General features: G+C 39.8%; 8 protein-coding genes, 2 non-coding genes and 1 pseudogene across 20 annotated transcripts; 4 read left to right on the top strand and 7 right to left on the bottom strand.

Moving 5' to 3' along the window:
• Window positions 1-156,564: 156,564 nt before the first annotated feature.
• Window positions 156,565-158,682, bottom strand: CARTPT (CART prepropeptide). Its single transcript, XM_065875249.1, has 3 exons — window positions 158,511-158,682; window positions 157,999-158,082; window positions 156,565-157,128 (listed from the first exon to the last, which is right to left on the bottom strand). Exons 1-3 carry the CDS (start codon window positions 158,667-158,669, stop codon window positions 157,021-157,023), a joined length of 351 nt encoding a protein of 116 aa, XP_065731321.1. The 5' UTR covers window positions 158,670-158,682; the 3' UTR covers window positions 156,565-157,020.
• A 43,888-nt stretch (window positions 158,683-202,570) lies between these two features.
• On the bottom strand, window positions 202,571-264,100 carry MCCC2 (methylcrotonyl-CoA carboxylase subunit 2). 3 transcript variants are annotated; one of them, XM_065874263.1, is made up of 17 exons: window positions 263,819-264,100; window positions 260,392-260,458; window positions 252,886-252,970; window positions 250,772-250,873; window positions 248,461-248,588; window positions 245,395-245,507; window positions 233,775-233,888; window positions 227,059-227,123; window positions 222,089-222,188; window positions 221,883-221,978; window positions 218,168-218,240; window positions 215,133-215,209; window positions 212,250-212,316; window positions 208,674-208,830; window positions 207,677-207,791; window positions 205,738-205,823; window positions 202,571-203,036 (listed from the first exon to the last, which is right to left on the bottom strand). In XM_065874263.1, exons 1-17 carry the CDS (start codon window positions 263,945-263,947, stop codon window positions 202,919-202,921), a joined length of 1,692 nt encoding a protein of 563 aa, XP_065730335.1. In that variant the 5' UTR covers window positions 263,948-264,100; the 3' UTR covers window positions 202,571-202,918. The 3 variants fall into 3 exon arrangements, with proteins under 3 accessions (XP_065730335.1, XP_065730336.1, XP_065730337.1); XM_065874264.1 differs by having other exon boundaries at window positions 202,919-203,036; window positions 212,250-212,312; window positions 215,129-215,209; window positions 263,819-263,947; XM_065874265.1 differs by lacking the exon at window positions 233,775-233,888 and having other exon boundaries at window positions 202,919-203,036; window positions 212,250-212,312; window positions 215,129-215,209; window positions 263,819-263,947.
• TRNAY-GUA (transfer RNA tyrosine (anticodon GUA)) lies at window positions 252,690-252,762 on the top strand. Its single transcript has one exon. It is a non-coding gene; the product is annotated as a tRNA-Tyr (tRNA).
• A 10,746-nt stretch (window positions 264,101-274,846) lies between the features above and the next one.
• Window positions 274,847-361,047, bottom strand: BDP1 (B double prime 1, subunit of RNA polymerase III transcription initiation factor IIIB). The gene is made up of 40 exons (XM_065873651.1): window positions 360,632-361,047; window positions 357,898-358,174; window positions 356,199-356,308; window positions 354,925-354,984; window positions 352,874-353,002; window positions 351,010-351,143; window positions 349,931-350,025; window positions 341,198-341,252; window positions 338,124-338,267; window positions 335,461-335,739; window positions 334,212-334,359; window positions 330,430-330,588; window positions 327,408-327,567; window positions 325,665-325,756; window positions 323,450-323,645; window positions 322,394-322,527; window positions 319,247-320,291; window positions 318,356-318,543; window positions 317,679-317,901; window positions 315,283-315,461; window positions 314,360-314,564; window positions 312,917-313,053; window positions 310,674-310,875; window positions 310,228-310,418; window positions 309,009-309,396; window positions 304,480-304,605; window positions 299,837-299,873; window positions 299,259-299,351; window positions 299,146-299,148; window positions 297,721-297,943; window positions 297,214-297,365; window positions 291,422-291,572; window positions 291,033-291,213; window positions 288,842-288,896; window positions 288,278-288,464; window positions 287,321-287,525; window positions 282,324-282,363; window positions 280,594-280,858; window positions 278,605-278,848; window positions 274,847-274,978 (listed from the first exon to the last, which is right to left on the bottom strand). The coding sequence occupies exons 1-40, from the start codon at window positions 360,841-360,843 to the stop codon at window positions 274,847-274,849; spliced, it is 7,236 nt and encodes a 2,411-aa protein (XP_065729723.1). The 5' UTR covers window positions 360,844-361,047.
• A 4,354-nt stretch (window positions 361,048-365,401) lies between these two features.
• On the top strand, window positions 365,402-368,960 carry LOC136121437 (small EDRK-rich factor 1). The gene is made up of 3 exons (XM_065875326.1): window positions 365,402-365,532; window positions 366,328-366,436; window positions 368,696-368,960. Exons 1-3 carry the CDS (start codon window positions 365,526-365,528, stop codon window positions 368,766-368,768), a joined length of 189 nt encoding a protein of 62 aa, XP_065731398.1. The 5' UTR covers window positions 365,402-365,525; the 3' UTR covers window positions 368,769-368,960.
• Window positions 368,961-382,604: 13,644 nt separating this feature from the next.
• Window positions 382,605-383,021, bottom strand: LOC136120565 (high mobility group protein B2 pseudogene; annotated as a pseudogene).
• Window positions 383,022-389,550: 6,529 nt separating this feature from the next.
• LOC136119914 (survival motor neuron protein) lies at window positions 389,551-435,441 on the top strand. 2 transcript variants are annotated; one of them, XM_065873246.1, is made up of 10 exons: window positions 389,551-389,670; window positions 403,914-403,985; window positions 405,686-405,805; window positions 406,660-406,860; window positions 407,010-407,165; window positions 408,648-408,725; window positions 409,818-409,928; window positions 421,694-421,744; window positions 429,534-429,559; window positions 435,087-435,441. In XM_065873246.1, exons 1-8 carry the CDS (start codon window positions 389,584-389,586, stop codon window positions 421,739-421,741), a joined length of 873 nt encoding a protein of 290 aa, XP_065729318.1. In that variant the 5' UTR covers window positions 389,551-389,583; the 3' UTR covers window positions 421,742-421,744; window positions 429,534-429,559; window positions 435,087-435,441. The 2 variants fall into 2 exon arrangements, with proteins under 2 accessions (XP_065729318.1, XP_065729319.1); XM_065873247.1 differs by lacking the exons at window positions 429,534-429,559; window positions 435,087-435,441 and having other exon boundaries at window positions 389,560-389,670; window positions 421,694-421,853.
• Window positions 435,442-440,730: 5,289 nt separating this feature from the next.
• Window positions 440,731-474,953, bottom strand: NAIP (NLR family apoptosis inhibitory protein). The gene is made up of 15 exons (XM_065874331.1): window positions 474,823-474,953; window positions 471,795-472,368; window positions 469,962-470,061; window positions 465,538-465,619; window positions 464,382-464,433; window positions 462,489-462,608; window positions 460,536-460,635; window positions 454,607-454,688; window positions 453,353-453,407; window positions 451,135-453,243; window positions 446,521-446,688; window positions 445,225-445,377; window positions 444,790-444,876; window positions 443,157-443,321; window positions 440,731-441,201 (listed from the first exon to the last, which is right to left on the bottom strand). The coding sequence occupies exons 2-15, from the start codon at window positions 472,363-472,365 to the stop codon at window positions 440,837-440,839; spliced, it is 4,209 nt and encodes a 1,402-aa protein (XP_065730403.1). The 5' UTR covers window positions 472,366-472,368; window positions 474,823-474,953; the 3' UTR covers window positions 440,731-440,836.
• Window positions 474,954-484,868: 9,915 nt separating this feature from the next.
• On the bottom strand, window positions 484,869-502,129 carry LOC136119935 (general transcription factor IIH subunit 2). 7 transcript variants are annotated; one of them, XM_065873283.1, is made up of 15 exons: window positions 502,074-502,129; window positions 501,363-501,440; window positions 501,006-501,042; window positions 500,711-500,797; window positions 499,623-499,673; window positions 499,251-499,305; window positions 495,535-495,640; window positions 494,214-494,304; window positions 493,961-494,048; window positions 493,350-493,457; window positions 491,514-491,577; window positions 489,718-489,821; window positions 489,047-489,149; window positions 486,823-486,862; window positions 484,882-485,001 (listed from the first exon to the last, which is right to left on the bottom strand). In XM_065873283.1, exons 1-15 carry the CDS (start codon window positions 502,127-502,129, stop codon window positions 484,882-484,884), a joined length of 1,188 nt encoding a protein of 395 aa, XP_065729355.1. The 7 variants fall into 7 exon arrangements, with proteins under 7 accessions (XP_065729357.1, XP_065729355.1, XP_065729356.1 ...); XM_065873284.1 differs by having other exon boundaries at window positions 493,964-494,048; XM_065873285.1 differs by lacking the exon at window positions 486,823-486,862 and having other exon boundaries at window positions 484,869-485,001.
• A 7,186-nt stretch (window positions 502,130-509,315) lies between these two features.
• On the bottom strand, window positions 509,316-554,506 carry OCLN (occludin). 2 transcript variants are annotated; one of them, XM_065873307.1, is made up of 9 exons: window positions 554,339-554,506; window positions 547,862-547,978; window positions 542,875-543,547; window positions 538,834-538,995; window positions 521,833-521,978; window positions 516,449-516,664; window positions 514,163-514,334; window positions 511,524-511,565; window positions 509,316-509,906 (listed from the first exon to the last, which is right to left on the bottom strand). In XM_065873307.1, the coding sequence occupies exons 2-9, from the start codon at window positions 547,909-547,911 to the stop codon at window positions 509,805-509,807; spliced, it is 1,563 nt and encodes a 520-aa protein (XP_065729379.1). In that variant the 5' UTR covers window positions 547,912-547,978; window positions 554,339-554,506; the 3' UTR covers window positions 509,316-509,804. The 2 variants fall into 2 exon arrangements, with proteins under 2 accessions (XP_065729379.1, XP_065729380.1); XM_065873308.1 differs by lacking the exons at window positions 538,834-538,995; window positions 554,339-554,506 and having other exon boundaries at window positions 509,805-509,906; window positions 547,862-547,911.
• On the top strand, window positions 525,455-525,566 carry LOC136121725 (U6 spliceosomal RNA). Its single transcript, XR_010655748.1, has one exon. It is a non-coding gene; the product is annotated as a U6 spliceosomal RNA (small nuclear RNA).
• Window positions 554,507-576,716: the final 22,210 nt, after the last annotated feature.

The following is a 576,716-nucleotide window of genomic DNA, read 5'->3' as shown; positions in this document are numbered from 1 at the left end:
AATTAAAGAACAAACAAACAGAGATGAACAATACAATAACTGAAATGAAAACTACACTAGAAGGAATCAATAGCAGAATAACTGAGGCAGAAGAACGGATAAGTGACCTGGAAGATAAAATAGTGGAAATAACTACTGCAGAGCAGAATAAAGAAAAAAGAATGAAAAGAACTGAGGACACTCTCAGAGACCTCTGGGACAACATTAAACGCACCAACATTCTAATTATAGGGGTTCCAGAAGAAGAAGAGAAAAAGAAAGGGACTGAGAAAATATTTGAAGAGATTATAGTTGAAAACTTCCCTAATATGGGAAAGGAAATAGTTAATCAAGTGCAGGAAGCACAGACAGTCCCATACAGGATAAACCCAAGGAGAAACATGCCAAGACACATAGTAATCAAACTGGCAAAAAATTAAAGACAAAGAAAAATTACTGAAAGCAGCAAGGAAAAAATGACAAATACATACAAGAGAACTCCCATAAGGTCAACAGCTGATTTCACAGCAGAAACTCTACAAGCCAGAAGGGAGTGGCATGATATACTTAAAGTGATGAAAGGGAAGAACCTACAACCAAGATTACTCTACCTGGCATGTATCTCATCCAGATTCTTTGGAGAAATCAAAAGCTTTACAAACAAGCAAAAGATAAGAGAATTCAGCACCACCAAACCAGCTCTACAACAAATGCTAAAGGAACGTCTCTAAGTGGGAAACACAAGAGAAGAAAAGGACCTACAAAAACAAACTCTAAACAATTAAGAAAATGGTCATAGGAACATACATATCAATAATTACCTTTAACGTGAATGGATTAAATGCTCCAACCAAAAGACACAGGCTTGCTGAATGGATACAGAAACAAGACCCATATATATGTTGTCTACAAGTGACCCACTTCAGACCTAGGGACATTTTCAGACTGAAAGTGAGGGCATGGAAAAAGATATTCTACACAAATGAAAATCAAAAGAAAGCTGGAGTAGCAATACTCATTATCAGATAAATTAAACATTAAAATAAAAAATGTTACAAGAGACAAGGAAGGACACTACATTATGATCAAGGGATCAATTCAAGAAGAAGATATAACAATTATAAATATATATGCACCCAACATAGGAGCACCTCAATACATAAGGCAACTGCTAACAGCTATAAAAGAGGAAATCAACAGTAACACAATAATAGTAGGCGACTTTAACACCTCACTTACACCAATGTAAGTGTAAGATCATCCAAAATGAAAATAAATAAGGAAAACAGAAGCTTTAAATGACACAATAGACCAGATAGAATTAAATGATAGTTATAGGACATTCCATCCCAAAACAGCAGATTACACTTTCTTCCCAAGTGCGCATGGAACATTCTCTAGGATAGATCACATCTTGGGTCACAAATCAAGCTTCACTAAATTTAAGAAAATTGAAATCAGAGCAAGCATCTTTTCTGAGCACAATGCTATGAGATTAGAAATGAATTACAGGGGAAAAAATGTAAAAAACACAAACACATGGAGGCTAAACAATAAGTTACTAAACAACAAAGAGATCACTGAAGAAATCAGAGAGGAAATCAAAAAATACCTAGAGACAAATGACAATGAAAACACGACAATCCAAAACCTATGGGATGCAGCAAAAGCAGTTCTAAGAGGGAAGTTTATAGCTATACAAGCCAACGTCAAGGAACAAGAAAGGGCTTCCCTGGTGGCGCAGTGGTTGAGAGTCCGCCTGCTGATGCAGGGGACACGGGTTCGTGCCCTGGTCTGGGAAGATCCCACATGCCGCGGAGCGGCTGAGTCCATGAGCCATGGCCACTGAGCCTCCGCGTCCGGAGCCTGTGCTCTGCAACAGAAGAGGCCACAAAGTTAGAGGCCCGCATACCACAAAAAAATTAATAAATAAATAAAACAAGAAAAATCTCAAATAAACGATCTAACCTTACACCTAAAGGAAGTAGACAAAGAAGAACAAACAAAACCCAAAGTTAGCAGAAGGAAAGACATCATAAAGATCAGAGCTGAAATAAATGTAATAGAAACAAAGAAAACAGTAGCAAAGATCAATAAAAGTAAAAGCTGGTTCTTTGCGAAGATAAACAAAATTGTTAAACCATTAACCAGACTCATCAAGAAAAAGAGGGAAAGGACTCAAATAAATAAAACTAGAAATAAAAAAGGAAAGTTACGACAGACACCGCAGAAATACAAAGCATCCTAAGAGACGACGAAAAGCAACTCTATGCCAATAAAATGGACAACCTGGAAGAAATGGACAAATTCTTAGAAAGGTATAACCTCCCAAGACTGCACAGGAAGACACAGAAAATATGAACAGACCAATCACATGTAATGAAATTGAAACTGTGATTAAAAATCTTCCAACAAACAAAACTCCAGGACCAGATGGCTTCACAGGTGAATTCTATCAAATATTTGGAGAAAAGGTAACACCCATCCTTCTCAAACTCTTTCAAAAAACTGCCGAGGAAGGAACACTCCCAAACTCATTCTCTGAGGCCACCATCACCCTGATACCAAAACCAGACAAAGCTACTACAAAAAAAAGAAAATTACAGACCAATATCACTCATGAATATAGATGCAAAAATCCTCAACAAAATACTAGCAAACAGAATCCAACAACACATTAAAAGGAACGTACACCATGATCAGGTGGGATTTATCCCAGGGATGCAAGGATTCTTCAGTATATGCAAATCAATCAATGTGATACACCATATTAACAAATGGAAGAAGAAAAACCATATGATCATCTCAACAGATGCAGAAAAGGCTTTTGACAAAATTCAACACCCATTTATGATAAAAACTCTCCAGAACGTGGGCATACCAGGAACCTACCTCAACATAATAAAGGCCATATATGACAAACCCACAGCAAACATCATTCTCAATGGTGAAAAACTGAAAGCATTTCCTCTAAGATCAGGAACAATACAAGGATGTCCACTCTCACCACTATTATTCAACATAGTTTTGGAAGTCCTAGCCACAGCAATCAGAGAAGAAAAAGAAAGAAAATGAATACAAATTGGAAAAGAAGAAGTAAAACTGTCACTGTTTGCAGATGACATGACACTATACATAGAGAATCCTAAAGATGCCACCAGAAAACTACTAGAGCTAATCAATGAATTTGGTAAAGTTGCAGGATACAAAATTCATGCACAGAAATCTCTTGCATTCCTATACACTAATGATGAAATATCTGAAAGAGAAATTAAGGAAACACTCCCATTTACCACTGCAATAAAAAGAATAAAATACCTAGGAACAAACCCACCTAGGGAGACAAAAGACCTGTATGCAGAAAACTATGACACTGATGAAAGAAATTAAAGATGGTACCAACAGATGGAGAGATATACCATGTTCTTGGATTGGAAGAATCAATATTGTGAAAATGACTATACTACCCAAAGCAATCTGCAGATTCAATGCAATCTCTATCAAATTACCAGTGGCATTTTTTACGGATGTAGAACAAAAAATCTTAAAATTTGTATGGAGACACAAACGACCCCGAATAGCCAAAGCATACTTGAGGGAAAAAAATGGAACTGGAGGAATCAGACTCCCTGACTTCCGACTATACTACAAAACTACAGTAATCAAGACAATATGGTACTGGCACAAAAATAGAAACATAAATCAATGGAACAAGAGAGAAAGCCCAGAGATATACCCACGCACCTATGGTCAACTAATCTATGACAAAGGAGGCAAGGATATACAATGAAGAAAAGACAGTCTCTTCAATAAGTGATGCTGGAGAAACTGGACAGCTACATATAAAAGAATGAAATTAGAACACTCCCTATCACCATACTCAAAAATAAATTCAAAATGGATTAGAGACCCAAATATAAGACCAGACACTATAGAACTCTTAGAGGAAAACATAGAAAGAACACTCTTTGACATAAGTCACAGCAAGATCTTTTTTGATCCACCTCCTAGAGTAATGGAAATAAAAACAAAAATAAATAAATGGCACCTAATGAAACTTCAAAGCTTTTGCACAGCAAAGGAAACCATAAACAAGACGAAAATACAACCCTCAGAATGGGAGAAAATATTTGCAAACGAATCAATGGACAAAGGATTAATCTCCAAAATATATAAACAGCTCATGCAGCTCAATATTAAAAAAACAAACAACCCAATCCAAAAATGGGCAGAAGATCTAAACAGACATTTCTCCAAAGAAGACATACAGGTGGCCAAGAAGCACATGAAAAGCTGCTCAACATCCCTAATTATTAGAGAAATGCAAATCAAAAGTACAATGAGGTATCACCTCACACCAGTTAGAATGGGCATCATCAGAAAATCTACAAACAACAAATGCTGGAGAGGGTGTGAAGAAAAGGGAACCCTCTTGCACTGCTGGTGGGAATGTAAATTGATACAGCTGCTATGGAGAACAGTACGGAGGTTCCTTAAAAAACTAAAAATAGAATTACCTTATTATGATCCAGCAATCCCACTATTGAGCACATACCCAGAGAAAACCATAATGCAAAAGAACACATGCACCCTAATGGTCACTGCAGCACTATTTACAATAGCCAGGTCATGGAAGCAACCTAAATGCCCACTGACAGATGAATGGATAAAGAAGATGTGGTACATATATAGAATGGAATATTACTCAGCCCTAAAAAGGAACAAAATTGGGTCATTTGTTGAGATGTGGATGGATCTAGAGAGTGTCATACAGAGTGAAGTAAGTCAGAAATAGAAAAACAAATATCATATATTAACACATACATGTGGAACCTAGAAAAATGGTACAGATGAAGCAGTTTGCAGGGCAGAAATTGAGACACAGATGTAGACAACAAACGTATGGACACCAAGTGGGGAAAGCAGCGGGGGTGGTGGTGGTGGTGGTGTGATGAATTGGGAGGTTGGGATTGACATGTATACACTGATGTGTATAAAACTGATGACTAATAACCTGCTGTATATAAAAATTAATTAAATTCAAAAAAAGGAAAATAATCATATACTCCTTGTGCTAAAAATGATATGGCTTTAGTCCCTAAGTGCCTCAATTTCCTCATCTTCAACTTGGAGCCAATAATGTAGAGCACATATACAGGTTGTTACAAACTCATTAACAGCCAACTTATGAAAATAAATGTATACAGGTGACCACTTCTGCCATAAAGTTTTTAGAGAGTCTGTGGTTCAGAAATGGAAAAAAGAGAAGAAACTGAAGAGTGACCAAGGCAGATTCCAAGAAGTGTCCCAGGCAAGACTAGCTTGTCTATATGGTTGTTTTCTGGGTTTTTTTTTTTAACATCTTTATTAGAGTATAATTGCTTTACAAACATGTGTTAGTTCCTGCTGTATAACAAAGCGAATCAACTATGCATATACATATATCCCCATATCTCTTCCCTCTTGTGTCTCCCTCCCACCCTCCCTATACCACCCCTATAGGTGAACACAAAGCACCAAGCTGATCTCCCAGTGCTATGTGGCTCCTTCCCACTAGCTATCTATTTTACATTTGGTAGTGTATATATGTCCATGTCACTCTCTCACTTCATCCCAGCTCAACCTTCCCCCTCCCCGTGTCCTCAAGTCCATTCTCTATTTCTGAGTCTTTATTCCTGTCCTGCCCCTAGGTTCTTCAGAACCTTTTTTTTTTTTAGATTCCGTATATATGGGTTAGTAACGGTATTTGCTTTTCTCTTTCTGACTTACTTCACCCTGTATGACAGACTCTAGGTCCATCCACCTTACTACAAAGAACTCAATTTCATTTATTTTTATGGCTGAGTAATATTCCATTGTATATATGTGCCACATCATCTTTATCCATTCATCGGTCGATGGACACTTAGGTTGCTTCCATGTCCTGCCTATTGTAAACAGAGTTGCAATGAACATCGTGGTACATGACTCTTTTTGAATTGTGATTTTCTCAGGGTATATGCCCAGTAGGTCTATAGGGTTTTGCTCTGATCAAAGATCTCAATCCCTAATTCCAAAAGGTCAGAACATCCCACTTTCCCTTTCTATGGTGATCACAGTTCTACCAATTAGAGATTCCTCTGCTTCTACTTTAGCTATTCAAACAACTCTTAACAGATACAAGGTTATTAGTCATTCCTATCTTACAGATAGTTTGATCAGATGGCTTTCCTCTTAACACTTAGGTGAGATCAACAGTGAATTCAAGATCATTCAGGAAATTGGTAATTTGGGGGCATAAAGCGCCTCCTGCAGGTGAGGGCAGCTGGGTATGGTACCTCCTTGGGAATCTCAGAGCAACCTGGAAGCACTGGGGAGTCTGGGATGGGACATGAGGATATGGAAGGGGTGCAGAAATACAGAGGAAGCTACCAGGGAAATGCTGGAGAGTGCAGTCCTGTGGTAGAAAAGGCACAATGGCACACTTTTTCATTCTTCACCTCCTCACTGATTTTCCTTTTGTACTTCTCCTGTTTCCTCTTCTACCTCCTCTTCTTTCCCTTTCCTCTTCCTCCTCCATCTCCTTCATCCTTCCTCCCTTTCTCCTTTCCTCTCTCCGTCTTCCCTGTCTCTGCTTTCCCTACTCAGCTCCACTAACAGCCTCTGCTCCCAGTGAACAGGAATTTGCAGCAATGTATGTCTCAGCTATGTACCTAGTTAAATTTCCTTTTTTGGACTATCCTGGGAACTGACCACTGCATATAGTATTATTTTTGTAAGAAAATGAGTTCCTAATTCCAAGCAACTCTTTGCTTAGCTGGTTATTCCCTGTATATAGATTCTGGTATGCAGTGCCTTGCCCATAGTAAATCTCAATAAATATTGGTTTATTAGAAATAAACAAAGATGCTGACGTTCTTGGGTGTAAGAATATTCCTTCACAAAGAAACAAGCCAAGCACATTCTGCTATGTTAGTGGCCAGGTTTAGAACAGACTGGGATTAAAACATTCATCCATCAACTCAGAAGCCACCTTTTGTTATAACAACAAAAATCTTCCAATAGCTGGAGGACGTATGTTAAATAAATGTGAGGAAATATTTTCATCAGTAAATGTCAGCTTCTTACGTCTAAAGCCGTCAGAATGATGAGTTCTCAAACTTAACCTAAATTCAGTTTCATATTTATAAATGGAAGGTTATTTTTGTTTCCAACACATGCAAATAAGCAAATGTCACATTCAAATTTGACTGAATTCCCTGGTTAAATTTTCAAGTTAAATGAAATTAAAATTTAGTTAAGAAATGTCTGCATGTAATTTGTATTAAATGTCAGTTTAGTGTTTCTTTTCTTTTGTCTGAATACACATACAATGAAGATCATTCTGTTTTGGGGGGTGGGGGGGAAGTGCTTTGGTTTGTTTTTACTGTTATCATTCATTACATAAAAGAAACATTATAACAATATTATAAGAAAAGAAAAATTTGCTTATAATTTCACCACCTCTGCAAATCAAAATGTTTTTATTTCTTTAACTTTATAACTGAAACTTCCATCTGGATATCGGCAAGACTGTCAAACATATTGATGTCATTAACAAATTAATTATGCAAACAAATCTTCCTCAAATACTAACATGTGTAATACCGTCCTTATAGCTTTATAGCTGAGAAAATAAGTAATATAGTCAGTGTGGAGCCAGAGCATGATCCTCCATGAGTTCACACTTGACCCTGCCTCCCACCCATTCAAGCATACTGGGGTCAAAGCAAGCTTTCCTCTAGTTCCTTACAAACTGCCGCTTGCATGTGGCAGAGTCAGATACCTGGATCAAGGAGAGTCACTCTAGCTTTGGAGCAGGGGCCTCCTGGTCATCAGGAGTGCAATTATCTTTGGAAATTTAGGTGTGGCTCAGAAAGCTGTCATGGACTGAGAAGTACTAAAGTAGCCTTTGCCAACCAAAGTGATTGAACCTCTGGCCTCAGCCTGACTGGCCTGACTTTCCCCTCTCAGGATGGACTCACAGAGCCTGGCTGTCACTTGAGCCAATTAGTAAAAACAGTCTCCCTCCACAGGGGTGATGCTAAGAAAGGATGAAAGGAAGAGAGGACACAGTTCCCAACACAATCTTACAAACAAGTATTAGGTGCTTAACAAATATTCACTTGTTGATTTACATGTCGAAAAGTACATGATTAATAAGCTCAGTAAATTATCCCAAAGTAAAGACATCCAAGTAGCCACAATTCAGATCAAGAAATACAACATTATCAGCAACCCAGAAGCCTCCCCAGAGCCCCTGCAGTCACTAACCCGTTTTCTCCCCAAAGGTAAACACTATCCTAATTTGTAACACCACAGTTGATTCAGTTTTACAGCCATGGCACTTCACACAGGGAAGACAATAAATGTTCATTCTAATACCATAATTTAGATGCCTGTTTTTAACTTTCTATAAATGTGATGATACAGTATGTATGTTTGTGAAATTCATCCATGTTGAGGCATTTTGTTGTAACTGAATCAATTTTTTACCCCTGTATTCAATTGCACGCATGTATCTTGATACATATATGTACCTTTGCTACTGTTGAAAGACATCTGGGTTCTTTCCAGCTTTGGGCTATTACAAATAATGCAACACTGAACATTCTCGTCCACCTTTCAGTGTTCATATGTATGCATTTCTTTTTTTTTCCTTTTAGGATTGACAGGGGTGCAAGATTTGGAATGTAATTTTATTTTTTTTTTTATACAGCAGGTTCTTATGAGTCAATCATTTTATACACATCAGTGTACACATGTCAATCCCAATCTCCCAATTCATCACACCCCCACCCCCACCTCCTGCTGCTTTCCCCCCTTGGTGTCCATACGTTTGTTGCTCTACATGTGTGTCTCAATTTCTGCCCTGCAAACTGGTTCATCTGTACCATTTTTCTAGGTTCCACATATATGCGTTAATATACAATATTTATTTTTCTCTTTCTGACTTATTTCACTCTGTATGACACCCTCTAGATCCATCCACATCTCAACAAATGATGCAATTTTGTTCCTTTTTAGGGCTGAGTAATATTCCATTCTATATATGTACCACATCTTTTTTAAGGAACCTCCATACTGTTCTCCATAGCAGCTGTATCAATTTACATTCCCACCAACAGTGCAAGAGGGTTCCCTTTTCTTCACACCCTCTCCAGCATTTGTAGTTTGTAGATTTTCTGATGACGCCCATTCTAACTGGTGTGAGGCGATACCTCATTGTAGTTTGGATTTGCATTTCTCTAATAATTAGTGGTGTTGAGCAGCTTTTCATGTGCTTCTTGGCCATCTGTATGTCTTCTTTGAAGAAATGTCTATTTAGGTCTTCTGCCCATTTTTGGATTGGGTTGTTTGTTTTTTTAATATTGAGCTGCATGAGCTGTTTATATATTTTGGAGATTAATCCTTTGTCCATTGATTCGTTTGCAAATATTTTCTTCCATACTGAGGGTTGTCTTTTCGCCTTGTTTATGGTTTCCTTTGCTGTGCAAAATCTTTGAAGTTTCATTAGGTGCCATTTATTTATTTTTGTTTTTATTTCCATTACTCTAGGAGGTGGATCAAAAAAGATCTTGCTGTGATTTGTGTCAAAGAGTGCTCTTCCTAGGTTTTCTCCCAAGAGTTTTATAGCGTCTGGTCTTACATTTAGGTCTCTAATCCATTTTGAGTTTATTTTTGTGTATGGTGTCACGGAGTGTTCTGATTTCATTCTTTGACATGTAGCTGTCCACTTTTCCCAGAACAACTTATTGAAGAGACTGTCTTTTCTCCATTGTATATCCCTGCCTCCTTTCTCATAGACTATTTGACCATAGATGCGTGGGTTTATCTCTGGGGTTTCTATCCTGTTCCATTGATCTCTGTTTCTGTTTTTGTGCCAGTACCATATTGTCTGGATTACTGTAGCTTTATAATATAGTGTGAAGTCAGCGAGTCTGATTTCTCCAGTTCTGTTTTTTCCCTCAAGACTGCTTTGGCTATTTGGGGTCTTTTGTGTCTCCATACAAATTTTAAGATTTTTGTTCTAGTTCTGTAAAAAATGCCACTGGTAAATTGATAGGGATTGCATTGAATCTGTAGATTGCTTTGTGTAGTACACACATTTTCACAGTATTGATTCTTCCAATCCAAGAACATGGTATATCTCTCCAACTGTTGGTATCATCTTTAATTTCTTTCATCAGTGTCTTATAGTTTTCTGCATACAGATCTTTATTCTCCCTAGGTAGGTTTATTCCTAGGTATTTTATTCTTTTTGTTGCAATGGTAAATGGGAGTGTTTCCTTAATTTCTCTTTCAGGTATTTCATTACTAGGGTATAGGAATGCAAGAGATTCCTGTGCATGAATTTTGTATCCTGCAGCTTTACCAAATTCATTGATTAGCTCTAGTAGTTTTCTGGTGGCACCTATAGGATTCTCTATGTATAATATCATGTCATCTGCAAACAGTGACAGTTTTACTTCTTCTTTTCCAATTTGTATTTCTTTTCTTTCTTTTTCTTCTCTGATTGCCGTGACTAGGACTTCCAAAACTATGTTGAATAATAGTGGTGGGAGTGGACATCCTTGTCTTGTTCCTGATCTTAGAGGAAATGCTTTCAGTTTTTCACCATTGAGAATGATATTTGCTGTGGGTTTCTCGTATATGGCTTTTATTCTGTTGAGGTAGGTTCCCTGCATGCCCACTTTCTGGAGAGTTTTTACCATAAATGGGTGTTGAATTTTGTCAAAAGCTTTTTCTGCATCTATTGAGATGATCAAATGGTTTTTCTTCTTCAATTTGTTAATATGGTGTATCACATTGATTGATTTGCATATATTGAAGAATCCTTGCCTCCCTGGGATAAATCCCACTTGATCATGGTGTATGATCCTTTTAATGTGTTGTTGAATTCTGTTTGCTAGTATTTTGTTAAGGATTTTTGCATCTATATTCATCAGTGATATTGGTCTGTAATTTGCTTTTTTTGTAGTATCTTTGTCTGGTTTTGGTTGCCTCATAGAATGAGTCTGGGAGTGTTCCTTCCTCTGCAATTTTTTGGAAGAGTTTGAGAAGAATGCGTGTTACCTCTTCCCCAAATATTTGATAGAATTCACCTGTGAAGTGATCTGGTCCTGGACTTTTGTTTGTTGGAAGATTTTTAATCACAGTCTCAATTTCATTACTTGTGATTGGTCTGTTCATATTTTCGATTTCTTCCTGGTTCAGTCTTGGAAGGTTATACCTTTCTAAGAATTTGTCCATTTCTTCCAGGTTGTCCATTTTATTGGCATAGAATTGCTTGTAGCAGTCTCTTAGGATGCTTTCTGTTTCTGCGGTGTCTGTTGTAACTTCTCCTTTTTCATTTCTAATTTTATTGATTTGAGTCCTCTCGCTCATTTTCTTGATGAGTCTCACTAATGATTTAACAATGTTGTTTATCTTCTCAAAGAAGCAGCTTTTAGTTTTATTGATCTTTGCTATTGTTTTCTTTGTTTCTATTTATTTCCGGTCTGATCTTTAGGATTTCTTTCCTTCTGCTAACTTTCAGTTTTGTTTGTTCTTGTTTCTCTACTTCCTTTACGTGTAGGTTAGATTGTTTATTTGAGATTATTCTTGTTTCTTGAGGTAGACTTGTATAGCTATAGACTTCCCTCTTAGAACTGCTTTTGCTGCATCTATAGGTTTTGGATCGTCGTGTTTTCATTGTCATTTGTCTCTACGTATTTTTTGATTTCCTCTTTGATTCCTTCAGTGATTGCTTGGTTATTTAGTAACGTATTGTTTAGCCTCCATTTGCTTGTGTTTTTTACGTTTTTTTCCCTGTAATTCATTTCTAATCTCAGAAAAGATGCTTGATATGATTTCAGTTTTCTTAAATTTACTGAGGTTTGATTTGTGACCCAAGATGTGATCTATCCTGGAGAATGTTCTGTGCGCACTTGGGAAGAAAGTGTAATCTGCTGTTTTTGGATGGAATGTCCTATAAATATCAGTTAAATCTATCTGGTCTATTGTGTCATTTAAAGCTTGTGTTTCCTTATTAATTTTCTGTTTGGATGATCTGTCCATTGGTGTAAGTGAGGTGTTAAAGTGCCCCACTGTTATTGTGTCACTGTCAATTTCCTCTTTTATAGCTGTTAGCAGTTGCCTTATGTATTGAGGTGCTCCTACGTTGGGTGCATATATATTTATAATTGTTATATATTTTTCTTGGATTTATCCCTTGATCATTATGTAGTGTCCTTCCTTGTCTCTTGTAACATCCTTTATTTTAAAGTCTGTTTTATCTTATATGAATATTGCTATTCTAGCTTTCTTTGATTTCCATTTGCATGGAATTATCTCTTTCCATGCCCTCACTTTCAGTCTGAATGTGTCCCTAGGTCTGTAGGGGGTCTCTTGTAGACAGCATATATATGGGTCTTGTTTTTGTAGCCATTCAGCAAGCCTTTGTCTTTTGGTTGGAGCATTTAATCCATTCATGTTTAAGGTAATTATCAATATGTATGTTCCTATGACCATTTTCTTAATTGCTTTGGGTTTGTTTCTGTAGGTCCTTTTCTTCTCTTGTGTTTCCCACTTAGAGAAGTTCCTCTACCGTTTGTTGTAGAGCTGGTTTCATGGTGCTGAATTCTCTTAGCTTTTGTTTGTCTGTAAAGCTTTTGATTTCTCCATTGAATCTGAATGAGATACGTGCCGGGTAGAGCAATCTTGGTTGTAGGTTTTTCCCTTTCATCACTTTAAGTATATTAAGCCACTCCCTTCTGGCTTGTAGAGTTTCTGCTGAAAAATCAGCTGTTAACATTATGGGTGTTCTCTTATACGTATTTGTCATTTTTCCCTTGCTGCTTTTAATAATTTTTCTTTGTCTTTAATTTTTGCCAATTTGATTACTATGTGTCTCAGCGTTTCTCTCCTTGGGTTTATCCTGTATGGGGCTCTCTGCACTTTCTGGACTTCGGTGGCTATTTCCTTTCCCCTGTTAGGGAAGTTTTTGACTATAATCCCTTCAAATATTTTCTCGGGTCCTTTCTTTCTCTTCGCCTTCTGGGACCCCTATAATGCGAATGTTCTTGCGTTTAATGTTGTCCCAGAGGTCTCTTAGGATGTCTACATTTCTTTTCATTCTTTTTTCTTTATACTGTTCCACAGCAGTGAATTCCACCATTCTGTCTTCCAGGTCACTTATCCGTTCTTCTGCTTCAGTTGTTCTGCTATTGATTCCTTCTAGTGTGGTTTTCATTTCAATTATTGTACTGTTACTGTCTGTTTGATTGTTATTTAATTCTTCTGGGTCTTTGTTAAACATTTCTTGCATCTTCTCGATCTTTGCCTCCATTCTTTTTCCGACGTCCTGGATCATCTTCACTATCATTATTCTGAATTCTTTTTCTGGAAGGTTGCCTATATCCACTTCATTTAGTTGTTTTTCTGGCGTTTTATCTTGTTCCTTCATCTGGTACATAGCCCTCTGCCTTTTCATCTTGTCTATCTTTCTGTGAATGTGGTTTTTGTTCCACAGGCTGCAGGATTGTAGTTCTTCTTGCTTCTGCTGTCTGCCCTCTGGTGGATGAGGCTATCTAAGAGGCTTGTGCAAGTTTCCTGATGGGAGGGACTGGTGGTGGGTAGAGCTGGCTGTTGCTCTGGTGGGCAGAGCTCAGTAAAACTTGTCTGCTGATGGGTGGGGCTGTGTTCGCCCCCTGTTGGGTGTTTGGCCAGAGGGTACCCAAGACTGGAGCCTACCCGGGCTCTTTGGTGGGGCTAATGGTGTACTCTGGGAGGGCTCACGCCAAGGAGTACTTCCCAGAATTTCTGCTGTCAGTGTCCTTGCCCTCACGGTGAGACACACTCACCCCCGCCTCTTCAGGAGACCCCCCAACACTAGCAGGTAGGTCTGGTTCAGCCTCTATGGGGTCATTGCTCCTTCCCTTGTGTCCCGAAGTGCACACTACTTTGTGTGTGCCCTCCAAGAGTGGAGTCTCTGTTTCCCCCAGTCCTGCTGAAGACCTGCAATCAAATCCCGCTAGCCTTCAAAGTCTGATTCTCTAGGAATTCCTCCTCCCATTGCCGGACCCCCAGGTTGGGAAGCCTGACGTGGGGCTCAGAACCTTCACTCCAGTGGGTGGACTTCTGTGGTATAAGTATTCTCAAGTTTGTGGGTCACACACCCAGCAGTTACGGGATTTGATTTTATTGTGATTGCGCCCCTCCTACCGTCTCATTGTGGCTTCTCCTCGTCTTTGGATGTGGGGTATCTTTTTTGGTGGGTTCCAGTGTCTTCCTGTCGATGATTGTTCAGCAGTTACTTGTGATTCTGGTGTTCTTGCGAGAGGGAGTGACAGCACGTCCTTCTCTTCTGCCATTTGAACCAATATGTATGCATTTCTCTTGGGTGTGATCTGGGAGTGAATTGCTAGGTCCTAGAGTATATGTAAATTTAACTTTGTTAGGAGGTGCCGAACTTTTCCAAAGTGGTTGTATCAATTTGCACACCCACCAGGAGTATATGAGAGTTCCAGTGGTTCCACGTCTTTAACAACACTTGTATTTTCAGTCTTTTTTAGCATAAGTCATTCTGGCAAGGGTGACGGGGTATTTCGTGGTTTTCAATTTAAACATCCCAGACCAGTACAATGACTGAGCAGCTTTTCATATGTTTAGTGGACATTAAATATCCTCATTTGCAAAGTTCCTTGTCAGGTCTTTTGCCCAGTTTTTAAAATTAGATTGTCTGTCTTTTTCTTACTGATATGAAGATACCTTTTCATATTCTGCAAATGACCCCTCTGGTATATGTACTGCGAATATCTTCTCTCACTCGGTGACTTGTTTTTACAATTCTTAATGGTGTCTTTGGATGAGCAAAAGATCCTAATATTAATACAGTCCAACATGTGAATCTTTTTTTTCTGAGTAGTGTTTTTTGTGTTCAGTTTATCTTTGTCCTCCCAAGGTCATGGGGAAACTCTCATATGTAACCTTCCAGAAGATTATTTTTTATTTTTCACATTCAAATTACAATCTGCCTGAAATATATTTATTTTATGTGGCAGAGGCTAAGATTTATTTTTTCCAAAAGAATATCTAATTGGTCCCATACCATTTATTTAAAACATCATCTTTTTTCTATTGCTCTAGAATTCCACCTTTGTCATAAATCACATGTTCATACACATGTAGGTGTATTTCTGAACTCTATTCTATTCCATTTGCTTTTTTAAGAGGGGGGATGGTTATCTCTGCACAAATACACTGCCTTTTAAATTACTGCAACTTTAAAATAAGACTTGATATTCATTAAAGTAGGTCCTCCAGCTTACTTCTTCTTCAAGATTGTGTTGGTTATTCTTCGCCCTTTGCAATTTCATATAAATTTTAGAGTCAGCTTGTCAATTTCCTTCAGAACAGCTGTTGAGATATTGAATGGGACTCATTGAATTGATAGGTCAATTTGCAAAGAACTGATATCTTTATTAAGGTGAGTTATTTCGTCCATAAATATAGTCCATCCCTCCATTTAATTAGGTTCTAATTAATTTCTCTCAAAAATTTTTTTTAGTTTTCATTATGGAGGTATTACACACATCTTTTTATTAGATTACTAGGTATTTGATACATTTTGATGTTATTATAAATGACATAATTTTAAAAATTATTTTCTAACTTTTTGTTCCGGAAATAGAGAAATATATTTTATTTTTACATATTGACCTTTATCCAGTGATCTTGCTAAATTCACTTATTAATGTCAATAGTTTATCTGTTTATTCTTTTGTGTTTTCTATATGCACAATGACGTCATCTGTAAATAATGATACTTCCAATTCAATTACCCTTTCAAAAAATTGTATTGCCTATTGCACTGTCTAGAACTTCCAACACAAGGTTGAATAGAAGTTGTAATAACAAGCACACTTGTCCCATTTCCAATTCCTGAAAGATAACATTCAATATTTCACCATTAAGTGTGATGTTTGCTATAGGTTTTTGTACATACCTTTTCTCTGGCTAAAAATATTTTCTTCTGTAATAGGGAAGAAGCTTTGTATTCTATTACAAGTTAATCGCTAAAGGGATGTTGCTTATAAGGTTAAACTATACATAATGGCCCATCTCTGGGAACCCTGCCTCCCAGGTAATGAGCCATAAGCTAAAGTACTTTTGTTTAGCTCACAGGAAACATCCTTACCAGGCCCAACTGTGAACGACTGCAGGAAGGAAGAAATTAACACATCCCCTCTGGGGGCTGATAGGAACCAGGAAATGTTTGGCTTTACTCTCTCCCCTTTTAGTACAAAAGAAGCCTGAATTCTAACAAAGGCAAGATGGTTCTTTGGGACACAAGTCCACCATCTTCTCCGTCAGCCAGCTTTTAAAGTCACTATTCCTTGCCCCAACAACTTGTCTCTCGATTTATTGGCCTGTCATGCAGTGAGCAGTATGAGCTTGGACTTGGTAACACTTCCATTCTTAGTTTTTTAAGAAGTTACTATTATTATTATAAATGGATATTGAATTATATCAGGTAGTTTTTTGCCTATTGAGATAATTGTATAATTTTTCTCCCTTATTTTGTTAATGACATGAATTACATTGATTGACTTTTGAATGCAAAAATCAACATCACATTAATAGAATAAAGCCTAGTCATGATATGTTATCCTTCTTATACATCATCACTGAATTTAATTTGCTAATATATTGTTTAGGATTTTTGCATTTCTGTTCATGAGAGAGATTGCTTTCTAATTTTTTTTTTTTTTGTAAAGAACTGTCAGGTTTGGGCATCTTAAAATGAGTTGGAAAGTTTTCTTCCTATTCTCTAGAAGAGTTTATCTAAGAGCAGTGTTAATTTTATTCTTTTACAGTAATTTTGAACTCTGATGAAACCATATGGGCCTGGAGTTTATCTTGTGAGAAGTTTTTCTTTATGAATTCAATTTCTTTGAGACCAATCAGACTATTCAGACATTTTATTTCTTCTGTGTCACTTATGGTATGTTGTTTTTTTTCTGAAAATTTATCAATTTCAACTAAGTTACCTAACTTATTAGAATAAAGTAGTTCATCATATCATTTTATTATTTTTTGAATGTCTGTAATATTTGTAGTTTTGTCCTCTTTTTTATTCCTAAAGTTATTACATTATGCCTTCTTTCTTTGTGATTGCTCTTGCCAAGAGTTTACCAACTTTATCAGTCTTTTTACAGAACTAACTTTTGGCTTTTCTTTTTGTATAGAAACAAACAAACAAAAAAACCCCAAATACCCAAGACAATCTTAAGAAAGAAGAAAAAAACTGAAGGTATCATATGTCCTGATTTCAAACTATACTACAAAGCTACAGTAAGTTAAACAGTATGGTACCGGCACAAAAACAAGACATAGATCAATGGAACAGAATAGAGAGCTCAGAAATAAAACCATGTTTATATGGTCAATTAATATATAAGAAAGGAGGCAAGAATATACAATGCAGAAAAGACAGCCTCTTCAATAAATGGTGTTGGGAAAACTCAATAGCTTCATGCAAAAGAATCAAAATGGACTATTTTATCACACCATCTACCAAAAAAACACACAAAACCTTGAAATGGATTAAAGACTGGGACTTCTCTGGTGGCGCAGTGGTTGAATCTGCCTGCCAATGCAGGGGACACAGGTTCGAGCCCTGGTCCGGGAAGATACCCCATGCCACGGAGCAACTAAGCCCGTGTGCCACAACTACTGAGCCTACGCTCTAGAGCCCACAAGCCACAACTACTGAAGCCCACTTGCCTAGACCCTGTGTTCCGCAACAAGAGAAGCCACCACAATGAGAAGCCTCGCACTGCAATGAAGAGTAGCCCTTGCTCGCTGCAACTAGAGAAAGCCTGCATGCAGCAACGAAGACCCAATGCAGTCAAAATCAAACAAATAAATAAATAAATTTATTTTTTTAAATGGATTAAAGACTTAAATTTAAAACTCCTAGAAGAAAACATAGGCAGTATACTGTTTGACACTAGTTTTAGCAATTTTTTCTTTTGGATATGTCTCCTCAGGCAAGGAAAACAAGAACGAAAATAAATAAATGGTACTACATCAAACCATAAAGCTTTTGCAAAGCAAAAGTAACTATCAACACAATGAAAAGGCACCCTACTGAACAGGAGAAGATATTTGCAAATGATATATCTGAAAAGGGGTTAATATCCAAAATATACAAAGAACTCATACAATTCAACATTAAAAAAACCCAACAACAACCTGATAAAAAGTGGGCAGAGGACCTGAATAGACATTTTTCCAAAGAAAGCATACAGATGGCCAATAGACACATGAAAATATGCTCAACATCACTAATCATCAGGGAAATGTAAATCAAAACCACAGTGAGATACCACCTCACACATCAGAATGGCTATCATCAAAAAGACAACAAATAACAAGTGTTGGCTAGGATGTGGAGAAAAGGGAAACTCCATGTACTTTGGTAGGAATGTAAATTGGTGCAGCCACTATAGGAAACAGTATGGAGGTCCCTCAAAAGAATTAAAAATAGAAGTACCATATCCAGCAATTCTACTTCTGGGTATTTACCCAAAGAAAACAAAAACACTGATTCGAAAAGATATAGCCACTCCAGTGTTCATTGCAGCATTATTAACAATAGCAAAGACATGAAAACAACCTAAGTGTCCACTGATAGATGAATGGATAAAGAGGATGTGATATACATACACAATGGAACATTAGCCATAAAAAAAAGAAATCTTCCTATTTGCGGCAACATGTATGGACCTAGAGAGTACTATTCTATGAGAAATAAGTCTGACAGAGAAAGACAAATACCACATGATCTCACTTATATATGGAATCTAAGAAACAAAACAAACAAACAAGGCAAAATGAAACAGACTCAAAAATATAGAGAACAAATGGATGGTTACCAGAAGGAAGCAGGTAGCAGGATGGGCAAAATAGGTGAAGGGGACTAAGAGGTCCCCTTCTCTTAGGAGACCTCTTAGATACAAACCTCCCATTGTATAAAAGTCACAGAGATGTAATATATAGCATAAAAAAATATGGTCAATAATATGGCAATAACTGTATGCGGACAGATGGTTACTAAACTTATCCTGGTGATCATTTCATAATGTATGCAAATATGAAATGATTATGTTGTACACCTGAAACTAATATAATATTGTATGTCAATTATATTTCAATTAAAAATTTTTTAAGTCAAAATTTAGAAGCTAGAAAACTATAACAGAGAAAAAGATTTCATTTACATTAGCAATAACTACAATAACAAGAAACATAAATTTCTTAGGAATAAATTCAATAATAAACACATTATTTTAAAAATTCACCAAAAAGCTTCCAGAGGACACAGCAGAACATATAAACAAATGGGAAAGAATATATTTTTAGACAAGATGACTCAAGGTCATTTTCCTTTTTTGTACCAAGAGTATGCTGATCTTTCTAATTTGATTTTTAAATTCAGCATAACCTCATTAAACATGTAAAGAGGCCTGTTTTTTATTTTTTTTTTCAGTAGACAAAGGAATTCTACAGTTCATACTGGGAAATAAGCAAACAAAATTTGCAAGGGAAACTTTGATTAAAAAAATCAAAGAGGGATTACCAGATATAAAAATATTCTCCAAAGCTCAGTAATTAAAGCAACAAAGTACTGGCTCATGAATAGGTGAACCAATAGAATTGAAAGAAATGTCTAGAAAAAGAACACAAATACCAAGTAGGTGGGAAAAATTGAACTATTGAGTAATGGTGGAAAAACTAGATAGCGATATGGGAAATGTTAATGTTGTACTCATATCTCTCTCTGTGTTCAAGATATGTTCCAAAGGGAACAAATCTTTAAATATTAAAAAAAAAAATCAGTAAACGTACTAAATGAATAGATGGGACATTTTTTCTTAATCAGGAGGGATTTTAACGATGACCCCAAATCCAGAAATAATGAAGAAAACATCAATCCATTCAACTATATAAAAACAAATTTTTTAAATCTTGGCCTAACAAAAGTAAACCACATCATCAAAAAAAAAAAGACAGATTGGTTCAAGATGGCAGATTAGAAGGACGTGCTCTCACTTCCTCTTACAAGAACACCAGAATCTAAACTAACTGCTGAACAACCATCGGCAGGAAGACACTGGAACTCACCAAAAAAGATACCCCACACCCAAAGACAAGGAGAAGGCACAATGAGACGACAGGAGGGGCACAATCACAATAAAATTAAATCCCATCACTGCTGGGTGGGTGACTCACAAACTAGAGAACACTTATACCACAGAAGTCCACCCACTGGAGTGAAGGTTCTGAGCCCCACGTCAGGCTTCCCAACCTGGGGGTCCGGCAATGGGAGGAGGAATTCCTAGAGACAGACTTTCAAGGCTAGCAGTATTTGATTCAGGTCTTCAACAGGACTGGGGGAAACAGAGACTCCACTCTTGGAGGGCACACACAAAGTAGTGTGTTCATCGGGACCCAGGAAAAGGAGCAGTGACCCCATAGGAGACTGAACCAGACCTACCTGCTAGTGTTGGAGGGTCTCCTGAAGAGGCGGGGGGTGGCTGTGTCTCACCATGAGGACAAGGACACTGGCAGCAGAAGTTCTGGGAAGTACTCCTTGGTGTGAGCCCTCCCAGAGTCTGCCATTAGCCCCACCAAAGAGTCCAGGTAGGCTCCAGTGTTTGGTCACCTCAGACCAAAAACCAACAGGGAGAGAACCCAGCCCAACCCATCAGCAGATAAGTGGATTGAAGTTTTACTGAGCTCTGCCCACCAGAGCAACAGTCAGCTCTACCAACCACCAGTCCCTCCCATCAGGAAACTTGCACAAGCCTCTTAGACAGCCTCATCCACCAGAGGGCAGACAGCAGAAGCAAGAAGAACTACAATCCTGCAGCCAGAGGAACAAAAACCACATTCACAGAAAGATAAACGAGATGAAAAGGCAGAGGGCTATGTACCAGATGAAGGAACAAGATAAAACCCCAGAAAAATAACTACTAAATGAAGTGGAGATAGGCAACCTTCCAGAAAAAGAATTCAGAATAACGATAGTGAAGATGATCCAGGACGTCGGAAAAAGAATGGAGGCAAAGATCGAGAAGATGCAAGAAATGTTTAACAAAGACCTAGAAGAATTAAAGAACAAACAAACAGAGATGAACAATACAATAACTGAAATGAAAACTACACTAGAAGGAATCAATAGCAGAACAACTGAGGCAGAAGAACGGATAAGTGACCTGGAAGACAGAATGGTGGAATTCACTGCTTAGGAACACGATAAAGACAAAAGAATGAAAAGAAATGAAGACAGCCTAAGAGACCTCTGGGACAACATTAAACGCAACAACATTCGCATTAAAGGGGTCCCAGAAGGAGAAGAGAGAGAGAAAGAACCCGAGAAAATATTTGAAGAGGTTATAGTCAAAAACTTCCCTAACACGGGAAAGGAAATAGCTACCCAAGTCCAGAAAGCACAGAGTGTCCCATACAGGATAAACCAAAGGAGAGACACACCGAGACAAATAGTAATCAAATTGGCAAAAATTTAAGACAAAGAAAAATTATTGAAAGCAGCAAGGGAAAAACAACAAATAACTTACAAGGGAACTCCCAAAAGGTTAACAGCTGATTTCCCAGCAGAAACTCTACAAGCCAGAAGAGAGGGGCATGATATAGTTAAAGTGATGAAAGGGAAGACCCTACAACCAAGATTTCTCTACCTGCCAAGGATCTCATTAAGATTCGATGGAGAAATCAAAAGCTTTACAGACAAGCAAAAACTAAGAGAATTCAGCACCACCAAACCAGCTCTACAACAAATGCTAAAGGAACTTCTCTAAGTGGGAAACACAAGAGAAGAAAAGGACCTACAAAAACAAACCCAAATGAATTAAGAAAATGGTAATAGTAACATACATATTGATAATTACTTTAAACATGAATGGATTGAATACTCCAAGACTCAGACTCATCAAGGAAAAGAAGGAGAGGACTCAAATCAACAAAATTAGAACTGAAATGAAAAAGGAGAAATCACAACTGACACTGCAGAAATACAAAGGATTACAACAGATGACTACGAACAACTCTATGCCAATAAAATGGACAACCTGGAAGAAATGGACAAATTCTTAGAAAGGTATAACCGCCCAAGACTGAACCAGGAAGAAATAGAAAATATGAACAGACCGATCACAAGTAATGAAATTGAAACCGTGATTAAAAATCTTCCAACAAACAAAAGTCCAGGACCAGATCGTTTCACAGGTGAATTCTATCAAACATTTGGAGGAGAGGTAACACCCATTCTTCTCAAACTCTTCCAAAAAATTGCAGAGGAAGGAACACTCCCAAACTCATTCTATGAGGCAACCATCACCCTGATGCCAAAACCAGACAAAGATACTACAAAAAAAGAAAATTAGAGACCAATATCACTCATGAATGTAGATGCAAAAATCCTCAACAAAATACTAGCAAACGGAATTCAGCAACACATTAAAAGGATCATACATCATGATCAAGTGGGATTTATCCCAGGGATGCAAGGATTCTTCAATATATGCAAATCAATCAATGTGATACACCATATTAACAAATTGAAGAAGAAAAACCATATGATCATCTCAATAGATGCAGAAAATCTTCTGACAAAATTCAACACCCATTTATGATAAAAAACTATCCAGAACGTGGGCATACAGGGAGCCTACCTCAACAGAATAAAAGCCATATACGAGAAACCCACAGCAAACATCATTCTCAATGGTGAAAAACTGAAAGCATTTCCTCTAAGATCAGGAACAAGACAAGGATGTCCACTCCCACCACTATTATTCAACATAGTTTTGGAAGTCCTAGTCACGGCAATCAGAGAAGAAAAAGAAAGAAAAGAAATACAAATTGGAAAAGAAGAAGTAAAACTGTCACTGTTTGCAGATGACATGACTGTTTTCAGATGACATGACATGACATACATAAAGAATTCTAAAGATGCCACCAGAAAACTACTAGAGCTAATCAATGAATTTGGTAAAGGTGCAGGATACAAAATTCATGCACAGAAATCTCTTGCATTCCTATACACTAATGATGAAATATCTGAAAGAGAAATTAAGGAAACACTCCCATTTACCACTGCAACAAAAAGAATAAAATACCTAGGAACAAACCTACCTAGGGAGAATAAAGATCTGTATGCAGAAAACTATAAGACACTGATGAAAGAAATTAAAAATGATACCACCAGATGTAGAGACATTCCATGTTCTTGAATTGGAAGAATCAATATTGTGAAAATGACTATATTACCCAAAGCAGTCTACAGATTCAATGCAATCCTTATCAAATTACCAATGGCACTTTTTACAGAATTAGAACAAAAAACCTTAAAATTTGTATGGAGACACAAAAGACCCTGAATAGCCAAAGCAGTCTTGAGGGAAAAAAACGGAGCTGGAGGAATTAGACTCCCTGACTTCAGACTATACCACAAAGCTGCAGTAATCAAGACAATATGGTACTGGCACAAAAACAGAAATATAGATCAATGGAACAGGATAGAAAGCCCAGAGATAAACCCACGCACCTATGGTCAACTAATCTATGACAAAGGAGGCAGGGATATACAATGGAGAAAAGACAGTCTCTTCAATAAGCTGTTCTGGGAAAACTGGACAGCTACATGTAAAAGAATGAAATTAGAACACTCCCTAACACCATACACAAAAATAAACTCAAAATGGATTAGAGACCTAAATGTAAGACTGGACACTATAAAACTCTTAGAGGAAAACCTAGGAAGAGCACTCTTTGACATAAATCACAGCAAGATCCTTTTTGATCCACCTCCTAGAGTAATGGAAATAAAAACTAAAATAAACAAATGGGACGTAATGAAACTTAAAAGCTTTTGCACAGCAAAGGAAACTACAAGATGAAAAGACAACCGTCAGAATGGGAAAAAATATTTGCAAACGAATCAACGGATAAAGGATTAATCTCCAAAATATATAAACAGCTCATGCAGCTCAATATTAAAAGAACAAACAACCCAATCCAAAAATGGGCAGAAGACCTAAATAGACTTTTCTGAAAAGAAGACATGCACATGAAAAGCTGCTCAACATCACTAATTATTAGAGAAATGCAAATCAAAACTACAATGAGGTATCACCTCACAGCAGTTAGAATGGGCATCATCAGAAAATCTACAAACAACAAATGCTGGAGAGGGTGTGGAGATAAGGGAACCCTCTTGCACTGTTGGTGGGAATGTAAATTGATACAGCCACTATGGAGAACAGTATGGAGGTTCCTTAAAAAACTAAAAATAGAATTACCATATGACCCAGTAATCCCACTACCGGGCATATACCCAGAGAAAATCATAATGCAAAAGGACACATGCACCCCAATGTTCACTGCAGCACTATTTACTATAGCCTGGTTGTGGAAGCAACCTAAATGCCCATTGACAGACGAATGGATAAAGAAGTTGTGGTACATATACAGAATGGAATATTACTCAGCCATAAAAAGGAACAAAATTGGGTCATTTGTTTACATGTGGATGGATCTAGAGAGTGTCATACAGAGTGAAGTAAGTCAGAAAGAGAAAAACAAATATCGTATATTAATGCATATATGTGGAACCTAGAAAAATGGTACAGATGAACCGGTTTGCAGGGCAGAAATTGAGACACAGATGTAGACAACAAACGTATGGACACCAAGTGGGGAAAGCGGCGGGGTGGGGGGGGGATGGTGGTGTGATGAATTGGGAGACTGGGATTGACATGTATACACTGAGGTGTATGAAATAGATGACTAATAAGAACCTGCTGTATAAAAAACTTAATTAAATTAAATTCAAAATAACAAAAAGACAAATTGGGAAACACAATTAAACTCATCACAGACACAGAATAATCTTCCCAGTATATAAAAAGCTTGAGATTGATAAGAAAAAAGGCCAATAACCTATTAGAAAAATGGACAATTATTATAAACAGACAATTCAAAGAACATGTAAATTATTCCAAAAAATATTTTTAAATGCTCAATTTTACTCATAGTAAGAAATGTGCAAATTAAAACTTCCCTAAGATATCATTTTTCACCATAAATTTAGCCCAAATCCAAAATTTGATAGCATGTTCTGTCGCCAGGGCTTTTGGAAAGTGGTACTGTCATAAGCTGCTGGTGGGAGTGTAAATTTGCACAGCCCAGATGGATGGCAATTTAGCAATAGCTATCAAAATTCCAAATGAATGTGCTCTTGGATCCAGTTGCCCCACTCTGGGGAGTTTACCCTAGAGATCTATTTGCGTATCTACAGAGTGGCATACATACATCTTACTAACTGCGGCACTACAGTCTACAGGGAAAGATTGGAGAGAATCTGGATACTCTTCGGTGGGGAACTTTTTAAATAAATTCAATGAAGCGTTCTGTAGCTATAAAAAAAAATAAGAAAAATTTATGTATTGATATGGAAAACTCAGACATATTAATTGAAAAAAGCAAGGTACCGAATGATGTGTATAGCATACTAACATCTATATTACAAAGGAGGAAAATGACATATTTGTTTTATTTATGTTTATTTTCAGAATCTCCGGAAGGGTAAATAAAACAGTGGTTATGTGGCCAGTGGGACCTAAGAATTGAGAACATAAATGACCCATGTGGGAGGGAGGTTTTTTTATGGTAAGCCTTTTCATACTTTTTGATGTTTTTACCATGTGAGTGTATTACTATTAAAATTTTCTTAACAATTTAAAGCAAAGAACTATCCTAACAATACTGTCACATACATTTAACTTCACACATGGCTTAAATGCAGCAACTCTAACAAGTTACAGCTGTAATTCTAGCAAGGCCCTCTGTGCCATTACTAGGTACATCAGTTAGGATGTTTTGGACTGTAAGTGTTGAAAAAGCCTTAAACAACAAGACAATTTATTATCCCAAATAACAAAACATCCAAGGGCAGATGGTCCCATGGCTGGAATTGCCTCTGCAATTTCAGGCATCACATAGAGACCTGCCCATGAGCAGACAAAAGGGACAATACCATGACCTCCCATGCATTGCCCAGAAGTCCCCAGGAGGCTCCCTCACAGGTCCACTTGGCCAGTAATGTGTATGTAATATGTCCACACCCAAGCTTCAGGAGAGACTGGGACATAACAGCAATAATACTAACAATAATCACTAACATTTATTGAGTACGTCTTATATGCCAGCTACTGTCATAATCACTTTATGTGCATTAACTCACTTCCTCTTCAAAGCCACCTGTTAGGGATGTAGTATTATTATACCTATTTTACAGATGAGAAACCGAGGCACAGAGAAGTTAAATAAGGTTGCAGTGAGTAAGTAGTGGAACTGAGATTCACACTTTGGCCATCTGGCTCCAAAATCATTGATCCCAACTGCCATGTGTATTACCTGAGAATGAATCTTCAACGTCTTCAATACAGGAGGTTGATTCCACGAGCAAGCAAGAAGGGAGAAGAATGGCTACTGGATATACGACCAGCAGTGTTTCTTCCTAGGAACAAATTGCCCAAACTGCAGCCCCTGACTGGCAGACTCCAAGCCCTCAGTGACAGACACTGGCCATTTTGTTAACACTTTCCATGTTCTCTAGAATTGTGTGTCGAGTTAACGGGCAGGAGAAAACCCTGGGATCTTTCTGGAAGGAATAGTAGCAGCAGCTCCGCCTACAGAAATCTGCAAACCAGTAGTCACCATGCCTACCAGGGGACACTGGAATGAGCTCTGGGGAACAGACACGCTTCTTCTCACACGCAGGACGGCAACAGCAGGCTGGGGACACCCATGGAAGGCTCTGGGGTGCTCTCTTCGGCTGCCACATACCCATAGGTCACCTGCAGCCCAAGTTTCCATGCTGCCAGCCCTGCATCTTACTTGTACCAGCAGAGATGCATCCTGGGCCTCTAACGGAGTTCTTGGTTTGTGAGGAGGCCAGCCATGTGTGGGCTTCACAGACAAATCCCCCAGCCAGTCTGCTCTGCTGTTAATAAGATCATCACGGGCTATTTCCCCACTGCAGAGTCTTCACCCCTCTCTGTGCCTCACTTGCCACTCAAGAGCCCCCACTGCTAAATATGACTAAAACACTGAAGGTGAAGAGCTCTTTTTTCAAATAAAACTTCTATCTTCTAGGACTTTACAGCAAGTAACTCTGCCCTCGTGTGCTAAAAATAGCAATTTTTTCCCTGTCATTAATCCAGTAGTTTTTTCATATATTTGTCTTTTCACAGAGTCAGAGATGCAATGAGTCAGTTTCCTCACCTCCCAGGCATATCGCCAGGGAAGGGGGTGGGTATATTCTTAGCCGAGAGCACTTTGCTCTGCTTTATGTAAACCCCCGGGAGCTAGATCTCTCTAGACTCAGATAAAAAGGAGCCCAGGGTGAGCAGAGGCAACAAGAGAATGAAGCTCCTGAACAATGAGCCCATCTCTCTACCAAACCACTTGCCACCTGCAGATCTGAAATAGAGCTGCCGGCCTGAGGGACACCACCTACTCTCCAAGAGCAGTAAACAGGAGGAATTCCACTCCATGTTTCTTCCCCCGGGGGTGTCAGAACAGTTCACACAGTGGGCCCCATGTCTCCTCATTGGCCTGAGAGCTGGTGCCTATGTCAAGGAGGGACAATGAAGTCTGGCCACCAGGGCACCCAGGACCCCTAAGCAGAAATTGTTAGAACTGTAAGAATAAGACGGAGTATGTTTCGCTCGCCATCGTGACCAAGCATCCTCAGGCTGCAGAGAGGCCACAGTCACGTTCACGTATGCCGCAGCCATCATGTTATTGATTTGAGCTTTCTAGAGCCAAGAAAGCCACAGTCACTTTTCTCTTCAAGGCTGTGCAGTCTGTTTGAACCACCTGTCTCAGAAGCTTACGGGCAAAAAGGCCAAAGATCTGAGAGACACGTTTAAATTCCGAACATGTCAGGCTTTATCACAGCTGCTTTCAGAACTCTTTGGCTTTGGTGTAGCCACGGCCTTGGCCAAGTCCTGTCGCCTCTCTGGGCCTCCATGGCCCCATCTTGTGGGGGGCAGGCAGGTTCTGATCTCCACCAGTCTCTCCAGCTCAGAGGTTCTGAGCTTCACAAGTGGACTTTACTTCACTTTTAAGGGTGGAAGCGCCCTGTGTCTGGCTTTAGGTCCCTTCACTCTCTCTATTCAGCCCTGCCCAGCATCTAGTGGAAATGCTGGGCAGACACCCTGGCAAAGGTTGCAACAGCTACTCACCCGTGGGCAGCCAAGATAATTAATGAATTATTTATAGAGTGTCGTAGGCCAGATAATGCTCCCCACCCAGATGTTCACACCCTAATCTCTGGAACCTGTGAATATGTTATTAATTACAAAAAGGACTTTGGGGCTTCCCTGGTGGCACAGTGGTTGAGAGTCCCCCTGCCGATGCAGGGGACACGGGTTCATGCCCCGTTCCGGGAAGATCCCACATGCCGCGGAGCGGCTGGGCCCGTGAGCCATGGCTGCTGAGCCTGCGTGTCCGGAGCCTGTGCTCCACAACGGGAGAGGCCGCAACAGTGAGAGGCCCGCGTACCACAAAAAAAAAAAAAAGACTTTGAAACTGGAACAAAGGTTATTAATCAAGGAACCCTAAAACTGGGAGACTATCCTGGATTGTCCAGGTAAATTCAATCTAATCATATAAGCCTTAACTTGAAAGCAGAGAATTTTCTCTGGCTGGAAGTCGGAGTGATGCTGCAAAAAGGAAAAATCAGAGAGATTCAAAGCATGAGAGATGGGCCACATGGAAAGCATGAGATGGAAAATGGGCAGGCAGCCTTTAAGAGCAAAAGACCAGCCCCCCCACTGGCAGCCACCAAGGAAATCTCAGTCCAACAACCACAAGGAACCAAATTCAACCAACCACCTGAATGAGCATGGCAACAGACTCATTCCCTGAGCTTCCAAAAAGAAACACAGTTCTGCCAACACCTGCGAGAATCTAAGCAGAGGATCTTCGAAGCCATCCTGTATCCAGACTTATGACTACAGAACTGTGAGCAAACAGATGGGCGTTGTTTTAAGGCACAGCATTTGTGGTAATTTGTTACAGCTCCAGTAGAAAACGAATACATAGGATGTCCCTGACAACTGCAATATCTTAACATGGAAAGCTTGTCCACACAGGACACCTCCTTCTGCCTCTGAAGGCAGGATGGCAAAGCCTGGCCAGGCCACTGGGCTCTGTCTTGCTTCTGTCTGCAGAGAACATCTCGTGAGCAGCCCTTTGGCTGTGAAAAGGCAAATGACCCAGGCTGGCCGCCAAGTGTCACCTGGGAGGCCCAGCTGACACAGGAGTTAGGGCCGAGCTCTGTTCTCCACTCTCCCTCCCACAGGGCCAAGGTGATGGAACATTCAGAGCAAGTCACACCGAGCCTGCCCAGGGATACTCACCAGGGAGTGAGGCAGGGCGCTCCACGCCCCACCCCCTGTGGCTCTGGGGCTGACCCCACCTCTGCAAGTGAGCTCTCTGTCTCTGTCTCTCTCACTCTCACTCTCTCCTTCCCCCTTGCCTTCCTTTCAAGTTCCAAAGTAACAAGTGAAAATTAACCCTGCCCTCTCCAGCTCTCCTTCCTCCTGTATCTTCTCAAATTTATGTAGTGAGATTGTATCATTAATTTCTACTCCTCATAAACAGGGAAAGGATAAAAGGACAAAATTTAAGAGGTCTTTCGAAGATCATCTTTCTCTAGCTCTAGGAAGTCACCCCATCCCTACACAGACCGTGCGCTTCCACACACACTCACCCTGTACCTCTGACCGCCTCCTAGCAAACCCCTGTTGCCCAAGCTGTAGGGAAGCAGACAGCTAGGGGAGCAGAGGAAGGGTGACAACAGATAATCTACCACAGGGAAAAAACATTTTGAGATCATCAACAGCATTTAGACCCTGAGAGACTCTGAGAGTTCTTCCTATCCAGTAAAATAATTACAATGACTAAAGTCATTCCTCAAATGGCCTCAACACCCAGTGGGGATGTGTGCTCCATTTTAAAGGTCACAAAGATTGGGGATAAAAATCCATGACCTAAGTCAATGTTTCCTGAACTTCCAGTGGATGATTTGTTTACAAACTTCACACAGAGGAAAGAGAAACATGGTAAGAACTGGGGAAGGAGAAGACTCCCTTCCCTGGATGCGCCCCTGGGCAGATAAACACCACTTCACCCACTTGTCCTTCCAACCACTCCCATCACCCTAGATGCACAGGTGTGCATTCGCAGGCATGCATGCACACACACATGTGCACACGCGCGTCAGCCCCTTTCTTTATTCTTCCACGCCCAAACCCCATTTCAACACCAACTCCAGCCTACTTGGGAATGACAGATGAAATGCAACTGGGTCTGAAGGGTGCCCCTTCTCATACAAGAGTCAGCTTGGAAAGGGAGAAAGTTGCCAACCTCAAAGACACAAGCACCCGCCTGGAAGCAGAGCAACTGCCACCCAGCCCCATGGAACCCGGGGGCCCAAACTTCTAATGTGATTTTACTCATGAGACTCGAGGGAAAGATCTGTCCCAGCATTTGGAAAAAAAATGTCCCCTGATTTGCTCGTTGCTCTTTCTCCAATACCATCTGTTGATGGCTATTACTCCGCTGAAACACAAGCTGTGACAGTACTCATTTCTCTTTCTCACCTGCTCCCCATCCTCACGATACATACAAATAATTCTCCAAAAAGAGACTTTCAGCATTTGAGTTCCTGTCCTCTGAAAAACAACATAACACAGAGCCATTATCAAGTGCTAAGTGCCATTCGAAGCACTCTCCATAAATTAATTCATTTAATCCTCACAACAGACCTGTGAGGTAGATTCTATTATTAGCCCCATCTTATAGTCAAGGACACTGAGGCAAGGGAAGTGAAGTGGGTTGCCTGCAGTCAGAGAGTTAGTAAATAGCAAATCCGGGATTCAAATCCAGAGAGCATAGCTCCAGAGTCCACAGCCTTACATCTTAACCACTGTGTTTTCAAGATTCCCAAACACTGTATCTAAGGACCTGCCCAGCCCCTGGGAGGAAGACAGTGAGGAAACAATGCAGACCAACAGCACCTTGTCTATAAGAGAAAAGAAATGTGTCCTTGGCAAACACATTCCCACATTCCCTCTCTCTCTCTCTCTCTCTCTCTCTCTCTCACACACACACACACACACACACACACACACACACTCACATTTACCCATACATTCCTGTCATGCAATAGGATTTAGCCTTGACTTAGAGTTATCTGGGCTGCATGGACACAAACACAGACTCTTTTCCTTACCTTATTACCTTATGCTCTTGGGTACTGTGACATAATTTTACACGTCAACTTGGCTGTGCCACAGTGTCCAGATATTTGGTCAAATATTAGTATTTTTATATCTACGACTGAATAACAGAGGCACTGACAGCCCTGAGAGGCCGCACTGACAGCCCTGAGAGGCCACACTTTCCTTTCAAACCAAAACTTGCTTCAAATGCAGAAAGAAGGCAATGGCATTCTGAGGAACACAAACCACCAAGGAATTCTATCACATTCTTTGTCACTCTGGTTGCTTCCTTGTTTATCTGACCACTTACTCCAAAACTGATAGCAAGTAAGGGGGGAGGGGCACAGAATAAGCCAATAAATCCATCATTCCTTTTCCTTTCAGACCTTCCTTACTCACCAATAAGCCAAAAGTAGAGAGTGTTGGTAGAACATGCACGTATCAAGTGAAATGAACATAGTTGAGTTCGTTTTGTGTAGCATTTCCACTCTTCTGGTAAGAATACAATAGATATGCATGTACCAGCTACGAATACGAAATACAAGTTGTGTGGTTTCAGTCACTCTGCCTGTGAGTTAAATTCTCTTATATTTGCATTTAAAACTAGGATTGCACCATCTAAAGATGAACTGTGAAATTCACACTGACAATTTAAATTTTTAATCTTTCTTTGCTTAGAATAAAATTAAATAGCAAATTTAAAAAAACACTATGACTAGACAAGAGAGAGACTTGGGAGAAAGGAAAAGATTTTATATTTTAGTATTTACCTTTAACAACACTGTTTTCCTGTTTTTTGAACAAAGGACCCCATGTTTTTATTTTGTACTAGGACCCTCAAATTATGTAGCTGGCCTTGAGTAATGAAGACTATTCTGCTATGATGTAAGAACTGCAATAATTATAATTCTTTTCTAAAAATCACACATAATCAAAAAATTTATTATAAAAATGTTTGCTTCAGAGCCCCTTCCATTATGTGAGGACATGGCTAGAAGACGCTGGCTGTGAAATAGGAAGGGGCTCTCACCAGAAGGTGACCATGCTGGCACCTTGGCCTTGGATTTCCCAGCCTCCAGAACTGTGAGCTGTTTATTTTTTTAAAAATTCGTCGCTTCATTAAAAATAAGAGGTTATATACTAGAGAATTTCAGACTCATCAAAGACACTTTCCTGTTTTCTAATGTTTACTAATAGAGGGAGGTTTTATAACTCTAAGTGTATGGCTACAATATCTAAACAACACCTAGCAAATCCAGCATATGAATATGTCTACCTTTTGCTCGAGAGTAATAGCCTTTCTTTTTCCATTACCACCAGCATTATCAGCAGTAAGAGCTTCTTTCCTGTTCTCAACAGCTTTTTCATCCACTGTCATGTTAAAAACAAAGCAAGAAGTTCAAACAAAGCTACTGTGTCTCCTCCGCCGCTTGTTTCCTTTCTCTGTGGGTGCTTCTTCCTTGTTGCTATTCATTCCCTCTCATGAGAACTTTCTCGTCTGTCTCTGTAATGCAAACCATGTTCCCGAAATAACACACAACTTATATCCAATTCTTATCATGACACGCTCAGGAAAAATGTCTATAATCAGGATGCTTCAAAATCTTGACAGGGTGAAAAGTAAGAAAACGTCAAAAGTTGAGAACCTAGAAATCAAGGTGCTACCTAGAAAACAGCAATCCAAAATCTCAAAGAAAACTGGTTCCTTCATGTTACATCTGGAAGGTGGCTTAACAAATCAAGTCAATTCCTCTCATATTATAGCTGTGGAACTTGAAGCCAGGTATTAAACAACTCTTATAAGATCTTGCACTTGATGGCAGAGTTACCATACACATACAAGTATCTTGACTCCTGATTGAGAACCCCTCTATCCCACCCCAGTAAAAGTTTGCAGAAAGAATTCCTTGAGTTAAACCACAACACGGGCACATATATTCAACCGTTTGAATGGAAAATTGCTATTTTCTGTGAGTCAAGTCAATAATGATCATTTGCAGTCTGGCTAGCCATGTGTCAAACACTATCCAAGCTAAGATTACACACTGACAGATGAAAGAGAAGACCGCGTCCTGGTGTTCATAACCAGGAAAAGAAAATAGGTACTCAAACAGCTAAGCATGATATAATGGGGTGAGAGCCACACCTTCTCCATAAGTTGGGTGCTGTAAAACCACAGATGAGGAAGTCTTGATTCTGCCTGAGGGCTCCAGGAAAGCTTGAGGGATATTTGTAATTTACAGGTGTGCAACGATGAGGGGGAAAAAAAGGTTTATCAGTTACCTTTTTAACTGTGAATATTCCTTATACTCCTTGGAGGTGTGAAAATTAATAAACAGAAACCTCATTTAAAATGGAATTAGGAAGCCAGAAGGGGAAGCTCTCATACCCTATCACTTGACGTCAATTGCAGACCCAACAGAAAGAGATGTACCTTGCGTCTCCAACAGGATGAAGGTTACTGTTTAACTATCCAGCAGGAGGAAGGAAGAATTTCTCCTTACCAGGCAACAGCCCAACAAATGAAAGGCTGTCACAACTCAACCAATGAAAAGTAACTACACTTCAAACTTCTAGTTTCTTCAGATAGACTCTGTTTATAACAGCCCCTCCCAACTCTCCCATCTCCTTTATAAAAGAATGTTCTCCTCCTTCATATTCATGTTTATTTTACTATAAAATTTCCCCAAACTTCCAGCAAATGTGGAAGAGCATTCATCTCTAAATTCCATGCTTATTCCTTATATTCAATTATCCTCTAAAACACTGCTGACATTCCCCAGGATCACTAGCCAGAATCTGAAAGCCAGATGTCCATACCTGGGGGTTAAACAGCAGAGGTTTTCAATGCAGTCCATGGCTGTGGAGTAAAGCACAACAAACTGGACAGCAGAGATGACAAGCTGCAGACTTCATCCAGCACCACAATCCAATCCAATTAACTCAGTAATTCGCCCTGAGTCAGCTTAGCCTGTAGCCTAAGGACTGAAGTTTCCTTTCCACAGATCTTCCCATGAAAAGACTTCTTTCTATTTGCCCTCCTCGTTCTCAGGAAGTCTCAAAGACTTTAACCCAAACCTCCTTTATTTGAGTTTTAAGGATATGTACTATTCAACACTTAGCATTTCCATAAACCTGGAACTAAATATGCTAATAACTCTCAGGCATAATCCTACATTTCTGAGACTGGTCAGTGACAATCATTCCATTAAAGGTATTGTTGACCTTTTCTGAGCACAAAAATATATTGAGTTGGATTATTTACAGAGATTGAGAAAAGAAGAATGCAAAAAAAAAAAAGTTCCCCTCCTTTGTTCTCTGGTCTTGCCTGTGGTTTGCCAATGACTGCATGATTCGAACTGTAATTCTTTGCTGTTCCCACATAAATCCATTTTCCTGGTGAAATAGCTGGCTGTTTTATTGTTTTATGTCAACAGAGAAATAATAGCTTGCTATTTACTTAGTTTATTTATTTATCCTCTAAACAGCTCAGTATCATCTCTCTCACAAAGGCTCTCTCTTTGACCAAACTTTAGTCTGGGTCCCCTGAGTCCTCTTCGCAACTAAGCTTCAATCTTGGCCCCCATCCTTGCTGGATCTGCATAGCCTCATCTTAGCAAAGATCCTGTTAAGTCAGTTTAGCAGAAATGCCCTTACTCTTTTTTTTTTTTGTATTTAAATTTTTTATACAGCAGGTTCTAATTAGTTATCTATTTTATACCTATTAGTGTATATATGTCAATCCCAATCTCCCAATTCATCCCACCACCACCACCCCCCAAGGAATGCCCTTACTCTTGATGTCTCTTATTAGTAACTCTCCATCCACTGACCCCCTCACTCTGCTTTTGGGCTGTAAGTCCCCAGCTGTCCTGGATGTATGTGGAGTTGAGCCCAATCTCTCTCCACTGTTGCAACAGTCTTAACACTTATTGCAATAGTCATGAATAAAGCCTTCCTTACTGTTTTGACAAGTGTCAGAATAATTTTTTCTTTAACACTATTTTCAAAATCATCAACTCCTGGGTATTTTTTAATCTTTTACCAGAATTTAGAGCAGGGGGTTTTCAACCAGAATAACACAACGCACTATCTTAATCAGTTATGAAATGAGAATCAAATAAAAAACGTAGAGTCACAAGAAAATATTAGCTCCTAATATGATTTCCTGAACAGCCCTTGTCATCAACAGTCTCCCCTGCCTCCCATTAAGGGGCCTATATGACTTAGATAAGACCCCCGGAGGGCTTCATAAAACCCACTCTTTTGGTACTGACCTCTGACCCTAGTCTGGGAACCCCAAAGCACTCCACATATGGACCCTAACATAGGCATATGCCTCAGGTCCTATCTCTCTGTCTGTACTCTGCCTTGACCTTCCCATGTGGCCCCTTGAAGCATGCCTCGTATTTCCTCCAGGACCTGTGAGTAATAAACTCAATTTCTCTGTAGTCTGTTGTTGAATTGCAGCTCACCATCTGGCACTCTGTGTTCCACATAACAAATGTTAATTTAACAAAGTCATAACAGACACATAAGACAAGCCCACAGATAGTATCATACTCAACAGTGAAAAGCTGAAAGTTTTTCTTCTATGATCAGAAACAAGACAAGGATGCCTACTCTCACTATTTCTATTCAACGTAGTCCTGGAAGTCCTAGCCAGAGCAATTAGGCAATAAATAAATAAATAATAGGCATCCAAATCAGAAAGGAAGAAGTAAAGTAGTCTCTGTTTGCAGATGACATCATATTATATGTAGAAAACCTTAAAGACTCCACCAAAAAACTGTTAGAACTAATAAATGAATTCAGCAAGTTTGCAGGATATGAAATTGATATACAAAAATCAGTCAACTGTAGTGACTCTACACTAACAGTCAACTGTCAGAAAGAGAAACTAAGAAAACAATCTCATATACAATAGCATCAAAAAAGAATAAAATACTTAAGAATAGGGAATTCCCTGGTGGTCCAATGATTAGAACTCTGCACTTCCACTGCTGGGGGCCTGGGTTTGATCCCTGGTCAAGGAACTAAGATCCCACAAGCCACACGGCATGGCCAAAAAAATGAAATAAAATAAAATACTTAGGACTAAATTAAACCAAGGAGGGGAAAGATCTGTATGCTGAAAACTATAAAACACTGATGAGAGCGATTGAAAAGATAAAAAATAAATGGAAAGACATTCCATATTCATGGATTGGAAGAATTAATATTGTTAAAATGTCCATAGTATCCAAAGTGACCCACAGAGTCAATGCAATCCCTGTCAATTTCCAATGGCATTTTTTACAGAAATAGAAAAAAAAAAAAGTACTACAATTTGTATGGAAACACAAAAGACCCTCAATAGCCAAGCAATCTTAAGAAAGAAGAACAAAGCTGGAGGTATCACACTTCCAACTTTAAACTCTATTACAAAGCTACAGTATTCAAAGTAGTTTGGTATTGGCATAAAAACAAACACATAGGGCTTCCCTGGTGGTGCAGTGGTTGAGAGTCCGCCTGCTGATGCAGGGGACACGGGTTCGTGCCCTGGTCCAGGAGGATCCCACGTGCCGCGGAGCGACTGGGCCCATGAGCCATGACCGCTGAGCCTGCGCGTCCGGAGCCTGTGCTCCGCAATGAGAGAGGCCACAACAGTGAGAGGCCCGAGTACCGCAAACAAACAAACAAACAAACACATAGGTCAATGGAACATAATAGAGAGCCCAGAAATAATCCTATGCATATATGTCAACTGGTTTTTGACAAAAGAGCCAAGAATATACAATGGGGAAAGGATAGTCTCTTCAATAAATGGTCTTGGAAAAAACTGAATATTCACACGCAAAATAATGAAACTGGGCCTTTATCTTACACCATACACAAAAATCAACTCAAAATGAATTAAAGATTTGGTGTAATACCTGAAACCATAAAACTCCTAGAAGAAAACATAGGGGTACTTTTATTGACATCAGACTCGGCAGTGACTTTTTGAATTTGACACCAAAAGCAAAGGCGACAAATATAAAAGTAAACAAAATGGGCTGCATCAAACTAAAAAGCTACTGCACAGCAAAGGAAACCATCAGCAAAAAGAAAGGGCAACTTTTAGAATGGGAGGAAATATTTGCAAACCACAGATCTGATAGGGGGTTAATGTCCAAAACACTGGCATACCTCGTTTTATTGAGCTTCACTTTATTATGCTTCAATTACTGTGATTCACAGATATGGCATTTTTTACAAATTGAAGGTTTGTGGCAACATTCTTGTTAGATAATGGTTAACGTTTTTTAGCAATGAAGTACTCTTTAATTAAGGTTGTCTTTAACATTGTCTTTTTAGGCATACTGCTCTTGTACACTTAATAGACTACAGTATAGTGTAAACACAACTTTTACATACACCAAAAAATTTGTGTGACTCACTTTACTGTGATATTCACTTTATTGCAATGGTCTGGAACCAAACCTGAAATATCTCCAAGATATGCATGTATACAAGGAACTCATGCAACTCAATAGCAAAAACCAAATAATACAATTTTAAAATGGGCAAAGGGCCTGAATAGGCATTTTTTCAAATAAGACAAAGGGCCAACAGGTACATAAAAAGGCGCTAGACATCACTAATCACTTGGAAATGCAAATAAAAAACACCATGAGATACCACCTCACACCTGTTAGGACATCTATTACCAAAAAGACAAGAGATAACAAATGTTGGTAAGGATATGGAGAAAAGGAAACATATGAGCACCCTTGTTAGGAATATATTAACTTGTACAGCCTCTATGAAAAGCAGTAGGGAGTTTCCTCAAGAAATTAAAAACAGAACTACCATATTATCCAGCACTTCTGGGTACATATCCAAAGAAAATGAAACTCCTATCTCAAAGAGATATCTTCACTCCCATGTTCATTGCAGCATTCTTCACAATAGCCAAAGCATGGAAACAACCCAGTGTCCATAGGCAGATGAATGGATATAGAGAATGTGGTGTATATATTCACAATGGAATATTACTCAGCCTTTAAAAAGCAGGAAATTCTGCCATTTGTGATAACATGGATGAACCTGGAGGGCACTGTGCTAAGTGAAATAAACCAGACAGGGAAACACAAATACTGCATGGTATCACTTATATGTAGAATCTAAAAGAAAAAAGTTGAACTCATAGAAAGAAGGAATAGAATGGTGGTAGCAGGGGCTATGGGTGGTGGGTGAAGTTGTATCTAGAGAGAAGCTGGTGAAAGGGTATAGACTTTCAGTTACCTGAATACGGTCCTAGGATCTAATGCATAACATTGCGACTACAGTTGAAAATACTGTATCGCATAATTGAAATTTGTTAAGAGAGTAGAACATAAGCATTCTCACCAAAAAAAACAAAAACAAAAAAGGGTAAATATCTGAGGTGACTCTTGTTAACTCAGTGGTGGGAATCTTTTCACAATGTATACACATGTCAAATCATCACATTGTACAATTTTATCTGTCAATTATACCTCAATAAAATTGAGAGAAAAAATAGAAAATAACAAGTGTTGACTGAAGGGAAGTAACAGGTTCAAAAATTCCAAATAACTTATCCAAGGTCCCAAAGTTCACAGATGGAGACAGAGCTGGGAACACAAGCTTGTCTCAGGCCAAACCCCAAACTTTGGGTCACCCCTGCCACAAGGCAGAGGCATTAAGCCTTAGAGTATAATAAACGGGACATGAGAAAAGAACACAAAGCCACAGATAGTAAGACCTCACATAATTGCTAGGAGGAGTAGATGAGGACTTGGTAAAAGACCGCTGTAGGGACATTGCAGGTGTATGTCAACCACCCCTCCATTCTGCCCAGCAAGATTCCAGCCCGACAACTTAATGGGAATCTGTTTAAATTGCTGACCTTCCCAGGAGTATCTGCATTTTAAGTAAAAGACATAGAATTTCGGGCACCCAGTCAGTTGGAAGATAATTTGGGACTCAGGGCTCAGATCACAGGAGGAAGCCCTATTCTACTCTTCCTACCCAGAAATACGGCCAAACTCAGCACTACCGTCCTCCTTGAGCTTCTCCTCCAGGTTTCCCTGAGGGAAGAAAGGAATTCTTTGCTCCTGTATCTGGGGAACAATGGCAGACTAGCACTGGTTTCAGGGCTAACTAATGCCTCTTAATAAGCCCCTCGCTGGGGGAGGCCTGGGCCTACATCTGCTCTGAGATCTGCTTCCGCAAGCCCACTCAGGGAGTGTCATTTAAAATCTGTCCATCTCCAAAGAGAGCATCTCATCACACGACAGCCAAGCCTGGGGAAGCAGGATGTTACAGACAGAAGTGTCCTTTCTAATGACGCATGCAGGACAGCAGAAGAGCTTGCCGGGGGAGAGGCCACGGAAGGGAACAGTGAATAACACAGCTGCCTGGAGAGCACAGGCTTGGAGACCATGTTGCTCTGAGAAATATCGTCCGATGGGCGTTTAAGAGGAGCTGCAGATGACAACTTAACTGCGTTGACTCAGACCTTGTTTCCCAGGGGTTTATTCTGCAATTTGTTCAAACTTTTGTCATAAGTCATTCAGCACTCAGGAAGCACTATCGATCCTGGCTAATCTGATCTATAAGGAGCCATTTAAACAGACAGGTTGCCATGGTAACGTTTCTATTTTATTTATAGTAACAAGTTCAAGGTATGGGATGTGAGAGGCAGCGCATCTCACTGCTGTGATTTTCGAGCTGTGTTCGGAGGAGGGGTAGTTTAGGGAAAGACGTTAAACGCTGTGAGATCCGGTGGGAGCTCTGGTTCCCACCTCCATTACACCCAGAGCAGCCTCACTTTGATGTGTTTTACATTTTAGGATTGCACAGTCTAAAAAAATTGAAAAGAAAACCAGAGAACTGTTGTAAAGAGCACTGGATCCGGATTTAGAAGGCTAGGTCCTTGTCCCCTTGCACCCCCAACAGGCAGACCCAGTGGCCACGGTGTTTTCTGGCCCTAATAGACATCCCTGTTGCCCTCATGCTTTTGGCCAGAACTTCCACCCTCCTAAGAGCACCCTTACCTTCAGGGGTTGGTCACAGAGGTGTTCCTGGGTCTCACCCTTGTGCTCCCCTTCCTCCCGCACCTCTCTCACTCCCCAGAGGTGGCAGGTGGGCAGCCGGTCCTTCTTCAAGTCTGGCAGAGCCTCTCTCATGCCGTATTCTCCTCCTTCCTGTGGTGGCCTTCACCTCCTCCTTTCCCAGGGCCAAAATGGCAGATAGGATGCAGAGAGAGAAACAACAAAGGGAAGAACCCAAACTATTAGCCCTACAACACACATAGGCCTGAGGGTGCATGTATCAAATTGGAGTCTAGGTACAGAGGGCTGTGATGACAGCCTCGGCTCTTCTATCAGCCTTAGCTGCTGAGGCTTTCTTCTCTCCACTCCCACCCCTCTGTCTTCTCCTCTTCCTCTTCTCCTTTGCTATCAAGGACACCCTATTCACCTGCATAAACAGTTGAAAGGAAGCAAATTTTGTAACAGCTCACCCTGCAGTCTCAAGATTCTCCTTCATAAACAGAGATGGCAGGGTCTGTGCAAAAACAAGTGAATTTGACCTTGTTGGTGTTGGGCTGTGCACGTGTGTCCTACCACTGGGGGAGAACAAGAGATAGGGTTGGGGCAGAAACAAGGCCCAGAGGCAAACAAAGCATGGTGACTCTGAAGAGCCTAGAACAGAGGTTAGTTAACAGCTAGGCCCGTGTGCCATGGCCGCTGAGCCTGCGCATCCGGAGCCTGTGCTCCGCAACGGGAGAGGCCACAACAGTGAGAGGCCTGCGTACGGGAAAAAAAAAAAAGCCTGAAGAACAGAGGTTAAGAATGGTGCACAGGCCTCTGCCTAAGCCTGCATGAGAGCAACAGGGTAAGGGACCCTGACTTGTGGTGTTCACCAATTTCTGTGGTGTAAATATCCTGCCATGATCAATTTCAAGTTACCAATGTGATGGCATCAAATGTGATGTGATGGAGTTGGGAAGAAATGTGCAAATAGCACATCATTATATAGTATTTCTATCACATAGATAGAGTAGATAGAAATAACTCCAGGGGCAGAGACAACAGTAAAAATAGTAAAACAATTAGGAAGCAGTGTTTTCTATATTCATTATCTTTGTTTTAATATGTTATTTAATTGTAAGTTTATATAATTTAATTTCTAAAAACAGCAAGATTCCTAAAAATTTAACAGTTGTCTCTGATGAGCTGGTGTGAGCCTGCTCCAGCATAGCACGGCACCCATCCTACCCCTATTGCCTACTCCCGTTGAAGGGTGAAATTTGTGAGGAAAACTCTCTATCTCAATGATTTTTTAAGATTTGTAATACAAAGCTACAGGTTCTTTCCAAATCTAAAGAGGTAGTCTATTAATTTCTGACCCACTATGTATCTTCCTGAGTTTTGCCTGCGTTTTGGCCTAAGCATCTCAGTTAGGTCTCTTCTCATATTACCTTAGACCTGGGCAACAGACCCCTGCCCTAGAGCCTACACTTTGGAAGGCCCTGCTCAGCCCTCCTTCATCTTTGCCTCTGCTCACTGGATGAGGAGTTCAGGGGGCTAAGGGGATGTGCCCACAAGGACCTCATGCCTCCCCTTCTAGTCCATAGCCCAGGTGCGCAGGATCCCAGAATTCCCTGTCCCGTGGGCCATGAGCCTGCTTCCAGAACTCTGTGGGCCCCTTCCTTGGATTTATGCTCCTAAGGGCAAACTCCACTGCGACTCATGTAAATACACATAGGCCTGAGTGGTGACCAAGGAGAGGCTCTTTATGGCAGGGGCTGTGGATGGAGGTTGGACGTTCAGGCTAGGATGTCCTCAGCTACGTGTGCAATGTTCCTCGTAGTACTAGCTGGATCTGGGGATGGCACGAGAAGGGGGTCTCTATTTGCAGTCTAGCTCAGGGTCCCCACAGGCAAGCATGGGCTCCTTCCTTGAGCCCACAGCTCCACAGAACCCGTCTTTCTTTCCTTGCCCCTCTCATGACTACAAGGGCATGCTCCACAAATATCAGGGAAGGAGACTCAGCCAAAAGCTAAACTTGATCATTTCTTTGGTATGAGAGTCTGTCTCAACGTTAGCAGAGCTAACACGATTGTCCTTGAAGAAGAGATGATGACAAGTCTTACCAATGCTATGACAAGCTGTCATAACCAGGTCTGCAATACTCATGAACCTGAGAAACTTCCCTAAAGGCCCGAGGTCCTCTAGCAGAGTGAGAAATCTAAATACCTATTCACTTCAAACAGCATTTGCTGAGTACTTATTATGGGCAAGGCACTTTTATCACTGGCTTTATGCCTAATCATGCGAGGAAGACATTAGGCTCTGCTGTCAGGGAATATATCATCTAATATAGTGGAGAAGGTAGGGGCTGATGAGACTTTCATGTAAAAAAACTATAATAGCAGGTAAAATATTTTCAGTATGATAGAAGTTTAAGAAGTACATGAGAAATTGCCAAAAACCAAGATGTCCGTCCATGGATGAATGGATAAACAAACCATGATGTGTCCATAAAATATCACATTATTCAGCAATAAAAAAAAAATGAGTTATCAAGTCATCAAAAAAACATGGAAGGGGGCTTCCCTGGTGGCGCAGTGGTTGACAGTCCGCCTGCCGATGCAGGGGACACAGGTTTGTGCCCCGGTCCAGGAAGATCCCACATGCCGCGGAGCGGCTGGGCCCGTGAGCCATGGCCGCTGAGCCTGCGTGTCCGGAGCCTGTGCTCCGCAACGGGAGAGGCCACAACAGTGAGAGGCCCGCATACCACAAAAAAAAAAAAAACGTGGAAGAAACTTGAATTGCTAAGTGCAAGAAGCCAATCTAAAAAGGCTTTATACTGTGTGATCCCAACTATAGGACATTCTGGACAAGGAAAAATTATAGAGACAATAAAAAAGATCAGTGGTTGCCAGTGTTTCAGGGGAAGGGGGATGAATAGGTGTAACACGGAATTTCTAGAGCTGTGAAATTATTCTGTACCATACTGTATATGGTGGATGCATGACATTATGCATTTGCCAAAACCCATCACAAAGAGTGAAACTTTATGTGAACTATGGACTTTAGTTAGTAATAATGTATCAATATTTGTTCATTAATTGCAACAAATGTACCACAGTAATGCAAGATGTTAATAATAGGGGAAACAGAAAATAACAAGCATTGGTTAGGAGGTGGAGAAATTAGAGCACCGTGCAATGCTGATAGGAATGTAAATTGTGTAGTCACTGTGGAAAACAGTATGGCTGTTCCTTGAAAAATTCAACATAGAATTATCATATTATCCAACAATCCTAATTCTGGGTATATGACTAAAAGAACTGCAAACAGAGACTTGAACAGATATTTGTACACCCAGGTTCACTGCAGCATTATTCACAATAGCCAAGAGGCGGAAACAATCCAAATGTCCACCAATGTATACACGGATAAACAAAAATGTTATATCTACATATAGTGGAATATTCTTCGGCCTTTAAAAGGGATGATATTCTGACACATGCTACAACACGTATGAACCTTGAGGACACTATGCTAAGTAAAATAAGCCACACACAAAAGAACAAATGTTGTTTGATTCCACTTACATGTTATCTAGAATAGGCAAATTCACAGCAACAGAAAGTAGAATAGAGGTTGCCAGGAACTTAGGGAAGGGGGAATGGGAAGTTACTGTTTAATGGGTACAGAATTTCAGTTTGAGAAGATGAAAAAGCTCTGAAGATGGATGGTGGTGATGGATAGACAACAATGTGAATGTACTCAAATGCTACAGAAATCTACACTTAAAAAATTATTAAAATGGTAAATTTTATGTTATGTATATTTTACCACAATAAATAATGATAATAGGGGAAATATGCAGGGAGAGGTGAATATATAGGAAGTCTTTGTACTATCTGCTTAATTTTCTGTAAACCTAAAACTGTTCTAAAAAGTAATCTTTTAAGTACATGAGAGTACACTTAAAATTAATGTGTTGTGGGCTTCCTTGGTGGCGCAGTGGTTGAGAGTCCGCCTGCCGATGCAGGGGACACGGGTTCATGCCCCGGTCCGGGAAGATCCCACATGCCGCGGAGCGGCTGGGCTCGTGAGCCATGGCTGCTGAGCCTGCGCGTCTGGAGTCTGTGCTCCGCAACGGGAGAGACCACAACAGTGAGAGGCCCGCGTACCCCAAAAAAAAAAAATTAATGTGTTGTATGTCAGTTATATCTCAGTTTTTTTTTTAAGCGCATGAGAGATTAAAGCAAGGAGAGATCCCATCCAGTTAAGGGTACAGGCCAGGAAAGACTTCATGGAGCAGACAGTTTTTGAGACAAGTCTTAAAAGATGCTAGGATTTCAACAAAGGAAGAGGCAAGAGAGGGAAACCATTACAGAGAGAAGCAACAATATGAGCAAATGTAGAGCAAAAATAAAGGATAGACGATTGGGATGGATGACCAGACTGACTGCAGTCTATAAGGATGCAGGTAAACAATGACAAAAATATTTAGAAACGTAAGTACATTCATTTATTAAACAATAATTATTAAAAATTTGCTATGTGCCAGACAGTTACAGGTGAGGGTGGAACAGTGAAAGTCCTTGTCTATAGAGGTTTTGAATATCAGGTCAGTGTTTGTACTTAATTCATCAGTCAATGGGGAGCCACAGAAGGGTTTTGAGCAGAAAAACTAATATATATTCTCTTCTGGGCGGTTTCCATAGTAATCTAAAAGCAGTGGGGTTAGAGATTATTTATTTTACTGTAATTTAACCTCATGAAGTATACTGATCCCTCAAGACTGTGACCTACTCCAAGGAAATCTCATCCTTAATCTCATTAAGCAGGTTATGAAAGTCCAAAGTCATTATACATGGAATTCTCAACTGCTGGTGAGGGGCAAGGTGTTTCTCCCCACTCCTCAGGAAGCTGAGGGAGAATTTCAGATGGATTGAATTTAAAACTATGTATGCCTTTAGGGGTTCTGAGACATCTCTTGAGAAGAGCATGACACCCATAACACACACACTCTATAAAACAGGATTTGGTCAGCAAAACAGGAACCATTCAAGGTATTTCAAGGAAGGGATTTAATTTAAGGAACTGGAGGCTCAAAAAACTGTTGTGAAGGCTGAAGAAGCAAAGTCAGGGAAAGATGTCATTAGCTTCCAAGAAATCTGGAATTACAGGAATTTCAGAAAACTACCACTGATGATCTCAGCTTACTACAACACCAAAGGAGACAATTTGCAGGAAGACACCCAGAAGTTACTGCAGAATCTCACATCTGGCATCTATCAGTGCCTGTATCTTTACCTGCTGCTACTACAGGAGCAATAACAATTTCATTGCACAAACAACTCTTATTGGCACAAAATAAAGCAGAAGTCTGATACCCAGAGATTCTGAAGAATATAGTTCTCAGGCTTCGGGACTCTGCAATACAGGAGGACATATAGATGGAACTAGGACTGAATTCTGGTTTCCAAAAAATACCCCCTGTTGTGGATTGACCTGTGTCCTCCAAAACGATATGTTCAAGTCTTAACCCTGGAACTTGATTTAATTTGGAAGTAGGGGTTTATAGACGTAATCAAGTTTAAATGAGGTCATACTGAATTAGGGTGGATCGTAATCCAGTGATAAATGTTCTCATAAGAAGAAGGAAATTCACACACAGAGACAGAGGACAATGCCAAGTGAAGATGGAGACAGAGATTGGAGTGACGTTATCTACACACCAAGGAATGTCAAGGACTGCCACCAACCACCAAAAGAATCAAGGAAGAATCCTCCCACAGAGCTTTCAAAGGGAACGTGACCCTGTTGACACCTTGGTTTCAGACTTCTAGCCTCCAGAACTGTGAAACAATAAATTTCTGCTATTTTAAACTATCAGTTTGTGGAAATTTGTTACAGCAGTCCTAGGAAACTAATATACTACCCGCCTCCCACCCCGCCACCCATATAAACGCACACATTATATACAGCCCAGCGCCCTAGTGAGCTGTTATTACAGATAGGAGTGTGTTTGGGAGCAGAGGTTGGGAGATGAACAACTACTACTGTGTTGGGTGGGGTGCCCCTACACTTACAGGACAGGTATCATTGAAGGAAGCAGGAAGATAACAACCACGCCCCAAAGCCATAGCCCAAACAGGAGAGAAGTACCTAAAAGATGATCCTGGTTTCACCAGATAAGGACAGTTGGTTACTTCCTTACCCCTGATTATTGTTGAAGGAGCTATGTATCTTGGCACAAATTGGCACACAAAGTATTTTTCATTGATTTACTTGGTGTATAGCTATACTGATTTTAAAGCAGCTAGAAAATCTATTTCTAAAATTGGAGGGCTATCTTGTAAAAGCATATCTAGTTACCAAGTTCATGATGTTCTTGGACCAGTGGTTCAGGGCGGAAGAAGAGCCTGCCTCTATTTTTCCATCTTTCCCTCAAGCCATAGATCCATGAGTCCTTCTGGCCAACTCCTCACACAACTCCTACCCAGGACATTTCAGCTTATTATTGGCTTCAAGGCTCATCCTCTTCTTAGGCAAATTTCCCAGAATTAAATGAAAAATCCTGGGAGTGGGCAGGTTGGAAGAATGAAGAGAGAAGGCCTATTTGGCTGTGTCACATGGGTGGAGGTAAGAAATAAGACGATGCCACAAACCTACAAATACTGTGAGATTTTTAAACTGTAGTTCTTAAGAAACTCATTTTTTTGGACTGGTATCAAAGAGACTCTTTTCTCTGCATTTTCCTGGGTAGTATTTCTCCAACAGAGTAAATCTCAGAAATTACAAAATACAGATAAGTAGCAACTACAGTACTATGTCTTGGGAAGTCTAAACTCAGCACCTGCTTTTATTTGGCTATCAGGGAAGGTGACTAAGGAATAGAATTGAATTTTGTATATTTGGCCTAGTCTGAAAGCAGACCCGCCTAGAGGTAGGAGAATGAAGCTACTGACCCCTGGGGTAACTTTCCAGGAGACTGTGATGTGTGTTGGATAATACTAGTGGCTTCTTCTTCGTCTTTAGCAACCTAGAAGCTTATTGGTTTGCTAGGACCACCTCCTAAGTCACATGGTTAATCATGTTCAGAGGTGTTCCATGGGCAGAAAATCTTACTGCCTTTTCCAATTACATAAAGCTTCATGTCAAAAAAACCTGTCAGAGGCGGGGCTTTTAGTGGCAGAATTTTCCTACTAAAACCTGGCAAGGCCAAACACATGCTTGTTTTGCCATTCTGACCTGTTTCTGGAGGGCTGGCAGGAAAAAGCAGCCCAGCAATGAGTTCCATGACACTGACGTGCTCTGCCCTAAGCTACATGCTCAGATACTATATCTCCAGGGCCCATCTTTGAATGACATTTATCCAGGTTTTTAAGTCTTGAGTCCCCTCTTTGACACCAGCCCAGGAAAACGTAGAGGCAATAACCAGGCGGTTGACTGCACATTTGCAGGTTTTGCCCAAAGGTGATTTCTTTTCCTTCATCAGAATTCATTATCATCAAGACGGTAGGTTATCTCATTAATAACTATGACGGTGACCAGCCCTCCTCATTTATCAACTTATTGCTCATCCAGAAATGTCAAGTGATCTAATCTGATTAGGTAGCTGTATGCAAGTGTCTCCTATCTCAGTCCCCTTCTGGACAATCTAGGAAACAACCTTTGCCTCTGCATAAAACTAAATAATCATTAAAGAGTCTACACAAGACTCTGGAATCATAGGGCTCAAAGAAATCCCAAGATGTTAGTCAATTTATTCTTTCTGTGTTTAGACAGAAGTGCATGCAAGCCATTTAAGACAGTAGTCATATCTCGCCCATACCTCAAACTATGGAGAACACGTTACCAATAAATAAATAAATAAATATATATATATATATATATATATATATATATATATAAAAGAAAGGGGCCTCATACTATATTAAGTACTTTACATGCATTATAGCTACTCTATGAGGTATTAATTTTATTACCAGTTCATAAAAGTGTAAATAAAGGTTGAGAAAAATTAAATAACTCATCCAAATCAATGGCAGAGATGAGATTTAAATACAGGCACCATTACTATCCCAGAGGGTCCTTGTGACTAAAAAAATTGTATTCTTACTGCTGCGGTTGCTCTTTTCACATGAATCCAAAGGGGAAGGGAAAAATTTTTTCCTCTATCCCCTAGGTTTAGTGCCTGGGGCCCTGCAAATTAGATTGACAAAAGGCAGGAGAAAGGTTTATTATGTATGCATATGGAGAACTTCATAGAGAAGTGAAAACTCAAAAAAACAGATGGGCCTGGGAGTTGATATACCTTTTTAACAAAGAATGATAAATGGTGCAGTCATGACAAGACAAAGGAAAAACGGGTTTGGGCTGGAGTGGCAAATTGTTAGAAAGTGCCTAGGAAATATATGGGAGAAACTGGAAGAGAAAGGTTATTTTAGTAATGTTTGTTTGCAGACCAATTTCAGTGCCAAATTTCTGCCTTCTTCCTGGCTATAAAACTACTCTGGGAGAGGGGATTTATGGCAGTCCCCATTTCTCAGGAATTTCTGCTTTTAGTCAGATAAGGGAAGATCTAAGAATGTTTCTTTCTGCATCTGTTGATTCTCATTTGCCTCCAGCTCAAAATAATCATGCCAGAGTGGCATATTTGGGGGAGGAATATTCTGATCCCCTTCAAATCCATGCCATCTTTCTTTGAATACAACTTAGCAAATATTTTGAATGTCTACAAGATGCACATTCTTTTCTCATTTTTTAAATCAACTGGATACTACAACCCTTTGATGCTTCCCAACCCCCCTATGAGGAAGTTCTTCATAAAGTTTAATTTTCATGCTTCCCATTGCAATACAAGCCCACTCTCCATTATTGAGTCTTGAGGGAAAGCAGAACAGATGCTTCTTTTTTTTTTTTTAACATGGTTGAATATTGTTGACTTTGTGTGTGTGTGTGTGTGTGTGTGTGTGTGTGAGAGAGAGAGAGAGAGAGAGAGAGAGGTGAGAGAGACAGAGAGAGAGAGAGAGAGAGAGAGAGAGAGAGAGATTTCTAACTACAGAGAGGAATGATTTTTCTATCAGTAATTAGGAAAGGACCTGCCCTTTGGCAGATAATCTCCAGCTTCTTTACATATTCAGACTGTTGCACTTGCATTGTTAACTGTCACAGTCAAAATGGAAGATTTAGTGTGACATTTATACCATTACTACCACCCTAGTAATCCTCTTCTGAGATTTATAAAGTGCCAACAACACTCTTGACTTATGAATAAACAGTTTCTACTCCTCATGGTCTGCAACCACGGCCCAACTGATCAAGCGAAAAAACTTAATGCGGCATCCAAGCGCTGAGTAATGAAGACTTAAAGGAGCCTCAGAGAAACCATTTGTCTCTGAAAAAAATCTTCCAGGAATCAGCAGAATTAACTTTATCAGAAGCAGCAGCAAGCCTGGCTTTGAGGGCAGATACATTATTTTAAAACAGGATGAATTTCTGAAGTCTTTAAAGTTAGAGACATTTAGGCCAATAGGCACACGAAAAGATCCTCAGCATCACTAATTATTAGAGAAATGCAAATCAAAACTACAATGAGTTACCACCTCACACAGGTCAGAATGGCCATCATTAAAAACTCTACAAATAACAAATGCTGGGGGGACTTCCCTGGTGATGCAGTGGTTAAGAATCCACCTGCCAGTGCAGGGGATGTGGGTTCAGTCCCTGGTCTGGGAAGATGCCACATGCCACAGAGCAACTAAGCCCATGCGCCACAACTACTGAGCCTGCTCTCTACAGCCCGCGAGCCACAACTACTGAGCCCGTGAGCCACAACTACTGAAGCCCACGTGCCTAGAGCCCATGCTCTGCAACAAGAGAAGCCACTGCAATGAGAAGCCCGCGCACTGCAACGAAGAGTAGCGCCTGCTCATCACAACTAGAGAAAGCCTGCATGCAGCAATGAAGACCCAATGAAGCCAAAAATAAATAAATAATAATTAATTAATTAAAAAAAAACAAAAAACAAATGCTGGAGAGGGTGTGGAGAAAAGGGAACCTTCCTATGCTGTTGGTGGGAATGTAAACTGGTGCGGCCATTATGGAAAACAGTATGGAGTTTCCTCAGAAAACTAAAAATAGAATTACCATATGATCCAGCAATCCCACTCCTGGGCGTATATCCAGACGAAGCCATAATTCAAAAAGATACATGCACCCCCATGTTCATAGCAGTACTATTCACAATAGCCAAGACAGGGAAGCAACCTAAATGTCCATCAACAGATGAATGGATAAAGAAGATGTGGTGAATATATACAATGGAATACTACTCAGCCATAAAAAAGAATGAAATAATGCCATTTGCAGAAACATGGATGCAACTAGAGATGATCATACTAAGTGAAGTAAGTCAGAAAGAGAAAGACAAATATGATATGATATCACTTATATGTGGAATCTAAAATAGGACACAAATGAACCTATCTATGAAACAGAAACAGACTCACAGACATAGAGAACAGACTGGTGGTTGCCGGGGAGGTGAGGGGGATGGAGTAGGAGGTTCGGGTTAGCAGATGCAAGCTGTCATATAGAGAATGGATAAACAACAAGGTCCTACTGTATAGCACAGGGAACTATATTCAATATCGATGATAAATCATAATGGAAAAGAATATTAAAAACAGAATGTATATATATGTATACTGAATCACTTTGCTGTGCAGAAGTTAACACACATTGTGAATCGACTATACTTCAAATGTTTAAGAAGTTGACTAAAGTTAGAGATATTTAAAAAGGGGAAAAATTGGGGCTTCCTTGGTGGCGCAGTGGTTGAGAGTCTGCCTGCCGATGCAGGGGACACGGGTTTGTGCCCCGGTTGGGGAGGATCCCACATGCCGCGGAGCGGCTGGGCCCGTGAGCCATGGCCACTGAGCCTGTGTGTCCGGAGCCTGTGCTCTGCAACGGGAGAGGCCACAGCAGTGAGAGGCCCGCATACTGCAAAAAAAAAAAAAAAAGGGGGGGGGGGAATTGTCTTTAACAACTGATTTTTTAATTGTTTAAATTGCTTCATTATCTATTTCTATAGAAGCCTCTTGGAAGGCTAGCTAAATAAACATTATGATTTCTAACAGCTCTGCACCATTTGCAGTAGCTATTCCCTAGAGACCATTACCAGTTCCATTTCTCCTTCACAGTGCTAGCATATCATGGAGGAGCTAAGAACGCGTTCATTTCAAACACCCAAATGTAAGCCAGGATGGGGTTTTTCAGGTGTCAGGGCACTAAAGTAGACCCTTTGGAACACACGGAAGCAGAACCACAGCTATTCTCTAAGCCAGGAGACCAGTGCTATAGGTCAATATTTACCTTCAGGGAACCAGATGAACTAAATTGTGTTCAGCCAGGTTTTAACTTTTTCAATCCCATCACAATGAGGACTCTGACCATTGCATACTATGATATTGTTCTCAAACTGAGTTAACATCAGCATTACCTGAAAAACTACTAATGCATCCCAAGTTGTTAGCCTAGGAGTTTGCTTTTTTTTTTTTTTTTGACGTTCCTCCAGTAATTCTGATGATCATCCAGGTTTAGGAACCATTGGTCAGTGGTGCTCTACACCTGGACTTACCTAAACAGAATTGAGACCTGGGCGAAGGGAGGTATGGGTACAAGCGAGATTGTCTCAAGGACTTGGGAAGAACTAGAAAACAAAGAATGAGAGAAGTGGGCAGGTGGAGGAAAGAGAGGGCTGAAAAAAAAGGGTAGAAAGCCAACCTTGGCCCAGGTCTCAACCCAGCTTAGGAACTGCTCAGCCTAGGAGCAGGCTTGGTGGTTGAGGGATGACTCCACCCACATGGATTCATGGCTTATGGCCCAGTGCGGTGGGGGAAAGCACACACTCTGCAGTCAGACGGCCTGGCTGTGAACCCAGCTCTGCCACTTGTAAGCTGTGGGACCTTGTGCAAATTACATAACCTCTCTAGGTCTCAGTCTCCTCATTTCTAGAAGGGGGATAATGTAGTAGCTACCATAGGAACGTTGAAAGGATTAAAAGAGCTTCAGGTGCTTAGCACAGCGCCTGGTTGCTAGTACACAGAAGCTGCTGTTATCTCTCCCCATTGTGACCAAGGCACCCAGCTGTTAATATTAAGGCCAGATATATGTGTATATCAACTACATTTAAAGACTAACATTGTGTTGATGGTCACATCCATGGCCTGGACCTCAAGAACACCTCCCACTAACTGGGCCACCCAGTGGCCAATATACAAAGGAGGTAGATCAAAGTTTGAAAATTGCAGTGGTCTAGAGGAGCTTAGCACAATTTCTCAGTAAACTCTTTGGAAAGTATATCACATATAGTGAAGGAGACCAGTAATATAAGTTGAGGGAGATCTAAAGCTGCTTATCATCGACAGATCACTGTTCTATCATCTAGCAGGACAGCTTGAATGAGTCAGATCACTGGACATTGCCCTTCTCAGAGCTGCACTTCCCTCATCCATAACATAGGCATCGTAATACCTTCTGCAGAGGACAGTGAGGGTTAAATAAAACTGTGACAGCAGACAGTAAAACTGTGAAAAGTACGTGGTCATTATAACAGTTTCCTCACAATATTATTTTACCCACACAGCCATTCAGATATTCCTGAAACATGAATTTAACGTTACCAATAAGTAGGCTGCATATCTCCAGTACTTAGTAACCAATGCCAGAAAGTAACCAGGAAAGCTTTGTTTTACTTATTTTTGTGTTTGAGGATTTTGTGTTTTGTTTTTTAGGGAGAGAAGGAGGGAGGGAGGGAGGGAGGGAAGGAGGAGAGATGAACTACTTATTGACAGACAATAGGCTTTTCCTGAGAAAGTGATCATGACAAGGGAGTCAGCAAGGTAAATGCCCAGACTCCTTTTCTGCCTCATTCCTCTGGGTCTTAGTCCCCTGGTAGGAGCTTAGGCCTTGGGCCAACCTGAGCTACAAGCCAGGCTCACTCAGGACTATTTATAGTGCTGGGCTGTTGGGCAGATCTCTTCTGAAGTGGATATTTCCAGCTCTTTCTAATTCACAACAGCTCTTGACAGCTCTGGGTCATAACAGTGTATGTTTAAGTGCTTTTACATATCAATATCTTGGGTCTCACCGGATGCATAGATTAAAACAATATTAATCATCCTGGTTTACTCCGTGGAATGAAATAACCAGTACTAGCCATGCACTGTTCTCCTTTGTATTGTAGGAGAAAGGACTAGCACCTGTTGTCACTGACTTAGTCTTTTCTATGCCTTGGAAAGATAAAACCCAACTGAAACAATGGCTTCAGCTGTACTTGTTTTAAGCATGTTTATTCCTCCTCCCTCTAATAAGGATTCTGAGATTACAATGTGTCCTCTCTTGAATTTAGATGTCCTCGCTATGAATTGTGGATACACCATCCACTGTGAGGCCCACCAGTCACTGATATTGAACAGTAGTGATGAATACTACAACCAGCTTAAGTTGTTCTCCAGAGATTCAGACTACTGATAAAAAGCTCCAACTGCCAAAGCCAGCTCATGGTAAGGAATGCATCTTTATTTGGTGAAAAAGTTTGAGTAGCCTTGGATTATCATCAAAATTGATGAAGGAATTGGAGATAGAAAGCAAATGGGATCAAGAATGGGAGGACTTTAAATCCTATTTCTTGGGGTTTATTTTGCACTAGAATGAATTGGGGGGAGGTGGGCATAGAATGGCAGTTGTCCTTACTTTTTTCCCGGCAAGCCACATAATATAAAAATATGCATTAATATTAACTTTGGTGGGTAACTAGTCATCCAATTGACAGCAAAATGAATTTCTTAATAGTAACAAAATGTTATATATAAAAACCACCTTTCAAAAGAGTGGCATAGAATCTCATGGGGCTTTAAACTCTTTCTTCTTATAGTATAAGACGTTGCCACTATATTGGGCTACACTACATACTTGCTATTTTGTCTGGTTTTTCTAGAACTTCTGTGTAAACTTGAAACCCAGAACCTGAGAGTAGAGGTCAGCTGAGTCATGGAGCCGTTAGATTTCCTTCATTTTTTTCCTCATTTCTTTTCCTTTTCTAATTATAAAACTAATATATGTTCAATGCATAAAATTTGGAAAACATAAAAAGAAGAAAAAAACTACCCATTATTCCATTCCCAGAGGTAACTGTTGTTCACATCTTTCTAGTCTTTTTTCTTTGCACATACGTACATATATGTGCATATTTTTTACAAAACTGATGACATACTACAAATTTATTTTATACATTACTTTTGTCACTTAGCAAGTTATTATAAACATTCTTCTGATATGGTAAATTTGATCTTTAATGGCTGTATAGTATCCTAGCACACGGATGTACCATGACTTAATAAATCCACTATATTTTTGTATTAGGTTGTTTCACTTTTGTAAAAATTCTACAGGGAGCATTTTTTTTTCATATATATTTTGCTATAACACTGCTGATTTCTTTAGGATGGAGGCCATAGGCATACCTTTTTTTTTTTTTTTTTTTTTTTGCGGTACACAGGCCTCTCACTGTTGTGGCCTCTCCCGTTGCGGAGCACAGGCTCCGAACGCGCAGGCCCAGCGGCCATGGCTCACAGGCCCAGCCGCTCCACGGCATGTGGGATCTTCCCAGACAGGGGCACGAACCTGTGTCCCCTGCATCGGCAGGCAGACTCTCAACCACTGTGCCACCAGGGAAGCCCAAAAAAATCTTTTTAAGAATTTACTTTAGGGTAAATAATGAGTTAGGGAAGGTAACTTGATTGTTTCCCAGGTGATTAGACAGTTGCTGAAAAGTCATCTATGACATTGGCTACCTTTTCCTAACTTGAAATGGAAAGCTTTGTTACATACTAATTTTTAAATATATATGTAAGACCTATTTATAGGCTTTCAAAGCTTTTCTATCTTTTTCTTTTTGTTTATTTATATACCAGTTAAAATGCTTGAATTATTTGACTTTATAAATGTGTTTTGACATTTGGTGGCGATAGATACCCCATTATTCTTATTTTAACACGTGTTATTATTGTTCTCATTGTTTATTCTCCCAGGTAAACTGGAGACTCATTCTTAAGTTAAAAAATAATGTTTGTGACATATACATACTACCAAATGTAAACTAGATAGCTAGGGGGAAGTAGCGCATAGCACAGGGAGATCAGCTCGCTGCTTTGTGTCCCCCTAGAGGGGTGGGATAGGGAGGGTGGGAGGGAGATGCAAGAGGGAGGGGATATGGGGATATATGTATACGTATAGCTGATTCACTTTGTTATAAAGCAGAAACTAACACACCATTGTAAAGCAATTATACTCCAATAAAGATGTTAAAAAAATAACAATGTTTGGAAGTTTATTGGAGTTGTGTAATTAATTTTGGGAGAATTGATATCTCTACAATAGTGAGAATTATCATCCAGAAAACAGTTCCCCCATTTGTCTAGCTGCTTTTATTTTATTTTATTTTATTTTTTATTGAAGTATAGTTGATTTACAATGTTGTGTTAGTTTCGGGTATACAGCAAAGTGATTAAGATATACAGATATATATATTCTTTTTCAGATTCTTTTCCCATATAGGTTATTACAGAATATTGAGTATAGTTCCCAGTGCTATACAGTAGGTCCTTGTTGGTTATCTATTTTATATATTGTCTAGCTGCTTTTAAAGTTTCACAGTTTTCTTTATATAAGTACTGTGACCTTTAATAAGGATTTACCCCCTCATTATTTTATATTTTGGATGGCTATTTTTAAGGTAAAAAAACAAAACAAAACAAAAAAAATCCTACTGATTTTACTGTATTCTCTCATTAATTCTGAAGAGTTTGTCATTGATATTCTTGGATTTTTCCAGGTGGTCATTTTATAATCCATAAATAATAATAATTTTATCTCTTCTTCCCCAATATTTGACCCCACTTAATTTTTATGTCCAATTGCTTTTTATCATTTCCAGAATGATGTTGAACAAAAATGGTTAGCATTCTCATGAATTTTTTTACTTTAATAAGATTTTTTGTACTTTAATAATAGCTAATATTCTGTAAAGCCTTATATGTAAGGCACTGTTCTAAGCAATTTACATGTTAACCCATTGAATCCAACCAATGGTCCAAAGGTAAGTACTTTTACTCCCATTTCACAGGGAAAGAAACTGATATACTGAGTAACTTGCCAAAGGGCATACTACAAGTTAACTAGCAGAACCAAGATTTGAACCCAGGCATTATGATGAGTGGGGTGGTGATAACATACAATGTCATCAATTAATAGACCCTCTCGGGGACTTCCCTGGTGGTGCAGTGGTTAAGAACCCACCTGCCAATGCAGAGGACACAGGTTCAATCCCTGGTCCGGGAAGATCCCACATGCCATGGAGCAACTAAGCCCATGTGCCACAACTACTGAGCCTGTGCTCTAGAGCCCGGGAGCCACAACTACTGAGCAGGTGTGCTGCAACTACTGAAGCGTGCACACCTAGAGCCCATGCTCCGCAACAAGAGAAGCCACCGCAAATGAGAAACCCGAGCACCACAACAAAGTGTAGCCCCCGCTCACCGCAACTAGAGAAAGCCTATGCCCAGCAACAAAGACCCAACGCAGCCCAAAAAAAACAAAATTGAATTGACTCTCTTGTCATGAACTGGGATAGGATATAGGTTGAAGGGGCTCAGCATTATCTCTAGCATCTCATACTGTCAATGCTAGCCTAAACAGGAAAGCCACCACTGGACCTCCTAGTACCAGTGGGGATGATGAGATTCCAGAAGAACAGAGGCCAGGCAGTAGAACTTAGCCATCAGATGAAATGGTGGGTCATAATTATCATTATGGAGACAAGGTCACAATGGCACCTGGGGCTGCCATGGTGTTCCTGAGGACAAGATAGATGGCCAGACAACAACTGTATTGCTTGTCAGCTACCCCAGTGGAAAATTATAATCATTCACTCAGTTTCCAGACCTGAGCCAATTCTCAGGAGATCCAGAACCAATCATTTGAAGGAGTGGCTGGGTCCTCTTGTGGAGAACTCGGCAATGCCACAGCTAGTGTCCACAGGAGTGATTCTACCAGTCCCTTCCAAAGCAACAGAGCCGTTCACCTGAGTAATTGTTCACCAGAGAAAGAAGAATATCCATCATTTTTCAAGAGCTACTGGGTACAGGATATGGGTTGACACTAACACTTAGGCACTCAGAATACCATCAGGGCCCCCATGTTATAGACGGGGCGTTCAAGGCCAGGTGATAAGTGCGGTCTGGGGTCAAGCCTACCTTATAGTTCCAGTGTGTTGGCAGACCTTCCCTGTGGTCATTTCCCTGTTCTTGAGTGCATAAGCTAGATGAATATTCACTGGTAGACTCTCATACTGGTGGCCTGACCTGTGGAATAAGAGCCCTCTGCTAGTTCTTAAGCTGTTGTCTCTCAACTTTAACCCCACCCCCCTTCCTATGTCCTCCTCTGTGAAGCTGGGACTGGGCCTCTGCAAACCACCTTTCTGCTTTGCCAGTCAGCTCTACATTCAGCTCTGCCGGTAGGAGATACTAGCAGGATAAGGAGACTTGTGCTTCCTATTTGCTTCATGTTCCTGTCAGCAACACCTTAGTCTCATTCCTCACCCTGGCGTTGGCAGTTTGTTGCAGTCACAGCCATTGAATCCAGTTTGCAGTTTTTCCAACACGTGCAGGAAGAGTCTCATAGTGGCCCTCAGAAACCCCAGTACCAGCTTGGCCAGGGCTTCCTCAGAGTTCTTGACATAGGCCATGGGCCCTTCCTTTCAACTCAGAGCCATCAGCACAAGATGAGAAGTGGCCCCTCTCAAAGATCTGAGTTTCAGCTCCTAGTCCAAGCTTCTAAGTGACAAATTCCAACTTCTTTCCGTTCCCCCAGCCATAAGAATTGTAGCTGCTATCTGCAGTTTCTGGGATACCTTAGTGTTCTCTCTTTGCCTTTCTAATTTTTCAATAACAACTTAATAATCCTTTATGTTAAATTCTCTTTGTTAAAATAACTTGTGTAGAATTTGTCTCCTGACTAGATACCGAATGATACATTGCAGGAAAAGCAGATGAAAACCTTGAAATTGCCCCCGTCAACCACTGACAAGAAAATCAGAAGCAGTGTTCCATGATAGGCAGAATGGCAGAGATTAGGGCCACCCTCCAAGACCCTCAAAGACTTCAGGAGGCTAGGATGGTAGGCATCATATTCCCATTTAGTTCACCAGTCTGTCCCCTAGAAAAAGCCAATTGGATCATGTTGCTGGTAGTAGATTACCATAAACTTAACCAAGCACTAATACCAACCACAGCTGCTGTTTCAGATGCAGTATCCTTATTTACTACAACAGATCAACATGGCCTCTGGCACTTGGTATAAGGCTGTTGAATTGGAAAATGTGTTCTTTTCAACCCCCATGAGAAAGGAGGATCAAAGCAGTTGCTGTCACTTGGAACAGACAGAAATATACATTCACCGCCATATCCTCAGGGCTATGTTAACCTCCCTGCTCTATGTCACAACAGAATTTAACAGGATCTTGATCGTCTGAGTATTCTGTTCAAGGTCTGGGTGTTTCACTGTACCGATGACATCATTTGATCATGCCTGGGGAGCAGGAAGTGCTAAGTACTCTGGATGCAAGAATCAGGCACACATGTATTAGAGAGATGACAAGAACCTCACAAACAGTCAAGGGCTTTGCCCTGATCAGTAAAGTTTTCAGGGGCCCAGTAGTAGTGGGCTGGGACCTTCCAGGTCACTTCAAGGAGAAGCAAATTAGTGTACTTTGTACCTCTACCACTAAGAAAGTGGCACACTACTCGGTAGAATTTTTCAAATTTTGAAGATTGCATCCATCACACTTGAATGCTCCTCCAATCCATTTATTACTGAGTCAGAAGGCTGTCAGTTTTGAGTGGGTGTTATGGGCTGCCTTGTGTCCCCCTGAACTGGTATACTGAAGCCCTAACTTCCAGTACCTCAGAATGCAACTATATTTGGAGATAGGGCCTTTAAAGAGGTGATTGAGTTAGAGTGAGATGACTAGGGTGGGTCCTGACTGATACCCTTATAAGAAGAGGAAATTTGGACATACAAAGAGACACCAGGGGCACACACACAGGAGCAAGTCTATGTGAGAACACAGCAAGGAAGCAGCCATCGGCAATCCTAGGAGAGAGACCTGAGAAGAAACCAAACCTGCCGACACCTTGATCTAGACCTGTTGTCTCCAGAACTGTGAGATAATAAATTTCTATTGTTTAAGCCACACAGTCTGTGGTATTTGGTTATAGCAGCCCAAGCAAATGTATACAGTGGGCCTGGAGCAAGAGAGAACTCTGCAGCTGGCCCAGGTGTGGTACAAGCAATCCTAGTGCTTAGGCTCTATGACCAGAGGATCCTATGGTGCTCAAGTCTGTAGGGTCTTTGACAACCCTCAACAGGAGAATCACAATCACCTCCCCTTGAGGTCTGGAGCTAGCCCATGGTATCTGCAGCAGAAGGCTCTTCACTGTGCAGAAAGCAGCTCCTCAATGCTTCTGGGCCCATGGGATGGCTGAGCACCTGAGCATAGGACATCAAGGGACCGTGCAACCAGCACTGCCTTTTGTGAGTCAGATATTATCAGACCCACCAGGTCACAAGGGTTGCACAGAAGAAATCTATCATATCCTGGGACCTAGACCTCTCTCAAAGATAAAACTCTGGGTTACTCCATCAGGCAAGCCACCTGAACCTGCAGAAATGCTGGCCAAGGAGGAGGAGCCTCTACAAAGAATGGAAAAGAAAGGAGATGGTGGATGAACATCTTAGGACAAACTGCAGCAGCAGACTGTGAGAACTTGGCCCACCAGTCTCCCTGTTGTAGGTTCTTTTGCTCTCTCTTTGTGACTTTGAAGAATCAATGACCGGGTAGAGTAACCTAACACAGGGCAAAGGGGTTGTGAGTAGTGCAAAGTCTGGACTGTAGTAGATGCTGTCAGTGGCCTGCCCGGACTCCCTCATCCTTAGTACTTCTGAGCACATCAGCTGTCTACCTGTCAGCACCTAGATTTATTTGCCTAGGGGTTTTCTCTGGCCTACAGAACAACTCTACTCCTATGCACAGCACCCAGATGTACCAGGGAAATGACACCATGCCCTCAGGAGCCACTTTTAACTAATAACTGATATGAATGTGAGCATAAATATTCAGCTCCTTCATCTCTTTAGGTGGGCTGTGACTCCAGTCACCCACAGTGCTGACTTGCATGATAAGAACCTTTATTTACTGCCCTCTCTTCCTGTGTCACTAACTCCCCTACCACACTTTCCTGTGATCACTTCCAAAGTAAATAATTTGCTTTATTGTCTCAATGTCTGCTTCTAGAGGACCCCAAACTACAATAAGACAATGCACCTATCAAAATATAGACAACCTCTAATCAACAGCATATTCCTCATTCCTTCTCATTGTTGTCCAGGATTGCTTTCTATTATGCATGCAGAAAAATGAGGTAGTGGGCTGGGGAAGTAATGGGAAAAAGTAATTTGGTCACTTAACGGGTCAACACCTGGAAGGTCAGGCAACTACCCTATTTTCTGGTGGGTACAATCCCTGGGTCTCTGTCTAAGGAGAGTAGAGAGCATATTATCTCCTTACATTTTTCAGTTGTCTTGCATGATCTGAAACCTGGGTGTACCATAAGGCATTCCTTAAATCTACTCCATTTGCCTTTTATGTAATGAGGAGGGACTCCTCCAAGATTCTGGCATTTGTTGTCCATCAGTATTCCTTTTAGTCATCATTGTAAATTTCCACATTTTCCATGTCTTTGTTTCCTGTGCTGTCATAGGTATTTTAATGAAAGTTGAATAAGACTGCATGGCTTAGGCTGCTGGCCATATGATATCTTGATCTGAATGTCTGCAGTACTCTATCTCAAGAAGCGGTGAAGTGATAAAATGGAAGATGGAATTCCAAAGGTTCATGGGGGCCATCTTCCTGGAATAAGGCCATCTTTCCATATAGAACTGCATTAGAGATATACTGTCACAAGTAATAATCAGCATTAGGTACAGAACTGGAAGTTTAAGTCCTCATTAGCATGGTTCCTCAAATGATTCCTAAGAAAATTATTCATGAGCTTGGGGTGCACGTGAGAGAGAGAGAGAAAGAGAGAGAGAGAGAGAGAGAGAGAGAGAGAGAGAGAGGGAGGGAGGGAGGGAGGGAGGGAGGGAGGGAGGGAGGGAGAGAGGGAGAGAGGGAGGGAGGGAGGGAGGGAGGGAGAGGGAGAGAGGTGGGTCTACATTTCAAAGAGGTCTTAAGTCATGATTATTTCTCCAGAGACCTAAACTGGTCATTCGACAATACTCAGAATATTTTGAGAAGAATTAAAAAACTATTTCATATTGAAGTCAGCATCCTCAATTATTTCATCCTGCAAGTGACATTTTAATGGCCAAATAATCACAGTGCTGCAATAAATTCTGGAAGTGTAAAGTTTATTTTCCTTTTGGGCTAGGTCATGATTTAAGTGATTTTTTATTGGTTAAGTTCCATTATTATCTGGGTGACATTTCTTGTAATACTAACCTTGCTTTGTTCCCCACCTTGTCATATTTATCTTTCTTGACCAGCTGCCATTCACACTCTGACCCTGTGATAGCAGCTAGTCTGCCCTGACCTTTGCAGCTATCTAATCCAAGGGTGCTAATAAGCTACCAACCCACACCAACCCTAATTAGCTATTTCCAACAGCTGTAAGAAAGGGGCAGTTCTTAATGATATTTCCATCATAAAAGTTTAAAGATAACCTAAGCTGGAAATGAAAAACAAAAAGGAAAGCACCTTGTAAAATCCAAGAAGCTTCTCAGCCAGACTGAAATCCCATTTTAGCAATTCCAAAGCCCTCCAGTATGACTCTGAACACTTACTCTGGAGATGATGATATTGGTTTAAAGATTCAAACAAGTATTCTGTATGATACACCCAGAAGGTGCTACAAGGTGAAGAATCATGAGACCATATAAATGAGCTGGCCTAGCAAATAAGATGCATTACACATTTCAAAATAAAACATTTGGGTCACCTAGATATCTTATCTTCCTGAATCCTCCATTTAAAATTGTCTGGGAGTATACTTTGAAATCATGTCATAATTATATTTTTTAATCAGCAATGAGACAGATTGGAACCAAGATGGCGGAGTAGAAAGATGAGCTCTCACTCCCTCTTGCGAGAGCACCAGGATCACAACTAGCTGCTGGACAATCATCAACAGGAGGATACTAGAACACACCAAAAAAGATACCCCACGTCCAAGGACAAAGGAGAAGCCACAGTGAGACAGCAGGAGGGGCGCAATCAGAGTAAAATCAAGTCCCATAACTGCTGGGTGGGTGACTCACAGACTGGAGAACACTTATACCACAGAAGTCCACCCACTGGAGTGAAGGTTCTGAGCCCCATGTCAGGCTTCCCAACCTGGGGGACCGGCAACTGGAGGAGGAATTCCTAGAGAATCAAGACTTTGAAGTCTACTGGGATTTGATGCAGGACTTCGACAGGAATGGGGGAATCAGAGACTCCACTTTTGGAGGGCACACACAAAGTGGTGTTCGCGTCAGGACCCAGGGGAAGGAGAAGTGACCCCAGGGGAGACTGAACAAGACCTACCAGCTAGTGTTGGAGGGTCTCCTGCGGAGGCAGGGTATGGCTGTGGCTCACCATGCGGACAAGGACACTGGTAGCAGAAGTTCTGGGAAGTACTCCTTGGCGTGAGCCCTCCCAGAGTCCACCATTAGCTCCACCAAAGAGCCCAGGTAGGCTCCAGTGTTCGGTTGCCTAAGGCCAAACAACCAACAGGGAGGGAACCCATCAGCAGTCAAGCGGATTAAGGTTTTACTGAGCTCTGCCCACCACAGCAACAGTCAGCTCTCCCACCACCAGTCCCTCCCATCAGTAAACTTGCATAAGCCTCTTAGATAGCCTCATCCACCAGAGAGCAGACAGCAGAAGCAAGAAGAACTACAATCCTGCAGCCTGTGGAACAAAAACCACAAACACAGAAAGACAGACAACATGAAAAGGCAGAGGGCTATGTACCAGATGAAGGAACAAAATAAAACCCCAGAAAAACAACTAAATGAAGTGGAGATAGGCAACCTTCCAGAAAAAGAATTCAGAATAATGATAGTGAAGATGATCCAGGACGTTGGAAAAAGAAGGGAGGCAAAGATCGAGAAGATGCAAGAAATGTTTAATAAAGATCTAGAAGAATTAAAGAACAAACAAACACAGATGAACAATACAATAACTGAAATGAAAACATATTAGAAGGAATCAATAGCAGAATAACTGAGGCAGAAGAACGGATAAGTGACCTGGAAGACAGAATGGTGGAATTCAGAATAAAGACAAAAGAATGAAAAGAAGACAGCCCAAGAGACCTCTGGGACAACATTAAGTGCAAACAACATTCGCATTATAGGGGTCCCAGAAGAAGAAGAGAAAGAAAGGACCCAAGAAAATATTTGAAGGGATTATAGTCAAAAACTTCCCTAACATGGGAAAGGAAATAGCCACCCAAGTCCAGGAAGTGCAGAGAGTCACATAGAGGATAAACCCGAGGAGAAACAAGCCGAGACACATAGTAATCCAACTAGCAAAAGTTAATGACAAAGAAAAATTATTAAAAGCAGCAAGGGAAAACCGACAAATAACATACAAGGGAACTCCCATAAGGTTAACAGCTGATTTCTCAGCACAAACTCTACAAGCCAGAAGGGAGTGACATGATATACTTAAAGTGATGAAAGGGAAGAACCTACGACCAACATTAATCTACCCAGCAAGGGTCTCATCTGGATTCTATGGAGAAATCAAAAGCTTTACAGACAAGCAAAAGTTAAGAGACTTCACCAAACCAGCTCTACAACAAATGCTAAAGGAACTTCTCTAAGTGGGAAACACAAGAGAAGAAAAGGGCCTACAAAAACAAACCCAAAACAATTAAGAAAATGGTCATAGGCACACACATATCAATAATTACCCTAAGCGTGAATGGATTAAATGCTCCAACCAACAGACACAGGCTTGCTGAATGGATACAAAAACAAGACCCATATATATGCTGTCTACAAGAGACCCACTTCAGACCTAGGAAGACATTCAGACTGAAAGTGAGGAGATGGAAAAAGATATTCCATGCAAATGTAAATAAAAGAAAGCTGGAGTAGCAATACTCATATCAGATAAAATAGACTTTAAAGAATGTTACAAGAGGCAAGGAAGGACACCACATAATGATCAGGGGATCAATCCAAGAAGAAGATATAACAATTATAAATATATATGCAGCCAACATAGGAGCACCTCAATATATAAGGCACCTGCTAACAGCTCTAAAAGAGGAAATCGACAGTAACACAGTAATACTGGGGGACTTTAACACCTCATTACACCAATGGACAGATCATCCAAAATGAAAATAAATATGGAAACAGAAGCTCTAAATGACACAATAGACCAGATAGATTTAATTGATATTTATAGGACATTCCATCCAAAAACAGCAGATTACACTTTCTTCCCAAGTGTGCACAGAACATTCTCCAGGATAGATCATATCTTGGGTCACAAATCAAGTCTCAGTAAATTTAAGAAAATTGAAATCATAGCAAGCATCTTTTCTGACCACAACACTATGAGATTAGAAATGAATTACAGGGAAAAAAACGTAAAAAACAAAAACACATGGAGGCGAAACAATACATTACTAGATAACCAAGAGATCACTGAAGAAATCAAAGAGGAAATGAAAAAAATACCTAGAGACAAATGACAATGAAAACACAACAATCCAAAACCTATGGGATGCAGCAAAAGCAGGTCTAAGAGTGAAGTTTATAGGTCTACAAGCCTACCTCAAGAAACAAGAATAATCTCAAATAAACAATCTAACCTTACACCTAAAGGAAGTAGAGAAAGAAGAACAAACAAAACCCAAAGTTACCAGAAGGAAAGAAATCATAAAGATCAGAGCAGAAATAAATGAAAAAGAAACAAAGAAAACAAGGCAGAGATCAATAAAAGTAAAAGATGGTTGTTTGAGAAGATAAACAAATTTGATAAACCATTAGCCAGACTCATCAAGAAAAAGAGGGATAGGACTCAAATCAATAAAATTAGAAATGAAAAAGGAGAAGTTATAGCAGACACCGCAGAAATACAAAGCATCCTAAGAGATTACTACAAGCAACTGTATGCCAATAAAATGGACAACCTAGAAAAAATGGACAAATTCTTAGAAAGGTATAACTGCCCAAGACTGAACCAGGAAGAAATAGAAAATATGAACAGACCAATCACAAGTAATGAAATTGAAACTGTGATGAAAAACTTTCCAACAAAGTCCAGGACCATATGGCTTCACAGGTGAATTCTATCAAATATTTAGAGAAGAGCTAACACCCATCCTACTCAAACTCTTCCAAAAACTGCAGAGGAAGGAACACTCCCAAACTCATTCTCTGAGGCCACCATCACCCTGATACCAAAACCAGACAAAGGTACTACAAAAAAAGAAAATTACAGACCAATATCACTCATTAATATAGATGCAAAAATCCTCAACAAAATACTAGCAAACAGAACCCAACAACACAATAAAAGGATCATACACCACGACCAAGTGGGATTTATTCCAGGGAGACAAGGATTCTTCAGTATACGCAAATCAATCAATGTGATACACCATATTAACAAATGGAAGAAGAAAAACCATATGATCATCTCAATAGATGCAGAAAAAGCTTTTGACAAAATTCAACACCCATTTATGATAAAAACACTCCAGAAAGTGGGCATACCGGGAACCTACCTCAACAGAATAAAAGCCATATATGACAAACCCACAGCAAACATCATTCTCAATGGTGAAAGCATTTCCTCTAAGATCAGGAACAAGACAAGGATGTCCAGTCTCGCCACTATTATTCAACATAGTTTTGGAAGTCCTAGCCATGGCAATCAGAGAAAAAAAAGAACTAAAATGAATACAAATTGGAAAAGAAGAAGTAAAACTGCCACTGTTTGGCATGATACTATACATAGAGAATCCTAAAGATGCCACAAGAAAACTACTAGAGCTAATCAATGAATTTGGTAAAGTTGCAGGATACAAAATTAATGTACAGAAATCTCTTGCATTCCTATACATTAATGATAAAAGATCTGAAAGAGAAATTAAGGAAACACTCCCATTTACCATTGCAACAAAAAGAATAAAATACCTGGGAATAAACCTACCTAGGGAGACAAAAGACCTGAATGCAGAAAACTATAAGACACTGATGAAAGAAATTAAAGATGATACCAACAGATGGAGAGATATACCATGTTCTTGGATTGGAAGAATCAATGTTGTGAAAATGACTACACTACCCAAAGCAATCTACAGATTCAATGCAATCTCTATCAAATTACCAATGGCATTTTTTACGGAAGTAGAACAAAAAATCTTAAGATTTGTATGGAGACACAAACGACCCCAAATAGCCAAAGCAGTCTTGAGGGAAAAAAATGGAGCTGGAGGAGTCAGACTCCCTGACTTCAGACTATATTATAAAGCTACAGTAATCAAGACAATATGGTACTGGCACAAAAATAGAAACATAGATCAATGGAACAGGATAGAAAGCCCAGAGATAAACCCACACACCTATGGTCAACTAATCTATGACAAAGGAGGCAGGGATATACAATGGAGAAAAGACAGTCTCTTCAATAAGTGGTGTTGAGAAAACTGGACAGCTACATATAAACGAATGAAATTAGAACACTCTCTAACACCACATACAAAAATAAACTCAAAATGGATTAGAGACTTCAATGTAAGATCGGACACTATAAAGCTCTTAGAGGAAAACATAGGTAGAACACTCTTTGACATAAATCACAGCAAGATCTTTTTTGATCCACCTCCTAGAGTAATGGAAATAAAAACAAAAATAAACAAATGGCACCTAATGAAACTTAAAAGCTTTTGCACAGCAAAGGAAACCATAAACAAGACGAAAAGACAACCCTCAGAATGGGAGAAAATATTTGCCAATGAATAAACGGACAAAGGATTAATCTCCAAAATATATAAACAGCTCATCCAGCTCTATATTATAAAAACAAACAACCCAATCCAAAAATGGGCAGAAGACCTAGACATTTCTCCAAAGAAGACATACAGATGGCCAAGAAGCACATGAAAAGCTGCTCAACATCACTAATTATTAGAGAAATGCAAATCAAAACTACAATGAGGTATCACCTCACAGCAGTTAGAATGGGCATCATCAGAAAATCTACAAACAACCAATGCTGGAGAGGGTCTGGAGAAAAGGGAACCCTCTTGCACTGCTGGTGGGAATGTAAATTGATACCACCACTATGGAGAACAGTACAGAGGTTCCTTAAAAAACTAAAAATAGAATTACCTTATGATCCAGCAATCCCACTACTGAGCATATACCTAGAGAAAACCATAATGCAAAAGGACACATACACCCCAATGTTCATTGCAGCACTATTTACAATAGCCAGGTCATGGAAGCAACCTAAATGCCCATCGACAGATGAATGGATAAAGAAGATGTGTTACATATATACAATGGAATACTACTCAGCCATAAAAAGGAACGAAATTGGGTCATTTGTTGAGACGTGGATGGATCTAGAGAGTGTCATACAGAGTGAAGTAAGTCAGAAAGAGAAAAACAAATATCGTATATTAATGCATATATGTGGAACCTAGAAAAAGGGTACAGATGAACCGGTTTGCAGGGCAGAAATTGAGACACAGATGTAGAGACCAAACGTATGGACACCAAGGGGGGAAAGCGGCGGGGGGGGGGGTGGGGGTTGTGGTGTGATGAATTGGGAGATTGGGACTGACATGTATACACTGATGTGTGTAAAATGGATGACTAATAAGGACCTGCTGTATAAAAAAAAAAAATCAGCATTGAACAACCCATATAACAATGTTTATTTTTGAACTTTAATGTGCATTATAAGTCTACCTGGAAAGGTCATTTCAAGCCTCCGATGGTCTGGGATAGAACCTGAGAATCTGTATTTTAAATAAATATGGATGAAGCTTATTCTGAATTCTGCTTTTAAAAGTTCCAATGAATAAATATCATAACAGAGGGCTTCCCTGGTGGTGCAGTGGTTGAGAGTCCACCTGCCGATGCAGGGGACGCGGGTTCATGTCCTGGTCCGGGAGGATCCCACATGCCACGGAGCGGCTGGGCCCGTGAGCCATGGCCCATGAGCCTGCGCGTTCTGAGCCTGTGCTCTGCAACGGGAGAGGCCACAACAGTGAGAGGCCCGTGTAGCAAAAAAAAAAAAAATCATAACAGAATTTGTGGTAAAACCCAAACCTTCACCATGATTTAATATCTTCACCAGTAGGAAAGAGATATGCAAACAGAGCACCGGAGATGTCAGAATGAGTCAGATGACTCCAGCCCATAAGCCCCATGGCTGTTGAAATTTGCATCACATTTTTCAACTGGCCCTTTTATATCCAAACTGCTCTCAAAATAAAAATTATCCCCAGGACAAAAAAATGCAGACTTACTCATTGAGCACCTAATTTGTCTAGAATTGTTCTAGTTATTACAGGCAAGTGAGAAGTAAAAGAAGACATGATCCCTGTCCTTGAGGAATCAAGAGATTATTACATCACCCCACTAAAACCAGAAAAGAACAATGAAATTCTAAATCGGTCCCTGACCTTAAGAATAAAGAAATCCATGCCGGGGGGGGGGGGGGGGGGGGGGGAAGTTACACTGGAACTAGTCTTGGGAAAAAACCTGGATTGGATTGGAAAAAAGAAGAAAGAGCAGAAAAGATTATTCGATATTTGGCATGAATATGCATGTCAGAAGTCTAAGCCAAATAAGTACCTCAGGTGCCTCCAGCTGATTGGATTTAACTCTGGGTCCCAGGTCTCACATAGCTTTAGAAGAGAAGAACTCACAGGAGATTTGAGTTGAGCCCAAATTACAACCTTCAGAGTGATTTGGGGGAGAAAGAAATGGCTGAGATGAACAACTGAACTGGGCTAGCCCTGGGCCCCTTGCCTGGGTCTGCAACTGCCTGCTGGGTCACCTGGATCTTACATCCCACCTCTCTGTGGACTGGTCTCCCTTCTCCCTGTTCCTCCAATGTGGGGTCAACACTGCTTCTCTTATAAGGATCTCCTTAAGTTCTGAATAAATGCGAGGCACCTGCAAAGGGCTGAGAAGTAGCTCATAAAAAGGAAGTTTGAGAATTTACAAAAACAAAAACAAAGAGAGTAACCAGTAACCAGAGGGAAGAGCTCCCTTAGCTGACAGAGCCTGGGGCAGCCTAAGGGTTGGGATCAGAAAAGAAAGTCAAGTGCCCTACTCCCTGGGATCAGCTACCTGAGCGGAAGGAGACCCCTCTAAGAACCAGAGTCACAAGCCCCAGATGTGAGCAGGAGAGTACAAAAGCAAAACTTTGTAAACATCTTAAGAAGAGGCCTCATGACAACCTTACAGTCAAACAGAGAAAAGGCAGGACGTGTCTGATAGCCGATGGTTAAAGGGGACTTCAGCGTTTGCTGCCAGCCTCCAGCCACCAATGGAGAGATCTTTCCTCCTCCCCTTATGCACATATCATTCCCATCAAGGCCAAATCAGACCTAATCCCACCCACACTCTACTCCTACATGGGAAAACAGATCCAAAGGTATTTAAGTAACTAGGACAAAACAGATCAGACAAATGTCTTTAGAAGAGAAAAGCTTTGTCTCCCAATATAAATCTCAAAGAGGATGTTTCAGGGTAGAAGCTCTCAGATTTTTCTTTTTAATCTTAAACCCATAACACTTTTAATGCTATTTTTCAGAAACAAAACTAAAGAAGAAAGTTACAGGCAGTGACACAGTGACATCTGCCATCATTTTAGAGGTTGTTTATGTCCTTTGAATTGTTATACTTGCGACTGGGTATTTAACCAGGTAAGTGGTGGTGCCTGGGTTAATTATACCTTATGGGCAGAGAAGAACTCAGCCTGTATAGGCACTAAGTACCCCATCCATCCTTGTAAATCTTATCTACAATGAGCCCATCAGCAATGGCTTGACAGCCTCTTGCAGCGAGTGGACCCCACCTGTCTATACATTTCTGAATGGAGCCAAAGACTGTGTGCTTCTATCTGATCTGCCCACAGATTGTCAGTTGACTAGCTGATGAGCCCAGGCTCAGACCACATGGGGTTTAGGGCCTTTGCCCAACATTGTCAAGCTGCCTTCTAACCTCAGAGCCAACAGGGGATGCCCCATACTGAAGACTGGTGTTGGGTGCATCATTGATTTGCTCACTGAGCATTTGTGGGTATGTGCTATTATGCTAGGTACAGGAGACACCATGGTGGGCAAGCTGTATTAATAAAGATTGTGTTTTATCCTGAGGACAAAGGGAAATCACTGAAGGATTTCAGGCTGGGGAGTACATTTCTTAGGTCTACATTTGAGAATTTCATCTGACTACAGTGTGAGCAATGGATGGTGAGAGAGGGCTGTCATCTCCTTCCATACTTGAAGAACACATGGGCAATACTGGAAGCCTTTGGAAGGTGGGCAGGGGGAGGAAATACCTCCTTCACACAGGTGAGGCTAACCTCCCTGATGTGTCAGGCAGTTTCCAGACACAAAGATACCTTCCTGTTCTCCTCAGTGTCCCCACGTTACACACAGCATCTAAAGCCACTAAAGTGGCAGAAGACAAGCAACCTAATTATTAAAGTTTGGTTACTCAAATCAGTTCTGTTAAAGACTGAATTTTGTCCTCCCAAAATTCATATGTGGAAGCCCTAACCCCAATGGGACTATTTGGAGATGGTGAAACTGAGTCCCCCTCAAACTGAGTTCTCTTACCAAGTTTATGATTAATCTCTCCATCCAAAACTTTATTCCCTTTCTTGTCCCCTCTGACCTCAATCCTGTGCTAACTGAGCACTAATCAACCAGAGTCAGATGACTAAAATTGCTGTTGCAGATATCATCATTAAGGTACAAACGTAGATGGTTTCTCCAGGGCACGATGAGCTAACAGGGCCCCCAAGCCGTGGACCACCTGGCCAGAGAATTGTAAACTGAAGACATCCTGACTGCCGAAACTATGATTAAGAAATGTCACAGACATAGAAAACAGATTTATGGCCTCCAAAGGGGAAAGGGGTGGGGAGGGATAAATTAGGAGTTTGGGATTAGCAGATACAAACCACTATATATAAAATAAACAATAAGGTCCCACTATATAGCACAGGGAAGTATATTCAATATCTTGTAATATAATGAAAAATCTGAAATACAAATATATATACGTATAACGGAATCAGTTTGCTGTACACCAGAAATTAACACGTTATAAATCGACTATACTTCAATAAAAAGAAATGTCACAGAAATGTCACAAGACAATGATTAATTTCAGCTTCTTTGTTCTTCCCCTTTAAAAACACCCCAAACTCAAAGACCAAGTTGGAGTGGATCTGAGGCTTGTCTCCCACTCCCTTGATTGACACCCTGCAATAAGCCCTTACTTTGCTGTAAACACCCACTGCCAGCGTTCAGCTTTCTGTGCTAAGGGCACATGAGCCCTTGCTTGGTTACAACTGGGCCTATCAGGAAGTAATAAAAATTAAATGAGGTCCTGAGGGTGGAGCCTCATCTGATAGGGCTGGTGTCCTTGTAAGAAGGAGAGACACCAGAGATCTCTCGCTCCACACGAGCACAGAGAAAAAGCCATGTGAGGACATAGCAAGAAGGCAGCATCTACAAGCCTCACCAGACAACCAAACATGACAGCACCTTGATCTTGGACTTATGGCCTTCAGAACTGTGAGAAAATATATTTCTACAGTTTAAGCCACCCAGTTGGTGGTATCTTGATATGGCAACCCTTGCAGACTAATACAGTTTTAAGCTGAGAAAATTGTAATAGCTTTCTATTTCCATTTTCTGTGATCATAAATACTTTCCCCCAAGTTTCCCTTGTGATGAAAGGAAGTGGAAGGGCTGGAGAACAATTTGTTTTTCAAAAGCAGTGGGGCTTCTTCTAAACTAGTGAGGAAAGAAGGCAGGCGGGATTGTAGTGATTACACTGCTTGATGCGGTGGTTTCAATCATCAAAATCTCTTTAATGAGATTACCCATGACCCCACAGAAGCTAAATCCTCTGACAGGAGGGCTTCAGGTATTTGTCACAACCAGAGTTAGGAAAATTCAGCCATTGACACAAAATTAAGCAGACGTGTCTGAAATATACTCTGAAATACATTCCCTTTTCTTCCTTTTTTGTTTTAAAGCAAGGCCTAGCAGTAGAATATTTACTACCCTCCACTTAGTTCCTGAAAATCCTTCAGTGGAATCAGCAGTGAGCAGTCAGGAACTGGTTATGAGGTATCCTACCTTTCAGCTGAAGAATTCCTAGGTATGAAAAAGAGTGGGTGCCACAGGGCCAGGAAAGTAGTACAAGTAATGTTAGCAAGTAAACAGATTGCTGTGTCAGTCAGAATAGGCTAGATTCTGCTGCAGTAACAAAAATCTCAGTGGCTTAACCCAACCAAGGTTCATTTCTCACAAAGTCCTCTCTGAGTGTCTGTCAGCTCTCAAGGGCAGCTCCCCTCCAAGGCATGACTTGGGGTTCCAGGCAGATAGAATCCCCACTATTTTGTAGCTGGAACGTGAGGCCTCCACACTCACTACGGTAGAGGAAGAGAAGCTACAGTATCATAAAGGAGTTTTTCCCTATCTCAGCCAGGCAATGACATGTCACATTTCATTGGCCTCAACTAGTCACGAGGCCCCCTCTAAACATCAAGGGGTTGGGAAGCATAATTTCCCATGTGCCCAGAGGAGGCACATGAAAATGGATTTGATGAACACATAGCTTTTTCTCTGCCACCGTTGCCAAACAGTGAAAACTACCAGGTGGAAAGAAGCATTCCTGATTATCAGATGCCAAACTGAGTACTGAGTGGAACAGTTCTTAAATGTATGGTTATAGAGCTGAAACTCAAGATGCCACTCACCCTCCTCCCCTCTGGGGACTTGGCAGATGAGTTGTCTACACAAACACCACTAGACACATAAAAATCAAATACTCAGCCATCGATGACCAGGCAGGCTATAATAACCCAGCAAAAAACTTGGTCATAGCTGCATAGAGAACACATCTTAGGCTAGAAGCTGAAATGGGCTTCCTTTTTCCTGATCCTTGCCCCTTGAACGTAAATCTTGGGAGAGAGAGAAAATGACCCATCCCAACCAGTAGCACGGACAATGGCAACAGGCCCGGCTCCCCCAGCCAGCCACAAGCAAAAGTACATTTATAATATTACTTAATTCTCAAAACAAGATAATTGCCACTATCCCCATTTTACAGATGAGGAAACAGTTAAAGCAGTAACTTGTCTAAGTCCCTACAGCCAGTCAGGGTGAAGCTAAGATTTGAATGCCCACATGACTCCAGAGCTCACTCTGAGCCACACCGCTAACGGAAGGAAAGATTTCCTGTTCAAGATATTCTTACATGGTAGTACTCTAAGTACAAGGTAGAAATCAGTTCCCACAGTTCCATAAGTCAGAGGGAGATGCCCACAAATTTGTGATGGTGAGCCCATGCCGAGTGACAATACTGATACAGCCTCTGGGCTTAGTTTAGCATAAACCTAATCCAGCACCCAGACCACTCCAAAAATCAGCCTGAGCTACGGCAACCCACAGAAGGGTGGTTTCTCATTTCCCAATCTAGCCATCAAGGAAAATTATTTTTAAAGCCCCAAATCTTTATAGTCAACTGAACTATATATTATCTGATAGAAACTAGAAGGCAAACATTGTTAGGAAAAATAAACAAAAACATACCTTGTGCTATTACCCTGGGTTAATGGCTGCTTCTGGGTTCAAAAGAACCATGGTTTTATCTCCCTTCACATCTGTGATTAGCCTGTTTCCTGCCCTTGACTCACTTAGCCAAAAGCTCCCGGAGTTCATTGGCTGGGAGGCTGAGGTGCAGAGATTGAAGTAGCCGTGGCCCATATCTCTGCTTGCTTACAGGGACGAGCACACACTCGTGGGCGAGGGATCTCTCCCTCCAGTGGGCAGGGAGGGCCGGCTCAGAGCTGCATTTCAGGAGGGTAATTTAACCCAGATGGGGAGTAACTGTTTCCAGCTGAGGGAGCTGGCGGCCTTGCCTGATTACTCCCACAGCAGAATCAGGGTGATACTGACATCACCCGGGGCCACCCCCATGGGCCCTGCTGGCCCCCATCACAGACAGAAAGGTGAGCCTCTACCAACTGAATTCAGCCCTTTTTCCACCCTAGAGGCTCCTCCTTGGTGAAACGCACACCTGTTTTCATTCGCATCGGGGCTCATTTCCGCGACTTACTCACCTGGACCCAAATCAACCAGGCCCTCGACTGTGTGTGATAATCTGCAGTTCGCAGGAGGAGAGCCTCAGTCACCTCCTGGATGCATGCACACAGGCTGGCCTCTGACCTGCCTTCCAAATGGTCTCCTGGCAAAATCCAATTAGCCCAATATACATCACTCATCTGGCTAGAAATGTCTATTCAGATAAATCTCAGCATAAAAAAAAAGAAAAACAGAAAAAAAAAAACTGCTCCTTTTTAAACAAGGTAATAGAGGTGAATTGTTTTGGTTTCCTGAGCAATTATCTTTTAAAGAGCAAAATCCTCATCTGTATGTTAAAGTATAATGGGCTTAACCAGTGTGGGCCTGGTGATGACTCGACCCATCTGGTCAGATGGGAGACCAGCAGATGAAGCTCACAATTCAGCTTTAGAGGAAATGAGTTCTGAACTGCAGAAAAATTCAATTGTGATTTCATCACAAACCAAAACGTCATTAGAGAACTTTCATTACCTACTTGCATGCCTAAAGCTGAGGAGAATGCCAAGTTATTAATTTTTTTTTCCCCTTTGGATGTAGGTTTGGCAGGGTTTATACCATTACAGCACCTTTCACTTTAGAACTCAAATGGCTGCTCGCTTTTTCATTAATGATGGGAGAGTTGCTGTTTATCATGATAGGGAGCCAGTATCAGAACCTTCATTTTTCAAATAAAAAACCTAAAACACAATCAAATTCAGCAGCACAGCCAAAGTCACAGACAAAGACTTGCTCTCTGGAAACACTGGTCTTCAAATTTCTCAAATTCCTTTTTGTCTGGAATGTTCTTTTCACCCTCCCTCCCCACCTCCCAGCAATTTTCACCTGGTTAATTCCTAGCCATTCTTCAGATCTCAGTTTAAACATCTCTTTCCTTATTATATGCTTTCATACAACTATGCGCCTATTTTTCATGGCATTTACTATAATTTGAAACCATACATTTATTTTTTTTCAAAAACCATACATGTATTTTTGTGTTTATTTGAATAACATCTGTCTCCCCCACTGAATGTAAGCCTGTCGAAGGCTGGGACTGGGTCTATGCTTGCCCATCACCACATCCCAAATGCCCAGCACATATGCAATGTAATCCGCTCACTGAGTACACGTTGAATGGATGGAGGGAGGGAGGCACAGACGGATGGATTCACTCCCTGTGTAGCACACAATTTTGCAGGCAGAACTACATATTTAAATACTATTGTGATACTACTCAAAAGCTATGGAGCTTCCCTGGTGGCGCAGTGGTTGGGAGTCTGCCTGCCGATGCAGGGGACACGGGTTCGTGCCCCAGTCCGGGAAGATCCCACATGCCGCGGAGCGGCTGGGCCCGTGAGCCATAGCCACTGAGCCTGCGCGTCTGGAGCCTGTGCTCTACAACGGGAGAGGCCACAACATTGAGAGGCCCGCGTACCGCAAAAAAAAAAATTAAAAAAAAATAAGTTATGCACTGTTTTCTAGCCTTGATGTAAAAATGAAAATAATGATTTCAAAATAAAAGCCAAGGTAGTCTTTCCTCAAACAACACCTACTGATTGCTTGCCACTTTGTCACCACTGCCATGAGAGAGCCTTTTGTTAAAGGGAAAAGATCATTCTTTCTCCAAACATGAACACATGGTGTTTATACACATGGAATAACACTGTAATATCAAATCGTAGAAAATAATTGGCTGAGTTTTCCATACCTCAGAGATAGCTACAATCCTAATCCTTAGTTACAGCGTAGGTGAGATGCACCAAGATGTGACAAAATCACCCACATGATTTCTCAAATAAGTGAGCATCTCTAAGATTGCACTGTGCCTCAAGAATATTAAGTGTGGGACTTCCCTGGTGGCGCAGTGGCTAAGAATCTGCCTGCCAATGCAGGGGACACAGGTTCAAGCCCTGGTCCAGGAAGATCCCACATGCCACGGAGCAACTAAGCCCGTGCACCACAACTACTGAGCCCATGTGCCACAACTACTGAAGCCTGTGCTCCACAACAAGAGAAGCCACCGCAATGAGAAGCCCGTGCACCGCAACTAAGTATAGCCCCTGCTCACCACAACTAGAGAAAGCCCCCGTGCAGCAATGAAAACCGAACGCTGCCAAAAATAAATAAATAAAATAAATTAGTTAATTTTTTCTAAAAAAGAATATTAAGTGTGTCTGTCCTGAGTTGCAGTTCTTAATTACTTCAATATTCAAAGATCTCTAATGACAATACCAGTCAGCCAAGTAAACAAGGTCTCTGTAGGAAACCTCAATGAACAACAGAAGCAGCAATGTGAAAGTGTGTATTAAGCTTTTGCCTCCCTCCTCCCGGTTTTTTCTTGGCCACACAGCTTGTGGGATCTTAGTTCCCTGACCAGGGATTCAAACCCAGGTCCTCGTCAGTGAAAGCACCGAGTCCTAACCACTGGACGGCCAGGGAATTCCCTGCCTTCCCCTTTTGATGCAGACGTCCCTATGCCAAATACAGAGCAGGCTTAGTCCCTGACAATATTAGGAAGCAGGTGAAATCTGCCTTAGATCCTGGCCCGCCCCTTTCCAGCAACCCTCCCACCTCACCTTTTCCTGTTCTCTGTACACTCTGTTCCTCTCCCAGCACAAGGCTCAGACCCCACGCCATGGTTCAGAACCCTCTGCCCAGCCCCTTCACCGTCCCACCTAACCCATACTCCAGCCACTAACTAGGGCTTGCTCTCTCCATCACTGTCCATGTGCCAGGTCTCATCCTCTGTATTGCACCACCCAGCTGGGTCCTAGGAAACTAAGCCTTGACCAAATGTCGATAATTGACAACAGCTTATGTGGTACCCATGGCTGTATTTTAATTAGGAGCCATATCACCCCCAAAAAGTGCTTCTGCTAATGGTGGGATATCAGCCATCAGTTTTGAGATAGTCGTATATCCCAAAATTAAAATACACGGAGACCTAATTTTTCTATACATAAGACAACTTCATCCATCCCAGAGAAGATTCTCTCTGGTGTAGCAAAGAACCCAAGAAGCCAGAATTATATCATTGTTTTACTTCTGAAATTTCCAAGATTCTTTGTAGCTGTAAGATACCCTGAAAAGACCTATCCCCCAAAAAACAAAAAACCTGCCTGTGTCCTCTGCAACTCCCTCCATTCCCCCTGACCCTGGTATTTATCAGTTCAAACTATTTAACAGAAAAGTGAGGGCTGTTCATTTTTATCACCTTAATATACCTTTGAGCTGAAAGGGTACAACACAACAAAACACATGTAGTCAATAAGTCACTTTGGAATGAGAGTTTGCAGTCAGCATTATGCCCTCTGGAAAAAACAGAAGTTCCTCCTGCTATTTTGCCTGATTTATCTGCTTCTGACATCTTTGAAGGTGAAGTCCATTTCAGACAACAGAGAACAGAGATCATGCAAGGTCAGATGAACGGTTCCTCTCTGAGCCTGCCAGCAGTAGCAGGACAGGCCGTCCTAACTGTCTCAGTGAGAGAGGCATCCAGAGAGTCCTCACTCGACTCCCCCTCTCTTCTGCTCCCATCTGCAGCAGCCTCTTAGCCCCAGGCCCCGCCACCAAGCTGGGGACTCTCCCATCAATCCTCCTCACTCATCACCGGTGTAATCTACCTAAACACAGCAAATGGGCTGGCACAGTAGAAGGTCTACTCGTTGGCGGAGTGAATAACGTGAATGGATAAAATCTTGCACCAAACTCTCAGACCTTTCTTAATCTGGGGAACAATTTAGTTTCATTTTTCACATTTCTGTTGAGCTGCTAGGAGAAAGAGCTGGCACTGTGAACTAACAGATATTCCTAACAACTGTACTCTGTTTTTAATCACCAAAGTTGTATGCAAAACAGATTTCCCTCCAGTAAAGGGCAAAGTTCAGAGAAGCTATTCAGGCTGGAATAGCATTAGGCACGAGGTAGCGGGTCTGAGATGGGGTGAAGTTATCTGTTGTGTATATCACATGGACATTTCTTTAACTTAAATAGGCAATGCATTCTTATGGTTCAAAGATTTTTTAAAAACCTTTAAAGGTCCACAGTTAAAAGTCTTCTCACCACTCCTGACTTCTTTTCCTATCAGTTGCCTGTTTCCTATCATCCAGGCAACTGCTATTGTTTTGTTGTGAATTCCTAGAGTTTCTTTATGCATATGCCGTGGATAAATATTATGCACCCTCAACCTTTTTAAACAAAATGCAGCATACTATGTACAGTGTTCTGCTCATTCTTTTTTATAGTTGTAAAGTATTTCATTGTATGGATATATTATGATTAACTAATTCTCTGTTGATGAACATTTGTGCTGCTTCTAATATTCTGTTATTATAAATGGGGCTGCAATGAATAACCTTGTACAAAATTCATCTGGCATCTGTGCAAGTATATCTGCAGAAAGAATTCACAGAAGTGGAATTGCTCTGTCCTTTTTCCATCTGCTTTTAGTGGGTCAAAACAGCCCTGGGTCAAGATGTCTGCAACAAAATAACCACAGCAGCACTGACACAAGATGGGAAGACCATTTTTTAACAGCACTAACCAATGTTGGAAAAGAAGTTGGTCTTTTCTTCCTTAGAAAGCTGAAGAACTTTCAGCTTCTATCAATGCCTTTCTTAAAAGTTGTGGGCATGTGTTGTTTTTTTTTTTTTGGACACTCAATCAAAATCCTTAAAAATGGCCTGGTACCAAACATTCAATAGTGCATCTCCTGTTTACATCTCCCAGAAATAGGAACAACCTTAGGCAAAAATTTACACGGAATCACAGCAAGTGCTTAATGGTTCCTTTAGATAGTCAGAGACCTGGCAGGAACAAGATAAGAGAAGTGGTGAAAAAGAAGAAGGATGTTTGGACGAAAACTACACAGATGAACACTTCAGACCTAGGCCCAGAGAATGAGACTATTTGTGCCCCATGTGCACACATGCTCACCAACAGGCATTGGTGTGGAAGCAGTCTTTAATAACGAGGTTGTTCTATATATAAATAAAAATCAAGACAAGCATATAAAAGAAATCTTCAATAAATGAAGAGACAAATGTTGTTATTAGATAAAAAGGATTCGGTATTGTAACCAGTAACTCAGCTCAGCCTCACTCCTGAACTCAGATCCATATTCCCAACGGCCTACTTAACATCTTCGTTTCAATGTCTCAAACTTAACACATCCCAAACTGAACTATCGATGTGCCCCTCAAAACTCTGCTCCACGTACAGTCTTTCCCATCACAGCTGAAGGCGGATCCATTCTTCCGACTGCTTGAGCCAAAAAACCTGGAGTCACTTTTGACTCTTCTCTTTCATATATATCCCCACATCTAGTCCATGAGAACTCATGTTGGCTCTAACTCCAAGAACATTCAGAATCCCAGCAATTCTCACCATCTCTACTGCTACCAGCCTGGTGCAGACCACCATCCTCTCTAACCTGGATTATCATATGAGCCTCCTATGTGGTCTCCCTGATTTTACCCTTGCCCCCCACAGTCTATTCCTTACACAGCTGCTAGAGTAAACCTTTTAAAATATAGAGTCAGGTTATCTTATGTCTCTGATCAAAATCTTCCAGTGGCCTCTCATTTCACTCATGACCTGGTCCCTATCACTGCTCTAATCTCACATTTTCTACTCTCTCCCTTACCCACTCTCTCCTTGGCACTGGGGACTTTTGCACTGGACATTGCCTCTGCCTGAAGCAGTGTCTCACTGATGTCTACCCCAACCATCCTTTCAAATGAGAACTCTACCCCTTGCCCTGCCCCCAACTCTCCTCCTTTCCCTGTTCTGATTTTTTCCATAGCACTTATCAACTTCGAACACAATAGCTGTGCCCTTTACTTAATCGTTACATTTACTATCTGCCTCCACTGCTGGAATGTGAGCTCCTCAAAGACAGGTAGCTTTGTCTGTTTTGCTCACTGCTGTATCCCAAGTGCCTCAACTATCCCCAGAAAAGAGCAGATACTTTAAAAAAAATGTCTGTAGAGTAAAGGAAGGAATTTTTTTTGCAGTGGTTTTTTGACATATACCACTTTAATAATTAAAACATTTGGGCAGATGTATGATTAAGTATTTTCCTCACCAATCAACTCTTTCCAATGACTGATTGACTCAGAGGGGATTCTCTCCTTGAACTTGAATAGAATTAAATCCGTGAATCTCCAAATTTGATGTAACCCCCTGAAAGCTTATCTGCCATTCCAGGTCCACTAGCTATCCTGATAACAAAAGCTGTTTAGCTGATTACTTTTTTTAGCCGTTGGTGATTTCTCTCAAGTACTAGCCACAAATATTCTCTTCACTCTAAAATTTTTGAAGCAATGACAGAGGCAACTTTAATTGGCCTTTTGATTGCCCCTGAACAAAGTACCTGCATGGTACCCTCAAAATACCTTGTCTTACTAGGAACTCATTCTCCCACTTTCCCCTACCACCAGGTTCCCTGCCAGCTAGCTTCTACCTCTTTGGTGGACAGCGCCCGTGCTATTAGCTCATTTCTAGGCGATAGGATTTAGTCACGTAGCTCTTCTCCTTGTTTTCATCACCAACAGCTCCCACAGATCCTCAGTTTACCAGCAGAATTGCTTTGGATTCATCCTGTTTTCAGCTACAGACAAAGCTTTCCAGGGTAAGTACCTGCATCTCAAAATCTTCATACAAGTGGCCTGGGTAGAAAAACTTTCTGATGCCCATAATCTCCATCAGCCACCCCAAACAAGTGTATCATCTAAGTGATAGACAGATACGCTTGCAACTGAAAGGCAGGGGGTATAGTGGCCAGGCACACAGGTTATGGAGTAAGCCTACACTAACTTGAGTCCTTTCTTTACCACTTGTCTATGACCTGGGGCAAGCTACAGTGTCCCAAATGGAAATTAGAACAGTAGGATTGACAATAGAATATCTGCCATAGGATTGTTTTGAGAATTAAATGAATCACACCTGCTACAAAGTAAGTTTCCATCAAATGACAGTTTAAATTATTAGGCAAGCTCTACTGCAGAACAGCTCCCCAGCTGCGCCACTTAGAACCAGATCAGTACCCTAAGCTCCTTTCATTTAGAAAGTTTAGGGGAACTCCTGACTTAGACAGGATTTGCCAAGCATTTCCTAGTTTTCCATGGTCACTACTCTACCAGCTCTTAAAAGGAGATGTCTATTTGCCCATGTTGTAAGGTTGCCTGCGTGGAAACACCCTCCACCTAATACCTGAACTCAGTAAGCCTTCAGTAAGCCTTCAGGAGAATCAGATAACCAGAAGAGCACAGGCCATTGAAGAAATACCTATTCTCTGGTCTGGGAGCAATGGTAAGGTTGGCATTTTCAGATGAAATCTGTTACTGAGCAGAAATCATCCATCCTAGAGTCTATATTTCCACAACCACCCCAATCCCACATTTCTGCAACCCCAACTATTGTTCTTCACTGTGCTGCTTGATAAGACTCACCAATCAAAGTGTACAAATGCCATTAAGACTTGAGGCATACCCCATTTTCCATTTTAGTCAAAGATATCAATGCCAAGCAAATTCTTAAAAAGGTAGAGCTTTCAGGGATTCCCTGGTGGCGCAGTGGTTGAGAGTCCGCCTGCCGCTGCAGGGAACATGGGTTCGTGCCCCGGTCCAGGAGGATCTCACATGCCGCGGAGCGGCTGGGCCCGTGAGCCGTGGCCGCTGAGCCTGCGCGTCCGGAGCCTGTGCTCCGCAACGGGAGAGGCCACAGCAGTGAGAGGCCCGCGTACCGCAAAAAAAAAAAAAAAAAAAGTTAGAGTTTTCAGAACTCTGTGCCCAAATTTTAGACCAAGAGCTGGAATTGATGGAAACCCCACGTAATCCTAACCCCACACAACCTGCTCAGGTTTCTAACATTTTATCTAAGTGATCTGATCTGGATGAAAAGAAAGTTTTATTTATTGCAGAATTGGATTATGTTCTAAATAGATTAAGATAATTTGTTGTATTTGCCTTGCCCTCCAAGAAGTCATCTCAGGAAGAGAGAGTGGATTGTGAGGCTGACGTTTTGAGCGCTCTGCCCAATTCCAAGAGACAGGGAGGGGACCTGCAGGCACAAGGAAGCAATTCTACTCAGAATTGTCACACTGCAGGTTGCCAGTTAAAAACCTTTGTTGAGATGCAGTCAGGCATGGAAGATGTCTTGTGTTGTAAGAAGATTTAGAGGCACCTGTGCCACTGGTGGTGAATTGCTCTCACTGGCTTTGGCATAGGGTGGTATCTGGGCACCACCCCCATAAAGTGAGGGAGGGCACTCCTGCCAATAACTCTGGGACTCAAAGAAAGTGTGTCCAGGGAATGCAGAACAGCAGTCTGAAACTCAGATTATTCTCCTACTACTAATTATATGATGAAACTATCCATTCTCTGGGCCTCAGTTTATCTTCTGCATAGTGAGGGTTTTGAGCTGGAGGCTCTCCAAGGTCTCTGACTCCAGCTTCAGGAAATGGAAGACTGCTTCCTTTCACAAAGGCCCTTTGTTGTGGAATTCCTTGATGCTGACCCTCCAGACCCCATGCAAGCACAATCTTTAGAAATTATCATTTTATGGACTTTGACATGTGCTGTCACTGACGCTTTTGTTTTATGTGTTTTAATTAAATGTTATTATTTGCCACTGTGTCCCGAGGCCATGTGTTGGGAATGGGCGAGATTTCATAAATCAGGCCTGGACTTCTATGTTGGGAGTTCATTGATTCTTCTTGTGATGTCACTGTAATTATTTCCCTTCGATCGACAGAGAAGCTTTGATGTTCTCTTTATAGCTGAAAGAAGGCTTCTTTCCATTTATCTCCCACCTTGTTGAAAATGCACAAAGCCCTTCTCCAAAACTCACCCTCCTCTGATATTAAAATGAGCATCTTGTTTTGTTTTCAGTGTGGTTGCTATTATTAGATGCTACTATCCCTTTTAGAGCCACGGCCACTTGGGACCTGTGAACCCGTTTTACTCTGTGGTATGAAGTCCATACCTGCGACTATGGCTTCTGTCTGTCCCTCTCTCTGCCCCCACATTGGTGCCCCCTTTGTTCCCCACAAACCGCACTGCAGGCTCTGGACCAACTTTAATTTGAAACTCCTTCTAGATGCTCAGGTTGTCAGGGGTGTCATTTTTATTACCTTCTCTACGCCCTGCATGCCTGCCTTGCACGAAGTTAGTGCTTAATGCACACTGGTTGAATTTAATTGAGGGGAGAGAGTGAGGAATTTGCATTTCTCTCAAGTAGAGTCCTTCTAGAGCCAGCTGAGATAAACCCCAGAGCCTGCATCTCAACTGGGACAGGAAAGACCTTGTCTAGAGGGGGAAGAGACTGTGGGTTTGTTTTTCTTTTTAAAGCATCACTGTGTGTGATAAATCCAAACAATATTATTGCTCTCCTCCCCAAATCCCATTATACATAGTGAATTCCTAGAATATTTGAAGGAATGGAGGATGGACGGTGGGAGAGATTGTTTACTGACCACTTTTTGCTCGTGCTCAACAAATATTTCTTGAGTAAATATCTACGTAGAAATTAGGGACCAGAGCAAATGCAAGCATCCCTTCAGGCTCCCCTGTCTCCCTTGATCCAAATCCAGCCTCCTACAAGAAGCAGGGCCTTCCCTCACACTAGCAGTGTATTTTCCCGAACTTCAAAAGCCACAGGTTTTTATTTGATTATATTTTTATTTATTTAACAAATACTTGTAGAGCACTGTGTGCCAGGCACCATTCTAAGCACACCACATATATTAACTCATTTAATCCTCGTAACACTCCCATGAGGTATTATTATTATTAATAATAGTATTATTAATCTTCAAGATACTGATGAGGAAAATGAGGCACAAAAGAATGAAATAATTTGGCCAAGGTCACACAGCTAGCGGGTACCAGAGTCAGGATTTAAACCCAGACAGTTAAGCCCCAGGCTCTATTTTTTTAACCACTCTTCCAGGCTGCCTCCAGATTTGCCATGCATTGACCATTGGTTGTTTTGTGTCAGCCGGGACTCTCTAGTTGTACTGCCAGCTTCCTGACAAGTGGGACCACAACTCCTACTGCCTTTGTCACATCCTCCCACTATGTTCATTCAATAAATATTTTTTAAGCACCTCCTCTGTATCTGGAACACTCTAGATTCTAGGAATACAGCAATGAACAGACTGTCAGGACTCCTGCCTCACAGAGCTTACCTTCTGATGAGGGGAAACACGCTACACCAGGTAAACCAACCAACCAACCAGTTGAGAAGATTATTAGGAATCATCACAAGTGCAATGAAGGGAATGAAAGAAAGTCATGGACGAGGGGGACCTGGGGCAAAGAAACCTCATTAGATGAAGTCGTGAGAGTCTCTCAGAGGAGGTCACATCTGTGCTGATTCCTGAGGAAAAACAACAAGCCCCGTGAGGATTTGAAGGAAGAGAGCTCCAGTCAGAGGGTCAGCAGGTGCAAAGGCCCTGAGGTAGAAATGGGCTGGGCAAATTCCACAAAGAGAAAGGTGCCTGGAGAAAGGTGCCTCCCATCTCTCCAAGAGGGAGAGACGGGAGGGAAGCAGAGCTCAGATGGTGAGGTCTCAGAATGTGGGGTCTCTGTGCTATATTGCAAGAAGCCACGGGACATGGCACAGGGCTAAGTCCCCGGAGAACTTTAAGCAACTCCCACATCTCTGAGTCTGTGTACCCTCAGCATGGTGAGCTACCTGGGACCGCTGAGCACTGCCTTCAGGGCATCCAGTTATTGCCCACAGCCACCAACCGTCTCAGTAGGTGCAGGGAACAACAACACGGACCCCGAGTCTGATTTCCTGCGTTTCAGTCCCTGCTCTCTTATTCACTAGTTGAATGACTTTGGGCAAATTTTTGAACCTAAGCTTCAGTGTTCTGGCCTGGAAAATGGGATCATAGAGTACATATCCCAGAAGATCACTGAGAAAAGTAAATGCGATGATGGGTGTCACATGCTTAGCACAGCGCTGGGATGTAGGAAGCAAGCACTGAAGGCAGTTTTTATGTTGTGGTGTTTATTTTTATATTAATCTTAGTAGGAAATCAGCCCTGAAGTGTAAACACTGCCTGGTAGAAAGTGCTGGAATCTCGGGCATCAGCTCTATTGGTTTCTAGGCTGACTGCAGCAGATCAGTGAAGAGGGTCTGAAAAGAAAAAACCTAGCATAATCCAAAACATCTACTACTTTCTCAAATAACATGATCTCTACTATTTTTTTTCCATGCACATACTGGAACGTTCCAACCTTGTTCATTCAAAATCGCTCTCCAGGCTGCATTCTGTTTCATGTTAGTGTGGGTACCGAGACAATATCAGAAGCAAGGTGACCCTCTAATGGAGAATCGCTAAGTGATAATGTAGGGCACCATGATACGAAACTCAATTCTTAGTCGGATGAAAAGAGAAGAGAATTTAACCCGAGGAACGCCAAGGCCACGTTTTCTGTTCAGATTTCCGGAGAAATAGTTCCACCCAAGAGCAAAGACTGGAGCTACACTAAGCATTTTCCTTTCCTGGGTGCGCCCAGGGTCCATTCAGAACCAAGCCCTGGCGCCATCTCCTGGCTGTCTCCAAACCCCTCCACAACCTTGACAGAAATTAAGTTTGGGAAAAAACTGGTAATTTCATAGTAACTTCTGTGTTTTCAACCTCCTGTTAAATATTTGAATCGAGAAGAGCAGATGGTAACAGTCTTAGCCATTTACAGTCCCACAAGGGACAGTCCCTGCTATGCCACCACTCCCTTTGTTTCTGTAAGAGCTTGTCACCCAACAGAGGTACCCAGAGATCAGAGACAGCATATTTATTTTCAATGGGCCAGTGCCCATTGACCCCACTCCTGCCAACGCACCCAATCTTACAAGAGGAAAGTCCTCGCTGCCCAAATTTACATCCCTGAATACTTCCACTTACAGAAGATACTTTACACAAAGAAATCATGCACAGAATCTGCCTTCAAAGAGTTGCGCTCCCAGCTCACTACACAACTGCAAGCCTAAATTCCCAGAATCTCATGATAAGGATCAGTTTAGGGTCTGCTCTCCCTAAGGTAAGAAAAGAGGGCCACCTTTGTTATCATGGCCACTTTCATTTTCCAAGGCTTTGGTGAGAGCCAGTGGCTTGCTGCCTGGGTAGCTTCAGCCGCTTGTATGTAGCTCCATACTCACCTTCAAGCCTGGTAACTTGGCCTCGGTAGGCATACAGCCTGAAATGGCTAGGGAAAATAAATCTACAGGCTTGCTAGCCAAGGAGTGAGCCAACATCCCAAAGAATTCTGGCTCGTTCCTCCAAGGGGATAAGCAGGACAGTTTTGAAGACAAAGTCATTGGCTGGGCTGGTTCCTCCCTTCTTTACTCAAGAATATATATTTACTTATTTAAAATGCATTGAGCCTTTTCTGCTTGTCAGATAAGCACTTTACCTACAGCTCCTCACTTAATCTCAACAACAATCCGTGCACTTGGTACCATTTTTGTTTCCACCTAACAGATAAGAAAACAGGCTTAGAGAGAGCTTCAATAACTTGCCCATGTACAGCAGAAATTAAACACAACATTGTAAATCAACTACACTTCAATTAATTTTTTAAAATATATATTTTATATATATATATATTTTTTTTTAATTTTAAAAAGAAAAAGAGAGCTCAGAGCTCTCTCTCCAAAAAATAAATAAATAAATAACTTGCCCAGAATCTTAGAGCAAGTAAATAGTAGGTGCAGGATTCAAACTCATACATCCTCATTCCTCTTAATCACCCAAAGTGTCTCTCAGAGACCCAGGACTTAGGATTTTCACAGGCACTGCTGAAAACACAGCCACTCCTTATATTTGCAGGAAGAATGAAATGGGATAATTCTCCATAGATAAAGAAGATGCTCTCCAAAGCACTGCGGATGTGTGTGGTGGGGAGAGGAGGTGGGTTAGCACCAGGCACCACCTAATCCTACTTCTTCTTGAATAGCACATAGCCAGTATAAACCCTTCCCCTTCATCTTCGTACATTCGATGCAGTTACTGAACCGTAGTCCTCATCCCCAGCCAGTTTCCTAGGACCCTGACAGTAATTTTCTCACACCATCCATGCCTGACGATTGATTTCTCATGGTTATTTGCAAAAGCACAAATACAAATGTTATTAACTGGTAATAAAACTAGTCAGCCATTTCTAAAACCCAGTGCTGGCAACAGCTCTGTGGTCTTTGGGGACCCTTCATTTGCCAAATCCTGCTAAAGCAAACATTTCTTTCTGATAAGAAAATGCCAAGGGAGGCAACCTTGTCTTTGCTCTTTCCAAAATTTACAGAACGATGAAGTCTGTAGGTCAGGAATAGGGAGACAGTCTTTTAAAAGTCATAGAAAGCCTTCAGGATTCCTGATTCCAGAAACCACCCACCAGCTTCAATATAAAGATTTCATATTTCTTTCCAAATAATATTGGTTTTTTTTTCATTTTTTTTTGCGGTACGCGGGCCTCTCACTGTTGTGGTCTCTCCCGTTGCGGAGCACAGACTCCAGACGCGCAGGCTCAGCGGCCATGGCTCACAGGCCCAGTCGCTCCGCGGCATGTGGGATCTTCCCAGACCGGGGCATGAACCCGTGTCCCCTACATCGGCAGGCGGACTCTCAACCACTGCACCACCAGGGAAGCCCAATACTGCTTTTTTTAAAAAAAAGTAGGAATTTAATAAGCATTCATTAACAATCTGTTGGGTTCCTGGCACTGTGCTAGGCACTGTAGATACCAAAGAAAGGTACCATACCTGCCCTCCAGGTAATTATAATATAGTTATAGAGACATGACCCACACATGAAGCAACTCAAGAATAAGACAAGGCAGGTCTCAGTCAGGTATGAGATGGCAAGGTACAGATAATAGGGACTGCCATGCTCAGATATGAAAATGGTCAGCCTGGTGGGAGCAGTCAAGGGGTGAAGGTCCCGGTTCTGCTACTCACTAGCCCCTGACCTCAGGCCCCTAATCAGACCTTGCTTATGGGATCTGTAAAATGACAGCGCTCAGCCATTCATACAACCAATTTGTCTGAGCACTGACCATAAACCAGGCACTATCGTGGTTCTGGTGATGCGGTGTTGAACAACACAATGAAGTGCCCTATAGTCTGGCAGCGGGAAAGGGTAAGGCAGACAATAAATAGATGAACTGATGACTATATTACATGGCAGTAGTGACAAGTAAATCAAAGTAAGGGGATAGAGAGTGGCACAGGGCTGTGTCAGGAAGGGTGACTAGGGGGAACCTCACCAATCAAAGAATACTCGAGGGCTTCCCTGGTGGCGCAGTGGTTGAGAGTCTGCCTGCCGATGCAGGGGACACGGGTTCGTGCCCCGGTCCGGGAGGATCCCACATGCCGCGGAGCGGCTGGGCCCGTGCGCCATGGCCGCTGAGCCTGCGCGTCCGGAGCCTGTGCTCCACAACGGGAGAGGCCACAACAGTGAGAGGACCGCGCACCGCAAAAAAAAAAAAAGAATATTCGAGTGTGGATGTGGATGATGTGAGCAAGAGATCCAAACTGATGTCTATGGGATGAGCGTTCCTGGAAGAAGAAAAGCAAGGCAAAGGCCCTGAGATAGGAATGGTTCGCGATGTTTGAGGAACGGTGAGGATGCTGGTGGGGCTGGATCACCATGAGTGTCTGGGGACTGGTGGGAAACGAAGAGCAGCCAGAAGCCAGATCATGAAGGGTCCAGAGAACCAAGGTGAGGAGTTCAGATGGGAAGCCAGGAAGGCTTCAGAATATGCACCAGAGTATCCAAACCATCTCCGATGCCAAGAGGTGGGGCTTGAGCATTCTGTCCTAATGAGTGGGATCTAGAATGGAGGAGTCTAGATGCTAAGTACCTACATGTAAGACGGTCTGGGCTCTTTGCAGTTGGCAGTAACTTAATTAGAGAAGTAACCAAATTAAGGGGGGTAAAAAAATCAGGGGTATAATCCTAGAGACTAAGGAGAGTCACAGGTATTTCATGAGCAGATTGAGATGGTGCCTTTGACACTCTTTAGGCAGCCAGTGCCCTGATGCCATCCTTCTTCTGTCCAAAGACTCCCCACGTGGTACCCGATTAGAACCACGCAAGATCCCATCCCCCTAGACAACAACCTGCCATTTGAAGCTCACTCCTCAGTGTTTCACGGCCACAGTTATCTCTAAAATAGGTAGCAGGTGAGTGCTATGTTGAATAAATTCAAGCTAATCGGTTAGCACTTCTCAAATTTTCTGCTCTCGATTTACTATTCCTTCCTCAGATAGAAGACAGAAAGTACATGGCCCCAGAATGTCTGGAAGTTGTGCAGTGAAACAGTCCATTGCAAGCAGGAAATTAATTGAAGATGAATGTTTCAACTTAAGACTTATGTGAATGTTGTATTTTATTTCAGATCTACTTGTAAGAACTTAACAGCCATGTTTTATAGTACTCAAGGAGCAAATCTGGCCCTCCCAGAAGATATGCCACATTTATCCTGTGCTTTGCCACACATCTGGCACACTAGAGCAAGTCCCTAGGGCTAGACAAACTCAACCGGAAGTGGATAACTAAATTTAACCTAATTAAAACACTCTTCTCTTCAGAAGAACCCTAAGTAGTTGCTGATATTTGGGATTTCGAGGACCATGAACTACTACCGGGGGCAATGTACCAGCAGCGGGCTCCTGAAGCACACCTGGGTGTTTTCTTAAATGAAGTCCCTAACGCTAGGCCTGATTCCACAACTGTTTACTTATGAAAGCACAAGTCATCTCAAATGTGACTTGTGTTACCAGCACAAGTTGGAAATATTCTGCACCTTAACCATCCCCGAGCATCAGCAGGCATAATGTGAATAGCACATGCAATCTGTCAGCTCCACGGCCATTACATAAATCTCAGTAAGTTCTCTCAGTATCACGTGCTCTTAGGAAGTGATGCTGTTGCCATGAGTAAGACAGCGTTCTCAAAGAAACTGACACTTCTTCTGTTTCCTGAATGGTAGTTTACAGCATCTCTGAGGGGCTGTGTTGCTCATACTGTGTTTGTTTAATATGTGACAGTATCTTGACTCATACCATAGTGGATCTGAGATAAAATGATTACTTGTAATGCACAGTTGCCCACACAGATGGGAGAATGTTTATTTGGGAAAGAAAAAGAAATTAGAAGGAAAAAACCCTCCACGATGCAGGCATCAATACTACTATGATTACACAATACTATATTAGCAATATTTTGAGGGACTTACTCTAAATTACCGTCCTTCCTTCCAACTCAGCATCCACATAATTACAGCTTTCTAGCTAGTAGGAAACGAAAGGATGCCATGTTGAACGCTGCCCACGCTAGTGGGTTGAGCAGGCTGCTGCTGCCACACCGTGGGGACTGTTGAGATGGCAACCACAGGAAGCTTTGCCTGCTTCCAGCCAGAGAAAATATAAAATGTTTACTTTCTATACAATTCCTATTTTCAATTCTCTCATATTAACAGCAATTATAATAAATAAACACAGGATGCTTTATGTAATTCCAGCTGCATTGTGCAGCACAAGATGTACTGAATGTATAAACATTTATGTATGAAATATATATTTAATATACATTAAATACATAAACATACATTTAAATATAAACATACTTCATTTTGTCATTTTACCTTATTCCCTAAATATCTAGCTTATGTTTTAATTGTTATACAGATTACTTTTTTAAATTGAGGTCTGATATATGGTTTTTATGCTTAATAAAAAGTGAATATCCCAAATCCAAAACATCATCATTTTTGCTTTAGGGTGCAAAAATATCTCAGTCTCTGATGACAATTTTTGCTCTTCCTTTTTGATTACGCTGTTGATTTTACATAGAATCCCCCTACCTAAAGATTCTAAGAACTCTTATAAATTAAATGGAAGCCTTTGTTTAACACAGAAATTAATTTTTAAACTGGATATGAAAACAATATTCTAATGATGAATTTCACAAACTGGTAGAGGCAGATGCAGGGGTGGGTTAGCTGGGCAGCTCTCCAGAAAAGCAATCAACAGGGAGCACTGAAACATGAAGGAAACTGTAATGAAATGGGAAAACACTGAATTTATGAAATCTCTTAGATATTCAGATTTGGGAGAAAGACCCTCAAGTAGAATGATAAAACTGCCTTTAAGAAGACAGTTTAGGGACTTCCCTGGTGGTGCAGTGGTTAAAACTGCACGCTCCCAATGCAGGGGATCCAAGTTTGATCCCTGGTCCCCTGACTAGATCCCACGTGCATGAAGCAACTAAGAGTTCACACGCCAAGACTAAGGAGCCTGTGTGCTGCAACTAAAACCCAGCACAACCAAATAAGTAAATAAATAAATAAATATTTTTTTAAAAAAAAATAAATATTTTTTTTAAAAAAATATTTTTTTAAAAAAATATTTTTTTAAAAAAGTTTAAAATACCTAGTAAACTGGGATGAGGGGGTTACTTTCTTAATTTGATTAAGGGCCAAATTTGTATTGTATTGTTTCCATCAATCAAAGAATGGACCAATAACCTGTGGTGTTATTTTACAACAGAATACTAAACAACAGTTAAAATTCATTAGCCATGTGTATCTATATCAATAGTGCTTGAAAATACAACATTTCGTGAAAACAGCCTGTTTCACACTGTTGAGTGCAGCATACTACCATTCACATAAATTTAAAATACACACAGCATCATTATATATTGTTCATAGTTTCATACAAGTATAAACATATGGGCTAGATTTGCAACCAAACCCATGACAGCATCGCCTCTGGGGAGACTGGAAAATATATAGGATTTCACCTTTATGTGTAATATTTTATTCCATTTTTTTTCCAAAAAGAGAGGGAGAAGAAAATATGACGAAAGATAAACATTTTTTTACTTAGTATGGTGGTTACATAAGCATTTGCCTATTAACCTTTCCTTATTCCATTAAAAAGAAAAGAGGCTGATCTAGTTCATTGCAAGATCTTTGTTATACTGAGTGTGATGTGCAAGTCCAGGGCCAGAGCTAAACAGACAAGGCATCCCAAGTGCCCTCCTTCCTCCACATAGTGATCAGCCTTCCCTCTAAATAATTTCAGATCATATATTTCAAGAACACTGGTTTGAAGATACATCAGATCATTATTCTGCCCACAGTGGCCTCATGTCCCCTCCAGCCCTTACATTAAAACACTAAGTCTCAAAACTTCAGGGAGACATAACCATCAGCTTTTTAGGTCCAGAGTAGCCCTGCTGATATCCTGATACTCCTGGATTAACAGCTGAAAAAAATTCCAATGATAAATTTTCAGAGAAAAAATAAAGAATAAAATAGAAGGGCAAATGTTTTAAACTAACCTATGTACTATACATACACACACACACGTATGTATATTTATATATAATCATCCTATGTTAAGTAAAAAAGATACCATGAGAATTGGAGGGAAAAAAAAAACTTGTTACTTTATCTTCCGTATGCATATAACCATTGTCTGAAATTCATTAACTTCGTAAACTCTCACTCTGCCCTCGATGTCTGGTCATAGGAAAAATAACTAGGAAAAATCACTGAAAACCTTAAGAACAGCAAGAGAATAGAGGAAGATGGGATCCCGTCGATTTTTATTTTTATTTGAATTATCAGTTTAGCAAATAGGAAAATTCCTAATTTGTGCTTTTGTTCTAACTCAATAGAGATGCAACAAAAACAATTTTATAGACTCCTATGACTCCCAAACACAGCAGATTTATTTGGAACAGGAAATTGGCAGACACTGATACAGGAAATTTTAATTTAATTCACTACCATAAATTGCAGAAATGTGTCCATGCATTAGAAGCTCCCTGGAGGTTCTTTATTTCTTCGGAAATAAAAAGAAAATGGGATTTGGAAGAAGCGTATTTTAGGTTATTATTTCTCTGTGTAAGGAAGCTAAATCTTGCCCCAAAATAAACTGTGTCATTTAGACTACAGTCTAGAGGGAAATGAGGCTGTAATCTACTCATTCTTCTTGCTTTCAGAATAGAACAAATCACAGTTGTGATGAGAATCATCTCAAATTATAAGGCATAAAAACTGGCGTTGCCTCACATGTTATTAGTCTATTTGCAAATGGCACCACAATTTACAACCCAGTCGTATTACAAGAAATGCTGATTCCACAAATACTCTGCTTGTGAGCAGGAATAAAACGCTCAGAAATCACAGCAGTGCCATACTCTGTTCAAGCTTTCCAAAATTTACATTATGGCAGTTCTTGAAACTTATAGGAAATACCTCTATCATCTTCAAGCCACTGCAAATATTTTTGGACCAAATATGGATATAAACCAATAAATATCTTTGTGGCTCTCTAATTTGATCACGAACAATTACACATAATTATATCATAAAGTGGGAATTTAAAAGGATCTAATATGTTGAACAATTAGCAAACACAGCCAACAGAATTTTAGTTAATTAAGGTTCATCTAGCATAAAATAAAAAATATGGAGTATAGAGCTGCCAAATCCAAAACCAGGCAATTTTACTGACAACAGCAAAAAGGCAGATACTAAACAATTCATGTTAAATAAAGACCAAGAATTTCAATTCTTAGGTCTTTTTTCTGACGACTTACATTTATGAGCTGCCCTAAGTCTACAGGTTTTAATGTAAAAGCCAAAGTAACCAGCCAAATTAACCAGTCTACTCCTTATATGTATATTTAAAATTTGGACAGATGGAAATCCAAATTACCCTCACAAAGCTGTCATTTTTGATTCAACAAACAGCCACAGAGGACCTGCTCTTTGTATAATGCTCTGTGGTAAGAAATATATCTAGATAAATCTTACCACAATTTCATCACCTCCTCCAGGAAGCCTTTGCAGCTGTATTCTTCCATTTTTGTCTGATTTTTTTTAAATTAGCTTTATGTTATCATTATTACATAATATATGCTCATCACGAGACACTTAGAAAATACAGAGAAATAGAATAAGGGAGGAAAGCCATCCTTGGTCCCACGAGGTAGAAGTAATTATTAAAATCTTTATGGATTCCCTCAATATTTTGTTGAGAATTTTTATCTAATTTCAATTATGTAATATATCCAAGATTGTGCAAGTTAACTTTACAAAGTAATACATAACATCATAAAACAACTAGACCAGTGTGGAGAAAAGGGAACCCTCCTACAGTGTTGGTGGGAATGTAAATTGGTGCAGTCACTATGGAGAGCAGTATGGAGGTTCCTTAAAAAACTAAAACCAGAGCTACCATATGACCCAGTAATCCCACTCCTGGGCATATATCTGGAGAAAACCATAATTCAAAAAGATACATGCACCCCAGTATTCACTGCAGCACAGTTTACAATAGCCAGGACATGGAAGCAACCTAAATGTCCATCAACAGAGAAATGGATAAAGAATATGTGGTACATATATACAATGGAATATTACTCAGCCATAAAAAAGAATGAAATAATGCCATTTGAAGCAACATGGATGGACCTACAGATTATCATACTGACTGAAGTAAGTCAGTCAGAGAAAGGCAAACATATGATAGCTCTTATATGTGGAATCTAAAAAAATGGTACAAATGAACTTATTTACAAAACAGAAATAGAGTCACAAATATAGAAAACAAACTTATGGTTACCTGGGGGGAAGGGGGGATAAATTGGGAGATTGGGATTGACATATACACACTACTACATATAAAATAGATAACTAATAACCTACTGTATAGCACAGGGAACTCTACTCAATACTCTGTAATGACCTATATGGGAAAATAATCTGAAAAAGAATGGATATATGTATCTGTATAACTGATTCACTTTGCTGTACAGCAGAAACTAACACAGCATTGTAAATCAACTATACTCCAATAAAGATTTTTAAAAATAAATAGATAAAACAACTAGACCTAACAGAACACTTTATCCAACAACAGCAAATATATAATCTTCTAAAGCACACATGGAACATTCTCGAGAATACACCATATAATAGCCATAAAATGAGCCTGAATAATTTTACAAGATTGAAAATAGACAGAATATGCTCTCCAACCACAATGGAATAAAATTAGAAGTCAACGACAGAAGAAAATTTGGGGAATTCACAAGTGTGGAGATTAATCACACCCTTAAAGAATCAAGAAGTCAAAGAAAAAATAACTACAAAGGAAATTAGAAAATATTTTAATATGACTGAGAATTAAAACACAGCTTATTAAAACTTATGGAATGGAGCTAAATCAGTGCTTAGAGGCAAATTTATAGCAGTATATTCCTATATTAAATTTTTTTTTAAATCTTGAATCAATAACAACCTTCCATCTTAAGAAACTAAAAAAGAAGGGAAAATCAAACCTAAAGGAAGAAGAAAGAAGGAGATAATAATATTAAAGCAGAAAATATATTAAATAAAAAATAGAAAGACAATAAATAAAAACAACAAAACCAAAAGTTGCTTCTTTGAAAAGGTCAACAAAATTGACAAACATTTAGCTAGACTGACCAAGAAAAAAAACAGAAAGAAGCTCAAATTACTAAAATCAGGAATGAAATAGAAGACATAAATACTGACCTTACAAAAATGAAATGATTATAAACAAACACAATTAACAATGTTTGGAACAAATTACATAACTTAGATGAAATGGACAAATTCCTAGAAAGATACAGACTACCAAAACTGACTTAAGAAGGAACAGACCTGTGACAAGTAAAGAAACTGAATTAGTAATCCAAAAACTACCCCACAAGTAAAGCCCAGGACCAGATGGCTTCAATGGTAACTATTTGAAGAAGAATTAGCAACACTTTTCACAAACTCTTCCAAAAGTTTGCAAAGGAAAGAATGCTCCCCACTTCATTTTATGGGGCCAGTTTTACCCTGATACCAAAACTAGTCAAAGATCACAAGAGAACACCAAAAACCAATACCTCTTATAAATTTAGACACAAAAAAATCTTTAGCAAAATACTAGCAAACTGAATCCAGCAACATATAAAAAGGATGATGACCAAGTGGGACTTAACCTAAGAGTGAAAGGTTGGTTTAACACCTAATAAGCAATCCATATTATACATCATATTAAAAGAATAAAGGAATAAAACTACATGGTTATCTCAACAGATGAAAAAAAAAATTTGACAGTGGAAATAATGGGTACGTTTATGGTATAGATTGTGGTAACGGTTTCACTCGTGTACATCTCCAAGTTCATCAAGTTGTGTACATTAAATATGTACAGCTTTTTGTATGTCCCATCATACCTAAATACAGTGGCTTTTTTTGTTGTTGTTAATCTTAAAAATCCAATACCCTTTCACAATTAAAAAAAAAACACTCAACAAACTAGGAATAAAAGGGGGCTTCCTCAATAAAGAATTTAAAATAAAGAGCATCTTTAAAAAGCCCCTCAATAACATCATAGTTAATAGTGAAAGACTGAATGCCTTCGCCCTACAATTTTTTTTAATAGATCTTTATTGGGGTATAATTGCTTCACTGTATTAGTTTCTTTTGTACACCAAAGTGAATCAGCCATATGCATACATGTCCCCATATCCCTTCCGTCTTGAGCCTCGCTCTCATCCTCCCTATCCCACCACTCTAGGTCATCGCAAAGCACAAAGCTGATCTCCTTGTGTTGTGCTGCTGCTTCCCACTAACTAACTATTTTACATTCGGTAGTGTATATATGTCGATGCTACTCTCAGTTCACCCCAGATTCCCCCTCCCACCATGTGTCTCCAAATCCATTCTCTATGTCTACATCTTTATTCCTGCCCTGCAACTAGGTTCATCAGTACCATTTTTTTATTTTTCAGATTCCACATATATGTGTTAGGATACGGTATTCGGGGTTTTTTTCTGACTCACTCCACTCTGTATGACAGACTCTACATCCATCCACCTCTCTACAAATAACTCAATTTTGTTTCTTTTGATGGCTGGGTAATATTCCATTGTATATATGTGCCACATCTTCTTTATCCATTCATCTGTCGATGGATATTTAAGTTGGTTCCATGTCCTGGCTATTGTAAATAGTCCTGCAGTGAACATTGTGGTACATGTCCCCTTTTGAATTATAGTTTTCTCTGGGTATATGCCCAATAGTGGGATTGCTGGGTCACATGGTAGTTCTATTTTTAGTTTCTTAAGGAATTTCTATACTGTTTTCCATAGTGGTTTTATCAATTTATATTCCCACCAACACTGCACGAGGGTTCCCTTTACTCCACACCCTCTCCAGCATTTGTTGTTTGTAGATTTTCTGATGATGCCAATTCTAAGCAGTGTGAGGTGATAGCTATTAATAGCTATGATTTTGATTTGGTAGTTTTGATTTGCATTTCTCTAATAATTAGTGATGTTGAGCATCTGTTCATGTGCCTCTTGGCCATCTGTATGTCTTCCTTGGTGAAATGTCTATTTAGGTCTTCCACCCATTTTTTAATTGGATTGTTTGTTTTTTTTCATATTGAGCTCCATGAGCTGTTCGTATATTTTGAAGATTAATCCTTTGTCTATTGTTTCATTTGCAAATATTTTCTCCCATTCTGAGGGTTGACTTTTCATCTTGTTTATGGTTTCCTTTGCTGTGCAAAAGCTTTTAATTAAAAGCTTTGTTTATTTTTGTTTTTATTTCCATTACTCTAGGAAGTGGGTCAAAAAAGATCTTGCTGAGGTTTATGTCAAAGAGTGATTTTCCTATGTTTTCTTTTAACAGTTTTATAGTGTCTGGTCTTACATTTAGGTCTTTAATCCATTTGAAGTTTATTTTTGTGTAGGGTGTTAGGTAGTGTTCTAATTTCATTCTTTTACATGTAGCTGTCCAGTTCTCCAGGCATCACTCATTGAAGAGGCTGTCTTTTCTGCATTGTACGTTCTTGCCTCCTTTGTCGTAAATTAGGTGACCATATGTGCATGGGTTTATCTCTGGGCATTCTATCCTGTACCATTGATCTATATTTCTGTTTTTGTGCCAGTACCATACTGTCTTGATTACTGTAGCGCTGTGGTATAGTCTGAAGTCAGGGAGTCTGATTCCTCCAGCTCCGCTTTTCTTTCTCAAGATTGCTTTGGCTATTCGGGGTCTTTTGTGTTTACATACAAATTGTAAATTTTTTTGTTCTAATTCTGTGAAGAATGCCTTTGGTGGTTTGATAGGAATTGCACTGAATCTGTAGATTGCTTTGGATAGTATAGTGATTTTCAAAATATTGATTCTTCCAATCCAACAACATGGTATATTTCTCCATCTGTTTATGTTATCTTTGATTTCTTTCTTCAGTGTTTTATAGTTTTTTGAGTACAAGTTGTTTGCCTTCTTAGACAGGTTTATTCCTAGGTATTTTATTCTTTTTGTTGCAGTGGTAAATGGGAGTGTTTCCTTAATTTCTCTTTCTGATTTTTCATCATTAGTATATAGGAATGCAAGAGATTTCTGTGCATTGATTTTGTATCCTGCAACCTTACCAAATTCATTGATTAGCTCTAGTAGTTTTCTGGTGGCATCTTTAGGATTCTCTATGTATAGTAACATGTCACCTGCAAACAGTGACAGTTTTACTTCGTTTTACTTCTTCTTTTCCAATTTGTATTTCTTTTATTTCTTTTTCTTCTCTGATTGCCATGGCTAGGACTTCCAAAACTATGTTGAATAAGAGTGGCAAGAGGGGACATCCTTGTCTTGTTCCTGATCTTAGAGAAAATGCTTTCAGTTTTTCACCATTCTGATGTTTGCTGTGGGTTTGTCACATATGCCCTTTATTATGTTGAGGTAGGTTCCCTCTATGCCCATTTTCTGGAGAGTTTTTATCATAAATGGGTGTTGAATTTTGTCAAAAGCTTTTTCTGCATCTATTGAGAAGATCATACGGTTTTTATTCCTTAATTTGTTAATGTGGTGTACCACATTGATTCATTTGCATATATTGAAGAATCCTTGCATTCCTGGGATAAATCCCACTTGATCATGGTGTATGATACTTTTAATGTGTTGTTGGATTCTGTTTGCTAGTATTTTGTTCAGGATTTTTGCATCTGTGTTCATCAATGATATTGCTCTGTAATTTTCTTTTATTGTGATATCTTTTTCTGGTTTTGGTATCAGGGTGAGGGTGGCTTCACAGAATAAATTTGGGAGTGTTTCTCCCTCTGCAATTTTTTGGAAGAGTGTGAGAAGGATCAATGTTAGCTTTTCTCTAAATGTTTGATAGAATTCGCCTGTGAAGCCATCTGGTCCTGGACTTTTGTTTGCTGGAAGATTTTTAATTACAGTTTCAATTTCATTACTTGTGATAGGTCTGTTTATATTTTCTAATTCTTCCTGGTTCAGTCTTGGAAAATTGTACCTTTCTAAGAATTTGTCCATTTCTTCGTGGTTGTCCAGTTTATTGGCATATAGTTGTTTGTCATAGTCTCTTATAATCCTTGTATTTATGTGATGTCAGTTGTGATTTCTCCTATTTCTAATTTTATGGATTTACACCCTCTCCCTTTTTTCTTGATGAGTCTGGCTAAGGGTTTATCAATTTTGTTTATCTTCTCAAAGAACCAGCTTTTAGTTTTATTGATCTTTTTGATTTTTGCTATTGTTTTCTTCATTTCTTTTTCATTTATTTCTGCTCTGATGTTTCTGATATCTTTCCTTCTACTGACTTTGGGTTTTCTTTGTTCTTCTTTCTCCAGTTGTTTTAAGTGTAGGATTAGACTGTTTATTTGAGATTTTCCTTGTTTCTTGAGTTGAGATTGAATTGCTATAAACTTCCCTCATAGAACTGCTTTTGCTGCATCCCATAGGCTTTGGGTCATCGTGTTTTCGCCGTCATTTATTTCTATATATTTTTTAAACTCTTCTTTGATTTCTACAGCGATTTCTTGGTTATTTAGTAGTGCACTGTTTAGTCTCCATGAATTTGTGTTTTTTACAGTTTTTTTCCTGTAATTCATGTCCTATCTCATAACGTTGTGGCCAGAAAAGATGCTTGATATGATTTCAGTTTTCTTAAATTTTATGAGGCTTGATTTGTGACCCAAGATGTGATCTATCCCATAGAATGTTCCATGTGCCCTTGAGAATAAAGTGTATTCTGCCACTTTTGGGTGGAATGTTCTATAAATTTCAACTAAATCTATCTGGTCAATTGTGTCATTTAAAGTTTCTGCTTCCTTATTTAATTTCTGTTTGGATGATCTGTCCATTGGTGTAAGTGGGGTGTTAAAGTCTCCTACTATTATGTTGTTACTGTCAATTTCTCCTTTCATGGTTGTTAGCATTTGCCTTCGGTATTGAGGTGCTCCTATATTGGGTGCATAAACATTTATAATTGTTTTATCTTCTTCTTGGATTGATCCCTTGATCATTATGTAGTGTCCCTTCTTATCTCTTGTAATAGTCTTTATTTTAAAGGATATTTTATCTGATACGAGTATTGCTATTCCAACTTAGTTTTGATTTCCATTTGCAAGGAATATATTTTTCGATCCCTTCACTTTCAGTCTTTATGTGTCCTTAGGTCTGAAGTAGGTCTCTTGTAGACAGCATATATATGGGTCTTGTTTTTGTATCCATTCAGCCAGTCTGTGTCTTTTGGTTGGGGCATTTAATCCATTTACATGCAAGGTTGTTATCGATATGTATGTTCCTATTACCATTTTCTTAATTGTTCTGGGTTTGTTTTTGTGGGTGTTTTTCTTCTCTTGTGTTTCCTGCCTAAAGAAGTTCCTTTAGCATTTGTTGTAAAACTGGTTTAGTGGTGCTGAATTCTCTTAGCTTTTGCTTGTCTGAAAATCTTTTGATTTCTCCATTGAATCTTAATGAGATCCTTGCCGGGTAGAGTAATCTTGGCTGCAGATTCTTCCCTTTCATCACTTTAAATATGTCATGCCACTCCCTTCTGGCTGTAGAGTTTCTGCTGAGAAATCAGCTCTTAACCTTATGGGAGTTCCCTTGTATGTTATTTGTCATTTTTCCCTTGCTGTTTTCAATAATTTTTCTTTGTTTTTCATTTTTGCCATTCGATGACTATGTGTCTTGGCATGTTTCTCCTTGGGTTTATCCTGTAGGGAACTCTCTGCACTTCCTGGATTTGGACGGCTATTTCTTTTCCCATGTTAGGGAAGTTTTCAACTAAAATCTCTTCAAATATTTTCTCAGACCCTTTCTTTTTCTCTTCTTCTTGGGGGACTCCTGTAATTCGAATGTTGGTGTGGTCAGTGTTGTCCAAGAGGTCTCTGAGATTGTCTTCAATTCTTTTCATTCTTTCTTCTTTATTCTGCTCCTTGGCAGTTATTTCCACCATTTTGTCTTCCAGCTCACTTATTCATTCTTCTGCCTCAGTTATTCTGTTATTGATTCCTTCTAGTGTATTCCTCTTTTCAGTTATTGTGTTTTTCATCTCCGTCTGTTTGTTCTTTAGTTCTAGATCTTTGTTAAACATTTCTTATATTTTCTCAGTCCATGCCTCCATTCTATTTCTGAGATTCTGGATCATCTTAACTATCATTACTCTGAATTCGTTTTCAGGTAGATTGCCTATTTACTCTTCATTTATTTGGTCTGGTAGGTTTTTACCTTGCTCCTTCATCTGTGACATATCTTTTTGCCATCTCTTATTTTTTTTCTTTTTCTGAGTGGGATTGTGTTTCTATCCTACTGGTTGTTTGGCCAGAGGCTTCCAACACTAGGGTTTGTAGGCTGTTGTGTAGAGTTGGGTCTCGGTGCTGAGATGAGGACCTCTGTGAGACCTCACTCTGCTGAATATTCTCTGGGGTCTGAGGTTCTCTGTTAGTCCAGTGGTTCAGACTCGGAGCTCCCACTACAGAAGCTTCAGCCCGACCCCAGACACATGAACCAAGATCCCACAAGCTGCGTGGGGTGAAAAAAAAAAAAGAACAATAACAAAGTAAAGAGTAAAATTAAAGGAGATTGGTTCAAGATGGTGGAGTAGAAGTATGTGCTCTCACTCTTTCCTGTGAGAGCACTGGAATCACAACTAACTGCTGAACAGATCAAAGGGAAGACACTGGAACTCACAAAAAAAGATACCCCACAACCAAAGACAAAGAGGAAGCCACAATGAGATGGTAAGAGGGGTGCAATCACAATAAAATCAACTGGCATAACTGCTGGGTGGGTGACTCACAAACAGGAGAACACTTATACCACAGAAGTCCACCCACTGGAGTGAAGGTCCTGAGCCCCACTTCAGGCTTCCCAACCTGGGGATGCAGCAATGGGAGGAAGAATTCCTAGAGAATCAGACTTTGAAGGCTAGCAGGAGTTGATTACTTGCACAAGCCTCTTAGATAGCCTCATCCACCAGAGGGCAGACAGCAGAAGCAAGAAGGACTACAATCCTGCAGCCTGTGGGGAAAAAACACATTCACAGAAAGATAGACAAGATGAAAAGGCAGAGGGCTATGTACCAGATGAAGGAAAAAGGTAAAACCCCAGAAAAACAGCTAAATGAAGTGGAGATAGGCAACCTTCCAGAAAAAGAATTCAGAATAATGATAGTGAAGATGATCCAAGACCTCGGAAAAAGAATGGAGGCAAAGATAAAGAAGATACAAGAAATGTTTCACAAAGACCTAGAAGAATTAAAGAACAAACAAACAGAGATAAACAATACAATAACAGAAATGAAAACTACACTAGAAGGAATCAATAGCAGAATAACTGAGGCAGAAGAACGGATAAGTGACCTGGAAGACAGAATGGTGGAATTCACTGCTGTGGAACAGAATAAAGAAAAAAGAAGGAAAAGAAATGAAGGCAGCCTAAGAGACCTCTGGGACAACATTAAACGCAACTACATTTGCATTATAGGGGTCCAAGAAGGGGAAGAGAGAGAGAAAGGACCCGAGAAAATATTTGAAGAGATTATAGTCGAAAACTTCCCTAACATGGGAAAGGAAATAGCCACCCAAGTCCAGGAAGCGCAGAGAGTCCCTTATAGGATAAACCCAAGGAGAAACATGCCGAGACACATAGTCATTGAATGGCAAAAATTAAAGACAAAGAAAAATTATTGAAAGCAGCAAGGGAAAAATGACAAATAACATATAAGGGAACTCTCATAAGGTTAAGAGTAGATTTCTCAGCAGAAACTCTACAAGCCAGAAGGGAATGGCATGACATACTTAAAGTGATGAAAGGGAAGAAACTACAACCAAGATTACGCTACCCAGCAAGGATCTCATTCAGATTCGATGGAGAAATCAAAAACTTTACAGACAAGAAAAAGCTAAGAGAATTCAGCACCACCAAACCAGCTGTACAACAAATGCTAAAGGAACATCTCTAAGCAGGAAACACAAGAGAAGAAAAGGACCCACAAAAACAAACCCAAAACAATTGAGAAAATGGTTATAGGAACATACATATCGATACTTACCTTAAACATGAATGGATTAAATGCTCCAGCCAAAAGACACAGGCTCACTGAATGGACACAAAAATATGACCCATATATATGCTGTCTACAAGAAACCCACTTCAGACCTAGGGACACATACAGACTGAAAGTGAGGGGATGGAAAAAGATATTCCATGCAAATGGAAATTTTAAAAAAGCTGGAGTAGCAATACTCATATCAGATAAAATAGACTTCAAAATAAAGAATGTTACAAGAGACAAGGAGGGACACTACATAATGATCAAGGGATCAATCCAAGAAGAAGATATAACAATTATAAATATATATGCACCCAACATAGGAGCACCTCAATACATAAGGAAACTGCTAACAGCTCTAAAAGAGGAAATCGACAGTAACACAATAATAGTGGGGGACTTTAACACCTCACTTACACCAATGGACTGATCATCCAAAATGAAAATTAATAAGGAAACACAAGCTTTAAATGACACAATAGACCAGGTAGATTTAATTGATATTTATAGGACATTCCATCCAAAAATGGCAGATTACACTTTCTTCTCAAGTGCGCACGGAACATTCTCCAGGATTGATCACATCTTGGGTAACAAATCAAGCCTCAGTAAATTTAAGAAAACTGAAATCATATCAAGCATCTTTTCTGACCGTAACGCTATGAGATTAGAAATGAATTACATGGAAAAAAACGTAAAAAACACAAACACATGGAGGCTAAACAATACATTACTAAATAACCAAGAGATCACTGAAGAAATCAAAGAGGATATCAAAAACTACCTAGAGACAAATGACAATGAAAACACGACGACCCAAAACCTATGGGTGCAGCAAAAGTAGTTCTAAGAGAGAAGTTTATAGCAATACAAGCATACCTCAGGAAACAACAAACAACTCAAATAAACAATCTAACCTTACATCTAAAAGAACTAGAGAAAGAAGAGCAAACAAAACCCAAAGTTAGTAGAAGGAAAGAAATCATAAAGATCAGAGCAGAAATAAATGAAATAGAAACAAAGAAAACAATAGCAAGATCAATAAAAGTAAAAGCTGGTTCTTTGAGAAGATAAACAAAATTGATAAACCATTAGCCAGACTCATCAAGAAAAAGAGGGAGAGGATGTAAATCCATAAAATTAGAAATGAAAAGAAGTTACAACAGACACCACAGAAATACAAAGCATCCTAAGAGTCTACTACAAGCAACTCTATGCTTGGAAAGCATAAAATGGACAACCTGGAAGAAATGGACAAATTCTTAGAAAGGTATAACCTTCCAAGACTGAACCAGGAAGAAACAGAAAATACGAACAGACCAATCACAAGTAATGAAATTGAAACTGTGATTAAGTATCTTCCAACAAATGAAAGTCCAGGACCAGATGGCTTCACAGGTGAATTCAATCAAATATTTAGAGAAGAGCTAACACCCATCCTTGTCAAACTCTTATAAAACATTGCAGAGGGAGGAACACTTTCAAACCCATTCTAAGTGGCCACCATCACCCTGATACCAAAACCAGACAAAGATACTACAAAAGAAGAAAATTACAGACCAATATCACTGATGAATATAGATGCAAAAATTCTCAACAAAATACTAGCAAACAGAACCCAACAACACAATAAAAGGATCATACACCACGACCAAGTGGGATTTATCCCAGGGAGACAAGGATTCTTCAATATATGCAAATCAATCAATGTGATACACCATATTAACAAATTGAAGAAGAAAAACCATATGATCATCTCAATAGATGCAGAAAAAGCTTTTGACAAAATTCAATACCCATTTATGATAAAAACTCTCCAGAAACTGGGCATAGAGGGAACCACCCTCAACATAATAAAGGCCATAAATGACAAACCCACATGGTGAAAAACTGAAAGCATTTCCTCTAAGATCAGGAATAAGACAAGGATGTCCACTCTCACCATTATTATTCAACATAGTTTTGGAAGTCCTAGCCACGGCAATCAGAGAAGAAAAAGAAAGAAAAGAAACACAAATTGGAAAAGAAGAAGTAAAATGGTCACTGTTTGCAGATGACATGATACTATACATAGAGAATCCTAAAGATGCCACAAGAAAACTACTAGAGCTAATCAATGAATTTGGTAAAGTTGCAGGATACAAAATTAATGCACAGAAATCCCTTGCATTCCTATACACTAATGATGAAACATCTGAAAGAGAAATTAAGGAAACACTCCCATTTACCATTGCAACAAGAAAAAAAAAATACCTAGGAATAAACCTACCTAGGGAGACAAAAGACCTGTATGCAGAAAACTATAAGACACTGATGAAAGAAATTAAGGATGATACCAACAGATGCAGAGATATACCATGTTCTTGGATTGGAAGAATCAATACTGTTAAAATGTCTATACTACCCAAAGCAATCTACAGATTCAATGCAATCCCTATCAAATTACCAATGGCATTTTTTACGGAAGTAGAACAAAAAATCTTAAAATTTGTATGGAGACACAAAAGACCCCAAATAGCCAAAGAAGTCTTGAGGGAAAAAAATGGAGCTGGAGGAATCAGGCTCCTGGACTTCAGACTACACTACAAAGCTATAGTAATGAAAACAATATGGTACTGGCACAAAAACAGAAATATAGATCATTGGAACAGGATAGAAAGCCCAGAGATAAACCCACGCACCTATGGTCAACTAATCTATGACAAAGGAGGCAAGGATATACAATGGAGAAAAGACAGTCTCTTCAATAAGTGGTGCTGGGAAAACTGGACAGCTACATATAAAAGAATGAAATTAGAACACTCCCTAAAACCATACACAAAAATAAACTCAAAATGGATTAGAGACCTAAATGTAAGACCAGACACTATAAAACTCTTAGAGGAAAACATAGGAAGAACACTTTTGAACATAAATCACAGCCAGATCTTTTTTGATCCACCTCCTAGATTAATGGAAATAAAAACAAAAATAAACAAATGGAACCTAATGAAACTTCAAAGCTTTTGCACAGCAAGGGAAACTACAAACAAGACGAAAAGACAACCCTCAGAATGGGAGAAAATATTTGCCAACGAATAAACGGACAAAGGATTAATCTCCAAAATATATAAACAGCTCATGAAGCTCAATATTAAAAAAACAAACAACCCAATCCAAAAATGGGCAGAAGACCTAAATAGACATTTCTCCAAAGAAGACATACAGATGACCAAGAATCACATGAAAAGCTGCTCAACATCACTAATTATTAGAGAAATGCAAATCAAAACTGCAATGAGGTATCACCTCACAGCAGTTAGAATGGGCATCATCAGAAAATCTACAAACAGTTAATGCTGGAGACACTGTGGAGAAAAGGGAACCCTCTTGCATTGTTGGTGGGAAAGTAAGTTGATACAGCCACTACGGAAAACAGTATGGAGGTTCCTTAAAAAACTAAAAATAGAATTATCATATGATCCAGCAATCCCACTACTGGGCATATGCCCAGAGAAAATTATAATTCAAAAAGACAAATGCACCCCAATGTTCATTGCAGCACTATTTACAACAGCCAGGTCATGGAAGCAACCTAAATGCCCATCAACAGATGATCGGATAAAGAAGATGTGGTACATATATACAATGGAATATTACTCAGCCATAAAAAGGAATGAAATTGGGTCATAGGTAGAGGCGTGGATGGATCTAGAGACTGTCATACAGAGTGAAGTCAGAAAGAGAAAAACAAATATCGTATATTAACACATAATGTGGTACCTAGATAAACAGTACAGATGAACCGGTTTACAGGGCAGAAATTGAGACACAGATGCAGATGCAGAGAACAAACGTATGGACACCAAGGGGGGATAGTGGTGGTGGGGGGCTGGTGGTGTGATGAATTGGGAGATTGGGATTGACATGTATACACCAATGTGTATAAAATGGACAACTAATAAGAACCAGCTGTATAAAAAAATAAATTAAATTAAATTAAAAAGATAAAATTAGACTAGGAAACTAACAAATATGTTAGAAAGAATATAAAAATAAAAATATAGATGAGGGCTTCCCTGGTGGCGCAGTGGTTTACAATCCACCTGCCAACGCAGGGGACATGGGTTCGAGCCCTAGTCCGGGAAGATCCCACATGCCGCGGAGCAACTAAGCCCGTGCACTACAACTACTGAGCCTGCGCTCTAGAGCCTGTGAGCCACAACTACTGAAGCCCGCGTGCCTAGAGCCTGTGCTCCACAACAAAGAGAAGCCACTGCAATGAGAAGCCCATGCACCACAACGAAGAGTAGCCCCCACTTGCCACAATTAGTGAAAGCCTGCACAGCAACAAAGACCCAGTGCAACCAAAAATAAATAAATAAATAAATTTAGTTTAAAAAGAGAGAGAGAGAGAAAACCCCAGGAAAGGTGGGGAAAGAAGGAGGGAAGGGAGTGTAGATCATCTCTGAAAAAAAAAAAATATATATATAGATGAAACAACAACTGGAAGGTATAACAGTACCACAATAGTAAAGAAGAGGAGGGGGGGGCTTCCCTGGTGGCGCAGTGGTTGAGAGTCCGCCTGCCGATGCAGGGGACGCCGGCTCGTGCTCGGTCCGGGAGGATCCCACGTGCGGCGGAGCGGCTGGGCCCATGAGCTATGGCCGCTGAGCCTGCGTGTCCAGAGCCTGTGCTCCGCAACGGGAGAGGCCACAATAGTGAGAGGCCCACGTACCACAAAAAAAAAAAGAAGAGGAGGGGGGAAAAGAAAAAAACAATTCCTTGTCTGTGGTGGGCAGGGCCTAAGCAAGGGCAAGGTTTGGGTGGTGGGCGAGGCCTATGCTTAGGACCCACAGGGCTGGAAAAGGCCCTGGGGTCTGTGGTGGGTGGGGCTTAGGCTCAATGGAACAGAAGCAGCCCAGGTGTGCCCCCCACCCCTGATCTCAGAGCGTGGAGTACCTCACCTGGGAGCCCAGCAGGCTTCCTGGGCCCGAGTGGGTGGGGCAAACTCCCTCCTCTCCTCTCCTTCTCCTCCAGTCCCTGAGGGTCCCTCCCACCTGCCTCTCCTGTTCTCCCCACCCCCTGTAATTAAAAGCAGGACAGATGTCCGCACTCATCACATCTATTCAATGTTGTACTAGATGCAAATAAGCCTGGGCAAAAGAAATAAATGGCATCAAGACTGAGGAAGAAGTAGAACTATCTGTATTCAGAGATGACATGATCTCAAATATAGAAAGTCTTAAGGAATACCAAAAAAATAAAAGCTACTAGAATTAAAGCATTCAGCAAGGTTCAGAATACAAGATCAGTATACAAAAAACAGTTGTAGGGGCTTCCCTGGTGGCGCAGTGGTTAAGAGTCCGCCTGCTGATGCAGGGGACGCGGGTTTGTGCCCTGGTCTGGGAAGATCGCACATGCCGCGGTGCAGCTGGGCCCGTGAGCCATGGCCGCTGAGCCTGCGCATCCGGAGCCTGTGCTCCGCAACGGGAGAGGCCGCAGCAGTGAGAGGCCCGCGTACGCCAAAAAAAAAAAAAGCAGTTTTATTTCTATACACTAGCAATGAACAATCTGAAAATGAAATTAAGAAAGCAATTATAATCATAAAAGCATCAAAAACAATAAAATACTTTAGAAGTAATTTATCAGAAAAGTATAAGACTCTGAAAACTATAAAAAAAAATCATTGAAAGAAATTTAAGAAGATCTAAATAAATAGAGAGACATCTCATGTTCCTGGATTGGAAGACTTATTGTTAAAATGACCAAACTGCCCAAACTAATCTGCAGATTCAATGCAATCCCTATCAGAATCCACCGGGTTTCTTTGTAGAAGTTGACAAGCTGATTCTCAATTCATATAGAGATGCAAGGGACCCAGAATAGCCAAATAATCTTGAAAAAGAAAGTTGGAGGACTCACACTTCCCAATTGCAAAACTTATTTCTAAGCTACATTAATCAAGAAAGTGTAATATTGGCATAAGGAAAGATATATAGATCAATGGTATCTAATTGAGAGTCCAGAAATAAGCTCATATGTCTATGATAAACTGATTTTTGACAAGGGTGTCAAAACAACTGAATGGGAAAGAATAGTCTTTTCAACAATGCTGCTGGGACAACAGGATATACACATGCAAAAACAAAAGCAAAACAAAAAACAAACTCATGTCTGACCCCAACCTCACACCATATATAAAAAAATAACTCAAAATGAATCACTGTCCGCCTGCTGATGCAGGGGACACGGGTTCGTGCCCTGGTTGGGAAGATCCCACATGCCGCGGAGCGGCTGGACCCGTGAGCCATGGCCGCTGAGCCTGCGCGTCCAGAGCCTGTGCTCCGCAACGGGAGAGGCCACAACAGTGAGAGGCCCGCGTACCGCAAAAAAAAAAAAAAAAAGAAAAAATGAATCACTGACCTAAATGCAAGAGCTACAATAGAACTATAAAACTTTTAAAAGAAATATAGGAATAAATCTTTACGACCTTGGATTAGCTGATGGTTTCTTAAATACAATTCAAAAAGCACAAACACCAGGGACTTCCCTGGCAGTCCAATGGTTAAGACTCTATGCTCCCAAAGCAGGGGGCATGGGTTTGACCCCTGGTCAGGGAACTAAGATCCTGCATGCTGCATGGCACAGCCTAAGAAAAAAGAAAAGCACAAACATAAATAAGAAAAAATAAATTAGATTACATCAAAATTAAAAACTTTCAAGTGATACTATCAAGAAAATGATGACAATGCACAGAATCAGAGAAAATATCTGCAAATCTCATTATCTGCTAAGAGACATCTATCTAGAATGTACAAAGAGCTCTTACATTCCAACAATTAAAAGACAACCCAATTTTTTTTAATGAGCAAAGGATTTGAAAAGACATTTATTCAAAAAAGAAATAACATCATTAGGAAAAAGTAAATCAAAACCATTTCATACACACCAGGATGGCTAAAATAAACAACAGAAAATAAGAAGTGGTGGCAAGGGTGTGAAGAAAGTAGAATTCTCCTGCATTCCTTGTGATGTAAAATGGCATAACTGCTTTGGCAGTGTCCAAAAATGTTAAACATTGAGTTACCATATGACTCAGCAATTCTACCCTAAGTATATACCAAAAAGAATTGAAAACTATGTCTACACAAAAACTTGTCCACGAATGTTCAAAGCAGCGTTATTCAAGAAATAGACACAAAGTAGAAACAATGCAAATGTCAATCAAATCATGAATGGATAAACAAAAGTGATATGTCCATGTAATGAAATACTATTTGTCCATAAAAGGAATTAAATACTGACACATGACACAACATGAAAAAAACTTGACATTACACTATTTGCAAGAAGCCAGACACAAAAATTGTATGAGCATTTATATGAAGTCCCATAAAAGGTAAATCCACAGAGACAAGCGATAGATTAGTAGCTGCCAGGAGCTGGGAGAAGGGAGAATGGAGAACTGACTGCCAGTGGGTATGGCATTTCTTTTTGGAGTAATGAAAATGGTCTGTAATTGGGTAGTAGTAAAGGTTGTGCAACTCCAAATACTTTAAAAACCACCAAACTGCAGGCTTTTTTTTTTTTTTTTTTTTTTTTTGCTGCATTGGGTCATCGTTTCTGTGAGCAGGCTTTCTCTAGTTGTGGTGAGCAGGGGCTACTCTTCATTACGGTGCCCAGGCTTCTCATTGCAGTGGCTTCTCTTGTTGCGGAGCACGGGCTCTAGGGGTGCGAGCTTCAGGAGTTGTGGCACGTGGGCTCAGTAGTTGTGGCTCGGGGGCTCTAGAGCACAGGCTCAGTAGTTGTGGCGCACAGGCTTAGTTGCTCTGTGGCATGTGGGATCTTCCCAGACCAGGGATCGAACCCATGTCTCCTATATTAGCAGGCAGATTCTTAACCACTGTGCCACCAGGGAAGCCCAAACTGCAGGCTTTTAAAGGATGAATGTTAGGGTATGTGAATTATTAAGTTGACAACTTTCAACATATAGTAATTTTTAAGAAGTTAGCACTGGAACAGTCATAGATCATACACAAAAATGATATGCAAAGGGATTTGACACCATATTTGTCCCTGGATGAGATATTCATCCTTCCCAATTAAAAAAAAAATACTGAAGTCATTCTGGATGAGTTATCTTTAATATTTACTTTATTGGATTTTTCTTTCAAACTAAAAAGCAATACATACTTTTATTGTTTTTTTATTACAAGTCCCCCCAAATCCTAAAAGTATCAAAGAAAAACCCAACATTTGCCTTCCCTATGACCCTCACTCCCACCACCACCTCACCCTGAAGAGGATAAATGTTAACAGCTTAATGTCCACACTCTTCTCTATGTTCATAGCAATGCACCCAAATGAAATCTTCACACCAATAAAAGGTTTTTCTCTGATTTTACAAAAATAGGTCATGCCACACACATTTCTCTTCAACTTGCTTTCTTGTGGCTTTTCCCACAGGTCAATACATGTAAATCACACTCCTCCTTTTGAATAGTTACATAATATGGGCATGTTACATAATAGGGGCATGTCACAGCTTATTCAACCACTCTCTTGATAGCATTCAAGATGTTTCCTTTTTTTCCACCTAATGTATATCTTTGTATATTTACTTACAAGCCAATTCTTTTATTTCTGTAGGATAAAACTGTTTGATCCAAGTTTAAAAGATGCAGAAAATCATTACTTTTCATGACAGTTAGAAAGGTCTTTATGTTGCAGTAAGCATCCTGCTGGGTGCAAATGGGAAATCTATTTCTGAGCTCTGAGTCATAGTCCTGTGGATAGATTAGGCTTTGTCTGCAAATATATAAACAAAATACAAATCACAAGTACTCACCAAACAAGGTATTATGAGGGGGCAAAGGATGTGTCAAGGATAGACACATTTCCTGGTACAGGAAAATGAGCAGCCAAGGAAGGAAGCAGCTTAGGGAAGCACACTGCACCAAGCTTCCCTCTTTGACTGCAAAATTCCCCTGACAACAAAGAATCCAACGGGGCTCCCAAGTTCAGAGTTAGGGTTAGGTTTAGGTCTAGGCTTAGGTTGGAACCAGAATTTCTTTCAGACCATGGGTCCCCTTATTTAGCTCTCTACTTCGCTTCTTCTCTTGGTCGGCTGGAGCGGCGTTTTCAAGAAGGGAATGTGGATCCCTGTGCCCTTACATATCTAAGGATTGCTTTCTATTGTGGTCATACACAAAAGACAACATGGCTTATTTTAGATACTTGGGTCACAGCCTTTACTTCCTCCAAATTCCACCGATACTGTACGTTTAAAAGGCTTCTCGCTTGCAGTGATTCTGAAGACAACCCAATTTTGGCTTCTCAGCTGGTAACCTGTGTGTGTGCATGTGTACAGAATATAAATGTAGTAAACTGTAAATGCACTCTCTGTCGTTAACATGGCCAACAGCTAAAGTGTCTGCTCTGATATATTCTCAGCTTATCCAAAATGATAAGACAAGGAAGGAACTCCACATGAACTATGTCTGTGGCAATATGTCCATTATATCAGTAATTGTGAGTCCTGAAGCCCCCAAATGGTCAGGCCACAGCAAATTAGCCCGAGGCAATAATTTAGAGATTTGATTTTACCCTTCTCTTGCTTCAGGTTATCCAATGCCATCAGAAGCAGCCATCCAACGCCACTGTTCCAGAACGCTTCTTTTACTTTGGGGCATCAGCTATGAATTTAGGCATAGCACCACCCTCTGTTGTACCTAGGGACACCGGAATGCGTAGCTTTGCTGGGATATACAGTGGGCTGTTGGGACCTGACTTATGAAGGGGAATGTAACGGCTTTCTTCCTCATTCTGGCCAGTTCTTCAACCCCCCAAAATCTGCCTCTTTTTTATTATTTATTTATTTGTTTGTTTGTTTGATTTATTTATGTATTTCGGCTGTGCTGGGTCTTAGTTGCAGCAGGCTGGCTCTTAGTTGCGGCAGGCGGGCTTCTTAGTTACAGCGTGCGGACTCTTAGTTGCTTAGGGTCTCTTGCCAACTGGAGCAAAGGTGGAATTTATGGAAACAATATAGGGAAATATCCTCAAAATCTAAAAGAAGGGTCAACAGGCTTTAAAAGACAGAAACAGAGCTTCTGGAATTTCAGTTGAAGAAACTGACAATGGATATCATGACACTGCAACGAGGGTGAATGATCAGAAGCAACTATCTTCTGTCTTTTTGCTAACTCTGTTAAAGTTCCAGTTCCACAGAGACTGTTCTATTGGTCTCAGGTCACATTCCCACTTCGTGGCAGGAAAGGATAAAGTATCTGACAGTTCCATTGTACTGACTCAAGTGGGAAAGAGGCAATTCCCCAAAACAGTATCAGAATGCTTTTAGCAAAAAAGAAAAAAAAAATGCTCAATTTATCCTTCCAATTTATAGATAAACTGCCTCTCCAAGTGGATATTTGCAGGATTTTTTTAAACTCATGTAATACAAAATGTTTTATTTGGGTATATCTAGATGTGGGTCCCTTCTGGTTTTGTCTGGAATGTACTGAGCCCCTTCAGCCTGTGTACTTAGGTTTTGTTTCATCCTTTATTATTGTTTCTATTTCGTATGTTATGCTATCTTCCCTAGGAACACCTTTGCTCTGGCTTTCATTTTCTGTTTCCTTCTGCTTGTGCTTTTCTTCTGCATCCTGGAAAAGTTTTCCAAATCTGTTCTCCACATAACTGATGCTGATTTACATGCAACCCGTCATGTACCAATTATGTTATTACACTTTGATCTTACTTGAAAGTCTTCCATATCTCAACCTGTTGTCCTTTCTTTTCAGCCTGTTTTCTCTTCGGGGCATTATGTTCCTGTTTCACAACATTCAGCGTCTCATTGAATCTTATTACTGTAGAATCTAAACAATATCCTACAGTTTTCTTCTGGACCCTTTAGGCTCTTCAGAGCTAGGAAATTTCTTTGAGGTTCCAGGATACTGTCCCCTACCCTTTGTTCTGCAGTATTTTCAGTTGGACTCATATGTTCTTTTGTTTATGTTTACTCATTCTCAAACAAGGCAGGATTTATTCAGACTCACTGATAGCTAACAGGTAGGCATTTGCCCCTGACCCCACTCTCTGTCTACTTAGATATGAGTCAAATAATCTACCTAAGCCTACAACTAAAGGGTAGATCAGTGTGCCCAGCTCAAAGCTTATTATCCAGATAGTCATCTTGAGCAACAACCTGCTGGTGAGGTAGCCTCTTCCCCTAGCCCCACAGTCCAGTTCTCTGATAAGCCTCACTGTGATATAAAATCATACTTCTCAGCAATACCACCTAGTACCTGGGCCCTGTGTTTCAGAGAACCCACTCTGGCCATTTTTTGGTTATGCGAACCCCACCAAGAGAAGAATCTGCAAGACCAAAAGGATGTGCCCACCTATGAGCCCTTCTAGACCACATTGTGGTCAGGACCCTGGAATTCTCTGCGCAAATAGCCCAAGCCTGTTTGCAGAGTCTACACAGGCCGTGTCCACAGGTCCACCCTCCTGAGGGTAACCCATGCCACAACCGTGTGCACGCCCAGGCCCAACGAATGGCCAAGGGCAGCTATTTGCAGAGGCTCTGGATACTCCGGTTGGGGTACCACTCACACGTGCTAAGGCTGCTTGCAATTCAGGAGACAGTGATGGGGAGAGAAGATGACCAAGCTGGGGGTTAATGAACTTGAGGCCAGCATTCTCCAATCACCAATATTCCAGCATGGAACTCCAAGGAACTGGAAATTCTAAATTTGAACCTGGCTTTCCAGATTATTTTAAAGGAATATTTGTTAAGGTAAAATGATAGAATTTATTTTCTTTTATCTTGACTTATAATTTTTAATAATTTAGACAGAGGGTGCACGAGCCTGCATTTCTACTCCTTGCCCCGGGGTCCTACAAATATTAGGGGAGTCTAATAAACAGCTCCCAAGGCTTTTCCTTCCTCCCTTCCTGCCTCCCTGTCACCCACACAAAAGCAGCTCTGTTTAGGAATAGGTTAGTTCCAGAAGCTCTTCATTAGCCCGTCAGAAAGTAAAAAATAACCAAGAAAGAAACTGCAAGATTGCAGCCCCTGGATGGATTGCCATTAAACTACTGTGTGAGTTGGCCCTTGGAAGCTTTGTACCCTTCTTACTTTACCCAAATCCTATCAGACATCTTGTTCTAAAATTGAACTGTTGCATCTACATCAAAAATCTCTTTAGGCAAATGTCATCCCTCTCCTCCCAACTCCCTCGCTCCCTTGATGGTCTCCAACAGTATTCTAAGGAATTTTCAGCAACCATGGTTTGGTGCTCCAACCAGAACTCCTTGGATCTCTTTTACCAATTCTGTCTACTCCTCCAGCTTCTGTGTGCTTTTGCCTCTAGCAGCCTGTACCTATGACACTTTCAGGAGACTGTCATCAAGCTACAAAAGCCCCACTTTGCCCCAGTACGCAGAGAGCTGGAAACACTTGAGAATTTACATCTCTCCAGAGTGACCCTTAGCCAATGACCACCTTGTATCAAAATATAAAGTCCAGCTCCCTGGCCTGAATCTGGAAAAATTCTATAGGTCACTTTCACTCCAGAGTTCCCCCGATAAATCCAGGTGAAGCTACCCTCCATGAGGCCTTACCTGAAACCACATGCTTCCCCTCGTACTTACATGTAGAACTTGTCATTTTCTCACAATTTTGAATTCGTAAAATTATCTTGATTTTCACTTTCATCACAATCATATGCCTCTTCTTATCAGCAAATTTAACACGTTCTTTGCTTTTGCACTTTCAGACATGATTGAATTAAATATTTTATAAAATATCTCCACAATCAGCAAACATGGCCCATATGACATTGTAGTTACATGCAATATAATACAGAAGGGTGGAAACCAAAATGCTTGCTCACCACTTCCTTCTTCTGTTGGGGACTCACAAAACTAACATGGTTTTCCTTGCATCTATAAAAATTTGTGATATAGCAGAGTAGCAGTTAATTCACAGTGCAACTTGGGTTTAATGTAAAAAAACTAAATTCTTTATTTTTGTCTATAATTAATCTGGTCTTCCTACTATAATTTCCCACCACTGGTTAGCAGAGGAAAATTAACTAAGTGTCCGATACAATTTAAAGTTTACTTCAATCCAGTAATTTATGTTGTCTCTTTAGATAGTGTCAACCTCTTAAATAAAACAAACACTTGGCCTCTCAGATGGCTTCCTCCGTCCTTGGTTCTCCCTAAGCTGTCATCCAGATATACAGAGAAAGGGATGGTGGCTTAGAGGTCCCCTAAAGTTGGGACAAGCAGGGCTCCCACTCGTACTGGTCCTTGCATGTGCCCTGTCCAATGTCGGGGGCTCTTGGGCGGTGCTGCTGCCCACCTGAAAGCTGCCACCCTCCCACCCTTTGATGCTGCTGATCTAGACCGTTCTTTTGATTCAGACATTCTCCAAGGGAAACTGGCCACCTCCCCTTTGCTGACTCTCCCTTGGCCTCTTGTGAGCCACGTGCCCCTGGGTTTCTGCTTCATCCTCCATCTGCCACCTCCACTCCTACCCCAAGTCTGGCTCCTAGATCACCTCACCTCATTGCAACAGGCTCCATAGCAGGCCCACCAAAAGTCTGGCAAGCGGAACTTAGAGGACTCCCTCTGCCAAACCACACTGTGCCACCAAGTTTATTTTTATGTGACTCTACTCAAAATGAAAGACAGCCCCTCATGGGGTCCAAACAGGTACAGTCAAGAGGCTCCTACCCTCAGACTTCCTCTCAATTTATGCAACATACCTGCTCGTCTGTGGGTCAAAACCCCATGAGGCCATTTCTGAAAACAAAAATCTCACAGCTTTGTTCTCTGGCCTCACTCAACCTGATCCCTTCACACACGGAAGGAACCTGCTTTGTGTAAAACTCTATGGTCACACCAAGCACCAAGCGTGGGCCTTCTACAAAGAAAATGAAGCAACCCCTTCTCAAGACAAATAGCTTGCAAGGCAGTTAACCTTGCTGGAAATTCATACATTTAATGTCAAGAAATAAATTTTACCCTGAGTTTCTTTCTGTATTCTTCCTGCAATATTTCTCATCTTCACCTAGGCTTATGGATGCCTTGGGCAATGAGGGTGAAGGTGTGTACTCCACAAGGTAAGGAGAAGCAGATTGTTTTCAAAACACTATCTGTTGAAATTTCTGAAGTGGGGGAGCTCTGCGTTGCTTCATTCATGAGGACTATACCTTGGAAAGGAAATTTACCAATTCTACCTCCCCATCTCCATCCCCTTCCTGTAGTGTGTGTGTGTGTGTGCGTGTGTGTGTGTGTGTGTGTGTGTGTGTGTGTGGTTTGTGTTGCTGTCTCTGAGAATGAGCTGTGGAGGGGGAGGGAAAGGAAAGGACTGCCTCAGAAATCAGTACTATGTAGCAGAGAGATGCGTGCTTTATTGTGACAGGCTCTGAGTACTGATTTGCTGCCAAAAAGTGAGGGAGACATCAAGTATCTTTCTCCTTCTGAGAGTGGTTCCTGTTATAATACTTAGTGGCAATTCTCAGATTCTGGTATTAAGTTTTCCCTTTTAGGTTTCAGTGTTGTTAGACCTTTCTGCTTTTTCTGTGTCTTCATAGGGGTTTTAAATTTATAGCATCTACTCAGGAGGCAGCTACAAAATGCCAGTTTCAACCAGAAGTCCTAGATCCCTCGCCCATCCTCGGACACATCTGCATCGGACGCCTCTTCTCTCTGCTCCCTTAATACTCTCTACATTCCTCTTTCATTGCAGTTACAGGTACCAGGTGTGCCTCTAGGTATAGGTACAGGTGTATATTATACAGCTAGTTATTTACGTTTCAGTCTTCTCAGAAAAACTGTAATGCCCTTTAAAAGAATTGCCATGCCTTACTTCATTTTGACTCACCAGCAACTAATACAGTGCCTGACATATAGCGCATATGAAGACAGACACTCATAATCTAGGGGCTTTCACGTTCCTTATACAGAATTGTTTCCAACCAGTCCCAAATTCATAATCTTCATAATGAATTCATTAGCCTCACAAAAGAGAAATGATGCAAAGCTCAACGGGAAAGTAACAAAAGGGAAAAAGAGAAGGAATGATTTTATGCCTTACACTGCTTACTTGCTTGCTTGGAATTTAGACACTTCTTTTTAGTTAATCAAATTTTGCAATAAGCCACAAAAAAAATCCCTTTTGGAATTTGAAAGATTTGTGTTTGAACACCCAATAGGCATTGTGCCAGAGCTGTACAAACACCTCCAGCTGATAATAAAAATCATAGAAGACATTTAACCTAGGCACCTCCGTCTAATTTACATCCCAATGATGTAAAACTTTTTGCCTTTAAATGTTTCCTGCCACCTTTCTTACCTCTCAGTTTGTGGTTCTGGCACTGCAAATCTTGGCCTTTAGATTGTAAATACTTCCATTGTTACAGTAATAAAAACCCATGATGATATACAAGGTATCATGATGTCAGACCAGCAGCGTTGGTGACACCTCTTCCCAATTTCCCATAAAATATCTAACAAAAAGAAAAGGACTATATCAGTCATAGTATAATAAGTAATGATAAGAAAAGATGCACAAAAGTCCAGCTGCATCATCAATAGGGAAGGATTGAGGAATAAAATGCTGGGCTTCAGCAGACTGACACAGTCTCTCCCAGAAAGCAAAAAGAGGCTCTGGCTCTCTCTCACTGTCCCACATAGAAAGACTCCATTGACCGAGAAATAACAGTCATTCCACCACTGCACACAAACTGTCTTTTGAACTGGCGGGTGCCAGGTCCTTCCACTCCCCCTTCAGCCATTTACACTATTATACCTGTTGACCAGCTGTAGCCACTATCAAGATATAAGGAAGGTAGTGATTGTACCTATGCTAAGTCACGTCAGGTGATCAGCAGTCCACATCACCGAACACATCATATACCCCATATGCACTCAGATGGTCCTGAAATACCTTCCCATGTGCATAGTCAGGGATGAAGAAGATGGAAAATAACAGCAGAGATTCAGCTGTCATGGGCATGGTACTTATTCTTTAGGAGTCTTTAATGAAGTGATTGTCTTAGTTCGGTCTGCTACAACAAATTACCATAGAGTGGGTGGCTTATAAACAACAGAAATTTCTCACAGTTCTGGAGGCTGGAAGTCTGAGATCAGGGTGGCAGCCATCTTCCAGGTTGCAGACCGCCAACTTCTAGCTGTGTCCCCACACGGCAAAAGGGGCAAAAGAGCTTGCCAGAGCCTTTTTTATAAGGGCACTAATCCCATTCAGGAGGGCTCTGCCCTCATGACCTAATTACCTCCCAAAGGCCCCATGTCCTAATACCATCACATTGAGATTAGGGTTTCAACATATGAATTTTGAGGGGCCCATTCAGTCCACTGCAACAATCATGAATTATATACAAAATAAATTAGAATACTAGAACTAGAGAAAGTAATTTCCAATAACAAAAATCACCAGATGAAATATCTGTATGAAAAGTTAAAAACCACCAAAGCCGCTTGACTTTGGTAGATTCTGTTCCTCAGAACACAGCTGTTGCCTCTTGAAAAGATAAGCCCCCGGACAACTTGCAGTGTCTTCGTTCTGCTGCAGAGGGCAGTGGAGGACCAGTCTCTTCAGCGCCAAGTACAGGATTTTAAGAGAATAGGACTACTCAAACCATGCCACTATTTCAAGGCCATGGTCCAAAGTGATGAGCAGGTTAACGGTGAGGTTAAAGACTCCTATGACCCCAAAGAGTGGGCTTGTTTTCCGGTCCTTCCTGTGTGAGTCAGACTTTACAGAGCCAGAGCTGGTGAAATAAAGATCATCAAGCCCTGCTAAACTCTCTAATTCTGGAAGTGGCAAATATGAAGGCTCTTGGGGATAGGGGTTGTGAGGATAAATCTGAGAGGAAGTTTTCTTGCCTCCTGTCCATGGCACAGCAACCTTCTTCATATTTGAGAGTGATGACTTTATTTCTCTCACCACACACAAGATTTTAACTGTAGTCTTTTTCCTTCGAGTACCTCTGAAGGGGTTCAGAATATGCCACCCCAAAATATGCCACTATGGTAAAAGGATTATTTTAAGCTGAAGGCAATTGAGAAGAAGCAGACACAAGAAAAATTCTCAGCCCTCCCCCTCTCTGCCAGGAAGGGCAAGACAATTCTTAATCACCTGAGACAATTCCAGACTCACCCCAGAGACTACACCACTGGCATCTACATAACAAACCTCACTAAAACATGCTAACACATATATATGGAATTTAAGAAAAAAAATGTCATGAAGAACCTAGGGGTAAGAAGGAATAAAGACACAGACCTACTGGAGAACGGACTTGAGGATATGGGGAGGGGGAAGGGTAAGCTGTGACAAAGCGCGAGAGAGGCATGGACATATATACACTACCAAACATAAGGTAGATAGCTAGTGGGAAGCAGCCACATAGCACAGGGATATCAGCTCGGTGCTTTGTGACCGCCTGGAGGGGTGGGATAGGGAGGGTGGGAGGGAGGGAGACGCAAGAGGGAAGAGATATGGGAACATATGTATATGTATAACTGATTCACTTTGTTATAAAGCAGAAACTAACACACAATTGTAAAGCAATTATACCCCAATAAAGATGTTTAAAAATATATAAATAAATAAAACAACCCTTATCTTCCATTAGTTTCTCCTATATACTTACCTTTCTACAATTTGCTGCGCCTAGAAGCACAAAGTCCCTTTCCTTTGTCACTTCTCTACAAAGGTATTGTTCTTTAGTTAAGATGCTATATAAGCCCAAGTTCTAACCCCCAATTTGAGTTGCTCATCACTGACTTTTCCCGCGTGTACTCAGATGCACACATTAACAAACTTCTGTTTTTCTCCTGTTAATCTGTCTTTTGACAGTCTAATTTGCAGAGCCCCAACCAACAAACCCAGGTTTGAGGAAAAGGTTTCTTCCTTCCCTGCGTCTCCCTCCCATCCTTCGTATCCTTCAGGCTAAACAAAGTCAATTATTATCATCGTCTCTCTTAACTTTCCAGCCAAGAACTGGCTGCCCAGCAACCAGGGCAGGCACGTGGCTCCTGAACAGGCCTGGATAATGTGAGTGGAGGGTGCTGGGGCAGCCTGGGTGATCTATGTATATGGGGCTGTCTGCACATGTGGAGTCCAGAGTGGAGTCCACACAACTGCCAATTTCTCAAGGTTGGATTTTTTTTAATCCATAGGTTTCATTTTATTCATTTTCCTTTTAAAAGCTATTATTCACTTTTAATTACACAAATAAACACAAGTACATTCCCATAGTAAAAATATTAAATGTTACTTATGGCTAACTATTTCCCAGAACCTCCAAATCCCAGTCTCTCCACAGAGAAAACCATCATTGCCAGTTTGGCTTGAATACTTCTAGGCATGTTTCTACGCTTGGATTACATATAGTTACACTTATCAAAACAAATAGTTTCATTTTTTTGTCATTGCTAATTGTTACTTTACACAAATGACATCAAATTATACCTGCCGATCTGGGACTTTCCTTTTGTTCACTCAACAACAGACTTCTTATAATGTTCATGCCACTTTATAGACCTACAGATCTAATCACATACTCAGCATCTGCTATGTAGCATTCCCTATATGTTCACATTGTTCATTTAAGCACCCCCATAATGATGGGTATTTAAATTATTTCTAATTTTTATTATAAATAAATAATACAGTGAATAGCTATATATTTGTAAAGGTTTTATTACAATAAATTCTAGGAAGTTAAATTGCTGGGCAAAAGATACACGCAGTGATATATCTTAACATGGTTTTAAACCTCTCTCAGTCTGACCTTGAGAATGATGAGCAAGGGGCAGCAGAAGTGGGGAAAAGTCCAAGGAGCCCAGATGGACAGAGCTAAGACAACTCAGACTGCCATGGTAGGCAGAGCCTTTTCCCCTGAGGGCGTCTGAAATGGGCTATACAATAGATCTTTGAAAACCCTCAGTGGGCAAAGGCTACTCAAGCTGATTTGAGAGAGCTAGGCATGGCCATGGAGCTCATTAGTAAAGCAGCTGCTAGTCACTGGCAGCAAAAAACTCACCACCACTCTGGGATCCATTCTGGTCCCACAACACAGCTCCTTCTTTGAATGATAAAGGCAATCCTGAGGAAGTAGATGTGGACCTCACTTAAGTCCTGCAGAAAAGGAAACAAGGATTTTCTCAGTCTTTCCTTCAAGAAGTAGCTGACTGATGGACAACATGCAATGATCTAAGCTCAGTGAATACAAGCTGCTAAACTCCTTGACCTCATGTACACAGCTTGATGCAGCCATCCAACCAACGTCCAGTGCTTGGCTGAATTATTACAGGTGATGAGACATGCCATTGTAAAAGTAATTAAATTATCAAGATGATGCATAAGAGATCAGCTGCACACAATGAATTGTAGTTGGTCCCTGATTATGACTCAAATGTAGACATTTTGAACCAGGATGGAAAGGGCTCCTCACCTGTAACTATTTCTTCCAAATACATGCTTTCCACAACTACTGCTGTGTTCCACCCATGGAAGTATGACAGCAAGCAAGCATAATCCAGTAAACGAAAAAATTGTGGAATGCAATCCTATTCACACAAAAGTGTATAATTTGGACAAAAGGCAAGATTTTATGTAGGTCCAACAATAGCCTCTATCAGAGGTCAATGAGATGGGGGATGTGGAAATTTAACCATACCTGGAAATCCACAGTTAAGGTAAAGAGCATCCTGGGCCATATCTGCCTTTTGGTGTTAACTGGTCATACAATAAAGATTATAGATTGGACTCAGCAATGTCCTCCAAGTCACCAGCAAGAAGGACATAACACACAAAACAAAAGCCTCTTGGCTCTCCATACCTACTTGGCATACCATTATACTGTTTTTGAATTATTGCAAATGATACGTGAAAGGATTTCAGCTTTACCGATTGACCACATATAAACTCAATGAGCTTAACATTAGTCCCATGAAGATCTTCCTACCATTCCTTCCTGTTTAATTGCCTCATGTGAAAGACTGCTCAAAGTTCAGAAATAGCTCTGAAGAAGAATAGTTCTGACTTTGGTTTGAATTCCTCAGGTAAAACCTTAAAGCTTGCATTCCACCACTTTTCAGAATATTATTATTAAGGAGAGGGACAGCATCTTCAGTACCCTGGTTATGGTCTGCTGAGCTTCATGTAAATGTAAATCCTCAGTATATATATTAGAACCTGGAGCCCACCACTAGACAGAATAATCAGCTTGCTTTCTTGGTTGCCCTAAGAAAATGTTTAAAGGAAACCTATTGTAGCAGTTTGAGTAAGACAACCTCTCTAAGCTTGCTCAGGACACAGAAGCTGCCCAAGTTATTGAAAATAATGGAGCTATAACTCTTTTGACAGAATTCCTTCACTCTAAAAGTAAGGATATAGCAACATGAAACTACAGGGATTTTTTTCCAAATGTGTGAGAATGAACCACCTTTCAGTTGAGTTGACTAGCTCTCTCTCTTTCTTCAGAACTGAGACAGTGGCTTAGAACGAGCCCATTGGTCTTGGACTTTATTGGCCATTTTCAGAATGATCCAGACTGTGGATAGAATGTCCAAGGTATGGACCCATGTTGAAACATGAGACCATGACCACCATCCAGATGCTGACCAGCTAGATGCTTGGCTGCCAGATCTGGGACATTATGGATGGACTGCCCTAGGTCACCACCATCAGCTGTCCTAGTTTGATACTGATACTATAAATTATGAATAAGAGTGACAATACAAATGGATTTGGGGACTAACTCCAGGAAAAGAATGCACAAGAATGGATCATAAGATAGACTTTTTAAAACCCTAGCCTTTATTTAACAAAATAATAAATTTTAAATATTTGTAATAGAACTGCCTTTGCTTGCTTTGAAGTAGCTCTTTAATTTTTTGTTTTGAATAATGGTTAGTTTTTTAAGTTATAGTAAATAGTGTTACAGCAATTTCTAATTTTTAAGAAACAAGTAATAATGTAGAACAAAGGTTGGCAAACTAAGGCCTGCAGGCCAAATCCAGCCTCCTGCCTGTTTTTGTATAGTCCCCAAGATTATAATGGTTTTTACTTTTTTTAATGCTTGCGGGTAGAAATCAAAAGAATAATACATAATGATATGTGCAACTTATAAGAAACACAATCTTTAGTGTCCCTAAATAAAGGTTTCCTGGAACACCACTTCACTCATTAGCCTACAGTTTTTCTAACCTGCTCTTATAAGATGCTTCAGGAGAAAATGAAATTACAAAAACAGTCCTGAATCAAAATAAGTTTTTAAATTGACAAAAATTTTAACATATACTGACAAAACTTTTAATATATACTGATAAATTGTCCTCCAGAATACAGTGAAATTTACAATCCCACCTGCAGTATATCATATGTCCTTGTATATCTATTTTCCATATCCTTGCCAACACAGTAATTTTTACCAATCTGATTAGTGAGAAATGATGTCTTTACATTTGTAGTTTCCTGCTTACTAGTGACAAAGAGCACCTTTTTATGTTTCTTGATCAGTGTACATTTCTTATTCTGTTAATTGTCTATGATTACCTTTGGCTTGTTGAAAAAAAATCTTACTGTCTTTTAACTATTTCCCTGATTATTAGAGCAGTTGTGTTCTTTAACGTTTATTGGTCATTTTTTTCTTCCTATTCTGTGAATTGCCTGTTTATACCTTTGCCAATTTTTCTACTGTGTTGCTTGTCTTTTCTTATTAATATTGAATTCTTAAGAATTACTATTGTTTAGGGGGTCTCAAAGTACAGTCAGTTTTCAGAAAGCAAACATAATCTGACACAATAACCTAAATTAAACTCTTGTCCAAGCCAGTCCTGGGGTTAGCATATTGCCCCTTGTCTGTGTTGTACACCTACAGCAAAGCACAGAAAGCTGTGAGATAACAAATTAGTTCTCTCCTCCAGTGAATGCCACACACCTCTTCTTTCCTTTTCTAATAAGCCGTTCAAAGAAAGAAGGGAATTGATCATTAAAAATAGCTGCTGGGGACAGGAATAAAGATGTAGACATAGGGAATGGGCTTGAGGACACGTGGAGGGGGAAAGGTAAACTGGGACGAAGTGAGAGAGTGGCATGGACATATATACACTACCAAACGTAAAATAGCTAGTGGGAAGCAGCCACATAGCACAGGGAGATCAGCTTGGTGCTTTGTAACCACATAGAGGGATGGGACAGGGAGGATGGGAGGGAGACGCAAGAGGGAGGAGATATGGGAACATATGTATAGGTATAGCTGATTCACTTTGTCATACAGCAGAAACTAACACACCATTGTAAAGCAATTATACTCCAATAAAGATGTTTTTTAAAAAATAGCTGCTGGTTTTATCAGTAGCACTCAGTAATAATCAAAATCAGCTTTGGGCTCAGACAACAACAGCATGTATTGAACATCCTCTGTGTGTGCTGGTGATTCATTAAGAAGCTAGCAAAGGACCCTCTAGACCCCCTGGTGGTGGAGGGATGGGGGCAGGTGGTGCTAAGCGAGACCAGACCAGCCCACCAGGGGATAAGATACTAGAAGGGGTCCAGGTTGAAGCCCTTAGAGACTGCCATGGTCAATCCAGGAAACAGGGATGAGCTGACAAGTCCAGAGGGCAGGAACGGGGCCAAAGGTAGGAAACAAGATTTAGGACATGGATGGACCTGGAAAGAAAAGGGAAGAGGGAGTGAAGCAAGGCAAGCCCTGGAAGCTGTTCAAGGTCCCCAACCTGTTGCTGTAACAGCCACAAGACATCTTACATGAGTCCTCACGTGCAGTGGCTTAAAGCAAGTTCTCCACTCTCACTGAGCAACCCATAGAGTCCTTGACCCCTCCCCAGACAGATGGATTCATCGGTCTGGGGTGGAGCCCAGGCATCCGTATTTTTTAAAACATGAAGCTAGGGTTGAGAACTCCAAGCTTAAAGAGTCAATCAGCTGACATAGAAGGAAGAGACATGGCCACAGTCTTGTATATGTTACAGTTGTCCCTTGGTATCCAAGGGAGATTGTTCCCAGTAACTCCACAGATACCAAAAGCCAAGGATGCTCAAGTCCCTTGTATTAAGTACCATAATATTTGCATCCCCCCACATCCTCCCATAGACTTTAAATCATCTCTAGATTACTTATAATACCTAATGCAATCTAAATGCTAGGTAAAAAGTCATAAATACCATGTAAATTTATGTAAATAGTTGCCTGTGCATGGCAAGTTCAAGTTTTGCTCTTTGGAACTTTCTGGAATTTTTCTTCTGCCTACTCTCAACCTCTGGTTGGTCGAATCCACAGACGTGGAACCTGTGGATTTAGGGGGCCAACTGTAATAACTGCCTATTTTCTGCCTATTTTCAATCTCTGCCTATTTTCTTTCTTTTTTTTTTTTTTTTTTTTTTGCGGTACGCGGGCCTCTCACTGTTGTGGCCTCTCCTGCTGCTGAGTACAGGCTCCGGACGCACAGGCTCAGCGGCCACGGCTCACAGGCCTAGCCGCTCCGCGGCATGTGGGATCTTCCCGGACCGGGGCACGAACCCGTGTCCCCTGCATCGGCAGGCGGACTCTCAACCACTGCGCCAGCAGGGAAGCCCTCTGCCTATTTTCAATCTCTGGTTTGTCGAATCCACAGATGTGGAACCTGTGGATATAGGGGGCCAATTGTAATAACTGCTGTGCTCAGAAGCCCAGCCCTGGGTGGACTGCTGCTCTGGACCACCCAAAGTCAGGTCTGAGAGGGAAATCAAACCCAAGTGCCACAAGGGAGGAGTTGATGCCTAGAAGAACTGCGGTGCCACTAGTTAATCTAGGAAACATTGAACAGAAGATAATGTGTTCTGTGACACCCCCATGAGTCCATGAGTTAACTACATCAATTTGTTTCAGTTAGAAATATAAATGGATTGCTCAGCAGAGAATTCTGGGCTAAGAATGTGCACTAGGAAATCACCAAGAGCTGCTATTGTGCCCACCTATATTCATATGTTGAAGCCTTAGCCCTCATTGTGATGGGATTTGGAGATGGGGCCTTTGGGAGATAATTAGGTTTAGATGAAGTAAAAAGGCTGGGTCCCTTGTGATGGGATTAGTGCCCTTATAAGAAGAGACACCAGAGAGCTTGCACTCTTTCTCTCTCCTCCATGTGAGGACACAGCAAGAAGGCAGCCATCTACAAGCCAGGAAGAGAATCTTCACCAGAAAATGACTATGCTGGCACCTTGATCTTGGACTTGTAGCCTCCAGAAGTGTGAGAACATACATTTCTACTGTTTAAACCGAATATTTTGTTATGGTAATTTGTTATGGCAGCCCCAGCTGACTAATACAAGAGCCATGGGAATGGACCAGATTACACAAAGAGAGATCAGAGAGTGAGATGAGAAATATATCAAGAATAGAAACTTGGGGAGTCTGACATTTAAGGTAGGGCAGAGTAAAGAGATCCAGGGAAGGGCAAGCAAGCCACCAGAGAGACAGAAAGAAAATGAGGAATGTGCCGAGAGAGAGGAGATTTGAAGAAGGCAGGAATGCTGGACAGAGTCACTGGAGAGAAGGACGCAGTGTGAGGAAAGGAGACAGGCCTTTCAAACCTTCTGCAGTGAAGTCATTGCTAACCTCAGAGAGACAATTTCAGGCAAAGGAGAGAGGCTTTTCTCTTCTTCCCCTTGTAGGGCTGGCTGCCTGGCCCTGCTCAGCACAGTTATGGGTTCTGAGGCTTGTGGACTGGAAAGTACATTAGGAGCTCCTTCTATACCAGCTGGTCCATCAGGATGCTGTGCTGCCTGTGTCTGGAGTCCACAGAAGAAGCAAATGGTGCCTAGCTCATCCCCAGACTGTCAGACTACCTGGTAGGCCTTATGCTCACGTCCCAAGTTACTAGATGGAACCCCACTGAGGCTGGAGCCCAGCCCCTGCCCCATCCTAATGAAATGGAGACCTCGACTCCCTCAGCTATCTCCTGCCAGCTCCTTTCCTTGGGGCTGGTTCTTTCTTCCCTATATTAGCTTAGGTAAACCTCTGATTTATAATTTGGACACTTAGATGCAACCAAGAGCCACAGCCATCTCCTGGAAGTCCTGATTTCGTGCTTCCTCAGGCACAGCTGAGGGCAAGATCAGACACTTCAGCATGCGCCCTTGCACTGGGGATTTGGTACCAACATCCCATTGGTCCTCGTTGGTCCCCTTCCTCATCGCACCACTGCCTCATGCCAGTTTAGTCTTTTCACTGCCCCCTTTTCCTCTGTCCTGGGAGCCCCAATCATGCTATGGGGTAGGGGCCACAGCACTGGTAAGCATGTACTCACACTTTTCTCCAAGGTGCTGTCCTAACTGGCCTTTCCGAGTGCCTCAATGCCTCTGACAATGTGGGAGCTCTTTCATCACTTTTCTTTTTTAATAATGTTAACAGACATATCAACACATTTGTCAAAATCACAAGTCAACAGAAAAAAGTCAAACACTTAACAGAATAAATATGAGAGCTGTCTCCAGGCTGCAATAATCTTGCTGGAACGCAGGCAGACACAACAAACCTCCTCTCATTTCCCTCCCACTACATCCTTTACACCAAGGCCATCGCCTGTCCTTCCTGGACCCTGATGATCTCTCCAGTGAATAAACAATTAGGCTTGACTCAAGTTTCCGGACCAAGCTGAGCCCATGCTGCCGGCAGCCTGATCTGTGATGAATGATCAGGGATCTTGGAAAATGTTGTGCTCCATATTTCACCCAGGGAATAATTTCTTGGTGTTAACTTTTTAAAAAGTGATTTCTAAGAGGGCTTAGAAAAAAGCCTACAAGACATCACCACAGTCATTCGGTTTTGTAGAATCCTTTGATATGCTCAGATAAAAGAGACAGTTCTGTGTAATTAACCTAAGCCTGTGGACGATCACCTAAGGTCTAATGGGTGTTGGACCAAGCCTGATGGATGCAGGGGAGGCAGCACTGGGTATCCCAGCCCTGTTTGTTGCCAGCCCCAAGGGTAGTTAGATGAGCCCTGTGTCTCTTGTCACCTCTCTCTCATAAACAGGACAGAAATGAAATCCAAACCAGGGCCTCTGCTGATAACCTGAAGACACAGAAAGGATATATTTATGTCCAGCCCTGGTAAAACTGCTAAACTGCCTCAGTTTCTCCACTGGGAATGAGGGTGGATGCAGCTTGGAGCAGATGCAGTGTTTGTCTATCCCAATCCTATGCTATGCAGATGTGCACCTTTGCTCCACCCCAGCCCCTCCCTCCTGCCCTTAGCCACTCTATTCCAGGAGAAGGGGCAGAATGATCAGCCCATCAATCCAAATATCAATATCTCCAAGAAATGATATTGGACCTCCTTCCTCAAAATCTGGATGTTGCTAAGTACCTCCAGTGGTCAGATTCTATCTGCTTCTTTAGGTCTTGGATATTGATCTGTGATTGCTATGTCTATTTTTCTTGGCTTATCCCATAATCCTTGGGTGGGTGAAGGATACAATATTATACAGAAATACAGATAACACAGCCTGGGCAGTCTGCCTTGCTAAACCATATGATCCTGTACACACAAACATCTATCCTGACCATCTCAATGAGTCCAGCATCGGGACCAAAGACATGCCAATTACTTTCCGAGTTGCCTGGGCCATAGGCTCATTAGTGGAGAAAGTGATGTGAGCAATGGCAGAGAATGTGCTGCCCACTGCTCACAGGTAGCAGCTGCCAGGAGTCAGAACGGGCCAGCAGGAAGCAGTGGGAACATCACGCCCCAGTCCTGGTTTTATCTCAGGGTCACTCTAGGACTTTGTTCTCTCTCTGTCTCACCTCCCTCCTCTGTGGCAGGAAAACACCGTCTGTCACCCAGGGAGGGCCAGGTTGAGAAGTCCCTAATGAGGGACCGGCAGGAGTTGACAGCTGTCCTGTGTGGAACAGCACGTCCTTGTTAGGCCACATCCCTCGTCTCGCCTCAGGGATATCAGCAGCTGGCGGCAGGCAACTGCGAGAAGACAGACACCCATAGACCTGTCAGCTCCGGGAGCCGCCTCCCTGCCCCACAGTGATCTGGGGGCCACTCATTGGATTGTTGCTGCTCATAACAATATAATGCCTGGGCTTCTACTTCCTCCAGTGATAACTCATTTACTTAGGAGACTTAATAAAAGCCAAACATCATCACCTCATTGCCAGCTCACCAGTGGTGTTCATTCCACAAATACTGCTGAGGTGTTGTGTGGAGTTTGTTTTTGATCCAGGACGCTACAGAGAGGCTCACGGCCAATGCGAGGGGGTGGAGTGACTCATCGGGGAAGACTTTTGCCTGCCCAAGTGGTGGGAAAAGTTCAGCTCTAGGCCAATCTTTTAACTTGCTCCTCTCCACTTGCCATCTTGTTTAGTGTCACTTAAAATAAACTGTCCCTTTCTTGGGTGAAACTGGACCTTGGATCACAAGGAGGTAACCTGTGGAAGCTGCATCAGGCATTCAGTAATGGATGGCATTCTGATCGCCAGAGCCTCGCCTCTGGCAGCTCACCATCTCTCTCCTCCTTCCCCTCCTCGTTCCTTCTCCCTCAGGAGCAGCAGTGGTGACCACTCAGAGCTGGAAACCATCAATGCATGATGAGTTCTTACCTCAGAATGATTATTAGGAGGAAGGGTGAGGTTGTTTTCACTCTATTCATGGTCATATGGTCAGAGACCCAGGAATGACAAATTCTGCCCTGCAATCACATCTACTGCCCACAGCAAGATTCTAGGAAGGTATATGCAAGGTTCAGTGGCAGAATGAACATATTAAAACAATTTATGAACAGCTGTCAAGTGCCTGACATTCCAAAAAGAGCTCTGTGAAAAATGCAGAGTAGATTCTGCTTGAGACCTTCACTGAACTTACTTCTTCCCCATGCACTTGAATCTAGGAACTTACAAGTTCCTATGGAGGGGAATAAAGAGATGGATGACCCTCAGGGCCCCCCAGGATCCAATTATCCAACTCCTTGGACGCAACATGAAAGAGGAAGAAGTGACAGTTTACCAATTCTACAGAATAAGGAGAATGACAAAGAACAAGAGAGAGGCGGGGGACCCAAAGATGGCACCTTTCAAGGCACAATGCCCTCACACACAAGTAATTGTCTGGGACTCTGTTCCATCATCAGATTAGCAAGTCTTCAGCCCTTGAAGAGGTGGACAGAGGTCAGTGCTCTTGAGTGGGAGGAAGAGGGAGCAGTGTTCCCTCTCTTACAACTGACATCATCATTGTTGTTATCATCACGCCTAGACAAATACCTCCATGTCTATGCAGCCATTCTGGTGAGCTTCTGTTTATTTACCATGCTTCTCCTATGGACCAGGCATGATACATGGCACTCTACAACCTGAATAGAGCTCTCTTCAGTGATTATAGCTAAGATAGCACTATTAACTCAGGTATTACATTTCAGGATGCAACTGGGATTGAAAGGGTACATTGAAACTGGCTAGAGAAGCCCCAAAGACAGACCTAGAGGTTAGAAATGGAGCTCCTCATCTGGTAGAGCAGGCTCTCAGCTTCAGTTCATGGGGGAAACTCTACCTAAGAAATTAATTCTGGTTCTTAGAGAGTGAGTAGCCTGAAGTCCAGCCAAAAGTAACAGGGGTGTCCTGTCAAGCAGACAGGCATGCAAAGCCCACGAGGGTTGAAAGGAGGCAGTGAAAAGGGAGGGAAGAAGGCAAAAAAGGTGAGAAAACATTTAAGGTAAAATCTGAAGGTAACTAGCAGTCATTTTTTCCCAAGTTGTGGATGGGTGGGGAGTTGACCAGGGAAAGATTGACTCAGGCAGATGGAACAGTGTGTGTAAAAGATGCGAGTTGGCCAGTTGTACATACCAGTTAAGTAGTGGAAACTAGGGAAAGAAACAGACATCTGGAAAAAAAAGAGAAATTTATTTCTCTCTTAAGTAAGGGTCCAAAAGTGGACATTTCTGAGTTGATGTATCAACCCAACAGAGTCTTCCCTGACCTGGACTCCTATCTTGCTATTCCACATATTACCATTGGATTGTTGCCTCACAATCCAAGACAGCTACTTGAGCTCCATGCTTAGCATCTGCATTAAGGAGACTGATGTGATCAGATTTGCCATCTTGGACAATTGCTATACCTGCAACATAAAGAATGATTTGAAGGAGACAGCGTAATGTAAGTAGGCCATTGAAAGAATTCAGGCAATAGACAACTGTGATCTGAGCTATGCCAAGCTGCCACTAGTACAGCTGTTGCCAGAATTACTTCAACAGAGGACAATACTGATGACATAGTGACAACATGGAATATAAAACTAAATGAAGAAGCACGTAGGGCTGAGTCCAGGAAAAGTGCCAAATGTGGAGCTTCCGCGGTCCTCTCCCCATGGAATCATGGACATATTAATGTATGACGATACACACTAAGTATTGCCATGCAGGGAAGCTCACCTGAGCCTTTGGTGTCTAGAGTTTTTATTTGGGCTCAATCATATTGTGAAAATTAATGAAGGGAAACCTCACTAAAATGGAGTCCAGAAGAAGGATGGAGCTTTCACATGCATACCACTCAGCACCAGTAAAGATCCCAATAGAAAGAGACATACCTTACACCTCCAGCAGGAAAAGACACTACTTTACTATGTCAGCAGGAGGAAGAAAGATTTTCTCTTTGCCTGACAACAGTTCAGTCAGTAAGAGACTGTTACCACTCAGACAATGAAAAGCCACTATACTCTGAACTCCCAGTTTCCTCCAGTGGACTTTTTGTTTATAACAGCCTCTCCCAATTTTCCCTTCTCCTCTATAAAAAAAACTTACTCTCCTTTGCTTTACTAAACTTGAATATGGCTTGCCATAGTTGCATGTCCCAAATTGCAATTCTTCACTATTCCCATATAAACCCATTTTTCTGGTAAAATAACTGGCTGTTTTAGGTTAGCAACATATATCCTATGTGGCTGACCTTTAGTCTCCAGCCCTCTCAGAGTTCAGGCTGATACCTATAATCTCCAACCCCTTTGAGAGGCAAAACTGATAGTAGTGATAATGGGCCCAACGCCCCCAGTATAAATCACACTGTTGACTCTCTAGTGGCCAAAGTCCCCAGGCAAACAGACACAGTCCCATCAGACATAGTATTCCAAAGGCCTGGAGATCACCCTCCAGTAGCTGAGGGAAAAGGCCAGATTTCTCTTCAGGTAGGGTTAATTCTTCACTCCTCAAGAAGGTAGAGTAGTGCCATGTCAATAGCACCTCATACCCTCCAAGCACCTTCAGTTCAGGCCAGCAGAATTAAGGTCAGGCAATAAACTCACAAAGTTAACCAAGCCCTTGAGAAATTAAGCCATCATGTGGGACAGCCAACGGAAACAAACAATAGATTTAGACCCCTGGAGGCTGATAGTATTGGAACTCTCAGACTCAAAATATACACTAGATATACAGAAAATATTTAAATAAATAAATAATGGAATTTGAAAGATGAAAAAAAGCAAGATACTGTAAGGAACAGCAGACACATTTGAAAAAGAAAAACTAATGGAACTTGTAAGAATAAAAAGGGAATTAGTAAACTGGAAAACAGAGGTGATATGATTATCCAGACTGCGGCACAGAGAGGTGAGTATATGGAAAAAACAAAGGGAAGAAAAGAGATAGGCAGGATAGGTTGAGAAGGTCTAAGTGTTTGAGGATGTGTCTGGGATTTGTTTTAATCAGGTGTGGTAAGAAATGCAAACACAAGAATGACTGTGATGAAGAAAAAGTTGTTATATCCACAGAGCCCTAGAAACAGAAGGCACAAGGTGCCACACAGGACTACACAGGGAAGCCCTGGGTTGGTTAGAAGGCAGAGGGAACAAGGGGAAAACATGGGCAAGAGCTTTTACTGTGGTTTCCATGGGAAGGAATGGTTGAGGCAGGGTAAGCAGGCTTAGGGTTGGCTACTTTGAATAATTTCAGTGGGCTGTCTCTACTTGTCTGGTACCTGGCCTTGGGGTGATTAGGACAGGGGGATACTGGCCCCGTATGACAGCTCAACAGAGGAGGTGGTGGGGGTTGTGGGCTTTGGATTGGTTAGTTTGCATGTGAAAGGCACGTTCCCAGGTGACTCATCTACTATCTCTAGGAATTGGCTATCCCTAGCGGGGCAATCTCTCCTGGGTCAGCAGGTCCCCAAGATATCAAAGCACTAGGAAATATATAAAATAAAAAACCATGATTAATGCATTAACATATATCTAACATGAGTCTGAGGGAATAAAGAACACCAAAGATGGAAAAGAGAGTATTTGAAGAGATAATGACCGGAAATTTTCCAGAACTAGTGATGATCATGAATCCACAACTCTAGAAAACGCAACATATCTCAAAAAGGGAAGAGAAAAAAGAAACCCATGCCTAGGTATGTTGTAGTGAGCAGAATCAGAAAGACAAGAGAAGATACTGGAAAGTAGTCAGAGAGAACTGACAGGTTACATTCAAAGTAATGGCAGTTTAACTGAGAGCAAATCTCTCAACAGCAACAATGAGTAGTTAGAAGAGAAATAAAAATAACTATCAACTTAGAGCTATAATCCCAACAAAACCATCATCAAAATGACAATGGGGTCCTGGTTCTGGACAAGATGGCGTAAACACGTTTGTATCTGTCTCTCATTGAATACAACTACAAACCATGGCCAGAATGTGTGGGACACCTATCTGAGGCATCTCAAAGATTGATAACAGATTGTGGAAGGAGGCCAAAATTTTACAAACTAAACTGACATCGAGTTTCTGATTTTTTTTCCTTTCCAGTATTACCCAGCCTAGACTCAAAAAGCAGCTCAAAAGTTGGGTGAGGAAAGAAAGAACGCCAGGAGAAGCCCTCTCTTTCTGGTCTGAAGGGGAATTCTAAAGGTCAGAGAGAGTACGGGGAAAACCATGTTCTTTCTTCCCCATTCTCTCTCAACCCAGACTCCAGGGACCACACAACAGCAGCATGATGGCATCAGTGGCCAGACAGGCACTTACAACTCCCAGGGCAAGGAATTCTTCTCTCTGACCAGAGGAAAGGAGAATGGGATAAATACCTGTTGCTTTTCTTCCTCTCTCTCTCTCTCTCCTCTCTCCCCTCTCCTCCACCTTTGCCTTGGGTGGAGGTGCAGTAAAGGAAAAGACACAGAAGAAGGAGGAAACTAAGACCCCAGGTTTTGGGTCAGAAGACTAGGAATGGGTACTCGAATCAACTGGAAATTGTTAGATCATGGAGGAAAAACAGCTCGAGAGAGATTTCACAAAGTTGTGTATGAAACTCTGGACTCAACTCCAAGCTGTGCATACATGGATCTGACTCTGAAGAGTAGATTAAAAGCTTTGAGAACTCTACTAGAAGGTAGACCACTGCCAGGGTCCTGGACTGGCCGGGGCACATGCATGACAGATCCAAGTAGAAGTGCAAACTGACTGACATTGGAAACATAGTCCATAGTGAAGAGGCCTGAACCTAACCAGGTTCTGTCTGCTTTAAAACACATCAACATTCTCCTTAGGATTTAAATAAGAAGTCTCATAATGGAGAAATTTTACCACAAACAAATCTTCACTTAAAAAAAAAAAAACTCTAAAGAAAAAACCTCAGCAAAAATGAAAATTTTCCATAAAAATAGACTAGGATGCAAGAAGGAAAGATGAAAAAATAAAATGGCAAAATACTTGTAAATCTTTTTTTTTAATTGCATGATGAAGTGAAAGTACTTAATGGAAACATAGCTATGAAGTCTCCATGAATATGTCATGTTTCTGCAGAGTCTGGGTCCTCTGAGAGAAGTCATTTATAGTTAATGCTTATATAAGGGAGACATTCCAGGATAGTAAAGCTTAGAGACATCTCTCTCCCCAGAGGCAACCCTGGGTAATAAAGATAAAGACCTCTTCTTCCCTGCATGGCAGATTTGCTTACATTCCGGGATAAGAGCAATCTCTCTCTGAAGGGAGGGTGGGCAGATCCCCGCAGCTCTTTATAAGTCAGTTTCCTAATTCAGGGTTCTCCTGAAATGCTCTCCATTGCATGTACATGTACTATCAGATTCTCAGCATTTCACCCCATGGGGATTTGGACTTAAGAAAACAGTGCCATGAAGCTACTCTGGCTGCTGCAATTTTTTTTTTTTTTTTTTTTTTGCGGTACGCGGGCCTCTCACTGTTGTGGCCTCTCCGGTTGTGGAGCACAGCTTCGGACGCTTAGGCTCAGCGGCCATGGCTCACGGACCCAGCCGCTCTGCGGCATGTGGGGTCTTCCCGGACCAGGGCATGAACCCGTGTCCCCTGCATTGGCAGGCGGACTCTCAACCACTGCGCCACCAGGGAAACCCTAAAATGAGCTCTTTGAAAAAAATTAGTAACAAACCTCCTGAGAAATTAATCTAAAATAAGATTAAGACTCAATATTAACAATGAAGAGGTAAACATAACTGCATATATAGCAGAGGTTAAAAAAATAATACTCTTGTCAACTGAAAAAAAAATGCACAACCTAAAAGGTGAGAGTTATGCTTTATTCAGCAGACATTCTTAGGACTTTAGCTGGGGCCAGTATCCTTTGTTTTCTCATCCTGACTCTCTTCAGGGTGCACCGTTGCGGGTGGCTGCAGTCTGACGTCTGCTAGCTGATGGGCATTCCTTGTTTCCTTCCTGAGTTCCCTCAGGGCTCACTTCTGGGGGTAGCTACAACATACTTTATTTACTGATATGGCAGGCTGCTTTCCTAGTCCGCACTATGAGTAACTTTTTGATGATATATTTGAAATTTTAGATGAATAAAAAACTCATAAAAATTAAAAGTTACTAAGATTGAATCAACAGAAAATGTAAACCCTGAGAATTTCCATAAATATTAAAGCTTTTAAATCAGTAATTTAAATTATTACCACAAAGAAATCACCAAATCCAGATAATTTATAGAAAAATCCTATCAAACTTCCAAGAAACATATCATTGTAATATTTTACAAACTCTTCCAAATACTAAAAAAAGAGAGAATACTCCTCAATTTAAGTTGGCTGGTATAATCATGATATCAAAACCAGACAAGAACAGTACAAGAAAGGAAAATTATAAGCCAATTACATACATGAACATGAGTGCAAAGACAACAATCAAAATATTAGCAAATTTAAGCTAGAATTTAAAGAGAGATAATACATCAAACTTAAGTTGAACATATGCCAAGAATGCAAGAATGTATTACTCATGTTAATAGATTAAATTAGAAATCATCTCAGCAGGTTCAAGAAAAACATTTGTCAAAATTCTACATGTATTTACAGTCTTTAAAAACCTCCCAACAAACTAGGAATGAAAGAGAATGTTTTAATCTGCTAAAGGATATCTTCATAAAATCCATTGCAAGCATCATTTTTAATAGGGAAATATAGGAAGCATTACCTTCATGAAAAGGAACAAGACAAGCATGCCCATTTTTATCATTTTAATTCAGCATAGCGTGGGAGGTTCTAACCAGCACAGTTAGATAATAACAACAAATTAAAGGCAGAGTACTGAAAAGAAAAAATGAAAACCATTATTACTTAAGGTAATATAATTATATCTACATAAAAAACTCAGAGACATTACAGAAAAATTATTAGATATAATAAGATAATTTAGCAAGGAGCGTGGCTAAAAGATCAACATACAAAAAGTAATTACATTTGTATACACCAGAAATCATTAACTAGAAAACATAACATTTAAAAAGATTCTATTGCAGACTCACAGACATAGAAAACAAACTTATGGTTACCAAAGGGGAAAGGTGTGGGGGGAGAGATAAATTAGGAGGTTGGGATTAACATATACACACTACTTTACATAAAATATATAATCAACAAGGGCCTACTGTATAGCACAGGGAACTCTACTCAGTACTCTGTAATAACATATATGGGAAAAGAATCTGAAAAAGAATAGATATATGTATATTTATAACTGAATCACTTTGCTGTACACCTGAAACTAACACAACATTATAAATCAAATATACTACAATATAAAATAAAAATTAAAAAAAGACTTACTAAGGTACAAACTTTTGCTATAAAATAAATAACCTATGGGATGCAAAAATAAATAAAAAAGATTCTATCTACAAGAGTTATAAAAACAGAAGATACTCAGAAATAAATCTGAAAGCAATATATGAGACCCATATGGAGAAAAATTCTAAATTTCATTGGAAGGCATTAAAGAAAATCTAAATAATCAGTAAGACATTCTATGTTTAATAAGACAACTTAATGTCATAAAGATATCAGTATAGTCCAAACTGATTTATAGATTCAATATAATTAATCAAAATCTCAACAGATTTTTTTTTTTCAGAGAACTTAGAAAGCCAATTCTAAGATGTATATGGAAGAACAAAGGGTCAAGAATAACCAAGACACTCCTGAAGACAGGTTGAGGAGACTGTCCTAGCAGATACCAAGATTTATTATGAAACTTTAGTTATTAAAACAGTGTGATATCAGTACAGAAATGGATAAGTTGACCAATGAAACAAAACAGAGACCTGAGAACCAGGTCCATGCACAAGTGGAATCTTGAATTTACTACAAAGGTGGCATTGTAGATCATGAGAAATAGCCTCCCTTTGTCTAAAAGGAAGTGAAACAGTTGTGATAGGGACAGAGTAAAGGGACAAAGTAGGTAATTAAATAGTTAACGCCACTAGAGGACTGTAAGTAAAGAAAAAAGTAGGGAAGACCCCTGTAAATTAATGATCACTCAAGAAAGTAGGTTTATTTAACCACAAAACCAAGCAGGCTTGCTTAGCCAGAAAACCATACAACAGAAGCATGAGACATGACCCAAAACAATAAAACAATGGTGGCATGAGACCCACATCCCGCCCAGTAAGACCAATAAGTTAATGATTCTTAGGACACACTCCTTTGCGTGCACTAAAAAAAAATATTAGGAAAAGGTGACATTATACTAAAACCTGAGATGATTTACCATTTTTAGCATATGTTACCGCCTTTCTGTTTATTTTCATGGCACCATGACAGTCCCTGCTTGACAATGTAGGGACAAGAAAACTCCCCCACCCAACATGGGGGAGGAAGTGATGATGGAAGCATGACGTCTACTCAAAAATGAGGAAGAAAATGGTCTTTTCCCCCTCCCTACTTTTCCTTTGATTTTAAAACAGCAGCCGACTAAGTTCCCAGGGCACGGCACCCTCTCACCCACCCACTTCTAAGCTTCACAAGCATCCTATTCTAATAAATCACTTCTTATCTATCACTTTGCCTCTCACTGAATTCTTTCTGTACTGAGACATAAAGAACCAGAACTCCTCGGAGCCCCCCGAAATGCTACCTACTGGTTTCAGTTGGTTAGTCATGGAGGACAAAATGGAATAGGATTCCTACCTCTGGAATCTAGCAATTCTACATAGGTTAAGGACTCAAATCTGAAAGACCAAACTTCAAAACTATTAGAAGAAAATGCAGGTAGGTATATATCTTTCTGATCTTGAGGTATGGAAAATTTTCTCAAACGATATTTTGTATAAAAAGGGAATTCCATGGCGGTCCAGTGGTTAAGACTCCAAGCTTCCACTGCCAGGGGCCCGGGTTCAATCCTGGTCAAGGAACTAAGATCCCACAAGCCGCATGGCACAGCCAAAAAAAAAAAAACGTAAAAAGCAGTAACAAAAGAAAGAGTGATAAATTTGGCTACATTAAAATTAAGAGCTCACTAGCTACACGTGGCTACACTAGTGAACAACCATAGTCTATACAGTTAAACATTCGTGTACCCTTTCACCCAGTAAGTCCACACCTAAACAAATTCCCTACAGCAGTGGTTCTCAAACTTCAAGCACCGGAATACTTGAAGGGCTGGTTAAAACATGGATTGCTGGGCCCATCCTAGAGTTTTTGATTCAATAGGTCTTGGATGAAGTTCAAGAATTTGCATTTCTAACCATTTTTCAGGCAACAACTGACACTGCCCTATATGACATGTACACAAAAGTTCATTGCAGCCCTGTAATAGCAAAAAACTAGAAACAACATACATATCCATCATCAGAAGAATGGATTTTTGTAAAGTATGGTATAAGCACACAATACAATACTATACAAAACTGAAAATGATTTGTTGTCAAATACAGCAAGATGGATCAAGCTATATCCATTTATGGAAATAGAATGTTGATTTTTAAAATCAATTTCAAGAAGATTACAGACAATATGATGCTTTTCTTTATAAAACTCAAAAACAAATAATACATCACTTGGACATAGATGAAACAATTTTTATTTTAAAAGCAAGTGAATGAAAAACACAAAATTTGGGATAGTCATTACCTCAGGGGGCGGAGAGGAGGAATAAAGATTAGAGTATATTCATAGGTGTTCATTATATTATTATACTTTGTAAGTTACATATATGTCATATTATTTTGACATATATAAAACATAATAAATAAAATATAAAAATTAAAATAATACTACATAGCACAAAATCTTAAATATCTTTAAAAATACACGTATTTATAGATGCAAAGAAAAAAATCTGGAAGAAAAAATATCAGAATGTTAAGAGTGGTTATTTCTGGATTGTGGAGTTTGGATATATTTTTTCTTTTTGTATAATTGTATGTTTTCTACATAAATATGCAATGCTTTATAATTAGACAAGTTTGTTTCTTTTTATCTTCAACACATATGGGATTTAACTTGCTGTACTCAGTTAATCCCCAAACCCTCTGTTCATTTCTGCACTGCCTCAGTACAAACCTTTAAAAGGATCCATTTCTATTCTCTAGAATATATGTCTCAGATGTCTTTTCATATGTTCATCAATGATAACAGTAACAGTGATAGCTGACATTTATTAAGCACCTACTATGTGTTCTTGTGTTCTAAGTATTTAGTGAATAAGTCTGGTTAATCTTTACAAAAACCTAAGAGCTAGGTACAATTATTTTTCTCACTGTACAAATGTAGAAAAAGAGGTACAGTGTCTACTTAAGTAGCCTGGATAAACTGCTTGCCCAAGGCCACACAGCTAAGAAGGTAGTTTCCCATGAAGAGCAGTAAAGAGGAAAGCAACAGTTTGCATTTCAGGTTAAGTCCTGTTTTAGGGCCCATTTTCTCAGAAATAACTTGGTGAGATTATTCCAAATACCAGCAAAAAGTGGGGAAAGGACTCATGGAAAATTTATTAGATTTCCTGATCTAATAAATCTAAAAAGCAATTGTAATTACTACTGACGACAGAACTTCCAGGCCAAAATCAATATCTGTCTAATGAGCAGTGTTTGGCTATTCTCAATCTAATCAAGACAAGCAGAAACCTGGATGACATCAGCAGTGGTCAGAGTCCAAGAGCCCTCAGCTTCATCAGGCCCTGGGGACTCCTGCAGTTTGGTTCACCTTCCAAAGAGAAGAGCCCAAAATTCACGAGCTGTGCTGTTGACTGCTAGAGAAAGTTTCAGCGGTGATTTCCTTCACTGTCCACGTGCGTATACATTTCATCTTTCATGGGGAGATGGTCAATCATCTTACTTGCCAGGTACAATGGAAAATAGATGTTATTGGGTTTTTCTGGCATCATGCTGGGATACTGAGGCCATATCCATCCACAGGTGTTGCCTTTTCACCAAAAGTGGCCTGAGTCGTCAATCACCAAGCAGCTTATTTAATTTTATTCTAATAAAATCCCCCAATACATCACTCACTCTACCCAAGCCTAGTACCAAGGCTCTTGGGAGCTTCATGTTTCTGTGTTCTTTTCTCTATTTTCACCTTCCTTATACCTCAGTGACAACTTAGAGTCATTGAAAGCCCCAATTTCTGTCCTTTTAAAAAATGGCTATTTAGTTTCAATTTTAAGAAAGTAAGAATGCTGTTAGAAAACCCAAGATCTCAAATCTATGATGGTACAAAACATGGGGGTCAGGCTGAGCACCCTGAGTTTGGGTCTGACCAGGCCAAGAGTGTCTGTGGAGGTCAATGGCTTGGGTCAGCTGGCAGGAAGGGCCTGAGAACAGAGGATAGTCTAGGCAGAGAAAACAACACCCAGTGAGCCCAAAGTATTTGCAGGGGTCCTTAAAAGTAGAAGAGAACATTAGAAGAGGGAACCAGAGAGATGGCAGCGTGAGATGGACTCTGCCTGATGTTGTTGGCTTTAAAGCCAAGGATAGTGGGCAGCCTCTAAAAGCTGGAAATGGTAGGAAAATATATCTTCTGAATTGATTGTTAGGCTCTACTTACAAATATAATCCACATCCTCTTGTGAGCCATGCACACAGCCCCACCTACTCCCACAATTCTATTTCCTGTAATTTTCTTCGTTTCTTTATTTCTCCAAATAGAGCAGAGCACAAAGGCCTTGGTGCAGCTGTTGGCACAGGCCACACCTACCCCTCAAGGACCCTGGAAACATAACATATCCTTGGCCATGTTCTTAACTCCAAAACCCAAGGATTCCTCAACTATTTTGTTTCTCTGACTTTGAAGAACCTTAAGCCATTTAAAAACATTCTCTCCTACAAGTATTCATTGCACTTCTATCATGTTCTAGGCATTATGCTTATCTCTGGCAATCCAGTGGTAAGCAAGATAAACACTGTCCTTGTCCTTGGGAAGCTACTGAGGGGAAAAAATTGTAAACGGTTAACCACATTTTTTTAGAAAAGCCAACACTTAAATAGACACAAATAGGTACTTAACACACATTAACATTTTATCTTCCCAGCAATCCTAAAGGTTGTTATTATTTATGTCCCCATTTTACAGATGAGAAAAATGAATTTCAGAGGGGTTAAGTAACTTGGCCAAGGTTATCTATCTAAATAGTAATGGAGCTAGGATTCAAACCCAGGCCATCAGGGCCCAGATTCTATGTTCTCAGTCTTTTCAATACATTATCTCTTTGTGACTCTGTGAATACAAATATTCCTTCTACTACCCATTTTCATTCTGCAACAGGATCTACTTTATCTAGAGTGACAGACCAGAAATAAGATTGCTGAAAAGCAGGGCAAAGAAAAATATGATCATGGTTAAATGCCTGACACCAAGCTCAGAAGCCCAGTCTAGCTTTGGAGGCACTTGTTGTGGTCCAAGAAATGATGCCAGTGTTAGATCTCGCTAACCAGACAGCAGAACTCTTTACTATTCACAACGTCCTTGCCCCAGAGAAGTATGACTATGCTGTAGACAACAGTTCTGGATAAGCCTGCTCTGGCCCCAAAATAGATCCCTGACTTTATCAAAACCAGATTCCATCTATTACATTCTCTCCTAGTGCAACAGCCTGGATCTCTGCCTGAGACTTCGCCTACAAGGAAATGCAACTGCATTACCTATATACAATCACAAAGAAACCTGCCCTCAGCCAAAAACCTCTTCCCCTCCTTGCAAAATTCAAACATGACCAGCTCCATGGTAGGTATTGCCCAGCAGCATCCAGCAGCAAGTGAGATTTGAAGTGTCACTGTAAGAGGTCTCTCAGTGAAGGAGGAGCCCCATTCTTTGTGTAGGACCTTTCCCCTGAGGATATACCCAGCTCAGTCTGCAGAATACCCCAATGTGTGTCTAAGAGGAAAAAGGGAATGAGACCCCTAAACTCTCCAGCACCTGCCTCCTTAGGTCAAAGAGACCCTAGCTAGATCCCTGTAAAAGATATGAACATACGGGATAAAGCCAAAATATTTAGTATTACCAGATACAGCTTTGCTCCCCACCTTCTCTGAGGAAAACTGGATGAATAGACTGGACCATATTTCAGAGGGTCTTGCTTTGGCTGGTCTAGATTGATTGATTGAGCAGCCTGATTCAGAAACCATTTGAGTGGCTTCCTTGTTCCACTGTCTCTAGGTCTGTACTATTCAAAGGTGAAAAGAGACAGGGAAAGATAAATCTATGGGAAAACACACCCCAAAGAGGGAAGTCTTTCCCTAAAGGTCCCCGGTATTGGCCTAAAGCTACCTACCTAGGAGAGAGAGGAGGAGGAAGCCTCCCAAGGGGCAGAAGTCTCCAGATCCTCTCACTGCATTAACAGAGGGAGCATTCCAAAGGAGACAGCTCCAGCTAGAACACACACGGCGGAGAACAGGCGTCAGTCTCATGGGGAAGATTCAGGAAGGAACACACACACACCCAAAAGTCTTGAACAATAAACAGGAGTGATGACTTTCTTCTTATTTTCTATTTTACTTAATTGTTATGAAAAATAGTAATAAAGTTAGAAACAAAAAACTTTTTAAAAAAATTTAGCACCTAGGACAGTGCTTATTATTCAAATATTTGTTGGGTGAATGCATACTCCCTTCTCCCAACCTAGAAAAAATCGCCAGACTTCCAAAACAGGTTCAGTATCCTATATACACACTGGATCCAAAAGGCTGGTAAAATTTTGGCACATTTAGTCTCAAGCTTCCCTGCCTGTTTTGATATGGGACAGCCCATTTGGGAGTATACCTCCAGACACCTCCAGATGCCTCCTTCTTGCTAAGAGGGCAGGAGTGACCTGACAGTTCCTCAGATGCAATAGTGAAACTCCTCCATTATGTCCCACAGTGTCTGAAACAAATCCTATAGAAGCCAGCCACAAATTCAGAGCATAGGAAATGATGCAGACTTTCCTTTATTCTTTGGAGTATTGAATATTTATTGCGTTCAGGTACTGTTCATACATGTAAACTCACTTAGTCCTCCTTGGGTCAACAAGGTCGGATCAAATGGGGGGAAAAAAACTGCCTTCTTAGAGAGCAGGTGTTATCATCTTAACAGGGCATCAGTGGCTTTATAAGACTGTCTCATTTTAAGAGCGCTGTGTCCAGTTCCTGGTGTCACATTTTTAAGAAAGTCTCCACCTGTACTGAGAAGACGTCTCAGTAGAGGTGACCCCAACTCCTAGGTGAGAGAACAGACAGACTAAATGACAGCACATCGACATTGATATTCAAACAGTGATCTTCACCTGCTTCACTTTATCTTATTACGCCTACTTTCACCTCCTCTCTCTCTGTGAAGGAAGAGTTCAAAGGAACTCAAGGCAAATGCCCACGTATTTATGAAATATGAACTGTCTGCACTGAGCCTGGAGGGGGAATTACTTTTCCCTTTTCCTGAGGGACATCATTAGCAGAGTGATAATTAATGAAAGGCAGCAGCCAGAGTTTGGTAAATTATTAATGGTTTCAATCATCCAGACGGCAGACAGCCCCTGTGTGCAGTTGTCCTTGGCGACAGTGTGGAAGTGCTCTGGGGAAACAGGGATGGTGGACACAGAACCAGAGCCGTGTGTGTAGCTCTGCTTTCCAGAGTCTGTACACACAGATTCAGCCTCTCTCAACCAAGCAGGCTGGGTTTTCACACAGAAGTGTTCAAGGATTACGGCTGGGAGCAGGTCCCTCTGGCAGACGGTGGATACTATCAGATTCTCTCTATAAAATGGCTACATGGGAATTAGGCCTGTTCCCAGGGACCTGTGAGAACACTGTGGGGAGGGAGTAGTGGGTCTTTTACAGCAACCACAGATATTGGGGGCCAGGGGGTAAAATTGAGAACTGCATTAGGAAATCAGTGTCAAGGTGTAGCTGAAGAGTGTTTCATAGAGGGTTATCAGAGCCAACGGGTTGGAAACAAATGTCAGGAGGTGAGATACACAGACAAAAGGAATTACAGGCAACCTGGGAAAATGACAGGGAAGAGAACCATGTAGGAACAGGTAAAAGAAAGATTATCAGGACAAATTCCCAGGGGAGAAGGATTCAGTGCCATAGCAGGAATCTTTCTCCCTCCCTACGTCCACCTGCATGGGTCCCACTTAAACAGGGCCTTCTATTACATAAAAGCATAAGCTCCTTGAGGGTGGCAACTTGACTGTTTTCTTCTCTGCTCTATCCTGTAGCCTATCACAGTGCCTGACACAGAGTAGGTGCTCAAAAATGTCTCTTGAGGGGCTTCCCTGGTGGCGCAGTGGTTGAGAGTCTGCCTGCCGATGCAGGGGACACGGGTTCGTGCCCCGGTCCGGGAAGATCCCACATGCCGTGGAGCGGCTGGGCCCGTGAGCCATGGCCGCTGAGACTGCGCGTCCGGAGCCTGTGCTCCACAACGGGAGAGGCCACAACAGTGAGAGGCCCGCGTACCGCAAAAAAAAAAAAAAATATCAAAAATGTTTGTTGAAACAGACTCACAGATATAGAGAACTAGGGGTTCCCAGGAGGGAGAGGAAAGCGGGGAGGGGCAAGACAGGGGTAGGGATTAAGAAATACAAACTACTATGTATAAAATAAATAAGCAACAAGGATATATTGTACAGCACAGGGAAATATAGCCAATATTTTGCAGTAACTTTAAATGGAGTATAATCTATAAAATATTGAATGACTATGCTGTATACCTGAAACTAACATAATATTGTAAATCAACTATGCTATAATTAAAACATGTTTGTTGAATGAGTAAAGGGATGAATGAATGGATATAGCTATCTTACCATGCTAGCTATTGGCTAAAGGAAAGAAATATTGATAAGCATTTTTTTTCAATGAAACCACATCAATTGTTACTTTGAGAAACAAAGAATTTACTGAAGAATTCATTGGAGAGCAGGAAGAAAGGTTTCTAATAAACATACAGCAAATAACTAGATAAATGTTCATTAGACATATATTTATGTTCTTCCCATAGATTCCTCTTCCAAATGACTTCTTCTTCAACCTTTCCCCAACACAGCACACAAGCGTTCTCACTCTCTGTCTCTCCCTCTCTCTCCCCCAACCCTTACTAAGTGCAAAATAAAAACAAAAAGTTCTTTCCATATTACATGTGGTTAAGAAAACCACTCCTCCAATCATGATGAAGAATGAGAGGTGCCACTCCCACATGCCATCTTGGAGCCCTTGGTACTCTTTTTCCCTTTGGGGTGTGTGCTGAGCCTTTGAGATCTCCAGCCAGGCTTTAGCAAAGTGTGAAGCAGATAAAGCTAGCCCCAGTGTCTCCCTGTGGGGCCCTGATACCTCAGTGTTTCTGCTGTCACCAAAAAAGAGGCTGTGGAAAACGCATCCTAACATAAGCATGAGTAAATCAGTGGTCTGCGTCTTTCAGGAGTATTTGCTTTTTACATCAGAATCGCAAAAAAAGGGAGTTTGGGGAAATTTCCTTTGTGGGGACTGATCTAGTGAACAGAAGATGAGTTACTGAATAAAACCAAATTATGGGGCTTCCCTGGTGGTGCAGTGGTTAAAAATCTGCCTGCCAATGCAGGGGACACAGGTTCGAGCCCTGGTCTGGGAAGATCCCACATGCCGTGGAGCAACTAAGTCCGTGCGCCACAACTACTGAGCCTGTACTCTAGAGCCCATGAGCCACAATTACTGAGCCCGCATGCTGCAACTACTGAAGCCTGCACGCCTAGAGCCCATGCTCCGCAAAAAGAGAAGTCACCGCAATGAGAAGCCTGCGCACCGCAACGAAGAGTAGCCCCCACTCGCCACAGCTAGACAAAACCCACGCGCAGCAACGAAGACCCAAATTATGAATTAGAGAACCACCTCAAAAATTTTCCCCTGGACTCAGAGGGAAAAGATCAAGGTAAAAAGGAGAAAAGATATAGTGCACACAAACATAGATATAAGAGATTCTATATTTATGTAAAAGAATCGCAGAAAGAGAACTAAACATACAGCAGATATAAGAGATTCTATATTTATATAAAAGAATCCCAGAAAGAGAACTAAACATACAGCAGAGAAACAATAATCAAAGAAATGAGAAAAATATCTTTCACTTAACCAAAGAAAATCTAGAATCTTTCCGTTGAAGGGGCTCAACAAGATTCAGGCGAGATTATGGAGACAGACCTACCCCAAGATACCCTGAGTGACATTTCTGAAGTACAAGTATAGGAAATAATCTCTACTCAGATATTGAGGGAGAGACAACACTCCAACAACAAAAAAAATGACAATTACAGTGAAAGATTTCCCTTACCCCAATGCCAGAAAACGATAGACCAACAGCATGACAGGACACTACTGCATCAATTACTAAAAACTGTTTTTTGAAAAAGCAAAATAAACACAAATTCAAGTATGCGAGGATTCAGAAACACAATACCCAAGTACCCAGTCCCCAGAAAGGCACTCGAAGAAAGATTCCCATGAATTGGAATAAAGAACTCAAAAATTGAGACAATGTTAAGAAGAGTCGATAATGAGCAATACCAATAAAACTTAGAATTAAGTCAAGAAGTGTTGCTATTGGTTGGGTATTTTAATGCAAATGTTAACATATTACTCCTAAGGTAAAAATATAGAAAAATTTAAATGTTAAAAACCTGGATACAAAATACTAGATTAGTTTAAAAGAGACTGGAAGGTACCAGTTATGAGTTTAAGATTCTACTACACAACCCAATAGAGCTGCCGTGAGGAGTCAGGAAAAGGAGTAGTTGTAGGAGTAGCAGTGATAGGAGAGGAAAACCTGGAGATGGAGGTAAACTGAAAGAAGAAAAGCTATCAATAAATTAGAAAATCTATCAATAAATTCACCATGTCAAGCAGACAAGGTGAAGGACTGGCAGCAAAAACAGCAAGTCTAGAAAAGCATTGTTGGGAGAAATTTGTGATGGGGACAAGAGCAGAAGCAGGTATGTGGTTCTCCACTGCCTGCCCAGGGTATAGAAGAATCAGATTGTAGCCTCTCAGAAAGGGATCCAGGCCTTCAGGCTGTGAGAAGTATTAGCTGCTCACCTGGTAGGATCAAGGGCTATGGCTGTAGGACACGGCAGAATCTTAGAGTCCAATACTGACCTTTCCACCTTAGAACTCCACCAAGATTGATTGCTCAACCACGAGCATGTATCCATGGAGTCTGCTAGAGGCTGACTACTTCTCTAGGATGTAGATTAAGTCAGATTATTAAAAGGTCAAGTAAAATATTAATAGATTAAGATAAAATGATTATTTCAATAAATGCAGAAAAAATTCTTTGAAACTCAATACTCATTTATTTTTGAAAAAGAAAAAAACTTATCAAACCAGGAATAAAAGTAAAATTCCTCAGTCTAAGAAAGGGTATATATATATTTTAATACACACACACACATTTCCTGTTAAACTTAAGAAACACTGTCACTGAAATCAAGCATAAATAAGAATGCCTGCTGTCATCTTTATACCATTGACATTACACTGACAGACCCAGTCAATGTAATAAAACAGTAAGAAAAGGATAAGAGTTAGAAAGGAAGTGAAAACTATCTTTATTTTCAGATAACGTGATTGTCTACATAGAAAATTCAAGAGAATATATAAAAAGTATTTAAAACTAACTAATGGGAAAGTTCAGAAACATTACAGGATCTCATGTTTATACATGATATGTAACATTCCCATATATCAATAAACCAGTTATAAAACATGATAGAATTAAAAAACATACATACTTGCAACAAAAAGACACCAAATAATCTAAAACTTGAAAAAATTCTAAAACCTAATAAGTCCAAAACCTATACGAAGAAAATTATTAGTTATTTTAAAATCCAAACTTAAATTGAGGTGATTTTAGGTTTAATCTTTCTTGTTAAAGCCTGTAGTTCAAGTAAAGTCAAAACCAATTTGGACTGAGGCATATTTGCTTTATTTCCCAGTTGCTCAAACATAGAATATTAGATATGATCAAATAAAGTAGAATTCAGTCTCCAAATACCTCACCTAGAAGGGGAATCTTAGATGTCAGCCTGTCCGAATCCCTGCAAGGCTACACAGGTAACGAGTGGCAGAGCCATGACTAGAAACCAGGCTTCCTGCTTCCACTGCAGTGCTGCCCTGCCCTTACCTCCATTCTGGTGAAACCACACCTGAACTGGAACCTAGAGCAAATCTAGAGAAGCTCCAGGCTCCTTAGAGATTCAAAACCTCAGTCCTCTCCCTGCTACAAGCATCTCTCCCCATGTCTCCTTTCTCTGGCATCTACCATCCTCCCAGCCTTTCAGATTCCTCATTTCACAAGTCTCCAGGAGTTCAATGGCTTCCAGATTTCCAGATTTCCAGATTTTCTAGACCAGTCAAATTTCCCCCCAAATTCTGGCATCTGAAAATAGAGATCCCAAATTTTGTTTTGTTAATGGAAACATTAGGAAAGCAACCATCTATTTCCACTATCATTTCATGAAAGAAAGAACACTTTATAGAGAATGTACATTTCAAAAGGATGAATTTTATTGTATATAAATTATACCTAAATAAACCTGACTTTTTAAATGCTAAACTTTGAATTAAAACAGTTAGAAATAGGATATATCTAGCTTTGGTATCCCAACTTCCACACCACTTTACCACAGAAGATGAAATAAAACACCATCACAAACAGAAGAGTTTTGGGAAACTACCGCTTCAGACTTTTCCTGAATGATGTCTTCTTTGTCACTCTTGTCCATCCTTACTGCTCTTATCCATCCAGGCCCTCATCACTTTTTTTCTGGACTACTGCAATATCCTCCCACCTGCCCTTTCTGTGCCCATGTCTCCCTCTCTGGTCCCTCCATTAGTGTGCTATCAGAGAGCTTCCTAAAACACAGCCCTGATCATATCATTCTGCTACCAGGAATAAAGCCTTGGCCCCTTACCCCACAATCTGAGCCAAACTTGTCTCCTTCATCATTTTACACCACATGGACCCAGTGCTCAAGTTATTTCTAACTGCATTCTCTTTTCCCTGTGTACTTTCATTCACACTACTTCCCACACCTTCAACAAGTTTTCCCAATCTTCACCCTTTGAAATATTACACACTCTGGGCTTCCCTGGTGGCGCAGTGGTTGAGAGTCCACCTGCCGATGCATGGGACACGGGTTCGTGCCCTGGTCCGGGAAGATCCCACATACCGCGGAGTGGCTGGGCCCGTGAGCCATGGCCGCTGAGCCTGCGCATCCGGAGCCTGTGCTCCACTGTGCGAGAGGCCACAACAGTGAGAGGCCTTCTAAATTGATTTTTCTCTCTGTCTAGTATTAGATGTATCATGTCTCATGGTGAAACTCTCACTTTATGGCAGAGACCTGGCTATCATCAATTTCTTTTTTTTTTTTGAATTTTATTTTATTTTTTTTAATACAGCAGGTTCTTATTAGTTATCCATTTTATACATACTAGTGTATACATGTCAATCCCAATCTCCCAATTCATCACACACACACCCTGCTTGCCCCCCTTGGTGTCCATACATTTGTTCTCTACATCTGTGTCTCAATTTCTACCCTGCAAACCGGTTCATCTATACCATTTTTCTAGGTTCCACACTGGCTACCATCAGTTTCTATATTGTGTATATATAATTATTGAATGGACAATTTGCTTCTTCTCCTCCTCAGCAGATGACTTTATATCCTACTTCCCTCAGAAAACAGAAGCCATAAATAACCACCCCAACTTCCTGCCAACACACCTACAAATTCACCTGCATCTGTGCACAACATGTTCTCCCACCTTCCCACTCCTCCTTCAAACTAATCTTTTTCTTGGCTCTGAATCCCATCCCCTCATCCCTGACAAGAGCCTTGCTTCATCAATTATCTCCTCTTTCTTCTAAATTTGTAACCTCTTCCTTTCTTCTGATTCCTCTTCTCAATAGTGCAGGGAACACCAGCTAGAAATATTTACATAAACTACTTTCAAGCCAAAAGAATTTTGCTGATAGACCCTCAGGACTAGATACCCTGAAAAAAGCACACCCACACTTAGGAAGGTAAAGGAAATAAACCACAAACACACATTAGCCAGGCAAGAGAGAATTATATTCATCCATCACTGAGACAAAGAAGATTAAAAGTTGATGTCAGGACAACCACCCTCCTTATTCTCAGTCCTACTTTCTCGAGAGAAATTTCTAACCTATGAACATCTGTTAATTTCACCTGGCACCTGATTAAGGCAACTGTGTACACCCCACGGGGCCCAAAGAACTATCCACAGGGGTAGCCACTTGTGCCTCTCCTCATGGGGCATTCATCTGCTAAGAGTCCTTGGTCTTCTTTCAGTTCCTCAAGCAGGTCGACATCTATCCTGCCTTTGAACATGTCAAACCCTCTGCCTGAAGCCCTTGTGGCAGAGTACTCCAACCACTCTGTTTTTGACATAACTGGCTCCTTATCCTTTAACTCTCAGCTCATATATCACCTTTCCTGGTCACTCATTTGATACCACAATGTCCTTCATAGAATTTCTCATGGCTTGTAATTTTTATTTGTTTGTTTCTTATTAATTTTTCTCACCACTAGACTATCAAGCAGTAGACTATAAATTGTGTCTATCTTACTTACCATTATGTTCTCAGTACCTAGCACACGGAAGGTACTCAAAAACGTGTGGAATGAATGAGTTATATTAAAAGCTAGCTCAGCACTGCAGTGGTTCTAGAACAGGAAGCTTAGCAGAACCACCTGAGGATCTTATTTAAACTAAACAATCCTAAATCCCCTTCCCTAACTAACTTCAAACTGTCAAAGAAAAACTATAGCTAGACAGTAGTTAAAGCCATAAAAACAGATTTTATTCAGGACTGTTGCAATAATGGAAAAGAGACCTCAGTATAGAACAGGGCTCAATTCCAAATACAGCATGGACAAGTAGTAATTTATGGCCAAGGGACAGGGTTGGGGGGTCTATGAATGGAAAGTTATTAAGAGGTAAAAGGGGAGATCCTGGCTAAACTGATCTAACAGGATCTTTGCTGAAGGTGGGCCAGGGTGATCAGACATCACTTCGGGGGTGGTGGGGGGTAAGGAACTTGATCATATTTGGAGAGCGATCAGATGTCCAGGGTGGGGAGTTCTTGATAAACTGACTTAGCAGGGTTCTTGCTAATACTATATTTTACAAGGAAGCACACAGATGGGTCTAGGACAAGGTTCAGGAAGCTGACTAAAGTTTGGTCAAGCAAAGAATCTTTGTCAATACCTAGAGTCAGATGTGCCATTTTCAGGATCGGGAGAGGGTACAGGTACACAGGTAGACTATGTATCCCTCATAGCCCTCCAGATTCTGGCATAGAGTGAGGGGTATAAGATCAGTAATCACCATGGGAAGGGGAATGTTTGTATGCAACTGAGAAAAGTCCTCCAGTAACTTTCACACATCATCTCCAGGTCCCTGGGAGAAACACTGCTCCATTCCTATGCCTTGTAATATTATTCCCCAGATCTTTAGATCGAGCACCTTGTCAACTTTCAGACCCCTGATCTTTCAGCCAATCTCAAAAGGTCTCTAAGGCACACACATGGAAGCCTCCATATGGCCGACAACTTTTCTCATTTAAACTTTCTTGATCTTTAATGTTCTTGTCCTCTACCAAAGGGACCTTCAATCATTAAACATACTAAGACATTCTATTAGAAGAGGAGCTTTAATACTGATAAAGTGAAAAGGCAACGTTACTTCCAACAAGCCACTTAAGATTAAATGTTGCCATCGTTAATGTAAAATGTTACTAGCACTATGAACTTAAAATCTGGGCACCCACACAAAATTTTTGGAAAAAGCCTTTTCATACCAAGCCCACAGATTCTCCATCATCAATCCCCCATAAGTCCATATCCATATTAAACAAGAAAGGAGGGATGATATAGTAGGGGTAGGGGTGAGGGGGCAAGTTAAAGGGGTTTAGAGCAATATTCTTATTCTTCTCTTTGAACTACAAATTCCTCCAACACTTCTTGCTTTTGGCTGAAACATTCCAGGGTAAAATAGGAAGCAGTTCTAAGTGTTATCCCTGAGGGTCCTATCTGTGCACTAACCAATGATTAAAGCAATTTCTACATCTTATTTATGTAGGACTGACACAAATGGGAAGAGTTAAGGTACTCAAGAAAAATAGAATTTCAACTGAAATGCTTTCTGGAAAAGCAGTGGGCTATGAAACTATTGAATAACTCTTTTCAGTTTTTAAAGATTAAAATGCAACACATTTCAATCACAACTAAAGCCTGGAATTCAAATTGAAGTGTGACCCCCCCCCCCAAAATACATTGGCATCCCAATGAGCTAATTTCTACTAAAGAAAGAAGAGCTTCTGGGGAATTTGGGAGTCCATACAGCCTGTTCTGGAGGGACATGGAGAGAAAAGATAAATCTTTGGAGTCAGAGAAATTAGAGCTGAGATCATGATTTGGGATTGGGTAACTTGAGCTAGTTCTGTCTCCTCTCTTGGTGTCTGTTTTCTCCTCTGCAGTGGGGGCAGAGGAGTGATAACAGTATCTTGCAAGATTATTAGGAAGACCAGCCATGATAACAGTAACAATAAGAACACTGCAAAAGGTAGTTGTGTATGAAAATATTTTTTAACAGCATACTCTAGGTCCCCAAGAATCAGTGGAGGGACTTTCGTTTTAAATTCTACTACTACGCAGGTGCCTCCTGAGTTTGCATTAGGAAAAAGCACCTGCTCCTCTCATGATGCTTCCACCTAAACGTTACTTAGTTTGGTTTAAACCCCCAGAAATGTGACCTCGGGTAAGCACTCAGAAACATTTTAAGACTCTTAAACTTTACATTTAAGATTTTTGTATTTCTTGAGTTGAAGCTGCCCCCATTAATTTTCACTTGTTCCCCTCAAAACTATTTACTGAAATGACTGTTATTCCTTTGAAGTGAGAATATTTCCGGGATGGTGTAGTAAATAGTGCGAATGGTTGTGTCTCACGTGCTTAGGGTACCTGAAATAGCTATTTACCTTCCTTTGGACAAACAACAACTCCCAAAGAGCCCACTGTTTTTTTTTTTTTTAACCAATGCCTATCTTCTAATAAAGAGGTGTCAAAACAAAAGTCCTAATTTTTCAAATTGCTTTTAATGTGGCTAAAGTATGGGACAATTTCTCTTGTATTGGTCTCCCTGTTAAAATTAAGTATTCTAGCTAAAGCGTTTAATAAACAAAATATATCAACTCAACTCCAACCATCTTCACTTTATTTCATCTTTCTCTCTCTCTCTCTCTCTCTCTCTCTCACACACACACACACACACACACCCCACACTACTGCAATCAAAGAAAAATTGTGTACAAAAGCTTGTGTGGCAAACTCCTAATTAATGATGAAAACTCCTTGGAGCCCTGGTGCCGTTTTCCCAATAGACTGCTATTTTTAAAATATTTCTCCTTGAAAACAACAGCATGATTAATGCCACCATTCCTGTTGAAATTACTTATGCAGAAACAACAAAGCACTATGAGCAATTATGAAAAACACTTTATTATGTATAATTTGTACATGCTTCAATTTGTGATGCTTGGGGTGATTTATTTTCCAGGTTGTGATGTCATCTACCAGATTTACCTGATCTAATTTTCATCCTGTCATGCCACCTACAAAAATACAATTTTCAAAGTGAAGTTCTCTTTCTTTATTTAAATAAAAAGTAAAAGCTTTTTATTTGAAAAAGCTTTGAAAAGCTTGTCAGACAGATAAAATAAGAATAGAATACTTTGCACACGTATCAACACCATACAAGGCATTACCCTTCACACAGTAACACCTAATGTGTTCTTTTATTTGGAAACAGCAGGAAAAGAGCCCCCTTTTCCTTAGAGGCAGATGCAAACTTTGCTGCTAAAGCCAAACTCCGGGGATGAAGGTGTGGTCCTCTGGGGAAAGTGGGGGCAGGGGGACTTATGGAGAAGGGTGGACGCCTCATAAGCACTTCAGGAGGAAGGAATTGCAGGAGGTTCCTCGGGGACAGTCGCACAGCTTCCCGATCCTAGCTCCTTTTCGCACGGCGCACTGCTCTCCCGCGTCACACTGCGAACAATACAATGTGTAGTCACCCTGCACACGCATGTCCATGCTCCCAACAGGCACGTCTCCCCATCAACACAAAGTCTGCCTCATGGGAGAGACAGATGAACCCTACCACCATCACCATGGGTCTAAGTACAGTCAGGCCTGAAACGAGGAGAGCCTTGTGCTTATAATTTCAGCGAGAGAACATAAAAAGAAAGAAATTTAAATTATTGAACCCGTCTTACTTTCTTCTACCTTTTGTGGGGAAGTTACATTTCCTGGCTCCTTTAATTGCTCATCCAAAAGAAAAAAAAATCAACAAGACCTTTTTATCTAAGAGATAAACAATAGACAGACATTCTCACACCCCCTGCTCCGGGTACCCTCCTCACTCCAAGAAGATCAAAATGTGTGTGTGTATGTGTGTGTGTGTGTGTGTGTGTGCGCGCGTGCTTTTCAAGGAAGGTGACCAGACCTGAATCAAGATTTTTGACCCTAGAACTTAGATTTTTAAAAACCTGGCAGTGGTCCGGAAGGCAGGAAGAAAATTAGAGGAACAAGCACTGACTGGATTTAAGGGCTCTTCCAACTCAGAGAATTCTTTGTGAGGTGAAAAGAACACATTTTTAGGAAATACTGCTTTCCACAGAAACCCAAGGGCTGATTCCTGGCACAAACTGTTCAATCCTCCGAAATGGTCGATCTACTCTTTAACCTTAGAGACCAAGGGGCAAGGGCTGACGGTGGAAACAAAGGGGAGCCCACAGAATTCTGCAAACCCATTATCTGAATTATTTGCCACATCCTGGAGAGAAGGTTGTGTAAAAGACTCCAGGTGGTGTATTTCCTCTTGGAAAAGCATGGGGAGGGGCGACCCCAAAGCCTTACCATGGGGACTTGGCCATACTTCTTCTCATAAATCGGAATACGTTTACTCTTGAGCTTCTTCAGAACTTCCTGCAGTGCTTCGATCTGCAACACACCGCCCGCAGAGCCCCAAGTTGCCGCCTTGGCTGTGCGCCCAGCCCCGGTGCTCTCTTCCAGCCCTAGTTATAAGGAACCCCAGAGCCACACACACTCCTCCCCTGGACTCCACAAAGAGGGATGTTCAAGGGGTGGAAACTTAGCGAACGCTGTCCCACGAACTGACCGCAGGTCCAGGAGCCTCGGAGACTCCTGTTGCTCCGAGGAGCCGGGATCAGGGATTCGCTCTACAGACTGTCTGGAGCCCGTGGGCTCAAGACGTTCTTCGGGTAACAGCGGGAGCCGGGAATCTGCGCCCACCTCCCCGGGCCCTGACTTAGGAATGGGGGTGGGGAGGCAGGGAGAGAGGAAGGACGCGCACAAAGGAAGGAACCTTGCGGCAGCCCAGGGGAGTCTGGGGCGGGGGAGATACAGACCAGCTCCTTCTCATGGGAGGCATCCTCCACGGCGGAGTAGATGTCCAGGGCTCGCGGCTGGAGCTCGGCGCCCTCCTGGGCTAGGGTGCCTAGCAGAGGTAGCAGCAATAGCAGGGCGGCACCCAGGAGGGGCAGCAGCCGCAGGCGGGGGCTCTCCATGGTGCTGAAATCCGGCGCTACGGGGGCAACCCGCGCTCCCGCCTTTTATAGCGAGCCTGAGCCTGGGCTCAGGGAAGAAGGAGGGGGCGATGAAGGAAGGGGGTGTGGAGGAGGGTCCGGGTCAACCGTCTGTAGGCAGCGCTTCGCCGCCGCTTGACGTCAATGCCCGCTGGGCTCCAGGCGCCCCGGAACAAGGCTCTGCGTACAGATGGGCAAGAGCGCGGAAAACAGGGACCCCGCGCCCCCAAGTGCTGTCAGACCCGTAGCAAGGGACGCTCCCCGAGGGGCCTGAGCTGAAGTCGAGGGGCAAGAGGTGAGGGATGGAGAGCGGGAGGGGACTAGGAAATGGAAAATGCCTTCGAGTCAAGGCACAGACAGAAGAGTCCTTCCCCATCACCTAGCAGCCACAGCGGCACGATCCACCTCCCAGCACCACCGTGCTTCTTATCACAGCCCCATCGGTGGCAGCAAGAAGACAGTGTTGCCTCCAGGCAGGCGCGTTTGCTGAGCACCTTACGAGGTACTCTGTGGTGGAGAGGAGGCAAATATAGTACGTAAAAGAAAGAGAAAGCATGGCCTTTCTCATGCTGGGTTCTTTGGTGGACTCTGTGTGGTAATGAGAAAAGAAGGAAAGCAGAATAACCCCAGTTCAGCGGCGGTGTGGAGAGTGTAGAAAGCCAGATTCTGGTTTCAGCCCTGGCTCTACCACTTACAAGCTGGGTGACTTTGGACAACATAAAGAACATATCTGAGCCTCACCCTTTTCTTTTGTAAAACTGGAATTTTAAAATGTACTTCACAATGTTTTCAGGAGAATGGAATGACAAATTAGGTATGTAAAACCCCTGGCCCTTAGCACAATGAACACCAAGGCTCTCCTTTGAACTCTGAGGCTGACCAGACAAGTGGCTGTGTGTGCAGTATCTTGGCTTTTCCTCAGGGCAAATTCAACCATCCTCAGAACCCCTCCTACCAGACTGCCCACCCCTGATATCTAAGAAGCCTAACTAGAAAGAAAGAAAGAAAAAAGGGGTGGAAAAAAATGCAACTTCCTGATTATGGAAATATCTCCAAAGATTAAAAGTCAGTGGTGAGCCAGCTCCTCAGTGACTTGTGAAGACTGTTTTTTCAGAGGTTGGAGTCCCTACAGCCTGAACGCAAATGAAAGTTCCTGTAGGGGAGACAATGTTTTCCTACTTAGACCTAGAGGCTTATCCCACCTGCCTGCCCTCCTGGCTTCTTCTCTCACAACACCCTCTTTTTCTCAACTGCTCCTGAATCCATCCACTCTCGTCCATCCCCATTACTACCACCCCAGTCCTGGACAGCTGCCCCCACCTACTTCTTGCCTACCCTCAACTCCCACCTCATCTTCTCTTGCTTTCCTCTAATCCATAAGTCACCCCCAGCCAGAATGTTTTTCCCCTTAAAATACACTAATGGCTTCCCATTACTTCCCATACTAAGCAATGAATCTAAATTCCTTATCCTGACTTACCAAGTACTACATGATCTGTACCCCTGTCCAACCTCATGTCCTACCATTCTGCCCTCTCCACTCCAACCTCAGTAGCCTTCTTTTTGGTCCCTTAACAGGCCAAGCTCATTCCCACTTTGAGGCCTTTACACTTACCTTACCTAGAATGGTATTCCTTCATCTCCAAATGATTGACTATTTCCTGTCATTGAAATCTCAGTTTAAATGTCCTTGACCACCCCATCTAAAGTATCCACTAATTTATTCTCCCACAGATTTATTGTTTACCAGATGCTTTGGGTCATTGGGATAGTTAATGCATAATATGTGTCTAGTTATTACATTTATCAAGTATTTAACTGTTACTCAAGTGCACACTGGGAAGCAATTCAACAAGTAATATCTCAAAAGAAAAAAAGAAGTAATATCTCCTCTAATAACTGGCACGCATATTAACAGCATCAAAACATTTTCCTCTGGGACAAATGCAACTTGAAAATTAATCTAGCATCTCCCGTACCTCTCTGCCTTTCACACACACCTTGCCATTCTATACAATAAAACTTCAGTAGCAGCACATATTGCCACTCAAACTTTACAGACACATGTTGGCACTTGTTGCAAAACCCATCTCCAGTGATAAAAGTATATTCTAAGCTTTAGAAGAAAAACAGTCCCAAACAAGATTTTAGCCCATCCTTCTGCAAAGATGGGGATATTCCCAATGTAATACTTCCTCTCAAACTGTGATCTATCCAGACACAAACAATAGCTTTTCCTTTCTGCCACTCCTACTGGAAAAACAGCTCAAAGTTCAAGTCCTGCTGACGTTTGGTTGGTGCTATCCTCTTCATGGAAGGAGGACACCACATTTAGTTGAGGGGTTGGGAAAGGGACCCTTGGACAATCCTATGAAGCAAGCCACAGGTATCTTGGTCATTTACACACTGCAATGCTTTTTTCATCTATGAACAGAATGACTTGATAACCTATCTTTAGGGATCATATGGTATAATAAGATTTAGACCATTTTATTCCCAAAGATAACTTATGTAAGTTATAACAAAGGAGGGCACAAAAGCATGAGATGTTCTGCAGTCTGTATACCATGCCCTGGCAGGAGAATTTATGTATTCTTGCTACTTTCTAATGACTCCATTAGAAAGAAAAAAAAAAACCCACCTTTGATACCCCCAAGCAAGTAAAGTCATAAGTGGATTTAATCACTACTTCTCATCTCAGATATAGAAATGGGAGTCAAGTCACCTCTCAAAAGAGAAGCAGTGACCAGGATGTGTCTACGGAGATTTACTGTAAACAAATCTCTCAATCACTCCTCCTAAGATAGAGCAGGTCTCCCATTCTGCTCTTTGAAATAGCTCAAGAAGAGAAATCTCATCAGCAGAGAGCTGAGAAACTAGTGCCAGTAAGATCTACTTATAATGTACTGCTATCCGAATTTTAAAGATTGGAAGAAACTCTTCTGACCGTTGTCTATCTCTTGGAGTTCTAAAATTTTCACTATAAAAAATTAATTAATTAACCCATTAATTGATTTGTGACTTGGCAAGAGAAGAGAGTCTGGCTCTGGTCTAAAAGCCCTAAAAATACAGGGGCTGGTCAGTATTACTAAATGATAACTCTGGAGCTCTAAAGTGGTAAATAATGAGAAGACTATGGAGAAGCAGACACCAAAATGACATTCCAAATTCCAGTACTTCCCTCTCCCTCCTTCTTTCAAATTTTGAATCATTTCTTTTCCTATATGGCCCACAATAGCACCACCTTTTGAATTGTCATATTGCTCAAATGTCAGAATACTTTATTGTCCATTAACGCCCTCTCTACCCCCCACAGCCAAGTCTTGCTCAACAGTAAAACTTCCTCAGCTTCATTAACTTTTTTTTTAATTAATTAATTTATTTATTTGCTGCATTGGGTCTTTGTTGCTGTGCACGGGCTTTCTCTAGTTGCGGTTGAGTGGGAGCTACTCTTCATTGTGGTGCTCGGGCTTCTCACTGCGGTGGCTTCTCTTGTTGCAGAGCACGGGCTCTAGGCGTGCTGGCTTCAGTAGTTGCAGCACACAGGCTCAGTAGTTGTGGCTCGCGGGCTCTAGAGTGCAGGCTCAGTAGTTGTGGTGCACGGGCTCAGTTGCTCCGCGGCATGTGGGATCTTCCCGGACCAGGGCTCGAACCCATGTCTCCTGCATTGACAGGCGGATTCTTAACCACTGGACCACCAGGGAAGTCCCTTAAATCCTTAAATATTTGCATTTAAGATTGTTTCTCTTTACCTGTGTTTGCTGCACTTTCCCCCCAAGTTAAACATCATTCTGTCTCTTTTGGTACACATTTATAATCTCTCAGGTGGCACACTTTCATTTCTACATTGTCTGCTCTCCACCCTCCCTGCCTCTGGAAGAGAGATTACTTTCCATTGGCATTCATCTTCTGTTTACTGACTTTCAGTCCAGAGCCTTCCTTCCAAAGGAACTGATGTTCACTCTGTTCTGACTAAACATCTTTATCACTATGTGAAAGAAAATAATCTTTCAGGGAAGGACATTTGGTGTTGGTGCTAAATTGGGAGGTGTTGGAGATGTAGTAGGGAAGAATATGTGCTTTACAGGCAGCCTCCGAAGGAATAAAGCAGGGGAAATTAGACAAAGCTTTTCATTAATGTTTTTATGCTTTCAGTTAAAAGGCTTTCAATTTCAAGGTTCTCAATTTTTAAAAATATGAATGCCAATATGTTCACAACACTGCTAAGTACTAGGAGGACTGCTAAGATAATCAAGACAAATTCTTGCCCTTGATCTTTGGATCTGGTCATGCCCACCAATACCCATAATATAACAACTCAGTGAACTTAGGGTCCTAATAGAGAAGGAGAAGCCCAGAAAATTCAGAGATTAATTCCCTCTAAAGATAGGAAGCTTCACAAAAAAATGGCATGTGAGTGGGTCCTAGAGGGTGGGTAGAATTTCAGTGATACCAAACATCCCACTCTGGGGCCTCGGGTACCAGCAGGCTATGTAAATGAAGTCACAGAGGCAAGGACATCTCAGGGAACACTGACCGATCTGGTTTGCTGATGAGTAGGCTACGTGGAGAATCTGAGAGGTGGCAATGTGTAATGGGAAACATGACTAAAAAAGGAACTGTAGAGCAGAAAAAGAACATCCAAAGCAGCAATAAATAGTTCCAATTTTGGATCCAATGAACAGGAAACACAAGAATAGATGAACCCAAATAATTCCATTTTTAAAATACTAACACTGAAAGTAAGCTTCTTGACCTGAAAGGTCTAGCCTAAGAAAAGTAGGATATAAGGAGAAATCACTAATGAAGAGATACTTGTCCGAGGACAAAGCAAGCAATCTTTCTCTGGTTTCTTCTGCACAGCACACCTGGAACACAGCAGATGGAGTGCCACACCTAGCCTACACTCCCTGTGCCACATCTATCCCGTTTTCTCCTCTAACTCTTCTGGATCCAGATCTCCTAAGCTTACAGGAAGTATAGGGTTAGCACTAAAGCAGTAGACTAGGATGCCCCAAGAGATGAACTCTGTGACTTAATAGTGAGCAATTTGAATCCTTCAATGGCTGCTCGTTGCCTACAGATTCTAGTTAACTTCACAACAATGGTGTCGAAGTTTCTCATAATTTGGTCCTGGCCCATATTTCCAATCTCATTTTTCTCCATTCCCAACAAGTCCCATCAGATATCTTGTATCTTATTTTGCAGGCACACCATACTTATTTAATTTTGCACTGAATTAGAGAAATAGACTAGGTTATGCTAAGTAACAAGCAATCAAAAATCTCAGTGACTTGAAAAAAGCAGGTATATTTCTTACTCATGTCACATGTACATCAAGGGTTGATGGAATGCTGTGTTCATCATGGTCAGTCAAGGACCCAGAATGACAGAAGATTCACCATGTCTGATGTTCCTGGTTGTGTTCCAAAGGGAAAAAAGAGCTCTGGACAGTCTTAAACAAGCTATTAAAAGTTTTGGCCCAGAAGTGATATTTCACTTTTGTTTCCAACTCACTATCCTGAACTAGTCACATGGCTCCACCAAGGTAAAAGGGACAAAATAAGAAGTACAGTGTTAAGAGGAACCTAGAATGCATTAATGACTAGCACATGTTCTCTGCATGTTTGTACCTCTGCGTCTGTCCATGTCCTTCCCTATGAACCACACCTTGAACATCCAAAAAGCTCACGCTTCAAGATACATCTTACCTGAAGCCTTCCTCATCCACTGCTCCATCACACCACCAGGTTTGCTTTGCCTTTGTTTCCATAGAGCTTTGTACATATACTTATTAAAACACCTAGCCTGCATTACATCGTATTATCCTATGTCTATCTCATTTTCTAGACAAGATCTTTGAGGGCAGAGAATATATCTAGTCACCTATGTATTCTCAGTATGTAGCATGGCACCTGACACAGATAAGGAGGGGACCATTAGTTGCTATGAAATGAAAGATTACCTTTAGACACTAACAAGATGACCATCCAATAAGGTATACATCTATTACAGAATAGCTTCATCCAAGCAGCTTAAAAGTACTACAAATTTACTATCCAGAAACACCACTGTCACCCTTGTGTGACGGGAAAAAATGTGCCAGAAGGGGTAAAATTGTTTCACAGTAGTCAATTTCAGAAGTAGGATTTCTGAGGTTCAGACTATGGCCTCTCTCAACATTTCCTCCAATAACTCAGGGCATTTCAGTTGCAAAATGGAAACATTTTCTCAAATGCAAAACTTGCTTTGTCACTAGGAAGAAGGATATTGTCTCCATGCTCTTCTTATAGATGTCTACTTCATTGCTTTCCCCTCACACTCACCATCGTGCAATATGGAAAGAAAACTGGAATAGGATCAATCCTAAAAAAATTCTTATGAAGTTTAAAACCTGTCCCTGATCACCAATCTCCAAATCATGGAGACATGAAGAAATGACTTCTGTGCTAGAGAGGGGTTTGGCTTAGATGGCATCTAAGGTCACTTTAAAAATGACTAGTCTGGGACTCTTCTATGCCTCCTTCAGAACTCATCAAAGTGAAGTCTATTTCTTTTGACATAAACTGTAACCTCAGGAGAAACAGAATACCATCTGGCATGATCCAAAGAGGCAGGGCCTGAGGGCAAAAGTATATTTTATACGAAGAAAGATTTTCAACAAGTTTCTCCTCTACTTTTTAGAAGCTCTCTGGCCCTGACATTTCTCCACTGCACATCAACAGAAGTTTAATCTGGTTCTGGTTTTAACAGTACATTCATCACATTGGCTTGGCTTACCAGCTAAGTCAGACCCCACTTCTCCTGTTCTGCAAGCTAGATTTATTGACATTCAGGTCTCTGTTCTACCCATCAAACTGCCTCTCTAAAGCCAGACTGGCAGCCTCTGAGATGGATGGGCTAGCAAGCATTCCTTAAGCTCCTCCAACATTTGCAGGACATCCACAGGGACTGCGCTTATTACTCAGGAAGGGGAGATTAGAGTGGGCTTTGGGAAGACTGCAATCCAGAGAACACCAAGCTTGCCCAAGGTAACATGTCAACATTTTCCTCTCCTATAAATGATTGCTGGAAGACAGTTGTTTGAAAACCCAGTTTAACTTTATGAACAGTATTATAGACAAGGAAGGTTCTCATATTTCTATACAAAAGAAGCTTAGAGACTTTAGGGAAGGCAATCCAGCTAGAAAAGTGGGGACAGAGAGGCGTGCCTTAAAGCTGCACTTGCCAGAGAGTTGACTGTTTTAGGGGGATGTTAGAGAGGTGACAATGGAGATTATGGACATGCTTAAAAACTTCTCAGCTTTCTTCAGTGCCCCATATTCCCTTAATTTCCCACCCTTCTCTGGAAAAGAGAGCTCTTTTTTTTTTTTTTTTTTTTTTTTGCGTTACGCAGGCCTCTCACTGTTGTGGCCTCTCCCATTGCGGAGCACAGGCTCTGGATGCGCAGGCTCAGCGGCCATGGCTCACAGGCCCAGCCACTCCGCGGCATGTGGGATCTTCCCGGACCGGGGCACGAACCCGTGTCCCCTGCATCAGCAGGCGGACTCTCAACCACTGCGCCACCAGGGAAGCCCGAGAGCTCTTTAACAGTACTCTCCTCTCTGAGGCTCTGGGGCCTCTACTCCCATTCATCTGAGGATGTGAGCTATTCCTTCTCTTTTCTGTATATCATGGCAGTCTGTGTCTACCCCTCTGTCTGATGGTACATTAGACATTGTGTTCCTGTTCATGATTATTTAGTGCTCCACCCTGAGGTAGGATTATACTTTGGGTCCTGTTCAACTCATACGTGACCACATGACTTGCTTTGGCCAGTGAAATACTAAGCAGATGTATGATGTGTTGTTTTCATGGGGAAGGTTTAAAAGTCAGTACATACTTGGCCCTGCTCTTTTTCCTCTTCCATGACGATTGGCAATGTTCCAAAAAGGAGCGGCTCTGTCAGCCTGGGTTATGGAGAGTTTTGGAGGCAGGAAAATATTGAGCACAGCTACAACCAACATTCAGTGGACATAGAGTGTGATCAAGCAATAAACTTTTGTAGACATGAGCCACTGAGCTTGGGGGGTTATTTGTTACTGCAGCATAATTTAGCTTAATCTGACCCGTTCAGGTAGACAGACTACCATATCCATCAACACATCTCATAGATAATATTAGTTATCTATTGCTACATAACAAATTACCTCAAAACTTAGTGGCTTAAAACAATCTATGTTCATTATCTCACCATTTCTGTGAGTCAGGAATGCAGGTGTGGCTCAGCAATGCAGGTGTGTCTTAGCTAGTTCCTTCAGGGTTTGTTATACGGCTACAATCAAGGTGTCAGCCCAGGGTCTCTCAGAAGGCTGCGATCAGAAGAAGTTGGGTCATCTCAAGGCTCAACTAGAGTAGGATTCACCTCCAAGATAACTCAGTAGATGTTGGTAAGGTTCACTTCCTCAAAGGCTACTTTACTGTGGCCTCAGTTACTTGCTGACTCTTGACTAGAGGCCACCCTCAACTCTTTCCAGGTAGCCCTCTCCATCAGAGCAAGCATGCGAGAAGAGCCTGAAAGAGAATGCCAACAAAAGGCCAGGCCCAGTCTCTCCTATCCTAATCACAGAAGTGACATCCCATCATTTTTGCCAAATTCTATTCACTGGGTCCTGCCCACACTCAAGGGCAGGGGATTACATAAAGGTGTGACTATCAAGAGGCAAGGATCATTGGGAACCATGTTAGAAACTATCTACCACAATGACTCTGTCAAAAAAGAAAAAAAAATTGATTAACGTGAATTGTGCAAGAACCTAGGCTTGACTGGTGAGGTAACGAAGAGAACTGCAGAATTTAACAACTGGGCTCTGAAACCCAAGAAGTCTAAATATCTTGCCTAAGATATACAGTTAGAAGTCAAGCCAGAACTAAAATTCAGATCTGTATTATTTCCACTAGACAGAGATAAGTGAAATATTAAACAGCAAGACAAATTGCACTCAACTGAAACAGAAGCTAGCCATCAATTGCTAATTGATTGTCAAATAAATCATCTAGACAATGAGTGAATAAGAAGTGCATGGAAGACAAGCTCTTTAGGCTGGAGCAATTCGAAAGGTAGGTCAAGGAAGGATGGAATGTTTGAGCAGAGAAGAGGGGAAAGTGTTCTTGGCAAGGGATTGGTCAAACTGAGGGTTCTTCAGGGAATGCTAGTGTCATTGGAAAAAGTTGCCCCAAGTGATTCTGATAAAACCTGAATGATATAACCCCCTGGTTGAAGAGCACTGCTCAGGGGATTTTTGCATCATCTAGTGAGGTGTCAGGAAGCACGCTTTGCCCTACAAACATCTCCAAGGCCAAATCTTTTCAAGATTCCAATACAAAACATGAACAGCGGGGCTTCCCTGGTGGCGCAGTGGTTGAGAGTCCGCCTGCCGATGCAGGGGACGTGGGTTCGTGCCCCATTCGGGAGGATCCCACATGCCGCGGAGCGGCTGGGCCCGTGAGCCATGGCCGCTGAGCCTGCGCGTCCGGAGCCTGTGCTCCGCAACGGGAGAGGCCACAACAGTGAGAGGCCCGCGTACCGCAAAAAAAAAAAAAAAAAAAAAAACATGAACAGCTCAATAGCTATATAGACTCTACCCAGTAATAGATGGGTAGAGTCAAGTCACTGCCAGTTCAGCAAAGACTTCCATGGCCTCCTGATCTAATGGGTCATGAACACATCTCAAGGGGCTTTCCAAGAGCTCCTAGCATGCAGAGATAAGCCCCCAAAATATAATAAGTAATTAAACCTTGAAGAAAGACTTATTTATATTCACCTTGAGCAGATACTGTGTTCCCAACTCTGTAGGCAATAAAATTGATAATTTAAGTAACTAGGTCCAGGTCCCCAGACAAGTGGGAAGGAAGTTGGACCCAAATCCTCTGAAAAACTAGTGTTTTCTTATTTATACCTTCCTTCCATTTTATTTTATCAACTTGGTCATTTTTGTAAGGGGGTTAAAAAAAAAGAGGGAGCAAAAGAGAAGGAGAAAGTAAAACTTGAATTCTAAAATAATTTTTAAATACAGTATAAGATAGTGCCTAATGGTCAAGATTCTCCGTTGCTCCCTGAAAAACCAAGTCATTTTCCATTGGAAGCAGAAAAAACAGCAGGTTAAGTCTCCAAGTGCAAGCTTTGACTTTCGAAATGTGAACTGGGACTGGCCATGTTATGACAGAGACCTTAATGTCAAGTACACGAGAGGCCTTAGGGCCTTTTAGCCGTTGGAAGAGCAAAGATCTCAGCCTATGAGGACACAAAACCCCACATGCCTGACTGATGAGGAGGGGGCCCTGCGGAGCCACAGTGACAAGCATTTGTGATCCTTTGTACCCAGATGCAAATGTCATTTTCTGCCATTTGCACTCTTGGCCAGGATAGCCCTGGATGAAGACATCGCTGATGGACATGGCCTTTGCCCAGTGCCCTGCAGTGAGGGTTGGAATGGACGAAAGCTGGAGCTTTGCCCACAGCAGCCACCAGGTAACCACAGAGACCAATGTCCTCCAGTGTTTGCTAATGAAATTTCTCCTTAGCAGATGAAAAGGACTTCAAAGAAACCTGTTCAGGGGCTTCCCTGGTGGCGCAGTGGTTGAGAGTCCGCCTGCCGATGCAGGGGATGCAGGTTCGTGCCCCAGTCCAGGAAGATCCCACATGCCGTGGAGCAGCTGAGCCCGTGAGCCATGGCAGCTAAGCCTGCGCGTCCGGAGCCTGTGCTCCGCAACGGGAGAGGCCACAACAGTGAGAGGCCCGCATACCACGAAAAAAAAAAAAAAGAAACCTGTCCAGTTTATTGTATTTTTTTATTATTATGTTTTATTTCTGAAGCAAGGGTGAACATAAAAAAGCAAGTAGCTTCTAAATGTTTCCTCTTTCCTAGGAATCTTAATATTTGCCATAAGATACTCTTGATATTTGAGCATTTCAAAGGAAGACTTAGAAATAATTCTTTGTTCCTTTCTCATCTTCTCTCTTTCTCCAGAATTCTATAAAACCTTAGCACTGGAGGTGCAAACATAAAAGTCAAAAGAGCCCAATTACACGTGAGTAAATCAGGATGAGGTGAATGGGGCCACCCCGGAGGTGCTGGGAAACAGGTAAAAACAGCAACTTTGATGCAAGACTTCATAAGCCCATTTCTCTGACATAGAGACCTGAGGCTGGAGTGCTACTTATGGGCAAGCCTTACTTATTTTTCCTAACTTGGCTGCAGATTAGAACCACCCTGGGAGCTTTTCTAGTAATACCTATCTAGCCTCAGACTCTGATTCAATCAGCCTGAGGTAGTGCCCAGGCAAGCGCCATTTAAAAGCTCCCCATTCATCTGTCAGTGGACACTTCGGTTGTTTCCATGTCTTGGCTGTTGTGAATAGTGCTGCTATGAACAGAGGGGTGCATGTATCTTTTTGAATTATAGTTCTGTCTAGATATATGCCCAGGGATGGGATCACTGGGTCATACGGTAATTCAATTTCTAGTTTTCTGAGGAACCTCCATACTGTTTTCCATAGTGGCCGCACCAACTTACATTCCCACCAACAGTGTAGGAGGGTTCCCTTTTCTCCACACCCCCTCCGACATTTGTTATTCGCATAATTTTTTTTTTTTAGTTTGCAAACTTGTGTTTCCAATTTTTTTTTTTTGCAAGATATTTATTGAAGTAAGAGATTTGGGGGTTTTTTGTACATGTTTTAATGCTGGCCATTCTGACTTGTGTGAGGTGGGTACCTCATTGTAGTCTTGATTTACATTTCTCTAGTAATTAGCGATGTTGAGCGTCTTTTCATGTACCTATTGGGCATCTGTATATACAGATGGATAAACAACAAAGTCCTACTGTATAGCACAGAGAACTACATTCAATATCCTATGAAAAACCATAATAGAAAACAATATTTTAAAAGTAGATATATATATATGTATAATTGAATCAGTTTGCCCTACAGCAGTAATGAACACAACACTCTAAATCAACTATACTTCAGTTTAAATAAATAAATAAATACTCCCCAGGTGGAAGCCAGACATATCTCACTCTTTCAATGATCAGATGGCTTTCTTGGTGCATACACTGAACTAGTCTTTAGGTCAATTAGCTTTGTTCTAGCCTTGGGGCTGCAAACTCAGATATCTAAGAGGGCCAGTAAGGTAAGGCATGAAGAGGGCCATATACAAGGCAATAGAGAGTGGTAGAACTTCTGGTTTTTCAATAGATGGAAATTTGGATTTTCACATGAAACTTCCTGATTTTAAAATGTTGACAACTGATTTAACATGAAACTCTTTTAAGGTACACAAGGCAATAGCCTTGGTTCCCCTTCACAACAGTTCCTACAATGGGTCCTCAGATGATCTGGTTATCTCTTTCTTTCCAGGATAAACTAACAAAATTAAGGAAAGAGAGGGCAGGTCTACAGAGCTTGATTGCACGACCTGGTAAACACTGGCCCCCATCAATACGGGGAAGAGAGGTGGGTTCTTATTTATACCCTTGTACCTTTAGTTGACATTTAATAAGACTGGTTACAGAGAAAGCACAGGAATATCCCCATAGCCAAGAGGGGTACCTCTGAGCCCGAGGCTAACCCTTAGGGTAACCCTAAGCCCAGGCCTTAGACAAGGACGTGCCAGTGGGTCCAGGACTTCAGAAGAAACTCAACAAAAATAAGATGGGGAATAACTGAACCCCAAAAAGATCACTGTTGAGCCTTTCTGTTAGGATCACCAATAAGAGAGTGTGAGGTATAGGAAAAAGCACAGGCACTGAAGCCAGACACTTACCCACTGTACGGCACTAGACAAACCAAACCATCTACCAGACTCCATATCCACAAAATGGGCATAAAAATACCTCCCCCATAGAGCTGTAATGATGACATAAAATGAATGTAGAGCACTCAGCACAGTGCCTGGCACATAGAAGGCACTCCATAAACTCCCAGTCAGAAAAGGCAACGATTTTCATCCCTTTGTAATCGAATTAAAGCATCTCAGAACACTTACAGTTGGAGAGCTCTTCCAAACACCCAATTTAATTCTAAATTCCTTTTGTTTATCTGCAACAGCTGGCAAACACATGTTCCTTCCACATATGGAACACAGGTAACAAATGTCCTCTCCCTTCACAGCTCTTTTCTCCTTCCAGCATTTTCCCAAGCCTCTAGTGATTCCTGTTGCCCTCTGAATTCTGCCTTCCTTCCCACATACCTCAGGTACGTCACGTATTACTATGTCTACTACAGCACCTGCCAATCAGTTCACCATATGTGAAAATGCCGCACTTAAGCCGTCTGCATACAGTCTCCCAACAGAATTAACCTTAGGGGTGAGACTGTGTGCTGTTTACCTTTTCATCCTCTTCAGATACAGAAACATCACCCAGGAGACCAAAAACGTCACCCAGGGCACCTTCTCCCAGCCTCTTTCTGCAAAGCCCTATCTTGCCTCCAGCACCCACAGCCAGCTCTGAAATTACATTTTCCATCTTGGTGGGCTTTGCATTCCACAAAGCAGCTACATTCATGGTTCACAACCTTCCATGAAATCTGTTTACGTACAGTTTAATTTACAAACATGTAGTGACTTCTATCTCCAACCACTCTACTAAGGCCTTGAGGAGGACAAGCTGAACAATACAGAGTCCTTTACCTGAGCTCCCACATTATAGAACAAGTTTTCTTGAGGAGATGACATCCCATCAGTGGTTAGGCAGCTTTTTATTAATACTTCTCTGCTCTGCATCTCTTTACCAAGATATCCACCTCTGATTCCCTGGCCCAGAAGTGGAGTGGGTATGACTATTAACTAATATAACTGATTTTTTGTTGATTTATTTTTATGAAGGTGACATTGGTTTGCAACATTATATAAGTTTCATGCATACAATGTTATATTTCTATTTCTGTATACACTACAGCATGTTCACCATCAAAAATTTAGTTTCCATCCATCACCATACACTTGAAACCCGTTAGCTATTTTGCCTTCCCCACCCTCCAACTTTTCCCCTCTGGTAACCACTACTCTGTTCTCCATATCTACATGGTTTTTTTTGTTTGGTTTGGCTTATTCATTTATTTTATTTTCTTTATATTCCACACGAGTGAAACCTTACAGTATTTGTCTTTCTTTGTCTGACTTATTTCACTTAGCAAAATACCCTCAAGGTCCATCCATGCTGTGGAAGATGGAAGAGTTCAGCCTTTTCTATGGCTGAGTAATATTCTTTCTATATATACCACATCTTCTTTATCCATTCATCCATTGATGGGCACTTAGGTTGTTCCCACATCTTGACTATCGTAAATAATGCTGCTATGAACACTGACGTGCATATATCTTTTTGAATTAGCTGTAACTGATTATTTAAAATTAAGAGTTTTCATGTGCAAATAGATCTGGAAGGAGGTCAGGGTATGCTACCCCACAATATGCCACTTTAGCATAAGGATTATTTTGATAAGAATTTGAGCTGAAGGCAATTGAGAATCAATAAACACAAAAGAGTTCTCTGCCCTTCCCTTACCTGCCTATAAGCAGAAAATAATTTTTTCTTTGTGAAGGCATCCCCCTCTCCTGTACCAGAAGACGAGAGCGACCCTTATCACCGAAGATAGACAGCAACAAGTTTTGCAGAAACAAAGCTTACTAAAATAGTCCTCCTCTTCCATTAGTTCCCCCCATGTATTTCCTAGTCAATTCCTTGCAATTTATTGTCCCTTGAAGCTCAAACCCTCTTTCCTTTGTTAAGAAGCATATATAAGCTCCCAAGTCTAACTGCTTCTTTGAGTTTTCAGTTTTTTTCTGTGAAGTCCCATGCATGTAAATATTAATAAAAATTGTGTGTTTTTAATCCTGTTCATCTAGCTAATGTCAGTCAGATTTGCAGGTCCCCAATCACTGAATCTAAGCGGCTGGAGGAAAAGATTTTCCTCCCTAACAATTTCCTTCAAAGCAGACATTCTTGGAGACAGTATACTTACACTCCAAACCTAAACACCTGCACCCCCTTCTTGGAAGATTCATTGTAGTTTATTTAATAAGCAAACAACTGTTGAGCCCTTATGCATTCAGGGCTGATGGTGGAGAATTATAAACACTTAATGCCGCTTAAGCCATGGGTAAGCTACTGGAGGTGGGATGAGGGGACATCAAACAATTCCAGTACAGTGTGAGATGAGCTATAAAAGAGAAAAGCACAGAACGCTCCAAACTGGAACTCGAAAGCTGTGCTTCTCGCTCCTTCAAATCCCATGTTCCATCATAGCAGCCATAGTGATCTTTTTTAAACATAAACTGAGTCTTGTTCTTCCCCTGCTTAGATCCCTTGAAGGCTTACTTTGCACTTTGAATTCCTAACTCTTTTCATGGCCTACAAGACGCAGAGTTATCTGGTCCTTGCTGCCCTCTCCACCCACATTCACCAGTTCTTTGAGCATCTACTAGGCTGTAGGCCTCCACTCACCTCATTTCAGGCCACTCCCCTCGACCCTCACCTACTCCTGAGTGGTTTCTTCTCATCCTCTAGGTCTTTTGCTCTAATGTCACCTTGACAGCCACTTAAAATAGCTGCCCTTTGTTATTCTTAATTACAGAACTCCCATTTCCTTCAGAGCACTTATCACTATCTGAAATGGATTAATTTGTTTCCTTGCCAAAGGTTTATTTTCCTCCATAGATTGCAAACTCAGGGAGGACCAGGCTCTGGTCTGAGTGAACCAGCACCAGGCACAGAGCGTCTCAGGAATGAACAGTTCTTTTTCTTTTCTATAAATTTATTTATTTATTTATTTTTGGCTGCGTTGGGTCTTTGTTGCTGCGCGCGGGCTTTCTCTAGTTGCAGCGAGCGGGGGCTACTCTTCCTTGCAGTGCGCGGGCTTCTCCTTGTGGTGACTTCTCTTGTTGCAGAGCACGGGCTCTAGAGCATAGCCTCAGTAGTTGTGACGCACGGGCTTAGTTGCCCCGCGGCATGTGGGATCTTCCCAGACCAGGGCTAGAACCCATGTCCCCTGCGTTGGCAAGCGGATTCTTAATCACTGAGCCACCAGGGAAGCCCCGGAACGAACAGTTCTGAATGAGGAAACAAGCGGAAGGTCAGCCTTCTGGGCAGCCCCACGCCACCCCCTCCCCTGCCATGTGGAGCTCATGCTATCTGCAGTCAGCCATCCTTCACCTGCCCACGGCCAAACTGGTGCGAATGCTCCCACACACCTGGCACGTCCAGCAATATCTCGGGGCCCCTTTGCAGCTGTGTTCCTGGTTTCCTTCCCCCTCCCCACCCCCGCCCCCAGGAAAGCCTTTGGAAAGCAGACTGGATGGAAATAGAAGCCTGTACCTCCCCCTCCCTCTTCATCACACCTCCCATGCAGGCACTGTCACTCACACATACACACACACACACACCCAGAGAAGCATGGCTAGGCGTCTACAGAGGGAGACACAAACTGCACAACTGGTACAATTCTGGCTTTATTCTGAGACCTTAAACTCCTGGCCCCTCACTCTCAACTTTCTTCCCAAAGGGAGTCTATGCTGGGTCTTTGCTCTGGGGCTCCTGCTGAAACCCACCACAGGTCAGCCTCAGGGAAGGCTTTGCCGCTGCTGCCCAGGACATCCGGCATGACCAGAGTTTGGGATGGTGCCAGTCAGTGACTGTGGGCACTGGGTGACATCACACATGACCTGGCACTGGACTTCCAATGCTGCAGAGCACGAACTTCATCATAAGAATGGGAAAATACCAATTTGATGCCTCCAGAAGAAATGGCTAGGATCTCTTTTCCTAGGGATCAGACAGATCAAGCTGAAATGGCTGTTGGTAATACCCACTGATTGCATCTCAAGGGCCATTTCCCTGAACTAAGCCTGGGTCTTGTCGTCAGACAGCTTATTCCTCTATAGCTGCATCTACTGGGAAAATTTTAGTTCTAAAATACATTGCACTAGAGAAATGGAGAAAACCTTTTACAATTTTGTAGTGAAGAGGAGCGGGGCATAACAACCTAATTAATTTTTAGGATAGCATAGAGCTTATTGAAAAGCAGCTCTGAAGACAAGATGTATTAGTGTCTTAGGGGATACACTCAATAGATTTTGACATCAGAACCCCGCCGTGTATGCTAATGGAGCCCTTACTCTGGGCCAGGCACCGAGCAAAGCACCTGATAGGTATTTCTCATTTAAACTGAGGATCAGGAATTATTCTCCCATTTCCACATGAGGAAACTCAGGCTCAGAGAGGTTAAGTAGTCACACAGCTTGTGAGTGGTGAGTCTGCCATTTGCCACATGGCTCCATCAGTTCTTCCTGCCACCACCTCTGTGCTTTTGAACTCAAGGGTCAGTGAGAAAGCCAGGGGAGGTAACCAGCTTAAAATCCACCATCCACTGCCACAGTGTCCACTTCCTGTCCCCCTCTGGTGGCCTCATCACCAGCCGCCTTAGGCAGACGGCTCTCAAGGCTGCTGCTTGGAAATTGGACCTGCGGGAGCAGTGAGGAGAACAAAGGGCCGGAGGGCAAAAGCCTTGAGATCCTCTCCTGCCACCTACTCACACAGCCCCCAGTCACCCACATCCAGCTCCCACACCACACAGGATACTGATCACATGGCTTTCAAACAGTAACAGTGCTCAGCGTGAGTCACCACATTTCTGCTGAACCTGAAAACAATGTGCTTTCAATAAGCTGCTCTTTCAGAGCTCTAAGACAGAGCTGAATCTAGTGGGTGCCCTTTAAATATAATCCAGCATATATTTCTTTCCTGATAATTACTATTAGCATAGAATTATGATTATAGAATTATTATCATAGAATTATATAATAATAGTAATAAATGGCTACTGTTTACTGAATATCTACTATGTGTCAGATGAATTACATAGATATTTCTCTTAAATAGCTGTATCATGAATAACGTACACTGTACTAAAATTTTAAGTTATTAATAGTATCTTAATAGTATGAATTTACTATTAAAGTATTTCATTTATCCATTTCAAATCATTTGCAAAGTTAATAATTTCATTCTTTCAGACTTTTATAGCAATTACAGTTTAGAATAGGGCAGGCCCTATAAAGATTAATTTATTTAGTTCTTCTTAACAACACTATATATTCTCCCATTTTTTTGCAGATGAGGAAAACTGAGGCCCAAAGAGAGTAAGTAATTTGCCCAAGGTCACACAGCAAGTAGGTAGCAGAGTTGAGATTTGAACCCTAGCAGTCTGATTTCAGAGTCCAAGCTTATGGCCTCTACTGTTTGCTGCTACAAATGAGCCCAATGGCTAAACTCTTGAGAGAGTAAATGATAACTACATAAAACTAATAATTGTAAAAAAAAAAAAAAAAAAAGGATTAGCAGATTCAGACGAGTTCATCCTATGACAGAGTCAGAATCACATACATTTCATAGAAACAATTTTACACACTCAGTTGAGATCACAATAAACAGTAAGTGCTTAATGTTACATACTATAGAGATTCTAATTTTTTAAGATTAAGTACATAAAGACTTAGAAATGCTTACAACACTTATCAGCATTCCTAACTGTAATTTGTTAGTGTCACCATCTATAACTCAACAGGAACATTGTATAATGTGTACATTGGATATTCATGCCATCAGTGGATGCTCAGCTAAAACCCACATGCAGGTGAATCTTGGGGAAACATACTTAATTACTTGTGTGTGTGTGTGTATAACATACAGTAGCCTGAAAGATTTATTGGTGGGAAACAGGACACTCAGGTAGAATATGTAATGTGTCCACCGTCACACAGCTGGATGAGTGGTGGAGCCAGGGTTTGAAGCAGATCTGATGCAAAGCCCACATCCCTTCTACTCACTACACTGCCTTTCTGAAAAAATAGGATGAGAAGGGATTTCAGCTATGTTTTCCTATAAAACCTTGAAAATATGTTAAAAGCTATTCATCAAGAGGAGATAAACAGACCTAACTCTCATAAAGTACAATTTATCTGCCATTCTTTGATCTATTTATTTTCTATCCTCCATAGATTCTGTATCCCCAGGGTCTTTCATAAGTCATACTGGTTGTCATTGAAAAGATTATCTATTTAATTGATTGCTTTCAGTTTAAAATTCTGTAAAGTAAGTTTGCTATAAGCTGGGAATTCATGTTTTACAGTATTTCTTTTTAGTGTACCATAGACTAATTGTTCCTTTCTTCCTTTTTTCTAAATGACTTATTTTAACCCAAAATAATAGCAATGGAAACCAAGGAATTTTGTGGGAAACATATCTGTGGATACTGTTATTATTTTAGTGTCTATTATTACTCATTGAAATCATGATCCTTATCACAATGGTGAGAGACAGGATAATTCTGGATAACATTATACATTGTCTACAAAGAGGGTGAGAGAAAAAGGGAAGAAATGAGAAAAATGGTTAGACCTCATCACAGCTGGGTCACGCACACAGAAGAAAATGCCTGTAAGCTGTTTCTTCCTTAAACTGCTTTATTAAAAAGCACAGTTTGCTTTTTTTGCCTTTAACTTCATCTTTGAGGCAAGTTTCTACCCTTTGCTTTACTTCAACTAGTTAGCTAACCCTAAGGTCATTCAAGATAACTTCCCAAATGTCAGGCACACACAGAAAAGGATAAGGGCTGTAAGGTTTAAGATACAGGCTGCTCCTGACCAGGACCGACCTGCCTGGAGTGGTGGTGGGGGGGGGTCCAGCTGCCGCAGCCCCCCACCAACTCAAAGAAGTAAGGGGTCCACTTAAGGCCTGTCTTCTGTGAGTGTCTCTCAAACTACTTGAGAGACCAGGGATAAGATTAGGGTTGCGGATGGGCATGAGCGAAAGCAAAGCCCTGAATTTTCACAGGCTGAGGCTACTCCCTCTTCCTCTGCAATCACACTGAAGTGCTCTTCTTGTGTCCTGAGGAATCATAATGGCAGAGCCCTTTCTCGACACCGTGCTGAGTCTTACCCACATTACACAGCAACCCTATGGAGTGAGTGCTATCATTTGCATCCTTGCCCAGAAGAGGAAAAGGAGGTGCAGGCTGGGACTACAAAACCCGGTGAGCCAGCTGCAGAGCCCACTGCCAAGGACCACAATTCTACCAGCTGGGCATCCCCGCACCTCTGCAGGTGTCTTGATGCATTAGGTAGAAAAATGGGGAGTAGGAAGGCCAGGGACTCGGGAAGAGAAGGGGAAGCCCAGAGCAGGGGACTGAGGATCGAGGGAAAGGCTCAACACCTGCACCATGTCCTCCACTCCCTGGGCCCAGAGAGGCGAGCATAAGCTTCCAGACCCACCTTCAGGGCTGCCATCACGGTCCTCAGAGGCCTGAAGGAGAGGAAATGGGGCTAAACCTGAATTTTCAGATTTCTTTTTCAGCCTGCTAAAAGCTAAGAAAAGTCTGCTTGAGGGAGATTGTAGAGTCTGTCCCTCGAAATGGAGTTTACAAGAGAGAATGGACAGTCCTAGCTGCTGTGTACTGAACGTCCTCCCATCAAACCAGGATGTTCTGCTACTGCCCCATCCCCACCCCAGTGAAGTCCTCTTTCTCGTCTTCTCTCTGCCCCTTTCTTTCTCCTTTTCCTCCAGTCTTCACTAATTTGACATTTTGAAATACTCCACCTCTTAGCCACAGCATCTAATAATTTCTTGACCTCCTTGATATATGAACAACTAAATAGTTTTTGGCTCAGTAATAAGACTTATTATGTCAGACTGAAAAAGAAATAACGTCTACACAGGGAGATCAGCTTGGCGCTTGTGACCACCTAGAGGGGTGGGATAGGGAGGGTGGGAGGGAGACGCAAGAGGGAGGAGATATGGGGATATACGTATACACATAGCTGATTCACTTTGTTATGTAGCAGAAACAAACACACCATTGTAAAGCAATTATAAAGATGTTAAAAAAAAAGAAAGAAAGAACGTCTAAAACATCTTGTCCCCACAAATCACCACTCTTTCAAGTCTATAGCAAATATCTACAATTAAGTATCAAGTGAATAAATAAAATTAAAATTTTGTTTGCTAACAAACCCTGATTCTTGGATCAATAAAAACGTTTGTATGATAATATCGCTGTAGATCTATTTTTTTTTTCTGTTGGTCTCACGTGTTCACATTCAGCTAAATGTTCAACGTGGATTCATTTATGGAGCGAGGAGATTTTTGATGTCTCCCTGACCAAAGACCCCTCTGGACGACTGCTGTCATTGCCTCTCCGGGACAATGTTCTCCTCTGGGGGATTTTTCCATTGGTCGTGGGTCATCACCATTCTCAGAATGTATTGTTTGTCTCTACCTAGGACCCTGTAAGTGAGAGAATCATAACTGAGGGCTTTGGCATTAAACAGGTCTGGGTTCAGTCCCAACCCAGCAATTCTATTCTCTCCCATGTGCACAACCCCCCATGGTCGTGGATGAATATTGCAGCACTGTGTTTAGTAGAGAAACAAAGGAGACAACCTAAATGCCCACCCCAAGGAAATGTACTGCTCTGCTGGAATACTACACAACAGTTAAAAGAAGTGATCTAGATGTTTACAAGACTGTACATTTATCAAGTGCTTACCATGGAATAACTGGAAAAATTTCTGTTCTATGGCTAATGATTTCAAATCCACCCCCCATGCAGTAATGTTGGTAATGCTTGCTTGAGAACACAAGAGGGATTCTGTGGAAATCTGTATCAGTGATAGAAATAAATAATTCAGCATCTTTGTCTTAGTGATGGACAGCCAGGGGCATCTTTCACAACAGCAGCAACAACAAATGGCAGTTACTGAGCTCTTTCTGTATCAGGCACTGTTTTACACGCTTTACACGTTTAACTCAATTTCTCCTCCAGCAGCGCAATAAAGTAAAGACTACGAGAACATGCGTGTCACAGATAAAGAAATTAAAGCACAAAGAAAATAGGGAATTTGCCCTAGGTCACACACTAGTGATGGTAGGACTGGAATCCAACTCAGACAGGCTGACTTCAGATCCTGTGGCCCTAACCACATCGCTGCCTGTATTTCTATTGGAATCAAAATGGATAGATGTCAAAATAAAATGTGAATGGGGAAAAAAGGATGCAGAATTTTATGTAAGATATTATTTATGGAAACTTTAAGAGTATATATATATTATAATAACACCAAGTACTAGCTACTAGCATATAAATGTATTATGTAAAAGTATTTTTATGTGGATTGGAAGAAGCTACACCTAGCTGCTGAGAGCAGTTCATTAGGGAAAGAGGGGAAAACAAGGCCTCAGGAGGGGGAGGGGAGAAAAGAAATTGAACAGAACTGTATTCCTAATATTTTATCTAATATTTTATCTCTTTAAAAAGTTTTCTTCAACTTTGATTAGTATGTGAAGTCAATGCACTGCCCTTTTAGTTTTCCCAGTACTCTTACAAAATGTCTCATTTTTTCCTGTCATTCATATTTGCAAAGCCCAGAATCCATGAACATGCTTTAAATTTAATCCTACCCATTAACATTTGTATTATTATTTATTATTGCATTTTAATAGTATGAAAAGATTTGAAGGCAAAACCAAATAGGTTAAACAAATAAACTTTACTTCCCAATGATAAAAGTGAGGGAGGTTCATTTTAGAAATTTTAGAAAATTCAGAAAATTCCAACATGCAAAAGGACACTTCACTGAAATACCACTGTTTACAGTCCCATGTATATTGTTCCAGGGTTATTCTGTGATTAAATACATACATAATTTTATATAAAATGACATTATACTGTATATCTATCTCCATAAACTGCTATTTTCCACTTAATACACAGCAAATGTCTTTAAATACATTTCTGCATTAAACAGTTACATATGTTTGATTCTGTGGATGTATATATTTAACCAACTGTTATTCCCCCCTCCAAGAAAAAGAAGTTTAAATAAAAACATTTTTGTAAAAATGAAAGCTGAAAGAACTTGTTGCTAGCAGACCTACACTACAAACAAGTATAAAAAGAAGTTCCTATGGCTGAATGAAAATTATTCCAGATGGAAATTCAGGAATCTCTTCAAAGGAATGAAGAGCATCAGAGGTAAATAAGTGAGTAAATAACTTTTTGCATATATTTTTTTACATTTCTATAAAAGATAATTTAAAATTTAAAGCAAAAAGGAATAACAGTGTATTGTAGGTTTTATAACAGAAGTAAAATTAAAAGATATGACAGTAATAACACAAAAGATGGCAGGAGAAAATGGAAGCAAACTCTGGTAATGTTCTTATATTATTCAGGAAGTTGTACAATATTATTTGAAGCAAAATGTGATAGGAGGCACATTGTAGACCTAAGAGCAACTACTAAATAATTAAAACAAAAAATATGAAACAAGACAGTAATTATATGATTCAAAGTAATAATGATATTTAAAGAAAGAGAGAACTTACTTAAACTTAAAAGCTTTTACACAGCAAAGGAAACCACTGACAAAACGAAAAGACAACTTACTGAATGGGAGAAAGTACTTACAAATGATATGACCAATAATGGATTAACAGTAAACATATATAAACAGCTCATACAGCTCAACATCAAAAAATCAAACTACCTGATTAAAAAATAGGTAGAAAAATAGACATTTTCCCAAGGAAGACATGCAGGTGGCCAACAGGCACATGAGAAGATGCTCAACATCGCTAATCATCAGAGAAATACAAATCAAAACCACAATGAGATATCACTGCACCTGTCAAAATGGTTATTTTCAAAAAGAACACAAATAACAAATGTTGACAAGGATGTAGAGAAAAGGAAACCCTCGTACACTTGATGGGAATGTGAATTGGTGCAGCCACCGTGGTAAACAATATGGAGGTTTCTCAAAAAAACTAAAAATAGAACTACCATATGACCCAGCAATTCCACTCCTGGGTATATATCTGAAAAAAACAAAAACACTAATTCAAGAAGATATATGCACCCCAATGTTCACAGCAGCATTATTCATAATTGCCAAGATATGGAAGCAACCTGAGTGTCCATGAGCAGATGAATGGATAAAGAAGATGTGGTATACACATACACTCACACACACACAATGGAATACTACTCAGCCATAAAAAAGAACAAAATTTTGCCATTTGCAGCAACATGGTTGGACTTGGAGGGCATTATGCTAAGTGAAATAAGTCAGACAGAGAAAGACACACACTGTATCTTACCACATATGTGGAATCTAAAAAATACAACAAACTAGTGAATATAACAAAAAAAGAAGCAGACTCATAGACACAGAGAACAAAATAGTGGTTACCAGTGCAGAGAGGGGGAAGAGAGGCAACATAGAGGCTGGGGAGTGGACATACAAACTACTGGGAGTAAGATAGGCTACAAAGATGTATTGTACAACGCAGGGAATATTACAATATTTTGTAATAACTATAAATGGAGTGAAACCTTTAAAAATTGTATACAAAATTTTTTTTTAATTTAAATAAATAAATAATAAAAAATAAAGAAAGGAAGGACTCATCATTGAGAGATGCAGGCCGACTTCACCATTTTCACCTGCTGCTCTTCCAGGACTAAAAATATCCTCTAACATTTTGACTCTGGTCTACTTCCTTAGTCTCACCTTTCAACTCAAAATATGGAGGCTGGGACTTCCCTGGTGGTAAAGTGGTTAAGAATCCGCCTGCCAATGCAGGGGACATAGGTTTGAGCCCTGGTCCAGGAAGATCCCACATGCCATGGAGCAACTAAGTCCGTGCGCCACAACTACTGAGCCCTCGTGCCACAACTACTGAAGCCCGCCTGCCTAGAGCCTGTGCTCTGCAACAAAGAGAGGCTACCGCAATGAGAAGCCCGCACACTGCAGCGAAGAGTAGCCCCTGCTCACCGTAACTAGAGAAAGCACACACACAGCAATGAAGAGCCAACACAGCCAAAAATAAAATAAATAAATTTTTAAAAATATATATGGAGGCAACCAAACCCACCTGAGCAAACTTTTAAGAAAACAGACATAGGGGTCCATAGAGAGAATTGAACTAGATGAGAGCCAGGTGTCCTCATCATGAGCCTGTGACTTAACCAGAGAAGCTTGGGTCCTGAAGCTTTGACATTAATCACTTATTTCAATTTTAACAATGTTTATTACCACTGAAGAAATTTTAGATTCACTTTTTAATACAGTTTAATGTCTGATAACCAAAGTGGAAGTCTGCTGGCACTTTCAATACCAAGGGATAAATTTTTCTAAGACTCAGTTCCTTTTTGCATCCATGTCCACAGAGACAAAACACAGTGACTTGGGCTTGAATGAGCCCTTCAGGAACAACCAGCTGTTGATGCCAAATACATCTGCGCTTGGGTGATAGAAATCAAACAGACTTTATGAATCATCCCATTTTGTTGCCTGGATCCAGGCACAGCTCTGCATATCCCTCTGACAAGTCCTCTTGTTCAGTGAGGTGCAGCCAGTGGCTGCAGGCCTCTGGCAGCTGGGACTCTTTTTAATGGTTCATCAATCTCAAAGTATTGAGGTCAAAGTCACTCTAGACCCATCCCAGGCTTCCTTTGTGGCTATGGGCGAACCACCTGACCTCCTAGAATCTTGCATTAGTCACTGGTAATTATTATATTAATAAAACATAATACTTAGGCCTTAATATGTGCCCTGAATGGGCTCTAAGTGACTATATAATACATATGTATAATAAATAATACATACATATATATAATAATATAATAAATAGTACACATTCACTTAATCCTCACAATAGATAATGAAACTGAGACAGAGAGAATTTGAGTACCCTCCCCTCAAATACAAAATGAAGAAGTGACAGAGCTGAAGCTTCAAACCCAAGACTCAGCTCCAGCTCTTCACCTTGGTACCACACGGCCTCTGGTAAAGGAATGGTGAGAGACTGAGCCATCGCAAAGTCAACTCATTTTTAGCACCAATTTCAAGATGACAATAGACAAACACTGGGACAGAACACAATAACCTCACTTCTTACTCATGTCCCTACCACTAATCCACTGTCCCCACAGCCTCCCTTTGACTGGCCCAAATATTCGTCTTGGAAACACTTCCCCCAAAGAGTTAGAGACAGCTCCCCTGCAGTCACTCTGGAGGGTCCACCTGTGTACCAGATCTCGCTCTAGTGCTGACATGTCAAGCCAAGTTGGCTTTCTTACCCTTAACGAATGAATTCATTTGTTCATTAAACAAATATTTATCAAGCACCTGTTATGTGCCAGCCCAGGCACTGTGCCAGGAACTGGGAATACAGCGCTAGATAAACAGGCATAGCCCTTGCCCTTGCAGAACATACAACCGAGTAAAGGAGACAGATAGTGAACTCATAATCATTAACAGTTTGAAGAGGGAGGGAACATTTAGGGGAAATGTAATAGAAGAGCTGACATTTCAGCAGAAATTTTAGGGTTTAGTGGGTGTTTGTCAGTCAAACAAGGAGAATAAAATTCCAAGTTGGGAGTGAGCACGTGCAAAGGCATGAAAGAGGGAAACAGATTTGAGAGTTCCACGACTGTGGGACTGTGGGCCAATGATGGCCAAACAGGAAATCAGGTGAAAGAGATTAGGCAGGCTTTGACTGAAGAAAGCAAACTAAGCCAGGACATGTGTCTCCTCGCCCCCTTTACATGCCAATAAAATCACAGAAAGGAGCACAAAAGGAAGAAGCCAACAAAAACAAAGATATAGAAAGGAGGTAATCAGTGGATGCATCAAGGTGGAAAGCACTAGAAACGGTGTTGACTCATGAAGCAGAGGAGATGACAGACATCTAAGTTTGAGGTTTCCCCAAAGCAGACCCTGAGACAAAGACTTGTGTACAGGTAATTTATTTGGAAGGTGATCCCAAAAAAGCATAATGAGGGAGATGGGAAAGAAAGGGAGAAAAAGCCAATCAAGTGCATGTTAATTTGAAGGTTATTAGTAGGCAACTAGGGCTCCATCCCGGTAGGGATGTAATGCACCTCAGAGCTGGAGTATTTATGCAACAAATTCCATCCCTCACTGGTTGAAGGTTGTCCCTGGAGGCTTTAACCCTCCAGCACTTTCAGGCTGCCCTGCTTGCTGAGCCAAGCCCTCCTGGCCCAGGAGAAAGCCTCCAAGTAAGGAAAGACAGGTACCTGAAGTAGGAAATTGTTGGTATCTACAGGAACTGGAACTGCACATGAACTCAGAGGTGAGCTGCAGGGATGTGGTGCCAGGTATCAACAGCTTCTGCTATGTACAATAGGCTCCAAACTCAGAATGTGAAGGACAGCAGGAAAGGGGCAGGACTTAACTGGAAATTAGTTGAAATTCAGTTCACCAAGCAAACATTCTCTCACAACACCATGCATAGTAGACTCTGCAGCCAGATCATTACCCTTCTCTTGCTCTATTATTCATCCAAAACTGAAAAGTTACAAAGGGTGGTAATACCATACTCAAATACGTTTCTTCCAAAATCCAAAAAGTCCCACCAAGTGCTGTGCCTCCTTTTATTGGTAGACAATGAAAGATACAGCAACCTGTCTTTTACCTTGCAGGAGCTGCTTCAACTGGACCCCCAGAAACCACTAGGGAGACAGACCACTAAATGTTCACAGGCTTTATCTCCCACCTTGGGTTCACATATGTCTCATTAAGGCATCTTAAGTACCTGCTACTTCGTGCTCATCAGATCTAATTAATATCGGCATCAAAATTGTGGTCCATTATAATGTTGCATGGAATGTCAAAATGTCCAAGGCTTTGGTGGACCATATTATAACAGAAGGCAGAACAGATTGTGTAGACCTGAGGCAAGACTGGGGAAATATACGGTTGGTTCTTTTGGGTAAAAGCAATTTGTGTCTGGTGATACAAAGTAGTAAAGAGAAAAAAGCATTTTCCGGGTCAATATCCGAATACCAGGTGCCCAGGGCTGTATTAATTTGCTCCAGCATGTACACCATACCTGAAATAGCATGTAAAATTGGAATCAAGTTTACAATCATCTACAGTCATTCTCCAAGATTTTTCTGCCTTCTTCAAAGGCCAAAGAGGAAAGTTAAATGAGGACGCAGCAAGTCGCAGCAGCTCACATCTTTTATGCGTTCGACAACAGCAGTATTAGCTATTTCCTCCCACGTCAGACTTTGTGCTTGTCAACCTAATTATGGACCTAGTGACAAGGGGAGATTGGACTGGGTCTTGATGATGATTGGCATCCTCTTGTAAGGCAACTTCCCCAAGTGAAATTATTACTATCTTCAAGCTAGAGAAGATTAGTCTTCTCAGATGCAGAAGGGTAGCCTGCTTCCACCAACAAGGGAAGCTTGAAATGGCTTGAGGATTTGAGATTCTCAACTCTACCTGAGCCCATAATATGTCCCCATCCAAGTCTTAAGATTTCATTCCTTCTCAATGTTCTAACTGTCACAAGAGAGATATGGCAAAGCTGTGAATTCAGTTAAATTTTGTATTTCACTTTCAGCTAGATTGGCTCTGTGGCTCTAAGAAATGAGATTATTTTACGGCTGCCCTAGAAGCTCTCTGGTTCTCTATAACTAGAGCTGAGAATCTAAACATCTAAGCTTGTCATTTTCTTTCTCTAAGTGCTCCCAAGTACCCAGAAGAATCCACCCCAGGCTATTGTCCTCTGTAGCCATCATTACTGCCACAATGGTCAAGGGCAGCAGCCACTTGTTCCCAAGGATACTTGCTTCTGTAGATGCTTCATCACAATTGACCACACATGAGATAGGTTAGAGATTAAATTTGCCAGCAAATGGGTTTTGACACCAAGATTTAAAAAAAAATCTTTCAGATTTCACAGACTTTTGAATTTTAAAACTGTTGATAAAAAATTATGAACTTGTGATAATATAACTATACTGAGGGGAGAAAGAGGAGATGGGGATCGCTGTGTAAGAGAGCTGAAATTTTAATTTATTATAGCAAGAATTAAATAGATGATTTCTAAAGCTGAAAAGCAAAGAAATATTAATATAAGCTTTTAAATAGGGATATCACCAAAAGAACAAAATAGAAATGATTAAAAGTGGTTGCAAAAAAAAGTGGTTGCTTCTATGGATAAAGATGGATGAGAAAAGTGGATCAGGGGACTATTATGAGACTGCCTGTTCTATTTATTTTAACCATTTGTTGGTATCATTTGATTTTTTTTTTTAAAGAATTTAAGCCAGGCCCAGAACACTCAAGGATACCAAGGAAAGACATGTAACTTTTATCCCTGAGTGACAGAGAACCAACAAAAGTATTTAAGCAAGAGAATGGTATGATCAAAAACTGTTTTTAAGAAAGGTCTGGGGGCTTCCCTGGTGGCGCAGTGGTTGTGAGTCTGCCTGCCAATGCAGGGGACGCGGGTTCGTGCCCCGGTCCGGGAAGATCCCACATGCCGTGGAGCGGCTGGGCCCGTGAGCCATGGCCACTGAGCTGCGCGTCCGGAGCCTGTGCTCTGCAACGGGAGAGGCCACAACAGTGAGAGGCCCGCGTACTGCAAAAAAAAAAAAAAAAAAAAAGAAAGGTCTGGGGGGGGGGTCTACAATGTGAAGAGTGTACTATATGATTATGATCTCACTTACATGTGGAATCTGAAAAAGTCAAACTCATAGAAACAGAAAGTAGAATAGGGGTGACCAAGGGCTGAAGGGTGGGAGAAACGGCGAGATGTTAGTGAAAGGGCACACACTTTCAGTTAGAAATGAGTACATTCTGGAGACCTAATGAACAACATTATGACTATAGTTAATAATGTGTTGTGTTCTTGAAATTTGCTAAGAGACTAGATCTTAAGTGTTCTCACCACACACACACACACACACACACACACAAACGGTAACTATGTGAGGTGATGGCTATGTTAGCTCCCTTGTGGTAATCATTTCAACAATGCATATGTGTATCAGAACATCATGTTGCACACCTTAAATATATATAATTTTTATTTGTCAATTGTACACAATAAAACTCGAAAAAATAAAGATTTTTTTTTAATGTAAAAAAAGAAAAGAGTTACTTTCCACACTCAAGGTTCCCATAGCTCAGTAGTTCAGGATCTATTTCACTTGCAATTCCAAGTTCCAGCAGTGAGAATACATAAGCTCATACCTCACACAGCTCTCAAATAGCAGGACAGCACACTGACACAGGCTTTTTCATTTATTCTCAGTTATCACTACTGCCTTGGGGTATAAAGAGTTATATATGGCCCCATACTATACTGAAGCCTGATCGGGAGGTTTAGAAGAAAAAAATCTTCCACTAAGAACCAAAGAGACAAGATGAATTCCTAGGGTTTAATGGCCATGGGATAAAGGTGTGGACAGAACGAGGATCTGAATAGCACCCTTCAGATGCCTCAGGTACTTCCATGCCCATTTCCCTGCTGGTATGTGTGGGTGGGACTTGGAGAGGGAGATGACCGAGAGTTAATATACTCAGTCTTTGAACTGATCCTGAATTTGCAAATCATATTTGAAAATATTCCCCATTAAATTTTAATCCAGGGCTTCCCTGGTGGCACAGTGGCTGGGAGTCCGCCTGCCGATGCAGGGGACACGGGTTCGTGCCCCGGTGTGGGAGGATCCCGCATGCCGCGGAGAGGCTGGGCCCATGAGCCGTGGCCGCTGGGCCTGCGCGTCCGGAGCCTGTGCTCCGCAACAGGAGAGGCCACAACAGTGAGAGGCCCGCGTACTGCAAAAAAAAAAACTAAAACAAACAAACAAAAAATTTAATCCAAATATTTATGTGGTATGAATGGACGAAGAAAGAGAGGAGGGAAGAGCTTCAAAATGGTGGTTCTGTGACTCGATGTGACCAAGGACACAGATCCTTTCATCCTGCTCTGCCACACACAATGTCAGCTTCATCCTTTGATGGGCAGCAACAAGTCTCCAATCCCAGAGCCACATCCCCACAAGACAAGATCCAGAAAAAGAAAGAGACCACATTTCTGGCTTTTCCCTGGAGCAAAGAAACATCTCCTAGAACCACCCCTCTACAGACTTCCTCCCATGCCAATTCCTGGTCTAATCACTGGCAAAGAGAATGGGGAACCTGTAAACCAGGCAGGCCCACCTGGAGCTGAGCACTGACCGGCTTCCCTGAGGCATGCACATGCATTTGTAGGTATGAACAACTGAAGAAAAGAACAAATAGAGCTCCACAGGAGAGAAAACAGGAGGACGGGTGCTGGGCAGACATCCATTAGCATCCATTACAACATCTCAATGGAAAAACTAACTTATGGGGTCAGGAAATCAAACTATATTAACTGGTAATTTTGTTCAAAATCAGTAGAGAAAATATCCTGATTTTGGAAGGTGAAAGTAAGAAAATGTTAACAGTAAGGACATAAGACCCACAAAAAAGTAATTCCAGTTAATCTCACAGAAATCTGGGAGAACACCTGGCCTCTGAGATCGCACAGGTACACTCCGTGGGCAGAGCGGTCAAGAATCCTCCAAGAACACAGGAGGCCCAGGAAGGGTAACAGTGCAGAGCCCATGCATGTTTAAATGAATAATAAATATAATAACAGACAGCATTCCTCAAGCACTTGCTCTACACTAAGCACTTGCTCTACACTAAGCACTTTACATACACTAGCACACGAAATGTTCGTAAAAACTCAGCGAGGGGTTATCGGAGATGAAGAAAATGAGGCTCAGGTGGGTTGTTACTTGCTCAGCTTCATAATCCTAGTAATGAGGGAGGCAAGACACAAACTCAAGTTTATTTGATTTTGAAGATCATGCTCTTGGTCACTCATCTACAATAACTAGATTCTAGAGAATTGGAAGAAATAAGCTAAACAAGTTAAAGCATGGTCCACACCAAAAGCTCTGAAGGATACCAGTGTAGCTTTGGTAGCGTGCTTTCTCCATCTTCAATTAACGAACCATTCCTAAATACCCACTCTGCCCTGAGACATCCTCTAGGTCATCTGGCCAACCAGTACCAGCATCCCCTACAGTCTTCTACTAGAGTGTGGCCCACAGACCAGAAGTCTTGGCATCTGTAAAAGCTTGATAGAAATGCAGAGCCGCAGGTCTTACCCCAAACCTAGTAGTTCAGAATTGCATTTTAATAAGATCCCCAGGCAATTCATAGGCACATTAAAGTTTGAATTACCACCCTACAGCATCTCTGACATCTGGGCTCCTCTAATCTTTCCTGGGACAGCTAGGTCCATAACCACACAGCTCTCCTTATTAGTAAATTCTTACTAAAGCTTCCCTGATCATTCTACACCTTCCCCTCAGGCTGCTATCTCAACTTGCAAATGGCAACCCTTCAGATTTTGGAAACACCTATTACGCTTCCCCACAGTCCTCCCTCTCTAAGTTCCTTCAATATTTTCCAGATCATACTGTTTATTTCCTTCATATCAGTGGCCCTGACCTAATGTGTGCATTGGAATCACCTGAAAATACCGAGGGGTAGATCCCAGGAATCTGTGTTTTTTACATACTCCGCAAGTTCAGCCAAGGCCCAGTTCTACGTCTCAGAACCACTGCTCTGCATGCCCTCTAAGTTTGTTAATATTCTCCCTAGAATACAGCTTATGGAGCTGAAGACAATGCTTTGCCTTAAATATAGGCATTATTATGGCCCATAATCAGAGCAGCCTAAAGTGTGACTAGCTCTTATAAGGAGTCTCATCATACTGTTAACCCTTATTAAGCCCGCCGATAACCAAAACTTCAGGGTCTTTCTGTATGAACTGCTGCAAAGCCAGGTTTCCCCAGTTCTATACATAAGCTCTTTATCCTCCTTTAGAATTAGATGTAGGACTATGTACTTATTACATAAGTACATATGTACTTATATATATGTACATAAGTACTTATATATATATGTACATATATGTACTTAAAATTCCTCTTGATGTTTTTTTTTTTTTCCTCTTGATGTTTTGACTCCTTAATTTCACCTGCCAAGAGTCTTGAACCTTTAGTCCATCCTTTATTGGAAGGCAGTGAATGGACTGGGGAAAGTTGGCCTCTAGAATCAGACATGCTTGGGTACCATCAGATTTATGTTATTGAGACAAATGGCTCAGATGGCTATACACAAGGCTCTGTAACTTAAGAGGCCAGCTCAATGCCTGACAAGAAATGTTCGTGCAGTATAATATTTGTTGAGTGAATTAATGACTGATGGCAGTGATAACCAGGGAGACCGGTTAGGAGGCTCTGGTACTGATACAAGTGAGAACAGATGGAGGTCTGAACTGAGGTTGGTTGAGTGATAAAGAAGGAGGATTTAGGGAGCTATTGAGAGGTAGAATCAATAACATTTATTGGGCAAGAATAAGAACGTCAGGGTAAGGAAGAGGGAAGAATCACCGTGACACCCATGCATCTGGACTGAGCAACTAGGAGGATGCTGGTGCCTGGTGCAGGACCATCCCATATACTGCCTCAGCCCATCCCACACGGTTGCCTAAAGGCTCCAGGGAAATAGGAGTATTCTCCATCACCTGCGTGTGTGTTTAATTGAAATGAGGCTGATACCTTTATGGACCCAACTCAATTGCGGCATGGATACAATTGATCAAAAATAATCTCCGGATAGCCTTGAAGATATTATGCTAAGTGAAATAAGCCAGACACGAAAGAACAGATATTGTGTGATTCCACTTATATAAGATACCTAAGACAGGCAAATTCATAGTGACAGAAAATAGAACAGCTGTTACCAGGGCCTGGGGAAAAGGGAAGAATGGGGAATTGTTTGTTAATGAATACAGAGCCTCAGTTGGGGGTGATGAAAAAGCTCTGGACGTGCGTGGTGGTGACGGTCGCACAACAGCGTGGATATACCTAATACCACTGAACTGCATGCTGAAGAGTAGTTAAAACGGAAAACTTTTATGTATGTTTTGCCACAACAAAACATGTTTTAAATGTACCTCAAGTTATCAACCATCCACGTGGATGAACATTCCCCTTTTTATCTAGTTACGGTTCATTGGGAGTGAGGAACTGACAGAAGTCCTCAGAGGCGTAAACCCTCTGTTTAATTCACTGAGAAGTGACCACAAAGTCACTAAGGCGTAAAGAACTGACTCAGAAAACAATTCTGTGGAAGCAAAATATCAGCTGCTGCTACAGCCCATGATACGTCTCCTGTTTTTAGGTGTTTGTTTTTGCTCTGATCCTAGTTCTTTCCATCATCTTGAATAAATCTCATTAGAAACTTTTAGCTATGGGTAACCACTTTCAGCAAATAGCCTGAAATAAGGTACATAAAGATGTCAAAAATAAGTCAAACTTTAATCTGAGCTGTGAGCTATATCTAAAAAAAAAAAAGGAAAATACGATCTGAAATTTAAGATTGTAAATTTATGGAAGTGTCTTGAGATGCACAGTGGCTCCATTTTGAAATCTACTGATCTAGCCGTACCCCGTGAAGTGACTCTCAGCCTTGGCCACACACTGGGACCACTTGAGGGAGCTTTACGAGTTGCATCCTGAGCTGAAAGAGCCTGATTTGGGGCTTCCCTGGTGGCACAGTGGTTGAGAATCTGCCTGCTAATGCAGGAGACATCGGTTCGAGCCCTGGTCTGGGAGGATCCCACATGCCGCAGAGCAACTAGGCCCATGAGCCACAACTACTGAGCCTGCGCGTCTGGAGCCTGTGCTCCGCAACAAGAGAGGCCGCGATAGTGAGAGGCCCGCGCGCCGCGATGAATAGTGGCCCCCGCTTGCCACAACTAGAGAAAGCGCTCGCACAGAAACGAAGACCCAACACAGCCAAAATAAATTAATTAATTAATAAACTCCTACCCCCAACATCTTCAAAAGAAAACCACAGCCTTTTAGAAAAAAAAAGGAGTCTGATTTAGTTATCTGGGGTCCAGCCTGGGCAGCAGAATTTTTCGTAAGCCGAGTTCCTCAGGTGATTCTAATGTTCAGTCCAGGCTGTGAATCACTGGCTTAGAATTTAAGACAAATTCACCCTACCCTGAAAATGGGAGAGGGAGAGAAATGTACCTAACCAAAAACATACAAGAATGATCATATCACCAAAGCAGAAGTTGATCTTAGAATCCTAAAACTTTAGAAGGAACTTCAAGATAATCTAGAGCAGTCAGTGGTTCTCAAAGCACAATACCCAGATGAGCAACCTCTGCATCAGCAGGAAATGTGTTAGAAAAGCATATTCTGGGGCCCACTCCAGACCTCTGGAATCAGAATCTGAGGTGGAGCCCAGCGATCTGCATTTTAAGAAGTCCTCCAGGCCATTCTGCTATCAGCTGAATTTGAGAACCATTGTTCTAGAGCAGTTACAGGGAGCTTTAAACAATATCCCATCAGGCCCCAAAGATTCTGATTCAAGGATTTTTCTTTTAAACCTCCTCAGCTGTTTCTAGTGGAAAACCACTAATCTAGTCCCACCCCTACATTAAAAGAAAAGGAAAGACTAGCCCAAGATTAGACAGCTAGTTAGTACCACCCGCTAGAAAAGAGCCCAAATCCCTTGATCCCAAATTGAGGTCTCTGTCCAGCAAGCAATTCAAGTTCTTCTACTCAGAATGCTAGATCCATTCTAGTATAGATTTAAATTGTGACCCAGTCTGAAGACTCCATTGTCCCTTTACTTATAGGGCTCAGTTCTAGGAACCTGATCCTCTGGTTACCTTTCCTATATCCCTCATGGTGGAAGGAGAAGGTTAGAAGGCAGGCCACATTAAAATCAAGACAAAGTAGGAATAAAATAAAATAAAAATACCAATAGCTCCAAATTAAAAAGAGGAGCTTCACAAATACTTGCAAACATTCATATAATAAATGCAAAGTGTTTTCGTTTCAGAAGGGATTATGGACAATATATTTACCATTCATTTAAGACCAGCACTGTGGTCTTAAGGCTACCCAAAAGGTCACTTAAGGCTATCTACGAAGTCACTTAGTTCTACTTTCTGTCTCTTGGTATGGCTTTAAATTATCCCCAGTGGAAGATTATCAGATTTTTTAACCAGATTGCCAATTAAAAGTAACCTAGGGCTTCCCTGGTGGCGCAGTGGTTGTGAGTCCGCCTGCCGATGCAGGGGACACGGATTTGTGCCCCGGTCCGGGAGGATCCCACATGCTGCAGAGCGGCTGGGCCCGTGAGCCATGGCCACTGAGCCTGCGCGTCTGGAGCCTGTGCTCCGTGGCTGGAGGGGCCACAGCAGTGAGAGGCCCGTGTACCGCAAAAAAAAAAAAAAAAAGTAACCTAAAGCCTTATTCAGTGACTTATTTCAGCAATCAAAAGGTTGCAAAAAATTGAATTTCCCTTGGACTTCCCTGGTGGTCCAGTGTGTAAGATTCTGCACTCCTAATTCAAGGGGCCTGGGTTCGATCCCTGGTCAGGGAACTAGATCCCGCATGCATGCCGCAACTAAGAAGCCTGCATGCCGTGACTGAGTCCACATGCCGCAACTAAGAGTCCACATGCTGCAGCTAAAAAAAAAGATCTCTCATGCCACAACAAAGATCTTGCATGCCGCAACTAAGAACCGGCGCAGGCAAAATAAATAAATAACAATAAATCTTTACAAAAAATACAAAGTAGAAATACTCAAATAAATCAGTGTTCTTAAAAATAAAAAAACTGAGTTTCCCTTGTGGCAATTTAACACCCAATCCAGCCTCACTATTGACGGTGGTGGGGAAGTTACAACCCTCCTTTGAATGTTCTGAGTCTGAGGGTCAATACCTTCAGTTTACTTTTCTGTTTATATTATCTTTTTTATTTAGTGTCAGTGTTCCAGTGGTTTCATTTCTGAAAAGTCTTGTTTTTAGTGCAGGCAGTAAAGCTTTCACCAAGTTGGAAAATATAGAGGAATTTATTTTAACCTATGGCTTGCAGAACATGCTGCCAGTTAGTGTTTGTTGCTACAAGCTCTGGAGCCTGACGCTGGCAAATTTTTTTCAAAGATTGTTGGAAAACAGTAGGATGCCAGGATACCCCGGGCTCACAGAGTCCAGCAACCAGGTTAGTGCCAGGGAGCCCAGAGCAAGAATGAATGAACAGCCTCATCAACTCCACTGGAACAACTCAGGGCCAGTCGCCTTCCATCTTTGTCCCTCTGCTCAAGAGTCAAAGCACTGGAGAGAGTCAGCCTGGCCAAGCCTCGGTCATGTGTCCAGCTCTCGGCTAGGGACCAGGGCTCTCTGCTTGACATGCTCACCAAGATCGCACAGGAGAGGGGTAGTTCCCAAATGAGAATGAAGGTGCAGAAGGAGCTGAAGGGGTACTAGGCAGGTGGAAAGACCCTCCCAAGTCAATGCCTCACTGCAAGAGGACAGGGGCCGAGTTCTGCTTATCTTTGCATCCCATCCCAAAGCCAGACACACAGTAAGCCTTCAGTAAGTGCTTGTTCATTTGAATAAAATCAACTCTGACCAAAAAAAAGCTGACAAAGCTGAAGAATGCATCATCATCCTGCTAAATGTGCTCCACCATGAGTCTCACCAAGCCAGCTAGTGCATACACTTACGTGTAGAATTTAAAAAGTCCTTAGCACGCCCTTTTTGTTTTCCCCTCCAGCTTCACTTCTAGTAAGTAGTTCTGGTCATGTTTTCTCTTCAGAATGTTCTCCATTAAATCCCCACCTTCTACGACCTTCCCTTCCCTCAAATCCTCACCTCCTCTGCCCACTTGCCCTATCACTGGCAGAGATAAAGGGGACAAGAGGAGGTGGAAAGAAAACTTGGGCCTCTGGAAAAAGAAAGAAAACTGATTTTGGTCCCCTGCCATCTTCCCCAAGTTCACACAACTTTTTAGTAGCAGAACTAGGACTGAACTGGTTTTCTCCCAGTTCTTCTCAGTCTAGTGTTCTTTCCACGACCACGACGCCTCCCATGCATTTATGCTGAGCCTTCACAACTTGTTACTGATGTGACATTGTCACCTAGACACAATTTTTTAAAATTAAAGGAAACACTCGGTTTGTAAACCATTTAATTCTACTAGAAGCTGTTTCAGTATCTGAAAGCACCAGGGTCATCATTATACCCAGCAGGACTTGTACCATAAATGTACATTTATAGAGCACAATTTAGCAACATGCCTTAAAGGTCTACATACACTTTTGGGAACTTGTACTAACAAAATAATCACAGCCATATAGAGAAACTACAAGATATTTGTTGCAGCATTATCTATAATAGTGGGAAACCAGAAACAACCTAAGTATCCAACAATAAGGGAGTGGTTAAATCAAACAGGGCATCTATACAATGTAATATCATGTAACAACAAAATTATTGTAGAGGAAATATTAAATGACATGAAAACATGTCAACACATTTATACTACATTAAGTGAAAATGCAGATTACAGAATAACCTTTTTGCGAAAAAAATTCCTACAGATAGAAAAAAGAGAATAGTATACAAGAAAATATTAATAGCCGTTATCTCTAGGTGGTGAAATTACAGAGAATTTTCACTTTATTTTCTTCAGTCTCTAAATTTTTTACAAATAACATTGTTGGATTTTTAATTATAAATAATTTTGCAACAAAAGTTATTTTAAATTATCCTACAGCTATAGGAATGTGATGGATAGAGCTATGGTTGAAAATGTCAAGTACATCTTCTACAGAAACCTCTTGATACTAGTCCGAGTTCTCCAAAATTCTATGTGTTCACATCTTAAAATTAATATCTGCTCAATTACACATTAAAAAAAATGTCTTTTCTCCAGCTTACTTCTGACAAGTAGTTTGGTCACGTTTTCTCTTCAATAAGTTCTCCATTAAATCCCCACCTTCTAAGACCTTGTCCACTCTCAGACACTCCTCTCCATTAACATAAGCTCAAACCTGTGATTTGGGTCATCTTTGTGAAAGAAAAAGCTTCCAGACATACTGAAACGCTGGCCGCAACAGAAAATCAAATTACCCCGCCTTATGGTAAATTCTCCTCTTGAGTCAATTACATAGCTCTCTAGAATGTTAATGCATATCATGTGTTTGATATCATATTGAAATCTATATTAAAATTTACACATCAGGCAGACAGCCTCTAGAAGCTGAAATCAGCAAGGAATTAGATTTTCCCCTCAAAGCCTCAGAAGGAATGCAGCCCTGCTATTTTGATTTTAGACTTCTGATCTCCAGAACTGTAAGAGAATAATTCTGTTTTAAGCCACTAAAAAGCTACAAAGCAAGGCTTCCCTGGTGGCGCAGTGGTTAAGAATCCGCCTGCCAATGCAGGGAACGCGGGTTCTAGCCCTGGTCCAGGAAGATACCACACGCTGCGAAGCAATTAAGCCCGTGCGCCACAACTACTGAGCCTGCGCTATAGAGCCTGCGCGCCACAACTACTAAGCCCGTGCGCCTAGAGCCCGTGCTCTGTAACAAAAGAAGCCATCGCAATGAGAAGTCTGCGCACCGCAATGAAGAGTAACCCCCGCTCACCACAACTAGAGAAAGCCCATGCGCAGCAATGAAGACCCAATGCAGCCAAAAATTTAAAAATGAAATAATTTTTTTTTAAAAAAAGAAAGCTACAAAGCAGCTATCTGGAATACTGGATTGTAAGAATTATCAACACCTGATGTGTAACATCAGTACTCAGTCCATGATAGTGAGTTACAGAGAGGGCAACCATACATCCCAGGCTGCCTGATCAGTCCTGGCTCACACCTGTTTCCCAGTGTAATTATTAGCAGTAGGGCCCTTTCACTCTCAAGCGGCCCAGAGTGCATGGTCAATTATACAGTCACGTTGATTATAAGTCTCCTCATCTGGAATGCACATTTGCCTACAAAGGTCAAAGGCAGACAGAAATTTCATTTAGCTACAAGAACAACTTTATCCTTAGCATCCTGATTCCAGATACAAGAGAATCCGAGGCACATGAAATAATAAATTATTTTTAAGTGTTTGTCGAAAGGCTTTATTTCAAAACAAAAAAAACCAATGTCATCATTATTAGTTGTATTTAATTTGTACCATTTATAAATGTTATAAATGACAGGAGACCATAAGTATCTAGTTCATTTTCTTGCCGTTTTTCTAAATACTGAATTTCAGAGCCAATCTTTAGAGATCCAGTTTTGATCAGGACAGTCAACAATCACCCTTCCAGAACACCATGATCAATACATTTTACAACTAACAAGAACTATGTGGTCTCCCCTCCCAAAAGTCTTATTAATGAAATCATTCAAAAACCTGCTCTTGCCCCTGTAAATGTAATATACAGCCTCTAGTCATGCCTTGCACGTAACCATGCATGTTTGGTAAATGATCAGTTTTTCACTTGCACAGTCAATAGTGCCTTCTGCTAGTGTGACAAATTCTCATTTGAAAACATTTTTCTTGAAAACTGAAAAATAGAAGTAATTTTGTCTCTTTTTCATTCTGTAAGCACCCAGAAGGGCTAATTTAGAGACTAATTAGCTGTACATTTCTCAAAATTCTAAGTTACGCATATTATCCTGGCTGAAATTATTTTTAATAACTAAAATGTTTTAAAAATTCTCATTAAAAAAGTTAGTAGTTACGTGAGGTGATGGATGTGCTAAGTAACCATACTGTGGTAATTACTTCACAATATATGTGTACCAAGTCATCACAGTGTATACCTTACAGCTACATAATGGTGAATGCCAATTCTATGTAAATAAAGCCGGAAGGGCAGACAAAATGTTTTGTAAAATTTTACAAATGTTTTGTATCAGATAAAACATACAAAATAATTGAATTAATTTAAGCGTGGTGCCAGTGATGACCGTAATTTTTCCTAAAGAGAGAAAGGTAAAAACACTCCTAAAATATCCATGAATCTTTGACTTGTGGATGGTTACTACCCATGGAATACCAACTAGTCTTGATAAATCATTTTGATTTCTGACCTGGTTGTAAATGTTAACCGAAATTTTAATATAATTTACTATTTAAAAATACTCACTGTGTTCCTTTGTTGGTTGGCAAACTAGCCGCCATATGCGCAGGGCTAGGAGAGCTGAGGAAAGAGGCAGCCGCTCCAGTTTGGGAGGTGGCAGGTTTAATAAGACAGGGAACTCACAAACGAGGCTTGGCGGTGGCAGCCGCAAGACGAGGTCTCCCCGCCCGCCAGCCAGAATCTTCAGTTTATATAGAGGCCTTATCGGGGTTCAGTCGCGTATTTAGTCCAGGTGGTCTCAGCAACACCTTACTCTCTCAAGGCTTCCTCCTGCAAGCTACGGAGATGGAATGCCGTAGGGGAGAGGGGGACGAGCCAACGATTGACTGGCTGGTTCCGGGTCAGGGGTCATCTAGCGGGTCAGGGGTCAACCTGCAGTCACATCCTCCCCATGACCTCCTCAAACATTCTTCTGAAAATGCAACTTACCCCTGAATTATGATCTTCTATCTATATACTTCTCAAAAAACTAAGCTGAGGCCTTCCCTGGTGGCGCAGTGGTTGAGAGTCCGCCTGCCGATGCAGGGGGACGCAGGTTCGTGCCCCGGTCCGGGAAGATCCCACATGCCGCGGAGCGGCTGGGCCCGTGAGCCATGGCCGCTGAGCTTGCGCGTCTGGAGCCTGTGCTCCGCAACGGGAGAGGCCACAACAGTGACAGGCCCGCGTACAGAAAAAAAAAAAAACTAAACTGACTTCTGATACACACTGCAGCCTAAACTGAACATCACACACAAATGTTTGAAATATTAATTTTATTAGGAAAGCATTTGATAGTTGTTTTAGATCGTATAATCAATCACTTTATTTTAAAATGATGTGGCCTGAGGATACAATTAAAATATGGACTTTTCATTCATTCAACAAATATTTGAGCATCTACAAGTGCCAGGCATTGGAGATACAGGCCAAACAGGAGGATCCCTGCTCTCACAGAGCTTACATTCTAGCAGGAGGACAATATTAAAGAAATGTTTATACTTCTTATAAACATATAAGACAGAAAAAGTGACAGAGGAAGAAGATGGTGCTCTACAAGGGCACACAACAGGTGTCTAACCCAGCCCAGGGAAATCACAGAGACAAAAGATAGGTGTTTAAGTAGAAGGGAGAAGAGAACAGTTCAGGCACAGGGAACCTCGTAGACTCTAAGGGGGCAAGGACTTCGTAGGTTTAAGGAACTGGAAGAAGTCTAGAATGGGTGGAGCACCCAGTGTGAAAAGAGGAGTCAGGGAGATGAGACTGAAGAGCTGAGGATCAAGATCCATGGAGGCCATTAGGGATTTGGCACTTCAGGGAACCAGTGAAAGAAGTAAGGAAGGAAGCAGCATGACAGATGTGCACCTTAGAATGGCCATTCTAATTCCAGAGTGATGGAGAGATTGGACTAGCTAAGACTGGATGCAGGTAGACCCCTTCTAAGGCCTGCATAAAAGACAAAAATAGTAGGGGAATTCAAGAGACAGCTAGGAGGCAAAATGAACAGAACTTGATGATTGAGTCTGAGGTTCCTGAGAACTGTTAGATAGACAGGTCTGGAGCTCAGGGGAGAACTATGTTAAGAACTGTCAACACAGGAATCATCCCCATTCAGATGGCAACTAAAACCATACGAAGGGCTGAAATGGCCCAGCGAGAATTAATCAAGCCATGTAAAACACATACATTCAAGGAGGAGGAGGAATAGAATTCAGCCATAAAAAAGAATGAAATCTTGCCATTTGCAACAGCACGGATGGACCTTGAGGTCACTATGTTAAGTGAAGTAAGTCAGACAGAGAAAGACAAACACCATAAGATCTCACTTAGATGTGGAATCTAAAAAACAAAACAAACAAAGCAAAACAGAAAACCAAGCTTATAGATACAAAGAACAGATTGGTGTTTGCCAGAAAGGAGAGGGGCATGGGGTGGACAGAATGAGTGTAGGGGGTCAAAAGGTACAAGCTTCCAGCTTGTCCTGGGGATGTAACGTACAGCATGGCGACTATAGTTAATACTGTACTGCATATTTGTAAGTTGCTAAGCGAGTAAATCTTAAAAGTCCTCATCACAGGAAAAAAAAAGAAAAGTCTGTAACTGTGCTTGATGATGGATGGTAACTAGACTTATTTTCGTGATCATCTGCAGTGTATATAAATATTGAATCATTATGTTGTACACCTGAAACTAATATAATGTTATATTCAATTATATCTCAATTAAAAAAAAAGGAAAAAGGAAATGTGCCAGTGGTAGGGAGAAGAGAGAATGGGGAGTTATTGTTTAATAATAGAGTTTCAATTTGGGATGATGAAAAGCTCTGGAGATGGATGGTGGCAATGTAAATGTACTTAATGTCACAGAACTGCACACAAAAAAGTGGTTAAAATGGTACACTTTATGTTATGTATATTTTACCACAATTATTATTTTAATAAGAATAATTAAACAATAAGGAGATACTTTTGTGCTATTTGTATCTTTCAGAGTAAGAATGCATTCACAAAAAAAAAAAAAAGAATGCATTCACATATGACTAATGAAAAATCAAGACAAATGGTAAAGGGAAGGAAGAATGAGCAGAGGAAGTGGGGCCTGCAAAGGAAACTGAACAAGAATGGCCACAGAGGCTGGTGGAAAACCTAGAGTGTTACAGCAATGGAAGCTAAGGACAGAATTTCTAGGAGGAAGTGTTTGACTGATTTGAATGTGCCAGAGAATTAAATCAGGTAAAATCGGAAAAGGACCCACTGGTTTCAGGAACATGGAGGTCAGTGGTGACCGTGGAGAGGGCTGTTGGCAGTAGAAGCCAGAAAACGAGAGGGTGAGGAGAGAACGGGTAGGAAACAGAGCGCGGAGTGCAGACAAGAAGTCTGACAACTATGGAGAGGAGGACGGTGGTGGCTGGAGGGAAAAGTAACAGATGTTTATTTTTAAAAGTACATTAAAATATCACCATGCATAATCTGCAACGTGATCAGTTCAGTGGAAATACAACTTTATGTTAAAAATCTCAACAATACCTGGAATTTACAGATTACAGAACTTTTCATAGTACTTATGGCTTAGAAAGGATAACTCTAAGTTATTCTCTTCCTTTTCAGGGCGGTAAAGCTGAGCCATAGAAAAATTTCTCTAAGAGAATTTACAAGGAATTGAGCTGCATCAAATAAATATCTTCACTGATTCTTTTTTTAAAGGTAGAAAAGTATAATGCACTGTGTTAAGAAAACCATTTTACTGTAATAGCCGCATATTGAAAAAGTCTAAAATTTTAAGGCTACTAATTTATTAATTTTTGGTACATGTCCAACGGAAGATGCTTTATATTCCAATTACATCCTCAAGATACCGAAGTTAGTCTTCTGGATGGGTGCGTTGAGGGCTGCACTAAGACTGAGACCCAGGACCAGCCTGGTGTCCACTGGATCGATAATCCCATCATCCCACAGCCTGACAAAAGAACAAAAACCGAGTGATTAGGAGTCCACCACCAAACCACCATTTATACACCCTATGGCCAAAAATGCTGAGGAGGTTTTCCTTCAGGTAATATGTGGATCTACTGATTAGCTACTATAATCTCGCAATGGAAACAATGTTCAAGAGGGGAATAAAGAGAGAAAGAAAAATAACATGACTCTTACACAGCTTTAGGAACAGCTTACTACAAGGAACTTCAAAATAAACCCTGGCTTTATTTATTTCAGGAAAAGCTTTCCTGTCCCTCCTCCGCCCACACAAACATACAAGTCAAGTTGATATATTACTGTTATTATTATGAAGAACCACATAAACCAAGGTAACAGTCTCCAACCAAAGTCCCTATTAGAAAAGGTATATTCCCCCAAACTCTTAAGAAACTAGGAAAATTACTGAATACACTTCAGTACATTTTATTAATAAAATAAATACCTTCATATGTAGTTCTTTATTTTTTGCTACAATAGGAAAAACAAGTAATGGCTTTAAACTGCTTTCAGAAGAAACTCAAGTAGAAATCTTAGTTTGCTTTTCATGGACAACCTCACATTTATAAAAAAAAATGAGTAAGAAATATTGTTTTTTAAAGGTCATTAGTGGATGGTAGTTTTGCTTTCTTTAAACAAACTGCCTTCAGTATCTGGACATAGCATCAATTATTAAACCATACTTACATCGACAGACCATGAATGAAATCATTGCTCATAAAATATTCATAATAGGGATCTTAAAGTATCAACAGCCAAAAAAAAAAATATATTACTCTTGTAGTTTGTAACCCGGTCAATTGATTACACTCCCTTCTGAAGCCTACAGCAGAGTAATATAGCAAGCACGATGGTGCGGGGCTGTTCCAGGTAAGAGGCCCTAATCAAATGTCTGGAAAAGTTTGATTATAAAAACAACTGAGCAGAAGAAAATCAGCATGCTGTACATGCAGCATGTAAGGATTAAGAAAAACATAGGAGGTTACAGTACTGTACAGATGATGAAAGAGCTCTCCAAAAAGACAGGTCTAGCCATGTTAAAGCCCAAACAGACCACAGAATTTTATTGCTAAGCTGAGATTTATTAAACCAAAGGAAGGTGTCATAAAGTGGCTTGAAAATCCTTTCATCTTTGAAACAAAGTTGGTGTCTCCATGCCACCAACTGTTTCAACAGAAGGGTTAAACAAACATCTATAAATTAAAAGAAAAACCTTGTTTTTCAATATTAATTTCCAAAGATAAGTCTATCTGGGCCATATGCTCTCCTGTCTTGAATATAATCCACTAAAAACAATAATAATCTAAGTATGAAAATAATAAAGGATTCAGTCTTTCTTAAGAGATGACTTAGCCAGGGCTAAAAAACAAATTAATGGCTCACACAAAATATGCTATTTTTCAAAGTTTAATACTCTAACTGCCCTTGTGAATTTCAAAGTCTTATGTAAAAACAAACAAAAAACTATAGGTGAGCTTACAATGTATATTTTCTCTTTAACCTTTTATATGATTTTCTATTTCCTCTTTGCTTCTACTGGCTACTACGTAAGCCTATTTAAGTGATGGTAAAAAGAACGTTTATTTCTTAAATCAAAGACTACAAAATATTTTGTTCTTAATTAAGAGAATCAATGACCCACCACAGCAAAATATACCTGTACATTTGCTTGCAGAAATACATGTTAACAAGAAGAGAAACAGGCTTTTCAAAAATCCCAAATGGTATTAATTGAATTTTGAAACTAATTATGCTCTGAGAAATAAATATGTTCAATCTTTCCTGCCCCCCAACATCAGGAGCAGTGCCTGCCACAAAAGATGCATTTGAGGAACTGACATGGATTTTAACGTTTGATTTTCTTTTCCCCCTCCTCTCCAGTCTGCCTTCACAATAAATGGCATAAATCACAGCATAACCCAATTTTTAAAGGACACAAATAGTTATTTTCTTTTTTCCATCTGCCCAAGGGATAAAAGAAAAACATGAAGCTTCAATTATTCTTCAGAATGTAGAACATTGAAGTTGTTGAAAAAAGAGGTATGAAAGCACACGCATGTCTCCAACGGGGACAGCTGTGATAATTTATTACCTCATTTAAGTGGTGTAAGAAACAAACAGAATAAGAACCGCCATGGCGTGTGAGGTAGTTGCTTAGTGTTGACATGTGGATCCTGGCTATGAATAATCACCTTCTGAATGCACAAGCTCACTTGTTAACAAGTGTCAGTAAGTGTTCAACAATTTTCATCTTTAAACGGGGTAAAAACAAAATAATCAGAGAGGGGGATGACAGGAACCCATTACTGCAGAACTAATTCCTGAAAGTGACACAGCCAGGACTATATAATTCTCAACTTCCCAGCCCCAGTGCAGTCCACTTCTGGCCACAGTGCTCCTGCAGGCCTTGGACCACTTCAACTAGGAGCGGGATAAGGGAAGAGGGGTGGAGAGTGGCAGAATCAGACCAATAGTGATGGATCCAAAGCCCAGCCTGGGAGAAGGAGCAGCATTTCAGCAGTAAGCATTCCCATTATAGAAACAATAGTACAAACTTGTGTCCAAATATTATTTTTTGGTTCCCATGAGGGCTGGACCATGCCAACTGCTCAGATCTCTGTAAAGCTGCTGCCCTGACTGCCAAGATGTGCCCATCAAGGAGTCAGTTATTCTCTGGCTCTCACCTTGCACTGGAATAGTAAGGGTTTCCTTCCTCTTCAAACCTCTTAATGATGGGCTGTTTCAAAGTTGCTTCATCAGCACTGGAGAACTGAAAGAAAAGCAACAATGAGTAAGTCTGCTGCAGGGGAACAACAGATCCACTCAAAAGAACCTCAAGAAAAAAGGGGCAACAGATTTCATCAACAATAATGTTACAACCAACACCTCTGCACACTGATGTATAGATTACGTGTGATGCTTTAACATACATGATCTCACCTGAGACATGAGTATCAAATTAGTGTGCTGTTATATCTCCCTTATCAGAGCCAATGTCCTGAGGCTGTTTAATGTCAGGTCAAAACCAAAGGCATCACATATTCCAGCAGGGTATAGCAATGGATGTGAATTATACAATATAACAAAGGGCTATATTACATCTTGTAGTTTCTGTATAAGGAGGTGGAAAAGTAGGATATTTTCATTCAAAATAGCTAAAATTTTAAACATTTTAAAGCTTAAAGGGATAAAACAATAAGGCCCATTTTAAATAACCTCTTCAATTTTCCAGATGGCTGAGAGATTTTTCCCTAATTAAAAATGTAATGGCTTGCCCATCCGTATTGCCAGAAACAAGTGATAATTCACATGTTAAAATCTTTATGCAAACTAATTTTGAAATCCTGAAAAGTATTTTCAACTTAAAAAATATTCCACACCAAAAACCAAGTGATTTTCTTTTCAAATAAATCCAACCTTTTATGTACTTCCATCGCTTAATATCATTTATAGGTCCAGAATTTGGAGGGAGAACCACTAAAATCCTATACTTTCCTTTCACATATAAAAATAGATGAATTCATATATCTGTATATCAAATTAATCAAAACACAACTATTTAATAAGATATCGCCATGCTGGGCTAGAATTTAAGACATGCCTTCAAAATATCAGGTAGAATTTCATATCCCCCACTCCCCACTACATACACACAAAAGTAAAACTTTCCTCTGGCTTGGATACTAGTTAGTACTCGCACCTGAAACTTCAACTTAAGTCTGCAGAGTTACTGTTGCTTGGAAAAGATAGCTGGGGATGTGAGGCACGGATGAGATACATTCAGGGAGGCAGGAACCACCCTCTGGCTTTATATTATCCCCACTCTACAAACTAGGCGGTTGACCAGATGATCAATCTCTAAATGGCAGAAGTGAGAGCCTGAGAAGGCAGGGCCTCCTCCACATTATGCCTTGTTACGATGAAACAGTGCACCTAAGCAACTTTAGGAACATGCACCAATCATTTTATAGGCCTGCTGTTTACATAAAATAGTTGTAAGTTATAATAAAATGTAATGCAAAATTTCAGATGAATCTCTAACAGAGACACAAACAAAAGAATCCATCTCAAAAGCAGCTATTTGCTGATTTGCTTTTCATTAAGCTTCCAGTGCCCTTTCCCTCCTTCTTCATTGATACTTTCACGGTATAATAATGGTATTCAATTCTCATTACACAACGGGGCCCTCCCACTAGAGGTATCCTTAACAACAATCTAAAAGTAAAATAGGAAACACAAAATTCTGCTGCTTCAGGTCATAAAATCAAAGACATAAGTCAGATTTATTTAAATCTCACGAACTGCAAATGACTAAGAATCAAACATCTTTATGCCTCAGGCACCCAGAGACAAAAGAGTTTGTTAAGTGTTTTCTTGGAGATTCTGAAAAGTCTGTAAATTACCACAAGAAGGTACTTCAGGTGAAATGGCTCTAAAAAGAGAAATGGAAAATGTATAAGTGTAAGTTGCTAAAACAATTTCCAGGTCAGTGTCTTCTAGATAAAGCCAGGCCCTGAACGTTGGAATCCTAGCCACAAACTTGGAGGGGTTTTGGGTATGCTGCTCCCTGGCTCCACGTGTTCTGGTGAAAGTCAAACCTGGAGACAAAGAAACAGCATTTACCTGTTTCCCTTCCCGTGCTCTTTGGTCCTTTGCTACTGTCGCTAGCACATTAGCTGCCTGCTCTCCTCCCATCACTGAGATGCGAGCATTTGGCCACAGGTAGAGAAATCTTGGGCTATGGGGGGAAAAAGGAAAGAATGATCAAATGAATTCACTGTACTACATAGAGATTTTCAGAGGCCCATGTTTACCTTTTAAATCAGTGGTTCTTCATTCTGGCTGCGCATTACAATTATCTGGGGATTAAAAAAAAAAACAATGCCTAGAACCCACCCCAGAGTAACCTCCTGCAGTGGGGCTTCAGCATGGTAGAATTTTTAAGTTCTCCAGGTGATTCTGACGTCTGTTTTGATAAACAGTATTTTTCCATTTCATCCAAATTTACTGGGCAAAAAAGTATTCAAAATACCCTCTCATTATGTGCAGTTATGTGCTGTTTTCCATTCCTAAAATTGGTGATATGTGCCTTCTCCCTTTATTTTTTAGTTTTAACAGGGGATTCTCAAGTTTGTTAACCCTTTTAAACAAAGCAACTTTGGGCTTTCCTGATTCTTCTATCATTATAATGTTTGTACTTTATTATGTCCTGTTTTTATTTTTCTTGTTGTAATATGCTGCTCTTCTTTGAACCTCTTCAGCTGGCTGCTTGGCTCACTGATTTTCAGCCTTACTTCTCTTCCAGTATATAATATACAATTAAGTCTACACACCTCTCTCAAAGCAAGACTTTAGACACATCACACAAGTTATGACATGTAGTATTTTCATTATCAGCCATTCCAAAATATTTCCTGATTCCCACTGTGGATTTCTTCCAAGTGGTACTTTTAGCATTAAATTTCATTTCACGCCTCCAGATGATACAGATTATGGTATAACTGATTAAGATTTGTGAATGTCATTCTGTATTTCAAATAGCCTTGACGTAAACTGACCATTCATAATGATCCTTGAAGTATGATTCATGCTTTCAGAGAAAATCATGACAACCACCTACCTAAATGCTCTGCCACACATCCCATAGTTTCCAGCCCCGTAAGAGCCCCCGATAATGACAGTTATCTTTGGCACATTGGCACAGGCTACGGCAGTCACCATCTTGGCGCCATCCTTGGCAATTCCTTCAGCTTCGTACTCTCTACCAACCATAAATCCTGTGAAAACAGAAAGAGAGCCTCAGGGTGATGAGATTAGTGTGCAGAAGTCATTTTCACCAAGGTACTAGAAGGACGTCTTGCCAACCTTATATTTTACCACAGGCCTCTCACCCTAATAAAATATTTATATGTGAAATATGCCCCCCACAAATTTGCATTAAAAGGTAAAATAAAATTTTCTCTAATCATTTAAAAAATTGTTTAAGTGGTTCATCTGGATGCGCACAGAGATCCTCAAACAAGATAAGAATGCAACGTATCTTCAAGAAATTATCTCAGAACAACAGCTTGGTGATGAAAGAACAGGATACGGCAAGCTAAGGAAAAAGTACTATGGCAAACCCAACTGTGAGGGCTTTAGGATTCACTGACCTGGTTTAAAATATAGATTATTCCTTCTGAAGCACTGCTTTAAAACTTTGATGAAATAAAATTAATGTTTCATAGAGATGCTGAGTCCCTGTCAGCGACTCAACAGCAAGATAAAAGAATTCTCATGATAATTATAGGATCCTTCTACTTCTCCAAGCTCCCACCCCCGGCTCTGTTGAAACTGGTCTGCAGCGTCACTGCGCTTTCCAGGCCTTGGGGTTCTTCCTCTTCACCTTATAAACGTTGAATCAGGCTTCATTTGTCTCCCTCCACACCCACAGACGCACAGGCCTACATGATGGTCGCTGTTCTTGCTTTGCAAATCTCCAGCAATGGGTAATCCAATTCAATTAAACCATTTTTTATGGATCACCTGTACTTGCTGTGGATACAACAGTACTGATGTAACAAGCCCTGCCCCCACCAGGCACCATCTGCTTCCTCTGGTCACCTCCCTGCCCTCTGAACTGGGCCCTCAGAATAGCTCAGAGACTCCTTTATCTATTTTATCTCGACTCCCTGTAACATTCCCACAATAGCTATCTCAAATATCGACTCTCCTTAAAAGCCCTCACCCACCACCCACCACCCTATCACCCCACAGTGCCTCTAGTCCCCGTGAGTGATTCTGCCTTGAAAAAGAAGACCGAGGCCATCTCACTTGGCTTTCTCTAACCCTTCTGTTTCTCACCATAAAGAACAACATAATCACGCTGCCTTTCTTCCTTTACTCTCATCTCTGTGGAAGAAATTAGAGTTACTCAAAGATTATCCCTGAGCCCTTTCTCTTCTCTCTGGGTGTTATCTATTCCCACAGCTTTAAACGCCATCTCCATGTTCTAAGGATGTCTCGACGTTCGCCTCCAGCTAACACACCTCTTCGGTGCTCAAGACTTTTCAACTGCCCACCATGTATTTCCAAATGGATACATTTGAGGTCCCTCAAACGCAATGTTGAAAAACCAAACTCAAACTCTGCTCTCTGACCCCCACTCAACAAAAAATAAAGCACAGTGAAAATGTAGGAATCTTCCATGCACACAGTCTAACTTACTGGTGGTTAATAAATCATGAGTCATTATTAGAAACAAGGTCTCTGGCCTAGTGAAGCTTCAGAGTACTTTTACCTGCCCTCTTAGAAGGTTTGCCACATAGGGCCCTCTCTGGCTGCCACCTGGATATAACTCCTCTCAGGAGTCATCTAACCAGATATCTTAAACTTAAGAACAGCACCAGATGAAGATGTTTTAGCACCAGTACAATGTAAAGCCCTGCTGACTGCCAAGGCCAAACTCCTTCTCATAAAGGCATGCCTGATCCCAACAACTAATTAAGGACTTCTTCCTTTGAACCTGAGATAACCACACAGGACTTAGAAGAGTGGTCTCCAACATTTTTTGGCACCAGGGACCGGTTTCATGGAAGACAATTTTTCCACGAGTGGGGTGGCGGCGGGCGGGGGGGAAGGCTCAGGCAGTAATGTGAGCCACGGGGAGCAGCAGAGGAAGTTTCACTCCCTCGCCCACCACTCACCTCCTGCTGTGCGGCCTGGTTCCTAACAGGCCATGGATCAGTACCAGTCCACGGCCCAGGGGTGGGAACCCCTGACTTACAAGACTGGGGGAAACATTTTTTTTTAGCTAATCAACATATCGGAGTGCCTCCTGTCAGGCACCATGCAACACACAAAAAGTATAAATAGGAGAATCATAGAATGCCAGGAAGAAGAACTCTAGAACCCTAAGAGCCCTTAAAAATCATTCCACCTGCCATGTTAGGATCACCCATGGAACATGAAATCAGACAGTTGACATCGGTCTTATCATTCTCTGGAGTCAAAACACAAATCACGGAACTTCCCTGATGGTCCAGCGGTAAAGAATCTGCCTTACAATGCAGGGGACACGGGTTTGATCCCTGGTCAAGAAACTAAGATACTACATGCCAGGGCAACTAAGCCTGTGCACCACAACTACTGAGCTCGTGTGCCTCAACTAGAGAGCCTGCATGCTGCAAACTACAGAGCCCATGCACTCTGGAGCCCATGTGCCACAGAGCCTGCGCGCCACAACTAGAGAGAGAAAACCCCCCGCCACAACTAGAGAGAAGCCCGCGCGCCGCAACGAAAGAGCCTGCGTGCCACAACTAAGACCCGACGCAGCCAAAAATTAAATAAATAACCTTAAAAGAAACACCTCAAATCCCAGACTTTGGTTCAGGATGTGCATGTCCATTTAAGATGTTGCTTCAGGTAGAATTAACTGCACGATGAAAGATAAGGAAAAGGGAGGACCACAGCATGTACTTAAAATCCTTTATGGGGAACAAAGTACTGGGAAAGAGACCATGGGTCAGATAACACCCTCCAGCACTCATGAGAGTGTTACTGGCTGAGAACACTCTGCTGTTTTCCGGGTGGGTGGGTGCACATGTGCAGGAGTAAAGGAAGGCCACTCAAATGTTTGATACACTTGCAACTCAGAAATTGCTTCACTCAAAAACATGGATAAATTCCCCCAAATACTTAAGAGTCTTGAAGTGTTAACCTTTAAAGATAATCTAGAGAGAGCATGTCCAATAAAGCTTTCTGTTATGATGGAAGCATTCTATGTCTGCACTGTCCAATACATGAGCCATACTGGACACTGCAGCTCTTGAATAAATGCACCCAAACTGGTTAAGCTGTTTTCTTTTTCTTTTTTTTTTGGGCTGCGTTGGGTCTTCATTGCTGCGTGCAGGGTTTCTCTAATTGCTGACAGCAGGGTCTACTCTTCGTTGCAGTGCACGGGCTTCTCATCGCGGTGGCTTCTCTTGTTGCGGAGCACAGGCTCTAGGCATGCAGGCTTCAGTAGTTGCGGCATGGACTCAGTAGTTGTGGCTCGCAGGCTCTAGAGCACGGGCTCAGTAGTTGTGGCTCACGGGCTCAGTTGCTCTGTGGCATGTGGGATCTTCCTGGACCAGGGCTCGAACCCGTGTCCCCTGCATTAGCAGGCGGATTCTTAACCACTGCAAGGCCACCAGGGAAGTCCAAGCCATTTTCTTACCAGTAATGTTTTGAAGAAACAGCAGAGGGATATTCCTTTGGCAGCATAACTGGATAAAATGAGCTCCCTATAAGCAAATAAAATAAAAATCTTTTTAGTGGGAGGTTAACAAATTTAATCATCATTTACCCTGCAAACAACACATTTGGGTCAAAGAAAGAGTACCCTTTGCTTGGCTAGTCTGACCTTATAGTAACAGTAATAATAATACTACCATGGGGACCCACTGTCAATGGAACGTGATTACAATTTGCACTGTTTTGCACAGGCACCTGTGTGATCACTGGCACATGACTGCAGGCCAACTCCTGTATCAGAGATGAAGTCAACCACTAATATTCCAAACAGCAAGTGAAACTTCAGGAACAGAGAAGAAGAAATTGCTTGTCAATGAGAATTTCTGAGCCTCACCAGAAGGCAATTCTCTGGTTCTCGACTTTAAAAAAGATAGAATATAAACCCTTCTGGGATACCTACGTTTTGATAATCACTTGAAATTCTTTCAGGCACCAAGATTATAGTAAAAATATATCTTTCTTACCAACATACTTGAAATAAAGGGGATTTTTTTTTTTTTTTGGCTGTGTTGGGTCTTCATTGCTGCACGTGGGCTTTCTCTAGTTACAGCAAGCGAGGGTTACTCTTCGTTGTGGTGCACAAGCTTCTGATTGCGGTGGCTGCTCTTGTTGCAGAGCACAGGCTCTAGGTGTGCGGGCTTCAGTAGTTGTGGCTCGCGGGCTCTAGAGCGCAGGCTCAGTAGTTGTGGCACACGGGCTTAGTTGTTCCGTGGCATGTGGGATTTTCCCAGACCAGGGCTCGAACCCGTGTCTCTTGCATTGGAAGGCAGATTCTTAACTACTGTGCCACCAGGGAAGCCCAAATGGGACTTTAGATGAGTGCTAGACACCTTTTAACCTTGAGTTTAGGAAATTAGTTATTTAATGACACAAAAATATAACTATTCCAGGGGCTTCCCTGGTGGCGCAGTGGTTGAGTCCACCTACCGATGCAGGGGACACGGGTTCATGCCCCGGTCTGGGAAGATCCCACATGCCGTGGAGCGGCTGGGCCCGTGAGCCATGGCCGCTGAGCCTGCACGTCCAGAGCCTGTGCTCCGCTACGGGAGAGGCCACAACAGTGAGAGGCCCACGTACTGCAAAAAAAAAAAAAATGTATATATAACTATTCCTTTCCCTATCTTCTAAAGATTATGTGAGTAAGAAAACACTTAAAGCTGTGTCCTTTATATTTTACTCTCTATTTGCAGATGCCTTTAACTTAGCTGGAAATGCCTTGGCAAGTACAAGATTGCAAAGCAATTGCTCGACCTCAAATACGAGAACGAGGAAATCACACAGACTTGTGGGGCTTACCTCAACAAATGAAATGTCAGACAGAGGCCAAACATAGCTTTCCTCCTGGATTTATCTGTGACAAGCCAACAAATAAAACAAGGCGGTGTTTGTTGGCCTCAGTCTGACATACCTTCTATTGAAATAAGTATATTATATAGTCATTAAAAGTCTGTGTATTAGGGGCTTCCCTGGTGGCTCAGTGGTTAAGAATCCACCTGCCAATGCAGGGGACACGGGTTCGAGCCCTGGTCAGGGAAGATCTCACATGCCACGGAGCAAATAAGCCTGTGCGCCACAACAATTGAGCCTGCGCTCTAGGGCCCACGAGCCACTACTGAAGTCCGCACACCTAGAGCCTGTGCTCCGCAACAAGAGAAGCCACCGCAATGAGAAGCCTGCACACCGCAACAAACAGTGGCCTCCACTCACCGCAACTAGCGAAAGCCTGCACTCAGCACCCAATGCAGCCAAAAATAAATAAATTTTTTTTAAAAAGTCAGTGTATTAGAAATATTTAATATTTTGGAAACGCTCACTATACATACTATTAAGTGAAAACCAGCAAAACTTCCCTATATATGGCAAAACCAATTTTGTTTAAAAAAAGAGGGGGAACAGAAAAAACTAAGGAACCATAATAAAATGTTACTCAAGGTTATTTCTGGCACGAATGTAGGTGACTTTTATTTTCTTTATTTTTACTCTCTTATTTTCGTCTTATAATCTCAGTGGGAGAACAAATAATGAACAGCAAAATCCAGAAACTAACTTTACTAATAAAGCATTCTGCCAAAGACAAATTCTTCCTAATTAGGGTATGAAAGTGCTTAATTGCCTGTTACCTGCCTCAGTAAGAGAACTTTTACCTTGTTATTCACTCTATCATTTGAAGAGGAAAAACAGGGCTAAACTTTTTTATTTTCTTAAGAAAATATTTTATCAAATAAGTACATGAATTACATTTATCCAAGTTTAGGTAAATCTGAGACAATGATGTATGAAATTGAATACTAAGCCAAAATATATTCATGAATTCCCTCTTTTAAAACCAGAGCTTCAGTAACAAGACCCACTATCTTTCTGTTTCCAAAAAGTGAAAATATAATCAAGTTAAACGGATTATGGGATAGAATAGAGCAGGTCATGTCTCAGAACCATATGAACAGTATGTCTGAACCCCTCGAATGCATGAAACACTTTCAAGACAAGTATTCCTATATTCTTAGAAAATGTATACATCATCCACAGCAGTTATAATTCAAGTATTAAAAGAACTTTCCTAAAACAAACATTTGTATTTTTAACAGTGCTCAAGACAGTTCATCATATTCACGTAAACCTCCCTAAAGCTGTTTCAAACATTTAACACGCACACACATACATGTTCACACATATAGGCACACAATGTTCTGTTTGCTAAGGCATCTGGTTAAATATTTTAAAGCTTTTATGCAATAATTTTCATTCATTACTTGATAATGTTTAAATTAAAACAGAAAAACCTTGAAACATTTTTAACAGTACTTGCCTTTTTTGCAGATTCAGAAAAGAGAACTCCATTGTTTCCAACGATACCTACTGGGTATCCAAATATTCTAGCAAATCCTCAAAAGAAAATTGAAAAAAAGATGTATATATTTCAGAGGGCTTTTAATTCACAACGAACAGACATATTTATACATTGTTTAATTTCAAATCGATGTTTAAAATGTAGAGATTTCGTCTATGGTATAAAATAGCTCATGGCATAATTTATTTCTAAGGTACTGGAGGCTGGGTTTTTTGCTTTCTTGAAAGGGGTGTGTTACATATAAAGTTATCCACTTGTCTGACCAACCAGTTTGGTTAGATGATTGGATTAGTGTCATCCGTTCATTCATGTAACATATATGAGTGCCTACTATGTACCAGACACGAAGGGTATTCTGATATAGAACAAATCAGACACAGATCCCTTTAAAGGTCAATGTTCAGAGCCATCGGCCAGTTTTAGGTGCCTAGCTTGCCTTAAAACGCCTGAGGTAATGGCAGGCCCTTGAAATAAAAGGGATAAACTCAGCAAAGACAAACTTTTTTAAAAAGCAGGAATGCAGTCAAGCCTGGTGGTAACCGAGTTTAAGGTAAGAAATCCAGTTAAGCTTAGAGGAATAAATCACTACACTTTCATTTTCTCTGTGTTTGCATCTTTTTCTTTCTCCTTTCCACAAGTTTGGTTTTTGTCTCAATATCACTTCCACTACCACTACACAAACACACACACACACACACACACACACACACACACACACACACACACACGAGAAATAAGAGAGAAGAGCAAGGGGGAAGAAAACCCTGTTATTTTGTGAGGTAGACACTTTAGGTGATTCCAGGAGGCTATTTTGTAAATATGAAGGACGTGACTAGAGACATTCCCAAGAGTGATTTTCAACAAACCTACTTGACTATAAATAGGTGTCAAATACTTGGAAGCCAAGTGTCAACAAACTGTGCTTGTGAGAGGGGTCACAGGAAGCTCAATGCCTAAGTTCCTGGACCAGGCTCTGTGCCCAAGCTCAAGCTTGGACAGGCTGCCACTAAGACCCCTGGCGTGGGCTGCCCAACACAAAGCAGGTGCTCGAAGAATGAATGGATAAGAGAGAATGTCAACCTACTGACAAGCCAGAACACCGAATTTTTTAACTTATTTTTGTTCTTTACTCTGGCTTTGCCTTGATTTATTTTTTAAAATCCTTATGTTTATTTAATATGTTAAAATGAAACACTGATTTGCCGGTCACCTTGATTTCTCTTCGTCTTTCAGACCTAAAATCCCAACCCAAACCCTAGGCTACACATCCTAAATGGCACTGCCACTTAACAGAGGCAATTCAGAAAGGGGCAAACCTCCCCAAAGTACTAACAATCCACTCTGGGTCCTGACCCATCCCATAAAAAGAGCTGGGAATCCAGCACGTGTCTCAGAAGCACGGTGCTACCCCTGAAGGTGTTCTGCCCTGTGAGCTGTTTAAACTTTCCATCCACCCTTAGTCCTGCTGAGTAGGGCGCATGCCCCACTACACTAGGGTCACCCATGGAGGGAGCACCTTCACCAAGTTCCTATCGGCCAAACAAGAAAGCAAAATGTCTACGAAACTCCTAGGCCTACCTATGGCAAGTGCGGGGGCAGGAGGAAAGCTGTAAGAACTGCCAGACACCTGATCCTTACAAAACTCTGTCCTTCTCCCTCCTCACTCCCTCACTCACTCATGGCCCCCGCATTCATCCCTCCCTCCTCCTTTCATGCCCCCTCCCCCTCATGCCCCCTTTCATCCTCTCTTACTACCTCCTCACCCTCTCATTCCCCCTTCGCCCTCTCATTCCTCTCTTCTCCCTCTCACTACACGCCTGCCGCCCCCCCGCCCCCACCGCCGACCCAAACCTTATTTGAATTCCGGTACAGACAAGAAGAGATGGAGATCTACCATCTGGTAGATCTACTCCTGGTATTTTAGGGAGCAAAAGTACCACAAGTATTTTAGCAAGTCCAGGGCAAATACATAAAAACAGATGACAAAGCCAGCCCATCCATCTCTGAGAAAGAAGCAGAAACAGTTCTGACTTGTTTTAAACGGCTGCACAATGAGGGTTACATCCTGAACTATTTGGGGACAAATCCTGTCTATATATCAAAGAAAAAGCTCTTAATCACTTAAACACCTAAATACAAACACATAAATTCCACTTCCAGTGTGAACCCTTCTCTTGCTCATAAATCAGACCAGGAGAAACTGCTGTGACTTATCCTTAAGCCTCAATGTATATTTGCAATTTGGATTTTTGCAGCTAGTTGTTTTTTCTACTCTGGTATGCTGTCTTCAGATTAACTACTACATTTTGGAGCTTCTTTAAGACCAAGTAAAATGCCCATATTTGTTTTGCCATTTGTCCAAAATAGATTACTATGGACCTGGTGTCTATGTTTCAAATATTTCTTCAAAGGCCTACGAACCTAACAGTTTAGGTGAATGAATTAACTTTTATAAACATTCTTATTTTGTTTTTTCAGACTTGGTATTCTGTCCTGTATTCTCAATCTAGTCTTTATGTGGATCAACATAAGACCTACACAGAGGCGGTGAGAAGGTTTAACTCAGTCTACAGTCTTCTGGGAAACTAAAACATCACACGAAACTTCACAGTCGAATTGAAGACTAAAGAATAAAGAAGACAGGGCTGAAATTTTCAAAATAATTATAGTCATCCAGAGAAATTTTTAAAACTACAAATATTTTTGTTAATTTTACTATGATAAGAGCCTTTTTATACAGCTAATGCTACAAAGTCACAGAATAATGGTCTGGACCAGAGCATCTTGCCCTCATCATTTTAAATTCTGGATCTATGAAGGCATTCAGCTACAAGTGATCTTTACGAAACAGCTCCTTTTGAGTACTGACTCACACGTTTATACTGCTCTAAATAACAAAGCCCATGCCAAGTGCATCAGGGCCGTGAGACAAGAGATCACTTATTTTCAAAGCAGCATAAAACGTTCACATTTTCAGTTCTTCATCTTTATACCTGTAACTAATGTGTCTCCATATAAGGCTTTAAATTCATTGAATCTGCTTCCATCCACGATTCTAGCAATGACCTAAGAGGAAAAATAACAATGTCCCTGAGCAATTATATTATAAAAGAATTTTTGCATTCAACTTATTTGTAAGGAAAACAAATTTGTAATGAAGTTGTCACTTTCACAAAATTTCACCCTACTCAGAAAATCTTCTCAATAGAATTTCACTTGATATGCATGGTTAATGCCCTGAAGTCATTCTTGGCCCTGATTTTACACTTTACTATAAAAGCAACAGCTCCATGTTGTATACCAGAGAAGCACAGAGACTACATGGGCTGGTTGCTAGACTCACAGCTTCAGGGGCTGTCAAATGTATTGACCAAGAGTCAGGGATTCAATCAGAAAGCAAGTCCTACTACATGCCACAGGGAATCATACTCAATATTTTGTAGTAACCTATAAGGGAAAAGAATCTGAAAAAGAATATATATATATATATATATATATATATATATATATATAAAACTGAATCACTGTGCTGTACACCTGAAGTTAACACAACATTGTAAATCAACTATACTTCAATTAAAAGATTTTATTAAGAAAAAAAAAAGAAGAAGAAAGAAAGCAAGGTCCAGCCTTACAGTCAGAAGACTTAGGCTCCAGTCTAGGGTATAACATACGATTTATTGATTTATGTGTCCTAGAGTAAGGTATTTAACCCCTCTGAGTCTCGGTTCTCACTTCTGCAAAGATGGAACAAAGTTGTGAAGATATGATGAACTAGTAATAAAGGAACCTAAGAAAATAATGCTGAGATGAAGAACCAGCTCTGACTCCCAGCTTCTCCCAGCTCTACCACTGGGAAACTAGAGTCACAGGCTGGTTACTTAGAATCCCTGAAGCCTCAGTTTCCTCATCTGTTTAAAAAAAAAAAGTAATAACAATAATAATAATACTTAAGAGCTAATAACATTGCCTGGTACTCATCAAAAGGTAGCTATTATTAAGCCTTCAATAAAGGTTCATTGATTCTGAATCTGATACACATACACACACACACATATAATTAATCTACACAGAGTCAAAGTTACTAGCTTATCCTCCATATTCATCATTATATATCAGGACTATTTCAAAGTGTTCTAAACATGAAGCATATTCCAAATTTTTTCAGAAACTATTTTAGATGCTACACATCATTTTTTCTATCCAGTTTGAGCTTCCTTTTTCCTGTTTACCACATCAATCAAAGCCTTATTTTATAAGCTGCAAAGGCTGAAAAATGAGTGAATAGCTTACTTTGAATTATGTTTTAGCTACTTTCCTAAAAGGTCAAATAATATAATGGGGATATAACAGTTGTCTAAGTGCTATGTGGCTCCAAAACTACACCTTTTGAAAAACAAACACATGGCGACGACCATTCTTCCACACAAAGATAAAGCCACTCAAAAGGTCAGAGCAGCCTAGGGCCACTTAACGTGAACCCCCTTCTACTTGCTTTACAGTGAAGTCCACTCAGCTACATAAAATACACTAACTCATCTGCACAAAGACTCAAACTTTAGGAAGCAGACATATCATATGGCACTACTCCTATTTCTAGGAGCAGAAATCAATGCTCAGAGAGGTTCAACCCCCATACCACTGACTAGGGAAACAAGAACTAGAACCTGGGTTTTTTTTGTTGTTTTTTTTTTTGCGGTACGTGGGCCTCTCACTGTTATGGCCTCTCCTGCTGTGGAGCACAGGCTCCGGAAGCGCAGGCTCAGCGGCTATGGCTCACGGGCCCAGCCGCTCCGCGGCACGTGGGATCTTCCCAGACCAGGGCACGAACCCGCGTCCCCTGCATCGGCAGGTAGACTCTCAACCACTGCGCCAGCAGGGAAGCCCTAGAACCTGGGTTTTTCAATTAATATCTCAATGTTGTCCCACAGCTCCATATACTAGTAAGACCTCCATACAAGGCTTATTTGCAATTACAGAAAAATATAATAAATTAACATCACAATGATGAACATGAATCAGCAAAAGGTAGAAGTCCAGGATACAATTTAAGAAGGCAGAAGTCTATCTTTATAAAAAGATATCCATTAAAATGAAATTGAACTGCCATGTAGGCATGGATTCACATCTGTTTTGCTCATTTCTGTACCCCTAGTGCCTGAAACAATACCTTCATGGAAAAAGCACTCAATAAATACTGTGGAATAAATGAAAAAAGTGATTATGCTTGAAAGAATGAATCCTTAGCCACCTAGAAAATTTGACTATTAGAACTCCTCATTTTTCAGGCACATCAGATTGTAAGTGCCAGGTTTTTCTATGCCTGTAATTAATTAAAAAGTCAAACTGAAAACCTAATTGTAGGGGCTTCCCTGGTGGCGCAGTGGTTGGGAGTCCGCCTGCCGATGCAAGGGACGCGGGTTCGTGCCCCGGTCCGGGAAGATCCCACACGCCACAGAGCGGCTGGGCCCATGAGCCACGGCCGCTGAGCCTGCGCGTCCGTAGCCTGTGCTCCACAACGGGAGAGGCCACACAGTGAGAGGCCCGCGTACTGCAAAACAAACAAACAAACAAACAAAAAAAACCTAATTCTAAAACTTATAGTTAACTAAATTACCTTGCTAAAGTGAAGTACCAGTTGAAGATCCATTAAAATCCAGCACTTAAGACCCTCTAACAATAATAGGGTATTGCCTAAAGAAATATTTGTACATATCCATAAGTGGGATATTACACTCATCAATTCATCCAAAAAAATATTTACTGAGTGCCTACCATGTCACCAGGTACTAGTATAAGAATCAGGACCTAACCACAAAAAAACATTCATGAAGAAGTTTTAAATAATGGGGAGATGTTTATAATTTAAACTGGAAAAATTAGAATTAAATATATATATATCAATATATGTATGTATGTATATACTATCTGAACTACATAAAAATGTATACATACACACTAAGCCAAAACACCAAAATATTGGCTGCTTTCTCTGCATGGTGGAATTACAAGCAATTTTATGTTTTTCTGTATTTTCTATATTTTTCACAGTTAGTACAAAATAGTTTTATAGTCAAGGGGAAACATAACAAAATATTAAGGCACAGAATCTGATATTAGGACAGTTTCCTAATTTAGAAAGTATCCTACCAGATATGGATACTGAACAAAATAAAAGACTACATGCTATATGCAAGCACTAAAAATTGTCAATCTAAACTACAGAAGACAACCTGTAACCATAGCAACATCTTCAACTGCAATCAAATGTCTAATCTTTGCTCCTGTCATATTGATCTAAAAGGGTATGTTTTTTCCTTTCAACAACTTACTGACATTTCATCCATTTCCCAAAATAAGAACCCAAAAAAGACATAGCTGGAAATTATACAGTTGTGCTACATCATTCCTAATGTCCACAGGAATATGGAGTACTAAATATGGACAAAGCAAGCTTAGTCATCGTGCAATGAAAACTTTCCAGTAATTAAGAGGTTTCCCCCCCTCTCTCTTTTAGTAAGATATCTTCCCCTTATATGTCACTCCTTACTGAGACCCACAACAGTCCCTTAGTTTAGGGACGAACATATCTAAAACAGACTTCAGCTCTGAAAATGGATACACACAGCTTGTAGTTCAAACAAAGTTTAAACACATGGCATAAACTATGATAGCATAGCTTACGGCTCACAGTTCCACTTTACACACCTCTCGGACATCAAAGTTCCTCTTAAGGTTGGCACCAACTATTCCATACAATTCATCAGCAGGCAATAAAGGATCTTCAGAAGGTTCAATGGTAACCTGCAGAAATATAGAACAATCACATTAGCCTATTTAAAGACATTATTTCAAGGTGACATAAGCCAAAATGCTTTGGGAAAATAAAAAATATAAGAACAGATCCAACTCACATCCATTTTCTTCTGATAATTTAGATTCCTCACGATCTTCCTAGCTAAGTGAAGGGCATGATTATCATCCAAAGCGTAGTAGTCACTTACTCCAGACTTTCTACAGAGTAAAGCACACTAAAAGAATCAGAACAGGGAAAAGGAAAATAATTAAATATCTTAAACCCCAAGTATCTTCTCTCATCTAAGGATGACGTCTTTTTACTTCCAAAACACTTTAATAACTGTCATCTAATTTGATCTTCATAACGTCCCTGGCAAAACAGTATTAACCTTGTTTTACAAACAGGAAAAACTGAGGTACACAAAAGTTAAGTACCTTGTCCTAGGACCACCAGTACCTGCATAAGAACCCACACCTTCTATTTTTCAATCTTGACCTTCTTCTACTGGACCACATTTAATGCTCATCCCGTACACCTCTGACAAAATCGTATATGATAGATAAAGTTCAACCACAGCTGGCACGCTTTCGTGATGTAGTTGGTAACAACAAAAAGTGTTTGTACCTCACTGAGACCCCAGTGAAGATGCCAACTACGGCCTCTCATTTATGAGAGACTGCTGAGGCCTTCCTTACCAAGTTACACCCCAAGAGTAAGCTGCTGCAGGTAGCACACACGAAGGCTTGAAAACGCTGTTCCTCAGATCAATGGTGAAAATGGGTATTGATAATATGGAACTGTGGTAAGGGCCTGCTCAATTTCAAGTTCAACGTGAATAAAGCATGGGTGTGCTCTGGTTCCAATTAGATGGCTTGTTGTTTCACTTGTAGATGTACTATGACTTTCTAATAAAGTATTTTAAAAAAACACTATAAAGTCAGGCAAAAATATACACTTAAAGGGACTTCCCTGGCAGTCCACTGGTTAAGACACCACGCTTCCACTGCTTCCACTGCACAGGTTCAATTGGTCAGGGAGCTATAAGATGCCACGTGCCACACAGCACAGCCAAAAAATAGAAAAATATATATATATATATCTCTGTGTGTGTGTGCACGCACACACATACACACACAACCCCTGAAAAAACAGAATTTTAGTTCATTTTATGAGCAAGAACTAAGCTGCCGCGATCTAAATTTTGATGTCTTGTCTAAGGAACACACCAAATCCTTAGGAGACGTCTTAGAACTGGGCTCTTACAGTGGTTTCACGTCACTGTCCACCTCGGGCTTGGGTGTTCCTCAATAAGAGCAAGGACCATGTGTGCTCCTCTTTATAGTCCTCCAACCCTTTGCAAATAGCAGACCCTTCAGTTTCTTTAATTTGGTAGGACATTTTACAACTGACCCTGTCTTCCAAATGCTTCACAAATACCAGCTACAACTGCTGACTTCTAGCTACACTGTAGTAACTCAGTAAGCAAAGAAAAGCAGAAGGGACTGCTTCCAAATCAGTAAATATTTAAAATAAAATGCCCTTTTTTTAAAAAAAAATTTATTTATTTTTGACTGCATTGGGTCTTCATTGCTGCACATGGGCTTTTCCCTAGTTGTGGAGAGCGGGGGCTACTCTTTGTTGTGGTGCACGGGCTTCTCATTGCGGTGGCTTCTCTTGTTGTGGAGCACGGGCTCTAGGCACACGGGCTCAGCAGTTGTGGCTCACGGGCTCTAGAGCGCAGGCTCAGTAGTTGTGACGCACGGGCTTCGTTGCTCCGTGGCATGTAGGATCTCCCCAGACCAGGGCTCGAACCCATGTCCCCTGTATTGGCAGGTGGATTCTTAACCACTGTGCCACCAGGGAAGTCCTAAAATGCCTTCTTTTAAAAACTGTCTAGCATTTACCAAAACAACAGGAAAGGGAAAATTTTTGATGAGACACTACTATGTAAAGCTTTGTGTCAAATTAACTACGAAGGATGACGAATCGGAGATGTACAAATACGTATTTACAATGACAGAGAGAACCCAAAGCAAGTTGTGCCTAGTAAATTTTATGACACTGTTCCCAAAAAAGCCATCACCATCTAATCACTGTCCCATGATTTTAAACAGGCTACTATGAATGATGACAGCTAAAAGTAATAGAGCGCTTAGTATGCCACAGACACTGTGCTATGACGCAGGAACTATTCATATCTTCATTTTACAGATGAGGAAATGAGGCTCTGGGAAGTTATGTAGTTTGTCTAGTCACAAGGGTAACAAGTGAGGCAAACGGAAGATGAATCCTAGAACCTACACGCCTAACTTGATATACCACCTACAGCTTTTATGGGCACCAGATGACTTTTCTTTAAACTGTCAAAACAATTTTTTAAATTAATGCTCCTCAAATACTATCTTCATCTCCTTCCCCTGATTAAGCACCTACAAATAGTGGCAGCCCACTTTGTCCTGTTTCTATTCTACCTGCATCCTCTCTCTCTCCAGGCTGAAACATCTACTTCACTGTCTCCCTGAAATGGTCCGTAAATGACCAGATAAGAGAGAAATGCTGCATCTCTGCTCACAGTAGTGTTCACCAAAATAAGCAAGTCTTCTGTTTAAGCCCAGGCAGAAAACTCAAGCTCTCGAAGCTTCTTCTCTGCCTACCTCAATTCTGCTCCAGCTCTTCCCTTAATCATTCCTCCTTTTGCCTCTAGTTGTAAAACTGGAAGCATAATAGCTTATTTGTTTTGTAATTGTTTTTTAGCTCATTCTCTTATCTGCCAAGTTAAATTATAAATCCTTGAGGGGAGGGACTAGGCCTGAAATTTTTCTGTATTACTCATAACACTTTGTACAATCAATCTATCCACAAATAAGTGCTCAAAAAGAAAGGAGTGAATGAAAAACTGAGGCAAAGGTAGGTTCCTTAGCCAACTCTTCAAAAGGCAAGGCAGTGTTCTTTGATAGGAGGGTGGAAATGTTGTACCTATTTTCCGTCTCCCACCTACTGGACTGCTCCCAGAGTCACCTGCCTCGCTGGTTTGTGGTTTGGCAAAGCAAAGAAAGGTTTACTGTACCTCCCAGGCCACTGAGCTCAATGATTAGATCTACCTGTCAGTTATGTCTGGGTTCTTTAGGGTCTAGTCCTGGGCCCTCTTCCTTATCTACACTCATCTCAAGGTGAGCTCACCTAGTCCTATGGTTTAAATTCCACCTCCATGTTGATGGTTCTTGAGCACAGTTCCAGGCTCCAGACTCTTATAGTTAATTGCCTATTCAGCATCTCTACTTGGATGTCTGGATCATCTATAACTTAGCAGGTTCAAAAGCAACACTTGATCCCCCTGCCCTATCCCCAACTCTGCCCCTCCTCCTGTCTTCCCAATCTCAGGAAATGAAACCATTTCATGGCATCATCTTTGTCACCTCACTTTCCTGTGCCCCATATATGAAATCCATCAACAAGTCCCTCAATTCCACCTCTAAAATAGAGCACAAATCTGATTACTCCCCTCCTCCGTTCACTACCACCATAATTATCTAAGCCACCGGCACCTCTCAGCCAACTCTAGCAATAGTTGTATGCTACTGATACAACCACCCAACTGGTCCCTCACACACACTATTGCCAACCCTCTAAGCGTTCATTCTCCATTTAGCAGACAGAGGGATTTTTTTTTTCTAGTGAAATGTTTAATAATAGCACAAACTCTCCTTAAAACTCTTTGATGGTTTCCTAATTGCTCATAAAAGAAAAAGTCTAAAACATTGAATGACCAATTACGATGGTAAACAATAATAATAATGGCAGTTAACAATTACAGGTACTTATTTTAAAGCAGGTATTGTTTCAAGCAATTTACACATACCATCTCATTTAATTCTCATAAAATTCTAGGAGGTAGATGATCTTCTTACTCCTGAACTCTAACCTGAAATGGGAAGACCAGCAATGTGATGGAGCGGCTCATGCCTGACTCACGAGGGCCAACTGTGTGCATCTCTTCCTGATTCCATGTTCAGTGGTGCCCCGCTGGTAGCTTAAAATCAGCTATGGTGGGATAATTCATACCACAGATATTGGCAGATGCCACAAAGCAGGACATTTTCCCTCCTCAGGGAATCAGCTAAGCATTTACCTGCTATTGAGCATTTAGCTAAGCTATTCCCCAGCATTGCAAGCAGCCTGCATGGACCTTAAATGGACACTGGCCCCTCAAGCAAGCCCTAGATAGCAGCTCAGTCACAAGCAAATGTAAGTCCTCATATAACTTCCCCAACAGCCCTTAAGATCAACAGTCTCCCCTGCCTCTCTGCACCTGTATGCTTAGATTAAATCCCCATGGAACTTACCAATACCCCAATCTTCTGGTTTGACTGACCAATCCAGCTGTAGTCAGGGGACCCCAAAAGCACTCCAACCATGGACCCTAATAAAAACAGGTACCCAGGTCCTGTCTCTCTCTCTGGGCACTCTGCCTAGACTGCCTCATGTGGCCCCTCAAGGTGCGCTGTGTACTTCCTCCAGGACCTGTGACTGATAAACTTCTCTATTTCAAATTCTCTTGTGGTCTGCTGTTGAACCACGGCTCACCATCCAGCACCCTGTGCTCCACTTAACAAGTGTTAATTAAACAAAGGCATAATGCCGGCACACCACTGGGTTAGCCCCACCTTCTATATGCCTATACTTCTTTGTAGCCCTTATCATGTATACATATTTATATAATTTTTTGCTGATTATTTCTTTATTGCCCACCTCTCTGACTAGACTATAAGCTTCTTGAGATCAAAGACAATGTCTATCTTATTATCTCAAGTACCTAAACAGTGCCTGGCACATAACAGGTGCTCAATGGATGTTTGTTAAATAAATAAGAAACCTGTTTCTCCAGTCTTTCTAGGCTATAATGAAAAAGTTGATATTCTTGCTTAGAAATGAAACTCTAAAAGAATTGGACCCAAAAGAGCAGATCTAGAACAAATAAACTGGTTTGATCTGGCAAGTTTAACACCTGGAAAAAATAATTTAACACGTCTTTTAAACAAACAAGTGACAATCAATCCTGGAAAGAAACAACTGCTTCTGTTTCACCTGCAGTGAAGATCAGCACCTCCGAGATCCTCAGCTGACACCTCTTCTCCAGTGGCTGCTTTAACCTACAACAAGGATAAAAGTCAATGGTGTGTTTTCTCCATCAGAGATACAGTAAAGTCCCCTACAAACAAACAAGTTCCGTCCTGAGAGCGCGTTCGTAAGTCCAATTTGTTCATTAAGTCCAACAAAGTTAGCCTAAGTATCCAATTAACACAATCGCCTATACAGTACTATACTGTAATAGGTTTATAATACTTTTCACACAAATTATACATAAAAAACAAACAAACACAAAAAAATGAAGAAAATATTTTTAATCTTACAGGACAGTACCTTGAAAAGTACAGCAGTACAGTACAACAGCTGGCACACAGGGGCACGTTTGCATCTTCAGAAGTTCTCAACTTGAAGGTTCGTATGTAGGGGAATTACTATATTAAAATGCTGTCCTACACACCTCTTAACCTGATTATATCTACCATTCTTTCTTCCATAGAACTAGACATTTTGTTTCTCATCCCACCCACCTAGGTAAACCTAGATAATATTGTCTCTAGTCTACCGACGAGAAATGTGAACCCACGGTCACTAAGGAACCTGCCCACAGCCTCTGAGCAAGGGATGGAACCTGATCAGAACCCAGACATTCCTGGTCTGAAAGCACACTCTCTTTCCCCTACATTATTCTGCCTCCACACCCACGTTAAAGCCTTTGTGTCTGTGCACATGCCGATCCTACTGCTGGGCTCCCTTCTCCCTCTCAACCACCCGGTGAATCCCCAATTATCCTTCAAGCCCTATCTGCTCTGTGTGGCTTTCCCTGACCTGCCCAGGCCTTTTAACCATTAACGACACTCCATGGTTTTAACAGAGCAATGTTTGCTCATCTGTGGTTCAAGAGCATTCCACCTACACCTCCAACATGGCGCCTACCAGACTATTATGTCAGTAATTTGCATGTGTCTCTGTCATCTTCTCTATACCGTGAGTTCCTTGATGGCAGAAACTGTGATTTATTCATCTTTGGACACAATACATATATTGAAGTAATGCTATTTTTTCACCTTTGCTGAAAAATTCCAGTGACTGTCAAAAACAAACTCTTAAAGGTATAATATCTTTAAGATGGGGGGAAAAAATCTCCATGATTACCCACATCTAAGATTCAGCATAATATGACTAAAAAGAAAGAAACCTTAAGTAACAAATTAAGAATGACTTAATTATAGGGACTTCCCTGGTGGCGCATGGGTTAAGAATCCGCCTGCCAATGCAGGGGACGCGGGTTTGATCCCTGGTCAAGGAAGATCCCACATGCCGTGGAGCAACTAAGCCCGTGCGTCACAACTGAGCCTGTGCTCTAGAGCCCGTAAGCCACAACTACTGCAGCCCATGCACCTAGAGCCCGTGCTCCGCAACAAGAGAAGCCACCGCAATGAGAAGCTCGTGCACCGCACAGAGAGTAGCCCCCGCTCACCACAACTAGAGAAAGCCCACGCACAGCAATTAAGACCCAACACAGCCAAAAATAAATTAATTAATTAATAATAATTTTAAAAAAGAATGACAATTATAGCCTGAGAAATTCGAACAAGAAAAAGCAAGAAAAATCATTTAATGCTAAATGTCAACCTGATCCCTTAGGAATCATTTATTGATTCCTACTGCTTTGGGTTGGTCGATTTGTTTCTTTTTCTTCAAGTAATAAAAGAAAAGCCTTTATGAGAATAATGAACACTAATCTAAAATACAGCATAGAAATGACTTATTCACTACATTAAAAGCTCTGTCTTAAATAAAATATTATTCCAGGTAATTAAATTTTTCACCTCCAATTATGCACCCCCAGAACTAAATTCTTCTTTTTTTTTTTTTTTTGCAGTACACGGGCCTCTCACTGTTCTGGCCTCTCCCATTGCGGAGCACAGGCTCCGGACGCGCAGGCTCAGCGGCCATGGCTCACGGGCCCAGCTGCTCCGCGGCATGTGGGATCTTCCCGGACCGGGGCACGAACCCATGTCCCCTGCATCGGCAGGCGGACTCTCAACCACTGCACCACCACGGAAGCCCCAGAACTAAATTCTTGATTCTCTTCTTCCCAAAACATTTGGTGTAAAATAACATTCAGTCCAGACAATAACTACTTATAAGAGGTGTCTGGATATTTAAAGTTGTAAAAACGAATAAACGTCTGATACATGATAATTCATTTTCAGGGAACTGACTGATATCAACTGAAAAAATAAAGATTTGTCATCAGTTAATATTTATGCAACCCCCACAACATGTTTGAAACTGTGATATGTATAAAGATGATAAAAGTCAAAGAGAAAATGAACACTGCTTTCTATTAAATAACAAGTTCGGATGATAAACAAAAGGTAGGAGGACTAAAAAACTCCTTCAAAAATGTGTCTTATTCTACCGGGGACTTTGCTCCATACTATGTAACAACCTAAATGGGAAAAGAATTTGAAAAAGAATAGATATATGTATAACTGAATCACTTTGCTGTACACCTGAAACTATCACAACGTTGTTAATCAACTATACTCCAATATAAAATAAAAAGTTAAAAAAATTTACCTTATTAGTATGCATTTTTTTCCAACCACCTTAAACTACTGAAAGCTACAACCTCACATTATGTGTGAAACCTACAAAGCCTTTTCTCAATTTTCAGTGAAACAAGCATCAAAATTTAGAATTCTCAAGCAGGTAAGGCTGCTGCTGCTTCTTTTTCTACCTGTAAATACAGCCTTTTGATGGTAGACTACTGAACAAGGTTTAGTTCTCTAACAAAACTGCAGACTTCAGCTGCTACGTTGCTTCTTTCTAAGGCACAAGTTAAATCTGAATCCACTGAACAGACATTGTAATGCTGACCTTTAGACAAAATCTTCTCTTGAAAACAGTTAGCATTATTTCAGTATTATGATATTACCTATATTCCCAAAAAGATGTTTTAAAATTTTAGTCATATCTTTACTTATTCTCTAGTGAAAAATAAACAAGAATTACCCAGGAAAGTTTACTACACATAGGTAAATTAACCAACAATTGCTATTGCACATAGCTAGAGAAATATTGAAGAATAATATTTAATATTATGCTGTAGGGGTTTTGAATAATGCCTTGAGACTTTTAATTCGTTTGAAAAGGCAGCTCTTCAGGCTTATCTGATCCTCAGTAAAAGTTATTAAAAATTAACACAATCATTTGGAAAATACACTTATTTAACATCAAAGTATAACATCTTTTAATATACTCTTTTTAATAAACTTGAGTTAATATTCCAAAACCAGATAATTCTTTGACAGACTTTTGAAGCAATAAACTTGCTTTTTAAGATATAATTCACATACCACAAAATTCACCATTTAAAAGAATACAATTCAGTGTTTTTTATTATATTAACAAGGCTGTATAACAACCATCACCACCACCTAATTCCAGAACATTGCATCGCTCCCAAAAGAAACCCCATACTCATTAGCAGTCCCTCCCCATTCTACCCCCTCCCAGTCCTTGGCGACAGCTAATCTACTTTCTGTCTCTATGAATTTGCCTATTCTACATATTTCATAGAAGGATAACTACACAATATTTGTTCTTTGTGTCTGGCCCAATGTTTTCAAGGTTTGTCCGTGTTGTAGGATGTGTCAAAACTTCTTTCCTTTTTATGGCTGAATTACTCCACTTGTAGGTTTATTATAGCTTTAGAAGTTCCTTGACATTATTCTTTTTACCTATTTAATATTCTTGGATTTTACTTACGTAATGGGATGTTTTGTTGTAACCAGTAGAAATTACCTGTGTCTTCACCCAGCCTCTCTTTATCACTCTGAAGTCTAGGATCATGCTGTGACATAAGCAAAGCAGGGTGACAACTGCTTTCCTGAAAATCACAATGGAGGTGTCCAAAGGAGAGATGAGGAAGAGCCGAGGATGACATAATCCAGTCCTCAGCGCCTGCATCACGGGCAGGTGGCCAGTGAAGTTGCACAGGGTCCCCCTCTCAGAAGGGCCCTGTGCTTGGAGTTTAATGCTCAGTGGTCACCCTAGTGAAAGTCTAATTAACTTTATCTTTGAATCTGTGTTCTGTACGTGAAGTCTGATGGGACAATGGCCTCAGATCTTGTGCAGTCTGCCTCCCCCCATCTCCCTGGGATGGGTTCTTGGCTCCCTGCTTCCCTGCTGACTGGTGCCTGGGCCCTGGGTCCTGCCCTACCTTCTCCTCCCCACCCCTGCCTAGCACCTGGTACACCCGCCCCCAGTGGGGGCCTGACACAGGTGTAGGGAGGATCAGAGGTCAGGTGTGCCCCCCATGGTGTCTCAGGGAAGAGCATGGCAGCCCCATCACTGTCCTGGGCTGGCAGTGCTGAGGTGTGCTGCTGAGGTGTGCTCTCCAACAGGCCACTCTGCGTGTTGGGGGAGGGGGGGCTGGGGGGGGATGCTAAGGGCTAGGCTTTTGCTCGTTCCCCATCTGGGTACCAAGCACATTCTCACATGGAGGCAGCACATCCTTGGGGACATGGTGGGCCCATGGGAAGTAGAGATGCCTGGCGGGGGCGGGGGCGGGGGTGGGGGTGGGGTGGGGCCTGTCATTAAATAACAAATAAAAACACCATGACTGGTAGAAAGACCACAGAAGAAGGGAACATGTTTCATATTTTAGTATCTTTCACAGTAGTTTTCTCCTTTTTGAACAAAGGGTTCCATATTTTCATTTTGCACTGGGGTCTGCAAATCATGTAGCTGCCCTACCAGTGATCCATAAAGCTTGCTAGTATTAAAAATTTAGAGCACCACTCATAGCTATTCTAACTCTTTTTTCTTGGTGGGGGGGACTTAACCTTTTGAAAAGATGTTTTCACAAGACTCGGAAAGTCAAAGGTCTCTCTCCCACCCGGCTTCATCTCCTCTGCGTTTAAACAACATTTACTCTATCTTTTTCAGTTTCTTTATGCATATACAAGCTTACAAATGTGTAATTCCCCCCCTCCACTTTACGCAAAAGTTAACACACTATGTGTAAGCACCTTGCTGTTTTCACTTAACAATGTATTGGTTTGTTATTGACCTTGAGTAGAAGAAAAGATAAGTAAAAGTATTTTTCTTCAGCCAGCACCATTCAAGGGGGAAAGGACAGTCCTTTCAACGCATGATGCTGAGACAACAGCATGTCCACGTACAGAAAAATGTCGAACCCCTTCCTGAAACCGCACCAAAACACAACTCAAAATGGATCACAGACCCAAACGTAAGAGTTAAAATTATAAAACTCTTAGAAGAAAACAAAGGATTAAATCTTTGCAACCTTGGAATAGGCAATACCTTCACAGATAGGACACCAAAAGCACAAGCAAAAAAGAAAAAAATATAAAAATTGGACTTCATCAAAATTTAAAGTGTTTATGCTTCAAAGGAAAATACCATCAAGAGGGTGAAAAGACAACCCATAGAAGAAAATATTTGCAAATCATACATCTGATAAGAGACTTGTATCCAGAACACATGAAGAATTCTTACAACTCAATAAAAAGACAAGAGCCCAATTACAAAATGGGCAAAGGATCTGAATAGACAGTTCTCCAAAGAAGATATACAAATAGCCAACAAGCACATGAAAGATGCTCAGTATCATTAGCCATTAGGGAAATGAAAATCAAAACCACAGTGAGGTACCATGTCACACCCACTATGATGGCTACCGTCAAACAGACACACAATAACAAGTGTTGGAGAGAATGTAGAGAAATCAGAATCCTCACACACTGCTGGCAAGAATGTAAAATATGCTCTGGACAGTTTGGCTGTTCCTTAAAATGTTAACCTAAGAGCTACCATATGACCCAGAAATTGTACTTGTAGGTTTATATCCAATAGAAATGAAAACATACCCATATAAAAACTTATACATGAATGTTCATAGGAGCATTATTCATAATATCCAAAAAGTGGAAACAATCCAAATGTCCATCAACCAATAAATGGATAAACAAAATGCAACCTATCCATACAATGAAATATTATTCAGCCATAAAGAGGAAGGAAGTGATTCCTCCAAAATTTAAACATAGAATTACTACATGATTCAGCAATTCCACTTCTGAGCATATACCCAAAAGAAATGGAAGCAGGGACTCACACAGGTATTTGTATACTCATGGTCACAGCAGCATTATTCCAAATAGCCTCAAAGTGGAAGCAACCCAAAAGTCCACTGATGGATAAGTAGACAAAATGTGGTATGTACATACATTGGAGTATTATTCAGCCTTAAAGAGGAAGGAAATTCTGAAACATGTTACAACATGGATAAATCTTGAGGACATTTTGCTAAGTGAAATATGCCAAACACAAAAGGACAGATATTATATGATCCCACTTAAATGAGGTTCCTAGAGTAGCCAAATTCATAGACAAAATAGAATCATGGTTGTCGGGGCAGTGAAGGAGGTGGGGAATAGGGAGTTAGTGTTTAATGGGGACAGAGTTTCAGTTTGGGAAGATAAGAACATTCTGGAGATGGATGGTGGTGATAGTTGCACAACAAAGTGAATATACTTAATGCCAGAGTGCTGTATACTTAAAAATGGTTAGAATGGTAAATTTTGTATTATGCATGTTTTACTTCAATCAATCAAGCAAGTAAGCAAACAAGACTCTGTTCTTACCCAAAAGAAACAAACAAACGACTAGCTTCTTACCAAGGGAGGTCCTCCCAAGAAAATGGTACCCTGCTTGCGTACGATGATGTTTTCATCAGCCATCGCAGGCACGTAAGCTCCTCCTGCTGTACAGGAGCCCATGACCACTGCTATCTGGAATCCAAGCACACAAGAAACTCATGCAGTACAGCTCAGACAGTGAATTTACACAGTCCCTGGATCTACAGTTCCACAAACACTGCAGTACCAGGGGATATTACAAGCTTGTACCCATGTTTCTCTCTTTCCCTTTGGCTGTGCCATGCAGCTTGTGGGATCTCAGTTCCCGACCACGGATTGAACCGGGGCTACGGCAGTGAAAGCCCGGAATCCTAACCACTAGGCCACCAGGGAACTCCTTGTGTTTCATTTTTAAAATGGAGTCCTCTAAGTGTTTAGAATGGTTTCCTAACTTTTGTATCAAAGCATTTTGAAGGACTTATGTCACACTTTACAAAGCTTGTGGACAATCTCCCTGTTAAAGAGAAGACTGGCCAAACAGACCTTTACCCTGAGCAACCAATGGAGAGAAGAAACTCACAATCCATCCATAAATTAGCAAAATTATATTAAAAGGACAACTTTTAAACCTAATAATAATAACAGTAATAATAAGTCCTCTAAACAATTGCCACTTACCTCAAAGGAATACTGAAATAATTCTCCAAATGAGTAATGTTAATTTTGTGTTACCCTGAACATAAGACCTTCTAAATATAAAACTAATGTTAGCATCACAATTGAAAATCTTGCTAAAAAGAAAGTCCATTGTGTTGAAGCTGGGTGATGCATACCTGAGGGTTCACAGTACTATGTTCTCTACTTTTGTGTGTGTTTGAAATTTTCCATGATAAAAGCTTAAAAAAAATTCTTGCTTAGAGATTAGTATGACACATAATAAATATGGGTTTTGCTGATTACCCCTAGACAGGAATAAACAATATCACAGAGAAAAATAAGAGAAGTATGTGGTGAATATTCTCTTTAATTATCACATGAAAGTAGGTTTTGCTAATTCCAATATGCCATCAGTTTTCCTTCTAGTCATACAAGTATCTGTTCTGAAAAAAAAAAAAAAAAGCCACACTAGTATTAATCCAAAAGTGAAAGGCAGCATGAGTTAACATTTTTCCATCTAAATGGCTGTCACAAAAGGCATTTTCCCCTATTTCATGTAACATTATGAAAAATGGCTGTAACATTTGTCAACATACTACAGAAGTGTTTGCCACTTATGGTTTTGCTTATCAATCACCCAGGTTTTTTTCTTTCAGTTTTACTGGAATATAATTGACATACAGCACTGTATCAGTTTAAAGTATATAGCATAATGATTTGACTTACATATAGCATGAAATGATTCTTAGTAAGTTTTAGAAAATATCCATCAGGGACGTTGCTGGCGGTCCACTGGTCAGGACTCCGCACTTGCACTTCAGGAGGCTCGGGTTCAGTCCCTGGTGGAGGAACTAATATCCCGCATGCCATGTGGCAAATTAAAAAAAAAAAAAAGCGGAGCCTAACCACTGGACCGCCAGGGAAGTCCCCAAAATTTTTAAAATAGAAGAAAAATGTTTTTCTTATGATGAAAAAACCCCTTAGGATCTACTCTTAACAACTTTCATATATAACATAGAGCAGTGTTCATTATATTATTCATATTGCACATTACATCTCATTACTTATTTATCTTAAAACTGGAAGTTTGTACCTTTCGACCTCCTTCACCCAATTCCCCTTCCCCCCATCCCTCGTCTCTGTAACTACAAATCTGATCTCTTTTCTTATGGGCGTGTTTGTTTGGTTGGTTTTGAAGTAAAATCAACCTACAGCACTATGTTAGTTACTGTAATACAACAGAGGGATTTGATATTTCTATACATTTCAAAATGATCACCACAATAAGTCTAGTTACAGTATGTCGCCACGTAAAGATATCACGTAATTACTGACTATATTCCCCCCACTGTACATTTCATACCCACGACTCATTTACAACTGGAGATCTGCACCTCTTAATCCCCCTCACCTATTTCTCTCCCTCCACCCACACCCCACCTCCCCACAGAAGTCTGTTTTGAAGATATCTATGGCTAGAAAAACTCTTGCCCACAAGCACAAGGAAACATTCATCATAGCAGTGTTCATAATAGCAAAATATGCAAATAGCCAACATGTCCGTCAATACAATATTTTGAAAGGGATACTGTGGATAAATAAATTCTTTAAAAATCTGGGGCAAAAAATAACACAGGAAAGGTTAGTACTTCATAAATCCAAGTGGAGGGTACATGAGTGTTCTGGTCTATTATTCTCTGTACTTTCTTCAAGTCTGAAATATTTTATGGGTTTTTCTTTAAGTTTATATCGGAAGCAAAGGACACAATTTCACCTTATCACCCTGTTCTCTGCACTAGAACACTAGAATCCACTATCAAAAAAAGAAGTCAAGGAAGGAGAGAAAAGTCACAATGATGTGAGAATATGAAAGGGGACAATTTTCAAAAGTAAGCTCTAAAGAGGCACAGCAGGGTTCCATGAAAACAACTATTGAGCAAAAGGAGAGAAAAGAAGAGCAACTGTCAGCAAGTGGTGTCCCAAGACCAAGGACTGGGGGTTGGGGGTGGGGACGGAGCAAACAAAGACAAGTTATCCTGTCAAAATGTCACAAGACAAAAATGAGGGAAATGAAACTAAATGCCATCCTGTCATCTCAGGGTGGAGAGAAAAGATGTACCAATTTAGCAGAAAAGTCTCTCAAGAGAATAGCTGACAAATTATTAGCACATAAGGCAAACAACAGTCTCTCCAGCCCTCAGATCTTCCAATGTCCGTCTGAGATGGGCAGTCAGGGTTTCGATCATGCTGCAGCCCCTTTGTACCCCGCAACTCCAAGGGGCAGTGCTGCCGGGCTCCACATCAGGGACCCATTTAAACTCCAGTCCCACCTCCTTTGATTCTTCTCTGTCTTGCTGGCTGATCTTCCCCCATCTCTGAACCTAGACTGGGGGTGCGGGGGCGGGTGGGGAAGAGAATACCCAACTCACTTTGTATTCTCCCCTATCTTGTTTTTAAAACTTATGGCTTGAGACCTCCAAGCCCCTTTTTAACTATCACAAATGCTCTCTCACAAAACAAATTTTACCATATTCCTAAGAACACTTCAGATGCCTTTTCGCCACAGAATCTCCGCAATCAAGGAAATCAACAATCCACTTCTCAGACACCAGGTGAGGCATCACAAACATATACAGAAGACTTCTGCTCAGTAACAGAGTAGGAGACTGTGGTAGGCAGCTTCTAAAACGCCACCGCCCCCCCCCCCGCCCCCTGTCATACTAGACTCTTGGTATTCACTTCCTGTAGGATCACGACCCCTTGAGCGTGCGGTGGATCTGGTGACATGCTGCTTATGAATGGAATGTGGCAAGTGATGGGACATCACTGCTGTGCTCGGGGTGTGAGGGACCGTGCCTTCTGTCTTGCTGGCCCTCTTTCTCGCCCACCTGCTTGCTCACTCTGATGCAGCTAGCTGACATGCTGTGACATGCTGTATGGAGAGGCCCACAAAGGAAAGAACCCACAACAGCTCATAAGGAACTGAGGGGTTACTGCAAAGAACTGAATCCTACCAACAGCCACATGAATGAGGTAGGGGGCGGAGCCTTGAGAGGACGGCAGTCAGTCACATGATCCAGCTAAGTGCAGAGCTCGAGGATCCGGCTAAGCTGTGCTCAGACCCCTAACCCACAGAAACTGTGAGATAATAAATGTTGTTGTTTTAAACTGTTATGTCTGGGGGTAATTTGTTCTGCAGTAATAGAGAACTAATACAGAGATCAAAAACCATCTCCCTTAAGTGACTGCAATTTAGGCCCATCTGAAGACCTAGGATAGTCTCTGAAGTGCTTTGTTGTTGCTCTTTAATGTATCTGTGAACTATTCCTCTAGTCCAGAGATGGGAGACAGACCAGCATTAGCATTCTGTACCATCCCAGAGAATGATGAAAAACCAACAGAAAGACGTGGCTAAACCTTGAAGCCATTATGCTAAGTGAAAGAAATCAGGCCCAAAAGCCTACTTAGTACAATTCCATTTATATGAAATGTCCAGAATAGGCAAATCCATAGGTTAGCAGGGGCTGCAGGGACTGGGTAAAAATGAGATTAACTGCCAGTGGGTATGGCATTTCCTTCCGGGGTGATAAAAGTGTTCTAAAATTGATTCATCCCTGTAAATACCCTAAAAACCATTGAATTATACCTATTAAATGAGTAAATTTTATGGTATGTGAATTATAGCTCAATAAATTACACCTCAATAAAACTTACAAAATTTAAAAAAAAATACAAGAGCTAGAGTTACTAAGTATACAGGAATCAAAATTCTCAAATTTATCATCAATGAGAAAGAGAGGCTATTCTAGTTCCAAGTATCTAACAGACACAAAACTTACTACTGCTAAAGCAAGGATTTCCCTGGTGGTGCAATGGTTAAGAATCTGCCTGCCAATGCAGGGGACACGGGTTTGAGCCCTGGTCCAGGAAGCTCTCACATGCCGCGGAGTAACTAAGCCCGTGCGCCACAACTACTGAGCCTGTGCTCTAGAGCCCGTGAGCCACAACTACTGAGCCTGAGTGCCACAACTACTGAAGCCCGTGCACCTAGAGCCCGTGCTCCGCAACAGGAGAAGCCACCGCAATGAGAAGCCCGCGCACCACAACGAAGAGTAGCCCCCGCTCACTGCAACTAGAGAAAGCCTGTGCACAGCAACAAAGACCCAATGCAGCCAAAAATAAGTAAATTTATAAAATATATATATTGCTCAATAGAAATAAAAGAACACAGTTAAGTCACCACTGTCACACAATCTCCTCTTCTGCATTTAATTCTGAGCTCTTCACTCACAAAATAGAGTGAACGGGCACCAAGAGCTCCGCCACTGTGTCTACTGCTGCTTCTCACAGAGCATGGGGACCCCAGGGCCCAAACAGCACCAATGACTTTCCACATCCCAAAGCATTTGTCTGTAGTACAATGAAGACCTTACACTGGGCCACACTGGACAAATGATTCAGAACCCCAGAAAGATAATTCTGCTGCTTTCTTCTACTAAAGGGACATTAAGGGACATAAGGAAGCTGCGTGACCACAAGCTGTTCTGACCATGCTCAGAGTACAGGTTTGGCTGTGTGGGCAAATCCCAGGCACTATGTCAGGAGAGACATGACTGCGCCCCTCATCTGCATCAGAACAAAAGACAGCTCCCACGAGTTCCACTGAGAGGCCACCATCCACCCTGTCACCAGAGAAGTGGGCCTGCTCTGTGACAAGGACAAGCCAAGAGATCCCTCTTGCAGGGTCAGGAGGCCCATGGCAACTCAAAAACCTGAATTCAGAGCAAGAAAACAGCAAGTAGGTTAAGAATGATGTGTAACTGACAGTAACAATCTTTGTCATCACTGGCACAGACGGCACAGCAAAAGCTGGAAGTGAAAGGAAACGAGAGGCTACAAAACAGAGGTAATAGTCTGGAAAAACTTTGGACAAAATTTCATTACCCTCCAGGTCTTGCCTGCACAAGTAGAGACTGGTTCTCGTCACACGAAAAACAAATTACATATTGTAGGTCAGCAGCCTGCCCTATGGAAGGGGTGTCTGAGAGGGAGTCAAGAGGTTTTATACCCAATTCTGAGAAGCTGTGTGAACTTTAGACCTCCATCTTTCCACTGAAAAATTGCCGAAGACTATCTAGTTCAAAGGCTCTCTGTGATAAATGTAATAGAACTTGGGGAGGGAGATTTCCAGTTGCTTGGTGGAAAAGCCATTAAAATTATAATATGTTTTTTAAATCTCTCATCTTTCTTCTTTTTCCATTCAAAGTACTGTAGAAAGCAAATACTGCCTGTATCACTTTTTTCTTCCTCTACCTAAAGAGTCACCATTAAAAAATAAAAGCCATAACACACACATATCTATTCAATGGCTGTCCAGAATTTAAGAACATTATCAACTATACCAACGATCACAATGCTGATCCTAGAACGTGCATGCTTATCCGTGCTCACTGGATAGGATGAAGTGTACACAGAGAACAAAAAGTCCATCTCACTCAGAACATTCTGTTTCTTCCTCAATCCTTTTATCAGAGAGCCTCAAAACAAAAAAAAAAACAGAGTGGTTTCTTCTACCCCTGACCCTATCTGGCTTCATGAGAAGGTTGAAATGCATTTTAAAAATAATAATATACAGTGTTTATCCTAACTAGGACCCTCAAAACAATTACCAAGGTCTGAGGCAAAGAAAATAAATTTCAAAAATAATGAGCTAAGCCAAGGAGGGAAGAGGGAAAAGTTAAGAAAAGAGGAAGGGAGGGATACTTGAGAATAATTTTAGGCACATCTCCAGAAAGAAGAACAAACAGGCAGAAGTGCAAAGAAGAAAAAAGGGGGAAAGGCCTGAGGAGCTGCAACTAAGTATAACTAGGCGAATAACAGCTATTTCAGAAGACATAAACCGTTAATAAAAAATAGAAACATTTGCTGCTGGGGTGGTAGGATCACTGTAAAATGAGGAAGAGAATTAATGCATCAGAGCAAAACCAGTCTAGACTAGACTCTCACTAGACTATAAAAATTAATGGTGGGCTTCCCTGGTGGCGCAGTGGTTGAGAGTCCGCCTGCCAATGCAGGGGACACGGGTTCGTGCCCTGGTCCAGGAAGATCCCACATGCCGCGGAGCGGCTGGGCCCGTGAGCCATGGCCGCTGAGCCTGCGCGTCCGGAGCCTGTGCTCCGCAACGGGAGGGGCCACAACAGTGAGAGGCCCGCGTACCGCAAAAAAAAAAAAAAAAAAGTAAAAAAAAAAAAAAAAAAAAAAAATTAATGGTAACATAAGACTTGAAGAAAACAAACACCAAGATCTCACTTCTGAAGAGAACTATAAGTCTCACATTTAAAAAGCCAGCAACATGGGAACCACATCAGGAAAACAAAAGAAGCACAGCCCCAAGATCATCACGGCATCAGGCATGGATTTGGAGTAGGACCAGAGAAGGTATCCTCAGGACACGAGGCTCAGAGAAAGACCACTGGACACCAATACGCCAAGTCTTTAAACTTCAAAACAAACCAGGGTCCTAAAACCTACCAGAAAGTAAGGAAAAATGACACAGAAGAGAATACAAAGGTAACTACCTAGTTAACTGTTTATTCTCAAGTGCGAAAACAAAATTGTTGAAACTGGGAGGTCTGTAGGAATCTGGCCACATCTTTACAGCTGCAAAAATATAGGAAAAAACAGAGATATGGTTGTCAAGAGACATACTTCTTAGAAATCAGTGGATAAATGGACTTACAAAGGGCAAGGTTAATAACATTAAATAAAAACCAACCTTGGGGAGGAACAGTGATTGAACAAGTAAGGGAAGCTAGTGCTCACTATCAAAATGCACACGTAACATAACTGCAGTTACAACAGTTATTGCTTTATGTAGGAAATACAAAAAATTGTTGACAGTCCACCTAAACCAAAGTCTTAAATAAATAATAAAATATATTGGAAATTCCCTGGGCATCCAGTGGTTAGGACTCGGCATTTTTACTGCCATGGCCTGGGTTGAATCTCTGCTCAGGGAACTAAGATCCTGCAAGCCATGCGGCGCAGCCAAAAATAATGATGATGATGGTAATAATAATAATAATAAACATACATTAAAATATACGAAATAGAACTACTCAGTATGTTAAGTATCACTTTAATGGTTATTAAGGAGTTTCACTCAAATAATAAATTATTAAGTCGGTAAGTAAATGCGTTGGGATATAAACAATCCAATATTGTCTCTAATCTCAAGTGGCATAGAGTCTAGTAAAGGAAGTTAGTCAGGATATGTCTAGATAAAAGGGATAAATGCCATTAGTAAGGTATAGCTCAAGAATTATGGGAGTTGGGGTGGGGGGAAGATCACTTCCGGTAAGGGATTCTGGGAAGCTTTCCTGGAAAAGGTGGCATCAGAGATGCACCTTGGAAAATGGGTTGGAGACTCAGATCAACCCATATGGAAGGACTGGGGAAAGAGAGTCTGGCATGGACCTGAGCAGAAACTCATAAAGGTCACGATGCACATGAAAAATAGCAAGCGCTTCAGACTGACGGCAGTTTACAATGCATGATCAGTAAGGCTAGAAAGTTAGGTTGGAACCAGATCACACGAGGTCTTAAGTATCAGGCTGTAAAGTCTGGTCTGGAACAAGGGAACTAGATAAAGAATAACCTTATAGTAGTGTGTACAATAGACAGAAAATGCCTGAACTAACTATGGTGATGGCAGTAGGAATGGAGTGGAGTGGACCAATCCAAAGGTAAAAACCAACATGACTTGATTCATCAAAGGTTTACTATGTATTGATTACCTGCCCAGCATCAAAGGAGCTCCCAGGGGTACAAAAATAAGGAAGATATATATTTCTGACCTAAAAGGATTAAGTAGGGGAAAAATCAGAGAAGAGTCAATGATGACATCAAAGTTTCAATCCTAGAGAAAAGAGCAAGAAGGAAGTACCATCAACAGCACACAGAAACATGGGTGAAGGAACATATCAGCAGGGGCAGCTAAATACAGAATGTCTACTCTGAGCCTCTGGCACCAGCAGGAAATCTAACCAAACAACAGAACCCCAAGGGTAGGTGGAGGTGGAGGGAGGCCAGGACCAGAGAATGATCATGGAAGTGACAGGTATGTCATTAGATCTTATTAAACTACTAAGGACAAGTTCTTGAATGGGGTTGGGAGGATTAAATGAAGAGAGTGGGAGAAGAAGGAAACCAGTGGCACGAAGCCTAAGGAGAATTTCAAGAAAGGGAACAATAACAAAACCAACAGGTTGTACAGCGTGAGAATCTCTAGGAGGTTAAGGTTAGCGGGACCCTCCGAGGGCAGCGAGGTTTTTAGGAAAGTGAGTGGTCAGGAACGAAGATGCTGGGCCAATCCTTAAGAAGTCTGGTAATCCAGGGAGGGAGAGAAGCTTCAAAAACAGCAGAAGCTAGAAAAGGTCCTTTCTTTGTGCATCATTTTTTGCTACTTTTTCCTTTAAAAAAAAAAAAAAGGAAGTCAACATGATTATTGGCTGTGAGAAAAAAAATTAAGTGGATGTGAAATATTAAAGCAAATGAGAGAAAGAGGATTAATGATGAAGCACAAATAAGGGATTAGTATTAAGATTATAAATGACAAGTCTAGCCTTGGAGAAGAGAGACAATTCTTCCTGGGATTAAAAAAAAAGACAGAGTAAGCAGTATTGTTTTTAATAGAACAGTGCTCACATATGACTTTCTCAGTAAAGTATGAAGCAATAGCTTCAGTGGCGATATCAGGTTTATAGTTCATATATTGGGGAAAAGATGAGAAGAGGCACCATGGACACTAGGATACAATAACAATTAGATTTTTTTTTAATTCCACAAGGTTCATGAGAATATAAGAAGGCAAACCTCAACCACAAACTTCCTATTGGGGTGAAATAGTAAAAATAAATGCTGAGAAGTGGCTCAGTTAAAGAAATACTGATGTTAAAATTTTTAGGAAACAAAAATTAAATAGGCAAACTGAAGGCATTCAGTCAAATGCCCCTTAGATACTTTAGATTTTTTTATCATAAGCAGATATTGCTTATTCAAAATTATAAGGACACTTTTAATTTTAAAAAGACCTAGTTCTTAAAGCACTTCAAGCTTCAGGTTCCACAGGAGCAGGGACCCTACCTGGTTTTATTTATCTAGTACAGGGCCTGGCTTAGAGTAGCTTCTCCATAAATATCTGTTAGATGTTGGCTGACGTTTTATATAGTCCCACAAAATCTACATGAAGAGAAAGACAGAGCACAGAATGAGCATGCAAGGTGGCAGAGGTCTACAGTGAGTTGAATGGCGCCCCTCTGCGCCCCAAATTTGTCCACTCCTAAATCTCCGGAACCTGTGAATGTGACCTTATTCGAAAAAAAATGGGTCTTTGCAGATGTAATTAAGTTAAGGATCTTCAGATAAGATCACTCTAGAGTACCCAGGGGTGCCCTAAATCGAGTGACAAGTATCCTTGTAAGGGAGAGAGGGCGCAGAGGAGAAGACCATGGGAAGACCAAGGCAGAGACTGGAGTCACATAGCCACAAGCCAAGGGAACGCCTGGAGCCATCAGAAGCTCAAAGAGGCAAGGAACGGAATCTTCCTTAGAGCCTTCTGAGGGAGCACGGCCCGGCCGCCACCTTGATTTCAGACGTCTAGCCTCCAGAAACTTGAGAGAATAAATCTATGTTATTTTAAGCCACCCTGTTTGTGGTCATTTGTTACGGCAGCCCTAGGAAACTAATACAAGTTTCGTATAGCTATATAAACTATAATACCAGGTTAAATGGGCTAATTTCCCCTATAAGACAAAAGATCACAATAAGAATTTCATAACAGATAATGGATGCAAGGGCCATCTGTGCAAAAGTGAGCAAAGCTGAAGTTTCTATTTAGATAAACAAAGCATAGATATACGCAAGGTCACCACATAACAGTAAAATATATAGTAAATAATAACAACACATTGTATTGGTAGATTATAAAGAAGAGAGATAATTGCAAGTGATGACTAATTAATTAGAATACTAATAAAAATACTACAAACTTAAGAAATTCAATAACAAAACAAAAACAAAGGAGTTGCAGCAGTATTATGAAGTATTTCAAACATACAAAAAAGATTAGAATAGTAAAATAAATATTCTTTACCTACTACCCAGTCTTAATAAATCTTAACATTTGGTCAAACTTACTTCTGAATTTTTTTAAAGGAATAAAATATTTCACATACAGTTGAAGCCTCTACAGACCTCCTACTTGGCCTTTATTCTCCTCCTCCCTCCCACCTCAAAGGTAACCACTGTTCTAAAGTTGAGTCTATCATTCCCATGTACCTGTTTATACATAATAGATTTGACATATTTAACACTTGTATACATAGCAATTTGCTATACATTTATTCTACGCTTTTTTTTTTTTACCCAACATATTTTTTGAGACTTATTTCTGATGACGCACACAACTCTAGTTCATTCATTTTAACAGCTAGTAACTATTATAACTCTCCTATGAATGGGCATTTACTTTGTTCTTTAACTTTTGCTATAACAAACAATGCTACAAGGAACTTTCTTGTACATGTCTCCTCATACATATACTAGAATTCCTCCAGAGTATAGTCCTAAAAAAGCAATTTTACTCAGTGTTCTTTCTTTTTAAAAACTCTTTTCCTTTGGTAAATAACCTTTATTATAGCATAACAGTATTCCCATATTTAGCAGATGAATCTGACTGGAGATATCCTTATGATGCTTTCTGTGGAAAAAGACTAAATTCTGCATTAAATTCTGTTCTGGAAATTCCCTGGCGGTCCAGTGCTTTGGACTCCATGTTTTTACTGCCAAGGGCCTGGGTTCAATCCCTGGTCAGGGAACTAAGATCCTGCAAGCTGCATGGCACAGCCAAAAAAAACAAATTCTGTTTTAAGTCATCTCAGAATACCTGGTTAGCAAAGACATTTGATGCAAGAAGCAATACGTCTCATTAATGAGAAATTACCTGTATAATACTTTTAGAAGACATAACTGCCTGATTATAGAATATGCGGCCAAAGTGATCTCGATCTGGAAATACTTCTGCTTGTCGAGGTAAGTTTGCTCCTCCCGAATCAACTGAAGAGAAATAAGTACATCTCAATGAACAAAACATGCTACACACAGGAAGACTTATCTCAATGATAACATCAGTTCTTTTTTTTTTTGCAGTACGCGGGCCTCTCACTACTGTGGCCTCTCCCATTGCGGAGCACAGGCTCCGGACGTGCAGGCCCAGTGGCCATGGCTCACGGGCCCAGCCGCTCTGCGGCATATAGGATCCTCCCGGACCGGGGCATGAACCTGTGTCCCCTGCATCGGCAGGCGGACTCTCAACCACTGCACCAGCAGGGAAGCCCAAACATCAGTTCTTAATTACATTCGCAAAAAACTTGCCCTATTTTTCTAAACTCTTCTACAGCCTCTTTCTCCAATCCTTCAACACAGCCCCCCAAAATGTACTGTTTTCTTCAAACACATTAGGCTCTCCTACCCCTGTGCAGAATTCCACTTGAAATGTTTAGGACATTCTCTCCCTTGAGGATTAGCCCCAGAAACACCAGAACTCCTTAACCAGTTCAGCGAAAATTGGATCTTTCTCTCTTTTAAAACAATCTGAAAATCATCTACAGAATTCATGTGATAATTGTATTGCACGTCGCCTCTGGTACTCTCTTTACTGCAGATTACCGTGGTGGATAAGAATGTCAGCTGAGTTCAAAACAGAGCTTCCTTACTTCACAGCTGTGTGATCACAGGTGTGTTTCCGAACCAGTCTACTGCCTCGGTCTCCCCACCAGTGAAATGAAGGCAACAGTGGCTATCCCATAGGGTTGCAATTGGGATGACATGAAATAGTGTATGTGAAGCACTCAGCTCAGCACATACTGTGAGCGCACGGAGTGAACGCCACAAAAAGTTAGCTAGTCTTATACCTATCACTCTTGCCTGCAACCACTAAGTCTTCTATTGATATTTAATACATTAAAGACAGGGACAACACAATACTCTTCACTGCATCCCCTACAGTGTTGGGCACAGCACCTGCAAGCAGTGGGGCCTCATTGGCTGTTTTCTATACCTGCAATGCAGTTCACACTCTGAATCAACGAGGTAAATTCACTTTCATAGGAGAAAAAAATCTCATCAGTACCTGTTCAAATATCCATAAAAATGAACAGTATATACTGGCGTTTTTACAAACCAATTTAAGCCAATATCCAGGAAGTACCAATTTTAAACTGCCTTGGTTTTATGTCTTTTTAAAAATATCCTTAGATTTAAATGTACTTTCATTCCAAATATAAATTACTTTCACTGAATATTAAATTTCTTTAAATTACGTCTGCTCAAACTATGTACATAATCAAGCATTTAACCTAGTACCTGGCACTCAAGAGACCCATATATATTAGCTATTATTTTTTCATGGTTTGAACCCATTATGGTGAACAGAAAAACAAAATATTGGGTTGGTCAAAAAGTTCGTTCGTGTTTTTCCACAACATGGTTCTAACTAGTGCTTAGTTGACTTTAACTTCATTCGAAACAATTTTGTTAGATTGTATTGTGACAGCTGTCATATCAGCAGTGCATTTTAAAAAAAAACTTATCAAAATTGGTGAATTTTTGTGTAGCCATTTTAATACTGAAGATGGAAGAAAAAAGGCAACATTTTCAGCATATTATGCTTTATTATTTCAAGAAAGGTAAAAACGCAACTGAAATGCAAAAGAAGATTTGTGCAGTGTATGGAGAGGGCACTGCAACAGATCAAATGTGTCAAAAGTGCTTTGCAAAGTTTCGTGCTGGAGATTTCTTGCTGGACGACGGTCCATGGTCAGGTCGACCAGTTGAAGTGGATAGCAATCAAATCGAGACATTAATTGAGAACAATCAGTGTTATATCACACGGGAGATAGCTGACATACTCAAAATATCCAAATCAAGTGTTGAAAATCATTTGCACCAGCTTGGTTATGTGAATCACTTTGACGTTTGGGTTCCACGTAAGTTAAGTGAAAAAAACCTTCTTGACTGCATTTCTACATGCGATTCTCTACATAAACGTAATGAAAACATGTCATTTTTAAAACAAATTGTGATGGGCGATGAAAAGTGGATACCGCACAACAATGTGGAACAGAAGAGATCATGGGGCAAGTGACATGAACCACCACCAACCACACCAAAGGCTGGTCTTCATCCAAAGAAGGTGATTTTGTGTATATGGTGGGATTGGAAGGGAGTTCTCTATTATGAGCTCCTTCTGGAAAACCAAACGATTAATTCCAACAAGTACTGCTCCCAATTAGGCCAACTGAAAGCAGCACTCAAGGAAAAGCGTCCCGAATTAGTTAACAGAAAAGGTATAATCTTCCACCCGGATAACGCAGGACCCCATGCTTCTTTGATGACCAGGCAAAAACTGTTACAGCTTGGCTGGGAAGTTCTGATTCATCCACCATATTCACCAGACACTACACCTTCAGATTTCCATTTATTTCGGTTTTTATAAAATTCTCTTAATGGAAAAAATTTCAATTCCCTGGAAGACTGTAAAAAGCACCTGGAACAGTTTTTTGCTTAAAAAAAAAAAAAGTTTTGGGAAGATGGAATTATGAAGTTGCCTGAAAAATGGCAGAAGGTAGTGGAACAAAATGGTGAATACATTGTTCAATAAAGTTCTTGGTGAAAATGAAAAATGTCTTTTATTTTTACTCAAAAACCAAAGGAACTTTTTGGCCCACCCAATATATAGAAGAAAAAAACACCACTCTTGTAGAGAAAAAAATGGCAAACCCCAAAATACTGTCAGGGATTCTGCCTCAGTGATGTTATTATGGGTAGTGCTTGTTTACTTTTTCTCCCAGAGTTTTTAGCAAAGAATGTGCATCTCTTTTGTAATTATAAGAGAAGCCAACAGTTTTTTTAAAATATCCATTGATAACGTCATATATACATAGCCTTCTAAACAATCTTATTATTTTTCTAGCTAATAACAGTTTATTTTACAATTCTCGTGACTTGCCCAAGTAAATGCAGGGGAGCCTGTTTTGCATCGCAATTTCTTGTGCCCGTAAGTGTTTCTTCACAGTCACCGGGTAGTAGGTACCTCCTTTGACAGTGGCATCATTGGCAACAATAATGCATTCTACTCTGAAAGGCAGAAATTTCATTGGAAAGAGAACATGAGAGAGTTCTTCAAAGTAAAGACCAATTGCATCTCATTACAAGACACTCCCAATACAGCCTGGCAATTTCTAGTACATATCGCCAGGGACAGCCATTAGTAGACAATCTTATGATATAAAAGTTTTAAGCACTGTTCACATATTTATTTATATAAAATGAATCACTTTTAATAAGTTTACAAACTCTAACTTGATTTTTAAAGAATCATCACCCCATATTAGTAGAGGAAAACGAACAACCTAAGCCACATTTTGTAATGGTTCTGTGAAGGAAGGGGTCCTAACTAGATAATACAAGATAATACAACAACAACAACAAGGAATCCAAGTCTCAGGGTGAGAAAATCCCACATGGTAAACCTTTAAAATTTCCTTTTAGGAAGGTAATTTTCAAAAAGGAAAACTGATCCATCAAAAGTATTTATTAAAAAAAAAAAAAAAAAGTATTTATTTTTCATATTTTCTTCATGTCACTGCCATATGCTTTGCTATAAAACTAAAAGAAGTTTAAAGTACAACACTTATCTTGCTTAAAGTAACAATAGGTACAAACTCTAAAATAGTAGTCTGAAAGCATATACTATAATGAGTCATTAGTGGTGCCCTTTCTCACCAAAACCAGCCTGTCAGGTACCATGGCCCACAAGTAACACGCAAGAAGCAGGGAAGTGAATGAAGAGGGCCAGTAAGGGAGCCTTCTTAGTATTGCCAGGAAACCCGAAGATCAGAGGCTCACTTGAAACTGGAGAGAACAACAGTGTGGTCTTTACAAAATTTAACCTTTATATTTATGATGTTTTTGCTACCTCACTTTATATTCTCTAGAATTCGAAAAAGAAACTCATTGAATCCTTGCTGAAAATGAAGTAGAGAACAGCAACTGAGCGCACAGCCTCAGGTAGTGTTGTACTTCTTTTATTAGGGTATGTGGCTCCTCTCCTTTGAGCATCAATTTTATTCACTAGGTTACAGATAAAGCCTTTTTCCACATTATAATTAACATTTTATAGAGTGGGATGTACATTTCTAATGACTTTAACATTGAACAAACTAGACTTCAAAAGGAATTTAGGCTTTGGCGGGTGCTGGGCCATACCCCCCACACCTCCAGGGTATGGTCACTCCTCCGTCCTGGGGATGCTGCACTAGAAAAGCTTAAGAAGCTCTGGTACAGGAAAGAGCCCAGGCTATGAAGTCAGACAAAGCTAGGCTGAAATTCTGACTCTGCCACTTGCTATATATACCACCTTGGACAAGAGACATAACCACTTTTACTCGTCTTTTTAAAAGGTCACAGACATGTTACAGAATGAGAAATAAAATTAGTCCACAAAAATACTGTATTAGACATCTATTGGTTTTGCCTACCCAGCATCTATTATTTTGGCAACAAAACTAAACTTTCTTTCAGAAACTGCCCTTTCTCTATTTTTGATCCCTGAGGTTCTAGCGGGACTGACGCCAAAGCCCATCTTCAGACGTGAGCACAAGGACCAGGCCTTTCTACTCAGCGTCCACGCCGTGGGCTCAACAATGGGCTCTAGTCCCAGGCCTTCACCCTCAGGAGCTCTCAGTCCACTGCAGCTGCTAAGCCTAGAGCGCAGAAGCCGGGGATGCCTGTGGCCAGCTCGGCCTGCCTAGGAACAAAACCAAAACCCAGCCTGTGACCTGGTAACACCGTTTGTGCTCCTCGACCCAGATAGGCCCAGACTCATCAGTTAAGAGAGTCAATAAATTCTTTTTTGGTTTTAACTAGTTTGCACATCCAGCATCTGCCAGAGAAAGAGTGCTGACCATATTCAACCATATGATTATGTAAGAAAGGTCAATTTCAATTAATATGAAGTACTACTTTAGACCTTTTAAACGAGTGAATTCTTTTTCAGTCATACTATCCAACACTAGAGCAGCTCTAGTGGAAAGATAAAATCAGTCTTGCCCTGGCCCTTGCCTCCATGGAATCTCAGGAGCTAAAATGCACACCCTCCACAGATGAACCTAACACATGTCTGGGTAGGAAGCCTCAGTCCTAAATAATATCACGAGCATAAAACTCACATGCTCACATGCAGAGCAGTGAGTGCTGGACACCCTGCCTCTTCGGCCTGCTTCCTGAACCACATGGCTGAGCGTGGGCAGAATACTCACCCTGACACTCTCCCAATGCCTGTAATAATGCCACCGGCGGGGACCTCCTCATCACCATACAACTGGTAACCGGCAAACTGGGATAATTCCAGGAATGGAGACCTGAACGGAAGAAAACATGTTGCTTGAATTAATGTCGTTTTTCAAAAAATCATATTTAAACAGTTAACACGTGGAAAAGGAAATTTTCTTCTTTAATGGGGCAATGTTTCAAATATGCGTGTTGGACATAAAATCTACAAAAAGAAAGTCAAAAACAAAATCTAGGGGACTTCCCTGGTGGCGCAGTGGCTAAGAATCCGCCTGCCAATGCAGGGGACATGGGTTCAAGCCCTGGTCCAGGAAGATCCCACATGCCACGGAGCCACTAAGCCTGTGTGCCACAACTACTGAGCCTGCGCTCTAGAGCCCACAAGCCACAACTACTGAAGCCGGTGCGCCACAACTACTGAAGCCCGCGTGCCTAGAGCCCGTGCTCCGCAACAAGAGAAGCCAGCACAATGAGAAGCCTGCGCACCGCAACGAAGAGTAGCCCCCGCTCGCCGCAACTAGAGAAAGCCCACGTGCAGCAATGAAGACCCAATGCAGCCAAAATTAAGAAATAAAATAAATTTAAAAGAAAAAAATAATCTAGTGTGATCATCCTGGGGATTTATACAGTATAGCCATACAAAGGAACACTAGGTTCTTATTTTTAAAGATGTTGTACAGATGTGTTTATTAATATAGAAAGAGAATAGCACCTAACACTTACGTAGCACCTACCACATGCCAGCCTCTCTCCTAGGAGCTTCAGAAACACTAACTCATTCATTCCTCAGAACTACCTCCTGATATGGATCCTATTATGATCCCCACTGACTGATGAGGAAACTGAAACACAGAGATTAGGTCAGTTGTCTAAGGTCACACAACTACTTGTAAGTGGCAGAGCTGGATTTTAATAAGCTCCGTAATAAAGGACCAGGCTCTTAACCACTGTATTATTCTCACTTAAATGTTCAGGATACACTGGGGGGACAGGGGACAGGGGCGGGCGGGGAGTTATAAAACACCACATTTAGTATGATTCCACATTTAGTATGATTCCATTTATTTATTTATTTGGCTGCGCTGGGTCTTAGTTGCGGCATGTGGGATCTAAGTTCCCTGACCGGGCCCCTGCATTGGCAGCCCAGAGTCTTAGCCACTGCACCACCAGGGAAGTCCCTCTCTCTAACTGGTCTTGGTGCTTCCACCCTCAAGGCCCACAGTCTACTCACAAGACAACAGCCAGAATAACTTTTTAAAACCTAAGTCAGATAAGCCCTACAAAATCTCCCCATTTCTGTCAGAGCAAAAGCCCAAACTCTTACACTGGCCTACGAAACCCTTACCGAAATCACCCATCTCCTGCTACTCCCTTGTTCATTCCTCCCACCCCACCACCTTCCAGTCCCTTCCATATCAGCATCTGTGACCTGCCCCCACCGCAGAACCTTCATACTGGCCACTCCCCTCCGCCTGCAACGCTCTCTCCCCAGATATTTAGAGCCCATCTCTCTTCACTCCTTCCAATCTTTGCTCAAATGTCACCACCTCAATGAGGCCTATTCTAACCAACTCATTTGAAACTACAACTTGACCTTCATCTTTCTCTCCCGTACTCTGGTCTATCTTTTCTTTTTCCCATGAAATTTATCACCTTCTAACATACTATATAATTTATGACACTTATCGTTTATTTTCTATCTCCTCCTGCTACAATGTAAATTCGAGTAGGGCAAGGAACTTTGTCTATTTTGTTCAGTGATGTATCACTAGCACCTAGAACAGCACCTGACACATAGTAGCCTCGCAATAAACATCTGTTGTTGAATCTTACGATAAGAACCAGAATTTAAAATCATTTATTTATAAAACTATCTAAGATGGGAATTCCCTGGCGGTCCAGTGGTTAGGACTCTGCACTGTAACTGCCGAGGGCCTGGGTTCAATCCCTGGTCGGGGAACTAAGATCCCACGAGCCACGTGGCACGGCCAAAAAACAAAACAAAACAAAAACAAAAAAAACTGTCTAAGAAAGCACCATGGAATAGAGAACACCCTGAGCCAGCACTTGGGTATGTACCAACCCTGGGTCTATAAGATTGTCAACTCTTTCTCTTGGTAACAGTTTTCCTCTTGATATGTGACGTGCTCGGGCTTTCTCACCACCTCCTGCGATAAAAAATATGATTAGATTAGATGAAATCATTATAAGGTCTCCGTTTAACTTAATATCAGAAAAACATATAACACTTAATCCAAAATATGGTACTTTTTAAAAAATTTAACATACCCTGTGAAAAACAGCTAATTTTTCAGATCATTGAAACTGGCATTTTTAAAAATCAATCTATCCCTGAGCCCACAGTATATTATACATTTTCTAAATTCAGTAGTAATTACTTAAGGAAATAATGCAGTATTTTTCTCTGCATCTCATACATTGCAAATACTGTCTCATCTCCACCACACTTAATACACCTACTATAAATACTAGCACTGTCCTATATGCTATGTGAAATTTGAAAAGTTCCTAACTTCATTTGTACCAGGTAAAAAGCATTATTTTAGAAATGATTTCCATAATAAGCACAAAAAACCTTAGCTAAAGGTGCTATTTTTAGGCCCACAAATAGGAGAGAGTTGAACACCTTATATAGCAATTTAAAAGTCCCCTTTTGTTAGTATCCTGAATCAGAGATGATCTTCCGTGTTTCCTGACATTGCTCCAGACTAAAGGAAATTACAATAATTGAAGAGTCCGCTGGGGTAACCAACCCAGTGAGGCTGCTTGAGGTGAGGGGTACACCAAACCTCACCCAGCCTGAGAACGGCTGGGTTCGGTACCTGGGGAATATCCACAACCCACTCTCAGCAAACCAAGGTAAATAATCAGAACAGACGATCAAATTGTACCTTAATATGTTTACCTTCACTGTTGCCCAAGAATTCCATCTTAATATACTCCTTGTCTACTGAAATGTTCAGCTGTTGAAGAAAGCTATTGGTTTTTTAGGTGAGAAAATAACTTCATACAGATTTCAAACAAGCCTCCAAGTAGCGCAACCTTATTTTCAAATCAGGACTTTCCTATGTCTAAGGGGATTTTTTTTTTTTTCCTGAAAAGGTAGAGGGTATATTTTTAAGACTAAATCTGCCTTAAGGTAACCAAGAAAATCATAACATGCATCTAATCTTTTAAAATGAAAATTATTCTGGGAGGGAAAGCCTTACAAGATAGTATGAATTAAATCAAACAGCTTTCCTCTTTTCTCCAGAGTGCCCTACTGAGGTGTGTATAGTTAGTTACAGGAGACAAGGAGGACGAGAGAGTGATAAAGGGCAGAGGAAACTTCTGAGAGTGACACATTCATCATCTTGATTGTGGTGACGGTTTCACGGGTGTATACGTATGTCAAAACTCATCAAACTGTAAGCTTTAAATAATGTGGCTTATTGTATATTAATTATACCTTAATAAAGCTGTTTAAAAGTAAGTATTAAAGAAAAATAAACCTAAGACACTGCAAAGAAGACCAGGCTTGGGTGAGGGTCTTTGGAGAGTTTGGCAACATAAGCGTCCACTAAGGGGATAGCAGGAAAAAGCATGGCAGGGGAGGGTGGGATGAAAAAGAGATAAGAAAACATATCTGTGTTTTGTTTTGTTTTTTTAGTACTTAGAGCAACACTATTCTTAATTCTGCCTAGAGTTTCACTTTGCTATTCCGAGCACCTAGTGAATTCTGTTTTTATTAGGAAAAACCAGAAAGAGTGCTATCCTTGATACAGATTCTCAGGTCACAGAATTCAGCTCCTCTGGCATTTAAACTGGCCTAGGATATGTGGACCACCACAAAAAGACAGAATGTCACAGCACCTTAGTTTTCCAAGGAGTACTCTTAAAAGATTTTGCTTTAACTATCTCCACTCTCACAGACTCAGAGCCAGAAAAGCCTGATGTTTTCCTTCTATCTCATTTACCACATTGCACTGATTCTAAAACACACATTTTGTTCACATTTTAACACCCCTAAAATCAGGAAGCATTTTACAGTTTATAGCATCTTTTCATCTCTGTCACCAGGGGGCAGTCGCGACATAGCTGTCTGCCTCTGGGTGCACAGCTCAAATGTCTAACTGTAGTCACTTCAACGGTGCTATATGCATTGCTGGAACTACCTGCATGCAGTCTAACTTGAATTTTCAAATGTTTTCAAAAGCTACACAAGCCTTAAACAACAAGGTCCTACTGTATAGCACAGGGAACTATATTTAATATCTTGTAATAAATTGTAATTGAAGAGAATATGAAAAATGTATATATATGTATAACTGAATCACTTTGCTATACAGCAGAAATTAACATGACATGTAAATCAACTATACTTCAGTAAAATAAATTTTTTAAAAAACTACACAAGCCTTATCTTAAGGTCATTAAAAGATCCCTTTTCAACCACCAAAAACTACTTGTGTTTTTCTATATCAATAAAGTTTATTACCCAGTTTTAGAAAAACTAAGCACTTCTGAATCTATCAAAACACTTAGAGCCCTTCAATTAACTTGTGTTAATCAAAGTACTTAGTTCTGGCTACCACGAATAACACAGCTGGGTTAATCCTTGTTCCACCTACAGAAATGACTAAGCCACTCCTAGCAATCCTACATGCTCCAACAAGAACCAAAAGGGATAGTAAAGACGGTGCCCTGAGAAGAAATCTGAAACAAAGGTAGCAGTGAGGCAGAAAGAAAGGAAGACAAAAAGGAGGACAAGAGTCCACTCATTATTGTCAACCTTTTAATTTATCACAAGTTCTATCAAATGAAAACTTCAAGGATTAACTTTCAAAGCAAACTGAAACACTGTCACTCCTTCTTATCTGAAAATTACTTAGGAAATCTTATGAATTTTAAAGTCAGGATGGGGCTTCCCTGGTGGCACAGTGGTTAAGAATCTGCCTGCCAGTGCAGAAGACGTGGGTTCGAGCCCTGGTCCGGGAAGATCCCACATGCCGTGGAGCGACTAAGCCCATGCGCCACAACTACTAAGCCCATGTGCCTAGAGCCCGTGCTCCGCAACAAGAGAAGCCACCACAATGAGAAGCCCACGCACCGCAACAAAGAGTAGCCCCTGCTCGCCACAACTAGAGAAAGCCCACACGCAGCAAAGAAGATCCAATGCAAACAAAAATAAATAAATAAAATAAATAAATTTAGTTTTAAAATAAATAAATAAATAAAAGTCAGGATGTCTATACAGGTGGCCAACAGGCACATGAAAAGACGTTCAACATCGTTAATTATATATTAGAGAAATGCAAATCAAAACTACAATGAAGTGCCACCTCACGTCAGTCAGAATGGCCATCATTACAAAGTCTACAAATAACAAATGCTGGAGAGGGTGTGGAGAAAAGGGAACCCTCCTACACTGTTGGTGGGAATGTAAACTGGTGCAGCCACTATGGAAAACAGTATGGAGGTTCCTCAAAAACCTAAAAATAGAGTTGCCATATGATCCAGCAATCCCACTCCTGGGCATACATCTGGACAAAATATATATATACACACACACAATGGAATACTACTCAGCCATAAAAAAGAATGAAATAATGCCATTTGCGGCAACATGGATGACCTAGAGATTATGACACTAAGTGAAATAAATCAGAAAGACAAATACCACATATTAATCTAAAATATGATAAAAACGAACTTATCTACGAACAGAAACAGATTCACAGACACGGAGAATAGACTTGTGGTTGCCGAGGGAGGAGGGGGTTGGAGAGGAATGGGTTGGGAGTTTGGGATTAGCAGATACAAACTATTACATATAGGATGGATAAACAATAAGGTCCTATTGTATAGCACAGGGAACTATATTTAATATCCTGTGATAAACCATAATGGAAAATATGAAAAAGAATGTGTGTATATATATACATATATATGCATAACTGAATCACTGCTATACAGCAGAAATTAACACAACATTGTAAATCAACAATACTTGAATAATATAATTTTTTTAAATGTGTTTAGAGGTATTACTGATAGGTGATATTTTTTTCTTTTCTTCTTTATACTTTTCTCTATTTTCCAAAATTTCTATAAGTATAATATATATATTATATAACATAAGCATATATTACTTTTAAATTATACATATCTGTGTAATATCCATCTTCCTGGTATAACAGTACTAGTCCCAGGCAACACTGTGAAGAAGGCTTTGTCCTTTCCTGGCTTCCCTCCCAAGGAGCCCTGCTCAGTCCTCTCCCCCTTTAGAGACCAGAGCGTCAGATGATCAGAACCTGCCATCCCCAGCAGATGCTCAGTGCTGGAGGACTCTACCATCTCTTATTCAAACCCTCTAGTCTTCATATCCAAAGGGAATGATCAGTTCATCAATTCTGCTCCCTAACAAAACATACTTTCATTTCAACAAGGGTTTTGGTTCTTTTTCAGGAGACAAGACCTTATTCCACGATGGCTTCTAGTCCTCATTCTAGTCATCATTCTGAAAAGCCTACCAGCAGGATATTTTGCCTCTCGAATCATACCCAGTAGACAAAAACTCATGTCATTTTTTAACACCATTTCCTCACACTTAGAACAGGGGTTCGAGAGCTACCTGGTCAAAAAGGATGGCAAATATCCACTACCCCTGTTTTCACAAGTCACCCTCCTACTTACACCCCTCTCTCCCTAGAGAGAAATTAGGGTGGTCTGGGGACAGTGTAATTGACGTCTTTTTTTGACTGCGTGCTTTCCTTTCCCCTTTTCCTGAAAACAGTACTGCCACCACCATGAAGTTCCAGGAGTTGCCAGCCACAGTACACTTGAGCCCTGGTGGACATGGGTCCAGGCTGGCACCATTAAGTACTATATCCCCCTGGATACAGTGGCTGGGCCAAAGAATGAACATGGGACCCAAGTGAACCCATCAAAGTTTTCCAAATCGGGGGTGAAAGCATAACTAGATCTTTCCTTCAGATTGTAAACTGTAAGAATGTAATCCCTGACCTGCCAGCAACATAATTCCCCACCTCACAGAGAAGCCAGAGAGAATGCAGTCCACACATATATACACATCCTGAAATGAGAGAAGATGGGCAGAGACAGTGAGTCCTGTTGGAGCTGGAGCCCCCCGGTTCATTCAGCACTTCCTTTCCACGGTTTGGTTGTTGGTTTCTGGATTAAACAAGTTTGATTTGGATTTTTGTGACTTAAATCCAAAGGAACTGAATACAGCCATCATCAAAACAATATTCTTCATATATTACAAATACCTAACTTAGAAGGAGCTATATGAAGTTTATGCTCTTCACTTTTTTTTTTTTTTTTTTAATTCTCCCCTGCACTGTCATAGATAGAATGGGAGCAATTACTGCCACCTGAATGAGGTCTTTGCTTCAACAGGTCCCACACTGAGTTGCATATCTATTTGTTCATGTCATGGTAACTTTTACAGGATTTAATTGATTTTGACCCTAAACTACTATAGTACAAAAGACAGAGACCAAGATATTCCAAATGGATTTAATTTCTGGTCTTTTCAATTAATTTTGATTAATCTATTAAGTCAAAAGAAGACAGCAACATGTGCTTGGAATGAATAATGCCTATAATTCACAGACCCACTCCTAACTCTCAAGTTATGAATGAGGTACTGAAAATTTACTAGAGGGATTAAATAACTGGACCAAAGTTGCTTAATTATTAGAGTAACCAGTCCAGACTTCCACCCTCAAAATTCTACAAAGGACCAAAATACTGAGCTTATTTCTTCCCTAACACCTACACAAGTGAATATACAACTTTGGATGGTCTTTCTGTTCATCTGCCATTAATTAATCACCTTGCCTCCATCCTTAAAATCCTCAGAGGAGAAAAATATAAAAAACATTTTTATTTAAACTAAAGAGAAATCTATCAAGGTTTTGCTAAATTATTTCACTAATGACTTCTACTGAAAGTCTGTCCTCTGAGTGTGATAAGATTATACCCAGGAATGAAACAATACCCTTAAACCACAGGTTTACAGATAAAATAGATTCTTTATGAGGACATTGGGGAGAATTCTTTTTCAATGAAGGCTATAAAAGTCATATAGTTCCTTCTCAGTTAGGTACTTGTAATATATTAAGACTCTTACTTTGGACATGGCCAATAGTTTCAAGTCACATAGCCTTCTAAATCGTCATATATACCAATAAGGGCACAATAGAATGTGATGTGGTACTTGTTTATACATTAATATTTTATATTCCTCCCTATGATGCAATTTCTTCCAAGCAAAAAAATGTCTATTATGTCCACAATTTAAAAATAAAAAATGACAATTTACAAAGTTTTTAGGATATCTCATTTATTTAATTAGCAATAAACCCAGATAGAAATTATTTCCAAATTACATGACATAGCAGAAAATGCACAATTACGCAAAATGTAGTATGTAGTATGAATATGACTAATGGACAGAAAATGGTTTAGCTGCTCCAAGTGAAACAAAAATTTCAGTGTGATGCTGTGGCTGAAATAAAAACCTTAAGAAGAAATAGTTTTAAAAATTGATGAGGGAGTTCTCTGGTGGTCTAGTGGTTAGGATTTGGTGCTTTTACTGCCGTGGCCCAGGTTCAATCCCAAACTTGTTTAATCCAGTAGATTTGGGGGAAATCTACTTTCTCCCAAATAATGGCAGTGCTATAAGAGCAGAAAATCTGGCCAAGTAATAGGAAAAAATAAGATGTCTGCATGCCAACAAATACGTTTTTTTAATTAAAGTATAGTTGATTTATATTATTGTGTTAGTTTCAGGTGTACAGCAAAGTGATTCAGTTTTGTTTTTTTTTTTCAGATTATTTTCCATTATCAGTTATCACAAGATAGTGAATATTGTTCCCTGTGTTATGCAGTAAATTCTTGTTGCTTATCTATTTTACGTATAGTAATTTGTATCTGTTAATCCCATACTCGTAATTTATCTCTCCCCCCTTCCCTTTCCCCTTTGGTAACCACAAGTTTGTTTCCTATGTGTGTCTGTTTCTGTTTTGTATATAGATTCATTTGCATTATTTTTTAGATTCCACATATAAGTGATATCATATAATATTTGTCTTTCTCTTCCTGGCTTACTTCACTTAGTATGATATTCTCTAGGTCCATCCATGTTGCTACAAATGGCAATATTCCCTTCTTTTTTATGGCTGAGTATACACCCATATATTTATGTGGATATATATACCACATCTTAAACCAAATCTGGGTTGTTTCCATGTCTTGCCTCTTGTTAATAGTGCTGCTATGAACACTGGGGTACACTGTATCTTTTTGAATTAGAGTTTTCATCTTTTCCAGATATACGCCTAGGAGTGGGATTGCTGGATCATATGGTAGCTCTCTTTTTAGTTTTTTAAGGACCTCCATACTGTGTTCCGTAGTGGCTGCCTCAATTTACATTCCCACCAACAGCAAATGCACAGTCTTGAAGAGTCAAAAGCCTGATGCTACTAGTTTTTCCTAAAATGAATAATTATAAGGGACATCTTAATTAAAAGCATAAACTGAAGAATAAATGAGTGCTTACCCAGTCTGATGTTCTGTGCTCGTTCATGGAGCTGATTTACCAGTGCTTTCATCTGCTCGTAGTTTTCCTAAAACAGAAGCAAAGAAAAACAGGGAGGGTATTATAGGAAAGCAATGATTTTTTTTTACCATAATAAGGGTTAAGGAGAACAGCATTACATGCCAACCCCATGTGGCCTCCACACTGGGCCACTTTGCCACCTGTGTGGCCTCTGTGCTGGGCCAACTCCAACATGTAAAAAAGATTAATTTGTGCCTCTCTGTCTTTGCTCAAGCTCTTCTGCACTACCACCCCCCTCTCTGGTCCATCTATCCAAATCTCACCCCCCTTTTAAAGCCTAACTGATGTTCCATCTCATCTCCAACACAATTTCTGGCTACTCCCATTCATTTTAACAACTTCCTTCCTTACACATCTACAGAAGTTAATTGATCTCTAGTATTTGTTTTCTTTTGTCAATGAATATAAGCCCTTTGAGGGTTAGAATGCCATCTTATTTTTTCTGTCCCCTCAACCACTATCACGAGGAGATTCCAACCAATGCAGAAATACTTGTTTTACACTTACTGACAAATTACAGTAATTACTTACTTACAGTAAGTAATTAAAAACAAAGCCCAGGGGGAAAATGGATCCTATTTTAAAAAGGAACAGGGGGGAATCCCCAGGTGGTCCAGTGGTTAGGATTCCGGGCTTTCACTGCCAATGGCATGGGTTCAATCCCTGGTTGGGGAACTAGGATCCCATAAGCCACATGGCACGGCCAAAAAATAAAAAAATAAAATAATCGCAGCCTCCTTTTTCAGACAAGTGTGGCCATGTGACTAAACTCTAACCAATGAGATATAAGCAGAATTTGTTAGGTATGACTTCTAGAAAGGCTCCTTAAAAAAAAAGACAAGAAGGTGAGGGTGTCCTTTTACCTATTCACCCTTTCTCCTCCTTTGCACATGGAACTCAGACACAATAGCTGGAGCTTAAGCAGCCATATTAGACCATAAGGTAAACTGTACTACTTATTTTAAATTCTTCCTTCCCTCCCATCCTAGCCAACGTTCACTGTGAGATTATACTTCCCTACCCCACAGTCTCTAAATCTGTCCGTATTACTTGCTTTGATGAGTGGAATGTGGGCAAAAGTGACAGTGTACCAATTGCAATAAAGAGGCTTTAAGTAGGACAAAGTGTTTCCATGCTCTCCTCTTTGTGCCCCAGCCTTCCATTACGAGAGGAGCATCCCACAGCAGCCACTGCCCCTTCATTCTGGGTCCTGGAATAAGAAACAAGTAGAGCAGACCTGAATCTACTACAGTCCTAGAGCAGAACTGCCACAACCAACCCATAGATCCAAGCACAAAAAATAAATACTTGTTCTTTTGAACACTGAGATCTTGGGATTGGTTGCTACTCAGCATTACTGAAGCAAAATCTGGCTCATACAGTAATTAGTCCAAGGTCACTCAGCTAACAAGTAGTAGAATTAGGATTTAAACCAAAATCCACCAACTCCAGAAACTCACTCTTAAAGCAACATGCTACAACGTCTCTTCTGCCCACTGAAAGGGCCACTGTTGACACTTTAGCACATTTCCACCAGGTCTTTTCCCCCCTATGGAAATATGTTGCTTGTTAGCTTTTAAACATACATGAAATACTAAGCCAGTGCTTTTTCCACCATAGCACAGCTATCTTATTCTGATTACTGGTGCACAGACTGAACCAGAACATACAACATTTTACATAGAGAAAGAAGTTATAATCTCAGGCTCACACTCCCTGAGCTAGCAGCCACCATCAAATACATCAGCCGAGACCTGACTTCAAAAAGATGGCAGAGCAGGAAGCTCCAGGCCCTTATTCCCCCACAGAGACATCACAAAACAACCCAAAACTGGCTAAAGTAACCTTACAGGAGCTCTGGAAAACACTCAGAGGTCTACAGCAACCAAGAGAACACCCAGCCAAGAAGCCATATTCAGAATGGTGGGAAACCCATTCTCCACACTGCAGCCACACTGATTATTCTACCATGTCCATAGGATCATGCCACTTCTCTACTTAAACATCTTAGCAGACAGACTGCAAAGTGAAATCTAAATGTGGCTTCTACACGTGGCTTCCCTCCTCTACCTGGCTGCGTAAGCAATCCCATCTACTCCATGAATTCCTCACCCTGGCCGGGACTTCCAAGTTCTCACTCCCACTAACCACTTTCATAACTTGGTACCTATGTTCTCATAACTCCTTTAGTTTGTATAATCTTGCCTCCCATTCTCCATCCTGAACCTGGCCAGTTCTTACCCAACTCAAGATCCAACTCACTCACTGCCTCCTACGTGCAACCACCTTTTTTAAGCTTTAGACATCACTCATCACAATGCATTGCTTTCTTGTCGTCTCCCCCACAAAATTATGATTCCATTCCTACACATCTATTCCAAATATCTAAAATAGTGGCTAGACCACAGTAACCACTTAATGTTTCTGAATTAAACATTCTCTCCTGATCCCAGGACATCTAAAAACTTTTGGAAGTCTCCCATTGGATACCGTTTCTGCCTCTGCCTGCTGATTTCTTTTCAACCTCCTTGTTTACCCAAAGGCAGGAATTATTTAAAATGTGTTCTCTGAGGGAACTTCCTGGCGGTCCAGTGGTTAAGACTCTGAGCTTCCAATGCAGGGGGTGCGGGTTCGATCCCTGGTCGGGGAATTAAGATCCCACCTGCCGCAGCAGCACAGCCAGAAAAAGTCTTCTCTGAAAGTTATTTGCACAATTTAAATGTTATCTGTACAGGCTTAGAAACCGTGGGACAGACTGAAAATTTCCAGCTCTGATATTTCACAAACCAGGAGTTGTTTCTTTAACGTTGTGATACCTCCCAATTCCAAGAAAAGTCATTTAAAGATAAACATTTTCTATTAACATAACCAACCATTTCAAGTCTGGTAAGCACAACCCAGGGTCAGCTGTGCTAGGCCAGTGGTTCCCAAAGCTGGCTGCCACCAAGGCCCTGCCCTCCCCTCTCAACAACTTCATTAACAATGCAAACACCAGGACCCCACCCTAGAGACGGAAAAGGTCCAGGGTGGGGCTAAGGCAGCCATATATTCAACAAGCTCCCAGGTGACTGCTAAACCAGAGAGCCACTGGTTTTGCGAACCAATGATTTTAAAGACACAAAGTATAGTGCCAGTGCTAAAAGTGAACTAAAATGTACCTGATTTGGAATTGTTTTCTGTTTCAAACTTCACGACCCCCGGTGCGTCCCAGAATCATGAATGGGGATCCAGAGAAAACAGCAGCGACTGTTGAAGTGTGCCTACCCTGTACCTGCTTCCCAGTCTGGCCAACGCCTTGTGCCGTCGGTGAAGAGGAATCACTGACTCGGGCTGGGTACTCCAGGCCCGGGCCGCTCACCCGCCCTACCTGGTAGATGGCAGAGGTCGAGTCCGGTTGGGTGCCCAGCGTCGCCACGGAGTCCCCATGATAGGCGCGCGGCGCGGGGGCAGCGGCGCGGGCGCACCGCCGCAAAGCTAATCTCGGGGCGGCCCACATGGCAGCAGGCACAGAGGCAGGAAGGAGCGTGAGAGACCGGCCTGCGCCGGTCCGGGGCCGAGGCTTTCCCCTCCAACTCCCACGCTTCGGGATATAGCTCAGCCCAGGCCTTTGCAGTCCCAGCCCGCCTGAAACCTCCCCGATTCTGAGGCCAGCCTCGGCACGTGCCGGCGCACGCCGCCCGTGATTGGTCAGCGCTGAGCACCACGCCCCCCGAATTCAGCGAATAAGGGACAGAAGTGCAGCCCCGCGAGGCCTGTCCCATCGCGAGCCCCGGAGCGTTGCGGTTCCCGGGGTGGAGCGACCGTTCTGCGTCGTCCCGGTCTCCCGAGATGCTGAGCTTAGGAGCTGTGGCTGAGTTTGCTTGCTGTCGGCCTCTGTGCTTTTTCTATGTGCTGTTTTCTTCTTCCCGTGCTGCTACAAAGGGTGCTCCGGGGCTTGAAAAAGCTTATCCTTATAGGAGAGCTGGAAACTGAGTTGCCCTAAGAAACTCTTTAAGGGGATAAGCATTCATTAATCAAATATGTCTTTAATGTCCCCTATCAAGTGCTCTTCTGGAGCGGGGAATACAGTGGAGAACAGGCAAAGTGTCCTCTTTTATAAAGCGGAGAGAACATAAACAAGTAAATAAAAATTCTAATAGTGATAAATTACAACTTAGATGTACAATTATAACGTACTTCTAAAACTTTGCCTATAACAAATCTGAGCTTCCTCACAATTTCTCATCCACTGGACAGTGAGAAAAAATTAATCTTCTTTTGGTCCACTTAAGTCTTAGATTTAATTTTTGTACATGGTGTTAGGTAAGGGTGTGGCTTCATTCTTTTGTATATAGATATCTAGTTTTCCCAATATCATTTGTTGTAAAGACTGTCCTTTCCCCATTGAATAGTCTTGGCACCCTTGTGAAAAATTATTTCATAAGCAATGATTTATTTCTGGACTCTGTATTCTGTTCCATTGGTCTGTATGTCTGTCTTTATGCCAGTACCACACAGTTTTTTGATTACTGGAGGTTTGTAGTAAGTTTTGAAATCATTAAGTGTGAGTCTTCCAGCTTTGTTCTTTTTCAAGATTTTTTTGGCTATCCAGGATCCCTTGAGATTCCATCTTAATTTTAGGGTAGGTTTTTCTATTTCTGCAAAAAATGCCAGAATTTTGATAGGGACGGCATTGAATCTGTTGATCATGTTGGGTAGCATTGACATCTTAACAATATTAAGTCTTCCAATCCATGAACATGGGGTGTGTTTCCATTTATTTATGTCTTCTTTAATTTCTTTCAGCAGTGTTTTTTCGTTTCCATTGCGCAAGTCTTTCACTTCCTTGGTTAATTCCTATTTTATTCTTTTTGATGCTATTGTAAATGGAATTGTTTTCATAATTTCCTTTTCAGTTTGTTCATTATTAGTGTATAGAAATGCAACTGATTTTTGCATGCTAAGTTAGTATACTGCCAATTTGCTGAATTCATTTATTCTAACAGGTTGTGTGTGTGTGTGTGTGTGTGTGTGTGTGTGTGTGTGTAATCTTTAGGGCTTTGTAAAAGTCATCTGTGAATAGAGATAATTTTACTTTTTCCTTTCCAATTTAAATGTCTTTTATTTCTCATTCTTACCTGATTGCTCCAGCTAAAACTTCTAGTACTATGTTGAATTGAAGTGGTGAAAGTGAACATCCTTGCCTTTTTCCTGGTCTTAGAGGAAAACTTTTCAGCCTTTCACCATTGAGTGTAATGTTTGCTGTGAGTTTTTCACATGTGGCTTTTTTTTTTTTTTTGGCTGCATTGGGTCTTCATTGCTGCGCGCGGGCTTTCTCTAGTCGGGGTGAGTGGGGGCTACTCTTCGTTGCAGTGCATAGGCTTCTCATTGTGGTGGTTTCTCGTTGCGGAGCACGGGCTCTAGGCGCGCGGGCTTCAGTAGTTGTGGAGAGCTGGTTTCAGTAGTTGTGGCTTGCGGGCTCTAGAGCACAGGCTCACTAGTTGTGGCATACAGGCTTAGTTGCTCCGCGGCCTGTGGGATCTTCCCGGACCAGGGCTCGAACCCATGTCCCCTGCGTTGGCAGGGGGATTCTTAACCACTGCGCCACCAGGGAAGTCCCTCATATGTGGCTTTTATGTTAAGGAGGTTTCCTTCTATTCCTAGTTCGTTGAATATTTTTATCATGAAAAAGTTTGAATTTTGTCATCTACTTTTTCTGCATCAATTGAGATGATCATGTGAAGTTTGTTCCTTCATTCTGTTAATGTTGTGAACTACATTGATCATTTTTTTCTATGTTGTACCATCCTTGCATTTCAGGAATAAACCTCACTTGGTCGTGATATATAATCCTTTTAGTATGCCGCTGAATTCAGTTGCCAGTATTTTGTTAAGGATATTTGTATCAGTGTTCATAAGGGATATTGGTCTATAGTTTTTGGGGGGTTTTTTTGTTTTTTTGTTTTTGTAGCGTCTTTGTCCTGCTTTCACGTCAGGATAACGCTGGCCTTATAGAATGAGTTAGGGAGTGTTCCCTCCTCTCCAAGTTTTTGGAAAAGTTTGAGAAAGATTGGTACTTGTTCTTCTTCAAATGTTTGGTAGAATTCACCAGTGAAGCCGTCATATTCAGTGCTTTTCTTTGTGGGGAGATTTTTTGATTACTGTTTAGTCTTCTTACTAGTTATAGGTCTATTCAGGTTATCTATTTCTTTGTGATGTAGTCTTGGTAGGTTTTGTTTCTAAGAATTTGTCCATTTCATCTAGATAATCCAATTCGTTGGTGTTCAGTTGTCCGTAGTATTCAGATTTACTTTTTACATTTTTCTTTATTAATTTTCATTTTTAAGGGAATACAATAATTCAACTTTTATCATGAAAATAAAGGTATTTTTTACCTCCTTCTCTCAGAAATGATCCCAGAGCAACAAAGGAACACAAAAAATAATTCATATCCCACCTTCAATTAAACTAGGGGATATATAAAGACAATAGGCAAAAATTGGAATAATAAATTTAGCAAAATAAAAGAAGTTGAAATCTAAGTGCTTGCAGTGGAAAATACAAACAAGTAACAAGTCAATTTGCCTCTCAGAATTGGTGGTACCAGGAATTGGTGGTACCAGGTACAGAGAAATATGTGCATAGAAGTGGAGAAAGGTGGTAGAGATCAAGAAATGGTGGAACTAATTGAAAATTTGCAGAAGAAGTAGTTAAAACCCCAGGTTTCCACCCCCCAGTCTGTCCAGGAGATATATATTCCCTGGAGAAACTGAATCTGAAATGTTCCAAATTTAGGGACACTAGGCACTAGTGAAGTGCCAAATTGAGACCAGAGAGATTAAGTGACAGTCTGAAGGCCAAATCAAGAGAGCCCCCTCCCCCCAAGTCTCTTTTCCCACCCAGTTCCAAAATGCTGGCTACCAGATTTATATAGAAGGGAGTCTAGAGAAACCTAACCATTTTACAGAAAAGATCTACAAAGTGACATTTGAGGTTCTCCAGTGAAAAAACTCCCTGGAAGATTGATCTACAGGGATTTCCCTGGGGGTCCAGTGGTTAAGACTCCCTGCTCCCAATGCAGGGGGCCCAGGTTCGATCCCAGGTCAGGGAAATAGATACTGCATGCTGCAACTAAGACCCAGTGCAGCCAATTAAAAAACAAAAAAAGCAACATTTAAAAAAGAAAATTGGGGCTTCCCTGGTGGCGCAGTGGTTGAGAGTCCGCCTGCCGATGCAGGGGACACGGGTTCATACCCCGGTCCGGGAAGATCCCACATGCCGCGGAGCGGCTGGGCCCATGAGCCATGGCCGCTGGGCCTGCGCGTCCAGAGCCTGTGCTCCGCAACAGGAGAGGCCACAACGGTGAGAGGCCCCCGTACCGCAAAAAAAAAAAAAAGAAAAGAAAAAAAACAAAAAAGAAGAAAATTGACCTACAGTGTAACCTACAAATTGACATATCCTACCTACCCTCCAATAAGCTTGTAAAGAGCTCCTAATCAGCTTTTTTAGACATTTTCTCTAACATATACATGGATAGCCAAGGATCAATGGGCATTTGAAGAAAGCTTTCTGTTGCAGTTCCATAATGGTTAACACTCTGGACTCTGAAGAAAGCTTTCAATACGAAAAAGAAAAAAAAAACCAGAAAGAAAGAAATGTTTAAAAGAAAAGAAAAAGACACCCACTACCACCAAGAAAACAAAAACAAACAAACAAAAAGAAACCATCAGGGCAAGGAACAGAAGAAACTATAACATCCTTGGAGAAATGAAAATATATTGCATCCATCAAAGACCACGATTATGAAAAAATTTTAAAAAGCTTTTGAAAAAAATATAAAATCAAGAATTCCTTGGCTGGGGGACTTCCCTGGTGGTCCAGTGGTTAAGAAAGAGCCTTCCAATGCAGGGGATGCAGGTTCGATCCCCGGTTGGGGAACTAAGATCCCACATGCCACGGGGCAACTAAGCTCGTGTGCTACAACTAAGAAGCTTGTGTGCCACAACTACGGAGACCATGCGCTCTAGAGCCCGCATGCTGCAACGAAGAACCCCATGTGCCGCAACAAAAATCACGTGTGCTGCAACTAAGGCCCAACACAGCCAAATAAATAAATAAATAAATAAGAATTCCTTGTCTAGAAAATGTAACAAAAGCTAGAGGTTACAGAGTTTAATTAGCCATTTAATGAGAAAGTTCTTTTTCTTTTTTTGGCTGTGCCACGCAGGATGCAGAATCTTAGTTTCCTAACCAAGGATTGAACATGTGCCCCTTGCAGTGGAAGCAGGGAGTCCTAACCACTGGACTGCCAGGGAATTCCCTAGGGAGAAATTATTAAAAGGATGGGAAAACAGATGTTCTAAGGAGATAAGATACTCTACTAGCCTTTAAATTTATTAAATAAATGAGAGGTTAGCAAATATTTCCCATTGGCATTACATTTTATACTTATTTAATGTTATAGTTACTTAAATTTTTACTTGTTTATATTTATCCTGTTTATCTTATCATTATAATTCAGTTTCTAAGTCTGTTTGCGAAGAACAAAGAGCATTCCTATAACACTTTAAAAAAAAATCTTGCTTTAATAGCTCCAAGGGCTAGGCTGTGAGAGGATGTTAGAGGAAGTACATTTGCGGACTTCCCTGGTGGCACAGTGGTTAAGAATCCTCCTGCCAATGCAGGGGACGTGGGTTCGAGCCCTGGTATGGGAAGATAGCACGTGCCGCGGAGCAACTAAGCCCGCGGTCCACAACTACTGAGCCTGCGCTCTAGAGCCCGTGAGCCACAACTACTGAAGCCCATGCTGCACAATAAGAAAAGCCACGACAATGAGAAGCACGCACACCGCAACAAAGAGTAGCCCCCGCTCGCTGCAACTACAGAAAGCCACGTGCAGCAATGAAGACCCAACGCAGCCAAAAATAAATTTTAAAAAAAAGAAAATATAGGGCTTCCCTGGTGGCACAGTGGTTGAGAAGCCGCCTGCTGATGCAGGGGACACGGGTTCGTGCCCCGGTCCGGGAGGATCCCACATGCCGTGGGGCGGCTGGGCCCGTGAGCCAGGGCTGCTGAGCCTGCGCATCCGGAGCCTGTGCTCCACAACGGGAGAGGCCACAACAGTGAGAGGCCCGCGTACCGCAAAAAAAAAAAAAGAAGAAAGTACATTTGTTAAATTTTTTTTTTTTTTTTGGCCATGCCGCACGACCTCGGCAGTGAAAGCGTGTGGAGTCCTAACCACTGGACTGCCAGGGAATTCCCCATTTTTAAAAATCTTAACTGCACTACAAAAATCAACTGTTTTTCTATGTTCCATCAATAAACATACAAATGAAAATAAGCATTTAAAAAACACCATTTATAAAGGCATCAGAGAACATCAAGTACTTAAAAAATAAATCTAAAAGATGTGCCTCTTCTAGGTATTTACACAAGAGAAATAAGAACATGTCTACAAAAAGATTTGTACAACAATATTTATAGTATCTTTATTCAAAAGAGCCAAAATTCGGAAACAATCAGTAGGAAAATAGCAATTATGGTATATTCATATGTGGTATATGGATAAAATGGAATACAACTTAGCAACAAGGAACTACTAATACGCTACGAAAATGGATGAATCCCAAAAATGTGTTGAGCAAAAGTAAACAGATACAAAAGTATACATAATATAAAGTTCATATACTGCATATATATATAAAGCTCAAGATCAGGCAAAACTAATCTGTGGGTGGCAGTGGGGAAAGGGCTTAAAGGAACTTCCTGGGATGATGGAAATGTCTATTTGTCTTGTGGGGTGGTACACAGGTGTATACATTGTCAGTAATCAAACTGAAAGCTTAAGATCTGTGTACTTTATTAAATGTAAATTATGCCTTAAAAACGTTCATTGCAGAAAACTGTGTTGATTTAAAATTATGAACTAAGTCAAAGGATGATTCACATTCTGTGACTTTGATTCTGCACATTTGTTAATCAGAAGCATCAAGATTCTTAGCCTGGGCTTCCCTGGTGGCGCAGTGGCTGGGAGTCCGCCTGCCGATGCAGGGGACACGGGTTCGTGCCCCGGTCCGGGAAGATCCCACATGCCGCGGAGCAGCTGGGCCCGTGAGCCATGGCCGCTGAGCCTGCGCGTCCGGAGCCTGTGCTCCGCGACGGGAGAGGCCACAACAGTGAGAGGCCCGCGTACCGCAAAAAAAAAAAAAAAAAAAAGATTCTTAGCCTTCTCTCTACGGCTTTTGACTAACAGTTACTTCTAAAAAGGAATTGACACTTGATTTTTCTCCAATAGAAGTAAAAATTGAGAAAATCTCCCCCCCCGCAAAAAAAGGGGCGAACAAAAAAATGAGGAGAGAGAGAAGGGGGTGGAGAAATGGAAAATAGCAGAGAAAAGATAACTTAGGGAACAAGTAAAGGAGATTAAAAAATCTGTTTAATAGGAATTCCAGATATAAGAACAGTGAAAGTGAAAGAGAGAAATTATCAAAGGAATAATGCAAGAACATTTCCCAGAAGGGAAGGAAATGAGTTTCCATATTTAAAAACGCCCATGACATGCCCAGCAGCATGAATGTAGGGGCAGGAAAGGGTGGGTGCACATTACTGAGCAGAGTACCAGGGTCAAAGAATATGTAAATAGGCCACATTCGAAGGATAGAGAATCAGAATGGCAAAAGATTTTTAAACACTGAAAACCAGAATATAACCAGAGCATGACTTTGAAATGAAGTGGAAATTATTTTCAAATTACTCAAGAATTCTATTCAGAGCCCAACTAAGTGAGAGAGTAGAATAAAGAACTCTCAGACATGTAAAGTCTCAAGTTATGTTACCATCCATGCACCTTTTGCAGTAAACAGTGGAAGATGTGCTTCTCCTCAAGAAAGACAATGACACTGGCTCCAGAATAGGGAATCCAAACCAGAAAAGATGGGTAGGGAATTCACAGAAGTCCCAGCATGGCAGCTGCACTGCACATGGAGACCTGTGAAGCCTCAGTCCAGATTAAAGCAGGAAGGAAGAGCTCCATAACGTTTTCCAGGAAAAAAGGAGAAGGAAACAGTTTATCTGACAGCTTGACCACGTGAAAAGTATAAACAGAGCATTTATAACTAAGTATAAACAGACTTGCCGGAGGATGTTGAAAGTTAAGCCACAGGTTCAAAAACAAACCCAAAGCAAGTGAAAAAGTGAAACACTTCTTAATTCCAAGAAAAACAAAAAGTTGTACCAGAAAGGAAATGTCATCTTAGTTCATTAGGTGGTACAGCAGTGAAAAATTACAATTAAAACAGTACAAATACTGAATATGGATTAACCCCAAATTGTGATTAACATTGGGAGAAAGCAGGAAAAGAGTGAGGAGGAGAATTGTAAGAAAGTAAAATCCTTATATACCATAATAAAAGGTCAACTGACCACATAAAAAGTCCAGGTTTATAGTATATCCATAACTAAAGTTTCCCATTTGTCTTTCTCTACAGAGAAAAAAAAGTGGGAAGAAAAAAAAGAGTAAAAGAGATTGAGTTCTTTTAGCCAAAAATTCATTGCATAAGGAGCAAATAAACAAAAAAGTAAGCGACTCTTCTTATGTCCCAAATGTGGGGGAAAGTCTATTTTTATTCTTGCAAAATCAAAGTAATATCCTTCAGAGCATGCACGTAAGAAAAAAATTAATTCTCCCAAATATACTATACTCTCATGGAAGGAGGGAAGGAAGGAAGGGTGAGCTGTACTTACAAAACTATTTTTTGCTCACTAACACATTAATATCTTTATTAAGTCAATTTGAAAAAAAGGACACAACAGAAATAATATAAAATAACTTTTATTTACATAATTTACATCTATAGAATATAACTGCTTTCTTTAGAACAAGAAAATTTACAATGACAGATATTGCTTTTTGTCAAAGACTTCTTCAAGCAAGATAGTATACATGGTCACTTCTATTTCAAAAAACATGGTGGTAAACAGTGGATATTCATATTTTTATGTGCCTCAATCATTTACCAACAATTAGGCTTTGAAGCCATCATGTTGATCACTTGCTAAGACGTAAGTGTTCAGGAGGAAAAGTCAAGAAAAAAATAAAGACCTTTAATCATATCTCTTTTAAGATTTATAAAATACAAATTCTTCACAACATCATCTTTACATGAGTCAGATTAAACACAGGTGTGAACAAGTCTTTCCACCTTGTAAGGTAAATATACTGATTAAATTTCTTTTTCCAAGAGTAGTTTTAAGGATATAATAGTAGGATAATTTAGTTGTCTGACTTGATTCTCTAACACAATGAATGCCCAAAGACAAAATTATCCTTCATACAGTAAGAAGTTACATCTTCCATAAAATTAGCTCATTGTAGATGAACAAGAGACAGATGTTAACAAAGTTAAAAAGTAATATTAAACAAGGGATAAAATAATAGTTTAGCTATGACAACCAAACACCCAAACTAACATGAACTAAATGAAAGAAGCCTTTTCAGAATATGAGATTTTTAAAATTTATAAAAACAGGGCATTAAAATAGCTATGTGATTTGCTACTATGATTTCTGTGACATATTAACCCCATGAAATAAATAAATGCATATCTATAGAGAATTTCCTTATAGATCCTCCTTTATGACAAAAAAGTTTAAACTGCAAATTTCACTATAAGGCAATGAAAAAGGAATGCTCTAATATCAATTGTTTTCATAAATTAGGATTACTGTTATACTTGCCAAGCCAAATCCAATTTTACTAATGAACTTGAAAACTGGCCACCATTTTTTTCAAATTACAAACAGAATTAGACATTAAAATATCTTCCCAACTGAAATACTGATTTCATAATGCAATCAAGGGTTTAAGTGTTAGGCACAACTCACAACTCCAGTGACAAATATCTCATAGGTAATGACATCGGCACCGTAAGGTAAGAAAACTACTGTCTAATGTATGGGTCAAACTAAAAACCCAACCCATCCATGTCCATCATTTAAGTATTGCCTGTAGCTGTTTTCAAACTGAAGTGGCAGAGTTGAGTAGTTACCACAGAGGGCATCTGGCCCACAAACTCGAAAATATTTTCCAGAAAATGTTTCTGACTCCTGATCTAATCAACCCAGAAGGCTTTTCAAATATAAGAATAAATCTGTTCTTTCAGAAGTTTAATTTGAACCACCAAAGACTGGCTTGGGTGGGTAACAGAATTACCTATGTAAATCACAAAATCTCAAAATTAAAACCAACCCTTAAATTCATATTGATGATAATCACTGACTTAATAAAGTCTTATTATCTTATTTTCTGTTTTTAACATCACAATTATGTTCTGTGCATAAAGGTCTAAGTACTTAGTTCCTCATGGAGAATTTAATGGGGGGAAAAAAACTACCAAGAAATTGTTTTTTAAAAAAGGAATGTGTGTATGTGAGCATATGTGTGTGTAATGGAGATGGAGTTTTGTATGGAAATTTGCCTCATAAATAAATTTAAGGATTTTTTTCCCATACAAATCCTGAGATTATCCAAGAAATAAGAAAAACAAAAAATTCACAGTACAAAGTCAATATACTAAACTATGAGAAAAAAATGTATTCAAAAAGTATATACTATCCAAACAATTTAGTTTTATCACTTTAAATACCTTTAAAATTAAAGAGGGAAAGGAGACAAACATAAATTTGTTAATGCTTTCTTTACCCATAATCTCAGGGGTAAAAATAATTAAAACTGAATATTCTTTTAAATAAAAAATTTAAAAATAAATAAGCTTTTTGATGTTTTATCTTTATAAATAGTAAGTTTAAATACTAGTTCTTCAATTAGGACTAATGTTACATCAACATGAATTAGAAAAATACACATTTTTCAGTCAAATAGCTGATAATAGAAAAGTTTTTAACATTTACCATACTAAAGTGGAGTTTCACAATTTCCTTTCACACACTTAGAGGCAACTGAAAAGGCCTTCACCATCCAAAAAAACAAAAAACAAAACCAAAAAACACTAAACAAACAAAAAAACCTTCACAAAAGGTTTGCTAAATGTTAACTACCATCCATCTCCAAATACGTCGGCACTGTGATTTATACAGAGACATTTATCCACAACATTCCAAGATGTCCATGCGTATTCAACACAGGAAGAGTCAAAATGTAAACAAGAGCTGTTACTTCTGTCTGAGAAAGCAGTCTTAATTGCTTGGTATTTCCAAAATGCTGAATCAATCAGAAGGAAAGGAACCTCAGCAATGTTTTTCACTGATTATAAAAGCTTCAAATCAAGCCTATTAAATATTCAAAATCAACCTAAAGAAAAATTGCCAGTGAGGCTTTTTGCTAGATACTGCTTTGTTGATATAACTGACTGTGGAAATCCTAGCCTTAGAAAAAATAAAAGAAAAAAAGAGAAGACTTTTATTCTGTTTCATCCACTTCAATAAAGATATCACTAAAGAAATATTCAGAGACTGTCATTGGCTCCTCTTCCGGTAGCCGGTTTGGGACATCTTTACATTCTCCTTTCGGTAAGGGATGATTACAAGAAACCTAAAAAGATAATAAAAATAAGTATGCAGTATAACATTTATATATTGATAGTGGTATTCTAAATCGATATCTGTTTGAAAAGCAATATAGCAATAAATATTAAGAGTTTTAAATATGTTTATACTCACTGACCCAATAATTTCATTTCTATGCTGTTATATTAAGGAAATAATCCTAAACATAGTAAGAGATAACCTTTGTAGCATTCGTTATAATAATAAAATTAAAATCAACCAATATACAACACAAAACATGATTCGGTTGACTGTAGTGTACACATGATTACTTCACCCTAATTTCTGTGAAAAAAAATAAATACTGAAAAACATAACATTATTAAATCAATAATGAAAACATTTTAATGACCAGAATAGAAGGACCCATGAAACAGAACAGTACGTAAGGAAATAACAGAAATTAAAGCAATCCTATCAAAAATTAGCATACTGGGCTTCCTTGGTGGAGCAGTGGTTGAGAGTCCGCCTGCCGATGCAGGGGACGCGGGTTTGTGCCCCGGTCCGGGAGGATCCCACATGCCGTGGAGCGGCTGGGCCCATAAGCCATGGCCGCTGAGCCTGCGCGTCCGGAGCCTGTGCTCCGCAACGGGAGAGGCCACAACAGTGAGAGGCCCGCGTACCGCAAAAAAAAAAAAAAAAAAAAATTAGCATACTTATAAATCTAGAAAAAATGAAGACAGCATGATATTGGCAAAGGAACAGACATACATATCAATGAAATAGAAGACTAGAAATATCCCTAACACATATGGATGGAAATTTAGTATCTGATAAAAGTGATATTTCCAAAAAAATTTGAGAAAAGTTGGATGATCCAATAAATAATGTTGGACAACTGTATAACTATCTCACATAAAGGAAAAGTCAGACCTATACTTCACCAATATATAATAAATTCTAGATGAATCAATAAACTTAAATGTAAAAATATTTTTTAAAAATCTACTATAAAATACCATGGGAAAATGTTTTTATAATCCTATAGTTGGGGAGAGAGTGTGTGAAGCAATGACATGAAAGCCAGAAGCCATAAAAGATTGATAAATTCACATACATAAAAATAAAAAATGTCTGCATGGCACAAACCACCATACACAAAATCAAAAGATAAATGCCATAAGGGAAAAAAATTTACAACCTGTATCAAAGACATATGTGTTCATTAAGTTTATGAAGAATGTCAAATGAACACTGATAATATGCTAATGTAAGGAAAAAGGCCCTCTCATATACTGCTGATAAGAACAGAAACTTATATAACCCCTATGCAGGACAATCAGGCAGTGTCTGGCAAAAGAATAATCATTCCTTTAGAACAGCAATTCTATTTCCAGGAATTTAACGTATAAATGTGAAAAATCGTCCATTTATAAGTTAGCTGTTACCACATTATTTGTAGTAAGTAGGAATAACCTAAATGCCTACCAGTGGGAGACCAGTATCACTCTATGATACATCCAAACAATGGAATATTATGTAGTCATTAAAAATAATGAGGGCACTTAGTCCTGAAAATAGGAAAATTTATGTCCACGTAAAAAGCTGTATACAAAAGTTCACAGCTTTATTCATAAAAGCAAGCACGAGATGTCCTTTGGTGGGTAAATGAATAAACAAAACTGGTACATCCATACTATGGAATACTACTCAGAAATAAAAAGAAACAAACTATTTGATACATAAAATAATCTGGATGACTGTCTAGGGAACTACCGTTGAGTGAAAAGACGCCAATCCCAAATATATGATTCCATTCGTATAACATTCTTGCAATGACGAATTTAATGGCAACCAGCTTGCCAGAAGATAGAGAGAGAGTGGGGAGCGGGAGGGAAGTAGGTGTGTCTATAAAAGGGCAACACAAAGGATCTCTGTGGTGATGGAACTGTTCTGTATGTTGACTGCAGCAATGCAATATAGTGGTTGTGATATTATAGGAGAGTTTTGTAAGATGTTACCACTGGGGAAAACTGGGTAAAGGGTAGATGGGATCTCTCTGTATAGTTGTTTACAACTGCATGTGAATCTACAGTTATCTCAGAATAAGAAGTTAATAATTTAAAATTTTTAAAGAGAGCAAGAGAGAGGAGGAAGCCCTTTATCTACTGTTTTGCAAGGTCTCCAAGACATACTATTAGGTGAAAAAAGCAAAGCAGAGACTGATACACTATTATTTGTGTAAAAAAGAAGAAAAATGTTTATATTTGTATATATTAAAATGTCTCTGGAAAAGTAAACCAAAATCTGATCATACCATAGACCTGTGGAAAGGAGGAACTAGGAAGCTAAGGGACAGATGTGGGAAACTTTTTCCTATAAACTCTCTTTTGTAGGTTATGAATTTTAAGACATGTGGAATATATTGCTTACTCAAAAAACTGAAGAAGCAATTTGAGGATAACATTTAGTTTAAATTCTTCCCTCACACTACATACTAAAGTCAAAAACCATGAACAGAGTTAAAGTTTTAAAATTTTATACCTCTGGAGAAAAACTTTTCATCATAAAAGCAATTTAACAAATTGCAAAGAAACAAGTAATGGATTTGACTAAACATTTAAAAGTTATGTATAACAAAAATTCCCCCAAATTTAAAAAAGTAAATAAACTTGGAAAAAATACTTGCAGTAAAGAGCTAAAAGGTACGTGGCTTATTTACATACATAAGGATCTCATACAAATTGGTAAGAAAACTACTAAGATCCCCAAACCTATAAATCAGCAGAAGATAGGAACAAAAAAGAAAAAAATCAGAAAATCTAGTAAATATATGGGAAAGAACACAACTCACCAATAACTGAAGAAATGCAAATTTTAAAAATGAAATGATATTTCCAACCCCCCACCACATTATATTAAATAAGAAAAACAAATGTATTTTAAAGAGTAATATCTCAGACTGGCAAGAATGTGATTAAACCGCACTGTTACACTGCTGGTATTTACAACTATTCTCCAAAGTAATTTGGCAATAATAATAAAGACTCATAAAATCCTGGTCTCAGAATATAGTTGTAGGAAATAATTTAAAATATTTTAAAAACGTTAAAAATGTTCTTTACAAAAGGACTCCTTCCTTTGAGGCTCATGCTATCCAATAGATGGTCACCAGCCTTTTCCTTGTTGAGATCTGAAGTCACCCCAATGTTCTTCCAAAGTCTTTGATACAAGTTCACAAAATTTTCTGCCCCAGTACTTGCTATTACAGCTTCAGAGTGCACAGAAATGAAACATGCAAACGAATTCTAATTTTACTGTTCCTTGAATTTTTGTAGGTGTCATGACATTTGTCCCAAAGGAAATAAAATGCAAGTACTGCTTTCTTTTGCTTCCACAGGTCAGAAGGGTCTCTGCAGTAAAGGAATGGCAATTAAGTGTCCATTTATGGTTAGTTCAATGGCTCTATATTAAACTAGCTGTAACTTTCTAATTCAACACCTTATCTTCTTCCAGTACAGTGGGGTAGGATAGGGAGGAGATGGAGTGGAGTTGCTCTGCAATAATTTCTGATATTCAGATGAAAATAACAATTGCCATGTTTTTCCAAGTTGAGTCTGATATCCAACCCATTCTATACAAATAAACAAACAAAGAGTAGTTACCACATACCTGAGTTGCTGAACTATCAATATTTTTAGGTTGAGTATTAACAACACTTGGAGATGGAAGATCAGAGGACTCTTGAGTTTTTTTCTGGCTTGTATTGAGCGGATTAGATCTTTTCAGATTCTGTCTTGATACAGGTATAAGAGGTTTCAGGCGTTTCTTGCTACGAACCTGAGTAGGTTCATCAGACTCCAAACTAGTCTTTGAACATATTAAAGACAAAAATCCCAGGGGTCTTCTGCCAGGTCTAGAAATGCAAATGTAAAGATATTCAACAATATCCAGGAAGACACATTCTTTTTTTTTTTTTTAATATTTATTCACCAAATTTTTCATAGGCAGGATATTGCAGCAAAGAAGCTGAAAGCAGGAATGTGCCAAGTTCTATAGGACATCTATATCTGTATAAACTTTCTTTTTTTTTTTTTGGCCATGCCGCCCAGCATGTGGGATCTTAGTTCCCCGACCAGGGATCAAACCCATGCCCCCTGCATTGGAAGCACACAGTCTTAACCACTGGGCCACCAGGGAAGTCCCAGGAAGACACATTCTTAATGCCAACTTCTTTCCATGAATGCTAAAATGGCAGCTATGATACCACAGGAGTGGCACACCTACTAAATACTGATACACTAAGTACTGATATCACTCTGTCATGACGTATATTTGTGACAAAGGTCAAAGCTTACTCTACAGCAGTACTTCTCAAGCCTGAAAGGCATACAAATCACGTGGGGATGTTATCAAAATGAAGATTCTGACTGAGTTGGTGGGGAAGTGGGGCCTAAGTCCTGTATTTCTACTGAGTTCTCAAATGATGTCCCTGCTGCTGGTGCCAGGACCACACTTTGAGTAGAAGGGCTCTAGAGCAGGGGTCAGCAAGCTATGATCCACAGGCCAAGTGAAGTCCACCACCTGATTCTATAAATAAGTTTACTGGAACACAGCATGCTCATCTGTTTACATATATGGTTACATATTACATATGTGGTATATTATATATATACACACCACATATGTAATATGTAACCATATATGTAAAAAGATGTGATTACATATCTGTTGAGTAGCTGAGTAGTTGCAACAGAGATATATGGCCCACAAAGACTAAAATATATACTACATGATCTTTTGCCCCCCAAATTTGCTGACCCTTGTTCTAGAATACTGCTTCTCAACTGTTTTAACCCAAACCCCCATGATGCTACCCTCATTCTATTTTCAGCACATCTCTACGCCAGAAAATATGTAGTTTATATAACAAAAACACAGGTTTGTTAAATATGCCTTTTCAAATTATACATGTCATTTCCCCCACTTTCCTTTAGTGGAGACTAGTACATGTCCTCCCTCTCCAACTCACCAACTCCACGTTAATGATTTGAATGCTGCCAACAAGCCAATAGTTATCCATAACCCAGAAGACTCACTTCTAGAGTATGAGGAAATAATGTGGGAGAGGCTGGCTTTGGGCTTAAATTCCACATTTAGTGTTATAGGGAGAAAGCCAGGGTTTACCTCTCTGGTATGCCACAAGAGAGAAAAATGCACACAGTATTTGGGACTTCAATAAAACAACCTCCAGAGCTACTTCTGATGTTAGCCCTATGTCTCAGACCATCTACATCTGCACTGGCAGCTACTGTATGGTAGAATAAATAGTTATTAAAATAATAACCATGAACAATCTGGAAAAGAAAGTGTGCAATACTAAATTCTAAAGATTTTCTATCTAAAATCAAAGTTTCAGCGCTTAAAGTGAAGCTCTAGTCATATGTGATGTCCTCCAAAAGTGTCTGACCTTACTGTATTTCCTTTGGTGACACCCCTTCCCTTTACATTTCTGACAGAGGGGTATGATTACAAAACACCATCCTTAGTACTGGACTTAGTCGTTATACATGTTACACCTATTCCATATAGGTTATATTTATATACTGAGAGAGAAAAATGGAGAGAGAGAAACATTTATTAAAGACTTTCTCATGATACCTGGATAGTGGGGTTTTTGAAGACGATGTGATGCTATCCATTTGTTCAGACTTAGAAGCAGCACAAGTTCTTTTTTCCTTATCAGACACCCCTATCTCATCCTGAGGTAACTGAGATGTATTCTTTTCTTGTGTATCTGTTATTTTATCAAGAGGTTTAGATCTGATACTCTGAAAAGTTGGTTCAAGTTGCTCTTTCTGAGGTTCTGGAATTGTATGTGTGTTTCCTGAGGTAGGGAAGATACCTTGTCCCTTGTAAGACTCTCCTTCAAAAAAGAAAATAAATGGTAAGCACACATATGGAAATTAATACATTCAATTAAATTGCAATATTTGAAGAAGAAAACCCATGATATTCTATCATGAACCTACCCTAATAAGAGTAAGCTAAATTAAAAATTAGTGGACTATTAGGAATATTATAATGGGTAAAAGCTATGGTAACAGCTTCTACCTTCAGATGTAAAATAGTCGTATCAATATATTTTGACTTAGAAAAGCTTTCTCCATAAATATTTCTTGAACTAGCAAAATGAAAAAGTGATCACTTTCTAATTAAGGGTAAAGCTAAGGTCAGAATGGCTATCATCACAAAATCTACAGTCAATAAATGCTGGAGAGGGTGTGGAGAAAAGGGAACCCTCCTGCACTGTTGGTGGGAATATAAATTGGCACAGCCACTATGGAGAACAGTATGGAGGTTCCTTAAAAAAACTAAAAACAGAGCTACCATATGATCCAGCAATACCACTCCTGGGCACATAACTGGAGAAAACAATAATTCGAAAAGACACATGTACCCCAATGTTCATTGCAGCACTATTTACAGTAGCCATGACACGGAAGCAACCTCAATATCCATCAACGGAGGAATGGATAAAGAAGATGTGGTACACATATACAATGAAATATTACTCAGCCATAAGAAAGAACGAAAAACGCCATTTGCAGCAACATGGATGGACCTAGAGATTGTCATACTGAGTGAAATTAAGTCAGACAGAGAAAGACAAGTATCACATGATATTGTTTATATGTAGAATCTAAAAAAATGGTACAAATGAACCTATTTACAAAACAGAAATAGAGTCACAGATATAGAAAACAAACTTATGGTTACCAAGGGGGAAAGGGCGGGGGCTAGGGAGAGGGATAAATTGGTAGATTGGGATTGACATATACACACTACTATATATAAAATAGAAAACTAATAAGAACCTACTGCATAGCACAGGGAGCTCTACTCAATACTCTGTAATGACCTATATGGGAATAAAATCTTAAAGAGTGGAGTTATACATATACATATGTATCAGTTATACATATATATAACTGATTCACTCTACCGTACAGCAGAAACTAACACAACATTGTAAATCAACTATACTCCAATAAAAATTAATTAAAAACAAAAAAGGATAAAGCTAAGGACCTATAAAAACTCCTTAATACCCAGCTTTCTAATTCCTTAAATGTAGTTGTTGAGCTTTTACAGGAAATCTTGGAACTATATGATTTTCTATTAAATACAGGATGAAAGTAGCTTTTCATGGCCACCAAAGTGCCAAATCTAAGATCTCAGAAGGGAAGAAAAACCTCTAATAATAAAGGCGTGATTCTTAGAGAAAAATGAGCAAGACTCTGCTTCAATCCCAAATTTAAACAAGATATATCAAAAATAATCAGGGGTACTTAGCAAAATGCAACCACATTAAAATTTATTTTACTCACCTGTTTTCTCCAAAACATTGATTACTTCCTTTGAACACACCTGTTTTAAGAAAATTTACAAAAAAAAATTAGAAATCTATTTGTCAAATAAAATTAATTTTATTTCCTTCTTTCTTTCTTAATCTTATTTCCTTCTTTCTTTTTTAAGTAAAGAAAACCTATATTTCCCAGAAAGCTAGGGTCAGACATGTTTTATGGGAATTCTACAAAACATTTATGAAAAAGACACTGCAACTATTATTTAAATTATTCCACGGCATAGCAGAAGAGGGAAAGCTTCCAAATGCCTTTTATAAATCAAGCATCATATTGATACCAACTAACCAGTCTCAAATCAGTGCAAAAATATCAAATGAAATATGACAAGCATAATTTAGCAGCACATCGAAAGACTAAAACATCACGATCAAATAGAGTTTGTTTGAGAATTCCCTGGCGGTCCAGTGGTTAGGACTCCACGCTTTCACTGTTGAGGGCACGGGTTCAATCCCTGGTCAGCGAACTAAGATCCCACAAGCTTGGAGGCACAGCCAAAAAAAAAAAAAAAAAAAAAGTTTGTTTCAGGAATACAAAGATGATTTAATATTATAAAACATATTAATAAAAATCAACAGATCTGAGGAGAAAAATAATATCATCTCTCTATTTGCAGGAAAAGTGTCCAATAATATCATTCTTAAAAAAAACCTGTAGGGCTTCCCTGGTGGCGCAGTGGTTGAGAGTCCGCCTGCCGATGCGGGGGACACGGGTTCGTGCCCCGGTCCGGGAAGATCCCACATGCCGCGGAGCGGCTGGGCCCGTGAGCCATGGCCGCTGAGCCTGCGCGTCCGGAGCCTGTGCTCCGCAACGGGAGAGGCCACAACAGTGAGAGGCCCGCGTACCGCAAAAAAAAAAAAAAAAAAAAAAAACCTGTAAAATTGGACAGGCATTTTCTTAACACCGTAAAATACAACTATTGCAATCCGAAAGGCAGCATCCCACTTCATAAACACTGGAAGTATTCCCATTAAAGTCAGGAATAAGAAAATGTTGTCCACTATCAGGACTATTTTCTGATTTTTTAAAGTTATATTACCCAATATAATTAGAAAAGAAAGAAATTAAAGGTGTAAAAAGCAGAAGAGAATAATTAAAATTATATTTGCAGATGATATGACTGTTTACTAAGAAAACTCAAGAGAACCAACTGAAAAATTACTACACACAATGAGGGTAATTCAGTAAAGCTCTCTAGATTAAAAAGAACTCAATGATAATAGCAACAAAAAAGATAAAATTCTTAGATATAATCCAATAAGAAATGTACCAGATTTATATGAAGAAAAACTTAAAATACCCCTGAGAGACAGACACAAAAGAAGTCTTAAACAATTGGAAAGACACACTGTGTTTCTAGACAGGAAGATTCAACATCACATTTATGATGTCAATTTTCTCTATGTTCATCTGTCAACTTAGTATGATCCTAACACAAGTACCAATAGGGTTTTTTTCTTAAGCTCTGAATAAGCTAATTCTGAAATTAATATAAACTTTAAAACATATAAGCAGACTTCCCTGGTGGCACAGTGGTTAAGAATCCGCCTGCCAATGCGGGGGACACAGGTTCTAGCCCTGGTCCAGGAAGATCCCACATGCTGCTGAGTAACTAAGCCCATGTGCCACAACTACTGAGCCTGCGCTCTAGAGCCTGCAAGCCACAGTTACTGAAGCCTGCGCGCCTAGAGCCCGTGCTCCGCAACAAGAGAAGCCACTGCAATGAGAAGCCCGCGCACCACAATGAAGAGTAGCCCCCGCTCGATGCAACTAGAGAAAGTCCGCACACAGCAACGAAGACCCAACACAGCCAAGAGAAAAGAAAAAACGTAAGCGACTAGGAAAAACTTGGAAAAAGAAGAAAATTGTATTGGGGGATGGGGAGAGGGACAGACTATCCCTTTTTTTTTTTTTAATTAATTTACTTCTGGATGTGTTGGGTCTTCGTTGCTGCGCGCAGGCTTTCTCTATTTGTGGAGAGTGGGGGCTACTCTTCTTGCGGAGCACGGGCTCTAGGCACGAGGGCTTCAGTAGTTGTGGCTCACGGGCTCTAGAACACAGGCTCAGTAGTTGTGGTGCACAGGCTCACTTGCTCCGCGGCATGTGGGATCTTCCTGGACCAGGGCTCGAACCCGTGTCCCCTGCATTGGCAGGTGGATTCTTAACCACTGCGCCACCAGGGAAACCCCCAGACTATCCCTTTTTAAGATAGTAAAGCACTTAAAAGCTACAATAATTAAAACAGTGTGATACTGGCCCCAGAACAAATAGGTAAATCAATGAAGAAGAAAGGAAAGTTCAGGAATATGCCCAAATATGTATGGAAATTTAATATCTGACAAAAGTGGAATTTCATTTTATTTTTTTAAAAATACACCTTTATTTTATTTTTTGGCCACACCGTGCAGCATGCAGGATCTTAGTTTCCTGACCAGGGATTGAACCCTTGCCCCCTGTGGTGGAAGCTCTGAGCCTTAACCACTGGACCGCCAGGGAAGTCCCCAAAAGTAGAATTTTAAATCAGCGGACAAAAGATGAATTATTCAATAAATGGTGCTGGGACAGACGAATAGGCATCTGGTGAAAATTAAGTTGGTTCCACTGTTCTTAAAACCAAAATAAATTCTATACAAATCAATAATATTAATTAAAAGAATTTATATTAAATTCAAGGTAGACCTTCAATGTATAACACACTCCATAAGCTATACATAAAAAGAATAATAGGGACTTCCCTGGTGGCGCAGTGGTTAAGAATCCGCCTGCCAATGCAGGGGACACGGGTTCGAGCCCTGGTCCAGGAAGATCCCACAGGCCGCGGAGCAACTAAGCCCGTGCGCCACAACTACTGAGCCCACGTGCCACAACTGCTGAAGCCCGTGTGCCTAGAGCCCGTGCTCCACAGCAGGAGAGGCCACCGCAATGAGAGGCCCGTGCACCACAAGGAGTAGCCCCCGCTCACTGCAACTAGAAAAAGCCCGTGCGCAGCAATGAAGACCCAACGCAGCCAAAAATAAATTAATTTTTTAAAAAAAGGCTAATAAAAAAAAATTTTTTTTTTGGCCATGCTGCACGGCTTGCGAGATCTTAGTTCCCCACCAGGGATCGAACCCAGGTCCCAGCAGTGAGACCACCCGAGTCCTAACCACTGGAATGCCAGGGAATTCCCCAAAAGACTGATATATCTGATTACAGAAAAATAAAAAGTATTTGCATGTCTATCTAAGTACAGTGTATATACATTCTAGCATTTAAAATTATAACTTTGGCTATTTATAAGCAATTTTTTATCGTTAAAATGCTGAAAACAGTTTAGAAAATAAAAGCCACAAACAGGCCCAAGAGGCACTATACATACTTTTCTTATATATTCAGTCACATCAATGTATATCTATCATTTTTTAAATGGCCTATTTTAAACTGGTGACCTAGTTTTGCATATAGTGATGTACTCTGATCTTTTTTCCATGTCATTAAATATACTTTTAAAATAAAATGAAACAGTGTCTGCATGGAATGCTGACAAAATGTTGAAACAGGATGACTGATACATAGGGATACATTATACTTGCCAGTCTACCTTTTTAAATGTTTGAAAACTTTCACATTAAAAAGTTTAGCAGAAGAAGTCTGTATGAGAAAAATCACAAAAAGTAGAATTAAAAGACAACAATCTGAGAAAAAAAAATTTGCAACTCATATCACAGACATACAAAACAGAGAGTTCCTCCAAATCTACAAGACAAAGATCAACAAACCCAACTGAAAAATGGGTAAAGAGTATAGAGTCACGTCAAAGGAAAGGAAATACAACTGGTTCTTAAGCATATGAAAAGATGTTCAACCTTACTCATAAGAAATTAAAAACTATTCCAGGATACCACTTTTTAACCAATCAGATATGGCAGAATACACCGCCTCTGTTGTCTACTATCATCTAAGGACTACTGGTCTTCAACTGTCCCTTAGAGAATATAGATTCTAATTTTTCCATAGTGTTGTTCTATAGTGTAGTAACTTATGATGATTACCAGAAACAAAAACAAGAGGGTGCTTAAGAAACTTACAACACAGTGGCTGGTAACTGAATCTGCAGTCAGGTGTCCCTGAGGTAGTGACGACTGAGCTAAAGAAGTCTGTGTTTTGCAAGGGAATGTTTCATAAATGAAGAAACAGCAAAAGAAAAGCCTGGGACATGAGGAGTACGGTGCATTTGAGAAACTGAAAGATGGTCAATATGGCTAGCGAGGCAGAGACCAGCACAAGATGAGATTAGACACAGAAAACAGCCAAACAAAAACAGTGGCTTAGAGGTTCTGGCTTTATTCCTAAGAGCAACGGGAAACTTTAAGCATTATGATAATGGTAGTGATGATATCACTATTACCATTTTACACAGCAGGGAACTCATTCAGAGAAGTGAAGAATCTTGCCTAAGATCCCACAGCTGTTAAGTGGTACAGCCAAAATCCACATCTGTATGATGCTTTCAGCTTAATTTTTAGCCAATGACACTGAGCTGGGAATGGGTTTTCTGATTAATATCCATCAATTTTCACCTAGAACTGGTTGAAAGTAAAAATCCAAAACTGGTTTTATCTGGATTATTTATGGTAAAAAGTATTAGAGCTATCTTTTTTTTTTTGCGGTACGCGGGCCTCTCACTGTTGTGGCCTCTCCCGTTGCGGAGCACAGGCTCCAGACGCGCAGGCTCAGCGGCCATGGCTCACAGGCCCAGCCGCTCCGTGGCATGTGGGATCTTCCCGGACCAGGGCACAAACCCGTGTACCCTGCATCGGCAGACGGACTCTCAACCACTACGCCACCAGGGAAGCCCCTATCAACCACTACGCCACCAGGGAAGCCCCTAAGAGCTATCTTTATATAAAGAGTCTAAAGGAAAAAGAAAAATAGATCTGTTAAAATATGGCCGTCTTACTTGCTTAATGATTCCATCTTACCTCAGAGGTATATTTTTGACAAGCATCTCTTAAAGTGAGTGAACTTTTTTTGGCAGGAGGAACATGGTCACTTTCGTCAAGCCTACAGTGAAATCTCTTCCTAGATACAAGATCCAAATTAGCAGGAGGCTTTTTGGAATCATCTCTTCCAGAATTAGATAAACACATGTCATCCTGACCAGCTGAAGTTACTGGAAAACTGATACTGCATAGAAAATACACACACATTAAATTAGTTATTTTATGAGGTTAAAGCCTGAGCTATTTCAATGAAAACTGCCAAAACACTTCAAAGTAACTAATATATACATGGCCATGGCCACAAAAATGTTAGTTTTGAGCTCCATTCATACTTAAAAACTCACAACTTAAGTTCCATAATATTGAATTAAATCTGAGGCATAAAAATAATGTTTTCTTTGTCAGTAAAGTTAAATTTTAGTCTAAAATGTCTCTTCCTAATATAAAAGGCTTCAATTTCTAATGTTACTTGATAGACAATAAAGCATCTTAACCAATGACTATTAAAATACAACTTAAGAATTCTACAGCAAAGAATTAAAATAAATATCAAAAATATTTTAAAATGTATCCTTTGTACTATTTTTGCAACTTTCTGTGAATGTATATTTATTTCAAAATTTTAAAAATATATAAATGTATACAAAGTAACCTTTAACAGATGCTATTTTATGATTCAGATTGCTCAATTTTTTTAGCTTTCAAAATACTTAAAATGCCAACAAAGTTTCATACAAAAGTATTATATTATACATTTAAATGGCATCTTTATCAGATATAAAATCAGTAATTTCTTCTCTAATTTACCACATAATTACTAAATAAGATCTCCATGACAATTACAAATAATGTTGGTGAATGGCTTGTTCAATCAATACTATTCAATTCATAAAGCACCCCTACCCCGTAGCAAAAACAGTTTAGTTGATTCATTACCTCATGTCCCCCCTTTCTTCTGTATTCACTGATTTGACCAATATGGGGGCTGGCAGTAAAGGGTTTGGCATTAACTGCATAGTGGTATCAGCAAATTCTTCTACTGCATTGGTTGGGATTTCCACCAGAGTTAAAATGAATGCTTGTTCATCCTCACCTTCTTGATGTACATTAGCAACTAGATTCATTATCAAAGTTTAAAAGTTAGTAATGAAAAGCTGAACCATGAAATGACAGAAAATCATTAATTTATTTCACTTCTAAAACGTCTCATGACAACTTATCCCGAAGAATAAAAAACTAAATTTTACCCCTCAAGAAACAAATAAATAAAAATTTCGTAAAGGATAAAGATGATTCACTATGGAGATTTATAATTCCTTTTTTTTTAAGATTTATAATTCTGAATAACAAAACTTATATACAAAATACTTCAAGTTTTTTTGTTTTTTTAATTTAAGGCCAACATAGACCAACAAAAACTGCTTTGTTTTTCCATAGTCAAATGGGCAATAAAAAACATACTATTAGGTTCTAAGGCTCTACTGAAGCAGATTATCATACCTGTTAGGTCTTGAGGATTGTTTATATTCTCTTGTTGGACTTCTGGAATACTACACTGCCATAAAAAATTAAAATGAAAGAGTGAGGTTGACCAAATCTCAGTTTTAAAAAGTTTTCCTGACAATGTGATACTGTGAACAGTTATTGTTTCAAAAGTCAACAACTTATCTAACCTATATAAAGAATTTTTCAAGTGTTTTGAAACTTTTAGTTGTACCAATAAAATTTTGATTCCTTTAAATAAACACATATATATACACAAGGGAATTATGACTAAATTGTTAAATACGTGTAGGCTATGAAATGATTTTTGAAGTAACAGAAAAGGGAGATCCAAACACTTCAAACTTCTCTCTATCCCCATCACAGCAGCCACTGTACCATTAGTAGGTGACATGTATATGGAAGCAAACTGGTCTCCTTGCCCCCAGCATGGCTCCCTCCAATCTGTTTTCCACAAAACTGTAAACATTGTTTTCTCTCAAATGCAATTCCAATTGTAATTCTCTACTACTTAAGATCTTAAAACTTTCACTTTGCAACCAACAATGTCAGTAATTGACTCAGGCAAGAATCATCAATGCATACTAAATTACTTACTAAGTGGAAAAGATGCAATTATAATGGAGAAAACTGGTAGGTACCATTTTACCCAAGTGATCAGTCAGCAACACCAATAATGGGAAAAACCAACATTATGTGTCCCCTGATATGATGCAAAAGAAGAGCAAAACATCACCTATGTAGTACTCTTGCAAAAAAAAAGTTTAACCTGAATCTAATAAGGAGGAAGCAGTAAAAGAAATCCAGATTATAGACTAACTTGGACTCTTCTAAAATGTCAAGTACAGAAAAGAGGAAAAAGGGCAAGAGGACTACTCTAGATTAAAAAAGTAAGAAGAAATGACAGCTAAATGCACTGTAAGAGGTTTGGTTGCAACTGTATATTACACATTATTATTAAATCAATGCTAGGTAGTATGGTAATACTGAGTGTGGTAATGGTATTGTCATTTTTCTGTAAGAGAATATCCTTGGTCTTAGATACAAGCTGGAGTATTTGTGGGTGAAGACTCATGTCTACAACTTACTTTCTGATGGTTTAGTTGTTTTAAAGTACCTACCAAGATGGAGAGCAACACAGAGAGAAAATAACATTTAGAGCTAGATATGCACGCAAATGAGGCAAAATGTTAACAGATTTCTATGTAAGATTCGTGCAACTTTTCTCTAAATTTGAAATTATTTCAAAATAAAAAGTAAAAATTAAAAAGTTGGGTGGTAGGGGAAAATCCCATAACTTTGGATGTAACCCAAACTCCTTAGCAAGCCATAAAAATTCATTTTATGATCTGTCCCCAGGCTACCTAACTTCATCTCTAAGCACTTTCTTCATTTATATTCCACTCATAGCTACTTATACAGTCCCTGAGCATGTCATACTGTTTCACACTTGTTCTTTGTACATGTTCCTCTCTCTGTAACTGGCTAATTCATACTTGTTCTTCCAGATCAAGGATTTGCTCAGTGCTGGGTGCACATTAGAATAAGCTGGGGAACTTTAAAAAAAAAAAAGCTAATGCCTGGGCTCTGCCCACTGCCCCCACCAGATTAGTTTCGCTGGTTTGGGTTGAGGGCCACTCCAACTGAGTCTCACACAACTCTCTTTCATAACACCTATCAGACTGAGTTTAACCATTCATTTACTCACCTGTTCCTCACAAGGTTGTGTTCCAAGTATCTCACATAGTATTGCACACGCAACATCTCAATAAACACTTGCTCTGAGAATGAACTTCTCAGACCCAGGGGCTAAGAAGCAAGAGTTCTCTCTGTACAAAACACTTCCTTTTTCAAAGCCTTTACAACAAAGCTAGATATTGGTTATTTTATCTCTATGTTCCAGAGAATAAAAACATATTCAATACATTCTTGCAAAGGCAAAATTATAGGGAAAGAAAAATGGTTGTCAGGGGTGGGGGGTGGAGAGAAGGAGTAACTAAAAAGGACCCTGGAAAAGTTGGGGAGTGATGGAATTGTTCATGTATTGGTTATATGATTATAAATGTTTATGAAAATCTGTAGAACTGAACACTAAGAAGGATAAAGTTTATTGTGTGTAAATTAGAACTTAACGTTTTAAATAAGGAATAAACAGCTGGCCACCCCGTTATATTTTACATTCTTTTACCTCTGGCACATGAAGTATAAGCACACTGTCTCCGTTAGAGTCCTTTTCCAGGGGCTCTTCGACAGAACTCTCACCAAGACCCATACCCAAACCAAGTGTGTGGGGCATTGACTCAGACGAAACAACAGGAGCAACTGAAGACAGCTGAACCTCTGCAGACCTCCCTTCTTCATCTTCATCTCTGAAAGACAGATTAGTATGTATCTGAAATCAAGGAGACAACCACAGAACTATGTTTAAAGCTAGGTATGTCAAAGTTCATCTAATTTAATGGTTTTCAAACTTTTAAGATAGATTTAATGCAACCGAACAAATTCTTACAGCTACTGCTTATGCCTATAGTTGACAAAGAATATAAATCAAATCCCAGAATATCTTTCCTCTTTTACCTTCCAGTTAGGCGTGTTTCTTGTGAAATACTGGTTTCTTCAATACCGTGTACAGATGCCAATTTGCTCTGCTCCTTACTCTCTGCTGTTGTAACTGATTCAAGGTTTTTATCTTCTAATTCTCTCCCTTTAGAAGCATTTTTCTCAGTTTCTTAAATAAAAAATACATTTAAAATATAGCCCAAAATAGTAAAGTCAAAATCTCCATATTAGAAACATATTCTGTTTTCAAAGATCACTACATAGTGGCTCTTCCAAACTTCCCTTAATCCAAAAAGCAAGCTTATTCACATGGCAAAAAGGTGGTCTGGGTCAATTACACTTTTTAACATAAATGAGATAATTAACGAGTTTGCACTGCACATATTTCACTCCTGGCAGCCACAGCTATTGTATCTCTACTTCACTGTAATAGCAGTATAATCAGAAACCCATATACAGAAGAGGTTTAGAGGTGGGTACACATGAGGCCTGGCTGGTTCCACCTTGGGGGAAGTGTTGGGGAGGGAGCTGTTCTGTAATGAATAATGTCAAAAAGCGGAAGAAAATGACGTTTGTATAAAAGAAGTAACTGGGGTCTGCAAACTGAGAGACCTTCCGGGTACCGATCAAGCCAAAGTAATGAATTAACTAATTGAACCACAGGAATTGTTGGCTAAAAGAAAATCCCAGGGATCAAGAACCCCAAAACAGGGAAAAGATGATGCTAACCATCCAGATCTTCTACATAAGGGGTTGAATATAATCTAGGCAGCCTACCACTTACACTGCTTTTCCTGCTCCCACTAGTACCCTTGGGACCTTGGCAGGGAGGGGACATGGAAAATACAGTGAGGCTATTGAGAAAATGAAGTAAGAGCACTATGCAATCATACGGAAAGATTTTTTTTCAATATATTAATGTTTAAAAACAGCACTAACATATAAAGAACTCAATAATAAAAAGACAAATAACTCAATTCTAAAATGAGCATAGGGACTTCCCTTGCAGTTCAGTGGTTAAGACTCTGCCTTCTAACATAGGGAGTGCGGGTTTGATCCCTGGTCGGGGAGCTAAGATCCCACATGCCTCACAGCCAAAAAAAAAAAAAACCAAAACAGAAGCAATACTGTAACAAATTCAATAAAGACTTTTTTTTTTTTTTTTTTTTGCAGTACGCAGGCCTCTCACTGTTGTGGCCTCTCCTGTTGCGGAGTACAGGCTCAGCGGCCATGGCTCACGGGCCCAGCCACTGCACGGCATGTGGGATCTTCCCAGACCAGGGCACAAACCCCCGTTCCCTGCATCGGCAGGCGGACTCTCAACCACTGCGCCACCAGGAAAGCCCTCAATAAAGACTTTAAAAATGATTCACATCAAAAAAAAAAATCTTAAAAAATAAAATAAAATGAGCATAGATCTTGAGAGACAGTTCTCTAAAGAAGATATGCAAATAAGCACATAAAAAGATACTCAACATCATTAGTGAACAGGGAAATGCAAATCAAAACCACAATGAGACACCGCAGAAATACAAAGGATCACAAGAGACTACTACAAACAACTATATGCCAATAAAATGGACAACTTGGAAGAAATGGACAAATTCTTAGAAAGGTATAACCTTCCAAGACTGAACCAGGAAGAAACAGAAAATATAAATAGACCAATCACAAGTAATGAAATTGAAACTTCAATTAAAAATCTTCCAACAAACAAAAGTCCAGGACCACATGGCTTCACAGGCAAATTCTATCAAACATTTGGAGAAGAGCTAACACCCATACTTCTCAAACTCTTCCAAAAAATTGCAGAGGAAGGAACACTCCCAAACTCATTCTACAAAGCCACCATCACCCTGATACCAAAACCAGACACAGATATCACAAAAAAAGAAAATTACAGGCCAATATCACTGATGAACATAGACGCAAAAATCCTCAACAAAATACTAGCAGACAGAACCCAACAACACATTAAAAGGATCATCCACCATGATCAAGTGGGATTTATCCCAGGGATGCAAGGATTCTTCAATATAAATCAAATGTGATACACCATATTAACAAATTAAAGAATAAAAACCATATGATCATCTCATGAGATACAGAAAAAGCTTCTGACAAAATTCAACACCCATTTATGAAAAAAACTCTCCAGAAAGTGGGCATAGAGGGAACCTACCTCAACATAATAAAGGCCATATACAACAAACCCACAGCAAACATCATTCTCAATGGTGAAAAACTGAAAGCATTTCCTCTAAGATCAGGACCAAGACAAGGATGTCCACTCTCACCACTACTATTCAACACAGTTTTGGAAGTCCTAGCCACGGCAATCAGAGAAGAAAAAGAAAGAGAAGGAATCCAAATTGGAAAAGAAGAAGTAAAACTGTCACTGTTTGCAGATGACATGATACTATACATAGAGAATCCTAAAGATGCCACCAGAAAACTACTAGAGCTAATCAATGAATGTGGTAAAGCTGCAGGATACAAAATTAATGCACAGAAATCTCTTGCATTCCTATACACTAACAACAAAAGATCAGAAAGAGAAATTAAGGAAACAATCCCATTTACCACTGCAACAAAAAGAATAAAATACCTAGGAATAAGCCTACCTAAGGAGGTAAAGACCTGTACTCAGAAAACTATTAAGACACTGATGAAAGAAATCAAAAATGACACAAACAGAGAGATATACCATGTTCTTGGATTGGAAGAATAAATATTGTCAAAATAACTATACTACCCAAAGCAATCTACAGATTCAATGCAATCCCTAGCAAATTACCAATGGCATTTTTCAGAGAATTAGAACAAAACATTTTACAATTTATATGGAAACACAAAAGACCCCGAATAGCCAAAGCAATCTTGAAAAAGAAAAACGGAGCTGGAAGAAACAGGCTCCCTGACTTCCAACTATACTACAAAGCTACAATAATCAAGACAGTATGGTACTGGCACAAAAACAGAAATATAGATCAATGGTACAGGATAGAAAGCCCAGAGATGAACCAACACACCTATGGTTAACTAATCTATGACAAAGTAGGCAAGACTATACAATGGAGAAAAGACAGTCTCTTCAATAAGTGGTGCTGGGAAAACTGGACAGCTACATGTAAAAGAATGAAATTAGAATACTCCCTAACACCATACACAAAAATAAACTCAAAATGGATTAAAGTCCTAAATGTAAAATCAGACACTATAAAACTCTTAGAGGAAAACACAGGAAGAACACTCTTTGACATAAATCACAGCAAGATCTTTTTTGACCCACCTCCTAGAGTAATGACTATAAAAACAAAAATAAACAAATGGGACCTAATTAAACTTAAAGGCTTTTGCACAGCAAAGGAAACCATAAACGAGACAGAAAGATAACCCTCTGAAAGGGAGAAAATATTTGCAAACGAAGCAACTGACAAGGGATTAATCTCCAAAATATACTAACAGCTCATGAAGCTCAGTATCAAAAAAAAAAAAAACAAACAACCCAATCAAAAAATGGGTGGGGGCTTCCCTGGTGGCGCAGTGGTTGAGAGTCTGCCTGCCGATGCAGGGGACACGGGTTCGTGCCCCGGTCTGGGAGGATCCCACATGCCGCGGAGCGGCTGGGCCCGTGAGCCATGGCCGCTGAGCCTGTGCGTCCGCAGCCCGTGCTCCACAACGGGAGAGGCCACAACAGTGAGAGGCCTGCATACCACAAAAAAAAAAAAAAAAAGGGCGGAAGACCTAAATAGGCATTTCTCCAAAGAAGACATACAGATGGCCAAGAGGCACATAAAAAGACGCTCAACATCACTAATTATTAGAGAAATGCAGATCAAAACTACAATGGGGTATCACCTCACACCGGTCAGAATGGCCATTATCAAAAAATCTACAAACAGTAAATGCTGGAGAGGGTGTGGAGAAAAGGGAACTCTCTTGCTCTGTTGGTGGGAATGTAAATTGATACAGCCGCTATGAAGAACAGTATGGAGGTTCCCTAAAAAACTAAAAATAGAACTACAGTAAAACCCAACAATCCCACTACTGGACATATACCCTGAGAAAACTATAATCCAAAAAGACACATGCACCCCAATGTTCATTGCAGCACTATTTACAATAGACAGCACATGGAAGCAACATAAATGCCCATGAACAGATGCATGGATAAAGAAGATGTGGTACATATATACAGTGGAATATTACTCAGCCATAAAAAGGAACGAAATTGGGTCATTTGTAGAGATGTGGGTGGACCTAGAATCTGTCATACAGAGTGAAGTAAGTCAGAAAGAGAAAAATATTGTATATTTTAATGCATATACATGGAATCTAGAAAAATGGTACTGATGAACCTATTTGCAGGGCAGGAATAGAGACGCAGATGTAGAGAATGGACGGACATGTGGACATGGGCGGGGGGGCAAGGGGGGGTAGGATGAACTGGGAGATTGGGACTGACATATATACACTACCATGTGTAAAACAGATAGCTAGTGGGGACCTGCTATATAGTGCAGGGAGCTCAGCTCAGTGCTCTGTGGTGACCTAGATGGGTGGGATGGGGGTGGGTGGGTGGGAGGGAGGTCCAAGAGGGAGGGGATATATGTATACATATAGCTGATTCACTTCGTTGTACAACAGAAACTAACACAACATTGTAAAGCAATTATACCCCAATTAAAACACACACACACACACACACACACACACACACACACACAATGAGATAGCACTTCACACCCACTAGGATAGCTATACTCAAAAAGACAAATAATAACAAGTGTCTGGGAGGACGCAGAGAAACTGAAACCCTCACTGAATGTTGGTGAAAATATAAAATGGTGCAGCCACTTTTGTAACAGTTTGGCAGTTCCTCAAAAGGTTAAACACAGAATTACCACATGACCCAACAATTCTACTTGTAGGTATAAACTCAAGAGAAATAAAACTATATGTCCAAACAAAAACTTATAAATGACTGTTCTTAGCAGCATTATTTATAATACTCAAAAGTTGAATATACTAACCATTGAATTGTACACTTTGTTTTTTCCTTTTTTTATGGCCACTCAGTACAGTTTATGGGATCTTAGTTCCCTGACCAGGGATTGAACCCGTGCCCCTGCAGTGGAAGCGTGGAGTCCTAACCACCGGACCACCAGGGAAATCCTGATTTGTACACTTTAAATGGGTGAATTCTATGGTATGTGAATTAGCTCAAGATATGTTATTTTTAAGAAGTGCTGAATAGTATATATGATACAGTATACATGTATTTTTGTTCTTGCTGAAAGGAATATACATGTGTATACATATATATGTATGTGTGTATGTATATATATGGGTGCTTGTGTGTATATACACACACCCTTATTTAGATGCATATGTGTATAAAACATTTTTAGAAGTCTACAATAAAAACTGACACTGGAAATGGGATTAGGGGCTGGGAACCAAGAGGGAGGTTTTAAAATTTTTGACTTTTGGGTACTGTCTTATTTTTTGCCATATGCAATGTATGCCTAAGAGATGTTTGCTTGAGTATTCATGTATAAACACACACAGAAAAAAATATATATGAAGAGAAAGTTTGATCAAGTAAATATAGTGAAAGGGTAATAATTAGTGAAACTAGTTGGTGGGTTTATGGGTATTTATTTTATGGCTCATTCTACTTTCTGTATGTTTTAACTTTTTAATAGTTAAAATAATTGTAACAACTGAATATTCCATTTGAAATGCTAATGAAATTTCTTGGGTCAAAGTAATTTTGTAACTTTCAGGGGAACAATAAAGTTTACCTCTTTGAATTTCCACTTCTTCAGTTACAAACAAACTGGGAACTTCCCGATGAGCACCAAACCTGCTGGTCCCTAAAATTTTCTTAAGATTTGGCTTAGGCTTGGCAAATCTACTTCTCATTCTCAAATTACTGGTCACTTCTGAAGTTGTCCTAGAAAGAGATGGGAAGAAAGAGAAATTAATCAACTGTGTAAGAATTCTCTCAGGATTCTGTGTAAGAATCTGGACCATGTCTGTAAAACTGGGACTATATTTACATAAAATTGTTTCAATAATGCTTAAAACACCCACTGTGGTAATTTTAATATGCAAACCATTAAACTAAAATCAAAATCTGCTAAACCTTACTTTAAAGGGTGAAAAATTAGCACTGCCCACCTTACATTTATTTGTTACTCAAAGCTATTGGTCAAATTGATGGTTGGTTTATATATATTTATTAATTGAACACTAATTTATTTTGTAAAACTCAAAAAACAATAATAGTTTAATAAAGCAAAATAAACCTGGACGATATAGAGTTTTCCTTTACTTCTTCCATTAAACCAATTTCTTCTTTAGTACTTTGTTCATCCAATATAATCTTGTTTTCTTCTACTGATGGAGATGCACTACGGATAGGTGAAGAAGGTTCCTGACATTCATGAACAATTTTGAGATTCGTATTATCTGGGCAAAAAGGAATATGGGTTTTATCGTTTGAATGAACATCAGGAAGTACACATACTCCTATTGCAGAAAAAAAACAGAAAATTAAAATTGACCAAATACAAACAGATGTCCAAATAAATCCTTCAACATGCAGCAACGGTAAAATTCTATGTTATTTTTATTTTATTTTATTTTATTTTTCTGGCCGCACCACGTGGCATGCAGGATTTTAGTTCCCCAACCAGGGATTGAACCCGTGCCCTCTTCAGTGGAAGCGGGGAGTCTTAACCACTGGACCGCCAGGGAATTCCCTAATTTTTTTTTTTTTTTTGAGTAAACAATGTGTTAAAGATTTATTCAGTTCATTAGGAGAGGACTAGCAGAATGATAAAATGGGTAAAACACATTTGAGAAACTATCTATGTTATTTTTAAAGTCTGCTCTTTTTGGCTCCAAGTTTAAATTTATGACCTCATATTTCATGCCAGAGATTTGACATGTGCTAAGTTTAATAATTCTTATAGACTGAAACTTTTCTGTTATTATAATTAAAAATAAATCTTTTTGTTACTTTCAGTAACTATATAACCTCAGATGAATTTCCAGATAGGATTATCTTCATTTATAATTTTTTAAAACCTGTATTTTACATTCTAGATATTTGTGACAGGCTACAATGCGATACTCTGCCATTGAAAAAGGAGCCCTATAAGGAACACAAATCAGAGACTTTCCTGATAAATATACAGTTATGCGCCAAGAAATCTGACACTTAAAACAAATGGCAGGTCACTCATCAGCAGTTAAAATGATTAACAGGATTATAAGTAACATGATTATCCATTTAATGTAAAGTAGAAGGTACTTTGATAGTAAAGGCCATAAGCCGAAAATAAAATACTAAGAGTCTGGGTTGACATATTTTTTGGCTCAGTCCAAACTAACAGAATAGTCTAAACTAAATTATCTCAATAACTAATATTGCCCCTTCATACTGTATTTGACTGTCATGTAATTGTGAAGACTATCTAAAGCAGTGGCTCCTTCACTAAAGAAGCATGTGTGAAAAGATCAGTGGTCAAGGAGTTCAGTTAACCAATGATGTTTATGATGATAAAGGTAGAGGATTCACTAGATTAACTATTCTACAAATACAAATTATCCTTAATAAACCCAGTGCACTATATGGAAATGGAGGCCATTAGAGGGCTAAGTAAGTAGTAAGTAGGATGGATCAATGCATACATATTACCTTTTCTGGAAAAATAACACAGTGATACCAACTTCAAACGTAAAAGGCAGATATCCACTTAATATTCAAATATGGGTATATTTCTTAAAAGTTGGATTTTAAAGGTTTCTTTTTTTGGTAGGACTTATCTTTTATTCTTACCATCACTCTGTTCTGTACTGATCTCTGACTGCAACACCAGACCTCCCATTGTAAGTAAAGTTATGGCAGCTTCAGTGCTTCCATCGTTGGTACCTTGTGAAAAAAACCAGATCAACATTAAAACAGAAAAATGAATCGGGAAATTTATGTTTGGTTGCTTAGAAAAGAATTTTAATTTAGGTGTTTATCCTCTAGTAACAAGTTTCAAAACCCTCCATACCACTAACCTCTTACTAGGGTAGTGTTTCATTCAGCTTATATACTATAAATAGAGCATCAACTGTTGACTTTTACTCACTGAAAATGCCTCCTTCTCGTTAAATAACTTAATACCTTCAAAGGAAAGACATCTGTGCAAATCAGAGAAAATAAATACTTCTTTATCAAACATTTAATCACTCTCTAAAGTAGCATTCCAAGAACCCAAATTTCTCCTGGAGATAACATATTCAAACTGCTGGATCTTTTCATTCAATTCTCCAGCAAACTGACTCATTTACTAATTACCACCACTATTAAATCACTCTGTTCGTTGGTGTTAACCAAGTATTTTTAGCTGTTTCCTTATTAACCGTTACCTGTTTCAGCTTGGGAATGTTCACCTGTGGTCATTTCCTAAAAGAGGAAAAGAAAAGTAATAGCTTAGGTATTTTCCCAAACACATGTTCCATATCTCAAAGCACTACATTTTACAGGTCTTTCTATGCTTTTGGTTACAGTGGAGTGGAAATTTATAATTATTCATAGAATTTCATAAACAAGAACAGAAATCATTTAAAAGCCAAATATTTTCATCTCTTGCTCCTTCTTTTACCTTTTGCTTGTATTATATGCAAATTTTAATTCTGATCATATGCAACAAGCATCTGCCTTTCTTACTTCTTCAATTTCATAATCCTTCAACTTTAGTCACATCTGCTGCTAGTTTTGACTCAATGGAAACCAAGGTCTGAACAATATCACAAGTTTTTTACACTACTAGGTGGCTTAAAAATTAAATGAATTTTAATAAATTAAGACGTTATAGGATCTATGTCCAGCATGACAGCATGAGGAGCTCTGCTGACCCTCTCCCCAATGAAACTAGTAAAACTTATTAAAGAACCACCATTTAAAGCCTCTGGAAATGGTCCTAAGGGCGTAAGATGCACATATATTCGATAAAATTGTTGAAAATTCAGTAACAAAGGTGAAAGTCTGTGGTATTTGAGCTAAGACTGCTCTCTCCCTCCTTCCAGCTCAGTGAGGTAGACTCCACCTCAGACTGCTGCGGCCAGGAAAACAGGGTCCCTTCTCCCTGAAGGCCCCATTTGGAGGGCTTTCAGCTCCTAATACCACAAGAACCTGGTGTCAGATTCATCAGAGATAATAGGCCAGTATCTATTATGAATATGGACAAAAGAATCCTCAGTAAAATACTAGCAAACTGAATCCAACAACATATAAAAATTATATGCCATGGGGACTTCCCTGGTGGTCCAGTGGTAAAGAATCCACCTTCCAATGCAGGGGACGGGGGATCGATCCCTGGCCGGGGAACTAAGATCCCACATTTCGCGGGGCAACTAAGACCGCGTGCCACAACTACTGGGCTCACGTGCCTCAACAAGAGAGTCCCCGTGCCACAAACTATGGAGCCCACGCACCTTGGAGCCCATGTGCCACAACGAAGACCTGACACAGCCAAAAAAATAAAGAAAATAAATAAATATCCAAAAAAAAAATTATGTGCCATGACTAAGTAAAATTTATCCCAGGGATGCAACTTTTGGTTTAACATCCAAAATTCAATCAATGTAATACATCATATCAATACAATAAAAGACAATTACATGATCATCTCAAGAGATGCAGAAAAAGCATATGACAAATTCCAACACTCTTTCATGATAAAACACTCACACAAACTAGGAACAGAATGGAACTTTTTCAATTTGAAAAAGGGCATCTATGAAAAAAACCACATCTAACATCAAACTTAATGATGAAAGACTGGATGCTTTCCCCTACTTTTATTCAACATTGTACTGGAGTTCTAGACAGGGTAATTAGGCAAGAAAAGAAATAAAAGGCATCCAGACTGGAATGTGTTATAAACTGAATTATGTCTTTCAGAAAGATATGTTGAAGTCTTAACCCCCAGTACTGTGAAGGTGACCTTATTTGGAAATAGGGTCTTCCTAGGTGTCATCAAGTGAAGATGAGGTTATAGTGGATTAGAGTTAGCCTTACTCCAATAAGACTGGTGTCCTTATAAGAAAAGAAACACAGACACGCATACAGGGACAACACCATGTGGCAAAGGAGGCAAAGGTTGGACTTGTGTTGCCACAAGCCAACGAATGACAAGGAATGCCAGCAAGTGCCAGAAGGTTAAGAGAAAGGCCCAAGATGATTTCTACCTCAGAGCCACCAGAAGCACCCATCACCAGGGGCATCTTGATTTTGGAATTCTAGCCTCTAGAACTATGACAGAATAAATTTCTGTGGTTTTAAGCCACCCAGTTCGTGGTACTTTGTTACAGCAGCCCTACAAAAGTAATACAGAAAGACAGAAGTAAAACTATCTCTATTCACATATGCCATGATCTTATATGTAGAAAATCCTAAGGAATCCACTAAACTATTATAACTAATAAATGAGTCCAGCAAAGTTGCAGGACACAAGACCAATATACAAAAATCAAATGTATTCCTATAAACTTGCAATAAACAAACCAAAAATGAAATTAAGGAAACAATTCCATTCACAATAGCATCAAAAACAACAATATACTTGAAAATGAAGTTAAGGAAATGCAAAGCTCATACTCTGAAAACTACAAAACACTGTTGAAAGAAATCAAAGAAAAGCTAAGTAAATGGGAAAATATCCCATGTTCATTGACTGAAAGACTCAAACATTGTTAAGACGGCAACACCTGCTCCCCCAACTGATCTACAGATTCAATGCAATCCCAACCAGAATCTCAGCTGATGTCTTTGTAGAAACTGACAAGTTGATTTCAAAATTCATATGGAATTGCAAGGGACCCATGATAGCCAAAACAATCCTAAAAACAGAATAAAATAGGATGACTTACACTTATTAATTCCAAAACTTATTACAAAGCAACAAATCAATAGAGCCTCACCAGCATAAAGACAGACAAATAAATCAATGGAATAGAATTGAGAGTCCACATATCTGCAGCCAACGAATTTTTGACAAAAATAAAAGACAATTCAATAGGGAAAGAACAGTTTTTTCAAAGAAATGGTGCAACAACTAGATAGTCATATGCAAAAGAATGAAGTGGGACTCTAATCTCACACCATATAAAAAATTAACTCAAAATGGGGAGAATTCCCTGGCAGTCCAACAGTTGGCGCTTGGTGCTTCTACTGCTGGGGGCCCGGGTTCAATCCCTGGTCGGAGAACTAAGATCCTGTAAGCTGTGTGGTGTGGCCAAAAAAAAAAAAAATTAACTCAAAATGGATTAAAGACTTAAATGTAAAACAGAAGTAAATCTTCAGGACCTTGGCTTTGGGAAAGGATTCTTAGATATGACAACAAAAGCATGAGCAACAAAAGAAAAAAAATAGATAACTGAAGTCCAAGTACTCTAAAGCAGTGGTCCGCAACCTTTATGGCACCAGGAACCGGTTTCGTGGAAGACAATTTTTCCATGGATGGGGGAGGAGGGCGGATGGTTCAGGTGGTAATGAAAGTGATGGGGAGCGATGGGGAGCGGCAGGTGAAGCTTCACTCGCTCACCTCCTGCTGTGCGGCCCGGTTCCTAACAGGCCACGGACCTGTACCAGTCCGCGGACCTGTACCAGTCCGCGGACCTGTACCAGTCCACGGCCCAGGGGTTGGGGACCCCTGCTCTAAGGAAACCATCAAGAAAATGAAAAGACAACCCACAGAATGTGAGAAAATATCTGAAAATCACATATACGATTAGGAGCTTGTATCCAGAATATAAAAAAATTCTTACAACTCAATAAAAAAAAGACAAAGAGACCAAAAAAATTTTTAAATGGGCAAAGACTCAAAATAGACATTTCTCCAAAGAAGACATAAAAATGGCCAATAAAAGCACATGAAAAGATGCTCAACGTCATTAATCAATAGAGAATGCAAATCAAAACCATAATGAGGTACCATTTCACACCTACTAGGATGGTTAGATCCAAAAAACCAAATAAATATTGTCAGGATGTGAAGAAATTGGAACCCTCATACACTGCTGGTAGGAATATAAAATGGTGCAGCAGCTTTGGAAAGCCGTTTGCTAGTTCCTCAAAGGATTAAACAAAGTTACCATATGACACAGCAATTATACTCCTAGAAAGGTACCCAAGAGAAATGAAAACATATGTCCATACAGAAACTTGTACACAAATGTTTATAGCAGCATTACTTATAATGGCCAAAAGATGGAAACAACCTATATGTCCATGAACAGATGAATGAATAAAGGAAATGTAGTATATTCATATGGAATATGATTTGACCACAAAGAGGAATGAAGTACTGGTACATGCTGCAACATGAATGAACCTTGAAAACACTAGACTAAGTGAAAGAAACCAGGCACAAAGGACCATACTGTGTGTATATCTCCAGAATAGAGAAATCTATAGAGACAAAAAGTAGATCATTGGTTGCCTAGGCCTGGGGAAGGCTGGAAGGAAATAGGGGAACAACTGCCACTGGGCATAAGACTTCTTTCTGAGGTGATGGAAATGTTCTAAAGTTGTGTATATAGCTGTAAATACACTAAAAGCCATTGAATTATATACTTGAAATGAATGAACTGTATAGTGTATGAACTGTATCTTAATAAAACTGTTTTTGAAAAAGTTGTAACTCTTCATTTACAAAAACAAGATAAATACCAACTAAATAAGGAAGAGTGCCAAGCAAAAGGCAACTAAATATGTTTTAAATAATTTACATTTAGTATATATTTAATGCATCAGAATTTTAACATAAGTCTATGAAGATATTGAGCTACGCCCACACACAGGAGTCTATGCTTTTCAAGTCAAATATAAAAATCTATGAATTATTCACTAGTTTCTACCATTCATACTTACAGCTCCTAGAAATAATAGAATAATTTCTATCATACTAGTTAAGAACCATCTGTAAACCTAAAGCTTTCAAAATAAACTTAGTCTTTTGAAAGTAAACAAAGAATTAAAGACAAAACATATTAAAATGGATGCTTACAATTGATAATGCATTCAGATTTTCTTCTTGTTTCATTTCCTCAGTAGTCAAATCTATGTTTGATGAGAGCTGATGTTCAACAACAGCTATGCATCCTACATCTGGGATATTCATGGGTATTTCAAGCTGTCAAAATGAAAAGTTTCATTATTTCATTTTGGCATACCATCACAGAATAACAAAATGAATCATAAAATAAAATATTAAACTGAAGAAAGAATTCACATTTATACATGATTTAAAAAACTGAAATATAGTAATTCTTAAACTGATTGACATCAACTGGGCAAAAGTGAAACATTTAATGTTTTTGAGGCGTCTGTGATTCCTACAAACAATAAGCAAAACTTCCAGAGCTAATCTACTTAGTACCTAGCATTGCATTTTCCATTATCCCCAGTTTGTCCCAAATTTCCCCCAGTTTCTCTCATCAGTCTGTCAACATTTATGAAATGCTTCCTAAAAACTAGAGGGCTACAGGTACAAGAATACAAAGCTCAATAAGACAAGTCGGTCCCTGCCTGCAAGGAACTCACAATCTAAGAAACACAGACATGTAATCAACTATACACTGCTCCAAGTGCTATCATAGAGATGAGTTGAAAGCACTTAAAAAGATTTATCACACACATGACCCACCAAGGCAATGACTCTCTCCCACAACCCCAAAACCTGTATGATTCTTCATAGCGATGAATGGCCATGTAAAATAACGAGTCCAACTCACATTTACTCTTCATTTAGCAGGCTTATTTCAAAGATCCCTACAGTCTGGGGGTTAAAAACACTAAAATTTATCTCCTAGACTATAAACAAGGGAGTCCGGCTTCTATTCCCTTATTAACAGAGAGATGAGTATAAAAGACTGTGATTCAGTAGAAACTGAGCAGTCAAGTTTGAAAATCTACCTTTGAGACGTTTATTATAGTAACACCTATGTGTTCTGTGTCTGTCTGCTCAGATGCAATTAGAGAAAAATCTTTGCTAATATCCTATAGGCCTGGGATGAATTTTAAAAGTTCGAGTGATTTGAAAAGACAAAATATTTTCTGAAAAGCTGGGATTGGGGAGATAATGGGAATATTCTAGGTAACTGAAAGTTGGTTCTGTAAGCACTACACAGTTTCAAAGCTTTATCTTTTTAACAGCTTTATCTAGATATAATTTACATTCCATACAATTCACCCATTTAAATTGTATAATTCAATGTTTTTTGGTGATGGAAGCACAGATACATGCAACCATCAACATAGTTACTTTTAGAACATTTTCATCACTTCAAAAAAGAAACCCTATACCTACTCCTTTAACTCCTCATCTCCAAATCTCTAAGCAACCATTGATCTACTTTCTGTCTCTATAGATTTTCCTATTTTGGACATTTCATATTAATGGAATCATATAATATGTGATTTTTTTGTTAACTGGTTTCTTTCACTTAGCATAATGTTTTCAAGGTTCATGTTGAAGTATATATCAATATTTTAGATCCCTTTATGATTTAATAATATGCCATTGCATTTCAACGCTTTTTAAAGGGGACATTTTCTAACATATAAACAAATTTCCGTGCCTTAGTAAACTGGCCATTAAGAATACAATTTAAGCTTTCCTTGCTCAATTATTATAATCAATGCTATTTAAGAAGGCATTCTGTGGGGCTTCCCTGGTGGCGTAGTGGTTAAGAATCCGTTTGCCAATGCCAGGGGACACGGGTTCAAGCCCTGGTCCGGGAAGATCCCACATGCCGCAGAGCCACTAAGCGCATGTGCCACAACTACTGAGCCTGTGCTCTAGGGTCTGTGTGCCACAACTACTGAAGCCACGTGCCACAGCTACTGAAGCCCGTGTGCCTAGAGCCCGTTCTCCACAGCAAGAGAAGCCACTGCAATGAGAAGCCCGCGCACCGCAACAAAGAGTAGCTCCCGCTCTCCGCAACTAGAGAAATCCCGTGCACAGCGACGAAGACCCAACACAGCCTAAATAAATAAAATAAATTTTTTAAAAAAGGAAGGCATTCTGTATTAATTCAGGGATATATCCTAGAACCTGATTTTCAGAAGTTAATTTCTAGTATTAGTTTTCATGAGCAATTTGCCTTTCACCCAAAGAAATTGTAAAATACAAAACATACAGCTAAATGAATTTTCATGCAGTGGTAACCAGCCGTCCTTGCACAAAATTAACTTTCCTTTTACCTTTTATTGGTTTCAACCAAAATTTAAATTCATTATCTTTACTTTGAACTTTAATTACAAGAAACCACTTCACATCATTTTTATTTAGCTTCAACCATTCCAACTAACTTTATAACATTTAGCATGGTATTATTAACAATGAATAAAAAAAGGTGAGTTTGGAATTCTATTTGTAATTCAAATGGCTTTTGAATCTACCATGAATACAAAACTGATTCAGATATGATGCTCTATAAGCAAAATAAGTTACTGAAAATTGAGGCAGAACAGAAAACTTTGAAGTTACAAAGTTAGACCAAGAGGCAAAAGAGTAAGGAGCTTTCATAATAAAGTAAATTGACAGGCTTCCCTGGTGGCGCAGTGGTTGAGAGTCTGCCTGCCGATGCAGGAGACACGGGTTCGTGCCCCGGTCCGGGAAGATCCCACGTGCCGCAAAGCGGCTTGGGCCCGTGAGCCATGGCCGCTGAGCCTGCGCGTCCGGAGCCTGTGCTCCGCAACAGGAGAGGCCACAACAGTGAGAGGCCCGCGTACCGCAAAAAAAAAAAAATAAAGTAAGTTGAAGTAATATGTTCCTCTACCTCAAATCCATTAGGATGACTACTATCAAAAAGAAAAAAAAAAAACAGAAAAAACAAGTGTTAGTAAGGATGTGGAGACATTAGAACCCTTGTACACTATTGATAAGATGGTAGAATAAGGCAGCTGCTATGGAAAACAGTATGGGGGTTGCTCAAAAAATTAAACATTGATTTACAACTTACTATATTATCCAGCATTTCCACTTGCAGAATTGACAGCAGGGATTAGAAGAGATATTTGTATACCCATGTACATAGCAGTGTTCTTCATAATAGCCAAAAGTTGGAAGCAACCCAACTGTCCACTGACAGAAGAATAAACAAAATGTGGTACTGTATATACTGAACGGAATATTATTTAGCCCTTAAAAAGGACATCCTGGACTTCCTTGGTGGCACAGTAGTTAAGAATCTGCCTGCCAATGCAGGGGACACAGGTTCAATCCCTGGTCTGGGAAGATTCCACATGCCGCAGAGCAACTAAGCCCGTGCACCACAATTACTGAGCCTGTGCTCTACAGCCCATGAGCCACAACTACTGAGCCTGTGCACTACAACTACTGAAGCCCGTGCACCCTAGAGCCCACGCACCACAACTGAGCACACGTGCTGCAACTATCAAAGCCTGTGTGCCTAGAGCCCGTGCTCCACAAGAGAAGCCACCGCAATGAGAAGCCTGCACACTGCCACAAGAGTAGCCCCTGCTCACTGCAACTAGAGAAAGCCCGTGTGCAGCCAGTAGACACAATGCAGCCAGAAAAAAAAAAAAGAGACATCCTGACATATGCTACAGTATAGATGAACCTTGAAAGCATTATGCTCAGTGAAATAAGCCAGTCACAAAAAGGACAAATGCTGTATGATTCCACTTACATGAGGGACCTAGAGTAAGTGGTTGCCACAGGCTAGAGAGGAGGGAATAATCAGAATTATTGTTTAATAGGTACAGAGTTGTAGTTTTTCAAGATGAAGAAAAGTTCTGTGGATGGATGCACTTAATGCCACTGAACTGTAGGCTCTAAAATGGCTAAGACGGTAAATTTTATGTTACCTGTAATTTACCACAATTAAAAAAAGAGAGAGGGCTTCCCTGGTGGCTCAGTGATTAAGAATCCACCTGCCAATGCAAGGGATGCAGGTTCAAGACCTGATCCGGGAAGATCCCACATGCCGAGGAGCAACTGGGCCCGTGCGCAACAACTACTGAGCCTGCGCTCTAGAGCCCGCGCACCTAGAGCCCGTGCTCCACAACAAGAGAAGCCACCGCAATGAGAAGCCCACGCACTGCAATGAAGACCCAACGCAGCCAAAAATAAAGTAAACAAAATAAATAAATTTATTTTAAAAAAAGAGACAGAAAGAGAAAGAAATATGTCCCTCCTACCTTCTCTACCAACGAGAGCTTAACTTGAGCTTACCACAAAGAGTTAATAGAAAACATCTGCCAAATTTTTTGTTTTTTTTAAAAATTAACCAGAAAGGAGATTAAGTAGCCCCCAGATACAAGTGAAATTATATTTCTCTTAGTATTGTTATACTGATTACCTTGTGCTGGGCCTGGGTTGCAGGGGCTGAGTAAACACAGGAGATCACACAAGCCTATTTCTACTGATTTCCTAGGCTATGCAGCGGGCCCCAAACAAATTACTCTAATAATCTTCAAATCCTAATAATCACTAAGAGAAGAGATAATGATCCACTGAAAGCAAAAAACAAGTAAGATAAAGTTCCAAGGATTCAAAATTCAAACTACCTCTTCCATGGTTTCTTCAATCTGAGCAGAAACCGGTTCAGGAGATCTGAGACCAACAGGTACAAACACTGGAGCTTTGTTTACTTCTTCTGGAGCAAGATGATAGCTTTCTTCTTCATAGTCAGACTCAAAATCTTCCGCATCATCTTCGTCTTCTTCCTGGGAAGCTCGAAGAGTCACCAGCACAGGCTTAGAAGCTCTAGGTTCCTTCTTAGAGGTCTTACTCCGAACTCGTTTTGATCCACGCCCTTTGGGGACATTTGGTTTAATCTTTCGACGCATTCTCCTTTCACTACGATCTATCTTACATTCAGAGGCAGAAGAGAGAGCTGTTCTTCGATCCACAGCAATTTTAGAATAATTTGATTCTTTTAACAGTTGTGGAGAGCTGGAGGTTTAATCAAAATAGCGACATAGTCATTACATGCATAAGGATAATTTTAATGAAAACCCAACTTATAAAGTGAAATCTCAATTCAAGCCATTAATATAAAATGCCCGCCACCCATTCTATCAAACACTAATGCTACGACAAGAATGAACAGAATTTACTGTTAGGATTTAGTTTCTCACTCAAAGTTAAACATTAGTTATCTACCTACAAATTTTTCACAGTAAGTTTTAAATTCTGAGCCATTTTTCCCCCTTGCTATTTAAGTGGTGATGAAATACAACACTGGAAATTGTTAGAAGAAAATGGGATCAAGAACACTGGACCAATAAATACAGAATATGAGACCAAAAAGTGATACTGTTTATCCTATTGGGTAAACAGATTAGGTCAAAAGAAAAAAGGAGAATGAGGAAATCCAACAGAACAACATTTCTTAGAACTTAGGGTCCCTTCCACTTTCCTTGAAAACTGTGGAAGAAAGGTACCCTTCTCTTGTGTTTGTGACTCCAATTTGAATCAGCACCCTAGTTATTTAGGTAATATGTACTACTCTTTCGTCAGGCTTCTGCTCATGTCTAATATACTCAACACCCAGAAATTTTAAATGTAGGAAAGAAAAATCTTTCTGAGAAGATCATAAAAAAAGGAAATTTTAGGAAATAAAAATCAAAAGTGGGAAAGAAACAGACCTGCCAATAAAAAACAACCAATACTTCTGTTAACAAACCATCTTTTTACCCTATCAATAAGTTAGAGTAGGACATCTATTAAGAATAAGTTACTTGTATTTACTATTCTGAAAGTACTTGTTAAATAAAACTTTACCTTGCTGGTTTACTGACATACTGCTCTTCGACAACTGAACACACAGAATTATCGCCTACGGTCTTCTCTCCAACACTTCCTGACGGTCCAACTTCTGATTGAGCATCTTTTTTTGCCAAACCAATCTCCTTGGAACCTACAGAACCTTTTCTTGCTGAAATCTCCAGAGATGTCAGAAACTCAGCTTTTCCCTTAAATTTGAGAAGAAACAATTAATATTACCATGGAAACAACCGGGATGGTAATTTGGTTTGGTAGTTTGGCCTAGAACGCTAAGCTTACACATATACACAAGTGACTGGTTTCTAAACTTTCATAATATTGGAAAGTCAATCAATTTTCATGAAAATAGTTATAGTACAAAAGGCAAAACTATTTTATTAATGTTCTCCTTCATGATATTGATAAAATAGAGCCCACTACTAAATTATTTTTTTCAAACTTACTTTTGGAAGAAGCTGGGTGTCAGAATCTCCATGCTGCAGCAAATTATCTTCTGGCTTCCTTGCCTTACTCTGATCTGCTCTGTCTGTTCCTATGCCTGATTCCTCTTTCTTACCTTGTGCTCTTCCCAAATATGGCTTAGCCTTTTGGAATTGGCTTCTTATCATTTGTGGTGGACTAGAAACATACGTTTTATGTTCATGTCTAGAATGAAATACAAATCATGTTGAAGAACGAAAATCAGAATTCCTGTTGATGTATCTGCGGTTAAACAATTTTGGGGCACAAACCAATTCTATGTGCGAAGGACTATATATAAATAGGCTATAAAACTAAACATATAAAATGAAACCACACATGCTGATATGAAAGAAAGAACATAGAAGCTTTTATAACTTCCATTTTCTATATAGCCTGGGGAACACTTTCACAATAATATTTAATCGTTTTTTTACTTTCATTCATTGATTCTGGGATGTCGTTGTATGCTACTTTAAGTAATCTTCAGAGAAATAACTAGATACAAAACAAAAATGTCAGTAGTTGAAGATGGACTTCATAATGACACTTTAAACAAATGCTTCAACTGGGCTCTGAAGCATGAATAAATATACAATGGTCACAACAACCCTGGTCCTTCTAGTTCAAGAGCAGGCTTGAAAGCTAGAGTCTGTTCTCCTACCGCATGCCTGTCACTTCATAGAAAAGGGTTTATTGACAACAGTGTCATAAGGATCTCAATATAACACATTTGTATCTGCCAAAGCAGAGAAAGACAAGGTTTTAACATTCAATACAGTAGCCATAGCTCCCAAGGCAACACAAACAGCTGCCTTAAGGTTTCCCGGAAAATATTTAATGACTGGCAAGTATCTGAATTAGCAAGTTTAAAACTAATATAGGGGCTTCCCTGGTGGCGCAGTGGTTGAGAGTCCGCCTGCCAATGCAGCGGACGCGGGTTCGTGCCCCGGTTTAGGAGGATCCCACGTGCCACGGAGCGGCTGGGCCCGTGAGCCATGGCCGCTGAATCTGCGCGTCCGGAGCCTGTGCTCCGCAACTGGAGAGGCCACAGCAGTGAGAGGCCCGCGTACCGCAAAAAAAAAAAAAAACCTAATATAAATCTGGATACTTATAAAGAAAAACTGGGTCTGTAAGTATTGATCATAAGTTCTCTGGAAAATCTGTATTAAAGACTAATCTTAAGTAATATTTGTAATAAATTACCTACAAGAGAAAGTAGTTAGTTACATTTCCAAATGTTCCAATCCTGCTAAGTTCTTCCAGCAGTGAAATACCAAGGAAGTTCACAGGAAGTTCTAACAAAGTAATGATGCTGGTTAATACATTCCAGTGTAGGCTAATGTATTTGGGAAAACATGTTATATTTAACTTAAGTATAAGCTACTTACAATCAAGTGTGATTCTACAATGGTACTTAAGAATATATATATATATATATATATATATATATATATATATATATATATATATATATATATATATATATAAGCTCAACGTGCTACTGGGGTTAAAAGGGGGTAAGAAACTGCTGGACATAAGAATAAGCTAACTTAAAATTATGCAGAATATATACTCTGAAGGAAGTATCAGTCATGATAAAGCTAAAAGCTTGAATAAACTTCATAAACAGAAAAGATTTTAAAAAGAAGGGGGGTGAGTAATGGGTTTCTATACAGGAAATTTGAAAGTTAGATCTTGCTCATTAAAAATGCAAAGGCTGAGCATAAAATCTCTTGAAACATGTAAAGTTTCTTTCAGGAAGCTCTGCCTATAAACTATAGGAATTTGCTAGTCTTAAAGTCATAAATCCTGAAAACTTAAGTTTAAAAACTAAACTGCCAATGTTACTTTGAGCAAGCCATTTAAATCCTCTAGAGCCATACAGTCAATTATAAATGAAGGCATTAGGAAAGGCTGACCTCAAAGGTCACTGGTCTTTAAAGGCTCATTTAGAGTAAAACTCAAAATCTTTACAATGGTCCTACATAATCTGCACTTCCCCCCACTCAGCCTTTACCTGTCATATATCTACTACTCTTCCTCTCTTCCCCTGTTTCACACTGGCTCCCTTTGCTGTTCAGCAGATTTAGACTATTCTAGTTTCATAATTACTTTTTTCTTTCATAAAACTTACTAAATGTGAAATTACATAAAATCGATTATTCAGATATCCAACCTTTATCCTTGAAAAGTTTTATGCTTTTCTGATTAAAAGCAAACTCACCTCATCTTTTCATCTGAAATATTTACTTTGTTAACATGAAGGTTTTCTAAAAGAACGTGACTCTGGTTTTCATACATTCTGCCTTCTGAAACTTTGGAGGATACAACTTCAATTTCCATTGCAATTTGAGAATTTGGCTGAAATGCAAAACTATATTAGTTTGTTTTTTTTTTTTAACAACAGAACATACCTCCTAAAATATTTTAATCATTAAGAAAGGTATTTAGGGACTTCCCTGGTGGCACAGTAGTTAAGAATCCACCTGCCAATGCAGGAGACACGGGTTCAATCCCTGGTCCAGGAAGATCCCACATGCCGCAGAGCAACTAAGCCCACGTGCCACAACTACTGAGCCTGTGCTCTACAGCCTGTGAGCCACAACTACTGAGCCCGTGAGCCACAACTACTGAGCCCATGTGCCACAACTACTGAAGCCCATGCGCCTAGAGCCCATGCTCCACAAAAGAGAAGCCACTGCAATGAGAAACCCGTGCACAACAACAAAGAGTAGCCCCTGCTCGCCGCAACTAAAGAAAGTCCATGCGCAACAACGAAGACCCAATGCAGCGATAAATTAATTAATTAATTAATAATAATAAAAAAGAAAGGTATTTAGTTTTTTAAAATGAAGTCTCAAACTTGAGTATGCAATGTTCATGTTTTGCTGCCCAAAACAAAATTTCCTATTCACAGAGAAAGTTTCAAAGATTACTGCAGTAATATGTTCACATAATGCTTTAAAAACTACAATAACCATCTGTTGTGAACCTCCCTCCCAAAAAGTTCAATGTGTTTTTTTTAATTTGGGGGGGGTGGTTCAAATAAGGATTACAATCACTTTATTTTAAATGTAGATTTTCCCTTGGTAGAGAAAAGGACAGAAAAACAAGATCTGTTGAAATGGGCATTAAACTACTTAGATTTGTTTCTAATATCAAAAGATCCATCAATAAGAGATTGGTTAAACTGTCATTCCAAATAGCAGTATGTTACACAGCAGTTAAAAATGATGTATCTCCATATTTCATGACATGGAAAGCCACTTAATATAATAAGTGAAAAACAGTAAGTCACAAAATAACATGATTACAATGATTTTATTATTTAAATTTACACGAGTATGCACACATGCACGCATGGAGATATATCCGGTAAGATATGTCAAAAGGTTTTCAGTGGTTACCTCAGAGTGGTGAGACTAGGGGTAATTATTATATTATTTTGTATTGATTGAACATTTTCACAATGAATAGGTTCATTAGTTAAGAAAAAAAATCTATTTTCATTAAAAAAAAATCTACAATGGTAAATCTGAAACAAAACTAGACACGTTATGTATGAAGTAGAGTATCAGATGCCTATATTCTAAGCCAAGTCTGAGCTACCATTTGATATTTTAATATGCATTAAAAAGCTTGATTTAATTACATAGCAATAACTCACCACAGTCAGGAATTTTTTAGTTTCATCTTTTTGTAGTGTCCTTTCTTCCTTAATTGTTTCTTTGGCTTCATTTTTTTCTATTACTTGCCTCTGTCCAACCTTTCTTAAGTTTGGACTGGGTCTCTGAAGTCGGCCCCTTACTGGTGGGGCAGTTTGGATAGCGCTTTCCTTCATTTCTTGTTCACAAGTGTTTATATGATAAGTCCTAGAAAAGGGGGCAGGAGAAAAGAGAGAAAGCTTGATTGTAAAAAGATGAAAACTACTATAAAAATATAAAATTTGAATCCAATAAACTCTGTAAAAATATTTTGTACATTAAAGGAAAATTAAATTACTTTCTGATTATACCTCATTTTATAAAAAAAAGTTATTTCAATTCTCAAAAGGTACTGAACTTGTATAAGGTACCTACAATATTCAAATTCATAGTAATAGAAAGCACAATGGTGGCTGCCAGGGACTGGAGGTAGGGGGAATGGGAAGTTATTGTTTAATGGGTACAGAGTTTCAGTTTGGGAAGAAAAATGTTCTGGAGATGAATGGTGGTAATGGTGTACAACGATGTGAATGTACTTAATGCCATTGGACTGTACACTTAAAAATGGTTAAAATAGTAAATTTTATGTTATATGTATCTTACTACAATTTTTAAAAAGGTAATGAATACACACCTTATATACATATATTTTTAAATGCATTGCTTTGTATAAGATCTTAAGCAGCTAACAGTGAATATAAGCAGGCAAGTGTTAAAAGGTGTTGAACTCAACCTGATTTTGTATTTTAGGCCATATGAATAAAAATAAGCCAAGTATTCCTGATACTCACTTTCAAAATACATTAACACATTTCTTTAAAAAAAATGAAGAACTATTTGAAATAATTCTCCTATTTTAGATTTTAATAAAACTATCACTGTTTACCCCATAGAGACAACTAATTCCTTTTCCTGGGCTTGTGTAGACTGAGACTCCTCTATAGGTTCACAAGAACTCGAAGGGGAAAGGTTCTTTTCAGTCTGTACATATGGTAATATCACAGCCTCCTCTTGACTGTGATCTGATTTGTCTTTTTCTGTTGATGCCATTAGGGAAGCCACATCCTAGAAGGTAGATTAGAAAAAAAAAATTTCATCGAGGGTTGGTAAAAGTATAGGGAAATAGAAACTTTAATAAACTGTTAGAAAAATAAACTGATATGGTCTTTGTAGACACCAGGACAATATCTATCAAGAATTTTAATTTCCAGCAATTCTACTTCTAGAAATATATCTTATAAAAACACTCAAATAACTATCTAGAAAATTATACACAAGGATATTTATTACAGCAATATAACAGCCCCCCAAAAAAGGAAAGAAAAAGAAAAGGAAAAACAAAAAATTGGAAACAAGACAAATCAGTAGGGAACTGAATAAATTATAATTTCTTTACAATGAAACAGTACAGAGTCATTTAAAAGAAGTTTAATTTCTATATACTGATCCAAAAAGATGTTCATGGACTTCCCTGGTAGCGCAGTGGTTAAGAATCTGCCTGCCAATGCAGGGGACACGGGTTCGAGCCCTAGTCCGGGAAGATCCCACATGCTGCGGAGCAACTAAGCCCGTGTGCCACAATTACTGAGCCCACAACTGCTGAAGCCCATGAGCCTAGAGCCCATGCTCTGCAACAAGAGAAGCAACCGCAATAAGCCCCTGCACCGCAACGAAGAGTAGCCCCCACTCGCCACAACTAGAGAAAGCCCATGTGCATCAACGAACACCCAGCACAGCCATAAATAAATTATTTAAAAAAAAAAAAGATGTTCACAATACTGTGTTTAGTAAAAAAAACTCAGAAGGCAGGATATGATGCCATTTTTGTAAAACAATGAAAATAAATACCCGCACATTTTATTATTTATATAAATAAGTATCTATACAGAAAAGTTTAGGTGGACATATTCAAAATTGCTAACTTGGGAGGGAGAGATGGACTAACTTGGCAGGGAAAGATGGAATATTATAAAGGACTCTAACTTTTTAGATGATATATTTTTCCCAATTTGCAATTCTTACAATCATTTAAGATAATCAATAAAACGTGATTTTGGGTACTTCCCTGGCAGTCCAGTGGTTAAGACTCTGCGCTTAGGCCTTCCCTGTGGGCACAGTAGTTAAGAATCTGCCTGCCAATGCAGGGGACACGGGTTCAATCCCTGGTCCAGGAAAATCCCACATGCCGCAGAGCAACTAAGCCCGTGCGCCACAACTACTGAGTCCGCGTGCCACAACTACTGAAGCCCGTGCACCTAGAGCCCGTGCTCCGCAACAAGAGAAGCCACCACAATGAGAAGCCCACGCACCACAATGAAGAGTAGCCCCTGCTCACTGCAACTAGAGAAAGCCCACACGCAGCAACGAAGACCCAATGCAACCCAAAAAATAAATTTAAAAAAAAAAAGACTGTGCTTCCACCACAGGGGGCACAAATTCAATCCCTGGTCAGGGAACTAAGATCCCACATGCCACATGGAATGGCCAAAAAATAAATTAATTAAATTAAATTAAATTAAATTAAATTAAATAAATAAATGAAAGTGGTGGGTTTTTTGTTTTTGTTTTTTTTGGCCATGCCTCGCAGCTTGTGGGATTTTAGTTCCCCAACCAAGGACTGAACCCAGGCCCTCGGCAGTGAAAGTGCAGTCCTAACAACTGGACCACCAGGGAATTCCCATGATTTATCCTTTTTAAACATAAGATTAGGAGGAAAAAGTACAAATGTTCAAGCACAGTAAGAACTGAGCTAAGATGTAAAAGAAGAACTTTAATTCAAAAAAGTACTTCATATGTTTAAACGCTCAACTTATGAGTGTTAACGTTTCATTTCAAGGTTTTTGATGCTGTATCACACATCTTAATCTCTTATAGACCAAGTTAATCAAGTAAATTAAACAATCTCCTTTTAACTCATATCAAGCTTTTAACTTTTTATTTCACCTTCACAACAGAGTGAAGTAAAGATGGACTCTCATTCTCATTTTTCCTGTGAAGAAACTAGTTGCATCATTTGGCTATGGTCACATAATGAATAAAGGTCAGAACTTGAACTAGAGCCTGGGCCTCTTAAAATCCTTTCCATGACACATTTGCCCACCATCAGAGATTCAAGATTCTTACACAAACCACATGGAACAATGAGGTACATTAAGTACAGCACCAATATCACACCCAGCAAAAATTACATAAGGAAATATTTGTGAATTTTTAATTCCAAGTGTTTTACCTTAGTAATTATAATAACTAAAACAGAAAACCTCCATCTTAAATAACACTCACACGTTGAGAAGGGAGAGTTCTCATTTGTTCCCCATTCTGCTGTATCACAACAGTCCCTTTTTTATCAGCTTCCACTTTCTTCCCAGGTGCATGTTTTTCTGCTTCTATAGTCTCTCTTTTTGAAGCTGCTCTTGCTAAGTTTGGTTTTGGTCTTTTGAATCTACTTCTCACAAAAGGTGCTGGTTTCACTTCAAATGGCTTCTGTTCTTGAGGAAGAGATTTGCTTTTGGAACAAGGATTATCAAGCTTTAGGATGAAATGAAGGGGCAGTGGGAGCGGAGTCTTAGCACAACCTTAGAGATTGGCAGTAAATATTTAATTCTAATTCTTAACAGGAAAACAGACCAGACTATTTGGTAGATCCTGAAAAACATGAGTGGTACAATCCAGGTATAAGCCTAGGAATTATATCATCTTCGCACAAAGAAAATACAGGTTTGTCACACCTGTACTGACTTAAAAGTATGTGTTGTACACAATTTTGTATGTTAGTAATTCTCACCATCTACTGTCAGAAGGACCTCAAATCTCTCTCCCAGTCTTCCCCAAACCAGCTTAAAAATTTCAACACTATGCTATAGATGATATGTCTTAAAACCTTATTTAGTTTAACATAATCTGCAAATATAACTTTATATGCTTCCTCTTTACAAGCACACAGACCTATATACTTGTACCTTAAATTAATATCTGAAAACTGCTCTGGAACATCTGGAGATCGCATCCTCTGGTCTTCTATTTTATCAAGTTCAGATGTCTGTGAAGAAATGTTCAAATGACTCAACTGACTTGATATTTCCTTTTCAGAATTTCTTTTTTCTTCTACAGATACATCCACCACGGATTGTACTTCACTGCTAATGTCCTGGAAATAAATCAGCACATATTAAAATATTCCTTAAGCATGTCATACATTTCAAACAAAAGCCTATATTCTTCACACTGTTTTTAAAAAGCCAGAAGTTTGGGGGGTTTTAATTTTTAAGTAAAATAAAATTTAATTTACAAATGCTAAAACACAGAATTTGGAAAACTCTTCTTTCTATATTGCATATTATTATATGTTTTTTCCAAACTACAAATGCCATTACCTACCCAAAAAAAAGTTAGAAAACTGGAAAATGTTAGAATTGCTTCAACTTCAATTAACTGGAAACTTTTAATAAGATGAACGTTTAAAAGTGGAGTGAAGTGGGGTGGGACAGGAAATAAAGAGAAAAACTGATACAGATAGGGTCAAAAGAAATAATTCTAGTGTATGTTCATACTAGAATTAGCACAAATTCAGTCCAATCTCTTGTATTTCTTTTATCTAAGAGTAACTTTAAACTGACATTAAGAACAGTAACTTTTCTACAATTATAAAATGTTTTCAATTATTAAAAAAAAAGAATATATAATTTCTTTAAGGTCCTGAAACACAGAATTTAGGGCTGGGAAAGACATTATGCTTTTAGAGACTTTAAATGTTGTTGGACTTAAGGGCAATAATCCTGGAATTATTTTGATATTTTTCTCTCTGAAAAAGTATTCAAAAAAATATTTTTAAAGGACAGAAAACTACATACTTTAATATTTAGTGAAGGCACAGCACTGCAGTCACCACTACCCCTCTGCAATGAATCTGACTCAGTTTGTCTTGAGGTCCCAGTCTCCTCTGGTTCATTTTCCCTTAGAGAAATGTCTATTTTTCCAGTTTTTTCCAAATCTGCCACCTTTTCCTCAGAAGCACTGATCTCTTCTGATCGGCTTTTCCTAAAGGAAATTTCTCTTCCAGTTTCTTTCAAATCTGCCTCTGTTTCCTCAATGGCAGTCATCTTTCCTGATACCTTTTCCATCAGGGAAATGTCTCTTTTTCCAGTTTCTTCCAAATCAATCTCCCTTTCCCCTGTGGCACTGATCCCCATTGGTACCTTTTCCCTTGGGGAAATTTCTATTCCAATTTTGTTCAAATCTGTCTCCATTTCATCACCTATAGTTTTGAGCTCTGAGGACTTCTTTTGTGTAGTTATTTCTCTTCTTTCAGTTTCTTCTAAATCTGTCTCTACTTCCTCAGCGGCATCAATCATCTCCGGTATCTTCTCCCTTAGGGAAATCTCTCTTCCAGTTTCTTTCAAACCTGTCTTCACTTCACCAATAGTATCGACCTCCTCTGGGGCATTTTCCTGTAGGGATATTTCTCTTCGTTCAGTCTCTTCCAAATCTGTCTCTCTTTCCTCAGTGGCATCAGTCACCTTTGTTATCTTCTCCCTTGGGAAAATTTCTCTTCCAGTCTCTCTCAAATCTGTCTCCATTTCCACAGTGACATCAATCATTCCTGGTATTTTCTCCCTGGGAGAGATATCTTTCCTTTCAGTTTCTTTTAAATCTGACTCCATTTCCTTAGCAGTATTAGTCTCCACAGGTACCTTTTCCCTTGGTGAGGTTTCCAATCTTGCAGTTTCTCTCAAAGCTGTTGTCATCTCCTCAGAGGCAAGAACCTCCTTTGGTACCTCTTCTTCCTTTGAGAAAATTTCTCTTCTTCCAGTTCTTCTTCTTATATTTGGCTTTGGTTTCTGAAATCGAGTCTTCAGAATTTGAACTTGTTTATTTGCTTTATTATCCTCTTGAATACTATTAAAAAAAAAAAAGATACACAATCAAATTGTAAACTAGACTGCCAACTGAAGAGATATGGTTGAGAAATCACTACTGAAAAACCAGGAATTCTCTAATTAAAAAAAAAAATTAATGAAGCACCAAGAATCTCTGGGCAAAATTTAAAAATTAAAGTAGAGAAAAAAATTCTATCCTTGGATATTACAGTAAATTTTTTAAAAAATTAAATATATTTATTATATAGAGACGTATATACAGAGAAATCTATCAATAAGGTCAATTAGAGTAGCAGCTAATCAGGCCTAAATAGTCTCTTTCTAATTGTCATCCACATCATCCTTGGCAAATACTGGCTGAGAAAGACTCTCCAAGTCCTCTACATCGGGGCTAGACCAATCTGTGGCTGCTATTCCTACCTTTTTGCTCCTACTCTCCTTTATCCAGACATATGTCTTGCTGTAAGAGTTAAAGAACTCATTTATATGGCCAGAACTAACCAGGATCTCAAATAGCTGGGTGGAGGTATAATTTGAATAAGGTACAGTCTTATGACTAAAAACTAGGTCTGCCCCTCCTCACTTTTTAAAAACAATTAAAAATGAGATTTCCTGTACAGTCACTTCTCTAAAAGCTTGTGATTTCATAATACATTGTGGGAATGAAAGAAAAGAGTAAATAAACAACAGTCTGTTTTTGCAGTCTGTTGAATGCTACTGGGCACACAACAATCACTATCTAGTATAAGCACCTTGTTCTTCAAAAAAGCAGCAGCATGCTCTGCTTTGTGCTTTATCATAATAATAGAGTAAAACCAATAAAAATATACAAATGAATGAAAGAGCACTTAGTGACTGGTTAAGATTTTGACCTCTGAGGCCCTTTTCTTGGGTAGATATTTCTCTTCTTTCAGTTTCTTACATAGCATCTTGAACAGTTCAGTGTTTGAGACTGGGGAGGAGGGAAACTGCCTACTGGATATAAACAGGGATATGATTTGATAAAACACAGAATCTTAGAATTGTTTCTGTGAATACTGGAGATTCAAAGGCCAGAAAGGTCACTGCCTTTGGAGAGGAAAGTTGTTGATATCAGACTGGATATGAGTTATGAACAATCCAGCAGGGTTCTAAAACCCAAAGGCCACTCAGGGAAAACTTGGTTTTCTACTAAGCCACATGAAAATGGAGTCTGGTTTAAACTAAAAAAATACAAACAAAATATCCAAATTGTGAGCTATCTGTAATTAATATTTGTATCAGAGATATGCAACAATGCAATAATGCAGTTGTACAGGCTTCTACCCAGAGTTTGTGTGGCAGAGAAGTAAAATAGGTTGGGGGTGTAGGGAGGGGGTACAAAGGAATAGAGAAAGAAGAGAGGAATAAAGGAATTTTTCTGTCTTCTAATAAAGATCTTTTGAGTAGTTCAGGAAACCTAGCTTTCACTATCAGGTTAGGTAGTATTTAAACAGGCTCATACAGCTGTAATAAAGTATACAATAGGCCAGACTTTAAATGTAAAGATTGGTAAAATATAAATAATTGTTGAAACTAGATAGCAGGTACATGGGAGTCTGTTATTCTGTTCTCAGTACTTCTGTGCATTGAATATTCCCAAAAGGAAAAAAGTTTTAAAAGCACACTAATAATTCCGCTGATCTGGTTTAATAGCCTGCAGAGGGGAAACAACAAATTCAGAGAGCTTTGGCTATGGGAAGTATGAGTTTTACTTAAAATTTACATAAACCTTAAATAAAGGTAATATGTGATCAATCTAATCCCAAAGAAACAAATATTAAGAAAGTAAGTAGCATTTTCACATCTGGATATAAACATGTAATTTACTATGCATGTGAAGTGATAATACTCTCTCCATGTTAACTCAAGGTCTAATTTGCGATGGGTAAATCAATTCATCAAAACACCAAAAAGTGAGAAATCAACACGAAGGCAATGACATAAACTGCCTTGAAAGGTGAATTTACACTTGTAAATATTATGTAACTTGATATACAGATAACAAAATCAGTCTGATTTGCTATTTTTAAAAAATGATTAAGAATTTCTAAAACGTTACACAGAATTCAACTATTATATCATTAATAAGATGATGCTTACCTCAGACATTCATTAAGAGCCTTGGGCTCATCTGACTGCACATTTTGAAAAGAAGTATCTTTTTTTTCAGATTGTGATGTGATGTCTTCACAATCAAAATTTTTACATGCCTGATCTTCTATTTGTTCAGGAGTCTTAATAACAAACACATTTAAAAAAAAGTTTTAGGTCTCACAATGTAACACACACTTATAAAAGACTTCGTTGAAAATTATGTACGACTTGAGTACAAGGAAAATGGTAAACATTTCAAAATTATAAAATGATATTCAAGAGACACTTTTTTTTGACAGGGGTGTGGCGTGGTGCCACGATGTGCAGCCTGCGGAATCTTACCCGGGCCCCCTGCAGTGGAAGCACGGAGTCCTAACCACTGGACCACCAGGGAATTCCCTAAGGGGCACTTTTTAATGTTTGTTCTTTAGATACAGGAAATTTCACAAGCCACACCTTTTACCTCATCTCAAAGCCCCCATTCTTTTCCTCCTAATCAGAAAGCATGTAACTGCTTCAGTCTGATCTGTTAAAATTATCCCTTGGGGTCTATCTTTCTAAATCTTTTTGATTATTACAATCACATTATAGACCCTGGGAATCATAATAGAAGGAATTCAAATCTCAAATCATGCCAACTCTTACTCTTATCACAAAGACCAGTTACTATGTAAATAATCTAAAATTATCATCTTTGTTGTTGGAATATTTTAGTAGGGAGCTTTTAGCATTTTATTTTGTTTAAGTCAGTATTAAAATTCATATACATAGCTATATTTTCAGAAGGGAAGTAGAATTCAAACACCTGCTGAGTGATGGGGGAAGGCAAGTCCAAACATGAGTAAGGTGAAAGCAAGATGATTCATCATATAAATGCTTAAAATCCACAGAGCTGAGAGCTAAGTGCCTTCACAATTAGCAAAGCTGCTGGCTATGAGATTTGGGCATTAAATTTAAAGAACAATATACATAATTGTATACAGTACTGCTGTTTAAAAAGGGGGATGAAAGGAGGCTTATGTATTTGTTTAACAAAAAACTGGAGGGCATCAGAGTACTTACATCTCTATCGATACAGGACTCATTTTCATTCTTTTCTACACCGGCCCCAATTTTTTCCTGTGATGTAACAGTTTCTTTTCTTTCAGCAGCTTTATCTACATTTGGCTTTGGCCTTTGCAATAAGCCCCTCATTAGGCGTGCAGGTCTGAAAGCCTTTAGTTGATCATCTTCCTGCAGACAAATTTTTTCACTCAAACTAGAGTAATTACAAAGGAATAAAATCAATGGTTATTCTGAAGTCACATAATTACTTGTATATTACATACATGCTTGTCTTCAGTATTCTCTTCTCCCAGGTATAAATAAGTAAACCATTTGGAATACAAAATAATTCACAAGACCAAAAGACAACCCTCAGAATGGGAGAAAATATTTGCAAATGAAGCAACTGACAAAGGATTAATCTCCAAAATTTATAAGCAGCTCATGCAGCTCAATAACAAAAAAACAAACAACCCAATCCAAAAATGGGGAGAAGACCTAAATAGACATTTCTCCAAAGAAGATATACAGACTGCCAACAAACACATGAAAGAATGCTCAACATCACTAATCATTAGAGAAATGCAAATCAAAACTACAATGAGATATCATCTCACACCAGTCAGAATGGCCATCATCAAAAAATCTAGAAACAATAAATGCTGGAGAGGGTGTGGAGAAAAGGGAACCCTCTTGCACTGTTGGTGGGAATGTAAATTGATACAGCCACTGTGGAGAACAGTATGGAGGTTCCTTAAAAAACTAAAAATAGAACTACCATATGACCCAGCAATCCCACTACTGGGCATATACACTGAGAAAACCAGAATTCAAAAAGAGGCATGTACCAAAATGTTCACTGCAGCTCTATTTACAATAGCCCGGAGATGGAAGCAACCTAAGTGTCCATCATCAGATGAATGGATAAAGAAGATGTGGCACATATATACAATGGAATATTACTCAGCCATAAAAAGAAACGAAATTGAGCTATTTGTAATGAGGTGGATAGACCTAGAGTCTGTCATACAGAGTGAAGTAAGTCAGAAAGAGAGAGACAAATACCGTATGCTAACACATATATATGGAATTTAAGAAAAAAAAAATGTCATGAAGAACCTAGGGGTAAGACAGGAATAAAGACATAGACCTACTAGAGAATGGACTTGAGGATATGGGGAGGGGGAAGGGTAAGCTGTGACAAAGCGAGAGAGAGGCATGGACATATATATACTACCAATCGTAAGGTAGATAGCTAGTGGGAGGCAGCCGCATAGCACAGGGAGATCAGCTCCGTGCTTTGTGACCGCCTGGAGGGGTGGGATAGGGAGGGTGGGAGGGAGGGAGACGCAAGAGGGAAGAGATATGGGAACATATGTATATATAAAACTGATTCATTTTGTTGTAAAGCAGAAACTAACACACCATTGTAAAGCAATTATACTCCAATAAAGATGTTTAAAAAATAATAATAATAATTCACAAGTGTCTTTAAGAACACCCTCAAAGAAACATACACCTCTATACCTTAACCCTCTAGAACAGACATAGCCCTAAAAGCATGACTATAAAAAAAGCATTTTAAAATCAAATTGTCACCACAAAATTGGAAAAATCTATACCTGACAAGCATGGAATACTATTCCCCAGGACACCATTGTGTACACCTCCAGGGCACTGGACACAGATTATGGAATAAACATACAGTCCAGAATCCACTCGTTCAGATTTATATTGGAGCAGGCCTATTCTAGATCTCTACTCCAAGTTAAAGATTCCCCACCGCCCTTTTTCTCTGGTCGCACTGCGCAGCATGCGAGATCTTAGTTCCCCAACCAGGGATCAAACCTGTGGCCCCAGCAGTAGCAGCATGGAGCACTAACCACTGGACCACTAGGGAATTCCCCTAAATATTCCCTTTGGAAACCCCTTGCTATAAATAAAATTATCCAGAAACATACATCTTAACCATTAATTCATCTAACAAGACTTTGTTAAAATCTTGTTAGGAAGTTGAGGGAGAAATGTAATTGCTCACCAGTGGATCCATACTATAATTTATTTCTACAATACCAAGCATAAAGATCATTATTAAAATGTTTCAACAATCCCTATAGTTAAAAATGGACTTAAATACACTAGCTGAAAATAAAATGCAGACATTAAGTAGAAAATAAGTCATTACAATCATTCCTAAGAGTTACTATTTTTATTCTATTTCCTAAATACTTACTTAGATGCAGTATCAGCCTCTGGATTCTCTTTCTCTTTATTCTCCATTCCAGAAATACCAAGTGTATTCATTTTATCCTTTTCCATATGATTCTACGAATTTAATTTTTTATATTTAATCTACTTAACATAAAGTTCAAACTTTGTAATAAATAAATAAATGGAAATTAAAACAATAAAATTTCACTTTTTTGTACTTCTAATTATTAAAAGATAGTTGTTAAAATCATAAAGGCAGATGAGAACCTTTTAAACATATAATCTCATACGTCACTGATAGAAGCACAAATTGGTATATCATTTCTGGAAAGCCTTTTGCCAACATGGATCAAGAACTTTAATAATGTTCATATTCTTTGACCCAGTAATATCATTTCTAAGACTCTACTCTAAGAAAATATCTAGACAAAGATTTAAGTACAAAGTTGTTCACTGGAACATTATGCAAAACAGCAAACACTGTAAACTGACAAAATATCCAATAATAAATAAACGGTTAAATAAATTCAGTTATACCCATTGATAGAATATTATGAAGTCACTAAAAACCATGTTTTCAAAAGATATTTAATGATATGGAAATATATTTATGAAATGTTAAAATACCAGAGAAGGATACAAAAGTGAATTAATACTACTACTCAAGAATGTAAAAGAAAAGCTGGAAGGATATAGTCTAAAAGGTTGGTTGCATGTAGATAATAAAATTAACTTTTGTTTTAACTTTTACATGAATCTGTATTTTCCCAACCTTCTAGAATTTAAAAACATCTCATAAGATTATAATAATATAGTTATAGTTATATTATTAAGATTAAAAAGATTTCACATAAAAGGAAAAAAGAATAAAATTTAAAAAATTATCTTAGCAAAAATAAAACATTTTTAACAATATAATGCTGGCAAGGAAACAGGAACATTCATTTAATGCTTAAAGCAATGTAAATAGATCCTGGTTTTTTTTTTTTGGTCACGGGGCTTGTGGGATCTTAGTTCCCCGACCAGGGATTGAATCCGGGCCCAGGCAGCAAAAGCGTCCTAACAACTGGACCTCCAGGGAATTCCCAAGATTCCTTTTTTTGACAGTTTGACACTTCCTAACAAGAGCCAAAAATATTTAAAATACTTTGGCACATTAATCCCACCACCTCTGGAAATTTATTCTTTGCCTATTTACAAAATTGTTTGCTTTTATTTACAAGGATTAAAAAAATGGAAACAACCTAAACATTAGAGAAATGGTTAGGTAAATTTATAATAATGTTAACCTGATGCAGCTATTAAAAAGATCAATTAACCCCAAGAAAGGTAAATAGACAGTTTCAGAGAAAAATGTTTTAAATATTATATATGGCTAAAAACTACAAAAATGTTTACTTCCATAAAAAGAGAAATAAAGTTTATGAAGGACAAACAGAGGAATATTCTGTATATAGATAAGAGGGTTGTGGTTATAATTTTATTATAGCTGGTTTAAAAAATATTTTGAATATTTTATATAAGTAAACAAAAGATATATTTGTTACTGCTAAGGATGTTCGAAATGATATATCCTATATTCTAAAGAAAATGTATACAACATGAGACTAGTAAGACAAATTTAATATTAATGTTTGAAGTTCTCATACCTTGGCTTTACTATTGGTAACATTACTTCGTAATTATAAGTTAAACATTTTTATTCCCAACTATTTAGAAAAAATACTTTATAATTTTAATCTCCCTTAAGTCTCTTACTCCATACCTTTTCAACTGAAGTTTCTGTATGTAAACTCTTGTTCTCTGTATCTGTTTTCCCTTGTGAAAGAACTGATTTCTTCCCAACTGCCCTTGATAAATTGGGTTTAGGTCTCTGGAGTCGTCCTCTTGTCTTCGGTTTAATACTTCCTGTCTGACCAGTTTCCCTAGAAAATTAACATTATTTAAATTGTACCAACATGCAGGCATATTCAAAATAAATTCTGGAAAATTCTTTAAAAATCCATTCACAGCTAGAAAAGAACTCCTTTAAGCTTACTTACAATAAATGTAGCAAAGAAGACTGAACAAGAAGAGCAATGAAGGGTAACTAATTTGTTTCATCAGATGTTAAAAATATACTACTTAGCAGCAATAATTAAAATATTGTGGTACTAACACATGAATAAAAGATAAATGAAACACAAAAGAAAACTGAGATGATGACTCCAAAATACATGATTTTAGTATACAATAAAGTTGTCATTTCAAAATAGAATACGATGACCACAAAAATAATATATTTTTAAAAATAAATGTTAAATTAAATTAACGGTGATGGGAAAACTAGTAATACTGGGAAATAAAATAAAATTAGCTCCATTCCTTGCACTGTACTCACAATATATTCTAAATGAATCAAAGATTTAAGTGACACCATAGAGAAAACATGAATGAATTCTTTTGTAACTCTGAGGTAGAGTAAGCCTTTCTAAAACTTGATTAAAAGATCAGGAGCCATAAAAGAAAAAAAAAAAAAGGAGAGAGATCTGACAACATAAAAATCAAAAACTTTTACATGTCCAAAACATATGTCATAAGTCAAACTACAAACCAAGAAAACATGTTTTACAACTCATATCACAAGGCTAATAACCTCTCTAAACTGTAAAGACCTCCTACAGAACAATACCAGTAACTCATTAGAAAACTGGACAAAGGATACGAACTCACAAAAAAACAAAAAAAATAGGTTTTAAATGTGAAGAGATGCTCAGCTTCACTCCCAGGAAGAAATGTACAAATTAAAAGTAGAACGAGCTGGACTTCCCTGGCGGTCCAGTGGTTAAGACGCCGTGTTTCCAACGCAGTGGGTGCAGGTTCGATCCCTGGTTGGGGAACTAAGATCCCACATGCCGCACAGCACGGCCAAAAAAGAAAAAAAAGATTGAAAAAAAAAAAAAGTAGAGCGAGCAAGCACAAATGTGAAAAGATATTAAGAATCAGAGAATCTAAGGGGAATTATATACTGATGTTCATTGTTCTTTTGACTTTTCCTTAGGTTAGAAAATTTTTAAGTAAGCAACTGAAAGGAAAAAAAAAAAAAGAATTATCTACCCCTGTCAGAAAAGGAGGACTGGGGTATATATACTATACTGTGATATTATTTTATTTTATAATCTATCAAGAGTAGCAAAAATCCAAGTTTGATAACACTGTTGGTAGGGAGCCATTTCTTACACTGTGAGTGGGAATATAAACTAGAGTAACTCCTATGGAGAGCATTTTGGAAGTATCTATCAAAATCATAAATGTATAAATGTACACACACTCACATACAAATGTGTCCTTTGGGCTAGCAATTTCATTTTAGGAACTTTCCCTACAAATAGACTGGCACAAAGGTGAAAGGATAGAAGTACAAGTTTCTAAGCATTGTTTGTAAAAACAACATATATAGCCATCAACAGGGCACCGATAATATAAAGTGTGATTCATCCATACAACAGAACACTATGCAACTATAAAAAGAATAAAGGTCTTTAAGTAAAGATATGACGATATAAGATTAAAAAATTACAAAATGGTATTATACTATGCTACCATTAGGGTTTTAAAAAGAGTAAGATATATATAAACTTTATGTATTTGTATTAGCTTTTATGTCTTTTTTTTTTAATCTCTGAAAGACTAAGAAATAAATAACACTGGTTACTTGTTAGAGTAAATGGGGACATGACAGGAGGGATACTTCACTCTATACCTTCTTACACTTTTGGATGTTTGAACCACAGGAATATATTGCCTATTCCAAAGACTAGTTTAAATTTTTATTTAAAAAAATAAGTTTGATTCTCTGGGACCTCCCTGGTGGCGCAGTGGTTAAGAATCCACCTGCCAATGCAGGGGACACGGGGTCCAAGCCCTGGTCTGGGAAGATCCCACATGCCGCAGAACAACTAAGCCCGTGCTCCACAACTACTAAGCCTGCGCTCTAGAGCCCGCAAGAAACAGCTACTGAGCCCACGTGCCACAACTACTGAAGCCCACATGTCACAACTACTGAAGCCCACATGCCTAGAGCCTGTGCTCCGCAACAACAGAAGCCACCACAATGAGAAGCCCGTGCGCCGTAAGGAAGAGTAGTCCCCGCTCACTGCAACTACAGAAAGCCCATGTGCATCAACGAAAACCCAACGCAGCCAAAAATAAATAAATAAATTTAAAAATCATCTTTAAAAAAAAAAGTTTGATTCTCAATGTGACTATGCTTTACTGAAAATAAAAATTCATAAACTAAACTTTTAAGCCCATATAAGGAGTTATGGAGGAGATAAAAAAGGAAGTCTGAACTTCTGAGATATCTTTTCAAAGGGAGATTCTTGTGGTGCTTTTATTGTTTTTAGTGAAGATATCAATTTAATCAGTATTTTCATACTAGAAAACATAATACATAATCTCTTTAAAGTCATCAATATCAAAATCTACTACTTTGACAACAGGTATGAAAAATAACTCAAACCAAGTAAAAGTTAAATCTCATAGCAAATATTTGGCTTCCAAATTATTTTAGAATTTCATCATAAGTTACCAGTTTGCTATAACTCGTATCACTAAGATAATCTTTCTATAATGAAATATAAAGTGAAAAACCTTAATGTCACTAAGACCACAGTACAATTACATATTAAATGGTCTACAGTCCTCTCCTAATTCCTAAAGGAAGCAACATTATCATTTTTTAAATGATAATAAATTATCAAAATTTTGAAAACAAATTTCAAAATCCTACCATGTAAAATACTTACAGTGCTTTATCTTTTAGGTCAACATTTCCTTCTTCTGTACAACTACTCGCAGCATTATTCACCTCACACAATGCTCTAATTCCACCTTCTGATGAAGGCAAATATGAAGTGCTTGATTCTGAAGTCTCAGTTGCTACTGATACGGCATCTTGTTGACTACTATGGAAATGAAAATATATCAGGGGAAAAGAACCCTTAGTAATTCACATCTTATACTAATTATTTAAAAGATTTTTTTAAAATATACAAAGCCAAAACTCTGGAAGATGATCCTCCATATCACGGAATAATCAAAATGGATATTTTGGTTTCTCTATGATCCTCCTTGCACCATGTTAATAAAACACTGTATCTTAGGAGATAATAACAGTCACAAATGAACAGGGAAAGTGCTCAAGAAGTCACAAAATGAAAAACTCATAACTACATGGGGTTCACAAATCAAATGTATGTGTAAAATCATAGTAATGTTTAGGAATTATCTTTCATGAAAATTTTGTATTGTCAGTCTTTGCTTTGCATGGCACTGTGTTACCCAAGAGCCATGGAAATCGAAGACACAGTTGCAACATGCACAAATTGCAGTTAATGCTGTAGCGTGCAAAGAGAGGACTGCTGTATTAGGAAGTACTTCAACTAGCGATAATATAAATGATGGCCATGTACTAACGAGCACTCAGTTTCAACGCAAATTCACATTCAGCCATGCTTTGTTTTTTTGTTCTTTTTTTCTACTGGGTGTTTGTCTTTTCCCAGCGCTCTTTCTATATTCTTTTTTGGCTAGATGCTACATATAAAACCTCCCAATCAATAGCTTGCCTTTTACTTTCTTCATGGAGCCTTTTGTCAACAGAAGTATTTAATTTTACTGCAGTTGAATTTATCAATTTCATCCTTTAAAGTTTGTGCTTTTTATGTCTTAAGAAATCCTTGACATCACAAAATTATTTTTCTACATTTTCTCCTAAAAGTTTTAAAGATTTGCTTTATATATGTAGCCTTTAATCTATGAGGAGGTTAGTGCATAGGGTAAAATAGGGATCTACTATTATCTTTTTCATATCTAAGCACCATTTAATGAATGGTTAATTCAATCTTTCCCACTAATTTCTAATGCTACCTCTGCCATCTAAATGATGCCTAAATTTCTCTTCCTAGATTCTACATCCAATTTTCCTCTCAGTCCATTTGTCTGGCCTTTTCCAGTACCACACTCTTTTAATTACTCTAGCTTTAGAATAAGAATCAGTTCACTGTTTTACAAAACCAACTGGTATTTTAAGTCATTACAGGTAGCTTTCCCCCTTAAAAAAGTCATCAGTATTGTTTTGTGCATAGTCTATGAAATTAGTTGTGTCTCTGAGGTCAGAATTTAGATGTCTGTCACCCAGCAAGTTAAGGGCCTGAGGTCTATGGCTTGGCTTCAAAGAAATTATTAATCTTCTGTATTGTATGAATACATTGGCACAGGTGCATATAGGTATTTTTCTACATGAGAATAAATGGCTTTCATCAAAATTTTCAGAAGAGGGTACATGCCAACCAATGGAACAGAACAGACCCATGCACCCAGTCAAATGATCTTTGACAGGGTGCCAAAACTACACAATATGAAAAGGAAAATCTCTTCAGCAAATGATGCTGGGAAAGCTAGATATCCATATGCAAAAAAAGAGAAACTGGACCTTTACCTTATACCACACACAAAAATCAACTCAAAATGGAATAAAGATTTAAAGGTAACACCTTTTATTGTTTTCTTTTTCAGCTATGCCACGTAGCTTGTGGGATCTTAGTTCCCCAACCAGGGATTGAACCCAGGCCCACCGCATTAAAGGTAACGCCTTAAAGTATAAAATTCCTAAAGGAAAACATAGGGGAAAGCTTCATAAGATTGGTATTGGTAATAATTTCTTGGACATGACACAAAAGGCACAGGCAGGAGTAAAAATAGACAAGTGGGACTATATCAAACCAAAAACTTTCTGTACAGCAAAGGAAACAATCAAGAGTCAAAAGGCAACCTATGGAATGGGAGAAAAGATTTGTAAACCATATACTGGATAAGGGCTTAATATCCAAAATATAAAAGGAACACCTAGAACTCAGTAACAGAAAAACAAATAACTCAATTAAAGAACTGGAAAAGGAATTGAATAGACATTTCTCCACAAGAAGACATACAAATGGCCAACAAGTAATATTTAAAGATGCTCAAGGGACTTCCCTGGTGGCGCAATGGTTAAGAATCCGCCTGCCAATGCAGGGGACATGAGTTGGAGCCCTGGTCCAGGAAGATCCCACATGCCGTGGAGCAACTAAGCCCGTGTGCCACAACTACTGAGCCTGTGCTCTAGAGCCCGCAAGCCATAACTGCTGAGCCCACGTGCCGCAGCTACTGAAGCCCACACACCTAGGGTCCGTGCTCTGCAACAAGAGAAGCCACTGCAATGAGAAGCCCGCACACCACAACGAAGAGTAGCTCCCACTCGCTGCAACTAAAAAAAGCCCACGTGCAGCAACGAAGACCCAACGCAGCCAAAAGTAAATAAATAATAAAATAAAATAAAGATGCTCTACATCACAATCATCAGGGAAATGCAAATCAAAACCACAGTGAGGTATCACCTCACACCTGTTAGGAACTGTTATATTATACTAACATTACTTTTTAAAAATATATATGTACTTAAAAAAAAGGATTAATTAAAATATATATATTAATTTTTTAGAAAAACAGAAAATAATTAATGCTGGCAAGAGTATGGAAAAACTGGAATTCTTATGAACTGTGGGTAGGAATGTAAAATGCAGCCACAATGAAAAACAGTATGGAGGCTCTTCAAAAAATTTAAAACAGAATTATCATATGATCCAGCAATTTCCCTTCTGGGTATTTACCCAGAAGAACTGAAAACAGGGTCTCAAAGAAATATCTTCAGTTCCATGTTTATTGCAGCATTATTCATAATAGCCAAGAGATGGAAACAACCTAAATGTCCATTGACAGATAAATGAATAAACAAAATGTGCTATATACTTACAATGGAATATTATTCAACCATAAAAACAGAAATCCTTCATATGCTACAACATGGATGAACTTTGAAAACATCATGCTAGGTGAAATAAGCCACTCATAGAAGGATAAATATTTATGATTCCACTTACATGAAGTATCTAAAGTAACCAACTCATAGAAAGTAGAATGGTGGTTACCAGGGGCTGGGGTAAGGAGGAAATAAAGAGTTACTGTTCAAAAGATATAGAGTTTCAGCCATGCAAGATGAAAATGTTCTAGAGATTTGCTGTACAACACTGTGCTCATAGTTAACAACACTGTACATTTTAAAAACTCGTAAGAAGAGCAGATCTCATGTTATGTGTTTTTTACCACAAGTAAAAACAAACAAACAAAAAAACCTCAGCAGGATACATCACATTCAAATTGCTGAAAACCAAAAATCAAGAGAAAATCTTTATAGAAAATGATAAACCCATGCAAACATTAACCACAAGAAAGCTGTAGTGGCATCGCAATCATCAGAACAAACAGCAATACCAGAATGATATCACACAAATGATAAAAGGGTGATTTCACCAAGAAGATACAACAATCCTAGATATGTATACACCTAACAAAAGAGCTTCAAAAGACATGAAGAAAAACAAATAGAACTGAAAAGAGAAATAAGCAAATTCACAATTACAGGTGGAGATTTCCCACTCCTTTGGTAACTGATAGAAGATGTAGACAAAGTGAGTAAAGATACATAAAATACCTTGGTGAAAGAGCAGGGTCAGTTCTTTTCTCAGCCTTTTCATTAGAGGATAGATCCACAATGTCATCTGTGTTCTGTACACAGGGAAGCTTTTGTTCCTTATTGCTTTCATCTTCATTTATCTCAGGACTTAAAGACAGGCATTTATCTATTAATACAAAATGCATATTATTATAAAAATGATAGCAAAAACATATATATTTAAAGCACAAAGGAATTTACATATAACACTGTAATGTAATGATTAAGAAATTATCCCAAAGTCCAATTTCTTAAAAGTTGAGCTATTCTACTTTATATGTAATGTCTTTACTAGTAAGCCACAAAGAGCATATTATGATGCTTATAAATCACACTATGCTATCTATCAGGGTTCACTTACTAAAATCTTATTGGTGAAGTTGAACCACATAAAACTTAAATTTTACAGAAAGGTTGTTCTGATCTGTTACTATTTTTTCTCCTCTCTTTAATTGGTTTTCTGCTTTAAGTAATCTATATGTGAATTCTTCAAGAAAGAGACCGAGACTTCCCTAAACTCTTAGATCTCATTCCCTAGTGACTCACAAGTGTCAAAATGTCTGTATACTAGGGAGCTTTAAAAAAGAAAAATGAGGGCTTCCCTGGTGGCGCAGCGGTTGGGGGTCCGCCTGCCGATGCAGGGGACATGGGTTCATGCCCCGGTCTGGGAGGATCCCACATACCGCGGAGCGGCTGGGCCCGTGAGCCATGGCCGCTGAGCCTGCGCGTCCGGAGCCTGTGCTCTGCAATGGGAGAGGCCACAGCAGTGAGAGGCCCGCGTACCGCAAAAAAAAAAAAAAAAAAAAAAGAAAAGAAAAAAGAGAGGAATACTTATTCTAGTACCTTTTATACAAATTAAACAACTTATTTTGGGTTCATAGAAGTGCTCTGTAGAGACAGAACGTGAAAACCTGTGATTTATTAACAGACACAATACACGTTTAATTATATGCACGTGACTTAGAATAATTGTTAATGTGAACACACAGGAGGTAACACATCTCAGAGACAAACTTGAGAGAAATATCTCCCCATTTCACTCTTTTTTTAATAAATGTTTTTTCTTTAAATTAAAAGTAAAAGGGTTTAACCCAGTACCATGAATACAGAACCAATAAGCATTATTAGTTGCTACTATCCAGAAGAAAAGTAGTTAACTTATACATCATATTAGTGTACGTGTCTTCACAAGTAATATAGGGGCTATCAACATATGTAATACACTTACTTTTGTGGTTTTCTCCTTTAGAAGAGCCTGGCTGAACAGTGGCATTTCCTGAAAGATTTACCTCTTGTTCACTACTTTCATCCTGATTCTTTCTTCTCCTTTTCTTTTGATTTATATCTTCTTCTAATGCATTCTGTTCTGAATCCTGTCCTGATAAAGTCAGAGACTGTTCTTCTTCAACTGTCTGAGCATCCTTCTGAGATTCTTCTGTGTCTGAAATTCTAGTGCTCACAGACTCATCTGGATTATCATTCACTCTTTCACTGGAGACTTTTTTCACTTAAAGTAAGAGAAATTGTTATAAATATAAAAACAGCCTGCAGAAAAATTCTTAAAGGTGGAGAAGATAAACACATAAGGATGTCTGAGCGAAAATTTAAAGACAACCTAAACTGTCCAATAGAGAATGACTAAATAAGTTATAATACATTTATGCTATAGAAATCCATGCAGCAAATAACAATGAGGTAGGTTTGTATGTAGTCATGTACAAGCTTTCAAAAAATATTGTTGCCTTAAAAAAAAAAATCAAGTTGCAGAACAATATACACAGTATCACCACACTTTTATTTTAAGAAAAACAATTACATGTACTCTAAGACACATACACATTTATAAGCATAGAAAAGAGTTTACTAACAATCATCCCTAAGAAAGCTAAGACTTTGAGGGCAGGGTACAAGAGAGAGTTCAAGTATTTTATTTTCTGTATCCTTTGTTTTTCAATGAACAACCTTATTAACAAATATTTTTAAACAATTTCTAGTGCCTTTTTTTGAAGGCACATTAATAGTTAACTTTATCAAAAGATGAAAATAATGAATTACATTTTAAAAAACAAAATGTTATTTATTTTTATTCAAAAAAAGTCAAAACAAGATTTTAAAACTAAGAAAATATGCTGGATTTATTCCTTATCAGAATAATAATCAGCAATTTTTAAATTCTGAGACTTGTAACAAAGTACCTGAAAAGTTCTCACATTAAATAAGACACAGTGAGTTACTTATGCTAACACTGTAACATAATAACCACAAGATTAGTGATAGATTAACATATCTATTTTAATTTCCCAGGGCTATGTAAGTTAAAAAAATGACTAAAGAATGAAATAACTTTGCAGTTATCAATACTACTTTTAAAAAGATAGGGGCACTATGCTCTAGAAAAAGAAGTTCTATATTGGCTCTGTGCAGAAGGAGTTAACAAAGCCGGCCTCACTCCTCTCCTTTGAAAGGCCTGCTTCAAAGGTTGGCCCTCAGCTTCCCTGGTGGCACAGTGGTTGGGAGTCCGCCTGCCGATGCAGGGGACACGGGTTCGTGCCCTGGTCCGGGAGGATCCCACTTACCGCGGAGCGGCTGGACCCGTGAGCCATGGCCGCTGAGCCTGCGCATCTGGAGCCTGTGCTCCGCAACAGGAGAAGCCATAGCAGTGAGAGGCCCGCGTACAGCAAAAAAAAAAAAAAAAAAAATGTTTAAAAAGGTTGGCCCTTGGGCTGCGTCTGTAAACTTGGGTTTGGGGAGAGTTCCCACCAGCCTAACTGACAAAAGTGGCTCGCTATACCTAAATTGTTTAAATAAACAATGTGGTTTATGCTGAACAAATGCTTTCCTTTTGGGGGTTTTGAATTCTGGTACATTCCAGGAAGAAGGTGTCTACATGACCAACCTCTAATAAAAATCTTGGGTGCTGAGTTTCTAACAAGCTTCCCTGGTAGACAGCTTTTTACACCTCATTCCTACTTGTTGTTGGGGAATTAAGCACATCCTGTGTGACTCTACTGGGAGACGACTCTTGGAAGCTTTACTTCTTTTCCCTAGACTTTGACCTATGTGCCTTTCCCTTTGCCAATTTTGCTCTGTATACTTTCATTGTAATAAATCTCAGTTGTCTGTACAACTATATGCTGAATCCTATGAGTCCTAGCAAATAATTGAACCTGGGGGTGCTCTTGGGGTCCCCCTACACAGGCTCTCACAGTCCTAGCTTGAATCCTGCCTCTACCACTACTAACACTGTGAGATCTTAGGAAAAAATGACTTAGGATCTCTGAGGTTATTTCTGGGTTATTAAAACAAAAGGAATGGGGCTGGAATGTATAACTAATATATAAGGTTCCCTGTAGTTCAAAGATTCTTCAAATTATGTGATTATAGCTAAACAATGTCCTCAGATCAGAATTCAAATAGTTAAGAAAATATAAGCCTAAAAATAGAAATACTCACATATGAACAATTTCCTACCTGGTACAAGTCAACATTAACACTCAGAAATAAGGTGGGCTTTGAGTCACAAGCCCAAAGTATTAGAGTTCCTTTTTTTTTTTTTTTAGACTTTTGTGCCAGATTTGTTTTACAGAGAAAAATGATAATAAGTAACCAAACATGACACCCCAATATTCTGATGCTCCTTTATTAGCTACAACTATGCCCTCAATGCAAGAAAGATGTCAAATAACCCAGCCATCCAATTATAAAATTTAAAAGGGAGCTGCTGTTTGGGGCCAGATAACTAGAAGATTGAAGAAAAATCAATTCCCTCCAATTGGATGTCCTGATGATCTCAACTACCTGAACTACATATGAACACCCTAAGACTTGAGGGACAATATTGCAAGCCTATTATTATTAAGTAAAATAACACACTTTCTTTTAAATAAATACCTTTTACATTTTTCCGTGATTTAGAGGACTTCTTCTCCTTTAAAGTCTGATTTTTAACAGATTTTTGTTTTCTTTTCTCTTCTTCAGCAAGAACTTTCTGAAGCAAATGAGCAAAAAAATCGAAGTCAAAAGGGCGCTTTTCCTCTGTTTAAAAAAAAAAAAAAGAAACTTCAAGTTTTTATTTTAAAAAAAGGAAAAGAACTTTCAAGTTTTAATTTTTCTTAAGTATAATATCAAAAGCAAATGGGCTTAGCAGCAGAACGGACAAAGAACTCTAATCACTGTAGTACAGTCACATAACAGAACATCACTGAGCAATAAAAAGGAACAAACTATATTAGTTTAAAAAATAAAGAAAAGGAACTACTGATACAAGCAATAATACAGGTGAATCTCAAAAACATGCTGAGTGAAAGAAGCCAAACACAAATGAGTATATACTGTATGATTCTATGAATAAGACGTTCTAGAACAAGATAAACTAACCTATGATGATTCAAATGAAAATAGTAGTTGCCTGAGTCAGGATTAGGAGTGGAGATTGACTAGAAAGGGAAAGAAGTGGCCTCGCAAGAGTGATGAAAATGTTCCATGGCTTGTTTTGTGTGGTGGTTACACAGGTGTACTCTTTGTCAAAACTCAAACTATGGGCTTCCCTGGTGGCGCAGTGGTTGAGAGTCCGCCTGCCGATGCAGGGGACACGGGTTCGTGCCCCGGTCTGGGAAGATCCCACATGCCGCGGAGCGGCTGGGCCCGTGAGCCATGGCCGCTGAGCCTGCGCGTCCGGAGCCTGTCCTCCACAACGGGAGAGGCCACAACAGTGAGAGGCCCGCGTAACGCATAAAAAAAAAAAAAAAAAAAAAAAAAAAAACTCAAACTATAAATTGCACTGTCCATAATTATAAATACGCTTTTTTAAAAGGCTAGGATGATTAAGAAGTCTTCAAAAGCCTATCCACCACTTTATGTCCTCACTTTATTACAATTCTTTCACTATTAACTCTTACTCTTCCAAATATCAGCGAAGAGGATAGTAAATGAGTATTGATCAGGACCACTCTCACTAAATACCTATTAACAGTATTATATCAGAAAGAGTAATCTATGAACAAACCAGAATGAATCCACTCCAGGAGTCAATCCTTGCCTCAGCTCTGTGTCTACAAATACAGTGAATACAGAGAAGTGAATACAGGGAAAATGGTGCTCTATATACATAAGCTCCAAGATTGTTCTGATTACAAGATGATCACAAGATGGCCTCAGAAAAAGAGGTATATACCAAAACAAAAGTAAATTAGCCTCAGGAAACTAAGCCCAAACCTGAGATTCTTGAAAGCCCTATTTTATTGTGGACCCAGCTTTTTATCTGTTCTGACCTTCCACACAAATGATTCTGAAAAACACAGCACTAAAATAATCCATAAAGTTCTCAGAGGAATTAAAAATATAAGTTCTAAAAAACACCATTTGGGTTTTTTTGTGTTTGTGTTTTAACAATTTCCACTACAAAGCATCAAACAGTGAATTTTAAAGGTTCTATTATAATGGTTTTAACAATGGTTCCACACCCCATAAAGACAGTTTATAGATTTATGGACTCTTTTCTGATTATAATTCATTAAACATAACGAAAAGTTTCAAGACCACTTCTCTAAAATGGAGAGGGTTGAGGACTAAAATATTCCAGATATTCCAGAAGCCACTCCTAGAAGTGGTTTTCCTGAGGACTCAATACCACATTTGTAAGGTATAGGGTCCACTCATCTACCTTTGTGTCTACTCATAAAATAAATGTACATGCTATACAATCTAAGTACCTCTCTTTAGAATTTTTTTCTAAGATTAGCACTATGGCAAATGAACACTGAATACACTTATTAATCATGAAACGTTGGTAACTATATTCCAAACAAAGAATACAGGAACTACTTTAAATAGTACATTTAATTCTGTTTTTCTTTACAGATCCCTTGATGTAGTTCTCTGGACTTAAAAAGAAACAATGTTCATTTTAATGAGGTTATTAGATAAAAGCTGAAAGGTATACATCATTTCTTCAAATCAGGTCTAAATTCAAACGTCACCTATTCAGGCACTTCCTGGTGGCACAGTGGTTAAGAATCTGCCTGCCAATGCAGGGGACACGGGTTCGAGCCCTGGTCCGGGAAGATCCCACATGCTGTGGAGCAGCTAAGCCCGTGCGCCACAACTACTGAGCCTGTGCTCTAGAGCCCACGAGCCACAACTACTGAGCCTGAGAGCCACAACTACTGAAGCCCGTGCACCTAGAGCCCATGCTCCGCAACAAGAGAAGCGACCGCAGTGAGACGCCAGCGCACCACAACAAAGAGTAGCCCCCACTCGCCGCAACTAGAGAAAAGCCCGTGCGCAGCATCGAAGACCCAATGCAGCCAAAAATAAATAAATAAAACAAATAAATTTATTTTAAAAAAAAATCACGTCTTCAGACAGAACTTCCCTTAATACCCAATCTAAACACCCACCCCCTAACTCCCTCTTTTTTCTTCTTAGAAATTAATCACTATCTGAAATTATCCTGCTTACCAATTATATTCCTCCTCCACCCAATGAGACTTAAGGCTCTAAAAGCAGGATTCTCCATCTGCCCTGTTCACCATGATATCCTCAATGCCTACAACAGTGACTAGCACACAGCAGGTATTACTGTCTGTATTACTGACTGAATGACAGACTTACCACAGTAGGTAAGGAATCATCTATAGTGTAATATCTTCCAGAAACAATTAACCTCTTCTTCAGTACAGTTCCCCCAGAATAAAGAGCACTTAGAAATAGTATCTTCAGTCCCCCTAATTTCTTGGACTCAGAACTCTGCTTACTTGCTTCTTGATGTTTTAGCTATTCCCTTGCCTATAGATCTATATGAACTGCCAGACCTGAACTGCTAAAGAGAAAAATTTCCAGTCTTACTCTTCCTATGACAATATAGGGATGAAACAAATCTAAAACACACTGGAACCAAAGACAAAACATTGGTCATTTTTTAGAATCTCCAAATGATTCCTTGTGAAAGAGGTCTTAATACTTACGGAATGCTTTGTCTATTCTCCATCCATTTGTTTTCTCTTCACGTTTAAATTTATTCTGTTAACAAAACAAAACAAAAACTCTTTGGTAATTTTCTCCCATTAAACAAGTGCAGATTATATCTTAAAAAAAGCATCAAAATAAAATTCTTATAATAACATATGATTCTCTAATAAATAATACATCTTTGCTGATAGGCGAGTTACTTAAACCCTTAGCTTTTAAAAAATAGAAATGAAAGATTTATACTGAGCTCTGTGCTCCTCCTTATGATCAGTAACATGAATTAGCAATGAAAACTGGATTTACAGAGGATAGAAAAAAAATAAAGTCCACTAGCGTGGAAACAGATCAAACAGTAATCAATTAAGCTAACCAGTATTAACTCTTTAAAAACTAGTATATTCATATCAAGTTAAACCTCTTACATTATTATTCTGTTTTTAATGGCATGGAGGGGAAACTGTAAAGAAACAACTAAGCAAAATTTTGAAGCAGGCCAAGTTTATGTTTAGAAACTTCTTTATATTAAGAACATTTCCTCATGCTTTTCTGAGCACCAAAGAGCCCCATTCCCAATTCCACTCCAGATTACCTCCTTTAAGATGGAGATGGTTAAGGTTTAGGGTTCAATGCATCCTAAGGTCATTAGAAAGTCTGAGGGCATACACATACACAAACACACCCTGCAGGAGGGAACAATCAGCCAATCTCTCCCTTCTACAGATCAGTGGTCCGAAAGCTTTTATTAAAAATACAAAAATTGTTTTATTGAAAAAAAAGAGAGAAAAATCACACAAAATAAAGAACCTCTTCATGGCCCCATTCTTCCCTCCAAAAGAAACTACCCACTAACCTGACTTTATATTTTTTATTAATTAATTAATTTATTTATTTATTTATTGGCTGTGTTGGGACTTTGTTGCTGCACGCAGGCTTTTTCTAGTTGCGGCGAGTGGGGGCTACTCTTCGCTGCAGTGCACAGGCTTCTCCTTGCGGTGGCTTCTTTTGTTGCGGAGCACAGGCTCTAGGCGCTCCAGCTTCAGTAGTTGTAGCACGTGGGCTCAGTAGTTGTGGCTCACAGGCTCTAGAGCACAGGCTCAGTAGTTGTGGCACACAGGCTTACTTGCTCCGTGGCAAGTGGGATCTTCCCAGACCAGGGATCGAACCAGGGACACAGTCCCCTGCATTGGCAGGTGGATGCTTAACCACTGCGCCACCAGGGAAGTCCTAACCTGACTTTAAAGCAATCACTTTCTTACATTTCCTCACTGTTTATCATCCAAGCGTACATCCTTAAGCTCTATAGTTTAGCCTTTCCTATTTTTTTAAAACTTCATGTGACTAACATCTTTCAACCTACAGATTATCCCTCTATTCCATTCTTTATTTTTCCTCATAAAACTTATTACCAAGTAGTATAGAAGTTTTCAAGGAAGATCATCTTTCTCCCTTAAAAGATCATATTATTCTTTAAACATTTCCTCAAAAGTTAACAAAAGTCAGGTCCACATGTAACAAAAGTCACATAAAAAGTGACAGACTACAATTACTAAATTAAACATCCTGAGAGAAATAACAGCAGGCTTTAGGCATTATTCAATTCTAAAACATTGCTACATCATATTTTACTTAATTGAGAATATAATCCAGAACAAGTTAAAATATTTTTGAAGAATGTATTGATGTTCATCATTTTTTTTTTCTGGCCACCCCACACAGCTTGTGAGATCTTAGTTCCCGGACCAGGGATCAAATCCAGGCCCTAGCAGTGAAAGTGCAGAATTCTAACCAGTGGACCACCAGCGAATTCCCTGATATTAATCATTGAATTCATAGGCAGGAACCACTGTAGGCCAAATTCCACAATTACAAAATAAATCCCATAATTTCCATCTCTGGCCCTGACAAAAACTGGTAACGGGCTTTTTCCACATATCCAACCCAACGTAAATAATTTTAACACCAAACAAAATAAATGCATCAACTATTTTCAAGCACTAGACAATAGGCAGAGCAAGACTACAATCCCACAATCCCAGAGAGAAGGGAAACACAAAAGATGTACCAACGTTCACACTGGCTGTCTGCCTGGGCTAAATTTCCTAACCAATGAAAGAGAGAAAAAGGCCAAACAGAGAACAGAGATCCTACTGAGCTGAGGAAGTAGATAATCCTTAGGGGCAGGGTTCTACAGAGAAGAGAGCTATTTAAAGAGGAGTCTCACAAGTCTGGTAGAAGTATCCCATAGGCTGTTGGTCTGGGTTCCATATGCCCAGAGCATAAGCTCTAGTGGAGAACAGCTACTACAGGGACAGGAGCAAAAAGAAGATACTAGAGGTCACGTAACATAGTGAGATGACAGGGTTCTTCCCACATGAATGGAAAGATTTTGTTAACATCCAAACATTCACCTCAGACACCAGAACAACCACCACTTAGAGACAGGGATCACACCCTAGAGTAGCCTTTCTCAACTGAGGTTCTAGCATGAGAATTAAGCCCTAATGCCCTAAGGGATATACTACATGTAATGAATCACCTTCTTTCCTGTACACTTAGAATGGTGTAATATGACCACCCTTAGAAACGATTAGAAAACAGTAACACAAATTATTTTCTGTAGTTCAGATGAGAAACCTAGAGTAAGGACCAGTCTTAATAAAGCCTAAAATCAAGCCTTGGGAAGAAGAAGGAGAGTTGGCAATATATTAACTGCCTTCTAGAACTAAACACTCTTTAAAGGAAAAAAATACAAAATAAAAACAAACATAATCCAGACACTGTGCAACATATCCACAATGTCCAACATGCAACTGAAAAAAAAAAATCCACAAGACATGAGAAAAGACATGAAAATGTGATGCAGTCAAGGAAATGAAGAGTCAACAGAAACAGATCCCAATATAACCCAGATGTTGAAATTAGCAGATGAGAAAGTTAAAGCCCCTGTTATATGTTCAAGGATTTGAAGGAAAATATGGAATGAGCAGATACAGAAATCTTAGCAGAGGAATGGAAACTAAGAAAAATAACCAAGCTGAAATCACAGAAATGAAAGGTATAATATCAGAAATGAAACATTCACTGAATGGGCTTAACAGCAGACTGAAGATAGCAGAAGACAGGATCAGTGAACTTATAAACATGATACCAGAAACTAACCAAACTGAAATAAAGAAAAAAGACTGGGGAAAAAAATGGACAGAGCTTTGGTAATCTGTAGTACAATGTCATGCAAACTAACACAGGTAAGCGGAGCACCAGAAGCAGGGAACAAAGCAGAAAAAACATTTTAAAAAACAACTCTTGGGCAAATCATAAACAAACTGCTGAACACCAAAGTTAAAGAAAAAAATCTTGAAAGCAGTCATAGAAAAGCAATTCATATATATGTATAACTGAATCACTCTGCTGTACAGCAGAAATTAACACAACATTGCAAATCAACTATACTTGAATAAAATAAATTAAAAAAAAAAAAGAAAACCGGGCTTCCCTGGTGGCGCAGTGGTTGAGAGTCCGCCTGCTGATGCAGGGGACACGGGTTCGTGCCCCAGTCTGGGAGGATCCCACGTGCCTCAGAGCGGCTGGGCCCGTGAGCCATGGCCGCTGAGCCTGCGCATCCAGAGCCTGTGCTCTGCAACGGGAGAGGCCACAGCAGTGAGAGGCCCGCATACCGAAAAAAAAGAAAAAAGAAAAAAAAAGAAAACCTTAAACACAAAAAAGAAAAGCAATTCATGACATGAATGACATGAGTGATGGCTGACTTTTCATCAGAAATACTGGAGGCCAGTGGACAATGGAATGACATTTTAAAAGCACTGAAAGGCAAAACTATCTAACCAGACTTGTATACCTAGCAAAAATGAGACTAAAAAAAGTCTTTCAGAAAAATGAAAGCTGAAAGAATTTTTCAACAGCAGATAGGGTATTCAGAACTACAAGGAGTGAAAAGCATCAGAAATGGTAAACATGTGGCTAAATATTAAAGACTACAGTTGACTCTTGAACAACCTAACTTTGAACTGTGTGGATCCACTTAAATATGTGAATTTTTTTCAATAGTAAATACTACAGTACTACACAATCCGAGTTTGGCTGAATCCATGGATACGTAACTGCAGATACAGAGGAATCGCAGATATGAAAGGCCAACTATAAGTTATACTCAGATTTTTCACTGCAAGGAGGATCGACACTCCTAACCCCTGCATTATTCAAGGGTTAACTGTAGTTTCTTTAATCTACTAAATTTCCGTTAAAAACAAAAGACTCTCTAAGCTAAAATAAGTTCATGGGTAGTAGGGTTTATAAGTAGAAGTAAAACATGTAATAGAATGAAGGATGGAAGGTAAATAGAATTCTTCTTCTAAGAGGATACTATGTAAAGAGTAAAAAGGTACAACAGAAATAAAATACTAAAATAATTTGATTAACCCCATTTAAAGCAGGAAAAGATGAGTAAAAAACAGATGGAATGAATGGGAAATAGTGAGATGGTAGACTTAAACACAGCCATGTCAATTATCACATTAAACATAAATGAACTAAGTTGTTAACAGAAATGTAAAACAGACATTTTGTTTTATTTTTATCAGGGGCAACATAAGAATACAATGAACATTTCCTGTAGATACAATGAATCTATCTACAAAACAGAAACAGACTCATAGACATAGAGAACAGACTTGTGGTTGCCGGGGGGTTGGAGGGTGGGGAGAGGGATGGACTAGGAGTCTGGGGTTGGTAGATGCAAACTGTTACATTTAGAATGGATAAACAACATGGTCCTACTGTATAGCACAGGGATCTATATTCAATATCCTGTGATAATAAACCATAATGGAAAAGAATATAAAAAAAGAATGTCTCTATGTGTATAACTGAGTCACTGCTGTACAGCAAAGATTGGCACAGCATTGTAAATCAACTATACTTTAATTTAAAAAATAAAAATAAATGATCTGTGCCAAAAAAGAAAAGAAAAGGAAAGGAAAAAAATAGATCAATCTAAAGAGAGAAACACAAATCTGTAATTGTGGTTAGATGTGTCAACTCTTCTCTCAGTAACTGACAGAACTAGATGACCCCACACCCAACAACTGCAGAACATACATTCATTTCAAGTGCACACTGACCAAGGTGAGAGTATGATAAGCTTTATTTATTTATTTTTTGGGGCCATGCGGTGTGTCATGTGGGATCTTATAACCCGACCAGGGATCGAACCCACACCCCCTGCAGTGGAAGTGCAGAATCTTAACCACTGGACCGCCAAAGAAGTGCTGCAAGTATGATAGGTTTTTTTTTTTTTTTTAAAGTATGATAGGTTTTAAAATAAATCTCAACAAATTTCAAAAAGCTTTAAATCTTACAGATTATGTCCTTTGACATTCAGAATGTCAAAGAAACAATAACAATAAGATATTTAGAAATGTCCCAATGTTGGAAATTAAACACACTTCTAAACAATTGACATGTCAAGGAAGAAATCACAAGGGAAGGACTTCCCTGGTGGCTCAGTGGTTAAGAATCTACCTGCCAATGCAGGGGACACAGGTTCAAGCCCTGGCCTAGGAAGATCCCACATGTCGTGGAGCAACTAAGCCCATGCGCCACAACTGCTGAGCCCATGTGCCTGGACCCCATGCCCTGCAACAAGAGAAGCCACCGCAATGAGAAGCAGGTGCACTGCAACGAAGAGTAGCTCCCACTCGACACAACTCGAGAAAGCCCACACGCAGCAACGAAGACCCAATGCAGCCAAAAATAAATTAATTAATTAATTAAAATTTAAAAAAAGAAAGAAATCATAAGGGCAACTAGAAAATATTTTTAACAGAATGATAATGAAAACAGTGTATCAATATTATGGGATACATTTACAGCTTAGATGAAAATGTATAGCTTTAAATGTCTACATTAAAAAAGAAGGGTTTGTTCTAAGTTTTCATCTAAGGAAGCTAGAAAAAAACAGAAAATTAAACCCAAAGTAAATACAGGCATACCTTGAGGATATTGCAGGTTCAGTTCCAGACCACTGCAATAAAGTGAATATCGCAATAAAGTAAGTCACACAGGTTTTTTTTTTTTTTGGTTTCCCAGTGCACACAAGAGTTACATTTACATTACAGTGAAGTAGTCTATTAAGTGTACAATAGCATTATGTCTAAGAAAAGCAATGTACATACTTAATTAAAAAATATTTTATTGCTAAAAAATGCTAACCATCATCTGACAATGCAGATGGTTTGCCACAAACCTTCAATTTGTAAAAAAAAACGCAGTATCTGTGACGTGCAATAAAACGAGGTATGCCTGAAGGAGGAAAGAAATGCTAAAGAGTTTTTTAAAAACCAATGAAAACACACAAACAATTGAAAACTTAACATAGCTAAAAGCTGGCTCATTAAAAGACTTTTGAAAGTCAAAAACCTTTAGCAAGACAAGAAAAAAGAAAAGAGAAAGAAAAATCATTAATCAATGAGATATATCACTATAAATCCTACAAACATTAAAATAGTAAGTGAATAGTATGAGATTTTTATGCCTATAAATTCAACAACTTAGCATCTAAACTGACACAAGAAGAAACTGAAACTATAAATACCCCTATATGTATTAAAGAAATTGCATTTATAATCAAAACCCTTCCTCCAAAGGAAACCATAGGCCCAGATGGTTTCACTGGTAAATTCTATCAAACATTAAAAGCAGGAATAATACTAATCTTAAACAAATTTTCTCAGATAACAAGAGGGAACACTTTCCAACTCATTTTCTATGACCACCATAACCTTGGTACCAAAAACACAAAGACACTAAAAGAAAATTATGAACCAATACTCTCATGAACAAAGATGCAAAAAATCCTCAAGAAAATATAACAAAAATCAGCAACATATAAGAAGAATACAGTATGACTAACTGGGATTTATCACAAGAATACAAGGTTGGTTCAAAATTTGAAAATCAAGGACTTCCCTGGTGGCGTAGTGGTTAAGGATCCGCCTGCCAATGCAGGGGGACATGGGTTCGAGCCCCGGTCCAGGAAGATCCCACATGCCACGGAGCAACTAAGCCCGTGAGCCACAACTACTGAGCCCATGTGCCACAACTACTGAAGCCCACGCGCCTAGAGCCCATGCTCCGCAACAAGAGAAGCCACCACAATGAGAAGCCTGCGCACCGCAACGAAGAGTAGCCCCCACTCACCGTAACTAGAGAAAGCCCATGCATAGCAACGAAGACCCAACACAGCCAAAAATAAAATGAATAAATTTTTTTTAAAAAATTGAAAATCGATGTAATTCACTAGTCCATTTTTACTTTTCTATACTCTGCCCAAAGACCTGCTGGGACCACACTAAACTTTTAATGGAAGAGTCTAAACTGCTTCTAAAAGAAATAGTCTACTGACAAACTTATCATTAGTCACAACTGAGGGCTCCCCTATACGATCAACTTCTAGCCTTCACAGAACTTTAACATTCTGTTCTCCTTATATCAGAGATCAACATTTGAAAAGGAACATAAAGAATATAAAAAAATCCCTCATCTTTTGCAGAAATAGAATGACTATTACACTGTACACTGGTTCCCAGTAAATCAGTCCATGCCTAGTCTAGTTCAAGAAAAAAAAACCTTTCTTAATGGTCCCTTTAATTAATGAAAGAAAAAGCCCATGGTTAGATAAAAATCTCACTATGAATTAGAAATGCACTAGAGCAACATGGTGTGCACTCAAATGCACTCCAACCCAGGAAACTTGTAATGAAGTTTCTCAACAAAAGGAACTATAAGATAGAGAAAGATCATTCTTTTAGGCATATTAAAGCACTAATTGATTAACATCATTGCTGTTGTTAATAGTATCACTGGAAAAAAGAAAAATAGTATCACTGGTTGCCCCCAAAGTTAAGGTGGCCTAGGAAAGCAACGGTTAGACCAGATATTGAGAACTATATAACTCAGCATGTTCTCTTCCTAGGAAATTCAGAGATATATTTTGTGTTCAAAATATACCCTTAACCCAAAAGTTCTGGTACATTTATCTACTTTTTCATTACCTAACTCTTCTTTTATCTTAGTTTCACTGGCTTTATTGGTACTCCCTCAAATCCATTTTAGAAATAGGAAGATATAAATAAGAAAATATAATACTGAGGTTAAAGAGATTGTACTCATTTTATTTTATTATTATTTAAAATTTATCTATTTATTTGTTTCTTTTATTTTTGGTTGTGTTGGGTCTTCGTTGCTGCGCGCCGGCTTTCTCTAGTTGTGGTGAGCAGGGGCTACTCTTTGTTGCGGTGCACGGGCTTCTCATTGCAGTGGCTTCTCTTGTTGCGGAGCACAGGCTCTAGGCATGCAGGATTCAGTAGTTGTGGCACGTGGGCTCAGTAGTTGTGGCTTGCGGGCTCTAGAGCGCAGGCTCAGTAGTTGTGGCACACGGGCTTACTTGCTCCGCGGCATGTGGGATCTTCCCAGGCCAGGGCTTGAACCTGTGTCCCTTGCATTGGCAGGCGGATTCTTAACCACTGCGCCACCGGGGAAGCCCTGTACTCATTTTAGAATTGAGAAATACTACATTACTTTTTGAGCTATAAAGAAGGACAGATGTACCAAAAACACAGTAGTGAAAAAGGATGGACTGAGATTTCAACCAAAGGTTAAAAAAATAGTAATTTTTAGTCTCTTTTCGATCAACAAACATAATGGGTTTACTTTACCTTAATTTCTATCCTTGCTCTGTGAGGAAAAAGCTGTCCAATCATAGAAAAGTCAGTTCCTACCATGCTGATGGCTAAGAAAAACATATCTGTTTCTGTAAAAGTAAAAGATTTAGAAAGACTGAGAATAATCTTCTAAATATTTCAGAGGAAAAAAATCTTACCTAAGTATATTTTTTGAGTTAAAAATAAATTTGACAGTACTTAAGTTTTTTATTAAAGTCCAGTAAATCTTTTATCATAGAAATATATATCTACATACACGTACATAGACATATCTCAATTTTACTGCAAGGAACCTCATGGATCTATAAACACCTTCTTTAAACTTTTATATAGAAACATGGTTTAAGAAATTTGAATGTTCAAACCAAAGCAGCTGGAATTTTTAAAAAGACATTCTGCCTATCTGGTCTCAAGTGCCTTGAAGAAAACTGTCAGTCATAACCAGTATAATACTGCTGCTACGTAGGCAACTAAGACGTTCTAAGTAGTATGTGAAAGAAAGTAGCTAGAAAAATACACAAGAAACTGCTAATAGAAGTAACCTCAAGAGAACAGGATTGGGGAAGTCAAAGAAGTGAATCTTTCTTTTCATTCTGTATTATTCTGTTGTGTCTGAATTTTTTCCCAAAATAAACTGTATTATTTTTATAATAAAAGTAAGTACTAAGCAACAGCTTGCAATAGGTAATATATACTTTTCTAACTGTGTACTTTTTATCATTAAAGACTGTGTTACACAATACTGAGGTAGAACATTATTAGGAGCATTAAAAATATTGTTCATTTTTCATTAAAATGGTATTTGTTGTACAGGGATTTGACAAAGAATATTCCAGCCAAAATGACCATAATGCTAACTCCTCAAAAGATTTCTAAGATAAAGTCAGAGGTATAGTCCTATCGTGGGGGGCAGGGGAAAGGTGCCAATAAAATTAGCTAGAGAAAAAAATTTGCTAGTTTTTTTTTTTTTTTTTTTCTACTTAGGGGAGACCTGGTTTAATTCAGAAACCGAGAAAATAATTCACCTTATTTCCAATAAATAATCTACACAATTTAAAATGAAAATCAGTTACCTTTATTTGACCATGGTTTAGAGTAATAGTTTTTCCTAAAGCTGGAGTATGTAGTTGTAGAACCACGCTCAAATATGGGGTCATTTTCCTCAACAACACAGGGGCCTTTGGTCCTTAAAACTTCTACAGTTAAACTGAAAAACAAGTAAGGAAACAAGCAGTAAGTGAGATTTTAATAGCTATATTTTGAAATTTACCATGGTAAAATCATATCAAAAGTATAATATACATTTGAAGTATGCATATTTTCCAAGAATCTGCAGATTTTCACTCTAGGAAGCAAAAAGAAATGTCAACTTTTTTTCAAAATCCTTAACAGCAATATAAAATTTACAAAATATCTTTAGGCCACCTAAATAATTGTTTTTTACTGACTTCTGCATGTCCCCTATATTTAATATATATTATCTTATCATGCAATACCCAACAGGGGATACTGAGAAATATAAGCATTTTATATTTACATTTTATATTCCTGCACACAAAGCAGTTAAATATGCTTTTAAGAATTTAATTACCAATAAAATCATCATCACCAAATAGTGGAAACAATATGCAAAAACAATTATCATTAATAGCATTACATTTACGTTTATCATAGAATTTACATAGTATAAAACAATTTATTACTAATAAAACTGTCAGAAGACTTTCCATCCCTCTTTTTTATTTCCTTACTAATTTAACTTCTTTTTTTATTTTTAAAAATATTTATTTAGGGGCTTCCCTTGTGGCGCAGTGGTTGAGAGTCCGCCTGCCAATGCAGGGGACACGGGTTCGATCCCCGGTCCGGGAGGATCCCGCATGCTGCGGAACAACTAGGCCCGTGCACCACAACTACTGAGCCTGTGCTCTAGAGCCCATAAGCCACAACTACTGAGCCCACGGGCCGCAACCACTGAAGCCCGCACGCCTAGAGCCCACACACCTAGAGCCCGTGCTCTGCAACGAGAGAAGCCACTGTGGTGAGAGGCCCGCGCACCGCAGCAGGGAGCGGCTCCCGCTCGCCACAACTAGAGAAAGCCTGTGTGCAGCAACGAAGGCCCAACACAGCCAAAAACAAATAAATAAATTTATAAATTAAAATATTTATTTATTTGGCTGCACCAGGTCTTAGTTGCAGCACACAGATCTTCGTACCCTCGAACGGGATCTTTAGTTGTGGCACACAAGAATCTTTTAGTTGCGGCACACAGGATCTAGTTCCCCGACCAGGGATCGAACCTGGGCCCCCTGCATTGGGAGCACGGAGTCTTAACCGCTGGTCCACCAGGGAAGTCCCTCATCTTCTTTTTTTAAAAACACACATTAGAAAAAAAAAAAAAAAAACCACATTGGAAAGACAACTAAATTCCACAATGCCAAATTTGAGAAATTTAATGTTATAACTAAGAAATTAAGCCAGAAAGTCAATTAAAAATCATAAAATATGTTAAACCTATGTTTCATTGTATTTTCAATAGTTAACACCACACACCAGAATATGGTATTAGTTAATAATACATAGCTTGAATATTGACATCAAGGCTGAGTCAATCTTCGAAATATATTCTCAGTGGAGGACATCATGTGATTAGTTCAATAGCTCATCTCAATTACCAGTAAAATTAATAAAACAATGGTAGTAGGTTAGTGGGTGGCAGGTCAGCAGTACCATCTCCTCATATAAAGGACAGCATTATAAAAATTTCTGAAAATTATAAATGAATGTAACCCATCTTTCTATTTATAACATCCATTATGCAAATATAAACATTAGAGTCTAAGTGACAGTGACAAATACAGAAACTCAATGTCTCTCATTAGACAAAGCTCATTTGTTCTCATAAAACCACAATCTATCTCTCTCTCTTTTTTAACTTACCTTTCTTCATCCAAAATAATAGAACCATCTTCTGCCACTTTTACTCGAGGAACCAGCAATGGCCCATCATCCATCTCCTCTTCTATTTCTTCATTATCTTCACCATCAGGAGTACTCTTACCTTCTTGCCTACCAAATGTAAAGGTAGGTTAATTCATACAGCTATGAGAAATATTCCCTGAACATTATGAACTTCTAAAACAAATTACTGCACTTTCAACCTTCTAGCTATTTCCCACTTTCCCTATAACCTAATTGAAAATACTATGTGTTGTTAAGGCCATGGTTATAAGATTTTCTCAAATTTTATCTAGTAGCATTTAATAGGAGTCTTTACTCTATCAAAGAGAAATAAATGCTCATCTTTTCTATCTCAATAGAGTATAAGAGTAAACCATCCAATAGTATGGAATTAACAAAAATAACCCTTACAGCATTAGTTTCCAGATCATGTTATTACCTCTTCAAAACAACCCTTGGGGGTTAGTTTTTCATGCCCATTTGAAACTTGGAGAAGATAAATTACTCTTGCTCTAGATTACACAACAGTAAGAACAGACCAAGAAGCCAAACAGTTTTCTAAATAATGACTCCAAATTCCATATACTTTCCATTCAATTACATTATCTCCTTAAGGTCTTATTGAAAGAAACATAACCTATAAGTCTGTAAAAACATAACGATTTCTGAAGCTTGTGAGTTCTGTTTTAAAACAATGTGGATTCTAAGAAAGAGTAATCATTACAGGGAATTTCCTGGCAGTCCAGTGGTTAGGACTTGGCGCTTTCACTGTCATGGCCCAGGTTCAATCCCTGATTGGGGAACTAAGATCCGGCAAGCCACACAGTGTGGAAAAAAAAAAAAAAGAGTAATCATTACTTAATGATTGTTACTTGAAGCAACAACCAGAAAGTCCCAATGTTTCTGCTAATTTTCCACAATTCCTTACCTTGAATTACAAGTCTACAATAACTTCCTAGGAGGTCTCTTAGAGGGATTTCTTAGGAATAAACTAATATATGACAGTGAAGGCTTGAACACAAAAAGAGACTCTCTAACTGGCATCAAAACTATACCTACTGGGCTTCCCTGGTGGTGCAGTGGTTGAGAGTCCGCCTGCCGATGCAGGGGACATGGGTTCATGCCCCGGTCCGGGAAGATCCCACATGCTGCGGAGCGGTTGGGCCCGTGAGCCATGGCCGCTGGGCCTGCACGTCCAGAGCCTGTGCTCCACAACGGGAGAGGCCACAACATGAGAGGCTCGCATACCAAAAAAAAAAAAAAAAAAAAAACTATACCTACTGAAAAAACAAAAAACCAAACTATACCTACTTAAGGACAGTGTATACAAAATGCTTAAAAAAAAAGAAAAGGAAGGGGAAAGGAGAAAGGAAAGAAAAAGGAGGAAATAGAAAATAACTATATGTTTGCTTGCATAGACATAGACTAGCATTAGAAATATAAGTTAAAAATGTGGTAACATTTGTGGCCTCCAGGAAGACGGACTAGACGGCAGAAAAACAAAGTTGGAAAACTTTTCTCAGTACACTTTTGTTCCTTTTGAATTTTGTACCATGTGAATATTATTATTCTGAAACAAAACCTTTTTTAATTCTAAACGCTTTAATTTAAAATCATAACTCTATTTATACATGTAATATACAAGGAGTGTGAGGCTTTCATGTTGACTTAAATCAAGCAGTAACTTTTATTCTTGTGGTTCCATTTAAAAATTCCTATCACATGTAATTTAACTAAAACAGGAAGCATCATTTGATTTCTTTTTTTTTTTTTTGTGGTACGCGGGCCTCTCACTGCTGTGGCCTCTCCCGTTGCGGAGCACAGGCTCCAGACGCGCAGGCTCAGAGGCCATGGCTCACGGGCCCAGCCGCTCCGCGGCATGTGGGATCCTCCCGGACCAGGGCACGAACCCGCGTCCCCTTCATCGGCAGGTGGACCCTCAACCACTGCGCCACCAGGGAAGCCCTGATTTCATTTTTTAAAAAAATTTACCCATAACAGAATATATTCAAAACAGATGAGATGCTTACTCTCTTGTCTGGACTGGTGTCAATGATTTTTCAGTTTTCTTTTCTTGCTCCAGTGAAGAACTATTAAACACAAGTCAAAACATACCTTTTAATAAATAAGTAATTTACATTTTGTCAATTCTATCTGAGGAAGAAGCAAATAATTTTAACTTGCAATTTTTTTATGATATACCATAACACTACCATTAATGATGGTGTGGTCCAACACTCCATTTTTCAGTCAAAAACTTTTGTCATCAATATAAATAATTTGTTAGGCCCTAAGTAGGGAACACTCTTCCCTCTAATTCCTCAGTGAAGGCATAAAACAACCTAAGTGGCTTGTTTCCAACTCCTAGATGTCAAACAACTCAAAACCTAGGTTTCTGGCTCTTCTCTTAACTAAGCCAAAGATGTACTGAGCCTGAAAAAGACTACACTGAAAATATGCCATTACTCCTACATCCACCTGCTACACCATCAACAACACAGTGAGGAGATTTATTATAAACTCTCTGCCTCCCCAGGCTAACTTTGATTAAAGAAGCTTTGTTCTTGGAGGATTTGTTAATCAAATGCCACTGTATTTAATGAGGAGGTAGGATATAAAAATAAGATCACCCCTTTAGATCACCTTATAGTATGTAAGAAACGTAAATGGCAAACTTGATTAGAGAAAAGTTGTTTAGTTGGTTTTACTGCATCTTGGTAATAAAACAAAAGAAATTTTTTTTTAATCTCAGAGGTAAAGGGCATCTTTACCATCCCAAGAAAACAGTTACTTGAAATAGCACTAATTTTTTTTTTTTTTTGGCTGTATTGGGTCTTCATTGCTGTGTGCGGGCTTTTTCTAGTTGCAGCGAGCGGGGGCTACTCTTCATTGTGGTGCGCGGGCTTCTCACTGCAGTGGCTTCTCTTGTTGCGGAGCACGAGCTCTAGACACATGGGCTTCTCTTGTTGTGGCTCACGGGCTCTGAGGCGCAGGCTCACAGGCTCTGGGGCGCAGGCTCATTTGTGGCACACGGGCTTAGCTGCTCCGCGGCATGTGGGATCTTCCTGGACCAGGGATCGAACCTGTGTCCCCTGCATTGGCAGGCGGATTCTTAACCACTGAGCCACAGGGAAGTCCGAACTAGCACTAATTTTTGTTATAAAATTCTTATCCAAAGGACATCATATGTGCTATAAATTTTGTCAACATGTTGTTGGAAAACATGAAACCATACTTTAAAAGTGATACTTACTTAAATCACTATATACTCAAAGAAAGTAAAATAGAAATAAAGTTTACTTACGTCATTGGATTGTTATTTGGCAGGTAATATATGAAGTCTCTCATAGTCATTTTGGAACGATCTGGTGGCCTCTGACTTTCATTTACAGCATATTTGTTTTTCCATTGCTTCTAGATACACAAACACACAGAGATACACTTCTATAAATATAGAAGAATTTTAGGGGAATTCCCTGGCAGTCCAAAATAATAAAAATATTATTTTAAAAAATAAAAATAAATTTTAAAAAATTTTAAAAAAGAAGAATTTTACATGTATATATTTAAGTATACAGCCTACTGCTGTATTCATTGCAAATGCTTGAAGATTATTCCTATCACAATTATGCCTAATTTGAGGAAAACATTTATAAACTTGTATTAAAAAGTTGTAGCACATAAAGGAATTTTAAAACACTAAAGTGACTGGGACTTGGGACTTCCCTGGCGGTCCAGTCGTTAGGACTCCAGGCTTCCACTGCAGGGGGCCGGGGTTCGATCCCTGGTCAGGTAACTAAGATCCTGTGTGCCACGTGGCACAGCTAAAAAATAATAAATAAATAAATAAAGTGACTGGGACTGCATAAAAGCTCAACGTATAAAATCATGCTTACTGATGCTGACTAACTACAATAGTGTACTGAAAATTTATATATAGCTTTTATTTGCCCTGTAGTGAGTTGAAATTCTGTATATTTTACAGAATTCTTGAAGCAAATTTTTAATTCCCTCAAATAAATCTAATTAAGCAGATTCTATAAAACAGAGAACATTTTTAGAGGCTTAGATTTTAGAAGATACGAATTCAAATCCCATATCCTCCACTGATGTTTGACACAAAGCAAACAACCTCTCTGAGCTTATTTCCTCCTCCTCCTGTGTAAATAGTGATAGCCACTTCGCACAGCTGAGATATTTAAACGAGATAACGAATATAAAGCACCAAAGGGGAATTCCCTGGCAGTCCAGTGCTTAGGACTCCATGCTTTACTGCCAAGAAACTAAGATCCTGCAAGCTGTGTGGCACGGCCAAAAAAGAAAAGCACCAAGATAAGTGCCTTCCTCTTAGTTAAAAAAAGGAGGGCATTCTATAAATTAATAATAAGAGCTGACATTTGTCGGGCTCTTACTATTTGCTAGACACTAGTCTAAATTTGTCAATTTAGAAAACATCACCAATTCATTTTGCTCAACTACACTTGTCTTAGTTCAAATGAATATAACTCACGTCAATTGGACATCTTCAGGAAAAATCTCACTGAAGGTTTAGTTCATAAATACATCTGTACGTGTATCTGTATATGTGTGTGCATACACGTAAAACTTCTATTTGTGGCCTCCGCCAAAAACAATGAAAGATATAGATGAAAAAAATATACAAAAATTAATATCGTGGAAAAAATAGCTTATTAACTCTATAGTGCTTCTCAATCGTTCTGTTAACAAAAGGGGATATTCTGGGACTTCCCAGGCAGTCCAGTGGTTAAGACTCTGCGCTTCCACTGCAGGGGGCACGGGTCCAATCCCTGGTTGGGAAAGATCCAGCAGCCAAAAAACAAACAAACAAACAAAAGGGGATATTCTATTAACATGAGGGATGTTACTTGGTTTTGTTTCCCTCATCAAAATGCTACAGATGCTTGTTCTTCCTCCGAATGATGCCTAACATAAAAACAGAAATCTAGCAGGCAACAGTCAAAATTCTGATTTTTCTACCATACCTTCTCTTTCCTCAATTCTTCTTTTAACATTTCTCTCAGTTTCTGGGCTTTATATATTCGGTATCTGTCTGAGCATGGCTGTTTCTCTTTTGTTGGAACAGGGTTTGGCTGTGGAGCTTCTTGATTAACTGTAGATAAAGGATGAGGTTCTGAAGGAACACTGACACTAGGTTTAACCAGACTAAAAGTACTTGATACTCGCTTTCTTCTCTGTGAAACAGTAGAGGAAGATTTACTGGATTCTTCAACATCCTTCCCACCATCAGTCTTTTCATCACTGTTGAAATTTTAAAAGAAAAAAATAAGGGCACCATGGATCTTTTAAATATTTCAGCCTTAACAACTAGTCTGACAAAAATCCAAAAGAGCAAAATCTCATTATTAATAATCAATGACTTCAACAGAGGTTGCAATAAAATTTTTGTTCAGTACATCTTTTTAACAGATATGGAATTCTAATGAAGATTGATGATCCTTTTCAAACTTCAAATCCCTAAGAACATTACAGAACATTTTATGCTCATGCTAGGTACCTCAAAAAACAAACAAAAAAACCTAAGTTACAAAACAAAGCTTAATTTGCCTAATTTGAATTATTCAATAACGGAGAGATTTGTTTTCTTTTGATCTAAAAAAATTTTTTTAATTGAAGTATATAGTTGATTTACAATATTATATTAGTTTCTGGTGCACAGCATAGTGATTCAGTATTTTTACAGACTGTACACCATTAAATGAGAGTTGTTTTTTAAAATTAAGTTTATAATCCACATTGACACTTCCTAAAGTGATCTAAATTTTTGGCATTTTACTTTAATTATCAACTTGAGATCAGTTAAACCAAACAAAATATCAAACCTCTGAAATATTTGTATTGCTGTATTTGAAGACATTCATTTAACTACATTAATCAAATCAAATTCTGTTTGAGGCAAAAATCATTTATCTTTTGTCAGGTATAACTCTACTTATTCAGCTATCAAAATAAACTCTTCACTCAAAAAAAGTACTCAGTCACTTCAAATTACATATCCAAATTCAGATTGGATATAAATATTTCAGGAATTGCCTAAAAGCAAATTAAGAGGGTGTAAGTCAAGAATTAAAAGCAGTCTACTTTTTTCATATGTTATGATTAGTTTTATATAAAAGTGAAAAAATGCCTAAACTATAGAATAACTTTTCCAAAAAGTATCCAATTTAAATTCTTATCTCAGCCCTTATAATGTGATACATGTGCCATTTGCATTTCACCCAATCAAGATGAATGCATAAGGACAGAACATATACCCTATGGATTTTTACAATTAGCAAAGACCCACCAAAAAAAAAAGGAAACACATGATAAAAAACCAAGTATAGGGCTTCCCTGGTGGTGCAGTGGTTGAGAGTCCACCTGCCGATGCAGGGAACACGGGTTCGTGCCCCGGTCTGGGAGGATCCCACATGCCGCGGAGCGGCTGGGCCCGTGAGCCATGGCCGCTGAGCCTGCGCATCCGGAGCCTGTGCTCTGCAAGGGGAGAGGCCACAACAGTGGGAGGCCCGCGTACCACAAAAAAAAAAAAAAAAAAAAAAAAAAACCAAGTATAGTCCCTAAATGTCAAGTCTAAGAAAGCAATATCCTTGAGCTTAAATGTCTCAAGACTACAGAATAAGTAATTTACTAAATTATCAATAATCATACATTCACATGAAGTTAACAGGATCTCTGTGAACTTTATTAATTTAACAGTAACTGGTATTTCTATTCCACTGTTGGGAGAAATTCTGAAACAAATTCATGTAAGAAACTTGGAAATTACTAAGCATCATTAAGCTATCAAAATAATACTCTATACTAAGCACCAGCTGAGGTCAACAGAAGCCAAGCCAAAAGAGAAAAGAATAAAATTGTCACCTTCCTGTCACAGTATAAATTTATACCATCTCACTGTTATTTAATAGGGTTGATTTTCATTGGTTTCCTCACATTTATAGTATAAAAACAGAGGCCATTATTAGCTCAACATGTCTTAACTTTAACTACTTTGCTCCATCACCTTTAAACACCTAAAGGTAGGCAACTATTCTGTCATGTCCCGTGCAAGACAGTTTATATCAGTTATTTCTAATCTCCACAATAAAGAGTTACATTATCCCCATTTTGCAGATGAGTACATTCTGCCTGGGCAAAGTCCATAAACTGTTAAGTAGAAGAATCCTGAATCTAAATGTGGTACATGACACATGCTTTTCTGTTCAGAAAACATGGTCACCATAGTTAAAGGGGCACACCCTCAAATCAAAACAAGTAACCAGTTCCTTTCCATTGACATAAATCAGCAGAATCAAAGTAACACTGCTCTTCTTTTAAAAATAAATGTTTTCAAGATTAAAAAAAAACAACTTACTCCCGTAAAATACTCCAAAAGAATGAAAACTGCGATAATCTAAATGCTCTAATGAATAGTACCACGTGTGGATTTTCTTGAAGATTGCTAGACCTGGATTCTTCCCACCACCACTTGAAGACATGGTCGCCTCCCCGAGAATCTACACACTGTAACAAAATCCACACTTGCCTCACCGTGGTTAGAGGGACCAACTACAGTTGGCAGTGTGTTCCTCGGCCTCAGCTGTCAGGCTTAGTACAAGCGAGGGGGTACTTCTACGGTAAAGTTTCTTTGCTCAGCTTCCAGGTGACACGCCCGGAGAGGCGGGGCAGATGAAAATGCTCCCCTCAGCAAGTACTTACCTGCTCTTGGGAATCTTTTCTCGGAGCTCCTTTTCCCCACAATCCACCGGGGGCACATCTGTGGATTCCGCTGGCTTCGGGACAGAGGCCGCTGCAGGCTCCGGCGGCCTGGGAGCCTCTCGTTCACGCTGTGGATTGGGGGCGGTGGAGCCCCTGGCGCCTGCTCCAGGCCTGACATTGGGCTTCACGCTAAGGCGTGCCCTGCGGAACATGGCGGAGCCAGGGGGCCCGGGGAGGCGACCCCACGGCCGCTCTCAACCCCGAGCCCCGACTGCTGCCTGGAGAGGGCTTTAGGAACTACGCCCTTCCCACAAAGCCACACCAACAGCCCAGCGGGCAGCTACCGCAGTTTCACGCCCCCGCCGCCGCCTCCGATCTCCCGCCGCCGCCTCTTCTTCATGACCCTGCTACACTAATAGCTAAGTTTCCCCCGGTACCTCGTTCCCCCGCCCTCAGAGGGCGCCGGAACTGATTACGTCATCATCCAGCGCCGCGGAATGACGCACAGCACCGGAGCCATGGTAACCGTCAAGTTATGGAGCCTGGGTTACCGGTGAACCGGAAATTGAGACGCCAGACGGTGTACTCTTCCTTCTCCAGGGCTCCTTAGGATTTGTTCAAAAGAGCAGAAGGAGGTAGGCAGTCCTTCAGCCCAAACTCTTAAAGGAACTATTAAAATCCCTGGCCGTAGGACTTCCCTGGCTGTCCAGTGGTTAAGACTCCGCGCGTCCACTGGGGGTGGTGCGAATTCCATCCCTGGTTGGGAACTAAGATCCCTCAAGCTGCGCGGCGAGGGGGGGTTGAGGGTGGGGTGAGAATGCAGGCAAAAACAAAAACAAATTGCTGGCTTTTTTTTTTTTAAGAGGGTCCTGTAGAACGCTGCCTGTTCATCAGCGCGTCCCTAAGGCTTAAAAATTCTAAAATGAAAAAAAAAAATTCTAAAATGAGGAACTTCCCTGGTGGCGCAGTGGTTAAGAATTTGCCTGCCAATGCAAGGGACACGGGTTCGAGCCCTGAGCCCTGGCGAGGGAAGATCTCTGTGCGCCACAACTACTGAGCCTGAGCTCTAGAGCCCGCGAGCCACAACTACTGAGCCCATGTGCCACAACTACTGAAGCCCGCGCACCTAGAGCCCGTGCTCCGCAACAAGAGAAGCCCTCACACCACAACGAAGAGTAGACCCCGCTCACCGCCAACTAGAGAAACCCCAAGCACAGCAACGAAGACCCAACACAGCCATAAATAAATAAATATATATTTTTAAAAATTCTAAAATGGGTAAAACATAGATTAGAAATTAAAGTGTGAAGAAAGTGATAATAGATAACTCCTAGGAAGGGAACTGAGTTCCTGGGAAACACATCGTGGGAAAAAAGAACATTCACTGTATATCCTTGTTTACTTTTTAATGTGAATGTAATACCTGTTCAAAAATTATTATAGTTAATGGGAATTCCCTGGCGGTCCAGTGGCTAGGACTCCGCGCTTTCAGTGCTGAGCGTATGGGTTCCATCCCTGATCAGGAAACAGGTCCCGCAAGCCCTGCGGCACAGCCAAAAGTTTAAAAAGAAGAAAAAAGGAAAAAAATATGGTTAAAACTTTGTAAATTTAAAAAAAATATGTTATTAGGCTCATTTTGGGAGAAACATGGAACTTTTTAAATATATTTCTAATTTATTTTGCTGCACTGGGTCTTAGTTGCTGCACTCGGGATCGTCATTGTGGTATGTGGGATCTTAACTGGTGGCATGCATGCAGCATCTAGTTCCCTGACCAGGGATCGAACCCCGGGCCCCCTGCAGTGGGAGCTCAGAGTCTTACCCACTGGACCACCAGGCTAGTCCCAAAACTTTGTAAATTAACGTGAGCATTCTTAATCTGCTTCAGGAGAGAGCAACTGAGCAATAAGCAAGACATTCTGTGTGGGAAAGGAAAATTCAACAAATGAACAAGATAATTTAAGAATTATTAAATGCCATGAAAGAAATGTATAGGGTGATATGACAGAGGTTAATGGGAGGCTGGTTTACTTTATGTAGGGTGGTTAGGGAAGTCCTCTATGATGAGAGGAAAAATGTCCAGAGATGAGGCTGACTCTAGAGATTATGGGCCAGTGTTTGAACCAGTAGTACAATTCCCCTGATGCATAGAAAACAAAGGCCTGACTTCCTTCTTGGAAGGAGAAGAAAATTCTACAAGAACATCCTGCTACATTAATGACAAAATATCAAAGGAATAAAATCCCGAACTGATTGAAGAGATTGCTAGGTCCTGAAGGAGAAAGAAGAGAGACAAGTGTTTTTAAGAGTAGGAAAGCCAGACTGAAAGTACAGAGAGAAAAGATTCTTTCAAGACTGGGAAGGAAATGGAGGTCTGTGGGCTCCCTCCAGTACTCTGGAGAGGGAATAGGACCTCAGACACACCTAAGGAAGCTCAAGGACCTGAGAAAAATAACCCCTGCTGCAGATATCTCAGGAATCTTGGAGCTACTGCCAGAACCATACAGCTTTGAACATATTCCAGTATAGACTGAAGACATAAGCCCTTTCCCCAAACCCTCTGTTTCACCTAAGAGTCTATGGTATTCCCACATTTCTGCAGGTAAAGAAGTAAATAATGACTAGGATTTAATTTCCTATTTGTAAAGGGATGGGAACAGAGTCAGATTCAATTTTACTATTTAACATAAAATCATAAGCTATTTGTTACACATCCCAAGTTTGTACAGTTTTTTTTCTAATTTTTGAATTTTATTTTATTTACTTTTTTATAGCAGGTTCTTATTAGTCATCAATTTTATACACATCAGTGTATACATGTCAATCCCAATCGCCCAATTCATCATTTTAAAATAATTCTGAGACTCGCGTTTTGATCGTGGCTCAGCTCATGGCTAGCTGTGTGACCTTGGGCAGTCACATAATTCCTCCTAGTTTGTACAGTCTTAACGGCATCATAGTAATTTTAAAAGTCTCTAGTTTTCTCTGGCAGACACACCCAACATTTCTTGTATACATGGGATACATCATGTGTATCCCTACAACTCAAAAACTATATTTTCAGTTGCAAAGAAAAAGCTCAATTAGACTCTTAAGACCACATACAGAAACAACTCTACTTAAGTTCAATCCCAAACTCCTTCCTTCCCTTCCTCTTTAGATGGTCTCTTTATCTCTATAAAGAACCTGGCCAGAAAGTCAATCTTTTCCCCTGCTCAAGTTACTGCAGAAGAGGTCCCTAAGTGGAGACACCTAGCCTGTAAGCAGTATTGAGGAGGAGGGGTGGGTCGTAGGGAGAGTGATAAGCATGAACGGCTCTCTGAGGTTGAAAGAATGATGACAAGTATAGCTAATAATATGTTGAGTGCTATCCTGTGCTGGGCACTTACTACTTCACATATATTAATTTGATTAATGAAGGAGGTACAGTTACCTCCCCATTTTACTAGTAAGGAAGCTTTAATGCAATGAAATGACATTCCCAAGTTCACACAACTACTCATTGGGAGAGCTGGGCTTTCAACCCAGACATTCCATCTCCAAAACCCTCAGGTAATTTTTATGAGATGAAGTAAAAATTGTTGAAGCTTGGTCTTATATACTTGGAGGTCCACTATAGTATTTTCTATACTTTTGTATATGTTTGAAATCTTCCAAATTAAAAACTTAAAAAAAAAAAGGGGGTGATTTCAGGGTGTCCAGACTAACTCTACACACTTCTCAGTTTGTAATAATTAACGGAATAGATGAAAATAAGTATCAAGCATCTTTACACGTCTGTTTCTAGCAATGGCAGATGCTCCATAGCTTTTACATAGGTTTAAGGTTATTCTGGGCTATTCTGAATTCGTGGTAAGACTGCATTCCCTAGCATTCTCTCCCCATCACACAACCCAGGCACAGAGCCACAGAACTCCTAAAGTACTGTCGACCGTGACAAGCGCACTGGGATCAAACGGGAAATGAACAGACTTTAGAGTCCGTTTTCAATCTGAATCATATTTCTACCCGTCCCTACCTATTAGGTCAGCGCTTCTGGTCTCAGAGTCTCAGTTGCCTGTTTCGTAAAATGAGAACAACGAAGTCTACCTTGCAGGCTTGGTGCGTGCATAAAGAAGGAAAATATGGGGCTTCTCTGGTGGTGCAATGGTTAAGAGTCCGCCTGCCGATGCAGGGGACACGGGTTCGTGCCCCGGTCGGGGAAGAGCCCTACATGCCGCGGAGCGGCTGAGACCCTGAGCCATGGCCAATGAGCCTGCGCGTCCGGAGCCTGTGCTCCGCAACGGGAGAGGCCACAACAGTGAAAGGCCCACGTACCAGAAATAAAAAAAAAAAGAAGGAAACTATGAAGGGCCAACACTGGCTTTCAAAGAGTTAACCCTCAATCTGTTCTGTCCCCTTCCTCCCCTTCCCGCCTCTGCAACGGGATGAAAAAAGCTAACTTTCCTTTTCGAAAAGTTAGATATTGTAGCGTTTAACGTCGTTATCAAAAAAATAGGGGCTGGCTAAGTCCCAGTGACCGGTATACCGAGGGAAAATCCACACACGTCTATGCCTCGCTCAGACACAGGGCCGCTTTCCCGACTTTAGCAAACTTGCACGGCCGAAACGCCCCGGGGGCGGATGACTAACCCCGGAGCTGCGGCTCCTGGGCCCTAGTCGGGCACCGCCCCGCCCCCCCCACCGGCCACGCACGCGCAGTCACTCGCCGGCCACGGCGACTGCTGTTGTCTGGCTTCGTTGGGCTGGGCCGTCCACCGAGCACAGGCGTGTCCCTGCTGAGGGCCCGCGCGGGCTTAGGCTTCCAGATCGACGGGTGGGGACGGCCGCTGAGCGTGCGAACAAGTCTTTGCTTTTCCGAGTCGCTCTTTTCCAGGCTCGGTCCGGTGGTCAACATGGCCCGTGAGTATGCGGACGGGTAGGGGAAGCGGCGGGGAGCGTCCGGCGAGGAAGTCGAGCTCCAAGGCGCGGCGGGCGGGCAGGCTGGGGCCAGCTGGTGAAACCCCTTACGTCCGGCGCGGTGGTGACCCGGTTTTTAGTCAGCAGAGGGAGAGGGACGGTTGGCTCCGGTCCGGCCTGAAAGGTCGGGCAGGTGCCTGCCCCTCGGGTGCGAGTTTACACGGTAAGGAACACCTCCCCGGTGGTGAGGTGTGTGGAGCCCCGGGAGGGATCCTGGTCTGGAGGTGGTTTATAGCTGGTACTTAATACTTAATTAAGGTCGTGAGGCCTAACGAGGACAGGGAACTCTAAGTCTCCTCTCTAGTTCTTTTGTTTGGCCCTCGAAGGTAATGTTTTACAAGCATCTGTAATGCTCGCTTAACAGTTGAATTATGATGGGCCAACGTGTGTGCGAGGTGTAATCTGTGGTGTATCTTTCTCTCTCCACCCACACCTCTCAAAAGCCAGAACTTATTTTGGAATACTGGCCCATAGAGACAGACGATTGGAACGCCTCCTTTAAGAGATATGGTGTTTATAGCCAGTGAACACCTTAACTGGTATCATGATACTGTTAGGAACTTTAGTGTTTACTTTTAAGCTTCCTCCTTGTCGTCAGATCCCCGGAACAACATTCAGTGCAGTACTCTGCTGGCTTATCTCTTAAAAAGCAAACTTCAGATGCATTTAAATAAGACCCTTAGAATGGAATTATTAATTTTGGAGATGGAAAAATAACATCACTATTTCTCTTTGTAGGTGGAAATCAACGAGAACTTGCCCGCCAGAAAAACATGAAGAAATCCCAGGAAATTAGTAAGGGAAAAAGAAAAGAGGATAGCTTGACTGCCTCTCAGAGGAAACAGAGGTGAGTTATGCTAAAGGAATTCTCAAGTCACAGAAGTTTTCATTTTGGAGAATGGAAAGCAGTTTTAAAATCCTTAGTAGAACTAGGCCTGCAAGGAAGGGGTAACAGCTGCATATCTGTTGTGTGCCAGGCATACTAAAATTATAAGCGATAGTCATTATCGCAACCCATGGATGAAGAATTTCAAGCTCTCAAGCTATAATTTGTCTTGCAGAGAATCTCATGCAGCTCCACCACAACCATAAGAATTTCATTTAGCTTCCATGTGCAAGGCATTGTTAGGTGCTGAGGGTAAACATTTCCCAAGCAGACATCCTACTCATACTACTCTGGGTGACAGGTCACCAATTATATTGATAACTTCTGAAAGAGACACAAAGTATATGTAGTTATACTGACTTTTGAAGATCCATTGGATTGGAGAGAATGCAGGTGCACTGCCTTGACATACAAGTGACAATACAAAACTGCTACAGAAATATCAATACTTTGAGTCTACAGCTTAAGTTTTTTTTAAAAAAAGCATTCATAAAAAAAAAAAGCATTCATGTTTCTAAAAAAAGTTAGCCAAATTTCATTTTATTCTAAAATCAAATTTTGTTGTTCATGTGAAACTCGGAGGCCAGGTGAAGAATTGACTACACAGGCTCCATGGTGGCTTCTCTGTGGTCCTCAAGGCTGGCTGCACATTAGAACCACCTGGGAAAACTTGATGTCTGCTCAAGCCTGTGCCTTATACCCAGCCCTGAATTAACTGGTGTGGGGCTGGACATTAAAAGGTGCTCTAGGTAAATTTTATTATACTTAAGTTAAACCTGACTTTAAAAGCTCCCCAGGTGGTTCTGATATGCAGTCAGAATTTAATGAAGTTGAAGCCCTTAATTATCACTTCACACTGTCTTTCTATGACATTTATTGTTAAAGTGATAAGCTTTGCTTTAAATTTGTTTACTTACATTGGAGTAGAAGTGAACCAATCAGTGGAATGGTACAGATCAGTAACCCTGAAATAATATTTTTATTGAGAAACTTAGTGTAGTTTGGCTCAGTGATAGTCACTGCTTAATGACTACCCACTGCTTACAAAGCTCTGTGCTAGATGCTCTATATTTACCTCTATTCATCATAATTGTGAAAAGTGCTATTAGCCCCAATACATGCAATGAGAGACTGGGGCTCTGAACTTCAATAACATTACTAAGATCACACAGCAAGCACAGCAGAGTTTGGTTACAAACAGAAAAATAACTATTACTGTTTTTATTCAGGATACCTCATTTTTTTTGTAGCTGTCTTGTTTTTCCTTCCTTCTCATTCCTTGTTTTTGCTATTGGCCTCTCAGAAATGTCTACTAACATGGACAGAGCTACTCATCCTGAATTAAAATCTAATACTAAATATATGCAATAACAACATAGGAAAGAGCCTTGTCTTTGAAATTGGACAGACCTTAGTTTTTTGTGTGATTTGGGGCAAATTATTTAGCTCTAAGCCTTTAACTTTTTTTTAAAATCTGAAACAGAGACAATAACTCAAAGTTGTCGTGGGACTTAATCCAGAGCCAGCAAAGTGCTTGGCACATAGTAGGTGTTGAACACATAGCCATTTAATATATTTTTTAATATGGGCTCATGGACCATCCAGCCCAGGTAATCTGGTTTTAGTTCACAGTATGTGAAGGTTCAGCCAGAGACACAAAGGGTTAAGAAAATGCCCTGAATATCCTGCTTTTTGGCTTGTAAGAAACTGAATTGATTCATAACATCTATGTTCTAACCCTAGGTACCACTTAGGATATCTAGAAGACTTCTGAAATGCCCCTTCATTCACGAAAAAATTTATAGTGAATTAACTTTGTTGACAACCAAGATTAATTGCCATTATTTCTACATATAGCTGCCTCATGTCAGATGGTGTGCTTGTGTGTGTGTGTGTGTGTGTTTGTGTGTGTGTATGTATGTGTTCCTCAGAACAACCTGATATGTATTACTCTAATTTTGAAAAGACTTGGAGGTCATTTATCCAAGGTCATGACAACAGTACAGATTGTATTCAAAATAAGATCTGACTTCAAAGCCTTTCCATTCTTCACCTTCTATCTTCACCATTCTATCTCCGTCCATGAAAATGGAAAGACATGAAAGTTTGTATCTTCTTTTAAATTGTTTTCTAATATACTGAATGGATTATTATAGAAAACAAATGAGAACATAAAATCAGTTTTCCTGTAACAACTTACAGCCTTTTCCCCCCATATAGGGACTCTGAGATCATGCAGCAAAAGCAGAAGGCAGCCAATGAGAAGAAGTCTATGCAGACAAGAGAAAAATGATGACTATTTGGAAAACCTGGGTGCTGCTGCTAACTAAGTGTATCATAAGCTCTATGATCAAGATTTTGTAGAGTGAACAGTCAGTACATGTTATATCCTTATAAAACTATTTTAAACTTTACCTTTCAGCCTGACTTAGTGTGATGTTTCAGAACCATTCTTCAAAGAATAAAACACTAACCGTGCATGTGACATATTGGTGAACATTGTTTTTTATCACCAGTGAGCATTTATACAATTTATTAGAGAGGTAATATGATCAGGTAACAGGATATTGTATATAAATCTAGAATCTTTGTCATAAACTTTGTTAAAGTATATCTTTAAAGTCGACTTTATTGTGTAATAGAATTTAAGATACATTTATCTAATTTTGCTTTGTAATCAACTAGTTTGCTTGAAAAATTTACAAAAAATAGTAAAAACCACCTGGAATAGCAACTAAATGAACATAAACTAAATGAGGTCTCAGTAAGGGTTCTACTTACAGCTTTAAAATTTTCTGGAATAAGTGCCTTTTTTTAAAAAAGAATTTCTTTTTTATTTTTAAAGAAATTTATTTTATTTTTGGCTGTGTTGGTTCTTCATTGCTGCATGCGGGCTTTCTCTAGTTGCGGCGAATGGGGGCTCCTCTTCGTTGTGGTGCACCGGCTTCTCATTGCAGTGGCTTCTCTTGTTGCAGAGCATGGGCTCTATGCATGCAGGTTCAGTAGTTGTGGCATGCAGGCTCAGTAGTTATGGCTCATGGGCCCTAGAGCACAGGCTCAGTAGTTGTGGCACATGGGCTTAGTTGCTCCACAGCATGTGGGATCTTCCCAGAACAGGGCTCGAATCCATGTTCCCTGAGTTGGCAGGTGGATTCTTAACCACTGTACCACCAGGGGAGCCCCTGCCTTTTTTTTCTTAATAGAGTTTATTTTATAGAGCAAAATTAGGGTCACAAAAAAATTTAGATTTCTCATCTACCCCCTGGCCCTACTCATACATAGCCTCCCCATTATGAACATCCCCTACCAGAGTGGTATCCTTGCTGTAACTGATGAACCTCCATTGACACATCATTATCACCCAAAGTACATAGTTTACATTAGGATTCACTCTTTGCCTTCTAAGAGTGCCTTTTTTTTTTTTTGTGGATATGTTAATGTTTTTTGTTTTTAGTTTAAGTATAATTGACTTAGAATATTAGTTTCAGGGCTTCCCTGGTGGCGCAGTGGTTGAGAGTCCCCCTGCCGGTGCGGCAGACATGGGTTTGTGCCCTGGTCCAGGAGGATCCCACATGCTGCGGAGCGGCTAGGCCCGTGGGCCATGGCCGCTGAGCCTGCGCGTCCAGAGCCTGTGCTCAGCGATGGGAGAGGCCACGGCAGTGAGAGGCCCGTGTACCGCAAAAAAAAAAAAAAAAAAAAAAAAAAGAATATTAGTTTCAGGTGTGCAACATAGTGATTCAATGTTTTTATACATTACAAAGTGATCACCACAATGTCTAGTCACCATCACCACAAAAAGTTACTATAATATTATTGACTATATTCCCTACGCTGTACATTATATCCCCGTGACTTTTTTATTTTATAGCTAAGTTTGTATCTCTTAATCTTTTTCCCTTATTTTGTGCATTTTCCCACCTTCCTCCACTCTGGTGACACCAGTTTGTTCTCTGTACCTGTGAGTGAATTTCTGTTTTGTTTATGTTTGTTCATTTGTTTTGTTTTTTAGATTCCACATGTAAGTGAAGCCATATGGTATTTGTCTTTCTCCATCTGGCTTATTTCACTTAGCATAATACTCTCTGTGTCCATTCATGTTGTCACAAATGGTAAGATTTCATTCTTTTTTATTGCTGAGTAATATTCCATTGTATATGTGTACATATACACCACAGCTCCTTTATCCATTCATCTCTCAAGGGACAGTTAGGTTGCTTCCATATCTTGGCCGTTGTAAGTGCTACAATGAACATAGGGATAGATAAATCTTTTCAAATTAGTGTGTTTGTTTTCTTCAGATATGTTTAATTTTTTGAGGAACCTCCATACTCTTTTGCATTGTGACTATACCAATTTACATTCCCACCAACAGTACACAAGAGTTCCCTTTTCTCCACATCCTTACCAACGCTCATTATTTCTTTTTGATAAAAGTCATTCTGACAAGTGTGAGGTGATATCTCATTGTGGTTTTGATTTTCATTTCCCTGATGATTAGTGGTGGTAGGCTTCTTTTCATGGATTGGTTGGCCATCTGTATGTCTTTGGAAAAATATCTATTCAGATCCTCTGACCTTTTTTTTTTTTTTTTCTTGCGGTACGCGGGCCTCTCACTGCCATGCCTCTCCCGTTGCGGAGCACAGGCTCCGGACGCGCAGGCCCAGCGGCCATGGCTCACGGGCCCAGCCGCTCCGCGGCACGCGGGATCCTCCCGGACCGGGGTGTGAACCCGCGTGCCCTGCATCGGCAGGCGGACTCTCAACCACTGCGCCACCAGGGAAGCCCCCTCTGACCATTTTTTAATCAGATTGTTTCTTTTTTTTTATATTGAGTTGTATAAGTTCTCTCTGTATTTTTTATATTAACCCCTTATTGGACATATCATTTGCAAATATCTTCTCCCATTCAGCCATTCAGGATGTTGCCTTTTGATTTTGTTGATGGTTTCCTTTGCCACGCAAAAGCTTTTTAGTTTGGTGTAGTCCCATTTGTTTATTTTTGGTTTTGGGGGGTTTTTTTGGCTGTGCTATGTGGCTTGTGGGATCTTAGTTCCCCGACCAGGGATTGAACCTACACAGAAAGCACAGAGTCCTAATCACTGGACCGCCAGGGAATTCCCTGTTTATTTTTGCTTTTGTTGCCCTTGTCTGAGGAGATGGATCCAAAAAAATACTGCTAATGCTGATGTGAAATATCATACATAGTGCCTATATTTTCTTCTAAGAGATTTGTGGTTTCATGTCTTACATGTAAGTCTTTAATCTGTTTTGAGTTTATTTTCATACATGGTGTAAAAAAATTGTCTAGTTTCATTCTTTTACATATAACTCTACAGTTTTGCCACCACGACTTATTGAAGAGACTGTCTTTCCCCTATTTTGTGTTCTTGCCACCTTTGTTGTACATTAATTGTGCATTTAAGTGTGGGTTCATTTCTGGGCTGTGTATTCTGTTCATTTGATCTATATGTCTGTTTTTGTGCCAGTACCATACTGTTTTGATGACTGGAACTTAGTAGTATAGTTTGAAATCAGGGACCATGATACCTTCAGCCTTTCTTTATCAAGATTGCTTTGGCTATTTGAGGTTAAGATTTGTTCTTTTTCTGTGAAAAATGCAATGGGTGTTTTGATAGGGATTGCATTGAATCTGTAGGTTGCTTTCGGTGTTATGGACATTTTGACAATAATAATTCTTCCAATCCATGAACACAGAATAGCTTTCTATTTATTTGAGTTGCCTGCAATTTTATTCATAAGTGTTTTACAGTTTTCAGAGCACAGGTCTTTCACCTCCTTGAGCAAATTAATTCCTAGGTATTTTATTCTTTGTGATGCAATTCCAAATGAATTGTTTTCTTAATTTCTCTGTCTGCTAGTTCATTATTAAGGTATAAAAATGCAACAGGTTTCTGTATATTCATTCTGTATCCTGAAACTATACTAAATTTTTTTTTAGTTCTAATAGTCTTTTTGCTGGCATCTTTAAGGTTTTCTATATATAGTATAATGTTGTCTGCAAATAGTGACAGTTTTATTTCTTCCTGTCCAATTTGGTTGACTTTTTGTTTGGCTTTTGTCCGTGCTGCACAGCATGTGGGATCCTAGTTCCCCAACCAGGGATCAAACCCACACCCCCTGCAGTGGAAGCACAGAGTCTTAACCACTGGACCACCAGGGAGGTCCCTGGATGACTTTTATTTATTTTCTTGTCTGATTGCTCTGACTGGGATGTCTAACTATGTTGAATAACAGTGGCAAGAGTGTCCTTGTCTTGTTCTCAATTTTAGAGGAAAAGCTTTCAGCTTTCCCGTATTGTGTATGAAGTTAGCTATGGGTTTGTCATATATGGCCTTAATTATGTTGAGGTATGTTCCCTCTGTAACCACTTTGTTGCGAGCTTTTATCATAAATGGATGTTGAATTTTTCTTAACAGCTTTTTCTGCAGCTACTTATATGATTTTTATTCTTCAGTTTGTTAATATGATATATAACATTGATGGATTTGTAGATATTGAACCACCCTTGCATCCCTGGGGTAAATACCACTTAGTTATAGTGTATAATCCTTTTAATGTATTGTTGAATTCAGTTTGCTAATATTTTGTTGAGGATTTTTGCATCTTTGTTCATCAGTGATATTGGCCTATAATTTTCTTTTTTTATACTCTCTTTGTCTGGTTTGGATCGGTTAATGCTGGACTCGTAGAATGAATTTGGAAGCATTCCTTATTCTTCTGTTTTTCGGAACAGTTTGAGAAGGGTAGGTATTAATTAACTGTTCCTTAAATGTTTGGTAGAATTTACCTGTGAAGCTGTCTGATCCTGGACTTCTATTTGTTGGCATTTTTTGGTTACTGATTCAATTTCATTACTAGTAAACAGGCTGTTCAGATTTTCTGTTCTTCCTGATTCATTCTTGGAAAATTGTACGTTTCTAGTAATTTATCCATTTCTTCTGTGCTGTCCAGTTTGTTGGTGTAATTGTGGTAGTCTCATGATTCTTGGTATTTCTGTGGTATTAATTGTAACTTCTGCCCTTTCATTTCTGATTTTATTTGGGGCCCCTCTTTCTCTTGATGAGTCTTGCGAAAGGTTTATAAATTTTGTTTATCTTTTCAAAGAACCAGCTCTTAGTTTCACGGATCTTTTTAATTGATTTTTTTAGCCTCTATTTCATTTATTTCTGCTCTAATCTTTATTATTTCCTGACTTCTACTAACTTTGGGCTTTGTTTTTCTTTTCCTAATTCCTTTAGATGGAAAGTTAAATTGTTTGAGATTTTTCTTGTTCTTGAGGCAGGCCTGTATTGCTATGAACTACCCAATTAGAATTGCTATTGCTGTGTCCCATAGATTTTGGAAAATTGTGTTTCCATTTTCATTTGTCTAAAGGTATTTTTTTATTTCCTTTTTCATTTCTTCATTAAACCATTGGTGGTTTACTGAAAAGTTGTTTAGTCGCCACATGTTGTGTGTTTTCCAGTTTTCTTCTTACAACTGGTTACTGGTTTCATACTGCTGTGGTTGGAAAAGATGCGTGATATGATTTCAGTCTCCTTATATTTATTGAGACTTGTTTTGTGGCCTAACGTGATCTCTCCTAGACAGTGTTTCATGTGCATTTGAAAAGAATGCATGCCCTGCAGTTTTGGGGGTTTTTTTTGTTTTTTTTCTTAACATCGTTATTGGAGTGTAATTGCTTTACAGTGTTGTGTTAGTTTCTGCTGTATAATAAAATGAATCAACTATATGTATACGTATATCCCCATATCCCCTCCCTCTTGCATCTCCCTCCGATCCTCCTTATCCCACCTCTCTAGGTGGTCTCAAAGCACCAAGCTTATCTCCCTGTGCCATGCAGCTGCTTCCTACTAGCTATCTATTTTACATTCGGTAGTGTATATATGTCAATGTTACTCTCACTTCGTCCTAGCTTACCTTTCCCCCTCCCCGTGTCTTCAAGTCCATTCTCTATGTCTGTGTCTTTATTCCTGTCCTGCCCCTAGGTTCATCAGAACCATTTTTTTTTATATTCCATCTATATGTGTTAGCATACAGTATTTGTTTCTCTCTTTCTGACTTACTTCACTCTGTATGACAGACTCTAGGTCCATCCACCTCACTACAAATAACTGAATTTCATTTCTTTTTATGGCTGAGTAATATTCCATTGTATATATGTGCCACATCTTCTTTATCCATTCATCTGTCAATGGACACTTAGGTTGCTTCCATGTCCTGGCTATTGTAAATAGTGCTGCAATGAACATTGTGGTACATGACTCCTTTTGAATTATGGTTTTCTCAGGGTATATGCCCAATAGTGGGATTGTTGGGTCATATGGTAGTTCTATTTTTAGTTTTTTAAGGAACCTCCATACTGTTCTCCATAGTGGCTATATCAATTTACATTCCCAGCAACAGTGCAACAGGGTTCCCTTTTCTCCACACCCTCTCCAGCATTTATTGTTTGTAGATTTTTTTTTTTTTTTTTGTGGTAGGCGGGCCTCTCACTGTTGTGGCCTCTCCCGTTGCAGAGCACAGGCTCCGGACGCGCAGGCCCAGCGGCCATGGCTCACGGGACCAGCCACTCCGCGGCATGTGGGATCTTCCCAGACCGGGGCATGAACTCGCGTCCCCTGCATCGGCAGGCGGACTCTCAACCACTGCGCCACCAGGGAAGCCCCTGTTTGTAGGTTTTTTGACAGTGGCCACTCTGTCTGGTGTGAGGTGATACCTCATTGTAGTTTCAATTTGCATTTCTCTAATGATTAGTGATGTTGAGCATTCTTTCATGTGTTTGTTGGCAATCTGTATATCTTTTTTGGAGAAATGTCTAGGCCTTTTGCCCATTTTTGGATTGGGTTGTTTGTTTTTTTGATATTGAGCTGCATGAGCTTCTTGTATATTTTGGAGATTAATCCTTTGTCAGTTGCTTCATTTGCAAATATTTTCTCGCATTCTGATGGTTGTCTTTTTGTCTTGTTTATGGTTTCCTTTGCTGTGCAAAAGATTTTAAGTTTCATTAGGTCCCATTTGTTTATTTTTCTTTTTTATTTCCATTTCTCTAGGAGGTGAGTCAAAAAGGATTTTGCTGTGATTTATGTCATAGAGTGTCTGCCTGTGTTTTCCTCTAAGAGTTTTATAGTGTCTGGCCATACATTTAGGTCTATAATCCATTTTGAGTTTATTTTTGGGTTTGGTGTTAGGGAGTGTTCTAATTTCATTCTTTTACATGCAACTGTCCAGTTTTCCCAGCACCACTTATTGAAGAGGCTGTCTTTTCTCCATTGTATATTCTTGCCTCCTTTATCAAAGATAAGATGACCATAGGTGCGTGGGTTTATCTCTGGGCTTTCTATCCTGTTCCATTGATCTATCTTTCTGTTTTTGTGCAAGTACCATATTGTCTTCATTACTGTAGCTTTGTAGTATAGTCTGAAGTCCAGGAGCCTGATTCCTCCCACTCCATTTTTCTTTCTCAAGATTGTTTTGGCTGTTCAGCGTCTTTTGTGTTTCCATGCAAATTGTGCAATATTTTGTTCTGGTTCTGTGAAAAATGCCATTGGTAGTCTGATAGGGATTACATTGAATCTGTAGATTGCTTTGGGTAGTAGAGTCATTTTCACAATGTTGATTCTTTCTCTCCAAGAACATAGTATATCTCTTCATCTGTTTGTATCATCTTTAATTTCTTTCATCAGTATCTTATAGTTTTCTTCATACAGGTCTTTTGTCTCCTTAGGTAGGTTTATTCCTAGGTATTTTATTCTTTTTGTTGTAGTAGTAAATGGGAGTTTTTCCTTAATTTCTTTTTCAGATTTTTCATCATTAGTGTATAGGAATGCAAGAGATTTCTGTGCATTACTTTTGTATCCTGCTACTCTACCAAATTCATTGATTAGCTCTAGTAGTTTTCAGGTAGCATATTTAGGGTTCTCTATGTATAGAATCATGTCATCTGCAAACAGTGACAGTTTTACTTCTTCTTTTCCGATTTGGATTACTTTTATTTCTTTTTCTTCTCTGATTGCTGTTTCTAAAACTTCCAAAACTATGTTGAATAATAGTGGTGAGAGTGGGCAACCTTGTCTTGTTCCTGATCTTAGAGGAAATGGTTTCAGTTTTTCACCATTGAGAATGATGTTGACTGTGGGTTTGTCATATATGGCCTTTATTATGTTGAGGTAGGTTCCCTCTATGCCTACTTTCTGGAGAGTTTTTATCATAAATGGGTATTGAATTTTGTCAAAAGCTTTTTTTGCATCTACTGAGATTATCATATGGTTTTTATCCTTCAATTTGTTAATATTTGATTTGCATATATTGAAGAATCCTTACATTCCTGGGATAAACCCCACTTGACCATGGTGTATGATCCTTTTAATGTGCCATTGGATTCTGTTTGCTAGTATTTTGTTGAGGATTTTTGCATCTATGTTCATCAGAGATATTGGCCTGTAGTTTTCTTTCTTTGTGACATCTTTGTCTGGTTTTGGTATCAGGATGATGGTGGCCTCGTAGAATGAGTTTGATAGTGTTCTTTGCTCTGAAATATATTGGAAGAATTTGAGAAGGATTGGTGTTGGCCCTTCTCTAAATGTTTGATAGAATTTGCCTGTGAAGCCATGTGGTCCTGGACTTTTGTTTGTTGAAAGATTTTTAATCACAGTCTCAATTTCACTGCTTATGATTGGTCTATTTATATTTTCTGTTTCTTCCTGGTTCAGTCTCAGAAGGTTGTGCTTTTCTAAGAATGTGTCCATTTCTTCCAGGTTGTCCATTTTATTGGCATATAGTTGCTTATAGTAATCTCTCATGATCCTTTGTATTTCTGCAGTGTCAGTTGTTACTTCTCCTTTTTCATTTCTAATTCTGTTGATTTGAGTCTCTTCCCTTTTTTCTTGATGAGTCTGGCTAATGGTTTATGGATTTTGTTTATCTTCTCAAAGAACCAGCTTTTAGTTTTATTGACCTTTGCTATTGTTTCTCGTTTCTATTTCATTTATTTCTGCTCTGATCTTTATGATTTCTTTCCTTCAACTGACTTTGGGTTTTCTTTGTTATTCTTTCTCTAGTTGTTTTAAGTATAGGGTTAGATTTTTTGTTTGATATTTTTCTTGTTTCTTGAGTTGAGATTGAACTGCTATAAACTTCCCTCTTAGAACTGCTTTTGGTGCATCCCATAGGTTTTGGGTTGCTGTGTTTTCATTGTCATTTGTTTCTATGTATTTTTAAATTTCTTCTTTGATTTCTTCAGTGATCTCTTGGTTATTTAGTAGTGTATTGTTTAGCCTCCATGTGTTTGTATTTTTTACAGATTTTTTCCTGTAATTGATATCTAGTCTCATAGCATTGTGGTCGGAAAAGATACTTGAGACGATTTCAATTTTCTTAAATTTACCAAGGCTCAATTCGTGACCCAAGATATGGTCTGTTCTGGAGAATGTTCCATGAGCACTTGAGAAGAAAGTGTATTCTGTTGTTTTTGGATGGAATGTCCTATAAATATCAATTAAGTCCATCTTGTTTAATGTATCCTTTAAAGCTTGTGTTTCCTATTTATTTTCATTTTGGATGATCTGTCGATTGGTGAAAGTGGGGTGTTAAAGTCCCCTACTCTGATGTATTTCTGTCTATTTCCCCTTTTATGGCTGTTAGTATTTGCCTTATGTATTGAGGTGCTCCTGTGTTGGGTGCATAAGTATTTACAATTGTTATATCTTCTTCTTGGATTGATCCCTTTATCATTATGTAGTGTCCTTCTTTGTCTATTGTAATAGTCTTAATTTTAAAGTCTATTTTGTCTGATATGAGAATTGCTACTCCAGCTTTCTTTTGATTTCCATTTGCATGGAATATCTTTTTCCATTCCCTCATTTTCAGTCTGTATGTGTCCCTAGGTCTGAAGTGGGTCTCTTTTGGACGGCATATGTACTGGTCTTGTTTTTATATCCATTCAGCCAGTCTACGTCTTTTGGTTGGAGCATTTAATCCATTTACATTTAAGGTAATTATTGATATGTATGTTCCTATTACCATTTTCTTAATTGTTTTGGGTTTGTTTTTGTAAGTGATTTCCTTCTCTTGTGTTTCCTACCTAGAGAAGTTCCGTTAGCGTTTGTTGTAAAGCTGGTTTGGTGGTGCTAAATTCTATTAACTTTTGCTTATCTGTAAAGGTTTTAATTTCTCCATTGAATCTGAATGAGATCCTTGCTGGGTAGAGTGATCTTGGTTGTAGGTTTTTTCCTTTCATCAGTTTAAATATGTCCTGCCACTCCCTTCTGGCTTGCAGAGTTTCTGCTGAAAAATCAGCTGTTAACCTTACGGGGATTCCCTTATATGTTATTTGTTGCTTTTCCCTTGCTGCTTTTAATATGTTTTCTTTGTATTTAATTTTTGATAGTTTGATTAATAAGTGTCTCAGCGTGTTTCTCTTTGGGTTTATTCTGTATTGTACTCTCTGTGCTTCCTGGACTTGATTGACTATTTCCCTTCCCATGTTAGGGAAGTTTTCAACTATAATCTCTTCAAATATTTTCTCAGACCCTTTCTTTTTCTCTTCTTCTTCTGGGACCCCTATAATTCGAATGTTAGTGTGTTTCATATTGTCCCAGAGGTCTCTGAGACTGTCCTCAATACTTTTCATTCTTTTCTCTTTATTCTTCTCCCTGGCAGTTATTTCCACCATTTTATCTTCCAGCTCACTTATCCGTTCTTCTGCCTCAGTTATTCTGTTATTGATTCCTTCTAAAGTATTTTTAATTTCAGTAATTGTGTTGTTTATCAGTTTATTTGCTCTTTAGTTCTTCTAGATCCTTGTTAAATGTTTCTTGTATTTTCTCCAATCTTTTTCCGAGATTTTGGATCATCTTTACTATCATTACTCTGAATTCTTTTTCAGGTAGGTTGTCTATTTCATCTTCATTTATTCGGTCTTGTAGGTTTTTACCTTGCTTCTTCATCTGTAACATATTTTTTTGTCGTTTCATTTTTTTTTTTTTTTTGATGGGTGCTGCTGTATTGCTGTCTTACTGGTTGTTTGGCCTGAGATGTCCAGCACTGGAGTTTGCAGGCAGTTGGATAGAGCTGGGTCTTGGTGCTGAGATGAGGACCTCTGGGAGGCCTCACTCTGATTGATATTCCCTGGGGTCTGAGGTTCTTTGTTAGTCCAGCAGTTTGGACTTGGAGCTCCCACCAAAGGAGCCTGGGCCCGCCCTCCGGCCTGGGAACCAAGATCACGCAAGCTTTGTGGTGGGGTTAAAAAAAAAAAAAAAGCAGTACAATATCAAAGAATAAAAAATAAAATAAAATTATAAAGATAAAAAATATATTAGGAAAAATTATAATTGAAACAACTGCAACAAGGTAAAATAAAACCACAACAGAGAAAAGAAAAAAAAACAGGGGGTGAGAACAAGCCAAAAGGAAAGATCACTAGAAAAGTATAAGGAATAAAATAAAATTAGAAAAATAAAAGATTTATTAGGAAAATTAAAAATATGAAAGAATCAACAGCAATGAATCAACAAGGCAAAACAGAACCCCAATCTAAGAAAGGAAGAAAGAAAAAGCCTTGGCTCTGCTGGTGAAGTTTAGATGAGGGGTGGAACTTAGGCAGGGGTGGGGTTTAGGGTGGGGCAGAACCTAGGCGGGAGTGGTGTGACATTTGAGCACGCGGCAGGGCCTAGGCGGGGCAACGTTCAGGCGTGGGGCGGTGCCTCTGCTTAGGACCTGCGCGAAGGGGAGAGGCAGCATGTCCAAAGGAGGGTCTCTAGAGTGTTGAGTTCTGGAGTATGGGGCCTTGAGTGAGGGTGTGTGGGTGGAGTTTAGGCCCAGCTCGTTGGAGGGGGTCTCCAAGTGTAAAAGTAGGACCCTAGGTGGGCGTGTAGGGGCGAGGCTTGGATTCTGCATGGCAGGAGGGAAGCTCCGAGGACAGAGGATTAGGCCCAGGGGCCCAACAGGCTCCCTAGTGCCTAAGTGGACAGGGAAAGCACTGGCTGCGTTCCCTTCCTTTCCTTCGTGCCCCTCCCCCACCTTCTCCCCCAGCGTCTCCCCCGTTGCCGCTGGACCCCTGACCATGGGTGGGTCCTGCTGGTTGTAGGAACTCCTTCCCTCCCCAGCCACTCCTCAGGGGTGCCAGTCCCAGAGGTCCACCCTTTACTTTTGCTCCCCCTTCCCTCCCTCCCACTCCCTCAGGGCCCACACGGCTGGACGGGACCTAGGTGGGCAGAGGATCAGGCCCAGGATCTGAACAGGTTCCTGGGGGTCCAAGTGGGCAGGGGAAACCTGACCACGCTCCCTTTTGATCCTCTGCCCTCCCAATGGTTCCCCACTTTCCCCCTTCAGGCGTGGGATCCCTTCCCCTCCCCCAGCCGCCCCTCAGGGGCACCAGTCCTGTCCCACCTCCACTTCTCCTCCCCTTTCACTCCCCCCACGCCCAACGTGGGGGTTCCTCCCATCCCCTTTGGTCCCCCACTGGTGCCTGCTAGATGCCCTAGTTGTGCAGAGATGCAGATTCCGCGTTCTCCTAGTGCGCCATCTTGACTCTACCCCCTCTGCAGTTTTTGTATGGAATGTTCGTTATATATGTATTAAGTACATCTGGTTTAATGTGTTGTTTAAAGCCAGTGTTTCCTTACTGATTTGTCCAGATAATCTATCCATTTGATACACGTGGGATATGAAAGTCCCCTGCTATTATTGTATTACTATCAATTTCTCCCTTTATGTCAATATTTGCTTTATGTATTTAGGTGCTCCTATGTTGAGTGCATAGGTATTTATGAATGTTATATCCTCTTCTTGGATTAACCCCTTTATCATTATGAAAGGCTCTTCTTAGTCTCTTATTATAATCTTTATTTACAGTCTGTTTTGTTTTATATGTGTATTGCTACCACAGATTTCTTTTTGTTTCTATTTGCATGGCATATCCTTTCCCATCCCTTCACTTTCAGTCAGTGTGTCTTTAAATCTGAAGTGAATCTCCTGTTGGCAGCATATAGATTGGTCTTTTTTTTAAAAATCAATTCAGCCACCCTGTGTCTTTAGTCCATTTACATTTAAAGTGATAAATGATAGTTATATGCTTATTGCCATTTTGTTAATTGTTCTGGTTGTTTTTGTAGTTCTCCTCCGTTCCCTATTTTTCTCTTTGTCTGTTCCCTTGTAGTTTGATGATTTTGTATAGAGTTACATATATTCTATATAACTATATATAAACTATATTTCTTTAGTATTATAGCTTGTGTATCTATTTTAAGTTTCTGGTTTGTGGTTAAGTTTGAACACATTCTAAAAACACTACATTTTTTCTCCCCCTCCCACATTTTATGTTTTTATTTTTTAATTGTGATATAGTTTATTTACAATATTATAAATTTGAGGTATACAACATAGTGATTCACAATTTTTAAAGATTATATTCCATTAATAGTTATTATAGAACTTCCCTGGTGGTCCAGTGGTTAAGACTGTGCTTCCAATGCAGGGGGCAAGGGTTCGATCCCTGGTCAGGGAAGTTCTGCATGCTGCACAGTGCAGCCAATAATAAACTGGTTACTATAAATAATTGGCTATATCCCCTGTGATATGTACTCATAGCTTATTCTTTTTATGCATAGTAGTTTGTACCTCTTAATCCCCTACCTCTATCTTGCCCTTCCCTCCTTCCCACTCCCTACTGGTAACCACTAGTTTGCTCTCTATATTTGTGAGTCTGTTTCTCCTTTGTTATATTCACTAATTTACTTTATTTTTTAGATTCCACATATAAGTGATAACGTAAGTATTTGTCTTTCTCTGTCTGAGTTATTTCACTCAGCATAATACCCTCTAAGTCCATACTTGTTGCAAATGGCAAAATTTCATTCTTTTTTATGGCTGAGTATTTAATTGTGTGTGTGTATACACACAGACCACATCTTCTTTACCCATTTATCTGTTGATGGACACTTAGATTGTGTCCATATCTTGGCTATTGTAAATAGTGGTGCTATGAACATTGGACTGGTTCATTCTTCTTGGAGCCTGTTCTTTCCCACTTCACTCTTGCCCTTGGCACGGTATGTGGCAATGTCCTTTTCATATTTCTCCTTTAGCTTAGCTGCTTTCTGTTCATAGGGTTATTTACCTTTGGCTGTCTGCTCAGACCACATTTCACCCACTTTTTTTGCAATGGATAGGACAGGGTGTTCACTTTTGATCTTTGGGTGATGTTCGGAGCAAAACTGGAAGAAGGCAGATGGAGGCCTTTTAGGCGCATTGGGATCTTTTTTCTTTCCCTTCTTGTCACCTTTGGGAGGAACATAATATTTCATCTCCCTGTCATAGCGAGCTTTGTCACTTTTTGCCATATCTTCAAACTTGGATTTTTCCTTGGCAGACATGATCTTCCATCTCTCAGGACATTTCTTGGAGAACTCGGTGAAGTTGGCCGAGGAGTCAGGGTGTTTCTTCTTGTGCTTCTCCTGGCAAGTCTGCACGAAGAAGGCATATGAGGACATCTTGCCCCGCGGCTTGTTGGGGTCGCCCTTCCCCATGATGGTGCTGCTGCGGCGGCAGCAGCACGTCCACCTGGCGGTAGCTTTTCCTCAGAGTACCGTGCAGTGGCCAGGTCAGACCTCGACACTGCTGCCTGCGGCTCTGGCGCGAACTGTTCCGTCGCTAACCCAATCTTCCACCTCTTGTTTTGCAGACTTCTCCGCGCCTGGTATCTTAGTTTTTAATTTGCAATTCTCTGACCAGAGAGGTTGAGCATTTTTTCATATATTTATTGGACATTTGGATTTTCTTTCTTTTAAAATTTTTATTTATTTTTATTATCAGATTGATTGATTGGCCATGTGGCTAGCAGAATCTTAGTTCCCCGACCAGGGGTTGAACCCGGGCCCTGGCAGTGAAAGCACTGAGTCCTAACCACTGGAATGCCAAGGAATTAATTCCCTGGATTTTCCTTTTTTTGGAGGGGGGGTATATATGTATATTTTAACATTTATTTATTTGGTTGCACAGGGTCTTAGTCGTGGCACGTGGGCTCCTTAGTTGTGGCATGCAAACTCTTAGTTGTGGTATGCATGTGGAATCTAGTTCCCTGCCTAGGGATCCAACCCAGGCCCCCCACATTGGGGGCAGACTCTTAACCACTGCACCACCAGGGGAGTCCCATGGATTTTCCTTTTTGTGAAATACCTATGTTTTTTCTCTCTACTTTATGCTTTTTGTTTTACTTAGTCTTCACATGTAGGTACTACGGTTATGTCCATTTTTATAGATTTTATACAAATTGAGATTTTGGTTAAGGAATTTACCCAAGGTCACCCAGCTAGTAAATGGCAGGTTAAGGATATAAATCCAAGCAGACAGAATACAGAGCTTCCAGAGTATGGGCATATCTTCATATTTATTGGCCCTTTTGGTTTTTTCTTCTATGAATAGCTTGCTTTGCTGTTATTTTTATTTGACAGAGTTTTTCTTTAATATAAAAGAATATTCATTTCTCTTATGTTACAAATATTTTCTAAACTATTGTTTGTCCTTTCATTTTATTTGTTTCTTTTGCCAGAATTTTTATTCACATGATCAAATGCCTAGTTTCCTTTTTTTCTTTTTTTTAATTGAAGTATAGTTGATTTACAATATTGTGTTAGGTGTACAGCAAAGTGATTCAGTAATACATATATATACCTATTCTTTTTCAGATTCTTTTCCCTTATAGGTTATTACAAAATATTGAGTATAGTTCCCTGTGCTATACAATAGGTCCTTGTTGGTTATCTGTTTTATATATAATAGTGTGTATATGGTAATCCCAAACTCCTAATTTATCCCCTCCCTTTCCCCTTTGGTAACCATAAGTTTGTTTTCTCTGTCTGTGGGTCTATTTCTGTTTTGTATATAAGTTCATTTGTTTGGTTTTTTTTTTTAGATTCCACATATAAGCAATATCATGTGATATTTGTCTTTCTCTGGCTTCACTTAGTATGTTAATCTCTGGGTCCATCCATGTTGCTGCAAATGACATTATTTCATTTTTTTATGTCTGCGTAGTATTCCATTGTGTATATATGCCACATCTATTTAAAGTTTTATTTATTTTATTTTTGGCTGTGTTAGGTCTTCATTGCTGCACACAGGCTTTTCTCTGGTTGTGGCGGGGGGGGCTGCTCTTCGTTGCCATGCGCAGGCTTCTCACTGCGGTGGCCTCTCTTGTTGTGGAGCATGGGCTCCAGTAGTTGTGGCACACGGGGTCAGTAGTTGTGGCTCGCAGGCTCTAGAGTGCAGGCTCAATAGTTGTGGAACACGGGCTTAGTTGCTCTGCGGCATGTGGGATCTTCCCGGACCAGTGCTGGAACCCGTGTCCCCTGCATTGGCAGGCGGATTCCCAACCACTGTGCCACCAGGGAAGCCCTATACCGCATCTTCTTTATCCATTCATCTGTCCATGGACATTTAGGTTGCTTCCATGTTTTGGTTATTGTAAATAGTGCTGCAATGAACTTTGGGATGCATGTATCTTTTCAAATTATGGTTTTCTCCAAATATATGCCCAGGAGGAGTGGAATTGCAGGATCATGTTGTAGCTCTATTTTTAGTTTTTTAAGAAACCTCCATACTGTTCTCCATAATGACTGTACCAATTTACATTCCCACCATCAGTGTAGGAGGTTTCCCTTTTTCCACACCCTCTCCAGCATTTATTATTTGTAGAGTTTTTGATAATTGCCATTCTGACCAGTGTGAGGTGATACCTCATCGTAATTTTTAATTATGTGCCTAGTTTCTTTATTAACTGAAGATGCAGACTGACAGCCCACAGACTTGTCCTGACATGTTAAAAAAATTTTTTCCACTTTTTCTTAAATTGAAGTATACTTGATTTACAATGTTGTGTTTATTTCTACTGTACAGCAAAGTGATTCAGTTATACATATTCTTTTCAATTATGGTCTATCACAATATATTGAATATAGTTTCCTGTGCTATACAGTAGGACCTTGTTGTTTATCCATTCTATATATAATAGCTTGCTTCTGCTAAACCCAAACTCCCACTCCATCCCTCCCCCATTCCCTCTCCCCCCAGAATTTTTAATATGAACTTGAATGCCTTTGGGCAGGGAGTGGGTGGAATGAGTTGGGGGGGGGTGTGGAGGGATAGTCTCAAGGTAACTGATTACAGTACCCACCACCCCTTATTGCTTACTCCTCTTTAACTCATCTCCTTTACCTGCCTGACCCCAAAAATGTATTCGAGTTTTCAATCCTTGCATAGTTTCTTATTTCTATCTTAAAATCTCCTCCATCCCAAGTTTATAAAAGTCACCCAGAATGTATTTTGGTATATGATGTGAGGGTAATGAATCCAAGCCTTACATACTGGATGACTAATTAGATCTATGTCATTTATGAGTTATACTACCATTTGTCCATAATATCATTCAGATATTCTTCCAAAACATCATTTGGAATTTTCAAATTTCTGCTGCAGTAATAGTTCAGTGAGCAGTCTTTTTTTTTTGGAGTATAGTTGCTTTACAGTGCTGTTGTGTTGTATTCACTCTGCTGTACAGCAAAGTGAATCAGCTATATGTTTACGTATATCCCCTCTTTTTTGGATTTCCTTCCCATTTAGGTCACCACAGAGCATTGAGTAGAGTTCCCTGTGCTATACAGTAGGTTCTCATTAGTTATCTGTTTTATACACAGTAGTGTATGTATGTCAATCCCAATCAGTGAGCATTCTTGTACACAAATCACTGACACATCTCTAATCTCCTGACCCTAGACTCTGAAGGTAAGGTAAGGGTAAGGAACTAATTAGTTTTGGCCTTCTCTTTTGTTTATTCGCTATTCTACACGACAATACCAATATATATTATCCCAACTGGAAACTTGATCACTAGTCATTTGAATCCTTTATCATCAGCAAGTTCCAAGAGTCACCGAATGTAGGTTTTTGGTATGAGAATTCCATATGCGCAAAGATTGGTTCCAGTTCATGAAGTTATTTTTTTTTCTTCTAAGATTTATTTTATAACCCTGTTAAGAAAAGTTCTACATCAGGGACTTCACAGGGTGGCACAGTGGTTAAGAATCTGCCTGCCAACACAGGGGACACGGGTTCGAGCCCTGGTCCGCGAAGATCCCACAGTCCACAGAGCAACTAAACTCGTGTGCCACAACTACTGAAGCCCGCGCTCTAGAGCCCGTGCTTAACAAGAGAAGCCACCACACTGAGAAGCTTCCACATCGCAATGAAGACCCAGCACATCCAGAAATAAAATAAATAAATTTTTAAAACGTTCTACATCATTGTTGGTTGGATTACACAACAACAGTCTGCCTTGAAACCAGCATGCTGTTCTCAAGGTCATCAATGACATTCTGTCCTTTTAGTTCTTCAGAGAAAAAAATGGTTTGACTTCTAGTTTACTTCTTGCCATGTAAGATTTAAAAGCAAATACTTATACATCAATTTATTTGTGCAGCAATTAATCTGTGAAGCCATGATTTGCTGTTAACTTTAATCCAAACTGCCTGTTAGCATTTCACCATAACTTTTAAACTGCACCATGTGACAGTGGGAAGGCTACTTTAGGCAAAAGAGCTATTGCCAGCAAAGAGTTCTGTTTCTTCCTTTTTTTTTTTTTTTTTTTGCGGTACGCGGTCCTGTCACTGTTGTGGCCTCTCCTGTTGCGGAGCAGAGGCTCCAGACGCGCAGGCTCAGCGGCCGTGGCTCACGGGCCCAGCCGCTCCGCGGCACGTGGGATTTTCTCGGACCAGGGCGTGAACCCACGTCCCTTGCATCAGCAGGCGGAGTCCCAACCACTGCTCCACCAGGGAAACCCAAGACTTCTGTTTCTTTGAGCCTTCTTTGGACTGCTGTCACTTTCCTCACCAATTGGATCAGATGCTAAGAAATAGCCCAACAGACCCTCTTTGGGGCCTCTCGTGTACCTCCCAGCTTCCTTTCCTGCTCACCTGGAGGCGGATAAGTGCTTTCTAAAAAATATTCTGGACTATCTACGTGACTTTCCAGCAAATTCATTATAAAGCTGGGTAAGCTTCACCTCGGATATGGCCAGATCATCAAAATTTGAACTTTATGGAGGTCTACTTAATGAGATTCTTTCTTATGCAAGTGCAATTTATGCACTTGTGAATAACCTTCCTCTTTTTGAATCTGGTAGACTAGCCTGCAGACAAAAGTGCTAGAGCTGGGTTGGGTTCCCACAATTCATTGATTTACCAAACTTTTCTGGCACCACTTACTCTGGTCTGGCCTTGTAGGAGGTACAGAGATAACATGAAGACGCCTGGTCACAGGGGCTGCTAGCAGGGAAAACAGAATATGAAAATAAAGTGTTGTGTATACAAGGCAGAACCATAAGGACTAGCCTGTAAGAGAATCCTGGGGGGGGTGCCCTCAGAAAATGGAGCTGTTCCTGCAGCTGGGGGATTTACACATTCAGCCATGTGTACGGGGGAACTGCCAGGTGCCAGGCATGGTACTCAGATTGGCAACCCCCCATGATCATAGTTAAATTTAATGTTTACGTAAGTCCCTTCAAATCTGATGAAACAGTTTCCTTTGGAAATCCTCTCCATTATGCTTTGAGTGCTTTGTCTATCATATGGAATAACTGTAAAATACGTATGGTGATTCAAATCTGGATGTCACCGTCAAGAAAAAAAGAACATGTTTTCCTTGAGGACAAAAAATGCCATAGGTTCATTTTTGTTGAGGAACAAGGTAGGTGGAAATCTACTTATCTACTTCCTGGTAACTAGAAATACTTTTCCAACAAAGAACTTGCCATTGAAAACAGCTGGCAATTCATTAAAGCTAATTCCTCCTTGAAAACATTATACTAAGTGAAAAAAGACACAAAAGGTCACGTTATATGACTCCATTTCTATGAAATATCCAGAGCAAGTAAATCGATAGAGACAGTGGTTGTGAGAGGCTGGAAGGAGGAGAGGCTGTGGAGTGACTTCTAATGGATACAAGGTTTCTTTTGGGGGTGACGAAAATGTTTTGGAGTTAGCGGTGGTAGCTGCACAATCTTGTGACCATACCAAAACCCACGAAATTGCATATGTTTTAAAATGATGAATCTATGGTATGTGAATTCCATCTAAAAACTAACTAAGAAGAAACCTGGTTCCAAATTGTTTACATTTCTGCATCATATGCCATTGTGAGAATTATGATGGAAGAAATTTAAGTGAGCTTTTAAAAAATACATCTATTTCTGGTATCTACAGAAGCCAAAGGAAGCCATCAAAGTTCCCTGGGTGACCTTTAAAAAAAAAAGAAAAAAATGACAATAGGTACTTGGAAGCCATTTAGCAATCCTAAATGTTTAATAAAGAATACTGGAAAAATAGAGGGTAAGCTCCTACTGAGAACTAAAAGCCCGCTTGACCCATGTAAAGACAAACATGAAAAAACGAGCAAACAAAAAGCACATTCTTAAATAGAATACAACAATTCATCTCATGTTTTTAAATTCAAAAAGTTACTAGAGAAGATTTGGGAGAAGAGATATTAAACTAAATGCTAAGGCTGGGAAATGTTACAGATATGCTGGATTCCAGGCATTTGTGTAAACGCTCTGTGCCTCGGTTTCCCATCTTTAAATGAGAAAATAGCCCCTAATTCATAGAGTTGTGAAAATAAAATTAAAATAAGTATATAAAACTCTTAAAAGCACTTTTTAAAAATGGTAGCTATACTTTTATTGGTTACCAAGGGACTGCTTTTTATTTTACTGCTTGCTTACCCATATTTTCTAAGTGACCTGCAACGAACGCTATTTTCCTAAGAGGATTTATTGTTTAAAACAAACAAAAACTCTGGTCGAATCACTCTCGGAACAGACGAAAAAGTGAAATCAAAGAATTGGGAGGATACGGAGAAGAAACACCTATGCAGCCGACAGGGGTAGGCGGCGCCCGAGGGCAGAAAGCGCGGGGACTCCTCTCCGCCGGCCGACGGCCCTCAGGCCGCCATGCTCTTCCGCTCCCGGAGGCCGGGCGGCGGAAGTCGTCACTCGCCGAGGGACTTGGCCCACGCCGCGTACCCGGCAGCAGGTTAGCCATGGCGATGGGCGGCGGTGGCGGCGGCAGTAGCAGCGGCGTCCCAGAGCCGGAAGACACGGTGCTGTTCCGGCGCGGCACAGGCCAGGTGAGGTCGCAGCCGGCGCTGTCCCCGACCAGCCCCCTGCGCTCTTTCCCCGGCCAGTCGGCTCAGTGCGAGGCGATGGGGCCGCATGTTTCTACATCCCCACTTGGGAGCCTCAGCCGCAAGCTCGTTCCTCGCCCAGTTTGGGCTCCCGATGACTTTGAGCCTAGGCCCTACTGATACTCGATAGTGCCTTGGTCGTCCACCTCTCTCTCCGACTGTGAGGTGTGCGGGGGCAGGCCAGGGCGAAGCAGGGAAACCAGTTAGGAGTCTATTGGAATAATCCCGCTGTTAGCAGTGGACAGCCGGTTACTTGGCTTCTGGATATAGTTTGAAATCAGAGGCAACAGGTTGTGCACGGGTATGAGATAATAGAGGCTTGAGAGAGGAAAGTCAAGGATAACTCCAGGATTGCTCTGAACAGCTGAAAAGATGAAGTTGCCTTTTCCTGAGATGGGGAGGACTGCAAGTAAGGCAGGTTTATAAGGGGGTAAGATTAGAACTCATTCTTGGGTGAAATGTGATTGGAGCGAGTTCGAGAGTCGGAGAGGAGAAATTCAAGGCAACATATGTGAGCAAATATTTCAAGTTTTATTGTGGGTACTGGAAGATAGAGAAATTGACCAATGGATGGAGAGGGAAGTGAGATAAAGAGGATTCTTAATTGTGTTTTTGTTTTTAAGATGGGAGAAATGTTTCAGGGCTGATAGGAAGGATCCAGTAAGGACGGTATAATTAACGTTGCAGGAGAGAAGAGAATTGCGCAAGCAACATTCTAGCGTAGTAAGAGGGAATGGATTTGGTCTTTGTTAGAAATATTGACAGTTCATGTGGTGACAGTTATATGGGTACAGATTTGTGTGGATGGGCAGATATAGTGGCAGGAGATTATGAAAATTCTGTTTTGATTGTTGCTGTTCTCTCAGTAAAAGAAGCAAGGTCATCAGCCTACTAGTGAGGAGGGGCAGGGGGCAGGTGTTGGAGGTTAGAGAAGAGAGAAGGTAGGAAGTAAACGTCTAGGAGAGTGGATGAGTGTTGCATTAGGGAAATCTAGGCAACATTAAAGGCCTACTTCAGATTTGTGGTTATGAGTTTAAAGGATACTAGTTAGGACTTCCCTGGTGGCGCAGTGGTTAAGAATCCACTGCCAATGCAGGGGACACGGGTTCGAGCCCTGGTCCAGGAAGATTCCCTACACGCCGTGGAGCAACTAAGCCAGTGCTCCACAACTGCTGAGGCTGCATGCCTAGAGCCTGTGCTCTGCAACAAGAGAAGCCCTCGCACCACAACGAAGAGTAGCCCCTGCTCGCCATAGCTAGAGAAGACCCGTGCACAGCAACGAAGACCCGACGCAGACAGAAATAAATAAATTTATTTTAAAAAGAAAAGGAGACTAGGCAGCACGATTGTATTTTTTGCTAGCTAAATTCAAATTCAGGTGTGTGAGGGCAGACACAAAGTAAATGAATAGTTGAAATTAATAGGGTTGTAGTTTTACCTACTATGAAGTGAGAAGGGGGCGGTACAGGGAGTTGTCTTAATGATCGATGGTGGAATTAAAGCTGGCTAAGAAAGGAAGTGAGGACATTACCATGGTGAGAAGCAGTTTAAAAAGTGTGAGGATCATTGTTTTACCAGTCCCAGTGAAGTGGAATGACTGTCATCATCAACCTACTAGAAGGAATAAGTTGCAGAGCCTAGAAGGTGGTAGTTGGAGAGTAGGATTCTTGCAGTTGAGTTTTTGGAGAGGTTATAGTTAATGGTTATAATAAAGACCATAGAAGTGAGTAGCTGAGATTGGGTACTATAAAAGGTCATTGGTAGTGAAGCATTTAAAGATGTACCAGGGCTTCCCTGGTGGCGCAGTGGTTAAGAGTCCGCCTGCCAATGCAGGGGACGCGGGTTCGTGCCCTGGTCCGGGAAGATCCCACATGCCGCGGAGCGGCTAGGCCCGTGAGCCATGGGCACTGAGCCTGCGTGTCCGGAGCCTGTGCTCCGCAACGGGAGAGGCCACAACAGTGAGAGGCCCACGTACCACAAAAAAAAAAAAAAGGTGTAGCAAGCGTAGGGTATTGGAAGGATCACGTACGTGGTTTTTTTTTTTTTATTATTTCTTACTTTATTTGGTTTATTTTTGAGTAATACTTTTTTATCATTATTTATTTAATTATTTTTTTTGCCTGCATTGGGTCTTTGTTGCTGTGCACGGGCTTTCTCTAGTTGCGACGAGTGGGGACTACTCTTCGTTGTGATGCGAGGGCTTCTCATTGCGGTGGCTTGTCTTGTTGCAGAGCACGGGCTGTAGGTGCGTGGGCTTCAGTAGTTGTGGCGCACAGCCTCAGTAGTTGTGGCTCACGGGCTCTAGAACTCAGGCTCAGTAGTGGTGCATGGGCTTAGTTGCTCCATGGCCTGTAGGATCTTCTCACACCAGGGCTCGAACCCATGTATCCTGCATTAGCAGGTGGATTCTTTACCACTGCGCCACCAGGGAAGTCCCTGTACATGGGTTTTTTTTTTTTTTTTTTTTTTTTTGCTGTACGCGGGCCTCTCACTGTTGTGGCCTCTCCCATTGCGGAGCACAGGCTCCGGACGCGCAGGCCCAGCGGCCATGGCTCACGGGCCCAGCCGCTCCGAGGCATGTGGGATCTTCCCAGACCGGGGCATGAACCCATGTCCCCTGCATCAGCAGGCGGACTCCCAACCACTGAGCCACCAGGGAAGCCCCTGTACATGGGTTTTTAAATAACCAAAAATTATGACAGGATTAGTGTTGGAGGGAGTACTGGGATATAAACCTCAAGGAATGAGGAAGAGTGACCCAGGAAGATATAGATGATGGCAATGAGGAGGGATAGTGGACAGTGGAGTTTGGTGACGGGATTTTCAAACCTGGGAGTTTTTAGGGAGGAAGAATAATCTGGAAGTGGAAGTGAGGAACAAGGAAGATTACTTCCCTACCGCTGGTACAGTAATTTGAGGGATATGGGGAAGAAAACATTTCATTTTGAAATGCCTGCAAGGAAAGAGGTGGGCTTCTCTTGGTGACTGAGAAACAGATATAAAGGCAGTCCTGATGGTCTGTTCTCTTTGCTGTTGCTGTGTAACAAATCACCCAAAACTTAGTGGCTTGAAACAATAATCATTTTTTATTCTCTCTCATAGTTTCTGTGGGTCAGGAATTTGTGAAGGCCTTGGTGGGAAGTTCTCCTTCAGACATTTTGCATCCACATAGTAATTGGAGCTACAATAGCTAGGGACTGAGCTGCTAGGGATTGACAGACCATCTCTTTTCTTCATGTTGTCTCGGCTTCTCCATGTGGTCCCAGTGTGTGGGATGGTTTGATTTCCTTACACCCCTTTGTAATCCTTCCCTTTCATCCCTCCTCATCTCCTGTCCCCAGACAACTACTGATCCATTTTCTGTCACCATCGATTAGTCTGCATTTTCTAGAATTTTACAAATACGGAGTCTTTTTTTATCTGGCTTCTTTTACTCAGTGAGTTTCATCCATTTTCTTGTGTATATCAGTCATTCATTCCTTTTCATTGCTGTAGGATCCTGTTGCACGAGTATACTACAGTTTGTTTTATCCATTCACTTGTTCATGAACATTTGGGTTGCTTTCAGTTTGGCGCTGTTACAAATAGAACCACCATGAGTATTAGTGCAGAAGACTTTGTATGGGCATATGCTTTCATTTCTCTTTGGCAAACACCTGGGTCATGTAGTAGATATATTTTAATTTTTTTTCTTTTTTTCCCATGCCTTGTGGGATCTTAGTTCCCTGACCAGAGAGTGAACCCAGGCCCACGGCAGTGAGAGCACAGAGTCCTAACCACTGGACCACCAGGGAACTCCCTATTTTAATTCTTTTGTTTTTTTTTTTTTAAGTTGAATTTTATTGTTTTTATTTATTTATTTATTTTTGGCTGTGTTGGGTCTTTGTTGCTGTGCACGGGCTTTTTCTAGTTGTGGTGAGTGGGGGCTACTCTTCGTTGCAGTGCGCGGGCTTCTCATTGAGGTAGCTTCCTTTGTTGCAGAGCACAGGCTCTAGGTGCGTGGGCTTCAGCAGTTGCAGCATGCAGGCTCAGTAGTTGTGGCACACGGGCCCTAGAGTGTGCGGGCTTCAGTAGTTGCGGTGGCCTGTGGGGTCGGTAGTTGTGGCTCACGGGCTCTAGAGGGCAGGCTCAGTAGTTGTGGCGCAGGCTCACGGGCTTAGTTACTCCGAGGCATGTGGGATCTTACTGGACCAGGGATCAAACCCCTGTCCCCTGCATTGGCAGGCACATTCTTGGCCACTGCACCACCAGGGAAGTCCACTATTTTGATTCTTTAAGAAGCTGCCAAACTTTTCTTCAAAGTGATTGTACCATTTTACATTTCAACCAGCAATGTATGAAAAGTTCCATTTGTTCCACATCCTTGCTAACACTTGGTATGGTCAGTCTTGTTAATTTTAGACATTCTAATGTGTAGTGGTGTCTTGTTGTTGTGGTTTTAATTAGCATTTCCCTAATGACTGATGATGTTGATTGTCATTTCATGTGCTTATTTGCCATCCATGTATCTTCTTCGGCAAAGTGTCTGTTCAAATCTTTTGCCTATTTTTAAATTGAATTATTTTTTGTTGAGATTTGAGAGTTTTTTGTGTATGCTAGATACAAAACCTTTATCAGATAGGTAATTTGCAAATATTTTCTCCCAGTTTGTGAGTTCATTCATTTTTTCATTCTCTTAACAGTATCTTTTTGAGAATTCCCTGGCAGTCCAGTGGGTAAGACTCCATGCTCTCACTGCCAAGGGCCCAGGTTCAATCCCTGGTCAGGCAACTGAGAGCCCATAAGCCGTGCAGTGCAGCCAAAAAAAAGAAACACAACAACTAAGTCTTGCTGCTCCTAGAAGGACAGCTAGGGTGTATATAAAATCCTTGGCTCATACTTTTTTCCCATAAATTTCTATGAGGAAGTCTAATACTAACTAGTTTTCTGTATTTTGTAAATGACTTGATCTTTTTGCTTAGAGGCTCTGAGAATTCCTTTTAGAGACTTTTGTTTATTTATTTGTTTAGCTTTTATTCTTCAGGGACCCCATTTATACATATGTTAAATATTCTTTGCCAGTCCCCCACTTCACTTATTTTCTTTTTTCATGGCTTTTCCTTGGTACCCATTAGATTTTCAGTCAACTGTATTCTTCTTTGGATACCTTGCAGTCAGTATTACTTTTTCTTCCATTTTGTTCCTGATTTTGTTTAACTCCTCATTTGACTGTTACCCTTTTGCCTTCTTTGCTCATCTGCATTTTTGATTCAAGGTGTTTTTTTCCATATTGCGAATGCTAGTTTAAGACAATTTAATTTCAGATGGTTATTGTATTTTCTTCTGTTTGTGATTGTCAATTGAGAAATTTTATCACCTAAAATGTTTCTTCTCATAATAGCTTTGTATGGATGTCTTTGTTTGCTGTTCATTTTGAAATGTCTTATAACAGTTGTAATGTGATGAGTTTGGGTTCCTATGTATTTGTATCTTACTTTTAAGAGTGCCCACTTCTGTTGATACAGTGGGGTACACTTTCCTTTATTAGTAGTACCTTTTCCATTTGCAGAATTGGCATATCTTCTGCTTTTAGAAACATCTCCTATTCCAAGGGGCAGCATAACCTTGAACAAGCCAATTACCTGTTTGTGATTACTTTCCTTATCTGCAAAATGACTTAATGATTTTTAAGTGCTTTTTATCATATAGCAAGATTAACAGTTTTATATCAGAACATATTTCTCTATGTATAATAGAAATTAACAAGAAAATGACAAAAATTCACTTTACAACTAAATGAGTTTTATAGCAAACTTCTTCGGAGGTCATTGATTGACTAATATTGTACAAAATCCAACATACTAACTGATGGTGTTTTATAACCTGTCTTCCCATCACCAACATTATGTATCCAAACTTACCTTCAACTACTCTATAGAGTGAGAATGAGTCTAGTTGGACTTGTTGCTTCACTGATCTGTCAAATACAAAAAAAAAAACCATGAAATTTATCATCTTAACCACTTTTAAGTGTACACTTCAGTAGTGTTAAGTATATACACACTGTTGTGCAATAGATATCCAGGACTTTTTAACCTTGCAAAACCAAAACTCTACCCATTGAACAGTTCCCTATTTCCTGCTCTCCCACAGCCCCTGCTAACTGCCATTCTACTTTGTTTCTGTGAATTTGACTACTTAGGAGCCTCATGTGAGTGGAATCATACAGTCAGTGTGTTTATTTTTGCTTACATGCTCTTTTTGGCTCATGGTTGTCCTTGGAGTGCTTTCAATTTTCTTTTCTATCTATCCAGATCCTTTTAGTTTTTATTTCCTAGCCTGTTTCCTCCATGATCATCCACCATACGTTCCTTTCCCATTTTTTTCCTTTTTTTTATTGAGGTATAATTGACATATAACATTACATTAATTTTAGTTGTACGACATAATGATTTGCTATTTATACATATTGCAAAATGATCACAGTAAGTCTAGTTAATATCTGCCACCATACATAGTTATAATATTTTTTTCCTTGTGTTGAGAATTTTATGTCTTTGCAACTTTCAGGTATGCAATACAGTGTTACTAACTATAGGCACTGTGTTGCACATTACATTCCCGTGACTTATTTACCTGATAACTGGAAGTTGGTACTTTTTGACCCCCTTTGCCTGTTTCAGTCCCCTCCCCCATCCCCTCCACCCCCACCTCTGGAAACCACCAATCTGTTCTTTGTATTTATGAGGTTGGACTTTTTTTGTTTGTTTGTTCTGTTTTTTGTTCTTAAATTCCACAGATAAGTAAGATCACATGGTATTCGTCTCTCTGTCTTACTTACTTCACTTAGTGTAATGACCTCAAGATCCATTCATGTTGTCTCAAATGACAAGATTTCTTTTTTATGGCTGAATAATATTCTATTGTATATGAACAGTTATCCCCTGCTTTTTAAAAGTTTGCTTTATACCACTTCACTTTTATAAAACACCTACATTAGTAACTATTTTCACTAACTGAAGGAAATCCAAAGAGGATTTTTGCTTTTATGAAAAAAAAAAAAAAGGTGAAAAGCAAAGATAACATTCAGTGTTTTGTTTTGCAGCAAGCCATTATAGAGGCAGCAGGCAACCCAAGCAGTGAGAGTGGCACCACCAAGCTCCTTCCCTAGGAGCTACACTCAACATCTCAGCATCAAGCCACCATAGCTTTGAACTGTGCCTGTGAGCATCTGTACTTTATCCTGATTTATTTTGTTTATCCATTAGCAAGTTGTGTTCTCACATAATTGATTCTTTGCTTTACTTCATTTCCATTTACAAAAGCTTTCATAGGAACACTCTACTTTCATATAGTGGGGAAAACCTGTATACATTTTCCTTTTTAAAGATTTATTTATTATTTATTTATTTATTTAATTTATTTTCAGCTGCATAGGGTCTTAGTTGTGGCATGCAGGATCTTCATTGAGGCGTGCAGGATCTTTCGTTGCCGCACACAGGCTTCTCTCTGGTTGTGACGTGTGGGTTTCTCTTCTCTAGTTGTGGCACATGGGCATAGTTGCCTGGACCTGTGGGATCTTAGTTCCCTAACCAGGGATTGAACCCGCGTCCCCTGCATTGTAAGGCAGATTCTTTACCACTGGACGGCCAGGGAAGTCCCTGTATACATTTTCTTTGTCCATTCACCCATTGTTGGACACTTGGGTTGTTTCCATATCTTATCTGTTGTAAAATTTTTAATTTTTTGAGGAAGCTTCATACTATTTTCCATAGTGGCTGCACCAGTTTACATTCCTACCAATAGCGTACTAGTGTCCCTTTTCTCTACATCCTCATCAACACTTGTTATTGTCTTTTTGATAATAGCCATTCTAACAGGTGTGAGGTGATATATCACTGTGGTTTTAATTTGCATTTCCCTAATGATTGGTGACGTTGAGCATCTTTTCATGTACCTGTTAGCCATCTGTATGTCTTCTTTGGAAAAATGTCTATTCAGATCTTCTATCCTTTTTTTAAAATAAATGTATTTATTTTATTTATTTTTGGCTGTGTTGGGTCTTCTTTGCTGCACGTGGGCTTTCTCTAGTTGTGGCGAGTGGGGGCTACTCTTCATTGTGGTGCACATGCTTCTCATTCTGATGGTTTCTCTTGTTGCGGAGCACAGGCTCTAGGTGCACGGTCTTCAGTATTTGTGGCACGTGGGCTTCAGTAGTTACGGTGCGCAGGCTCAGTAGTTGTGGTGCACAGTCTTAGTTGCTCCACAGCATGTGGGATCTTCTGGACCAGGGATTGAACCGTGTCCCTAGCATCGGCAGGCACATTCTTAACCACTGCGCCACCAGGGAAGTCCCTTTTGCCTATTTTTAGCTGAATTGTTTGGGGTTTTGCTCGAGTTGCATGAGTTCTTTACATATCTTAGATATTAACCCCTTATCAGATAAGTGATTTGCAAATATTTTCTCCCATTGAGTTTTTTGCCTTTTCATTTTGTTTATTTATTTATTTATTGCTATGCAGAAGCTTTTAAGTTTGGTGTATTCCCACTTGTTAGTTTTTGCTTCTGTTGCTTTTGCTTTGGTGTCAAATCCAAAAAAATCATTGCCGAGACTGATATCGAGGAGCTTACTGCCTATGTTTTCTTCTAGGATTTTTATGATTTTAGGCCTTATGTTTAAGTTTTTAATCCATTTTTAGTTAATTCTTTTTTTTAATTTATTTTATTGAAATATAATTGGTTTACAGTGTTGTATTTATACTGTACAACAAAGTGATTCAGTTATACATATATATATACATTCTTTTTCATATTCTTTTCCATTGTGTTTTATCACAGGATATTGAATAGTTTCCTGTCCTTTACGTAGCGTTTTGAGTTAATTCTTGTATGTGGTATAAGACAATGGCCCAGTTTCATTCTTTTGCATGTGGCTGTCCAGGTTGTTTTTTGTTTTTTTGTTTTTGCATCATTTATTGAAGAGACTGTCTTTTCCCCATTATATATTGGCTCTTTTGTCATATATTAATTGACCATATATGCGTGGCTTTATTTCTGGGCACTCTATTCCGTACCACTGATTTGTCTGTCTTTATACCAGTACCATACTATTTTGATTACTGTGGCTTTGTAATATAGTTTGAAATCAGGGAGCATGGTGCCTCCAGCTTTGTTGTTCTTTCTCAAGATTGCTTTGGCTATTTGGGGTCTTTTGTGGTTCCATACAAATTTTGGGATTTTGCTAGGGGTTGCATTGAATCTGTAGGTTGCTTTAGGTAATATGGACATTTTAACAATATTAATATTTCCAATCCATGAGTACAGAAAATCCTTCCATTTATTTCTATTTTCTTCAGTTACTTTAATAATATCTTATAGTTATCAGTGTACAAGTCTTTGTTTTCCTTGATTAGGTTTATTCCTAGGTATTTTATTCTTTTTGATGCAGTTGTAAATGAGATTGTATTAATTTCTCTTTCTGATAGTTTGTTTTTATGGTATAGATATTCAACACTTTTTATATATTGATTTTGTGTCCTGCAACTTCACTAAATTTGTTTATTCTAACAGTGTTTTGGTGGGGTCTTTAAGGCTTTCTATGTATAATGTTGCGTTATCTGCAAATAGTGACATTTTTATTTCTTCCTTTACAAATTGGATGCCTTTTACTTATTTCTCTTGCCTAATTGCTCTGGCTAGGATTTCTAATGCTTTGTTGAATAAAAGAGTGGACATCCTTGTCTTGTGCCTGATATTAGAGGAAAAGCTTTCAGCTTTTCATCATTTAGGATGATGTTAGCTGTTTGTCATGTATAGCCTTTATGATGTTGAGGTATGTTCCCTCTATACCCACTTTGTTGAGAGTTTTTATCATAAATGGATATTGAATTTTGTCAAATGCTTTTTCTGCATCTATTGAGATGATCATATGATTTTCTTCCTTCTTTTTGTTAATGTGATGTATCACATAGATTAATTTGTGAATATTGAACCGTCCTTGCATCCCTGTGATAAATCCCACTTGATCATGGTATAAGATTCTTTTAAATGTGTTGTTGAATTCGGATTGCTAATATTTTGTTGAGGATTTTTACATCTGTGTTAATCAGGGATGTTGGCCTGTAGTTTTCTTCTTTTGTGTTGTCCTTGTTTGGTTTTGATATTAGGGTAATGTTAGCCTCATGAAATGAGTTTGGAAGTGTTCCTTCCTCTTCTATTTTTTTTGGAAAAGTTTGAGAAGGATTAGTATTAATTCTTATTTGAATGTTTGAAAGAATTGACTTGTGAAGCTATCTGGTTTTGAACTTTTGTTTGAATTAATAGTCAAAAGCCTCTAACAATCTTACTAGTAATTGGTCTATTGAGATTTTCTGTTTCTTCATGATTCACTCTTGGTAAGGTGTATGTTTCTTTGAAGTTTGTCCATTTCTTCTAGGCTGGCAGATTTGTTGGCGTATAATTGTTCATACTACAGTCAGCCTTTCATATCCTAAGGTTCCACATTTGCACATTCAACCAACTTGAGATCAATCATTTTTGGGTAAAAAAGAATTTCCAGAAGGTTCCAAAAAACAAAACTTGAATTTGCTGCATGCCAGCAACTATTTACATAGCATTTACATTATATAAGGTGTTACTAACAATAAAGTATGCAGGATTGTATGCAAATACTATGCCATTTTATATAAAGGACTTGAGCAAGCGTCAATTTTGGTATCCGTGGTGGGTCCTGGAACCAGTACCCTGCAGATATTGAGGGATGACTGTAGTTACTTAAGATCCTTTGTATTTTCTGTGGTATCAGTTGTAATGTCTCCACTTCCATTTCCGATTATATTTATTTGAGTCCTATGTTTTTTTCTTTGTGAGTCCATCTAGAGGTTTGTCAATTTTATCTTTTTAAAGAAACTACTGATAGTTTCATTGATCTTTTTTACTGTCTTTTAGTTTCTGTTTCATTTCTTTTCACTCTTATGTTTGTTAATTCCTTCCTTTTACCAACTTTGAGTTTCATTGGGTTCCTCTTTTCCTAATACTTAGGTGAAACTTAGGTTGTTTGAGATTTTTTTATTCTTTCTTTTTGGCTGCATTGGGTCTTCATCGTTGCACGCGAGCTTTCTCTAGTTGCGACGAGCAGGGGCTACTCTTTGTTGTGCACAGCCTTCTCATTGCAGTGGCTTCTCTTGTTGTGGAGCACAGGCTGTAGGCACATGGGCTTCCCTAGTTGTGGCACATGGGCTCAGTATTTGGTGGCTCGAGGGCTCCAGAGCACAGGCTCAGTAGTTGTGGCGCACGGGCTTAGTTGCTCCGCGGCATGTGGGATCTTCCCGGACCACAACTCGAACCTGTTGGCAGGCAGATTCTTAACCACTGTGCCACCAGGGAAGTCCTCTTGTTTCTTGATATTGGCATTTATCTATGAACTTGCTGCTTAGAACTGCTTTTGCTAAGTTTGGTATGTTATATTTCTATTTTCATTTGTATCAGGTATTTTTTTATTTCTCTTTTGATTCCTTCTTTAACCCATTGGTTGTTCAGTAGCATGTTGTTTAATCTCCATGTATTTATGAATTTTCCAGTTTTTTTCTTATAATTGGTTTCTGCTTTCATACATTGTGGTCAGACAAGATGCTTGATATGATTTCCATTTTCTTAAATTTATTAAGACTTCTGTCCTGACATGTGATCTATCCTGGAGAATGTTCTTTCACACTTGAGAAGAATGTGTATTTCTGTTGCTCTGTATTTTTCCATTAACTTAATCTGATTTGACATATCTTTCAAGGCAGATGGTTCCTTATTGATTTTTTTACTTTTTTTTGGTGGTACACGGGCCTCTCACTGTTGTGGCCTCTCCCATTACAGAGCACAGGCTCTGGACGCACAGGCTCAGCGGCCATGGCTCACAGGCCCAGCTGCTCCGCAGCATGTGGGATCTTCCCGGACCGGGGCACGAGCCCGTGTCCCCTGCATCGGCAGGTGGACCCTCAACCACTGCGCCACCAGGGAAGCCCGTTCCTTATTGATTTTTTTATCTGAATGATATATCTGTTGCTGGGGTGTTAAAGTTCCCTACCGTTATTGTATTGTCTGTCTCTCCCTTTAGGTCTGTTAATATTTGCTTTATATATTTAGGGGCGCCTGTGTTGGGTGCATAAGTATGTCTGAATGTTGTATCCTTTTCATGGATTGACACCTTTATTATTATGTAGTGCTCTTCTTTACCTTTTATTACAGTCTTTGTTTTAAAGTCTACTTGTCTTATGAGTATTGCTACCCCAGCCTTCTTTTCATTTCCATTTGCATGGAACATCTTTTTCCACCTCTTCACTTTGAGTCTGTGTGTGTTCTTACATCTGAAGTGAGTCTCCTGTAGGCAGCATACAGGTGAGTTTTAATTTGTTATCTATTCAACCACTCTGTGTCTTTTGATTGGAGAACTTAAATTTAGTCCATTTACATTTTAAGTAATTATTGATAGGTATGTACTTATTGCCATTTTGTTAAATTTCTTCTGGAGGTTTTGTAGTTCTTCTGTTTCCTTCTTTCCTCTCTCTTCGTTTGTGGTTTGATCATTTTCTCTAATGGTATGCTTAGATATTTTTCTCTTTATCTTTTGTGTATTTCCAATAGATTTTTGCCTTGTGGTTGCCATGAGTCTTTTATGTATAAAAACTTATATTTATTGCCATCTATTTTAAGTTGATAATAAGTTAAATTTGAACTCATTCTAAAGCTCTGCATTTTTATTCCCCTCCACATTTTGTCTTTGATGCCACATTTTACATTAAGCGCCTTTCTGGGAGATACAGTGAGCTTGAGCCAGGCAAAGAGAGAGTGCAGATGTTGCATCCAGTAGCCTCTGAGCGTCTTTGTAGATCCCTAGCTGTGCACCAAACTAGAAGCCTCCTCCTCAAGACTAATTTCCTTTATAAGCAAATAGGCCTTTTTCACAGAAAGAATGGTGTGTGTTTCAGTCTGCTGTCTGTGCAGTTTCCTGGGGGTGGTAGCCTGCCAAGGACTGTCTCTTTGGTTGTTACAGCCCCATGGGACCCAGGAACACAGTAAGCCCCACCCTGGGCTGCAGCTGTAAAAACCAAGCCACCAGACATAAAAACTGGGATTGTGTCTTTGATTGTTAACAGTCCCAGGGGACCCAAGAACACAGTAAGCCCCACCCTGGGCTGCAGCTGTAAAAACCAGGACACCAGACATAAAAACTGGGACATCAGATGTGCATAAAAGCTCCCCTCTGGGAGTTACTGCTGCTGTGGAGAGCAGCAGAGGGCAAAGATGGCCCTTGCTGGCTGGAGTGAGGCAGATGGCATGAAGATGGTGCTGCTAGCCTCCGTCCTTAGTGTCCCAGCAGGTCCCTAGATGTATGTTAAATGAAATGCCTACTCTGCAGGTCAGCACTTTACGATAAGTGAGCCTCTGACAGAAAGTCTGGGTGCCTCTCAATCAGCTGCTTCTGCGCTGGGTCATTGGAGGGGAGGGGTGGTTCCAAGCATGGGAACCCTTCCAGTTCCTGTTCCCTCGTGGGTTTCGCGGACATGAATCCCCTTGGTTTTTAAAGTTAGATGTTTTGGGGACTCATCTCTCAGGTGCTGCTCTTAAAACCTAGGGTGCCCAATTTGGAGTTCAGACCCGTTGCTCCTCAGGGAAAAGCTCCAGGTTGTGAGTTCACTCCTGACTGTGGGTCTCCACACCAGGAGAGGGGTTTATGGCAAGAGTGTTTCTCAGCCTCTCCTTCCCACTTCTAAATTTGTACTTTTTGTTTGTACTTCATGTTTTGATATTTTATCATATTCATTTTATATTATTCTTTTGTGTGACAGTATGTCTTAAATCCCTGGTGGCTGGTTGTTTTGCCGCTCTGCCAAACTAAACCCTTTATCTGCTCTTAGAAAAGACTGAAACATGGATTACCCTTGAGCAGATCCACTTATGGTTGGTGGATAGGAATTAAATTGTGGAGTGTTTGCTTCATGGCACTCTTAGAACATTTACGTATGTCTAATTTTGGGGGTAATGTCCCATAATCTCTAAGCAGGTAGGCTTCTTGTGGTTTATTTAGGATTTAAAATACCCATTTTTAATGTAATTTCATTATGTCTTAATTAAGATAGCTCTTATTACTTGTTACTAACACATTTTTGATGAAATCCAACCAAACATGAATTGTTTTTATTCTTTACCCTTCCCAGAGTGATGATTCTGACATTTGGGATGATACAGCATTGATAAAAGCTTATGATAAAGCTGTGGCTTCATTTAAGGTATGAAATGCTTATTTATTCTTTTCCTTATTTCCTCATGTGTATACTCATTCAGGGAAAAAAATGATAGAATACTTACAGTAAAGTGTTAAAGTACATATTACTCAGTCTAATTTTGATGATTAAAAGATAACAGGTTAGGGCTTCCCTGCTGGCGCAGTGGTTGAGAGTCCACCTGCCGATGCAGGGGACACGGGTTCGTGCCCCGGTCCGGGAGGATCCCACATGCCGCGGAGCGGCTGGGCCCGTGAGCCATGGCCGTTGAGCCTGCACGTCCGGAGCCTGTGCTCCGCAACGGGAGAGGCCACAACGGTGAGAGGCCCGCGTACCACAGAAAAAAAAAAAAAAAAAAGATAACAGGTTAGATAAATTAGTTATCTTCCTTTAGAAGTTAGTGACCAGTCTATATGTCATCCCTTTAACAGAGGCAATTTAAGCAGACTTTTCAACATTTATAATTTTTAATGTGTTTAGACTGTATCGAACTATCAAAGTCTTCTAATTCAGATTAGTGCAAGGACAATCTGAATTATACTTTTGAAACATTTAACAAGTCTTTATTGAAATAATATTGAGGATAAATAGCCTAGTGCAGTAATGAATACTTGCAGAGTGTTTACAGTGTTCTAGGCACTGTTCCATGTCCTTTACATACATTAAATTAATGTAATCCTCCCAGATCCTATGAGGTATCAAGTCAAGTGTTCCTGATGGTGATGAATGTCAAGGAATATACATTTCTTTTGCAGGGCGAAGTCTATTTTTTTGTGGCTCAAACAAGACATTTACACAGTTGTCCAATATCATCATTTTCCCCACTGTCTAAGGTGCTTAGTCTTATTGAGCATCATACATGGGCCATCAGTAGTTCAGGCACAGAGCATACACTCATACAGAGCACCAAGCATGGAGTCCACTTCCATCCCTAGTCCCTCCTGTAGCATGAGGTAAAGGTCAGATCTGTATGTCATCCTTGAAGCTGAACTCTGAATTTGTCAATAACATGCTTTCCAACATACATTTAGACTAGAAATAACACTAATGCAGAGTTACCAAGAGAGTTCTATAAAACACAGATGGGGCACAGTGTGGGACGGGGTTGGTGATATTGCACGGGGAGGTAGACTGAGCAGAGAAAAAGAACTGATTTGGGCAAGAGATAGTTTACTTTTAATTGTGTTGCATTTGAGGTAAATGTGAAGATATGAAATTGGTAATTGGAAATGTTGAACTAAGGAGAAAAGCCAGAGCTGGATAATAGCTTTGGAAGTTTGTTTGCATAGAAAGTGTAATTGAAGTAATAGGAATAGGTAATCATAAGCTGGTAAAGAAGGATGGCCAGTTCTTGTTGGGAATGCCCAAGTTTTAGACTTGATCAGAGAAATAATAAAAGCATTAGGGCCCAACATTGCTATGTCATCAAAAATGTTGTGACTATCAAAAAGAAAAATGATTGACAGAGTCTAATGTTACGGAAAGGTTGAGAGTGAGGAGACTTGCTTATAAGGGTCCTTAGAGCTGATTATCAGATATATGATACCTTCAAGAGCAGTTTCTTAGCGTGTGGGATGGTGAACAGAGGAAATAGAAGCTATCTGAGACGGTGGGGCCTGGAGACCAGTTTATAGTGACTGAGTTATATTGTGACTTTCTTAATATATCACCCTGTAACATGTACGTTCCTATTCATGTTTTCATAGCACGCTCTAAAGAACGGTGACATTCCCGAAGTTTCAGAAAAACCAAAAGGCACACCTAAAAGAAAACCTGCTAAGAAGAATAAAAGCCAAAGAAAGAATACCACAACTCCCTTGAAGCAGGTTATTTTAAAACCTTGAGATTTAACTTCAAAGAATTTCTTGTTACTGTCCTTATTAAATAGTATAAAGTACCTTTAAATTATTAGGACAGTGTTTTCTATTGACATAAAATTTCTAAAGCACGTATTAAACTTTCTATTGTTTAGGAACATGCATGTTAATATAAAGAATTAGGAGGAAATGATAAATACTAAATTCAGGTCAGTGTTTATGTTGGGGATGGAGGGGAGGAAGGCAGTGCAACTTGGAAGAAGTACCTGAAGGCTTAAACTGAATTGGCAGTGTTTGACTTTTCTAAATCTGAGAGAGGTATCCTTTTTTTTTCCTTCAAAAATCCTAAAACTGTTAATACCTGGGGACCAGATATTCTGGGTAGAGTCATTTCTGCTATTTAAAACAGTCCACATAGAAGCTAATTATTTTGGTGTCTCATTAGTTGCTTTAGTTTCATCATTACCAAGGGGGAAGAGAGCTGATGTTTGATAAGCACATGCTATGTGCTGGGCTAGCGTACTGGACACTTTACATGCTTCCCCTCTTTTCTGTTCTTCACAACAAATATGTGAGGCAGATTATTCTACACCCACTTAACAGATGAGGAAAATAAGACTCAAGGAGATTAAGAAACTGGTCCATGATTATATAAATGGCAGGACTATGTCATGTTATATTTATATTAGAACTCAGATTTCTGTGGTTTTGGACCTAAGTTTTTTCACTATAACATTCTGCCTCCCAGAACAGTTAACCGGAGACTGTCCCCTCCACCCCCAACCCTGCTCCACCCAAACAAGATTATAGTTTACCCTCTTTTAAAGAAATGTGCGTGTGTCTATCTTTGGTTTCTCTTATAGTGGAAAGTTGGTGACAAATGTACTGCCATTTGGTCAGAAGATGGCTGTGTTTACCCAGCTACCATTGCTTCGATTGACTTTAAGAGAGAAACCTGTGTTGTCATTTACACTGGATATGGAAATAGAGAGGAGCAAAATCTGTCTGATCTACTTTCCACAACCTCTGAAGTAGCTAATAATATAGAACAGAATGCTCAGGAGGTAAGGATAAAAAAATGGAATTCTTGGAAGCAGAAACTAGATGAGAAATTAAGCAGTATAACTGGTTGTCAGTTTGATCCACTGAAGCATTATATTTTTCTTAATGATGCCTTTATAACAAAAGTACTTGTATTTCTTTCTCTTAAAAGAATGAAAATGAAAGTCAAATTTCAACAGATGAAAGCGAGAACTCCTCCAGGTCTCCTGTAAATAAACCAAATAGCATCAAGTCAAAAGCTGCTCCATGGAACTCTTTTCTCCCTCCACCACCCCATATGCCAGGATCATGTCTGGGACCAGGAAAGGTAAACTACCCAGAAAAGGTTTCCCAGGAAATAGTTAATATAGTATTGGAACATTTAGCCCCTCCATTAAGTGACTTGTAGCTTTTCTCACGAAACTTTTTTTTTTGGCTGTGCCCTGCAGCTTGCAGGATCTTAGTTCCCGGACCAGGGGTTGAACCCGGGCCACCTGGACTGCTAGGGATTTCCCTCATGAAACTTTAGTAGCTTTCCATAGATGTTGTAAATACATACCTGAGAATTCTTTGTAAAGGAAATAAGATAGTAATGCAGAATAGTTTATAATGAAAGCCTTTCCTAACAATTTTTTTGGAGTATTAGGTATATTAGAGTAATAGCAAACTTTTGGAGATTGATATATATACTCTACTATGTGTAAAATAGGTAACTAATAAGAACCTACTGTATAGCACAGGGAACTCTACTCAGTGCTCTGTGGTGACCTAAATGGGAAGGAAATCGAAAAAAGAGGGGATATATGTATATATGTATAACTGATTCACTTTGCTGTACAGCAGAAACTAACACAACATTGTAAAGCAACTATTCTCCAATAAAAATTAATAAAAAAAATAATTTAGCAAACTTAAGTTTGAAAGTATAATATTTTATCATCAGCTGGATGTTGTGCTATATAGTTCTCTGTCACTTGTATAAGGTATATAAAAATTGGAAGAGAACACAGTATTTACATCTGATACAGGTGAAATCCAAAGAAGCTCCCAGACTGTTTTGTAGAGCAAAATGTAAATGCTGTTTTTATTCATGGTTCTTTTGGTTATCAGTAGCAAATCAACTTAAACAAAAAGTATTTTTACTTTAGGTTATATCATGGAATCAAAGTCCCTGTCCAGTAGTTTTGTATAAAGCATTGATTTCTTCAGGCAGTGATAATAATAAAGATTTTTAAAATCAAGCATGACATTAAAACTTTTCCTTAGGATTCCCTGTTGAGAGCTTCCTTATTGAGGCTTATATTCTATTACATTTTTCAGAATGGTCAGACCTCTTAATTTATATACATAATAAACATGCTTCATTGGTCTCAGGGGGCTGCTTTTTCTTGTTAAGTGAGAGACACTAATTTTTATAATACATGCTCTAACTTAGCATATGTAATTGAAAGGACATCCAATAGATTATGCAATTTAATTAATGAAATTGCGGGAGATATGGTCTTTTGGTCTTTTATGATGGAAATGTCTCGCTGAGTATACGGTCTCTGATTTATTAGGTAATTTAAATTTTTTCTTACTTTGGCTTCACTGCCTGAATGTCTACATAGAAAGGAAATGAGAAAAATCTAAATGTATGAGTATATATGACTTCAGCATTTGGTACGTGAAATTCTATTTAACCGTTTTGATATGAATAATATAGATATTATTCTGGACAATTATTTCGATTCTTTTGACCTTGAATTCTTTTTTGCTCTTTACATATTGAAACTGTTAAATTGGTCTTTCTTTGAAATGTTCTTTACAGCCAGGTCTAAAATTCAGTGGCCCACCGCCGCCACCCTTCCCGTCATGCTGGCTGCCTCCATTTCCTTCTGGACCACCAGTAAGTGCAAAAGAATTCAGATTAAACTTTGCTTTCATACACAGTTTGGGATTTAGCAGAACATAGGTAGTTCGGAAATGTCACAGCCAGGTTCTGATGGGTAAAAATTCGGAATAAACTTCAGGGTTTTTTTGGTTTTGTTTTTGTTTTTTATTTTTGGCTGCGTTGGGTCTTCGTTGCTGTGTGCGGCTTTCTCTAGTTGTGGTGAGCGGGGGCTACTCTTCATTGCGGTGCCCAGGTTTCTCACTGCGGTGGCTTCTCTTGTTGAGGAGCACGGGCTCTAGGCGCACGGGCTCAGTAGTTGTGGCTCGCGGGCTCTAGAGCGTGGGAGCAGTTGTGGCACACGGGCTTAGTTGCTCTGCGGCGTGTGGGATCTTCCCCGACCAGGGCTTCAACCCGTGTCCCCTGCATTGGCAGGCGGATTCTTAACTACTGCGCCACCAGGGAAGTCCCAGGGTTTTTGTTTTTAATGACCTTCTGCTACCCAGACTCAGTCCTCTTATAGCCCATATTATTCATGCTTCCTTCCCGGCAGCAGTATCTCATTCTAAGGGAGATAGCGCCTATCCAAAAGGATTTATTTACACCATACCTTAGGATTAATGTTTTACCCTTCTTCCAGGCATGGTCTGATCACGTAGACTGTCCAGATATCAACAATAGGCAAAATACAAAGACACTTTTTGGCAGACTGCATTGGGGTGGGGGCAGTGCAGATGTTCTAGCCAGAACTTTTACTTGAAACGCTGTGTGGGTGTTTTTTGAGGAAAACCATAGAAGTATTTATCCTTTGTCTTTTACCTATAGCTTCATAATGGAACAGAAAAATAGGTCTAATGAAAGCAAAATGTTTAAATATTTTATGTGACCTGTTGCCTTTTGATTCTTATTCAATTTAATTTTATTGGTCTCTTGTTGTTGTTACTGGTTGGCTTTCTCCAAATCCCAGATTTTTAAAAAAATTTTAACTAGGAGATGACATGGAATGTAGGGAAAGATACAACTAACATCCAGCATTCTGTACGTAAAATAGGTTTCCAGACCTTATGTTTTTGTCTACTGATTTTAAAGTGTATCTTTCTCCGTTTTCAGATAATTCCCCCACCACCTCCTATGTGTCCAGATTCTCTGGATGATGCTGATGCTTTGGGAAGTATGTTAATCTCTTGGTACATGAGTGGTTATCATACTGGTTACTATATGGTAAGTGATCACTCAGCATCTTTCCTGACAGTCACTTTGTGGTTTTGTGACTTTGTTTTGTTTGTGACTAAAAAGCGGTTTCTTATGTTAGGTAGATCCTAAGAGTTGAAAACTATAGGCAGGTTCAGTTCCAGACCACTGCAATGAAGTGAGCATCACAATTAAGCGAGTCATGAATTTTTTGGTTTCCTAGTATGTATAAATGTTATGTTTACACTATACTGTATTCTAGTACGTATGTAATAGCATTATGTCTTAAAAGCAGTGTACATACCTTAATTTTAAAATATTTTATTGCCGAGAAAAGCTAGCTACCATCTGACAACACAGGGTTGCCCCAGCCTTCAACTTGTGCAGAATACAGTATCTGCAAAGTACAATAAAGCAAGGTATGTCTGTACCTTACAGTTTTAAACAATACAGCTATCTACGGCTAAAATTACTCTTGTATTGTCCCCACTAAGTATAGTTGTAGTGCATTGAAAAATCTTTCATATTATTAGGTTATTTTTATTACAGTTGGCCCTCTGTATCCATGGGTTCTGCATTCATGCATTCAACCAACTGTGAATGTTCGAAGAAAAAAAATTCCAGAAAGTTCCAAAAAAGCAAAACTTGAATTTACTGCATGCTGACAACTATTTACATAGCATTAGATATTATAAGTAACCTAGAGATGATTTAAAGTGTATGAGAGGATGTGCATAGGTTACATGCAAGTACTGTGCCATTTTATATAAGGGACTGGAGCATCTGCAGATTTTGGTGTTCAGTGGCAGGGCAGGATGGGGGTGTATCCTGGAACTCATTCCCCCCCATCCATGGGCTATCAAGGGACGAATGTGTACATTTTCTAATTTAATGAAACTTTTTCTAAATTATTTTCTAATCTCATTAGTCTTTCTATTTTGATTTGAAATAAAATGGGTTGTAGGAGAGGGAAAAAGGAAGGATAATACCCCCAACTCCCCCACCCCCCCCCAAGTAAAAGGAAAAGAAAGACAAAAAAATAAGTTATTTTTGTGCACAGTGAAAGTCTGGTGTGATAAATGCCAAACTGGACCTTAGGGACTGAGGCTCCAAACTTCTCGTTTTATGCATCTATCTGTTGTAGACATGTTCTATTGTAATTTAGCAGGAAATTTTAAAGTTTTTAAAAAATGAAACTAATATGGCATGCTAAGATTATGATGTGATACTTGAATTTTTAGTTAACTAATATATAGAAGAAACTAAACAACTGACTTGAAGATGTAATTTTATAAGTATATCACCTGTACATTCCTCCACCAATATTCTTACTTTAAAGCTACTCTTCAGCTGTTGTATAACCCTGATATATTTGTACGGTATGATGAAGTTGCACTTTTAATGACCGAAATGATAATGGAAACTAAATTAATAGTTCGTAATGTGTTTTGAGACCAGTGATCGGATAACTTCCGAAGCTTCCCCCTTCTGCACTTCAAATTTCTCTGCATGTTTTCTGTAAATTATGAAATATAGTTGTTTCTCGGTATCTGCAGGCGATTGGCTCCAGGATCTCTGCAGGTACCAAAATTCAGGGATGCTCACATCCCTTATAGAAAATGGCATACTACTTGCATATAACCTACACACGTCCTCCTGTGTACTTTGAATCATCTTTAGATTACTTATAATACCTAATACAATGTAAATGATATGTAGGTAGTTGCTGGTATGTAGCGAATTAAAGTTTTGCTTTTTGGAACTTTCTGGAATTCCTTTTTTCTAATATTTTTGATCTGCAGTTGGTTGAATCCGCAGATGTGGAATCTGTGGATACAGAAGGCCAACTGTATTTTGAAAAATAATTATATATAAAGTATTGGCATAAGTTATGTTTATTTATTTATTTATTTTTTTTGCGGTATGCGGGCCTCTCACTGTTGTGGCCTCTCCCATTGCGGAGCACAGGCTCCGGACGCGCAGGCCCAGCGGCCATGGCTCACGGGCGTAGCCGCTCCGCGGCATGTGGGATCTTCCCGGACCGGGGCACGAACCCGTGTCCCCTGCATCGGCAGGCGGACTCTCAACCACTGTGCCACCAGGGAAGCCCAATTTATGTTTATTTTTAAATTTTTTAGACAGGAAAGATAGAGGGGGCAAAATTCATCCATAGTTCTAGTACCCAGATATACCATATTTTGCCTTGTTTTCAGGTTCATATCATGCAAAGGTTCATGGCTTTGTTTGGTTGTTGTTGTTAGTGTAAACTTTTATTGAAATATGCAGGCAGAAGAGTACACATATTAGAAGGCCACAGATTGATGAATTTTCACAAAGTGATCACATTTGTGTAATCAGCGCTAATATCAAGAAAAAGACCACAATCCTAAAGTTTCCTTTTATCCCCTTCTAGTCATTACCAATCCCTTTCCTAAGGGTAACCCTTTTCCTGACTTATAATGTCATCAAATTTTTTAATTTTGTGAATAGAATCACACATATACTCCTTTATGGCTGGCTTATTTTGCTCAACACTTTGTGAGATTAATCTACATTGTTGTGTGTGGTTGTAGCTGTATTTCATTCCATTGTATACATATACCATAATCTGTTTATTCATTTTAACCGTTGACGGACATTTGGTTTGTTTCCAATTTGGGGCTATTAAATATTTTTAATAATTAAGCTTTGTTAAGATACAATTTACATGGTATACAGGTCACCCATTTAAAGTGCACAGGTCAGTGGTTTTAGTTTTTATTATATTCACAATTATGTAGCCATCACTATAATCAATTTTATTTTATTTCATTTCATTTTGTTTCATTTCATTTGTTTTTGGTCACACTGCACTGCATGTGGGATCTTAGTTCCCTGACCAGGGATTGAACCTGCGCCCCCTGCATTGGAAGTGCAGAGTCTTAACCACTGGACCGCCAGGGAAGTCCCTACAATCAATTTTAGAATAATTTCATTATCTACCCCCCAACCCCAAGAAAATCACGTACCCTCATTTTCCCCAACCTCCCAGCAGTAGGCAATGACTAAACTACTTTCTGTCTTCTTTTGGATTTGCCTATTCTGGACATTTTGAATAAATAGAATCATACTGTATGTGATCTTTTGTGTGTATCCTTTTTCACTCAGCCTAATGTTTCCTAGATCCATCTGTGTTGTAGCATTTATCAGTACTTCATTTTTTATTGCCGAATAATACTCTGTTGTGTATACCACATTTTATCCATTTGGGTTGTTTCCACTTTTTGGCTGTAATGAATAATGCTGCTATGTACATTCGTGTACAAGCTTTTGTGAGGATGTACGTTTTCATTTCTCTTGGGTATATACCTAGGAGTGGAATTGCTGGATCACATGGTATGTGAAGGTTCAGCTTTGGTAGGTAACCAAACCAGAATACAAGTATGGTGTTGTTGTTTTAATAATTTCAGACTTACAGAAGAGTTGCAAAAATAGTACAAGAATTTCCATGTTTAGGTTCCCCAAATGTCAACTTTTTACCCCTTTAGGTTTCTCATTCATTTCATTTTTCCTTCTCTCTCCTCTCTCTTTCTCTGTATCTATCTCTATTTTTCCCCCCGAAGCTATTCAGAATCAGTTGCAGATACAGTGCCCCTACCATTTAAATACACTATGTATTTCCTGAAAGCAAGAACATTCTTTTGTATAATCACCATATAGTTATCAAATCAGGAACTTAAATCGATTAATACTGATACTATGATCTTATCTACTGGCCTTATTCAAATTTTGCCAGTTGTCTTATGAGTGTCCTTTACAACAAAAGAAAGTTGTTTTTTAATCTAGAATTCAGTCCAGGGCCACGTGTTACCTTTTGTTGTCATATCTCTTTAGTCTTATGTGACTGACTTTTTAAATATAGTTTTGTCCTCATACCATTTACATTGTTTTGTATCCTTTAAAAATATATATTTGTTAATTACAAGTGATAAATGTAAAACCTTGTAAAATTTTCAAAAATTAAAGATGAGACAAAAATCCTGTTGGTGATCAAAGCCATGCCCATAAATTGGGAGACTGAGATTGACATATGTACACTACTATATATAAAATAGGTAACTAATAACCTACTGCATAGCACAGGGAGCTCTACTCAATACTCTGTAATGACCTATATAGGAATAGAATCTAAAATAGAGTGGATATATGTATATGTATAACTGATTCACTTTGCTCTAGAGCAGAAACTAACACAACATTGTAAATCAACTGTACTCCAATAAAAATTAATTTTAAAAAAAGCCAGGCCCAGTTTCTACCCTTCTCCAGAGGTCACCACTGATATTAGTTTGCCGTATAGCCTATCAAAATCTCTTTCTCTGTGTTCAGGTATATATGAGTGCTCATAAGAAATGTATTGTTCTTATGTTCATCTTTCTATATATAAAGACATTCTGTAAGAGTTTAGTTCAGGATTTCCCTGGCAGTCCAGTGGTTAGGACTCCGTGCTTCCATTGCAGGGAGCACAGATTTGATCCCTGGTTGGGGAACTAAGATCCCGCATGCCACGTTGTGCAGCCAAAAAAAAAAAAATGAAGTTGGTTTTTCTTACTCGTCATTCTGTTGGTGACCAATTTCACTAAATTTACTGACCATTTACTTCAAATATATTCTTTCTAACTTCCCTGGTGATCACATCATTTCTCTCCTCCGCTTCATAGACGAACTTCTTCAAAAAATTATCTCTAGGGGCTTCCCTGATAGCACAGTGGTTGGGAGTCTGCCTGCCGATGCAGGGGACATGGGTTCGTGCCCCAGTCCGGGAAGATCCCACATGCCGCGGAGCGGCTAGGCCCGTGAGCCATGGCCGCTGAGCCTGTGCGTCCAGAGCCTGTGCTCCACAACGGGAGAGGCCACAATAGTGAGAGGCCCGCGTACCACCAAAAAAAAAAAAAAATTATCTCTAGTTGTCCTCTTTACTTCCTTATCTCACATTCTCTTCAGGCCTGTCAGGTAGACTTCTGTCTTTCCTACTGTATTGAGATTTTTTTGTTTTTAAAGATTGTTTTTAATGAATGAATGAATTTATTTTGGGCTATGTTGGGTCTTCGTTGCTGTGTGTGGGCTTTCTCTAGTTGCAGTGAGCGGGATCTAGTCTTCGTTGTGGTGCGTGGCTTCCCATTGCGGCTTCTCTTGTTGCAGAGCCCAGGCTCTAGGCACACGGGCTTCAGTAGTTGTGGTGGGCGGGCTTAGTTGCTCCACAGCATGTGGGATCTTCCCAGACCAGGGCTCGAACCCATGTCCCCTGCACTGGCAGGTGGATTCTTAACCACTGTGCCACCAGGGAAGCCCTGTATTGAGATTTTACCTCCAGATTGCTGACTCAGTGGTCAGTTCTCTGCTTTATGTCTCTTACCTCTCAGCAACATTTTAATATATTTGACTACACTTTTGAAAGACTTTTTTCTCCTGCCTTTGGTAACACGTTTTAATCTACTAGTCATTACCTTCTTCCTTGGCTGCTCCTTTTAGACTCCTTTAACAGCTTTTCCTCCTCTACCCAATATCTTTGTGGGATTCCTTATGCGCAACTCATAGCCCCCTTCTCTTCTCTAACTATAAACTCTCACTAGGTGACCTCATCTGCTCTAGGACTTAAAATGGCATGTCTGTACTGGAAGTTCTCAGATGTCTAGCTCTGAATTTGAGACTTGTTTATCCAACTGCCTATTTTCCCTCACCACATGGATGTCTGTTAGGTACATCTCAAACCAAATATAGCCAAAACTGAACTGTTAGTGTTATTTCATACACCTCTATTCCCACAGCCTTTCCATCTCAGTAAGCAGTAACATTGATGCACTAGCAACACCAGTTTCTCAAGCCACAAATGTGGAGTTAGCGTTGATTGATTCCTCACTTTCCTTCACTTTTTTTTTTTTAAACATCTTTATCGGGGTATAATTGCTTTACAATGGTGTGTTAGTTTCTGCTTTATTACAAAGTGAATCAGTTATATATATATATATATGTTCCCATATCTCTTCCCTCTTGCGTCTCCCTCCCTCCCACCCTCCCTATCCCACCCCTCCAGGCGGTCACAAAGCACCGAGCCGATATCCCTGTGCCATGCAGCTGCTTCCCACTAGCTATCTACCTTACGTTTGTTAGTGTGTATATGTCCATGACTCTCTCTCACCCTATCACAGCTCACCCTTCCCCCTCCCCATATCCTCAAGTCCGTTCTCCAGTAGTTCTGTGTCTTTATTCCTGTCTTACCCCTAGGTTCTTCATGACATTTTTTTTTCTTAAATTCCATATATATGTGTTAGCATACAGTATTTGTCTTTTTCTTTCTGACTTACTTCACTCTGTATGACAGACTCTAGGTCTATCCACCTCATTACAAATAGCTCAATTTCGTTTCTTTTTATGGCTGAGTAATATTCCATTGTATATATGTGCCACATCTTCTTTATCCATTCATCCGATGATGGGCACTTAGGTTGTTTCCATCTCCGGGCTATTGTGAATAGAGCTGCAATGAACATTTTGGTACATGACTCTTTTTGAATTTTGGTTTTCTCAGGGTATATGCCCAGTAGTGGGATTGCTGGGTCATATGGTAGTTCTATTTGTAGTTTTTTAAGGAACCTCCATACTGTTCTCCATAGTGGCTGAACCAATTCACATTCCCACCAGCAGTGCAACAGTGTTCCCTTTTCTCCACACCCTCTCCAGCATTTATTGTTTCTAGATTTTTTGATGATGGCCATTCTGACTGGTGTGAGTGAGATGATATCTCATTGTAGTTTTGATTCGTATTTCTCTAATTATTACTGATGTTGAGCATTCTTTCATGTGTTTGTTGGCAGTCTGTATATCTTCTTTGGAGAAATGTCTGTTTAGGTCTTCTGCCCATTTTTGGATTGGGTTGTTTGTTTTTTTGTTATTGAGCTGCTTGAGCTGCTTGTAAATTTTGGAGATTAATCCTTTGTCAGTTGCTTCATTTGCAAATATTTTCTCCCATTCTGAGGGTTGTCTTTTGGTCTTGTTTATGGTTTCCTTTGCTGTGCAAAAGCTTTGAAGTTTCATTAGGTCCCATTTGTTTATTTTTGGTTTTATTTCCATTTCTCTAGGAGTTGGGTCAGAAAGGATCTTGCTGTGATTTATGTCATAGAGTGTTCTTCCTATGTTTTCCTCTAAGAGTTTGATAGTTTCTGGCCTTACATTTAGGTCTTTAATCCATTCTGAGCTTATTTTTGTGTATGGTGTTAGGGAGTGATCTAATCTCATACTTTTACATGTACCTGTCCAGTTTTCCCAGCACCACTTATTGAAGAGGCTGTCCTTTCTCCACTGTACATTCCTGCCACCTTTATCAAAGATAAGGTATCCATATGTGCGTGGGTCTATCTCTGGGCTTTCTATCCTGTTCCATTGATCTATCTTTCTGTTTTTGTGCCAGTACCATACTGTCTTGATTACTGTAGCTTTGTAGTATAGTCTGAAGTCAGGGAGCCTGATTCCTCCCACTCCGTTTTTCGTTCTCAAGATTGCTTTGGCTATTTGGGGTCTTTTGTGTTTCCATACAAACTGGGAAATTTTTTGTTCTAGTTCTGTGAAAAATGCCAGTGGTAGTTTGATTGCATTGAATCTATTCCTTCACTTTTTATAACCAATTTATAAGAAAGTTCTGTTGACTATTTTCATGCAGATCCTGAATCAATGCACTTTGATTTCTCTCCACTAATACCCATTCAAGATACTATCATCTCTTTTTTTAACCGAGATATATTGGCTAAAAGTTCGTTCAGGTCCCCATTTCTTTTAATTGCATGGATGTACCACATTGTGCTTATCCATTCATCAGTTGATGGACATTTGGGTTGTCTCATCTTTTTGGCTACAGTGAATAATTCTGTTATCACCATTTGTGTATAAAATTTTGTATGGATGTATATTTTCAGTTTTCTTGGATATATATTTAGGTGTAGAATTGCTGGCTCAAAAGATCGCTGTAGCGGAACCATGGTCAGGGAGCTAAGATCCCACATGCCTCTCGGATAAAAAAACAAAACATAAAACAGAAGCGATATTGTAACAAATTCAATAAAGACTTTTAAAGAATGGTACACATTAAAAAAAAAGTCTTTAAAGAATAAATAAGTAAATAAATAAAGTGACTGCACCATTTTATTATAACCACCAGCGATGTGTGAGGGTTCCTATTTCTCCACATCGTCACCAACACTTACTATTGTCTCCTTGTTTGATTATAGCCATCCTAGTGGGTATGAAGTGATACGTTTTAATGGTTTTGATTTGCACTTTCCTAATGACTAAACGATGTTGAGCATCTTTTCATGTGCTTGTTGGCCATTTATATATCTTTTTTGGAGAACTGTCTATTCACATCCTTTGCCTATTTTTTAAATAGGTTGTTTGTCTTTTTGTTGATGAGTTGTAATAGCTCTTTATATATTCTGGATAAGACATCATTATCTCTTACCTTACTGCAGCAGATCCCAAGTATTCTTTTTGCTTATGAAATTTCATGTCCCATCCTGCCAAATCCATTCTGAATACAGCAGCTAGAGTGATATATTATTTTCTCAAATATTTATTTATTTATTTGCATGGGGTCTTAGTTGCACCATGCGAGATCTTTAGTTGCACCATGCAGACTTCTTAGTTGTGGCATGTGGACTCTTGATTGCAGCATGCATGCAGGATCTAGTTCCCTGACCAGGGATCGAACCCGGTCATTGGGTGCATAGAGTCTTACACACTGGACCACCAGGGAAGTTCCTCCACACTCTTCTTACTCAGTACACTCCTGCAACACTGGCCTCTTTTCTTGCTCATGTCCAGATTTATACCTTCTTCTGTCCCTTTGCACTCATTATTCTTTAGTCTGGAAAGCTGTTACCCTGTATTTCACTTGTCTGGCTTGTTGCTTAGATCTCAACTGAAATTTCATCTTCCTGATTAAGCTAGAAGTGATCTGCCCTCATTCTCTATTATATCACCCCACTTAGATTCTCTGTGTGGCATTTATCGTTCTTGGTATGATTTTCTTTACCTGTTTATCTATCTCCTTCCAGTAGAATGTTGAGCTCCACGGGAGCAGGGACCTTGTCTGTCTTATAACCTTGGATCTTTAGCATCTGGAATAGTGCCTGGTTCATAGTAAGTCTGGTTCAGAATAAGTTCATCATTTGCTAAATGTTGAACATTAGCAAGTTTTTCCTCTGGTAATTAGATAACCATTCTTATATATAAAGCTTCTTGCAGATTATTTCCTTATGACATCTGGAAGTATCATTATTGGGTCCAAAAGTATAAACATTTTATTTTAGTTTAGTTTTTAAACATTTTAGTAGCTTTTGATACTGTTGACTGCCTTTCCACAATTCTTTCCATGTGTATTGCCACTGGTGCAACTTGAAAATGTTTGTTTTACCACAGCCTTAAATAGTTATACACCTTATTGCTTTCTTCTTTGATAACTCTAGCAGCAGTTAAAAAATATGAATGTTCTAACGTGTCAGAATATATTTGATTTGAAGGATGACCTGGATGAAAATTAAAGTTGGTTAATTGTACTCATAAACATTCATATTTCACATACTTGATTGTACTGTTATTAAAACCTAGCAGATTTTCAACAGACTTTGAACTCTGGTCCTAACCAACAAAATGCAGATGTTTCTGTTTCTTTTGTGAGTTCAAGCACCAGTTCCTAGGAAAGCAGCCTTGTCCAGTATATATGCCACAAATTCAGGGCTAAGCTATGATTAACTTGTTCCAGAGAAATGATCTTTACTTTTTGCAGTATTATTTGTATATCTGCGTAAATTAAAATATAAACCTATGTTCATATTCAGAAGTGTAAACAAATTGCCATTTCCTAGATCTTGCATTTTTGTCTCTTGGAAATTTTTACCATTAAAAAGAAGAAGCTACTGTTCATTGTCATGTTTTCCAATAGCTTATGTGTGTTTTAGAGAGCGTTGCCTTCAGGTAGCGATTCTTAGCCATTGCTCCACAGAAGCATACGTGATTGACAACTTTTCCATTACTAACCTGTTCCCATAAGAGCAGCCAGACAGGATTTGGGTCTAGCTCTTAACCTATACATTTTTCTTTTTCTAGAAATCCTAACAGAATGCAGATGAATGAGAGTAATGTTATTGAAATAACATAGCACAGGCTCTAACTTTGGTACTTATTAGTAACAAATCCCCTTTAATATATCTTGTGGCCTCAAAGATATAGATTAATAGTGAAGTCGAAAGCTAGTATATATGTAGGGAAAGATAGAAGGTATTGAGGCCAGAAAGGAGAAGAGAGGAGTAGGACATTTGTGCTAAGTATGACCAGGAAAAACAGTAAATATTTGAGTCTTAATTTTTTTTTTGAACTTCTAAAATATTTTTGTCTAGTGAGTACTGGTTTTTAATGGTTTTATTTTAATAAATGAGTGTGACACATTATATATTTTATTTGACAGAAAATAAGATATAAGTTGGCTCAGGAACATCTTCAGACTTAGTGAAAGAAGAAAACTTTCTTAATTGCAGCCTAGTAATTGTTTACTTTGGAGTCACGTTTAAAGTACATTTGAAGGCTGTAAACTTATTTTCTGATGATATTTTGTTAAAGAGAATTAATGAAGTGTCTTATGTGAAAGAAAATGTTCACTTCTGTATAAAATGTGTGTTCTTTTTTTTTTTAAACATCTTTATTGGAATATAATTGCTTTACAGTGTTGTGTTAGTTTCTGCTGTATAACAAAGTGAATCAGCTATATGTATAATGTATCCCCATATCCCCTCCCTCTTGCATCTCCCTCCCACCCTCCCTATCCCTTAGGTTGTCACAAAGCACCAAGCTGATCTCCTTGTGCGATGCAGCTGCTTCCCACTAGCTAGCTGTTTTACACTTGGTAGTGTATATATGTCAATGCTACTCTCTCACTTTGTCCCAGCTTACCCTTCCCCCTCCCCGTGTCTTCAAGTCCATTCTCTGTGTCTGCGTCTTTATTCCTGTCCTGCCCTTAAGTTCATCAGAACCACTTTTTCTTTTTTTTTTAGATTCCTCATATATGTGTTAGCATACGGTATTAGTTTTTCTCTTTCTGACTTACTTCACTCTGTATGACAGACTCTGGGTCCATCCACCTCACTACAAATAACTCAATTTCTTTTTATGGCTGAATAATATTACACTGTATATATGTGCCACATCTTCTTTATCCATTCATCTGTCGATGGACACTTAGGTTGTTTCCATGTCCTGGCTATTGTAAATAGTGCTTCAGTGAACATTGTGGTACATGACTTTTTGAATTATGGTTTTCTCAGGGTGGGATTGCTGGGTCATATGGTAATTCTATTTTTAGTTTTTTAAGGAACCTCCATACTGTTCTCCATAGTGGCTGTATCAATTTACATTCCCGCCAACACTGCAAGAGGGTTCCCTTTTCTCCACACCCTCTCCAGCATTTATTGTTTGTAGATTTTTTGATGATGGACATTCTGACCTATGTGAGGTGATACCTCATTGTAGTTTTGATTTGCATTTATCTAATGATTAGTGATGTTGAACATCCTTTCATGTGTTTATTGGCAATCTGTATATCTTCTTTGGAGAAATGTCTATTTAGATCTTCTGCCCATTTTTGGATTGGGTTTGTTTTTTTGATATTGAGCTGCTTGTATATTTTGGAGATTAATCCTTTGTCAGTTGCTTCGTTTGCAAATATTTTCTCCTGTGTTCTATGCTTCTAAATGCCTTTATTTTCCTTACAGGGTTTCAAACAAAGTCAAAAAGAAAGAAGGTGCTCCCATTTCAATTAAGGAGTAAGTCTACCATCATTATAAAAGAGAATGTTACTTTTTTATAAATTTTGTAGTTTGTAGAAAATATATGTTTAAAAATTAAAATATTGAAAAGTAGAAAAGTTAGTGTAAAACAATATTAAAGACATTTTGATGCAAAAACTATTTGATAAAAGATTGATCTAAATCCCCTCTAGAATTCTTATGATGTCAAAGCATCATCTCAGCAAATACTTGTTGGTTGGTTGTATTGAAAGGAAAACATACCTTTATAATAAAGAGATCCTTAGAATCAGAGATGAAATTTTGCATCACTGTAATCAGACAGTCAGACTTGCTTTTTCATTTGAGATGCAGTATGAAATACCCTGTATTACCTATGAAGTGTTATGGTCAAAAAAGTTTAAGTGGAATTTAAACAGACCTTTGGGATCTACTTTCCCATTTATCAGAAATACTGGGGATAGAGCAACAAGTTAAATGACATCACAAAAGAAATGATCAGACAGGTCCAGAACGTGACATGTTGTAGAAGATAACTGGCCTCCTTTCTTCAAAAATTCAGTGTCATGAAAGAAAACATGACATGGAGTAGGTAACTATTCCAGATTAAAAGTGACTTGAGATATAACAGCCAAATACAATGTGGCATCCTTCATTATTGATTAGACCCTGGTTTTGAAAAGCTATTTATAAGAGACTTGGGGGTTGAGGAAATTTGAATATAGACTGGATTTTAAATGATATTAGATAACTATTGCTAATTTTATGAGCTGTGATAAGGGTGTTGTAGTTTCTGGAAGAAGGTCTTTAAATTTGCATACTGAAGTATTTAGAAGTGAAGTATTACAGTGTTTGTAATACATTTCTAAATGATTTAGCAAAATGTATATATGTGTGTGCATGAAGTGTATATGGCTGTTATTGAATCTAAGTGGTGTTCATATGGATGTTCACTGTACTATTTTTTTTCTATTTTCTGTGTGTTTGAAAAGTACATAAGAAAAGTGTTCAGTATTTTTAACTAAATGAGTAAAATCTATATGTCTGTTGTATTCCCTTTTTACATATTTTACACTTTTGGTCCATATTCATCCATATTTTGATGTTTGTCATCAGTATTTTGTGCATGTGTGTGTGTGTATATATCCCCACTTAATATCACATTTTTAATGTTTTTACATATTCTTTCTATCAGCTTGTTTGCCTGTATGTTATGCCGCTCTTCCTTTAGTTCAGTAGCTTTTGGCATTCTCAATAACATTAGTAACTACCTTCTTATATGTAGTACTCGATTCTCTTCTGTCATAGCGTCAGGGTAACTCTCTGTGTTGTGACTATTTAATAAAAGGTTGTGGACATTATGATTCTTAGTGGATGTTTCCATGTTGCCTTGAAAAGCAAATTTCGAAAAACATCTTTTCAAAATCTATGCGTTCCTGGGAGGGATATTTTTTAAATTATATAAATCCTCACATTTAAAAGTATAGTTACCTGTATTTCATTCTTCGATTAAAGTCAGTTTTATTCAATTGAAGTTCTTCAGCTAGGTTATTCAGCTAAGTCTAAAGAGATGAATAGAAAAACTAGGCAGGGGATGAATTGGGCTGAAGTATTCCAGGCAGAGAATGCACAAGCTAGAAGCATTAGGACAGTGTGTTTCAAGGCCTAAGGCTAGCCCAAATGTCATACCACTGTTATCCGTTCTCCATCCATGTAAGTTCCCCTCTTTGCATCTGTTCTCTGCTTATTTCTATTACATAGCTTTTCACAGTATAATATCTTTATTGTTTATATATCTGTCTTTCCTGTGTCATTAGAGGCAAGGCACTACATCTCATTCTTCATCATGTCTACAGTATCTGGCATGGTTTTTTGAAGTCTAGAATGGGCTTAGAGCACAGATTGGAGGGAATGTCAAAGAAGAGAGAAAATGAAGTCAAAACAGCTTGTTTTCTGGCTTTCACTGTAGTAATTGTCCTTGTGGTTATGAAGAATCCTAGATGGAAAATTCCATGGTCTGTACCTATATTCAGAAGATAGGCAAATAGAAGGTGAGATGCCATAATTGAAGAGTACCTTCATTAAGGGATCAGCCAGAGATTACTTTATCTGAGTCATGTTGTAAGTTTAGCTTTTCTGTATGGTTGCCATTAACAGAAATAAACTACAGGTTATGAATGGTTATACAGGTTATGAATGGTTATGAATGTAAGTTATATGTTGTTTGAAGCTCTTGGTGAATGGAAAACAATGAATTCAATTCAGAAGTGAAATTCTGAAAGTTTAACCAGAGCAACTCCTGCTTCTGCAGAAATCCATGTTTATATACAGCAATCAGTAGAAGACATTCAGTATTCAGGTATTTCACAAAATACTTGGTGTTTTATCATTTTTGTGTATGAATTGTGGCCTTGCAAGAGGATTCAAGAACATTTTTACATCGCTGTCATTTTTTTTCCAAATACTTTTTTTGAGGTTAATTTATATACAGTAAAATGCACAGATTGGGACTTCCCTGGTGGCGCAGTGGTTAAGAATCTGCCAGCCAATGCAGGGGACACGGGTTGGGGAAGATCCCACATGCTGCGGAGCAGCTAAGCCCGTGCGCCACAACTACTGAGCCTGAGCTCTAGAGCCCGCATGCCACAACTAATGAAACCCGCGCTCCTAGAGCCCGTGCTCCACAAGAGAAGACACCGCAATGAGAAGCCTGCACACCGCAACGAAGAGTAGCCCCCGCTTACCTCAACTAGAGAAAAGCCTGCACGCAGCAATGAAGACCCAACGCAGCCAAAAATTAAATAAATAAATAAACTTTTTTAAAAAATGCACAGATTTAAAGTGAAGAGTTTGATCAGCTTTGAGAAGGTATACCATTGTTACTACATCAAGATAAAAGAACATTTCCCTCAGTCCAGAAGTTCCTTTGTACCCCTTTCTAGTCATTCACCACACTTACCTATCCTGGCAATCACCATTCTGACCTCTATGAACAAAGATTAGTTTTACTTAGTTTAGAACTGCAATCATACAGTACGTTCTCTTTTGCACAGGATTGTTTTAAATTATTATTACTTGTGGGTTCAGCTATTGTCCTGAGATTATATATGTAACATGTTTTGAAGACACCAAGTAATATAGTTGGAGAAGCTTTTGGAGAAACTAATTTCTTTTCTTTCTTTTTTTTAATTTTTTTTAATGGAAGTATAGTTGGATTTACAGTGTTTTAGGTGTACAGCAAAGTGATTTCAGTTATACATATACATGTATGTATACCCATTCTTTTTCAGATTCTTTTCCATTATATATTATTGTAAGATATCGAATATAGTTCCCAGTGCTATACAGTAGGTCCTTGTTGTTTATCTATTTTATATGTAATAGTGTGTATCTGTTAATCCCAAATTCCAAACTTATCCCTGTTTCCCCTTTCCTTTTTGGTAACCATGTTTGTTTTCTATGTGAGTCTGTTTCTATTTTGTAAATAAGTTCATTTTTTTAGATTCCACATCTAAGTGATATCATATGATGTTTGTCTTTCTCTGTCTGACTTACTTCACTCAGTATGGTACTCTCTAGCTCCTTACATGTTGCTGCAAATGGCATTACTTCATTCTTTTTAATGCCTGAGTAATATTCCATTGTATATGTATATACCACATCTTCTCTATCCATTCATCTTTCAATAGTCATTTAGGTTGCTTCCATGTCATGGCTATTGTAAATAGTGCTGCTATGAACATTGGGGTGTATGTATCTTTTCAAATTAGAGTTTTCTCTAGATATATGCCCAGGAGTGGGATTACTGGATCATATGGTAGCTCTATTTTTAGTTTTTTAAGGAACCTCCATACTGTAGGAGAAAGTAATTTTCTGAGCTTCGAAGTTCTGATCCTTTCATTACTAGTTATTGTGACACATAAATTGACCTTTTATATTTTAAAATGGCATATAATTTAGGGTTGAGCTGCATTCTACTTTAAATAAAACTTGGTTTCTAGGCAGAAGAAGAAAGATGTGAAGCAGTGCACCTGAATATTAATGAGTCTTTGTGTTTAGATAAATACTTCTGGTTAATCTTATTTTATATATATATATATATAAAAGATAGCATAGCTACCTTGTTTGATACCAGTCAGTTGTTAGTTAGGGGAGCAGGGATTTGATTTGAAATTTGTTTGCTTACAAACTTCATGTTTTTTCCAGTTAAGCTGCTCATCTGGAAAGTTGTACATTGTTTGGTAAAATTTGGACTCTGTAGTTTCCCTACTCTTGCCATTACCTGTAGGTAGAATTTTGACTTCTAAGATATTGTTCATTTTACTTTTACTGTAAAATTTATAATAAACATTTAAATTTGTAAAAAAAATCTTACTTTATAGAACTTGGTTTCAGTAGACTCTTAGCTCTGTGTTAGTTGGGTTTTTATTGTAAAGGAAACTAGAAACTGTCACATCATATTTTTCTTCCCTTACAAGTAATAATAGCTATATTTTTGAATGATTACTATGTGTTGCTAGGCATTGTTATTTCACTGAATCTTTTTTTTTTTAAATAAATTTATTTATTTATGGCTGTGTTGGGTCTTTGTTGCTGCTCACGGACTTTCTCTAGTTGCAGAGAGCAGGGGCCACTCTTCATTGCAGTGCGTGGGCTTCTCATTTCAGTGGCTTCTCTTGTTGCAGAGCACGGGCTCTAGGTGTGCAGGCTTCAGTAGTTGTGGCACGTGGACTCAGTCACCCCGCGGCATGTGGGATCTTCCCGGGTCAGGGATCAAGCCCATGTCCCCTGAATTGACAAGCGGATTCTTAACCACTGCACCACCAGGGCAGTCCCTCATTGAATCTTAATAGCCTCTCAAGTTAGTTACTATTATTATTCCCAAATGACTTGCTTTGGACCACATAGTAAGTGGTAGAACTCTGTATGACTTCAGAACTCTCTCCAGCTCTTAGCCCCCCAGCAACTGCTTCTGCCCGGCTCTGTGGAGTCTTGTCCTACACGTGCATAACTTAGGATTTGGGCAAGGACCTAAGTGGGAATCCTACACAGATTTTTGGGGCTCCTTCTCTTTAAGTCCCTTCCCTCTAGACCTTACCTCCTCAAATTCCATCTGCCTTATTCCAGAGCCTAGACTCCAATCCCTGTTTCTTCCCCCCACCCAGGAAGAACAGTACTCTTTACTCAGGCTCCACCTTTCATGCTGCAGTTTGGAAATTGTGTCCAGCCAAAGAGGGTGAATGCAAAGCTCACCTGTTTCCCTTTCTCAAGAATCTCACCCTGTGCTCTCTGTTGCCCAATGCCTGGAAACAGTTGCATCATAAATTGTGCCCAGTTTTATAACCTATCACAGGAAAATAAGTACACTACCAACTATTCCTCCTATTTTTAAACAAACATTTTATCATTTTTTTGAATACTTGGTTGGATGGCACAATTCATTGCATCACCTTTTCATTTTGGAACAATTTTCAGTTGTTGGATGATTTCTGAAAGATTAATCTGTTGTGATGGTTAAAACAAAATGTGCTAAACAATGATATTACACTCTCTCTCTCAAGTACATAAGGTTCATATGTCAGATTTGGGGTTATTGGTATGTGTGTGTGTGTGTGTGTGTGTGTGTGTATGTGTATATATATATATATATATATATATATATATATATATATACACTTCTCTATGACAGTAGTAGGTCTATTTTGGGCTTTTTTTGTTAAACTGTAGTTCCATAGAATTATTTTTGTGAATTGTTGATTAGTTTCATGTATTGGGCCTCAGAATCTAATTAGTGCTGTAGATCATCATGTGTTGTCATATTGCTTCCCCAAAATAATAGTTACTAAAGCCCTCATCCTTTACGCTTATCGTAATTAGAGTATCTACTTGTTATAATTTATTTAAATTATTTCTTTCTCCATTGTTATTCATGTTATAAAAGTTCTAAAATAGTTTGAATCAGTTTTTGAACATTATTCAGTTTATTCTTTTTATTCTTTTTTTGTGTGTTTTTCTTAAACTACATTGTTGTTTGTTATGTATAGCAATCTGATAGGAAAATATATTTAAATGAAAAAGTAAGATGCAGAACTGTGTGTATTTTGCTTCCTGCCATTTGTGTAAATATACATTTACATATATGCATGTGTGTGCATTGATTGTCATCTCATGGCAATAGTCTAGTTACTACTGAAGAGGGACTAGAAGACACAGGGATGTGAGGGAAACTTCACAGTATACCCTTTTGTATTTTTTCTACTTTTGTGCTGTGTACATTTACTGACAGTAAAAAAATAAATATGTAATTAAGTTAAACTTGGTAAGATATTGATATATCATCTTACTCCTTTAAATTTTTTTCTTAATATTTTTTATTGAAGTATAGCTGATTTACAGTGTTGTGTTAATTTCTGCTATACAGTAAAGTTATACATATATATACAGTCTTTCTCTTTTATTTTCCATCATGGTCTATCATAGGATACTGAATATAGTTGCCTGTGCTATACAGTAGGACCTTGTTGTGTATCCATTCTATATATAAAAGCTTACATCTGTTAACCCCAACCTCCCACTCCATCCCTCCCCCAGCCCCTTCCCCCTCAGCAACCACCAGTCTGTTTCTATATCCGTGATTCTGTTTCTGTTTCATAGATAGGTTCATTTGTGTCATACAGTAAGTCCCCCACAAACGAACCTTCAAGTTGCAAACTTTCAAAGATGTGAATGTGCCCCTCTATGCCAGCTGCTGTACTGTGCTACTGTGCTTTTCAAGGTACTGTCCTGTAAGGTTAAACATGTTTTATCTGGGGGGACTTCCCTGGTGGCGCAGTGGTTAAGCATCTGCCTGCCAATGCAGGGGACATGGGTTCTAGCCCTGGTCCAGGAAGATCCCACATGCTGCAGAGCAACTAAGCCCATGCGCCACAACTACTGAACCTGTGCCCTAGATCCTGCGAGCCACAACTACTAAGCCTGCGCACCACAGCTGTTGAGCCCACGTGCCACGACTACTGAAGCCTGTGTGCCTAGAGCCTGTGCTCCGCAACAAGAGAAGCCACCGCAATGAGAAGCCCGCACACCACAATGAAGAGTAGCCCCCACTTGCTGCAACTAGAGAAAGCCCGCATGCAGCAACGAAGACCCAACACAGCCATACATACATACGTACATACATAAAAATATTTTTTTAAGTTTTATTTTTTGTTCTTGTTTGTTTTTTATGTATAATTTGTGTGAAAAGTATTATAAACCTATTACAGTACAGTACTATATAGCCAGTTGTGTTAGTTGGGTACCTAGGCTAACTTTGTTGGACTTACAAACAAATTGGACTTACGAACGCGCTCTTGGAACAGAGCTCATTTGTTATGCAGGGGTCTTACTGTATTTTAGATTCCACATATAAGTGATATCATATGGTATTTGTCTTTCTCTGTCTGACTTACTTCACTCAGTATGGTACTCTCTAGCTCCTTACATGTTGCTGCAAATGGCATGATTTCATTCTTTTTAATGGCTGAGTAATATTCCATTGTATATGTGTACCACATCATCTTTATCCATTCATCTGTCGATGGACATTTAGGTTGTTTCCATGTCTTGGCTATTGTGAATAGTGCTGCTGTGAGCATAGGGGTACACGTATCTTTTTGAATTATGAACTTCATGGTATACCCTTTTGTATTCTATTTTTGTGCTGTGTACATTTACTGACAATAAAAAATAAATAATATGTAATGAAGGTACACTTGGTAAGCTATATCATCTAACTCCTTTAAACTTTTTTATTTTTCCATTTTTATAGGTAATTCGTATAGTGTTTTATAATAGGTAAGTACTCTTTCCTCAGTATTTCTTGGAGAACGCTTCATATCAGTATGTAGAACTGTCTTGTTTTAAACATATGCAAGATATTCTTATATACAGATGTGTACCGTACTTATTTGATTGAGCTCTTATGGATGGAAGTTTAGGTTGCTTCCAGTTGTTTGCTATTTAATACTATAGTCAGTGTTCTTTTACATAATTATTTTTGTAGATGTCTGAATACATCCTTAAGATTATCTAAATAGATTGCATTAGAATCAAGAATTAGATTATAGAATTAGAACTCCTGGATTGAAGAAGATACACATTTGTAATTTTAAAAGATTTTTGCCAAATTGCTCTCAGTAGAGATTGTATTAATTTCCATTTCCACCAACATTGAATGAGAGTCTCTGTTTCCCACAGTCTAGCCAATAATTTTTTTTTTTTTCGGTACGCGGGCCTCTCACTGTTGTGGCCTCTCCCGTTGCGGAGCACAGGCTCTGGACGCGCAGGCTCAGCGGCCATGGCTCACGGGCCTAGCCGCTCCGTGGCATGTGGGATCTTCCCGGACCAGGGCACGAACCCGTGTCCCCTGCATCAGCAGGCGGACTCTCAACCACTGCACCACCAGGGAAGCCCTAGCCAATAATTTATCAGACCTTTGGATATTTCTCAGTCTAGTAGTTGGAAATGATTGTCTCATTGTATTTATAATTTATTTATCTTATTATTGTGAAGTTCAGCACCTTTTCTTGTGTTTAAGAGAACTGTGTATCTTTTCTTATCTGAAAACTTTAGAAACATCACCGTTGCCTACTTTTCAGCTGGGATGTGTGCTTTTCCTTTTTGATTTGCAAGAATTCTTTGTGCTATGAGTTACAAATACTTTTTTCCTAGCTTGTCATTTCTTTTGACCTTGCTTATGGTTGTAGTGGTTGTTGTCATTTTGACAGAAATATTTGCTTTTTATGTAGTCATAGTGTTTAATTTTCATATAGTCAGAATCATCCTGCCTTTTCAGGCTTTTCTTCTAATGCTTCTACTGTTTAATTTTTTTCCTGTATCTATATGGTAATTTTTCCATTATCATTTTAGATATTTGTGCTTACTTTCTCTTTTCAACTTTTGCTTATAAAATTTTATCTACAGATGATCCTCATTATTCATAGATTCTATATTTGCAAATTTGCTAGCTTGCTAAAATTTATCTGTAATCCTGAAGTCATTATTTGTGGAGCCTTCACCATCATTCATGGACACATGCAGAGGGTGAAAAATTTGAGTCACCTGACAGACATTTTCAGCTAAGATAAAGCTGAAAATGTAGTGCTCTGTTTTCTTGTTTCAGCTTTCGTACTATAAACAAAGGTCATTTTCACAATCTATTTAGTTCTACATTTTTCTGTCTTTTGCACCTTTTGACTTCACTCTTTAAAATAGCCCCCAAGTATTGTGCTGTAGTGATATCTAATGTTCCCAAGCACAAGAAGGCTGTGATGTGCCTTACAAGGAGAATACATGTGTTAGATGTGTTCAGGCATGAGTTGTAGTGCTGTTGGCCATGAGTTAAGTGTTGTTGAATCAACAATATATATGAAATAGTGTGTCTTGCAACAGAAACACGCATAAGGTTATGTACTGATCAGCTGGTAATGTGACCAGAGGTTTGCAGGAACCTAGCCCTGTGTTTCTTCTAGGAGTAATGGCTCAGTATTCACAAATTCATTGTTTGTAGTGACTTTTAAAAACATAACTGCCATGAATAATGAGAATTGACTCTATGTAATTTCAAGTCATTTTACAGTTTACAGAATAAAGAGATAGTGAAAATAACTTTGTTAGCAATTTCAATGAGAATTTAAATACAGCAAACCCCAATTTTTTTTTAACATCTTTATTGGAGAATAATTGCTTTACAATGGTATGTTAGTTTCTGCTTTATAACAAAGTGAATCAGTTATACATATACATATGTTCCCATATCCCCTCCCTCTTGCATCTCCCTCCCACCCTCCCTATCCCACCCCTCTAGGTGGTCACAAACCACTGAGCTGATCTCCCTGTGCTATGCGGCTGCTTCCCACTAGCTATCTATTTTATGTTTGGTAGTGTATATATGTCCATGCCACTTTCTCACTTTGTCACAGCTTACCCTTCCCCCTCCCCATATCCTCAAGTCCATTCTCTAGTAGGTCTCTAAGGAAAAAAAAAATGTCATGAAGAACCTAGGGGTAAGATGGGAATAAAGAAACCGCAATTTTTATTATGTATTTTCCTAGTATTGAATGTTTATATATATCTCCAAATCAGATAATATTCTTTGAATGCAACTAACTGTTCATTGGCTGTTATGCATGAACCTGAAATATATTTATCTTATAAATACTGACTAATACATTTCTTTTTTTTTGAAAATTTGAATTTTATTTTATTTTTTATACAGCAGGTTCTTATTAGTCATCCATTTTATACACATCAGTGTATACATGTCCCAATCACCCAATTCATCACACCACCACCCCACCCCCCCGTGGCTTCCCCCCATGGTGTCCATACGTTTGTTCTCTACATCTGTGTCTCTATTTCTGCCCTGCAAACTGGTTCATCTGTACCATTTTTCTAGGTTCCATATATATGCGTTAATATACGATATTTGTTTTTCTCTTTCTGACTTACTTCATTCTGTGTGACAGTCTCTACATCCATCCACGACTGACTCTAAATTTTAAAGGCACCTCTGCTATGTTCTAGCTTATCATGACCTTGATTCTTCATGCACTTGGTTCGTCAAAACAGTACTTCTGAAAGCTTCTATTTGTTGGATAGACAGATGATAGCTATCCTCTGTGTTGCCTAATAGCAAAACATTTTTTTTATAGATACCAGTTAGAATGATCTTATAGTTTTTCATTTCTACATATTTACTACCTTCCAATTACTTTGTATATACATCTGTCTTCCATATCTGTCCACAAACTGTAAGTAAATTTTAGTGTACAAGCATTATAAAAGTTGAAAGAATATTGTCACATGTCCTTTTAGCAAAATGGGATGGTTCAGGTTTTTAATCATAAAATATTATATAATGAAGTCCTTCCTGTTGAAGGACTAACTAAATGATACTACCATATTTTCTTTTTTGTCCTGAGAAATATATCAGTTCCTTTATTTACAAAACAGAAACAGACTCACAGACTTAGAGAACAAACTTATGGTTACCGGGGGGGAGGGTGGGGGAAACAGATAGGGAGCTTGGGATTGATATGTACACACTGCTGTATTTAAAATAGATAACCAACAAGGACTTACTGTGTAGCATAGGGAACTCTGCTCAGTATTATGTAACAACCTAGATGGGAAAAGAATTTGAAAAAGAGTAGATACATGTATATGTATAACTGAGTCACTTTGCTGTACACCTGAAACTATTAATCAACTATACTCCAATATAAAGTTAAAAGTTTAAAAAAAAAGAAGTATATCATTTCTTGAGTTTGGGAAAATTCACCTAAGTAGAATATGTCATCTGAAGACTCATCATCTGAGACTTTACTTATATGAACAATTTCACCATTATTAGTCCAGAATAAAGATCAAAAATTTTTTCTTAAAGGGTTAGATAGTAAATATGTTAGGCCATAGTTTTCCAGCCGCTGGCCTAGATGTTACTCTCTATCCCTTTACATTCATCTTCTAATTGCTTTAATAATTTTGAAATGACTTTCTCTGTCAATTTTTTTCTCTTTGCTATTATGGACAGAAAATGAAAAAGTCTGAATTCTCAACTGTGTTCAGGGAAAGCTTTAAAAAAAAAAGACTACAAGGATTGTATCTCCATACTTCCATTAAAACTTCTTGAAAGATAATCCAGTACTTTGGACAACAGAATAAGAAAACTGAAGGATGGTGTAATAGTGATGCTTTATTTCACTACTAATGATTTATTTCATCATCGTTTTAGGTGATTCCATCCTGTCACGTCCTTATTTTAGTCTTTTGTTTTTCTTATGCATAGCTAGAGGTCGCTGGTGAATGTATTATCTACTGCTATGTAACAAATTACCCTAAAATTTAGCACCTTAAAACAGCAAATATTTATTTATCTTTAGTTTCTGTGGGTCAGGAATGTGGGGCAGCTGAGGTGGGTGGTTCTCCTAAGGCTGCAAATCAGGTCGTCAGCCTCAAGGCAATAGTCATCTCACAGTTCTACTGGGGCTGGAGGATCTGCTTCAGGCTCACCCAGATGGTTGTTAAGAGGCTCTCTTGCTACCTGGCGTTCTCCATAGGCAGCCTGAGAGTCCTCACAAACTGATAGCTGGCTTCTCCAAAGTGGGCGATCCAGTACAGAATGAGCAACACCACATGTACTTTTATAACTCAGTCTCTGAATCACACACCATCACTTCCACCTTTTTCTATTCTTTTGACGTAAGTGCAACCCACGGCCAACTGGAGGGGATTAGACAAGGGCAGGAATCACTGGGGACCATCTTGAAGACTGGCTACCACAATGAGTTAAAATAAAATATATCCTGGGATGAAGAATAACAAAATGTTTCAAGATAAGGGATAGTAAAATCACTAAGATTCTATATTGTAGATTTATAAGAGTCCAGTAGAGTTACAGCATAATTGCAAGATAGGAGTTTTGTTTATTTTTTTTAATAAATAAATTTTCTCTTTGTTCTTTGGCAGACCTCTAAGAGTGAGTCATGAATGTAAGGACAAATAGTTAGAACTGATCGAATAAGAAACTCAAAAATTGGGAATTCCCTGGTGGTCCAGTGGTTAGGACTCGGTGCTTTCACTTCCATGGCCCAGGTTCAATCCCTGGTTGGGGAACTAAGATCCAAAAAAAACAAAAACAAAAACAAAAAAAATTAAAATTGGGTTCATTGGGCCCAGATGACATACTCGGGATTAATTTCCACTTTCTGCTTTCCTTAGAAGTTTTTAAAAATTTTCTTCCTATCTGTTGTTTATTAAAATGGATATTTCAGGACCATAAATTTTTCTCTGACAATTTAGTTGTATTCTGTAGAATTCTTATTTTCTAGATATTCCAAATTTCAAAATTTTGTTTTTAACTCTAGAAATGTTTTAATTTCAGGTTAATTTCAGTTAATTAATTTTTAGGTTAATTTTAATTTCAGTTAGGTTTAATTTCTAGTTTTGTTGTATTGTAGTTATAGAATGTTGTTTGTATTGTTCTAATTACTATTTTTTTAACACATAATTTTGATCATTGTTTTTAATATGTTTTAAATTCTGTTAGGACATCTCAAATACCAGTGCTCCTTAAGAATTTTTTTAAAAAATACTCTTGCCCATTTATTCCTTCAAATGAATTTCACAATTAATTTGTCTAAATATCTAACTATCCCGTAAAGATTGAAATTAGTATTGTTTTTTACACTAGCATATTTTTATTCTAATTTTATTTACCATGATGCATGTGTTGCTTTATGTTTTCTTCTTTATGATTTTATAAGAAAATAGATTTTTCAATTTCATAATTGTATGTAGACTTTTTATCTTTCGGATTCAGGTGCAGCTCTCTCCCAAGGAGGATGGTATATTGATGTGCCCTGGTCGATGTGAACAGAAGTTTCATCATTTTCTTCGTGAACACTTGGATGGGTGCATGTCGTCATTTCCGCTTGTTGCATGTGACTCATGCTTAAATAACCAGTTAGCTATTTTGAGGCAATAATCAGTTTGAATAACTGAACCATGGAAATATGAGTGATTAAAAGAAATTCAAGGTCACACACAGTGCAGAAAGTCAATCTGTCGAAATCACAACTGAACCCATTTGTATATTGTAACTTTCTTAGTAAGTATGTTAAGATTTTTATCAATGCCTTTAAAAATAAATAACTTTTTTTTTTTTTAAACCTTGACTATCTGAATGTTTTTCTTTGGAATATATATGGTAGGTTGGAGTCTGTCTAAAGATGTAGAGAAAACTACTCAGGCTTATTCGGGTCAAGGGTAATATTGTAAAGATACAACCAATTGTAAAACAATGTTGCTGGTGATCCAAGGTTAGGGAACAAAGCCCAGCTGAAGCTGAATGTCAGAGGACTGGACCTGGCCAGTCAGGAACCAAGGCTGTGTTCTGTTGCTTGGATGTCATATTGTCATTCTCCTCCTGCACCTTTTCTTATCTGTCTGCCTCTCTTCTAGCCTCCTCCACACCCTCCTCATGCACACTGCCTAACAGGATTGCCCAGGCCATTCTCTCTTCATCATTACCTTGCAGTTCCATCTACCATCCATTTGACTGTATCTGTGTCTCTCAGTTCAGATTCTCTGGAGAGGTAGAACATAGTACTGTTTTAGTTTAGTCTAAAGGATTGGTGTTCATATGCCTGAGATTCTCCCTAGTCCATTTAGCTGTGGGAGAAGATGCTAATATGTCAGTGTTATTTCTTTCAGAGGTTTTGCTTGGGTGAACTGCATGTGCCTAGCATATTAGTAGCTGCCCAGTATTTTTTGAGTAAATAAGTGAATATTCAAGTGCCTGGTAAGTAAGCTTCGCAGAATGGAATGTTCTATGGATTAAGCTTTTTTGTACAGGTAAGTAGAGTTTTATCATTTTTCATGACAATTAGCTAATATTTTATATTAATTGCCTAAAATATGCCAGGTTAAATTTAGTTATGAAGGTAGCTTATTTGCTTTCTAAGGTTTTTGGATGTTACCTCCCTTAATATTGTACCTAATACAGTTGGAGAGTAGTTGAAGGTTCAGGAAAGTCATTCATTTCAGCAAATATTTATTCACCTTTGTGTTAGGCACTGTTCTAGGTGCTTGGGAACAAAACAGATGAAAGTTCCTGCCTAGAGTGGTGGGAACTAGCTAGTAAACAAGCGAAATTTATAAGGTAGCATGTAGTGATTCATGTCGCAGAGAAAAGGGAAACAGGAAAGGGAGTTGGCAGAGTGGGATTGGAAGCAGGGATGCTTTTTTAAAAAAGAACAGGGAACTCCTAATTGAGGTGACATTTGAGCAGAGATCTGCAGAAAATGAGAGCCATTCACATAAGTGAAGAACCTCCCAAGCAAAGAAAATGACAGGTGCAAAGGTCCTAAGACAAGAGTGTGTTTAGCATGTTCAGGGAACAGCAAAGAAACCAGCTTGCCTGGAGTGGAAGTGAGCAAGGAGGAGAGATTAAGGTCATATGTAGGCCATTGCAAGGTCTTCAGCGTTTCTTGGGAATCCATTGGAAGGTTTTGAACCAAAGGTGTTGCATGATCGGATGCATAAAAAGAGGCTTCTGGGGGGACTTCCCTGGGGGTCCAGTGGTTAGGACTCTGGGCTTCCACTGCAGGGAGCACGGGTTTGATCCCTAGTCGGGGAACTAAGATCCCACATGCCGAGCAGCGTGGCCCCCCAAAATAATAATTTAAACAAAAAAGAGGCTTCTGACTGCTTTGTTGAAAATAAACCATAAGTTTCAAGGGAGAGAGAGCAGGCCGAGTAGGGCTTGGATCTGAGTGTATTTTCCAAGTGGAGCTCAGGATTTGCCAGTAGGTTCCATGTGGAGTATGAAAGAAAGGAGTCAAGAATGACCCCCAAGGTTTTTGGCCTGAGCAAGTGGGAGAATAAAGTAATGAGATAGGGACTTCCCTGGTGGTGCAGTAGTTAAGAATCCACCTGCCAATGCAGGGGACACGGGTTCAAGCCCTGGTCCGGGAAGATCCCACATGCCATGGAGCCACTAAGCCCATGCGCCACAACTACTAAGCCTGCATGCCTAGAGCCTGTGCTCCGCAACAAGAGAGGCCACCACAATGAGAAGCCCACACACTGCAATGAAGACCCAACACAGCCAAAAATAAATATGCTTATATAAAGTAATGAGATGGAGAAGTCTGCATAAAGAGTACTTATGTAGAAAGGAAGGAGGAGTTGGGTTTGGACCTGTGTAGTCTGAGGAGTTGGATATGAGTAAAGTGTTCAAAGGAGAGACCTGGGATAAAGATGAAATTTTAGAAGTTAGCATAGATCTAGAATTTAAAGCTGTTCATCAGGATGAGATAGCCGAGGAAGTGCATATAAATAGAGATGTTAGAGGAGAACTCTGGGGTACTCCCAATGTTTAGAGATCTGATGCGAGAAGCAGTAAGAGACTGAGATGGAGCTCTCAATTAGGAGGAAACCCAGAGTGATGCCCTGGAAGCCAAGTGGAGAAAGTGTTTCGAGGAGTGATGGGCCATGTCAGAGCTACCAATAGGTCAGATGCTGCCAGCAAGTCACATAGGATGAGGACAAAGAAGTATTTGTTGAATTTAGCAGTGACCCTCATAAGGGCTGTTTTGGTGCAATGGGGGAGGTGGTAGAGAATGGAAAAGAACAGCTGAAGACAGCACATGTAAACAACTCTTTCAAGAATCTTTGTATTTCTGAATTTTTGTTATATTTGGGTATTAGTGAAATTATATTTGACATAACTTTAGAATTTTTTGTGAATCTTGGTGTATATTTGTGTATGTGTGTAAATTTTTTAATATAAGATTTCTTACTGTGGGTCATGGTGAAAAAAGGGTTTAACAAATATGGGATTAGAACAAGAAGGTGAAGAGAATGTTTAGAAAAGAGGTAAAGGATATGGGAGATGTTACTCATGTGAGCACAGGGGAAGGATTTAGGGAGTTGGAGAAGGTTGGGATATGTGATCAGAAAGAAGTTTTGAAGCATAAGGATGAGTGTCAGGGCAATGAGGGATGACCTAGGAGTCCTGTGGAAATTGATGTATACTGGAATAAAGGGCATAGTGACCTTATGATCCAGAAATAATCCATTCTCTGTAAAGGGCCAGGGTAAATTAGTTTAGCTTTGTGGGCCTCTAAAAATGTAAAAAAAAAAAAAATTCTTAGCTTATAGGCTGTGGTCATACTTTGCTGCCCCCTGCTTTTTTTTGGGGGGGGGGCATGCCACATGGCTTATGGGATCCTAGTTCCCAGACCAGGGATTGAACCCAGGCCCTCAGCAATGAAAGTGCAGAGACCTAAACTCTGGACCACCAGGGAATTCCCACTGCCCCCTGCTTTATACTAGAAGCCCTTGGTAGAAGCTCTGGACAAATAATTTGCATGGAGTTCTGTTATTTTTAAAAGTATTTTTAATAGTACATGTATACGGTACAGAATTCAGATGATTATATGCAGGATAAAGCAAACCTCCCTACCGTGTCCACTAGCTATCCTGCTCCCCTCCCTGGAATCTATCATCATTTACAGTTTCTTAGTTAAGAAGTTTTCTATGTATGAACATGCAAGTACATATATGCTCTCAGTCAATCTTAAATTTAACTAGATTCATTTTCCTTGAGGTTTGAACTATGAAATGTAATACTTGTACCACTTATGACGTTATTGCCTTCATATCCAAATCCAGCCTTCACTGCCTACTCTGCAGTAATGAATCCGGACCCTGTAACTACCCCGCCTTGTCAGCAGGTACAGTGTAAAGCTTCGTCAGTAGAGGGCGCTGGTGAGACACAGGAGGGGCAAGGGACTACTTTTCTTGGGTCCAGTGTGCCTCTCTAGCAGACACCTGCAGCACATGGTTTCTCCAGCCTTGTGCAGTGCCTGCCTTCAGCAGTGGCCAGCAGCACTCAGCAGCCCCACGTGGATGGCTTTCCCTGGCACCCCCAAAACACTTCCTAAGCAAAGTGCTCCAAGCTTATACCTTCTTGGGCTGCACCTCTTTGATTAAGCCAACCTCTCTGTTGTCCATGACTGTGTCAAAGTCTAGGTCTCAGCCCTGGGGTACTTTCTTTGGGTGCTGTCTCTCAGCCTAGCATGAAGAGCCATAAGCTCTTCCCTATACCTGCTTAGAGTTCTCAATTTCATAATCAATCCTCATTACTCCAGTTTCCTGTTCCAGTGAATAACTCTTTATAGTAAACTTTCCCCAAATTACTGTGTGGTTTCTATCTCCTGATTGGACTCTGGTACAAAACTTAAAACCTTTCTGATTAGAAAAGCATTAGATACAAAATCAGACAAGAAGATAATCCATCTCCTAGATTACCTTCTAGTAATCTCACCCTCCAGAGCAACTATTAATGTTGTAATGCTAAACTAGTTTTATGCTTTATTTTAAATATAAAAATAAAAACAGCTACTTGTAAAACAGAAAGCAGTACAAAAAGGACGAAAGTAAAAAATAATACCTTCCTGTCCCTTTTCTACCCACTTAAAATAGTTACCACTATTAACATTTCCTTGTGTATTCTTCCAGAAATTCTTAATGCATCTAGAAACATGAGAGTATAGTTTTTAAACAAATGGAATCATACCATATATACCGTCCCTGTGTTTATGGTAAAAATAAAAATTAAGGTAAAAGAATGGTTGTTTTCCAACTTATACTAGCATTATGAATTTGGATTGGCCTTCTAACCATTCAGGAAACTCCGTTGATTAACTGGTAGGAATGAAATTTTGGACACAGGCACAGATGTAGACATTCACATCAAATGTAATACCTTGAACATTATGAAGTCACTGACAAAATATGTTCTCCCTGAGCAAAGTGGATTCATAAGAAAATTTTAAGGCCATTATAAATGCATATGTTGGACTCTTAAACGCGGTTATCTAAAAAAACACTGATACTCAAGATTCTTGAAAACACAGATTTAGCTAATTTCCAATAATGCTAAATTCTATTCTACACTTTTTTGCTGTTACAATAAACATTGAATCAAAAGCCTCTAGAATACAGGCATTTTCCCTAAATCCTATTTCTTCATATCCAACACAGTTGGTAAAGGGAAGGTATAAGTAAACCTTACTATACCAAAGTTAATTAGATGTATAAAACAGACCCTACAAGGATTAAGGAATATCTCTTGTCTCACCTATGTGTGAAAGTGATTCAGTCCTTAAGTTAGCCATTTTCTAATAACTTGAATACTCCTTTCATATTGTGGCTTTAAGATAGATTGGTACACCTCTCCCTACCCCCTTCTCTGTGGCTTTGTTACTGTTTACCATAGTTAGCCTGAAAGGCTGACGCTGACCCTGGGTAATGAAGAGTTAGATGCGTAAACTTGATTAAAGGTCTGATCTTCGGTTGGGGAGGATCATTAGGGACATCAAAGTTCCTGGTCATAATCTGTTTCTTAAGCTCAGTAATGGGTAAGCAGGTGTTTGGTTTTTTTATTACATGCCATGCATTTTATTCTTTTGTATGCAGTATTTGATAACAATTTTTGGATAATTAGGTTTTTTAAATTGTTGACAAAAATTTTCTTGATTTAGCAGTTTTTAGCTAAATCTTCTATTTCTGAATGATTGGAGAGAATGGCAGTACCCATTTCCAGTGAAGGGTGAAGTGTTTAGATAGAGGATGCCTTTCTATCATGGCATTAAGCAGTGTGATGTCTTCTGCATCCAGGAGCCAACTTAACATGTTAAGTCTAGTGAGTCTTGGCAGTCGTAACACACATTGACTCAAAGACTTGACTGTTGTGGCCTGAGCTTTGATACATTCTTTGAAATGCCTGGAAATTGTTAACTCTTGCAAGTTGGGCATGTTGTCCAGTGTTTGAAAGAAGTTTCTGTATCCTTCCTCTGTAATCTTGTGGTTGATTGAAAGATTAAGATTCTCGAGTTTCTGGAAACCTCCATTGATTGCTACCTTGGCTATAAATATAAAAGCAAAATATTTATGAAAACAGAATCATAAGGACTTCTATTTCAATACTGGTAGACTAGGTTATTTGAACCAACCTCTTCTACCACCATCACTTAAAGTAGAAAATGCCCAATTTTAATAAAGATATATAAATTTAACAATAAGTATATTAGATAGATTTACTTCTAATTGGAGTATTAAAGATTAATAAATTACATTTAAAAAAACCAAGCTGGGGCTTCCCTGGTGGCGCAGTGGTTGAGAGTCCGCCTGCCGATGCAGGGGACACGGGTTCGTGCCCCGGTCCGGGAGGATCCCACATGCCGCGGAGCGGCTGGGCCCGTGAGCCATGGCCGCTGGGCCTGCGCGTCCGGAGCCTGTGCTCCGCAACAGGAGAGGCCACAACAGTGAGAGGCCCGCGTACCACAAAAAAACCAAAAAACTATGTTTTTACAACAGACACACTTTAAATATAAGGACATAGAAAGATTAAAAGTAAAAGGGAAAAAAAAGGAAAAGGGATACATCTCTAAATGGTGTGGCAAAAAAATGACAACTGAAATTAGAAAATATTTTGAACTGAATGAGAATAAAAATATGACACTAAAACTTGTGAGAGGGAGCTAAAGCCAAAGTTAGTGCTCTAACTATCCATCTCAGAAAATTAGGATATCAAAAAAAAAAAAAAAAAAGAAAGAAAGTAGGACAAGAAAAGCAAATTATATCCAAAGAAAGTAGCAGGGGATAACAGAGGTAAAAGCAGAATAAATGAAAAACATGTGTAGAGAAAAAAAAATTTTAATAAAATTGAAAAACCAACCAGGTAAAAAAAAAAAGTATTGAATATATCAGGAATGAAAAGGTGACTATCACCATAGGTCATACGGATATTTTTAAAATTATAAATATTATGAGCAATTTTAGAAAAGTTTTTAAATCCTTAGAAAAATGTAACTTGCCCAAACTGAACCAATGATAACACTAATGTATACCAATAGAAAACCCACAATGAGGTATCGCAACAGATTCATCAGAATGGCTAAAGTTTAAAGGTCTGACAATACCAAGCAGTAGCCAGAATGTGAAACAACTGCTGGTAGGAATGTAAGTTGGTACAACTATGGAAAACAGAATATTTACCAAATGACTCAAAGTCCGCCCTAGAAATACCTCCATATATGCATCAACAGTCATGTACAAAATGTTCATAGCAGCATTGTTCATAGTAGCCAACTCATATCCAGTTGAATGGATAAATTGGCGTATGTATAGTCATACATGGGACAATATCCAGCAATGAAAATCAGTGGACTCTATAGTCACACGCATCAGTATGAATCAGTATCACAAGTTTGTTGAGCCCGAAGAGGCAGGCACGGAGTACATACTGTGGAGGATTCCATGACATATATTTTTAAAACAGGTAAAACTATGGTGAAAGAAAGCAGTATGGTGGTCACCTTTGGGAAGGAGGGGAATGCAGTGTCAGAAGGGACACAAAGGTGGCTTCTGGGATGTAATATTCTATATTGTAACCTAATGAGTAATTGTTACACAAGTATGAGTAACAAGATTTAAGTATGTTCACTTGAAAACTCATTGAGCTGTACACTTAACGATTTTGTACTTTTCTTTACGTGTATTAATTTTCTATTTTAAAAAAAGTACTGTAAAAAGGAGTACATGGTGGGTATGTGGCCAGGTGTCTGAGACACTAGGTGTTAAGAATGGACTTGAGGGCTTGTGTAGTCTCAAGTGGGAGGCGATCTTTTACTTCTGAATCTGACCAGAATGAACCAAAATCCACAGAACATTAGAGGGAACAATATGATAGCAAAAATGAGGAAGTGGGTTGAACATTTTTAGAGGGACGAATGTTTTTGTAGACATTTTGCAGCAGAAAGCTTGAGTAATACCACTGGCTTTCATGTGAGCTGAAAGAGTTTATCTGAGGGTATCTCACCAATTTCCACCACGCTGTCATCATCCAAAGTCTGGAAAAATGAGAGAATGCGGAGACATTGAAGATGCTGACATTGCTGGATGATCAGTTTGGCCACTTGATGAATCCCATCCCCAGTAGGAAGGATCAATTCTTCCAGGTTATTTAGAGAACCTAAAGTGTAGGCTATCAGAAGATATTAAAAAGCTATTCTCTGTACTGCGTTCCCAAACGATTGTAACTGAAAGTCTCAAAATCATGCACATTCTACGAGTCCCCATGTAGCATAGAGGCTATTCCTCCTTCTCTCCAAGAAAGGGGTCAGCCTACACCTTGACCTCCATTGCTACCTCTAGACAACCATTCCTCCACCCTTCCCCAACCAGTCTCTCCTGTACTGAAGTCCAAAAGGCCTATCACATCTCCATTTCCTTTTTTTTTTGGCTACACCACACAGCTTGCAGTTCCCCAACCTGGGATTGAACCTGGGCCTTCGGCTCTGAAAGAGTGGAGTCCTAACCACTGGACCACCAGGGAATTCCCATCCATTTCCTCTTTTAGACAAGCTTCTACTGGCTCCAGGAAACTCTCCTAGCTCCTCAATGCCTTCAGCCCCCTTCCCTTCTGTCCTGGTATCATCCTTAGTGAATTCTGCCTCTTCCTCCTAGAACTAAGTCCTCACAATCCACCACTCTCATAACTTAACTTTTCACTTTGATCCCTCCTTAGCATGGCTTCACTTGTTGCAGAGCATGGGCTCTTGTAGCACGGGCTTCAGTAGTTGTGGCTCGCGGGCTCTAGAGCACAGGCTCAGTAGTTGTGGTGCACGGGCTTAGTTGCTCCGCGGCATGTGGGATCTTCCCGGACCAGGGCTCGAACCTGTGTCCCCTGAATTGGCAGGCGGATTCTTAAGCACTGCGCCACCAGGGAAGTCCCCATTTTTGTTCAAATAAATTCTTACTTCTTAATATGCCTCAGTTTATCTTTTAAGACCTGTTAGAACTTTTTTCCAGAGCATACATTGCTTTTGTAATCATAAAAAAATAAGTTGAAAAAGTAGTCTCCATAGTTATCATTTTGTTAAATCTAGGTTTTCATATACTGAGTTTTCATAACCTTAAAAGATAGTTTCACCTATATTCTAGAAACCTTTGAAACAACAGGTATTTGTCTGGAATGGATACCTGGCAATGAAACTGCATGGTGCTGGGACCTCTCTGGTGACCCAGTGGCTAAGACTCTGTGCTCCCAATGCAGGGCACCCAGGTTCGATCCCTGGTCAGGGAACTAGATCCCAATGCCGCAACTAAAGATCCCACATGCTGCAACTAAAAGATCCAATCCCGCACGTGGCAACGAAGATCCCACATGCCATAACTAAGACCCAGCGCAGACAAATAAATAAATAAGAAATTGCATAGTGCTGTAACAAACAAATCTGTATTCAAAGAAATGAGTCACTCTGAGAACATTTCTTTGAAAGACATCAAGTGAGATCAAGGCATTTGGAGGGTAAAAGCTGAGCAGCACTGTCCCTCCTAATGAGCAAGGGCAGCTAATACATGTTGTAATTTGTTATAGCTAATGCAAAATAGGAGGATTTTATGGGGGAAAGAATAAAGAGCAAGCTTTAGGCACTGTTTTATAAACATACCAAATTTTTCAGCTGTTTCCTTATCGGGAATATATTGGTGCTCAAGATTTAATATCTTCAGAGAAATAAAATTTGGTAAAACAATGACTATAAAAGGGAAAAGAAAAATTTAGTTATGTCAGCTACATTTCTTACACCAAAAAGTAATGTGTTTAAAGAGTATTTTAAAAGTGATAGAAATTAATATAATAATTCAGATTGAATTAATTAGTATGACAAGTAGATAACACAAATCTTTGCTCAGGAAACAATTCTCATAACTAGAAATGTTTAAACATCTAGAAACAAATATACCTTACTTGAAAATTCATTTAAGATCAGATATTTATTGCAATAGTTTTGTTCTTTGACATCAATTGCATTTTTAAAATCTGGCTGTTAAAAAATGTCCACAGAAGCATCTTAAAACCAAAATTTTACAATTTTAGCTCTTACCAAATGGGGCGGCTTCAAAAAATGGTCCAGTAAGCTTAATTTCTTCAAGTTTCTTGCAGGAAGCAAGTACAGTCATGAGAGACTCAAGATCCGAAAAGAAATTACATTGCAGATGGAACACACGAAGGTTTGGAGAATTCTGAATTAATTTGACTGTAAAATATCAAATTTAAGGCATCAGAGATTGAAAATTTCTATCAGAATCAGTCATTTAATTTATTAACTTGTCTCAACAATAGTGAATTAAAATAAAGCGTCATGATGTAATGAATTGGGCTTAGGTTCAGGGTCTGTGACTAACTGATGAGCTACGTGAACCGTCGTTACTGACCCTCTCTGGGGAATCAGTTTTCTCCTCTATGTAGTAATGGCATTGACTCAGCTAAAACCTTCAGCTTTAACATCCTAATGTCTCTTAAGTTTGCACATGATGTTTACACTATAGAAACATTATGCAAAGAAACGTAAAGGCAGTGACAACTCAGAAGCAAAACTTAAATTTGAAAAAGTTGCTGAACAATATAAGAAAACCACTACTTCCAGCTTCAGCTACAGATTTTTCTGCATGCAGCTCTGCATGTCAGTTCAGTAGAGATTTACCTTTTTTTAGTCTTTAGTGTTTAGTCTTTACTAAATAAACTAAGGAATTGATGATACCTAAGTCATTTTGCTAAATGATATATTTAAGAAAGATAGCTGTACAGGTTGTTCATCAACCATGAGAATGGTTGATGAAATATATTTATAAAGGCTGATGAGAAACAGGGAAAGGCTTCTGATTACTACCAATCATCAGATTTCCTTCCCTCTTATCTGGCAGATCTCTAAGTTGCAACGTAAGAGCAACTTAAACAAAAACAAAATAAAAGAACTCTACAAACTATTTTTGGAGAGGCGGTACATACCACTGGTTAAGAGCTCAGACTTAAAAGTCAGAATTCCTGTGTTTAATTGCAAATTTACTATTTCCTTATCTGGGTGACCTTGAGCAAATTATCAATACTTATTTCCCCAACTGTAAAAATTAGAATATAATAGTATTTACCTTGTAGAATGGGTATGAAGGTTAAATGGGTTAAGATATATAAAGTGCTTAGAACAATTCCTACCATGTAGTAACAGCTCAGTAATTACAAATAGCTGTCATTTTTTAATGACAACAAGTGCTATTCCAACAATTTACCTTGGATACAGGCTACACCCTCAGATCCACAGAAGCTTTAACTTAAATAAATTATTGGCCAAGTAGGTGTTCCAAGTAATACAAAAACAAGTAAATCAAAGTGCCACACTTACCTAGTTTGGAAGGACTGTATTCAGCTAAAACTCGGATCAATAATTTCTCCATAGTGTGGAGATTTAGGAATTCTTCAGGAATGACTAAAAAAACATCTCGTTTATCATCCAGATTCACAGACAGTTCTTTCAAGCACAAGAACTTGTCCAAACTAAGAAAGAGTTGATCTAGAAAGTAGCACACAGTTTCCGATTATTAATCTAAAGAGTTCCAAATGCAAAATTTCAAACTGTCATTTGATTCATCAAACTATTTTCATATTTCAAATGAAAACCTTTTACATACCATAAGACTTCCTTTTTTAGAAAGCACATACATGAAGATAACGCTTTCTGCAGCATTTACTGTTTACGTCAACTAAAAAACATATATGCACAACCTAAAAGTTTTGAGTTATGTTTTATTCAGTGGACATTCTTAGGACTTCAAGTCCGGGAGGCAGCATCTCAAATAATCCTGAGAAAACTGCTCCAAGGAGGTGAGGCGGGGAGCTAGGATATATAGGAGTTTTGCAACAAAGGCAGGTAGTCAGAACAAAAGATTACTGTTAATAAAAGAAAACTAGATATCTCAAGTTAAGGAATTTAGCACTTTTCTTTGTATGGGAAGATGCAAGAGTCTGGGGTCACTAAAATCATTCTTTTGATATGCACCTCAGCTATCTGGGGCCAGTATCCTGTGTTTTCACATCCTGAGTTTCTTCAAGCTGCACCCTTTAGGGTGGCTGCAGTCTGATGACTGCTAGATGGCAGGTATTCTTTGTTTCCTTCCTGAGTTTCCTCCGGGCTCACTGTCAGGGGTGGCTGCAACTGCTGATAGCTACAACATCCTTTGTTTACCGATATGGCAGGCAATATTTTATTTCTCATCTACTATATGAGAAGCCCTGTACTACACTCTGGATTCACAAAGACATCTCAGCAGATGGGCCTGGGACAACTGAATTTCTCCATGCAAAGAAGTTGGACCTTTACCTCCCACCACCATACACAGAATTGGCTCAAAATGAATCAACAACCTAAATATAAGAGCTAAAACCATACAACTCTTAGAAGAAAACAGAAATAAATCTTCATAACCTTGGATTTGACAATAGATTCTTAGATATGCTACCAAGAACACTAGCACAAAAGAAAAACAGACAAATTGGACTTCACTGAAATTTGAAACTTTACAGATTGAAGTACATTATTGAGACAGTGAAAAGGGCAATCTATCGGAGAAAATATTTTAAAACCAAGTGTCCAATAAAGATTTAATTACACAAAGAACTCCTATAACTCAAAACAAAGACAACACAATTTTAAAAATGGACAAAGGAACAAACAACCCAATCACAAAATGGGCAGGAGACCTAAAGGGACATTTCTCCAAAGAAGACATACAGATGGCTAACAAGCACATAAGATGCTCCACATTGCTAATTATTAGAGAAATGCAAATCAAAACTACGAGGTATCACCTGACAATGGTCAAAATGGCTATCATCAAAAAGTCTACAAATAGGGACTTCCCTGGTGGCGCAATGGTTAAGACTCCGCCTGCCAATGCAGGGAACACGGGTTCGAGCCTTGGTCCAGGAAGATCCCACATGCCACAGAGCAACTAAGCCCGTGCACCACAACTACTAAGCCTGTGCTCTAGAGCCCACGAGCCACAAGTACTGAACCTGCGAGCCAGAACTACTGAAGCCCGCACACCTAGAGCCTGTGCCCTGCAACAAGAGAAGCCACTGCAACGAGAAGACCACGCACCGCAATGAAGAGCAGCCCGCGCGCAGCAATGAAGACCCAACGCAGCCAAAAATAAATAAATAAAATTTTTTACAAGTCTCCAAAAATAAATGGTGGAGAGTATGTGGAAAAAGGGAAACCCTACTACACTGTTGGTGGGAATGTAAACTGGTGCAGCCACTATGGAAAACGGTAAAGAGGTTCTTTAAAAAAACTAAAAATAGGGACTTCCCTGGTGGCGCAGTGGTTAAGAATCCGCCTGCCAATGCAGGGGGCACGGGTTCAATCCCTGGTCCAGGAAGATCCCACATGCCGTGGAGCAACTAGGCCCATGCACCACAACTACTGAGCCTGCACTCTAGAGCCCATGAGCCACAACTACTGAGCCCACATGCCACAACTACTGAAGCCTGTGCTCCTAGATTCCATGCTCCACAAGAGAAGCCACCACAATGAGAGGCCCGCATACTGCAACTAGAGAAAGGCTGCACACAGCAATGAAGACCCAACGCAGCCAAAAAAAAAAAAAACTAAACTAAAAATAGAGTTACCATATAATCCAGCGATCCCACTCCTGGGCATGTATCAGGAGAAAACCATGGTTTGAAAGGGTACATGCACCACAGTGTTCACAGCAGTACTATTTACAATAGCCAAGACATGGAAGCAACCTAAATGTCCACCAACAGATGACTAGATAAAGAGGATGTGACGCACACACACAATGGAATATTAGCCATAAAAAAGAATGAAATAATGCCATTTGCAGCTACATGGATGGACCTAGAATTATCATACTAAATGAAGTAAATCAGACAGAAAGACAAATATCATATGATATCACTTCTTTTTTTTTTGTTTTTTTTGTTTTTTTCCTGTACGCGGGCCTCTCACTGTTGTGGCCTCTCCCGTTGCGGAGCACAGGCTCCGGACGCGCAGGCTCAGCGGCCATGGCTCACGGGCTCAGCCGCTCCGCGGCATGTGGGATCTTCCCGGACCGGGGCACGAACCCGTGTCCCCTGCATCGGCAGGCGGACTCTCAACCACTGCACCACCAGGGAAGCCCCATATGATATCACTTCTATGTGGAATCTTAAAAAGTGATACAAATGAACTTATTTATAAAACAGAAATAGACTCACAGACATAGAAAAAAACTTATGGTTACCAAAGGGGAAAGGGGAGGGAGGGAGGGATAAACTAGAAGTTTGAGATTAACAGATATAGACTACTATGTATAAAATAAACAAGGACCTACAGTATAGCACAGGGAACTATATTCAATATCTCGTAATGATCTATAATGGAAAAGAATCTGAAAAAGTTTATACACACACACACACACACACACACAATCTGAATCACTTTGCTGTATACCAGAAACTAACACAAAATTGTAAATAAACTACACTTCAATTTTTTTTAATGGGCAAAAGGATTTAATAGACTGTCTCCAAAAAAGACACACTAACAGCCAATAAGCACATGAAAAGATGCTCAGCAGCGTTAGTCATTAGGAAAATGCAAATCAAAACCAACGTGAGATACAATTTCACACCAATTAGGATGTCTCTGATTTTAAAAAAACAAAAAAGCATTGAAGATGTGAAGAAACTGGAGCCCTTGTACATTGCTCGTAGGAATGTAAAATGCTGCAGCCAGCGTGGAAAACAGTTTGGAGTTTCCTTGAAAATTAAAATAGAATTACTATCATTAATAGCCAATAATTCTACTTCTGGGTATATATCCAAAAGAATTGAAAATAGGGTCTCCAGGTAATATTTGTGCACCCATGTTCATGGCAACTTTAGCCAGAATAAACAGTGCAAGTGTCCATCAACAGATGAATTGATTAATAAAATGTGATGTGTACATACAATGAAATATTATTCAGCTATAAAAGTAGTGAAGTTCTGACGCATGCCACAACATGGATGAACCTTAAAAACGTGAAAGAAGCCAGACACAAAAGGACAAAATATTGTATGGATTCACTTATGTGAAATAGAATAGACAACTTCATAGAGACATCAGCATCTGGGAAGAAGAAGGAGGTATTGTTTAATAGGTACAGAGTTTGGGATGATGGAAAGGTTCTGGAAGTGGATAGTGGTGATGGTTGCACAACACTGTCACGGTACTTAATGCCACTGAATTGTATACTGAAAAATGATTTTAAGGTTTCATGTATGTTTTACCATGATAAATATTTGAAAAAACAAAATTTTTCTAAATTTGATGATAAATATCAACCCACAGATCCAAAAAAAAATGTTCAGTGACCCTCAAGTAAGATAGATACAAAGAAAAGCACACCTAGGCATTTAACAAACTGCTGAAAATCAAACCCATACTAGCAACAATCCGAAAATGAAAAAATTTAAATACCATGTACAGGAGTATCAAAAATACAAGTACCTAGGAATAAATTTAATGAAAGATGATAAAGTCTATACTGAAAACTCTCAAACACTGCTTAGACAAGTGAAAAGAGACACAAATAACTGGGAGATACTACTTCCCACTTGTTTATTTCCCAGAGTACAAGCCCTTTCTTCCATGAAGCAGGTGGGGTGAGGGTAATTCTCAAGCATCATTTACATATAGATCATTCTTTGACTAATAACAAGTCATTTGTTTATTAAGAGACCTCATTAGTCATTGTATTATTTTTATCAGAGTTTGAAAGCCATTCTGTTATTTGGAAGCCTTTCACTAATTCATATTACTGACAGAAATAAGTTAGTAAAGATTTATTTTATATCTGTTCAATCAGCAAGGATTTATGGTCTCACACTTTCAAAAGTTTTCATCCACCTAAAACTAAGAGAAGATAAGAGTATACATCCTAACAGTCATCTAAAACAGATGCAGGTTTACCTTGTAGATGGGTTGTCTCTGAGACTTCAAGAGATTCTAGGGAAGGCAGAGTGAGAAGCAATTCCTGTTCTACTGCACTCAGCTCAGATTGGCTTATGGAGCACTTGGTGAACGAGGCCTTATACTGCTCAAGAGCTGGGCGGATGCTTTCAATAAAACCCGTGCTCCTGGTCAAGTGGAGTTCAATGTGCTGTGAAGCTGAGAAAACTTTCGTTAGAAACCTTAGCATCTCCTGATCCACAGCATCAGTACCAGTCACATGAACTTCCAGAAGGGGAATCTTGTACTGCTTTGGAGAAAGGTTCCAATAGCCAGCGCTGATATCTGCTGGTGCCTTGAGTTCCATGTTCAGAAAACTGTTCACGGTTTCCTGTTTTTCAAGTAAATTCTGCTTCCATTCACTCTCAAGTTCAAAGGCAGAAGCATAGTCCTGATCTATGGTTGGTGCCTGGGATTGGTCGAAAATTTTTTCCAGTAATGAAAAATCTGATTTGGGTAACCTATTTCCTCTTATGGAGACCTGGACTCTCCCCAACAATAACAGGCTTTCTGGGTGGTCAAAAAAATACCGTAACTTAAGTACACTCAAAGACAGGGTTCTCCCTTGAAGGAACTGCAAAATGAATGGAGAACAGGCAGCAACAGTGTTGCTTCGATAAGCAATTTTTACAGCCAGAGCCAGTAAATGTTTTGAAACCAGTGAAAGGTAATTTTCTGGAGAGTATTGCCACAACAACCGGAGACACTGCATCTCCTCTGAAATCTCTGGATGATGCTTCAGGTAGTCATCATTTTCAGATATATTCTCCAGTGTCTCTTGATTATCCACCAAAAGAAGCAATTGGGATACAACTGTTGGCCCTGCCTTTGTTGAAGAGTGGCAAGAGACATAGTTTAAAAAATTTGCATAGGGACCTATAGCCATCATGGCTGAGTTAATTTGTTTCAAATAATGAAGTCCCGAATCTTGATCCTCTTGCCTATCTGAATCCAGGAGTTCAGTCAGCCTCATCCCAGCAAGAAATTCTTGGAATGAAGCATTCAAAAACTGATAGACTGGCCTCAGTCTCTGGGCTGTGAATTTGCTCATCAGGTACATGGCTAGATCTTCATCTTCCCCAATCCCTACTTCCATGAGATCATCATCACTAAACTCAAAGCAAGATGAAAAAAAACCTTTCAAGGCCAGCTCACCACAGGAGGACACAGTTGCTTTGAGAAGGTCAGCTGCCGTTTTGTGCTTTAAGAAAAGGCATTCTATATAGGACTTGAAAACAGCCACATCATCAAAGGACTGACAAAAAGGATACCGAAGCCAATTAGCACAGACTGCTGCTACGAAGAAGGGAGTTTTCTGAATTCCCAGCCATGTTTCATTCACTCTAAAGTCAACCATAAACTTTCGCAGACGGGTCAAATCATCTGGAAAGAGCTTCCGTAATATACAGATGGTATTACAGAAGGGAAACGCTTTGATCTCTAAAATTGTATCTAGGTGTCGGCGGATGTCCTTAGCCCTGTTTGTATGGACAGCAATCAATAAGCAGGTCCTTGACAAATGGTTTCTTTGAATCATCCTCTCTATGCTTTGGGGGATTGAGCACATCTCTTTGTAGTCATCCAAAAGGAATAACACCTGGTTCTTTAACTGCTGGATGATGTTCCGCAGGCCCATTTCAGTAACAGATCCTTCTGTCTCTAGGAGTTGGTCACAAATGACATTGGCCAGCCCCTGGTCCAGTCTGGTAGAGCCAAGGGAGACGTAGAAAACCAACTGGAACCTGTGTAACAAGGGACAGCATCCTGATGCCCATAGAAGAGCTACTTTCTTCAGCAGGACCGTCTTTCCACTACCAGCTTCACCCTCCACACACATGACGGAGTTCAAGTTAGCAAAGACCTCAGGCAACACCACAGGCTCCTGCACAGTATTGGTGATGTGTTTTGAAGCAAGGGACAGATCACAATTCAGCAGCTGATCGGTGGCTAGACAGGAAGAGACCTCAAGCAAAGACATGTGGCAGAAAGGGGCACTGGTGTAGGCTTTTCTCAGGCGCTCACTCAGACTTTTTGCCTCCTGAAGCCACTGGGCTTCACCATGGGCCACCTCTGTGGAGAAAAGCAAGGAGGCACAGTTATAAATACTTTTTTAAAATCCCCAATGTAGAAATATTTGTACACATTCATCTAATCCCATGTGCTACTTCCAGATCCTTACCTGGCACTGCAGAACTCACTGCTGACCCTTCAAGATTGCTTTCACTTGTAGTTTCCTTTGAAAAGAAAATCCTCTATTAAATCAGCATTTGTATAAGAGGGTGGGGCTTTGAATCACAATTAGGGACCAGACGTTTTCTAAACCCAACCCATCCTCAAGTATTTACGCCAGTTGCAGGGAGGAGCGCTACAAATATGAAACAATAAGTGATCTGCAAACACACGCAAGCGTGTGCTCCTGGGTGATATCCAAACAGTGCATTCCATGGGTGACTTGAGCTGTGATTACTGTCCAGATGATTAGAATCACAGTGTCTAGAGCAAGATGGACCCTCCAGAAATCATTAGGTGCAACTTCTGATCTTAGTTATCAACAGTTTTTAAAATATTACATACCTGGGATATAGGAAGGTTATGTTTTTTCCTTTAAAAATAAGCTATTTAAGGGGTTCCCCTGGTGGTCCAGTGGGTAAGACTCCAGCTTCCAGCAGGGGGCCCAGGTTCCATCCCTGGTCGGGGAACTAGATCCTGCATGCATGCTGCAACTAAGAGTCCACATGCCACAAATATGAGCCTCCATGCCACAACTAAAAGATCCCACATGCCACAACTAAGATCCGGCACAGACATAATAAATAAAAAATAAATAAATATTAAAAAAAATAAGCTAGTTAAGGGAGGTGGGGGGATGAGCAAAGATGAATCAAGTGAACGACAAATTACCTTGTTTTCTTTTTGGGGGATGACGAACATAATACACCTAACATACAGCCTCAGATAAGGGGTGTGTGTGTATTAAATTGGCAGTGGCTAATCTCCTAGAGAACTATGTAGAATTTCTCAGTTTAAACAGGGGTCAACCTATTAATCTGTATTTTTGATTTGGTTGGTTGGTTGCTGTTGTAAAAGAAACATATCTTCCCAACTTTGAGAAAAGCCAACTACCAAGTCAGACCTTACTGTCCTCCAAATGATGATCACAGATGGAATCCAGGTAGCCTGGATGCTAATCAACTTTTAGGTCCAAACGAGTCTGGGCCTCACAGTAGAAGGGATTGACTCTACATTTCATGAAACTAGGTATTCTGTTTTGTTTATTGTAGCATCCCCATCTGCAACTGGCGCATGATCGGTGCTTAACAGATATTTGTAGAATTCATTTATTTAATTTTTTTATGATGAGCAGTTCCTGTTCAAAAACAGTTTTTAATCACATGATCACACACTCTGAAAATAAACAAGGTGGTGTTCATACCGTTAAGTCAGAAAGTTCACCATGGCTCTGAAGGTCTGGAATCACTTCTGCAGAGCACTTCATATTGTGGAGAAACTGACAACTAAGCACAAAAGTTAAAAGTTATAAAAATAATTATATGGGACTTCCCTGGTGGCGCAGTGTTTAAGAATCTGCCTGCCAATGCAGGGGACATGGGTTTGAGCCCTGGTCCGGGAAGATCCCACATGCTGAGGAGCAACTAAGCCCATGCGCCACAACTACTGAGCCTGTGAGCCCTAGAGCCCGTGAGCCACAACTACTGAGCCCACATGCCACAACTACTGAAACCCGTGCACCTAAAGCCCGTGCTCCGCAACAAGAGAAGCCACCGCAATGAGAAGCCTGCACGCAGCAACGAAGATCCAACGCAGCCAAAAATAAATTAATTTAAAAAAATAGTTGTATGCAATTAAGCACTTGCATTAGGTTTTCAAAAACACCGTTAGAGTTTTAGTGGCAAAAATTAAGTATAAAATTAACATTTCCAGTGATTCTGTCAGTGTCTTTATCAAACAAGACATGTAGACTATAAATCTCAGCAGTAGAGATATAAATGGTTCATAAAGTAGTGGTGGGGATAACCCTCCAATTTGGTGGAATGGGAGCATATTTAACACTCATCCATGAGACCAACTAAAATGAACCTAAAGGGAAAAAAAAATAGAGAAGACAACTCTATCTATGGATTCTGGAATAATGACAACAAAAAGGACATTAGTAGAAAAAATGGGGAAATATGTATAACATCTGGAGTTGATAGCAATGTACCAGTGTTGGTTTTTTAACCAATGTACCAGGATAATATATGTTATTATTATGTTAGTATTAGAGGAAACTGGGTGTGGGAATATAGGAACTCTCTGTATTATCTTTTCACCTTTTCTCTAAGTCGAAAATTTTTTCCAAATAAAAAGTTTATTTTAGAAAAAAACTCCATCAATATGAAGACTAAAGAATGGCCACAAACATACTCTCTAAAAACAATTTGCTAGACATCATGAAACTGGAACATAAAATACCTTCTAAATTCAGGTTATGATGTCTGCCTGAAGAACCAAGGAAGAAAATTCTAAAGAGCTCTACCCACAATCATTAACTTGGATAGATGAGAACTATAAATGTCAGTAGGTAAATGATAAAACTAGAAACAACTCTCTTGGTTTATTTTTATGCTGCTGAATTACAGGAAAGCAGGAGATAAAGCAAGAGGACACATCATTTTTATTTTCCTACTTGAAGACGAGCCCAGGAATAGAAGGGTAGCTACAGGAAGATAGCTAGTAGGACTTCAAATGCTTCTGTCCAAGGTCACTATGCAGATAGATCCATCAAGGAAAAGGACTCTGAAGGAAGGTAACATACAAGCATTTTCATACAAGTAAAGCCAATACAGTTAGTTGCCAGCAGACCAGCACTACAAGAAAAGTTAAAGGAAGTTCTTCAGTTAAAAGGAAAATGATAACAGATGCAAACTTGGTTCTACCCAAAGGAATGAAGTGTGCCAGGGATGGTAACTCAATGGGTAAACAAGAAATACGTTTTTTCTCTTTTAAAATGTATTCAAAAGATAATTTTTAGAGCAAAGATATAATACTATATTGTGAGATTTAGAATATATGTGATGTAAAAATGTATGAAAACAAAATCACAAACAATAGGAGGGGGAAAATAGAAGTATACTGTTATATGGTTCATACATTATATGTCAACTGTGATAATATTTGAACATGACTGTGATATGTTAAACATGCATTATGTAGATTCTAGAGCAGGTACTAAAAAGATAAAGATGTACATCTAAAAAGCCAACAATAGAGATAAAATGGAATACTAAAAAATACTCAAATGCAAGTCAGGAAAAGAAGAAGAAACAAAGAACAGATGGGATAAATAGAAAACAAATAGCAAAATAGTAGATTTAAATCCAACCATATTAATAATTATATTAAATGTAAATGTTCTAAACACTCCCATTAGAAAGTAGATATTGGGGAATTTCTTGGGGGTCCAGTGGTTAGGACTCTGAGCTCTCACGGCCAGGGGCCCAGGTTAGATCCCTGGTCAGGGAACTAAGATCCCACGAGCTGGCAATATGGCCAAAAAAACTCAAACAAACAAACAAACAACAACAAAAGAGAAAGCAGATATTGTCAGACTGTTAAAAAAAAAAAGCAAGACCCAACTATGTTGCCTACAAGAAACTCACTTTAAATATAAAGTCATAGATTAAAAGTAAAATGATTTCAGGAATTCCATGGTAGTCCAGTGGTTAGGACTTGAGGCTCTCTGGGTTCAATCCCTGGTCGGGGAACTAAGATCCCTCAAGCCACGCAGCGTGGCCAAAAAAAAAAAAAGTAGAACAATTTCAAAAAAGGTGGTATCATGTAAAAACTATACAAAAGCTGGAGTGACTACATATATTAATATCAGATAAAGACTTAAGAATAAGGAGTACTATGAGAGATAAAGAGGGACATTTCATATATTCTCTGAATATGAAAGAGGAAAGGGCAAAGAATAGCCAAGATACGGTCCTGAAGAAAAAGAACAAGGAAACTGTATGGGAAAATATGCTCAACATTATTAGTAATTAGATTGACAAAAATTAAAATTTGGACAATACTAAATTAGTGAGGAAGCAGACAGAATGGAAACATCTACGCTAGTGAGAATATAAATCAGTACAACCACTTCAAAAAAAGTTTTGCATAATCTAATAAAGTTGAATATGTGCAAACCCTATTACTCTGCAATTCCATGGTTGGCTATGCATCCTGGAGAAACACATGTGAGCACTGGGAATTATGTACAAGAGGGTTCATAGTGGCATTATTTGAATTGCAATACTCTGAAAACAACCCAGATGTTGACTCTAGAATAGAATGGATAAATTACATATTCATAAAACAATATACTATATAGCAATGAGAACAAGTGAACTACAACTCTATACATAATTATGAATGAGTCTCAAAAACTTTGTGTAAAGTTTGAGTAAAATAAGTCAGTCATCACAGAAGAACCATGCAGTATGCTTCCATTTATTTGAACTTCAAGAATAAGCAAAGTTAAATGTGTTTAATAATACACAGGTAGTTGGTGAAACCATTAGGAGAAGAAGGAACAATTAACCCAAATTTCAGGATCATGTTTACCTCTGAATTGGAGGGACAAGGATATAATCAGAATTGGGAAGGTGAGCACACAGTAGCATTCTAAGGACTTGATAATATTCAATTTCTTAACTTTAGTGCTGGGTTCATTTGTTTCTTTGTTAATTGTCCTTTAAGTCATACATAAACATTTTAGGTACTCCTTTAAATGCATACTAGTTTGTGATTTTAAAAAAGAGGCAGGGGCTTCCCTGGTGGCGCAGTGGTTGAGAGTCCGCCTGCTGATGCAGGGGACGTGGGTTCGTGCCCCGGTCCGGGAAGATCCCACATGACACGGAGCGGCTGGGCCCGTGAGCCATGGCTACTGAGCCTGTGTGTCCGGAGTCTGTGCTCCGCAATGGGAGAGGCCACAACAGTGAGAGGCCCGCGTACAGCAAAAAAAAAAAAAAAGAGGCAGAAGATTTGAGCCTCACATGGAGCACCAAAAAACAAAAACAACAACAACAAAAACCACAAAAAAAAAACAAACGAAAAAGGCAGAGGAAAAATTAAAATGCCACACAAAAAGGGAGTTGATAGAGTCCAGGAGAGGTTCTAAATAAAATTAGACTGCATCCTAGCTTATTTTTCCAAGAATTAAGAAGAATATCCCCACTGTTTAAAAATTTACAAAATATTAAATCTAAATAAGAAAGAAAAAAACACAACTACTTCTGTCAAAACACCTTCAAAACTGTATCCTCTTTAGAATCTTAGAATTAGATGGAAGTATTTAAGACCTGTTTATATTAATATTTATTTCTGGAAGAGCACTTACTAATTACAAGGTGAAAACAAAAAAATGTTCTCTTACAGTTGAACATTTTTGAAGAGTTTGGTGAGTGAAAAATAAGCCAAAAAAAAAAAAAAAAAAGGTTAAAGAGCTACAGAAAATAAATATTAAAAAGTAGCCATTTATTCATGAAATTTTAGAACACTGGAAACAAACAGAAAATCCTAAATGCATCCAGGATGGAAAAAGTAGTTTGCAATGAAAGGATTAAGAATCAGAAAGACATGGAATTTCAACAGCAGTATTGGAAGCTATTAGAAAATATAGCAATGCCTGTTCAACTTAGAATGACTTCCAACCCGGGATTCTACACCTAGCTAAACTACCAAATGAGTGTGAGAAAATATATATAAATATTCAGATATATGCATTAAATGGAAGCTAAAAACATGTATCGCTTCTGCAATCTTTCCCAGGGAACTGTGGAGGAGCGTTCCGAAGTGAATGAATAGAGTGAAGTAAGTCAGAAAGAGAAAAACAAATGTCATGTATTAATACATATATGTGGAATCCAGAGAAAGACACAGAGAACAAATGTATGGATACCAAGGGGGAATGGGGGTGGTGGGAGGAATTGGGAGATTGGGATTGACACACATACACTATTGACACTATGTATAAAATAGGAACTAATGAGAACATACTGTGTAGCACAAGGAACTCTATCTAATGCACTGTGGTGACCTAAATGGGAAGGAAATCCAAAAAAGAGGGGATATATATATATATATATATATATATATAGCTGATTCATTTTGCTGTACAGCAGAAACTAACACAATATTGTAAAGCAACTATACTCTGATAAAAAGTAATTAAAAAAAGAAAAAGACATAATCCAATTCCACAATTAAACAAAACAAAACAACACCACAGTGAGTGAATAAACCAAGAAGAGGGTGACAGTAGATCCAGGAAACAGGAGCTACAACACAGGAGAGAGGCAATAGGAATCCCTAGGATGACCGTGAAGAACGATCCCAGGATCCTAGGGTGACTACAGGACAAATAGTTCATATTGAAGCAGGTCAGAGACTTCACAACAGACTCCTTTAAGAAAATGAAAATGGTGCTCTATCTTACAAGTTTGAATGACCGGACAGCAAGATTTAAACATTTGGGAGAATTTGAAGATGAACTGGTGCTAAATACATTTTAAGACTAAGAAAATGGGTATATTTTTTAAAAAGGAAAATAACAAGTGTTGGCGAGGAGATGGAGAAACTGAAATACATACATATATATACATATACACAAATATCTCAGCCATAAAAAAGAATGAAGTACTGATACATTCTACAAGATGGATGAACCTCAAAACATTGTGCTAAGTGAAGCCAAATACAAAAGATCATATTACATGCTTCCATTTACATGAAATATCCAGAACAGTAAGTCTATAGAGACAGAAAGCTGACTGGTAGCTCTAAGGAGCTAGGTTGCACTGGGGAGACAGGGAATGACTGCTTAATGGGTACAGAGCTCTCTTTTGGGATAATGAGAATGTTTTGGAATCAGACAGCAGGGGGTGGTGGCATAACCTTGTGCGTGTACTAAACGCCACTGGACTGTACACTTTAAAATAGTTTACGTGTGAATTTCACCTCAAAAACTAAGCAAACATACTAATAAGACAATTGTTACTTACTACAAAAATTGGAAGTGGTACAGGGAGGGAAGGTAAATTATTTATTACTAGGCTCTGCCTTTATGAAGTCATGCTAATGTAAACATGTAATGTGAAAATAATGATTGAACCAAAACTGTGCTGTGACTATAGTGAGAGGAAGGCTAGATGGGAAAGGGGTCATGAAAGCAAGGACATGAAAGTGAGAAAGACTCATCCTTCATCGTAAGAATCAGAGAGGTGGGCAAAGACTTAATCAGAATGTAAAATGAGGGGGAAATCGCTAAAGTATCAATACATCCAGATTCATAGACACTAAACATTCATTCTACTCACTTGGGAAAATATTTGGTGTGTTCTTCTAATGGGTCATCACCTTCCTCAAACTTATACAAATATCCCCCACAGGAAAAACACTGGACGATGTCGCTTTTACCTAGAAGTAAGGAAATTTGATCAGTGCCACTGGCCAGTATATTTGTCGAGTGACACACACATAATAACTACCAGGCCTTTATTAGCAAAACCCTACTTGCACTTTCAATCAGATTTTGTGACAAAGTCACAAATCGGGTCACCAGTGAGGAAATATTCTACTTAGGGCTCTTCTCTCACCAATGGGGTCATGAACAAGTAACATTCAATGTTCCTACGTACCACGCACTGATTAACACCCTCTCCCTGTCCCCTCCTCATTCTATGGAGCAAGAGATTTGCAAATCAGAATGTGGAATTGAAGTTCCATGAAGGAAGAGATTTTTTCCTGTTTTGCTCCCTAATGAATCTCATGGACCTAGAAGAGTGCCTAGGACTTACTAGGCACTCAGTAAGTTATTTATTTAATGAATAAATCAGAAAGAAAATATCTGGAGCTCAGGAAAATATATATGATCAAATATAGCAACTCTCATGTAATTAAGTTCGTGAAGAAGCAAATGCCTCTTACTACATTATTGCTAGGTTTATTCCCCTAGAAGTAGGATCAAGTCTTCATGTGAGACTCTGTTTCTTTGGAAGGAAATTAGCATTTGGATCTACCAAAAGATTGAACTAGAAATGGAGCATCCATCATCTTCCTTCTCTTCTTGGACTCCCGTAGGCATTGTAAAGCCAGAGCAGAGGAAAACCTCCCTTTGTGTCTGGATAAAAATAGGAGGTCCTAGAGCTTGCAAGACCCCAAAAGGGTGAGATGCCTAGGATTTGTGGGGAGAGGAGGAGGTTCAAAAGGAAGAGGGTGAGGACACTGGACAGAGGGTCCTAGAGGAAGGCTGGCAAGAGGAAGACAGAATGGAGAGAGCAGGAAGAAAGGGTGGAACGCCGCCTTTCCAAATGCTTAAGCCTGTGAGGCATTAAGATTTTTTGTACCAATGGAACATGTCAGTTTGAGTGAACACTACATTCCCCTACTCTGTACTGCTCTGTGGTATTCTTGACTTGACCCTCTGTAAAAGGTCCACACGGACCTCCACTGTAACTTAGCATGTGTGTTTGGTCTGAAGAAGGCCAGCAAGGTTCCCAGGAAGGACACAATATCCGTTCACCTTATTGTACCTCAGGCAGAGGTTTAGCTGAGGGGAACCTGCCTGCTCTTTCTGCATCACAGAGTGGAACTCCCTGATGACCAGCAGCCCAAGAGAGAATACTATGAACCGATGGAAGATTCTACATGCTTAGGAATCATTAAAAGCAACTTCCTTACTTTCTCTTCCAAGGAGTGTGTGGCAAAAACTGCTATCCACACTCCTAGTTATCTCTCATTCTTCCATAGTAACAGAAACCCCAATTTTCAGCTGGGCACATTGCTACCCAGAAAAAAAGTTAAACGTCCCAGCTCCTCTTATAGGTAGGTGTGGCCATCTGACACAGAAAGGAAAAGGAATATATAAGGAATAATGAGGGAATTCCCTGGTGGTCCAGTGGGTAAGACTCGGCGCTCCCAATGCAGGGGGCCCGGGTTAAATCCCTGGTACGGGAACTAGATCCCACACGCGTGACACAACTAAGAGTTCACATGCCACAACTAAGAAGTCCACATGCCGCAACTAGGAGCCCACCTGCTGCAACTAAAAAGAAAGATCCCGCACACCACAATGAAGATCCCATGCGCTGCAACTAAGACCCGGCACAGCCTAAATAAATAAATAATTTTTTTTTTTTTTTAAAGAAAAAGGAATAATGAAAAGAAGTAGGGATTGTTGAGCTTAGTTAAATACGAGCCCAGGATCATGCAGTGTATGTGGGGTTTAAATGGGCAGCAAGGCAAGAGCTTGGGGCAAACTGCTGACTCACCTATGTAGAAAAAACCTGCTTTGGCCAGAGCTGCAGCTCCCACAGGGGATGCCTGGGGCCAGTTCTTGAAAGAGACCAGTCGGAGTTCTTCATTAGCAAAGATGCTGCCATTGCAACACACTTGAATAAAAAGCATATGGTGAGACCGGCAAGCTTTGATATTGCAAGTATCAGTGTTTGAATTATCCTTTCATATTTACAGACAGAATAATATGTTTGGCATTTGCTTCAATATAATTGAAGGAGGGGATTAGAAAAGAAGAAACTGGCAAGGCCAGACCAACCACATGTTGAAGCAGAGTGGTAGATGCATGGTGGGGATTTACTATTGTCTTATTTCTATATAGATTCAAAATTTTTTATAATAAAATGTTTTCTAATTATCTTTTCACCATATAGCATCAGGATAAAGCAAGAAAAAGCTAGAGGAGCTTCCCTTCCACCCCAAGTTAGTATCAGATTTGAGAAAGGCAAATTTTCCTTGCAGCTCCCTTAAGAGCAGGCAGATTTGTTTCTTGCCCTTTGGGTGTCCACTCTATGCAGTGGTTTCTATTAGACTTTCCACACTGGGCTGGCCCTGGGGTTTGGTTCCTGTCTTCTGCACCCTTTGAAGATCTGAAAACCAACTTATGTTTATTAAATACGTTAATAAAATTAGATACTGCAAAATTCCTTAAGATGAAAGCTTGCTTCATTATTCCACTTAGCCGCGGGATTCCTGCTGTCACTTGAGTTTTAACTGGAATATGACTTAATGTACTGGAAAAACCTCAGTCTTTTCCTCCTGTGTGTCTCCTTTACTCTCACACTACCATCACATTCACGACACTTTTGATACAAGGTGTATGGGGTTTTCTTCCAGTAAACAATTCTCTGCAACACCAGCTGGGTGTCCTACAATTTAACTCTGTTCCAACACTGTCTACTTAGTAGTGTCAGATCCTACAGGTTAAAGGCTCAATGCCATAACACTGCTCCTACCCCATTTCATTTGTTAGCGTGGATCACAGAACTCAGAGAAACACTTACGTTTGTTTAGTAAAGGATATAATCAAGGGTACAGATGAATAGCCGGATGAACTGGCTAGTAGAGTGAGATCTGGGAGCTTCTATCCTCATGGAGTTGGAATGTGTCACATTCCCAGTGTGGATGTGTTCACATACCTGAAGGCTCCTGGAAACCTGTACTACTGGGATTTTTATGGAGGCTTCCTCACACAGGCATGATCGATCATTAACTCCATTTATACCCCTCTTCCTGCTCTGAAGAATAGGGGGTGGGGCTGAAAATTCAAACTTCTAATCATGGCTTGCTCTTTCCAGTGACCAGCTCCCATCCAGAAGCCATCCAGGAGCTCACCCAGAATCACCTCATTGGAAACCAAAAACGCTCCCAGTGTTCTTATCACTTAGGAGTTTACAAGGTTTTAGGAGCCCTGTGTCAGGGACAGCGTCAAAGATCCAATATTAGAACAAGAGATGCACCTCGTGATGTTATCACTTAGGAAATTACGTGGATTTTAGGAGCTCTCTGCCAGGAACTAGGGGCAGAGACCAATATTTATTTTCTATTATTTCACATTCAATTTCTTAACAGACACTGATCCATTTAAGAATGTTTTCAAAACCATTTTATCCAGAAACCTTAATTGTTTTAAGGGAAATTCAGTCAAGGACCCAACCCTGACATATTTCCCTATGCTCATTTATGTTAAAAAACTAAGTCACTCCAGGAGACCAGAAACTCTAATGAAATGGTTTTTTAAAAAATTACTATGGCACCATAAAATGAGGAGGAAAATGGAGGGGTTAAAAAAAAAATTAGGCTGAAAAAGAAAAAGCAAAAGAAGAAATAAACAAGCAAAGCTTTTTGAAATACGTCTGAATCTTTACCTGAAGCCATAGGTAAATCTCTCTTGACCCAGGAATTCACGAAATGTTCTCCCTGGAGAAAATTAAAACTCAAGTTATCCTACAAACGACTATGTATAAAACAAATAAGCTACAAGTATCTAATGTACAGCACAGGGAACATATCCAATATTTTATAGTAATTATAAATGGAGTATAACCTTTAAAAATTGTGAATCATTGTGTTGTACACCTGAAACAAATATCGTGCATCAATACCTCAATTTTAAAAAATTCAAGTTATCGACTTGGAGCATACAACTATCTATGAATAAAAATTAAAAGAACTCCCTCCTCTAACCCTGCCCCCAAATGAAGAGTTTCATTGGATTGAGTGTCAGTGTTGTTAGAGAATTATTCCTTTAATTAGTATTTCTATTAATGTTGTAATTTTTTATGCAGTGTAAAGGGAAGAAAAAAAATACTGTGAATGTTTACTTATACTCAACAGGAAGCCGTCTCCGGGTCGGTTTTTCCAGAGATCCAACTCAAAAGCTAAGTTACAACAAGATATCACAGAGGTCCTTTGACCAATGAGAAGTATGAGATATAGGAAGGAAACTGGATTCAGAAGGGTGGTTAGGTATTGAGTAACTGATTCTTCTCTGAAAACTGCACCCAGATTGCTATCTGAAGCAACACTCCTCCCCCACTTTCAGGCCATGTTTTCTGCAGGGTTCTCATCTGAGTCATGTTAGCCAATAAATTCGCTCTTTTTGCATAAGCAATTTAAGCTGGGTTTTCCCATCACCTGTCACTAGGGGAGCCTTCACGATAGAGCATAAAGTAACCAGCTCTGAGGCCCACTGTGGGTAGTGTGCAGTGGTCTGAATGTCTCATGCGGGCACTCAGATGGGGGTGGCCGAGGGAAGCTAGGGGAGGTGACCTCAGTCAAAGAGGGTAAGACTACCAGGAAGGCAGACAGACCAATCAAAAGGCAGCCCTGAAAAAAAATTCTAAGGGCTCTAGTTGACCAAGAGAACATGCTTTTCTTCAATCTGCCCAATGGGAGGTAGGAGAATGAAATAAGGGAAGAAAGAAGGAGAGCCCATGACAAAAGAGTGATGCTGCCCCCTTCTCATTCAGATAATAGGTACTCAAAAGCCAACTTGAGAAAAAATTTGTTGTTATAAATTACCGTGACGCCAACAAATCCCTTGTAGCTTTGAATATACTGGGTAATTTCCTCTGAGGATTTCTTACTTTGAAGAAATTCACATCTATAATTAATAAACAGAATTAAAATTTATCCTGATACTGTAATAGAGATGTCCTGTATCTTTATATAACTGCAGTGACACAATGGACATTTGTTAAAACTTACTGCATTGTATGCTTTAAATTGCTCAATTTTATTTTACTTTGATAAAACTGTCAAAAAATTTACCCCGAAACTTATGACAATTATCATTATTCTCATATAATTATTATTTCCACTAACAACATGTGTAATAATTTAAAACTAAATCTTCAGATTATCTTCTCTCTTGAAACAAAATATAATTCAATCAAAGAGACAGATTTACAGTAATATATAGACTGGAGGGGGTTTTCTTTGTTAAATTCAACTATGGTGACTATATCTAGTTCCTGTGGTTAAATAAAAGTTACTGGCAGCAAGGATAACAAACAATAATAAATTTCATCCACTGAAAAACATATATCACTACTCTGTAAAAAAAATACAATGGAAATTAATAAATTGAATTTTTTAAAAAGAGTATATGGAATACATTTTAAAAACACATTCCTGGGCTTCCCTGGTGGTGCAGTGGTTGAGAATCTGCCTGCTAATGCAGGGGAGCAGGGGACACGGGTTCAAGCCCTGGTCTGGGAGGATCCCACATGCCGCGGAGCAACTAGGCCCGTGAGCCACAACTACTGAGCCTGCATGTCTGGAGCATGTGCTCCGCAACAAGAAAGACTGCGATAGTGAGAGGCCTGCACACCGCGATGAAGAGTAGCCCCGGCTTGCCACAACTAGAGAAAGCCCTCGCACAGAAACGAAGACCCAACACAGCAAAAATAAATAAATTAATTTAAAAAACCAAAACAAAACATTCCTTTCCACAAAACAGAAGCAATTTTTTTTTTTTTTTTTTGTGGTATGCGGGCCTCTCACTGTTGTGGCCTCTCCCGTTGCCGAGCACAGGCTCTGGAGGCGCTGGCTCAGTGACCATGGCTCACAGGCCCAGCCGCTCCGCAGCATGTGGGATCTTCCTGGACCGGGACAAGAACTCGTGTCCCCTGCATTGGCAGGCAGACTCTCAACCACTGCACCACCAGGGAAGCCCCAGAAGCAATTTTTAAGTTAACTTTAAAAAAATCTCTCTCATTCAAATTTAAGTTTCCTTTCTAGTGATTTATAGTAACATGAGGGCTGAGAGTCAGGAGGCCAGAATGTTAGTCCCAGTTCTGCCACTAATGGGAAGTGATCAATCTTGCCACTGTTCTCTTATACAGACATGAGAAAGTGAACTCCACTAGGTGAATCATATATTGTTCTAGGGCCACCACTCTGGGTAGCTAAGGTCCCTAGGTTTTAGATGTGCAGATCCTTCCGAGGAGTGCCCCAAACCTGTACGCAACCCAAATTCGTACACAATCCACATAGCACATGACGGACGGGGCCCTCCCCACATGCTTAGTGTGGATTGAGAAGGTGCTCGATAGACACTACTTCTTTAAAAAAATACAACAAAGGGCTTCCCTGGTGGCACAGTGGTTAAGAATCCGCCTACCAATGCAGGGGACACGGGTTCGAGCCCTGATCCATGAGGATCCCACATGCCGTGGAGCAACTAAGCCCGCAAGCCACAACTACTGAGCCCATGTGCCACAACTACTAAAGCCTGTGCTCTAGAGCCCGCGAGCTACAACTAATGAGTCTGCGCTCTAGAGCCCGTGCTCCGCAGCAAGAGAAGTCACTGCAATGAGAAGCCCGTGCACTGCAACAAAGACCCAACACAGCCAAAAATAAAATAAATAACAAATAAATTACAAATATATATATATAATGTTTTAAAAAATACAATAAAGATCAGCTTATTTTATTTATTTACAATTATTTAGTACACTGGGTACTACGTTTTAATGAGTAGGAGTAGACTCAGATATTGTGTCCATAGTTTATAAAAGCAGCAAACAAAGCCAAAATTGATGCCCGAACTGCTAAGGTTAGAGCACAACCAACAAGAAACTGGGGAATTCTTAGTTCTAATTCCAGCTCTGAAATGTATTGGTTAAGCATATGCTCATGATGACAAACAGGTGGAAGGTGAAACGGTCATGGAATACACGGGAGTTTTTACAAGGCATTTGCTCCATATACTTTACTTATCACCCTTATAACAACCCTACCAGCTATGGATTATCATTTTCATTTTTACACACGAGACTCAGAGGGTCAATAATGAGGGTCACCAAGTGGCCGGCTCTGTGTATCTGCGAGCCTCTGCACTCTGCCCTGCCCTTTGTATTGATAGCAGCAGACCTTAGCTCCTTCCACCTCTGGAGATGAGTGCTGGACTCACATATTCTCCCTATGCTTCTCACCTTTCCCTCAGTCCTACGTCAGAGAAGGTGCACCAGGGCCACCCAAGACAGGATGTGCAACTCTTGTTGGTGTTAGACCATCACATGATGGTTGATGTGAATGGTGCTGCTGGGAGTTGTCCAGTGTATAACCCAGTGACACTAAGCATTGTGGCCATGAGAATAAGTGAAGCATTGGCTGAGGCTACAGCTACGCCAGGTGCCCAAGAGCCAGGGCTGATATTCACTCGGCACACACCCATGTGGTTCACTGCCAACACTCAGTATGATTGGCTGGGTGTCTATTCTTGATTGGTCAAGGAACCAGAATGACAAAGTATTTAACCATCTGGCTTCCTGTATCCCTATAACTGTCTCATCTGCTTGTCAGGAAGAGCTTCCCTCCCTTTCCAATCTCCCTCTCCATCTCTCTCTCTTCCCCTCTTCCTTCTCTCCTTTGTTCCCTTCCTCCCTCCCACCCCCTCACTTTCTTTTCAACCATAAAAGAAATACACATTTGTTTCCCAGAATTTAAACAAGATAGAAGTGAACAAAGCAAAATATGAAAATCCCTCTCCACCTCATCTCCTGACAAACCCAAACCTCAAGAGTTCGATTGTTTGGTTTGTATATTTTCTTAACTTTTTCTATATATATTTCAAACAAGTCCATATATAGGTTGAATGGTTTTAAAGGCTTATACTACACATTATTTTGCATACTGCTTTTTTCACTTAACATATCAGACATACTTCCATTTTTGTGAGCATGGCTGTCCATGTGAAAGATGACTTATCGTAGGTCTGGTTGGACCTACGATCCAACCAGAAACTTCTTTGCATGTGGTAGGTGTACGACAAATATGTTAAAGAAATAAACTATGAGCCGAAGCACACTGCTAGATCCAATGATTAGATTATAGGAAATACAGGAAGTAGAGAAACATGTTAAATGACACCACAGAAACATTCAGCCAAACACAGAGTGTAGGCAATTTTACAGGACAGACTACATGGCTCCTTTCATGAGTAAGTGACAAGAAAAAGTCAGGGAGGAAGAAATCTGTAAATTAAAAATCTTGAGATATATCAACTAAATGTAATGTATGGACCTTGTTTGGATCCTGATTCAAATCAACCAATGGCAAAGAGAAAGTGAGGTGGGGGGATGTGGACATTTGAACACTGTCTCAGATATTTGATGTTATTGAGGAATTACTGTTAATCCTCTTTAGAAGACAGAATGATACTGTGGTTATGTTTCTTTAAAATATTTTTATATTTTAGAGTTATATACTAAAATACCAACAAGTGACATTATATGATGTCTGGGATTTGCTTTAAAATAATTTGGTTATTTTTATTTCTGGGGAAGGAGTGGGTGAGAGATGGATGACATATGATTTGGCCATGTGTTGATAAGTGTTCTCTCTACTTGTATATGAAATTTTCCAAAATGAAAGTTTTAAAAATTGTTAAAGGAATGAATCTGTATTTGGTAGATACAGAGCCACGTAGAAAATACCAGTAAACGTAACATTAGAAATAATTTTTAAAAGCACTTCATTTTCTAAGCAGAGAACTCAAGACCATTGTAATAATCAAAACTCTTACTGAGTTTTTGAAATACAACGTTTTCATTTGGTATATATTCAGCAGTGCATGAAACCACTTGTAATAATGTTTTAAACATTGTCTTACTTTCCAACTTCCTTTATGTACCAGTTTATATCATCCCTATGCAAATTATTCCTGTTTATTAAGGCAGATCCTGAAACTTATACTTGGCAAAACATATCTTAGTATTTTGGATAATAAGACAGTAAGAAACTATTTTGAAATTATATAATTAAAAATTTTCACGATATCATCAGGGCTTTCTTGCTTGAATAAATCCTGGAGTGTTCCAGTTTAGGAGAGAGAAAGATCAAAACTGAAGGTTCTACTCTGGGAAGGGGACTCTTGCCTTTAGTTTTGTTTTGTTTTGTCTTAAAAAAAAATTACCAGCAAAAAATATTTATCTACTTACTTGGGGAACCACTTGGCATGTTCCTTCCAGGGGTCATCATCATCTTCCCAATTTCCTAAACAGCCACCACAGGAAAAGCACTGTACAGTGTCACGTTTACCTGCATATGAAGGAAGACACTTAGATTGCCCGGCAACAGCACCATGGAATGGTCCAGAAGGGGTGTCTCCAGAAGTTGACTGCTCTGTGCATGAATGAGACACGCTCCATCCCATCTGCCCACTCACACTCTCATCTGGCTGAATCCTCATCCACAGCCCCGCTGCCCTAAGTGACCGTTTCCGAAGCCTGGGACCCCACCTCTCAGATGTGGCACACACAGAGCTCTACGCTGTTGGGCTCAGTATGCTCACTGAAGGAGTGGGGAAGCAGAGGAATCCCCCGCGCTCACGAAGTAAAGCGCAGTTAGAAGGCCTACGCTGTAGCTTTGCTATGAAATTTCAGTGGAAACTTAGGCACGTTTCTTTTCTTTTTCCTTCACATTTGACATTTGTATTTGACAAGTATATTTTTCTTTTCTGACAACTGTTTTTAGGGGAACTACAAAGGGATCAACACACTAGCTTTCAAAACTAAGAAGAAAACTTACTTGAGGTTTAAGGCATTTTGAGATGTAAATGGTACACAAACTGGTAGGCAAATGACAATCAAACTACAGACTCCAACTTTTTTGAACACGACAGAAAGATCCGTTTTTTTCTGCGTTTTACTCTGCTTCAGTCTCTATGTCAATTAGGACATTAACTATAACATCTTGAAGAAATAAGTGATAAGCACACTGTGACATCTGGGGAATTCTATACCGGAAATCTCTTAAATTTTCTTCTTGGGTCCAACTTGGGTAACACCATCAAGGTGAATTTCTTCAGCTTCTGCTATTAATTAATTAACAATAGTAACAATTAACATTTGATATATCCAACATACACTGTGTGCCAAGCACTATGCAGTGTACCTGAGATGAATTGAAATATTTTGTTTCTTTTTTTTTAAACTTTTTATTTTGTATTGGAGTACAGCCGATTAACAATGTTCGATAGTTTCAGGTGCACAGCAAAGGGACTCAGCCATACATAGGAATGTATCCTTTGTCCCCCAAACTCCCCTGCCATCCAGCCTGCCCCATAACATTGAGCAGAGTTCCCTGTGCTATACAGTAGGTCCATGTTGGTTATCCTCAGGCACATTTCTTAAACTCTTTGAGCCTCAATGAAGTCAACCGTGAAATGGGGGGAAAGGGCAAGTTTGTCAGATTAGTATTAGTGCTTAATCCATGCCTAGCATCAAGTAGGTACTCAGTGAATGATAGCTGTTTTTGTTATCACAATTCTCACTCAGATCTGTCATAACATTTATGGCGCGGCTAGGATAATTCAAACACAGTATCATTTTCTGAAATGCAACTTGCCCTATATGTTAGAGTTAGCTTTAAGGTTAAAACAAAAACAAAAACCCTACAATACTGCTGCAATTAAAAGAATCAAAGAAAGATCATTTCAGAGCAGCAAAAGGAGGATGGGTGAGAAGGAGACTGGGGTCAGGCTGACCTCACAGCTTATTTTCGGGGCCTTAGAAATCCAGTCAAGTATTGTCTAAGGTCCAAAGTTTTAGGAAAAGTCACTATCTTATTTTTTATATATTTTTGGTAAATTGACATGTACTACACATAAAATAAAGCTAAAGTGAAATTACTGAAGTTGAATTTTAATAAAAGAGACCTTATACCTAATATAACACATTGACCAAGTGAGGAAAGATTTACAATATTGCAACTGAAATATGGAACCTAAACTTAATTCCAGCAAAATATTTCAGAAAATGACTTCAAACTACCTGTAAAGACAAAGCCAGCAGCTGAGAGTTCCCTTGGGGCTGTCCCTTGGGCATAAAATGGCCATTTCTTGTAGGATTTGAGTCTGGCCTTCTCTTCTTGGTATCTTGCTTTGTCGTCCCTCCTCAACTTGTTCTCTGGATTCTTTACTCTTATATCATACTTGGCAATGTTACCAACATCTTTGCCCAAAAGGAACTCACAATCCGGATGGAACTTCTTATGGTCTTCCATGGGGAGTCTCTGGAGGCTGGTACCAAAGAGGATTAAGCTACAGCAGAAGCACTGAACCCCAGATTTTATGTCAGTGAAATAAAACCCAGCCGCTGCCATCTCCTGGGGTGTCCATGCACTGTAGGCCTCATAGGTCACAAAAGTCTTTAACCTTTTTGCTTCACTACGCATTTGGGAATTAAAGCCTTTTTGCATTTTTTCTCGTTCTTTCTGCTGCTCTTTTTCTAGTTCCTTTACATATTGAAGCATATCTATGCCTAGAAGACCAGACAGCTCCGGGAGCAAAGCATAATCAAACTGGGAAATCCTCTCGTCAGGGGCTTCCTCCTGGGCGGCCATTTTCTGAAAAGGGGAAGAAAATGTTCGTGAACATCGCCACCTGGTTTACTAGTCCTGAGGTTTGTTTCAACCCTTTATTCTTTCTGTTTTTTCTTCTGAATAACATTGATCTTCTGCTCATCATTTAGCCCAATTCAGAGCAAATATGCTAGTAGGTCTGTGACAGCAGACCTTTATCCTGCCCTCAACAGTAAGGTCACCTATGGAGTCCAAACAGTTGGAGGCCCCCTTATCAGAGCACCAATTGTCACTTAAGTTAAAGGCATAAAATAGGGGATACCCATATCATCATACAACAAGTTCAAAGATGCGTGCTTGCATTCTCAACATTTCAAGAATCAACAAGGTATTCCATTTAATACCTACAGGTGGAGTTGGATATTTCCACTCTACCAGCTTTGCTCTATGTGCCCCGCCTTAATCCAGCTCAGCTGATTTAGAATTTGCCCATCTACCCACATTTCCGCAACAGTTGCAGCTAACTGAAGATCTTGATTAAGCCCAAGCATGCCCTTCATTTGGCAGTACCTAATGCAAGGAAAAGAGCTCCTTTGTCACTAATATGTTCAGTACATTTCAGCAATGGTTCCTCAGGAAGCTCTATCGGTCCACAAGGTTACTTGGCTTTTTGACTGAAGAGTTCCTTCATTTCAGTTGTCTCTTCATGCCCTCTCCCATAGAGTCCCTTTAGTGGATATGAGATGAGGGTCACATTCCAAACAAAAGAAATATCTGCCCAATTCTCCCTCTGGTATCATGTTCCTTCCCTTTACAGAAGGAACCGGCCAAAGCTTGGTGGACTTGGCAGCCTAGGGCTCTTTCTTAGTACTTTCATTTTTGCCAAAACAGCCCAAACCATGAAAAGTGGGAAAGAGATTTAGAACCAGGGATGCCAGGCTGGCTGCTGAGGCCTTCCTTATTTGCCTCACTGTTCTTGGCTGACTTTCCCTCTGTCCTTATTTCTGTTTTAACCCATCTAGCTGGTTCTTCTGGCTCTGGGTCTATCACCTTTAAATTCCATTGCTGGGGGCGGGGGAGGGATAAATTGGGAATTTGGGATTAACAGATACCCATTACTACATATAAAATAGATAAACAACAAGGATCTACTCTATAGCACAGGAAACTATATTCAATATCTTGTAATAACCTATAATGGGAAAAGAATCTTAAAAAAAAGATATATATATAAGTGAATCACTGTGCTGTACACCTGAAACATTGTGAATCGACTATACTTCAATAAATTTTTTAAAAATAGCAAAAAAAATATTTCATTGCTGTGCTTTTCTTCCCATGAATAATTATAGTACTAGGGCAAATTCAAACAAGGATGGCCTCAACAGCCAACCTGGCATCAGTGGTTCTACGTCTTTCTCCCACTTTTCATCTTTTTTTCTCCTAAACAAAGCCGGAGCCAGCATTTAAATTAAGTCAAAAACTGTTCCCAGGACTTCCCTGGTAGTCCAGTGGGTGAGACTCCACCCTCCCAATGCAGGGGGCCCAGGTTCCATCCCTGTTCGGGGAACTAGATCCCTCATGCATGCTCCAACTAAGTCCGCATACCACAACTAAAAAAAAAAGGATCCCACATGCTGCAACTAAGACCCGGTACAGCCAAAATAAGTAAATAAATAATAAATAAATTTAAAAAAAATTGTTCCCATTATCCCATTCACACTGCCAACTTCAGCAAGTATACAGGGTATACAGATAACTGAAAAAACTCACAAGCCTCTACACAGTATACTTACTTCAGAATTTAATAAAGGTAGAGGGTAAGGTACAAAAATACAGGCAAACATCAGAGAGGTCTCAGACTCCAGCCCCAGTTTCTAGGACCCTTTCTCTGTTGTTCAGGACATGCTTCATTTTAGGTAATGAACTACCTAGATATGTGCAAGGTACCTTGGTCTCAGGGAAACCACACTGTCACCTGAGGAGGGGTCTTTTATGCCGCTCCAGTCACGTGGCCCAAATTAGGCTGCCTGACCAGTCTCAAACAAGCTGGTACGGGCTGCCCCCTGGTCTCTCAGATCCTAGCACAGGGCTACATTCATCGCTAGTTAGTATGTTTCATTTAGGTTTGGCCAACAGACAACACCATGGCTCCAGGCCTCCCTGGAGATAAATAAGCACAGGGTGGCAACAAACCAGCTGGAATCAATCCTGCACTTCTACAGCAAAGTTCAGTCGTCAGTTTTGCTGGTATCTGGGCCACTTCCAGGAGGAGAGAAGATCTCCAAGGCCCTCTCCAGGTTTCATGCTCATTAATTACAAGTGCTATGAGTACCAGTGATGCTGCTGTGTCGTGCAAAGGATTTAAATCCACACCTGTATGACTCCAGTGCCTGTCCTCTTGCCTCCAAAGAGAGAAACAAGAGTAAGAGAAATAAGAGGGTCATAAGTTTAGGTGTGGAAGAAAAGCACTTTTGCCAGAGATGGTAATTTACTTACCTAGAGGTTTATCCAGAGCCCCGGTCAAATGGAAGGAGAATGCGTAGTGTAAATACGAATGCTCTCTTTGTCTTTTAGTGGGAAGCAGTGAGAACATATTTGAGGAACTGAAACTCAAAACAAGTTGCAGTTTTCTGAGAAATCACCAGTAAATGGTCTAGGGTGCTGAGTCAGCAGGGCTTAGTCAGGAACCAAAAGGTCTCACAAAACCTACCAAGTCCCATAGCAGAAGTGTTTTATTCTAAATAATTTAAGATTGGTTAACGTTTCTGGTGCTAGTATAAGTCTTATTTCTTTGACGGCAGTTTCTATCTTTCTGGTATCTTTTAGGGTTTTCTCTCTTATCCGTGGGTTATAAAATTTCAAAGTTATCGTGTCTCAGTGTGGGTCTTTCTACATTCAATGGACCCAGTGGACTTGTTTCAAGCTGAACGTGTGGGCCTCCCATCAGCCCTGGGAAATTATCTTCTATAATTTCTTTGGTAATTCCCTACTGCCTACTCTCCTCTTTTCCCTCTTTCTGGTATTCCCATTATTCAGATGGGAATTTATCACTGAAGTTCGTATCTTTTTTTTTTTTTGCTCACATATTCTCCCGTGCTTTGGCTTTACTTTCTGGGAGGTTTCCTCTTCATTATCTTCCAACTTTCCAATAAAAATTCTTTTTCTAATATTTATTTATTTGGCTGCACCGGGTCTTAGTTGCGGCACGCGGGATCTTTCAGTTGGGGCACGCGGGATCTTAGTTGCGGCATGCAGGATCTAGTTTCCTGACCATGGATGGAACCTGGACACCCTGCATTGGGAGCGTGGAGTCTTAACTACCGGGCCACCAGGGAAGTCCCACCAATGGTAATTATTAAGTTCAGCAATTATATTTTCAATTTCCCACAGCTCTTTCTTGTTGTCTGTTTCTTATTTTCACAAGATCTGATTTTTTTAGCCAACGCAATCTTTTATGAACCTCTCCTATACTGTCAAATGACAAAATTAAAACAACTTAATAATGAGTTTGTTGTCCTTCAGTCAAGGGAAAGCAATCCATAGACTGGGGGGAGCACACTGTCTCACAGCACTCCTCCAGAGGGATGGGGGGAAAGAGTGGGTTTTATAAAGAGGCATGATTGGCTAAGAGGTCAGGGATTCATTATACATCTAGCAGGTCAGGCAAACTAGGTAAAGCTGAGTTGGGGGATTGTGATTGGTTTATATTGGGTTTCCTTGACAGGTGTTTCCTGTAAGTGCAGGCTGACTTGGGTTTAGATTTGTGACTTGGGTCGGGCCACTGAGGCAGCCCCCATTTTGTGGGTCCCGATAGACACATTATCTTTATCAGTACTAATACAAATAAAGTTCACCTGCCTCCTGAATGATCTGTTTCCTCCAAGGCTAATTACCATTTACCTTTTTGTTCATTTTTCACATTACCAGCTTTCCTCAAATGTGTACTGATCCTTGGTTTTCAATTCATGTTTGAAAATTAGGCGATTTCAAAACTGACTGATCAAAATTATGGCCAAAAATTCTGATGAAAAGCCACATGAGTGTGACCTGAACCTAAGCCCTTTACTTTACGGAGAACAGATTGGGGAGCCAAGATTTACCCTGGAGAAGCCCTCAATGTCAAAGAAACACCTCAGAAAATGATTTCAAGTTAGCTGTAAAGTCAGAGCTAGTAGCTGAAAGCTCACTTGGTGTGTTCCTTGAGCACAGAATGGCCAGTTCTTGAAGTATTCTTCGTTTTGGGATGCCCAGGGCCCACCCTAGCTCCTCTAAGTCAGCTGAAACAGTTTATTCCATTTTTTTAGAAGAGAAGAATCCACTAATTTTTTGCCTCAGTGTTAATAACACCTGCATATTAAATAGTCTGATGGTGGGGTGGATGGAGTCAATTGCCTCATGCAGAGACTTTAATTTAGTCTCTTGATTTTCAGCCCTTCCCATCATTCCTGTCCGCCTTCAACCTGGCTTTCTGGGCCCCCAGCTGCTCCAGGGTTCTGTACAAAGTACAGAGTCTCCCAGGGGTTACATGTGTATTCAGGCTGTGGGCTCCTTTGGTCTGTTTCACTGGTTACTACCATTCCATTTGAGTTTCCACCTTCCAAAAATTTGTTAAAATATTCTGTATGCTGATGGTCCCCTCCTGCTTCCTTAATTTTTCTGGGTTTATAGTTTTAAAAATCATTTCAATAATATTGTGTAATTATTACCAACAATAACTAAATTTTGCTCAGAGCCTACTACTTGCCAGGCACAGTTCTCAAAACCTTAGATATGTCCATTTAATCCCTTTAACAGTCCAAATGAAGTAGCTATTTTTATTACCTACAATTTACGGATGAGAAAACCCAGGCACAAAGGGGTTCAGATTAACCAGACAGTCTGGCAACAGAGTCTGCACTTTGAACCACTGTGTTTGGCTGCTATAAAGGCTAGACATTAAGGAAAGGCAAACCCAGGTGTCCCAGAAAGCTCATGCTCTCTCCGTTTTGGTAGTTTAGCCAATTGCTGAGTTAGCAAGTCTTCAAGCTGTTACCAGCCTCATCGGCATGTGAACTCCTCTAGCCAAGCTCTGGTCCAACAGGGCCCTTTACCCAGCCAAGAAGCAACCATTGTTAAATAGCTGACCCCTCCTAACTTTTGTATTAACACATATAACAAGGACAGTGTTTTTTTGAAACACTTTCCCCGGTACATCCAGCTGCTCCTAGACCAGCAATTCTTTTTACAGGAAGTTCAGAGGTCAAGGGAACCTCTCTGCACTGCTGACTGTTCTGCCTGTAAAATTTTGCCCAATCAACCTTACTTTTCATCTATGATGTTATGTACATCTGTGTCCAAGGCACATTACAGTTACTGTAGCACCCTGTAGATTTTGTTGCCGTTGTGAATTTTTTTTTTTTACTATTCTATTTTCTAAATGTTTATTGATGATGTATAGGACTCTTTCTGATCTACTTTTTAAAATATAAATGTATTTTATCTCTATTTTTGGCTGCATTGTGTCTTCGTTGCTGCACACGGGCTTTCTCTAGTTGTGACGAGCAGCTCCTACTCTTCGTTGTGGTGCGCGTGCTTCTCATTGCGGTGCCTTCTGTTGTTGCAGAGCACGGGCTCTAGGCACGCGGGCTCAGTAGTTGTGGTGCATGGGCTCAGTTGCTGTGCGGCACGTGGAATCCTCCTGGCAGGGCTCGAACCCGTGTCCCCTACATTGGCAGGGGATTCTCAATCACTGCACCACCAGGGAAGTCCCTGGTCTACTTTTAATATATGATTGTAAATCCTCTTGAATTTTCTAAGTAGATATTTGTATTATCTGAATATTTTGAGGGGCTTCCCTGGTGGCGCAGTGGTTGAGAGTCCGCCTGCCGATGCAGGGGACACGGGTTCGTGCCCTGGTCCGGGAGGATCCCACATGCCGCGGAGCGGCTGGGCCCGTGAGCCATGGCCGCTGAGGCTGCGCGTCTGGAGCCTGTGCTCCGCAACGGGAGAGGCCACAACAGTGAGAGGCCCGCGTACTGAAAAAAAAAAAAAATTCTAATACAAATAACTTCTTAAGGAGAATCTAAAGAAATGAAAAATCAATTCCAGGTTTGGGATTTGGTTCCTGTAAAGCTACCTGAGTTAATTTTTTTTTTAAGTTCAGAAGAATTCTATGACCAGGAACCTGTTTTTTAAGTTATCTATGTATCTCTGTAATATGATTAGAGGCAGTGGTTCTCCTACTTTAGCATTTATTACAGTCACCTGGAGGACTTGTTAAAACACAGATTGCTAAGCCTACTCCCAGAGTCTCTGATTCAATAGGCCTGTGATGGGGCCCAAGAATATGCATTTCTAACAGGTTCCCGATGACGCTGCTGATGCTACTGATCCAGACACCACCCTTAGAATCACCGATTCCAGAGATCCTTAAAAGTTCCCTCTTCCTCTAAAGAATCGATTTTAAATACCTAAAATCCAAATTGAATTATCCCCTAAAACGGGTATATCCCAGAAAAGCCTGACACCTAAACGTTAAAAGATTCTGCCCTAATAAGGGACAGAGACGAGACTGGCCAGGCCAAAGTGCGTTAATTGGCGGCCTGCAAGCAAGTTTTATTTAGCCTGTGTGGTTTTAAAAAAATTAGACATCAACATTTAAAACTTAGGAGAATTCACTTAAAAATCCAGTTTTTCAGTTTCTGTTTAAATATCAAAATATACTGCCCGAGGGAAACTACATTCTCAGAAAGAAAAAATAGGCTGTGACTGAGTAATAGTTACCTCCTTTGAAAAAACGTTTTTCTTTTGGACTAGGTAACAAATGCACATGTATAAAATTCAAAAGGTACAAAGAAAGGTGTACGGTGAAATCGACATCTCTCTTCTACCCGAGCCCAACATCTAGAGGCTGCCTCCTTTACATGGAACCAGTGCTTTCCAGATGCTACCACTTTGCATTTACCTGGCCCCTTTTCAAGTATTTGCCTGGTCCCCTCAGGCATCTGAATTTGCATCTGAGCCCATTTTACAGCCCCTCTTCTGCATTCCCAGGCACTTGGTTTATCATTAGCACTTTCACACTTCTTTTTTTAAATTAATTAATTTTTTGTTTTTATTTTTTAGCCACGCCACGCGGCATGTGGGATCTTAGTGCCCCAACCAGGAATCGAACCCATGGCCCCTGCAGTGGAAGTGCAGAGTCTTAACCACTGGACTGCCAGGGAAGTCCCCATGCTGACGTCTTTAAAGGTCTGCCTCTTAGACTGGGAGGGTCACAGAGCCACAAGGTTAGGGTTTCTGTCTTCTTCTTGGTGTCTATATCCTGACGGCTAGGGTCTCATCAGACAGACAGCAGGTGTACAAGGCTTGTTGAGAGAATTAATGAATAAATGAACAAACTGTGCATTACTTCCAGGGCTCTGGCCTGAGGTGTGACTCAAATAACAATTTAGTCACATGAAATCAAGAATTTAAATCCCATAAGAACCCCATCAGTCTCCCAAGAAGAGAATTAGAAAATGTGGAAAGAAAAGAATGACTCTTCTATTCTTATAGAACTGAACCCAAAAGGGGTATTAGGACACTCCTGAGGCTACTTCCCAGAAGCATGACAATCTCCTGTGCCCTTTTCTTCCTTACTATAGGTCTCAGGGACTCAAACTTCTCGCCCTTTCGCCTAAACTCTATCACCTACTAAAGATCATGGGACTCTACCACCCCACTTCCCAAGGGCTGGTTGTACCCTTTCTTTCTCACCACTCAAGAAATTATTTCATGTTATAAATTTGCCGATCACTACAGAGATACAGACAGCTGAACACAGGACCACAAACATGAGGCATTTCACAAAGTATTGAGAAATCGTACAAAACGTTTACAGCTCTTCCCTACTGCCATTCCGAGCAGCAGAAGCCCTGTTGTTCCCGCACTGTTTCAACATACATTAGTGTTTGATTATGGCATGTACTCAAATATACAGTGGGTTACCTGTGCTTCTTAAATACAGGACTTACATGCTTTTAATCTACTTATCTCTCTTCTTCAGCCTCCAGATACTACTGCAATCTTCACCTTGCAGTTATTCTCAAGGGCAAACAAGGTCACAACAAACAGAAACAGTGCACGTATTGCCACATATAGGTGGAAATGTATTGTTTGCACTATGATCCAAATAAATGAAAAAGAAATTTTATTACCGTTCCCCTCCAACCTCCAGTTCCATACCTATTACCTTTTTTTTTTTTTTTCTATTACCTTATTTGATGAACATGATTGCTTTCAGGCCCTCAACTAACAGCTAACATTAGCTACATTACTTTCATCTCCCTCACCACAACTTCCCAGGATTCCATACGTTTTATTATTTTTGAATACTTAATTCATTCACAGGGCTTCAAATTGTTAACTATATAAAAATATTTTAAAATAATTCTTACTCTCCGCTGTGCTACACCACCACCCCAGGCAACCATTTTTATTAGTTCCCTATGTATTCTTCCAGTGTTTCTTTTTATTTAAAAAAAAAAATTTTTTTTTCGGCCACGTGGTGCGGCTTGTGGGATCTTAGTTCCCCGACCAGGGATCGAACCCGTACCCCCTGCAATGGAAGCGCAGAGTTTTAACCACTGGACCGCTAGAGAATTCCCTCATTTTTTTCAAAGACAGCTTTCTTGAGATATACTTCACGTACATGTAACGTAACTTATTCAAAGTGCATAATTCAGTGGTTTTTAGTATGTTCACAGAGTTGAACAGCCATCACCACAATCAATCTTAGAACATTTTCATCACTCGAAGAAGAAACTCTATACCCATTAAAATTCACTCTTTTCCCCAGCTGTTTGTAGTATTCCCCTACAATCTTTATTTTTGTAAGGTCCATAGTGATGTCTCCTCTTTCACTCGATCTTAGTAATTTGAGTCTTCTTTTTTTTTCTCTTGGTCAACTTAGCAAAATATTTGTCAATTGGTTGAACCAACTTCTGGTTTCATAGACTTTCTCTATTGTTTTCCACTGTTTCTTTTTGCTAAGACAAATATATATTCTTATTTTTCCTTCTTCCTTACATAACAGGTAGCATACTATATATTCTGAACACTAGTATATTCTGAAGAATGTACTTCAGGTCGAAGGAAAATGATCCTCAACAGATCTGAGATGTAAGAATAAATCAAGAGCCATGAAAGTGGTAAATATGTGATTAAATCTTAATAAATACTAACTGATTAAAACAAATATAAATGTCTAGTGAAACACCAAAAGAATTAAATGTACAACAATAATAATAAATAAGTGAGGAAGGAGGAAAGTGAGGTTAAATGTGTTATCCGTGGGGAGGGTAAATGTACAAGTTAACTTTAGGTTTTGATGTTATGAAGGAGTACTGGAAGCAGCGCTTCCTCAGATTCTCTTGGCCACGTCCTTCTTTCCAAGGTGCTGCCCGCCTCCTCCTCTGCACTGCTGCTGCCTTTGCCCAGCTTCCTGAGCGGGCTGGAGTCCAAACTGAACTACACCAAGCCTATCTGACCTTCCAGAGTTGGCTGCAACGCCACACCACTGAGCCTGACAGCTGGCTCCCTTAGCAGTTACCAAAGGACCAGATGACACAGCCCTGTGTGGCAAGCCTTGGCTAGCGGGAAATGGAAGAAGTTAGGAAATTGCATTACCCTCCCCTCCTCCCTTCGACAGACTGTGCAGAGGGGCAGCTTCTCTTTAGAAACCTTCTGGAGAAGTCCCAAACTCTAAGTGAACACACTTGCTGGGAGACTCCTATGACTCTTCACAGTTTGTTATCAAGCCTGGCCACTGTGATAACATATTGTTTCTCCTTGTCTCACTTTCCCTTTTTTTCCTTAACCATACTTCCCTAGATCTGCATCTCCCAAATAAAGCAACAATACTTTCACCTTTGCCTGAGGTTCTACTTTCTAGAGGACCCAAGTTAAGGAATTACGTGTACTGTAATTTCTAGAATAACCTCTAAAAGAATAAAAATCGAGTATACAATTTCCAAACTAGTTTAGGAAAACAAAGAATGGTGGGAAACAAGCAATCCAAAAAAGGGCAAGAGGGACTTCCCTGGTGGTACAGTGGTTAAGAATCCTCCTGCCAATGCAGGGGACACAGGTTTGATCCCTGGTCCAGGAAGATTCCACATGCCGCAGAGCAACTAAGCCCGTGCACCACAACTACTAAGCCTGCACTCTAGAACCCGTGTGTCACAACTACTGAAGTCTATGCACCTAGAGCCCGTGCTCCACAACGAGAAGCCACCACAATGAGAAGCCTGCGTACCGCAATGAAGACTAGCCCCCACTTACTGCAACTAGAGAAAGCCTGCACACAGCAACGAAGACCCAACGCAGCCCAAAATAAATAAAATAAATGTTTTGTTTTGTTTTGTTTTTTGTTTTTTTTTTGCGGTACACAGGCCACTCACTGTTGTGGCCTCTCCCATTGCAGAGCACAGGCTCCGGACATGCAGGCTCAGCGGCCATGGCTCACGGGCCCAGCCGCTCGGCGGCATGTGGGATCTTCCCGGACCGGGGCACGAACCTGCGTCCCCTGCATCGGCAGGCGGACTCTCAACCACTGTGCCACCAGGGAAGCCCTAAAGTAAATTTTAAAAAACAAACAAAAAAGTCAAGAAAGAAGAGAAAAATGAAGATGGAGTAGTTGAAACAAAGAGCACAAAGATGGTAGATTTAAACCAAAATGTATCAGTAGGCACATTAAATATAAATGGACTAAATGCTTCAGTTAAAACAAAATGACTTTCAGGAAAATAAAAAAGAATATGAAGTGAAATGTATACATTCAAAAGTATTTAAAATGAATCTAATTTTCATAATGAATTTTAAGCTTTAAGGAGTTTTCTAATCAAACAGAACTCAGAAAGACATACTATTCAGAAAGATTCCTAATGTTAAAAAGTTTCCTTCATTATTGTAGTATACTGTGGAGTTCCATGAGGGAAACTAAGGCCAGAACTAACAGTATTATTAGATCACCATTTTTATTTCTATAATCTAAAACAAACCAGGATTTTCTCTATAATTTTTTTAAATTTTATTTATTTATTTTTGGCTTCATTGGGTCTTCGTTGCTGCACGCGGTCTTTCTCTAGTTGTGGCGAGCGGGGGCTACTCTTGTTGCAGTGTGCTGGCTTCTCATTGTGGTGGCTTCTCTTGTTGCAGAGCACAGGCCCTAGGTGTATGGGCTTCAGTAGTTGCGGCATGAGGACTCAGCAGTTGTGGCTCATGGGTTCTAGAGCGCAGGCTCAGTAGCTGTGGCTCACGGGCTTAGTTGCTCCGCGGCATGTGGGATCATCCCGGACCAGGGCTCAAACCTGTGTCCCCTGCATTGGCAGGCAGATTCTTAACTACTGTGCCACCAGGGAAGCTCTCTCTATAATTTTGAGACTAGAAATTCCTCCTTACGTCTAACTAAAATATTCACCTTAACCTTATCAAGTATACAAATAAACCCCAAAATTGTAGAAAGAGATAAAGCAGCCCCCCAAAAAGGCACTCAATGTCCCTTTTATATACAGTACTGTGAGTGTGTGTCTAATATATTTCTGAGTAACTTTTCAAGAGGTGCCTACTCATGGCCTTTCTTTTACTTCAAGTAGGGGGAGATAAAATATTCTGATTATGTTAAAGGCATCTCCTTCAAGCCACTGATACCTCTTGTGGACAGAGCAAAAGGAAGGAAGACAGCAGTTAATTTGGTTACCTAGAGCCGAAGTCTGTTTACTTGTAAAGAACCATTTGGGTCTAGGCGCAAACAGTATGACTCTTGGGAGAAAGATCTGTACTTTGATCAAATTATGTCTTAGTGTGTGTGTGCACACATGTGTTGCTAAAAATACATAATTCTTTCTAATAACCTATAAGGGAAAATAATCTGAAAAAGAATATGTATATATATATATATAAAAAAAACTGAAAATAATGCATATTCCTGGGCTTCCTCCAAGATTTATTGAATAGACTCTCCAGGGTGGGATTACATTGTCTTTACTGATAACATTCTTCACTAAGAATTGTTATTTATAAAATCACGAATATCATAGTTAAACTCAATCTAGAGTGACTAAAGTTCATAGATTTAAAATAAACATACCTTTGCTATGGAAACCTGATTCACTCTCAGAAGGGTATACCCTAGAGAGAGTCCTGCCTATAACAGTATATCGTCATTGAACCTGAAACATGGACCTCATCATACATTCTCACCTACATTTTTCTGATGACCCAGGGTAGGAAAGTTGAGGGGGATTAAGTTAAACAGTCCCTGGGTATGAACCTGAGTGAGGCTAACAAGGATAGTTCATTAACCTGAACTATAAAAGGTAAGCCAGTCTCAGACAACAAACCACCAAAATGGCGGTATTAGATATACACCATTAAGTAAATACTTTACCAATCATTACAGAGGAAGCTTTAAAGTAATAGGTTTCTTAGACTTTCCTTTCGAACTGTTCTTCACTGGAGTTTCTTCTAAAGAATCATTTTATTTACAGTCGCAAATGTCTTTTTAACACATTCAATGTGTATTATATGCTGGAATCAAATAGCTGAAGGAGCTGGAATCTTATGAATACAGCCAGGACAACAATGGAGAGAGTCATGAACAAAAATATCACAGTCCACACAAAAAACATTTTGGCACACAGTGCAAACATAGACCTGCAGTGAAAAGAAGAAAACTAAATTTAAAAAGTAGTTTCCAAAAGTTAGGTACAGCATAGTTAGAAGACATTCAAGTTGCTTTGCTCTTTTATATCTCTATCACTTTTTCCCTACTCACCTACCAACTTTATTAGTTCCAATGTACTATATATTCTCAAATCGAAGGCAATTAATTTTTTCCAAAAAAGTACTCCTTAGAAATGAGGGAAGGGGCTTCCCTGGTGGCTCAGTGGTTAAGAATCCGCCTGCCAATGCAGGGGACACGGATTTGATCCCTGATTTGATCCCTGGTCCATGAAGATCCCACATGCTGCAAGCAACTAAGCCCATGTGCCACAGCTACTGAGCCTGCACTCTGGAGCCCACGAGACACAACTACTAAAGCCCACGCACCTAGAACCCATGCTCTGCAACAAGAGAAGACACCACAATGAGAAACCCGTGCACCGCAATGAAGAGTAGCCCCTGCTTGTTGCAACTAGAGAAAGCCTGCGCACAGCAACAAAGACCCAATGCAGCCAAAAATAAATAAATAAATTTATAAAAGAAAAAAAAGAAATGAGGGAATAACTTCGTTTTTGAGTCCTTAAAGTCCCTTGGGGACTTCCCTGGTGGCGCAGTGGTTAAGAATCTGCCTGCCAGTGCAGGGGACATGGGTTTGAGCCCTGGTCCAGGAAGATCCCACATGCTGCGAAGCAACTAAGCCCGTGCACCACAACTACTGAGCCTGCACTCTAGAGCCCATGAGCCACAACTACTGAGCCCACGTGCCACAACTACTGAGCCCGTGTACCACAACTACTGAAGCCCGCGCGCCTAGAGCCCATGCTCTGCAACAAGAGAAGACACCACAATGAGAAGCCCTCGCACTGCAACAAAGAACAGCCCCCGCTTGTCACAACTAGAGAAAGCCCGCGTGCAGCAGCAAAGACCCAACGCAGCCAAAAATAAATAAAAATAAGATAAATTTATTAAAAAAAGATGGTGTCTTCTTAAAAACTTCCAAATGAGTCAAAAAGTGGTTCTAGTGAGGATGCAGCTACTGATGTCAAAGAGGCATGTAAAACTTAATAAAATTGTTTTTTTTAATTGGTTTTATATATATATATTTGGGTTTTTTGGGGGTTTTTTTTGGCATGCCTCAAGGCTTGTGGGATCTCAGTTCCCCAACCAGGGATTGAACCTGGGCCACAGCAGTGAAAGCACCGAATCCTAATCACTAGACCACCAGGAAACTCCGATACAACTGTTTTATGAAATGTGAGAGTAGAATAAAACAAGCCATCCTTTCCACTAATATTTTATATAGTTTATAAAGTATAGTTTTAAATATGGACATGTAACTAAATTAACAAAAAATTAAAACTAGATAGTGATCTATCTTATTTGCAACTTTATATAAGTTTATATGTTCAAATTGGCCCCATCAAAATTTTTAAAAATATTTTCTCAGTGGCACAATGGGGGAATAACCTTTGGTCTGTGGTCACCTTAAACAGTAACTTCAAAATGAGTTATGAGTGCCTAAAGTACAACATGGAGAAAAAAACTTCTAGTATTTCCAAACTAATATTTCAGTATTTCAGTTCAGCTTGCAAACTGAAGACAAACTACTAAAATATCTTTATAACAAAATTAGAATGCAGAATTACAAAACAACTGTTTGTAATAGCTCCCATTTTATCTCTACCTACTGTTATACTTCTAAGAAATAACCTGATATGAGCCTGGTCTTCAACAATCTATTGAAAACTTATAATACTATTTTCTCAATATTTATTGTACAATACTTAATATTTACAAAGCACAAGAACTTACATGTTGGTCTTTCAATTCCCCCTGACAGGCATAACAAAATCTGAAAAAGAAAGTTTAAGAATCATTTTGTTAAGGACTCACTCATTAAAATAGCTCAGGAAAACTTCTACAAGAATTCTCTTATTAATAAGTACAGTTGACCCTTGAACAACACGCAGGCTAGGGGTACCAATCCCTGAGGTCAAAAATCTGAGTATAACTTTACAGTTGGCACTCTGGCTCTCTGACCCTCCATATCAGCAGTTCCACATCCGAGGATTCAACCAACTGTGGATCATGTACTGTAGTATGTGTTTATGGAAAAAATCTACAAGTATGTGGACCATTGCAAATCCGTGTTGTTCAAGGGTCAACTGTAATTATCTTTACATATGATTTTTAGGAGAAAGAATTAAGAATACCAGTAATTTAAGAAAATTCCACAGTAAATCCCAAGGTCATCTGACAGCTTAAAATCTTCCTTAAACAAATTTTATTTTATTTTCATCAAGGTTAAATATGAGTATGATTTCTCAGCTGGTATTCTGCAAGGGAATTAAGACCTACAGAAAATGATTTGCATGATTATTTTTCAACTTTCCCAAAGACAGCAGACAGCTGGTACAAGTCTAGATGGATAGAAGTTAACTTATCATAAAAATGGATGCCTAAGGGCTTAATTTTCAAGGAATGGTTTAAAGAATTAAAAGTTCTCAAAATTTATTACAAAAGAGAGCAGTTCTCTCCCTACCCACCCACACTTCATTTCCAGAGCAAATGCTCATAGTGCTACCTCTTGGTTTTTTTTCATAGGCCATTGGCTATGATCCTGCCACTACAGAAGATGAGATTTTAATTCTCTTTCAACTATCTTGAACCAATAGCAATGGGTACACATAACTACAAAGAAAGAATTGAGAATGACATTTGTTAAGTCATTTTGGATAGAACAATATTAAATGTTTAGTTTATTATGACTACATAGACATATTCATCTGAGCCATGCCATACAAATTTTCCTCTCTGTAAAACACTTTCTCCTGGAGTTAATAACTGTATTGTTATTCATAAGCTTAACTTTTCTAATTACCACTAGCTCAGCCCCAATCGATCCCTGAGAAGTCTGAATATCCTCTTGTTATGTTCAGCTACATCAGGAATTCTATAGTTTCCATCCTCTGGTGACATCTCTCCTGGAGCATTCTGACCTTCTCCAAACTAGACTGACTGTTCTCCATATCTGACATACAAGTGTCATTCTAGGACGTCATCCTACAGCTTTCTTTAGCCACTTTTGAATTAGGTAAATATTCCTATTCTCTTTCATTCATTCTCTTTCTCAATTCTTTTGAATCATCTCTTCCACAGCTTCCCAAGAAAGTCTCTTGAGACCTTACAAGTCTGAAAATGTCTTTAATCTACCTACATATTTTTTTTTGGCTGCGCTGCGTGTCATGTGGGAACTTAGTTCCCTGACCGGAGATCAAACCCACACCCCCTGCATTGGAAGCACGGAGTCTTAACCACTGGACTGCCAGGGAAGTTCCTATTCTACCTACATTTAAATACCTTGGCTAGGTATATAATTCAGGTTGGTAATAATTCTCATTCCAAATTTTGAAGGAAATTGCTCCCTGTCAGCATCCAGTGTTGCTCACAAGAAGCCAAACAATTTTAATTCCAGGTCATGTGACCCAATTCTCCCTCTCCAGAAATGTTTAGGGTTAGTATTTTGCTGTGTATTCTGAAATTTCACAATGATACACTTTAGTGCAGGTCTGCCTTCAATATGTCAGGCACTTGACAGTCCCTTTCAATCTAGAAAATTTTTTCCTTCGACAGTAGAAAATATCCTTGAATATTTCTTTCATACTCTTCATTTGATCTTTTCTTTATTTTTTATATTATTTTGATATTAGGCCTTCTGGATAAATCTTCCAGTTTTACACCATGGAAATCAGCAAATGCTACAAATCAGGGCTTTTTTTTTTTTTCTTTTTGGAGAGCTGATTTACCAACATACCACCACTCTTACTACACATAGATGGGTTTAGGGAAATTAACAGATCTCTGGAGATCCAGATCTGTTTAATGAATCATTTCAGTCATAAACAAGGCATTCTACACCTCATTTTCTACATTAGCAGTAATCGTGACCAAGTGAATATGACTCTTTTTAATGTAGTAACAATATATTCAAACATTATCACTTGTAACAGATACAAATTACTCAAAACTCATATACCTTTCTCCATTATGTTCTTCCAGGGGAATATCTTGAAAAGCATCCAAAGGAAATAAGTGATGGTAAGACCGTGCCAAGTGGGGAGCAGACACCAAAGTAAGACCTAACACATAAAGCAGAAAGACATATTTAATAACCCAAACCTCATAAAGATGATGGCTGAAATGTCAAATGATATAACTTAGGCTAAATATTTTCAAGTTCTTTTTTTTTAGGATTGCAGGCATTCATTTCTTTAGTTTACCTGTGGCCATAAAAGGAGACTCCAGGATGGAGTCTTAGTTCTGTCACTAAGTATGTGACCTCTCTTGGCATATTTCCTTACTTATAAATTAAATAAAATTCTACAATTCTGTTACTTTAACTTCTCATTCTCCTTATATATATTTATTTTATGAAGAGCTGCAAAAACGTCTACTAGATCTACTGCACTGCCTTTAAAGAACATAATTTTTTTCAGAAAGAGAATTAGGAAACTCTTTTAGAATGCCATGTTTATTTTTTTAAATGGAGTACTAAGCATACAATGAAAAAAAGTAATCTATGTCTTTTTTCACAGATTAAATCCAGAAACATAGGCAGAGCTTAATATTTATATTTATTTTAATAGCAATATAGGTAAGAAATTATTCAAGATTAATTTACTGGATCATGAACAGTTGGTTTCTTACCACAGATTTTACATTCAACAGGAAGCTCACAGTACTTTGCCCGACACTGTGGGCAGAAATAGCCTCCTAATGTAAGTCCTGGCTCAGTGTTGCTATCCAGATGCCTGTGGGGGGAAACATTACTTTTTAAAAAGTGATATATAAAGATGTGAGCAGTTAGAGCAAAAGCCACTCTGATTTTAAAACCTTCAAGTTGTTTCACTGCTCACTTACACTCTGTTCATTTTTGTCTTTTTTCCTCTTTGCATTTTGTTTTGAATAGTTTCCATTAATGTCTTTGAATTCACTCACCTTCTCTTCTTCAGTGACTAATCTGCTGTTAATCCTAATCCAGCTTATTTCTCATCTAAAACACTGTATTCTTCATCTCTAGAAATTTGATTGGGGTCTTTTTTCTATTTTCCATATCTCCTATCATACTCATGTACTCCTCAACTTTCCTGAGCATATGGAGTATATTTACAATAATTATTTTAACACCAAACCTATTACTTCTATCAACTGTGTTATTTCTGGATATGTTTCCATTCTACGATTTTTCTCCTTGTTATGGGTCATACTTTCCTACTTCTTTGCATGACTGGTAATTTTTGATTGGTTGCCAGATATTGTGAATTTTGCTCTGTTTTGGGTGCTGGATTTTTTTTTGCATTGCCTTAAATACACTGTGGCTTTTCTGGAATATACTTTCGTAACTGTGAAATAGTATGATGCCAAGACTTGCTTTCAAGTTTGTTAGGCTGTCCAGAACAGCTGCTAGTCTAAAGTTAACTTGGTTTCATTACTGTGGACTCTATTCAATGCCTGCGGTGTTAAGAGGCCTTTCCACACTGACTGGTGGTAACATGAACTACTCCCTGCCCCGTGTGAGCTCTAGGGATTGTTCTGCTGCTCCTCTCCAGTTCTTTTCCCGGCCTCCAGGAGATTCCCAGCAGGAATGTACAGATCAACATACAGCTAATGACTCATGGGGAGCTTCAGAGGAAGCTCTCCAGAGCTCTCTGTGCAGCTCTTTACTCTCGAGTACTCTGCCCTGCAAAATGGTAGCCGCTTCCACCCCCCCACCCCCCAAACTCTGAACTTTGTTTCTGAACGGAGCAAAACCTCCTGGTTCTGTGTGTGTCTTCCCTCCCTGCACAGCAGCCTGGAAATTCTCTCTAGGCAGTAAGCTGCAATCATAGGGCCCACCTCATTTGTTTCTCGTCTTGCAGGGATCATTATTTGCACTGCCTGTTGTCCAATATACAAAAACTACAGTTTTGTATATTTTGTTTGGTTTTCTGCAAGGAGACAGAAGTGTAAATCTAGTCCCTATTACACTTTTATAGCTAAAGACAGTAGTCTTATTTATGAGTTTTAAGACTTACTTTCTTAAGTTTACTTTTGTTTTATAATTATGTAAAATGTAAAGCTCCAAAGTTAAAACAAGTTATATGCAGAAAAGTCTAGGACCTGTCTCTTTGCCTTTCTCCACACATTGCATTAGTAAACATTTTTTTACTTTTTGGTTTCATTACTATTTTTATTATTAATATAAACAAGTATGTGTATCTACTCAAACCTCCACCCTCTTCTTAGATGATCGGTAGCACACTATACACTTTTCTCTACCTTACTGTTTTACTTAGTAATATTACAGGAGTATATATAGTTTTCACTCCTTTTTACAGCTGCATAGAAAGTAATCTTCTACAAAAGCCATTACATTTCAAGTCCATCTTTTAAATTTATAACTTACAGGAAGGACTTAACAATGTAACAACATTATCACGGACAATTTCAAGGTTTTTACTTACGCCATACTGAAAGAGGGTTTTGCATCTTGATCAGACAGAGAAGCAATGGTATGCTGAGGAAATCCTTCACAGAAGAAAATGTATTACTTTTTTTTTCCTCAAGGAAACAGAAAAATTCTAGTAATAGAAACCTAAAAATGTTCCTACCAGAAAGCCCACTAAGTTGTGCAAAAGTTCTCTTTCCTGACTTTTAGATATGTTTATTATAGCACGGTCAAACTGACAGTAGTTCCCAGTTTAAAAAAGAATTAATAGTAGAGGAAATGGGGGAAAGATCTGTCCATATATATGGCCTCAGATTCTAAAGTTCATATCCATATTTTCTAATTTAACAACGCTTAACACACACTGCTTTTTAAAAAGAAAATGTGTGTAATTTTTAAATACTTTCTGATATAACAGAGGAGTCTATAATATAGTCTCCTTTCATTTTATATAAGAACATACTCCTAGTTTAAAATTTTGGAATGTCCAAACCCATGTAGTCTATTTTCCATATATATTTTTAAATTCTGAAAACAAGTCTAAGAAAAGCAGAAACCATAAAAAAAGAGGAATTTCATTCTATATAAAAAATTTAAACCTATCTACATTTCAAAACAAATAAATAAATGTAAAGGAAAATGACCAACTGAAAAAACATTTGCATCAGGTGACTGAAAATGGGTTGATATTCCTAAATGGTTCTAATAAATCAATTTGGAGAATTATTATAAGTTTAAAAATAACTTTAAGATAGGCTAAGGAAATGTATCAGTAAATCGAAAAGATTAGCCAACATAATATCTAAAATGTACTGAGTGTTTATATCAAGCATTACTCTAAATACTTGGTCTGTATTAACTCAATCCTTGCAACAGGCAATGAAATAGATACTAATATCACGTGAGATGAGGAAACAGGAAAGAGAAGTTGAACAGTACTATAAATAGCCAAAAACAAGGCAGAAAAGCATTCCATCTCACTGACAGTTTAAAAATGCATATTAAACAAGGAGTCTCTCTCTCTTTTTTTTTTTTTTTCTGGTACGCGGGCCTCTCACTGCTGTGGCCTCTCCCGCTGCGGAGCACAGGCTCGGGACACGCAGGCTCAGCGGCCATGGCTCACGGGCCCAGCCGCTCCACAGCATGTGGGATCTTCCCGGACCGGGGCACGAACCCGCGTCCCCTGCATCGGCAGGCGGACTCTCAACTACTGCGCCACCAGGGAAGCCCCAGGAGTCTCTTTTTGTATTGAAAAAGTTGGGATTTTTCAATTACAAATTACAAAATAGTTGGGCTTTTTCAATTTCAATTTACAAATAAATGTTTACTATAAAATAATAATTGTATTACACAGCTTTGATAAAACAGTACAGCAGATTTTATAGCTTTTTTGATTTCATAATACAAGAATTTCTCTATAAACACAGTGTCTTTATACCTTTCTAACCTTAACAATTAAAAAAAAAAAAGTAGTGTTCCTTGAGTGATAGACTACAAGTGAGTTTAATTTTCTTTTTACTTCTCTGTATTTCCCAAAATTGCTTCAACAGCATAACTTTCTCTAATTATAAAACATTTAAGTTAAATACAAGAAATTCTTAAACGTTAACTTGTGCAAATGAGATAGAAAGTCTAGCTTGAGTCAAAATATATTTTTTTAAATGTCTATTTTAAAATAACACAAAATAGGGAATTCCCTGGAGGTCCAGTGGTTAGGACTTGGCACTTTCACTGCAGTGGCCTGGGTTCAACCCCGGGTTGGGGAACTATTTAAGATCCTGCAAGTGGTGCGGCCAAAAAGAAAATTAAAAATAAAAATTAATTAATTAAATAACACAAAATAAATACTTACCCATACGAATAAGTGAGCATTCAGAGCTTGAGCTAGCAGGAGGAGGACTAACATGATGTGTCAGCAATTCTTTGTAATGGCTTTCATCTAAAATAACATGGTATGTGCCTAACAAGACGAGAAGTAAAAGAGAAGAAACAACAGCTTTCCAGACATAAGAATGAACTGTAATTTCTATATAATTCTGTAAAAGTTTTACCATCTGAAAATGTTCATTTTCAAAGTAAATTCTTATGTTAAATTATCATTTTTCAAAAACTTTATTTAAATAACATCTCTAAATTGACTTCTCTAGGAATAACTGTAATTACAATTTAATTAAAGCCAAGTTACAAGTTCTTCGCTAAGTATTAATATAGTAAAATTTCTAGCTTTTCAAGAGTTATAATGCTTCCTCTGAACATTGACATAACTACTGAAAATTCCTTGCATTCTGAGATGATATCTTATAGAATTGGTGATATATTTAATCTAACTACCCATATTTTGTACTTCAGGACATGAACTGATTTAAGTTTAGCAGCTTAAAAAACATATAAAAACATCCTAATTCATAGACTGTTACTTTACATAGTAATTATGAGTAAATATTGAAGATTCTAGATATATACCACCAGTTTCACGAGCAAGCACAGTGCAAACCCGAACCTCTGCAGACAATCCAATAACAGACACTCTAATTTTAGCTGCCTTTAGGGTCTTCGTAAAATCCAAGTAAATGGTGAGTTTTGAGGGAAGAAAAAAAATTGAATAATTAATGTGTTTGAAAAATAGAATGTTCTGAAAACTAGTAATAAATTCACTATAGAATTCTCTTTAGAGTTGTAACTTTGATTTTGATTATGAAGAAATTATTGGTCCTACCTTGATTAGATCATAGATATTAGATGGATCACAGGTTGTGAGACTGCTAAAGATGATTAGGACTTCTCTACTTGTATGTCCGGGCATGTGTCTAAAGAAAGATAAAAACCACTCCAGTTAGGTATAACAAATTACACTGATAAAAAACTCAGAAACAATAGTACCCATGGTTTACACACTTAGACTACAGAATAACCCCATTTATTTCAACATTACAAAGGAATGAATTGTGAGTATACTCTAAAAACCTTAATGCCAGTTTTTCTAAAATTAGCTACACACTTAAAAAAAATTCATTGATTCACTTATTCATTCAATAAACATTTCTTGAATACTCTTTTAAGTTCTGGGGATAAAGTGATAAACAAGACCAACAAGGTTCCTGACATCATGAAGCTTACAGTCTCATAGATTTGTTTCATACAAAGTCTAAAGTGTACATTGGAAAGTGTGACAATACCATAGGAATCAACTTTAAGGTGCATATGTGTGGCTTGAAAATAGTAACATACTTCTTTGTTAAAGACAATTTAATCTCATGTTGATTCAGTCATAATATTCATAAACAGTAATGTTTGTGTACCATTTAATTCAATGATGGTGTACGGGATTTTAAGATGTGATCTGTTCTCCTCTATACCAAATAGATATTTCTATGCTTTTTAGAGCAACTTTATCAATTATTTATAGCTTTCCTGCTTATATTTCCATTGTTAGGCTCAGCTTTCACTTGTGGATGCTGCTATTGTGCCTACCGTCACTATGTGTGTTACCTCCTTCTCATCTACTTCAAAACTAAAAAAGTATCGTATAAAGGTATAAAAATCTGAGTCAGGACAGACTATCCAGGGATAAAATATATAAGCTTTAAATATATTGAATACTTTCTTTGGGGCTTTAACTATATTCCACATAGTTAAACTTGCTAGAAAAGTGCTATTAATTTATAGATGTATTACAAAATAAGTTAATAAAAACCAATGTACAACAAACTCAGTTATTATACCACATTAAATTCCACATACAATCAATTTTCAATAAAATATTTTTATATTTCTTTTGTACTACTAATATTACTACAGCTTTAATTATATTTTTCTAAAACCTTTAAGGATATACCTCAGCAACTAAAATGTAAAATAAAAATTACTTACCAACACCATACTAAACATTATAAATGACATTACATATTTCTTTCAATAATGATTTCATTACAGCTGGGTTTATGGAGACGCATATTAACATATTATATTATCATTTCAACTTAACTCATTCAAAACACTTTGAAATAAATTATAAACAATAAGTGTAAAATACTAACTTTAGAGTCTGCATAGCCATGCTTAAGGAGTTATAAAGAGATGGCTCTCCATGGCAAGTCATATCTACAGCTTTCTTCAAAGATATTACGTGTTTCCTTGAGTTTCCTAAAATAGAAATGGAATAATCTACTTTTAATAAAAATAATCTATATATACGTTATATAAATTTACCTTTCTCCCAAATTTACATATCTATGATGTTAAACAACAGAATCCCTTTGATTTACATTTTTAGCAAGTTGCAATTTTTTTTCAATTTTTGAATTTTATTTTATTTTTTATATAGCAGGTTCTTATCAGCAAGTTGCACTTTCATCAGAAATGTTTTGTTATATAGTCTCATTCGTACTGAAAAAACAGAATACAAATAATCTATTAGCACACATTTTAATAATATTAACCTAGAGTGGCATATATTTTTACTCTTAATATTTCCTATTTCATCATTTTTAATACTAATATATGTTCACATTTTAACATCTCTGAAATCACGATGTGTCTTACAATCACTGGCAGCCAGGCAGCGTTTGTGACACAGCTGTCACTGCCTGCTCAAGTGCGAACCTATGAATGCTGTTGATGTGTTGCTGCTTCAACTGTATCATGTGCATTGTTTGTGCTGTTCATGTTGAGTTTAACTGCGATTTAAAGTGTTTTTAGAAAGGCTAATACAGACGGTTATATTTTTATGTAGAAAGGCATGGAACAGAACAGTGAGGTGTAAATTTGTTATTGGTGAAGCAAAAACTCATTGATAGAAGAATGCCTGCAATTCCATTTTTTTCTTCAGGGGTAAAAAACAAGCACTTTATAAGACCCAAGAAAGAGGATTTCCACAGAGACAAAACTGTGTTACGTTGTTATTGAAATAACATCTGAAAAGACTGTCTGTCTCATGCTAACCAATACAAATGAAGGGAAGAAAAACTGCCAAATTCTTTAGAATAGTTGACAGGCATGTCAAACCACCAAGCAGCTGGTATGAACAATTCACGTATCATTTGACATTGTATCAAAGGTTAATTGCTAGAGTGTTTCCTTCTTGATGGCTCATAAAATAAAGGTATCTTACAAATGACAGAATCTGAGGTTCAATAAAATATGGTATTCTTCAGACATTTCCTCCTATTTCAACATTGTCTTCATATTAACAACAATGAAACATCGAGTTTATCATATAGCAAACTACCTTCATACCACTGAACATTTAATTTCCAATTTGTCACTATTATAGTGAGTTGGCCAGAGTTCGTTCAGGTTTTTCTGTAACATCATCGGAAAACCCCGAACGAACTTTTTGGCCAACCCAATACATACCACTCCAGACAGTATATTTGTAGAGTGAGGCTTTTTCTTCTTTCATAACATTTCCTAAGTATACTTCAAGGAATATATTTTTTTTAATACCTTTTTTTTTCCCTCTTCACCGTGCCACACGGCTTGCGGGATCTTAGTTCCCCGACCAGGGATTGAACCCGTGCCCTCAGCAATGAAAGTGTGGAGTCCTAACCACAGGACCACCAGGGAAGTCCTCCAAGGGACATTTTTATGGCTCTTTTCCAGAAAATGTTAAACGAATTAACCAGACTATCAGCATTATAAGTACCAGTTTCTCCGTGGTTCAGCAAGCCATATACTGCTTTTGAAACTTCATTTTGGTCATTTAAAATATGTAAAATGTTGTTGAGTGGGCTTTTTTTTTTTTTAACACTAGTTTGGCTAAACTGTCTTTTTTAATAGTTATTTAATTCCTCTTTTTTTCTGGCATGCACTGTTTATCTTCTTTGCCCATACATCTACTTGGAGCTTCTTGGTGTTCTTATTTATTTGAATAAGCTTTAAAATATTAACCATTTGCCATAGTTAATATACAGTGGACCCTTGAACAGTACGTGTTTGAATTATGTGGGTCTACTCATATGCAGATTTTTTTTCACTAAGTATGTGCTACAGTACTACATGAACTGCAGCTGGTTGAACTCACGGAGGTGGAGCCACTGAAACAGCACCGACTGTAAAGTTATATGCAGATTTTCAACTGTGCAGAGGGTCAGCATTCCCAATTCTCAAGTTGTTCAAGGGTCAGCTATATACTGCAAGTATTTATTCTTGGAATCATAAAATTTTAGAAATGAAAAGTACCTAAGTCTAATTCCTTCATTTCATAACTGAGAAACAAATCTAATAAGTTAAGTGATTTGCCCAAAGACATATGCCTACCCAGTGGCAGGACCAACACTCAAAATCTTCTGGCTCTCTATCCACTTTTCTTTCTACCATAACATACAAAAAAATTTTTTATCTCCTACTGTGTTATGAGTATAGAAAAAAAGCATACTTACGTTACTGTCAGTGTGGTTTATAGCAGTGATTCTGTTCAGAGGAAGAGAGGGTACTTTCAAGAGGCCTATAAGAATCACCAGAGGATTTTTCATCTCTGTGCACCCATAGAATATTACTATTAACTTGGGGTAGGGGGCATGCAAGAGGGTCGGCCCTACATCTTTTTCTTAGGGGAACTATCCTTCCTTCACTGTATAAGAATCCAGTTTAGACTACGTGGTTCAAATGGAACTTACCCTGCTTCTAACCTACTCCAGACACAGACATGTAATCCAGGCCTACCAACAAAATACTTCATTCCCTTGGCTACTTTGACGGCTCATGGATGCGCAGATCATAATCAGAGTCAATAAGAGTCCTCTTTGGAACCTGTGCTGAGGCTACGGACTAGGAGGGTCATGTAGACTTGGGCTATTAATAGACGTCTTTTCACCTCTCAGAAAACCTATCAGAGAATGAAGCCAGACAGAAACAACTATATGTGAAGTCAGCCCACCTTTCAACATGAGCCAGTAATTTCCCCTTTGCCCTTAAGCTAGTTTGTGATTTTCTGGATTACTTCCAACTGAGTTTCCGGGATGACCCCAGGCTAACATACACTTCACTACTAATTTCATAATGAAAAATTACTAATGATGGAAGTGTGTCAATTTTATGTGTATTGGTGAGGATGAAAGGTTGAGAACCACATTTAAGGGACAGTGTATTTTACAGAAAATAAAATAGAATTAGTGATGTAAGTTTGCAATGGCACATATACCAAAGCAAATAAAATCTGCCATTATTATCTCTTAAGAGAATAAAATTCAGTTAGGCATGTCATGCAAGCAGAAAATCTAATCATTAACAACTACAATTCAATTTGTTTACTCTTTGTTCTTTAGAGAACAAAAAATTAAAAAATTAATTTTAAGATTAAGTGGATCTTCTGAATGGTTAAAATAATTTTATCTTAATGCTTTCAGGATAAGAATAAACACACTTACATTCATTATAATACTATTCATGACTGTGCAGAACTCAAGTTAAAAAAAAAAAAAATGAAAAAACAGAACTCAATTTAAAACAGGTCATTTTAGGGACTTCCCTGGCAGTCCAGTGGTTAAGACTCTGCGCTTCCATTGCAGGGGACACGGGTTTGATCCCTGGTTGGGGAACTAAGATCCCCTCATGCCGCGTGGGCGACAAAATCAAACAAAAAAACAGGTCATTTTAGAGACCAAGAGTTTAACAGAGGGTTTTTTAAGTGTTTTACCTAAAGAGCCTGCAGAAAGGCTTCATTTTACTTATTAGGCAACCTTACAAACAGAGTTACAAGGTTGGGTAAATAAAGCCAAGTCCTTGAGTGCTATAGAGGTAATTTTATGCATACCTGAGAGTTCAGTCAGTTTTTCAGCTCTTTTACTCTTTGTTACAATTATTCCAATCTCAAAATAAAAACAAAAATGATTATTAATTTAACAAATTATTTCTTCTTGATAAGAATGTATGTAACTAAAATAAATGACCAATTACAAAAGGAATAAGTAACATGAGAAACTTCTGATATAAACTGAGCTATGTGTTCACTGTACATTAACTTCTAGAGTTATCTTGCTTTTCATTGCTAAGTGTCCCAGAAACTTATACACAATCTGAATCACTTAATCACCAACAGAATATATGTACAATGTTTTAAAAAATAAATTATATTTGGCAATAATATCAGGATGCTAATTCTGAATTACATCACTTATCTACATACCTGACTAATAGGATTTTGATCAAAATATTCCTCTACGAAGTATTCCAACAACTGTTCAAAGAAAATAAAAAGGAAATACTAGATAAGGGAAAAACAACAACCACAGAAAACAGGTTTTGTGCAATCTTTTTTTTTTTAAATTAATTTATTTGTTTTTGGCTGCTTTGGGTCTTCGTTACTGCACGTGGGGTTTCTCTAGTTGCAGCGAGCAGGGGCTACTCTTCATTGCGGTGCGCAGGGTTCTCATTGTGGTGCCTTCTCTTGTTGCGGAGCACAGGCTCTAGGCATGTGGGCTTCAGTAGTTGTGGCACGCGGGCTTCAGTAGTTGTGGCTCGCAGGCTCTAGAGTGCGGGCTTCAGTAGTTGTGGCGCACAGGTTTTGTTGCTCCACAGCATGTGGGATCTTCCTGGACCAGGGACTGAACCCGTGTGCCCTGCATTGGCAGGTGGATTCTTAACCACTGCACCACCAGGGAAGTGCCTGTGAAATCTATTTATGAAGCATTGTTTCTACTGATTTTTAAGTTTATAGATTTTCAAAAAATGTTCAGAAGTAAAAATATTAAATAAATAAAAAATAATAAATTTTGAAATATTAAATAAATAAAAATTAAAATATTAAATAAACCTGAATTTGAAACGGTAAGTGATGAGATAGGTTTGAACTAGGCCTTGAAAGATGGAACCATTTGGACATATAAGACAGAAACAATCTAAACAAGGAAAAGATCCAATAAAGACAAACAGGAGAATAAGCAAAATTGAGGATGGGTTTTAATAAATTAGGAATAATCTGAATGTGTTTATAAGCTGAGGAGATTGACTCAAGTAAGTCAAAGGAGAATGAAGATTCAATAAAGAAAGGGATAACTGACAAAGCGAGATCCTAACACGGAGTGGAATTAAGAGCATAAATAATTAGCTATTTTGGTATACCATTTCTGTAAATGATCCGGTAGCACTTCTACTTAGCTATAGTTTGTATTAGCTCAAAAAAAAAAAAAAGATTGCTTTCTTTAAAACCATTTCTTTTACAGAATTCAGCATCCTTCCTCACATGTAGTATAAATTAGAATAATTTTAGTATACCTTTAAAGTACATGTCAGTCTATTGGGCTTTAAATCCTGGTCTTCCATTGTTCTTGATCCATCTACTACCACATAAAGATGGCGCATCTACCAAAAAAAATCCCCAAAAGAACAATTTTCAAATACATTTTTGATCAAGAAGTAAAAATATCATTTAGTATTCACATATTCTACACATATATTTTTAATATATTCCCTTAAAAAGTTTGTTTTACTGTTGTTTATTCTATTAAGCCAGAATGTTTCTCTAACTCAAACTAGTCCTGTACCAGAAAAGGAAAAAAGAATAACATACCATTCCAAGTCGAACTTGTCCATGGTGCTCAAATACCCTGTTAAAATTATGCAAACATTTTAATGGAATACCATCTACTACCTGAAAAATCATTACAACTTTTCAACTAACCTGCATTTTTTTAGTGAAATAAATCATTAACTTATGGATGCATATAATGGGCATTTTGGACAGTCCCTGAAGATCAATTTCCCTGATGAGGCACTAGGTTGCTGGCTCCTTCCCCCTATTTAGAAGGCTACAAGTCAGTTTCCCTGAAACACAGCTCAAATGAAGTACCAAGGAGTGGCCATAAGTGGACAGAAACACCTAAAGGAATATATTTTACCTTTTGTAACACACACAAAGTTTACCTACCTTTTTCTCTTTGCTTTGAAGAGAATGTCTTCTATTGTAGCTTTAAGTGATCCTGATTCATCTTCTTTAAGAATCTCCCTGTAAGCAATAATTACTTGTTTGAAAAGATAAGCTAAAATTTTATCAACCCAAGAGAAATGAAAACATATGTCCACACGAAGATTTGCACCTGAATGTTCACAGCTGCATTATTCATAACAGCCAAAAATTATAGACAATCTAAATGTCCATCAAATGGTGAAAGGATGAATAAGAACATGGCATAAACATATTAACAGAATACTATTCAGCAATAAAAAGAAATGAATTACTGATTCATGCGACAACATGGATGAACTTGAAACAGTATGTTCAGTTAAAGAAGTCAGACACAACTGACCACATATTATATGATTACATTTACATGAAATGTCCAGAAAGGGCAAATCTAGAGAAACAGAAAGCACACAGTAGTTGCCAAGGACTGGAGGTGGGAATGGAATGAATTGTAAATGGACATGAGGGATATTACTGGGGTGGTAAAAATGTTCTAAAACTGATTTATGTTGATGATTGCACAATCCAGTAAATTTTCTAAAAATCACTGAATTATACATAAGAAACAGGTGAATGTTAACATGTGTAAAATATACTTCAATAAAGTTGTAAAAACAAAAACAAAACCCAAAACAACATCTAAAAGGGAAGGGAAAGTAATAATGCCCTACTTACCATGTTCTTTCATAGCCTCCTTCCCATCGCTTAGTTCTTTCAGGTTCCTCATCCATTCTTTTCTTACTGTTTTGTATTATTCAATATTCTGTTAAAAAAAAATCATTAGATTGTGAATTGATTAAAGATGTTTGTCACCAAATGCATACAATTAAATTTGAAAAGAGCGGAAAGTAAACACACAAAGTAAAAAAAAAAAACTCAGAATGCAAAAATCATCTTATTTTTTGCAATTTATTCAATAATTGTAGCTGAATGAAAAATACTTTAAAATCCTCATGGAACTCTTTTCCCATCCCCAAGAAAGAATACGAATAATTATGCACAAATTTGGCACCACCACAAATAAGCATCTCTTTACAATTAAAAAAAAAAATGTATTAAAGATGTGTCATAGGACAGAACCATAGAATTATGAGAAGTGGGTACAGGTGTAGATGAAACACGAGCCACAACTGCTGCTTATTATAGCTGAGTGCTGAATACATGGTGATTCACTGTACTATCTTTCTACCTTTGTGTGAATTTTCTCATAATCAAGTTTTTAAATGAAATTTATTATTATTCATAAATGATAAATGCTTATGGCTCATAATTTTTTAAAAAATACAATATTAAACCTACACTATAACCCCAACTATTGAAAGAAAAAGGAAATATTTAGTAATTCAATAAATAGGACAAATGGTTTTGATGGATGTTACGATTAAGGATGATTGGTTTTTTGCTTCTTTATTCTTTTCTGTATTTTCATATTTTCAATATGAACATGTAATTTCTTTAATAATCAGGGATACCCCACCTTGATTTTGATCTCAACTAATTTATTTTAAATTTTATTTAATTATTTAATAATTTCATTATTATTTAAATAATTTAAGTAAGCATTTGGAAAGAAACTTTATACATTAGCTCAGGCTGTCTCAAGAGGGAGGTTATATGGAAACTCTGTACTTTTCTTTTTTTGCAACTTTTCTGTAAATCTAAAATTATTTCAAAGTTAAAAATTTAAAACATTTGCGTTTTGTTTTGTCTGGATTTCACATGTTATTTTAGAAAAAAAGATCATAGGATTTGAAAAAATAATAATCAGGAATAAAACTGGTGTTGGGAGTACTTTATTAACCATAACCAAGTAATAAACACCCCCACCACATCCACACCTCCACCCTCCCCAATGGAATCTCCCTCCCCATTCTACATTCTCACTTTCAACTTCCTTCTACCATAGATGAAAGATCAAAGGAATCCTAAGTGCCAAGACATTAAGGACAAAACAAATCCCATCATTGGCAGGGGCAAAGATTAATTTTTGTGATGAGGACAATAACCAAGACCTCAACCTCATTTATTTCATTTTTCCTATAGAAAAATATACTTAAAAATCTAAATATATATCGATTTTTATAAATGGACTTCTGGAATTAAAACCTATTGACAAGTTTAAGACTGCTTTTATAGCATCACCGCTTTCTCTGGCACCTGCTACAATCAGATATTATTTGCTAAAGTTCTGTGTGTCTCTCACTGAATTAACAAGCCACTCCCTGGCGCTGGAAGAGATTCATTTGTTTCAGGAGATCAGGTGATCCACTTTAGTATCCTGAAGTAACAAGAAGTGCATTAATTCTGACATCAGTGCTATTTCAACACACCATGTTGGTGCCTTGTAGGTTTAATGATGAGTGTAGTAACACAGCATACAGTGACTAAATTGAACATTTTGATTTTCCATGGAGGTGTTTTTGTATTTATCATGCATGTCAAAAATCAAAAGCTTAAATTCTTAAAGAGGTGGCTACTGCCATCCATCACATCAATATTTAAACTGTATTTTATTTTTATTTTATTACTTTTAATTCTCTGAAAGTTCAGAAACAAAGTGAGAACTATATGAAAAGAAGCTGCAAGCAGGACCACCTCTGGCTCACTGTATACAAGGACTTCTTAATTTGAACTGTCTGCAATGGGAAATTACAGGGATAGGACAGAGATATTAAGATCCCCATAACTGCAGATGTTCAAAGGGAAGCTGGATGTTTACAAGGCATGCAGTTAATAGAGAAGGGATTTATGCAGCCTGGAGGAAAATGTACTTGGTAACCTCTTAGGTCAGCATCTCCAACTGCCTATGACTGCCCAATATTCCATCTTCTTACAAATATCGCTGGGAATCCAACCCCAGGAAAGCCACTTCCCCCTGGGGAAGGCTGGTGGTATGATTCCTTCATATGAGCTCAGAAAGCTACACGTGAACAAATGAGATCTGCACCACACATCGCAATTTATGAAGCTTTCCCTCACACCTAACCCTGCCAAGCGCTGTGCGACAGGCAAGGGTGATAACTGTCCTGCTTTTCAGGTGTGGAACTCAAGGGTCAGAGGCTGGTAACTCTATTGAGGCCACACAGCTGGAGGCTGGTGACGAGCTAGAACCCAGGACCACAAGTCCCCAAACTCGTGCCCTGCCTTAGAGCAGGAGAGCTACTCTCCACACTGCTGCCCCAGATGCTTCTATGCAACTCCCTAGACGGAATTTGCCCTCCTCCCCCTCCCACACATCCTCATTCCCTGCGAGGCGGTTCTGGGCCATTCAATCCCCGCTTCCAGCCGCGCAGCCCCTCCCGCTGCCACACTTCCCAGGCCTCGGATCCACGCCTCGGCTCCGGGCAAACCTTTACCGCGGCCTCACCTGTCCTGCTGAGGGCCGCTCTGCCGGAAGCTCTGCACAATTTGCTCTAAGGGCGCCGCCGAAGTCCTTCCGCCGCGCACGGGGGCGACGCGCAAACGTTCCGGCTGCTGGGAGCGGTTGTGGCCGGAGCGCGGCGCTCGCAGGCCGGAGCAACCTTGTTGACTTCGCGGGGAGGGACGTCCTGCTTCCTTCCAGCTCTTCGCAAGGAGGCGGGAAGAGTGGTGGGCATTCGCTCTTGGAAAGTTGGAGGCCTGGTAGCCGTCCATCCGGCATCTGAGACTTGATTTTATTATTTACAAAAGGTTAGCATGAAGGACTCTGACCACATCAGCAGCCTCAGCTGAGCCAGCTTGCTGTGCAGCGGTTTTCCCGGACTGCTCTGCTGCTCCTGCTAAATGACACAAATATTTATTGAGCACCTATTTGGGGCCTGGTACAGTTCTAAGCACTGAGGAAATAGAAATGAAAAACTGACAAAAATCCTTGCCCTCATGACAGTTATGAAGAAAAACATACTGTATCAAATGGTGATTGTGCCATAGAGAAAAATTAAGCATGGAAGGGGGAAAGTGTATGGTTTAAAATAGGTGGTCAGGGGACTTCCCTGGTGGTCCGGTGGTTAAGACTTTCACTGCAGGGTTCACAGGTTCGACCCCTGGTGGGGGAAATAAGATCCCGCATGCCAAGAAGACAGTCGAACCATGACCAGAATGAGGGAGGGAGTTAACCGTGCTGATACTTAGGGAAAGATTTCTCCAGGGAAAGGGAGCTGCAAGTACAAAGGCCCCTGGGGTGGAAGCACATTGGTGTGTTTGAGCGACGGTATGGGCAAGCAGGGGGTGAGTGGTGGCAACTGAAATCAGAAGTGCGGGTCTCAAAGCACTGTCAGAACTTTGAAGGGATGATGATGGCTTGGACTAGCATAGTATGGCAGTGCAGCTAGTGAAAAACGGCTGGATTCTCAATCTTGTCAATAGACTGGATGTTTGTTATGAAAAAAAAAATCAATGACTCCAAAGTTTGTTGCTGAGCAGCTGAGAGGCTGGAGTTGCAATTACTGAGAGGGTGGGAGGTTGGTAAGATCAGTTCAATTTTGAACAAGTTGTTTTGAGATATCTGCTAATACACACAGAATTACTAGCATTTCCCATACCTGAGAAATGGAGAGGCAAGGCACCCCAGAGCCTCAGAAAAGGATTATGCCCAGGAAAAGGAGAAAGGAACTGCTGGAACCTCTTTGGTTCCCCATCACCGCACGCTTCCCCTCTGTTGCCTATATTGTTTTGTTGGTACTAAAATCTTTCCATGTATTCTTCCCCCTCAAAAACATAAACAGAAGCCATCCTGCACAGTAGTGGAAAGAACAGACCTGGATTAAAAATCAGGCTCTGCCACACTAGCTGGGTGACCTGAAGCAAGTCACATCCCAAGTCTGATCTATAAGATGGGATTATTTCCACCTACCCTACAGGGCTTGCACATCACATCTTCGCAACTCCATAACCAGGTCCTTTTATTTCTCCCCAGAAGACAAGGTCTCACTGTTTAGTTCTGATGTTGTCTTTGCAAGGTGAGGAGGGGAAATTAGCATTGCTGATTCCCAGTGCCAGTTGGCTTCCATCTTTGCCTCCCCTACATCTTTGACTCCTTTACAGGACTCACACACAAACTCCACCCTTTTTCCTTTTACTTCCTTCCTAGTATCGCCTCTTCCTCCCTCCCTTCCTTCCAGAAACCCCCCCACTTTTCTTTCCTTCTGTTCTGATTAGCCATTCTGTTCCAAGACAGGACTCACACCTATAGAACAAACAGCTACAACCCCAAGGCCCAAGTTTCTCATTTATGTTTACTATCCACCTGTCTGGGAAGACTTTGTGGAAAAACAGGAAAAGGACAGAGGACTCCCCAATGAATTTAAATTAAAGCATATCTGTGGACTGGAGGCTGAATCATTCAAGCTTTTCCCAACTGTAAAGTTTACTCTCCTCTGAATATATCTGTCTCAGATCTTGAGTCAAGTAGGAATGGTACTAAGGCAAAACAAAACAAAAATGCATAAATCCATGGTGATCTTTTGCCATTATTATGACCGACACAATATTTTAATTGCTTACGAAGTGGTAGAATAAAGAAATGATATAACCTAGTCAAACGTTTCAATTTGTAAAACTAAGCAACAACTATGAAGAATGGAACAATCTGTTCTCTGCCCATGGGTGGCTGGACACATTCCAGAGAGTTAGGAAATTCACAAACAGCTCAGCCAGTGGAATCAAGCCGAAATTCAAAGTGTACAACTTCTCAAACTGGGAGAGATGAGCTTGCCTATTGCAATACCTTTAGATGGAACCTCAATCATTCAAGCCTCGTTAAAACCCTCCAGAATTGCTTATAAGAGTATCTGATAATCTTTAACTTGATATGTAAACTCTATACTATCTGTTCAAGCATTTGTTCATTATCTATGAGTTATCACAATGCCAAACATAAGGGAATTATCTGCCTAAAACTAAAAAGAATTTACACCATAAAGCTGTACCCAGCACACACCAAACATGGGATTGGGATGATACATGTACTTTTAAAACCCAGTTTGCTTTTAAAAGCTTGTTTTCACCATTTGGCTTTGGAAAGTAGGTATAACTGGCCATATTTATTTTATTTATTTAATTTATTAATTTATTTGGCTGCACTGCGTCTTCGTTGCTGCATGCAGGCTTTCTCTAGTTGCAGCGAGCAGGGGCTACTCTTCTTTGCAGTGCATGGGTTTCTCATTGCAGTGGCTTCTCTTGTCACGGAGCACAGGCTCTAGGTGCATGGGCTTCAGTAGTTGTGGCACTTGGCCTCAGTAGTTGTGGCTCATGGACTGTAGAGCGCAGGCTCAGTAGTTGTGGCACACAGGCTTAGTTGCTCCGCGGCATGTGGTATCTTCCTGGACCAGGGATCAAATCCGTGCCCCCTGCACTGGCAGGTGGATTCTTAACCACTGCACCACCACGGAAATCCCGAACCACATGCTTTTTCAACAAAATCTTTGGAACAATGGTTAATCGCAGAATGCAAACACAACCACAGGAGGTCAGAGATGGAAGAGACCTCTTAAATCTAATCTAAATCTCTATTTTCCAGACTAGAAAACTGCCTGAGTGGTTTTTCAAAGTTATGTCCCGAAGGTTAATGCCAACCCCCCAGGGGAATTCCCTGGCAGTCCAGTGGCTAGGACTCCACGCTTCCACTGCAGGGGGCACGGGTTCGATCCCTGGTCAGGAAACTAAGATCCCACAAGCCGCATGGCACAGACAAAAAAAAAAAAAAAAGCCACCCCCCACCACCAAAAGAACCACCCTGATCCTGGCTCAGAGATCAAATGTATGTAAGTACATTTGAAAAATTATTTTTTTTAACTTTCAAAGTTCAATTTTATGGCACAATTTTACAGCACAAACTCATGCTATTTGACTTTCTGCATTTAGCTGAATGGCCTTGTTCAGTCACAACACTGGCAAACTTGCCTTCATAAACTAAGTGTGCTGACTTCAGTTTAAATTTTAAGACATATAAAAATCAATTAAGTTGCTCAAGAGAGTCCTTACCACTTGGTATGAATCCAAAAGACATGAAAAACATAAACTATTTATTACCTTTTGTAGTATGAACAGCACATAGAAAATTAAGAATTTCTTCAACTTGAAGAACTGTATCAGCGTTATAATGGAAACCTTATTTTTATCTCTGGAAAATGATTCAGACTTATATATTAAAAACAATATACTTAAATGAGAGTTCCAAACTGAGGGGATAATCACAATCAACTTGGTTAGCTATATATCCAGTATTATCAGCGAATTTTACTTTACCAGAAAAAAACTGAATTAAAAAAAAAGCTGAGATTTAAGGGCACCATTTGAAATAATTTGGTGTTTTATGATATTGGATTCCATTTCCAGACAAATCAGCCTTCTGTTAGCCAAAGGATTTAGGAAGCTACCAGCCAGCACAGCACCCAAAACCGTTTAAAACAGTAACAGATACAACTTCTGAGTGTAGTTTTCCATAGCTTAGTATTAACAGCACTAATGACATCAAAAAGGTACATTATGGAAAGAAAACACCAGTTTTAATAATTATAAAATATATACAAAACTTGAATATTCCCGTAAGATACAATTCAAGTCACAATTGAATTGTAACTGGATACTTTGATATAATGGAAAAGGCTAGTTGGTTTAAAAAAAGCATGTAAACCATAAAAGACAAAAAGCATTTAAAAATACGCAACAAAATTCTAACCAGTAGGTTTAAACTTTGATTTTTAAAAGGTAAACATATATTTACAATCTTCAAATTTCACACATTTGTTACTTTTACATGATCTTTATTACCAGGATAACATGAAATAAAAAGCTCTTAAGCATTTATACACAGAAAAAAATCAATATGGAGGCTGGTAGGACTCAGTATCCGTAGTAGTTAAAATAGGAAAAGGCCAGGGACTTTATCAATGGAGTCATAAAACAGACTTAACCAAAACTGCAAGCTAGGCAACAAGTAGTTTCACTTCAGAGACTTTATTGCAGGGCCCCAGTTTCCTTATTTGAAAATAAATGATTATAAGTAACAGTTATCTGAAGGGAGAATTCTGGGAGAATTAAACTATCCCCTACAAGACCCAATGAGCATACTTAGGTATTAACACCTGATTGCCTAGGGTGTGAAAGTTCACAGCACAGTGTACTCCAGGACCTTCCTTAAAGCTTTAAAAACCTCAAACAAAAGTTCTTAATACAAGAACCAATGTTTAAAGCATAAAGTCCTTACTTGGAGTGTTCAGCCCAGTCGATTATCAAAAGCTATTTATAAAATGATGATGATATACTGATGATATCATTCAATACTGATGATATTAAAACTACCAAAACTCTGTAATGATCACAAAGATTTGGCCTCCCAGGTTAGAGTCCAAAGTCATTTTGACTCCTGATAACATTGCAGAGATGTCAGTCAGATACTTCTTAACCTAACAATGTGGCATCTGCTGTCTATGTTTTCCGTCGATCATAATCTCCAACCATCTTCTTAATGTGTGACAATTTGCTCTTCAACTGCTTGCAATAATTCCTCTTACTTTTGTAATCTGCAGACTAAAAAAGGAGGAAAGAAAAAAGAATCGCGTAAATTTAACAAACTAAAAACGAGTTATGTTTTAGCTGCTGGGAAGGCAGAGGTGAACAACGAAAAGGGAGCATTAGTCATATAGAATTGCAGGGAGTGTTTAATGAAGTAACGTGCATAAGGCACCTGGCAGTTATCTCTAACCACATGAGCAGCTGATTCTCTTTTCTCAATCATATCTTCTAACCTGAGTTTTACAAAGGATACACTCATTTCTAATGATTTGTAAAGTGACCAAGAAAATTTATCGGCCTTTTTTTGTTAAAACATGATTTAGAAAAAACGTAAAAATCAGTAAAACAAGAAACTGGTGATATGGGGTTACTTAGAATAAAGAAACGGGGTAAATAGGGAGTGAGACAGGAAATTGTACTATGTACGTTTTTAAACTCTTGAATTTAAATTCATGACGTTCTGGGAATTCCCTGGTGGTCCAGTGGTTAAGACTCAGCACTTTCCTTTGTTATAAAGCAGAAATTAACACACCATTGTAAAGCAATTATACCCCAATAAAGATGTTAAAAAAAAAAAAAAGACTCGGCACTTTCACTGCCATGGGCCCGGGTTTGATCCCTGGTCTGGGAACTAAGATCCCACAAGCTACGCAGCACAGCCCAAAAAAATTAATGATTCTGGAATTTTAAAAATTAATATAAAGTCTTTTAAAAACCAAAAATGTTTTAAGGCAATAAAGACTGATGATGCTGGGAAAATTCCCTGGCAGTCCAGTGGGTGGTTGGGACTCTGTGCTTTTATTGCTGAGGGCCCAGGTTCGATCCCTTGCTGGGGAACTAAGATCCCACAAGCCACGCTGTGTGGCCAAAGGAGAAAAAAAAAAAGAAGACTGATGATGCCAAGTGTTGGCAAGGATATGAAGCAACAGGAATCTACACTGCTTGTTAGGAATGTAAAGTGGCACAAACCAGGGATGCTGTTGACAGTCCCTACCCAAGGCAGGATCCCCACTTGCTCAATGACCTTGCAATTTCATGACTATGTATATACCTAGCAAATGTGTGCCTGTGTACATACACACTTAAAAATGAACCACTGCTTCATGCCACCATCTGAATGATTCTCACAAACAATACTGAGCAAAAGAAATCACACACAAATTACATACTGTATGATTCCATTTATATAAAGTTCAAAATACGCAATACTTATACATGATGTTAGAACTTAGGATGGTGGTTACCTCTGGGGTGAGTGTAAAAATTGGATGAGCATACAAGGGGTACTACGAAATGTATTTCTTTATCGGGATGCCAGGTACAAAGATGTGTGGTTGCTCTGTGAAAATTTACCAAGTTGTATACTTATGATCTGTGTATTTTTCTGTATGTATACTTCAAACTAAAAACACAAATTTTTTTTTTTTTTTTTTTGCATCAGTGCTGGTTGTAGTTGCAAACAACTGAAATTAAGGTTCCAACTTCTTACAGTTTTCATCTTGCAATTATAGGGCCTTTTGTCTATAATCAGTGCATGTGTGACAAGGTATTCAGAGTCATTCTAAAGGTTAAATGAAAAGCACATAATAGATAAGTGCTTCCTAAAAGAATCTTACAACCTGGGATACTTACTCCCTTAACTTGTTTCAGTCTGTTGTATTCATCAGCAGCAGCCTATTAAAGAGAAACAAAGGAATATGTTTAGTGGGGCATTTTCTCTTTCAAAAATAACACTCCTGATGTTACATTTTGAAGCTAAAAATGTCATCTTATGACAAAAATATAGGGAATTAAAATAACGAAGTCTTAAAGTTCTCAAAACTATTATGGTCAGTAGGAGGGCCTGAGGAGTCCAGTGACAGGAAATTTATGACATTAAAATACTTCTCACATTCCATTCACACAGACAGGTAACTATCTGTGCTGCTGCCTCTCATCTCTCCCCATGCCAATCCACGTGGCATGTAGACCCCAGAGAACTTTTTCATAAAGCACGTCTCTGAGCAGGTTATATCCCATTATAAAACTGGTCTGAGCACTCCATTAAATTCTCTACTAATCTAGTCTCCTACCTTTCCAGTCTCAGTGTCCACCATTTGCAATTCTTTAAAAAATTAAGCACATTAATGCTTCCAGATTTCCGTCATGTTCCCCTTATAGCTGTACTCATGTACCTCCCCTACTGTCTGGAGAATGTGTACTGGTTACCTCTCAGTGAAGCCTCCCCTAAACTCCCCAGGACTTCAGCAGACTTTATTCCTTCTCAGAGAAGTTAGTTGCAGTACTTTCTATACATAATGTAAATATGGCATTAGTCCCATTGTCAAAGTTGTTTAGGTGTCAGTTTCTCTCTTTGAATATGAGCTCTTTGAGGGTGGAAACATGATTTGTCTTTGTAACCTCAGCACTTCCACATCAAGGACACAGTAACAATGAATAAGCATTGACTGCCTTAAGAAAGGTTTACGATACCACAGAAAAGCCATAAAAGAAAACAATAAATAAACTATATACGAAGCAAATACTTCGAAACTGGAAAGCAGATCACCCCAATTAAAAATGGCAAAGGGGGGGCTTTCCTGGTGGCCCAGTGGTTGAGAGTCCACCTGCCGATGCAGGGGACATGGGTTCGTGCCCCGGTCCAGGAGGATCCCACATGGCGCCGAGCGGCTGGGCCCGTGAGTCGTGGCCGCTGAGCCTGTGCGTCCGGAGTCTGTGCTCCTCAACGGGAGAGGCCACAGCAGTGAGAGGCCCGCGTACCGCAAAAAAAAAAAAAAAAAGCAAACAGTATTTCATAAAAGGACTATGAAGTTCCAATAAATACATGATGTGATAAAAAAGTTTAAATACTGGTATCTAAGACACAAGTCAGTAATTTTTCAGAAGTGGAATGTGGGTCAGAGGAGCCTCTAGAGCGTTACTAGCAGGAATACAGTTGATATAATCTTTCTGGAGGGCACTTTTGCAACAAAAGTTTAAATGTACTAACCTCTGACTCAGCAATTTCACATTCTGGAATTCGTTCTAGCAGATAAGTGGGTAAGTGTGTAAGGATGGAGAGGTTCACCAGTGTATTACTAGTAGGGGCAGAGTGTATGTGTGGCAGTGGGGAGACATTCCTAAATGTCTATTCATAGAGGATCACTCAAGTAAATTATGGTACAACCACAAAATTGAAAATTGTGGAGTTATTTTTTTAACACATAAAAATATTTTCTCAGTAAGTAGATCTTTATTATTGACATGAAATGATAACCATAAATTATCATCAAATAAAAAAGGAAGATATAAGCAGTGCCAGTAAGTATTTAAAAGAAAAACCTTCACAATGATGGGGATATCTCAAAGAAACACAGGAGGCAACCGAAAGAGTTCCCAATGGTCCTAACTAAAACAATTCAAGCAACAAAACTAAGTAGTGTTGGATTATAACCCAAAGTATAAAACAAATATCCATGAGTCTATACTGACATAAATGATTAAATAAATGGGAGGAAGTGACAAATTTCCCATGCAGACAAATTTCAAATAATTTGTGTAGGTATACTGCTGGAGCATAATTCCCCAGTCCTTAAGTGTGATCTATGCATAGTGACTTCCTTCTGAAGAGCACAATATGGAGATGGGGGTTAAAAAGTAATGAGTAGGCTTCGCAAAAAAAACCACAAAAACAAAACAAAACAAACAAAAAAAAGTAATGAGTAACTTTACATGGACAAACACTACTCCAGCCAGGTGATCAAGGAAAAAAAAAAAAAAGAGCCATAAATTATTATTGAGTAAAAAAGCAGGAAGGATATAAGTAAAATCTATGATTCTTTATCAAAGATTGTGTCTAGGTGCACTTCTGCACAGAGGGGACATTTTAACAACTAATATTTTGGTGACAAAATTTAAGGCAATTTATTTTTTTGTATGTAGTTCTGTATTATTTGAAATTTTTACAGAAGGAGCGAACTTTGTTTATAAATAGAAAAACTAATGTAGCGATTTTCTTTTAAGAAGGAAGGGATGTATTATGGACGAACCCAAACGAACTTTTTGGCCAAACCAATATGTACACAGACCATTGCTTTGTAATTCTTAACTACGTTAGTACACTTTTCAATTTGGAAAGACTTTAATCTAAGACTTGATTTCAATTACTCTTCAATGAAATTAGTTTGATAACTACTAGCAAAACCTGTATCAATATTAGTATAAAGGATAATGTAGCTCCATAGATTAGAATAAAATTCTATGTAATATATAATTATCAGATTTCAATTTACCATATACTCTTCACTTTCTTCTCTATAGTCATCCAGTTCTTTATCCAGACGAGAGAGTTCTTTATTGATCTCATCAAGTTCTGCTTGTAAGCTCTTGTATTCCTGCAGGCCAGTGTCAAAATTCCTCTTGTAGAGTTGTCTTTGTTGATCTGAAGTGATAGGTGGATATTCCCTAAAAATTCAGTGAGAAAATGATTACTTATGTATCCTTAGCAGACCTAAGATCCAGTGCTTCTTCCTCAAAGATGATAAGCTGGTGGGATGTGGAGAATGACATTCTCTTGGTTTTATTTTTTTTCTTTTTCTTTGCGGTACGCGGGCCTCTCCCGTTGCGGAGTACAGGCTCCAGACGCGCAGGCTCAGTGGCCATGGCTCACGGGCCCAGCCACCCTGACATGTGGGATCTTCCCGGACCGGGGCACAAACCCGTGTCCCCTGCATCGGCAGGCGGACTCTCAACCACTGTGCCACCAGGGAAGCCCTTGGTTTTGTTTTTGTTGCTTATGGGTAGAGAAAGGTGGGATGCAAATGAGTTCTTTTAAGAATGATTATGCTTTTTATGTTGCTGCTCATGTTTTTTTTTTTAAAAAAAAAAAAAACTATGCCTACTGATTTTTAGAAATAAGTTGAAAATCATTTATGAATTTCAGGGTGGTCTTAGGAACTCATTTATTCTGAATACACAACACCACATGAGAATGGATACTTAACGTTAAAAGTGTTAAAACTGGAATTGTGGAACACAAAGGATATTTTCATCACTTCAGTGGCAGAGCAGCTAACTGGCAGCTGGCTGTTTTCTGCTACCACCTACAGTTTTCAGACTGTTTTGAGCATTGTTTTTGTTGAGGCGGGGGGTGGGTGTCTTGTTTTTCCTTAATGGAAATCACTTTGATTGTAAAAGTAGACATTAAAAGGTACATGTATGAAAATGCATGCTCATTGTAAAAATAATCTGGCAATGTGGTAAACTATGAAAAAAAACCTGAAATTCTGTACCACTTGTAATCTCTCAATATGCCAGCTATTCTTTACATATGACAGTGATGCTATTAACCACCCATAATCCACTGAGGAAATACTATGAATTGTTTCATGGGACTAAGGAACTTCACAGCAATATGGAATTTTAAATGTCATATCTAAGACAGTCTAAATATCTTCATTTTACAGACAGGAGAAATTAAATGATTTGCTCAAAAGGGAAACAAGAATTCAGAATTTCTAAAAGTTTTCACTTAAATCTTGCATGATACAAGACAGGCAAATATTTTATAGACAGATGACTGAACTAGGCCAAAACTCTTGAGGGGTAAGGGGGAGATGAAATATGAGAGCCACCAGTGAGTATGGGACTTCTAGCTATACTTGCCCCATCCATCCCTCCTAATACCTTGAGAAGCAATGTTTTGATTAACCACAAGTCACACAGCAAATGTTTCTGATTTGTGTCCCATTCCTCAGAATACTTGGGCAAAAAAAGGCTATAGGTCATACACGAGTACAGCTGGCAATGATGGACTATAACAAAACCACTGACACACAAAGTAACTTAACCACGACACTAAATTGTTAACTCCACTGTTTACAAAACTGTTTCCCAAAGTCCTCTGGATTAAACTTTTAAAAGACTCTCTTGGTCTCATCGTGAAAGCTTAACTTAAAAGTAAATGCCAAAGGAAAGCCATAGCACTGGTCCAGAATTTTATAATTAGTAAAACAAAGTTCCTCTATACTTGTATTTCATTTACTTGAAAAACCTTGCTTGGGTGACTATTGGTAAAAGCATACAGCACTGGCGAAGTTTATCAGTCATTTTGTGGAGGTGCGCTGAAAGTGTTGACATGTTTTCAAGCCAAAGTGCTTTTTAGCCAAACACATTCCCTCCAGGTCAATCTTTATTACAAAAGAGTACTAAGGGGGCTTCCCTGGCAGCACAGTGGTTGAGAGTCCGCCTGTCGATGCAGGGGACACGGGTTCGTACCCCGGTCCGGGAAGATCCCACATGCCGCGGAGCGGCTGGGCCCGTGAGCCATGGCCGCTGAGCCTGCGCGTCCGGAGCCTGTGCTCCGCAACAGGAGAGGCCACAACAGTGAGAGGCCCGCATACCAGGAAAAAAAAAAAAATTGTACTAAGGGAAAAAAAAATATCAAGAAACTGTCTCCAGCCCTGGTTGGCAAAGAACGAAGTTGTACCACCCACCCCAGTTGAGGAGGCAACACCACCAAAACCTGGTTGTACAACCATCAGATGCGCAAGGGGTTCCAGCAAGAGGCGCCCCAGTACCTGATCCAGTCCTCCTCCAGCTCATCACAGGACTCGCCGCCCGTCGTGTAGTCTGTTTCATAGTGGTCTTGCTCTGATCTCCTCGACTTTCCTGCCTTGCCCTTCGAGGGAGCCCTTTTTGAAAGCGTCTCCAAGTTACCACTGTTGCTGTAATGAGACTGCCGGAAGTCCTCCACAGGTGAAGTCACTGGCAGCTCCTGAGCCACTTCAGGCACCCTAACAAAACAGGAATCATCTGTCCGCGAGCATTACCAGACTTTGTCAGAGCACCGAGACCACAGAGGGCAGCAACACGTGGGCCGCATTCACTCAACCAGCCACCTGCCCAGCACTGGGCAGATCCCCAGCTTCCTGCACTCAACCCAGCACCAGCCCAGCTCCCCTAATGCACACGAACAGCTTTGAGGCTCTGATGTAAGAGGAGCTCATTAGTAAGCCTTGTACGAAAAATAGATGTAAGATTTCACTTTAGGAAACACGCTGATCTGGAAGAGAATTATTGACCTGACCCGTGCCAGGGACTTACTCCACAAAAGGCTGTTAGGAAAATAACAATCACGACTCTCTTCTACAGGTTCTTCTAGTTCCATGGAATGCTAAGTGGGGAGAGGAATGCACATACGTATCTACCTTTAGAGGCTGACTCTCAGAGATAACCTGTTGGTAATATTAATTTTAGACTCCTCTGTATCAATTCTCTTTTCAAGATACAATGTTGAAAAATGAAAAATACTGAAAATTTAAACTAAAAAAACAAAAAACCTGAAAAGCTTTATATTGTAATGGATGAAAGAGCTTGTTAAGACTTTTTTAAGTTGCACTGTTAATCCTGAAGCCCTGTAGAACGAATGAAATGGAAGAGTTAACATTACACTTATTTTCGTAACGCCAATTATTTAATATTGCATCAGATTTTTAAATTGCATATAATGTTTCTGCCACAAGCAGAAAAACGAAGCCTAACATGGAATAAAAGACCAAGAGCTGTGGCAACTGTAGACTACTTCTGAGTAACAGAAATGCAAAGCTACACTTTCCCCCTGTAGCAGAGTTGGAGTAGGGCAAGAGGAGAAACAAGGCACCTGAGACTTTCCAACATCAGCCTTGCTATTCAAGTCAACTATTTAAAAGTCTGACAGATTTCGTTTTTTATTGCTTTCAACTTACAGAACTGTCATCTTGAGCTTTATCCACGAGGTGGACTGTTTTCTAGGTGATCCAAAACTGCTTGGTTCTAACCGTTGCCAAAGTCTTAGATTTCTAATCACACTTATTAATTTCTTATAGACTCCTAAAGCTTTAGGCGGGGGTGGTAGCTGGGGTGGTGGTGGTATTTATTTCTTCTTTCTAAATTTATCCAGGTTAACGTGGTTTTGAGTGCTCTGTTAATGCTACTTCTAAAGGAAGGAAAATGTGACTTTCTCTGTGAGTCAATGATTAACGAGTTCCTAGACACTCTGCCAGGTACTATGCTTCTTAGCTTCGAGGTGGCAAATAAAACCTTTAGAATGCAGTGGGTTTGTTTGAAGTGCTGGGGGCCAGAGGGGGAGGATGCTAAAGGGCAAAAGAAATTAGAAAAAAAACCCAAAATATTAAGGCGGGCCTCCTCCCGTAATTTTATATTAGGTATTGATATTATAAATCTTCACCTTAGAAGTTTTCCATCTCCCCTCTTCCTACACCCTTTCAAACACTAAACAATAACTTGATACAGCATGGAAGCTAAAAACGAAATGCTTGGCAAGAAAAGTATATATAAATTTAACAGTTAGGGGATATGTGAACTCTTAGTCACCTTCAAACCTACTTTTAGAGACAAGTCTGATTAGTTCAAAAATCTGCACAAGCCAGAAGTAACCACCTGTATACTTTCCTCAGTATCTGACTCAGTCCCCTAGGTGCGGAAATCTGCCCTTGTGTAGTTTTTGACTTCCTTCTTTTTTAAACTTGCTTTATTTTCTCTCTCTCTCTCGCTCTCTCTCTCTCTCTCTCTCACACACACACACACACACACACACACACACACACGCCTTTGCTGCTCTATCTCACCCCAACAGTGTAGTTATTGTGTACTTCCTTCCGCCCCTGTTGTATTGCAACCTCCATGGGAACACGAACTCCGTATTCCCAGGGGCACCTGGCCCAGTACATGGCAGGGGTTCAAGGTAATTACTGAACTGAAAAGACATTCACAAGAATTCTCTTCATTGAGGACACCCAGTATCAGGGAGGAGGGAGAAACAAAATGCATGATCACGAGTGTCATGACTGTTGGAATGACTGTTAGAATGACATCCATGATATACATGGTATTTTAAAACTGCCATCATCACTGAGGGGAATATCCAAGCCTTGCCAATCAGAGAACTCCATCTTCCTGGACCCAAAAAGGACCAATCAGAATCTTTCCAATAGATTTGATATGTAAGTTTTGGGAAAGTAAATTCCATTCTCCGAATCTGGCGCTAGAAGATCAGGACAGCCTGAGGAATGTGCATGGCTAGCCTGCTACAAAAGATGCTGTACTGAGAATAAAACCAGCATAGCAACAAGAACCCTGATACATCTTCTGAGTCCCTGGATCATGCTGTGCTCGAAGCTAGCACCATCTCTGGGCCTTAGGCGAACCAGTGAATTCCTACAACCCGTGTAAAAGCCCCAACAGATTATCCTACCAGCCTAAATACTACTACCAGACAACGGTCTCATTGGGCACTCTAAGGTGTCAGCCTGCCCTGAAAGCTCTGCATCGCATCAGCACTCCACTTCTTTGATTTACAAAGGTTAATTCACCCTGGGTGTGGAAAAGAGAGTAGGGAGTGTACCTACTATCTCCCAAATTCACTTAAGAGAGGGTGGAGAAGAAACTATCTTCAGCTACATTCTGCTGTCTCCTAATCCGGGATTAATTCTAACTGCCTTAAAATTCGAAGGTTAGGACATTATGGTGAGAGCAAAAGGAGCCAGACACCAGAATAATTTCCATATGATTCCATTTTATAAGAGCTCTGATATGGTGACAGGCATCAAAACAGTGGTGGTGGGGAAAGGGGGGTACCCGTGGAGAAGACAACGTTTTGGGGTGCTTGAAATGCCTCTCTCTCGGTCTAAGGGTAGTTACTTCAGTGACCACATGTGTGAACTCTCATCAAGCTGTGTATCAAGATTAGTGCTCTCTACTGAATGTACGTTATGCCTCGGGGGGAAAACATCTTAGTACTGAGGCACCTCATTCTTAATCTGGACCTCAGACAACGTTCTGATTCTAATTCCTTCTCCATCCACTACAATAATAAGGAGAGGCACTGGTGAGTTACTAAACACCTTCAAGAAACACCTGAAGAAAGACAGGCTATGACTTAACATGCATCCCTTCGTCATCCAGGAGGACGTACGCTGAATCCTCCGTAGCGCTCAATGCTCCGCCACAGACAACAATCAACAACGTCTACTACCCGCCAGAGGCCGCAAGCTCCTCCCGTCATTACTACACACACACTGTTGCATTCGTTATCCCTTACCTTGGCACCATCCCCATCCTCCCCTTCTGCTGGGTTCTAAAACTAAGCAGCATATTTGCATTTTCCAGGCCTTCAAAAAACTTCTAGGGTGTACTCCTGGAGTACAAACTGGTACAACCCTTAGGGAGTACAATTTGACGACATCTATCAAAATAAAATATGCAATTTCCTTTAACCTGGCAATTGTGCTTTTAATGTTTCCTCCAGATACACTGACGTATTTGCAAAGTGATGTGCAATGTGCAAGTTCATTCTCTGCAGAGGTTTGTAATAACAAGACATTGGGGAAAAGTGTGCATCAGTGTGGGATTAATAAAACTAATTTTAGTATACCCATTTAATGGAATATTATGTAGCTATAAAACAGATCAGTAAACTCTGTATACTGATATGGACAATCACGAAGATATATTGCTAACAATGCATTTAATATGCTATTGTCTTTTTTTTTTTTTTGCTATTGTGTTTTAAAAGGAAAAAATAACCAACATCATATTTGGCCAACATATTTACTTAAAAATAACCCCTGGAAGGATGTAAAAGAAATTGGTAACACTAGCTGCCCCTGGGGAGAGAAACTAGACAGCTGGGGACAAAAGGGATTCCCTTTTGCTCCTTTTAAATTTTACATCGTGAATATACTGGCTTATTGAAGAATAAGTAAGATATTTAAACTGTTCCAAATGAATCTGTGAAAACATCTTAGTTCTCATAACAAGGGACAGCATGTGGGAACGCTGTGAAGCCCTGCAGGCCTTACAATTAATTTGGAGGCACAGCTGGTCACAAGATGCATTGTAGGTATTTATTTTGTATGCATGGAAGTCACGCAAATCATAGCTTGACCCTTTTACAAGGATTGCATCTCTGCTGTGTACCTCTGCCTCTCATAGCCTCACGTGATTTGGTTTTTGTCAAAATCCAAAGAGAAGGAGAAGAGAGAAAATGCTCTTCCTCCAAATCATTTACAACTGAAATCAAAAGTAAGCTTGATGCTGAAGACCAAAATAAAACATACAGAGGGTAAGGCAGAATGCCAGTCTACTTCCAAATTCCATTCCAGGGTGGTAATAAAATCTATTCTCTTCAAACTGATTCCATACTTAACTCACCTGCTGGTGTCATCTTAGGGGCTCCAGGCACCCAAACTACTATGCACTCAGAGTGGATCTCTACAAACTCAGCCCCCTAAGTGGCAGTGGAGGTTGGAGATAAAACTTTGAACAAAAATTTCCCAGCAGATAAACCTTTAACTTAGAACGATCAAATTAGCTAAAGGGAAGGTTTATTTTTTTGGTCTACGAAGGAACTTGGAGTTCTAGAATTATATACAGGAACGTTAATTTATCATCCTTAGGCAAACTACATCCAAGTCCTTAACAATATCCCCAATCTCTCTCTCTTGTCATTAAGGTGAATTAGACTTAGACTTCAGGGTAACCTAAAACCGCAACGGGGATACTATTTCCATAACCTGAATGGCACCTACTCTAGGCCAGAAACTCACTGTGAGGTTTTTCACACCACGGGTAAAACAAAATCTAGAGGTTTTATCAGTTTCACATCCCCTAGCAAAAGAGATCTAATAATTATAGGAAGGAGGAGAGACTGAGAACCACACTTAGCTCTGCTATCAATCAGTAATACCTTTCCACCCTCATCTAAACTTCAAAACCAGAAATAGGAAAGAACTACATTCCGCCTCCACCTCTAAGGCAGAGATCAGTCTCCAGCCTTTGTGAAAACTATTGGGTTTTTTCTTTTCTTTTTGCAAATGGCACAAAACAGCAACTGATTTATAAACACATGCAAATACTCACTTTTTCGGACTCATTCTAGCAAAAGAAGGAAGACGCTACTTACGGTGTTGTTTTATAGGAAGACTCTGGATACAGTCGCTTCTCGTTCACTTTACCATTGGAGGAGTAGGCCACGGGGCTGTCCACTCTCTCCCCGTAGTCAGAAAGGGGAGGAGGCATGTCTTGCGTGCCTGCAGAAACGTTTTTAACCTAAGGAAACAGTCCCAAGAGACTCAGTTATTATTTAGCCTGTAACATAAAAGGGGGAAGAAATGAAAGAAAAATATCATATATAAAATTATGTAATATTTATCGGGCTCATTAAATATTATTAACCTATCTGACTACCTTGTTATTATCCAGTGTTAACAGTCAAATCAGCACAGAAATGGTGCTATTGTTAGTTTAACAAATCCAGAATCAATTACAAACAAGAAAAAAATCCAAATTCCCTGATCCTCATCCTGATGTGATTAGGTTTAATAATTATCCACCCCATCTTAGGAAGACTAATCTCATTTTATCCGGCCTAGGTCCGAGTTAGAATGAGAATTTTCAAGTTCTAAGGGAATGCTTATGCTGCTGTCTGGGCACCACTCTTGGAAAACCACTAACCTAGCACAAAGAACATTGATTCTTCTCAATCCATTCACCCTATACATGGAATGTTAAAACTACACTAAGAAGCTCAAACTGATTTCTGCTATGGTTCTTTAATAGCAGATTTGTTTGTTCTCCCTTTACTTTCTCAATGGCTCTTATCACCAATAGCCTACAGTCACAGCACCACTGCCTTCCCTCTCTACCTTTCTTATTCCATTCTGTTGTGTTCTGAACGTGTTCTAAGAAGTAATACACGTTGGAGATGATGCCTTGTTAACATGAAAGGTTTCCCAGAGAACCTTTGGGAGAAGGTTTTGTATCTAATAAGCATAGCCAATCAGAGTCTTAACACTACCTGTTAGATGTAGTAGGTCCAACACTCTTTAAATTTCACCTAAAAATCTTCACATTATTGCATATTACTCTGCCAGAAAAATAATAACTGCTAAGCCCAGACAAGTCACTGAGTTGGTTTGAAGTCAAGGAATAAAACTAAGGTGTGGGGGGAAAAGAAAAAAAAAACACTAAAAATTATGTCTGTGAAAAAGAGCAACTTTTCAAACTTAGGGATGATGGGATTGCTTTAGCTTGGTGATGAGCACAATGGCATCCAATTACCTGGGCTCACTCCAGATCTGCCAACTACCCAACTACAAGTTCTAGAAAACCTCAATATCTTCATCTGTGAGAAATGGGGACGCTACCTGCTTCATTAAGTTGTTTTGACAATTAAATGAGATGACGAGGCATCACATTTAGCACAGGGCCTTTATGAACACAGTAAAGATTCAGAAGATGCTGGTTTCTGGAATTAAAGCCATTGGATCTAAACAAAGAATTTTTACAAGTATTTGAAGGGGATGGCAGACTTTTAATTGGATTATTTTGCTATTATAAATCTTCACAATTAGATTCAACATAGCGTATGTCCCTGCCACACACACACAAACTTTACATTCTGTTGTCCGTCTAGCATAGCATTAAAACGTGACCTGCTCCTTTCCTGTCACTGCACTATCACATGTCAAAAGATATTTACCTACCCATCCCTTGAAGTACATAAAGGTATTTAATCTTGATTGTTTAATATTCCCATGAGTCAGAAAGGAATGGAATCACTTCCTTCTGAAAGTGGAGTTTGGCAGCAACTGGGAAACCAGGGGGTGGGTTGCCAGGGAGTGTGCTCAGATCCCACCACGGGGGGGGCCGGGTGGGAACCATTCTTGGCACCTACTGAATTCCTGAGGACTTGACACCATCACTAAGCTTCACAGGCAAATACCCGGCCAAGCCAAAGGCGTATTCTAATTCTGGAGACTTCAGATTTAAAAGACCTCCCTTTCTTAAAAACCCATTTAACTCTTCTCTTTGCAAATTTAGCAGAGGGTGCAGAGCTCATGGATTTCCTACTGACCCTGGCAAACCAGAAACCAAAACCTTACAAAAGAGGTGTCTGGGTGTCTTTGCAGAGACTTCCTACTGCCCAGAATGGAATGTTCTTCCCCCTTTCTTTGCCAGCTAATCCTTAAGTGGACTTCAAGTCCTGGCTCACTACCAAGTAGGGATGGTGCCACTACCTCCCGGGGGCCTTCCACAAACGTCCCTGCTGGATGAGGCGCCTCCCTGTCCTCCTATCTCGCCAGCACCTGGGCATACAAACCTCCCAGCAGAGCACGTGTGTACAGACTGTTTACGCACAGGGTGACGCTGCTCCCACACCTCTAACTTCAATGGGCGGTGGGCTGCTCTTAAAGCCACCACTGTCTGCCTGCTACAGCATGCCACATACTGAACTGAGGGATCATTTAGTAGGTACAACCTTACAGGGAAATACTATAAGCAGATAAGTTAGGGGGTCCCTGGAGAAACAGAACCAGGAATGGCTTTCTTTTTTGTTGTTGTTTTGTTTTTGTTTTTGTTTTGCGGTACGCGGGCCTCTCACTGTTGTGGCCTCTCCCGTTGCGGAGCACAGGCTCCGGATGCGCAGGCTCAGCGGCCATGGCTCACGGGCCCAGCCGCTCCGCAGCATGTGGGATCTTCCCAGACCAGGGCACGAACCCGCGTCCCCTGCATCAGCAGGTGGACTCTCAACCACTGCGCCACCAGGGAAGCCCCAGGAATGGCTTTCTTGACGTAAGAGAAGCCATTTTGTGATCTAAGCCTGGCCACAGTGCTCACCCTTGAACAGGTCTCAGTAATTTATGATCTTGAGGGAACAAAGGAATGCAGGAACGGGGAAAAGGCACTCAAACGACAGTGCAGTGATAAGGCAGAGTCCTAGTTCCTCCTCAAGGGATACACATCATAATATATCTTTGAGTTCTGCAGGTACTAAGGACCTCCACCCAGGTGGAGGATGGAATGATGATGGTGCCACTCTTGACTTCAATCAACTAAAGCTTGGACTCTGTGGACCTTTGCCCCAATTCTATGCTGAATTCTCCTCCGCTCAAGCCCCTTCACGAATACGCAAGTACCCTTAGCTTAAAACTTCCCTAATTTCACTGTTCAGACAGGCACTGCTTTGGAGAAGATCCCCGGTGTTCTCCTCACTTGCTGCAAGTAATAATAAATTCTTTCTTCTCCCGATCTTTGGCTTGGTTGTGTCTATCAGCTCAACAGCCACCAAGAGGTGAACCCAGTTTTCAGGGTTTTTTTCAGAAAAAAACCCTTTTCAGAAAAGGGGAAGCAAGGGCTCAGGGTGCTAGACAACTTTCCCAAGGACCCATACCTAATAAATGGTAAGCTGTGGTTTATATACTTCAAAGCCTCAGCTCCAATACACTGCCCCTCCCTGGGCAGCCTCCTACCTTCCTTCCTCTATGGGTCTTCAAAGCCCAGCCCAGTACCCGGCACAAAGCAGGAGCCCAGAGTCTGCCGCATAAAGGTTACTTCATTTATTACTGTTCTACTTCTACACTGTATATATCCAACCGCCTTATCAGATGAGCTGCTCTGAGCTGATGTTTATCTCTTAGAGTCAGCAGAACTAGACTAGCCCGAACACTGACTTCACCCTCCAGCACAGGTCTTTCATTACTTCAACCTTCTTCATACACGTGCACAAAAAATTCCAAGGCCATGCTCGCTTGGGCAGAACATACACTAAAATTAGAACAATACGGAGAAGATTAATTATTAGCATGGTCCCTGCGCAAGGATGACATGCAAATCTGTGACGTGATACATAGTTTTGAAAAAAAAAAAAAACACCCAGCCAGACTCAAAGGTGAATAAGAAGCAGCCTTTGTCCTCGAAAGGAGCTTAAGTGTCTGGAGGCAGAAGCAAAATATATTTATAAAACAAGGAGTAAGTTCATTTTTTTCCTTTTATGCTTCGCGTTTCCCAAAAGAAAATATTACTTTTTCTCACGGTACCAATGCAAAGTGAGTATAAACCGGCTGCTTTCAAATGACAGTGGGAGGAAGCTGGGAAGCCCCAGTGAGGAGGGACCAGTATTAGAAATTTATGAGTCCTCAGCCTGTGCTTCCTATGATGAGAAAAGGGATTTGAGACTCACTGTTATTACTGATAGGATCCCAAGCCAGTCCATAATACCTGATGATGTAGCCAAAGTTCTTTAAAACAACAACGAAACAACCCTACCATTTTAATAACTATAGTAAAATTTTAAAGACTTAGAACCTGAGAAATACTCGGCTTAATTCTGAACAGCAAATGGTGAACAGGTTTCCTCAAGTAACTTGAAACTAGCTCTAAGAAATTAGGGGCAGAAGCAAGCAGAGTGAAAAAACACAAATGCAGGAAGATTTGCCGCCTTCTACTAAGCACTGAGGGGAAAGGAAAGTTTGAGAGTCAAGCAAACGCTGGAACTGCTGCTGTGAAGCCAAGAGAAGCCTCGGGGCCTGGGGGGCTGATCCGGGGCTCCCACCGCAGGCCCTCCGGCGGGGGAGCTGGGGTTTGGGGGCAGCCGTGGGGCGGAAGGGCACTACACGCACAGAAATCCACACGGCAGCGCCCAGCTGGCCGCTCTTCACTGGGATCTGCCTGAAGAGTTCCTGGCCCTAATGGCACCCTTGCCGCACAGACAGACTTTATAAAAGGGAAAGACGAGACAGGAGAAGACAGACGGGCTGAGGTAGAGGAGAGAAAAGACCCTGAACCAATCAAAGAATGACACAGGCAGACTCTAGAGACTAAATTCAAAAAGGACAAGCACTCTTACAGACCATGTTTAAGGAGTAGGAATTTTTTTTTTTTTTTGCGGTACACGGGCCTCTCACTGTTGTGGCCTCTCCTGCTGCCAAGCACAGGCTCCGGACGCGCAGGCTCAGCGGCCACGGCTCACGGGCCCAGCCGCTCCACGGCATGTGGGATCTTACCGGACCGGGGCACGAACCCGTGTCCCCTGCATCGGCAGGCGGACTCTCAACCACTGTGCCACCAGGGAAGCCCAGGAATTATTAATTTAAGGGGACAGGAAACGTTTTACCAAGATTCACATTCCAATCAAGAAAGAACTAAAGTGTCTCTGAAATGTCAAAATGAAATAAATTCAAGTGAAATAATTTCAAAAGATCTTCACAAGAGGTAGTTATAATGAGGACAAATTTTTATTCAGAATTTAATTATACTCATTAGAAGTGTTCTATGTCACTTGTGAAAAAAATCTTTGTTAACTAACCGTCTTTGGAGAATTAATGAAAACATCGTATATCCCTGTGGGGTGCCAAGGGGAAAACAAAGAGGGCGACTCAGGGCAGCTCTCATCCCAACACCTGTCAGCACGGAGCCGTCCGACCCTGGGACCAGGATGGAGCTGCACGCTCATGCTTATCAACGCTACTGACTCACAAGCAGCCTCTCCGCCCCGACTCCTTGAAGTCAGGGATGGAATAAAAAAAGGTCAAGAATGTTTTAGGTCAATTCACCCCTGTAAAACAAAGTTTGGGAAAAACCTTTCTCTCCACACAAATCAACTGCATACTTCATCTGGAATGAGTACAAGCAAAAGGGAGGGAGGACAGCCACGCCCCATTTTGCTCTTAGTTCCAAGCTCACACAACATGGGGAGTCAGACTAGACCTGCATCATGAGAGGGAAGTTCATGTGTCAGGCAAAACCTGACCCCATTTGGTCCTCACCATTGCCCGGTGAGATAGGACTATCTCCATACTCAAATGAGGAAACTGAGTCTCTAAGGTCCAATTAATTTGCTCAAGGTCACACAGAAGGTGACAGGGTAGAGGGGGGATGTAAACCCCGTCCACCTGACTCCCAAGCTCAGCTGTTTCTAGCATAACAAACTGATACCTCAGTAATTTAAATATGGCTTGAGGTACCCATCTCATCTGGGCACTGACTATTCCCAGTAAGAAAAGGAACTATTCTCATTGCCTTCACTCCTCACCACATCCGAGTAAGATACGATGTGAATCCATTTTGAAGAGTTTTATTTGCCTACTGGACTATCATTCTAAAAGCAGCTTTTGACACAAAATTACTATGGTATGTGCTTAGTCATCGGGTTCCTTTTGTTTATGGCTGAGTGTAGGAACACCACCCTCAAAAGGCAAACAGAAGGGGTTTTCCTGCTTGGTAATTAAAGTGGAGAAATATACCAGACATCCGAGGGAGGAGGACCTTCATCTCAAAGTACCATGTCCAGTTTTACAACCCGAGGTCCACCTTCCGGGCCATGTGCCCTTGCACTACAAGTTTTCAAAACACTAAGTGGTCCAACTCGTTTTTCCCGTTTTGATATTTTACACTCACAGATGCTCCCCCAACAAAAGCCTGAAAACTGCCTCTGGAAAGTTCCCTCAGACTTTTCTCCACCCTTGGTGGCTTGAAGGCAAATGCTCCCAAACAGACTAATCCCACAAAGGAAGAGATCATGGACCAGGCTTGGGCAAGTCTGATCAATTTACGTTGATCAGATGGCTCTGGGGATTTAGCAAACACCATGTTCCCTATCCGAACGCAGGCTGCCCACAGGGAAGTACTAACATACACCAGGCAAAGCTGAATTGTGGGGCTTCCCTGGTGGCGCAGTGGTTGAGAGTCCGCCTGCCGATGCAGGGGACGCGGGTTCGTGCCCCGGTCCGGGAGGATCCCGCGTGCTGCAGAGCGGCTGGGCCCGTGAGCATTGGCCGCTGAGCCTGCGCGTCTGGAGCCTGTGCTCCGCAACGGGAGAGGCCACAACAGTGAGAGGCCCGCGTACCGCAAAAAAAAAAAAAAAAAGGCTCAGCAGCCATGGCTCACGGGCCCAGCCACTCTGCGGCACGTGAGATCTTCCCGGACCGGGGCACGAACCCGTGTCCCCTGCATCGGGAGGCGGACTCTCAACCACTGCACCACCAGGGAAGCCCCAGCCTGCATTTTAACGCTCGTGTATCTCATGCCAGCCTCCCCAGCAGGTGTGCCGCAGGCACAGTACACCTCAGAGCCCATGCCAGCCACCACCTAGGGTTCCAAATCCTCTTCAGTTTACTGTAGTACTCCACACAACCTCAGCATTTTCTAAGCATGCCATGCCTGGAAGAGACCTTATGCATACCTTAACTCAAATCCCACTGGGCTTGCAGTATTATAGCTGCAGCCTGGCTCTATGGAACAGTGGTTCTCAAGGTGTGTTCCCCAGACCAGTAGCATCAACATCACCTGGGAACTCAGAAATGCCAGTTCTCAGGTCCCATTCCAGATCCACTGCACGAGAAACACTGCGGGTGGGCCCAGCAAGCTGTTTTAACCAGCTCTCCCTGTGATTCTGATGCTTGCTAACGTTTGAGAACCACTGATGGAGGACAGTTTTCCTCGATGTCACAGACAACTGCCCTGTTTAGACCATTATACCTATAGTTAGAATTAACTCTATTTAGTGCTGGAAATCTAGGAATCCCTGCATTCAGAAAGCCACAAGGCACTCACCAGCTCTAGCACACATCCTACCTCACCTTCCATTACAACTCTCTACACCAGCCCCCGAGGATGCCCTCGACAGATAGGGCCTTCCGTCCTCCACGCTGCTGGGTTCTGAAGGGTCAGTCCATGGATAGGACACTTCCATTCTTGTTCCATTTCATGCCACCTGAGACCACAGATAATAGTAAAACCTTTCCCAGGGTGAGAGCCCGGTATACCAATTGTCGGCAGCCCACAGGAACTGCTCTTACATTAAAGAACACTTGTACTTACTGGTTGAAAATAAGAAAGCTATTCGAGTTTCTTCAGCTGTCTAACACTGATTACCACCACCGCCCGATCCCAGTCACCTGCCCCACCTGGACCTGTTCCCCGTTCCTGTGTGCAAGGAGATGATACGCAGAGCCTGCCTACACCCTTCAAAAAAACATTTGTTCTTATCTCGCAGCAAGCTTACAAGTAAGAGGAAAATTAATAGTTTAACAACTGCAACCAACATTAAATGTATTTATATTTTGGGTACTCTTACCCAAGCTCCCTTATTTGATGCCATCATTGCAAATACTAACAATTATTACTCTGGCTAAAATTTATTGGGCATTAATAAATTATGTGCTGGCCCTGACCTAAGCCCTTTAATTGTTACAGGATCAGCATATACATGCTGTAGGTGAAACTTTTATTTTCCCCATTTACACATGAGAAACCTATTAAATGAACAGACAAAGTGATTACCTTCATCAGAGTCCAAGGATACCAAAAGCTACCCAAGGCTGACCACAAAGGACGGGGTCCAGGACCCTGACCCCTCTCTACACCCAGGCCTGATCATCCTTACTAGCTCCTACCTTGACAGGTAAATGTTGGGAACAATGCTATAACAATGCTGCATCACAATGTCAAAGCCTTAGAAACTTCTAGAAATAGGCTACCTAAATAATACACTTAATATGTATGTACGTATGTATGTATGTATTTATGGCTGCATTGGGTCTTCATTGCTGCACGTGAGCTTTCTCCAGTTGCAGCAAGCAAGGGGCTACTCTTCGTGGTGGTGTGCAGGCTTCTCACTGCAGAGCACGGGCTCTAGGCATGAGGGCTTCAGTAGTTCTGGCACGCAGGCTCAGGAGTTGTGGCTCTCAGGCTTTAGAGCACTGGCGCGGTAGTTGTGACAACATGGGCTTAGTTGCTCTGTGGCATGTGGACTCGTCCCCTGCATTGGCAGGCGGATTCTTAACCACTGCACCACCAGGGAAATCCCTACACTCAGCTTTTAGATCTAAACATTTCGTACTTAAAAACAGGATCTTGTTTAACAACCTTTATTTACTACTTGGTAATAATGAAGAAATAGTTTATGGCATGTTCTCTCCAAACTTGGTTTATTCCTGCTTCTGACATAAATTATGTGGCATAACAAGAAAAGGTGCCACTTAAGAGACAGATAGAAAACACTCCCTGAGAACTGGCATGCTGATTTGTGGTAGAGATAAGCACTTTATACATACATTATCTCATTTTAATGATAGTTTTATTAACTATGAACTATTTCCCCCAATTCTACTGGCAAAGAAAACTGAGGCTCAGAGATCTCAAAGGAAAAAAAAAAAAAACCACACCAAAAAAAATACAAGTTATAAAGGCAAATGTAACACTTGTCCTGCTGGTTAGTACATCAGGCTTGAGACAAATTACTGAAGCCCTCTGCAAACCTCAGTGTCCCCTTGTATAAGAATATTCACACTGTAAAGATGTATAGAGTGGCTACGCCTATAATGGCTACTCAGGAAATGGTGGTTCCTACCTTTCTTTTACTGTGACTTTTTAAAAAACTTTATTGCCAAAATTAAGACGTGAAGCTCAATCCCAAGTCAGCCTGATGTACTATACTGAAAAGAGCACTGAGAAACCAGAGTCCAAACTTCTAGCCCTGACACATCAAATCACCACCAACAAGCCTCCTTCTTACTACTGTGTCTACCTCGCAGGTCTTCAGCTTCCTTTGTGTAAGTCCACTGAGACAGACTGGATGACCTTACCCTAAGGTCCCAGACTGCTCTCAGATTCTGTTTTCTTTCACTTTACCAAAGCCAAACCAAAACTTACTCACAGGAGCACCTGAAACTGAAGTGCATAACTTTCAGTTACTATTTCACCAGAATACTGCAGGTATCAACAAAAACTAATCTTGAGTACACACATTTTACAATCAACTCTTTAATATTTACCGTAGGTGTGTGCTTTTCCAAAGCCAGTTCTAAGTACTCACTCTAGAGAAAATGAAGATGTATGTCTTGATATTTATACTTATGACCTTCTGGAAATGCAGGTGGGGGAAGAGAGATCTGAACACAAAGATTAACATGAAATACTCATCTTCATGGGCATAAGGGTATCAGCCCCTCCCAACTCAGCTGCAGCACTCCTGGCTGAAGAGTCCCCCTACCAGCATTCTCAGTGTGTTGGCAGGACGCAGCTCCTTAAACCACAGTCCCCTGCTGTTCTGTGAGGCCAAGCTCAAAGGGGCAGAAAGGGATCCGAGTGGCATGACACCCTCCCGGGAAGAGCCAGCAGACTACTGAGAGCACTGGGGTGAAGCGGGCTCAGAAAGCTACTCAGAAACACGTCCTAAGCTATTCAAATTGCACTCTGCATTTAAACCTGGTCAGACGACACACACATAACAAATAAAAGGGCAATTACAATTAACCCATGTAGCTCATATTCAGGTAGTAAGTATTATCCACAGAGCAGTTTCTCTAGAACCATCTCCCCATCCCACACAGTAACTGTGGGAACTGCCACATGCTGGATTATGTGAGAAGGGCCCTGCCCTTGGGCACAGTGGGTTAGTGTGAGGATGGCCGCCTGACCCAAGGCTACTTATTCATCAGGGCCCCTTCCCCAGGCAAGTCTCAAAGCACTAATATGAACAACTCAGAGCTCTAAGTAGCTGCTTTCTGCTACCCTTCTCCATGCGAAAATGAAGCCTACCAGGCAGGAGGGAGTCAAGATGAGAAAGCAGATCCCAATGGACTTGAAGTCCTGATTTTAGCTGTTCATGAAACACAGCCACATCCCTACCTCTGTGGCTAAGTTGTTTCGACTCTTTCTAGGATTTCATAAATCACCACCCAAAATCTTGCAGATAGGGCTTCCCTGGTGGCGCAGTGGTTGAGAGTCCGCCTGCCGATGCAAGGGACGCGGGTTCGTGCCCCGGTCCGGGAAGATCCCACATGCCGCAGAGCGGCTGAGCCTGTGAGCCATGGCCGCTGAGCCTGCGCGTCTGGAGCCTGTGCTCCGCAACGGGAGAGGCCACAGCAGTGAGAGGCCCGCGTACCGCAAAAAAAAAAAAAAAAAAAAATCAACAAAATCTTGCAGATATATTCCTCTTCTTACCTATACTAACTTAAGTTCTGTTTTTGTCAACTGTAACTAGGACTCATGCAACACCAAAATTCTTTTCTGCACAGCCAGCTGTCTTCCTTTCAACATCCCTGTAAGGCAGACAGCCATATATTACTGGTCTTCTTCATTTTCTCACATGCATCTCACATTAGTCTTGAGAGGCAGACCAAATAATATAGCCAATTTTATGGATAAGGAAACTGAGGATCAGAAGGGGTAATCTGTTTACCAAAGAATGCTGGAGTCAGGACTCAAACCCAGAGCTTTAGGGTCCAGTGCTGTTGTCCCTCCACCAGGAATTCTCCCCAAACTAGACTTCCTTGACATACATGTGGGTTAAAAATAACAGAAATGATTACCTAGAGTCACAGCAAAAGCAATGAAGCTAGAATTCAAACCCTGGTATTCCACCTCCCTGATATACTGCTTCTATTAGACAGAAGTAGAAAAGACAGCATTACACAGCAAGAGTAGAAGAAAGGGGAAGACTACCAGTCCCACAGGGCTGTTCATCTGAGACTAAACGAAGGGTCTCCTCTAAAGCAACACAAAAACCCTGCAGGGCCTAGTTTTCTGGCCAGTACATAGTAACACTACTTAGGGCAACGGAGAGGAAGTCCACTCAGAGTGAAAACAGCTGAGGGTACCTTCTCTGATTACAAAGGAACCATTAGTTCCATTCCCAGAACTGAGAAGCACTTCAGTCATACAATCAAGGCAACAGAAAAGGGAAGGAACACATCATGGTCTTTTCTAATTAAAGTAGGGAAGTCACTCTGGAGACAGGTCACCTCTGGGAGCAGGCAGAAGCAGGTGGATGGGAGAGTAAAAAACACATGGGGTAATGTAACTTAGACCTCGTATTGTAATTCTTGGGTAGGATGATGGGTGTTCATTATGAAAAAAATCAATAAATACAAAAAAGGCTATGAATGGACCAAAGACAACAAGGTCATGAACTAAGAATTGGGAATAATTTATTTCTGTGTACCTGAAACCAATCTGAAAAAAAAAAACAAAAACAAAGAGACAGAGAAAATGTAATCACTAAGGCTTTCCCTAAGAGCACACTGGCATGGAAATGCTAGACTAGGGCTCTAGTCCTGGCTTTGTCACATTATGTGAGCCCAGGCATGTAAATTAAAAATGATTTCCATTTACATAACAGCTAAGTTACCTTCAACATCAATTTTCTCCATTTTCAAAAACAGTACCACATACTTACTGTAAGAAAATTATTTTACATAATTATTCTGGTCAAAAATTGGAAAAAAACTAATATGAAACAACAGGGATTGGTCAAATAGATCTCTACAATGGAATGTTATTAGAAAAGGTGTGTGGAACCAGAATTTCACACACCACTGATGGCTGTATAAATTGGTACATCTCCTTTGAAAGGCAATTTCTTACTCTCTACCAAAGTTACAGACGTATGTATATACATACCCCTTGACTCAGTAATACTCGCAAAATTTAGCCTATAGGAGTGTATATATATAGACCGACATATATACAAGTTATACAAAGTTTTCTTTTTTAAAATCCTATCATTGTTTATAATATTAAATAATAAATATATCCAACAATGAAAGATTGATTACATAAACCACAGTATATCCATACCACAAAGAGGCTATGAAGTGGTAAGGAAAGACACACTGCAAAGTAAAAAGGGGATGTGCAGACAGAATGGTATGATCAGTACACTAACTTCTGCATAAAAAAGCAGGAAGTGTATTTTTCTTTGGTTTTATTTTCACAAAATAAAACACTGAAAGGAATCATAAGAAACTAAGAAGAATACGTACAAGTGTGGAGAGAGGGTGAGGAAAGATACCCAGAAATGGGCAAATGGAAACACAAGGATGGCAGGGAAGCTGCCTGAAAACCTGTTTTTTTAAAAAATTGTAATTCTGGCCATAGGCTTTTTACTTATTTATTTAGTTAAATTTTATTTATTTATTTATTTTTGGCTGAGTTGGGTCTTTGTTGCTGCACGTGGGCTTTCTCTAATTGCGGTGAGCGGGGGTTACTCTTCGTTGCAGTGCAGACTTCTCATGGCAGTGGCTCCTCTTGTTGGAGAGCACAGGCTCTAGGTGCACAGGCTTCAGTAGTTGTGGCACATGGGCTCAGTAGTTGTGGCTCACGGGCTCTAGAGCACAGGCTCAGTAGTTGTGGTGCACGGGCTTAGCTGCTCCACGGCATGTGGGATCTTCCCGGGCCAGGGCTTGAACCCATGTCTCCTGCATTGGCAGGCGGATTCTTAACCACTGCGCCATCAGGGAAGCCCTGGCCACAGGCTTTTTAAAAAGGGGTAATTAGAAAGCTTTTATCTTGCCAGAAAATACAAAAATTAAAACAGTACCACACCAACCAATGCAACAATATAAATAAATCTTATAGCATTATGTTGAGTGGACATAAAAGCACACAGGACGTAATTCCATTTATGTGAAGTTTAAGAATAGGCAAAACTAATTGATGTGATAGGAATAAGAGGAGTTACCAACCCCTAGGGGATACTGACTAAGAGGCATAAGGAAACCTTAGACCCTGGAATGTATGATATCTTGATTTAGAGGCTGGTTACAAATGGGCTTATACGTGTAAAATTTCACCAAGCCATACAATTAAATTAGTGCATTTAATGTACTTTACTGTGTGTGTATAGATATACATTACACTTCAGTAAAAAATTTTAACAATATCAAAATTGTTTTTGAGAAACATTTAATGAGATAAAAAGCCTATATCATGTTAAATCAAAAAAGGTAGAATTTTACACTGATAAGGACTATAATCATACTTCTGAATTAGAATAAGAAGTAGGAAGAGGAGGAAAGGATTAAAGAAAATACACCAAAAAGGTAACTCAGGATGGCAGAATTTTCTTTATACTTCACAGTATTTTCAAAATTATTTAATTAAAATAACCATATTTTTTTAATTCAGAAAAAGTACCAATTAACCTGGGGTTTGAGGACATAATAGAAAAAATAAAGATCTACAACTTTAATTAAAAGAGCCTTTAAACATTTAAAATACAACAACGTTGGTACAAACTTAAGTGAGTGACTGACTACAAAGGACCAGGTTAACATCCAAACAGTGTGCAAACATGGCCTGTTTATTTTACAAAGTACAAGATATCCAGAAAGGGGAGGGAAAAAAAACAACCTTAAAAATCCCTAAGAAGGCAGAGAAACCATTGTGCCGGAGATTCAGAGACAGGAAATTAGAAAATTACAAATTTTCTCATAGATAATACAAAAAGACTGAAATCTGCTTAAAACTCTGAAGGCTCGGCTGTTGAGGTGCCTTTGCTCTTGGGGTTCTTATCTTAAAGATTTTAAAATTCAAGAAAGCCAGTAGAATTTAATTATGAATGTCAGGATGTACCTACCCCAATGTGTAGGGAAGGAGTAAATTTAGTAGGTAATTGCTCCTTTAGTAAGTTTAGTAAGATACCACCCCCGCACCCCCAAACAACCCACTATTAGCTGTATGGAGAGTATCTTGTCTTAGTTCTCCACAATTAGAATTCAAATTTTAATTCTCATTTAGCACAAGTAATTAATTCTAGATTCTCTTCCATTATTTCAAGTGGAGATAATTTTTACGATATTACTTTCTAATGACCAAAAGGAAGAAAAAACACTAATCCACTCCACTGCCAGGCACTTTATTTTATTTTGCTTTATTTTCTAATTTGTAAATTTATTATTATTTTTTTTTGCCGTGCCACGCAGCTTGCAGGATCTTAGTTCCCCGACCAGGGATTGAACCCGGGCCCCGGCAGTGAAAGTGCCAAGTTCTAACCACTGGACTGCCAGGGAATTCCCCCACTTTATTTATTTATCTTATTGGAGTATAGTTGATTTACAATGTCGTGTTACTTTCTGCTATACGGCAAAGTGATTCAGTTATACATATACATATAGCCACTCTTTTTTAGATTCTTTTCCCATACTCTACTCAATACCCTGTAATGCCAGGCACTTCGGATGCAGCATCAAACATTTCCACTTGCGCAGCTGTGTTATCGGAGTGAAATCCATTCGAGCAGAATACTGCGTAAGAGCAGAGAAACCTGAAGAACAGTCTGCATCTGGTTGTGGAAGTAAGTTGAGGCAAGAATGAAAATGTGGGATTGAGTTCAGCAAAGCAAACCTGGGCAGGTGAAGGGAGAATGGAAGGCAAAGCACAATACCTGTGACTAAAACTGCCTCCCAATAGCTTACTTCCAATAGCCTTCCTTAGGCATTTGAGATGGGGGAACAAGGGAAAAGGAAATGAGGAATTTTCAAGTAATTAAGTACCACATAAAACATCAGTGTGCTCAAAATCCTATGTCTGCTATTCAACAGATGATTATTTAGTTTCATACGACAAAACATTTATTACTACAGAGAAACTATGATGTGTGAAACAACCTACAGGCTGGCTATCAAATTTCCAGGGATTCAGTGAGGAAGCATTATAAAAATAATGCCTCTTTAAAAGTTAAGCCTTTCTGGCTTTGTTGTCATCATCACCTCCATAAGTTATTATGGCTATCTTTTGTCAAATTATCCAAAGTACCCAGAACTTATTAAACCTTCATGACAGTAAAATCAGATGAGAAGCCGAAGTTCACTGGGACTCTAATATTACTGGCACTGGTCTCTCTTGAGTCAGTTTTTTAGGCTCTCAAAACCTTAAGTAAACAAATCCAACAGCCAGTGAAAACTGACACACCCAGAAACTCTCAGTGAAACCTTGACTTCGCAGTTCACAATAGACTGTCCTATTCCCTCTACAGGTGGCCTTGCCTGGAGCTAAAGGTCAAAAGAAAACAATCCCCAACACCTTCACATTTTACTGGTTTGGGGGGTGGGGATGAGGAAGAAAAAACAACAAGCAGGCTTCAAGGAGAGGTCGGGAACACGGGCACATACATACCATACCTTCTGTTTCTCCTGACTGCTTCGTCTTAGTACCTTAACTAGAAAAATTTCATCTACATTCAAATTTCTTCAAACATCAGATGGAGGATGCTAGAGCTAGGAGCCTTCAAGATGATCAGTATCTTCACCCCCAACCTGACCAGCAGGACCCACCCTCAGCCCACTCCGCTCTGCTCCCACGGGCCAAGACCAACCTACCCTGGAACCAGGGTCCAGGATTCTCAACTAACCTTCATGGCAAGAAACCAATCTGCTCAAAGAAACCTATGAAGGCAGATTCTGAGGCTGCTCTCAACAACATCCTGACAGAGTATTTCTAACAAAGTTTGGAACACCCCTAAAAACAGGTTAGCTATCAGAAACATGCATTTGGGAGGTATTTTTGGTAAGAGGGACTTTCTGCACTTCAGCAAATCGCATCATTTAGGAAGCCACCTACTGGTAGGATTAACAGTATATGAAAAAAAAAAATTGCCCTAATCTCTCTCTGCCTTCACTAAAGTATTTCATATGTCAATATTAGTACAGAATTAGCCCCTGTGATTCTCCAGGCTGTTCCACATGTAAAAAGTTTAAAGACCTGCCACCTGCTACCACCCCAAAAACACCCTTGCCAATCTTTTTTTTTTTTTTGCGGTATGTGGGCCTCTCACTGCTGTGGCCTCTCCTGTTGCAGAGCACAGGCTCCGGACGCGCAGGCTCAGCGGCCATGGCTCACGGGCCCAGCCGCTTCGCGGCATGTGGGATCTTCCTGGACCGGGGCACGAACCTGTGTCCCCTGCATCGGCAGGCGGACTCTCAACCACTGCGCCACCAGGGAAGCCCCCCTTGCCAATCTTGACCAAAGACAGTAAACATCCTGAGCACTGGTATTTACTTCCAAAACAATCAGCAGGCTAATAAAAAGGAAGGGGAGAGGAGATGTTTTTGTTTTCCAAAGCCACGTTATTTCCTTTGTGGTTTCTTTAAAAGCCATTTCTTCTCAGTGCCTAGATCCACTTCTTAGAAATAGAGATCTGGCTTTTACCCGTAGTAAAACCATGTCCACTCATCCCACTTTCTTAACATTCGAAGTAAAACGTGAGGCCACAACTTTTGCAATATACAAAGACAATAATTCTACAAATAAAGTTTCACAAAGCAGAATAGGTTAAATTTAGAGACAAATCTGGGGGTCTAATAAAAAACTGGACATTTACTGACTTTCTTAAAACACTTACCCACTCTTCGACATTGGGGGGTTGCTCATCATAAATACGTTCCTTGTCCCACAAAATATTTGACTTGTCATACCGGTCCATCTTTCTTCGAGTTTTCACAGCAAAGAAAATTATTAAAGCAAAAGCCACAATAACCATAAACGCCAGCACAATGGCAATGGCCTAAAAAGAGATTAAAGATATTGACATATTTAGCTTTTAATTGCTTACTTTATCCCAACCCACACTCTACAAATACCTAAGGCCCTACTAAATATCTGTTGTTTAACTGCTATAAAACTGATACAAATGGTTACATTTTAGAAATATAAAACCTAGCCCAAGCTAGTTCAGCTAAGGCTAGCAACACACACACACACACCAACCTTGATTCACACACACACACACAACCTTGATTCAATCCTTGGAATGAACATGAATCCCTGTTTTAGAATTATAGAAAACTAGTTCCAAAGCCTGAGCACCAAGGGGCCATATTTCCATAAACAGATGAGAATGCCCAATACATTAACTCATCACTGGTATACTTCTAAAAGGCTGGAAAATGTTATTCTCAGAAGTAGTTTTATTATTTTTTTAACATCTTTATTCGAGTATAATTGCTCTACAATGGTGTGTTAGCTTCTGCTTTATAACAAAGTGAATCAGTTACACATATACATATATCCCCATATCTCTTCCCTCTTGCATCTCCCTCCCTCCCTCCCACCCTCCCTATCCCACCCCTCTAGGTGGTCACAAAGCACCAGCTGTCAAAAGTAGTTTTAAATACCCAGTCATGCTTATAGCCTTGTTCGTAACACACGTCTGGCACAACTTTTGACACTGAATGTAAATTTCAGTCTTACCATAAATTATGCAGATACACTCTAACCAAGTTATAAATTAGAGAGAATGGGCTAATGATCCATTTAGTCTGTTAGGTTCCTCTGTTTTAGGTGTCTTTTGTGTGCTTACTAGAAGAGCCTGTGACAAGGAAACCCTACCCCTGACAGTTCTCCTAGTGTCTGACAGGTATGTTAAGTGGTACACTGGCCTGGAGGCACTTGGGAGTTGAGACAGGTACCAGGGCTCTGGCCTGGATGTCTGCTAACAGGTAAGAGGAAGCTCTCTTTGCAGCTGTCTATGTAACAGTGGTATCCTTTTTCAAAGAATACAGGTTTCGGGTAGTCAGAGGACTAAGAGGGATGTCAGTGTGATAAGAAAGGAATACCAGCCCTCAGCCCTATTTACCACAGACACTCTGAATGTCAACAACAAAACTCTGAAACCTACATTTCAGTCTTCAAAATAATGGTAGTTATTGGAGAAGGTCTAACCCCCAAAAAGTGACTCATTCTGGTAAAAGAATGAAAATTCCTGGGTCAGTGTAAGGAGAAAAGAAAAAGGAAAAAAGAATAGTAAGTTAGAAACATTTTCTTAATTAGGATGACTCCTGGTTACCGAAAGCAAGGTTCTCCACCCCACCTGCACATTTGAATCACCTGACAGCTTTTTGAAATACTGACTTACACAGTGAAAATTTGAAAACATTTTTATAAGAAATTAAAGAAGACCTAAGTAAATGAAAAGACACCCTATGTTCATGCATCAGAAGACTTATTGTAAAGATGACAATTCTTCTCCCAGCTAGGATTTTGAAGGATTGCATTGATCTACAAATTCAACACAATCCTTCAAAATTCTAGCTGGCTTTTTTGCAGAAATTGACAAGCTGATCCTAACATTCATATGAAAATGCAAGAGACCTAGAATCTAGCCAAAAGAATCTTGAAAAAGAAGAGCAAAGTTGGAGGACCCCCCACTTCCCAATTTCAAAATTGATGACAAAGCTACAGCAATCAAGAAGTGTGGTACTAAAGAGAACTCCCATATGACCCAGCAATCCCACTACTGGGCATATACCCTGAGAAAACCATAATTCAAAAAGAGTCATGTACCAAAATGTTCATTGCAGCTCTATTTACAATAGCCCGGAGATGGAAACAACCTAAGTGTCCATCATCGGATGAATGGATAAAGAAGATGTGGCACATATACAATGGAGTATTACTCAGCCATAAAAAGAAAAGAAATTGAGCTATTTGTAATGAGGTGGATAGACCTACAGTCTGTCATACAGAGTGAAGTAAGTCAGAAAGAAAAAGACAAATACCGTATGCTAACACATATATATGGAATTTAAGAAGAAAAAAATGTCATGAAGAACCTAGGGGTAAGACAGGAATAAAGACACAAACCTACTAGAGAACGGACTTGAGGATATGGGGAGGGGGAAAGGTAAGCTGTGACAAAGTGAGAGAGAGGCATGGACATATATACACTACCAAACGTAAGGTAGATAGCTAGTGGAAGCAGCCCCATAGCACAGGGAGATCAGCTTGGTGCTTTGTGACCGCCTGGAGGGGTGGGATAGGGAGAGTGGGAGGGAGGGAGACGCAAGAGGGAAGAGATATGGGAACATGTGTATAACTGATTCACTTTGTTATAAAGCAGAAACTAACACACCATTGTAAAGCAATTATATCCCAATAGATGTTAAAAAAAAAAAAGAAGTGTGATACTGACCTAAGGACAGAAACACAGGTAATGGAAACAAATTGAGAGTCTAGAAATAAATCGTCACATTTATGGTCAATTCATTTTTGACCAGGGCATGAAAATAACTCAATGGAGAAATAGTCCTTTCAACAAATAATACTAAGACAACTGGATATCCACATGTAAGAAATGTTGGACCCCTTCCTTATAACATGCCCCAAATTAACTCAAAATGGATCATGGACCTAACTGTTAAGAGCTAAAATTATAAAACTCTTAGAAGAAAACATATAGGAGTAAATCTTTGTGACCTCGAATTAGGCAAAGTGTTTTTAGATACAACACCCTTTTAGGGTGCAAAAGCAATGAAGCAAAATTAAATGAGACCTCACCAAAATTAAAAAACTTTTGTGCAAAGAACATCATCCAGAAAGTGAAAAGAGAATGACAAAAATGGAGAGAAAAATACTTGCAAATCTTATTATAAGGGACTTGTATCCAAATATATAAAATTTCTTACAACTTAATAAAAATCCAAATAGCCCAACTAAATAACGGGAAAAGATTCTGAATAACCATTTCTCCAAAGAAGATATACTAATAGCCAATAAGCACAAGAAAATATCATTAGCCATCAAGGAAATGCAAATCAAAACCAAAATGAGGTAACACTTCACACCCATTAGCATGGTTAGACTCAAACAGACAAAAACAATGCTGGGGGATGTGGAGAAACTGGAATCCTCATACATTTCTGGTAAATGTACAATAATGCAACCTCTTTGTAGAACAATGTGGCAGTTCCTCAAAAGGTTAAACGCAGAATCTCCATAAGACCCATCAATTCTACCCCTAGGTATATACTGAACTCAAGAGACATTAAAACATAAGTTTCACAGAAAAATTCGTAACAGCCAAGGTGGAAACAGCCCAAATGTCTGTTAACTGGCCAATAAATAAAATGTGGTGTATCCCCACAATGGAACGGTATTCAGCAATAAAAAGGAATGAAGTACTGGTACATGTTCTAACACGGATGAACCTTAAAACATTAATGCTAAGTGAAAGAAGCCAATCATACAAAAACACATATTGTATGAGTCTGCTTATATGAGATATCCAGAATGGGCAAAACCATAGAACAGGATTAGTGGTTTCTCGATCTGGGGACGGTTAGTGAAATGAGGAGTGACCGCTAATGAGGATGGGGGTTTTTCCTGGGGTAGTGAAAATGTTCTAAGATCAACTGTGGTGATGGTTGCACAGCTCTGTGAATATACTAAAAATACTGAACTGTATTTTAAATGGATGAATTGGATGGTATGTTAATCATACCTTAATAATGACACCCAGCCCTTCTCCCAGTTTCTGATTTAAATAGAAGTGGGGCGTGGCATCAATATTTTTTTAAACATTCCCAAAGCGAATCTATTAAGCATCCCAAGAGGAGAGCCTCTGACCCAAGGAAAGAGGGGAGAAAAGAAACAAAACTATCCCTACCTCCTGGGGATCCACCACACAGTAGTGATATAAATATTGATCCACATAGACTCCAGCAGCTGCAGGTGTATAAAACTGGTTGCAGAGGGCATATATTTGTGAACTGTAGAGAGACCCAGATGCCTGGGCAGTTGGGTTGACTCCCATTATATAGACAATTGTGGCAATAAACACCATAACGGCCAGGACAGCACTCACTATTATCACAGTCAAATAATATCTTCTTGTTCTAGATATTTCAGCTCTTATAACGCTGGTAACAAATATCACCAATGCAGCAATGAAACAAAAGGCAGCCATGGCCAGTAGAAATCCCTTTGCCGCTCTTGGATCTGTGTAGCCTCCTCCATAGCCATAACCGTAGCCATAACCATAGCCATATCCACTTCCGTAGCTACCAAAGCCACTTCCTCCATAAGGGTAGCCACCTCCCACTAAGGTTCCATAGCCTCTGTCCCAGGCAAGAGTGGAGGCAACACAGGCAAAAATGGCAATGCACATCACGATAATAAGCATAGACAGAATCCGAATCACTCCTGGAGGAGAGGTCCATTTGTAGAAGTGGAGAATTTCATCTTCCGGGTAGAAAGAATACGCTGGCTGAGAGAGCATTGGTCGAATGTGCATCTCTCCACCATATACGTCATTGCTTGGTGCATAATGATTGGGTTTGCTGAAAAGCACATGAAAATTTTAAGTTAGCCATTTTTAGTGGTGAGCAGAAAGAACAAATAAAGTACCTGGAATAATTTGAACAAACCACTGGCAAATAAAACTATGATTTGTACTGTTCCACTGTAATGGGGCAATCTGTATCCCCCCCCACCCCTACAAAATTCAAATATCAAAATCCTGACCCCCGGACTTACCCGGTGGCACAGTGGTTAAGAATCCACCTGCCAATGCAGGGGACACAGGTTCGAGCCCTGGTTTGGGAAGATCCCACACGCCGCGGAGCAGCTAAGCCCGTGCGCCACAACTGAGCCTGCGCTCCAGAGCCCACGAGCCACAACTACTGAGCCCGCGTGCCCAGAGCCCACACACCACAACGAAGAGTAGCCCCCGCTTGCCGCGACTAGAGAAAGCCCACGCGCAGCAACGAAGACTCAACACACCCAAAAATAAATAATTTTTTTTTTTTTTAAATCCTAACCCCCAATGTGATGGTATTAGGAGGTGGGGTCTCTGGGAAGTAATTAGGTCATGAGGGTGTAGCCCTCATAAATGGGATCAGTGCCCTTATGAAAGAGGCCCCAGAGAGCTCTCTCACCCCTTCTACAATGTGAGGATACAAGAAGTCTGCAATCTGGAAGATGGCCTCCACTAGAACTGGACCGTGTTGGCACCATACCTTGGGCTTCCAGCCTCCAGACTGTGAGAAATAAGTTTCTGTTGTTTATAAGCTACCCAGCCTATGGTACTCTATTACAGTAGCCCCAACTGACTCAGACACCCATTGAACAGTAAACATATCTGTGCACGATGCATCAAAATCACCTGGAGGGTTTGTTGGTCCTCATCCCCAGAGTTGTTGAGTCTGCAGGTCTGGGGTAGAACAAGTTTCTAGATGCTGCTGATGCCGCAGTCTGGAAACCATACATTGAGAATGACTACTTCGTTTCTACTGAACAGAGGTTCTCAAATGTTGCGGCATACTAGAATCACCTGGGGATGTATAAAATCCCCAGACGGAGCACTCCAGACCAGTTAAATCATAATCCCTGGGGACGGGACCCAGGGAGTTTAGAATAGTGGTATCAGCCCTTTTGCCTTTGTGACTGAAGACCGATTCCTTCAGACTTGACACTTACAGTGGCCTCCGCTGGGTCACGTGTAAATCCTGGCAGCCTCGCTCTCTTACCTAAGAATGCACATTCATTCACTTATCATTTAGTGGCTATTTACTGGAGCTGCCAGGCTGACGCCTGCTGGGCTCTGTGCTAGGTACTGGGGATACAACAGTGAACAGGACAGCCTCAGTCCAGGCCCATCACAGAGTACAGTCTGTCAGGGCAGTAAGACATTAAACGAAGCACTACATGAACTACAGCCAGTTACAGCAAGAGCTACAAAGTAGATCAATTACCAATGAGTGCTCATCAGAATGGTGGCTAATCAATCAGATCAGAATCTCCTTTATAAAAATACCTTGCAAACTCCAGTAATTTAACGATAAACACACAGCTTGTAACAGACACACTGATGCGTGGACACACTGAATCTAAAACCTGTGGGCCCTGGCGAGGCAAAATTCAATTCCTAAACCAACTAAAGCCCTTTTGTTTTTGTCATTATTTCTATAGACCGCCTTCTTCACTCCAAAGGAGACGTCTTACTAGTGGGTGCCACTAACCATAGGAATTAGAATTACCCGAGTACCGTAAATGAGAATGAAAAGGAAATGGAGAAACTGGAGAGAACAATGAAAATGTCAAGAAAGAAAACCCGGTAAAACATTCTACTTAGATACTTGGGCTGTTTCCATTTGGGGCTGTCATGAACAGCGTAGCTCTGACACAGTCTCCAACATACATCCTGGTACACACAGGCACTTTTTTTTAGGGTATATATCCAGGAGTAGAATTTCTGGGTCAAATTTTTTTTTTAATTTTCAGCTCTACTAGACAATGTCAAACTGTTTTCCAAAGTGACGGATTCACTTATACTCCCATGAACACCGCAATGTTCACAGAAACATTGCTTATGATAACCCCAAGCTGCAGTGCCTACAGTGCCATGGGTAACTGTGATACAGCCTCACAATGGAATGCTACAGAGCTGTGCTATTGTGACAGCCGCTAGCCGCACAGATGGATGGAGCACTTGAAATGCGGCCAGTCCCAACTGAGATGTGCTGTGAAATGTAAAACACAAAGTGCTCATAGTATGAGGGAAGAATGTAACATCAGCAGGAGAGAACCCTAGTATTGACTACGACTTTGAGTGATAATGATGTATCAATGTAGGTTCCTCAATTGTAACAAATGCACCACTCTGGTGGGGATGTTGATAATGGGGAAGCTATGCATGTGTGGGCAGGGGACCTACAGGAAATCTCTGTATGTGCCTCTCAATTGTGCTGTGAACCTAGAACTGCTTTAAAAAATAAAGACTGCTAAAAAAAGAATATAAACTATCTTGTAAACCAATGTTTATATCAATCACATGTTGAAATGATAACATTTTGGATATATTAAGTGAAATATATTAAAATTAATTTCTTTTATTTTTAATATGGTTACAAGAAAACATGAAACTACATATATGGCTCGCACTATATTTCTTTAGCACTGCTCTGAAGCAAAAAAATGAACTACAAATTCATGTAGATAAATCTTACAAGTTGAAAGAAACAAAGCAGAAAAGAATACATACAGCATATTATGTTCATACAAAGTTTAAGAACAAGTAAAACTAAACCATATTGTTCAGGATGTACAAAGTGGTAAAATAATAGAGAAAAGCAAGTGATGTCCACATGTCAGAACAGTGGTTTCCACAGGAAGGAGAGGACACAGGCAAAGACTGAGGTGCTCTATTTCTTGACTGAGATGATTATTTTGCTTTGTATTTATTCATCATTTTATATGCATGTTCTGTGCCCTTTTCTATATGTATATTTCACCACTGTTTACAAAAATAAGTATGAGGTTAATGGAGCACTACTCAGGTACTATATTCTCCAGCATATCTCATTGCCATAAACAACTGTGTCCCTACCACATTCAGGTATCGGTCAGGAGGCTATGTAATAGAAGCACATCCTCTTACTACAGTTATCAGAGTTAACGCTACAAACTACTTAAAGGAGGAAACCTCTATCAATGTTTGACAGAAAATTTAAAACTTAAGAATTCATTGTTAAATCTCCAAATGGCTAAAGACACCAAGAACCCTCAACTTTGTTTCTTGTTTTAATATAATTAAGGAATCACTTAAAATTAACAATGTGGAAAACATTATTGTTAAGTGAAAGAAGTCAGTCACAAAAGACCAAACATTGTATGATTCCATTTCTATGAAATATCCAGAATGGACAAATCTAGAAACAAAGTGGACTGGTGGTTGCCTAGTACTGGGGGGAAATGGGGAATGACCGCTAATGGATAGAGGGGTTTCTTTGGGAAGGGGATGATGAAAATATTCTAAAACTGATTGTGGTAATGGTTGCACAAGTCTGTGAATACACCCAAACCAATGAACTGCCCATTCTAAATGGGTGAATTGTAAGGTGTGTGAATTATATCTCAATAAAGGTGTTATTTGAAAAACTGACAATCTATTGCCAACAGTCACCTAAATAAGGTATTAATATGGAAGCTTCATACCACTGGTGAAAAACAAAAAGGGGGCTTCCCTGGTGGCGCAGTGGTTGAGAGTCCGCCTGCCGATGCAGGGGACACGGGTCCATGCCCCGGTCCGGGAAGATCCCACATGCCGCGGAGCGGCTGGGCCCGTGAGCCATGGCCGCTGAGCCTGTGCGTCCGGAGCCTGTGCTCCGCAACGGGAGAGGCCACAGCAGTGAGAGGCCCGCGTACCACACACACACACACACACACACACACACACACACACACACACACACACAAATCAAGTGATAATAGCTCCCACTGCAGAAAAAAACTGTCATCCTGGAAGTTATAGGTAAGAGGGAAACTCACTCTTCACCACATACCCTTTGGTTCAATTTGATTTTACAAATCAACCAAACACATAACAGTTTTATTTTATTTTATTTTATTCTATTCTACTGTTTTATTTTATAGCAAACACATAACAGATGAAAGTTTCAACTACACCTTTTTTTTTTTTAAACATGTAATAGACTTTAAAAAAAAGAAAAGGGGAATTCCCTGGTGGTCCAGTGGTTAGGACTCCATGCTCTCACTGCCGAGGGCCTGGGTTCAATCCCTGGTCAGGGAACTCAAATCCCACAAGCTGCGAGGCTCGGTCAAAGAAAAAGAAAAAGACTTACGTATTTACTTACAATTCATCAGGTCTGTAAGGAGGTGGACTTTCAAAAGGCCTGGATGACATGGCTGATGTCAGTGGTCACCTGATCTTCAGGATGAGCAATGCCCCGCAGCTCCCAAGATAGGCCAATCTAAGCAACATAAGTAGGGTAATGACATTACTACTGAGCTCATAGTTTCCCTGCATCACTAAGAAAACTAGTGATACCGATCTCAAGTAACCTCTCACTCCTTGGTTATTTCTCTTGTCCTTTCCACTGTCATTTTTACACACTGGACCATTAATTCTTTGAGCACAAGAAATCACTGAGTGTAGGCCTCATTTGGCCTGGTAGTCCTCAGGGCACCTAGCATCGTGCTCTGCACATCACTGGCATATGAATATTGTTTAAACTTGAAATTTAAAGTTGCAATAATGAAAATTTCACAAAGGTTTTTACAGCATAGGCAAAAGTGGTATTTTTTAAAAATAGTCACCTCAAAGAACACAAATATAGATGCATAAAAGAGAAAATTTCTTAAAATACATTTATTCTGTCTCATATTACTTTTCAAAGTTCATATAAAATGAGATGCATATGGAAGTGCATACATAGCTGTGTCCAGCATATACCAGCCCTTCAATGTTAATTAAAGCATAATCTGGTTTAAAAGTATGCTTTTCTCATTAAAAAGGGTTACAAAAAGCATCTATAAATAGGACGATTATGGACACTTTTCCCTTATCTCCTTTTCCAAGTCTTCAAAATGGAATATAATTTTCAAAAAAGGAAAAACATCAAACACACACTGTATTAAAGAGTCCTCTTCACTAAGAAAAGCAGAATACTTTTCTTCTAAGATTCCTCAGAACAAAAATCCCTGAACATCTGAGAGGCAATTTCACTCAATCAACAAGTATTTATTAAATGCCTACGCTGTACCATAGGAGCCTGTGGAAGTTAAGTATGAGACCAAGTTCTCCCGAAGGTCACGCACAAAGAAAACAGCATCTACAACAGGCATTATTTAGGGCTGAACTACACGATTAACTGCAGTTTGGAGATAACAGGGAAGACTTAGCAAGAAAGAGCCAGAAGCTTGGGGGTGGATGGTGGGAAGGACATGAGAAAGATCTATAACCTGAGTATATTAAAGTGTCTAATATTTTTTCCTTTTCAAATAAGGGTCGTGTAATCATACATTACTAGGTTTGCAACAGTAAATCAATTCAAACCCTTTAAACTTTGTTCTTTCAAATCAACAGCAACTATCCTCCACAACCTTAAGAATAGTCAATTACAAATTTCTCAAAGAAAATTTGTGCCAAAGAGGGGGATAATCCTCACCTCTGGACTGGGATAAATAGGTTAAGATAATGTATTAAAGAACATGAGCAAAAAGCATTTACAGCAAGGTGATTATTCTGAAGGTGAGAAATTTCAGTGTTTAGGCACTTAGGTATATTGTATCCATTTTCAAATACTGGTGGCAGGATAAATGATTTTAAATACGTAAAACTCAATTTTTAAAAACTAATAGTATAAGTACTAGATAACAGAAATCTGGCTTAATAACTGTTCATTTTTATAAGTGTATTTCCTTGATCAGAATTTCAACAAAAGTTAACAAGCTATCCCAAACTTATCCAGTATTTACAGAGTTAGTGCTTAGATCTAGGAATGATACAGTTACTAAAAAGAAACAAATCTATAAAAAAAATAAAATCAAAAAAAGAAAAGAAAGAAACAAACCCCTGCAGAACCGTGAAATCTGAACATCATGTTCCAACTAGGTGCCTCTCCAGGAGGTAGACTTAGATTGTTAAAGATCTAGAAAAACTATGTCCTAGGACAAATGACTGGAAAAACAGGAAATGTTTGGCCTGGAGAACTCAACATTAGAAGGACCACTATGGGGCTTCTCTGGTGGCGCAGTGGTTGAGAGTCCGCCTGCCGATGCAGGGGACACGGGTTCGTGCCTCGGTCCAGGAGGATCCCACATGCCGCGGAGCGGCTGGGCCCGTGAGCCGTGGCCGCTGAGCCTGAGTGTCCGGAGCCTATGCTCCACAACGGGAGAGGCCACAGCAGTGAGAGGCCCGCGTACCGCAAAAAAAAAAAAGGACCACTATAGCAGTCTTCAAATAGCTGTAGAGCTGTCTTTGTAGTCCTAGAAATGGTTCCTTTAAAAGAATAAAAACACTCCAGAGGGTCAGATCTCATCTCAATGTTAGGAAGTCTCTCCACACACCCTCCCAAAATAACAAATAACAATCTGACCTCATGCCATTTATGCCAGGCTTGTTTGGTATTTGCAGGGGGTGGGGAGAAGTGGACTGGAGGACTTCTAAGGTATCTTTCAAGGCAGCCTGTGACTGGGTTTTAAGGTAAGGCAATAGGAAAGAGAGGACCAAGAACGCTGCCCAATGCCCAGCACGGCAACATTAACAAATCTGGTCAATAAGTGTATGCTGAATGAAGGAAAAAATGAGAAGTGAAAGGCCACAGGATCTGGCTGAAGGGGCTCACTGGTCACCTTCACAGAACCTTCGCAGAAACTGTGTCGTAAGAATGATAGGGACATAAGTCAAACACCTGACTCAGAGTCAGGGCCAAAAGGGAAGCAGTTGATCCTTACTGAATATGTTAAGTTGATGTTAAAGAATAAAAAAGTTCTCTCTTTGAAAATATTTACTGGCCAAAAAAATCTTAGAAAACTAAGTTAAGATAAAAAAGGAAAGCCTGGGACTTCGTGGTGGCACAGTGTATGAGACTTCACACTCCCAATGCAGGGGGCCCGGGTTCGATCCCTGGTCAGGGAACTAGATCCCACATGTGTGCAGCAACTAAGAATTTGCATGCCGCAACTAAGGAGCCCATGTGCCGCAGCTGAGAAGCCCGCCGGCTGCAACTAAGACCTGACGCAACCAAATAAAAATAAATAAATAAATATTTTTAAAAAAGGAAAGCCTGAAAATGCTATGCTTCAAAAGTATTCTTTAAAGCAAACTGTCGGGCTTCCCTGGTGAAGCAGTGGCTGAGAATCTACCTGCCAATGCAGGGGACACGGGTTCGAGCCCTGGTCTGGGAAGATCCCGCATGCCGCGGAGCAACTGGGCACGTGAGCCACAACTACTGAGCCTGTGCGTCTGGAGCCTGTGCTCCGCAATAAGAGAGGTGGTGATAGTGAGAGGCCCGTGCACGGTGATGAAGAGTGGCCCCCCCTTGCCACAACTAGAGAAAGCCCTCGCACAGAAACGAAGACCCAACACAGCCATAAATAAATAAATAAAGCAAACTGTCAACAAGTAAAAATAAACACTACTATATTTAAGGGCAGTCTGTTCCCTTTTGATCACATACCTTTCATTAATTTGCTTTTAAGAAGTTGTTTATGTTTATATTAAATGATTCTATTTACATTTTGAAATTAGGCAGATTTTGAAATGGACTAGCTCTGAGTCAGAAACCACATTTTAAATTAGCTCTCCAGATGATTTTTAACCACGCCATATATTTTGAGAATCATTGCCTAGAATAAAGGCATCAATCCAAGGAGGGCCTTGATCTTGAGGGTTTCCTGTTTAGAACGCCCAGATCTTTACGTGGCAGGAAACTCCCGATCAGGTCGCAGCTCAAATGTCACCTCCTCAGAGATGTCCTCCCGGTTACTCATTCCATCCACCAAACCAATTTATTTTCAGAGCAAATTTCCCCTCTAATTATTTCTTTCTTTCTTTCTTTTAAACTGCTACCATCTCCACCCCAAAAGGAATACCAGCTTCCCAAGCACTTAAATGTCTGTCTTGATCATCATTCTTATTCCTGATCCCTAGATCCAGTCCCTGGTACAAAAGGATGCTCAATCAATATTTAATTTATAAAATCAACAGCCCAAATTAGAGTTGGGATTTCAATCCAGCAGTGAATACCTTGAAGCTCTTCACGTAACTAACACCCAGGAAATACAATCCTTCAAGTTAAGTTCAACAAAAGTAGTTAAGTGCTTACAGTGTGAGGGAAAGGGAGAAAAAAGGGTCAGACTCACAACTGTACAGGCATCACCTGGGAACTTATTAGAAAGGCAGAATTCCAGGCTCCACCTTTGACCTATGAATCAGAATCTGTATTTTAATAAGATCCCCAGATGATTCATACCACATTCAAGACTGGAAAGCATGAAGGTACAGAACAGCTGCAACCCTGGAGGCAAATTTTGTGGAAAGGTGTAACAATGGTCTTTTTACTCCAATAGTTCCATAAATAGTAATGTGGATGAAAAAAGCCCACTAAAATTCTAATCAAGTAAGCCTTGAAATGCAACTAAAGAAAACTTCCCTCTGGGAGGTTCCTGGGAAGGTGAAAGACATACCAGTTACTTTATGTGGTTGAAAGCAATCTTCTATCATTTTGAAAGGGCAATAACTACAGCATTATCTTTGGAAGAAAACAGGAAGAGTTTTACCTTTACATCAAGCAAGATGGGGAACACTTATATGAGGCCATAAGGACTAGTCAAAGGTAGAGAATTCCAGAAAAACTCCCCAAATCTGGTTCTCACTCTGGAATATCAAGGACTGTGGCTTTAATGATATACCTTTCCTGATTAGCTGAAGTAGTTTTCAAGCCAGCCCATTTGTAACATGTTTTCCCTACCCGGTGTTTACTCACTTTTAAAATGGAGTTCTAATAAGATCTAGCTTTTAGAAATGCTGGGGTGATTACATGATATAAAGCACAACAGGCTTTTAGCACAGTGCCTTACACATAGGAGGCAATGCTCATCGTTTCCCTAAATTGCCTGGAAGTTGTGGAAATCTCGCTCTCCTCCCCGCCATACTCTAACAAAGAAGGTGCCTAATAATCAAATAAATGCAGAACTACAAAAAAAAAAAGGCTACTGCTTTGTCCGAGGAGTTATCAATTACTGTGGCGCCACCTTTTAAAATGTCTATTTTAAAACACCAGGAAGAGAAAATAAAGATTCAATACGTACAGTGCAAAAGGAAACACTGCTACACTAGGGAATACACAGTTTGAGAAATCCACCTCTGTCTGGAAAGAACCAGTTTTCAATCACAAAAAACACAAGTGCCTTAACGGGAAGGGATTCTCTTTTCCCGGGATCCCAATAATACACCTGTTGTGTGCGAGGGCCACACACTAACCTGGAAGGCTGCCTCCTCCCAGCCCTGAGTCATTTCCCAGGTGGGTAGGTTGCCCGGCCAGCCCCAGGGCCGGCCCGAGGATGCCGTGCCTCTCCTCCGGCTCAGCTGCTTCACCTGGGACACGAGGGGCTTGGGCTTGCTCTCCCAGCCGTAAGGTGCAGAGGCCATTTTGGCCCCCTCATCCCACCTGCCCCGCACACTTCCTCAAACGCAGGCAACATGTCGGCTGCGCGCGGGGCCTGCCCTTCCCGGGGTCTCAAGACCCGGCGGCCTGGCCGAGAGCAGGTCCCGGCGGCCGTGCGCCCCCGCAGCGCCCAGGAGCACCCCGGACGGTGCGCGCCCGCGCTGGCCGAGCAGGGACTGCCCCGAGGCAGGTCCGCCCGTCTGGCGGCGGCCTTTAGGTCACGGGTGAGAATCCCATGCGTGAGCGGCTTCCCTCGAAGTACAGCTTCATTCGAAATTAAATCCCCGCCCCCCAGCATAAATCGACGCGGGCTCACACAGCTCCCACCAAGGGGGTTGAAAACAGCCGATCGGCCCACCCCAGGTCTCCAGGAATACTGCACGGATTAAACCCGGCCACCCCCTCTCCTCCAGGGACACCCAAAGCGAGTGGGATGGGGGCGGAGAACAGCAGGCTCCCCTCGGAGTCCGAGCCGCCCCGCCCCGGCCAGCGAGCTGCCCCCTTGCTCCAGCTTTCAAGCTCAGGGCCCTCTGCCCGAGGACCTCCCAGAACCGCAGCCCGGAGAGCTGGGCGCAGGATTCTAGTTGTTCACCAACCTCCCGCCAGCCCCCAGGAAAGCGAAAAGTTGCCCACGCCGCCTAGACACTGGTGGCTTTAAGCGTTTCCGTCGAAGGAGCTGACGGGCGGCTCCAAGCGGCCCCTCGCCCCTGGGAGGCAGCCTCCAAGTTCGCCCGGCGCGGCTCTCTCCGCCGCCCCATGCCTCTCCGGTTCCCGCGAGTCCCAGCCCAGGAGCGAAACCGCCACCGAAACCAGCGCTGGGCGTCCTCCCCCTGCGCCTTCCCTACAAGACCGGGGGGCCTTGGTCCCCCCGTGCGACCCAGGCGCCGTGCCCAGCTCTCACCTCCTCACTGCAGCCGGGCCCAACCCACCAAGGACGGCGGGAGCCCAGGAGCGCGCTCACCTGGAGGGCGCACCTGACGACGTGCAGACCGCCAGCTCTCAGCCGAGACTCCGCAGGGGACCCAGCCCTCCTCCTCTCCCTCCCCTCCGCCCCACCCCCACCCTCCCCGCCGTCCTGCCCCCGGGCATGCGCACCAACCCCAGGCCCGGGGGCGGGAGGTTCGTGGCCACGCGCCGGCGAGCCGCGCCGGCGAGCCCCACCTGCTGCGCCCGGCTCGGGCTCCTCGGCGATCTGGCTAGTTCTACCCGGAGTCCCGGCGCCTCCGCCAGAGGAAGGAGAAGCGGAGAGGTGGACAATAGCGAGAAGGAGTGGTGTGGCGGCCTCCTCCCTCTGTGACCCATTCACCTGAAACTCCGATGGGAGAGGGAAGGGAGCGGTGTAGAAGGAGGCGGGAGGAACCGGCCTTTCCCCGCACACCCCTGCTGCTCCCGGCCTTAAAGGAACAGCGCGGCGTTTCTGCCCGGGTGGGCAGGGACGGAGACCAGAGGGGCGGCGTGGGGTGGAGGCTTGGGCTCCCCGAGGGTGGAGGGTAGTCGTGGACCACTCTAGGGAGCGCTCGGAGGTCCGCGGGCTTCGGGTGGTACTGCGGAGTGTTTGGCGTGTGAGGTCTGGAGGGGACCGTTCCTCCTGACGAGTGTTCAAGGGTGCTCAAAACTTTGGCAGGAAAAGCACGACCTGACACAAAACTTTCCTGCTCCAAAAATTTGGTTAAAGTTTTGTTGGAAAGAAGCATCTAGATGTGGGAGATTTTCAAAACTCATGCGTAAATTTAGGAACTGTTTCTGAATCTCTGGATCCAGAAAAAGACCATTACTCGGTGGTTCAGTGAAGGTGACGTATTGCAGATACTGGTGTCGGTAAATTTGCCATCAAAAATTCAGTGTATACTAAGATATACCTTATTACCATTTCAGGGTCCTCTGCCCTTTCTCCCCAAATTTAACTATGGCATGACTGAGAGTCTGCCCTTGAGGGGATTTAAACTATTTGAATATTCTCTGAGGCTTAAGGAAAAAGAAAAAAAAAAGCCCTAGTTCTGTGTGCTCTGTTCTACTTCTTGATCTGGAGGCTGTTTCCAAAGGAGTGTTCAATTTAGGGAAACTCATAGTCTACACTTAACGATGTGTACACTTATCTATATGTTGTATTTCAATATAAAAAAATTGCACTGCTGAATGGGACAGTTTTAGTTCTTGCTATTTAAGTGTCTGCATATTGAAGGCTAGAATTTAGGTTTCTTAAATCCTGCTTCGCTTTGTGTTCCAATCTGGAATGTCAGCATTGCTACATTCAGTCCAATCCCACCCACTTCTCAACCTCTAATTAAGTGGTTAGAGATGTGACTTTGCCATACATTAGATCTCAAGGCACAATTCAACACTTAAGGAAGTAAAACCATTATATAAATATAAAGTATTTAAAATGATGACAGCCTTAATGAGTAATTAATCTGATTGGTTTTCTTTGTGGAAGTCATTGCTGCAATTACTTTAATATGACTATGTAGTTTTTGAATGATGCAGTTTAAATTGGTATTGTTAACACTGGGGAAGTCAGGTTAATCCTCTTAAGTTCCCTGTCAGATTACTGAAATCTCCAAACATTCCACTTGGTTTATAATTAAACAAGGGAACATTTCCTAATACTCTTACATTTATAAACACATGTCTTATTTTATAGTGTACTTTTGACTTGTTCTGAAGAGAACTTAAGTTTTTTTCCCCACTTTTCAGAAATTGAAATACATTTCATATACTGTAAAATTCGCCCTTAATTTTAAAGTGTGTATATAATTCAGTGGGTTTTAGTATATTCACAAGGCTGTACAATTATCACCACTAATTCCAGAACATTTGCATCACTGAAAAAGTCTATTAGGAGTCTCTCTTCATTTCCTCTTGCCTCTAAACCCTGGCATCCACTGATCTACTTTCTGTCTCTCTTGATTTGCCCATTCTGGACATTTTATACTAACTGTTAATATAATATGTGACCTTTTGTGTCTGGATTCTTTCACTTAGCATAATGCTTTCAAGTTTTATTCATGTTATAGTTCCTACCGGTAAATCATTCCTTTTTATGACTCAATAATATTCCATTGCATGGATATACCACATTTTATTTAAACGTTCATCAGTTGATGGACATTTGGGTTATTCCCACTTTTTGGTTATTATGAATAATGCTGCTATAAGCCTTCATGTACAAGTTTTTGTGTGAAATTATGTTTTCAATTCTCTCGGGTAAATTAAGTATTTAAACTAAACTTTTTATCATTTGAAGAGAGTGACATTCATATCATGTTATTTTTCTTATTCCCATTTTAAACCTAAACCCAAAGAGATGTTAGGATGGAAGGTTAGTTACTATGTTTTATTTGCTTTCCTAATTCATTCATTCAACAACCATTTTCTAAGTGCCTACCATGTGCACAATAGTGCACAAAACCCCAAAATCCCTTTCTTGGCAAAGATTACACTCTAGTTACTGCTGCATTCAGGCGTATGGAATAGTAGGATTTTTTGAACTTGAACTATATGAAATTGGTAATAGTTGATCATTTTAAACTACAAAATGGCAATTTAATATGGTTTAACTTAAAACTAAACTAAATTTCTATTGGAATGTTGTATACCATTTTTGTTCCATTCAGATTAATTTTCCAAACAATACTCATAACATTAAAAAATCTAAAAACTGTATTCTTTTAACTGTTACCTAACAGTGTGCCTATTAGGTAGTAGTTGAAAATGTTCAGAAAGAAAATTCAGCCTTAAAACCTAAACACATCAGTAGCAAAATGAAATTTGTTAGGTGGTAAATGATGCAATGCTGAATGTAATCATGTTACATAATCATAAATTGCAACAAAATTTTAATTAGTCAAATATTCCTTCTTGGCAACTCATTGTAGTATTAACCACTATTATCCACTAATGAACATTATTTGGTGAAAATCCTCATGACTCAGAAACAAAGTAAATATTATTCTCAGAGGACCCATGATTAGAAATTTGTTGACTGTACTTGCAGTAAAATGAATAAAATTAAAAAAACAATTCTTTTATTCCTTTTCATATGTAAAGGAGAAAGTTAAGAGCTCAGATTATCGTGTCAGAAATTTGGGTTCAAAATCTCAGTGTTAAGAGTTTAAAAAAAACCAACAACTCAGTGTTGCCACTTATTAGCTGGAAGGGAAGCTAAATGCATAAGCTTCATTTTTCTCCGCTGTAAATTTGGGATGATAATAAGTAATACACTTTATAAGATTGCTGGGAGGCATGTGGACCATTCACCAAGATAAACCAAATGCTGGGTAAGAAAACAAGTCTTGATACTTTCACCTGAGACTTTTTTTTTTTTTTTGCGGTACGCGGGCCTCTCACTGCTGTGGCCTCTCCCATTGCGGAGCACAGGCTCCGGACGCGCGGGCTCAGCGGCCATGGCTCACGGGCCCAGCCGCTCGGCGGCATGTGGGATCTTCCCGGATCGGGGCACGAACCCGCGTCCCCTGCATCAGCAGGTGGACTCTCAACCACTGCGCCACCAGGGAAGCCCAAGTCTTGATACTTTTAATAACTCACTGCTGTATCCCAGCTACCTGAAACAGTCCCTGTCATGTCACACAGTTATTCTAAAAATATTTGTTGAATGAGTGAATGAATATAACCCTGATTCCTGAATCCGACATGCCTGTGGAATTGTGTGCATCTCTCAGATAGCATGCTGCCACTGTGAAAGCAGTACATTCTTAATAGCATGTCAAGGGTTACATCTCTAGTATGCGGTCTTATTTTTTTTTTTTTAACAAAATTTATTTATTTATTTGGCCACACCACTCGGCTTGTGGGATCTCAGTTCCCTGACAAGGGATTGAACCTGGGCCATGACTGTGAAAGTGCTGAATCCTAACCACTAGACCACCAGGGAACTCCCTAGTACTCAGTCTTAGAAGAGAAAAGATGGGGGATTGGAATATTTCTACTCTGCCTCACCTGCTTAGTGGATGAATGCAACAACTGGTGTTTGTTCAAGGGCAACTCAGTTCGGAGTCACTGAGGGCTCTAGGTTCCTCACCCATTCATAAGGTGGGAGGCTGTCAGTCCACACAGCACAGTTTCCTTGGATAGATTTATGGAGGAATTTATGGGGTAGTCACCAGGATGGCAATTTCTGAGAGGATAATGACACTTGGTGACTAAAGCTCTACCTCCTCAATTCTTGTGTATTAAGCAAGATCCTTCCGGAAGAGACAGTTCTTGAACTGGAAATTCAACAAGTGGAATAATAGTAACCACCATCATTTACTCAGGATATCTGTGTCCGTGTGCCAGGCACAGTACTATGTGCTTTATGAACTTTTGTTTTTCTTTATAACAATTTTATGATGTGTTATTATTTCCCCCATTTTTGAAAAACTAAAAGCTCAGAAAGTTTTGATCATTTACTCAAGATTTCTGCTAAGTTGTGGAGTCAGGACTCAAACACATGTCATCTACCTCCAGAACTAATGTTCTTAACAGTTTTACTATACTTTAGCATCACTTTTTGTCTTTTAAAACATCCAAACTTTCCAAAAAAACTACCCATAAAAAGAGTTCATAGTGCAGCTGTAGAAAAAAATAATCCTAAAAGAAAATATTGAGTACAACTCAGTGTTATGGATATGAATGAACCAATTAGAGCTACTCCCCCAAACAGGGTGAATCTTTCAAACATAAAACTGAACAAAATAAAGGAGTCCCCCCCTGCCAATACAGTATGATTCCATTTATATAAAGTTCAAAACCAGGCAAAACTAAACTACATCATTTGGGGATTCACACGTAAGTGGCAAAGCAACAAAGGAAAGCAAAGGAATTGTTATAAAAGTCAAAGGAGTAGCTATCTGTAGGAGAAAAGAGAGGGTAACGATGGGAATACAGGAGTGGGGATGCTCTTGAGGTGCTGGCAATAATCTGTTTCTTCACCTGTGTGCAGGTTACACGGCTGTGAGCCTTACAACAAGTTATTAAACTGTACACATATGCTTTATACACTTTCTGGTAGGAATTTTATATTTTATAATAAAAATTTTATTTAAATGAATAGAGTTTAGGGACATTCTTAAAAGGTGGTTGGATACCCATATCTAGGTGTTTTGTTTTGTGAGTAGTATTCCTCAATTACTAACAGAAGATCACTTTATAGGATCAGAGTAAGTAGAGATCATCATCTGAAGAGGGAGAGGGAGGGTCTTGATCTGGATCTGGACAGAATATTTCCGTAATTATACGGATGATGCAGAGAAAGAGATTTGGGGCTGATTTTTTGTGCTTTAAACTGCATCAGTCATCTACTGCAGTGGAAAATTGGCCTTACGAGGCCTTTTCAGGAACTGGCCTTCCTGAATATTCAGCTCAAAAAAGGAAAGAGGAAAAAGTAAACATTAACCAAATACTTCAAATGCCGTGTTCTCATACCGAATTTTAACTTCTTGGGGCTCTTTGCCTCCTGGGTCCCCAAAGTTTGAAAAGTACTGATAATAAGCTTGTAACTTAAAACAAGGAATCCCAACCCTAGAAAAATCACTTGAACTGGGTCAGTATGAAACGGATATACTCTAAGCAGACAACAAACTTCCCATGACATTCTAGACACTCTACTGGTTCTAAGACACATTCTCTTATCCATTACAGGGGTTTCCACATGGCAGCTTTTGTGATTTTCTTTGGAATTTCTTATTTTATGTTTTTAATTAATTATTTAATTTAACTTTATTTATTTATTTGGCTGAGCCGAGCGGCTTGTGGGGTCTTAGTTCCCAGACCAGGGATTGAACCCAGGCCACAGCAGTGAAAGCGCCGAGTCCTAACCACTGGACCGCCAGGGAATTCCCTTTACTTGGAATTTCTTTAGGAGAAAATTTAGGAGCCTGTAAAGAGGAGCTCACTACAGCTCCTGAAACGTTGATGCTACACACAGAGAGTGTGGTCTAAATGGTACATTTGTCAACTGCAAACCTAAAGAAATATTTATTCAGTCAAAAAATATTTTCTCAATATCTTCTATGTACTGGATCCTGTTCAGCCCTGGAGATACAGTGGACTCAAGACAGACAGGATCCCTTGTGGAGGTTTACACCCTAGTTGGGAGAAGCCATGCAATAGTGATGACTAAACTGGAAATGAACAAGATAATGGCAGACAGTGATGAGTGACTTGAGGAAACAGGCTAAGGGGACAGAGAGGGCTGGGAGAAGCAGCGGGGAGAGCTGCCTTGGGCAGAGTGGTCACAGGCTGCTGCTCTGAAGAGGTGACATTTGAGCTGAGACTTTAATGATGAGAAGGAGCCAGATCTGGGCCAAGAACACCCTAGGGCAAAATCTAGGGCCACTTTGGAGATTCAAAGCACAGGAGGCCAGAAGAAGGGGAGAGAGTGGGAGGTGAAGTCTGAAGAAGGCAGAGGTCAGATCCTGGATGCTGTGCCACCTGAGTGTTTGTTTTCTTCTAACTGCAACCAGAAGGCTATGGAGGGTTTTAGGCATTTTATAGTGATGAATTTATGTTTTGAATTTCATGCGATTTTGTGTCAACCTCAGCATTTTCCTGTTTTTTTAAAAATAATTTTTGGTAACTCTTGAGTATTTATCTTTAAAGTTTGTAGCTTCTAAGTAGAAAGGATTAAACCTGAGAAAGGGAGCCAGGGTGATCTGAAACCCAATTGATACTATCTTTGAGAAATGTAAACCACTCCTATTCATCTTCCTACATGAATCTTAATTAGAAAGATTGGCCTCTGTGCCTAAGAGGTACCAGATGCAGAGGGACTAGAAAAGGAGAGGGTAAGAGAAGCTCTACCATAATCACATAATTATTTATTTTTCTTGCTTTTTCTATATTTTTTTTAAAAATTTCTCATTGAACAAGCCTGTATTATTTTTTAAAATTAGGAAAAAGGTATTTAATTTTCCCCTAATTTACTATGTTGGAAAATTTAAACCTGTAGAATAGTTGAGAAAATAGCGCAATGAATTATGTTCTTCACTTAAATTCACAGATTAACACTGTCCACATCTGCTTGCTTGCCCTCTCTCTCTCTCTCTCTCACACACACACACACCCCATACATACAGGAAATGTATTTTTTTCGCTCAAACATTTATACCCAGGGGCTTCCCTGGTGGCGCAGTGGTTGAGAGTCCGCTTGCAGATGCAGGGGACGCCGGTTCGTGCCCCGGTCCAGGAAGATCCCACATGCCGCAGAGCGGCTGGGCCCATGAGCCATGGCTGCTGAGCCTGCACGTCCAGAGCCTGTTCTCCGCAACAGGAGAGCCCACAACAGTGAGAGGCCTGCGTACCACAAAACAAACAAACAAAAATTTATACCCAAACCCATTTATACTTTTATTTGGTTCAACCATTTAAAAGTAATTTGCAGATATGATGACACTTCACCCCTGCATACTTCAGCACGTATCTCCTAAGAACCAAGCCGTTTTCCAATTCAACCACTGTCTTAGTTTGTGATACTTTAACAGAATACCATAGACTAGGTGGTTAATAAACAACAGAAATTTATTTCTCACAATTCTGGAGGATAGAAGTCTGAGATCAGGGTACCAGCATGGTCAGGTTCTGGTGAGAACCCTCTTCGGGCTTGCAGATGGCCGTTTCCTCCTTATGTGGTGGAGAGGGCAAGAGGGCTCTCTGGGATGTCTTTTATAAGGGTGCTTTTCCCATTCATGAGGGCTCCACCCTCATGACCTTATCACCTCCCCAAAGGCTCCACGTCCTAATACAATCACACTGGAGGTTTGGATTTCAACATGTGAATATGGGGGAGACACAAACATTCACTCCATAACAACTATCATACTATTAACATATGCCCACAAATGAACATTAGTACATAATCTTATCTAACATGCAGGACATATTCACATTGCTCCAATTGTACCCAAAATGTCTTTTACTGTTTGTTGTTTTATTTTTAATCCAGAAGCCAGTTAAGGATCATTCCTTGCATTTCATTGTCATGTCTCTTTAATCGCCTTAATTCCTGAACAGTGCCATTTTTATCTATCATGACATTGTCTCTTCTAAAAGAATATGGTCTAGTTGTTTTGTTGAATGTCTCACAGTCTGGATTTGTATGTCCCCATCCCCACAACTATTAGATTTGGAGGAAACACTGTTGGTAAGAATACCATCTCGATGATGTTGTGGACTTCATACTCCATCACGTCCAGAGGCTGACACTATCAAGTTGTCCCAGGGTGAGTGATGGTCAGTTTGAATCAGGTGGTACCTTCCAGAACTCCCTTTTCCCTTTATAATTAATATGTATTCTGGTGGGGTGGGGGAATACTTTGATTCTTTGTGACTATCTTATTCCCCAACAACCTTTTTTTTTTTTATATATTTTTGGCTGTGTTGGGTCTTCGTTTCTGTGTGAGGGCTTTCTCTAGTTGAGCGGGGGCCACTCTTCATTGCGGTGCGCGGGCCTCTCACTGTCATGGCCTCTCCTGCTGCGGAGCACAGGCTCCAGACATGCAGGCTCAGTAGCTGTGGCTCACGGGCCCAGTTGCTCCGTGGCATGTGGGATCTTCCCAGACCAGGGCTCGAATCCATGTCCCCTGCATTGGCAGGCAGACTCTCAACCACTGCGCCACCAGGGAAGCCCCCCAACAACCTTTTATCCAGTGAAAGCTTTTAGTGCCCATTGCTGATTCTTGCCTGACTCAAGTATTGCATCAGTTGGTGCACAATGTTTTTTTTTAATACTATCAAATATTAGTATCGACACTAACTAGGGAATTCCCTGGCGGTCCAGTGGTTAGAACTCCACGCTTCGACTGTTGGGGCATGGGATCGATCCTTGGTCGGGAACTAAGATCCCGCATGCTGGGCAGTGTGGCTAAAAAACAAACAAACAAACAAACACTATCTAGTACTCTGAAGGGAAAAAAAACCCAAGAATTTAAAAGTGTGATTAAAAGAAGGTGGAAAATATTTTAATTCATTAAAATATTGACCTTACATGAATAAAAATTTTTAGTGATGCAATTTCTTTCTGTTTTGCCTTTAAGGAGTCAACCAACCTCCTCACCTGCATAATATATGTATTGCTTGTTTATTTACTGAGGGTAGGTGATGTGGGAAGAAATCAAAGCATACTGTTGTATAGCACTCTTCCCTCACGTAATCTAGGAGATGAAGTGTACACTTATACAAACAAAAAATAATAAAGGACAGCTAAGTGCAGGGTGAGTGGTAGAGATAACAACACTTTCTCAGTGGAACTGCTTACCTGGCTGCCCATATGCTCCTCCCACCCCTGTCTCTGTGACTTGCCCTTTGCTCACACTAATTTTTCTACCTGGAATGTTCCCTGTCCACCCTGGTGTCTGCAGGTTCGTGTACTAAAATATTGCCAAGTGCTTTAAGACTGAGCTACCACCTCTTCTATTAAACAATAACAAAACCTTCTTTAACTTCTCTTCTTCTCTAAGAAATGGCTTCTCGGGCTTCCCTGGTGGCGCAGTGGTTGAGAGTACGCCTGCCGATGCAGGGGACACGGGTTCGTGCCCCGGTCCGGGAAGATCCCACATGCCTAGGAGCGGCTGGGCCCGTGAACTATGGCCGCTGAGCCTGCGCGTCCGGAGCCTGTGCTCCGCAACGGGAGAGGCCACAACAGTGAGATGCCCTTTTTTTTTTGCATATGGCAAAAAAAAAAAAAAGAAAGAAATGGCTTCTCCACGTATTCCAAAAACAATTTACCTCAATCTTTTGACTGTCCAGTGTTAAATCACTGTCTAACTTGGGTTATGTAAGTATGTGGGCCCTTCTCTTAGACTGTAGGCTCTCTGAGGGTGAGCTCTCCTTGCCTGGGCGCCCTGGAGACCCCTCCTTCTTGTACTTTGCACTTCAGTTACTTTGAGTAAATGAACAATAGTCAATGCCTCAATAAACTATCCCTAAGTATACGGGGGTTGAATTATGCCGGTAATAATCTTGATGAGAAACTCTACTCTTGCCCTCTGTGCTTATATTTTTCAAACATGTCCCTTACAGTAGTAGGTTAACAAGGAAGTTTCCTTTACTCCTTCCTCTAAACAGAGGGGAAAAAATAACAGGAAACCAACCCACCGCAAACAATGAAGATGAATATCAAATATTTGTTCCTTTCCATACAAGAGGAGTTATGCATGATATTAGGTCATCATAGTTGCACTTGAAAGAATCAAAGTTGCTTTGAGCTTTAAGAATTTCCAGTAGAGCGATTTCGCTGTTTTTATCTAAAGGAAGTAGTTAAAATACAGTCTTTTAACAGAAATAAGTAGATATTATTTCAAATATCCATAATCATCATCTGAAAGCTGCATTCATTATCAAACCTGTGATCCAGGAACCTGGTCTGATGCAGCAGGCAGATAACTTGCTTCCCTTCTGTGTTCCCATACACTTTGTACATTGTTAAAAAAAAAGAAATAGAACGTACAATTTGTTGAGTAACTTCTCCGTGTCACTAAAATATCACATGTTAAAGATTATGAACATTTTATAGAGAAGAAAACTGGGTTTCATAGATGATTAAAAAAAAAACCTGTCTTCAAATACACAGCTAGAAGAGCATAAAGCTGGGATTTTAAAACACATGTGTTTCTGACCCCAAATCCATGCCATCATCATAGGACTGTGCTTATTCAGATACCTGCCCCTACATCAAACTGTGAGGTCCTATGTCCACATTCCCCACCCCAACCCTTGGTACATGAATTCGGAGCACAACTGAATCTGAAAGATTAGCACTTTCTTCCTATCATACCGAATCTCAATTTTATTCTTATATTCACCATCCCCATGCAGTGAGGGGCTGAGAGGCTGACCCTATCCTAGCTCCAGGGGAGGGGCATATTGGCTAAAGATAATTCTAGTCTAAAGAACTCATACAACTCAACAGGAAAAAAACAAAATAATCCAATTTTAAAAATGGGCAAATGACTTGAATAGACATTTCTCTAAAGAAGATATATGAAAGGTCAACAGGTACATGAGAAGGTGCTCGACATTACTAGTCATTAGGAAAATGCAAATTAAAACCGCTGTGAGGTATCACCTCATGCCTGTTAGAATGGCCATCAACAAAAGACAAGAGATAACAAACAGCCCCACTGTTCACGGGCTTGTAAACTGGTAAAACCACTACAGACGACAGTATGGAGGATCCTCAGAAAATTAAAAATAGAACTACCATATGATCTAGCAATTCCACTTCTGGGAATATATCCAAAAGAAACAAAACACTAACTTAAATAGATACCTGCACCTCCATGCTTACAGCAGCATTATTTACAATAGCCAAGACATAGAAACAACGGAAGTGTCCATCGCTGGATGAATGGATAAAGAAAATGTGGTGTACATACAACAGAATATAAGGATGGACCTTGAGGGCATTATGCTAAGTGAAATAAGTCAGACAGAGAAAGACAAATACTGTAGGATCTCACTTATTTGTAGAATCTAAAGAAAAGAAACAAAAACAAAACACCTCATAGAAAAAGAGATCAGACTTGTGGTTACCAGCGGTGGAGAGGAAGAGGAGGGGGGCACTGGAGGAAGACAGACAAAAGGTACAAACTTCCAGGTATAAGATAAATAAGTACTAGGGATGAAATGAAAAACATGTGACTATAGCAAGCACTGCTATATGATATATGGGAAAGGTATTAAGAGAGTCAATTCTAAGAGCTCTCATCACAAGGAGAACATTTTTTTCCTTTCTTCTCCCTTTTCTTTTTATTTTCTCTGTATGAGAAGGTGGATGTCAGCTGAACCCATTGTGGTAACAATTTAACAATACACATAAATCAAACCATTATGCCCTATGCCTCAGACTTATTCAGTGATGAATGTCAATTATTTCTCAATAAAACTGGAAAAAAATATTTTAAAAAATGAAAAGTGAAAACCATTAAAAAAAAACAAGAAAGACACCTAGACCCCTTGCCAGTGATTGGCTCGAGAACTCACCCCTAACCCTAATCAGTGCTGTGTGTAGCTGGACACGTTGCTCTAGCACTGTTGGCAGCCATCTTACAACCACAAGGGGAACGAGCCCAGGGATCAAGTCCAAGCCCAGAGGAGGCAGAGCCAAGAGAACTAAGGAAAACCAGAGACTGGAGCCCACTCTGGACTCGCAGTTATGTGAGATAATACATTGCCATATTATGTAAGCTACTTTAAACTTGGGTTTTTTTGCTTCATTGGGCTAAAATAATCCTGATATAGAAAGTATAGTCATTTAGTAAATATCCATAGAATAACAGTGCTTTAGGGCCAGGAAAAAGGCTAGTCTCTTTATAAATAACCCTTCCAAGGTGGGAATGATCATCTCCCCCATTTTATAGATAAGGAAATTAAGCCCAGCTGGTTAAGTGATTTGCTTAAAGTCACAGAGCTGGTCAATACTGAATTTGGGAATCAAACTAGGATCTTTTGACACCGTGGCTCCATTGCCTTCTATACCAGTGAAGGGATGAAGGTCCTCACTTTCGCTTAAGGAAGAACTCATTCACAAGAAGTTATAAAACCATTACTTGGCAAGATTCATTTCTTCTGCCTATTTTATTAAAGAGACATTGCCACAAACCTTCAGTGACATAAACGAAAACACCCATGTCCAAAATGTCGCAGCCAATCTTGAGGATTCAGCGGAGATGGGCTAGGTTATGCTGACATAACAAAAACCTCAAAAAGTTGTGGTGTCTTTAGAACAACAAAGGTTTGTTTTTGTTCATGCTGCACGTCTAAAGAGAGTTGGCTAGGGGTTTGGTTTCACAGTTTTCTTACTCTAGGACCCAGGTGTTAGAGAAACCACCATTTCTCATGTTACCAGACATAGTAAAGGAAAAGAAAGTTCTGGAGGGTCTCACACGGGCAATTGAATGCTCTGACTCGTAAGTGATCAGGTCACTTCCGTTAAAAACATATTGCCAGAACTAGACATATGGCTTCACCCAGCCAGTTTTCCATGTGCCTAGAAGGAGAAGAAAACTGGATATCTTTTCTGTGACCACAGTTGACTATACAGATAGGAGAGAATGCCTGTTATTAATGTTTATTCTTAAAATAAGACATAATAATGTAAAATCAATAGCTTATAAATTTCATGGAGCCCTTCAGGACACTTTACTGAGGTACTTTTACAAATATGACCTTATTTCTTCTTCACCACAACCCTGTGGAGTAGGTATAATAGACAGATGTTAATATCACCCTATTCTGTAGGAGACTAAGGCTCATGGAGGTTACCCAGTTTGCCCAAAGTTACAAGTCACAGAGCTGAGATTCAGACACAGTTTGCCTCTACATCCTACATTACCTGTAGTACACTACACTACCTTTAAGTACCATTTTCATGACTGAGTGTTAGCACATTAAAGTACTGTCAAACACATGGGCAAATATTAGCCTTAGAGACAAAATAAAATTAGCCTGGCAGATTCCATAACCCAATGAATTAATAGTCCAAACAGTGGTGACAGCCATCTGTTACATATACCTATAATTAGTCTGAAAGAGGCAACCTACCAGTCACCTACCACCATCATGGCCTTCTAGGGACAAAACCCTATCACAAGCCTTCTGAGAAGTAGCAAAAATATGACCAAAATGTCTCTCTCTTCTTTCCTTCCACTTTGACATCAGTCCTGGCAGCAAGGAAGAAGAAAAGAGGAAGACTTCCTAAGGGAACTGGACTGGAAACCGGGAGACGCAGTTATAAACTCAGCTCTATCAGAAACCATCTGTGTAACTTTAAGCAAGTTATTTAATCCGCTGTTACTGTTGACAATAAAATAATGTCTGTGGAAATGCTTTGAAAGTGTAAAATGCCATCAATAGTTATTCATTTGATATTTAAAGCTAAGCTTCTTCTGTGAGCTTGGTCTTAAGGAGAGTACCGAATAATTAAGGCACGGTCTATGCTGTGGACATCTGTTGCTTTTGCATGTCTAGATTCTATTAAGAGCACACAGCTTTTCCTTTGAGGACTTGTCCCTTCCCTGACTTCATGAGGTCTGATGGGGTTGTCGGTCCCAATGCCCCCCCCCAAAAAAAAGTGGGGATCTGGCTGGTTAGATGTGGTGACTTGTTCAGCAATGGACACATGACCCAACTCAAGGCCTATCAGAGGCTTCTCAGACATGTGATAGAGGGTTGCTGAAGGAGCACCTCTTCGTGTGTTCCCTAGAGACAACCATGCTGCATGCTGGAGCTGAGCCATCTTCCTCAGTTACCCAGAGGAAGTGCAAGTATGAGAATATGAGACTAATATGCTGTGAAAAGCAGAGGAGACGGGAGAGGTGGGCTGAGAAGAAACCCTGAGGCCAAGTCAACTCCTGGACTTTTCAGTTCTCTAAATCGCTAGATTCCCTTTTATGCATAAGCTGGTTTGAGTTCGGTTTCTGTCACTTGCAACCAAAGAAGTTCTGACTGATACAGTCTCAGTCCTCAGATAACTCATATCTTATAAACCATATAATTACTTACTTAATAAAGAATAGAGACCATTTAAAAAAACATACCAGCTATTTCTATAACATACCAGCTGAGTTGAAGTACTTTGTGATGCCCTCAGCACCCTGGAATCTCACAGTTGGAAGGGCCAGTTTCTAGTCAACTGTCCTAACTCTCCTCCCAACAGTGGAATTGGTGGTAGCAAGCTTTGTGTTTTACCCAAATGTGATATTGCCACTTGTATTTGTTATTTTATATATATATATATATATATATATATGTGTGTGTGTGTGTGTGTGTGTATATATATATATATACACACACATACACAAATTAATTAAATATTATATGAACTGATGAAATACGACAGACCCCCAAAAGAAAGATGTTCCTATGAAAAACAAGTTAATTGTTAAAAGACTCAATAAAGATGTTGTTAAAACATTTGTTGTCAAGTTAGACATGGTAGAGACAACTGTAAAAGACTGGAAGGAAAAAATACAAAAACTCAGAAGGCTTCTATACTCAGATTGCTCCCCAAGTACCTTTAATTTCTCACTCAACTTTAAGGAAACTGAAACTAAAAATCATAGATAGTTTATGAAAATGATGAGAAAGTTGAAAAGAGAAAAGGAGGAAAAAGTCCATACGCAAAGGAAAAGTCTTGATCCTACATCAAACTAATAGCAAATGAATGCACATCGTACAGTTCAAATTAAATGGAACTGTTTAAGGTATCTATGCGTCACTCTTTGATCCTCAGTTTTAATCTACTTTTTGCAGTTGACATTCAAATTTCTGGTCCTGACTATGTCAGGTAAGGAAGCAACAATCTGTTGACTTCAAAACTGCCCTACCTGAACAATAGGAGGTACAAACTTACTTATGGGTTGGACTATTCATTTCAATCATTAAAAATCCATGTAAGCTTCTGAAATTTTAAAATTTATTTTCAGACAAAACTTCAAGATGATTCACGTATTAGGTGACAGAGACCACTTAATATGAAATGTTTAATTACCTTTATGTTTAATACCATTTGGCCTATAAGTCATATAATTTTGATGTTGTACACATCTTTGTATTTCCATGGTTGAGCAGAATGCCTGACACCTAAGAGGTGAATGCATTATAATATTGAAAGTAACTTAGCTAGGGTATACAAGGGGCATTCTAGAAACAAGTAAGAACATATGCAAAAGCCCGCCTCCCTGAAGTGGACAGCCTCTCACACCATCCCACTCTTACACCACTGGGATGATGTGCAAAGCAGACCATGGAGTGTGCTGTATATGCTGGAATTTTCGATTTCATGGTGTAGGCAAGGAGAGGGAGCTTTTGAAAGAAGTTACACAAATGAAACTGTGTTAACACAAAGACTGCTTGGGACTGTGGGGAGAATGAATGGGAGGAGACCGAGGTTTGAGATTGATGATTGCTAATGTGTGGTCCTTCCAAAATCTGACACTTTCCTGACCTCCCAAACCCTCCAGGGTTCTGAGTTCTGAGTAACCTAAAGTTGAACTTGCCATACCCTCTTCTACTTGCGTCTGTGCATTCTTTGGGACTCACCTCCAATTCAGTCAATCTCACCTTCTCAGAGCCTCTTAACACATCCTATTTTGGAAAACCCAGCTCAGGGCTCAACTCCAACCTTACTTCTTTATCCAAACACTTTCTGGCCACTCCAGCCTACTGTAGTCTCTCCAGAACTCCCTCTCTCCAGAATTCCTAACACTGTTGGGGGCTGTCAACCCTAAAATAAACTATGTAAAAGGACTTAAGAATAAAGGTCATATAAATGTAAAAGTAGAGTATCACTTGAATTGCTATTTAAACATAAACATATCCCCTCATCCTCAGCTCTGTGGAAAATTCCTAAAGGGCCAGAAATGCTTTTCAGGCTTCTCTGAATTCTAAAGAGCACAGTACTTACTAACACAGAGCACTTCATAATTCTCAACAGCACATAGCCTTCACATTCTTTCCAGCTTAGCTCAAGAGAGCTCTGCTGTGAAATCTAGGCCACTTTTATCTTTCTCCAAGGGTCTCTGGAGTCAACCCTCTTCTTTGGTCCTCCACTCTCTCACCTCACCCCATATCACACACCCTTCTCAGGGTTAGCTTTTTTTCTCCAAGTGCACCTCCTAAGGGGCCGTCCACTAACCCAAAACTTGAAAGTCCTTTCCCTGGTTCCTACACACAAAAAATGCAGTTCTTTTTTTCTTTTTAAGGGGTAAATTTTTTCTTTTGGCCACACCCTGGGGCATGTGGGATCTTCCCTGACCAGGGAACAAACCCACACCCCCTGCAGTGGAAACATGGAGTCTTAACCACTGGACCACCAGGGAAGTCCCTAAAGGGTAAATTTTTATATAACTCTAAAGGCTACTAATAACCTACAGAAGTTATTAAAGGCAACTCATCTTTGCTCTTCATAAAACCAGCGTATTGACCCTTAACTCAAGCTTACACAGGAACTGATTCAGCATTGTACTGAGAAGTTGAGTTGTCAACAACTTTGCAAAGATCCCACAATGCAAACACCCAGATAGCTGGAATTCCTCTGTTTTCCAGCTAGAAGGCTTTGTTAAGTGTGTACTGTCAATGTTGACTCAGGTTCGTCTTTAGGTATTAGGTTGGCTTAGTCTTTCCTTTAAATGTCAGTTATTGTTAGTGTAGCTTTATTATTGTCAATTTAGTGTTTTACTTTGTTCATTGTATGGTCTTTGTGATTCTCGTTTGCATCAGTAAGATTTTTGGACCATAATTTTCAAGGAACTAGACTTTAAGATGGGAATGGGTTGATATTCTAATAGAAGTCTTTTATACTCCTATTGCTAAATCAGATATTTTTATAATTCCCTAGAAATAGCCTTGCACTGGTACTTCATTGGTTATGTGTTTCTCATGAATTTGTGCTATTTACATAGCTTATAACATGGAATCCAGGTTAAGTGTAATGAAACAATGGGTTATTTTTAAATGTATAAGGCATTGTTTCATAATGTAAGATACTGTGGGCAAGCTCATATTCTTATGTTATCAAGTAAACACCAAGTGAGTTTATATTATGTATCCAGCAGTAAATCTATATCAATGTGTTTATGAGAAAACATATTAATGATATTCTTATTCTATATTGTGCTATCACATTGTGATATGATATTGACAACATATTTCTTGTTTTGTTTAAAATATATTACTATTTTAGACAAAAGTGCCAAGACCATTCAATGAGGAAAGAACAGTCTCTTCAAACAGTGGCGCTGGGAAAACTAGATATCCATAATATGCAAGAAAATGAAGGCAGACCCTTACCTTACACCACATAATAAAACTGACTCAAACAGATCAAAGACACAAAATAAGAGCTAAAACAATAAACCAGTTAGAAGAAATACAGAGAAAAGTTTTTACCATGTTGGATTTGGCAATGATTTCTTAGATATGAAACCAAAGACATAGGCAACAAAAGAAAAAATAGATAAGGTTGGACTTCATCAAAATTGAAAACCTGGGCTTCCCTGGTGGCGCAGTGGTTGAAAATCCACCTGCCAATGCAGGGGACATGGGTTTGAGCCCTGGTCCGGGAAGATCCCACATGCTGCGAAGCAGCTAAGCCCATGTGCCACAACTACTGAGCCTGCGCTCTAGAGCCCGTGAACCACAACTACTGAGCCCACTGAAGACCACACATCTAGAGCCTGTGCTCCACAATAAGAGAAGCCACCGCAATGAGAAGCCTGTGCACCACAACAAAGAGTAGCCCCAGCTCGCCGCAACTAGAGAAAGCCCACGTGCAGCAATAAAGACTCAACACAGCCAAGGGTAAAATTAATTAATTAACTTTAAAAAATTGAAAACCAGGGCTTCCCTGGTGGCGCAGTGGTTGAGAGTCCACCTGCCGATGCAGGGGACACGGGTTCGTGCCCCAGTACGGGAAGATCCCACATGCCGTGGAGCGACTGGGCCCGTGAGCCATGGCCGCTGAGCCTGCGCGTCCGGAGCCTGTGCTCCGCAACGGGAGAGGCCACAACAGTGAGAGGCCCGCGTACCGCAAAAAAAAAAAAAAAAAATTGAAAACCAGTGTGCATCAAAGGACACTATCAAAAGAATGAAAAGGCAACCCAAGGAATGGGAGAAAATATTTGGAAATCATACATCTAATAAAAGATTGATACCTAGAATACATAAAGAATTCCTAAAACTCAACAACAAAAATACCAAACAACTGAATTAAAAACGGGCAAAGGACTTGAGTGGACATTTCCTCAAAGAAGATACATAAATGGTCAATAAGCACATAAAAAGATGCTCAATATCACTAATCATTAGGGAAATACAAATCAAATCTACTGTGAGATACCTCCTCACACCCATTTAGTTTGACTACAATAAAAAAAAAAGAAAAGAAAGATTGGCAAAGATGTGGAGAAACTGAACTGTTGTGCACTGTTGGTGGGAGTATAAAATGATGCATCCAAGGTGGAAAACTTAAACATAGAATTACCATATGACCCACCTAGGGGAAGAAAGACTTTTCTTCTACCCTCCTAGGTTCTGTTACTAGGGCCTGTGAATTACACTGACAAAAGACAGATTAATAGGAGAAAAGCATAGAGATTTTTTTTTTGGTACGCGGGTCTCTCACTGTTGGTGGCCTCTCCCGTTGCGGAGCACAGGCTCCAGACTCGCAGGCCCAGCGGCCATGGCTCAGGGGCCCAGCCGCTCCGCGGCATGTGGGATCTTCCGGACTGGGGCACGAACCCGTGTCTCCTGCATCGGCAGGCGGACTCTCAACCACTGCGCCACCAGGGAAGCCCCATACAGATTTTTTTAATGTTAATATTTTTATGTGGCATTTGGAGCTTCATGGAAAAGAAGTGAAAAACCCAAAGAAGTGATTAGACTTGAGGGCTTATATACAATTTTAACAAAGGGCAAAAAAATGTGGAGAAATGACTAGGAAAAAAAGGAAAAGGGGAGGGGACTTCCCTGGTGGTGCAGTGGTTAAGAATCCGCCTGCCAATGCAGGTGACGCAGGTTTGACTGCTGGTCCAGGAATATCCCACATGCCAGGGAGCAACTAAGCCTGTGTGCCATGACTACTGAGTCTGCGCTCTCGAGAGTACAAGCCACAACTACTGAGCCTGCATGCCACAACTACTGAAGCCCGCATGCTTGAAGCCCATGCTCCACAACAAGAGAAGCCACCGCAATGAGAAGCCTGTGCACCTCAATGAAGAGTAGCCCCCGCTTGCCGCAAATAGAGAAAGCCCACATGCAGCAACGAAGACACAATGCAGCCAAAAATAAATAAATAAATTTATCAAAAAAAACAAAGGAAAAGGGGGGTTGGGTTTTTTTTTTTTGATAAATTTATTTATTTATTTATTTTTGGCTGTGTTGGGTCTTCGTTTCTGTGCGAGGGCTTTCTCTAGTTGTGGCAAGCGGGGGCCAGTCTTCATCGCGGTGCGCGGGCCTCTGACTATCGCAGCCTCTCTTGTTGAGGAGCACAGGCTCCAGACGCGCAGGCTCAGTAGTTGTGGCTCACGGGCCCAGTCGCTCCGCGGCATGTGGGATCCTCCCAGACCAGGGCTCGAACCCATGTCCCCAGCATTAGCAGGCAGATTCTCAACCACTGCGCCACCAGGGAAGCCCAGGGGGGTTGGGTTTTTAAGGGTAGCAAATTTTGGGAAAGTGGCTAGGAAATATACGGGGGGAAATAACAGAAGCTAAGGATTACTTCAGTAAGGTTTGTTTGTGCAGACTCATCTTGGCATCAACTCTCCAGCTCCAGTAATAAAAATCTTGTCTCCTTCCTGGTACCAGGAGGGCATCTTTCTCCTAGAAGTGAGAGTATTCCAAAGGATGTGTTCATTTAAAATTTTCATAGATATTGCCAAATTGCCCTCTATAGAGGATGCACCAATTTACACACCTACCGGTAATATATGTACATGACCGTTTCCTAAACTCTGGTCAACAGTGGGTTATCAAATCTTTGGCACTTTGATAGATGACCAAAAAATGGTATTTTGGTATAATTTTAATTTGCAGTGAATGAGATGAGCAACTTCTCATATGTTTAAGAGCCATTTGTATTCCTTTCAGTGAGCTGTCTTAATCCTCTGCCATTTTCTATTGGATTATTCATCTTTATCGATTTACAAGGACTTTTCATATATTAATGAAATTGGCCCTTTGCACTGTAAAAGATTTTTTTTTTTTTTTTGCCAGTTCGTCGTCTGTCTTTTTGTTTGTTTTGGGGTGGGGGGGGTGGGGGACATGGGGCATTGCCAAGAAGACATATGATGGAATACTGTACACTAAAATAAATTTCAGATGGATCACAGGATTATTCACCAGTAATGAAATGATAAGCATCTATAAGAAACTATGGGAGACATTTTCAGTCTCAGAGTGGGGAAGGCCTTTCTAAGGATGACTTAAACCCTCACAAAAACTGATAAATTTGACCATATGAAAATTTAAAAAGGCTTCATGCAACTTATGAAATACTAACCCCCAGTACCTCAGAATGTGACCTTATTTGGCAATAGGGTCCTTGAAGATATAATTAGTTAAGTTAAAATGAAGTCTTACTGCAAAACTATAATCAAAAACATACATGCACCCTTGTGTTCACAGCAGCACTATTTACAATAGCCAAGATATGGAAACAACATAAATGTCCATTGACAGAGGAATGGATAAAGAAGACGTGGCACATATATACAATGGAATATTACTCAGCCATAAAAAAGAATGAAACAATGCCATTTAAAGCAACATGGATGGACCTAGAGATTACCATACTAATGAAGTAAGTCAGATAGAGAAAGACAAATATAATATAATATCACTCATATGTGGAATCTAAAATATGACACAAATGAACATCTCTGTGAAGCAGAAACAGACTCACAGACATAGAGAACAGCCGTGGTTGCCAAGGGGGAGAGGGGTGGGGGAGGGATGGAGTAGGAGGTTGGGATTAGCAGATGCAAACTATTACACAGAGAATGGATAAACAACAAGGTCCTACTGTATAGCACAGGGAGCTATATTCAATATCCTGTGATAAACCATAATGAAAAAGAATATATATAAGTGACTTTGCTGTACAGGAGAAATTAACACAACATTGTAGATCAACTATACTTCAATAAAATTAAAAATATATATATTTTTTAAATGAGGTCATACTGGAGAAGGATGGGCCCTTAATCCAACTTGACTGGTGTCCTTATAAGAAGAGGAAACACAGAGACAGACTCAGGGCAAACGCCGTGAAACAATGGAGGCAGAGATTGCAGCTGTAAGCTAAGGGCTGCCAAGGATCACCGCAAGCCACCAGAAGCTAGGAGCGAGGAAGGAAAAGATTCTCCCCTGAGGTTTCAGAAGGAACATGGCCCTGCTGACAGCTTAATTTCAGACTTCTAGCCTCCAGAACCGTGAGACATACATTTCTGTTGTTTTAAGCCACCCAGTTTTGTGGTACTTTGTTACAGGAGCCCTAGGAAACAAAATATACCCAGCTTCCTCTCTTTGCTGTTCTAAAAACTAGTCTGACCCTCCTAAAGATTTTACTTTTTTACCACTCTGGGAAAATGGACAGAGGTATAAAACATAAAGTATATCTGTAGAGGTTACAGAGACTTAAAAAGTTGCCTTCCCAGGCTTCCCTGGTGGTGCAATGCTTAAGAATCCACCTGCCAACACAGGGGACATGGGTTCGAGCCCTGGTCCGGGAAGATTCCACATGTCACGAGGCAACTCAGCTCATGCGCCGCAACTACTGAGCCTGCGCTCTAGAGCCCGCAAGCCACAACTACTGAGCCCATGAGCCACAATTACTGAGCCCGCAAGCCACAACTACTGAGACCACGAGCCACAACTACTGAAGCCTGCGTGCCTAGAGCCCGCGCACCGCAACAAAGAGTAGCTCCCACTCACCGCAACTAGAAAAAGCCCGCGCACAGCAACGAAGACCCAATGCAGCCAAAAAGAAAAAAAAAAGTTGCCTTCCCTGACCATCCAGAGCTAAGTAGCCATCCAGCTACTCTGA

The sequence above is a fragment of the Phocoena phocoena genome, chromosome 3, assembly GCF_963924675.1.
Source record: "Phocoena phocoena chromosome 3, mPhoPho1.1, whole genome shotgun sequence".
Lineage (NCBI taxonomy): Eukaryota > Metazoa > Chordata > Mammalia > Artiodactyla > Phocoenidae > Phocoena > Phocoena phocoena.
The sequence above is the reverse complement of the archived record's forward strand: the minus strand, read 5'-3'. Positions and strand labels throughout refer to the sequence as shown.

Bases quoted from the DNA above. Each gene is read 5' to 3' on its own strand.
- CARTPT (XM_065875249.1), bottom strand. From the start codon at position 158,669: ATGGAGAGCCCCCGCCTGCGGCTGCTGCCCCTCCTGGGTGCCGCCCTG. The intron at 158,083-158,510 runs GTCTGTATCTCC...GGTGTGTTGCAG, and splicing joins CCTCCCATGAGAAGGAGCTG to ATCGAAGCACTGCAGGAAGT. The intron at 157,129-157,998 runs GTAAGGCTTTGG...TATTGTTCGCAG, and splicing joins AGTATGGCCAAGTCCCCATG to TGTGACGCGGGAGAGCAGTG.
- MCCC2 (XM_065874263.1), bottom strand. From the start codon at position 263,947: ATGTGGGCCGCCCCGAGATTAGCTTTGCGGCGGTGCGCCCGCGCCGCT. The intron at 215,210-218,167 runs GTATAAAGATGA...TTTTCTTTTGAG, and splicing joins TGGAGACACATTAGTTACAG to GATTTGCTAGAATATTTGGA. The intron at 212,317-215,132 runs GCAAGTACTGTT...ATTTGCTTATAG, and splicing joins TTTCTGAATCTGCAAAAAAG to GGAGCTCATTTTATCCAGTT.
- BDP1 (XM_065873651.1), bottom strand. From the start codon at position 360,843: ATGTTCCGCAGGGCACGCCTTAGCGTGAAGCCCAATGTCAGGCCTGGA. The intron at 330,589-334,211 runs GTATTTTATGTA...TCATTTCCATAG, and splicing joins GACCCTGCTCTTTCACCAAG to TAGTCAACAAGATGCCGTAT. The intron at 291,214-291,421 runs GTAAAAGAGGAA...TCTGTCTTTCAG, and splicing joins GAAACACGCCTAACTGGAAG to AGATGAAGATGAAGAAGGGA.
- LOC136121437 (XM_065875326.1), top strand. The intron at 366,437-368,695 runs GTGAGTTATGCT...CCCCCCATATAG, and splicing joins GCCTCTCAGAGGAAACAGAG to GGACTCTGAGATCATGCAGC.
- LOC136119914 (XM_065873246.1), top strand. From the start codon at position 389,584: ATGGCGATGGGCGGCGGTGGCGGCGGCAGTAGCAGCGGCGTCCCAGAG. The intron at 407,166-408,647 runs GTAAACTACCCA...TGTTCTTTACAG, and splicing joins CATGTCTGGGACCAGGAAAG to CCAGGTCTAAAATTCAGTGG. The intron at 409,929-421,693 runs GTAAGTGATCAC...TTTTCCTTACAG, and splicing joins ATCATACTGGTTACTATATG to GGTTTCAAACAAAGTCAAAA.
- NAIP (XM_065874331.1), bottom strand. From the start codon at position 472,365: ATGGCCGCCCAGGAGGAAGCCCCTGACGAGAGGATTTCCCAGTTTGAT. The intron at 470,062-471,794 runs GTAGTTTGAAGT...CTTCATATGCAG, and splicing joins TGCTGGCTTTGTCTTTACAG to GTAAACGTGACACTGTACAG. The intron at 443,322-444,789 runs GTATGTTTATAA...ATCTTCTGATAG, and splicing joins GGAAACAGCTGAAAAATTTG to CCTACACTTTAGGTTCTCTA.
- LOC136119935 (XM_065873283.1), bottom strand. From the start codon at position 502,129: ATGGATGAGGAACCTGAAAGAACTAAGCGATGGGAAGGAGGCTATGAA. The intron at 501,043-501,362 runs GTAGGTAAACTT...TAATTTTAACAG, and splicing joins TTCAAAGCAAAGAGAAAAAG to GGTATTTGAGCACCATGGAC. The intron at 489,822-491,513 runs GTAAGTAAAAAC...TTCCCCCCACAG, and splicing joins AAACCCTCTTTCAGTATGGC to GCATCTGGATAGCAACACTG.
- OCLN (XM_065873307.1), bottom strand. From the start codon at position 547,911: ATGTCATCCAGGCCTTTTGAAAGTCCACCTCCTTACAGACCTGATGAA. The intron at 521,979-538,833 runs GTAAGTGTTTTA...CTGTTTCCTTAG, and splicing joins CCCCCAATGTCGAAGAGTGG to GTTAAAAACGTTTCTGCAGG. The intron at 509,907-511,523 runs GTAAGTATCCCA...CTCCTTTTTTAG, and splicing joins GACTGAAACAAGTTAAGGGA to TCTGCAGATTACAAAAGTAA.